This window comes from Thunnus thynnus, chromosome 14 (genome assembly GCF_963924715.1).
Source record: "Thunnus thynnus chromosome 14, fThuThy2.1, whole genome shotgun sequence".
Taxonomy (NCBI): domain Eukaryota; kingdom Metazoa; phylum Chordata; class Actinopteri; order Scombriformes; family Scombridae; genus Thunnus; species Thunnus thynnus.
This window is the reverse complement of record NC_089530.1, coordinates 11,641,192-12,084,591: the sequence shown is the minus strand read 5'-3', so window position 1 is coordinate 12,084,591 and position 443,400 is coordinate 11,641,192. Positions and strand designations below refer to the sequence as shown.

The window sequence follows — 443,400 nt, the reverse complement described above, 5'->3', positions numbered from 1 at the left end:
TAACCTACGCGCACCAAAATGTAGCTGTAGTCTGCCACTGCCAGGGGCAATGCATGTGACATCTACAGTCGCTGCAATTCAGAATGACATTTCTTCCAAAAGACTGCCCCTGAGTAAATATGCCTTGTTTGTTTACACATGAATAACCCATCACTCCTCATGTCTGTTCACTACGTCAGTGACGGCAACCCCAACTGTTGAGCCATGTACAGGTTACACTGTATACAGAAGTGCAATGACCATTTATTAATACAGTAGTATAATCTAATTAATGCAGAAAAAGGCATGGATACAGTCTGAGAGATAAGTTCCAATTCATTGATTTATTCATTCATGGATTAATTCATCCATTCAAGCCTGGCTTGAGTAGGAGATTTTTAAGCTTTACTAACACATAAATAAAGTGTGTTAATTATTAAACTAATCCCTGTCAACAACAATTAAAGACAACAATTAAAGATAAAGGTAAAAATAATTGTATTTTTCACATCTGTTATATTGCAGTGTATGAGATTTTCTGTTTTCCTTGTCATTCAGTGTATGTTTCAGATCTTTTCAGATATGATGAATCATTCATCGACTGATATGTAAACTGTCTCTGGATTCAACTCACTTTGACTTAGTTGTTTCTTCGCTTTCAACATGTTTTCCTTCCCAGTAAAGTGAAGTGCTCTATAGATTTCAAGAACTATTAATACCACTGGTGTGAAATTGAAGCTACCCTTCAGCTAAACCATAAGGTAATTTGTCTACAATTGATTAAAATCCTCCTACTAGCAGTGCTTGCTTTTGTATGTTTATTTGCTTTTTCTACAAATCCTTTATTAGTCATTCATGCATCTTGCTGGCATTATTCCATTTTTTTTCTTACTGTCAACAAATCCCATGCATTAGTCTGTTTCACAATACTTTCTGACTCTGCTGGTTTATGACTCTCCTAAAAACATTAGAGACATACATCTCAAACATATTGCGCCACCTTTAAAAAGGTCTCTGTAATATCTTAAAACAGCTGGGCACTGTTGTTTTTAGCAAAAGTTACTAAAACAGGAGTAAGTTGTAAATTTGTAGGGGAATATTTTCAGCCACATGTCATCCAGTGCAACAGTGTGTCTTACTAAAGCGTGAAATTTTATCATTGATAATGACCTAATTATCACTGTACATGAACTGCTCATGTACATTAGTGATAATAAGGCTACCGGTATGTGTATAGAGTTAAATTACTTAAATCAAAGTATCAAAATCTCCATTGCATCCCTAATTGTTTCCAAATACTGTAGGTGATGGCAAACATCAGCTCTTCAGTCAGTTAACACAAACCAAACATGCCAGTTTTATTTGGGAGTCAATCCTTGCAAGCACACACATGCTGAGAAACACAACATGGCAGTAAGTAGGTATTAAAAAGGAGCAAACATGATCTGTGCATTCCCTTTGATCTCAAATGAGGTTGAGTCTGTGAACTGAATACTGACTTGTCTCGCCTCCAGGCAGAACAGTTCATTTGAAAAAATAGCTGTCAGCAATCTAAATAACAGTTGTTTGCGAGTATGAAAATAGCACCTTTTGTATTGTAGCTTGTGATTTATGTGAGATCAAATGTAGACCCTGCACTCGCCTGTGGTTAGTATGTGCTTATAGCCAATGATGTGTCTCTCTACATTCATGTGAAGGTGCCTGTGGTGGGTTAGTTTCTCAGGTTCAGGTGACCCTCCTGCTTTCCAGAGTAGCTGCTGTGCTGGTTCACTGGAGTTGAAAGTCTATCAGATTTAATTGATGGAGACCCTCCAGAATCAATGAGGCTAGGAAAGCAGGACAGCCCCTCTCTTTGGCAAGCCAGGAGGCCATCAGTGGGGGAGGCAGGATGAGGGCTGTGTGTGATGTTCATGCGTGAATCTGAGGCTTCAGAGTAATGGTGTGTGTCTACCCCGGTGCCACGCCACATAAACTTAGGACCTCCCTGTCAGATCCAGACACAGGGCCTACGGCAACGCACAGGAGGAGTCTGCAGAGAACAGATTCAACATCCCAAATGCTTATTTGTTATCACGTGGGTGTCACAATTAGGACACATGCTATTTCAGAAAACTTTCACAACACTCTCTTGCTTGCTTGCATGCTTCACCTTAATCTTATCAGGAGGACAAATTGTTTTTTTCAAACTGATGGTTATTTAATTGGTTGGTTATGAATGCTGTTTTTTTTTATTATTTTACCTTTAAAACAGTATGGACAGTATAATAATATGGACAGTATATAATAGTATGGACAGTATAATGTAAAATGGATCCTCTGTAAACTTTAATGAGCCACAGTTCACTGTTTGTGGTCACATTTCTCTTGCAACAGTGGGTCTCTAAAAGTCCTGGAAGAGCAAATGGTGAGTGGAGCACCCTCTGACAGTCGCTAAATTGAGCGAATTACAGAGCGAGCACAATCATCTGCTATGGTTAGAGGGCCAGCAAGCAGCACTGGCAGTATCCTCAGAGCTCCTCACTGCAGCATCAGCAGTGTCAATGGACTGTGCCCAGGCCCAACATGGAGCATCTGGACAGCCAGTCACACCACATCAAAATGATCAATGGGCAGCTTCAATAAACCAGAGTACTGACCTTTTTCACAGAGGGTGATCAATCAAGAAATGGAATAAAATATTTATCTGTCTGTCTGAAATCCCAGACAAAAATACTTCATAAAGTTCGTCAAATTTGCTCATTCACTGTTCTGGTAGTGCTGCCATCCTGACTTAACAAAACTGTGCTGGGGAAATGGTCATATTATAATAGAAACACAATTTATTAGTTTAGGACTGGAAATAGACTCCAAGAGAAAGTTATAATTGCTGGAGTGAATAATTAATGGAAAGATGTACTGTATGTATCAGTCAGCACTTCTTTGTAACCTTGGCAAATAATTATCTAAGCAAGATAATAGTTGCTGAATTTTATACATAATAATCAGCATGTCCTCAAACTAAAAAAAACCCCAACAACAACAACAAAAAAACAAAACATCATCCCACTATCAGCAGATCACATCAATTATCAGTGACTTCCAAAACTGTTACAAATCACTGTTGCAAAAATGAAAAGGTTAAGGTTTGATCAGGTTGAGGTACAAAAACAACTTGGTTAGGGAAAGATCATGCTACAAGTTAAAATTACTACTTTGTAAAAGGTTACAAAACAATAGTGGTCACAGTTAGGTTTTTAAACAAACTTTTTCCCAACCATATGTCATTTTTAGGCACTTGTTAAACAACTGATAGCGTTGTTTTTCTCTGGAGGACAGTCTCTAATTAACTTGGATTCAGGTGGTTCTTGGCTCCAATATTGTTAAAATCTCTAGTATCATCATCTGTCGCTTGCATAGCAGAACAAGTAAACTATATGCATGACATCTGGCGCAAACATACCATCAGCCTGAGGCTGACATGCTGTGGCGCATGTATAATTACCTGTTTGCTGTGTAGCTGGTACAACAGCCACAAGGAAAACTGGAATATTTTAGAAAAGTCAGTAATGCTGCATTAATAGAGGAATTACAGGAACTATAATTACTAAGGCCAAATGACTGTACTGGCAACATATAGTTTCATTTGGTCCAGTCAAAGGTATAATGCAAGAAATGAAGCTGAAACCCAGAATGCAATCAGGAATAAATCAACCTTATTGGTTTCCCTCTCCATGAAGCCTACCAACCTCCATAACTGATCAGCACCATTCACATTCAACCATCCAATGGCACAGTAATCAGCAACAGAACTGACCCATCTGTTTGGGAACATCTCTTACCAGGAACGTAAAACTTCCCCATTAATGTACTTTTAATTTGTTCACGTCTCCATAATCAGATTTATGTGTTGTTCAAATAGCATCTGCTGCTATTTTAAGACAACTTCAAATGAATGTGTTTGCATGTCATGAATTACATTTACATAAAACTGAAATGTCTAAAACCTTCCTCGACCTCGACGTCGCCTCTCTGAGTGGGTAGACAAATATACCCAACCTCTGCATTGCCAGAGGTGCTCCTGAGGTTGAGCTTAATGTATAAAGATGGGGGATGTGGAGAGCATGTAGGATGAGACGTTCCTGAGTTGCACTGGGCACATAAATAAGGGAGCAGCACAAAGCTATCCCCCAGGACTGCTGTCAGTTGGCATCTTAACACTCTGGATACTAATGAGAAACAATGCTGCATCACGCACCTTATGCAACATGCAACACCCAGATGGATTGGGTCGTTTTTACAGGCTTACAGTAAGATGAAGGTCTTCATGTGATGTTTGTAACACTCATAAGCAAAACGCTACTATTACCAATACAAATTGCCTCTTCTTGTAAGAAGAGATGAAATGCAATGGATTACTTTTTATCAAGTTGTTTATTACCTGTAATAGAGGTTGCAAGAGAAGAATAAATACACAAACACACTCAGAAACAGGAAAACATCCTTTACATTTTACATAATGTAGGTTGAAGTTCCCTTTGAAAACTACGAAAAAGTTTTTAATTTAGTGCTGAACTGCCCAAGAGGGTAAATGTAACTGCTCTATAAAAACTGTGTAGGATGAAATACCAAATTAAATAATGAAAATGAAAATTTGTGTTATCATTGCAGGGCTGGGTGAAGTCCAATTACTGCTAGCATGGAGTGTTTTGGTTTTTTTTATTTTCTATTTTTTTCAGGAAAGATGTCACAAATCATACTCCGGGGCAGTCGAGTCCTCAGTGACAGATTATGTTACTTTAAAGGAAACTTACATCCAATTAAATCCACAATTTTAAAGACACTGGCTTTACAGTTATAAACTTTTGAAGGGATATTAAATATAGATAAGTAATAAAGAGACTCCATTCATGATTCCCAAACTAAATATGAAGAAATTGCTTGCTACATAATGAGAACAGAGGTTGGCGAGGCATTTACAGATCGCATATGATAACATATTTAGGTAAGATGATGCTGGTGAGGATGGCTGCTGTCCTTCGAGCTGTAAATATTTCCTACTAAAATTGGCACTTGAGCTAAAAGAAGCCAAGTTTCACTGTCTTCAAACTTTCCACCCGCTGTGTTGCTGTGCATGTGACAATAAAAGCTCTTGAATCTTGAATCTCTTGATACCAAAAAAGACAGCACTGCTTAATGAGCAGTCATGTTCAAAGTGAACATTTTTTACTCAGTAGAGTTGTTGTTTGAAAGAGACGTAAATGCTTCATCTTTCATTTTCAACATTATTAGCTATGCAATATTTGTACAAGATGCCAATATATAATTTCAGTATTTTGGTCAGAACTCTATTATATCTGTCACAGCTAGATCTTGGCTTATGCCCAGTCCTGGTAGTTGTAGTCTTCAGGTTTAGCAAATGGGCTTTAGGGCTTCAACAATGAATGAGAGAAGTGCTGTCTGCAGGCTCTGACTGCGTCTGTCTAAGGCAACCACTTCAGCGTGGCATATCTGTTCAGATCAAGGCTTCAGGAGCAGACATTGGTGGCAGCAGACTCCCACTTAACATGACTGTGTGGGGCCAGTGTGGTGGTCCCCTGCAGCCAGCCATACGCCACTGACAAAATGACGCAGGAAACACAAAGGCAGACGCTGTGTACAGTCAGAAGCTCACATTTTTGGCTATAGAAGAAGAGTATATTCAACCAAACCAAAGCAGACATGCAAATTAATCATATTAATCCTACATACATGAATCTAAACCTTATATAAATGTGTTGCACAGAGATACAGACACACATTAACATTCATTTTTGTTCCCAGTGTGTGCAAATGAAACAGATCGTAATGGTGCCAAATGCAAAGAGCAATTGTAAACAACTGAGAGACAACAACAACAGATCAAGATTAATTCAATTTGAACGGAGGCTTGGATTGATGCGATTAGCATAACTGTAGTGCTCACTGTTGATGGGCTCTCAAAGGGACTGTTCTTGTATTTTGTTATTTGAGACTTGAAAATTCCCCAGTGAGGCAGAGGCAGTGAAAAAGCAATAACTGCTTTTCACAGCTTCAGATCAGTGGAGCTCTGACGTGTGAGATGACTGTGGCAGAGAGGGCTTGGTGAAGGGAGGGTGCACAGGCTGCTTAAAGGTCCATCTGAGAACTAGACAGCAATAAATTATACTTATTATACTTTTAAGAAGGAATTGTTTGAGTCTATACCATGATAAAACTGTCCTTGGAAGAAAAACGACAGAATCAGACATTTAAGCAAATGCCCCAAAACGACATATGATTAAGTTCAAATGACAAAGCTATCCAGCAGCTACAGGAATTCTGATGGGAGCAAAGGAGGAAATAAGGTGGTGTTATTATACAGCAAAGTCCACATCTTGATATGTTCATGCTTATGACTACAGAAAAAGACATTCTTATGGCTTTGGACACTGATGGAATAAATGACAGAGAATAACGTACTGATGAGACCAGGGGTGCAAAATTGTCACCTTTCTGTGAAATTCAGCATTTTGAATCCAAAATAGGTCATTTGTGTGATTCATGTAGATCCAATGAGATTTTGAGATATAAAAAAAAAAATCAGCGAGAGCTGAACCAAATGTTGTTCTTTGCAAATTGTCACACTCACAAGCCAATGGGATTGTTTACAGTATGTGTGCACATGACACAGACCAGCGTGGAATATCTAAACACGGCATCGTTCAACTTTAGCTCGTAGTTACGAGTGAGAGATCAAACATCAGAATTTTACATCATGGAATAACAACAATAAGATTTGTGTTATTGTTATTTGCTGTTATTTGCTACAGGTGGTAGCTGGCCAGTTAACGTTAGCCTTGCGCTTGGCAAGTTCAAGTTCAGCCTACCAATTGAAAAGTAAATTATTAAAATAATGTAACATGCAGATAGATGTTTAATTGTGTCCCGTAGACTGTAGGCCTAACTGTTAGCCCGTGCACCCTACAGGTGTATGAACAGGCATTCACCTACATTACCACTGTGGGTGGTTATGTACAGTATATACAGCCTGTTCAGATATACAGTAGTGAGTGAAATGTATTACACATTGTATTTTAGACTAAAATAAATATATATAATTTGTAGGTACAGTGGGTATTGTAGTGTTCCAATGTAAATGTTAAACAGGTTAAATGGTTAAAGGTTAAACAGGTTTAATATAAAGTAATCTGCAGATCTACATGATGGAGTGATGTGTGTGTTCACTGCAGCTAATGTTAATCCAGCTGCTGGAAACAGCTGCTCAGCTGGATGGATTTCCCCGGGGACGAACAATACCGTCGCTCCAACCTTCAGTCCATTTACTGCCACCGTTAAAATGCATTTACTCAAAGCAGGGGAATGTCGCTTATACAGTTCATCACTTTTGTGTTGATTTTGTTGGAAGCATGTGTAATTAGAGTCCTGCTGTCTGACACTCAGCTCTCAGCCTGCATTAACCGAGCAGCTGCTTCTGTTCAAGATGGTAGTTTAGCGTTAGCATGAGCCTCCGATAACTAAACCGGATAGCCGTCAAACAACAACTCTGTGGAATTTTCACAACTGTATGTTTCAGTGCTAATCAACAGGACTGCCACAGTGAGGAGACTAAGGCACACTGCAACTTTTTTCTTCCTCTGACGGCAGGTGTTTGACGTTTGTTTTATGGTTTGTGCGGCCCTTACGGGTGGTCACCGAGCACACCTGTGACTCAATCTCATTAAAAAGTAAGAGGTTCCACCTGGTGGTGCAACTGTGTACTATAGCAAATCTACAGAACATTTTCTGACAGTTACACCACACGTCCCTCATCTTCTGTATTATTGGTTAATATATTTTTAATCGACTGAATTATTAATGGCAATTAACCGATCGATCCATTAATCATTGACATCTATTTTCTCTGTACAGTCTCATGACTGTGTGTCCTGAACTGATGTTCTCTTTACATTACCGTTCTAGCAGTGAAATTACATTCATTCTAGGGTGAGTTTTTTACTATATCATCATGCCTGAATCAACTGTAAATCCACATTTTAAAGCTGATGTTTAAAAAATGTTCTTCCCAGGGGGGCATGCCCCTGGAACCCCTTAGCGGTTCACATCTTTGTCACCTTTTTCACCTCGATGAGTTTGCACCCCTGGAGATGTCTGCCGCCTACGGCAGCACAAGCTATTCTATTTCCTGCTTAAGGCCGCTGTGTTATGCTGTAACTCTGGGTCGGCTCCAATAGGGTGCAGGTATGCTGCTTGTCACAGCCTGATAATAAATGTGAATGAACATTTAAATAGTGTCGGTAGCATGAAATCCTGACTGTTAAGCCTGATGTGTGAATTGCATCAGACCAGCTGAGAACACAGTGTCGGATGATTGACTATAAATAGGTCTCACATTTCCAAATATTCATTGGAAAACTTTTGTCAAGTGTGTAAATTTTGGCTATTTTGTTTTATGATGACAGCATTGCATTTTGTCATAGACCACATTAATTAATAATTTATTCATAAATGCCCTGTTAAGAGTTATAACATGAGAAAGTAATTGTAGTAAACGAATTGTAGTTTTCCAATATCTTAAAGTTTTATAATTTTTGCAATGTAGAGAGCAATTTCTAACATGCTTCAGTCGTCAAAAATGAGAAGAAAATGCTCCACACTAAAAATATGATTTAGAATCTCAATTTGTGGAGCATTATGAAAAAGAGATATTTTTTTTTCACTTTCTAAGGAGATGGGCTGTCTGGCTTTCCTGACCAGGTCTGCCTTGTGCAAGAAAGGCATGATCTACCTGGACTAATCAGGGTAAAATAACAAATCTTTTCTTTCCAGATATCAATTATGGAATGGTATTTTACCTTCTCTGCCTCATCTAACTGGAACCTACCACCTGCTCATTTAAGTATGGGGGTGATCTACACAGATACAAATCATACAGAACTCCACACAATTATAAACACTGGATTTTTCTGTTACTGTTGACAATCACAGTCTACTATAAGCACACAAGCAGTTCATAAGTACACCAAGTTAAAATGAATGTAATTTGCTACAGTATGGGTTTACCTATCTTCCCGCATTCTAACAATGCCTGCCTGCCTGTAAGCTTGGGAGATGCACTCGCATTTGCAATGTGCTAAGTTTTAGTTCAGTCATCTATGATCTGGGAGACTCGAGTTTGAGACACATTGTGGGAACCTCCTTTGTCATTCTCATTTTAACACTTAAAACAGGATTACAAATACAAAGATAAATAATTTTGCTGCCTCAACAAATATAGATACAAATACAAATACTGGGCTCTCTGCACATCCTTACTAGCTAGGCGACTCTTGGATAGGGCTCTTCCAGCCACTCCTTCTCCATAGCACACAAAAATCAGCTGTTTAGTGCACTGAAAGGGGGCCGTGCATTCAACATAACATGCCAACGCACATACTGGGCACAAGAGGTACAGTTTTGCCTCCCTGGCGTCCCCATGGGGTGGAGGAAAAAACACCTCTAGCTGAATAGCTCTCGACCTGAATGAACTCCTTATGTTCTTAGGAACAAAGGAGGGGTTTGGTCTGAGAGTAGCACCACTGTGGTCACCACGAAGCAGCAAACAGCTGGGGTGAAGCGACAGGGTGCACAATTCATTCACTGTCTTAGCTGAAGTCAGAGCAAGCAGCAAAGCTGTCTTGAATGACAACGCCTTCAGAGAGGAGCACTCCAGAGGCTCATAGGGATCATTCACTAAGGCCTCGAGCACCAATGGCAGTTCCTACTGGGGGGCTGAGACACGCATCACTGGCCGTTGTCTTCTAACCCCCTGTAAGAAATGTTTCACGAGGGGGTGGACAAAGACAGGTCTGTCACCATGGCCTTCATGACAGGAGGAAACAGCTGTGGCATGAGACAGCCCCTTTTCCGCCAGATATTGTAGAAGGGAAAGAACCTCTCCTACTACACATGTCAGGAGGTCTAATCTCCTTCCCTAACACTAGCGTTTGAATCCCAACCACTTAGTTTTTTAGAAAGCAGTGGTGGATCCTGCTCTCGCCACTTGAATGGTCTGCACCACCTGTGCAGACAGTCCGGCCTGCATCAGCCTGTCCCTCTCAGGAGCCAAGCCTGGAGAGGTTGGCTCAATGTGGGCAGTGCGCCTTCTGGGACAGAGCTCCCCAGACTTGGGGGACGGACCAGGGTTGGGCCACCGACATCCGGGTCATCTCTGCGTACCATGGTGCCAAACGGTGGTCCGGGACTATCAGGATGACCAGTCGCTCCAGCAACTGGGGAATGAGACAAAGAGGAGCAAAAGCATAAAGCAGCCTCCTTGGTCTGCAGACTGAGTCAAGCAAGACTCCCAGATACTTCACCTGCTGGCATGGCTGGGGGGCACTCTTCTTCCAATTGATGGCAAAACCTAACCGGGTTAGGTGAAGTAAGAAGGATAGTGAGTGGCATTGAGTTGCTGCTTTATATACGGTGTGATACACACACAATTGGTAGGTGTGTCCTGATAGGCTGGCTACATACATGAAAATTTCAGTGGGTGATTGTGTGTGTGTGATTGGAGGATAGTATTACCCATAGAGTCCAGTAGAGGGTGGAGCCTGTGTGAGATAGAACATACAGAGTGGGCTGACCCTTCAAACAAATCATAAACCTGTATACAAAGATAAGCCACACATATCAACCAATGTATTCAATTATCTGAAAAACCTAACTGACAAATTAATTGAATCATTTGACTAAAAATAATGAAGACGTAACACACAAAACAATTATAATGTTGGGATAACAGAGCTTAGTGAAAAGGGAGAGGAGCAAGCTTTTCACAGCATATATAATGACTTCTGACATAATATTATATGCAGGACTTCCAATAATTACCTCTTGCTGTTTGCACCCGTCAATGTGTGAAGTTGCAAACAGTATCTTTATATAAGTCAACTAGGGGTGTGCCTCAATACAAATACGTTATTCGGCAAAACACAAATAGTAGGGTTTTTACGAACATTTATTTCATACAAATATTTAAAAAATTATTTGTTTTCGGGAAGAAAAAAAAACATGTTAAATACCAGTGTGCAGGTCAGTTACATCGCTATCTCAGTCTCCCTCTTTTGTTCCACTGTCATGTCTATCAGCAGGTCTGAACAGGGGGAGTCACATCCACCTGCTACATGACACACATTTTTTTATTTGGGCATCATTCCCGGAGTTGGGAATGTTCCCCAGAGAACTACTGACACAAGCGAAGTGCTCTCAAGGGACTCTCCATAACCTGTTGTTCCCCTTCTCCTTTCCACAAAGTTAGGTTGACCTCCTTTGTAAGATAGTTTATTCAGAAACACTTACTTTAACACTTTAATATACAAATACAAATACTGGGCTCTCTGCACATCCCTAGTTAGTACAAAGAAGTCTAAGAAAAAGTGTGTAAGTGCTGTAATTGTAGGAAGATAGGAAGAGCAGCTGTAGATCTCTGAGGTTTTCTTTTTGGATGAAAACTTGCGCACCGCTAACCTTTATATCTATAAAGTGTAGTGACACAGAGGGATGGAGCCACTGGCAAAGACCAGCTTTTGCAAGGAGAGAGTTGCCGGAGTGTGGGCTGCAGAGAGCAAACACCAAGGCTACATGTGCGGTGACGCGTAATAAAGACATGTCAGAAATGATAAATGTTACATGTGATCACCAGATTCTAACACTGATGTCCTTTTACTAATTAAATATAAAAGGGTTTTCTTTTCCGTAGATTACAGGAATTATAGGGTACACTAGGCAGGCAATCAAATGACAAATCTAGCAGCCTTATCAAGATAATCTGTAATCATCTGAGCTGTGCCAACACCTCCTTGCAAAAAGCCAGAAGCCAGAAGTTAAAAGACATCTTAAATAATGAGTTTGATTTGTTTAACATGTTTGCAACTGCACTTGGAGGGACGCAAGAATATTAAGGCATCAAAGATTTTAATGTCCCCCAACTCCAACTTCTCTTTTGCATGCATGTAAGATTAAAACATGTGATCTTTTGTCACATTTGGCAATGGCCATTTTGTATGTAAATTGTTAACAATACAAGTGCTCAGATAGCGGCTTCAGAGAGCTCACTGAGTACTGTAACTTTTGTTCTTTTCAAATATTCTACACAGTCTCTTATAATAGCACATGCTGCATATTCAATAGTTCCATGGGTAGTTCTTTTTTGAGATCTGAGATTGTATGAGCAGATTAGGCTTTTAGAGGCATGGATGTGAGGTTATGCATTCACACTATTTTATAGTATGTAATGTATATTAATTCTAAATGAAGAGTATTTCAAAAAGGTAGTCACATTTCCACATCTGAAACATACACATACACGCTTATTCTTTGATGTGTAACAAGGAGCAACAAAGCTGTCTGGAGCTGTCACTTCTCTGTAGCTTGGTGAAGTGTAAGACTCCTAACTGAACAAAAAAGAGAAAAAAAGAGTTGAGGTTGCAGAGGTAGATTGTCAGTGTTGAAGGGTGTACCTGTGAAAACTGATTTACATAAAGTTAGATGAAAGTGATTTGGGTAAAAACTCCTTTGGTGTCTGGGAGTTCAATCCCAGGAAAAGGTTCAGATTGAAGCCAAAAGTAATGGCATCATTATGCATTGTAAAAAGGACAACGGTGCAATTTTAGAGTTGAGCCACCCCGCCCACCCAGAAAAATTGAAACAACGTGTAATAAAAGACTTCGGGGTGAAACTAGTTCCAAAGATTTTATAGTTTGCTCCACATCATGTTTAAAGTATAGTTGTAATTCATGAAGTGTTTCAGTTACATCATTCATTACATTTGTCTCTGGGCAACAGCTGTTGCACTGGTGTCCACGTGAAACAACTAATTTAAGACAAGTTGTCAGTATTAATACCAAGATGGCTCTAAAACCAGTTCACACACCTAATTTTGTGCCATGTATTATGTTATGGTATCTGGTAGGAGGAAGAGCAAGAACATATTGGAGCTAAAGAGAGCCTGTGCCCTCGACTGCAGCTATTTGTACCATCATGACTATGATTCACAATTTTAAGTACAATATAATTCTTCCATCAACTAAGACAGCTCTGCTACTCCATCACCTAATTGCCTCATCTTGATTTGTCTGTCTTGTATCTCAATCAAGAGTCAAGATTTTACTATGTTAAAGCAAAGGATGTCACTCTATTTATAACACAAGAAAAAAAAAATCTTGATTGTCTTTAAACAGTATTTTAAGCTGCAGTGGTGTGAATAATTTTAATTACACAGTTTCAATTCATTACTCATTCATTTATTCATGTATTCACTGCCTTTACCTGATAATTACTTTACTTGTTATTAAGAGTCATGGAGGAATGGAGCCAATCCCAGTATGCAATGGGCAGAAAGAAGGAAAGCCCTAGTTGACAGGTTGCTAGTCCATTGCTGTAAGTGAGTGTTGATGGTGCAAACATACTGTGGTTCATTTACAAGTTGAAACCATTATATCCTCTGCTGAAGATGAAATAATGTAATGTAATGTGTTATCAAAAGGGTCTTAAGGTAACCAAACATGCAAAAATGAAAGAAATCCAACATTTCTGCCTTGAATTGCTACCATGTGATTATGATATACAGAATATAGAAAAAAAATACTCATACATTCATCTCAGAACTTCTACACGTTCATCTGACACCAAGGGCATTTTAGATCAAATAACAATGTCTCTCCCTGATGAGAATGCACCACCCAGGAAGCAAAGATGTGACACCTGTCAGTGGCAATGCATGAGCAATGTCAGTATAGCTGACTGGTTATAAGCCGTGGACTGTGAGAGCCAGGGCTGCTGAGCCACCATGTTCTGGAGGCCTTTGATCAGTCTGCATCCCTGGCCAGTCAGATGAACAAGCACCGAGGCAGAACAGGCCCTTTGAAGATCTCAATCATCTGTTACTGATAAGGTTATTATGTTGTTGCTCTTTGCCTTCAAGGCTGTAATCAAATGTGACAGAGACTGCCCTGCTGCTGCTCCCACAGGGAGGCAATGAGGTGTACAGCAGCAGGATTTTGACAGGGGAGGCTGAGGGTGGGGACACCCAAAGAATTATTAGATGTTTTCATTTTGGTTGCAAAAATGTGGCAACCATCTGCAGCGCTAGCGACCAAATTATGCAGGTCTCTGCAGGCAAAATCTAGCTAGGTGTCAGCTGGATACAGTGGACTTTGATGACACATTTGGCAACAAAATACAACTAAATGTCTACATTCCCAACGGTATTAAGAAGAAAATAACAATTTTCCTGTGTTTAATATGTGATATACTATATCTGCTGTGCTTTGGGGTGTTTTGAGGGCAACAGGTGCAATGTCTTTGAGCTCATACACACGTCATTGCACGAAATGTCAATCAAACTATTTTTACCTGTGGCTTTCCCCCTCAAGCTGTCAAACCCAGAAGGATACCTTTTCTTCAGGAGAATCAAAGCCTTCTACAGTGGGAAGGCTTTTATTTTCAATACTACAACAAATTTAATAAACCATGAACCTCTCTTAATGAATATGCCACTCATGTGTTGGGAAACGTGCGCTCAGTTGCCTGTCTTTCAAATGAAGTCTTATGCATAATTCTCTTAGCTGCCTCTCTGTGTAAAATCAAACAAAGTCAGTCAGATTAAGACTAATTACTGTCTATATCACCATGGCCGTGCAGTGCTGTGTGCTTTATGTTCTGCTAATATTTTTAAAAAAGGAATTTCCTGCAGTAGGTCCAGAATACTGAACAATTATCCAAAAGGTTGCATGTATTTGCTGCTGGTTGTTCAGGCGTTCATGTAGCTTCCATGGTGCTATAGCCCAAGCTCATTTTTCTTTCATCTCTTTTATATTAAAGCAAATCAATCTTTCTGACATCGGAATGAGCTCAGAGAAAACAGGAGAAGAATAACAAGCATGAAGAAGACTAAGGAAAATAAGAACCAGTTTTCCCTCTAATCTTCTCCATCACACTCCTAAAATCCAATGGATTAGGCCCTGCACCCCTGAGCTCACTATCATAGTGGAGACTATTGGTGCATGAAACATCTCTTATCACCTTCATTTCATTTCTACTATTCATGCCAAGCTTTTCTAGCTTAGACTCTTTGCTGGTTTTCTTTAAAATGGAATGCTTTTTAAAACTAGACACATGCAGGAGTTTTATGAGGATGGGGGCAATATTCACTTTTGAAATCAATGCTTTAAAAAGAGAGAGAAACACAGAGAGCTTCAAATCACTGCAGAGAACAAAAAGAGGATAGTAGTCAGTAAACACAGTCCGGTCGCCAGAATAAAACATTGGCATTGTATTACATGTTTCTGCAAACCACAGATACGTCAAATATTTATGTTTCAACACATGTAATACATATCATATCAACATTTCTAAAGTGACGTAATTCACATGAGATCTATATGAGCTGACTTTCTTATTGAGAGGAAGAGGTCTCAGTGGATGGTTAGGAAGTTTGTTGGAAGAAAGTTAGAGGAAAGATGGAAATCAGCAGAGAGCATGGTTCGAGACCACCTCGAAACCAATGTTCATTTCAACCGACAAAACCGGGTATTTTTAGTGAGACGTCGGGACATTTGCAGCCGTTTTTTTTATTTTTTTTTTTATTTTAACTCAAACCATTATCTTTCCCTAACTCTAACCAAATGGTTTTTGTGTTTAAACTAACCAGACCTCAACCACAGCATCGCCACATCATAAAACATCATTATTCAACTGATAATGGCCAACACTGAAACATAGACATTTAATGTATCCGTGGTTTGCAGAAACATCCAATGCCAACGTTTTGTTCTAGCAATATGGTTGGTAAACAATACTCTTAGTCAGGACAGACAAACATGAGTGCAGGAGATGGGAGAGAAGCCAGACGAGGCAGAGCTGAAGGTCACCAATCTATCATCTGCTCATTAAATAACTAAAATGGAAATCAAAGAACAATAAAACAGGGAATCAATAGCAGCTGAAGGATCAGACCCACTCCTTTGACAGGGATTATCAGCCAAGCTCACTAACTTTTAAATGGCAAGCAAAGGCAGAGCTCTGGCAGCAAAGCAACTAGCCACAGCTATTTCACGCACATTTCTCTCCCCTCTGTCTCGCTGTTCCTTGAGGCAATGACCTTTGCAGTAATATTTCCATAGACATGCTGTTAATGGACAGGGCTGACATATAAGTATGGTTTGCTAAGTGTGACATCAAGGATTATATAACCACCACAGTCACTGACAGTGTGTTCTTGGGAGAAAATAGTGCCTGTGTCTATTGCAGATGTTATTCTCAGGGCAGTTTGCTTGCTGACTTGATTAGATGATTAGCAGTAATTAGATAATGACATTCTAATTATGTCATTTCAGCGTAAATACAGAGTTGCAACAAAACAAAATTTACTAATGCTGGTTCTGTTGATACTAAGTGGCTGATTGTTCTCTTTTTCCAGACTGAATCTTCATTTGTCAAATTAATGTGTTTAGTTTAAAACCCAATTTCCTTACTGGCAAACAATTCTGAGAATAATTTTAAAGCAGGTCATGCTAAAATTGGTCTCAATTAGTTAGCTATTCATATTCATACACAATTCATATTTAAAATGAAACTCCAAAAACACTACTGTGTTTTGGTCTTCATGATTTCAGTGAACAAGTGATTTTTTGAGGGAAATCCATCATGTGTTGTGATATGTTTACTATTATTGTGCACAATTTCTAACTTTGTAAAAAACAATTATTACAAAGATAAATGGCTGTGTAAACCATTTCACAGTCATACACGTGAAATTTTACAAGGCATTTACATTTTAATTCATATCAAATAAACTTGTCAAATCAATTATTATCTAGCTAAGGTGCAGTAATGAGTAATGCATTTCATTAAGTTCTAAAATTTTACCATTTTATTTTGATCTCCAACTAAATGTGGCTAATTCAAGTAATTTTTCATGGCCGTTACATAATTCATCCAATTTATCAAGGGCCTCTCTCTACTCCCATGAATAATGGCTAATCAATATCAGTAATGATCATTAATAGTTCACATTAGCTATAATCTCATATTGGTTTGGTTGAATGAGCAGCCTAAATAGGCATTTGAAAGTTGTTGAAAATTCACTTGCGGGTATGGCCTCTCTCTCTCTGAAAATGCAAAGTTTGTTCTTTTACTATTGAACATGTTTACAATGCTGATAGCAAACTGCAACCCAGAGTATTATATATTTCATTAAACATACACAATGTAGCAATCAATAAACAGAACATGCAACTCTAATATGACCACAACTCAAATATAAACTTATATTTTTCAGTAATTTTTATACTTTGTTTAAAATAAAATTGGTAAATAAGTAGGCCCCTGTCTATTCATTTGCTCTTAAGTTACTTAATGCTGACGCTCCAGTCAAAGTGTCCGGTCAACAGGTCCTCAATATTCAAGTGAGAACGCAACACTTCAGTTTGCATTCAGTTTGATTACCGAAAACATGGAAACTTAATTGCACTCATTGTTATGCGTTGTCACTTCACTGGTCAACATGCTGCTGAATATCAATGAGCTCCTGATAAATCATGTCTGTGCTAAACATTCTGAAGAAGGGAAAGGCAATTGCCCAATGTTGCTCCAAGGACACGAAAAGCTAAATTAGACTCTAACATGTGCTAAGTGGAAATAACAATGAGAATAGTTGGAGACTGGGGTTGCAAATTGTTTTGTAACAAGTCCTTCTTGACAATTTGAGTTAAATTTGGCCCACATTGTCTAGTTTGATATCTCTTTTCTTCTAAGGTACATGGTTCTTATCATTTTTGTATTTATTTTACCCAGGCTATTTCAATATCTGTACTGTAGTAGTAAATTTCTGTAGTGGTAATGCACTAAATGACAATTAATTTAGTTTTATTGATAGTAAGCTGAGACTGGTATAAGGCTGCACTGACATTTATAACCACAAAGAAATAAAATAGAATAAATAAGAATTTAAGACCAATATAAAGTATAGTTTTAGTCACGAAAAATCAGCTGTTGTTGCAGGAACACTGCCCTTTTGCTGCCTCCAGTTTGAATGTTCAGTTGTATGTGTGAATTATTCTGCCACATAATGTCCTCTTTTTTCATATCTTTGTTCATGTGCATTGCTATTTAAAGCATAGTTTCACATTTTTTTTAGGGTTAGGATCGTATTCCTGAAATTTGATTCAGTCTTTGGAATATGCCCAGAGACTCATTTTGGGACAACTGTATTTTTCCATTGAGGAATACTTTCACTTCCAAATTGAATTGCATTTTAGAGAATAAGATGCACCTAACCCTAAGCCTTTTTTTTACGAAGATGGAATAGGTCCTCAATCACAGCGACAGAGGTGGGGCTCCAAACACAAGTCAAGCACTGCTTTCCCAAGGCCCGGTTATTGCACGCTGACGTTGATCTCCAGAGCGAGAGACTCTGTGGCAATACTTCAGCAACTCGACTCGGGCTAAGGGCTAATACTTTAGGACCATGACATCATCCGTGAGTTGAAACAGGCTAATTCACATCCTATTATTACCTCATAGATGATGATAAGTTCAGTCAGATCTTTAGGACATTGTAGTGGAGATCAAAAATTATCTCAATTAATTAATCAATTGTCAATATGTGGTTGAAAAGTGAAGGTTGATTAGACATCTACACGACAGATAATAGTAATAATTTAAAATATGATGTTAGAAAGGCTGCAACTGTAATTGGACTGTGGAAATAGGACGCTCAGAATGTATTGATCTATATAAGTTCTGATATTAGTTGGATACAAATTGTGTCACCTGATTCCCAGATGTGCTGTGGCTACCTATTGGCTGGTTTAATTAATGCACCCACTGTAGTGGTTAGGCTGAGCAGTTGGAGTGCGGCGGGCTTTAGAGAGTAAATACCTGATGTGTGGTGTGTTTCTGACATACTCTAAGTAGTTTTTGGCTTGTTCTTCTTTGGAGTGTTTAATTAGTACCTGTGTAGGGAATATTGTCCATCTTACCTAATGTACTCTTGAGATTACTGTGCTGTGCAAATATGTGAATTATCCTGCCACTTGCCTGACATAATTTCCTCCTTTATCATGTCCTTGTTCATGTGCATTGCTATTTAAAGCATAGGCTCACAATTTTTTTAGGGCTAGGATCGCATTCTTGGAATTTGGGTTCAGTCTTTGGAATATGGTTAGGGGATAGGGTTAGGGTTGTGGGTTCCACATGTGATATCTGTATTCAAGAAATGATATGTCATTGCCTAATCCTAATTCCAAAATCTTAATCCTAAATTCCAAGAAGACGATCCTAATCCTAACCTACCATTAAGGAATTGTTGCCTGAGGGAAGACTTTTGGACAGATAAAAAAACTTCCCTTTGGGGGTTTTTGCGGGCTCCTAAAAATCCGGCAGAAGGCTCCAAGAAAACTTGATTTTTGACCCAACATGCTGGTCAAGGCGCCACAGCCTGGAGGCCTTCCCCTGCTGAGTTTGGGCTCGTCGACGCAATGCCTCCACCATCTGCAGGGAAGCAAGTGGACAGAGGTCATATCTCCAATATGCTAATGATTTGAGGGCTGAAATTTGAATATGTTGGTCCCTTGAGCTCCAGGAACATCCTCTGTAAGTTGCCCCCTAACCCATGGCACTACAGACATTACTTTGTCCATTTGCCATACTCTGGGCCTTGCAGTGAGGTATTGGAAGTGGACAAAGTCTCTCACTTCCCATAACTTACTACTGGGCCACAATGGTCTCCACAATGCTTGGGGCTGGACGTCTGAAAAGTTGGTATATTGATCCCTGTGGACAGACCTCCCAGTTGTAGCCTCTTGTAATTAGTCAAGGTTAATTAGTTCAACTACACATTGTCACCAAAATATGATCAAATTGTTTTTTTTTCCTTAAAAATGGACTATACATGTATAGCACCTTTCTAGTCTTCCGACCACTCAAAGTGCTTTTCCACTACAAATCACATTCACCCATTCATACGCTGAATGGGTACAGGGGCTACCATGTAACATCCCAACCTGCCCATCAGAGGAAACTAACCATTAACACACATTCATACACTGATGGCACAGCCTTCAGGAGCAATTTGGGGTTAAGTATCTTGCCCAAGGACACATCGGCATGTGGACTGGAGGAGCCGGGAATCGAACCGCCGATATTCTGATTAGTGGACGACCTGCTCTACCTCCTGAGCCACAGTCGTATTCAGTAATGTTTTCAGCCCTGGTTAGTGTCTGCAGATCTTCCTCTCACATCTTCTTCTTGGTGTGGCCTCAATAACCCAGCACAAAAAAGGCTAAAAAACACTTGCCACTGCTGACTCTTAATATTGCAGCTAATTTAATAGATTTTAGTGAGTAAATCAAGCTGAAATTGTAAAAGCAAAGGGAACAAGAATAGGTTTTTGAAAAGTAACTCCCGTCCCTAATGGAAACTATGTCCTTGGAATGGTGTTACTCACAAATTATAACATACAAATTATGGTCATATGGTGATGACTCATTTGAGTAAAATTTTGTGTTGCCTCATTTCTTTGCTAATCAGCGAATTTATTTTGCACAATTAAAATTCTTTTTTTTTTGAGTGGTTTTGTATCACATAAAAAGTGCATCCTACAATTCATGTTTCAGTTCAATTCATGTTATGCAGTTGGCTAGCTGTAGAATAGCTGCCTGCATATAGCTGACTTTGCAGCTGAAGTATCAGATTTACTTTAACAACAAACACACATGAAAAATAAAATATTGTCAGCCATTTCCTTAAAATTGGGAGGCACTGTAGCAGCCACTTTGTAGGAATATATCAGGGATAATGCAGACCATCAGAGAAGCAGTCAGGTCTTTGGGCCAATGGTCCATGAGCTGTTTAATGAGGACTCGGGGATTCTCCCTCCACAGCTCAAAGGGCCATATGGCTTACAGCAGCTGCTCGCTATGACTGCTGATCACATGTGGCGCTCACAGCTCAGGGCAATCATAACTATAGCACCACTTTATGGTAGCTATACAATTAAGGGCTCAGAAAAATATGCAAAACACTCACATTCAAAAGTCTCACCATCATCAAACTTTATTCTTCAACTGCTTTTCACGGTATATTTTAATGTCTGATGGAATACAGTCTGTATTTCCCGCTTAATGTATTATATTCATAATTTTCCCAAATTTACAATTGCTGCTTTGTACAGGTGTAAATAATTGATGGAACATTCGATGTTTGAGTTTTATGTCAATGATTCAAGCAGGTCTGGGATTTCCACTGTGTCTTTCACCCACTTGTTTTGTGCACAGCACAGTTTAGCGTGTCTGTCATTTTTCCAAATTTTCATCTGATCTTTTTTCTTGTAGCAGGGGAGCAATTGTTAACAGTTGTTTCTGTACTATAATTCTGCGATGATTGATGTATCCTTGTATTTTTTATCTGAAGATCGCTTTCTAGGACGTACAGCAAGCTCACTTTCCATCAGTGCTGGAAATAAAAAGGCACATGCAGTACCTAATCAAGAATGCTATCATGCATCTACTCTACACAATACTAAATTCAGCCCTTGCCACGTATACACAAAGCAGGGCAGGCTGTTCTACAGAATGAGTATGTCATGGCTCACAAAGAGCAGAGTGCCCCATTTTCATCAGCCAACTGTGGAATTGTAAGATATGAAATGAAAACCCCTCTCTCTTGCATCAATATAGTGCAATTATGGGCTACAGAGAAATTGCTCATGCAACCAGGCAATCCATACTTCTGTCACTTGCCACATCTCAAATGCAATCAGAGACACAATAGAGAAAGCTAGATACCAGCTAACACAATGTGTCTTTGTTGAAACAGAAACTAATATCTGCACACTCTCTAAACACCATGAAGGACTTGCTGTCCTACGATGGGCCAGAAAAGCTGTAATAACCATAGCTAACTGCATTAATTCTGTGAAAAATAGTTTATTTTAGTTGTAAAAAATCATAAAGGAAAGGAAGGAGTGCATGAATATAGTGCCAGGAGTGTCACTTTTCATGGTTCCTCAAAAATCATCCACCAGAGTGTAATGAAGTCAAGGCTTGATCAAAAACTTGGTGAGAGGTGAAATGGAGCAGAACTAAGCATCTGGAAACAGCAAAGAATAGTTCCCTCAAGGTGCTCAGTATAACCACCGGAGAGCAGGGCCAGTTTGCTTGGTCTCTCCCTGGGAACGTTACAGTGATTAATGTCTGCTATTTAATTAACTGTTTGTTTTGCCACAAGAGGACATCAATGTGACATTGCATTTAACAAACTCTAGTATTTTTATCTGTATTTTTCTTGTTTTGGAGATTTCATGTAAACTCTGTATTTATACTTTCATCATCTATGCAGGTATTCAATCTGTGGTTAGTTTTTTATACATTTATAACCTGCTTTTATTCCACTCCACACCACTGATGGATAATTCATCAATGCTAATTTGCTGGGTTAATTCATTCAAGGGGTTCATTAAGAAATTTAACTGAACAAATTAGCATTGACGTGTGACCCGTTGTCATCAAAATGAACCACAGTGGCAGCCGGTTGAAAGTTATGGACGGCTTTGATTTCTCATGACCTGGACATGAGGTCACTCATTAAGTCAATCTTCCATTCAAAACTCCATCAAACAAAGCAAATCTGCTTTGCTCACTGAGGCATGGTGTTGTATAATCTTAACTTTTTAAAATACATAAATGGCAGTTTTTTTTGGTTTATTTTCGCTTCAAAACACAGATAATCTGGCAAATTTGCCTGGCATATAGGAAATGTGCTTTTCACATATAACCCCACAGACATCTGGTATGTCCTTGACATTCAATAGAGTAAAGCATATGCCCTGTTTATTGCCATGCATTATTATATCCCATATGTAGTTTTTGTTTGATAAAGCTTCACCTGGAACAGTGCATGGCTCTTCTATTTTCACTATGTTTATTGCACTGTACTCTATAGGTCTTTGTCCCTTTGTAAAAAAACTGGGTGCAATTAAACTGTGTGTGTTGTCATTATATTTGTGCACCAATGATTATTACAATTATTATTATAAACTTTCTTTACACAGCACACTGCATGGGTTCAATCAATACCCTTATCTTTCCTCTTGAAACAAGATTTAGGACAATTAGAAAAACCCTGCCTTAAGTCTGAAGCTCAAAAATCACTTCTGAAACTGACCAATAAAGACAAACCCGTCTCCTTGAATTCATTAAAAGCCAGTTGACTGAGTGTGTCCCAAAGAAAAATTCTTGTATTCTTACTGAAGATGGCCCGGTTTGCTTTGACCTTATCACAACACTAACAGGAGGGTCTTTGTAGGTCAGTGATGATGCTTCTTAACTAGGACAAATTACCTACATTATATTTCAGCATAACTGACACATACTGAAAAATGCTATATATTTTTAAAATCTCTGTATAACTTTAGAGAGGTTGACTAGATCACTGAAGCCAAACAAAGTGGCATGAAGGTCAGTAATAGTTTTGAGAACATCCACATATTATTTGCACTGCTGCCTGGTTCTGTGGATATAAGGCAATGAATCTCTCTAGCAAAGCCTTCAATATTTACAGAGCTGTTGTTCTTTTGGGGGAAAAGATAATAGAGAGGTAGAAGAGAGAAAATTTGATAACTGTAAAAGGTATAAGAAATGTCATTTCCTATCAGGCAGTAATCTTTCTCTACAGATTTATGTGAAAATAGTTTGGCTGCACTGATGGCCACTCTCACACTTAGAGAAATCAACCCAGGAGGGTCAAATGTCGTAATTTCCATAATCAGAAAACAGCAAGAAATTTAAACATTTTCAAATAGCATCATGCTTTTTAACTTGTAAGTAATTAGAAATGCCTAATGAACTCATTTCAAAAAATATTACTGACTCAAAATTCAAAACAAAAAACCTTCCTGACACAACCAGTACATAGGTAGGTATGAGATAACAAATATCAAAATTAGTCTAAAATAAGATATTGTATAAAAAGAAAAGATTGTTAGCTCAACTGCCTTAAAAATCTATGCAGCATTTTTATGTTATTAAGTTTTGCCATTTCCCTTGTTATCAAAACATTCCACGTATTATCATATTTTTCTTCTTTAGCTGGTGTAGCGTACGAAACAGCGCCCTCCTGCTGTATGCATTACAATGTGTAGTTGATTTCCTCTGCTCTGTCTAGTCAGTGAGATGCACCGCTCAAAGCAAGCCAGCTTTGCCTGGCTTCCCTTAGAGAAAAAAGTAAAAGTTTTATTCAATCAGATCGAGGCCTGGCTTGACCAAGCTCAATATTACATGGTCAATTCATTGTTAAAAAAAAAAACTGCCTGCACTGAGTCTCCAACCAGCTAGCCCACTACTCGTGGTGCCAGTGGAACCAGTTAGCAAGTTTTTGTTATGGGAACTACGCTAGAACACAGTGGCTAACATGAAGCGCGAAGATATGTTGATATTTCTGCTGGCATTGTCTCCTGTTTGACCGGTCAAGCAGCTCCTTGAAAAACTCATGGGGCACAACAATGAAGGATGGGAGAATATCCCTCCTCTACAAGCAGAGGTGAGTAAAAAAACGATTTATTTCTTGACACGCACAGTGACACATAGGCTACTCTGCCTGCTGTCACTAGCCTGCTGTGGCCTTTGTTTTGATAATGTTGTTGTCTTTAAAACATATTTTCTTGTTATGTGATCCATCAAATGTTTTAGTCATTGTTATTTTGCTAAAGTTTATATACATCGTTTTATATATATTCTGGGGAACATAATCACTTAGTTGTTGTCTTAATTACTTCACTTTGATACCTCACAGAAATGTCTAAACATTACAGCAACATACTGCAGTAGTACTGCGTTAATATCCAATTAATTGTAATATTTGTCTGAAAACCTACAGCTACATGTTTATTCTTTAGATGATGAGAAGAAACTCAGAGGCAGCACCTGTATAGATCTAGTGTGTGATTGTGCATGTGTCCAGCATTGCTGTTTCTTGCTATGCAGCATAGAGGATGCACATAATTCATCTGTTACTAACAACCAGTGCTTATGGCTGTGAGAAGTTTGCACATGTTGTACAGTATTTGGAGAGAGAAAATAAATTGCACCTCATGTTGTTTTGTAGTCCACAAAAGCCTTGTTGCTATTGTTCCTGACAAATGGGATATAAGTGAGAATGAGAAGCATTACAACAGTAATGGCACTCGTTGATTCTGGTCTGTGAAAGCAAGTAATGATATGATAATGATATCTCCATGCGGTCATATGGAAATCTCCATATGATCGCCAACATATGACTATATGATCTCCATACCAAGCTGACTGGTTTCCCCAGTAATATCTGCCACGCATCGCCACTGCTACTGGTTTTCTATTCCCATTCTTCCACTATCATAACATTAATATGTGAGGTTCCCCAAGGCTCCATTTTGGGGCCTGTGCTGTTTAGTTTCTAACATGCTGCCACTGGAAACATGGGATTATTTGTCAAAATTATGCAGACAGTACCTAATTTCTGCATTGCCTAATGTACTATTATCAGTCCTGTTGACACAGTAAATTATTATTTATGTCTTTATGTACAAAGACCCAACCCAAGGCTGAAATTATTGAAGCATGAGTCACCAAATGAAGGCTGACTTTAAACCTGTGCCACTGGAGGTCAACCCCAAACTAAAATCTCAGAATGTGTTTTTAACTAAAAGTTTGAAGACTGAAGTCACAAATACCACTAAAATTGCTTTTATAATCTCAGGAATATTGCCAGAGTGCTGCCATTTCTCACACAGGAAATATTAAGAGAATAATGCATGCTTTTATCACTATAGCAAGTTTGATTACTGAAGTACTTTCTTTTCTGGTTTTCCCAAGAAAACTTTAGATCAACAGCAAATTTTTCAGAATATAAGAGGACAGGCTCATTAAGAATATAAGGAGAGCACACATTATATTTACTTAAAACTCTTTATTGGTTGACCAAAAAGCATTTTTCAATTGTCATTAGTTATTATGATTATCCTGGAGATTCCAGAAGACCTGAGGGCATCTATGACCATTTTTGATAAAAACTGTAAATCATTCACTTCTTGATTAGTTGTAATTCACTTTTTAGCATATAGTTAATCAGCATTAATAATCTTTGTTTGCCTCTTTAAAACCCTTGTGTTTCAAGCCTATACTTGATTTAGCAAAATGGTTTACTTAGTAAAATACTACAACTGGGGATGTTGCGGTCCATAGCCAGCTTCTTAACCCTTAAGCCAACCTACTACTACTACCTAACTACTACTATACTTTGTCACTATTGCTGTTTCTATTAATATTGCCTTAGATTCACTTCTCATCTCTTTCACTATGTTAAATCTTTTTTCTAATTATTTATATGGGGGCATTTTGTATTAAATTCTTCATAAGGCACTAAAGATGAAAGACACAAAAGAAGTAGAGGAAACAGTTGCTCTGTTCTTCCCATTTGCTCTGACCACTGCACTGTTAATCTGTCAAACCAACAGAGAGACTTCTGGAAAAAAAAAAACTGAAGGTGATGGATGTTACTCTCAAAAGTATTATCTTGCAAAGTTTTAGTCTGCTGGTATGGTAATTTTCCTCTGTGATAAGTGGGGGTGCAGAGGTAGGAAAGTGACTTCTCCACTCCATCCTGATTTCTCCACAGAAGCCAGATTCTGCTCTTAAGCAACTAAAAGCATAAAATGGTGACAGAATCTTGATATAATGAAAATTCTGTCAATACAGGAGAAAATGCTTTGTAAACTAGATTGCGTTGACAACTCAACTGTGACCAATTCAAAACTTCCACTATATTTGCCACCACTCACATAGATGGCTGCAGTGCATATGAAAGTACTGCTGCTGCTCTTTTCATTGAAGATGTTAGAAAGGCTTGTACAGCATGTTACTGGAAAGAGAACAGGACAGGACAGTAAGGACACAAATGAATTGTTATGCACAACATTGTAATTAATTTTAGGACATTTTGAAACTGATGTGCACTGTTCTGTGTTATCATCAGTTTAGCATAGATTTTCAAGATACTTTCATAATTTCCTAATACTTTTTTATCATGTACAGTATCTTTAAAGTATGCAAATAAACCTCATGTTACAAAGGTTTTAGATGTTCACATCTTTGCTCTTCTATCCCTCCTGCTGTACCTCTCTTCCTCCTGTCGTCGGTGGGTCTGCAGACAGCAGGTGTCAGGTCTAATTGTCAGAGCAAAGGGAAGATCTTACTTTCGGGCTGTGTTACTCACTTGGTGGCTGGTTCCTCCAAGCCACCTAATGTTCCCATACTGTACAGTAGCTACATCTCCTGCGTCAGGAGGGATCCTCTGAAGATAGGCTACTCCTCCTCTTCTTAATGATCTCTCTCCCATCCTCCCCCAATAGGGTTATGAATCATACCCTGTCCTTGTCCCTTTCTTTTGTCTGATTTCTGCAGGTTACTCACTACTAAATCCTCACACTGCTTTACGATGTGCATTTAAAATCAAAGTTGTGTTTTTTTGGGGGGGTTTTTAGTGGGATGCATTGCTGTGAAATTTGGTACAGTCATGTCATTGTCCCCAGAGGATTAAATCATTCACTTCTTGATTAATTATCATCCACATTTTTTTGCATATAGTTAATCAGCATTAATATTCTTTGTTTGCTTCTTTAAAACCTTTTTTAATAATGGAAGGGTGAAAAGAAGTCCATTCCTGTGTTTCAAGATTATACTTGATTTAGAAAAGAGGTTTACTTAGTAAAATACTACAACTGGGGATGTTGCGGTCCATAATTGGCATCTTAACCCCTAAGTCAACCTACTACTTCTACCTAACTACTACTATACTTTGTCACCATTGATGTTTCTATTAATATTGCCTTAGATTTAATTCCCATCTCTTTCACTGTGTTAAATCTTTTTTCTAATTATTTATATGGGGGGCATTTTGTATTAAATTCTTCATAAGGCACTAAAGATGAAAGACACAAAAGAAGTAGAGGAAACAGTTGCTCTGTTCTTCCTTTTTTGCTTTGACTACCGCACTGTTAGTCTGTCAAACCAACAGAGAGACTTCTGGAAAAAAAACTGAAGGTGATGGATGTTACTCTCAAAAGTATTATCTTGCAAAGTTTTAGTCTGCTGGTATGGTAATTTTCCTCTGTGATAAGTGGGGGTGCAGAGGTAGAAAAGTGACTTCTCCACAGAAGCCAGATTCTGCTCTTAAGCAACTAAAAGCATAAAATGGTGACAGAATCTTGATATAATGAAAATTCTGTCGATACAGGAGAAAATGCTTTGTAAACTAGATTGCGTTGACAACTCAACTGTGACCAATTCAAAACTTCCACTATATTTGCCACCACTCACATAGATGGCTGCAGTGCATATGAAAGTACTGCTGCTGTTCTTTTCATTGAAGATGTTAGAAAGGCTTGTACAGCATGTTACTGGAAAGAGAACAGGACAAGGACAGTAAGGACACAAATGAATTGTTATGCACAACATTGTAATTAATTTTAGGACATTTTGAAACTGATGTGCACTGTTCTGTGTTATCATCAGTTTAGCATAGATTTTCAAGATGCTTTCATAATTTCCTAATACTTTTTCAAACATATACAGTATCTTTAAAATATGCAAATAAACCTCATGTAACAAAGGTTTTAGATGTTCACATCTTTGCTCTTCTATCCCTCCTGCTGTCCCTCTCTTCCTCCTGTCGTTGGTGGGTCTGCTGTGCATTGTTCCCCTGCAGAAAGCAGGTATCAGGTCTGATTGCCAGGGCAAAGGGAAGATCTTATTCTGGGGCTGTGTTACTAACTCGGTGGCTGGTCCCTCCAAGCCACCTAATGTCCCCATACTGTACAGTAGCTACATCTCCTGCCTCAGGAGGGATCCTCTGAAGATAGGCTACTCTACTCAATTCAATTCAATTCAATTCAATTCAATTCAATTCAATTCAATTTAATTCAATTCATTTGGCTTTACTGGCAAGAACAATGTTGCCAAAGCATCAAAATACAATTTGTCCAAATATTTGGACAGTACAAAATAACAATAATATGAACATTAACACAACATTAATATTGATATGTATTAAATATATATATACAGTATATCCTATGCATTTATTTGTGTGTGTGTGTGTGTGTGTGTGTGTGTGTGTGTGTGTGAATGCATGTGTGTGCTGTGTGTGTTTAGGTTGTTCATTGTCCGTCAGGTTGTGGCATGTTTATACATATTGGGCAGCAATATAGGCCCTGTCTCCTTCTCCTAGGAGTATTTTTTTATTTTGAGAGGTCATTAAGCTCTTTGAAATCTGAAATTACAGAGTTGAACTTGTTAAAGTAAATGTTCCTTATTTCATCGAATGTTTTACATTGTAGGAGGAAGTGCATCTCTGGCTCAGCCTCACCTGTCAAACAGTGACCACATATTCTGTTTTCTTTTGGTTGCCATGATTTTTTGTGTCATCCTTTTTCAATTGCCAGTTTGTGGTCACTGAGCCTGTACTTGGTTAGGATCTGTCTCTGTTTTCCATCTCTGACAGTAGATGGATATTCTGCCCATTCATAATCTCTTTTTAGGGCCAGATAACAGTCTAATCTAATTTGGCTTTTAGCTTCTTCTCTCCAATGTTCCAAATAGGGTTTTTTTTACATTGTATTATAATTTGGTTTACTCTGATTGGTGTTTGGAAATTAGTGTTGGTGTGAGACTGGTCAGAGTATCTGAGAGGGAGCAGTTAGTCTCAGCAACAACTGACATAGGGGACTCTTTTCTGGGCTCAGCTCTTGGGTTTGGAGGGCTTTTGAATGGAGAGTGTCTGGTTGGTTGGATTTAAGGTGAATTAAAAATGTGAGTTCTTTCTTTTGAATGTTGATTATCAGTTATTATCAGGCATTTGTTGGTGTTTTTCTGTGTACGTGTAAAATGTATCTGCAGAATTCTGTGTGTAAAGATTCTGTTGGATGTTTGTGCCAATGGGTATAGGCTATATGATGACTGAGAGGGCCCCATACTTCACTACCATACAGCACAATGGGGAGGATGACACTATTGGATATTTTAAGCCAGATTTTAATTGGAATTATTCCTCTTCCTCTTAATTATCTCTCCCTCATCCTCCCCCAGTGGGATTGTGAATCATACCCTGTCCTTGTCATTTTCTTTTGTCTGATCTCTGCAGGTTACTCGCTAAATCCTCACACTGCTTGATGATGTGTATTTAAACTCAAAGTTGTGCTATTTTTTTTTTTTTTTTTTTTTTGGGATGCGTTGCTGTAAAATCTGGTACTGACATTTCATTGTACCCAGAGGATGAATTGTAATAACTTGGATCCCTTGACCTTTCATCTAGCACCACTGGTCAAAATTTCAATTAGTCCAATAATGAACATGTGATGTTTAGCTCAAAGCACTGCTGTGCAGCCTCACAGAGCTGACCTGCTGCAGCACCTGACATACTACAGTAAGACAGCAGGTAATTATGCAGTCAGCCCCTGGACTGAGACACCCTCCAAACCGTTCTGCAAGTGAAGGAGAGCTCATAGAAAATAAATATAAATTCCAGCCACTCTTTTCAATAAATTCGCATGTTTGGGGCAGAATGCAGGTGCAAAATCCTTCGTAAGTCTTGTTGTCTTATCAGATGCTCAGATGGTATTGTCTAGAAAATATCTAGAAAAAATCTTCTGCTATGATTTTGTCTCATACACAGTGTATTCAAGATGACTCCTAAGGAAAGGAACATTAACTACTCTTCTTTTATAAATATGGCTTTTTGCACACAATGTGGTATTTTACATCACATGGCCTTACATCACTCATATCAAATGACAGGGTTAGTTTTACATTTCCGAAGTTATTTAGGCCCATATTGACCAGTGACACACAGATGGGACCCCGCTGTCTTCCTCTGGTTTCTCCATGAACTTTGTAACGTTTTAAGCCCATCAAATCTTGTGCTGTCCCTGAACCCCTGCCTGGAGGAGGGGGTATAGGGTTATCTCTTCACTGACAGCAAGGGAGGTGAGAATACCATCACTTTAATTGTCTCACATTTTTCTCCTCAGTTATATTCAGGATATTAATTAGAAAGTCTGGCCTAATTTGGGGAAAGGTTAGTATGGGGGCAATGGCTTAATTAGTGCAGAAAAGCACACAACCAGACTGCTCTCCTCTTTTCTCCCTTTCTGTCTGTCTTCTGTCTCTTAATTACAAACATGATGGACATAAGGGAATTTCCTTCATGGCTCCTCCTGAAGCATGCTGTTTTCATGAGGCCTGATTTGACTTGTTTTGAACTGCAGATTTGAAGATAGCTAAAGTGTCACATCAACAACATCCAGCAGAATACTGATCTCATCTCTGATCTCTAATCATCACTTAGTGATAATAGTGTCCCTTGTGGCAAACACACAGTAATAGAAGTAACACCATGTTAACAACAACAAGTGCAAGTGTGATTGGCAAGCTCAACAAAGCTGAGTATGATTCTTGTGCCTCTAAACTGCTTACATGCCCATGGAAATTAAAACCAGACAGGAGGTACGAGGTGCTTCTGGGTGCTCCATTTGAAGAGGCTATGAAAGACAGGACTTGGCACTGTTTTGCTATGCCGGAGCTGTGTATGCTGGCTGGCTTGGCCGTAAAAACTGGTGTACAAACTTGTGCGCACAATGAGTGCCCTGGTGGCAGGTAAGCTGTGTTGGTCATTGAATGTGATGTAAAGGTTCAAAGAAAAGTCAAAAAATATGAGTTACCTGCATAGACTATATAGACAAATACTTCAAAAAATAGTTCAAAATTTTGGGGAATACACATATTGTCTTTCTTGATAAGAGTCAGATGAGAAAATAGATACCACTCTCATGTCTGTGTGTTTAGTATGGAGCTGGATTTAGGAGACCATTAGCTTGGCGTAGCATAAACACTGGCACAGTGACATCCCAGAGTCTTGTTGTTTCCAGAAAACAAGCCGAAATGCTGCACAGAAGTGCTTGATGAATAGAATAGATAAACTGTTGTTCTTCAAGAAATAGTTACAGCACATAATCCCCTCTGAAACCGCAAATTGTCCTTTTCACATTTTCATTTGCTTAAGGCTTAACCACTGCACAGATACACTGTATTCGTTAGTGAGCTTTAGGCAGAAGTTTGGACAGAGCTGGCTAGTGGTCTACATTTGCCTCCAGTCTTTGCTAAGTTAATTGCCTATCGGCTTTATCGCCATACTTTAAGAAATTGTTCTACCATTTTGGGAAATACTCTTATTTTCACTTTTACTGTAGATTAGAAGATCTGTATTCTCATATCAGCACATTAAATATGAAGCTACAGCAAGGAGACAGTTAGGTTAGAAAACTAGATGAAACATGTTAACTATTGAGCTTTAGTGGTATCAATATCCGCCATATTGTTACCTTATTGTTTCTTGTGTTGCCAACTATTTTCAGTGGAAAGCAGCTAAAATTTGCTTGAAAAGTCACAAAATGCATGCTTGCATATCTGTGACGTCATGACACAACAACATATGTACAAAATTTTAAAAAATGAAAGTAAAGAATATTAAGTAACACTGGAAAAATATCAGTAGAATAAAACATCTATTGTAAAAAAAAACCAAACAACTTAAATAGTCAAGACAAGTTAAACTGTTTAGAATAAAAAACAAAGGAGAAGCAGTTCCCCAATAAAACAATGCTGATCAGTGATTGGTCGTCAGGTATGCACATTCACAGCTCAGTCACATCTCTGTATAGCTGATGATTGGACAACTTAAGGTGCTGCCCACCCATAGAACACAGTCAGTCCAGAGAGCCACAGCCACAATAGCTTAAAAGGAAAAAAGTTGCTAGAAGGGTCTTAAAAGTTGCCAAATCAAGTGAGAAAGTAGCTAAATTGGCATTACTAGCTGTTTTCCCATTTCCAGTTTTATGCTAATTTCAGCTAATCTACTGGCTGTAGCTTCATATTTAGCATAAAAACATGAGAGTGGTATTAATCTTCTAGAAAGCAAATAAAATGCATGTCCAAAATGTTGGACTATTCCTTTCTATGGAGTGTCAAAACTTTGGGTTACCTAACATAATCCCCCATTCTTTGATAACAGAGGGAGGTGTTTCACTATGGGGAATTGCCTCGGCATGACCAACTACGGAGGCTCCAATGACACCACGTCTGTCAGTGACAGACAGGTCGATCTGTGCTCGTGGCACGTCCCCTCAAATTACCACAGTCAACCAACTCCTCTCAAATCATTCTGGACTGGTTTCTTTCCATGTCTATGCAAGGAGGGAAGTGATGGTGAAACACCTCACTCTGTTATCAAAGAACTGGGGATTACGTTAAATAACCTAGTTCTTTTTTTGACATCATTCAGTGTTTCACCATGGGAAATATAGACCACACCCGGATTGCATAAGTTTCCTGAAACCATAAACAATATTGAACTGGGTAGTGATATCACACGGGCCCTGACGTGTTTGCATCTAGCGCTGCTTGTGCCAAGGATGGCCCCGAGACATCCAGCCTGTAAAACCTTACAAAAGTGTGAGGCATAGCCCATCTCACCGCAGCACAAATGTCCTGTACTGAAAATCTCTTGAAGAGGACCCATGAAGTTTCCACACCCCTCGTAGAATGAGCCCTCAAACCCTTTATATCTATTGGCCAGAGATATAGCGTCCACAATCCAGTGGGACAGCCTCTGGTGAGACAATGGCTCACCTTTATGAGGAACGGCCCACTACACAAACAGCTCATCCTCTTTGCTGAACCCTACTCACATACACATGCAGAGCCCACAACGGGCATAACGTGTTAAGCCTTTGCTCCTCCACTGAGGGTAATGGAGGTGGATAAAAAGCCAAAAGCTCCACTGTGGGACATCTGTAGGCTGACTCCATCACCTTAGGCACAAAGGCCGGGATGGGCTGCAGGCAGACCTTGGTGAGCCCTGGGGCATACTGCAAGCAGAAAGGGCAAAGCCTGTAAGTCACTCACACGCTTTGCTATGGTTAAAGCTAAGAGCAATACTGTTTTCAGTGAAATAAACTTCATCTCCATTGCCTCTATAGGCTCATATGTGTGATGAGAGAGCAACAAGCCCTGCTCTCTCACCCTGGCTAAGGTGGGGGAGATCAGGCTGAGAGGGGGGAAGGCATAGAGCAGCATATTTGGCCATGGGTGGGCCAGAGCATCCACCCCAAAGGTGCTTTTATGTCCGACAGGGAGAAAAACAGCGCACACTGAGTGTTTTCTTGCGAGATGAATAGATCTATGGCTGCCCAGCTGTATATCTGCCAAATTTGCTCCACCACCTGCAGGTGCAAAGTCCTCTCTGTACAGGGAGTTCCCTGAGGACAGAAGATCTGCACCCCTGTTCAAAACGCCCGGCATATGTGTTGCTCGAAGGGACAGGAGTCTGGTGCTGCTCCACATGATTATCTTCTGAGTTAACTTGTGCAACTTCAGTGAACAAGTGCCACCCTGGGGGTTGATGTACACTACCACAGTGGAGTTGTCTGTTTTTACCAAGACATGGTGACCTTGGACATAGTGCAAAAATGCTTTAGTGCAAAAAACACTACCCAAAGACATTTATGGGAGCCTGAGCCAGCCTCAGGCCCCAGGTGCCATTCACCGCTCTGCCCAACATGGTCACCCCCCTCCCTGACAGGGACACATCCCTTGTCATGGTTACCCTGGAGGACACCGCCCACAGAAGGACACCTGACGCAAGAGTTGTCAAGTCCCTCCATGGGCGAAGAGCCGCCACACACACTGGTGTTATTTTCACCTTGTGGCTGAGGTGACGGTGTGGGCACAGGCGTAATGCTCATCCCAATGCTGAAAATCCCTCATCGTTAGAAGCCCTAAGTGTACAACAAATATTACAGAAGCCATTAGTAGGCACCAGTAGGTGCAGGCATAGTCTGAACGATACGACTTTTCCTGGCTGGGAAAGGGAGAGACACTGTGTGAGAGACACTAATGTCCTCTCTGATAGTGTGCAACAATGAGAGAGGGAGTTTATGTTGAGACCCAAGTATTCTGTACATAGCATAGGTTCTACTCGGCTCTTTGCCCAGTTTATATTGAACCCAAGAACCTTGAGATGATTTATCACTGTAGTGGAATCCCTGACTTCCTGTTCCAATGAGTGAGAGCATATCAGATAATCGTCTATGTCAGTCAGTAGTGCTAACACATGGGGTTTAGTCTGAGCTAACTGCATACTGTAAGAGTCTGCTTATCATGACATGTTAGCTGAACTCTGGGTACTCTGCTCACCTAACAAACTAATAAGATAAGATAAGATAAGATAAGATGTACCTTTACTAATCCCCCGTAGGGGAAATTCAATTTGACACAGTAGAACGAGGGAATGCAGTTAACATCAAAGAAAGGAATGAATGAATAAATCCATGAATACACATACATCAAAAAAGTAAGTAAAAAATATAATAAATAAGATAAAATAGGATTACTATATACAATAAAATATATCTATATGTATAATATAAATGGTGCAATGGTGCTGTTTCTAAAATATACACACAGTACATACACTCATACACTGTTGTATATACATGTGCAATATCTGTGGTGATGACAGTTTAACTGTGAGTGGTGTATAGTTTTGAGTCTCAATCAGTGGAGGTAGGAGGTAGTGGGTGCTGTGGCATTGTGGAGCCTGATGGCTGATGGCAGCAAAGAGCCCCATGATCGCTTTGAGGCATGAGGCTGGATGACTCTGTGGTTGAACATGCTCCTGAGCCATCTCAGCTGGGCATAGAGAGGATGAGAGGGGTTGTCCATGATAGCTCTCAGCTTCCCACTCATCCTCTTCCCACTCTGCCTCCACACTGTCCAGTTCCATCCCCACCATAGAGCTGGCCTTTCTCAATAGCTTGCCCAGTTTGTTGGTACCACAAGTCCTGATGCCACCTCCCAAGCACACAACAGCAAGGAAGATAACACTGGCTTCTACAGACTGGTAGAACATCCGTAGCAGCCTTGTGCACACATTGAAGGACCTGAGCCTCCTCAGAAAGAACAGCCTGCTTTGTCTTTTCCTCTAGAGGGCCTCAGTGTTGTCTGACCAGTCCAGTTTGTTGTTGAGTTGCACCCCTAGGAACTTATAGGTGCCAGCTCCTTGGTTTTCCCAATGTTGAGCTGAAGGTGGTTGCTGTCGCACCATCCTATGAAGTTTTCGACTAGGTCTCTGTACTCCTCCTCCATAATCATCTGTGATACAACAGACAATGGAGGAGTCATCTGGGAACTTGTGTGAGTGGCATGTTCTTGAGTCGAAGCAGAAGTCAGAGGTGTAGAAGGTGAACAAAAACGGTGACAGTACAGTTCCTTGGGGTGCACTGGTGTTGTTTGTCACCACATCTGACAAGCCTTACATCCTTCGGCCTGTCGGTGAGGTAGTCTGTAATCCAGGCCACAAGATCCTGATCTACCTGCATCACAGAAAGCTTCTCAGCCAGCTGGAGTGGCTAGATGGAGTTGAAAGCACTGGAGAAGTCTAAGAACATGATCCTCACAGTGCTTTGTGGCTTCTTTAGATGATGGCGTCCTCCACACTAATGTCCGCCTGGTGCGCAAACTGCAGCAGGTCCAGAAAGACACATACCAGGGGCCTGAGGTGCTATAGAACCAGCCTCTCAAAGGTCTTCATGACGTGTGATGTTAAAGCCTGAAGTTGTTGAGAGCACTGGGACGTCCCTTCTTGGGCATGGGAACTATTCAGGATATCTTCCAGATCCTGGGCGCCTTTTTCAGTCTCAGGGAGAGGTCAAAAAGACGTTGGAACACTCCTGCCAGCTGCTCTGCGCACCACTTACACACGGGAACTCACGGGCTTGATATTGTCAGGGCTTCTGGCATTGTTGGTCCTGGTCCTGGTGAGCTGCCACCTCACCTGGCTATCATAATGACTGGGATGGTTGAGGATATGGTGGGGCAGACCTTCTTGGTGGGGACAACACTGTCCTCACAGAACCTGATATAGTCAGTTACACACTGACTATACTAAGTCAGACCCTCAATGCTGTCCCTGTGGTCTCCTTGAAACAGCTCCCAATCAGTTATCAAGAGTGCAACAGTGGTCTGCCTCCACAGACTACTGTTGCACAGTCCTGGTGGTGATCGACTGTCTCCTAACAACAGGCTTGTATGTAGGAGTGAGCTGTATCTGACAGTGGTCTGATTTGCCAAAGGGAGGGGCAGTGGCGCTAACGCTAATTGAACCTACCATAACGCGTTAACCAGAGGGTATAATGTTACACAGTCACCAGCCACACTGGTAACGAATACAGGGTAGCCAATGGAACAGCTCACCTTGATGCAGACACTGTTTGGAATTGTCCAGTGTAACGGCAAAGTACACTTCTTGCTCAGCAAATCCAGACTGAAGCTGGAAACTGTGTGGCGTGGTCTTTAATGGGTCATCTGTGAACTGTTGAACAGATATCCAAGATAGCCTTGATGAACTGAGGGATCTTTGTATAGTTTCTTCATGGGAAGAAAGAGACAATGATTTGAGAGGGGTTGGTCAACTGTGGTAATATGAGGGGGCGTGTCCCAAGCACAGTTCGACCTGTCTGTCACTGACAGATTTGGTGTCATTGGAGCCTCCGTAGTTGGTCACACAAGGCTATTTCTCATAGTGAAACACCAAATGACATTAGAAAAAGAACTGTAAATCTTTTTGTTATCACTGTCTGCAAAAAAGCAGGCTGAGCAGAGCAGAGAGGGTGAAGTATGAGAAGAGTTTAAATTTGACTTGAAGTAGGTCTGGTGTGACATCACTGTTTGGCAGCGGCAAAGAACAGAAATGCCTCCATAAATCTGGGGAAATGCCAGGAGAAGAGCAGATTATGAGGCCATAACACAAGCCCGTCAGTGCATTTAAGTGTTAATTATTCATTTTTCTTCCCTCATAAATTTTAACTGCAAGCTTTTGTGATTAAAACAAAATATCTCCACAAGAATATCCTTTGGGAACTGGCATCCTTTAAGCCCTTTAAAGAATTGTGAATAATGATGGTGCTCTCATAAAAATGATCCCTGGAGGATCCTGTCTATTTTTACTCTTCACCACCCTTCTCAGATGAGCTGTTGTGTTTAAGTGAAGTCCATTTGTGCCCAGAAAGAATGAACAACAGTCATCAGGCACGTAAAACACAACACAACAACTGAACTGTACATGGCCATAAAATATACTGTAGCCACTGGGAGCTATAATTCCCTAATGATCAAGTTAGTGTACATTTTATGGGCTCTATCAGGTGAAGGTGTATAGACAGCAATTTTCTCTTAATTCATTTAGAGGATGGTTAATTTGATGGCTATTCAAAGACAGTAATAATCCACTTATCCGCACACAGCTAATCTCCAACAAATAACCCCCCTCCTCTTGCTCTTCAGCACACACACATGCACACATACTACTTAATCAGGGACAAAACATACATTTTTTTTTTTTTTTACCATACTCACTTGATTAGCTAATCAAATATGGGTGACCTTAGATCATTTTTAGATTAGTTGATGTTACTGTGTATTCACAGCCTCATGTCTAGTGCCAAAGTTTGTCTCTCTGTCCATCAGTAGCTGCCACTAGATGTCACAGTATTAACACAAGGCAATACTACCTCGCCCAGCACCAAAATACCCAGCCCTGAATCATCAGTACTGTTATGTAAATGCTGCTAAAGGTAAAACACTGTGGATCTTGCTGTTTTTCCTAAAGGCATACCTCCTACCTTTTTTTTCCTCTCTTCCTCTTGAGCCAGCAATTTTTTAAATGCTAGACACAAAACGTGTGGATCAGCTTTAACAAAAAAAAAAAAAAAAAAGATGGCAAAGAGTTTCCTAAATATAGTGTTAAATGTAATTAAGCGATAGCATTGGCAAGGAGCTGGCACAGGAATACTGTGATGACCCTAAGAAAGTAGAAGTGTTTCAAACCATGTTCCTGCTTTATCTGCCAACCTAAAGATTTCATGTCAGCAGCAATATGTGGCTTTGATGAATGACCCCAGGGAGTTTGAACATCTTGCTGCTGTTTTAAAGACATAAACAGAGAGATGCCGATTCTCTACTGAAGCAGACCACTACTAATTAGCACAGTGCTATGGAAGGATCGTTTGTGGATTACGCTTGTATGTGATAGGAGATATTCCCTTTTGAAAACATGGAGAGAGAAAGAGATTCCTTTTTGTCCACGTGGATTTCAGTCGAGGCTATTCTCCACTGAATTCCATGTGGACATTATGGCTGTTCCTCAGAACTTGGCCACATTTCCATAACTTTTATTTTCCATGCCTGCGCCTGGGTTTGTACTGACCCTGTGCGTCCTCTGGGATCTTTGATTATTCGTACACTGAGACCTGAATGCAAAAACAGTTTCTTTTGATTGAGAGGCTGCACAGAACTATATGGGAGGCAACGTGGACAGTTTCAAGGTCCGTTTTGCAGGAAGATGTTGATGTAACCTCTTTGCCTATTCAGGAGATTAAAACCAGCGGTGACAGCTTTGAAGATCACTGCTGGATAGAAATCTCAACCATTTCAATCATGACATGCATACATACTGTAATGTATGCACCGGTGTCTCATGGTAGAAGTAGTAGCTCAAATACAGAACATTGTGATGTGTCCTAGTTTGAAGGTTTGGCAGTATGCATGGTGTGTTGTTTGTGTGACGGTGAGCATCCAGTGTGTAGCAGCCAAATGTTGGTAACCTAATTTCACTTTTTGATTTTGCTTTCACAGTTGATGTGTCGGTCAGGAAATAGCTACAATGCTGCGGTGTGCCTGAAGGAAAATACTGTAATAAAGCACACTCCATCAAACTATAATAAAATAGTGATAGCTGTCTTCTTTTTTGCAAAATATGTAACTTATGTATTTTCTATTTTCATGGAAGCTACCTATTGTGTGTGAAAATTTGATGGTTTCCTTTATGTTGTGTTGTTCTAGTAAGGTTTTACAGCTGTAATCATTTTTTATCTCCTTACAGTTTTTTAAAGGACACAGATAACTGAGGTAAACACAACAGTGTTAATTGCTTTTGTCACAGATGAAATCAGTGTTTAATTATCTTATTCTTATCAACCAAACACAACATATACAGTATGTAAATGCTTATTGTGAGGAAAAAACAACTACATTTTGTCTCTGCTGATCACCTTTTGCATTTGTGATTATGTTTATGTGCATTTCTTTTGCAATATGATACAACACCCCTACTAACAGTTTTATTAAAGGTGCATAATTCGCATACATTTAAAACAGTTTTCATGCATCTTTAAAAAATATCAAACAGCATTTTAAAAAGCAATAGTTAGCTTTCATAGAAAGTAAAATAAAACAATTAAATACATTTAGTAAATAAAAGAAGACAGCCAAGACTGTTTGTGTTGCTTTACATCTGTAATAAACTGCACATGTGCTAATCATCTGTCACTAAATATACAGTATGAGGCACTAATGTTTATAAATAGGTTATTAATTATATAACACAGATAATGGATTATTACTTTAACATATTCTACAGTTCACCTGGCAGTACAGGTCACCTGAACTCACTCTAATTTTAATGTCTGTGTTACTAATGGAAAAGTATTCTCCATGACATAGCATTTTAAATGGACCTGACCGAATAGTAAATGAACCACATCCATCTTTGTGACACTGCATTGCAGGGTACTTTCCTCCAGAATCATCTCTAGATGACCTTGCTATTTAAAGTTTCTTGTTGATGCACTGTCTTATAGCTGGAGGTGGGTTCATTTAATCACCAGCAATTCTGAAAAAACAGACAATTAAAAAAAATCTGTACCACACTGATACAGTAATAAACTGCATGAAGCAATTTAAAGGACATTTCATATAAACACTTGGTCAGTCTCATCTACAGATTTTATTTTTAGCAGCATTTTGTGCAGCCTTGGGCTTATTGGGTTTTCATGTTGCAATGTCAATGTTTGCGCTGTGCCTGTGCTTACACATGTCACATGAACATGTCCAGTAACAGGTTGTTCTTATAGGAAAAGGCTGGTTCTATTCTATATTTCTATTTTTGTCAACAAGTTTCATGAAAAGATGAAAACCAACAATTTTGCCTGTCTAGCCAAAGTCTGGTATATCTTTTTCCTCTGTGCCATAGACCTCTGTGTTGTCCCAACACTATTACGACACATAAATGAGCCACTGGATTACATGTTCCTTCATTATGATGAACATGGACACAGTGGTTTATTTTGCCGTAAATGCTCACCACTGCACCAAATATGTATTGATCCACAGCTGAAAATTACAGTGGCCAACAAGGGCAAACATGTTGCAACTTAAGAAAACACACTGCAAATACTGCAACACGACAACAGAGGTGTTTCCAGAGGACACCTAAGAGTAATGAACACGCCAAGTGTTGTAACCAACAGGAGACCATTGATGTGTGAAGTGATTTTGGGGACACTACACTGTATAAGAGTGAAGTCATTGTAATGTGTTGTGGTATTTGTGGCTTGTTTTCTAAATGCTACACATGTTGTCAAATTATATAGAAATATCATAGAAAATATATAAAAGAAAATAGTCCCACCAAATGCTTAAAGTTTCCTAAAAACTACAGTGGTTTGCTTGTTTAAAAATTGCTTAGCTTTTTTAAAAAAGTGATTTAAAGATTTTTTTAAGATTTACATCTTCAGAAGAAATGAGTGTACCTGCAGTGTGTCACAGATCAGTAAGGAAGCATTGAGAAACCAACTAACGCACATAGGACTTTAGTCTTTTGATGGGATTTGTTGACAGTCAGAAAAAATATAAAACAATTTGTTTCATACTTCTATCAACCCACATTGACTCATAAGTACAATACTGCATCAACAATTTATAGCATTTAAACAACATCTTTTCTGTCTCTCTCTTTCTCTCTCTCTCTCTCTCTCTCTCTCTCTCTCTCTCTCTCTCTCTCTCTCTCTTTCGTTTTCTGCCTCAATATTATTAAGGTGATCTATCAGTAAGGCGCTGTTATCTCAAAAGGACACATACTGCAGTGTATGTCAAGAACAGAGGGAGTTGCTGAGGTTCATTACTGAATCCAATTATGTTCTAGAAGCCCAAAACAACCTGAATGTTGTTGATAGATACATGTATATACCACATAAATATTCATGCTTTTAATAAGAAATATCCCCCTTTAAGCAACTAGCAAATTATGAGATATACACTCAAATTCTAAAAAGCCTCAAAATATTTTTCTATCACTTACCCAGAACATAACAGGTTTCCACAAGAGACACTTGTCCTGAAGGGACAAAAAACTGTGATATTTTCCCCCAACTGCTACACTTTTAAAGACCTTGTTTTGGTTAGTTTGGTATCAAATGCAAGTCTCAAAGACGTTGCTGTAAATAGTTTACACTAAAAGGCCATTTCTCACAAATAGAGTTTGGCGCACACAGACTTTGTTCAAGTAGAACAGGTTATACTGTATTAAACATTGCACATACAGTACTTGTGAAAAGCATCTTGTTCAACTGCAAGGGGCAAAATAACAGCAACAAAATTACAATATAATCCAATAAACAAAAACAAGAACTGATCATTAAAATTTTTATAAAGGTAATAATATTTACAGAACTGCAGAAATGTTGAAAAGACATTGATTGTCTTGTAAATGTACTATTTGTAGATACTGTATGCATGAACTAATGTGCACATATACTGTGTATATATAATTGATCACCTGATTTTCCAAAAAATTATGGCTGAGTTTGGAGACTTTATTCTGGTGAAGCACAAGGCTTGGTCTCACAAATGGAGATACATCTTAATTTTAGAGGTTAAAAGTTCATGTAGTGTAAATGGATATTGGATTCTGTTGAATTGACTTGCATATAAATTGATGACCTACAATTTGCTAAAAAAAAGTATTATTACAATTATAGTCTTTTTCTACATATCTCCTTGTTCACTTCTTGGCGCTGGTGTGACTGAACTCCCTCTGCTCTTCACAGAATACTGATCAATGCCCTTATAACAGGCAATATGAGCAAAATCAAAGGTTGAATAATGATGTGATCAGATGATAGTATGTCCATAGAAAGAAAAAGTATAACCCTTGGCATTTCTGGATCTTCTTGTGATGAACATTTTCTCAGATATTGTGGATATATTTTATAGAATATGATAATGCAGAGGCCTTCATACAGGTCAGAACATTGCATCCGATATATTTCAGCAGGATCTATATCTGCCCACACCAGGGCTTGAACCTGTGTTATCAGTATCTATACAGCATTTCTACATAATAAAGTTTCAGACATTGATGTTTACACCTTGTAAAGAATAAGAAGAATAACAAGTTATTGATAAATTGATGGAGATGAGTTGAGACCCATTAACTTTTAACTGAAATGAGACTATGGTCACACTAAATTACATACAAATATTAGTCATAAATGGTGGTAATATTAGTAAAATACCAACCCTGGCATTGTATCCTTACAAGATCAAATCCTCTCATTCTGTTACTATTCATTATGATTTTGTCCTCGTCCTGCAGTGATGAAATACAGGGAGTAGACAAAATAATGTTACCATACATACTTCACCTAAAACCTATTTTCACTCTGAAGTAATTTAATCAAAGTTACAAGCACATCTACAAAGATGGATCATATTTGGTTCAATTCCATTCGATCAAACATTTGTCAGCTATAAAAGAGGTTTGGCAATCTGCAGTTTGATGTCAAAACAACACAAGAAATCCAGCAGAGCTCCAATAAAGGCACATTGTGCTCAAATAGCAGGTGCATCTGTCAATAAACTGCCAGATTATCTATTGCAGTAAGTCAAGGGAGACAGTCTTAAATATCATAATGTATGATGATACAAACAGACAAGAACATACTGTATATAATATAAGTTTCTCCTTTTTATCAGTGTTTGTTTTTTATCCATGTTCTGCTTTGATGCTGTCCAACACTTTGTCTCATCAGTCTATGGTTCACACAGACATCTCTGAGTGACCCTGTCTTGAACTCAGACTGAAGCATATGGTTCAACCCTCAATTATGCATGGCTAAATCTTCCTTCTTTTAGAGGGAATGAGCACAGAGTGTTATTTTAGTATAAGGTGACCTCTTTAGCAGTGATAACATTTCATGTGAGAGTCCCTAAATATTTGAAAATTTCCCTCTCATTGATGTTTTAGTTTTGACAAAGGTCACAAGAACTTCAACTTTCTCGTAGATGTTTTTTTAAAAGCAAAGTGTCATCACTATTTTGAAATACCTACTGTGTGACAGACTGATTTAAATATCTCCTTTTCAGATTTGCAGATCAAGAGTGGGCTGGCATCCTTTGAAATTCTTCAGTAATGTCAAGGGAATTTGTACCAGACTCATCCAATTCAAGATTTGAATAGAATGTGTTGAATAGCTTCAGCAATCCACTGGGCAAAAGCTTGAAGACACTCCAGAGTGCTGGAGGATGGTGTAGCACAAGCTCTATAATTAGTGTGCTGAGTAATACATAGTTCGATGTAGAGGCCATATAAATACAGAGAAGTGGCTAGCAAGTCAAGATTCAAGTCAACATTATTCGTAGAGACCAATATCACATACACTATATCCACATCAGAAATGGTTGCTAACCCAGTCAAAGCTGTCTATGCTTTAAAACTCCCCTAAAAAATGAATTCCTCATGAAAATGTGTGAAATATTGAAAGAGGCAATTCATACAGAGATTCCCCTTCCCCCGTCACACAAAATGAAAAGAAAGTTGTACCGAAAAATAGTCCAAAAGCAGGATTCTAATAAACCTTAACATCAAGTTTTCCACTTTTATTTCCCATTTGAATCCTCTCATTCCACATTGTCTGACAGCATGTCACATATTTTCTCATCAGCTTGTTCCAGCTTTTCATTGGAGCTAGATGATGCTTACACTGAATGAAATATTTAAACCCAAGATTAAATGTTTTTTATGGCTGCAATATTCAATCAGATGGCAATACAGACCATTTTATATACATTTCCCTGAAAACTTAGACTGACATATTTGGTATTTGTGGAAACTTTGGGATCACCACTGGAATTTTAAATCAAAGTTGCCCTCCAATTTGTGATATCACAACTAGTTTGGAGCCAATCGTGGTCCAGTATGCAACTTACACCAGTGTCATGTGGAAACTGAAGCCTCCAGTGCACAAACACTGATAATTTACCTTTCAGTAAAGTAGACATCTTGTAAAGAAGAGACATCTTGTGTCCAGCTGTTAAACTTTTACAATGAAAAAAAATGTGCATATTCATAGATTCTGTTTCTTTTTAATGAGGGAGAAGGAATAGTTTTTAAGTTCTTAAGTTAACTTTTTTGTAGAAAAACCATATCAGACAGAAATTATTATTCACAGCAGAGCATCTTGATAATATTGATATAAAACACCAGAAGGTCAGTATTTGGTTTTTGCCTTTTCTTCTTATTTTGAACAACATAATTGCTAAGACAGAAATTTCATGTACTCTCCTGACTTGTAGTTATTGACTGTGTTTATCTGAATCAAAAAGAAAATAGAATCAAAGAAATTCTAGCAGCACAATTAATTTATTTTTAAAAGTCCAGCGGGTCTTCCATTAAATTCCTAGTGCGTCTAAACACGTCTGGTTGCCAGCTGTTTACATATTCAACAATGCACAATAATTTAAACTCAACCATTCTGTGCAGAACATCAGCCAGCCATGAATTAATTAAGGCTTTCTGCTCTGATAAGTACCAGCCAAGAGGAGAGGGTGCTGTGTTGAGTCTTACAAGAGTGTGTAATCGTTAACTCTGTGTTGAAGGGAATTTCAGTCGTCGAGTTGGCGTTCTCAAGAACGCTTGAACTACTGGCAAAATATGCATGCATGTCATGCCTGATCAGAAAGCACTGAACTGTGAGTTTTCACCATAACTGGAATGTAGTTTGATTGCAAATATAAAGAGTTACGCAAATTATAATTCACCATTACAAAACTCATTAACGTCTAGAAATCAATGCTTTTAATTCATTGCTATTAAATGCTGCCAACTGTGGGACAGCATCACTGTCATTTTTCTAGCTTGGTCTACACAGTAATCAGATTAACAAGATTAACTCTTGTTTCCCTTCAGCGCAGGGAGAAATGGTTGTTCAGGACAGCTTTGTGTTCACATTACACATCCAAAGTGCTCTTACTTACTGGACGTGAATTAGCTAATGGTGGAAAGCAGCAATATTTCATCGTTTGCCGACAATACAATGGCTTCGCTACACAAAATGCCATCAGCACATGTTTTTTTAGCCAGAAGACCAAGCACTATATGCAGGGTCTTAAAGGATGCAACCGCCTGATTACAATTTGTCTTATTTTCATAGCTTTGGTCATCATTTGTATCATTAATAACAACACTGTCCTCACCAAGTTAATTGCTTAAAACCTAAAAATAAGTTAGATGAGGCCAGAAACATGCGCTGTCACACAATCAGACATGTATTTGTCAGCCAAACCTATTAGAAAGAGAAAATAAGATGATTGGTAAAATTATTACCCAAGCTGTCTGTTGTAAACACACATCAACGCTCCCTGTTTTACTGTGCCATGAGCTATTATTACTGAGATAATAGATCTCAGCAATAACTTTGCTGAGTAAATGTTGCCGTAATTATTGATAGTTATGACCAAAGGTACCCTGCTGTAGTAACCTCACTGACTGTTGAACCAAGTGTTTTGTGTGCAAATGATTACATTAATAGGCTCAGCATCATATTACGTGTTCATTGAAGTTGCATGTTCTTATGCTCTGATCACTGTACAAATAATGAATTCAAAAGGGTATCAGTGCACGCGCCTGTGCTTGTGTATCTTTGTGTGTGTGTAAGGGGAGTTGCAACTTAAACAGAAGCCGCTTTAATCTTTGTCCTTGAGAGTAATCTTGCCTGTGTGCAAAATGGCTCACTTTATCAACTTGGTGGCAGCCTGCCCTGCCTGGAGTCTGGAGGCAGCAGAAGCAGCGGCAGCAGTGATGCTTTCCTCATGACAGCTCAGAAAGAGCAACCAGATGATCACCTTCTCCAGAGGGACCCTGTGTGCTGAGAGAGGACAAGGAAGACACTATTTATGTTTTACTACTACTGATTTAAGTCTGATGTATCAGATGAATGACCCGTATCAATAGACAACATTTTAATCATAGGGCAGTGTCAGGGCATGAAGAAAGGCAGCCAAGGTCACTTGGTATGTTGTGATGATTGATGAATTTTTGAGGAGAAACAGAACTAGATTCTTACAGGTTTTGTTTTGATCTTTGTATTAGTGTTCTTCATCTGCACTGCACAACAGGAGCAAAGCCAAGGGCACAAGGTGGCAATGTTTTGAAAGCTAACTGGCAGATCAGTTACAAAATTGACATTTTGAGAAATACTCTACCATTCTTCACCTTGCCAAGATTTAGATGAGAAGATCAATACCACTCTCATATTTGGACGCTAACTTATCAGATTGTTTTTACTCTTAGGTTTTTTCACAAATTAGCTTTAGAGGTGCTAGTATGGATTTTTTTTTCCTGTTTGGAGAGAGCTAGGCTAGCTGTTTCATCCTGTCTGTAGTGTTTGGACTAAGCTAAGCTGATTGTCTCCTTCCTTAGTAGCTTCACATTTAACTAAGTATTCATTTTATTTAAGCAACAGGCAGTGATTGTGAAATTTAAAAAAGGAGCAACTTGTACTGGAACTGCTGTGATAATTTTAGACAATACTGTTCAAACTTAAAAAAAAGAGAGATAAAAATCCTGGGAATGTGATCGCATTTGATCATTAATCATCTTTAATCATCTCATCACTCCTTTAATAAGCTACAGTAAGACATTACTCTCTTTTCTCTGGCACGCCACCATCTAATGGCTCCCTGTAAACACAGCACAGTAATTTTCTCTTTGCTTTCACCCAGCTATAAAAAATATCTGTGCTGGCTGCAGATCCAGTGAACCTGCCTGAGGGCAAAAACAGCTGTTTTCTTCGTTGCTTCTGACCAGCGGGCCTTCTCAGCCCCCAGCACCTACCTACAGCACGATGACTATACCTTGACTGCTTCTGTGTATGTTTAAATTGTATTATCACATGATTTATATTTTTCTTGCCACAACGATTTGAATGTAAATCTTCTCATTTGCATTTTTATGTTTTCAGTGGTAGATAAACTATTATTTTTATGTTTTCTGTAAGTAGCTTTATATTAACAAAATTGTTAGGGTTTTGTTTCTTCTATGCAATCTGCCTTCATGAAACAAAAGCATTTGAAATCGAAATAATGGCATGCTTGTGCCTTTAAAAGCAAAGGCTGCATTAATATGGTCCATTTTGCCTGCAGCTTAGGCTAGTCATTAGCCTCTCCGTGTCTTACACTGTGAGGCTAAATTGGGTTAAGGAAAACACGCACACAACCAGGTTGAAAAACAGCGGAGGGCAGCCTTTAAATCAGGTCATCACCAAGGCAGAGCGTGTGTGAGATGTGCCTTTGGAGCAGATTGCACTCTGCTGGCCTGTATCCCATAACAACCACCTTCCAAAGGCAGCGGTCAAGAGCTCAGCACAGACACCCCTGTGGTCACCCTTCATAACCCCTTTTTGAGGTTAAAAGAGGGTTTGATCAAGGGATCTGCCTCCACCTCCTCAACCCCCCCGCCCCCCCCAACCCCTGGTCAAATGCAGACTGTGTGCTTCTTCATGTCTGAGGCTCCCAACGGGTCCTTTTTGAAGACTGATCCCAATTACAAAGCACTGAAGCTGGAAAGATGGAACGTGTCTCTGTATAGGATCTAAGGTTTTTTGTATGTTCTGTTAACACTGAACCCTGCTGTGATTGCATCAGTAATTAGATGTGAAGCAACATTATATCAGCCCTATGATTTATCCATGAAGAAATCTAAGAGTTCCTGAGCAAAATTGTAATCTTTTGCAATACAGTAATTATTATTTAGAATAGAAATCTTTTTTGTCCATTCACATAGAAATTCACTTTTGGCTTCACAGACATACATACACTTAAGAACTTCCTCTGCCATGGGTTAGCATACATGAGATAAAGACAATAAATAATTTGGCCTGTAATAAGAAGGTTGGGATGGAAATAATAAATACATATCTTAAATAGACATCATAAAAACAGCAGAAGTCCCTAAAATCTTATAAAAAGTAAGATGTTTATTAAGATGACTGGGGATGGAATAAATGATCTCTTGAAGATGTTTCTCATTGCTGTGGGTACCCTATATCTTCTTCCAGGAGGGAGTTTTTCAAATTCATTAAACAAAAGATGTGAAGGGTCCTGAACTATTAATGTTGCTTTCCTCCTGGTTTGTAAATGGCTGCATTTATATAGCGCTTTTATCCAAAGCGCTTTACAATGTTTCTGCTGCTCACTGACCCATTCACACACACAGTCACACACTGGTGGCGGCAAGCTACCACGCAAGGCGCTGGCGCAACCATCAAGAGCAATTTGGGATTCAGTATCTTGCCCAAAGACACTTCAACATGTGGACAGGAGGAGTAGGGGATTGCTTTTTTCCTAGCCCCTAAATTTCCATACCAGCATGTGGTATTGTAGGAAATTTTACTTTCCACTAGACTGGTGTAAACCATCCTCAGGACCTCTTTGCTCACATCAAAGCCATTTGATTTTCTTAAAAAAAAAACAATCTTTCCATTGCCTTCTTAAAAATTTAGTCTGAATGTTCATTAAAATTTAAGTTGGTGTCTAAAATCATTCCTAAATATTTAAAACTATCTAGCATCTCTACAGCTTGGCCCTCAATTGTAATTGGCTGACATATTGGTTGCCCACCCTTATTGTTGACAATGAGTTCCTTGGTCTTGTTAGCATTTAAGAGCAAAGCACTCTCTTGACACCTTGTTAATAGATTGTTGATGTGATTAATGTGGGAACTTCCTTGCTCATCATTACCCTTGAACATTAAACCCACCATTGCCATGTCATCTGCATACTTAAAAAGACAAAAGTTGCTGTCATAGATCTGCATTTCATCTATATAGATAGAAAAAGTGCAAGAGATAAAACGCAACCTTGGGGCACCCCAGTATTCAAAATGATTTCATCAGACAGGGAGCCTTGTACAGAGACTCTTTGGGGGCGGTCAGATAAAAAGTCTTTGATCCACAGTGCAAGGTGTCCAATGGTATCAAGCTGAAAAAGTTGATTTAATAAAATGTCGTTCCTGATCATATTAAAAGCTGAACTAAAATCAATAAATAAAATTCTGGCATAAGCCTCAGAATGCTGGATGTGTTTGGTAACCATGTGCAGTAGAGTTAATGTAGCATCCTCAGTACCTTCCTGTGCTTTATAGGCAAATTGGAGGTTGTCTAGCTGACCATGGGGAGATGTGAGGTGCCCCAGTATAACCCTTTTCATGGACTTGCATCAGATACTGGTGAGAACAATGGGTCTGAAGTCAATAGGTGAAGAGGGGCGAATCTTATTAGGCACTGGAATGATTGTGGATCTCCTCTATGAGAGTGGCACAACATGGTCATCAAGCAGATCCTGGAATAATCTTGTAAAAACACCTTTTAGTTGATAAATTCACCCTGCAATGGCTCTTCCTCTGAGGCCATCTGGGCCTGGAGCTTTGTGTGGCCTTATCTTAGCAAGACTGCCTGCTATCTCCCCTTCAGTAAGTATAATAGGATCCCAAACTGGGCAACATACATTGTCAAGTATGTCCCCATGAGTGTCTTACTGACAGACTTACTGTAGAACTGGTTTAGCTCATTGGCAAAGGAGACAGTATCTGTGGGTAGGCAGTGTTGTTTCCTAGCCTCTCTGGGCATTATTGTATTGAGATTGCTCCATGCTTTTTTTGCATAGCCAGTAATAAATTGATTCTACATTGTGTGTCTATGCTGATGTCTAGATCTTTTAATAATCCCCACAGTTCAGCCCCTTTTTCTTTAAATAATGCCATGTCTCCCTGAACAAACGCAGCCCTTTTCTCACCAAGACACTTCTTCATTTCATATGAGACCCATACCTTGTTATTGGGGAATACCTTAATAGTTTTTGTGGTCACAACATTATTTAGAGAATAGACTGTAAAAAATAATGATGTAGCCGCTGTGATGTCACCCATTGGTTTGTGGACTCCAATTTGGAGGCCTCGAGTTCGCATTTTATATATAAAAATTCACTCCCCATACAGTTGTTATCGACAGGGAAATTAGCTACAGAGATCAAAACTGTTTTTTGTATGAGGCTGTAAACATGTTTATTTCTGCTGTTAAGTTAAGCATTTTAACATGGGGGTCTATGGGAATTGACTCACTTTTGGAGCCAACCTCAAGTGGCCATTCAAGGAACTGCACTTTTTTGGCACTTCCACGTTGACTTCATTTTCCAGCCCCGGTGGCTGCAGCTTGGTCTAGAGTCAGAGGGTGCCGTGTGGTACAGTCTATGTATTGTTGTAGTGTTGTGTAGTGCAGGTGACTGGAAAGATCGCAAGAATTAAAATCTATAATCATGAAGATTAGGTTGATGAAGGCTGATCCACAGAGATTGTGTTGTTAAAACTCTCATTTATCCGACTTGCTGCGTCCTCATATTTCGGCCTGGGTGCATACATCAGAATGATGTTGATCTGAACAAATTCCCTCAGCAGATAAAATGGTCTGAATGAAAGAGCGGTTCATAGTGAGGTATGCATATTTTCTCATGGATGTGCTGTTGAGTTGCCCGGTTGCTGTAAACAAATACACACATGTCCCCACTGGTCAATTTACTTGACTTGCATTTGTCCCAGTCAGCTCTTATTGGTGGTATATCCAGGAAGCGTGACATCAACCTCATCTTTGAGCCATGTGTCTGTAAGGCATATTAAATTGCTTTGTTTAAAGTCACTTTCGACCCTCACTATGGTTGTAGTTCATCCATTTTATTTTTAAAGGATAGCACATTTGATAGTGTTTTCAGAGGTAGAAGGAATCGGGAACCCTGCTTCCATAGCCTGGCTTGAATGCCCCCTCTTGAACCCTGTTTCTTAAACTTTGACTTTCTCAATTTAGGGTTACATGCAATTTCTGAGCAGCTGAGTATTAAAAGTCTGAGATCCAGCCTTCTTGTATGTCTTTGTAGAGGCAGCAGGTTCCATGTCTTTGCATGGAAAAGCCAGAGTTGACAAAGAACAGGGAAAATAGGGTGCACAGAATAATCCATACTCTCGTTATATCAATCGTCCACGGTTTTAAAAGCTCAATCACTCGAGGAAAACGGAACATAAACATGTAGATAAAACAATAAACAATAAAACAATCCACCAGGTGTCAGTGTGAAGCTCTGGGTCAGCTGCTGAGCAGCTGCACGGAAGTCATATAAGGAAGTAAATATTTATTATTATATATTATTTAATATTATATAATATTGCAAATGTCGACCAATACAGTCTTATCTTATCTTATCTTATCTTATCTTATCTTATTTCCCAAAGTATTGATGTAACACTAAGACAATACTAAAAACATGCTACAAATCAGTAAATGTCACACTGAATCCCGAATTCCATTGAAAGAGCAAACAGGTTTCAGAGACAATCAGGTTGATATACATCTGGTGTTTATTTAGATGAAACTATTTGTGGGCTTTATGGCTGTGTATTGTAGCCTCTGGTGAATTAGAGTGTGTGTGTATATGTGTGTATTGGAGGGTGCTACAGGAATAATCAGGGGACCGTTCGGTACTTGAACATCTGTTGTGAACAAATCAAAGTCACCATTACTGATGCGCACTATTTACAATAGCTTTGCTCCTTCTGCAGTGCATTACAGGCGTGTTAACTCTCACAGACTGTTTCACACTCTGATCCATTAGTGATACATTTAATGCAATGGTCAGAAATCTTTCAAGCTTGAACATATGTATTACCTAGACTTAAATGACTCTTTATGTGACATTTATTTTATTTCACCCCAGAAAGGAATGACTGCTGTCACAAAACAGCTAATCAGATAGAAAATAAGGCATTTACATGTATCTTGGTGGGATTTCTGGGCATAATGAGCTTTAGAGCACCAAGTCTGAAAAGCATTTCTGGCTTAATGACTGACTCATATCCAACTCCTCAGCAAGCCAAGCAGCAAAAAGCTGTCACAATCTTGCCCCTCTACTTTATGTTGCACAAGAATCCTGCTGTATTAGTGCCTCTCTTCGCTGATTGTCCTATTCAACTACAAAAAATAAAATGAAATCACAACAAATTATCAGTGATGCATTTTCCATTTCCAACACAGTAATGGCAATGTGATAATAGCAGGCTTCTTGCTTGCTCAGGCTATTCACACTGTGCAAATCACTGAACCAAAAATCCAAGGTACGCTGCACCTGAATATTAGCAGAAAAAAACAGCTATCTGCAGAAAAAAAGCTGTGATGTGAACTTTACATGACTGATAGCCACACACTGTGGATCATATAACACTAGCAGGAGTAATTATAATATGCAATTAAATGTGATTAAAGTACTGTATACTTGCAGTGGAAAGTCAGCACAGCAGCAACAGTGCTTTATCCTTAAATGGATAATTTATCCATTAATCTATACATTTCCCTCTATATAGTTGAGAGTGTAAAGGTCATTAAGTCGATTTGATACAAAAATGCTCATCTATATTGTGACTATAATGTTGAAGCGCTGGCACTTTGAGTTCACAGGTAAAATCACTCGCCCCGATGCAGATAAAGCCTTAAAGCTAAACCAACTTAGACAACCAGCACTGCTGCCAGCTCCGAGCTTTGTCTCTCACTTCAACACAGACAGGACATCACGTAGGAACCACACATGTCACATTGACTTACCACCAAGGAGGGTAAAATTCACAAAGGAAGAGCAAAAGAAGAGAGTCAATGAACGAGAATGAGAGACACACAAATCAATAGAATGACACTGTGCCAAACAAAAGGGTTTTCACAGACGTCTACGCAGTTGTGCAATGGAGCATGGAGGAAGTCTATGTGGGCAGCAAAGAGGGCCTGTAATACCTAAAGCCTGTTTGAGGAGCGCTTTTTGTGTGTATGTGCCCTTTAAAAGTGCTTTTCAACAAATGTAAGTAACCAGTTTTGATTGATGTATGTGGGTAAGAAATGTGATTCTTGTTCACACTTGATTGTGTGGATAAAATTCTATGCAAATTAAAAAATTAAGAGACAGTGATGTAACTTGGTTGCTATACTACGAGTCCTGACCTGACCTCACACCTTCTGCATAGTAGACCTTTAAATTTAGCACTTTGAATAAATATAGACATACAGAGCAGGTGAGAATTGTAAGTCAGGCAGTGAGAAAAAACTGAAACGAGAGGCAGATCACACTTCCACCTCCTTCCATGGTGGGTTAGTGCTTCAGGGGAGGTGATCATTAGGAAAATAGGAGAGTGGGTGCAGGTTGCTGGCTGAGAGATGGATAACTCTGTTAGGCATGGCAGACAGAGCTGCAGTGAAGGCTGTAAACAGGTCAGACCTGTGGCACCCTTATGGGCATCTCAAACGAAGAGAGCTGCAGTTATTGGTCCACTCCCCCACTAATCATGATTAATGGAAACTTAAAGAAAAAGAAACAGCAAGGCTGTCACGGTTTGTGTTAAGGTTTCATATTGCATCATCTGCTTTTGTTTCCCTTTTCTTTTGCATTGGGACAGAATGAATCTTTTCGTATTGACAGGACTTTTCAAAGTAGTGGTAATAGCTGATACAATGTATGAATAAAACCGGCAATGAAGCAGGGTTATTACTTATGCCTCTACATGTGTCCACTGCTGCCATGGGGAGGGTCTGGGGACTGGTGCTCCTTGAATCATTTGAATAGCATTGGAGCAAGGTTTTTCTTTGCAAAAACACTGACAAAATGTATCCTTGGTATCCTCTCTAGAGGTAATAATATTATTCATGCAATGCATATAAATCTATTGCAACTATAGAGTAGAAATGTCTTTTTGTACAATGTAAATGCACTCTGTCAGTTATACCCCACAAAAAGCATTTTTACATGTATTCAGTCTGTATAATGTGATTGTTCAGCAGTGCTTAATATCTGAGCACAATATCCAGAGTGATATGAGAGACTGCTGAGAGGCATTTGAATGTTCATATGTATTTAACTCACAGGGGTTAAGGTCTGTCAGAGTGTCCTACATGTGGGAGATCACTGCTGTATAAAACTAGCTGATGGCGCCTAAACCATCAGTGGGCTACAATCGAAATAGAGATAGGTGCTCTCATAGATGATACAGAGGGTTTGCGACCAGGGTTTCATCAGAGCAGTGCACAGGCCTTGTCATTCCTACCAACATATTAACATACAAGGACTACCAACTGGGGTGCCTGGGGACCCCAAGAATAAACTACTGTAAGAAACAACCATCATAGTAAAATGTCAACTTATTGCTTCTCAGAACATTATTAGTTAGGGAAATAATGTCATCTGAAAAAAACAGATTATTATTATTTTTGGAAAATTACAGTTAATTTGCTTATTGTGAAAAAAGAAAATATATACTTTTCTTTAATACAAATTGCAGATTTTATCCCAAGTAGTCTTTCCACAAATTCTTCAAAATGACTGACAGAGTGCCCTGGGTCCCCCAGGACGCCAATGCATTGGTATTTTTAAAAAGCACTAATTAAAACAGAAACAAAAAACAATCCAATGAAGTCATTTGGAACAAATTGACTGTCAAGGTCATGAAAAATTGGGATGATAGAATAAAGCACCCGTGAGATGTGACAAAAAGTATACCTCTGGGGTCTGCGGGTACCCCAGTCAGTAGGATTAAGGTTAAATGTTTGGAAAGTCTTGTTCGCCTGCATTAGTTAGCAACATTATATGATTAATTGTGTTTTTTTTAATGTGTACATGTTATTGTCTCAGTTTACCTGTTGTTCTGAATTATTTCCACTTTGAGCAGATGGATGGATTGTGATACCATGATGAATCATCATCATCCAGGCCTCTTAGAAGTAAATCCATCCTCTAAGTCAGCCTCCGAATGCACAAGGATATACCAAAATATTTTCTTCCATGTTGTACAACCTCATTCATTTCGAACACAGCAAGATTACAGCAAAGCATAGTGATTAAAGTTTTTAGTACACAATGTACTGTCGATTATCCTCTTCATAAGTACCTGCACTTAAGCACTGACTATTACTGGCCTGACAAAATGACTCATTTAAGGACAAATGGAAGATCCTGTACCAATCAACTCCATTGCCATAGAAGAATGTTGATACTGGACAATTCTGCAAAACCCTGAATTTGTGTGGTATGCTATTGTTGTCCATTGCCAACAATTAAAAATCTATCTTTCCACAATATTTGCACATGTATGCCTATCCACCACTCTAACCTCCACGCACTTATTTTCCGCCTCGTTACATTAAGGGCACACTACTTCATGCATTTGCACCAAACATTAGCATCAGGCATGTACAGAAACAGGTGATTCAGGGTCAAAAATAAACATAATGCATTCTTACACCGTTACAGAAATCATACAAAGTTTATTATATTTTGACTGTTTATTGCCTTTTGAAGGCTTGTTAGTCTTTTGTTCAATGACAGTGGTTCCTCATTTTGGAAAATCATCAAACCGGCTTGCGCACACTCCTCATATATTGTTAGAAATAAGCAAATCCTCATTCTGTCTCTCTGTTTGCATACTTCTCTGTGTTTCATCGCCATAATAATGCTTTCGGAACAGGTTCTAAGTCATCTTCTTCCTGTTGTATTATTAGCTGTAACTTTCAGCACATGGCCAGAACTCTTTGTTTTGTGTTTCACCTTTGGGATTTTTTTCTCTGGTGTCATCTCCAGGGGCTTGCAAACTCCACCTTCTGGCATGGAGGCACACACCTCCAGTTGCAGAGAGTATGGTTGCATTTGCACCCAGCACCGTATTCAAAAGCCTTTGAGAACATGCCAAATTTGATTTGGAATTTAGCGTATAGAAGTCTAAGGGGCCTTTGGGAAATGGTGCCCTCTCACTCCGCAGAAAGAGACAGATTAGAGGTAATCAGCTCCTCCCACTGTATTCAGTCTCTCACCTCTCTCTGCTCCTTGATACACTTTGTTGTTTACCAAGAGAAGCGATCCATCAAAGCCTTGGGAAGATGACACGTGGGAGAAAGCAATGCCAATACACTAAGTCTGTGGGAAAGACTCCAGCCTACTGTCAGGTGAAATATAATAGAAAATGCATTTGTTTGATGTTTGACAGAAGACAATACAAAAAATGAAACAATGATGAAATTGACCATGGCGTCCCACTATGCATTATGATTACCTAGATGCCAAGATTTAATTTATATGTGAACATTAATGACACACCTTTAAAGAATATTATACCAGCATGTGAATGAAGATGGTGGTATAGTATAACTAAGACAGTTGCATTGCATGTTAAAACAGCTCTTACATTTAATTCTGCAGAATCTTTTCAGAACAGGTGTGGAAAATGGAAACATTTGCAAGTCAGTCAGCAATTACCTACATACCTCTGCATTAATTTAATCTGCGGACTGATTTAGGTAAAATAAATAGATATCTAAGTTCAATTACACAATCAAGTCTTTCATCACACCTTCCACACTGCACTCTCTCAGCAGAAGGAAACTGAAGCTCATTAGCACAGATGATCTGTAATTGATGTCTGGAACGATACCAAAACACGAGTTAATATTCCAAATCCAGCACCCTGTAGCAGAACCAACAGACGCAAGAGCACAAACAAATATGTCTCTTCTGATGTTCTGGAGGCCTGGGGAGTACTGTTGAGAAGCAAAATGATATGAGATTGACAGGAGGTATAAGAAAGGTGTTGTTTACAACCTCTCGACCAACTTCTACTTTTAAGTTATTCATCAGCAGAATAGATGATGCCCGAATGAATGTGCGGGTAATTTTAAGGGAAGACAGGGAAACATGTCATCCCCAATAATTTCATTTAAATTATTAAATAACTCTGTCAAGCACCTGTCAAAATCTCACCCTTCCCAGCACAAGAGTAAGGCTCTCAGCCTTATCGCTATTTGAATCTACATCATGTTCACACTTTTATCTCACGTCACATTTACCTTGGCATTTTCTGAACACATTTACTTACAGCTGAGATTGGCCATTACTGTTGCAATGTAAATTCTGAGATGGCTAAAATTAGCTAAGTATAATTTTGCAGCTGCAGTGCATTAATGTGTATGTGTGTGTGTGTGTGTGTGTGAAAAGGTGAGTGAGAGGTTAGCAGTCCTTATGAGCTTTCCAACAGATTGCAGGTGCTTAAAATTTTAAATATCCTAAATTCAAATGAGATGAATGACATTAAATTAATTCCAAATATTAGATGTAGAGTAGTAAATTTGTATCTGTGATATTCTAACATTAGCATAATAATTCACTCAATTGAATGAAAGGGAAAAGAAAAATTGTTTCTGCAGACTGCCAGTTAAAGCAGCAAATTTATTAATTTATTTATTTACGTTGCAAATGACCACCACAGCTAAAATACTCCTTTCTCAATACACTGCTTAGGTCATATTAAAAAATAATTATGTTGTTGTTTTTTACAACTTGATTTGTAGTTTTGACCATCATAAGAGGTCAGACCGAGCGAGAAACACATGTGGTCAGATCATCATACAGGTTTTAAATAAATCTATGTTAGCCTAACTAACCCTAACCCTCTAACCCTAACCTTAATCCTAAATATAAAAAAGAAGAACAGTATAATTACGACCGAAACTGTCTGGTTGAAACATCTATAACAGACATCCTGGTTCAAAATTGATCTAATGTACTTGCATTAGTTTTGAGCGCATAAGGTTTGCAAACATTTTGGGTGAGGCCGCTTTGGGTTTTTCCTCCAAATAAACTGGCTTAGATAATCTGGATAAAAGTCTGATCATCTACTACGTGTATGTTTTGCCCTGTCAGACTTTATTGTTGTGATTTTGTATTGTTCCCAGATCTTAGGAATGACTTTAGTAAGCACAATTCATTCATCACAGATATAATGATGCCCAAAACTACAAAACAAAAACCAGGTTGTAATAATACACAATTATTCTTTTAGAGCCAAAAGGTTACATATGGTATGCTGTAGTACACTGTGTGTCACCATATTATGGTATGCTATCAAGAACATGCTGGTGAAAACTATAAAAACACAGTTCCCTCGTCTCCTCCAAAGTTGAAATGAAAATACACTTTTGTAAGTGAATCAAAGATCATGAGTCAAACCAAACTTTGCTTTATGATGAATATGAGAGAGGGAATCAGTAGAAATTAGAAAATTGTGTGATAGTTGCAGGACTCTGACAGCGTAGGGGGGCCATCAGAATAGAGCTGAGGGCATAGCCCGAGGCTGACTGGAGGTATCTCTGACCAACTCCTCTGTCCTCTTTCATCTCCTTCCCTCTTCACCATGGTCTATGCCACAGACACAGACATCTCTGTCCTGCTGGGTGAGGCCAATGCACTGATAAGAGCATCTCCGCACTGAGGTGCCAGTGGAAATTTTTGTAATGGCTTTATTAATGGCCTGAAAGGAACCCGCTCCTTTGTAATGAAGTAATTTAAAATTTTTAATGTTTCATATTATAGGCTCGTGTGCAAATTCAGACTCATCAGTGTAATTAATGTTTTGACGAACACACAGTACTGAGAGATAATTTTCTTTATAATTATAAATGCCCAATCTCACCCTTTCCACTGAACAAAGCAAGTATAGTACAGACAGACACTGTGCACATTACCTTTTTGCTGTGAGATGATGCAGATGCAATTCTGTATAACTGAACAAACATCACCATACTTCTGCGTAAAGTTCTGTCCTACTTATACTTTAATGACCAATATATCTTCATATGCGGCTTGTATCAAGCCGCTGTAATTAAAAGTAAAGGGTTGTCCCTGGAGGCCCGGGCTAAGTGGATTCACTGCCAGTAAGGCATTCTGTTTGTGTTAGCAAAAAAGGAACAGGAAGCTCCTTAACTAAGTAACAGGAGCATGGCTACAGTCAGAGACTGTTTAGCTGGCAATTTGGTTCTGTCAAGGAGAATCAGCAAATCTCTAACTGTAAACGGTTTACTCTGCTTCCTGTCGCTGATGTCACTGCATCACCATCGCCTCTCAGAGCTGTAGGAATTGGAGGAGCAGCTGGACGGGCAGGGACAATTTATTCTCAGGATTGATGTATTTCTTCTGTTCCCTCCCCAGTTGACCGAACAATATGGTCTGTTTAATCTGCCTTTTAATGTCAAGTGTACCAGAAATATATTGTCAAAATATCTTTAAGTCACTTGTGGACATGAGGCTTAATGTAATTTATGATGTCAACAGACATAGATGGGGGCTGTGCCATTGGAATCGTGAATGGTAGTCTGGAGCACTTTTGGCATTTTAGGATAAAGTTGTTCAAGTTCACAAATTCTACACATGAATAATTGTGAAATAGCATTTTCATTTTATACACTGTTAACTCTTGGAGGGGCTACTCTGTCGATCAAGTTAACTACCTCCAATAACTCAATTATACACAATATGTCCTTTGATCAAATTAATTTCCAAGCTACCTAATTAGGTTAAGTTGATTGAAGGACATTTTGGTAATATTTAGGGTTGGCGTTTGCCAGTAATTAAACAGATACAGTAGATCAATGGTTGTCAGCCTCTTTTGGGTACTGAAGATCAAAATATAAAAAAGAATATTTGGTTGAAGTAAACTATTACCAAGTCTCTGTATTATTTATAAAATATATTTTCTCTCTTCTTTGGAAAAAATCCATTATTGAAATTCTGTTTAAAATGCTTCAACAGTGACACCTGCAGGGCAGGCAGGAGAAAGAGCAGTCTGTGTGAAGTGGTGGTGGGGAGTAGTGGGAGATAGTGGGGGGCAGAGGAGGATGGGCTCCGGCTGTCCTCCACAGGGCGGGCTCTCTTACATTAATTGAATGTACTTCATTTTTTTCATGCTAATCTATGATTGGCCAAGACATGTAAAATGACAACAGTTAGCTTCTTGTAGCAGCCCTGAAAGACTCTTTATACATCCATGGAAGGACTTTTAAGGACTGTTGTTAAGCTAACGGGAGAAATGATCTGGACTGTGCGGCGCAGCAGCGGCAGGACACCACCGGGGAGGCTGGAGAGAGACGCAACCAGAGAAACAACCAAGAGAGTTAGCTTGTTTGTCATTGTTGCTAATGACATCAGACTGGTTAACCAGCAGCCAAAAAGTTCAGTTAACTAACAAACAAGATGACCAACAGCCATAAATGGACTTTATGACATGGATACTTCATCTCCATGATAGAAAGAAGAAGACATCAGATATTGAGAGTCAGATACAGCTTCTCTCTCTGTCTCTTTGGTCGCTAATTTAATCTCTGACGGTTAAATGTCTCTCCTTAACAAGAATGCAGCAGAGATCATATAATGTGATGTAGGTAGTTTGCTTGTTGAAGCTACAGTGAGCTGTCTGGACTCACTCATTCATTTGGAATTGATCCAGTTTTTAATTGAGTGGTTGTTCAGTCACCTGTTGATGTTGTATGATTAGTGAATGAGTGTGCAGGAGGTCTGGCTGCTTGCTTGTGACAATTTCAGTTGGTTTTTAAGCTGAGTCGTATATTGAGTAATAAGCTTAAAGTAACTAGAACAACAAGTGTTAACATGTCAGCTTTGTAGACTATATTTTGTATGTAGTGCATATAGATAAGAGTGTGTAAGTCATATATTTGATACATGCATTAATACGTTCTGATGTGAACCTACACTTTTAGATCTGTAAATGTTTTTAGTGTTCAATCTTTCTAGTATTCACCACTGATCTGTACCTGTATCACATTATAAGCTGTGTGGTACTTTATATATTTCTGTATACTAAGACAATCCATAGGAAACACGTGTAAATCATGTGATATGTTGTCAATTTTTGATGAGAACATAAATCTGTTATCACAATAGAACAATACTATACATTTGAATTTCACTTTATTGGTAAAATGACACATCGTGAACAACTCCAAGGCTAAAATGAACACTTCTTTGTTTAGAAACAATATGTATGTGCTAAATGTATTTAAAGAAGCAGCCTTTTCACCACTCAGGGGTTTTTGTTTTTGAAAGCAAATTGTTTTATTGGCATATAAAATTGCCCCCCACCCCTCCAATTTCATCAGGTGGGGGACAGTGATATAGTATGATGCGATTTGTCGTAAGATTCTATGTTGGTTTTCCTCCTGAACTCCGCAATTTTTTGAGTCACCAGCCGCCACTGGTATGCACAACCTTTGAGATTTCAACAAATATCACAGCTTTCAGAGAAATGTAACAAAACAGCATATATATGCACTCTCTTGAAGGAGTGTGCCATATGCCGAACCTCACAAGTCAATGAGTTTTCCACAACATGTTCCTGCAGTCACTAGGGGTGTGTGGAAACAATGCAGTAGATGGTAATGACTCATCAGGGCAGTGATGAGTCATACATTTCATTGAACGGGGTTATGTTTTTAATTGATTTGACAACTCTGCCATGTTGGATTTGAAATTAAATAATGCCTATAGGGTTATACTTTCACCTCAGGGTTCTGTTTGAGGTTGCTTAAATCGATAGTGGGTGGACCTTTTTATACATTATTCACTAATTTTAGGACCATGTAGTCGGACAACGATCTAAACATGCAGACAAGGTGAACAAGGAGTTGTTTAGGGGGCAGATGTTGGACTGTCCTTGACTGGTCATTGCTGTCACGTGACCTCAATCTAACTAAGCATGTGCTTACAACCAAACTGAAGGAAAAAGCACCTGGAACTAGAAAGAAATGAACGTGGCTGCAGGACAGTCGTGGCAGAGCATCACCCGGTAAGATAGCTAGCATCTGCTGATGTCTGTGGCTCATAGACTTCAAACAGTCACTGGCTGGATTTGCAACCAAATATAAATATGATGACTTTATGAAGGTCTATGTTTACTTTCTTAAATTAGTTTCTGTCCCCTGGAATTGATTATGTATTAAAAGGTGTAAACAGTGTTAATGTAGGTGGATGTAAATACCCTCAAATTAAAGCTGAAAGTCATGAATTTATCCTCCTCATTTCACCTCTAATACAATGTGCTGGAGAACAGGGCCAAAAAGAACAATAATATCTCACTGTCCTAATACAGTGCTCTCTGACTCCACTGCATATTGATCTGGATGGCTATAACTGAGCTTTTATTGTCTGCTTTTTACCAAAATTTACAATGTATGCCTTTATGTGGGAATATCTTTTCTCTTTCAGACCTTTCTCCCATGTGCAGCAGCAGCAAACAGAGCATCCCTCAGTGACCAAAGAGGTCTTTGTCTGTGTTATAAAAATGACAGACATGTCTGGTTGTCTGTATGAAAGGTTACATGCTGACGGTTTAATAGAAATGCATGTGTGATCTAGGCAACAGAGCATTTCTTAATACCATACTACTCTTAGCTGTCAAAGAGAATAAAGATATCACACACTGCTTATCAAATAAAAAATCAATCGTCTCTGCCTCAGCGCATGTCACAGCAACAGGAAGAATTTGCACTGATTTTATCCTTTTTTTGTATGTGTGGCATTATACCAATTCAGCAGTTTAGACAAATAACACTGATAGTGCACATTTAGCACACTTTTATCTATTCATTGTACTGATTAAAGATAAGGCCTTACATGGTCCATTGTGTGCATCTATTGTGTGACGTGTGAAGCACAGCTTGTTCACGTGATATTATCCTGCTGCTGTTCTTTCATGCTGTGAGATGAACAGACAGACTGACCTTTCAGTCACTCTGCTGTTGGGAGCCAACAGAGCACTGCCAGGGTGCATGGCAAACCTTTTGTGTAGACAAGACAGCTGAATAACAACTCCAGCAATATTCTGCTCTGCTGCAATCAGAATCCCTGAGTCTGAAGGGAGGCAAGGATTAAATGTTTTTATACCATTAAAATCAACTCCAAGTCATAAAGATAACACACATTTCTTGCCATTTTCATTAGTAACATTAAAGGACAAAAAAGGATCACAGCCCCCTGAGTAAAACAAAGCTCGTTCTACTTAAGCCAGTTAACTGTATAATAGAAAATTAGTTCATTTGAATTTTCAAAGTGGATTGATAATGATGTGAAACAGTCTTGGCCCTCTTGCAATTACATTAAAAACACATAATGTGACTTCTTATTAGTGTTAGTTAGAACATCTGTGAAAAAGCAGGTGAGACTTTTAAAATATTTCAGCATGAGCTGCTGCTCACTGGAGCCAATTATATTCAGGTGCAACTGCAATATGCTGCAAAGTAAATTTATACCTTAAAGGGCGAGTTCAACCAAAATATAACATTTCATCTTTCCTGTTGCCATCAGTGTCTCCTTCTAGTTTCACACTGATTAGTGTGGAAGTGTATTGGAGGATGAGCTGGTGACAAAATAAATGTCACATGGATCCTTCTGGTTACAGAAAGTACAGAAAGTATCATTTGAGCAGAAAACAGTTTTAATTTAAACACAACAAGGATAGCTGATTACTCTGAGTAACACCATAATAACCATGACATGATTTCTTGTGAATATTTTTTGGCTTTTTGAAGTCTGTAATCCAGCTGCCACTATCTGCTCCTTCGTACTGAGCAATCAGGACGTCTTCAAGCCTCGCCAAATCACGCTGACTCTACTTGGTTGGAGACATGGCACTCTGTGAAAGAGGAAATAAATATAATTGGTTGAAATAACCCTTTAAAATGCATTTGCTCATGCATTTATGAGCGAGAGGCTCATGTTTCCCAGCTACAAACATCTCTAGTGTCATTCCTCAACTGTTGGCTCTTGAGGCTGTGAATATGAATTTAAACAGACAGTGGTTTTAACTCTGGAGCCAGGCCAAATGAGAGAGGGCTGAGCTAATAGCAGCCCTAGGTCTATTTCCATGTACAGTACTTTCTCAAGGTCATGCAGAAAGGCTTTAGAGCAGCGACAGGCTGCTTATCTCCTCCTCAGGCAAGACTGGGTACCTCCATTAATCAACCAGTGTTAGTTACAGAGGCAAAGCTCCAAGTGAGTGGGCAAGTCAAGGTTTGTGTTTGCATGTAAACATATGCACATACATTTTAGCTTTCCTATGATTTCAAGGTCTGGATATGGTCTCAAGATGTGTTACAACCAGTAGGGACCTATATGACTCCCACCGTATCCTTGATAACATGATACTTGGATAAAGGCTCACCACTGTCTAGGCACATATAAGGTAAGAAAGACAAAAATAAGGCAAACTAAAATGGCTAAAGTTAACATTATAAATCCAGACATTATTATAGGGCATATTTCCTTTTTCCACCACTATTATCAAATGAAGAAGTAAGGCATAGTATCTATGGCTGCATCATCAGTTGCTGTTGCAGCCTGCGGAAGTAAAGTCTGTGTAGAGCGCTTGGAACAAGATAAATGATGAAGTGAGGAAGTTGGGTACATTCATCGACAACACAATTGCCTTACTCTCCCCTATCTCTCGTGCTCTCTCTGTCACTGTCTCAAGGTGTAATGTACTGTAAAATGGAGCTTGCTTCACTAAGCCCCCTTTATTAGTTTTTCTTTTTATAGGCTGCGATTTGCACAAATAATTTCCTGGTCTCCATATGTTCGATATGGGCCAGCGCTCAGGTTTTCCTGCTTAAATTAGCACTCATGCAGTAAGTCAGAGCAGTGTTCTTGTGTGTTTGATATATACTGTACATCTGCACATGAGCAGTTCTTTTGAGCACTACACAGTTCCGGTTTCAACACATTAATTGATGTCACACTTGCTTCTGAATTTGACTCATTCCTCCTTCAGCCTTCAGTGTTTTAAAACAATGATATTATACAATAAAATTAAACAGTATTATACAATGATTCTATTAGACGAACATATAGGGTAAGCATTTTGTTAATATTTCCATGGACTGCATTATTTATGTTTCTCATCCTAACCTCTGTGCTCCTGTTCTGCCTGTCCTAGAAGATCAGCAGCCTGCTGGTAATTGTTAAGAGGCCATCTACTGTATTATGAATGAGTAGGATTTGGTATTCCCCTGCTGTTCTGAGGTCTTTCACTGTAAAGTCACACTGAAGGCATGCTATTGGCATGGTGCATCTGGGCCTAGTGCAAACTCCTTTGATCACATCTTCACAATGACAGCCTTGTGTGATCCTGCTTTAAGCTGACAGTGCAAATCTTAGGCTTGTGTGTGGCTACAGGGAAAAGGCCATGAGAAAGGATGAGGTTTAAATAAGGGCGGATTAGTGCAATGGATAGTACAACTGAGGGACATTCAGATGGATAGTGGATGTGATCCTGAATTATGTATGTGCATGCATGGTAAGTATTGCAGCTCCCCTGCACTGATACTGATGAGATACAGAGTGACATCAACACAGGGTGCATCCATGTTTTTTAATTGTTCAGATTCATAAGAGCTAAACAACCGAGATGTTTGTTTTTCTGTATTCTGAACACAAATAGAAGTGTCCTTCGGTGGGACTGACAATGCAGAATTGTACAGAAAACAAAGACAAAAAAAAACAACAGAAGAATGTGGTGATACAGGAGAGCAAGAGAGAAGAGTCTAAAGAGTTGAAGCAGATTGACTGTCCTCAGACGTCCTTCAGGGATGTCATGGTCATACCTTAATGGAGTGGATATGTCCCTGTAAAAGCTTTCACTCCACAGAGGCAGAGTGGACTTCATAAACAGCTCATGCAGAACTGTCAGTGCTGAGGAAAATGTTCACTTTCACTTTTTTTTTTTTTTTATAGAAAGCCTCACAAATTCTCAAGATTTATAAGCCAAGAGCCAGTCCTATCTGATACTGTATGACTTACAACAACTCTTAGAGATGAATCCTCACATCCAAATATCAATGAAGTTGGTGGAGACTTCATTTGAAAGGTCAACTTGGATGGTTTCCACTTTTGCGTGTTTGTACTTAAACATTGTGTTTCACTTTGATTTTAAATCACCTCCTTCTCCTTATGGCTTTTTGTCCTTGTCAAATGATGTATTGCCTTTTCGCTCACTCTTTGAGAACAAGAGGCTCTGCATCTGGGCGAATCTTCTGCTGAGAGGCAGGGACCAGCTAATCTGGTCCAACAGACACATGGAGTGCACAAGATGGGCTTAATGTCCTTTTGTTTACTAAGCTCATCTACCATAGAGTAGGTTTAAACCCTTTCATCTTGAATGAGACACTTCAGTGGTTATGAATACTTATAGTATCGAGGATAACCCCAATCATCTGCAATTAATACTCATAGTCAGGAGGCTTCACCCAGGCTTTTGTTTGTTTCAACAACATCAAGATTCACATCCACACGCTCAAAGCATCCGTCGTAATAAAGTGGCGACCACAAAAATAGCATAACTGTGGATTGTTTTGATCTCATGCCTGCAATTGAGAGGCTTTGAGGGACCGTGAGAGCCTGAAACACACCGAGGCGAACGGCAACAAAGCACTTGGCGGTATTGGACGGGGAGTCTGTTGTCATGAGAACACAGTGCAGGGTGGGAGGGGGGACGAGGAATCTGCCTGCCTTCATTAGATGAAATAGCAGGAGGGCTTTATGTGGATATAACTGAGATTAATTGGATTCTAGTGATCTGATCAAAATGTGACACTGTCATGCTGAGTTATGAGCCGGGCTCATCTGCCAAAATTACTACGACTCTATTTTAAAGCTAACGTGCTACCTAGCCGACGATCTTACGCAACTAACAGGTGTGTGTTGAAATAACACAGCTCAAGCATTGTCAGCTGGATATATGTAAGCGTCTTTATTCCATATGATTTCAGTTTTGACATATTTACCAGCACTTCTTAGTCAGAGCATCATCACAGCATCTGAAAAGTTTAGACAACAGTGTAAAGTTTTACTGTTGCTATATAGCTGTTTAAAGACACAGAAAACATGAAAGCAAGTAGGTTTACATCTTTATTATTACTATTATGACTATTATTACAGTATTAATGAGCACATGAATACTAATATTAATACTTTCATACCCTTTTCAATCACCTTCCTTCATCTATGCTGTCCCAAACTTTAGTGGACATAGTGTTAAAAAGATAAGAAAAATCCACATGCCGAACAAACTGTCAACTGTCAGTCTCATCACATCATTGGTCCGAGCCCGTGGGTCAACACCCAGTCAAAATCTTTGCCAAAAAATGAAAGCATCACACTCTTTCCATGTCACACTTGCCAATGCCTCTGGTGTTTCAAAGTATCACACTGGGCCTCTAATAGCATCCATCCTTTTATATTTGAAGATATTGCAATATGCTTAGCCTGCAGATATCCAGGCTCTTAAAGGCCTTGGCCGCCGAATTTTCAATCCCTCCTGATAACAATAATCTAAACAGACCACGGCCACTGGAGCAAATAAACAATTAACCTCCACAGTCAACCACAAGCCCATGCACTCCCATCTGTTCTCACACTGTTATCATACACTCATCATCCTCGTTCACTTCTTGACCTTCCGTTTGTCTTTTTGTCCAGTAATATGAACATGAACCAAGTTCCAGCTTCATTTTCTGAGAGAATGAAGAGCAACACAGATAGTGAGTAATACTCATTCAAATACGTGCCATGAAGTTTGGTACAGACATTCATGATGCCTGCTGACTTTGATGATTCCTTGACTTTTCCTATGTGCCACCAGCAGGTCAAAGTTTGTAATAATTCTGTGAATTATTTCAACATCTACTAAAATTTTGTATGTGATGTGCTTTTTAGCAAATTAGCATGCTAACATCTTTAACTACTGTAAGATGGTGAACATGGTAAACACTGGGCTGCTACATACAGTATGTACCTGCTAAATATCAGCATTTCACATAGTTATTGCAAGCATACAGCCTCACAGAGCTGCTATATGGCTGTTGACTCTTTGTCTTTTTAGACTTTGAACTGGTGAGTCAAGGATTAAGTCACATGCAACCCTCACAAATCTACATACATATATATGTATGTATATATATATATTGTTCTCATATTACTGTAGAATCAGTAAAGTGTAGTTTTGCTGTGAAAGCCAGAGAATAAGTGTAATAAATATATGCTTAGGTGAAAATAGGCAAAGAAAGTGCAGACAAACTCAGACTCAGACAGTCACTTTTCACCGATTCCATTTTCACTCAATAAATTAGACTATATCTAGATAGGAAATAACTTCTGCAACTCCTTATGACTTATATGCTCTCCATTTGATTTTGGCTTACTTAGTGACAGAGTTATTAATGTTTAAATCACAGAGGGCAGCACTGCTGCACAATCTGTTTAGGGGGGCTGATGAAGAATCTTGAGGCAATACTGTTTTGAAATATATGAACTCTAATTATATCAACATTTGAATAAGTTATCTATCAAGCTCAAATCAGTGCAGTGCATTCATCCCCACAGCATATCCTGAATGCTATTTACCACATTATGCATTAACTTAATGGTGCATTAAGAATCAGTATATGTCACATTTTCTCTTTAGAGACACACAGGCAATTCCACATATAGGGTATATTTGTTTGCTAATCATTTAAAGTGAGATAGTTTGGTTTCATTATGAACTAGTAATTATTTAACAATTAATGTTGCATTTTTGTGATGAAAAGTACACTTCATACTGTTTGGTACAAAAGGAGACTGATTTGTTCAATGTTTTGAATAAACTGGCTAATTTGAATGTATTTTCACAGTGGAAAAGAAGTGTTTCGAAACAGTTGCCTAGAGCATGACTGATGCATATCCAAATGAGCCGCCTGATTATAAAGACTGTGAACCTTGCAGTTATAACTGTTGTAGCATTAGCTCCAGGGGTCTTCAGGCTCTAGTATCTGCTGTGGTTAGGAAGAAATAAACAAGCTTTAAAATCCTTGGCTCAAAATTCTACCGCACTACACAGTAAAGAGTTGTATCAATCCAAAATGTTGACACTAAAAGCAGTGTTTGTTTGTTTGAAAAGACCAGCAGCTGCATCCTCTCTTTTTTCAGTTGTTCATGGGGGTAAGACAAGGTGCAATTACTACTCTATTGTTTCTGAGTGATCCTCATCATGGTGGTGAATTTCTGTATTGACAAGAGCTACAATATGTTCTTCAAGTGGCACCACAGCTGTTTGATGTACACGACAAAAAAACAGACGCGATCCAAATTGAGGTTTTATGGAAATTCTGAAACAGTACTCAAAAAAAACAAAAACATTTTAATCTACCATCTTCAACAGGTCGATGCAAAATTCTGCCTGTTTGGTATGATTTGCATTGATATCATCCTCTATAGTGGAAGACAATCAGGCAAGGATAAACCCTGCAGTGATACTGAGCAACTATCACAGCGTATCATTTGTTTTGATCACACTTTGTAGGTGGAGACAGCCATGAATATTTTATTCATCTGTGTCTCACATGTAGATTTCTCACTTGTCACAGTGTTCACTCAAATAATCCTGAAAGTGAATCCATTCTGCTTTTATTCAAAGAGTGGATAGTTAACAGGGACATAGTTTACTTTGCAATGTGTGGTACTGAGCCCAGCAGCAGGAAATTCTTTGTTGACAAAGTATGAAGAGCTGCTGCAACAGTGGGGCAAGGAGGAAATTTCTTTGTACCAGCTGCCAGGGTAATTAGTTCCTCGCTGAATTATGCATCAGCAGAAGTGTCAAGCAGTGTTAGAATCAGGCAGGTACAGAGAGGGAGGATGGAGGAGAGCTGTCACACAAAGCTCATAAAACCTTGAAATACCAGAAGCCAATCCAGCCATACTGGAAAGCCTCGGATAAGGCCATGAGTAGAACAACAGAACAGTAAATAGATATCAATATAACATGAACAACATGAAGACATGAGTGCAGAGACAAATGTCTTGCAATTTATTCATAACAGCTTATATATATATATATATATATATAAAAATTGAAAATTGAAATGTGTTGCCCGTATATTCTTGGTGTTTGTTTTTGACTTGTGTACTTGTTTGGTAAAAACTATGATTACCAAAAAAATCACAGGACTTTGGCATTATTGATCATACATTATAGAGAGGGCAAAATTATCGTACAAATACGATAATTATTGCACACCTGGCAGCGCTGAAGCAAGGTGTTCCTTAATGTAGCTCTACGCTCCTCAGCTCTAGTACTGCTGGTGTTAGGGTGACATTATGAACATAAAACATATTGAAACACAAAAATTACTGTACTCAAACTGTTGCCACTGAAAATAAACATTACAAACATAGGACAAAATATAACATGAAAATGCTCAGGTATCAGTATATGAAAAATACCACAATCATTACGCTAAACACCCAGATGCAGCCCTCATTGTGGCTGGTGACTTTAATAAGGCAAACTTCCAACAGGTTATGCCGAACTTTTTCCAACATGTCACATGTCCAACCATCAATGGAAACACACTGTATCACTGTTACACCCCGTTGACGAACAGTAACATAGCCACCTTTTTCCCAGCTTTTGGTAAGGCTGACCATGCCACCATTTTCCTCATTCTGAAATATAAACAAAGGCTAAGGCAGGAAGCACTGGTATCGAGGGAGGTCAGACACTGCTCTGCCCAATCAGAGGCCACACTATAGGACACACTGAGTGACGTACACTAAGACATGTTCCGGGTGAGCTCTAACGACGTCAACGTGTTTACGGAAGTGGTGACGTGCTTCATATCCAAGCTGATAGATGATATAATTCCTGCAGAGACTGTTAAGGTCTTTCCTAACCAGAAACTGTAGCTTGATCAAACAATCTGCAAGGCTCTGAAAGCATCCCAAAAGCTCAGACAAGCAGTGAAAGCAGCTAAGAGGTGGTACAGGGACAAAGCTGAGACCCAACTGTGTGAAAGCGACAGGAGATGCATGTGGCAAGGACTTCAGACAATCACAGACTATAGAGGACGAACGTACATTGACGCGGACTCCTCACTGGTGGAAGATTTAAACACCTGTGCGTGCTTCGAGGCCAGCAGCATGAGCACCAACACTGCACCGTGGCTAGCGCTAGCACAACTGAAGCGGGTGACCTGACCGGTGATGACTGCCCAGTCTCAGAGCACAACGTGAGGAGAGCTCTCAAGTGAACAGCAGGAAGGCAGCTGTCCCAGATGCTGTCCCTGGGTGGTTGCTAAAATCATGTGCTAATCAGTTAGCCCTGGTTATCAACTCATTTTCAAGCTCTCCCTGACCCAATCTGTCATCCCTACATGCTTCAAAATGTCCACCATTTTCCCTGTACCCAAGAAGACAAACCCTGCCTGCTTAAATGACTAAGGCCCTATAACACTGACATCTGTGGTGATGAAGTGCTTTGATTGACTCATCAAAGACTTCATCTGCTCATCTCTGCCCGGCTCATTAGAGCCCCCTCAGTTCACCTCTCGCCCCAGTAGGAGTACTGATGACGCCATCTCGCACGTCCTCCACTCCACCGTCTCCCACCTGGTCAAGGGTAAGCCATAGCATTGAGGACATTCACCACCCCAACCACAAACTGTTTCAGTGGCTGCCCTCTGGCAAGCGTCTCCACTCTGTCAGACTGAGAGGCTGAGGAGCTTCTTCCCCCAGGCCATACACTTACATACACAGGTAAACACTTAAAACTGCTTTCAAAAACGGACTGCTTTCAAATTGCTTTTAAAAACTTGACATACACACTTCACAGTGGTTATAACGTGCCACCTATGTCTTACTTATTTTATTTTTACCTTATTTTTATTGTGTACATATAGATTCTGTGATATTCTTTTATTTTTCCCTGTATGTAGCTTTATATTTTTATTAGTATATTGATATCCTGTTACTTTCCTTTTTATATAGTTTTTTTTACATTTGCTATTTGCACAGTTTGTTGGAGTTGTTGCAATTTCCTTTCACTGCTGTTGTACATGTACAATTATACATGTGACAAATAAATCTCTTGAATCTTGAATCTTCAAAACGTCTGTGACATCAGAGTATCTGCTCTTGTTAAAGTTGGGGCGCATGAGTTTCCCAGTCAGAGCTCCAACTTTGAGAGCCGCTCCATCATGCTTTTTCAAGTAGGAGGTCGGAAAATCATAGAGTTCCAAGTTGTCTGGAACGCAGCATCAATAGATGCTAAAATAACCTGAACAGGGGCTATGACGTGCTCCAGGCGGTAGAGCACCACAGACGTTAACGACACCCCTAGCAACAGCAGCTCTCAAATGTCAGTCAGCTGCTGCCATGGGAAACACCCACCCAAAAGATGGAAGCTAAGATGCTGTTTCCACAAATATGTCCAAAAATGTTTCATCCTCTTTTGAAACATGAAAAAATATGCAATGCTGTAGCATGTAATTTATATTTAGTTTCACCAAAAGTCAGTAGAATTCAAATTTCTGTTTGACTTCAAAATTAAAAAAAAAAAAAATCACAGTAGTTTGACAGTTATTTCTGTTGATAATTGAGTTTATCTGAAGGCTGAAGAATTCTACTATAAAAAAAATAAATAAAACTTACAAATTCCTTGGTTCAAGCCAGTACTCTCAGTGGGGTCATGTCCTGTCAAAACCTTTGTGCCTACTGTCAGAAACTAAGCTATGGCTCTCTGAGCATGCTGCACTGCCACTGTGTAAGTGTCAGTCACCTTGGTCTGGGATGGAGAGGAAATCACAGCAGTGTGAATAGGAGGAGTCTCCCTTTGGCACAGAGCACAGATGGCAAAACATTACAGCCCGCTTTACACATAGCTGTCTTATTCTGCTTTTTTTAGAATGACAGATGAGAATCTTTGAAGCCTTAAAACACACATCGACTCTTCAATTAATAATCCTGTTGAACAGGATTATTTCTTATATTTTTACCTTTACACAAACAGGGGGATCAACTCACTCAGTGCAAGATCCAGCAGCATCAGATCCGAATGCTTGCTATACCACACTACCAGGGTGTCTTTGCAGCCTAGTAATGTGTCTGCTGAAGTGGAGACGAGTGATTGAATGGGATAACCTCAAAACTCAAGGACTGGGATTGCTATTAGCTACTATATTCTCAGAGGAGAGGCGTTTCAGTCACTGTCTGCTGAGTCTTTTCCTAAGAGCCAATACACAGACACTGACATGCACACAGAAATATGTGAACCTATTCTGGAAGCAAAGCACATACTCAGACACTCAGGCAGCAGCACTGGCACAACCGCCATTACAAGCAATAGACAACAAGTACTGAACCGTGTATTTGGTACAAAAAGAAATGAATACTTCTTATACAAACTGAATAAGTGTGAGCCAAACCCTCTCCTCATTCGCTCCCGGTGGGTCATGCTTGTTGATCTAGGGCTAACTGGATTTCAGTTTCAGATAAGTGTATTCATGATTTCATTTCCATGCATGTCTCCAATTTGAACACATTAAATATTAAAAGTATCCATCCAGTATGTGGAAATGTCGCGTGCCAGTGGTATTGAACATCTGAACTCTAGTCTGGACTTGCTCAATACTCACTGCTGAAACACTTCCTTACTGTTATATGACACCGGAAGCTGAGGTATAAAAACACGTATAGTATATTCATTCAGATATCAGCTTGTAAATTACCAGTAACAACTCAACCTGGGTGAAAATGTATTGAAAGTAATTTAGATATGATAAAAATCCAAAGTAGTAATTGTATTGTTAATTGTTTTAGATGCTTTAAAAATAACCTGTGCTATGGCTCTTGCCTGATGCATGCTGGGACAGCCCCTTGTTATTGAAACCCTGTCCCAAACAAATTATGTTCATATACAATTAATTTACCAGCAAATATGGTGCTATATTATGCAGTATTGTACTAAAATGTAATACTACACGGATTTTATCTAATATCAACATAACAAGGAGACTTTTATATTTAACATATCGTCAAACTGTTCACAACCAACACAAAATGTGCATAAAAAATCACTTTATTTCACTACCTTTCCCTACAAGATCCACTCCTGGCATCTAAAGCATGATCAACAATTTTACAGTTATGTTTAAGCAAATCATTCACATACAAAATCACATTTTTTCCCAACCTCTATCAGCTATAAAAGCGTTTTAGTAGCCTTAACCTAACAGCATGCATGGTACAAACCCTGTTCTCTGGTGTCAAACTCCATTGTATGTCTCACCATCCACCCCAACCATGTCCTTATGACTTCTGTGCTGCATAAGAATGTTACACTTGATTGAAAACAGTGTTGCCAGTGAATATAATCCATGCATCAATTTCCTTTCCTTTATATACTTAATTAGTATATTCAGTAAATGTATTTTGTAGAAGATAGAGTTGGTTATTGTTAGTTGAAGTGACAATGATAATGCTTGTTTGTGATTAATAATGCTGTCACCAGTATATGTTTGGGTAACTGGGGTATCTGGGACGCCACTGTGAATACATTTTGTGTGTAACATGGTTACTATAACATAATGTGATATACCCTCACTTGAATGCTATCTCTTGGCCTATCAATTGGATCTTATTTGAGTTGTGAACCATGAGAGACAGTGCATATTTAACTTTAATGGTCATGGGGTTCTGGTGAGTGCAGAGTTTGCAGAATGTGAAGTGCCTGCCAACAACCACTGCCATCAGTTACGGCTGTACCATTATTTAGGTAATGTGTTTCAGGTCAGCTCTTCAGCTGAGGTGCTGTGCTGTGTGGAGTGAGTTCAAAGAGGTGAGTGTAATGTAGTTGATACCTCTACAGTTCCGCCATGTTAACTCACGCCGAGGTTGAGATATTGCCCGACATTTGAAATGGATCATTTTCATGAGGCAGATCCAACACACACACAACACAATTTGTGTGTACAGTTTTTGTTGTTATATCTGAATTGGGAAATTTAACACAATGTAGTGTAGGTGAGATAATCTGTCTCTTCTGTTTCATGCTCTCTTTGTTACACTTCGATGTGCTCTGTGCTAGTCAGTGTTGACAAATTTCCGTGTTTCCTCATATTTTATGAAATGTGTTTTCTCTGTGGCATTTGTCTTTACATTGGCCTCATAGTAACTGAAAATGTGTATCTTTAGGTGTTTTTGATGACCCTTTACTGGAAATAAGGCTTATTTCCATAAATAAATAAGGAAAGATTTAAGACAGAGTTTGTGTTAACACAAGTTTCTACTTTTTACTTTTTTGGTAATACTAGGCTCTCTAGTTGTTTATTCTGTTTATTCTAAATTAGATCAGAGTAGTTTATGATAAAGCATTTTTAACAGAATGAAAATTGTTAATTTGTATAATGTACCTATTAGGAAATTGTTGCTATGAGTATGTGGACACACTGTATGCATGTGTGTCATGTGCATGAAGTGGCTCGATGTAGGCTATTGTTTGATTTTCCAAAAAGCAACATTTGAAAAAACATTTGCTGGTACATGTCTACATCTTATCAACACTAGGGAAAATCCAATCCATGGAGTTTTATATTTGTATTCTGTCCTGTGCATGTGAGCTTAACTGATTCATTTTATCTCCACAGTTCCATATTATAATGGGGCGCAGCAGGGGTAACCTTTGGCAGCTATCAACCACGATGGAGCTCTTTGCCATTTAGCAACCGTGTAAACCAGATTAGCTGATCATTTAGTCTTCATTGGACAGGCGGTCTGGCTTCTACTGTGTGCTCCTGTAGAGATCTCATTCTGTAAGTGTTAGCTGTGGGACGAGGTCCCAGAAAGACCTGAACGACAGTGTTAATCTCTGCCTGGGCCTACAGCCCATCACTGGGGCCTGTAATCTAGCTGGGGTGATGTTGTTATCTTTAGTAGAGAGTACTCAGCCATGGCTCTTGGCTTCTGCCAGCAGAGCCACCATGGGCCACCTTTGTCCATATGTAGCTTTTTCCTTTGTTTTCTCTCTTCTCTTTCATTTTTTTCCCTTATCATTTCTATCTTTACTTTTTTACCCTGGCTCATGGTCCCTACCAAGGATTGTTATTGTGTCAGCTTTTCTCTCTACGGAATCTTTTTATTACATCTTGGAAAATATTTTTAGGTGAGCCAAAGCAGCTCACTGTCAGGGTGACAGAAGGATAGGGAAACTGGAATGACCATCGAGTCAACAAACAGATTGTGTTTGCTGGTATAAAACTGCAGTTTTGCACTCTATTGTCTCACACAGCATTAACAGGACTATTTAAAAGCAAATTAGAACAACTCCATATCTTTTCAAACTTCAGTCAGCTGCTATATGACAGTTCAGGGATTTGGGAGAATGATGATGCCAATCCAACTCAACCACCCATCTCTGTGACTAAATATAGACCCAAAGGTCAAAGTGATGTTACACTTTTAGTCTTTTTCACCTTTCTCATCAGACAAGGGATTCTCCATCATCAGCAGAGAGCCGTTAAGGCGTCTCTTGCTTAATGGACTTGTCGGGAATCCATAGACAGACTGAAGATAAATGGTAAATACTAAAAATGAAGATGGTTAGGTGTGGGAAGATGGTGCAGGAGGGTAGGGGGTTGTCCTGAGTCCACATTGATTCACCTGTCAAATAGTGGAGTCTAATCTCCTCTCCAACAACAAATTACTTCCACATCATCACTTCCATCAAAACAACACCAAGAGCATATGAAAATGGCATATGCTGTGTACCTGTCCCTAAGTGATTTTAAAGTACATAGGTTATATATAACGGCATATAAACTAGAGGCTCAAGGCTATCAAACTGATGGCAATTTGCTTGAGCAGGTTTATAAATGAACAAGAAAGCAGGATAATAGCAGTGATGCTAGGTGCTCAACATAGGCTGTTACTCTTCTCTACCACATTAGAATAGATAAACCACCTCTCTGCAAATATGGGAATCTGTTTTTGCTCCCTGTGGAATGAGTTAATGATTTATTTGCAGTCTAGCCTGCAGTGCTGTGAAAAATCTTTAACACACTCTTATTCTTTATTTATGGGGACACAGAAAAACAACTACAAGGATGTGTGTGAGGGAGGGGGGCTGTTGTGACCTAAGATATCGATGGTCATCCATGTAGTCAGTTCAAGCACAGAAATCAATGCAGCATGCAGGTAACGACATTTGCAGTAAGATTTTGGATTTGCCCAGCCTGTCCTCCACTGCTCTTATTTGGGAAGTCAGTGGCATTAGTATACATAGCTGCACAACTCAAGTCTGCTCTGTCTGCACACAGCATACTACTGTGCATTTCAACAGGCCATTCAATCTCATCTCTATTCATCTCTAACTCATCTCTATTGAGAAATGGCCATTCTGTATTCATATTTGATCATCTAAAAATTCATTATGCCCTTTTGCAAAAGATCAAATATATGAAATATGAGAGAACAAGTTATATTAACCACATTCAATAAACTAACTACAGTTAAAAAGCCAGTCAGAAAAGGTTGCTTTGCTCACACATTTCACAACAAATAAACATTTTTAATTGGTGATATTGGACACTGCTGCCTCACTTGGCAAAAGTAGAAATAATTTACATTAGTTACTTATGTGGTTTGACACATTTCTCCAATGTACGGTTCTGTAATTATGGAAGTAATTCGTACACATCCAAATATACTGTATATATATTGTCATGTTGTGTTTCCTATTGCAGAATCTGCTGAGTCTTGGAACCTGTTTGGTGGCACCTTTCTAGCATCATCTGAATAACTTGTCTTGTCTTGCTTGTTTTGTAGTCTGTTTGTATAAAAGCTAAGCCTTAGAGTAAGTATAATTTAATTTTCTATTGTCTTTGCAACACAAGTTGGGTGTTTGCCAGTTTTAGCCTTGTGAATTAATCAGGGTTTTTTATTTTCTTCTTTTTAAAAAGTTGTTTGTAAAACCTTATTGAGACATCAATTGAGACATTGGCTGCAGCTCCAGCTAGTCCCCCTTTCAAGACTTGAGTCATGACATCTTGGCCAGCCTACGCAGTGACTTGCTTCCATCCATGCTGAGGACATGCTGAAGTACTATCCTTTGCCATCATTGCTTTCTGTAGAAGCCTTGACATGAGCCGCCGCCATGTGGGAGCATCAATCCCCACTTTGTCTGGCATTCCCTGAATTGTCCTCCAAATTCCAATGGGATTTGACCATCCTGTGACAAGTTGGGAAGCTGACAGATGGCTTAATGCTCTATGACAGCATAAGCAAATGGTAGTGGATTACACCATTGAATTCTGTACACTATCACAGAGGGCAGTGGGAATTTTTAGGTTTTAATGGGTGCCAATCACCAGGGTTCAGGTGAAGACAGTAAAGAGCTCACAAAACTCACTATTTGGGGAGAGAACTGGCTTTAGGACTGGCTCAGAGAACAAGGTACACTGGACATCTGTTTCATATGTAAGGCATCAGGGTTTTATTTACAGCTTTCTCACATACACCTCTTTGGCCAGCATCACAATCTCGGACAGTGGAAAAATGCAAATTGCATCTCAGCAGACAAAAACACTTGATAGAAATATGAGCTGGTTGCTGGTTGTGCTGTGGGCACATTTTTTAGCAGACTCGCCCAAATGGCCAAAAGCCAAAACCAATTAATGATTTATTTTTTAGACAGGCTGTACCTTGTGATAAACTCTATAGGCTTGACTCCTCCACAGAGTTTCTCGGTGAAAATTACATACAGTACTGTATGTATTTGTCAGGATACTGTGAATTTTGACCATTAATCCCAAACATTGCCATCAAAATTTCTGCATCCAATTTTTTTAGAGCCATAAGACACAACATAGAAATGGTTTTTGATGTTGTTTCCACTGACTGATTCTTACTCCATGAGGCATTGTCTCTAGCTGACTGGCATGGTGGCCAGACACTGACAGTGATCACATTTAGGCCCTGCTGGACTTGCATAGGCTGGACAATTGGGCATTCAGGAAAGAGGGTTTCCATTGTTTGATGGGGTCAGTGGTCTCTTAGCTCCAACTTCTGTTGGATGAGAGCCTGCCATATTCTACAACAAAGTCAAATCTGTTTGTAAGTTCTTTGATTATAGAACCTTGTTCAGACATTCTTTGGGGAAATAGCTCTTAAAAGGTATAAAGTGTTATGGTGGCTAGTGCTGCATGCTTTAACACCCCAATGACAGCTTCTGAAGGTCCTTGATTTCCTTTCAAAGGAAGATTTCTTGCAAAATTACTCGTGAGGACCATGCAGGCTGTCCCTATACTGACTGAATTAGACACTGACACTGAATTTTAAATAACAACAAACATGCACAATATTGCAACCAAAAGAACGATGTGTGGAAGCAAATCATTGAAATAGTTGGATCATTAGTATGGCAGCTACATCAGAAAACTGTCCAGTCAGAGAAAATTAAGTGCTCCACACAACATACCCACAGAGCTACACATTGGTGAGAGGCCAGAGACTGCCAGAGACTTTGTATCTGTATGTGTGAATGCACTGTAAGAATCCTGGTAGCTTTACCTCAAGATTGGTTGTGTGTTCCAACAAACACAATTTGGTGTGTTTTCATGTGGGAGGGTTCACAACCTAGCATTTACAAGTACCTACTGGTCCTACAGATTTGTAGGGCTGTAGGTGTGTATGCATAGAGACTGATCTTGGGGCAAAACCATAAGCCTCCTGTACGTAAGGCTCCTTTCTGAGTATCTATATCCTCCCTAAGTCAATGACAGAATTAGCACTGACAAAGACCTTAAGGAATTCCAAATTGGGAGAGGGGGTAAAGAATCCATACAAAAAGCCCCAAATTAAAAGAAAAGTATGTTACCTCATGTTTTTAGCTAGAGGATGGATGACATGATAAAGTGGTGACCAAGTATCCCTGTAGATCTGGGCCTGATTGTGATAAATGAAACTAGAAGATGTTCATGCAAATGGCACAGACAGATGCAGCATGCAATGTGCTACTGTGAAATGGAATATCCTGGTAATTGAAAACATAAGTTATAGCCTTTTTTGCCCCCTCTGGATGCCAAGAAACTGTTTCATCAAAGGAATCACACTGTGGGAGAAGGGGACATGGCTTTCGAATGTTCTGACTGTTCCAATCTAACAGATTAATGAGTCACACAGGCCTATACAAACTCTGCCCCGAGGAAAGGAGGACACATGATGCTCCATATCAATAAAGCAGACCTTTCTCCATCATCAAATTCCATAGATGCAGTGAGATGGTGTGTGAATTGCTGTTTGGAAAAGGGTAAATTTGTATTAGAGTCTTTAAGTATAGCTTGTAGTGGCTTTTGCGGATGCCACTGACTGATTCGCAGTCTGCATTTAAACACCTAATTTAGGATGTAAATTTTGACCAAAACACTATTAGATATCATCAAAACAGGGAAATAACAAATGCAACATCAGACTAACTGTAGCTGAAATAAAGGAACAAGAACTACTCTAATAATTATGCTAGTGTCAAAATTTGTGAGTAAGAAATAGTGACAATAAATTAATATTTCCAATGATACCATTTAATATCAACTATAATACGCTATAATTTAATTATCTCCATGGGTAAATACTCCACACAATACCATCTTATTTCTTGCCATATGCTTTACAAATGTACTTAATATTCTACTGCATGCATCCCTAATTTTCTGGAACGTTGTGTACCTGCACAATTATATTGGGCATATAAAACATAAATCTACTCAAATGTTACTGTGCACCAGGGGTGTAATGGTACACAAAGTTTATGGTTCAGTATGTACCTCGGTTTTGGGGTCATGGTTCAGTACGATTTCGGTACAGTAGGAAAAAAGAAAAGAAAAGTAGAAAATAACACTTTGATCTTTCATTTTGAGTAAATTTTGTAAAACATCCAGCAGTGGCTCATTGGCCATAACTATTACTGAAACGGTTTAGTTGTGCTGCAGTGGAAAAGGAAAACAACCTTACTGTTTCTTGCAAGGAGTCAGGACACCTGCTGACAGCTGTTCTATGCTGATTTATGGTCTAACTGTATATAAAGTAGTTCAAACTAGCTCCACCTCCAGCAGCTACAACAGTAACATGCTGCTTACACATTGATGCTTCAGTATTAATAATCTAAAGACGTCATATAATAATATATCAAGCAGAGGAACCAAACCACCACTTACTTTAATACTTTTTAACTACATTTTTCTCTCTCAGAACTGGTTCTTATGATGTGCTGTCTGACCACATCAGAAATCAAATGTTTTTATCGTTGTTCTGAATGACTACACTCAAAGTTGGAGTGAAAAGTCGGCTGTCACAGAGAGGAGGAGGATGGGGAGATGTGGTATGTTGGCTAAACCAGCTAACATACCCATGAGCATGCAAGTGGTGCGCTGCCAAAACGTTCCAGGTGGAACGTGCTCACTAGAATTATTGTTCCACACGTCGGAATAAGTGGATTATTAAATTATTTTGACAGTAATTGTTTGGGCCACAGCACGTATTCTTCGTACGACTGCATGCACCGAAATGTAATGTCTGTACTGTGACGGTCCAGAACAAATACACATACTGTTACACCCCTATTGTGTACATATAGTAAACAAAACATTTTGTGAATGCATCCTAACCCTTAAAGGAGCCACATCATGCTCAGTTTCAGGTCTGTATTTATATTCTGGGGCTTTATTGGTATGTATTCACATGATATAATGCAAATCCAATTGAAAATATGTAAGTGGACAACATGACCCATGGAACAACCTTAGCAATAACCTTAGCAACAAAGGATACCAATGGACGGCCGTTTTTGGGCATGCAGGAACGATTTGATGTCAGTTTGATGGGGAGGTAGAGGTAACTTCACAAACGAAGCATTCAGAGCAGGCTGAAGCCTGGGCTTTTGACTTTCAGGGAGCATTTTTACCTATGTTCACCACAAGTTTTGGACCTTTTACCATGTTTAACATAGATGTCCAACGTTAAAACAGTATAAAAATAGTGGAAAATCACAAAAAGTATGATATGTCCCCTTTAATCATAATAAAGGAAATAGACATTGCAGAAAGTCATTGAAATGTAGAAAGGTAAAGAGGGAAACATTATCATTTATATGTAATACATGATAATGTTTGAAACATTTGTTGTGGCATACATACATAACTGGTTTTCAAAGGAAGGTATTCTATGTCATAGATGTTATTAATGTTACTTCCGGGTTCACACCAGGTCAAGGTTGGAAATTTGATGCCTAAGCCAAAGAAACTGATAATGAAGCAAGAATGTGAGAGCAGGAATCATTATTAAAAAGTGTATCTTCATCATGAATCATCATGAATGCACAGAATTTTGAAGAGAACCAAACATAGTGAATTCAAAACAGCTAAAAAAAAATGTTTTGGCCCCACAGTCATCTTTCCAAAAGAATGCTGCATTTTTCGCCTCTAAACTTAGAGCAAAGGCAGCACTTTTTAATGACCTTAGTTTGCACTGGGGAATTTGAGAACTTCTTTGTAACTGTCACAGACAGAGCGCTAGTGACACAGAAAAACATTTCTCAAAAGAACTTCAGGTTATATTTACATTTGTTCTATATGCCACTATGCAATGTATAAAAGTGGAGAGTTGACAGGAACATTTTTATCTCTTGGCTGCTGTCAAAACTCATACACCCAGTATTACCTAGTGATATCAATAGATTTGACTGTTCACACCTTTAGCATGCCCAACACTATGTATTAATTAACAACTTTATGCATTACCAATGAGGTTTCCAGCTGTCAGTTGTTAATTTTTGTTGTAAATTATTAATTATTTATAAGTAGAAGTTTTTTAATTATTTTAAACGCAGCATCCTGTTAGCTTGGGCTAGCAATTTTGCTTCTGTTTATGCTGTTTACTTCTACTTACTACAAGCTGCTGTTGTGCTGATTTTGCATGTTCAGATATCTCACTTTGAGCCAGATGAAAAATCTCCAGAGACGGCAGCGATCTACCTCTCCCCAAACGTGCAGTTGGAACGCTCATCTGGCAATAAAAATACACTCACACTCATTATGTACATCTTCAAGAAGGCTTAATCAATGGAAGAATCCTGTTTGCACTGTTCACCACGACGCTGCTGGCAACTGTGTGACTCCTACTGAGAAGAGAGAGTTCAAGCTGTGGTAACTTCGAGCCAGCGGCCTATCATAATATGCTGAAGCCTACTTCAAGGACTGGAAACCATTCTTCATTCCTGGTGCTCTGCGTGTATCTAAAGCGATGAAAGTCTTGGGTCTCCAGCTGTTTTTCGATCTAATACGGTACTTTTTTTCAGTTATTATCGGTAATTGCTGAAAGGAGGAAAAAAAAGCTTACAAAGAACACTGCAACTTTTTAATTTCTGTGTTGATGTGTCTTTGCTCAATAATCTACACTGAACTGGCCATAAGGAGGTTACGACCTGTACAGTTCTGACAGTTTTTGTTTTTATTTTTTTTGACATTCTGCCTCTCTGCGTGTGATGCGACCATATGGAGCTTAATCCCTTGGCCATGCTGCACAGAAAAACAAACAAACTAGTCCATGAACATTGTTGCAGAGAATACAGTGCAGATTATTTCTCAGCATGTGAAATGCAATTCCATGGATGTCTTGTTATTAAATGTAATCTTAATGTTTTTATCCTTGTGTTGCAAACAATAAATGGGCTCTGGAGTGTATTTAATAGAAATTCTGAAACAACTGGCAGTGTCATCTTTTATCAACATGAACGGACTCATTTTACTGAGCAGGGAGGAAAGTAATTATGACTCTTAATTGAAACTGGCAGTGAATTAGAGTGAGGAGAGAAGGATGGAATGGTCTCCTCGGCGTGATGAGGAGAAAATAACTGATTGAGCTCAAATCAGAGCTCCAATAAACCTATACTGAAGTCACGTTATGCATGCTAGTGTTCTGTTTGGAAAGAATTACACCAAGGGGACCTTCTGGTGGACTGAACTTCACATACACTCACATGCCGGCACACAAACACTCATTCATTCAACTCCATCTTGCATTAATGAAGCTTACATGGAGATAATATTGTCCTTGTGGAAGAGGATACCGTGGGGTATTTCACACTGAATAACCATCACAACAGCACGTCTCCACCTTGATGTGTGCATTGAAATTGTTTGTCGTTCCAGCAGGAATACTTACAACAGCCGGTGAATGTGACTGCTACTATTTGTGGCAGTAATAATTTGGGGGCGGTGGGGGTGGGTTAGACTGATAATCCCTGTAAATGATAGCAGGAGGGGAACAACACAAAAGGTTTGTGCTTTTGGTAAAGGCTGAGTGAACAGACATCAATATCAGGCTAAGATAGAGGTGATGGAAAACACTGAGAAAAACCATTAGTCCCAAGCAGAGAAAAAACAAAAATATTCACTTATTTAACATGCAAATGTAACAAAAGTCCTACTTATTCATTTTCTTTTGAGTTGCTGTAGTACAGAAAAGGCAGTACGATTAAATGATATATTCAATAAAAAAAACAAAAGGAAAAAGGTTAAAGCATCAGTATTCAGTATGTTAAAACAAAATTGATGACTACAATTGTGGCCTGATAGTGTATAAGAGTCATTTTCAGAGGAGCATCCTCTATCTGGTTGTCAACGAGGGAACAGTGACATCTCAGATGTCTTACTAGTTCATGCTCTTGTGGCCTTGTGAGTGACAGCTCTGATGTGCCCATTGACAGACAACACTGCTCAAGGGAAAGCAGGGGAAAAGCAGGGACTCTCGTTTTCTTAAATCCCTGAAGAAGTCCAAGAAGTAGTCTGCAAAGTCAACTAGCAAGGAAAAAAAATGACAGTCATAATAGACGAACACGTAGTGAGAGTTTTCATGAATGCCAAGCACCTCAAAATTTGAGATAAAGGATTGTATTTTTCACCCACACTTATTTTGCAAAACACAAAACTACTCATCCACACTCATCAACATTTTAAAATAAAAGCAATTTTTTAGTTTTGATGTGCCATCTGTTGTAAGTGGTAGTATTTTAAATGTTGTTATTTCATTCGTTTAAACTTCAAAGTTTTCTGTTTTTTTCTTGATTTCTGGTGGTCTTTGTCTGTGGAAAGCGGTCACTGCTGCTGTGTTTTGTGCAGCATTTTTCATCGATCACTTTGCATCAGTGTTGTCACTACTTCTTGTCATTGGACTGACAGCAGCTTGCACACGCCAAAACAAATAAGAATGGGCTGTCACAGTGACAGTAGTAAACTCACTCAGCAACCCTAGAGCTACCATGTCAATAGAGACTGAAAAACACATTTTTTATGATAAAATGTATTTTTTTCAAAACCATAAGAACTTGCAGCTATGGTAATGTTTACCTGCAACTACTGACAAGCAGATACTCAAAACACAATAATGGTATACTGTTTAGCAGACAAGCATGCATTTAACCAAACTAACTGAGCTATTACCAAACTTACAAAACCAAACCGCATAGATTCCATTTTGACACAGTTTTGTGAGCTGCCTATTACTCATATATCTACCTTAAAGTTCCATGGGAAACATTACTGAGCCTGCTGGTTGGAGCTTTCATTTGATTTTCATTCAGTCAGAGTTCAATACAGGAACTTTTGGAGAAACCATCACATAATGTTGAAGATGTTTAATGTGTGATAGTATATTATCTGTCAAATAGTGAAACAGGTTGGTCTTTAAAGACACTTCACCTGATTAACATTGGCATTAGGAGTATTTCTTTCGCACCTAACACTCTACAAGACAGAATTTAACTTTTTATAATGGCACTATGTTGTTAAATTACAAGGTCCTATGTGAAAAATAGTCAAAAAGGACAGCTACAATGGACCTGTGTTCCTCAGGAGGTAGAGAGGGTCTTCCACTAATCACATTGTTGGTGGTTTGATCCCTGACTCCTCTTGTCCACATGTCAAAGTGTACTGAGCCCCAAATGCTCTCCTGATGGTTTAATGGGACAGTGTCTTGCATGGTAGCGCACTGCCATCAGTTTGTTATTGTGAAAAACTGAATGAAAGGCAAATTCTAAAGTGTTATGAATAAAAGAATGCCATAAATGCAGCCCATTTACCAAATTTCTTAGAGGACTTTCAATACATCTGCTCATGTGAATGGATTGAGGGACACGGTTTCAATGACAGCTGACATGACCTGATGTGAAGCTTTAAAATGGGATGAAAAATTAGTTTCTTTTCTCCTGCCTTCTAACTGATCTTGAAATACCTTCTTGTGTTGAATGAAGGTAGATCTAAAACAATTTTGAAGGTCACATTCAACAACTTCTCAGAAAAAGTATTTTATTTCATGCAGTATCAGGTGTGAACACCTTGTTTTAGGGGCTGAGGGGAAGAATTTCAGTAACCTCTCAGATTCACCATTTTTAGCTGTGAATCTATTAGAAATAAAAGAATGTATTAAGCTCATTTTAAACCTTTCAGCTTACACATAAGAAAGGTCAGGGCAACATGCATATTGAATCTAAGCTGTTTGCATGGCTGCATTAAGCTTTTGGAGAAATATCTGACCTACAGTATAATCTCTGCATGAGGATTTTGAATAGAGCTGCCCAGCAAAGCTTATAAATACACAGCTAATATTATTGTCTTCCCTTTCGACTCACCGATTTTACGTAGTATGGGGTGATGCAATCCCTGATTCAGTAAATAAAAAAAGAAAAACGCGTGCCTGTTTTCTGTATTCCCTGAAAGAATCACATTAAACTGGGATTTGACATTTACTGCATGGGGTATGACATCATTAATAAATGTAGTACTGCTAGTAAATTGCTAGTTAAGAGGGCTTATGGTCCTTAACTGGAAAATAATGTGATTAAAGCAGAACTTAAAAACAAACTGTCATTCTTGTTCTTGGAAGACTGTCTGAATCATTATCTTCCATAGCTGAACGTGGATAAAGCCCAGATCCAAAGTGTTGGGGGGCCTGTGCTCTGAGTGGTGCAGTAGCCTTTTTATACACAACCACCAAGGTAATATTGAGGAAAAACAACATATCTTATACTTGTTTTGTCATCTTTTAAATAAAGACAGCCTTAAAGCTGTTTTGTTGGAATGAACACAAGTCATTTCCTCTAACACTTAGATTTGAGTAAAAGCTGCGTGATTAAGAGTTGTGCCAGGTTTGTCTTTAGTTCCCAGTGAGTTTAATGGGGTTAATACATGGGGTATACTGTATATTAGTACATGTATGGAACCCATCTGACCTTTTGACGTTACATACATGTGGACAACACTGTAACAAACAGACAAAACAATACCACAGTAATTGATACTTTGGTGTATTGACAGGGCCGGTGCTGATCCTTAAAAAATGTTTAAAAACATAAATTCATTAAAAAAAAACATAAATTATATTCTTTTTCAACATAAAGAGTACATAGAATAAAAAATCCCTGATGATAATACCAAATAAGCTTTCTTGTGTCACATGATTTCTGTGATTTTTGTTAATGCATAAAAACTGACCATTACCAAATAATAATAATAATCATTTCAAATGAATTACTAACACACTCTGAAAACCCATATTTCCACAAACAAAACCCAGTATTGTATAGTGCCAGTATTTGCTCATGCCTCCATTTATTATAATTTTTACTTATAGTTTTGCTTTTGTAACATGGGGGGCTTAGGGAGATACTGGCTCTAGTAGAATTTTTTTTTTTTTTATGTAAAAAAGCTAGCTTTTATGTAAAATAACAAATAATATTTTTTCTAGCTTTTTAACGATGACAGAGAGGGAAACAATTGGAGTGAGTACATAATAGATAGATGGAGTTTATTGATAGACTGTTTATTTTGTGTTACTAGAGTAACACAAAGAGCTTTGCACAAAGCAGTGGCCACAAAAAACAGATGAAAAAACAAGGGCACCGAAAAACATGAGATGAGATGAGAGCCAGAGCCTGTGTTTGTGTTGGTGTGTGTGCACATCTGCACGCATGTGTGTAAATGGATATGATATCAGGGCACTAAGCTGAAACAGTAAGTGAATGACTGCAGGTCAGGATATGACAAATATATAAAGAGGAAGAAAAGGCTGGCGAGGCGGGAGTTAAGGTCGGCTGTAAACTGTGCTGGATGAATTGTTCTTTAGTCTGGATTTAAGAAGACAGTGTCTGATTCCCTGGCAAGAAGCTTACTCTACCAGGAGTGGTTGGTGAGGAGGAGGACTCCAACTGTTTTCTTTTGAATGTGTGGACTGACAAGGAGTACTGCACTTTCTGAGGGCAGAGTATGTGTTAGCTTAGAATAAGTCAGGCAAAACACCATCTAATGCCTTGTAAGTCAGACACAGGACTTGCCATCAATTCTGTGTACATAAGGGAGCCACTAAGGAGAGTCTGAGACCAAGATAATATATCTGTGTTTTCTGGTTTGCATGGACACGGTCAGATGTATGGCATGGCGATGTGTTTGTTGATTCTGCAGGGAACAAAAGTATAGATTCTATTCTCTGGGCCATTAAAAGAAAAATGCTCTATCCTTGAGATATTTTTGTGATGAAAACATTCTGAGCCTGACAAAGACAAAGTCTGGTGCAAAAGTAACACCAAGTTTTGGAAAATAGGTAAAAAGAAGGTAAAAGAGAGAAGTTTTTCTTTAACATGAGCATTTCTGTTATATTTGTACTGAAAGTTACCATTTCTCACTTTAGTGCTCTAAAGAAAGTATTTTACATTAATTATACAGCCTGTCTTATGAATAAATCTAAGGTTTTCAGGCTTACCATTACAAACTTGTACATAAAAGCCACATATACACCAGTTCATGTGTTTTGTTATTCAATGAAAAGCTAGTGGATTTGACACTCATGAGCTTGATTAATTTTCCATATACCCAAATTCAGCAGCACCTTTGGCACCTACATAACAAATAATCGTGGACTGAGTAACTGTTATTGCAGTCAATATTATTTACACACATTTATGGGCTTTACAATCATATAAAGAAGGTCAAATGTCCTGAAATCTGAAGGTTGTTTTGACGCCGACAAAAAGGTTAGAATTGTCTGTCTCTCACTATCGGTTTCTAAAGGTGACAAAGCAATGATTGTACATCCTTATGTCAGCTTCTGATACACCATAATGACAAAGCTGTCAGTAGTGCCACAAATGCCAGGGCTTGACTCATTTAGGTGAGCTAGCTGAGTCATAACAATCATTATTACAGCAGTTTAGGAAGGAGAAGTCTAATCAGCGCTGCATGCAGGGGCATCGGAATGACTTGATTAAATGAGATATCGTTTCAAACAAGTGAAGCTTATCTGACTGTCAGAACAAATTCAGGAATACACCAAGTATAGAGTAAATCTACCTTTTTTTCTATATTGAAGGTACCCTGTGGAGTTTCTGATCTCTAGTAGTGCTGGAGCTGGTTTTTTTATGAATGGTGTTTTGTGGTTGGTACGATACACAGTCCTGGTGGACAATGGTTTCACACTAGTCCAGTGATCTACAGGTGGCTGTGGTGCACCAAGAAACACGGCGATGCACCAGCACAGGCATGTAAGGTAAGACAACTGCAAACTAGTTACATGGATGTAAAAAAAAAAAGCAGGATTTAAAGGATAAGGCTGGCGATTTTCTATATTTTTCTTATTGTCAACAAATCTCATGTGCAGTATTTACATTCCAATTCACCAATGCAGGTTCCCATAATCCCAAAGCAATTCAAAACATGCAGTCATACATATGCCATAAGATGCATATTCATTCATTTTTGGATCAATTAGTAGCTTGGCTGTTAGTCATCTAAAAGCATTGTAATGCAATAAAAATACAAGAAAAAAATAGTGAGGAAGACAGCAACTCCCACGAGTGAACTGCCTGATATTCACTTAATTGTTCAAAACCGATGTGTTTCGACATTGTGACTTTGTTTGAATTTACACCTGCTCCTCTTCTCTCTTGTGGATAGACAATCAGAGTCAAATGTGCCATTTGCCCTACTGATAATGCAAAACGATTTCACTATCAGTGGTCAATAATATGCAATCACCATTCCATCTATTAAAAATACAATTAAATAATCTTTACATGTAACCAACTGTGTTACCTTTAAGCCAGTGAAAATCCAATCTTATGCCATAAGAAATCCACAAGAAATATACAGTGTGTGATATTAAGGGTATTGTTTGTTACTGCAAAGAATTATGAATGTGAATAAGTTGGTAAAAACAGTGTATACTGTCGACTCACTTCAGGTTAAAATTATATAATAACCTTTGAGGCAACATAAACAGAACAGCTGAACCACGTACATCACACAGAGTTGTACTATTTGATTATAAGCAAAGATTTCTGTGTACATTTCTTTTTTCTTTTTTGGGTTGAAGATTCACACTGAGAAGATTTGTGAGACCTGATGTCAGACATGGCTTATAATACACTTAGCTCCACATAATTCAGCAGAATGTGCAAAGACATCATTTTCTTTGACAGGGACTTGAATGATGCCAAGTCTGAGTTCTTTCCCATTTTCTATCATAGCCGGTACTACAGAGCATGCATATTTTCCTCAGTGGAATGCAGTTGACTCATGTAATACACAAAGACGCCATCAAAGCCTGTTTGGTTGGGATTCAAAGGGAAAGACAGAAACCCCCTGGGAAGCAAAGTCATATGGGAGAAAAGTTAGGCAGTGCCTTTGAAGCCTGAGTAAATGAGGCGCTTTTGCTCATCTGGGGAGTGGAGGAGAGAATGAGCGAGAGGATGCCTGTGATACAGACAGACATACCTGCAGATGGATCATTTCACAGCAAGGACAAGTGCCATATCACCGCAGCAGCCCCCAGATCCAACAACTCATGTAGACTTAAAGCCGCGAGGTATGGAATGAATTGTGCAACAGTGCTGAGTGAATAGTGATGTCTTATTTTCATGTTTCTTCAGACAACACTGAATCAAAAACAACTGAAAAATATGAGTAATATGATCTTTTGGCTAAACAAAAGGAGATAATTAAACACATTTACAAAGCAAATTAGGCAAAATGTAACTGGTTGCATTTGATGTTATTGATTAGTAGAAAATCTCAAATATGTCCTTGAAAGACTTGCTGTTACATTAACTATACCACTCTTTTTGACATATAAGTGGAGGCTAGAGCCAGTGGTTGTATTGTTATGGCACTCCACACACAGTATCTGTCTCTAGGACTGTCTGGGACTGTGCGTAATTGGCACTTTGAACACCAGGGTGCACCATGGCAAACTGCAATTGCAACCAAGCAAACTGCATCTCCATACCAATAAAAAATGTGTTTGTCAGACGGCAAGCTGCTACAATGTGCAGTACATTCCTGTGAGAGGCTTTGTTGTCTGAATCGACTGTTCAATTAAACCATCTTTGTCATCAGAGAACATTGTCACACAAGCTGCCATTTATGTGACAACGTGTATATTATATGCACTCAGCAACTCCACTGTAACGTCTGCATGAAGGGTTCATACAAGAACAAATGACTCAGATTATGAACTTTTATGTTAGAGCTACTTATAACCTTTGAATTTTCAGCACTGACATAGAAGTTCAATTAGTGGCCGAAATTCTAAACTTTACAAGCAACAGATCACTCAAGCCGGTGGGATATTTTGCAAAAGAATATGTCTTTTAGGTTGATCCATTATTCCTTTAAAAGAAAACAAACTGATCAATTACTCAGTCCATAAACAAATAAATAAACATGCAATTACATTGTAACTGTACAAAATGACTAGCATTAGGCAGTTGCAAGTTGCAGCAGGTATAGCCAGCTGCTAATTCACCCAGAATGTATTCAAGTGGGAATTACAAGGCACACTTTTGATCTAACTGCGACTTATAATGAAGGAACTGAGTTGTGGTTTCTTCACTGGGAGGATATTTAATCCAAAGTAGTTCAATGACAGCTGCAACAGAAAAGAGCAACTAGTATTGATTTACAAAATTCTTACAAATGCTCACCCCTATTTAGATTCATGCAGTCATATAGTATAATTTACAGCTCAAAGTGCTGTATGTTCCCTGCACTCACTAATTTTGATGGATCCTTTCCAGTGGGACTAATTATTAAGATTTTCTCGTTATACCCTGCGAGATGAGTTGTCTTCTTCCTAATCTTCAGCCATGTGACATTTGGTGTAATTAATTCCAGTTGAGCCTTCTATTTTTGGCTGGGCTGTCTCTAATGAAAGCAGGATGGTGCAGTTTTATCACCTCTTGCTAACACCTCCTGTTTGGAAGGCAGAGCAGTAAGTTGGTTTAGAGAACGCCAAAATCTTGACAAGGTGATTGCTATAAAATCAACCAGTCCATGGGCACCTTTGCATCAGTATAATTAGGAGTGGGCTTTAAGTTTTGGTAAATAACGTAAGTTATTCATATGTATGTCCAAGATTTACACAAATGTTTTAAATTTCTTCCTTCTGTAAGGATGTATCTCCTGTTCTCTGAACTAAGTTATCTTGAATTTGAGCCTAAAAGATGACCTAAAGATATTCATTCATTCCTAGTGACTTAGCACCTTAATTGTACAAACCTGCACATTAAATGAATTAATAAACAAAAGAGAGAAATGAAGGGCAAAGGAGAAACAGAGAGATGGAGGGCAGAGGAAGCTATCCGGAACTGCTGAGCTGTAATTTACTTGAGAGACGACAGGAAAGATACAAGCAGAAGTCCCAGACTGATAGCTTCTGGTTATGAGGGGAGTGGAACATCAGTTATCTGGTGGCTAAGTGACAGAGCATGTTGATTGTACACAACACAGCCACAACTCTTCAAAGAGGAATGCCGGGTCTTAAATCAAAGAAAATTCCTGTCGTTTTTCTCTTGCCCTGCTTGGCAATCTATTTCTCCTTAATATTTCTTCACACGCACACCCCAGCACTGCATGTTGGCTCGTTTCACACTTTACAAATGACCAGACAAAAACTTTGGCCAGCTCCACTGCACTACACATTTTTTAAATCAACATGAAATACAGTATGTATGACTCTGAATCCTGCCAGTATCAAGCCATACAAGCTGTAGAATAATGACAACTGCACTAAAATAGTAAATAAACATTAAAGTACATGATATACTCACCTATATACTGCATTATACACTTTCAGTTCATTGAGTAAGGCAAACATTTGCAAGACTATTTCAAGTAAGCTCTTGACGTAAGCCGCTGTGCTGTGATATCAAACAAAAGCCAGTGTTACCCCAACAGCTACATGGCAGCAGGCAGCAGCTCCCAAGGCTGAAAGCTTGAATTGGGCTGTCAAGACAGACTTGAAGGAGTATCACTGAGCCTCAAGCAGCAATTATCAGACTGGCAGCTGCTGATAACTGCCACCAGACAAAACAGGACCATGAAATATTACCCCTCTCTGCTCAACTTTCATTTTCACATCCTCCTCTCTTTACACCTTTGCTACCACTCCTGCAGTGGACTGACTGCATCTCACCAAGCAATGATATCATTACTTTATAACTTGGTATTAACCCCAAATGTTTTATTTTTTATTTTTTTTTATAATTGTACAATTTTCCAGGCAGTTCTTTGGATGATACAATTTAGGATGTTAAAGGATGGATATGACTGTAGAACCATTCAAATTCACATTCAATAAAAGTTAAATGACACAATATTACACATTTCACAGCCCTGATAATGCTTGCTGTCAAAGATATCAGTAATATTACAAAAGTAAGTATTTACTCCACCTAATCAGTAAAGAGGCTAGTAAATCATACAATACTGGATGGTGCTCTGCCCCAGGTAATGGTTGTGACACATTTTTGATGGCTTTATCATAATGTATCCCAGTTAAAAGAACACATCACCTGTTAACAGATCGCGCTGCAGCACACCTACAGTATTTGTAGCTCATTAGCAGTCCAGGTAGCTACCGGAGAAAACCTAAACCACATTTTAACAATGATGCTCTGACTTCATCATCCATTATCCATGGATTTGAAGTTAACGGAGAGAAACTTCCCTTATCTTTAATTTAAAGTGAATTAAATTTTGGATAGATGAACTAAAGGATTAGACGAGCTCTGAAGGTGACCCTCTCCCTGTTCCATTGCCTAAACTATTTCTATCTTTCTGCTCACTTTGTCTTTTGAAAACTAAGAGAAGAGAAAAAAAGATACTAAGAGTCCAAAAGAAGGTACATTTTAATATTGTTGGAACATATTCTCCATGACCACAAACTGAACCAAAGTCGACATGCTGAACTCACATTCCCGGACTTGATGATGGAAGTTTGGTTTTGTGTGTGGCCAGAAGTGCTTAATCAAGAAAAAAAATGTAATATCTTTGGATGTGTCAGTGGTTTGTGAGTGTGAGAAGAAGGAGGCTTATTGGCTACTCATTTACATTGCAGTCAGAAAGCCGTTTAAACTGTGACACAATCTTGTTGTTTTGGCCGTGAAGTTCTCCCCCCACATTTTTTCAATGTGAATGAATGATTCCAGATGCTAAATGCTCTTTGTTTGCACTTCCAGTAAAAATTGTAAACCAAAATAACTCTTTTTGTCAACAACCTTCCCACAAATGGTTGAAATTTTAAACACAGTGGTTGACACTGGAAACAGATGGGATGTTACGCAATATAATAGTTTATATTGGAGTCTTTTCAAAAGTATTACAATACTTTATTGTGACTGATAAGAGTTTGTGAGCCATGTTTTCAGGCACAATCATTGACCTTCAGTGTTGTAAGTATTAGCAGTCTAAGTAAGCAATTTTCCATTTGAATCATCCTCTTCTCTCCTATCCTCCCTTTTCATCCAACATTTTTCTCAAAAGGATATTTGAGACATTTGTCAACCGAACAAAAAACCTCTCTCATAACAGGAAATACGCCCAGAGTTTCGGGAAATTTCATAAAACTTTTATATAACCAAAATCTCATCTTTCTGAGTGAAGTCACTCTCAAAGTTGACTTCTCTCTTCTGTCACTCGCAGACCACACCATACACACTGCCCTGTCTAAAGGAGTAGTCCTGGTCCAACTGTCCTGGAAGAGCCTGCTGGTGTACTGTGGTTTGTGTTCTTTATCCCCCTTTCTATAGTAGTTTCTCTGTTGCTGTTGTAGCACAAAGACAACTTGAAAATGAAAGCCCAAGTTTCCATGTTTGTATGTTTTTGTTGTATTTTTTTCTAGTTTGCACAGAAGCTTCTCATCGTTTTTGAAGGTTCTCGAAGACAGCAGAGTTTGGCTAGAGTGAGGAGGGGATTCTCTCTTCTTTAGTGGTATAGGGAGAATGCTTCCACCTTGTTCTTTTGTTGCCACATACCCAGTGCTACACATTACTGATGTGGTTTAGGATAGAGGTTTTTCAGCATGGCTACACGTGTCCCACAGGCAGCATCACAATACCAGCAGTGGTGTGTTATAAGCCTCATACTATTACTGTATATATTGTTGTGAATGCTGGAAAGCATTCAAGCAAATAACATTCTACAACCTTTATTATTATTAATTACGATCTGTTCTTGACAGAGTTCACATTGTGACCCAAATGCACTTTTCCATAGGGTAAGTTTCTGCACTACAGGCTCTTCCCACAACACTCCCAGTGACTCAGAGAAAATAATTTCAACAACTCTACTGTAGACATAAAGCTCTTCCTATCCTGACAGAAATTTAGGTCTCCATCCATTGCACAGACTCTCTCATCCTCATTAATACTTCAAAGTAGGGTTGCAAAAAATTGTATGAAAATTTCAATTTATATCTTCATGCTATCTACTCCTACAAAGGGTATTGGTGCAGTTGTTTTGGTCCATACTCATATATGAATACTGTGTTCAGACCCACCCAAATGAATCGCTCCAAGGGGGAAAACTTAAGGAAAGTATGATTTGAGACCTACTTCAAAATCACTTGCTGGCCCATATGATGACCACGTTGACAAGATTGAACTTTTTAGCATTGTCATTATGTATCCTTTATATTACTGCCCCCCTCAGACTTGTCTTGCTCTAAAGCACACAGACATTAATTCAGGCTTGCACTGATAAGGTTGTACAAGAACTATTAAAGTTCTCTGATGTCTCACTGTGGGATAGGCCCCCCAGCTTATTCATATGCCCCACAGTGAGACATCTCATTCAAGCTACATTCAAGTTATGGAGGTAACCTTTCACTCCGAGGTGCCATTGCTGACAACTGACTGACAAACTAAAATCCCATTGTCCACAAATGAGGACAAAATTGATGAAATTCAAATAATTGTACTGTAATTAGAATAGAATCACGGTCACAAAAGGCTATGATTGTTTTAAAGAATAATTGAAGCTTGAATAATAAGAGGAATATCCAGGGGGAAAGCATCAGATGATCAACTTGGAGGGTAATAGACTACATGGAGGCACTTACGTAGTAATTACTATCACCAGTACTCCTCTGGTGATGTTGTTGAGGATTTGTAACTCCTTTTCTGATGAGGTCAGGTCCTCATTATAATTACTTGTTTCACTTAAGTATACACAGCTGCAAATTGGACTGCAATAACACGAATAGTAATTAGTGTGGTAGAAATTATTAGAGGTGAACTTCAAAATCAGCAGGGAGAGAATCACTCTTTCATTGAATCAATGAAAAAGTCAAACAAACGGCAGAAAAAAATTACAGTAGACAATTAAGGAGTAAATAAGAGGGAACGCCATATTACAGCACATTTTCTCTTTCTGATCCACTTTTAAACACATGTTGAACCTGAGATAACTAGACAAGGCAAAAGTCAGTCTTGCTTATAGAATCTGTGTTGCTCAATTAATAGCAAACCAGCCAATATGTACAATATAACTATAAGTACAGATAAAAAATAATGTTTTGAGTTCTTTTTCCTTTGGATTTAATAGCTTTCAGAACCAAACTCAGATCTCTTATGTTACTCAATTGGTTGCTGCTCTTTTTGCAGAAGTGTAATCCTATTTCCACAACAAATGACTTACTAATTTACAAGCTTAGATAGGAAGTCACATGCTAAACCACATTTGTTAGTCTTAAAAATAAACTATTTTATTATTTGAAAGTCATATCTTTACAAATTTGTACTGAAGAGTCTGTTTTGGTTTTTCTCAGGTGATCACACACTTTTCCATTAATGTCACAGTCCTTCAGTTGTACACATTCATATCAGGGAGCTGCCCATTACAACTACAGTCTTTATTATAGGTCACTTAATTAAGGAGCTTAAAAGGAACCTTGACAGTAACTGCGGATAGAAGAAAGGGCTTTTCTCATTCACATTCCATGCTCAATTTTTTCCAGGCACGTTAACCAGCAACCATCATGTCAGAAGCGTCCAGCCAAGTAATTATCTATAATGCCATGTACAATGTGGCATACAGCACTGTCTCTTGATCTTCAAACACTAAGGCAACACTGGTCCAACTCCCATTGCAAAGCCTCAATTAAGTTACTGTATGACAGCTTGGCAGTTGATGAAAACAAAGAAATTTTCTGATTTATAAAACTGTTTCTCTTTGACTGAATTACATGTCTGACTGTGTGAATGTGTGCAGCTGCAAAAACTCTTTGATTCACTGACTCCTGCATTCAGCTTCCTTCTGCTCTCCTTTTTTGTCTTTTGGTGTTTCCAGTGTCCCAATGTTTAAAAGAAAATGTAAAAATTTGCCAACTAAACACCCGTTCTTGCAGAATGGTTACAGCAAGAGTTTAATAACAGTTTCATATTTCCTCTCCCAGTGGTGGTTAGGAAAACATCAGGGGGCTAGGTGCAAGCTTACCCTTGACAATTCTGATTGGGTTATAAAAGTCAACCCAATAACAACCCAGAACATTTGTCTTACTCATGAGAGCCAGACCTTTCTCTTGCAGTGGAAACATAGTGTGAAGATAGATACACCCTTTCTAAACAAACCCATTATCTAAATATCTTTTTTGGTAACACTTTAGATTACAGCCCACAGGGTACAGCGTAATTATTCCCAATTTACAGTGTAATTTTTTGTACTAACAGTGCCATCATGTATGTATCAGTATGCATTGTACTGGTACACCATTACACATTCAATTGTAAATAATTACCCTGTATGCTGTGGGCTGTAATCTAAAGAGTTATCTCTCTTTTTCTGCCACATTGTTCATCAATTTACTATAAATCATCTCACAACACTATAATAGTTATTTTTCTAATTGCTCAGTCAGAGCTTCACTTCTGAGAACTGAGTGAACATCACAACCTCACACTGAGCACAGTATGTAATTTGATCCCATGTGCCAAGAATGCAACTTTGAGTGTAAGTACATGCATTATTGAGAGAGAAACTACTTTGTATTGTACACAACTCGTGAATTGGAAAGATAAATTATGTTCAAAGCATTTGTGAGAATAAGCATCTGTGTTGGCAAATCAAAGTTATTGAACTTATTACTATTTTATTTCATTTTACAAATACAGCACAGTTGTACATTTTCTGATTGAATACAATAACCTGATAACAAAACACAAATTGATGCATGTTTTCTTCATACTCAATTGCAATGAGCGTACTGAAAAATCATTGCTAGTTTGCATAAAAATATTAGGTTACTATAGATAATTTTATTTAACAATTGACATTTGGTTTTCAGCCGTCTTTTGGAAGTAGTTCAACAATTTAACACTATTACCAATGGAGTAACCGCCACTGGACACTTCTTTTCAATGAGCAACAGTGTCTGCAATAAACTTGTGAGACGAAATCCAGACTGACTTTTACCTCTTTTATTAGGAGGCAGAGTCACCTTATGTCTCAGTCAGGTATATTATATTGTTAATTTCGGAACAAATTACTGAGAAATGGCAGTCATGCCTTTGGATACTTTTTATGAATAAAGTAATTTGCTGAAATGATTGAAATGATTAAAGGGGTTAATTTTCCTACAAATGGTGAAAATATCAATGCACAGTGATTCTTATTCATAGATAACAGATGGTTTGTTGTTTAATGTGGATTATTTACTTGTGAATGTTAATTTTGAGAACTCGGATAAACCATAAGCTTGAAGATGGACTTAATACGCCTAACATGAGGTAAAATCAAAGTTAAGACTTTAAAGATGGCTGCATGTGCTGGGGAGAAATATAATGTGAGGTGTGTATAATGTTAGAACATACAAGCTGAGCTAAAATTCAGCAATTAATTCACAGGCTCATGGTGTTGGGAGGAGAACATACAGATATTTTTTTCATGCCTGACTTCATGCCTTCTGGTTTGTGATCGTGGCTACTAATAGATCCTAAAGAAAGCTCATGTAAACATAAAATAAACTTTGTTGTAATTTGAGTGTAAGTAGAAAACACTTTAGTCACTGCGTTCACAGTGCTGTGAGTTACTGCACTGTGATGCAAACAGCCGTGCAATGTTTTCAGCAGTCTAATTAACTGCTTTCCAATGTTTTCAAGAATAATGACCCACCTGGTTTTGAACATTTCTATAGATTCCCATTGCATTACCATGTATTTGTATAAATGTAGACATTATAAAAGTCTGAAAAAAAAATCATGGGACTGAACATATGTACTCTGGGAGTTTGAGGAATGTTTAGTACTACAGACATTTTTACAAGCCAGATGGGAATAGTAGACAGCTGATGATTGTTTGCAGTGGAAATAAAAAACGTTTCCTTTTTTATCATCACTTTAGTAATCAAACTTTCAGTATGTGTTTATTAAAGCAAGACAATTGAAATGGCATGAATAACTTATTTTCTGAATTCAGTTATGAAACAGACATCTGATATTGACTTTGTAGATTTTGAAAAACAGAGAAAGGAGTGAGAAACTGTGTGTTTGCTGTCCACTGAGTGAGACTTACTGAGGAATGACTGACAGTGAAATAGACTGCTCGGTAACATTAATAAATGGTAAATTGACAGTAAATTAAACTCAAGTTGATAGTTATTTTACTGTTTGTTAATGGTTAATACTTGGTTTGTAAACCATCTATACACATTATTTGGATGGTTATTGTAAAGTTGCAACTGACATGTGTAACACTTTGTAAATGGTTAATAAATACTATGTTTTGCATCTATAAACACTATTTGGATGGCCATTATAAAGTTGCAGCTGACATTTATAAAATGTTACAATTGCTTAATACATGGTTTATAAAGCATATATAAACATTATTTAAATGGCTATTATAAAGTTACAACTGATATTTATAATAATTTGTAAATTGATAATAAATGCTTTGTAAAGCATACATAAATATTATTTTAGTGACTATTATAAAGTTGCAACTGATATTTAAAATTGTTAGTTATTGGTTAGTAAGTACTTTGTAAAGAATTAATACACTTTTTGCCCCCCATTAAATGTTTGGTGAGTAATTATTTGTGCACCAGAACTGCAGTTGATTTTTGTAATTGAGTTCAAACACATTTATGAACAAACCTTTTAAGTCAATGTTGACTTGCAGCACTGCACCACAGTAAACAGGATGGGATATGAGAAAGATGGGATTAAAAAAAAAGTCAACATAACAGATCAGTAATAAAACCTGTATTACAAAACGAGAACAACATAATTTCAAAGAACATTATTTTACAAAGAGGTGCACCGATTACAAGCATCAGCATTGGGTATCTGCGCAGTACCAGGCAAAAATTATGGTTATCTTGATTACCAGTTTTTGGGTTTTGAAGTTGCAATAGACCAACATCTCAGACCAACGTCCTCCCCCAGAATAAAAAAATGTAATTTAATACAAATTTTCCGCATTTCTATGCCACCTAACCTCTTGGATTAAGTCAAGAAACAGCCATCTGCACTAGATTAGATTAGTTAGATTGAAAGTGTTATGAAAACCAAGAATGCATTAAGAACAGTATATAATTGGCTGGATCAGGACAGGAAATGATTATTAGAAGAATGGCTATTTCATATTTGAAATTATATTTATAAAAACATTATGTATCCTAAAATGGTAGTAGGTTACTTAAAAACCTGTTAGCCTATTGGGAATGGCGAGAGTTTCAGAGTTACTATTTACATCCCTGTAAATAGTAACTCACCGCTGACTGAGATTACTCTGAGCAGCACAAATGGGAATACATTACAATATAGATTTGTGTATATTTGTCAAACCCTGATGATCTGAATAATTCGCTGCTGTTGAGCTGTGCTGCTCTGTCTTATCTTTCAGTGTCCTGTCAATGTCTTCTTTTTGCACTGCAATGTCATCAGTTGTGACTTTGTTTTTCACTGCACGAGAAAATGGACGTGTGGCGTGAGAGCGTGTCAAAAGTGTCAATTGCGTGAGTCTCACGGTCAATGTGTGAGGGTTGGCAGCCCTGTTAAGAGCTATGCTACTGTTGCTAACATGCTAATTCGCTAAATGTGATTAGCATCACATCTTTTACAAACTACATAAAACTGGTATTTTAAAAACTGGTATTAAAAATACATATATGCATTTATCAACTGTAGATTGAAATTAGTCATCTTCATTCAGGTCAAATAAATCTGCATTAACTGAAATGATGTGACAGACCTATCTGCTGTCTACCGACATGCTAACATGGGCTAGCATGCTAACGCAGTAATCACGATCAAATTGGTACAGTGTTAAAAATGTGCACACCTGCATTTACCTTCTGTAAATTTCACTAAATCCTATATCAGGTGGTTTAACTCTCCCATTAACCGTTAAGAAGTTTCTCTGCTGAATAGCTGCATCTGCTTTCCCTCCAGGTCTGCAAGTAGATCCTGTAATGTTACCTCTACACAAAAGGCTAAAACGCGGATTTAAACACTGAATAAGAAGAGCCTACTTATGTGTCTTTTTTAGAATATAATTCCTGGGAGACTCCACAACCAACCCCAACAAACAATCAGCACTGCCAGCAAAAGTTCAACCTGGCTCTGTGGATCAGGGCAGATCATCAGGAACTTTTGATATAAGCACAATTATTGACTTATTAGGGCCTGAGCTCCAAAGAGGCAAAGACCCTATTGTATTTCGTGTGTTTGTTTGTTTCTTCTTATTAGGGCCTGAGCCCCAAAGGGGCGAAGACCCTCTTGTATCTGTTCTGTTTCTTTTGCCACTTCAGACCTAAATTTGACCCCCTAAACATGCTCAAACACTCACCAAATTTGGCATGCGCATCAGGTCTTGTGAAAAATTTGATAAAATGTAAAAATTATCCCCCAAAGTGCCAAAATGTGCTCTATAGCGCCACCTATGTATCTAATATGGCTGCCACGGCCCGTAGGAATGTCGTAGAGAGATCAAACCAAAACTCAATTAATCGTCTCATCAAGACCTACAAATCATATGCTGACACCCCTGACCTAAATCCAACAGGAAGTCCGCGATATGCTCATCAAAGTACAACTTTGCGTCAATTTTGGACCCCCAAGAAACGCTATCTCCTCCTAGGGCATTAATGGTATCGGCTTCAAACTTGAATACATGACTTACGACACTGTGCTGAACAAAAGGTGTTAAAAACTTGTAACTGTAATAACTCAAACGGTTTAGATATTGTAAGCGCTGAAAGTTGTAGTGCCACATCACACCTTACAATGTAAACCAATGGGGAGGCAATCTCTAGGCATGGACTTTGTGTCAAACAAATGGTTCTGATGTCTATACTATAAGTCTGACCACTTCGAAACCTGTATCAATGGATTTGTGACGAAATTTCCTACAAAAATTTTTTATTTTTAATGTAAGATTTGGCCAAAGTCATGGGATTTATGAGGATATTTCACAAGAAGAGTGACATTCCCCTATCCAACTGAGAGAGAATAGGAGGAGGGGGATGGGTGTGGGGGTTGAATGGAGCTCATTGAGTGAGAGTGACAGTTTAGTGATAAAGTGCTGCAGAAAAAGAAAATCAAAACTAAAATTTGTAGCTCTGTACTTCAGTTTTTCCTTTATTAGGGCCCAAGCACCTAGCGGTTGGCTCACACTCTCCATTCAAATATAGTATAATAGAGTAATTTTCTGTGTCCAGCTGCAGTTACTTATTGTCTCTACACACCTGACAGTACACATTTCAATCAAACTTTGACCAGGTTATGTGAGTTAAAAGTCTTTACTTTTCTAAAAATAAACTTGATGAAAATTAGGAAATTAATTTGTTTTACACACAAACTCATCAAGGGTTTTCAATTTACTAATTGAAATTCAAGTGAATGGGCACAAAACTTGCATGATTTTTATGACACAGGTGTGAGCAAGGCAGCCATGTCTCACCCTGCAGAAAATTCTCATCCTCACATTGTTGAGATTTGATGATTCGCCATGACAGAGGAAGTTGCTATAACTTTATTGTACATGCTCCAGTCTGCACCAAACTTTACATGTTGGATAAGAGTCCCGGCCTGAACATGTGTACATGACAATATTCCATCAGTGGTGCAAACTGGCTGAATAGTGCCCCCTATGAAATTTCAGCGAAGCAGCCCCAGCAGCGGGCAAAATAGTGAACAAAGGAAGTGATGTTTATCTCCTTCTTGCATTGTCTGAAAACAGCCCGTGTCTGAAGACATCTACATGCCCGTGACAGAAGCCCTTTGATTGCGCCGCGACCAGACGTGCGCAGAGGTGCGAGGGCCCGTTCAACGCTGCTTGCAGCTTTAATTGGACTCAACTTACTACAAAGCTTTCTAAACTTCGACATGTAAATGCATAAATAAGATATTATAATCATCAGTTGCAACTTTATAATAGCCATCCAAATAATGTTTATAGATGGTTTAAAAACCACTTATTAACCATTAACAAACAGTGACATAATTATTAACTTTACATTTTTTTAATTTACCATTTATCAATGATGGTTATTATAAAGTGTTACCCACTGTTCTGCAATCTGGTGGAATTACTACTCTTAAATTTCTGGTAATTACATGCAACAGTTCTTTTGGAATACACACTAAAATAATGTCCACATTGAAAAACAGACTGGAGCATCACAAATTCAGAAACAGTTTTCAAAGGTATCTCAAATAAGGTTTCCACAGCTTCTCTTAAGTCAGAAATAAGAGTCTGCTAGGTGGACAGATGGTGAGATATTACCTGTTCAGTCTCTGGCAATGGCTAAAATGAATCTCAGCCACAGAGAACATAATGTTCCATCTAAATGGAAAGAAGGATACAGTCAGATAATTCCAAGGGCAAGGAACCAGGAAGTAAAGGGTTGATGGTGTGTACCCTACTCTATACCTCATGTAAAGGCTTTACAATTGCCTCTTGCTCTCATTTTGGCATCGACTTTCAACATACATCCCTTCTCTAGAAACTAGACTTGGGTAACTTAGGGATAGAAATTTCCTTACACATATTAACTAGAAATTAAAAAAAAAAAATCTATTACATGATTCCTCTGCACAGATAGTAATACAAATGTAATTTCATCATTAGAGCAGCACCTCTCAAGTATCATTTTAATATCAAAGAGTTAATCAATGACTTGATTTCATTTGCCATGCTCATCAGTCATTGACGTGTGTTTCAACAAGTATCACGCCAGGTGAAATCAATTTAAGAATGTCATAATGATCGGTAATACCACTGGAGTGTGATGACTCACGAGTGAAAAGCAGCTAATCCTCATTTTCTTATGCTGGAAGCTGAATGGAGCTCTACTCTAATTCTATTTTCATGATGACTGACTCATTTCTGCATGTGTCTCTTTTTATCAGTTTTTCTCGCACATTATAAAGAGGCTTACTTTTTGTCCTTGTTACCTGATTCTGGCATTAGAGCCCAGCCTGTTGCATTTTCATTTCATTTATTTATTTTTTTTAATTTGTTGACATCCCATGGGCAGTGCAGCATATTACAGGAGGAGGTTTAAGAAATCAGCTGTGTGGATAGTGAGCAAATCACTGTCAGCACATGGTATGGTGTCAAAATACATGTGATAGGGTTGCTTGATGCCAGCATTTTAACATTTTGATGATGATGGGTATTCCACAACAGTTACAATTAATACAAGACTTGTCTGATTTGCAAAATTTAAGCAAAATTTCTCAGAATATGTGATAAATTCCTCAATAGCCATTAATAAATTACACTGTTACGCTGAAACAAGACATATCTTGGGGTCGTTTCAAGAAGAGAGGGTTAACCAGTGAATATAATGGAACCTAAAGTGAACGATGGCTAACAGGAAGTTTATTTGTGAGTGATGTTTTTTTCTGTCTTGCCATTTCCCCAATTTATTTCTTCCCTGTAATTGCTACTGCTTTCCCATCCAGAATCCTGTTTCTGTCCCTTTTACCTCTGAGACTAAGAAAGTAATTCTTAAACTGTTATTACATAATTTCTAAAGACCACAGCCTTTCTTTTTCAAAATTAGGATGAGAAAATAATCCATACTGAAATAAAGTCAACTAAAGAAATAATACAAAGCCACTTCTGTTGACTTGCACCCCTTCAAAGGCAGTTCAGAAAACTGAGCTTGATACAGAACAACACCTCTTGAGCTAGTAGGCCTTCAGTGCTTTGCTTAAGGGTACAAAGGACAGATATTTGAGTGCTCTGCTTCAAGGGCACTCTCTCAAAACACAAAATAGAAAATTACTTGAAGGAAAAACTGTGGAGAGTTTTGCCACTAGCTGATGGCATCTCACATAAAACTGGTGTTTGAATCAATACATTCTGCAGTACCGGTCAATACAGAGGTAACCAAGTGACTTGTCAAAATTTCAGACAAGGACATATGGACTAGATAGTGAATAGATAGGTTCAATAGGTTTATATTTTAACTATGACTGCAAGTGTATTTCGTCGTAATTCCAGATAGATTAATTTCTTCACACCACCCTTAATTGTCTATTTCATATTAGCTAGGCTGCCAATCATTATGTCATCATTCAACAGAGCAAGACAGAAACATCCAAAATAACTCTAACTTTGAGTGCTGAACTGTGATATTGTTTTAATGTGGTTATCCTCCTGTTTGTGTAAAAGTGTATGTTTTCTTCAGGCACATTCCTTTCATCCTCATGTGGCATCATTAGCTTGATAGATGTCCCAAGTGTAATGCAGGGAGAGGAAGACGTGAGTTCAAGTGAAAAAGAGAGACCTTGTTGTCACTGTCCCATAGCTGCTTATGAGAGAAGGACTGTATATTCGGGGACTGTACTGTACAGTCTTTATTGTAGGAGTTATTTAAAGCAATGAAACTGCATTGCAAAGTGACCACGGCATCACAGCGCTCTCCTTTTTTCTTTACCTAAGTAGTTTGCAATCATTCACAGTGACACTGTTATTAAAGTTATTCTGCTGCAGTTTGCAGGGAACTAAGACTTTTTTGACATAAATATAGATGACCTATGATTTTACTCATGCATACCTCTTAAGTAAAAAAGAGGCATTTAATGGAAAATGTAATAATGTTATAGTAAAAACTAGCTTGATGACCCAAATGATGCCTATATATATGTGATGCAGTATACATTTTTCTTGGCTAATTTTATGTGTATTTATGATGGCTGCTTTTAGCTATAAATACATTAATGTTTAAGAATGAAGATAGTGGAGAATTCCTACACAATATCTATTGGGAAGAGCATTTAAACATGTCAACTTATCAAACTGCAACGATACACTATGAATTCAAGTTCATAGTATAAGCGTATGAGTGAAGTGCAACTAAGCCACCTGAAGCTACAAAACCTGCTGTTCTCTCTTAACTTTGTGTTAAGAGGTAGGCAGAAATGCTAAAGCAATTTTATACCAAAAAACATACTGAAATTGCAATGTGCTACCTGATTTGCATAAACACAGACCTTGCTGTACCACTTTTGCCACCTCATGTAGAAAAGGCTGTTTGGAGCAACACAATTACAAAACAGGGAGGAAAAAATGTTTTTTTTAATCACCTGACTTTGATTTTCCAGCAAAGGCCATTGCAGCCAAGTCCAAGATGTGGACTTTTCCATTAGTACATATATAAGCAATGGCTAAAAGACAAAAATCACCTAATGATGGGAATGCATAATCCAGATTGCTAACAAAATTTAAACACTTTGTCCAAATAGCTGTCTTTCTGCCAACTTTCAACCAGGTCAGCTTTTGAGATGTCTTACTAAACAGACAAAAAAAGTGTGTCAGCACAACCTCCTTCCTCATTTGTTGATGTAAAAGATGAGATCTACAGGAATTTTGTTTGAATCTAGTTTTATTTATATCATCAATATTTTCTTTAGACACCCATTTGACAGATATCTTCTTGAACTGTTGTGTATGGATTCAATTTTACTTACATTTTACACCTAATTAGGTCTTTCATCATGACTGATGTCAGAGTCCAACCTCCAAGCTGGCCCCAGATCTGCAGTACATACAAGCATCTAGGGATTCAGTGCAGCACTCTCTTTTTTATTTCCAGCATTTGATTTCTCCTCCAAGTCTCAACAGCCCTTGTATCTCCTCAGTATTTGGATTTTCTGTTAATTAGCCTTGATCAATTTTTCCACTGATGCATTTGCTCTGTGCTGCTAATATCTTATTTCTACATCAGTTTTCTATAACTCTACATACATACTCTACTCCACCCACTCTCCACTAATGTGGTCTCTTCGGATCACTGTACTTGACTTTATTTGCTTTCTTTTGCTCATCAAACACATCATTGGCACTGAAAATCTATTCATTTTCTCTGGAAAAGCTGAATGAGTCACTGGTTTGACAAGGCAAGTGAATAGCATTAATGTGTTACACAGGCATCCACAATCTTATTTTATACAAGGTCTTTTTTTATTTATGTTGCATTAAATTCTCTAAAAAGATGACACATTTTAGAAAATTACAGACTTTATTTACTACTGAAGTAGATCAGTGTGGTCGCACTGCTGTTCTGTTGTTTTCCTCCTCACACTCTCCTTTCTCCTATCTCTACAATTATGGAGTCATACAACTCAGAATAATCACATATTTAAACATTTTCAATGGTTCCTCTCTGCTTGAATCTTTTCATTGACTGTTTGCATTGATGATGTCTGTAAATATCATTTTATGTTGTGAAATGCACTTAAATTGCAGCAGTCACCACATTTGTTTTCAAGATCGTATTTCTGACCAAATAACGTGTTCGGAGAAAATTTGATACATTGTTCTTGAACTTCATGATGATATTCTTATATAAGCATTTTCATTCATGAGGTTCATGCTTGAACCTTATCAAGTATAGCCTCTGTATTTTGTTTCTATAAAAACCTCCTTTATGTAACTGGATGGATAATGTGGCCTGAGAGAGTAGGTGATGAAGGCAATAGGTGATGAGTAAAATTGCATTTTTCATGTCTCACTGTTGTGTTAAAGCTGACATCTTGAGTTGCCTTTACACCAGGAATTTCACACTTGATAATAATTTCTTACCCATGAGGGAAGGAACCTGCTAAAATAAAATACCATCAATGAGGAAAATTAAAGGTGTGGAGGAGACATTTCTATTTTTATACCTCATGTTTCTCCTCAAACAATTGGGTCGCTGTGTCTACATTTAACTACACATTCACCAGAGTTTAATTAAGTTATACAATGTTACAAATGATTGGTTGATTAATTGAACACAATCGTAGCACATTCTATATATTTATCAACGTCAGCCAGTCTCCAAAAAAACAACATTACCCAGCATGCATCACCTATTCCATCACCACAATTTGAGGCAGGGAAATAAGAGCCTATAAGCCTACTATCTGCTGTCATTTTGCCTCACTGTAGCCTTGGCCTAAGACAAATCCTATTTTTAAAATTATGTAATTTATTATATTCCATTGTTGCTTGAATGAATAGGCCTAGGCGATGTGGTCTCATCCCCATGCGCGTGTTTAACCTTCACATGTGTAAAGTTTGTGTTTGTAATGTCTTTGTTATATTGTTCTTATTTTGTTGTTTCTTGCAAGCACTGAAATGTATTTTTAAATGACACTGTATGCACATAACGAGTGGAAACTAACGGTAAAAAATGAATAAAGCGTGCAGAAATGGTAACACAGAGCACGGGGAGAGACACAAGTGATAAGGATGGACGGGAAGAGTTTGCTATAATGGGAGTCTAGCTCCAGTCTAGAGTGGCAAGAAGCTCTTACATTGGTCTATGAACTGTAAGGAAACGGAATAAACAGCATTAGGCCATAAGTCCAGGCTTACGTTTTTTCGACTGGAACACTTCACCATTGATTTCTACTGAACAGCCCTGCATGTGCAAAACTAACCCTAGAAGGGTACCTCGAGCGTCATGGTTTGAAGCGTAGGGCCAGTGACCAAGTTGCCATATTTGATGAGTTGGGAATGAGAACGTGTTGTCTCTGAATGGTAAGTAGAATTATGCTGAATGAAAAGAAACTGTTTAATTAAAGGGATGTTTAAATTTCATCGTTGCACAGCCACCTCTGGTACTGGACCACACTTCAGTGCTTGTTATGTAAATAGAGCCACTTTTGTTATAACTAATTTGGTAATAATTAGCTGCCAATGCAGCGTCATTGTGTTTTAGTAAGTGAATTCTCAGCAGATTCAACTGTGTGATCTTTGGATGTTTTTTTTATTTTTTTTTGTTTGCCTTATTTTTCAGTTGCTCTGAGCTCTGTCAGCTTTGTGGCCTTTGTGTGGACCACAATAAATACATGACGAAGATAACACAAAACAGGATGTTGGGTTTGTCCTCTTAGGTTTCTTTCTAGGCAACAGTACAAAAGATACTTCTGTACTGAAGCAAACATAAGAATATCACATGTTAAAATGTATAATTTCCTGCACCCTCTGCATATTTGAACATTAGCCAGTAGTGGCCAACAAAAGCATGTTTTTTTTAAACTGTTACAATTTAGAATAAAATATACATATTACAGGTACGTGTGTAGAATGATTATTATTGATAACTGTATGATTTTCTCAATTCATGTTAGATTAATTTCTCAGGTTAAGCGATCCAAACATGGTGGTTGTCACTAAAGTTCCTAACTGAACAAACATTTTATTCATGTTGTAGAATAGGATTAGGTAAATAGCTGGTTAGGAAGGTGTGGCTGTCTCTGTAGGTTGTCAGTCAGGACAAAGGAGTCAGGTATTCCTTTCAAGGTATTTATTTAGGATCCAGGTACAGGTACAGTGGTACAGTCCACTGTACAGTAACTTGGTTTTTGTAACTAGTTGGTGTAGGGTTATGAGCTGTAAGGGTGTGTGTGTGTGTGTGTGTGTGTGTGTGTGTGTGTGTGTGTGTGTGTGTGTGTGTGTGTGTGTGTGTGTGTTTTAGCTATTCAAAGACGCATATAAGGTAAAACCGGAGATACACCCACACACACACTGTAACTGAACTATAACTATGAAACTTAATGACATGATCCAAAGAGCCCACATGACAAGAAAGGTTAAGAAAGGTTTCTTTCTTTTTTCTACACTGGGAGGGGCGGTGGCTCTTTACTAGCCAATACAAACTTACACAATGAGCAAAGGGATATTAATTTATAAATTTTCCTATTAGTTTGGGCTTGCTATGTAATCACCCTTTGTATACAGCTGCCCCCAAATTTAGGATAATCACCCTTTTGTGCACATAAAAATGTATATGCTAGCTATATATATATGTATGTATATATGTGTATATATACATATGTAGACAATGGTTTAGTCTGACTCAGCAACCTTTAAAAAGATCATTGCTTATATTTTGGGAGTCAGCACAACTTGAAATAATATGGAAATAAGCAGGATAGAAGCCGTTGTCATTCACCCAAAAATAAAATGGAAAATAAACTTCAGAAGTACAGCAGTATGTTTTTCTTATTCTTTACCTTTATAAGAGGTGTAAACACAAAGCCCACTGGGAAGAATAAAAACTAAAACAAACAACTTAGATTAGCATTGATCAGGTACAGCAAATATAATAGAAGTAGCTGCACATAAAAATTAAAAAGTAATTAAAATCTAATTTTATTTCACAAGGACTTTGTTTTACAATAATAACAAAGCAATGCACTTGCAGTTTTACTTTCAGAATAAGATAAGTAAAAAAAAATACAAATAGAGTACATAAAGAGATACCAGTGCCAAAGTGTAAAACATCCATGAAGTGCATAGAGAATTTGGTGATATTGTATAAAGTGCTGTCAGTTCATAAGTCCAGTATGTTGCAGAGGAGGCATTGAGATTTGTCCAGACTTCTCCTCCTCCGGAGGTCAGCAAGTATCTGTTTGGTTACGGTGTTGCTGTCGATTGCAGTCTGTTATATGTCTGTCAGTCTGTTATGTTATGTATTATCATAGCACAACTTGTTTTCCACAGTTTTAAACACAATACGTATAATTATCTGTATCACTTCTCAATGTTTGGATGGCAATTTATCTTCCATAATACAATACATGACAGATTTATAACATAAATCAAAATGTACACCATGAGCTTTCAATTTATCCCAGACTTCCTGAGCTCTGTAACAGTCTATTAAAAGATGCTGCTGTGTCTCATCATCATTGCAGTAAATCATAGGACATTTTTTTGTAGTAACATAACAACTCCAAGACACAACAGCTCTAACAGGAAATTTTCCCACAGATATCAGCCAACAGACATCCCTAATGCTCTCTGACAGATTCTTAATTTTTAGATTTTTTTATCAGCTCAGTGCTCTGTGCGTTTACCTCAGCCAGTGTCATATCTTACCCTCCCCAGACTATTACAGCTGTGTAAGAAAACATGTCTACTAACCTCAAGGAATTCACTAAGTGGAATTTTCACTGCATGGATGTATTCCCAGCAATTTCACATAGTGGACTGTGTCAAGGGAAACAGCAAAGCTTTTTACACGTTAAATGTCCTGCTCCGTAGGGAATGGAAAAAACCAGAGAAACAAGCAGCCAAGAGCAGGGTGAACTCCTCTCATTCACAAGAAAGGGAACGAAAGGAAGGTCATACAATAAAAAAAGTTCTACAGAGGGGGAATACTATAGCACTACAGACTGCACATTAAAAAGTAACCAAATATTTATGTTAGTTTATGGAGAGAGCCCTCTGTAATAGTCATACTGCTTGAGGCTGGTTGACTTTACAGAGGTTCTTGTGTACTTTCCATACTTATGCCAAAATGTAGACAAAGAAGTAGCATTTTTGTAATTTAGTAGAACATGAACCTTTCAAGTGATTAATGATAATGCAAACAAAATGATGTTAATAAGATGCTAGAGGGAATCAATAAAGGCCAATTATAATGTGTTATAGTAGAGACAAATTGAATTTCTTATTTAAAAAATGGCCAGATTTTCAGCACTACACTACCCAACTAGGAAAAAAAACATATGTACTTTGTTTTATAGTACCTACTTACAGTAGACCCATCAGTAAAATTTTGAAAATGCAAAAATGTATGGATTAGTATCGTTCCTAGTATCTGCATGTTTATTCATGATGAATATGTGGCAGAACAGACGGACATGGACACATGGAAAATCATCAATAGTTGGTGCCACCACCTTCACCCCGGTCACCTTGTACACTGTAGGAGCAATAGGCCAGAAATGACTAAACTGACCAATCATTCAACAACTCAAAGTAACATTTTGTTTTCCGGTGCCCTCATTGCCCTAATCATCATCTGTTCCTTCTTCAATCACTCTCACCCTACAAGGCTACAGAAGGCAGAGAAAGGCAAAGAATATTGAGGTTTTGTGACAGATCCGCTAGTGTCTCATCCACCCTTGTTTTCCTTTTTTCCTTTATTGACACAACATACAAAAATGGCCTTTCTCTGCCAGAACTCTAGACTCCCCCTCCTCTTTTCTATTTCTCTCCCACTTGCTTTCACTGAGGCCTAATTACATGGTGGAAAGAGTAATCAATACAGGAGAGAGTGAAAGTCCCCAGCAGGCAGCTTGAGGACCCTCTTACCTCTCTTCAGTCGACCCTTCTCATACTTGCACACTAGTAAGTCATCTTGACTTTTTGCAGACATTAGACCAAGGCTTGCCTATTCCCATAGCGGACGCCATGCTGCATTAACAGAGGAAGTGCATTACACTTTACCCCAGGGCGGAGCAAATATACATCTCTTGGTAAAAAAAGTGGGCTAAAGCTGTGTAGCCTCCATGTTGTTACTATGCAAATGGTTGAACACAGAAACTATGATAAAATACATTAAATTTTTTATGTTATGTGTTACGTATATTTATATACCCTGTTGTCATTGAAATGCTGTCTCACATGCAAACAGCTACAGCTAAACTGTGATGCTGACAAGCTTAAAAGATTGTGGCAATGCTAACAAGTTAGCTGCAGTTCACCTAGCATGTTGTGTTCCAGTTTCACAGAAGGATTCTTCACTCTTAACTCCCAGCTTACTGTAAGCAAGTTCAAGTTTATTGTCATATACATTTAAAAAGTACATTTCTACATTAAAATGCATTGAAATGGTTCTCTCAGCCCTTAAAACTTTATATAAAGAAGAAGAAAAAACAATAAGTGAGAAATTCCACAAATAGTAAATCACTGTGAGTCATTTAAAGTGCTTACTGTTCAGAAATCTAACCGCCTGGGGGTAAAAATTGTCTTTGAGGCAGCTAGTCTGAGCTCTGATGCTCTCTAGGTGTTGTCCTGTGGGGAGGAATGTGCTGGGTGGCTGGTGTCCTCCATAATACCCAGGGCCCTCCTTCTGCAGCATGAGGCATAAATGTCCTGAATCTGTGGCGGTGATGTTCCTGTGATTTTTGAAGCCACTTATACTGTCTTCCTCAATTGTTTGTGGTCTTGTTCAAGTCAGGTTGCCAAACAACACCAGTATACCTCCGGTGAAAATGCTCTCTATGGTAGCCCAGTAGAAATTGACCAGAGTTTTTGTGGATGTTCCATTTTTTTTAAGGCATTGCAAAAGGTATAGTCTCTATTGTGCCTTCTTGACAACACAACTGGTATTTAGAGACCAGAAGAAGGGGGGCTGAGATCTGAATGCCTAAGAATCAGAACAATCTAAACAGGGACATTGTTGATGTAAACTGGTGGTTGAACAGTTTTGGACTTCCTAAAATCAACAGTTATCTCCTTTATTTTCTCAACATTTAGGTAGGAGTTGTTGTCTTGACACCACATGGATAGTAGGGATGTGCAGAGGGCCCAGCATTTGTATCTGTATTTGTTGAGGCAGCAAAATTATTTGTATTTGTATTTGTATTCAAATGAAATAGAAAGAGGCTTAAAAATCCTGTTTTTGTTTTTATTACGCTTTTAATTTTAGAAAATTAAAGTGTTACAATAAGTGTTCATAAATAAACTACCTTACGAAGGAGGTCCCCTCACCGAGTGGAGTCTCCCAGATCATAGACAACTCCGCTGACTACTGAGCTAAAACTTTACTTATCGCCTCATTGCAAACAGAACTCTCCCTATTTATACACCCATAACACAGAGACAGCACACTGTGTAACATGTAGGGAAGAACTTCAAAGGCGATCATTTCATTGATTGCCGATTTTTTACAACCTAACTTTATGGAAAGGAGAAGGGGAACAACAGGTTATGGAGAGTCCCTTGGGAACACTTTGCTTGTGTCAGTAGCTCAGCTTTATCTCTGGGAAACACTCATGATGTGTGATGTCCAAATTAGGAAATGTGTGTCATGTAGCAGGTGGATGTGACTTGCGTCGTTGAGACCTGCTGATAGATGTAACAGTGGAGCAGAGGAGAGAGACTGAGATAGTGATGTAACCGACCTGTGCACTGGTATTTGCCATGTTTTTTTTTTCCCTTCCCAAAAACAAATAATTTTTAAAATATTTGTATGACACAAATATTTGTAAAAAAAACAAACAAATAAAAAAACAACACTAATTGAGCTTTGCCGAATAACGTATTTGTATTCGGGCACACCCCTAATGGATAGGTCCCTCACTTCCTTTCTATAGGCGTCCCCGTTGTTGTCAATTATCAGTCCAATCACTGTAGTATCATCTGCGAATTTCACAATGCTGTTATTATGATATTTGGCAACACAGTCACGTTTGAACAGACTGTAGAGTAAGGGACTAAGGCTACAACCCTGTGCTGCTCCTGCATTGAGATCTATGGTAGATGAGTAGCTGGTCTGCCAGTCAGAAAGTCATATAACCACTTACAGATGGAATTACAAAGACCGAGGTCCCTAAGCTTTAACATCAACTTAGATGATACAATGATATAAAATGCAGAGCTATAATCAATAAACAACATTATGACATGGGTGTTTTACCTTCTGCCGCTGTAGTGTGTAAATTATGTATTAAGGTGTATGCATGAAATATCTCCTCTGATATTGCTTGTCATCTCCCTAACCGTGACTCTTAATTTTAAAATTCATAATGTTTGTTGGTCACTTCTGAGAGCTCCTTTGAGCAGCACCATCACAGATTTGCCATGCATCTCGACAAGATGTTCTGGGCTGTAACATAGATAAGTTGGGCTTCTTTTGTTTCTCATCACATAATAGTATGGTGATCCAAAAATGTTTGTGTATTAATATAATGAAAAAGGGAGGTCCATGCTGTGGAACAAATGGTAATGTAATGGTAATAGCCTGTTGTGTAGCTGCACAAAGGAGCTCAGAGAAGATTGGTGGCAAAAGAAAGTGTGACAGATAGTCAGAATATTAATTAATATTTTCTTTGCAGTGCTAATAACCATAATTACAATGTTTTCTTCTTTGAGGATAAAAAGGAGCCACATAGAAAAAACTGATAACATATTAAGTTTGCATTACCCCATTACCACCGGGTCATCAGTAGGATGCAATGTTAGATACTTGTCAGATAAAATGAAATGAAACCAGGGTTATAAAATATACATTGCCAAGTAGCTTACAGATCTGTCAAAGCCACACCATCATAATCTGGTCAACACACAGTATCTGTCAGTGAGTTACCCATATGTACGAGTACGCTATTATTTGGATAGGCTAAGATAAAATAGCTGAATAAGTCATTATTCATCCCATCCATCCAATATTCTATGGCTAAGCTTTAAGAGAAATCACCAAACTAATTCCTTCTATATAAAATGGAATACTGGATGGATAAATGCATACACAACAACAACGACTATTGCATTCTTATAGATTCCTTTTTTGAATTTCTGATCTGGCTTTTCCACTTTCCCTTATGTATACTTGAACGACGGGATTGATGTAAAATAAATATTCACAATGAGCACTTCATTAACCACAGTTAATTGGGCATTTTGGATCTTGAAACATTTGCAATGTTTCAAGATCCAAAGTAGGATATTTTTGAGCATTGTGTATCATCAGACCAAAGAATAGAAATGACATCAAATCAACTGACTGTATAAAATATTTGTTGCTTCCATTGGCAGGTTATGTAGCTCTGAAGCTCAACCTTGTTCTAATTATTTCTGAATGACCTTTATTGTAAGACAGAATTTCAATAGCTGTCATTTGAAACATGTACCTTTACAAACTGAAGGGGTGTAATTTGTAGAATTTGGGTTACAAGGACTTCATGGGTTCTCAAGAAATAACAGGTATATTGAAAATTGCCACAAAACAAGAACTTTGGTTGACTTTGGCAGAAGCACCAGGCAGCCATGAGTCATTTAAGTTGGCATGATGTCATAATTTCTATTTTGTGTATTGATGGTGGGCAGCACCTTATACAGATGAAGGAGATGTTTTTTGGGGGGGTGAAGCTCAGCAACAGATGAGTTTTTCCAATTAAGGCTATATCTACAATATCTTTTTTTTTTTTTTTTTTTTTAAATATCTACAATATCTCACTGTTATAGACAGAGCACAATGCGTCATACTCTGAAAACCACACCCACCAGAGGGAAAACAGTCGGCGCAATAATATGCAACTGAGGGCTGATATGTTAACAAAGTGCCTGTAACTCACTAAAAACATTAGATTTCAGCATGTCAAAGGATTATATTAGCACTGTATGTCTACCAGGGTGTTAAAGGTAGTTTATGGGATATGCTGAAACCTGCTACATTGTATATGCTAACATACAATACATGAATGCAAGAGCTGACATCATGTCTACAGTAGGTGGCACGACACTTTTCACAGCTGATATAGTGACTACAGTTTGTAAACATAGTCGAAGAAATTACATGCACAGAACTGCAATCATTTCCCATTACGGCTCCTTTTATAGTTAACATTTCAGCTGAATGCAGGTTAGCTATTGTTAGCAATTCTGTGATTTAAACATCTATTACAAGCACTGCATACCATTCAATTAAACAGCTGTTCTGTTTTTACTTTCATGTGTGCTCTCTGTGACTAGCAGCATGTCCAGGTATGTGTGTCAGTTTTACAGAGGTTGTCCGTGCAGCTCGGGTGGGGTCTGTCTCTTCCACTGCACGGCACACAGCCCTGTATCCACTTTTGTCTTCTTAAAGGCTCAGTTTTTCAGTTCAGCAGCTTATAAACACTTTCTGGGTTCTTTACCCTGTTGGTAGTGCATCCCACCAAACAGCAGCTTTCAAGTATTTTTCTGTTGTTTGCTAGCAGACAGAAGTGACAAGGAGGCACCTTCTTGCAATACAAAGTCAGTGGAGAGTGATGAATTGTTTTACCCTCTGGGGTGGGCGGGACTTAATTGCGCTCTGTCTCTATAGCGGTCATTAAAATAACACACTTACACGCACACAGTGAAGCACAGAACTTATTTTGACATTCATTTGGATGTTGTGTTGAATTAATTTACTGCAGGTTACATATTGTAGGCTGCACAAATCCTCTTATACTATTGTGGACTTTGGTTGACATGTTGCCATAGAAACCTAAGCCACATGGATTTTTTATTTTGTCATGTCTTAAGATAGCTGCAAAATTGTTGTTATATAAAAATATTGATATTAACTCTCTTGTGTCTTATAAGCCAGAACAACATCTTGTTGCCATCAGATGCTTTGCACAGTACATCACTATACCTACAGTATAAATAGAATTCACACGTACAATCAAGTGTCAATACAGTAGAAAACTGAAACTCAAAAGCAGATTAAATAGGTCAGTTTCAGTTTACCAGCATATGTACCCAACCTTAACACAGTGAAACTACCTTATGAGACTCTGACAAATATCTGACCTTTTCTCAGCCTTTCCTGCTGGCAGCCACAGGATAGCAGTGTGAATGAGTGGCCAATGAAGCTTTCTGACTGGGACATCGGAAGATTCAGAGGATTTGGATGCCTCTTGATTTAAATCTTTGCAACTGAACTGTAATTCATTCAATGAGGCATAGGCACACACACATGTCTTGGGAAGGTAATTCTATATGCACAATTAGCTCATTTCAGTGAGAAGTGAAACTCCTGTGGGCACAGTAGTCAAACATCAAGTAGGGTAATGGTTACAAGTAATCCAGTTTTAACAGGTTGCCTCCCCGATCATATCACCCCAGATTCATCAACGTCCTTTCGTCTATTTTTAGCTCGAGTGATTCAAGTGTCTCATCTCAGTGAATCATCGCTGATAGTGAGCCTCTCCCCTCTCATTTGGCTTCCTCTCAGCCCCCATCTTTGTTCTGGCCACGTCTTGAAGGCTGAACATGGTTGTACTGACACTACAGGATGAGAAGAGAGCACAAAGCCAGAGCTAATTAAAGTAGGCAAACTTCAGCAGCCTTGTCTCACTCTCATTGACCTTTATCAAAACACTGGCATTCATGTCTGGCAAATGCTGGCACATTGCACTGAAAGCAGTGTACGGGAAGAGGTAAACAAACACAGTCTCATTAGATTGCACCAAAGATTGTCCTATCACCCTGGTAATCTTGTGATGTTTAACAATTACACACATCCCCCCACTAGAGATTTTAAGCTGTACATGGGTTAATGGGAGCATCACTGATGCCAATAAATTGCAAGTCACGTTTCATCACTAGATACAAACAACCAAAAGCAAACAAACTGTTTGAAATACTTAATCATATGACCTTCATGATTGACCTGCTTTCTACTTGCTATAACTCTTTCCTATATGTTTTTCTTTGCTATGCATCTCCTCACTGTCAGTTTATTCTTTTGTCAACATATGGAATCTCATGATATTTTCACTTACTACAATGTTAACAGAGAGCTGCAAGAAAAGGTTCAGATGTCTGTGATTGCAGCGTTTGCCTGGATTGCTTTGTGCCTTTGACAACGCTGGCAAGTGTTAAGACGACTCAGAAACAGGATCCTTTTAACCGTACCGTAAAAAAGAGGTTTACTTGGTGTTTGTTCAGAAACAAGGACAGCAACAGGTAAAAGCTGTCAGGGATGGAAAACACATTCAAAAAAAGGGAGTAGGCAGGTTTGTGAAGACCAAAAACAGGCAAAGATCATGAGCAAGGAGACAAGCAGACAGCACTGAGGCAGGACTGTTAAAGCTGAGTGAGTAGCACAATGGACAAGCTGGCAAACGAGTAAGGCTAGCAGGCAGGTATAAATAGTGAGTGTCTGATAAAGGGAATAAGGAGGTGTTCAGGTGCTGATCGGGTCACTCAGGAAGAGCTGAAGGACAATTGCTAGGCAGAGAAGGAAATCCAAGGTCTGGAATGAGAAAGTTAAAAAAGAAAAAAAACTAGGGTTGCTGTTGACACCATGCAGGTGTCCTAAATTTCAAACATTTAAATTACATCCCAAAAAGTTACACATTTTTGGAAATATATGAATGGTGATAACAGCACACCATCTATTTTATGAACAGAAATTGTCATGACAAAGTATTGGCAATATTTGATATTTTTTCACAAAAATCACTGATATCAGATATTTTGATGGGGCACATGGCAAATACCACTCCTGGCCTTATTAGTGTACTGTAACTGACTGATCTGATGCTTAAGTCATACGTCATATTGTCCACAAGGACCTCAGCATGTGATTGAATAATTAATTTAAATTGAAAGAATCAAACACAACTGCAAAACTAAGAAAACAAATTAGGTTGAGTCATAGACTCTCAACACAAAAGAAAGCGGCCCTGTCGTTTCTTGGTAAAGAGACCCACGAGTTACAATCTCTGCCTGGGTGTAGTTACTCATTGAGGGTATATCCTTTAGCATGTCAGCTGGACATCAACAGCATCTTCTGAAGCGTTCCCGAAGTCGCAGATACGCTAACCTACAGCAACCACAATTTATGTAAGTTATTCTAACTGCAATATTTCTGTTTTTATGCCCTCACTCCTTTTCTGGATCATGGGGAGCTAGAGCCTCTCAACGAGCAACAAAGGTAAACACAGTCATACTTGCAGTGGGTCCTCTGGGTAATTTAGAATATCCAACTCACCTGATCTGCATGACAAAACTGCGGGAGAAAACGGGAACACCCAGAGGTAACGCACATGAACACAGGGAACATGCAAATTCTACACAAAAAGGTCCCAGTTGGCTGTGGTTGTATTCTTGCTGTGAGGCTAACCACTGATCCTGATGTAATTAATACTGTGGAAATATAAATTATGCTGAATTACCCACCTGAACCATTAATATAATTACGATTCAGCTATTATTTAAAATCCATAATTGAGTTTTTCTAGATTATTACTAGATTTTTCTGAGTAACCACAGAAAGCATAGATTGCATTGACTGGATTTTGGAAAACAACTTATTGAACTTTCACCATAGCCTCATTAGTTTGTTTATTGCATTGAGAATGATGATACTGCCAGTTCACTATTGTTTCATTTGACCAAGACACAAGGAGCAAAGCAATCATTTTGACAGAACAGAGGACTGAAGAAACCTGACCATTTTACAGACTGTCTGCGCTGTAGATTCAGGTTTATTTTCAACTTTAGTAAGACAAACTAAACATATATCAATAAAATGACTCACCTATGGTTAGATTATTCAGTCATATTACTTGGGAAAAGGTTCCAGGAGTCCAGGAGTCTGACTGGAGGAAACGGTGTGTTGTTGTTCCTACTCATGCAGTCCAGGCAGCTGAGGGATGAATTACAGCACATAGCCTTTCACCTGGACTTAGCACCTTAGCCTAGACATCACTCTGACCTCAGCCAGCCACCACTGAAGACTAGCCATGGGGAAGAAATAACTCATACTGTCAGAACTCTGTGTCATCGAGTATGAGTCATTCTCTTCAAGCTAAGAAAGTGATACCTCCAACAGATGCAAGTATTTCAGCTGAACTCTGCCTCCTCATTGGTGCATATATCTTATTTGTGTTTCTCCAATGTTCTTGTCTAAACTCTTTATCTATTCTCTTTCTTTCACATCTTCCACATCATTTTTAGTTAGTCAAATCAAAGACACATCATCTCAAGTTAGTAACTATGGTAGGTGCATAGTTAACATCATTACACACACACACACACACACACACACACACACACACACACAGAAACATTGGCCATGGCAACATGTTTGCAGGGCTGTATAGTGATTTTTGGAATACTGTTCATACTTGCAGGGCTGCATATTTGTGTCTTGACGCTCTGCATCTCTTGGCCAAGAAAAGTTTTAGTATTGGCTGACCTACAGCCTCTTCCTGTTCTTTAGTTATTTTTTCCATGATTAAATATATTTATTGATTTAAACATTTCCCAATAAGAAACACAGGGCAGTAAAAAATGGCACAGTAAAAGAAAAGGCTATTTCACTTATTATCATCTCCTCCGTATACTGGACATACACTAACCTATTGCAACCTATTGTAACCTATTGTGACTTTGGGACACTTGCATCCATCACTGAAGCAACCTGGCCTTAACTTGTCGGCAAGAGACACAAATGTGAAAATACTTTTTTTTTGTTTCATAACTTAACACAAACATAAGGTTTCTATCATCTACTTTTCATGTTTAACTGAGCATTTATTTAAGATTAAAGATACATAGTCTAACACAAAAAAAAATATAAAAAGACAGAAACGACAAAGAAGAGAAACAAAGAAGGCTCAGTCTTTGTGAAACATCTCATGAGTGCAGAGCAAAAATCACACATCTGAAATATGTTAAAGATGTTACAACCCTAATGTTTAAGGTGCTGACTGTGAATCATGTCCCCAATTCAAGTCAAGCCTGCGTGGGACCTTTATCACTCTCATCCCTCATTTCCTTTTATCTCTCTACTGTCAATTCTCAAAGGTATCAATGTCCACCCAAAAAATACAAAAAACAAATGATTCAAGACAAGTGGATAAAGCTGGTGATGGTTAAATTAAAACTTTGATGTTTTTATTTGGCCCAATTTGCTGCTATTCATTTCTGTTTGATGAGCTGTTGCCTTCACCAAACTGAATATGGATGGTGTATAAGGAATCAGTGGATGAGCGACAACATTATGTCAAACAATCTGAATTATTTCTTGCATATTATTTTCTAAAATTTTACTTCATACATAATCACCTCCATAATGTTGATTGACTGATATTATTCTACTGTGTTGTAGCATTATAAATATGGCCATGTCTTTGCTCTAGAATAAAAGGTACCATTTCAGTTTTGCTTTTGATTTAAATGTGAAACCTTGTGTAGTACTGAATTGCACAGAGCCAACAATTGATGTCTTCATCTTAGGAGCCTGTTCACATTGCATACATATTGTAAGGATGGGAATTGAGGAAACTTTTAAGTGAGCTTTTAGACAGAGCCAGCATGTCTCTTTGTGACTCACATCAAGTAGATAGGAATTCAATAATTCTGGGGTCTCATTAAGTGTTGGCAATTTACCTGCTGTTACGTGTCAGGAACACATCTGCAGTGAGAGCCCCTTAGCACACCACAAGTCTGGAGTGCAGCACAATCTGCAGCAGCACCAGCAGTTATTGTTCATGCAGCACCTCACCCGGGTGCCCAGTGCTTTGCGATTCTTATTCAGAGAGACACCTCACAGCTACCGCGCCTCCCATCCCTTTGCTTTGCCACTGACAGAAAAAGAGAGGAAATCAATGAAACCCAGGATCAATAGGACTCCTCCATTGCCGAGCCCATCTGCTCCTTTTTTAAAAGATGATGTAAAGTTCAATACTGAAATAGCTGCAGTCTGACATTAATTCTTCGCACCAATTGTTAGGATGCTTTATGAGCACATCTCCTTCAAAAGTGTCCAAAAAAAAAGCCCATAAATACTATAATCTATTCAACAATGATTTTAGAACTTTTAAAATTAAATTTACTTTTAACGTCTTCCACCCAAGGAGACACTTGAGCTCCCTGACATTTTGTCCAGGTGGCTTCATGCTTTGTGATAAGACATCCAAATGCAGAATAAATTTGTGAATCTGTGGGATAAGGAAAGAAAGGACACTCTCAAGGAATGCTTTTTTAAGAACCATTCACTGCAAAATACCCAAAAGGATTGTGTGGTTTTCGCTTTAAGCTTGTCATGCACCTGTTGTTTTCTCTTTTTGATTACCAGTATATCACAGTACAGCATCTTAAAAATACACAGTATCTGTCTTTTGTGATTCAACCTTCACAGGTCGAAATTTTCCCCTAATATTATCTCACACTCCCTTTTGTCTTCATTCTAACCAGGCATAGCATTTGTAAGTGTTATCTCTGATATGCAATGAGAGATGGTCTAGTGTCGAAGCTGACTTTATTTAGAATGAAAGAGAAGGAAGGAGAAAGATCACACAGATACTGTCGAGGAATAATTTATATCAGTGAGGCAATAAACTTGAAACAACACACAAGTGGTATAGAAATATAATGCTTAGATTGCTGATGTAAATGATGAAAAAAAACAAAAAACAAAAATGTCTTAATTATGTTCATCCATCATTACTGGCCGACGTGTTGTGATCCCTTCAATTTATTCACTATAGCCAGCCAGAGAAGACTTGAATTTACAAAAAAAGTGCACAAAAACTAATGTCTAGTGTTTGGCATCAATTAAAAACCTGTCAGTTACCTTGGGAGTGATAACACGTTCCATAGTTACATTTTTGATTATGACAGTAGAGCTACCCCTTTGTTTATATTTACAATATGTTACAGATTGTGCCTTTAAAATTAAGTGTCATTTTTATGCTGTGAACGCCAAGCACAGGGTTTAATATCTGTTTTTCCCTGATGTGCTCTCAGCATGCTTTTACAAGTTATCAATCATGTATGACATATTAGGTTGCCTCGTTTCTTTCTCCAGTTTGAAGGGCTAATGTGTATTATTAAAATTTAATTAAAACACAAAGTGTGCTTTAATACTTCAGTTTGGAATAATGTTATCTAAGTGACATAAGTGTAACAGTTATTTAAAGTGTCCCTATCCTGAATCAGCAAATTGGCATGCACACACAGTCACAGTCTCCCATAATTACATACATTCACTTACACAATGCTTGCAGGGAAGCCTTAGTGAACTGGAGTGACCCCAGCCTATTTTTTTTTCCTGCTTTTATCCCTTGAGGCACTGACTACTTCCTGTGTCTCCTCAGACAAACTGTGTAAAGATATGGCTACAGGTGATTGATTGAATAATCCTTCACAGCCCTTATCTCAACCTACTTCATCACTCCATCCAACCTCCAGAGCAAATCTCCACATCTCCTCATAGTAAAAGATGGGCTACAGGTGAAAACGCTGCTTCCAAGTCTATCTCCAAGCCTCTCTCACTCTTTTTTCTGTCGCTTGTCACTTGGCTTTATTGTTCGTTCCCCCCAACCCCACCCAACCTCCCCCCCCACCCCTCACACACGGTTCAGTGAATTCACTCATGCTGCATGTCCTTGCTGAGAGTGCTTGCATTAATTAATAACATGCCATTATATTGTCAAATAATTTGTCTCTAACTTATTATCCTCTGTGAAATGTGACCCTAAACATGCCATTAACATACTAAACTCAATGTTAAAATGTCAAACCTAGCAGACTGTCTATTGATGAAACCAGGGTCAAATTATAGGACTGCATTTATTTTTCCAGCTGTTGACCTTTTTTCTCCTTTGTGTGGCCTTGTGCAGAAGTCTGTTTTTTCATTCTCATTACAGACAGTGAAGACAGACAGTACAGATCAATGCTTGACTCCTCACTTTAACCTTGGAATGTCAGTGTCTGCACATTAAAGCCAGGCTTGACTTGAGCTAATTTAGCTAAACGACGATATCTCCCAGCTGAGATGAAAAGATGAAGAGGAACCTTGACAGCATGTCTTCTGTGTATTGATATAGATGTTATGGAGAATAATATTCATAAAAAAGAAACAGCATATAACATGAAAATAAATGAAAATGTCTGTCATCAGTTTGAAAAAAAAACCAGACAACAACACCAACAGGTTTTGACTTTGGGAATGATCTATATTTTTGTTATTGTGTCTGTTAGTGCTTTCCAACTTCCCAGTCCTCTCAGTGGTTCTCAGCCCTAAACTCATTCATTGCTACTGAAGCCGTACATCTCTAAAAACTTCTCACAAATATATGCTTTCATTAAATAATATCCTTAAATAGCTTTTTGGCAAAAGATACTCAAACAAGATTAAAAAGTACGTATGTCTGGGAATACTTTCAAGAGAGGACTAAACCAATAGTTTGACACTCATGGCTGTGTGTAAAGTATGGAGCTGGAGCCAGTGGTCTGTTAACTTAGCTTATTATTAAGATGGTAAGCAGGGGGACACAGCTAGCCTGGCTTTGTCCAAAGTTCAGAAATACATCTGCCATTACCTTTAAAACTGGCTAATTAGCACACTGTATCCCATTTTTGTTTCCCTTTTTCTATCAGTACATAAAGAGATGCTGCACAGAGGTGCTGGGTGGATGAAGACGCTTGTTTTTCAAAAAATAGAGCATGTAACTCCCTCGTAAACCAAAAATGGCCATTTCTGTGTACGCATTAAACCAGTGAGATTCGACTTGTTAATTAATGAGCTTTACAAGTGCTGCTAGCTGTATTTTTTGAACTTAATCATAGCCACTGTATCTGTTTCCCCTTGGGTTCAGTCTATTCACTTGGCTGGGCTGACTGCCACCTGGCTCCAGCTATATACAGACAAGAGAGTAGTAACTCATCTAATTCTCCGGGAAAAAAAGCAAATAAGCATATTTGCCAAAATGTTAATACACATTTGATATTAAAGTGATGCTGCTGTAGTGTGTATTCATGGCAGCAGGATGGTGTATGGAGCATTGACTCAAAAAAACTACAGTGCAGTTCATTGTGTTCATCATAATGTTAGCCTGTGCAACTGTGTGGATCAATGTTTTTTGAAATAGTTTTTGGACAACAATGGACATCTACAGTATATAGGGAATAATCTATGTCAGGCTTTGGCTTCATGGGCAATACTTGACTTGAAATAACATAGGCAATACTTGCAAGTATGATAAATTCACCAAAGAAAATATACAAAATCAATAGCTTTATCCTTTATTTTGCCCTCAGAAACTCTTCCCAACTCTGTGGTTTAATCTGCTGATACAGAATGCACTCAGTATGTAACGTCTGGCTGTCTCACAACGAGACATTCAGGCTCCTACTATTGGACTCATGCTCACTCACATATCTCATCACGCCACATAATGAGACCCCTTACCTCATTTATATGGTTTGTACGTTTACTTGTAGAGGGTTTCTTTGTCACCCATATCCATCACTGATCAGTTTCCATTTGATACGTGCATCTGGGTAATCTTGAATCCAGCTGGGGTGCCAATTGTTCTCGTTGTCATTCTGTGTGGAGATATTTTTTAAGCCACCACTAGATTTGTTCATCACATGCGTGAGCTCCTCCAGCCTGCTGCTTGGCAGACACTCATTACTGCTAGAGTAAGTCTTGATTAGAATAATGGGAAATTAAATATTTTAAGAGGAAGGATACCCAGTCTTTAAAGTCTTAATCAATTTTATAGATACTGTCAGAGAATTAAATGAGAGAAAGATAAAATTAGCATTTTCCAACTCTATCACTGAAAGCCCCCCTTTCCTTCAGCTAGATTCCAAATACAGGATCACAAATAGAGGGGAAGTAAAGCGTATTTCCAATGTAAATGTCTTCATTAAATTAATACATTTTGCTCTGAAGCAGAAAGTCTCTTCAGGTTATAAATCTGTGCATAAAGTGTATAGAGAACAGAAGAGCAGAGGAAATCCGTCACAGACCCTGTACTAAAATTTGTAAAAACATCCTGGTGCGTCAGAAAACATTACCTATAAATATGTCTGTCATGTACACAATGTGCCCTATTCCCAAACTATACTATATTATAATATTTTCTTCAGTTTCATGCAGTTTGTCTCCCATCAAGTTGTCTCATCACTAGCTACGCTGAAAAGTTGAGTTTGTGTCTGTTTTCAGGTGCTGGACCTGTAGCAGCTAGTGAAACAAACAGTTTGATGGGTAAAGATTTACCTTTCATTGTCAACAATAGTATTAAGAGTGCCCATGTTCCCATATACTTGAGCTGTATTGAATGACCTGTCAGGGAATGATAGATTGTATATAACCCCACTTTTCTGAGAAAAAAAAAGAATAATGACAAACAAAGACTAGGCTCTGTAAGACACTGAAAGGATTTGGTGAAGTGCAGGGCTGAAACCAAGGAGAATAAATGTCTGTTCTTGGCATGAATAAAGAAGAGCTATGGTACATGTACTCAGATTCACTTGAATGCTTACTTGTGCTATGGGCGTGACAGTGGAGTGTTTGTGAGAGCATACTCGTGGCTTTGCTTTTATTTCATTGCCATTACATGCATTGCAAAGACATATCGACCATTAAGTCCACACTGAGAAAAGAAGCACTGCTCATTGTGCCGAATGTTAACATCAAACATTAATACAGTAAAATGAGATATATGGAGAAATGATGCTGAGGCTGCATGTGCATTTACAGTCAGATGCATGTTTTCAAAGACTCATACAGTGAGTCTCTTCAGAAATCATTATGATCCCACTCCCTCCTCTCCTTCACCTCCCCTAGCAATGCCAGATAGGGCGGCAATAATGAGCAGGAAAAAAAAGAGAGTGCCAGTGAATAACTGAAAATAAATGTATGAATAATCATTTAATTGAGGATGTTGTGGAGCATCGTTGAAATAACTGTGAATAATGACCAAGCAAATGAGACTGTGCGCCCCAATTGGCGTACATGAGTTGGTGGACATGATACCGTTATTATTCAAGTGCTCGGCTCCAATCTCGACTCTTGACAATAAGGAAGAAGGAAGTGTCAGACAGGTGTGTGTGTGTGTGCCTAAACGAACAACATATTTTTCCCTCAACTGCTAGTGCTATGCCCATTTAATATGCGTGTGAATGTGCTTCCGAGGCTAAATGTATTTTCTTACTCATCTACCTTTCCTATAGTGTGTGACATGAGGAAGGGTGGTGATGAAACAACCTCAGTGGATAAACTGATAAATAATAGCCAGGGTTTCTCAGCTCATTTCCTTTGATTGACTCAAGCTCACACTTAAAAGGAAATGAACCTGGGCAGGAGTGACAAGCCTATTCGGTGTAATGCATTGTGACATCAAGACTTCAGATTTGTGCTTGCTATCTGGAAAACCCACCATCCTCTGCCATAGGAGTGGTTAATGAAGTGTGTTCCAGGGCCCTGGTTGGCAGTTTGACGAAACCGCAGAGTGGGGCGATCCTCTTCCCTTCCCCGAAGAAAGGACAGGGGAGTGCAATGGTTGTGAGGTGGCTGATTTTTTTTTTCTGTCAGGAACGGACATGTGGAAGAAACCAGTTTTTACCTCGCAGCTGTTTTACACTTTTAATTGTGGCTCCTTCCTGCGCACAGAATACAAGAAAGCTCTGAAATATGAAATTACTTCTCACTTAAATCTTTGAAGCTGATTATTATGCTATTTCAATTTTAGGACTATACATCCTGCATTGTAGCTACTTGACTTGTTCCTTAAATCTGTTTCTAAGACACATTCAAAGAGGATTCATTGTTAGAATACATTAACAAGCTTTAGTTGAGCCATCTCTTTGGATAGGCAAAACCATTTTCATGATGTTGTTTAGACTATTTCCAAATGATTGCCCTTTGAATGTCCTCTCTCCTGAGGTATACTTAGGGAGGTATAAATAGTTAGAGGAGCACTGCGGTTTCTACATACTTCATCATTAGTTTGTGTTTTACTGGCCTGTCTTGAACAGACAAAAAAGTTAAGTCTTTCTGTTAATGCATTGGGTTATTGAGGCATGTAAAAGTAATTTCTGCATTAATCCAAGAGAGAAAAGAATTTAGGCTGATAAGAACCAATCCTACTGGCCCACGGGTGACAAAGTCTGTTTGCCTTAGAATAGCAGCGACAAGACAGCTCAGTTGACCTTGTGTTAACAATATTGGAACATTTATCTGTATACTTTTTAATGCCAGTGCTATGAGGCTTGTTTGGGTGTCGCTTGCCATTAAATTAATCTGTGTATGTGCAAACCAAAATACTAAAAAGATTTGTTGTCATTAGCAGAACATGGTCCTGCTGAGCCCAGCTGCTATACAGACAACAGTGAACCTTCAAGCACACACACATATGAATCACATAAGAGAACACGCACATCAAACAGCGCTGCGTTGGTGACTTCAGGCATTTATCTGTAGCTCACAAGCTCATAGTTGAAAAAACTGAGACAGTATTCACAACATACTTGGAACCCACTTTGACAAATATTTATCAGACCTCAGTGGTCACTACTTGAACCTGTACAATATTTATAACACACTGACACTGAATTTGCCAAATGAGTTTGCATTACAAAGTCTGTTGTAGACCTAAATACCCATTTGAAGGGCAATGGACAAGCAGCGCACTCTGCAAAGTCATCAAGTGTGTCCAAGGTCCAACTCTTGTTCTCAGCTGACCATATGGCCAGTCGACTCTGCATTCCTGGTCCCACGGTGCTCCTCAGATTGTTTATAATAAATTATCTTGAGTTTAGAGAATGAGTTCTCAGCAGTCACAAATGTTACACAAAGGGTCAGAAATATTAAAGTGAGACAGAGAGAGAGCAGCAAACTGCAACAAAATGGCACAACATCTGCTTGCTTACGAAAAGGTTTCTGAAAAGCTTCCAGTGGACAGTGGAACCAAGTCATGTCCAGTGGACGTCCAAGGTAAGTGTTTAACTTGTATAAGTAATTTTAGAGCCCACTTCATTTCAGTGCTGCCAGTTAGCTGTCGACTTGCTTCTTGTCCCTGTCTGTGAAAGTACCCTGAGCTGAGACAAACACTCTGCTGCCCTGTAGTGTCTACCCTCTTCACATGCACCATACAATATGGGGTCTGATCACTGCTGCTAACATTACTCCTGTACAGCAACTCCTCTGTGCAGAAAGGATAGTCATGTAGCGCAAACAATAAAGTTTCAAGTTTCATGGTTACTCTTAGTGTTGTCCATTTTTAAGCACACCTTTCTTTCCACAAAGTATGAAAAAGTATTAAAATGGTTTAGATAAGTTAACCACAACAAATAATGAAGAAATGATGTTTTCCTGATTATTTTCTCCCCCCAAACAAGTTTTTAATAAACATTTTACCACTTAGTTAAATGTATAGACATGACTGCATGCGGGGCAAATAGCAACTAAGGTAACTGTAATGCTAACAATGCTAGCCAGGGCAGCAAAATGCGACAAGATGCATGATGAGGCGTTCCTGTGACAGTGACGTGTCCAGAGGAAGATGTAGTAACATGACCTTGATGAACTTTATGGCGATAGTTGTGTTGAGGAATTCTAACCACTGGATGAAGGTCGTCTCAGCTGTGCTTTTTGCAGTGCAATGAAAAGATCCAGGGCCAATATATGGCTCACTTGAATGAACACTTTGCTGACACTTGAACTGAAGCTTGATGTCCATGAAACACTGAATGGTTTTTCCAAATGTATCAATGAGTCAGTTCTTCCCATGTTATACAGTTACTACCAGAGAACAACATTTTTGTGACATAGGTAATACATAGGCAATAAATAATATTTAATTGTTCCACCACTGATTTACATTCTGCATGGTGCAAATTGCTTCACATTTTTTCAGAACATAACAATACACAAATCCTTTTAGAATAAATTATTTAACCTTCATGAAGAAATGTGTATTCACGTCTACCATGGACTCTGTATTTCACCATATAATGGAATTCAATTTCTTCAAAGATGGATGTATTTATCTCTTGTCCTCAAGCACAGTGTCATATCCACTAAGGCAGTGGGCTTCGCTCCAGCACTGTGCATTTCAAAATAGCTCGCTGTTGGAAAAACCACTTGATATAACAGTTTAATGAAGTGAAAGACAAGAAATCTTTAAGCACAAGAACAATAGAGCTCGGTAGCCATTAATCACTTATTCAGAGTGTGCCTGCCTGGTCTTCCCTTTATTACTACGCTCCAATCACACCACTGCCGTTGAGACATTTTTGAATCATTTTGAAAATCTTTAGGATGTGATATTTTTGGGGAGCCTGGCTATGCTCAAATTCTAAATCAACAAAGTATTAAAACCTTAAATATTTAATTGTCAGTTCTTTAAAATGTCTTGTGTTTGCCCCACTTTGAACTTACTATACTGCCAAATAATAAGCTTTGAAAAGTTCCTACATCTGTAAATTGACTGTAAACTTAACCTATGAATATTTGAAAATTGCTCAAAAACAAGACTAAAAGCCTGAAGACTAAAGACTAAAACGAGTTAAAAGCTGTTCAAATGTGCAGTATAAGTGAAGCAGACTTTGAGAGCAATATCAAAAAACATCTTTAATTGAATAAACTATCACAAAAATATATCATTGATATTGTAAATCTTCCAGGGGCAAAGTATTTTTTTTATCATTATCTTCGTCTTGTGTTAAATCATTAAGATGTTCATATTTTACAGTCCTTTTTTTATTTTGTCTCCATATTAAAAATAACACATGACTGCAGGCTACATTGTTGTCATTTTGCATCAGTAGCCTTTCAATGTATTCACAGTTGGAAAATGTCTCTGTATACTATTTTCCGTTGTTGGTGGTATGCTTGTCAATTCCTGTGCAAAATTCAAATGCACCTATACACATCACACCATACATGTTGAATACGAAAGAGAAATGTGACTTGCCCACTGACAGCCATGGCGGCCTACTATCTCTGTTATTCTCATGAAATACAGAATATATACTGTATGACAGTGGCAGGTAATGTTCATATATATATACTGACATGGGAAGGTGTGTCCTTTTTTTGGTACTGTATAAGGACAGTACCAACTGGTACTGGTATTGTATATATGTCAGTAGTTTATTATATTACTATTTACTGGGTGATATGTTTTTTTTAAGGTTTGTGTTGTTCATTAAATACATTTCAGACTTTTTCGATGTCTTTGGACTTTTTCATAATACACATTTGACTTGTACATACTGTATATTAGTGATGGACTTACAGTATATTATTATTATTATTATCCCATTGTGAATTTAACATCTGCTGTGAAGTATTACAACTTTCAGTCAATTTCTGTAAATGTTGTTTTAACGACAGATTTTTGATTTTGAGTCTTGCCTCTTTCCTTACATGCTAAGGATTTTATTTCTTGAGGTTGTTTTGGGGTGGCAAACCCACTACACAAATAAGCTGCACTTGACTTACATGAGCAATTTCGTGTAATTAAGTATGTAGTGGCTGACAAATTTTCCCGCAAACAGACAGACTTTGTTGCCCAAGACAAAATTCACACTTGCCATCACTAAAGACAGTAACATCATAAGAAATAAAATAAATGCATGGGGATGCACTTTGATCTGTGTCTTCTCAGCAATCTCTGAGAAGTTAAACTGCAGTGAAAGCATCCCCTAGATGGAATTCAAGATTTTATTTTAAAATCATCTCTCATTGTGAGAATATTGAGTACTGAGTCTACATTCAGTATAAAGCCTTTGCTCTGGCAATAGTACTGACAATCCCAACCGATAAGGCAAAGAAGCTGCCATAAAATGCAGGGATTACTATTTGTGATCAGCAGGTGGGTCAACTTTCTCATCTTATCAGGCCATTTCACACCAGCTTGCACTCCAATGAATATTATTCCACATTATCATATGCTTTACAGATACTGACCTATGATGTGGCTGCACCTTTTTAACTCCCTGTCTGGGGCGCACTAGTCTCATGAACTTTGCCAAGTTTAGCTTTGTGTAAGACTCACAGTTCAGTAAAGTCTGGAATACATTTAGATTAAAAAGATTGAATCATGTCCATAGAGACGCTAATCTTGTGTTGAAGGATTTTGATAAGGCCTTGTAAAGGTCACAGAGACATGAAACGACACCTGACGGACAAAAAGCATTAATGATGCATTCTGGACAAAATTAAGTTATTCCAGTTCTAGACTAAATATAACTTTGGTTGTGTATTTTCTGAATTACCCAACTCTGAGAACCTGGATGTGTGTGCAATTAATCCTGCAATGGTTGCACCTGATGGAACAAGATAACATAAGGAATGATGTTGCATGCTTCAGTGAGGATTAATGCCCATTTCCTGATACGACCAAGGTCAAGGTTTGCCTTAATACCTTTGAGGATTCTTGTCCAAATCCATTATTCATCAGAAATGTGTAGGAATTACATACACAAACAGATATTGTGAGTAAACAGTTGCTTGCATGTTTATTTTCACATAGTTATGAATGTCCCCCAAGGCAACACAGACAGAAGATCTCATGAATAGTGCAGATAAGAGTGGATGTAGACCTGTGAGAGGAAAATCAATCTTTCATCTTTCATGAATACAGGAGCATTGTGCTGCCTGAGATGATCTCTTGTGATCTACTGACCCAATCTTTCAAGAGGAATTTCTGCAAGTGTGAGGACCAGCAGGACCCGGTGGCTTGGCATGAAGATTAAAAAAACAGAGCCACAAGGATAATGCTGTGTACTCGATTCACTGTGGGTGGAAAGCAGGGTCAAGGGGAACTCTGTATGCCAGACAACCCCCAGAACAAGACAGATTGATACAAATACCTGCGGTTGGGGAGTCACGCTCTACAATGCACATTACAAAGCACATGTAAAAATCATCAAGAGAGGTTCCTAACACACATATTCATACTAGAGTTGTTGAAGAGAGACTTGACACTTTGACACCAGCGCATATAAAAAAACGTTAGTTATGACATTGAGAATATATTATGTCTTCTGTTCATAGCAAATAAAATAGATAACAAAATGTTTCAATGCTTTTGACCTATACAGGAGAGGGGTCAGCAGTGTGGGAGTTGATTGGCTGGGAAGACATTGGGAGCAGGGCAGGGCTGAGACTGATACAGGGTAAGTGTGAAGGTAACAGCAGGCTGGGGAAAAACACTGAGAGCAGGGCAGGGCTAACAAACATGATGCAGCGCAGGTGTGGAGGGAAAACAGGCTGGAGAGGAGTGCAGGAACACAGGAGGGATACACAGAGCAAATTGAAAACCAAAACCCAGAAAACACAATACTCTTAGTACAACCCAGCATAAAATAAACTGTGCAAGAAACACATCACCATAAGCTAACCAATAATGCAAGGCTGTCCTTGAAACCAACAACTCAAATGATATAAACGAGCAAAACAAAATGACCAAAAGGACTGGACAACAGAAGTATAACACAGGAAACCAAGAGAACAAAAAACACAAAATCTGAATGAAATAAAACAAACCTGACAAATCTGCTGCAATGGAGCCAAATAATCTGTAAAGAGAATCAAAATGTTTAATTGATATAACTAAACTTGTTTTTTCAGTCAATTCTACACTATAGAATGTGCAATCATAATGTAAATGTAAAAATGTTAAACCATAAATGAAAAAGCATTATACAAAACAGAAAATGTAAATACTGTGGAAAAAAAAAATAGCATGGATGGAAAATCAATTAGTTCAGTAATCCCTGGATCATATGTCAATAAGGAGTGAGGCAATTTGTTCCAGGCTGTTTGGTCAGGCTTTGAAATCTAGGTTTTAATCAGATTTTTGGCATGTTAATGCTTTTCTCATGCATCTTCAGTAGGGTCATTATGTAAGAGTCAATACAATCAGTAAGCTCATTCAAGCTGGACATGTGACCAGCTCTTTGTGGTCCTCACTCCTGTTTCATTAATTCCTCTGAAATGAAATTCAGTTGCAATGTCCTTTTCCCTCTCTCCTAATCTAATAATGGTAATGATACAGATTTCTAAATTCAATCTGCTTTAATCTAGGGGATACAGATGCTCTCAATAGGGAGAGAAAAATGGTCCCAGCTGGTGAGTGGTGAAACTGTTATGAAAAAATTTAGCCACTTTAGAGGGATGAAGACTCATACGCGGTGGATGCATTTACTAAAAAGATCATTTGTGACTTTTTAGTAAATGTGCCTCTGCCCCTTGTGCCTCCTTATAAGGAATGAGACTATGTTTTGTGACTTTACATGTAAGGTTCATAGAGGTTAATGCTGTTAGATTTAAATTAAACCGCTGCACTGTTCAAGAAATTTTATACATCTCAATTCTTTTTTGTAACAAAATTAAAATCTAGAAAGCCATATTTTTGGGGTCCGTAATATAAATTGCTTTCATATCTAAGGTCTCATATTGATTTTGTGATTTAAGTATGTGTTAAGTTGTGAAGCTGCACACCATTTCATTCAATAAAAAGTTATTAAAGAGGAAAGAGCTCTGCGAGATAATGAGCTTGCTAACGGTCAGTTAGCCTGTTTCATTGAACAGCCTTCATGTTGGATGGATGAGAGAGATCAGAGAGATTCTCATGTTAACTCAACGTTCACATCATCTGAAGGTTGCTAGATAACTGAGTTGGTCAGGTGAGGGTTTAATACTGTGCACTGACAATATTACATTGAACTTGGCTGATGTGAGGCGTCCATGTTTGCCTGGTTTTCAGGCACTTCCATATAATTAAGTGCTGAGTCTAATATAGCAGAGCTTTCAGAAAAATCGGTTTTCCAGTTATAATTACATAAGTTGGAAACTTGTAATTATAATAACTCTGATAAAGATATGAACACAGCAGAGAAGCAGTAACATTACTCCTCCAGCTGAGGCGAGCACTAATGCTAAAATATTTCTAACCTGGTCTAACTTACACTTGTCTTAGAAGGTGGTGGTCACCTGAACAGTAATTATTTATTTCCTTGACTTCATTTTCTTCTGAACAGTACATGCTGACACAGTCTCACCAAAACTAAACAACTTCACAAAGTAATCCATTGCAGGGTTATTGTATTTGATCACATTAAATTATACAGGTGTGCCTATTAAAGTGCATCTTACGATCATGATGTGCTGTACCTGGCACAACAAACATCTGTTTAGAGACACTGAAATGCAAATGAGTGCAATAGTGAAGGCAGACCAGTACACTGAACTTGTAGGCATGGATCAGTAGCACAGAGAAATTTGTTTTAATTAAGCATAACCTAGTTATGTCACCATGTTTTAGTCCATGTTTACCGGCTCTTTTTGTCTTTGTCAGTTTGTGTCTTTATTCCCAGCCCCACTGCAAAACCAAGAGAGCAAGCACATGGTTTCTGGCCTATCAGGCTGCTAATCAGCCTGATAAAATGCAGCTGTGCCCGCTGCCTGGCTGAGTCACCTCAGCTCTCCACCTACAGTCAATTCTGAAACTATACCCCTCTGCCACTACCTCACTTCAAAGAGAGAAATCCAGAATATATCTTTTACTCAGTAGTCGTTTTAACATGTCAGAAAAGGCGCAGGTAATAACATGAATCATGGCTGAATTGCATTTACGTCTGTATATTTCAGGGCCCTCGCATTTTGTATGCTGGTTCACTGGCTTGGCTTACTGGGACACCTAAATGGATCAGAGCTATCGTTAATGTTATTGACACCTGTGCTTTTCCTGATTCATTTGCAATCCTCATTCAAGTAGGTTAAATGTGTGTGTATATATATATATATATATATATATATATATATATATACACATATATAGATATGTACACATTTATTTATATAGTTTTTACTCTGTACTTGTGGTGGTTTCTCATACTTCATCTGCCACAGAATAGGTAAGTAATATCCTTGTGCAGGAGGTGCCATGAGTAAATATACAGTTTCTTAAATTAGTCAGGGAAAAGATGAGTTAGCTTGGGGCAATGTTGCTTGCCATGTTCTACTGGTCCACTCCCCAGTAAGAAAAGTTCAAAAATATCAAGGTCCATTCACATTTGCGTTAACCCAACATACTATGTACTTTCCTCAAGATATGTAAATATCTTGACAGCCAGCTGATCACATTTCATTCATCAGAAATCACAGTTATGTGCTTGTCAACTGGTACACTTTTTACTAACATGGAACAGTTCAATGCAGGGGATCCATTTTAATAAAATTGAATGTGTATTTTACATTTAATGTCAAAATTGGGCAGGCAAGCAATATAAAACATTGACACAGCAGGACATATAATCTACAGTATACACATTTTTGAAGTAGGTTTTTCAGCTAATTGACTCCAACATTGCTTATGTTAATGACATACTGCATGCTGCAAGAATGCTACTGAATGCTACTTACAGTATACTGGCACAAATTTGTACATTAGGTTGTTTTCCAGCCCAGCAGCCCCAGGATTTACATCCACACTTGATGATACGGCACCTCACAATTTACGTCCATTGCCAACATTCAGTGCCAATGCAGGAAGTATGCCCTTCATGTAGTAATGTGAAAAATAAGGGTGTGAAGGTTGGGTATGTAGTGTGTCAAGCTTTCATGCATTAGACATCTTATCACCAGCCTGAAATGAATGTTTGCCTTTTTATTAATTATAACCACAGTCTTTCCTTCTTTTAGTTGTCTAACCCTAACTCTAGTTTATTTGCCATAACCACAAATTGTCTTTAACCTTACTACATATGAAAATCACTGGTGCTAGATATAAAAAGAAAAAGTCATTGAGCCTAATCTGGGGTTTTGCAGAATCGTCCAGTATCCAGTGCTGGAAAGTAACTAAGTACATTTACTCAAGTACTGTATTTCAGTACAATTTTGAGGTACTTCTACTTTTCTCAAGTATATCCTTTTAATGCTACTTTATACTTCCACTCCACTTCAGAGGGAAATATTGTACTTTCTGCTCCACTACATTGATTTGACAGCTTTAGTTATTTTTCAGATGAAGATTTGACACAATGGATAATATAACAAGCTTTTAAGATACAACACATTGTTAAAGATGAAACCAGTGGTTTCCAACCTTTTTGGCTGCTGACATCTTACAAAAAGCAGTGTGTAGTTGGGGTCACATTTCAGATGTCTATGAGTTGTTAACAGCTCCACCAAATAGTGATTTTTCTCTCTAAACTTCTCACATGGTTTAATTTCAATAAATATTCAGTTGATCCAATATGTCACCAAAAATCAAACATTAGAGAAAAAGTTAAAAAAAAACTGTAAACAGATTTTTGTTTCAGAACGTTGTCTGTTCTTCTTTTCTCTCCCATTAATCATCTCACAACCCTTCAGATTTAACTGGTGACCATTTGGAGGGGCTCGACCCCTAGGTTGGGAACCACTGGACTAAACTAGCTAACTGTGTATAAAGTAGTTTAAACTAGCTCCACCTCCAGCAGCTACAACAACAGTAACATGCTGCTCTAACACTGATGTTTCAGTATTAATAATCTAATGATGTCATATATGATAATATATCAGTCAGAGGGACAAAATGTAAAGTACTTTTACTTTAATACTTTAGGTAGAGTTTGCTGCTAATACTTGGGTACTTTTACTTGATTATGATTTTTCATGCATGACTTTTACTTGTAGTGTACTATAAGTATTTTTATATTGCTGTATTGGCATTTTTACTTAGGTAAAGGATCTGAATAATTCTTCCACCACTGCTAAGATCAATATTATCTGGCAATAAGGTTGCAAGTTCACGACTGTGGCTTAGTTAGAACAAAGGAAGATGATTCATTGCTGCAATTTTATTCTAGTACATTTAGTAACACTGACAAACTCCAAATTAACCAAGAGTTGTCGGCACAAAGTCCTATTGAATGACAGGTAACACATTCATACCACAGTTTTGGTGACCTGTCATCCTGCACAATCAGTACCATATTGACCCTCAGGAGAAAATAGATTAAAGTTTATCGAAGACCAAGAGCAAGTCTATGCTTTCAAGATATATTTATCCTATCTGGTGGTCACAAAAAGCTGATAAAGAAAATGCTTGTCATTAGCATTAGTTAAGAATGCAACTGGACCACATCTGTCATAAATAATGCAGATGGTTAGCAAGAGAGGGTGGAAAAGAAGACACTTGTATAATGGGGTGTGGGTTTGCCCATAAGTTGACTTCTTTTTAATGTAACATTCAAGTACAACACAGCTCTGTTTTAGACAGAAGCTGACATGCTGGCATGTTACCAGGGTTACCAAATGCAGATGTTACATAACTAAACATGAGGTCCCATCCTTGGCAGTTTTTATGATCAGCATTATCATAAAAACTACATCCATTTGTTTGTTTTAGCTTTTTAATTCATACAAATGTAACAAATCCATTATTACACACTCTTGTGGTTGGTTCACATTACATCCTCACCAGAACAGCATTGTATCTAGTCTAAAGAAATCACTCCAAATGAGTAATAGCATGATTTCAACCTCACTAAGCAGGTCAGGTGAATAAGGCCTTAAACTATGTATAAGAATCTATATGCTGCATTGATGGTGGGTCAAAAGTTATGCATCTGGTCTCAAAAGAGTCCATTATGTGCCTGTTATGATACATAAAATTGCAGTTCTCCTTTACCTTTTTGAGTGTTAAATAACAATAGTCCAACAGTTGGGCAAATATACAGTATTTGATTTCTCACCTGGAGTTAGATGAGAAGATCAATATCAATATCATCTCTGTGCATTCAGCAGTGAGACCGGTCCAGGATGTGTTTAGCCTTGCTTGGCACAAAGACTGGAAGAGAAATCAAATGTTTTGCAAACAAGAAAAGTTCACAAAAGTCATAGTTGATTTGGTCAAATATATGCAGCTTTTTAAAACAGTTTTGCCCATAATGGCTGAAAGTATGAATCATCAAAAAAATCTTTTGCTCTCTTTTAAGGATCGTAGTCCAGCAAAGAGGAATCTCAAATTTGCAGACAATTGTATTTGAGGTCCTGAAGTTAAAAAAAAAGACGAGGACACAGGAGACTTAAAAAAAAAATCCCACTTTTTGATGTTTAACAATGGATTTTTCTTGTGCCAAAGAATTTAGAAGATAAGTTAATGGCCAAAACTTGAAAATGTTTTTTTATATCAGCCCCATCTGGCCCAATGGTGAATTTTTTAATGCCTGGGTAGTGGTGACATTTTGAAACCTTTCTGAAGTGTCTGGCTGCTGTGTGTCTTGGTTGGTTTCTGAGATTCAGTTAAATCATAGAGAAGCAGCAGAAGAAGAGGAAGAAGGAGGAGATTAAAACTCAGTCTGTAACTAAGTACAATGCAATAAATTAATTTTCTTGTATCGTTAAGTAACGTGAGAAAACTGATTGATTTTAATGTTTGAATGAATTTTGAACTTTTCACCTCTGACACAATCCTTGGGTTACTTTGGAAAGAGAGAGATTACTAATTTATGAGCAAAAAGCTGCTTTTACTTATGCTGGTATGCACCCAGAAAGCAGGCACCTCTATTAATCTTGAATGCACCATCTCTCTGTTCTCCTCAATCTGTCATCATAGTGACACAACAAATACTGTAACCTCAAACGTAAAAAATAAAAATAAAGTTTTCTCCAACCTTAGATGCTACAGTGTCTAACCTTTGCAAAAGACAAAGCCCTACTTGTTTTGAGTTACAAATATAACTAAGTTTCTTTGTACAATGAGAAACATGAGGCACAATAAGTTTCAATTGTCTTAAAATTGTTTCCAACCAGCCAGTCTCTCAAGTCCTCCAGGTCTTGTATGTTTTATAATTTATTCAAATGTATAAGTCCGCTATTTCAGTTTATGCATTAACTGTGCATGTAGTAAGCTTGCAGACTTCCTGCAGACATCTTTTGTGATATAAACCAGTCTGAGGATGGATAATTACATCCAAAGCCATTTACATTTAAACACACCTCAAGCTTGAAATTTCAAGAATATTAAAGTTAGCAATCGTAAAACCAGTGAACTCTGAGCTGCAGTAGCAGGTAACAGCAACAAGCTAAAGATTTAATTAACAAGTGAAGTGAAATTTTGAAGAGTGATGACAAGTGCAGTATATATATATGATAGGTTTATGTGGTAAATCATTCATGTAGCACTTATATTAAATAAAAACGCTTGACTGAGCCTAAATATAGTGCCAACATTAAGGTAGTCTGAATGATTCAGACATAACTATTTAAATTCCTATTTCCAAAATGTGTGCTGGAATGTATGAACTGACAGGCTCCACGTCAGCGACTTTGAGACAATTATAAGGTGTTTGCACATTTGAGCATTTAATACTGTACACTGCACAGTGAACAGTTTGTAACAACAGCAGACATGAGTCAGAAAGTACAGCTACACTACAGTTTATATACAGTACAGTATTAAAAAATCTAAATAGATCTAGATTGATTCAAATATCTATTCCCCATGATCATTATGCCCCATCATCATTCATATATAGCCTGACAAAATTTAACAGTGAAATCCAAACTTGGCTTAGCATAGAGGAAAATTGTTTCAAAAACATAAAGAAAAACAACCGTGATTGGAGAATATTTGTTTTCTTCGACAGTTTTGTATGGGACAACATGGCTATCTTCTCACTCGCTCGCTTTTTAAGAATGTGAGAGGAAACTGGTGTCATGAAACACACAAAGTAGCTTCTCACCACTCAACTGAAAGACTGATTGCACTGCAATTGCACAAGACATGAGCCTACAACGGTGCAGTGTCTGCCTTGTATGGATGAAACATGCATCAAGCATGCTTGGGTAACTTGGGTACTTTGATAATGTGCATGTGAATTCGGTGTTGAGTGGCTTTAGGGGAACAAATACCATTTTCAGGTGTTTCTTACATAATTTCTTACCCTTAACAGCTTTATAGCTCTTAATCAGTTTATCTTTCTGTATTGTTTACAAAACAGAAAAATACCAAATTAGATGCAATATTTAAATTATATTTTCCAATTGTGCAGTGAACAACCAGGGATCTGCACGTTGGAGTGCTTCCTTCAACTGGAACCAACCAGAATGCAACAGCAGTGCTTAAGGCTTTCACACAACTACACAGGTTGCATGCTATGTGCTGCTTTCATCACGCAGCCCATGTAGACATTTTTACCCCTAAAATATGTTGCAGTAAGTTATAATGACTGGAGCTTGAAGAAAAAACAAACAAACAAAAGGCTACTGTAGCAAAATAAAGATATTGAGACATCAATACTTGTTGAGGCTGCAAACATTAACACTTTAGCAAGTGGTATTGTTCTTTTACCTTATTCAAGAGGCATCATTTGAATACAATTCTCAGCGTGTTCAGTGAATGACCTTTCCTATACTATCCAAACAGAGCTGATGGTGTGCTATATGTGGATCTCTTTTATTACCTATGTATTTCCAGCCACTGAGCAGTTATTTTGTTCTTCAAGCTTTAAGAGCCTTCTTCAAGGACACCTCCTTGATGTGTGCTCACTTAACTCATTCACATGCCCTTACACGCCAGCCTGAGGTTTACTAGAGCAATATTCCAGTCACCAGCCGTCATATACCTTTAGCCTTAGTCTTTAAATTATTCCACCCTTAGAATAATTGATGGCAGGATGCGAACTATACACAACTAGCAGTCCAAATGTTTTCACTTTTTACAGTACAGCAGCTGAGAGCATCCATGACTATGACTACTCTGCTGTAGTGGATTAATACAACTGTTCTTTTATTAAAGAAAAAAAAATGAAAAGGAAAAGCTATGAAACGATCCAAAATAAAAACAAACAAACAAAAAAGGAAAAGAAAAAAAAACTGAAGAAAAAAAATCTTTATCCAAGAAATCTGGAAAACAAATGCTTAGTTAACTCTGGTCATCTTCAGACTACACACATGTACTATAGCTGCAGCATGAGCTATAAGCTTATTTCCTCCTTTATTATACATAGAGTGTGAAATACATTATTAACCTCCATAGAGACAAGCCGGAGAAGGTAATAAATATACCATGTACCATAAATATGTCATAAAATAAAGTACTACTTGAGAAAAGGGCATTAAACACCCCTTGAGTATTTCATCATTCAGCTTGATCTCATAATAACCTCTTAACTAAGAATTCTTAGTAGGATGTTTTCATTTTCCTTTTTTTTTTTTTTTTTGTTTTTTTTTGGATACACACACATATTTTTGCAAGACTAGAAGCTGTTGTAGTTTGCTTGAAAGACACACTCCCCCTGTGCTCCAAGTGTACCTAAACCATCTCTGGCTGCTTCCTGGCGTTTTGTGTCTTTAGTAATCAATTAATCAATCGCTACAGTTTTTACAAGCCTTATCTCCAAAGTTGCCTCTGTCATAAATGTGCATGGATGGACGCTTATGGAGAGGCAGAGGCGCTGTCCAAGGTACTGCATTCAGCCCCTCCCCTGTAGACATCACAGAGAGGCACGTGATACGCTCTGTCTGTGGCTCCTGACAGTCGCTGGATAAGCTCAACAGGGAAACCAGATTGCACCTTCTCTTCCACAAAGATAACTGGATTTTCGCTCCGCACCTCACACCTTCTCCATCCGGCGGTTTCATTTCTTTAGTTGTGTTTTGTGTTGTGTTTTGTTTGGGTTTTTTTTAAATCGGGGAACAAACTTGGTAAACGGATATTTAAGGTAAATTTTTCATACCACTAATCCTGTAAGGTTTTAAGAGGAGTTAGAGTGAAAGTGGACGTCTCTCTCTCTCTCTCTCTCTCTCTCTCTCTCTCTCTCTCTCTCTCTCTCTCTCTCTCTCTCTCTCTCTCTCTCTGTTTCTGATGCTGTGATTCACTTGAAAGCATATCTTGATGTGAAGGTTTCGCCGGAGTGGATTTGAGGTACAGGCTCTCAAAAACAAACCAACAAATGTGGACTTGTCGTGGTTTACAGGCGCTCAGCCCGCGGTGATTTGCATGAAATCGCATTTTTTTTTTTTTTTTTTTTTTTTTTTTTTTTTTTGCTTGTGACAACTATTTAGGGTCCCGTAGAAGTAAAGGTGTATCACACGCAAAGGTAATAATAACGCATCATCTTGTTTTTCTTTTATAGTTGTGGGACACTGAAAAAATGCCGCAGATATGGGTATAAAATAACACTGTAATTATAGTGCGCCCGTTCCAGCTGTCATCCAGGGTAAGATGTTAAGGTATGGGGCATATTAATGATGAGATGATGGCGAAAATCTGTTGTCCCGTTTCGGCAAATTAGATGAAACGCTACATTTTGGTGATTGGTGTTAGTTGAATCATGACGAGCATTTAAATAGTAATAGTTGCATTTTTCTGCTGATGGAGAAGATGTTTCCGCCTGTTTAAAGTGCTGTGTCTAAGTAAAGCCCATCTACAGCCCGTACAGCGGTTACATTCTTCTTTGAAATGCAAACTAAATTGCGGAGATTTGACATCAGGTTGTCGTCTTTCTGTCTCAACATTTAACACGTTTGGTGTTTTATATGAAAACGCGGAATTCGTCTCACAGTCCAAGTGGAAAATAGTGACGAGGGAAATATAAAGAAGAGCACATTTTTTGGGGGGGAGGGAGGGGGGGGGGGGGGGGGTCTCTGAGACTCAGTGGCAGCCCGACTGGCTCGTCTTACACAAACCAACCATTGTGAATCAAATGACGCACTTTTTCTCATGTTAGGTCTTCAATTGAGGGCAGGCCAGTAATTACTGTATATCGGAATGCTGCTGCTGATGAACATTAATGGTTGCAGAAGTTGTTACGAGTGGATGAAGTAATATTCCTAAAGAAAATGATGAGAGTTGTATCGGCGGTTGTTTTTTCTTTTTACTTTGGCGTGACAATTTCCTCCAGGTATTTTTTTAGATGTGTGAACATCTGGCTGCGATGTGAGCTCTAGACCACAAATCATAATTTACTGATCGTTTTATCTTGTATCAGATGTGGACGTGTTTTAATCTTCGGTGAAGTGCATGTGATAAGACAATGTAACCGATACACTTGGCCACTGAGATGCATTAATGCGTGCATTCCTTGCTTATTGTCCACTGCTGCTGTTTGCTTCCTGGAAAGCCCTGGTGATATTAATCTAATTATATGTCCTGTGTTTGTTGTAATAGGCCTCTCTGCATACAAGTGCCTGATTGGCTGTTATTCTGCCTTAATCATAGTATTAACTCTGATATTTGATTAAGGCTTTGCCCAAAGTGGATTTAGAAATGGATACAGTGAAAATGCAGATATTGTGTTAAACTTGCTTTTCTTTTGCAGGGAGCGTTGGGATTGAGGACTGCCTTGACAGACAGACTGCTTCTTTTGCTGAGCTTATCAGCCAACGTGGCTCCATATGGCATTTTTTCACATTGCTACAGAGGATGCAGGGTGAAAAGCCCTGAGCAAGGCTTCCAGATACCCGCCAAAGAATTCTGGCATGAACATGAAGATTAAAGCTGCCATTTCAACTCAAGTGAAACCGTGCGCACTCTAACTGGCACCAGAAGGGACTGTTCCATAATTACATAAATTAGACCGAGTGTGCCCAATGGATATTTGAATCCCTGTCACTTTGCTGTACATGGCCATGGCAGAGAGGACCTTTAAACAGTTCAAACTATTTTGGTGCCAACAGTGAGAGGATTGGCCAGTGGCCTGGACAGCTTGAGATAATGGTATTTGCTCCAGGAAATAAGTGTTGGCCAAGTTTATTGCTATGCAAATATATTATAGCATTTAACCTTTTGTCTTACAATGCATCAGTTCACACCTGTATACCCATGTAGACAGTCAGTTATATGCAAGTCTACTCTCTCAGAGTCAACCCAGCATACTTCTTGCTTAAGCAAAGGTTCTTATAAATAAATTCAGCCCTATAAGTACCTATCCACCTGCACAGAATTTCTGATCCCACGATGGTTTTACAAAAGCCATATGGTGCCCATATCATATGGGTTGGGCTGCTCATTTGTTGCTATGTAGAAATAGGCACTTGTCTAGAATTTACAGGTGCTGAGGGACAGTGGGCAAGATTTCCAGTGTGGAATGCATGTTGTGAAAGTGAAATGAGTTTTAATATGAAAACAAAGAGTTCCCATGGGCTGCTAGTTTACTTTGACGATGAGGGATTTTGTGACTTTTTAGAACTTCTCATACTGAACGGTAAACTCAGCCTTCGTTTCTCGATTTTCTGTGCCGAGCCTGCAACCGTCCTGTCTGACACGGCGGTCAACGACAGCCAATGGCACGCAGTTACAATAAGGAGAAACTTTAAGAACACAACCCTAATGGTGGACAATGAGATAAAATGGGTTGAGGTGAAGTCAAAAAGACGGGATATGACTGTTTTCAGCCATTTGTTTGTTGGTGGAATACCACCGGAATTACGGTCTGTGGCGTTACGACTGACATCAGCTGCAATCAAGGATCAGCTGCCTTTTACTGGATGGATAACAGATGTAAAGGTCAATAACACGGAGTCTGTAATGATCAACAGTGAAGGGGTCTTGAAGGACCTCTGCGGTACAGCCAACATATGCTTAAATGGAGGAGTCTGCAGTTTAATTAACAATGAACCAACATGTGACTGCTCTCAGACGGGGTTCCAAGGAAAGGACTGCAGTGAAGGTAAGACATCTGGATTAAGTTTAAACCATACAGTCGCTACAACACGTCCTCTGTAGCCTTTTCAGTCAGCCGCAACGTGCACTGATATATTTTTTTTAATGATATTTTTTATGTATACAAATACCCTATGGTAATTATTGTCATCATCATTCCTAAAGTATTGCATTCCCTTCCTCTATTTGGCTAAAGCTATATGTTTGTTTTAGATCTGTGATGTGAGCCATTGATCTTCAGTACAGTTGTTTGTAATGAGCGAATCTCCTGCAAGGCCTCATTAGCAAAACATGCAGGTGTTCTACATCCCCAAAGGTGTCTTCCAGTCCTATCAAACAGGTCCACGGGGATTGGTTGACCTATGAAATATCATCTCCAATGGCTTACCTCAAATGCAAGAACAGGAGTAATCATCTACAAAACAGATGGAGTAAACATGGATTATATCAATGACTTCATAAGTATAATCAGAAGCATAAATAAAACAGTTTTAAATGGCAACAACTCTGAGATTTTTGTGACAGTTTCCAGTTTCCAGCAGTGTTGTAATAACCATAATACACTGATATACATTGATAAGCCATTAAGCAGGTACTTAGAGAAAATCACACAGAAATATGATCTATTATTATTGTATCACATCATTTTCTAGGAAAAAAAGTAATCTGGACTTTGAGAACTTTTAGTTTCAGATCATGAATGTCAACTAAAGCATGACAAAGCCATGGCTTCTTTAAAAACTGTGTGCCTAATTGATTTAATAATCCTGACAGATTTAAAATATATATATATATATATATACATATATATATATCATCTATTTACTGCAGGAGAATAAAAGGGCTAGAGACCAGGCTAATCAATGCACAAAGAGAACATGGGGTTCTTGTGAGGTAGAAAGAATAATATTACTCTGTGCTGGACCAGTATTGTGATGATAATATCAGGATCTCTTTTGGATATCATCCTTGGCGTTGCTCGTAATGGAAATGTATCAGTATTCAGGGTATTCAGTGTAGTGCTTCCCACAGGTTGGCAGTTTACTGCTGTGGTGGGGAGGAGTGGGTTTGTTGGTCAGGCCGAGTGTCGATGGGGGAGGTGTGTGAGTGTATGTGTGTTGTTTTAATTTATTCTTCAAGTTTCTCAAAAATACTGATGGATTTAAGGGCTTATTTAACATGTAGGCTAGTCTTGGCCATATGTAATTATTTACATTTCATTTCATATGCATATGTACTGTATCTTTATTCAAGCACATGAATATTTTATTAACAATAAACTCATTAGGCCAGCTTTGGATAACTTACTACTGCAGCATCAGATATTCCCATCTGATTGCCATTAGTTATCGAGGAAATATGAAACACCACTAATTAAAATGTCGTCTGCACACTGTATAGGCTATGTTTCATTTTCTGCTGTATTTATGTTTTGTTGGCAGTGTTAACACAACAAGGGTGAACATAGACAATGTGCACTGACTGACACATTGAATTATTGTTGCTGTAGTTCATTAACAGGCTTTAAGCACTGGACGGAAATAAATCTTTCATTTTTTAAACTACTGCATATCAGTTTAAAGATGGAAAACTTCATTGCCACAGGGTAGCACCCAAAATAAGCCTAGATCAGTAGAATATACAGTACTTGCACAAGCCACTCAGATAGTATTATCATTCTCTTTTTCACTCTTTTAAGTGCAAACTGTCTACTTTCTCTAATCAAAATATTGTAATATTATTTTTATTAATTACACTATTGACACTGTTAAATAAATAAATATTGCAGGTATTACTAACATTTCAGTGTATATGAATGATTTTTTTATGTTAAAGGTTAATTAGACAAAACAACTGTAGCAAACCTCTCTCATCATTGGACACTGATCTTAAAAGTGTTGCCATTTGGCTCACAGTGAGACATCAGTTTCAGTGGGCACTTATCGTTTGATAAAGAAAAGACAGATAAGATTTGTTGATTACCCTTTGACTATTTTTTGCTGCTAGATTGATTGCTAGATTGCATTACGGTGTAGTAAAGGTTATGCAGGTCTCAGTTTAGAGGAGCAGAAATTCTTACAAGAAAATTGTCACAACTTCTGTTGTGACAAAAGACTCTTAGATGTTTTGAACCTTGTTAATCACAAGTCATGTTGACTTCTCTTAAGGCAGCCATCTTATTCTTTTTTCTGATAAGCAAAATGTAGCCCACTGATGAAAGGTTCATCTCAGGGAAGTTGTAGTAGCCTTTGTAGTTTGGAAATTAATGCTATGAATTTCTGATGGTTTTATACAAATACAAGAAATTATTTACTGATGATGATGCAACAAGATATTATCTGTAAGATTACACCTTATTGTTTTTGACCGAACATTTAATAGATAAAAACCATATCTATTGTTGAGAAAATTACAGCTGTAACAAAGATTCTGGGCATTAAGAACATTCATTGACATGTGCATAGCTATGATTATTAAGTATGACTCAGTGTTCTGTCTTTTACTACAAACTCTTTTCCAAAGGTCAACTTAAAGTGTGAACAGGCAAAAGCTATTATAATGATGTGCATTGCATAGTGATAACACAGTTTGAGTAACATTATTACTTTGCACAAACAACTACAGCAGAGGTTGGCGTTGGAGTGGAGGGGGGAGTAACGTTAGCGGAAAACATTAAGAGAAAAAGCCTGAGTTTATTCATTCTTTTAGTCTATAATGGAGACATGAAAGCAGATAGAAATTCTTTAGTATGTGTTGAGAAAAGTGAACTTGGTTGGTGGTTGATTTTTTTATATGAAGAAGCAGATGAGCCTGACAGCCAGCCTGACTAGATACTAATGCACCATTTTATGGCTGTAAGGCTGCTAGCTTAGCTAACTGATTTCTAGTGGGGAGCTAACAGGAAGAAAGCCCTCTAGAAATCAAAAGACAAGTTTATTCAGGTAGTATGCTCAATGCAACTAAAATGTAGCATAGGCAGATATAAGTAATGTGTCATCAGATTTGCCTGTGCAATATTGCACATTATCATACAACAATAAGACAATAAAAAGAGGTTGGCCACCTATCAAATTATTATGAGATACACAGTAGCTACGAATATCAACCGGGGAAATAAAAGCGCTATCCTCTTCCTCTTTTGGTTGCGCAATGAGTGACACACTTCCTTTGTGCCGTAAATCGAGCCTTCATTTTCCCGGGAGATCGTACCCGGTGGCAGACAGATTTCATTGTGTAAGCGAGGCTTACAGGAAACCAATCTAAACACCGATGGTGTCATTATTCTATAGCCGTTACACTGTGCAGTCAACATTTCCTTCATAATGATAAGTTAAAGCCAAAAAGTTGTCTATTTCTACTTTAATGTTATTTGTCTAAAATGAGTTGGTTATAGTTTTTTAGAGTATAAGGTTATTAGATTGTAATTAATGGCAAAGTAAATTTGTTCAATCAGTTATGATTAAATTGATGCTACTGTCACTCAAGAATAGAACACACAAATTCAATAAGTTATGATACAGACATTAATTACATAAACTGTGAACTCCGATGACAATAGAGTCACATTTTAATGAAACAAAAATAGTTTTAGTGAATAAAAAGATAAACTTACAACTAACAGTCCCCTTAACACTACAGTAGTATATATAACACTTTAGGTTAGGACATTATTTTAAAGTTAGATATTTCAGTGTCAGGGTTATGTTCATGGGTGGTTATAAATGAAATAATGCTTTGAAAACGGTGGTCTGTGCTTTCATATGTCTTTTGTATTTCTTGTGTGTGAGTATGTCTCATTAGTCAAGAAATCACAGGAAGAGATCAAAATGTTCACACCAGGGTAGCCGCTGATGTTAATAGTTTTATGGCCATGAAAGAACTAATTAGTTATATTATTACATCTTTACGATGAGTGATGTAAAAGATATCATCCTTGTACTGCATGAAGGGTGAACATTTATTGTTTAAAGAGGTCAGTGTAATGAATATACCATGGCACTGGTGATAGAGATCCATTATAACCATGTAGCTTAATAGTAATGCTTAAATTATGGTCTAATCACTTTCCTTGTAGTGTGTTATTATGTGCTCATATAGGGGAGGAGATTCTCTCATGGACTAGCTTAGTGACTTGAAGTTTGATGAGGTCAACTTTGTGACAGGTACATGCCTTCTCCTGTTCAAGTAAATAAATTATATTATAAAAAGATTAGATTTGAAACCCTAAATACTACACTGTTCATCCTAATTTTAATTCTGCTGCAGTGACAGTGAAAGGAGGAGAAGGAGTCACTTTTTCCAAATTTAGGAGTTGTCCTGAATGGAGAACTCATTCTGGGAGTTTCAAGATGGTGGGTGACAGAACACCCGCAAAGAGAGCAGCATCTGAGACTCAACGTGAAGATCTATATTCATAGTTGTCCATCTGCTTGCTTATTATATATATATATATATATCTTGCCTGAATTACAATGTCAAACTACATAAGAGAAACTACAGGTTACTAAGTACCTAATGGTAAAACTGTCTGGATGTAATGGAAGTCATTATATCCACAAGATTACACAACAGAAACCTCAAAGACAAACAGGCAGTATATCAAGAGAGCTGTCTTCTGTCATCACCCCACACAGACGCAAAGCACAATGTGGGATTGAAAAAGTTTTGCAGTCTTGCTCCTGTTCTGACTATTAACGTGTGTATGTATTCATATGTATGGGCAGGTAGTGTGTGGGTACAGTGAGTTGATCAGTGAAACAAGACATTAAAGTTGCAGATCATACAACCAAAACAATGAGCTGAAAGATGCCAAAATGCTCCTGAACTGAACCTAGAGCTGAACTGTAGTTGGATGATACATTGCTGTGTTCATAACAATGAGCAACCCCTCTTATATTATTTGTAGTCATCTTATCAATTTTCAATATAATAGATTAGTGCAGCTTTAAACTGAGCAAGAGTGCAGAGCTAGAAATTCACAAAAGAGGTGAAAAACACCTAAATTTGCCAAAACATACTTATATGAATAAAGAATTGAAGAAGACTCGTTCAAATACAAAAACGTGAATGTTTGGCCTTGGAAAATTATATCCTTTCTGCTTGTGTGCCTGTAAAAAAGGAAAAAAAACCTCAACCTGTTTCCCCATGCCTCCCAAGTCTAAACAGCAAAAAAAAGCAACAGCTCTGAGTTTACGATAATATTTCTTGACATACGTCATTAGTTAGTCCACGCGGAACTGTTTTCATCAGCTCTATTGTACTTTTTTTGTCAGCAGCGACAGTGTATTTGGCAACAGATCATATAAAACTTGGTAACACTTCCTGCAATGAAGAAAGACTGGTAGCTCTTTATAGCTCATTTCAGTGCGGCACCAACATTGCAAAGCCAGATTCAATTCCCACTGGAGTCATCCATGCTGAAATTGTATGAACTCATGGTACCTCGAGTCACTTTGGATGAAAGCATCCACCAAATAGTAGCTTTGCTGCTAATTCAGCATTCTAGCAAGTACATAGATTTTTTTTTCCCCACCCCAAGGTAATGTGGTATTGCTGCTTGTTTTCTCACCTTTGTGAGCTGAACAGAGAGAGGGGACGAACAACAACAACAACAACAAATGTCTGTGCATGAAAAATCAAAACATTCATTTAACACAGCAATTAAAGGTAGTGTGCTAGCCAGGATATTCCTAAATAAAGGGTCTAATCTCTCTCATTCAGAAATATGTATTCAAAGTAGAAACCAAATTTAACTGTAAAAACTAGAAATCTAGCTTGGCAAATAACACATACTGTGTGTTAGTGCAGCAGACAGACCCTCTGTTGGTTTACCTAATGCCCATACAATGATTCAACCCTAAAGTACATTGAAGTTTAAAATGTACCTTTCCATTAAATAATTTAAAAGCTGTTGTATTACTTTGATCAGATGAAAGGATTACAGGCTTTGCCACCAGACCTGTCAACTCTCCCCTGCCCAACCACAAGCTTGCACATTGCATGACCATGCACACACAAACACACGCACGCACACACACACACACACACACACACACCCACGTACACACACACACACATAAATCCCTTTGATCGGTTAAAACAATTATTTAAATGCACTGTTCTATGGCCAGTAAGTTCCCAGAATCTGTCCTCTTGTTTCTCATTAGAGAAATAACATAGATGCATTGCATAGCTCCATATTTTATCCTGATAAATGGAATGATGTTGTTTATTTCATTGTACATTAGCTAAACATAAATCAGTCCAAGTAAAAAAGTAGGGCAGTCCTCAACTGAAACTGTACAGCATTTTGTCATTTTGTGCATTATGCAATTCACAGGATAACTCACATTGATTGGAATACAGTAAATAAATGTGATTGCATTTTACTTTATTTTTTATGATTTTAGTTGAGCATAGCTTCTGGTTCCTTGAACAGATTTAGTTAGAAATCCCTGAAACTGACGTCATTCTTCGTAGCCATGGACTGTGAAAAAAATAATGGACGTAGCCACTGTGACGTCACCTATTGGTTTGTGAACACCCGTTTTGAATCTGGATGTATAAAGAGAACAGGATACAGCACTAGAGGTGGGGCCCCGTTCATTCCTATGAAAGTTCACATCAAATTACATCAAATGAAAACATACTGCACACGCTCTATGGGCCACATGTGCCTGTGGAGCATGCTCACTACAGACTTCCGCTGGCTGAGACAACTAACTTCCAGTTTAGCCCTCCGGCTAAGTCGAATGGGGATAAAACAATTCAATCATGCAGCTCTAGCCAAAAACAGGCTTAAAACCATTAAAACAAAATGTACTTACCAGAAAAACTGAACATCTGACTCCGTAGAGGGTCTTCTAGTTGAATCAAACGCTGAACAAGACTTTTTTAGGTGACCAAAATGTTACAATTAACTTGAACTGAAAACATATTGAAATAGCGACAGCTCTTAGAGGGCTTCACCTATACTCTGTGAATCTAGGGTTACAGCATGGTTACATTACCTAACCAATGTTGTCGCCATAGTAGCGACGTCTCAATCACAACATCGCTACACCCCAAACCATACCCTACTTTTCAAATTTAAATTAAATGGGACCATAATTTACAAAAGGAACGTCATGCTGTATTGAAGAAGACATGAAACTAGCGATTGAAACCATAAACTCATTAGGAACCTTTACTGAGATAATAAATCAAATGAGAAGTAAGGTCATTTTTTCATAGACTTCCAAACAATCAGACTTCTTTTTGGAGCCAGTAGAGTCGCCTCCTGATGGCCATTAGAGAGAATGCAGGTTTAAAGCACTTCGACATTGGCCTCACTTTTCAGACCCGGAGCTACCCACAGTCAGATAATTTAAGCCACTTGATTAAGCTGCTAATGCATGATGACAAGAATGACTATAGCATACAGTAAGTGAAATTATGTCACACCTATTTTCACATTTGTATCATAATCATTATCTTGTTCAGAGTTTTTTAATTCACTGAACACCATTGCAAAATATTTCCTTGCTGCTATATGAAGGAATGTACAATACATGCAGAAAACACATAGTTATATGCTCAATACATTTTTTTCCATGTCATGGTCTTTGCTGATGTTTTTTTCCACAGACAATTTGATTTCTTATTATTGGTATTTAAGGTTTCCAGTTATGACTGAGAGATAATTTACACATTGAGGAACCTCTCCAGAATCTCTTCTCACCGCTAATAGTTTGAACCTGATTTTACAGTGTCACATATTTGAGAACTGCTACTGAAAATATCTCAAGGTTATTAGAATATATCATAACATAACTATTTCAACAATCTATGCTTATCCTGGAAGTTTAACTAACCAACAGGGTGTCTGATTAGAACTGGTACAGTCACTGTTTCTTAGTGGAGGAGTTGAATCACAGACTGCTGCTTATGAATTTAACACGTGGTCATTAAGTGATTACATTCATTTTTCCTTATGTTTAACGTACTATATGTTATATGTCATGACAGCGGTCCTTTGACTGACTGTCAACTATAATTTGAAACGTGATGACTTTGACAGAGGTGATGTTTAATATCATCTGTCACAACTATGACAGCGCTTGGTATATAGAGGAGGAAGGGTGAAACACTTGCAAATTGAACACTGGGACTTGATTGAGGAGTTTTTTTTTCACAGTAGCCTACAGCCTACATTTTCATCAGTCATAAAGTGCACTTCTTGTCCAGTGAATTGGTAAAATTTCTGGCTGTTTCTGCAGCACTAGTGTAATACAGTATGTAGGACTGTATATTATGTTTTTTCTACTTTGCTTAGCCTGACTGAGCTGATGAAGCTGTTTTTTCCTCCTAGATGTTAAGCAGCAATAATAGATGTTTTGGGCAGTTGGGAGCAATGGAAGAGGCTGTAAACACAGCAATGACATTGTATTGCTTTATGAGGTGATACATAAAGCTAAGGTCAAGGTGTTAGCTAATGGTTGCATTTTACACATCCAGCAGACATGGAGCAACATTCGCATTCTTTGGAGTCATGTTTCTTTCAATACTGACTCATTTTAGCTCTGTTTTGACTCCACCAACCACTGAGGGAAAAATCTGGCTCTTTAGCAGCTAAAGGCTTGACTATGTTCACCAGCTATCTTTTTTTCTTTTGCTGAAAACATCTGCTGGTCAAGTGATAATTTGTCACTACAAGGAACACCTTTAAAGTACATGTAATCATTTCATGCATTATTGTTATAAAATATTGATTAAAGTGCAGTCTTAATATAATTTGGCAATCCTGACTACTGCAGGACTGTAGTGGCTTCGACAGCTGAAGCTGTGCAGGACATTTAGTGAGGCACTGTAATACTGTGCAGCATCTGAGCTGTGTATTTGTTTCTGTATGGAAAAGCAGATCAATTATAGACGAAATTTCAGTTTGGTTGAGGCTCTGGCTTTATGCCTCAAGACCTGCACATTTCGTTCCAAATTGTGTCCCCAAGGACATTTCTACTTCACACAGTGAGAGCAACAGTAGAGTGAAAAAGTAGGTAGGGTTATATTGAATGGTTAAGCAACTGCAACTGCATTGAAAAAGAAATCTGACTCAAAATTAGTTAAAGGTACAAGAATGTGTATTTAATTAATTAAAAACATAGATCACTGAGTTCCAAAGCTAATTTTAGTGAAAAATATGTCTGATCTTAATATTCTGTTTTCTGGCACTGGTAAAGTTAGGTATTTAATGAGCGCTGGATTTATTAAGAAATTTAAATCAGTTAAGTTTTTGAATTTCAATCAACTCCTAATAAGGTAACAAAAATGCTCCCGCACTCTGTCAACACATATAGAAAATGAATTAAATAGCTACGGAAGTTTATTGAATTCAATAAGTTTCTTATGTATGACATCTCAAAATCAGCACTATACATTTTAGCTGAATTATATGGATGGCTCCATGTGAATAACATATTATTTATATATTATTAAGTATTCAGCAGAGTTCCTCATGCTCACATATATGAACTGAACTGCTCTGAAAAATATAGGAAGATTTGTACAAGTGTCTCCCTTTCAGGCATGTCTGTCATTGTATGAGCTCAAACCACGTGACCTAACTGTATCTCTGAAAGTGTCATTCTGTCTAGAAGCCTCCTGCAGCTTCACTCAGACAAAAGCAGATTAATAGTATGCTGCTGTCTCTGAGTCCAAAGACAGATATTGGGATCAAAAGATTAGAGGGATTTTCCCGGAGGATTTCTGCCTTGTTTAAATACAACTGCTCCCGACTGTCAAAGGGTGTTTGTGAAATTCTTTGACACCAAACTCCTCCTTTAACGGGATTCATCCCACAGCAGAAATAAACCAACAAGTCCTCCAAATTAAATGACGACGCAGGTCGTTTGACCGTGCACTCCAGAAAAACCCATAGGAGTGTTTTCTAATCAGGCGCCTCTATCAGCAGTAATCAGCAGGACAACATCATTTGTCAAATCACTGTTAAAATAATTATGTTTTTTACGATGTGATAATGCTGTGGTTAAGGTGTGGTTAGATTTATGCCACTTTTAGCAAGTTAGGCTCTAACCAGCCACCCAACCCGCCACCTCAGAATATGGAAATTTGTCACCTTATATAGTCGTCATCTGAACTGCCCCACTTCTCTGAGTCATAATTATTACAGCCACTAGTGGCATCTGCCACTCAGACATAACTATAGGTTGTTTTTGGCAACTGACATTATGACCTATTTTTTCTTGGGAGAACAGGTTCAAATAAATACATTGGAATATCCACACACATAAACACATGCTCCCAGTAAACTGGGCTAATACAGTATGTTTCTTACTGAAGCAAACTAAGCTTGCATATGGAACCTACAGTATATCATAAGATGCATAATTAATTGATTATCTCTCAACCACTGCCATGAATATGTCATGTATGCAGAATGAAATTAGAACACATCTGTCAGAATTCCTTATTCAGACCAAAGCTTTAAATGGAAGAATATTATAAATGAATAAATGACTTTTTGCAGGGTATACAATCTGAAAGTCGAACAGACATAGGATAAAGCTGTTTAGAGGTGAAAATTTGCCTCTTTAAATTCCAGGCTGTAGATATTTTCACTTTGAACTTAAGTTGCCTTTGATGCTGCTGGTTGGGTGTCATCCTTCATGAAAGTAGTCTGAAACACTAAAAACAAGTCGAAAGTGCACTGTCATAATTTGAAAGCTGTCATGCTAATGATAAAGCAAAGACAAATCAGTCTTTATGAATAGTTTTTCATGACTTTGAAGCCCTTTGTGACTTTAACGGTGAGTAAGGATTGTACAAATAAACGTGACTTGACTAAAGTGTAGTCTGGGTTATGTGTCACATTTCGAGGGATTTCTTACCTGCTGCTCATCTACAAATAGGAAAATCTTACGATATATCTTTACCCCACCTGAACATTTTAAAATCAGTTATACAATTCAACTAAATTGAAATAATGATTAAAAACAGTGCTGCAGTCAAAGAAGATTTGTCTGGTGTAAATCATTGGTTGCATTTTCACCAGGGACCTCTTTTTACAGTTCTGTCTTTTTGTCATTTATAATAGAAAGGGATGTAGCTTTATGTTAACAGTACTCAGAGCTTAGCTGTATTTTATGCTCGGTGTGCTTTATTAATAGTTTTTTTTTTAAACTTTACCAGAAGAGCCGCTCTTCAGATAGGGATTTGTCACACATCAACCGTGGGAGCCGCAAATACAGTTTCCTTAAGCAACTGCTAAGCACATTTAGTTAGAAAAAGGTGCTTGGCTGAACATTGGCACATACAGCTTTAACATGAAGCTGTGAGATCTATCAGAATATCTTACAAATAAGCAGAGTCCATACTTAAAAACTTGCATTTTACATTGATTTCTTAATTCCTCTGCCAGGTCTAATACTCAAGTGTTAAAAAGCTACTGCAGATTTACTCCACATCTGTAATACTATCCTAGATATTGTCAATCCTGGGATTAAGGTTATTAGAACTACTTTATAAGCTGCTCTGATTATCCTGTTGGATCATTCCAACCCACAAGATGTGAACGAATGGTGAGGTCTTCAGCACATCTGCTCTCTAAAATCCACTCTCTTTGGTCTGTCTCTCTGGAAATATCTGGATTGGACTATTGTCTTTACACCATCTGTCCAGAGAACCTTGAAGTAGCTTCATAATATGATTAATTAAATCACTAACACTGTTAGAGTAGATTTAATTAGCAAGATTAAAAAATATATTTAGATTAAATTATTTTACGCTAGTTTTCAGTCTGCAAGAATGTGCAACTCTACTGGTGTTATTGGACACTATCCTATTTTGAAGAATTGAATGTCAACAGGGTGATCTCACGAAAAGGTGATATGAAGATTGTATTGCTCTAATGTTATACATGTGCAACTGTTGACGGACTCAGCTGGTGAGAGTAGAGATTGTGCACTATAGCTACAGCTGTGGGAGCTATCCATTTCCATCAGCGTGGCTGGCCACTCTGCCCGTTTCCTCTCTCTCCACTCTTACTGTTGCTTGAGGAGGATAATGAGGGAGATGGTGAGTTGTGTAATCCCACTAACACTCGTCTGGTAGATAGATGCATTAGGTTTAGGCTGTGGTGCTAAGAGATGGGCCCTCACTTATACTCATTACTCTTGATTTGTTCCAAATTGTAATTTAACAACAAATCAATCCTCTGGTAGCTCTGACCTTTGCTGTGAGGCTCTTACATTTCCCCTTACAACGCCTCTGCGACAGGGGATTGTAGAGCAGCCTTCCTGCTACTATTTTTCAAATCTACAACTGTCTAATCGCTGACAATGGACTCAGCAGCTTCTGGTCTTTTTCGTTATTGCATGTATTTTTATTATACCCCTTTAATAATTAATAACACTGCACAAAAAGGGGAAATAAAACAAGAGCTCCTATTCTATTAGAGTCATGACTCATACAGTAGAGTTGTGTGTGTGTTTTTGTCAGAGGAGTCCATGTAGAGATGTTACTTTTCTTAAATCATTTACTGGAATGCCCAAAAAGTACAGATAGCAACAGGTAGCAACCCTGTCTCACAGAAATTATATTTATTTATATACTTTCCAACAGCAAATACATTTTCAAAGAAATGTAATACTGCCTGGATTACACTGGTTATCAACATAATGAGAAAATATGAATTAAGGTATCTAACAAGTCACAAAAATGTTGATATTGTATTTCATTTGTTTTCTACCAAAATATCTGATCTTGCAATAGGCTACAATACCCACTCATAGCTACAGTAATATAAAAGGAGATCCCCAATTGAAACATTGTCAATAAATTAGTAGGCAGTGAGCAGGAGCCTGTCTTTTAATGTATTATTTGTCAGTAATAAATTACAAATTAAAGCTTAAAAATGACACACATTTTCAAGCTGTTACTTTCAGCTGTCAACCTGCAAACATCTCTGCAGCATCTTTAAAGGGGTGCCCAAATATTCCAACATAACTTTTAGCAATGAGGGTTTCAGCTTTTCCACAATGAAACTTAATTGTAGCTGACCTACTTTTTGAAAGCAATGCTGGCATGATAAACTGCTTCAGTTTGAGGCTATTTAAAATGGAATTGAACTGCTTTCATTAGGAAGTGTCAGTTGGCTTAAGAATTCATGAAACTGAGCATTATTTAATATATCACATATTTTCATTTAATTACACTGATAATACATTTTATATATCATACAACATGCCCTTGTTTGAGTGATACTTTGCACCTCCTAACTGACCAGTCCACCAAATAAGCATAACACTGTGAGGAAAGAGAGAGAGAGAGAGAGAGAGAGAGAGAGAGAGAGAGAGAGAGAGAGAGACAAAAAAGAGTTTTCTGAATAATCAATGAAATAGTCCATTATGGATGCACAACATGAATGCACATACATTTTCAGTTAAACGGGGAGGGGGGGGCAGTATGATAAAATGCCCTCTAAGCAAGTGGTTCTCAAACGTCTCTAAACTGATGCAAATTAGATCACAGACCCCCATTTGATAAGATTTTGTCCCAGCGTCCCCCGTCTGATAAGATTTTTGCTCTTGGTTGCTTTATTGCAGAAAATGTATGAAACCAAAATAGTCATACATTCATTCATTGTGTTACTTACTGTGTTACTATGGATGGAATTATAGTAAAATAAATGATTCCCCTTTTTGCTGGGGACCACCTGGAACCCCCTAAAGGACCCCATTTTTCGAACCACTGCTCTGAGATGCCCCCACAGTATGATAAAGTGCCCTCTAAGGTGCCCACACAAAGGATAAAACACTGGCGGACCTTGTGCCCGGGGGGTTCCCCCAAGGACAAAAAAATACAGTGAAAGAGCCCTCTAAAGTGCCCCCACGTTATGATAAAGTACTCTCTAAGGTGTCCGCACAAAGGAGAAAACATACCAAAGTTCTGTAGTGACTGTCTAGTTATGGGTAAAAATGAAATGTCCTATAGAGGGCCTCTATATGTGACAATGTGGAATTAAGTGCCCTCATGGGTGCCCTCTCAGTGGAAAAAAGTGTGATAGTGCCCTGTAAAGAACCCCCTGTGAGTGAAGTGCCCTTCCAGTGAAGAGCATGAGATACTTTGCCCTATAAGATGCCCTTATGATGTAGTTATTGGCTGTTATGGTATATATTAATGTATCCCTGGCTGACCATGAAGAAAATAAAGCACCTTTAAAAACATGTAGTAGTTGTTGTAGCTTATATTATTACATTCAGTTGATTTTGGTACAGTACTGCTCCAAGTTTGCTCAGTCACACCCCCCTTAGATTGTCTGGGTCAGTGAAGTCTAAGCTGTAACCTTGATCCTATGACAATTGAGATAGGTCACATAGCAAGGTTCTTTCGCAATTGAAACAAGTGTATGGATTAAATATTTATTTTAAGAATGCATTACTAATGTATGTAAACTGTATTTTCTGTGTTAGTTTTATATTTAGGCTTGTCCAAAGCTCTAAAACATGCTAAACAATATGCTAGATGGATAGTAGTTAGCTAGCTAGATACATACTTGTCTTTACTAAATATTTGGTACAAACTGGAAATCAACCTTGTGATGTAGTAAAATCTTTAAGGAAATCATTAGAGTATTCTTTATTCACATTGTTGTTTACAACTCTTTAGCTTAAACTAACTTGCATTGTAGAGAGAGAGATTAGCATTGGGTTACTCTATGATTACAGAATGCCAAGAAGAGACAGGAAATTGAAGACAATATAAAGGGATCTGCAAAATGCAACTAGAGACAGCAAGGGATGAGATGAGAGAGATAAAGTATGCTTGCATTAGCCATTAGCAATTAGAGGGATGACCAGTATAACTTAAACCTCTGCCTAGACCTGTTAAAAAGTTTTTAAAATGTATCCTGTCATGAAATCTGGAAGATAACCCTTTGAGTAACCCTGCTAACAGACAAACAAATGGAGAGGAGTGAAAACAACTTCCTTGGTAGGGGTAAAAATACCTTACTAGTGCAGTTCTAGTGCTGTATGCCAGTGCCTTTACCACCCCAAGGAACTGGTAAGGGATGACAAATGACAGAGCTGCCCAATCTTTCAAGGATGTTTGCCAATTCTATAGCATGGAGGAAGACAGTATTGTCACTGAACTTAAGGTGTTCCACTCTTCCTATGCTCTCCCTATCAGCAATGTCCAATGTATGCTTACAGTATGTGCCTTTATGAGAATGATATGGACACAGTCTGTCCAAATCTCACAAAACTCCTCAAAAGAAATGCTACATTGCCAGTGATTACTGCATCAGTTGAGCGCTCATTCTCCAAATTGAGGCAGATCAAGACCCAGCTTAGAAACCAACGTGGAGAACGAAGGCTCTCAGATCTTCTTCTGTTGTCCATTGAGAGGGACACCCCAATTGACCATAACGAGGTCATTAACATTTAAAAAGTCATGGCCAAAAGAATTCTCCTTTTATTTCACCAATCTTGCTTCTCACTTCCCTGATAAGACTGCTCAAAAAAGCTAATTCTCAAAATGTTAATAGGTTCATGATTTTACTACAGATGTGTTTGAGAAATAAACATTTAAAACATTACAGATTCCCTGTGAATTGTATTGCAGAGATGTTTGTTAAATAAATGTTTAAAAAATAAATCATTTTTAATACAGAGGTATTAAATATTCTGAATCACATTAAAATGTTAAAGGGGACCAATTATGCTCTTTTCCAGCTCTATATTTTAATTCTGGGACTCCTCAAGAGTAGTTCAGCCTCTCCTGCAGTTCAGCCTCTGCCTGAAACAGGCCATTTTAGCTCCTGTCTCTTTAAGGCCCCCTCTCGATGAGTCCACTCTGTTCTGATTGGTTAGTGACTGTGAAGCAGCATCACAGCTGACTTCTGTCTGCTCAGGAAGCTACGTAAACAACCCATGTAACAAACTATAGTAGTAGGATTTGACTAATTTTTCTTGTTCTTTCCTTGAAATGTCAGCTTCTCAAATACATATGTACATGTATGAGCTGGAATCTGATCCGAAATATGCAAGTGAGCAACACAAACAACATCTGGAAACACCTTAGCAGCAACCCTGCAACCAAGGCTACGGAATGGACAGTCATTTAAGGGCATACGTAATGAGGTAGGAGGGTAGGAAGAGAGGTAAAAAAAACATTTACAAATGAAGATTTCAGAGCAGGTTGAACCCCTGGTTTTTGACGTGCAAGGAGCATTTCTACATACAATAACCTCACTTTTTGGAATTTTGACCATGTTTAACATAGATACCCGACATCATAACAGTATATAAATAACAGAAAACCACAAAAAGCACAATAGGTCACCTTTAATCTTAATTCAGGATGTAGCCTTTTTACCAAACATCCGTTGTTGTTCTCTGCTGATGGGTGCCCATTAAATGTACCAGGTGCCCCTTATATTTTTTTGCCCTTGCCCCTCAGAGAGCCTGAGTCCACTACTGCTTAAAACAGGCTGCTGAAATAATTTTTTTTAAACAGAAACCAATTATTAAAAGGCAATTATTGAAACTGTATGTTTGCTCATTGTCTTAAAGTTAAGAATTTAAAAAATGTGACCAGGAGCCTCTAGAGCATATTAATAAGCAGCATTCTGAATACAGGCTGGGTGGGGGGTTGTTACTTTATTTGAGATGGCATGCAGTTCTTACTCAAACATAGTGTGAAAGCACAAAGCTTCATGATTCTATCTCTGAAATTAATTTTAGGATCCCAATATCACTGCGACAACAGTTGCTTATTTTGTAACAGGAGTGCATACAAAACCTTACATTTTTACCACATTTATACCTCTGTAAATTGGATTCAGTATCATTTACATAAATTCTGACTTTTAGATAGTAAACTACAAAGAGTTTCCATGTTAGAAGAGACCAGCATTATGGCTGTAAACAAAAGGGTTCAAGGTCAGTAGTCATTTAATTTTGGGTGTGTTACTTTCAAGCTAGTTGGGGAGTGCTTGTTAAGGGTTTAAAATATATACCTCATGAATTCTGAATTAATAAATCCAGCTTAAACAATAATAGAGACATAGAAAGTATTCCAATAAACCTAAAGTATTACTCATAACATTAGGAGATGACTGAAGGTTGATTCAAGCAGACAGGATGTTCTAAAAGTGTCAGATGGAAGATGGAAAATGAATTGTATCCATTGCTGGATGTTGTGTCTAGTGGATGTGACACATGCTCTTTTATGTGAAATGTAACGTCACCCATAGTGCACTTCCCTGCTCTACACACGTCTCTTCACCCAACAGCATTCAGACATATTGCAGGACAGACATGGATGTCTTAATGACATTTTGTCGAGCTGGCTGATGGTAGGGAGCGTGGTGTATAATGGTGGATTGAGTGATGGTAGTTTGGCTTTCTACTGACTGTCACTTTGGCATGAATCAGTTGTCACAGTTTTGAGCTCACAGTTGAAGGCGATATGAAGGTTGAGGCTGTGTTGCAGCGTCATGTCTTCAGGAAGAAAAAAAAAAGATTTGTAAATTTATTAATCTTCTTTGATTTTTTTTCTGTTGTTGCACACCAGATGTTTCATTCAGTGAGGCTTCAACTTGAATTTTAATGTAATTATTTTCCACGAGCTGTACACCGTGTGCTGCTGTTCAACCACGATCAGCAGCACAAGATCATCAGAGATGCAGATCGTCTGATAGACAGTTAAGTGCATTTTGGTGTAGTGTTACCAGCACAATAGCACTGGGATCACTTTGTCAAGGGGATTAAATGGATTTACGTCTCTGGATTAGGATGTAACCAGCTGGGTACATTTGTGAAAGAAAGTGTGTGTGTATGTGATAGGGCGCTTGTTTTAATGGTTCCTGTCAGGTGATACTGCTGTTAGAGGAAAGCTTCTTTTCTTCTGAATACTACCAAATGAAACCTCAATTGTGGTCACTAAAGATTGCAGAAGTTGGATCCAAAAGAATTACTTACACCACTGGACACAATTTGCATAAATGGTTGTAGTACAACCCATCTATTATTTTCTTATATACTGTATTTCAGAATTAGAAAATTTCTCTTTCTATCTACTGTGTATCTGTTTCCCCCCTGTTGAGATTTAAGGTGTGTGTTGATCCTTCATTGTTAACACTATGTGTTCAGATCAGATTAAATAAAAGCATAGTAAAGTATAGACTGCATGCCTCCCAAGCTGTACTTAAATATCAGGATAAAATAGGCATTGTACATCTGAATAAGATTTTAATTTGGTTTTGATTACTAGTAATTAGAGGAAGGGAATCACTATAATACAATGTTAATTGTACAATTACCTTATACACAATCTTAAAATATCAAAATAGTGCTCTTAAACATGTCACTCATTTAAATGCAGTGTAATGAATACTACAATGAGATGATTATTAATTATTGTGGTAGAATGTCTAAGTCATTGTCAGTCTTTGGGGTCTTGTTTCTTTTACTTTTCTCTTCTCATGTGGTCACTTTGCAGCTACCAGCTTCATGCTTTGCTTTGTCAGAATGCTTTTTCAGCAGCGTGCTTCTCATCATCAAGCTGAACTTTGTGAACAAAGTGCACTTTCTATTCTCTTTCACAATCTCATTTATCTAGATGTCCAAACATTTGAAATTAGGAATGCAATCCACATGATACATGAATATGCATTTGTGTGTGCAAATTTCATGTTATGTCAATTATAATTATTTTTTTCAAAAACTATAAAACATTACATTTCCCAAATATTCTCCATTCCTGAAGGGCATAGATAAATGAGACACTACTGTAATTGATCATGTGTCATCAACCACTATTACAAAATGTCTATAGACCAAAATTCACAAAATTTAACTAAATTGGTCATGTTAACTTGTCATGCTAACTGAAGCAGTGAACTGTTTTATTGTCTTGTAATTTGTTCACAAAATGATGATTTGGATTGGTTTTGTGCATGGTGTCTGATTTGGAAGGGGAACCAGTGGTGATGGTAAGTTATTTGGTCAAATAACCGCTTGAATCTGGGCAAGAAACCATTTTAAAGAGGTAGGAATTTGTTTTGTAGTGGAAATTAGGCTTTGGTGCCAGTCTGGCCGCATGGTTACAATAACTGAATTGATTTCAGGACCTTTAGACATTGCATGTTAGTGTCTTCATGATTTCAGTTCATTATTGTTTAAGTGAAAAGTCGAAAAAGGTAATCATAAATACCTAGAGACTAATGATCAGTTTGTTCTTATATACCAATATACTGTGTGTACATATATATATGTATATGTATGTATGTATATATATATATATATATATATATATGATGACTGACTGACTATTTTTTGTTCTTTTTTATAGGCAGGTTATGGGCCCTACACATTCATTTAATTGTTTTTGCACGTTTCCAGTCACACCATTTTGTCAAACCAATTTTTTTTTTCCCACTGGTAGCATGATGTTTACCACACCTGTTTGCTTTTACCAACATGTAATTCTTCTCTCAGTCTCCTTTATTCGAGTGACATATTTCACATGGCAGTTTTCCTCACTTCCACAAACCTCACTGTGATTGCCAAAATTAGTGTTAGGGCAATTTCATTTGGAAGGCAATCTCCTTTTTGCATTGCCAATATCGGCTCACTGGTCATTGCTTTCAATACTGTGACAAAATCACCTGAATAGAATTCTAGTAACACTAGACCCCACAGCCCGTTCTGAAACCTCAGAGGCATTGCTTTACCACAGCCAACTCTATTTATTTAGTTTATTTTCTCTTGCAGTGCATTTCACCATATGCAGCTTGTGATGTTTAATGCCTTGCAGCTTCACTTAAGAAAAAAGAAAACAGCTCAGATATTCCATTGAGTCTGTTGAATTAAATAGTTGTTGATACCCAAAGTCCATCATGTTAAAAAACAAACAAACAAACTGCCAAATAAATGAAAGATTTAATGAGTCTAACGCAACATGATGAACCAGCCTCAAGCCTCAAGATGTGCTTTATAGCCCCTCAGCAGCTCATGCCTCATAATCAATACTGGTTCTTCAGTCTTTTAATGTTGATGTTGGTTTTTTCTGCCACCAGCAAATAATTGTTTGGGAGAAATTTATTCTTCAAGGTTATATCAAATATTCAGAAGGGCCAAGCTCATTCAGTTACAACTCTGTCCTGTATTTCAGGTCAGTGCGCGGGCAAAGACAGGAAAAGCCTATGCATAAACCAGCATTTCCTCTGTAGGGGTTACAATAGGTCACTTGCATGTGATGTTTAATGCCTTGCATGGTGACGACATGCAACGGCCAGTATTAGTCTGCATGCTGCTTAATGAATGTCTTCCTCTCTTTCTCTTTGCCTGTCCGTGCTTCCAGAAGACAACTATACCGAAGGTGGGTATATTACTGTGATCACTGGTTTCCATTCTTGCAAAATGTTGTATGCCTTCATATTCTCATGGGCAAGGCTCATCAAATAAATGTAAGCAAATGTTTTAATGTTGGGTAATGGTATTGGTATTATTGAAGTGGTAAGTCTGATTAATCAGGTTTTCATCATTCTTTAATATGGAGCTTTTATGTTCATTTTCAAAAAAAAATATCACAGCCAAAACATAAGCAAATCCCATTTTCTTTCATCATTTAACATTTTTTTAGTATTTGAAGTGAGCAATATTATATTGCTTTGCCTCCTCCTTTTAGAGGGGAAATGAAACGAGATAAATTGCTTCTGTCACACGTAATGTATGAGTGAATCATATACTTCATTGCAATAATTATATATATGACATACTAGTTATTACCTAAATTGTGTCTTTTGTTCAGTTATGAAGGGTATGGACTTAGCTTTGTAACTATATATAACCCATGATTCAACACCTTATTTGATTTGTTGGCCCAGTGGTTCCCAGTGCTGGTCCCCAGGCTTCAAAATCCTGCTGGTTTTCTTTTCCACCAGCCAGTTAACGGCAGATAATTGCATTTACCTATTATATCAGGTGTAAATCGGTGCTTAGTTTGATGGCCTCAATAACAAAAACAGCAGGAAATAGGACATCAGCAATAAAATCAAGATGGACTGTCAACTCCTAGTTAACCAAATCAATAAGTAAGAAATAAATAGTAAAACATTATAATATCAAATAGGCAACCTAAATTCTTGAAAGGCTTTGTTGAGAAATACTATAATAAAACTATTCTTAAAAAAGTCTGCCGCATACACAGCCATCATTTTTAGATTGCACTAACCATACAGTACAGTAGGTGCAGAAAAACAGAACAACATCAACTGTTCAAGTTAATAAAAAAATCATTATACTGATAAGTTGAATCAGCGCCCCATATTCCATGTTAAGTATAATGAAATATTTTTTACTTGCCACACAATGTAACACATTACGTTACTGTTTAGTCGTGGTGATTGCTATCATAAGCAGATGCTTGGTGAGAGGCAACAGTTTAGGAGGTATGCATTTTTTATGTCATTGAAATATGAGTAATGCCTTGTTGGGAAGTGCTGACATAAAGCCCATAACCATTTCTAGTGAGGCTCTTGACACAGTGCTTTCTACTGGCAAGAAGGTTTAAGGATTCCATCTGTAGCTGAAATCACCCATATTTTCAAACACAGACAGTTTACTGTGGCAGAGAGAAGAGCTAACTAACATAAAGCCCTCAAATTTATTAGTTGGCAGCTAAACTAAAACCTCTTCATATAATAGCAGTTTGCATTGACCAGGAAGCTAACCACCTAGCTGCCAGATATGTTAATATCCAGGTTTTAAGTGTTAAACTGTCACCTGAATGCCTTTTGACTTATTTAAATTAGATGGAGCCACCAGCCAATCAAAGCAGTTAGTATTCATGGTTCATACAATATATTGTTATGAGTCATTTGAGTGCATATTTATTAAACTGGAATGAATGTAATACAATTTAACTGTTAATTTAAGCAATCTGTACTCAAAATGGTGCAACTGCCAGATCAAGTCCATTCATCTTTTATATCTGTATAGTTATCTGAAGTATGATTCAAATGTTTTGTGGATAGGTTGCAATTTTTAAAGGAAAACTGTATTCAGCTATATTTGTATCAGATTTTGCTCCTTCAGAGTTAGGTGGGATGATATTCTTTGCACTTCTCATCTTGGTAAAAAAAAAAAAATCAACTTGAATTTTATATTTCTGAATGATGTCTAGTAAGTGACTGATGATGCATTACAACCTTCTTTGGTTGGCTGAATGCTCATCGTGCTAACCCTGTCTGTGCAACCTCCTCTTTCTTTCCGTCCCACTCTTCCCTATCCCAGCACTCCTCAAGTAAACACAGACATCTACTCTAAAAAAAAGATGCCTGCGTGTCAGTGTCACACAGCTTCCCATGATCCCTTGTTCTCTGCTGACTGTGCTCTTGTTTTCCTTTAAGGTCTGGCACACCTGATGATGGGCGACCAAGGTATGACCTCTGTTCCTTTTTCCCGTCATTCCTCCATTGTCCCTCCTGCTCCCATTGTGCTCAGAAATGTGCGTGTCTCTGACTCTTGTGTGATGCTCAGGCTTGAAGCTTCAAATATGGGCTGTCATTTCACTTATTTTGAATGACCTAGTTGATTTTCATTCTCCCACTGAGTTTTTTTTTTTTTTTTTTTTTTCTCCATATGACCCCTTTTTCAGGCTCATTTTGCTTTCTACTCCCCACTCTGCTGGGTAGCTGTGTCATTTCGTTCCATATTTTCTTTCTTTTTAATTATTCACAACTACTGTACATTCTGATGTTTATGATAATGTGGTTAGAAAAAAGGGACATTTACATTAGCATTTTTAGGGTATAATGCATGGTGGTGGAAAATAGTTCAATGACTTTTAAAGATAAATCTCATCTATCCTTACCACTCTAACGCATGTTGCGAGCGTTTGTACAGACGGTCTGTCCTTTCTACCTTCATCTTTTCATTTGTGTGGCTACTGCATATCCTTATCATGCAGCAGAGCAGGGATGTGAAGTATTGCTCTTCTCTTTTCACGTTCCATTGTTAGTCCCATTTGCAGTCACACAATTCCTCTCTTATATTTGCACATATATGTTGCCATCAAGCCTCTTTCTCCTCCTGTCCTCTTGTCCTTTTCCAACTTGACCATGACACTTATCGGTGTCTCCTCTCCTTTTGTCCTCTCTTTTTGTCTGGAATCTGCTTTCTTCATGGAACATTTCATCAAATCTCATAGGTAAAAGTAAAGGTACAACCATTTTAATTATCTGAATTCATTATACTATGGCAGCAGTGTTTGTGGCATTATATACTCATGCTAAATGAAGTATATAAAGTCATTGGCATTTATAAAAAATACTCTCTCAACTATTATTGAAAACTTTTCAAGGTAGGTGCCGCTTTCGCTTTGCATTCACACATTTAAGCTGTGACACCTGTTTCTTTTCTGCTTGATGCATGGGAATCATAAATGAGACTCACGTGGGCATATGAACACAATAGCTTCTGTCCTAGTTCCAGTACACCACCACCACCCCAGGGGTAACTACACTCTTTTTGTTCAGATAATGGGTTTGGGGTTACGGGTGAGGCTTGATCATAGTGTTGTGGGCCTCGCATCCTGGCTGTGATCCTCACCTCTTCTCCCTTTGGGGTAAGTGGACTTCTGATCTTTGCCATTTGACTCTCCTCCTCAGGGCAGAGAGGGGAAGCTTGGCTTCTAAGGTCCCTACTGAGCATTCAAGGTAAAACTTTGATTCTTTCAAGTTGGTTGATCAAGCAAAGCAAAAATGTAGCAAGTCATCATTAGCTTGCTGAGGTGTGGGGAACTTGAATGTGAATTTGTGTGGTTTACTAATTGGAGATGATTATAATGCAGTATAATTTCAAATTTGTAACACTGAGGCTGTTTACACTTGGTTTTAACATGCTTTTCAGTGATCCGAACACAAGTGGACAGCCGAGACACATCGCCGTTCACACCTGTGTCTATCATGCATCTCCAAGGTGTCAAGCTGACCTCTTGTGTTCAGATTTCGTTACTGCCTACATCACTTCTGCTAGAAGGTCCAATGGTCCTGCGCATAGTTATTACGTCTGTCTGTCGGCAGACAAGCAGCAGATTTGTTTCGCATGGGCTAGCTAAAAAAAGAAAAATGTTTCAAGAACTAATACACATGTAGGGGCTATTCCAACAGATTGGGAGGATTTTGGCGTTGGCACACTGTCACCAAAATAACCACCACATCCTGCATTGATGATGTATTTTCCTGTTACATCCTTGTTCGGGACACATCAGGACACGTTACCATTTACACTACAAAAGATATGTGGTCAGATGTGTCCCAGACCACCTCGGCAAGTGGTTTGAGTGATCGGATCACAATGCATCTTAGTGGTCGTCTACACTTGTATTTAGTGCTGTCCAATTGCGACTCGATTGCCCAAGATGCATTTTAAAACCAAGTGTGAACAGTGTCACTGTGACATTCAGGTGTTCCACTTGTACTCTGAAAAAAAAACAACATATTAATTGATTTTGCTTGCTCCTGTTGATGCTTTGACATATATTATGTTATTAGTTTCCTAGTTTTACAAATTCTTGTAAGCAGTTTTGCAACATTTCTATTTCCTTACACCAATAGAAACTATTGTATTATGTTAAATGTTGTCATACTTGTGAAGCATCATCTGAACAGGTAAGTCTCCAAACTGCGCTGTGGATGTGAAGTGTGAGACTTTGCTTTCTTCGATGTGAATAAGAATTGTAGCTACTCAAATGTCAGATATTCAGCTGCTAGCTTTGTTGATATATCCACATATAACATTTAGTGTCATGTGTTTCTTACAAACACACACAAAAACACACACAAAATGATATTATAAGTTGTGTATGTGTCGGATTTGTCATTTTCCATGTTCTAAGGTAAGTGTCACTTCTATACTCTTACTGGTTGCTTATGGTTCTGCAAATTGATGCATACACATTGGTTTTACACACCCCTGAGAGAGATATCCCTCTAACACTATGAGAATGAAACCTTTACAGTTCATGAATTGTTTAGGTGGAAGGTTTTTCCTTATAGATGAGCATCCTGAATGAGATTCACATGAGGATTTGAACACAAGTCTTGACATTGTGACATACAGCGAATGTAATTCGATATTTCTGACTTTGTATTAGAAAATCACTATTGTAGGTGATTCCACAACTGTTAATTTCTTGAAGCTAGCAGGTTTTGAAAAATCCTTGGAGTAGAATTGTTATGAGTGACCCAATTATGTTAAAAAAAACAACAACCCAGAAATCACTGTTTTGTGCAGCATTTAGTGTAAATACAACCAGTATGCCAATATGCCAGTTTTCCAACTGCAACAGCATTTTGCAATGTGAAATATAAATAAGTCACACTATGCATTTGTGTAAATATTTTATGCACAAGAATGACAATAAGTACAATAAATCTGGTCATGCTGGCTAAAATGAGCAGTCTATGACTAGTGTCTGTAGGTGTCTGTAGCATACAGTATACGGCTTCATATACGCCCACAGGTTTTTACTACACTAAACCAAACATGCTTACATGTGGCAGAAGGCAAGCCACAGGGAGAGATTGAGACAATGCTGATGAGGCACAAATCTGACATACGTAGCACAGTGCTTCTAATTTGGGCCATGGTTAGTTGTCCCCTGTGTTGTACAGTGTGTAACATACACAGTCCAGTTATGTACTGTGTGGTCACAAACACATATCCCCACTTGAGTATTAAATCTAGGAGTGAGGACACTGCCTGTATTCATTGTCTGCTTTAAGCCTTAGAGAATATTGTGTATTATGTTGGCCCCCCTTGAGGTCCTCTTGTGTCACGTTAACCACTTGTATGGTTTATCCTCTGTTTCATGGACTGCGGTCCTTTGAGAATGGGCTAGTTTATGTGTGCTACTCTTAGCTGGTGTACTGACTGGATTCCTAAAACCTCGTTTCCATCCAGTTCAGGACATACAGTAGGATAAGTCATAATACCGCTGGCACACAAATCACTAGGGTATTTAATTGCTGTCAACACAATGAACTGCCATGTGCAGCTTAAGAGGAACTGGAGGCTGTGCAGACAGGCTTACAGGTACAAATGGGCTATTTCTAAATTAGTATACTTTCTAATGTAATTGCTTTCACTTTCTAAAGATGGAAATTGTCCCTTTTCATTATACCCTGCACATTTTGGGGATTTCTGTGAAGTGGGCAAGCAGATCCCTTTTCTAGCTTGTTTGCTCATGATGTGCTACATTTTACATGTCAAATTAAATGGATGTAAAAAAAAAAAAAAAAAAAAAAGCACTATTCCTCTTTTTTATAAAACAGAAAGCCAGTACACCACAGCCATCAAGTGGGTGTCACACATGACACACACTGCACATGTCTTCAAATAGTAAGTTAGTACTCATACAGCACCAATCAGCTTCACATGCCACAAGTGCTGGTGCCTGCAGGCCTGCAGGTATATTTTTTTATCTTATAATCTTCTGCTAGAGTTGCATGAGCTGACATGGAAATTGAACATCAAATTATCAAACATGACACATTCACAGTCATAGCCATTGTAGTTGTAGGCGGTAAGGTGTGGATATTACTCATGTTCTCACATACACCAAATCCACTGAGGATTGTGGGCTTTAACGGTACAAATTCATATGGTTGACATATGAAGAACAACAATTTGTCTGTGTATGTTTTGTAGTGATAAATCTACCTGTGTTGTTTATATGTTTTATGAATAAAACCCAAGGTATAAAAGACAAAAACAATGCCATCAACACAATTTGCTCTACACATATTTACATACACATATATTTACATACAGTACATTAGCATTAGAAATACAAATAAATCAATAACATGCTTAAGTGCATGTAATATATATTAAAATTCAATGTCCAGGACAAAAACCAATGTTATATAAATCTCTTGTGATAAACAAGTGCTGTTGCTCAGTTTCATTGCTAGTGTCATACAGTATGTGGGTTTTTGAAGTGCCGCCCGTTTACTTCTATATAAAATCTGTGAGATGCTTTTATGTCCAATATTATGCAAACTTTTACCATCTGCATGACTGCAAAGGTCCTAATGAAGCATTATTTCGCCAACGTTTTAAAAGCTCTATCATTTGATGCTTAAACTCACACACTTGAAAAAAAATAGCAACACTGACAGGCTGTATGATTTTGCAATATTCTGGGCCTTGTAACCTTTCATCCTGCTATCCAGCTTGCTCTGCTTAAGTTACATATTCTCTGTGACAAGTTTGAAAGGATTACACTTCCCATCATCAGCCATGGCTTGGATATTCCTCATGTATGTCAGTTGTTTCTGAAATGTGCTGCAACAAGGATTTGTATCCAAGTCTCACATTTTACTGCTGAGAATCACATTTAAGTGACTTTGATGTCATCTTAAAGCCATTAAAGGAAGATGTTATGGATTTTAAAATGATCAAAGTAACCAAAAAAAATAAAAGTACTTGTTGTAATCCTAGTTCACTGATAAAATGCCAGTGTGCTTCGGAGTGATTTCTTGGCTTCAGTTTCTCCTGACAGCGCTTGCAGCAAACTGCCCTGCAATAGAGGAAATGACTCGGATTCTGAATCGTTTCCATTGTTTGGTGTGGTTTGGCATTGTTACAAGCTGAGAGTGTCAGAACAGCAAGTGAAGAAAATGCGGCAGAGCAGTGCGTTGGTTAAATTTGGGCTCAAGTAAGGGTTCTACATTCCCTCTTCCCTTTATAGCTAGGTTGACAGGTTTGTGAGATGACAGATATAGTTTGCCAGCTGTCACATTATTGCAACATACTTGCATATTACATATGTGACTGTACAGGTATATGTCAGTCAGAAGCAGGGACTGTTACAACAAGCAATGGAAAGATTTGTCAAACTATTATTACTGGACATTTGGATCTTACTTATAGGATGGACTTATAGGATAATGGCTTTAACCAAGAGTAGCCCATCTTAGTCACATGGAACCTTTGCAACGAGAACCCAACAAGTTCTTTTAAATAATGTGGAACGGCATGTCAGAGTGCACCTTGTCAAGACTTGTCTGCTGTTTTTATCCGACAGATAACACAATACCATGTGGTGTGCATTGAATCAACAACAGATGTTGGCTTTGTTGCTTCACATGAAACCTGGAGGACTGTCAGTGAAATCCTTTCAGCTCCATTGACTCCCCATAAATAACAATTGCTCAGCTCTAATATTAGATATCAAGCATATCTGCTTTCAGTCATTTCTTTTTGAATAAACATGAATATGAGAGGTGAATGGTATGGTCAGAATTAAGAGAGCCTTCGCGCCAAGACGCCCTTACTTTAAGTGAGGGTGCCACTGAGTGCTCATTTCTGACTGTGTTGATTCATACATCTCCTAGAGGGCATACTTAGAATTAATAACACCTTACAGTGAGTGGTCGTCTGGACTCCCATTATGTAAAATGTCAGTGGAATTGTTGTTTGAGAAGCTGACTCAGAATTTTCAACAATGAGTCTAGGTCAAAACCAAGTATACGGCTGGACTGTGTATGAAACACTAGAGGGCTTTTAATTTGAAATGATGGATACAGGAAGTTGCGACCCTCAGCTGAGGCAACTGATGAATTTTACTTCATCACTCAGTCACACAGTCAGTTAGTCAGTCAGTCAGTCAGGGACAGACATTTGCATTTATAGGGCTGGCCCCACTGTTGCAGTCCAGCCAAAAACTCCATTGAGTTTATCTAGGTCTTGGCATTTGGGTAACATCATCACTATTTGCTCTGAAAACCCGAACGCAAGTCTGACTGAAGCTCATAGTGCATACAAATCAGCTGGTCTTTTTTTTACCCATCAGGAATGACTGTGAAAATGTAGTTTATATGTTATGTTTTGGTGGCCAAATGAGCTGAAAAGGTGATTTATGATAAACAACATTCTCTTAAAGACATCCTGTATAAAGCCTCTCTCCTCCAGCAGGCATAGCTTTCCAAATATGACCTGCCTTATATTTCAGTGTTGTGTTGCAATTTCTGTCATAAGCTGTTTTTACATATGAACTCTGGACAATTTCTTGGGTTGCAGTGCATGTGTGAAAGGGGCTATAGTCAAACAGCTCTTTAAAGATTATCTTACTAACACATAAACTTGGGGATGAAAGAAAATGTTTACCATGGCATTATCTTGCAAGTGTCACAGTTTTGCTCAGTTTAAGGTTTTAAGTTATTAAGAAGTCATTTAAACATACCTTTATTTTTGTATGGAGAAGCAAATATTTCTGTTGATGACTGACCTATTTTTCAAAGCTCATCCCTTACTTAAACGTGAATCATTTAACTAAAAGAAGGCAAATATTGAATATCTTTAAATGGCAAAAATTTTATAATGGACCCCCCCACCCACCCACCCAAAAAAAGCATTAAAATACTGACATTACAGTTATATCTGCACTAAACACTCATCAGCTGCAGGCAATGACCCCTCTGGGCTGATACTAAGAAGTGTTTATGTTGCTCTGTCTAAAAGGAATTGGTAGATAACTGCACAAACAATCAAGTATCCACATGTATATGCATCCAGTCAAGTGAATGCCACTGAAATGCTATCAAAACTAATTTCACTCATATAATTACTCATGTTCCCACATAACAGAAGTGTGAAAGAAAATTATGACGGTGAGGTTAAAATGGTGATGAATAACTGCTGTTGTAATATACAACAGTGGTTGCACAGGATATGATCATTTGGTTGAACAGGCAGGTGATACTCAAATAGTAGTCTTTGCAGTGATCAGATACGTTGATATTGTCCTTGATACTAATTAGAATGGATTAGCCAATCTTAGAAACTTTCCAGAACAATAAAACTGAAATTTTGATTATCCTAGAAAATATTTTGGTGTATAAATATTCCCACTTTAGTGTGATGCTTAATTAGAGCCTCATAACGTGACACATTGAAGAATGTTTACTGTCAGTTTCACACAGTAAGGAGTAAAGATTTTAAATGAAAAATCAGAATAACTATTGCGAGAAGAAAAGTGGGGTCAGTGCATCCCTGTCTTTAAGACTCTAGCAGAACATCCCTATCATCAGACAGGAACCTTGATATTGGACAATTCTGTAAAATCCTGGATCATGTCCAGTGACAATATTTTTAACGTTCAATACCAACATTTTAAAAATACTTTCTTTCTATAATATCTGTGAATGGCAACTACAGTATGGTTGAGGTTAGGAAAACCATAGTTTATTGTAGAATTGTGAAGGTATGGTTAAGGTAAGGTAACTAAAATAATAGGTTAAGGTTAGAGAAATTATAATTATTTATCTGTAACAGAATACAAACTCACCTCACCCACATGAACTTAGGATGTGATGCCCATCCATCCACCACACTTCCTGCTGAACACTGAACATAAGCATTGGACTTACATCATGACCTCAAATATCCTCTAATTTCCTACATCTAGGCTAAGCTAATGGGAGCATTAAATTATCAACCAACTATATGCAAGAAGCCAGGGCCACCTGTGCAAAGAGAGAAGCCAACGCACAGTGCCAGTTCTAGCGTGGGTGTTGCCCTAGGTGAGATCTGAAAATGCGCCCCTTCCCGCCTCCAAAAAAGGAAAAAAAAAAAATCACTGTTGGAGTTGGCGTGACTTCCAATAATAAACCTAATATCCAATCCCCTCACATCGTCTCCTCTCATCCAATTTAAACTCTTTTACCCTTAAAAAGCCATAATCTGTTTCATGAGGCAAGAGAGGAGGCCAAGCTGGCTTTTTGGAGAAAACTGCATTTCTTTGGGAGGAAAAAATTTAGCCTACAGTATAATATATTAATATCTGAAATGTTAATCCACTCAACTTCATTGATATACAGCATCCCAAATTTATTGTACAGCATCCCAAATATGTTTTCAAGTCATGATGTTGGATTTAAACTTCAGAGGAGACTTAAACACCTGTTAGTGAGTACATGATGCAAACAATAAGGGCTACATCTAAAAACCTGTTTCCCATATTACTGCTGACTATATACAGTATGTTTATTATCATTAAAACAACACAGCACAATAACTGCTGCTATTAAAGTGGTGAATGAAATTTTTAGGTGCTCGACTGCAAAACATATTGTGCAGCTCATTTTATTGATTTGTCCAAGGCTTTTGACACAGTTGGCCATGTAACTTTGGCAGATAGACTATAAAATATTGGCTTATCTGGGCACACTGTAAATTGGTTTTCAAATTACTTGTGAGTTTATGTGTCCAGTTTGCTGGGTCGTCCTCTTCCTTCCTCCCTGGCGTGCCCCAGGGTTCCATACTAGGACCACTGCTGTTTACCATATATGTAAATAATCTTTGTGATACTCTTTATTCATGCTATTTTCAAATGGCAAAGAGTTAATATCTAGTCTTCCGAAGATCTCAACAGCTCAAGGGATTGAAATTGAAATGGTCACAACATATAAGTTTACGTATTATTATTTTTTTTAGAAATAAATCCTGTTTCTCTCTCTAGACAAGGAAACAATTGATTCAGCAACTTTTTTTTTTACCTTTATTGGACTACAGGGATCTGCTCTTTATGAATGCACCTGACCAGTGCCTATAAAGAAGTTGGATACTGTATACCATTGTGCTTTACATTTTATTACTGGCTGTGGCAATTTTTTACACCACTGCACTCTGTATGCTGATGCTAAGTGGCCATATGTCCACAGACTTTCGCATTGGTTGGCTTTTACATATAAATCTCTCCCTGGGCTGGTTCCTCCTTATCTGTGTACATAAATGTGTAAAAACCAAAATCAATATGGCCTGTGCTCTCATGATGTTTTACAGATCTTGGTCCCTAGAGTTAGAACATAATAAGGCAAAAAGCTTTTAAATATGCTGCCCCTTCTTCCTGGAATAATGTACAGAAGGACCAGAAATTGTCAGAACTGATTACTACGGGGGAATTTAAGTCTTAAAGAATCGAGAAAATAATGGTTCATGTGATTGCTTGTTTATGCATCATAACTGGATTTTTGTCCTTGACCTTTTATTGCATATTAACTGGATATTGTGTTCACTCGTTTGTAGTGTGTGACAGCTGTATTTATCTGTTTGTATTGTTTTTGTTCATTGTTGTAACAATGTTATATATAATTTATTTGGATTTTCCAGAGGAAACAGGGTTTGGAGATAAAATAAGGAAATCAGCCTATATTAATGATCTCAATGTATAAACTTAAATCTGCATGGAACAGCTCATACAAAAGCACAGCAGGTCAATTAACATGAGGTCCTGTTGTGTTGGAAGATTTAAATAATTAACAAAGGTACCCACCGTGTGTACATACTGCTCTTCAGTACCCTAGTGCCCCTAGCATTTGCCTGTACTCCCTAAGCCAGCAGCCAACTCTGCCAATACTTGTCGAAGCATCACTTTTGATCTTTTCACGTCATGGAACTCTTCTTTTTTTTATTGAGACATAATATATACAACATATAGCATATACGGACATATATACATGTACACTCACATATCTTGGGGTCATGGAATATGGCCAAAGCTCCCCCAGGCTGCCAGTCTACACACACCATGGGACTGACATGTCCCAAAGACTGAAGAATCAATCTAATTTCCCCAAAAGAAATATCATAACATATACACATATACAGTACATACACACAACCACATACATCCAAACAGAAATGTAATACATAATAATACACAAACTCATGCTTATGTACACACATACACACATACACACACACATACACAAATGTAGATGTGTTAAATCAAAATATGTACCGAGGTAAGTGAAGAACAAATAAACAAAGAGAAAAAAAGAAAAGAAATAAATAGATAAATAATATCTATAGTCATAATGGTTGTAATAATAATAAAATATATAATTAGATAGTATATATATAGATAAATAAGTCGTCATCAGTGTAATGAGGTCCAGACTGGGCTAAGATAGGTCCACCAGGCACAGGGCCGGCTGGGGGAGGGGAGGCAAACGGGCACCACCTAGGCCACAACTCTCCACAGCAAAGCATAGCATGTTAGTTATATTGAGATATTTTGTTTTGTTGTGTTTTTTGTCTTTTATTTCCATCCTTCCCCAAGGCTTAGTTGTTCCCATCGCTTTAGTAATTTCAGATTTTGTAGTTTTCTTTTAGATGTTAATTTTTATTTTTAATCTTTGCAGTGGAACTCTTACTTAAATAAGAAACTTGGATAGGTAAATATTACAACAAAGTAGAAAAAATTGCTTTGATTTATGTTTGCGATATTCACTCAGGAATATCGAGGTAGCAACTTTATTGTCCACATTATGGCAAATTGTCTTATGGAATTCACAGATTTCTTTGCACTCACAGCTTACTTACTACATACTAATTTACCTTTTTTATGCCTGCACTGCCCAGCTTACTTGCTCTGTATACCACCCCAGGGCCATCAGTGATTGTTACAAACAAGGTAATTGCACTTGATGGGTCACAGAGGCAGTTTTCACTGCAACAGAGATGAGGAAACAGACTCTTTTGCAGTACAGAGTAAAAAGGCCTGTAATTGCCTGGAGTGAGATTTGTGTATCTTGACATGGCAGATTGGCAAGACTGCACTAAAGCTCCACAGATTAGTACATTACCACAGATTCTGCTCCTGAGGGGGAGGCAGGAAGACACACAGAGAGAGTGAAGGACTTAAAGCAGACAGAGAGAGGCATTTAAAGAATGAGCACAAGGAAATGGGCAGAGAAAGAGAGAGGGGTACTTTGTGGAAAGAGAAGCATGATAAAGTGGGATTATAAAACAGAGGCATGCGATTATAATAGACACTGAGGGAAAATAGTGATGAAGTGAAAGACGAAAAAACACAGACTGTTGCCTGAAGTTAAATGAGAATGTTTTCTTTTTGAAGAAAATTAAGTTTATTTGTTTCGAGCAAACATTTATTTTCATATATCAGACCTGCCTGCCTGGCTCCCTGATAGACATGTTTTGCCTCTTGTGCCAGTCTCAGCTTCATCGTCAGCATCCTCAATCAGATTGTAGCATCCCTTCACATCTCTGAGCTGTCATGACAGACAGTTTTTCTGAAGTCGGAGGCAGGTTTCAACACAATTTCTTTTGTCTTCTGTAGATCATCCATGATAATAAAATCCAAGAGCAAACTTTGGATTAATAGTTATCAATTCCTTTTCCAAAGAATATTTATTATAAAAGATGACAGGTGTATAATTTTTCCCAACCTAAAGAAAGGGCGAAGGAGAATGTAGAATAAAAAGGTTGGATCAATACGAACAAGGCTCATCTGGCTCGTGGAAGGAGATCTGCTCCAGATCAATACTGTTGGTCGATGCCAGTGAGAGACTGCAGTGATGAAAAACTCTATTTCTTGGCCCACAGAAGGGAGTGGATGAATCTTAGCAGAAAATAGATAAAAGGGAGATACCTATACCTCATCCGTTCGCTGTGAAATGCATCCTTTGCATGTTGGTTTGTTTAGTTATATTTCAGCTTTTAGATCATGGATTATGGCCATTTTACTGGCTTCCACTGATGGAATTCTGCCAGGTGTTGTGATGATTCACCGTATAGGGTATGAAATCACATTTATCCTTTCAGCGTGTATTATAAAATGAAATAAAATGTACACAATACATGTTTATAGAGCGACGTATAGTGCTGTAGCGCTGCTTTGTGTGGGTGATTTATGAGAGCAAGCCAGTGGCTTAGCTACCTTTGAAGAGATTGTGATTTCCTCCATCTTTAATGGTTCATTCATCTTCTCCCATTATAATATCTGCAATATGTTACTTTCCAGACATGTTGGAGAAAAGGGATACAGTGTGATTAATTTATATGGAATCACTCACATTCCAATACATATTCATTTCACCTCCCCACAACTGTTTCCTCTCTCTTGCCCTCTCGTTGTGGCATTATACTATTCCACATGAGGAGAAAATAATGGTTAATACTGTAGTGACAAATGTGTGTTTCACGATACACAAATAAGATCAAGATTAAATGATGATTTTTAAATAAATTATGGTCATCATAAGTGCATTTATCTGTCCAATAATGAATACCACCCAACTTGAATAAATGTCAGTTTTACAAACATGGAACTCATCTTAAATCGATGTCATGTATTCCACATAGACTGTATATTTTCAAGTTAGAACCACACCGGCCTCGTTATTTTTCGTGGCCTTGACTTCATCGGTGTAGTTTTCACATCCACTTCATAATCTTCAGAGTTGAAGTGTTGGCTACATTCACGGATGTTGTCATATTTAGGTTGAAAACAATCTCTAAAAAAGTCATAAATGAAAAAAACACTAAAACCGATAATATCGCGGAAAGTGACCTAAATGTTACTGTGATCTCTTTTAGTACTGGCAGGTAGTGGGTGTGACCGCGTGACACAGAGTCTGTCTCATGAAAGGAAGTTGTCCAATTGCATCATGGGAAGTGTCTGTCTCTCATTCAAAACTAAATTGCTGGAATTGTCCTTTGAAGTCGCATTTGAAAGGCTTCTTGTGCATATAAATGTCTGAAAACACTTTCTTTTTTTTTTGCATTTATTCACAGATGACACACATGGATTTGTTTATATGTTTTTAGACTTATAATATCTTCTTATAACTCCACTTAGACTAATAGCTTTTAAGCACATCCATGTGGATTTACCCAGTGGGAGAGTGGCACACACATAAAAGCAACGTGCATTTTGGATCGAAGGATGTTAGAAGGGTCTCCAAACATAACTAAATCACGATTTGACACGGCAGGGGAGAAATGCATGCCTTTTTAGTCATTAACATGCACAAGAAGCTTTTTAAAACGTTATTAGATTAATGAACACTGTGGTTGGGTTGTATTTATTTGTGAAACTGGATATAAGTATGCATTTGTGATCACAATTTACTGATAGATTGTCATATGTTATAAAATGTACGGTACATATCATGAAGTACACATTTGAAACATATTAAGTACACAAAAATAGCAGAACAAATTAGCCTTAATGAATCTCAGTAGTTGAATAAATGTAATAAATTACATTAGAACTTTAACGTTCTCACTCTAGTGATATAATATTCTGTGAATATTTTTGTCTGACTGGCCAAACCCAAAAGTGCATGCCTTTTCAATGATGCATTGCGAGGAAATGGCAAGGCTCCCTGTGGGAAATTGAATAGTCCATTTCCAATCGAGTGTGCCCTGGAAAATCCATGGGGGTCAGTGACAATTTGTCTCAGGAGGTCTGCACTGAGAGTCATTACGCTCAAGACCAACATGTCCCGAGGGACAGAACCATTCTTTAAAAGGGGACTTGTATTCTCTTTTGATATAAAATATTTCCCTTCTCTCCTTGTGCTTCTCTCTCTTACAAACAGGTATGAAAATATTTCCTCCATTCAGAGGGGTAATATATGAATTGCAGGTTGCATAACAGTATATTAATACACAATACAACACGTCCTCTATCATATTAGGCAGCATCTCATTAACCTCTATTTTTGGGTATCTCATCTTTGTTTAACAAATTGCTCATGTCCCTTGATTAATTATAAGAAAAGAACCATATCTACTCCACTGTGGAGAGAAATTTTGCTGCGGCTTAGATTAAAGGTTTCATGAATTTTAATGGGCAAAATGTGCTGCTATCAATCAATATAGTTTATTCGTGTTTTAGCAGGAGGAAGGTGACTGTTAAGCTAATGTTTTGTGATATGCAAATCTGAGACAATTTTCTCAGTTGCTGTCATATGACTTCATATCACTCAGTTTCATTTTCACTCACATTTGCTTGTTAACCGAGCATACCTTTTGTAATAGGAGATCCTGGTTGGCTAATCGGTTCCTCTGATAAAGCCATTTAAGGACATCCTGGGTTTGCTAATTTGTAGGCTGGACACTGTCATTTTTATCCTTGTGGGCAGAGCAAGTTGTTGCAAATTGTTCAGGGATGGTCTCGACTGAGGGTTTTGTTGTTGATTATCAGTTCACATTAAAAATGTAAACAGTCATGACAGAAATGAAAATAAGCTATTTGTGGATGGGATCAGATAAGACTTGCCTTAAATACTTTGTAAATCACAGCTTTGTTTTAAAGAATACAAGGCTTAGAGTTTTCATCCCTTTTTCCCCAAAGGCAATACTATTTGAAGTATTTATATTCATATTTTTTTCCCAAATTAGAATTATGACAGTGTCACCTTGAAATGGAAATGTTAAGGTGACACTGCCATATTTTTTCAGCTCAGCCTCAACACTTGTTAAATGCCTTATACAATTTATTGAAAGAGCTCCCTCAGGAAAGAATGTGAATGCTTTAATTTGGCTGAAATCACTGAAACCTTTTCCTCTATTAACACTTCCATTGTAATCTACTTCTAATTCTCCATCTAATTCTACTTCTACATGTGAACTTTACATTAAATGTTTATTTGATCACATAATGATGTGCATGTCTGGAAATGATCAGCTACTAAACAGATAAAACATTATTTAACTCATCAAATCAGAAATACACAAAACAACAACAACAGCAATAACAAAAACACACATTTAAAACCACATGTTGAAGCCATGGAGTTGCTGGTTTTCCAGTGGTTTTCCAGCACCTTCATCATTCCCATTTGAGCTCTGTAGCAGTGTCATTTACTGAAATGGCAGCAATGGAGCTTCGAATGAGACATGAGGTTTCCATTTTAAACCATCCTGCTTTATTAGTCAATCTATTTCTACTGCTAAAGAATTCGTAATGAATGTCTTTCACTTTGAATGCAGTAAATTCATCTGTCTCCGTGTTACTCATTTTGCCCTCCCCTCTCATTTCCTGCCTTTGCTTTTTTCTCTCCTCTCCGCGGATTCAGATCACCTGTGTGTTGCCCACACATCCTTAGAAAGAGAGAGCGAGCCAGAGAAAGACAGTGGGAGATTACATGACCCCACTTGATCCATAGCTGCCGTATCAATGAGTTTCTTGTTATCAGCACAGTCTTGGCTTTGGCTTGTGGACCACCTCAGAGCAACATGAAAATGCCAGCACTATTCCTGCTTTTCAGTTCATGTTGTCAGTGTTGTTAGAGGAGGTTCAGAAGAGCAAGACGATACCTTTCAAACCAGGGTTTCAGTCATTCTGCAGTGTATCTAGTTCGTACACTGCGTCCTAAAAATACCAAAGATGGCTTATTTTGAACTGCTTATTATGATGAGTTGAGATGTTGAAACTACTTGTCATGATAAATAAACCAGAGCACATAAGCATGATCAGGTACAATAATAATATCTATATATAATAATATCTGGAAAATTTTGGGCACTGGCTAATTTTGAGTTTTAATTTTAATCAGTTTTGGCAAGAGACTTTAAAAGGACAAATCAATTCTGTAAAAAACGAGAGACTGATTAGTAGAATGACCTCTGAAGACATTAAATTGACAATACTACACTGACTTCTTTTTTAAGCCTAATTGCCAAAATGAAAGTAAAAGTTCTTGTGGTGAATATTAGTCTTCTTAAAAATATATTTAAGCGCACAATCCTTTTCATAACCTTTGTCTTTGCTATTTACATGAACAAATACAGTCATGACTGAGAATTTAAATGGAACATACTCCATGTGTGTACATTAGAAACCAAAGCTAGAGCAGGACTGTTGACTTTTCAGGATGATTGGGTTTCAATAAATAGATTGGTTGTTGATTTTGGGATACATACATATTTGTGCCTGATCCCCCTGCCATAAGCTCAAATCCTGTGATCAGATTTGAATCATTAAATGTAATCCCGTCTTAAATGTTTAATGAGATATAATTCAAGTTATTCATTTATTATTTTGCATGGTCTGCTATTACTGAACAAGTACTTGCTATGTTGTATTTGTGCTGCAGTATCATTTGCAGTCAAATTAAGGCTGCCCTGCACACTTTTCCTAATAATCAAAGAAAAAAAATTGCAATTTGCCTAAAGTCTTGACATGTGATCCATTGGAGTTTATGTTTCATAATGCAGATCAGTCAGCACTAATCATTACAACTCTGTCTTGTTAGCAGAATTGACAATTATTGCAAGTGTGTACATCCTCATGAGATAAAACTAGGAATTTTTTTCTTTCTGATCTCTATCACATTAATAGGTGTATTTTATACTCTCAGTGAAATCTCCCAGTATAATTAAGCTGCTTGAGGAATGATCATCTTACAAAGGAACATATGTCATTCTGTAGTTCCTGTTGTATCAGTACATTGCAGCAAAAGACAATTTAACACCAAGTGAAAGTTGGAATTAGGTGGATTTTAACCTTTCAGACCAGAATGTATTTTTAATAGAAGCAAATGCTCTTTGGATTTGGGTAGAAGTACTGATGGAATATTTGTGGGAAGTGGAAGTATAACATTTTCATAAAATACTAGAGGCTGCAATTAGTATTGATTACTACATGGTGGGCTTTTATCTCATATAATAAGTCACTAGTTTTTCTTTGACCATGATAATTGGTTGTTTAAAAACAACATTTCCTCCTTTAAAATGTTGTAATAATTCTAAAAAAAAATAATGCCATCGGGACTTTTATATGAGAACTCATTTCCATGTTTAAAAAGTAGAATCTATTATATAGAAACAGAAGCTTTCATACTTATTAGTGCTTGATAAGCCCTCTGCCGCCTGTGGGGAATGACATTATGAACTGTAAATATATTGCTTTCAGATTGCCCTGCTGAGGCCATAATTCCCTGTCCCTGGACTCAGGTGAAGGTCACCGGGGAGCTGTCAAAATGCCCATGTTCCCATGAACGTGCTACCACAGCAAGGCTCCCAAGAATTTAAGTGGCTGTCTGAGTCAAGCCAACCTGAATCATTAATTTTCATTTTCGTTCACAGTCAGCTGTTATTTATCCTCGGGTTTTATAATTTTGAGCTTGTAGGATTGGGCCAGATTTTCCTACGAGGCAGTGCAGTTGTGCTGGCAGTGAGCACATGATTTTCACTGGGTTGGCAATCTAGCAGCACAGTTAGCCTTTACATTTACCCTGACTACTAAAATAGCATTTCTTGATTTTAGCAAACTATACTGAGATTAGTCAGGAACAAGCAAGGCTAATCAATGAAACGTCATTATTGCAAATAAAAGTTTAATCTCTCATGGACTGGTTTTGTGTGGCACACACTTAATTTGATGTAAGTGCAGCAGATTGTACACTGATGTTTATCATTTTTGTACCATTATGGGAGAATATTACCCCTTAGCTCTACTGGAAAAGGCTTTTTTTGGGCATTGTTAGGAGGTGTATACAGGCAAGATTTTACATAAAAAAAGATCTTATCAGGGAGCATCACAACCAGAGGAGGCTTGTCCATAGAAGCAGAGGAAGTTGTTCCTCCTCTATTTTTGAGAGGCAAGAGGGAGATCAAAACCATTACCAAATCTCAGTATCATTTATAAAATATTTTTCTCTCTTCTTTGGAAAAAAATCCATTACTGAAATTCTAATTAAAATGATTCAACAGTAACACCTGCAGGGCAGGCAGGAGGGGAAATGGTGAAGTGTGAAGTGGTGAGAGGAGAGCAGAGGAGGACAGGCTCCTGCTGTCCTTGGGGCGGGATCTCTCATATCAATGTAATGTACTCATAGACTGTATGAATGTACTTCATTTTTTTCATGCTGATCTGTTATTGGCCAAAACACGTAAAATTATGCTGCAAGTGAGGACGTCCTTTCTAAACAATCAACAACCAGAATACAATATTGACATTGCGTTGGTCCAATGACAATTTCCAAATTACATCTTCAAATCTCTACCACTGTATGTGGTAAACTGATGGATTCATACAGTAACATATTACAAAATAAATCATAACGCGCAATTCGCAAATTACCTTTAAACATATCACAAAAAAATTACATTTTATTTAGGCCTTTTCAACAGTGTTCAAATTTCCTTTTTTCAGATTCAGCGGTTACGTTTCTCTCTCTCTCTCTTTTTATCGAGCACTAGCTAACTTAGCTACTTCCGTTAGCCAACGCAACAGTTGCTTGTTGTAGCAGCCGTGAGGGACTGTTGAGGACTGTTAAGCTAATAGCCAGAATGGATTTCAGCTGTCCGGGTTGGACACATGGCGGGACGACGGTGGCTTGCAGCAGCCTGACGTGCTCCTGCTCTGAAGTGAGCTCCTCTAATCAACAACAGAAAGTTAAAAACATAATTTAAATGAAACAACGGGGAGAGTTAGCTTGTTTGTCATTGTTGCTAATGATATCAGACTGGTTAACCAACAGCAACAAATGCAGTGGGACGTTATGACATGGATACTTCATCTCCATGAAAGGAAGAAGACATCAGATATCGTGAGTCAGATACACCTCTCTCTCTGTCTCTTTGGTCGCTAATTTCTTCAGTGATGGCTAAATGTCTCTCTGTGTGGCTGTTGTGTGAATTTATCTCCTTAACATGAATGCAGCAGAGAGATCATATAATGTGTTGTAGGTAGTTTGCCTGTTGAAGAGTCACAGTGAGCTGTCTGGACTCACATGGAAAGAGCCTGATTCATTTGGATTTTATCCAGTTTTTAATGGAGTGATTATTCAGTCACCTGTTGATGTGTGATTTGTGAATGAATGTGCAGGAGGTCTGGCTGCTTGCTTGTGAGAATTTCTTCATTGTTCGTGTTTAAGCTGAACCATATATTGAGTAATAAGTTTAAAGTAACTAGAATTAAGACTTTTTAAATACTAAAAGCAACTAGAATAACAACAACGTTACCACTGTCAGCCTTGTATACTATATTTTGTATGTCATGCCTATAGATAAGAGTGTGTAAGTCATGTATTTGATACATGCATTAATGCTTTCTGATGTGAATCTACACTTTTAGATCTTTGAATATTTTTAGTGTTCAGTCTTTCTTGTATTCACCACTGATCTGTACCTGTATCACATTATAAGCTTTGTGGTACTTTTTCTGTATACTAAGAAAATACAAAAGAAATACATGTAAATCATGTGATATGTTGTCTGTTTTTTATGAGAACATAAATCTTTTGTCACAGTAGGACAATACTATAAATTTGAAGTTAACTTTGTTGGTAAAATGACACATCCTGAACCACTCTGTGAGCACTTCTTTGTTTAGAAATAATATGTATAAGCTAAATGTCTTTAAAGAAGCAGCCTTTTCACCACTCAGGGGTTTTTTTTTTATATGCCATTCAGTGAATTACTTATAAAAGGATAGAGTATGATGCGGTTTGTTGTAATATTCAGTGTTACATTCAGTTTGAATATGTGTTACTATAATTCAGCAGGTTATGCTATAAATCATGTTTAGTGTTTTAAAACCTAGTTCCATGTGTCCCTTTTTAACTTTGCCTCTCTAAAGGTCTCTGCACAGCCTTGCATTTGATCAGAAGAACATAACATAACTTGAACATAAGAAAGTATATTTAAGTAGTCAGTATTGCTACTGTCCTCCCTAATGTTTTGAGTCACTAGCCGCCACTGATGACAACATGGGGCTATGTCAGAGGGACATCCTAGCCACAGTAACTGAGATCACATGCATTTTCCCTACTTGCTCAAATTAAATTCCGGTGTTGAGAATGGTCGCCTCACTCACAGGAAATTAAAAATCAAATTAATTCCTAAACAGCAGCAAAGGCGTGCTCTGTTCATAAAATCTTTCATATCCTGGGTCTGTCTTGTTGTTATCTATGTATTACCGTTAAAAATTGTACCTCAGACTGCGAGACATCAAGTCAGTGTCTCCAAATGAAGTTTAAGGAAAAAACTAATACAGTAATTTAGCTACACATCAAGACATGTAGTCTTTAGAACAAAATGGACAAAATGTTGAAGTCAAGGAAGAGCTTGTAAAATTTAATGATTTAAAAAAAAAAAAAAAAAAAAAAGAAGATACATGGAGAAATGTTAAGGAAACATATCCATAGCCAGTGTAATTAAAGGATGTTGGCACTGGACATGGATATACTATAGATATAGTACAGTGTATCAAACATTATATCCGTATGATGAAGTCAAAAACAAATGATTATCATGTTTTTTAATGCTGTACAAATTCAGTAGTTTTCTGCTTTATGGGAGAATCAAGGCCTCTTTTTAATTTGACTACTGTACTTATGACACTTTACACCCACCAACCCATGACGCAGCAGTTAAGAGATTTATTCTGCTCTGCATGTGGTATTTTTTCTGATTCTGTAAACAAATAGGCTTTTCATCTTTTGAAAATGATGATTTCATAATCAGGCTGTACAGTCACTGGCTACTATTTTTAATCCCACATTTTCATATAGAATCAAGCAAATTGAACATTCGGTTTGAATATGGCTGATTTAAAATGAAGTGAGCATATTTCCCATCACATATAGCAGAACAGGAGATATGATGACTGAACATTTTTAATTTCGTTTTTTACATCATGTGTTATATTTCGTTATTGTATATTACATCAATGTTAAAAGTATCCCCTCAAGAAAATTTTCTCATGACCGACAGAGTAATATATTCTAAACCACAATTATAAAATGAATGACTCATGAATATTTTAACAATAATGGTTTTGTCAGACATTTGATAAGCACTCGAGTGCTGAATATGTACTGTGTGACCTGTGAGGCTTATATCATTGTGCAAAATTTATATAAGATAAACTACAGTTGGAAAGTTGCAAAAGTGGTGTAAAAATCAATAATCACCTTTTCATATACATTATTCATTAATGCACCGCCGTTTTCACAGCACAAAAGAGTATAACAGTTGAGAGACTTGAGTGGATGGCATAATGGTGGCAGAGTAAACGATGGTGGCCTTCAAAAATGATATTTTTGTAAACTTGTCAGTATTGTGGCTCTAAGGAAACCTTATATGTACCATTTAACAGTGCTTGAGCCGCATTTGCTGCTAAGGTGTAATTTAGAGGCTGTTTCAGTGACTAAAATAGGTCTGCAGATAAGAGCTGAGGATGCCTTGCACATCATTAAGTGTGAAATATAACAACACGCCCCTGAGCTGCCTACTGTTCCCCTGGAGAGACGACAGCTAGATAGGGCTCTGCACAATTATCGCTGAGAGAGCCACAGACCTACCTTCCTCACACAGCTTCATTTTAAAACAGTTCTGATGGAGAGTATTGCAGTATACCACTACATGAAGTACCAAATAACAAAGGTACAGAATCCTTTGACTGTTAAAGCAGTGATGAAGTTGATGCACTTCTGATTGGGTTTCTGTTCCTCCTAAAGCTCTCTTTGTGCATGAGTGCAAATGCGTGAGCCTAGAGTGTACCTAGAGGCAGATTATCAGTTATTTCACAGCACTTCAAGCACTCCCTGGAAAGAGAAAAAGAAACATTACATTATCTATGAAGATACTTCTCTGTAAAATTGAAAAGTAGCCTCTGCTCTCACTAGAAGGCTTTTGCATTGCCCTGCCTCATCTTCACTCATTATACCTTCATTTGCTTGAAAAGCCTTACTACTATCTTCTTTATAACTGTGTGCTTATTATAGAGGTTCAGTATTTTTGGCCGGAAATGTTTGCAAGCTAGCATCATTGTCATTCTGTCAGCCTCAGTCAGTGAGTCACTTCATTACACGTTTGGAACATCAGAGTAATTAACAACAATATAACACAACAGTTACTGCAACAGATCCAATCAAACATCAACTTTAATTTATTAAACATTATGAGCAGCTTCACTGCTCTATGTGAGAATCCATCTGTATACGTGCCTTTAAACCTGGAATCATTGCTACTGTATGCAGCTTCACAATGAATAGGCAATGAATCATATACATTACAGAGAGGAAAAAACTGAATGCTGCGTTGACGCTGGTGTTTTCCAATCTTGCCAATATCCCTCCCACTGCACAACCATGGGGATCTAGAGATGAGTAGGAAAAAAAAGTCTCCTAACATTGTGGTTTTTTAGACTGCTGACAAGCTGTTCTGTGGCTATTAAATCCATTTCTCACTGTCAGTGGAGCCGGAGCGGCTTAGATTTGAATGAGGAGATGCTGCTGCTCCTGCCGCTGTGGGACCTATACACACATTGATGGCAATAGAGTCCATACTGTGTATTGTGTCACAACTAGGGAGCTGAGGCTGGGAGAATGTAATAATAAGTTTATTGACATTTAATATGCATAAATATTTAAAAGTTTGTTGTTATGCAACAAGAAAGATTAGTGGCTATGGCAACTTCTATCCTTGGATCCATTAGATAGATTTCAGTGTTTCCTCTAGGTTGACTTCTTTGGCCTGGCGGGGGAGGGGGAGCAAAAGTCGGGAGACTCATGAGCCGCACATTTCTCTGTTCTCTATTTCTCTGTTTTGCGTCTGGACCCCCTTCACTTTTACAGCAGTTGGAGAAACAACAGACGTGACTTTCCTTGGTCTTGACAAGCTGCAGCATTTAATAACTGACACACTGTACTGTACATTTACTGCCGGTCTGACAACTTACTGCTAACCTTTTCCTCTGATCCGCTCGCATTCACCGTCACTTTTCTGTTGCTCGTTCTCTCGCTCAACCACTCACTCACCGGCTACGCACAAATATTAAGTACTGCCCTATTCCTTAAAAGGAGCTACGTTACCAAGAGTTCTCCTAGGCAACGACACAGAGGTTAACTCACGTTTTGGAACAGCGCTACAAAGAGGCTCCCAAACGCTATTGATTTCTGAATGAATGGATATTTGTTTTTGCCATTATTTGTATTTTTGTTACTAAAACAAATTTTTTTTTTGGCCTGGCGGGGGTTCTCATTGTACAATTATAAGGGAAACACTGGATTTGAAATCCTGTTCAACCAGTTATCCAATGACTAATCTAAACCTATTCTATGTTGACTATATTTGCTTTATATCTTTGTCCATTTTGACAACGATGAAAACACAGTAATGTTGAAACATTTGGCTGTTTTCACTATCAAAGGCTGAAAATCAATCAGTCTACTTCAGTCTTTTTTTTTCCCCTCACAAGAAAGATCTGCTCTGCAGTACCAGACTATCAGATGATCAGATTATTCCAACAAGACCTTTGGTATGCCTAAAAGTCAAAGTAGTTTATCAGTGCTTTACAAAACAACTCATTCTGTAAGAGCTTTTTCTAATCTGCCACCTCTATTCTCTTGATTTGTCTAAATTAGGTGGAGATTATGGAGAAAGATTAGAGAAAGATCATGTTCATGGTTAAAAGAAGAACTGCTTGGTTAAGGTTATGGTCAGCTTGTCAATTTAGTGCAGAAACAAAGTCTGGTTCATCACTAGATCTACTTTTATTCAAAATAATTGGCAAATGAAACGTATGAACATATGATAAATTCATGTATTCACATAGCTCTTTTCACTCAAGTCATGTTGAGATTACAGTCTGCTTTTAACTTTCTTCAGACATCTCTACATAACCTTGAACTTGCACCACATGCTGATAAGCCAAAATGTGTTTTATTCTCAAGAACTAGTAATTCTACCTTATATCTTGCTGCCAACCATACACACAATGGTACTGAAATTAAAGTTGTTCAATTGTATAAAAATCTTGAAATTTGGTTAGATAGAGGTCTTACAAAATCTAAATCTCATGTGAAATGACTACTGTAGCAGAGAATCTGAAGGTGAAAATGGGTTTCTGTTATGATAAGGCATGCTTTTCTCTTGAGGACATGAAAACCATTACACAGTCAACCATCACGCCTGTGCTTGACCATGGAGACATAACTCCCCAAACAGCTTGATGCAGTTAACCACCATGCCCTGTGCCTCTTTACAGGACATAAATATCGTGCTGATCATTGTGTACTATATAAGAAAGCAGGCTGGTCGTCATTAGCAACAAGAACAGAATTAAACACTCTCCGAGTATACTCTTGATACCTCATGAATAAATACTAAACTTGGGAAAACTGGCTTCCAGTACTTACCACTCTGTGTACCTACAGTACATTATAGCATGCAAACATAATTATAGTAATACAAAAACTACATTTAAATCCCTCAGTCAGAGATTAATATGAGGAGAAGAGAGCTGACAAAGGATTTCTGGTATCAAAATGATTGTTATGAACTTTATCTTGAGTCTTATTTGAGAAACAAATGGCCCTGTCATCAAGAACACACCATCTATAATTCTTTGTCCTTTTTTCCCCCCATAAACAGTTATTCCGCCTATGCCGGCCTTGGTGCCAGAAGATAAATAAGGGGAATTAATTTGTGTCAGGATGACAGGAAAGCACTGCTCTGTTTGGCAGGAAAAACAGAGCAGAGGGTGTTATTAATGACTAGACGTGTGGCCTGCAAGGACCACAGTCGCTCAGAAGGAGGTCAGGAGAGAGAGAGAGAGAGAGGCAAGCCAGGGGGACAGGGAGGACAAAACCAGGGTGCTAACATGGGAATAAAGGAAATATTCAGTAAAGTCGCAGATCAACAGAGGAAACTAGTCTTTAGGATGTTAGAATACCCACAACATTCTCAGCACTCGTTGTTTGTCCTAGTTTTTAACGTCCCCAGCCTTGCACCACTCTTTGGCATGTGATGATGTAATATAAATAATGGGCCCCCTGCCTGCTGACTGGGGAGCTGTGCTGTGTAGGGTTAGTGGTCAGGTCTGTGGAGGTCTGACCTAATCACCTAAAGAGAGGACACAGCTTCTTTCAAATGGCACATCTGTAGCCTTGAAACATGATTTTAGAATAGGAAGCATCATAAAACTCTGTGTAACTGTCTCTAAAAATCACTTTTTCAGTAGAGTTCAATATCTGCCTTGTAATTGCTAAATTGTCATGTGGATTGAAATAGTGCTTGGCAAATCAATTTCATCACTATGTAATTTATCATTGATCATTTGAATGAAATTTCCCCTCTCTTCTTTTAAAGGCCCTGAAAACATATTTTCTCTATCAGTCTCTAACTATGAGTGATGGGATCCTATACACCCTTAACATGCTATTATCTGCCAAATTGGAACAGATTTCACATAAGATATTTCTATATGTCTTAGTTTTCTACTGTGTTTCTCTCACTGGTTTGAAGTGGGCTGGGCTCAGTTGGATCCATATAATGTCATGTACTTCCATGCATCCACACAGTCCTGATGAAGCAGAGTTATCATATCTTTCTTCTTTGGTCAAATGTATGAATTTCTTTTGGTTTACTCTTAATAATAATATGATTAAATGGACATTCAGGGTTTCACCTTTAATGTTTGCACAGCTTGTATCAACAGGTGCCAGTCAGCTTCGTTAGTTTTTGCTTATGGTGGCATTATTAATGCTGTGCTGTGTACTCATGCCTCGTGTTTTAGCTGCTAGAAAGTTTGGTTACAATGTTGCCTTAATGACATATTGTTATTGGATATGATATGGTCGCACAGATAAATAATGTGTTGTGTTTTTATTAGAGAACGGGTAAAGAGAAACCCAAATATTGTTAAACTTGTATTTAATCTGTAACAGTCTAATAGTGATGCAACCTGGGTGATGTTACAGAGAAGAGGAACTGCATCAGACTCATGGAGGGGTTATCAGTGCAATGTTTCCCCCTGTATTCATTCATCGTGAGTGCTGCTGCTAAAATTTCACACAATCCTTAAGAGCAATGGGCTACTAATGATTTTCACTCGCACACTGTGCAAGCACAATAACTCCCTACGTTATTGTGGAATAGTTTTGAGTCATCGTCCGTCTCTTCATTCTTCAAAGAACATCTGCATGAGAGGTACAAGAGTAGCTCCGTTAAGGAATAGGGTAGTGCGTAATGTGTGTGTGTGTGTAGATGAGTGAGTGCAGAAGTGACGGTGAATGTGAACGGAGCATAAGAAAAGGTTAGCAGTAAATGTACAGTACAGGCTACAGTGTGTCAGATAATAAATGCTGCAACACCTCAACATAAAGAAAATACTTGTCTATTGAAGGGGGTTAGCCCTGAAGTTAGCAACAATGCATTAGCCTAACCTGACCAGGCTTAACTGGACCAGAGATTCTCATTTTAGTGTCAATCTCAGCCGCTGTTGAACAGAGATCGTCGCCCCAAAACAGTCAACCCAGGGGAAACACTGCAGCACTTGTGTTGTGGTGTTAAATAGGCTACCTTGTAACTTAAGTTTATGCCAGACTTTCAAAACTTAAAATGTGGTTAACAATAAGGTCTTCATGAATAAATGAATTTCAGAATTTATATGTGTGGTAGAGTATACAAAAATAGCATCTGTCTCATAGAAGAAAATGGGATGGTGGTGCTTGCTGTATGACTCAAAAATCCTGTTTCTGGCTAATTTAAAAAAAAAAAAAAAGTGTGAACCATCTTTGCTTTGCTGCTGAGTGTTAATTTTCAACAATGGTGAACCTTTGTATCAAGCAGTTTTCTTGTTAGCCTGCTGCCTCAGCTTTCTGAATGGCTGAACAGTAAATATGACTTAGCCAAAGTACTAGGTTGCCCTTCCAAAAGTCAAATGTTGCTCCTCTAAACATTAAATATAAAATCGAGCCACTTGCTGAGCCTTGTTCTAACCAATATAAAGATGTTATATGTAAAAAAATGTGCTTAAATGATTCCTTTCCATTTGAAAAATGTGCATGTTTTTGTAAAGCTGTAGCCATAGTGTCACTGCTGAGTCTGTAGCCTGGCTGATGTAAGTGGGCTGTAGTCATTATGAATGTAAGTGAAACAGTGGATTCACTGGAACATCACTCCTGCTTTATAAAAACAACTCACTTTTGGTATTTCCTTATAAGGCAATAAAAGCTGTTATCACAAAAACAATGGACAGCCTCCAGCCACTAAGACATCACTACCGACCCACGTTGTTGATATTTGTGTTACTCCGCAACATCTGTAAGAAAAGGAATGATGCAATTGTATAAATTTTGCACATGGCTCTTTCGCAAGGAGGTAAACCTCCCAGTTCAAAAGTTCAGGATTAAATACAAAAAAAAAAACCAAGCATACAAACAAAAAACCCAACTCTGCATGGTAAACATTGTTTTTTAAAGGAGCTAACTGGTATTTACCTCCAATGTATATAATAAATGGTTGTTCTGTTCTAACCAGAAGATGACACTGTGTAGGAATATTGTATTTTAACAAGCTGAGAAAAATTTACCTCACTCGTTATCTTGACTTCACAACTTAAATATCCCTTTATCTCCCAGTATCACACTTTATTTTCTTTGTGATCTCATTTTATTGCTGTGTCTCTTTACCATACGATGACAATAATTAATTTTGTTCAGATCGTATAATAGATTCAAACAAAATAGGAGCAAACAAAGCTGCTGTTGCCTTCCTGTTAAAAGGCTTTAGGCTGCAGTAGACTCAAGTTGTCAGTAGCTCTCAGCGTACTTACATGCAGGGCCAAACTAAGCATACATTAATCTAAGCAGACATATGCAGTAGCTACTATGTAGATGGCAAATGGGTATAAAAAACAGAGACCAACAATAAAGAAACATATGGGTCTATATACTGTATACATGTTGTTTACTATTGTGTGGCTCACACAATGCACAATTTTCTGTTTATTCTATGTATAATTCTTCACACAGCGTGCCAGTCAAGTCACTTCACTTTGACTTTTTTTTCCCCCTATTACTCATTAACTACTCAAGTAGGTATGTCTAAACAATTACAGCTAAACATATGCTTTTAGAGTCTGTCATTGAAATTAATTCTGCCACACTCACATTAAGTACTATAAGTGTGGAAAACCACTTTGCTAATTGTGCATGGCAGTGTGTGATATGCTTTTCACAATATAAAGGTCAAGCATGCACTTCACATCGAGGTGTGTGTGTGTGTGTGTGTGGGTGGCTTTTTGAAGATGGCATCTCCAGAGCATCTTCAGCCATTACACCCACATCGAGAATACAAAGTGGCCCACAAAAGCTGGGATGACCTCGGATGCATCTGGCACCCATGCGTGTAACAGAGACTTATTGTGCTTTTATTCTGCCTTTTTTACAACGCGGGATTGTCTGGCAACATAAAAGTGTGCTGGATTCTGCAAATACGGGATCAATTTGTCAACATTAACAAACTCATGATCATTTGCGGAGATGACCGCCTTCGTTTCTGACCGGGAGAATCTTTGTATTAGTGAGTGTGCGGGCGACTGACTGCGTGTGTTTGTGTGTGTGTGAGATGATTTGACAAGAGACACGGTTTACATACCCGAGATTGCAGGGGTCTTGACAAACATGTGATTATTCCTCAGTAATTAGCTTGCTGGCATCCCTGTGGTAAAAACAAGGGTGGTAATTATGAGGAGGAGGTCTTGGGACTGCTGTCTGCCTCTCTTCGAGAGACATAACTCACAGGGGGATAAGACAATGAGACAGGAACAGGAGGGCATGGGGGAAGGAGGGGTGGCATGTGTTGAATGTGTCCATGCTGTCATAGAAGACAAAACAGGCTCCTAATTGCCATGCAAGGATGCTAAACACAAGATAGGGATGCAATGATGTGGAATTAAAGGGAAACTTTGGTAATGTTCCACCTGGACCCTATTTTCCCATCATTTTGTGTTTTAAGTTGAGTTGTTGTTGAAATCAGCTTAATATTCAGCCTTGACAGAGTCGGAGAGAGGAGTGCTGGGAGTTTGTTGTGTCGGAATACAGAAAGCTCAATGTTATCTAAAAGATTTTACAAGTCACGGATGAATATTTAGCTGATTTCGACAACAACTCAACTCACAAGATTTCAGAGCGAGACTTCTCTTTGAGTGAGATTCAGTTAGACAGAACAAAGAGACCGGATCAAGCGAAAGGTAAAGAAAAACATTTTATTTCTCTGTATGATCCTTTCCATAATGTTGTCAGACACTTATAATAACAATCCGAGCCTGTCAGCGGCAAAAATAAGCGCTTTTAGTGAACATACATTGATGGCTGCTGGCTGAAACGCTTTCGCTCAATACTGGACCATTTTCAAAAATTGTTGTCCCCATTAGTCACTTAGACACACAAAGATGGGAAAATAGGGTCCAGGATGAAAAATATTGAAGTTTACCTTTTAAGTGAATAATAGATTATATGACTGAAACTGTCTTTTAAAAGTCAGTTCTTCTCTTACAAAAAGGTTTAGTTTGGTGCAAATAAATAAAGGAGTTAAATTAAAATGAAACTCTCAAAAAAAATCCCATCTAAATTTGGTGAAATGTAATATAGTTGGAACGGTTTTTACTGCTTCACCAGCCAGTACATTCACATATTTTGTCGTTCTGTTGTGTATGTCAAATTAATGGTTTACAGTGTTCATCCAGCTGTGTGGTACATGGATGCTTTCTCTAAGTCAGAGAGCCAGAGGGTCACTAGGGGCAGATGAAGATCCATCACAGGCTTGACTAGTGCTGGTTGGACCACTAGGCCACCCCTGGACCCGCAAGGCCCCACTTGCTGCAGTTGCTTGGCAACCCCTGCTGTAATTAGTCCTGAGATGTAGTGCCTCAAGTCAGATGCCCACTCCTCACTGCTAGGTCAGACCGCAGTAGGAACAGAGCCACACCTACACTGACTGCGTCTACTCAAGTGAATTCATATTATAGCGCTAAGCACATTGTCAGCATTTGAGCACAGGAAACAACTTCCCCTAATGGCTGTAAAACTAATTTTCTCAGACTTACTAAGAGAGCAAATGTCAGCTACTTGGATTAATTTTTTGTAATTGCATTTAGATAAAATTAAAAATGTTCAAAAATGTATCCTTGTATTTAGAAATTCTTAAATAAACTATGCCAGCCACATGAAGGGAAACACAACAAAAAACACTTTTGTGTTAGATGTATTTGAGTACATTGCTTTAAGCATTTTTGATGTAACAAAGTACACAAAAAAAGTCAGCCAGTAGCCTATTTGCATATCCCAGTGTGAATAATGTAACCTAACAGCTTTTAATTTAAAAATGTATAAATGATAATATTTCATAAGCATGGGCAAACAATGGAAAAACAACTTCTCTAATATATATTGTTTTTCTCTGTATAGTAAAAACTATGTCTGCTGATGTGAGAACTGCAATTTTCATGAAGCCATAGTGAGGCATGAGTGTTAAAATGTACATATTTTACCGCACTGAAATATCGCTTTAAGCGTGAAACGTGACAAATGAGGTACTGAGGAAGCTAAAGGCCACTTTTGGCAGACTGGGGGGGGGGGGGAGAATGACCCACGCAGCAGTGGCTGAGAAGGCAAATGGGGACTTAAATAAAGACAAATTGCCACAGCCATATTGTGGTGAGATTGCATTTACTGATGGAGGAAGAGAGTAACAGCTCATTCTCTAGAGAGACACGTATATAAATAAATCATGCCGCTTACACATGAGAGTGACAAAACTTCTATGTGTAAGATGTAGTGAGGAATGAAAGGAAGGGAGATAGTAGGATGAGGTCGGATGAGTGAAACGCAAACAAGTAGGCTATCACTCTATGACTGCGGTGTAAAAGTGCAGTGTGAGTGCCTGATAAATGTCAAGTAAGATGTTTCATACCACTGTTGTAGATCAAAGTCAAATTAATATTTTCAGTCACACTTGAATATCATCTGAACAACATTTTAAATATCACCTTGTCATACAAAGATATTCATAAAACACTTTGCTTCTTAAAGTAACCATCATATTTGCAGCACTTCTAATACATTTTCCTGTTTTTTGTTTTTTGTTACAGTGTCTCACACTCCTCTAGACCTTGATATCCCCTGTAAGAAGCAGTGGTAGTCAAGTCTTGCCAATGTGAGAATTAGTAGTGCTGGTGTTGAGGTACTGGGAATACTGTATAACAGTGTTTGTTTGTCAGAAATGGATTTAAAAACTTAGATGGCGATTTTCTATATTTTTCTTATTGTCAGAAAATCACGTGTGCAGAACCAAACCAACAATGATCTGATCTTACATCCGTTGTTCAAGGAACTTCTCTCCTGAGAGTAAACATGTTATCACTGTTATCAGTCTTTGGAGCCGTTTCTAAACAAACTGGGGCAACCATTGCCTTTGGGGCGAAGGAACGGCACATGATGTGTTTTTAATCATTTTTGGACAACAGTGGAGGTATACGATATATATTAGACTTCGGATACACACACAATGCTTCTACAGGGGATCAGTTCATTGTTGGGTTTGGCTGTGCACGTGAGATTTGTTCACAATAAGAAAAAATATAGAGAATCTCCAGCCTTATCCTTGATCCCAGAGCCTATTATTGCTTAAGATGTATGCAAGTCACTGTAGCTACTTTAAATGATTTGCGTGCTACGCAAGTTACATCAAAACTGTGATATTTTATAATGTTTTTGCTGCTATGAATGAAACCATAAATGAAGTGCTATATCTATAGTTGTATCATATTTCAAATGTCATCTGTGAAATGACACTTGAGTTGTAGCACATATTCAAAGATAGAAAGGCATCTACGTGTTGATATTCTATTTTATAAGAGGCTTAATGTCACTGAAGATACAGTAATAAGTTTGCTGAGTTATCGTGGATACAATCAGTGTGTCATGAATAGTTCATCGTCAGTGGTGAGCACATCACAGGAATACATGTTTTCACTGGTAGAATCAAAGCAGACTGTTGGAAGGATTTGACATGTTTTATCATTCAGGACGAGGACACTGTTTGGGCCCAAACGTTTTATTAATCTTTCCTAATCCTTTTGCTATATAGAGCGCTAAGTCCTTCATCCTTTTCAAGCTAGCTTTTGTTGCACTAGCCTCAATGTATTTTCTAATGAAAGACTTTTTTCATTACACTTCTGAAAAACTGAAACATGATACAGGGCTATTTTGTCAACGTTTAACAACCACAGATGATGATAATGAGGTTTTGATGGTGCACTAAGATTCGTGGGAGCTGTGGATGTTGAATGCTAACAAAATTATCACTGACAGAAAAACCCCTGTATTGTGTTAGAGCTTTTCAGAAAGAGAGATGAAAGAATGGGGAAATATTTTTGAAAACCCAAAGCCATTTGTCAATTTACCACCACTATGTTCACTGGCCCGCTAACTTTGCTCTGCTGTTTGGTTAGGTAGAGTAGTGGGTTTATTCAAGGTTTTCCATGTAAACAGCTGCCTGCTGTTCCTGGGAAGGGGTTGATTAGAGCAATGAGAGTGAACCAAACAGAAAAGTTGCAACCTGTAAAACCAAAACAATTAGTTAAAAGACAGTAAAATGCTCCGTAGAGCTTAGAGGAACTGCAGAGTCTGGTGATAATTCTGTGTGGGGGTCCTTTTTCATACTGTACATAGTGATTTGATGTACTACTAATATAAATATATTGATTAAAGAAGCCTTAAAGTACCGTATCGCTAATACCAATGTAATGAGCATTGTAAGCATATTTTTAAAAGGCTGTTAAACAGGCTTCCCCTGAATGCAGGTTTTAACTCACACAGAGATCACATGCAACGAGGTATCTTTTCATTTCCTTTCTCTATCCCTAGATGGATAACAATTCATTGACGTGGGCTTGTTTGGTAGTAATTCATGACCTGCGACCCATATTGGTGACCCATAAAACCTTGGCACAGTATCAGGAGGTCAATCCTGACTCAATAAATTCCAAGACCAACCACCACAGATAGAACCGCAATAAAACAGACACAGCTCATAAACCTGGCCCCGTGGACCTAAAATATTCTACCCTCACTGGTGTTTAAACTGTCATTTTAAGATAAGACTCTTGTCTTGTGCCATTAAAATATTCAGAGAGAGTGTTCTTCCTTTTTCTTGTACCCATACGCAGAATTACATTTAGCTTGGAATTATTACCTATTTTTTCCTGTATGTGATAGACCAGCTCTCTGCTTTTGGTTCTGCATACAGTCTCCATGATGGCGTCTCTCTATGATGGTGTTTATATCAATGATCTTATCATTTACCAAATAAGTAGCTGTGGTTTAGTTAAAAGAAAAAAATCATCTAATTCATCTCTGGAGTATTGTCTTTTCTTACAGTCCGGTAAGCTGTCTTGTGGCTTTTTGCAGTGTGGCTTTGATATCAATAGATTTATTCTGTTTATATCTGTTTAAAGGGACATTAAACAGATTTCCCACAATGTCCATGAATGTAGGGCTCTGTGTGACACGAACACTGTGACCCACATCTCTTTGGAAGTGTTGCTGGATCCCACTGGGGACTTTTGACATTTCCTGATGTGTTCCTTTTTACTTCATTTTTTTTTTCTCTTTAAGCCATGCTCCTGACAGTTCTGCCTCCTCGTTATTTCAGAGCTTTGCAGTACTCTGCTTGTGTCCCTTTTTATATTTTCTTTTTCAAAGGCCCAATTTCCGACAGCACATCTCCTCCGACATCCTCATGAATCGCTAGTCCACTAGCGAGCAGTGACAATGAGCACTCCATATGGAATAGATTTATGAGGGCCAAACCTTAATAAAGGGTGACCCTGGGAACCACATCTGCCATTAAGTACCATGTCTCCATAATTTACAGCTCAGACTATCTGGGCATGCTCTCAATGCTCTCTAATTCAGCGCTTTACATTTTCATTTATATACACTGTCTGTCTGGTTTGATCGATCGCCCATTAAAAATATAAGGGTCAGATATGGCTTTAATTTATTATTGTGACAAAGGTGCAGTCTTGGCTGTTGAGTGATTTGCAAGTTAAATCAATATGCTAATATTGAAGTACTGACAATAATTAATATGGAGTAAAATCCTTAAACTTTGTACCATGTTTTATTGTATATACCAGACTAGATTCAATTATAGTAATAAAGCGTAGGCAGTTAAGGGCAGCTCTAATCTAAAACAGAAAACCTGCATTTTTTTTTTTTATATTAGTCAACATTCTGTGACATTTTTTGTACGATGATGTTGTTTTTACTTTGTTTCCATTTGAGCCCTCTTCTGTCACCCTTTTGATTTTCCCACATGGGGAGAAAGAGAAAAACAATGTTTCAGCCGTGTAAGTTGAATAAGGGAATATGTATTGTAATTGAGAGAGTGTCCTGATTGTCTGTCGTGTCCTGTCCCCGGCTGCACTGTTTGTTTCCTGTGATCCCTGTTGTCTGCCCCTCTCTGGTGACTTGCCTGCGGTAACAAAGGCACCAGTGTGGATCCCTTCCCAAGTTGGTCCCCTGAGGAGCTTCATCTAATGAGCTACATACTGTATCCACTGTGAAGTTGGTTCTTTTACCTTGAGTTGGGGTTCATCCTCTCCACATACAGCATGGGCCTGAGGGCTACATTGAATATAGAATCAGTGTTACTGTTACATAATGGCATAATTATAGCTTTGGTTTCAACATTGTCAAGCATCCTCCTGGAGGTATGCATATGGAACACCAACTGATATTAATTATGTGTTTGCTTGATTTAAGCAGTTTCACATTACACAGTAGTGTGGAGGTGTTTTAGTGATGAGCAGTAGGTACACTCAAGTGGGAAGGATCTGAGTGATGTAGATTAGTATTGGAGGTATGTTTAAAGCATATCAAAGCTGTAAAGCAATCAAATCTATCACCAGACAGGACAGTTGATATTGGACGATTCAGCAAAACAGTCACTGACATCCAATGGCAATATTTTTACATTTCTTTTTTTTTCTACAATATCTGCTCATGACAACTATGGTATGGTTGGGGTCGGAGTAAGACTGCGGCAATAACAAATATAGTTAAGGCAACTGAGGTTAACGTTAGGGAAAGGTCATACGGTTGATAAAAACATTAATTGCAGGCCTGTGACGGGATGCAAAGTCTGGTCTTCTGCTACATGTTCATCTACCACCCTGACCTCCACACCCTCACTGCATGCCTTGTTATATATAGGGTACAATACTTCCTGCACTGAACGTTAGCACTTGGAATCATCCAGTATGGAAGTAATTACTAGGCTTTTTTGTTCGAACAAGCAACGTAGAGTTGTTGCTAAATCTGGACCCCCTTCATTTTCCAGCAGTTGGGGGAACAACAGACCTTTCTTGGTCTTGACAAGCTGCAGCATTTATTAACTGTACACTGTAGTGTAGTGTTCTGCTGCTCGCTCTCTCACGTAACCTCCCACACACTACGTGCACACAATACACAATGCTGCATTCCTTAAAAGGAGTTACGCTACCAAGAGTTTCCCAGGCAACGACACAGAGGTTAACTCGCGTTTCGGAACAGCGCTGCCAGAGGCTCCCAAACGGTATTGATTTCGGAATGAATGGATATTTGGTGTTATTATTGGCATTGAAAAAAATATTTTTTTGGCCTGTCTTCCTCTGGAGAAAATGACATTCCACAGCAACTTGCGGAAAATCCAGAGAGTAATTTATACTGTAGTTGTGTATATAGTTATACTGTACATTGTCATGAACCAGTATAGGTGAAAATTAAATTTTGACTCGGTGGTGGTGCTAGGAGAAAGGTGGAAAAAAAAAAAGCAATTATGAGCCACAAATATTGATACCTCAGGACATGATGATCTGGCAAGTAGTTTTTGAGATATCTTGTGCAAAAAGTAAAAAAAAAAAAAGAATAAAATTATAATAATAATAGTTATACATCCAACAGGTTATTGACTTTTGTCCAGAGTCATGTCCCCATCTTTGAGTGCTGTTTTGACTTGTTCTTGAGCTGCAGCGAGAAACTCTTATCTGTGTGGTACCATAACCTTCCCCAGGGTGGTCGCCAACTAATATCCTCACTTGGGTTTTGTCCAGGATAAAGACCTCTGCACTCCGACTCTCTTGGTGACCACAGTACACAAAAACAGAGCACTATCTCTCTGCCAACTCAGCCAATAAATGGGGAAAACCATTGTTGTGAAGCTTTTAGCCAGCAACCTGGGAAGTCCCGTAGCCGATGACATTTCTAAATGGACAAACAGAGCAGTCAGGGTGACAGAGGCACTTACTCCACAGAGACACTTTGATTCCCTTTTGTTCGCTAAAGGCTTCTTTCCGCACAAAACATATTTATTGTGCTTCTGTATTGTTGTGCATGTGTTACCTTTTATATATTTGTAAAAGGGAGTTGGTAAAAGGTTTTTTCATTATAGTTTGGTGTTTAGAAATAAATAATAAATAAGATACTTGATTTTACCTTTATGGGGAATGTATTGATAAAAATATAGCATCTTGCATCAAAGTTTTATCATTAATCAGAATTATTAACTGTAGGTTTTATTTACGTCTACATTTATTATCTCAGTAAAAGCTGGAGATAAAAATAATTATGTCTCATCTCAGTTACCACCTTTATTTTAGACCTGTTTTTTTTGAAAGCTGAAGTAACTTTTGCACACACGTTAATGTCATGAAGCATCGCAGGGAAAATGCAGCCATAAACCTGAATGTTTATCTAAGATTTTACACATCTGCATGTTAATTTGTGAAAACGAACCTGTTTTCTCCAAAGCTGCATACACGGCACCAATTTATTTTTTTATTTAGGTGATTAACAGACATGTCATATAACTGTGGAGGTGCACCACTGACAGGCTGTGAGATGGATGTTGTTACAAAAAAGCACACACAATGACTTCACTAATACTGTATATGGACACATTACTGGTTAGTTACACTGTGAGCTGACAAAGCTTTTCATTAACCACGAAGCACTATTCTTCATGATATAAATTGAAAATGTCTTGCACAGCCAGACTTCATCTCTCAAGCTCAGTTTTTGCTGTAAGAATGAAATGAAACAACCACTCAAGAGTCAGTTCAGCATAGTCTGATACGAACCAACCAATCAGCAAATTTTTAGATGATAAATGCGACTCTCCAAACTCCCAAACATTGTTAACAAGTATTAATAGAGGTGTAGAACTGATTTAAACAGCAACACAATACAACAGATGCATAGCCTATTTCTCTCCTAAACGGTATATATTAATAAACTGATGCTTCTGGTGAGTTGATGAGAAATGTGATGTCTCCATTACGGCCAGCATGTTTTTTTCTAGATTGAAAATTTGAAGCATAGAAAGCTCAGCGAGGTGTGTTTGTCCAATCAAGTGTAGAAAGAAGTCATGTTGATGTCTCAGCGAGCAGAGAACTGTCAATCATCAATGTACTGAAGAGCCAAGTTCTCAAATTAATTCATGCGTGTAGTTGTCAGAGGACAGTCGGTGTAAACTGTGGGATAGTTTTGCAAGGCTAAATTTGTATTTTTCACTTTCAGTAGGTTAATTTGCATAAGTGCTTTTCTATCTGGATATTAGTGTACATGGATTATTAGTTGAGCTTTTTACAGACAAGCAAGGCCATAAAGTACTATAACTCACTGTTTTGTGTTGTCTTTCAAATTTATTATCACTGATCAGCTTTTGATTGAGTTTACTATATTCTTTCATGCTCAAAAGACAAGTAGATGGTGTATGTGTGAGTATATGTTTGTGTGTAAGTGACCATATATTATCTTTTATTGTGTGGCCAGTGTCTTATGTCTGCCATGGGACATCTCTGTATTCTGAGCCATGTCTACGTTGATGACATCCTTTTGATTATTTATGATGTTTATCCTCCCTCTTGTGCACTTCCTGTACCCATGGATCACAGGGAAAAATATCAAGACAATTATGGGAAGTGAACCAGCAAAGCAATAATCTCCTTATGAATAATGAATCTACTTAATGGTCTGAAGTATCACTGTATGTATTCTGAATGACTGGAAATGGAAAGTGATGGAAACAGACAAGATACAAATTACCTGAAACACTTAACATCATGCAATGTAAGAAATACAGGTGCCTAATAAGTATTTCAGTTGTGTTTTTTGGACAGCTGCCCCACACACTGCAGTTAAGTAGAAATAGTGCTTCAAATCCTTAAGACATCCCTGACTCAGTCAACTGCTTGCCCCTTTGTACTGATTGAGATGAGATCGTTTACTTTTTAAATGAAGTCGTCATTACCTACTAATAGCTAGAGCTCATACTGTTAAATTAGTACTGAACTGCAAAGCTATTTTATATATTAAAGAGGGAGGAATGACGCTGGAGAGGAGGTGAACATGACATGTCTGACTCTCTGCCATGCGCATTGCTGAATAATGCACAGCCAAACCCTCAAAATAAACCCTCCTCAGCTCCACTCCCCACCGCCATCCCCTTCTACCACCACAGCCTGGAGCTTCACCAACAGACTCCGCTCCGAATAAAATTCATCGGCTCCCTTCTGTGCCGAGAGTGTGCGAAAGACTGACATTAATTGAAATCACTTTTGGGACATCACTTGTGTTTGTGACCAGCAGGAGACAGCTGCGATTTTTATTTGAGCTTGAATGAACTGACTTGTCCTGCAATATCGGACTCTGATTTTTTTTTTTTCGTCTCGGATTTATGGGGATTGGCCTGAGTAGCATAGCATGCATGGCTGCCCCACAGACTTTTAGCTGCTGATTGATCTGAGATGTTGACAGACAGCGGTGTTTGATTCTGGTCCTGTTATCTGTAATGTAGCCGAAGCTCTCAATGGGCTGACAAGATTAGAATGCATTACTGTCAGAAAGCAGGGTGCCCTGGGGCTGCACTACGCTTGTTGAGTGTTAATGACTCAGACTATTCCTCACCAGTGTGGGGCATGTTCTGACAATCCACCTACAGTCACTTGCATCCCAATCAGCCCTGCCTGTTGCCAGGAACACAAAGAATGACAGCTGATTTAACTTGATTGATTGGTCTGCAATATTTAAAATATTACTGATGTTGGCTCTATTAGATTTACACAGCCATTTATGGTACCTGCTGATAAACCAATGTTGCTTTGAGAACTAAATTAGAGCTCATAAGAAAGCTTGGGAGCCTGTGCGTTTAAGAGCAGGCTATTAATCATTGTGATTCTTGTGAACATAGCCATGAGATGATATTGAAGTTTTTGTCTAATCACTTATATCCAGGTTCTTTGTGATTGCGGTTCTTACTGCTGGGGGAAAAAAAAGAGCAAAATCCAAAACAAATGAAATGATTTTAACTTGAGATGAAATATATTTTTTACTTGTAGGACTATGTGATCTCTCATATTTGAAATATTCAAATGACATTGGAGCATTTCTTCCTGTTGGCAGCAAGAAAATATAGCTCAGGAAAGACAAAGGAATAGAAAATATATGAAGGGGAATCTGCTTCCTTTGAAATATGTTTCTAAAAGATTCTAATATTATATTGTAATTTTATTTCAGTGTTTAAAGAATAAGTAGATGAAATACCACTGGACTAGTTAGCAGTTCACCCTACAGACTGTATTAGTAATTATATGATTATTTTTCATATGTGTTTTGATTATATTTTTATTCTCTAAGCATGTGATGTTTTATGTTTAACATAACATTAGAATCACTTGGCAGACTTTCCTTTGAATGAACACTTGTTTTATTATCATGAACAATCAATATTGTATTGATTTTCATAGAGTATAAGTGCATACCTGTATGTATCAACTGTATGTATTTGTGTTTGTGTGTTTTTATCTTCACACAGGCAGGCAGGTAAATGTCCTTGCAGTTACATTGTACTGAGAATGCTGTCAGAAAGCTGCTGAGAGGTCCTTGAGGATCATGCGATGGGGAATTGGATCATTAATGCTCAGGTCTTTAATAAGTGCTCTGGGGAAAATTAATATCCACTTAATACTCTGTGCCAGGGGTTGCTCATCTAACAGGGCGAGCAGTGAATGTTGCTGCTCATACAGTATACAGGCAGAAAAAGACCTCCACAACCTTTCGTAATGTGTACCTTCTCAAAAGCCTTTTGACTCCAGTGATTGACAGTTTGTGCCTCACCTTTCTTTACAAGTGTCCCTTGTAGACATTAAGGCATTGTGTTTTAAAAGCTCCCCTCTGGACACCTATGTATGGAAAATCCAATATGCTGGACTTTGCTTAGTGCTCTTTATTGACCCTTTCTTTACACATGAAGCTTTTTTTTTTGGTTGGCAGTTTCTACAGCTTCAGTAACGAGTCATCTGCATGGCTCCATTAGCCCACATAGGTTAGACATAAAGCTCTAAGGGCTACAAACACCTGTGTCTCTGCTATGTGTCATAAGTATTGCAGATGTTGCTCATGTGGCTTGCATAGTCTCTGACAGTGGTTGCCTCATTACTTATCTTTTGCCTTGACTCTATGCAAAACAGATACTGTATGTCTATTGCTATATAGACAAAGCTTTTTCTATGGGTGACCCATATTAAATTGCCAATTACAGTGTGTGGAACACACCATCATCGCCCTGAGTGGAAATGGTTTGAGGAAAGAAAGGGAGGCATCATATTGAGTCTAAAGAGGGAATCATCAGGAGATCCCAAACAAGAAATTGTTTGATTATATCATTGGATTATATATTATATATATATTTTTTTTTGCACAGGGACTTAAGCATTTTCAGCAAGATGAGCAATTTCCTGTACGTTAATTAGATACAAAAAAGTCAGCTGAATTCCAACCTTGACCTTTGTCATTGAAAGATATGCAAATTAAACCCTGACATAAATCTAGCACATTCACTAGCTGTGTGAGAAAATATATACTGCGCAGTATCTTAACTGTTCTTAGGACTGCGCTCTTCTGGACAGAGACCACAGATGTTGTACCCGGAATCTGCTGAAGCCACTCTCCCAGTTTGTGGGTCACAGCCCCCAGTGCTCCAGTTACCATTGGCACCACTGTTGCCTTTACTCCCCACATCTTTTCTCCTCTTTCAGCCCTTGGTATTTTTCGATCTTCTCGTGTTCCTTCTTCTTGATGTTGCTGTTGCTTGGGATCGCTACGTCTATCACTACTGCCTTCTTCTGTTGTTTGTCGATCAACACAATGTCTGGTTGGTTAGCCATCACCAGTTTGTCAGTCTGGATGTAGAAGTCCCACAGGTTCTTGGTTTGGTCATTCTCAACCACCTTAGGAGTTATTTTCCATTGTGACTTTGGGACCTCCAAACCATACTCAGTGCAGATGTTCCTGTACACTATGCCAGCCACTTGGTTATGGCGTTCCATGTACGCTGTTCCTGCCTGCATCTTACACCCTGCTACTATGTGCTGAACTGTCTCAGGAGCATCTTTGCACAGCCTGCACATGGGGTACTGTCTGGTGTGGTAGATCCCCGCCTCTATTGATCTTGCACTGAGTGCCTGTTCTTGTGCTGCCATGATTAGTGCTTCTGTGCTGTCCTTCAGTCCAGCCTTTTCCAGCCACTGGTAGGATTTCTTGATATCAGCCACTTCTTCTATCTGTGGGTGGTACGTGCCGTGTAGGGGCATGATGGTTCCTCCTCCTCCTCTGCATCATCGGGTTTCTGCTGCCTGAGGTATTCACTTAGCAGGTCATCTTTGGGGGCCATTTTCCTGATGTATTCCTGGATGTTGGTTGTTTTGTCCTGGATAGTGGCTCTGATGCTCCCTTGTTCCGCCTAGTGTACAGTCTCAGGGTGATGGACTTGGGGTGAAACCCTCCATGCATTGTGAGGAGCTTTCTTCTGTCTTGATATCAGTGGCATCTATCTATCTATCTATCTATCTATCTATCTATCTATCTATCTATCTATCTATCTATCTATCTATCTATCTATCTATCTCATAGTTAACATTCTCTAAAATAAGCAAATCTTATCCATTTGCAATACTAAGTCAACATACAGATATTTCAGCTGATATTGGCTCATGATTTAACAGACGAAAAGAGAACTAATTGGATAATGTGAAAAGTACACAACAGCTTCTTTCAGGATTTTCGTTCCCATGCACATCAGATGTGCTGTGCAAACCGTGCTGTATAATAAATGAATACAAATATAAGCCTCACATTTAAACACACGGCTTGTATCTTGTTAGTCTTTTGCATGCAAGCGGCATCTCAGATTCATCAGCCTTGGTGGATTATTATGCAACCTGATCTCTCGATATGGCTATGATAAATTCTATGAATAGATAATTTACATCCTTTAATGTAATCAGGCAAGAATATTTTTAAAAAAAGTCACCGTACAACAGGGAAATGATTTTCTGTGAGTCTGATGTGCACATTATCATCTGTTTAAAGCTATGCAATCACTAAATGTCATCAATAGGTTATTCTTCTAAAGAGAGAGATATCCATACTTTTATGTTTGTCTCGTAACAGTGACTGGTGACGTATTTTGCTTTTTATTGGCTGTCAGTTGATATTCAGTTCTATTATAAAAAAGGCTCGTCCTGATGTTACACAGCATTTAGTCTAGTTTTCACTGTACAGAAAAGCTTTTTTTGACTGCTCCCAATTTTAATGACAGAATGTTATAAAACATTTCTAATCAGAAAGCATTGTTTTAACTATGTAGGAAATAACATCTTTGTTTAACACTTAGCACCTGATTGAAGCAATTTGCACCAAAAATCACTCCTTCTCAAAGTCATAAGTCAGTCAAATAATAAAGGTAATAATAATAGGTAAAAATAAAATGTGGCTCAAGGTATAGCTCACTGACTCCAAGGCAACATTAGACTCTCTGCTTGCGTCCCCATTATAGGAGCTGTATAATGATAATTTTTCTTAGTACTCTTTGCTGGAGCCTTAGACCTTGGTATAAGTCTTTTAATGGTGTTGTTGCAGTTGTTATTCAGAATCTTTAAAAACACAAATGGAATTTTAAATGAAGCATTCAGCACTGTCCACCTGTGTGCAGTCAAAAAGTTATTCGGTTTTTGCACAACAAAATTCTCGGCACATACTGCGTAATGCTCAACATTAAACCGGCGTAGCCTCAGTGTGCAATATTTCATGGCCTTCCACTGTGTATGCTTCCACAGTCAGAATCATCCCATAAGTGCAGTCAGGCTGAGGTAGGAGTAGATAATGGTAAATACTGTATGGAGCTAGGAAAACCCCTGTTGCTTTTTAAGGGCTACAAACTCACCTTGAAGCAGGAGGAAATGTACTCATCACTGAACTCTGGTAGAGAGCACAGCGATGGGGCAGCAGAGACCACAAGACCGAGCGGTAGAAATAAACAGACGGTCATGGAGTAATGGCAGTGAGAGAGGAAGAAATAAAGAACTCAATGGGAAAACAACATGCTATCTCACGCTCAAGATGTAGAATGCTAGAAAGGATAGGGTCAGAGATAAAAGCAACTATGTATAGAATATCTACCAGTATAGAATATATCAGCTCTCATGTTTATGGACAGAATCGTGCAAAGGCTGTAGAAAAAAAAGATCACTGAGGTTAAGTTGGTTGGCTGTTGCTGATGTAACCCTGCTAGTGTCTGCCCTCAGGCCACTGTTTATATGCATCAGAAAGTGTACAGTATGTCTCAAGATGTAAATGGCTTTTCCCAGCAGGCATTTGAAAATTGCAGAACGTGTGATGCCATGTGATGTCACCTGTCCACTGGAGTTAGGAAATGTTTTTTTTTTTTTTTTTTTTTTAGAGATAATCTTGTTTTATCTTGATTATGAACCTGATGATGTCATCTGTGTTTATTTACAATACTGTACAATGGTTCAGATGAATTCATGATTCTGCTTTGCTTAAGTGAAGTTGATTAATTGTACATAATGATGTCATAGGAGTCCTTATCATGCTGTAATGCACCACATAGCATTGCTGCGTGCCAAGATAGTTGGATAACAGCCATCACATTATAACAGATTATAACAGCAATGGCTTAAATAAAGAAGCCAAGAACGGGAACATAATTATTTTAGCTTTATTAACTTGCTTTATCATCTAATCACCTGAGCTGCTAACCTACCCCCCCTCCAATCTGAGGGTGATCCGCCTCCCCATTTCAGTCAGTAGAGGCTAAGTGAAAGGTGAACGACAAGATTTATTGCATGACTGAAATTATTGAGAGACTACAATTTAGCGGTGATTAGACCTCTTCATGAAACTGTCTTCGTGGGGTCATCTCTCCATGAAAATGGTTCATGCAGTCTGGCAGATCTGCAGCTCAGACCAAAAGGTTGACCCCCGTCATTTGCTCCAGCGTTTGTTACACTGTGTCCTGGCTGAGTGGAGTTTTAAACGCAGTGTTTAGGATTAACGGTCAATCACAGGGCCGCCCAGCTTTGTACATCTTTTGCAAAAACACATTGATTCATTGTTGCTGTGCAGAGTTAAGAATACTTTTTATACCAATGAGCTGCTCTATTTTTGGAGAGACAACAGAAAAACATGTGATGAATAAGATCTTCCCAGTGACATCCATGCTGATATGCTGGTTATATATTTGGTCTAGCTCATATTTATCAAAATAACATGTCTAGTACCACAATATAGACAACAGTCAACTGAATATTAACTAGAATAGGATGTGGGCAGGTCACATTATGACATTAGCATTACTGCACAGAAAGGATCAGCTTTCACCTTGATTTGTGAGTCCACCTCTTCGCTCACATTTGTGGTGATTTTGGCATTGCTCTGTCATGTAACGCTGCATTTACACACCACTGATGAGACCAGGATAGGACAGAGGCCAGGGGCTAGAAAGGAGGGGGGAAAAAAGGGAGCAGGGAGAAAAAAATGTGCGTGCCTGCATGTGTGTGTGTGTCACAAGATGCTTTCCATAGACACGTGCTGTGCCCTGCAGGGCAGCAGCAGGTGTCAATGGGAAGGATATGAGACAATTTCTCAATCCTCTGGAGACAGATGTGAGATAGAAGACAAGCACTCTATCTCTCTTTACTTTTTGTATCGTTTATTTATTTATAACTTAATTAAGTAATATAATTTAGAATGGAAAATTAAGTTGACCCTCTTTTTTAAAAGAGCAAACTGACGAGGGGAGGGGTGGGGTCGCAAACACCGATCCATTTCCTTCACCAAAAAATGTAGATGATACATATTTTTGCAAAACATGAAGGTGTTTCAAGTTCATAATTATTTTCTTCTTTGGTCTTTGTGTAATTTTTTTTTTTTTTCTACGATTAGCAGTTACCTTTTTTTTTTTTTATCGTAGCGTATTTGTATTTCCACTCCGTCATCTTGACAGACAGTAGCAGCATGCGATGTGATTATGAACTGTTCATGCTGGAGTCTGTTTGCTCCTCTCTGGAAACAGAGTGGAGCATCACACTGAGCAAACAGCGGCAGCAGCTTCTTCAGGCACTACAGTATGCAGGTGAGACAGCAGAAGCCAAACGGTTTGATGAAGTAGTTTGACAGAAGGAAAAGCTCAGCTAATGTAGTGATTTTTTAATATAAAACAATGTGCAGTCCAAGTCGACGTCAGTCAAAGACTTTTGGTGATGTGCGCGTGTTCGTGCAAAACAAATGAAAAGAATCCTTGGGGGGATGAATCAATGGAGATATTAAAAGACTTTGAAATATTCAGTATAAAGAGTTTAATATAGTGAGTTCTCAGGGTTTGATGCAACCTTCTTAGTTTTAGTGTTGTTGGGATTTGTTATGTGATGAATAAAGGTATAATAATTAAATACTTAAATCAATTCAAAAGGATTAATGGCTAAGATACTGTTGCGGCAGTTTAATTTTGCCTGTTTGGAGAAAATCTCAGCCAATTAAAGGGTTTTCTCTAATGAAAGACCGATATGCCACACAGACATACAGTACTGCTCCTCTGTTCAGTGGGAGTTTTGGAATGATTTATTCTGAAGGATCCTTCAAATGGTGACAAAATCCTCCTTGAAGTAAACTGAAACAAATTGCATTGCATTATATTGTTGTGTATTGCACTGAGACAGGGGGGAATTGAATCATATCAAACTGCCTGCCTAAAATATATTATATGTGCGCTGACTTATTGAGTCTGTATTGAGGTGCATATTGAATCTGTCACAGAAGAGAGATACACAGCCCTAGAAGTGAATTTGCTTGTGGTCAGGAATCATATTCTTGCTTCTAAACTGCACTGATTATTGAATTATTTACATTTTGAAAAGGAGGTTTTATTCTACATTGCTGACCTTCATTTTATAATAAAATTATAGAAGTTAAAATAGCCGCTCGGTCATTGTTCATCTAAGGTTTGACCATTTATAAAACATTATATTATAAAACTACAAAAGATGCTCTAGATGTGTACTACACCCTTTGTGCTGTATGAGGGAGGTGGAGCCAATATAATAGCTCCATTTCAAAACACTTACTCACAACAATACAGTGTTATCTATCAGCACAATAACTCATACATGTATGATTAAAATGACTGTTTTGTATCGCATCGGGTTTCATTTACAAGACCAATCTGCAGGCCGTGTGCAAGGCTGCTCTTTGCGAACAGCGTTTGTGCTGCTATTACGGTAACACCATGGCAACGTACAGCGGAGGGTAATACTGACCTTGTCATATTGTGTAACAGAGAAGGACAATCACATCATTGATCTTTTTAGCTACAAGGTTCACTGCAGAGACAGAACTGCAGGATTCTTCTAATTTCATTTTTATTCTTTACCTTTTTTTTACATTTTTCCCGCCCTCCATGCCTTCTTCCTCTTTTAACCTCCTCTTCAGGTGTCTGTCTTACACATGCAGCGAGGATCTTTCTTTTGCCCACTGGCATAATGAATCACATGGCATGGCACTAGTTGGCGGGGCCTTGTCTCCTCTCAGCTGCCTGAGGAGCCATGTCAGATTGATGTAGCAGTCACCTAGAGACTCCTTCGCATTGTGATTAGAGCAGCCAACCATCCACCCCAACTATGGAGGGCTTCACCACAGGACGAATACACACTCTCTTTTTCTCTTTCTCTCTCACACACACACACACAGAGACGGACGTAGACTTAAATACCAAAGGTGATGCAGCAGTCACACGAGCTTTGTCACAAGGCTTCAGTATGTTTGTGCCCCCAGCTATGTTTCCTGATGTTAAGCCGCTCATTAAGCTCAAACCCATTCCCCTTGAACACAGCACGCTGCCAGCCATATTTTTTTAATTAGTTTATTTAGCCTTCCTTGTGACTCAAGGATGAAACTACCCTCCTCTACTACTCGGCTATTCGTTAGCGCTTTACTTAACTATGCAGGGGCTGTAAGTCTGGCAGGATTTCAAATGATAAGTGGAACTACAAAGGTGACTCCCAGATTTAGGTGGTGAAGTCGTACCGATATGATTTCTTTGTGGTTGGACAGAAATCAAAACGGATTCCAGGAAAATAAGATAACTTTGAGTAACAAGTGGCAAAATCATTAAACATTTGATAATTTAATCATATTTGGAGCAGACAAATGAGGCTTGAGATTGCAGTGTCTTTGCCAACCCATTAGCTTAATTATGGTATGCGCAGTATTTTCCTTCCAGATATTTAATTGGCTTTGTCTTCTCAAGCCATTTCTCTTTAGTGTAATTATTTAAGTGTATTTGCTGCTTTTTTTTTTTTTTTCATTAACTTGCCTTATCAGCATCTCACCAAATACATCACTTCCTCCTTCTCTCTCTTACCAACTGTGTTATTATCGGTATTTTGTCCACGTTTCCTGCTTTCTGTCCAACTGCTGCTGTCAAAGATGTGCGAGTTCATTTACTTATAAGAACAATAATACAGTGCAAGTGATTCTAACAATTCATATTTTACTGCTCAACAGGGAAAAACCCTGTATCCTAAAAGATATACTGGTTTTGACTAATGCAGTTTGGAGAAAATGTAATTACTGTGTGGATTTGTGTGAATGTTGGGTGTACAAAGAAGATGATTTTGGCACTGGGGTCCAGGTTTGAGTCCTGCATCCTGCATCGGTTAGTTTGAAGCTACAAAAAAATGTATTTAAATTATGTTGATAAAAAACATAACATAGGCAGAATTATGTTTCTTTCAAAATGTATTTGCTGATGCAAATTAGCGCAGTATAAACATAATTTTTAGGAGATGGATGAATCTTTGATGTGGTTGTGTATTTTCCACGGTGAGTAATCATGCTGCCTTTACAATACTGAGGAGTTTTGTTATATTTTTTCCTTCCCCTGAAAGCACTGGCACGGGGCACTAAGGGCTTCCATTTCACATGACCAGTCACAGCCTTTTTGGTGTAAAATGTATGGCCTGTAAGCAAAACAATAGTTACAATGGAACAGCAAGCGGCTGAGAGAGAGAGCGACCCCGTACAGAAAAATGGAACATGTAAAAGAAAAGAATGGATTGTTCTATTACTGCATGAATGTGAAAATGCTCCCAAAAGTGTATTATTATTTATCAGTATTCGGAAAATTCTTTGGTTTAAAATCCATGGAAAAGATTTTGTGTAAAGTTTCCTTTAGCGTTAGTGCATAATAAGAGCTTCATAAACAAGAATCACTGTAAGATAACAAGAGTGAAAACAATTCCTACTTGTTGCCACTTTTTTTTAAAAGCAAAAAATGCTTTCATGATAATCAAAATACAGGAGAAAATAATCAGAGTTATATAATTTTCACATTTATGCATCCTCAAATTGAAAGGAAGGCTGGGGACAGCTTTAAAAGTGAAAGTCTAGACAAACTCTATTAAGATTGAGACAGACAGAGTAATGAGCAAAACAGTGAAGGGCTAAATGATACAGTTAAACACAGCCGACCTTAATATCACAGTGAAAAATTCAAAATGAAATCTAACAAATTAAAAATCCAACTAATATTTTGAATTCAGTATGTCGAATGTCCTGGGTGTTTAGCAAAGCTGTTGGCTGTTGGAGCCCGCTGCATGGTGCTCGTGACAGACAGTAAGGGACAAGCCAGCCAGGAGGGTGCTGTGGGTGAGTAGGCGGGCATACTCCCCCCCCCCCTCCTGCCTCCTTCTGCCAGTAACACGCTGAGATGGCACTTTCCCCCACAGACAGAGGGGATTGAAGGGATACAAAGTGCAAATCAACTCCCTATCTCAGCTGGCAAGGGTTCATCTGTCCATCACTCTAGTCTACAAGTGATCTGCCTCTATTTATTCATAAATCCTACTCACTCTTTATTCATTGCAGCCATTTTGTTTCACAAGGTCTTTGCAGAGGCTCAGACGTGCTGACACACACACACTTACACACACACACACGGGCACGCACCTTTTAAGCTCCGGTATAAGATTGCATCTCAGCCGTGGCATTTTTCTGATATTACCGAACGTGCTAAGGAAGTGATGCGATGCAGACTGATGATACCAGAGGAAATTGGGAAATAAATACCAAAAAGGAATCTCCCTGAGTCTTACCCGTGTTAAAGTGCACCCTATCATTATTCAGCAGCGAGGGGAAAAAAACAGCATGCCAATTTAAAAGCCCTGTTTATGGACTTCCATCAAATTTATGGCTTCATTTACAATCTGCAATTGAGGTCTGTGACAAGCTGTAAGGGAGCATGGCTAGACGCAGGGGGCTGTGGGGAAGCTGTCCTCTTTCTGAATCAGAAATAGGGGCCATAAAAATAAACAGACTGTACACAATCATACAAGGAGGTTAGGCCAGCTCATGGAATTAAATTAAATTGTGTTGCAAAGACATATGCTGAATGTATTTTTCTTAGTTTTTAGTAGACTTGTCCCAAAAAATTGAGGGTTTTTTTTTTATTTTGAGCAGTTTTTAGGTGCATTTACTGTATAAACGTCTTGGTTGTATTTCACTCTGATGAGGTGTCATGATGTGTGATGTACTAGTATTAGACAGCCACTGGTTGCAAGGCGTGGCATATTGTTTTACAGTTCAATTTCACCCCGTCAGCAGCCCTTTTGATATCACAGCTGTTTGTTTTAGCTATGAGAAGGATCCTCAGCCTCTTATGACAAGAGGGCATATTTCCTCAGCCTATCACCGAGAAATCCCTGGCCCTGTCTGATGATGTCAGCGCACAGTTTGGTATGGGATAAACTCTGAACTATGACACTCTCCAGTTTGGTTACTGCCTTTTCTCCCTTTGCCATCTTCCATTTGCTCGTGCCCCTTTAGCCCGTCCCTCTGTCTGCCTCCATCTATCCTGTTTTTATAGCTGCTGGCCTGCCCTCTCTATCAGCTCTGCTCGCTGTCCTGACACTGAGCTTTGGTCTGCAGGGCTGCTGGGATGGTCTACATGCTAAGTTGGGAGGGGATGGAGGAAAGCTGAGGCCAAGGCTAATGCAGGTGACCTTGGGGCTGGAGGCACATTCACATGGATGGAGAGAGACAGAAGGATAGAGACATCCATCACATTTTTATTAGCCCTGCAGAGTATTGCCATTTACATTACACTGACCGATAAGCACACACTTTTAAGCACTTTTGTCACGAGGCAGAGCTGCACCTTACTTTCAACATTTTGCATTATTCTCCGCTGCTTTTTCCTCCCCCCCCCCCCCCCCCTTCCCTTGTTTCCTTCGCCTTCACACCAGCGGCCGAGCCTCCGCTGTGAGTAATGAAGTTCCTCCCCCTGGCACAACGTCATGGAGTGCATCTCTTTTCTCAGGGCCTGGGGAAAAGCTCGGGCACCCACCACCTTGTATGAATAAATTCTCTGTCAACAACATTAATCTACACTGTAATTGGCCACCACTGCCACAGCAGCCCGTGTTTTATGAGGAGGCGCACAATGGAAAGATTGACTCGCTAAAGCTGCACATTCAGTGGTGTAATCTAATGACATGGCTGTGTAAATAAGCAGTGGGGGAGACTCACAGATTACTACACACAGCAAGGACCGCATGACACTGAGCAGGGCAAAATTCATGGTCTCCTGTAGGAATGATTATCCTGTGGAATTATTCTTATGTAATGACATAGAGTTACTGTTATAGTGTACATTTTGAAGGAGGGCCCAATCTCGCTAGAAATTATGTTCATATAGGACGAATCTGCTGCGTATGATTTACGTACTGCATAATGCCAATGTTTGGAGGAAGTAGTGTGTTGTTTATGTACTCGGTGATGTTGGTCTGTCGCTCAGTCTGTCTGTTGGTAAACCACTGTGCTTCAGCCTGAAATATCTCAACAACTATTGGATGGACTGTCATGAAAGTTTGCAGTTTAAATATCTCAACATCTACCACATGGATGGCCATTAAAATTTGTACAGATATCCAAGGTGCCCAGAGGACTTGACCTGATGCCCTGACTCTTCCTCTAACACCACCATAAGGTTGACATTCATAGTTTTGAGAGAAATATCTCCACAACTGTTGGATGGATTGCTATCAAATTTGGCAATTTGACATGTTCCCCCCTGGATTAATGACTTTGTAATGACTTTGATCCCCTGACTTTTCATCTAACACCATCATTAGGTCAAAATTTCAATCTTTCCATGAATTTTGTTTATGACCAAATACTTGCTCATATCAGCCTGAGATGTACTTTGTTTAGTGATGATTAGGATGCTTCTTGTTTCATTTTAGTGGCCTTTAGTGATCACACTTTAAACGTACTGTAGCTCTGCTATGCATGGATATTGTAGAAATACAGTAAAAAAAAAAGATTAAAATACCTTTTGTCCTTGAATTGGTGTAATAAAATTATAAGGTGGGATAATTGTTGAGATAGGTGTCCCTATTTTTTAGTCCAACAGTACACAGGCACAGAAGACAAGTAAAGAAATTGAAAGTAAAAAGTGAAAAAAACAACAACTTTATTTTACATTGCTCTGAAAAAATACTACTAAAAATAATTTTCTGGTTTTCTCTTGTTAATATTATTATTGTCATATCAGCATTGTATTGCAGCTGAGTGGGTTATTGACACTGATGCTGTGTACTGTAAAGCTGGAAGTTTTGCTGTTGCATCGTATGCTTCGTTTGATAAATATTACTTTATTCATTTTTTCAAATGTTTCAATTATTTATTTTGAGAATCTGTCAGTTTATAGGACATGATTTGATGTTTCATCTTCAGATCTTCATTATTGGGAAAAACATCTGATGTCCACAGCTGTAGGCACAAACACTTGTGCTGTAAGGGAATAGTGTCGTAATGACAAAAATGTGTTCTGGGGGAGAAACAGTGAAATATTTATCAACCTAGTCTCACTTTGAATGTTTGATGTTGCTGAAAGGCATTAGCATCTTTCCGGTAGACCAGCAGTGGAAGTGGCCAACTCATGCCCCATATTTCAATTAATGTCCTTCAGAAATATGTGTCCACAAGGCCAGCTCAAAGAAAGCAGGACAATTAGATTTATAGAAGGGACACACTATGAATCTTTCATAAGTGCTGAAATGTACTTTAAATTAACTGGGTCCCTTATAAAAGCCTTTTTTTTTTTTTTTACTTCAGTATCCATCAGAGAGCCTCTCCTACTACTCTATCATAACAGATTGTTCGAGCAGACCTGTAAATGTTAATTAGAGAGAAATGGGCTTCAGCCAGTTTGCAATTCACTGGACCGTTTCTGTGGATCCGATATCTCCTCTTAAGTTGGCCACAATACGTTGCAGAGTCACTCCTTTTGTGGTGGAATGAATCAAGGTAATGGGGGATCGTAGATCCAGGCTGTCGACTCAGGGGCCATATTTATGGCTTAAGAGCCATTAGACGTTGGTTTGGTGTCACTCCTGGCTGACAGACTGCTGCCCTGGGGTCACAGGAGAAGGACAATCTAAGCCTCCAAAAAAGGACCTGCAAAGAGACAATGAGAACAGAGTTTCCACAAATGACTTATTGCCTCTAGCTTTGTATCCCTTGGCACTCTCAATTTGTTGAAGCTGCTTGGCTATTTTAATCTTCGTAAGCATTGTAGTAAATGAGGGCAGACGTCAGTGTGGATTGGTTCTCTAACAGTGCAGAGCTGATAGCTACTGGTGTGGGTCATTTGGATGTGAAGTCATGCCCTTGATCATGCCTGAGTGCCAACTCATCATGCCCCCCCGTGATTACTGCTTCCGCTATTTGCCTGTGGTTCCTGGAGGGAGACAGTTGTCAACACTTTCACTGTTTGTCATTGTCTCCAAAACCCAATAACTCAGTTTTGATTGTGCACTCAGCCACAGTGTTGGATTGGCTCAGATTCAGTTCCAGTGATGAATGTTTTCTTTTTCTATGGAAAAGTTGCTTGTTTTCGTTATCATCATGTTTGAGCATTAACAGTAAATTTTTTTTGGCTGAAACTGTAAAAGAGAGGTTTAAGCTTTTGTAGTGTTAGCTATAATTTTCCTCACTGCAGTTAATTATGCAAGCTAAGGTAAAAATCTTCTGGTGATTTAAAGTGGCTATAATGAGTAGTTTTATAACAATAGATCAAATTACTATTTGTAATGCAAAAGGTGTCGCTCATAGTAACAAACCAAAATGATTTACCCCCCGACTCTGCAATTCCCCTCAGCTCTACAGAGCTTGATAGCCTGTAATTGTTTTGGTTTTCTGGTTCATACGTAACTTCACTAAAGCAGGTTGCTGCTTTCAGTGAAAAAGCTGTAAAGCCCAATGTACACTACCTGCTCATCACCAAATGACACACTTACAAAGTTTGTGACTAGCTGGTAAACACAGTGGAGCATTAAGCAGCTAAAGAGCCAAATATTTCCCTCAACACTTAGCGGAGACCAAAAACAGAGCTTACTGGAGAGTATGTTTTGGAGTTATATTTGCCATGTGGACATAAACACAAATCCAAATAATTGCTAATGATGCAATTTGTATCTCCTTGGTGTTTAAATAGGCCATTGTATGCTAACAAGTTTGCCATATCAACTCCAAAGGGGATTGTCAGTGTTGTCTTGACAGCTAGTTCCCACTGCTCCCAAGTGACCAAAAAAATCAGTTATTGTTGATTAAAAAAGTTTGGGTTTTCATTTTAGCCACCTTTTAGCAAATTTTGTTATTTCTGTATTTATTTATTTACGTGTTTACTTTATAATTCATGTATATTAGTAATGTAGGCCTGGAGTGGATTCATCAAAGCACCACCTCATCCTTCAGTAGCCTTGGTTCAGACGAGGCCCTGAAAGTGCCAGACTGATGATTCAATCAATCAATCAAACTTTATTTATATATCACTTTTCAAACAAATCAAATGCAATTCAAAGTGCTTTATAAGCGATTGACAAAACATGCAATGTGAAAAATGGATTTAGACTAATGCACACCAAAACAACTTAAAAAAGTTAATTGAATAAGACAACAATAAAAGATGGGTAGTTAAGATAATAAAAGATAAATAATAAGATAATACAAGCAATAAAAATAACAAAATAAAATTATGAAATACTACATAAAATAGATTATAGTAAAACAGTAAAATGTTAATAAAATAAAATAAATAAAATAAGTATGAAAGCCATCAACCACAACCATCAAGTTATAAAACACTACATAAAAGCCAGACTAAATAGATGGGTTTTTAGTTTATGTTTAAAATATCAATATTTTCAGCTCCTCTCAGATCCTCTGGAAGACTGTTCCAGTGGCTCGGAGCGTAACGGCTGAAAGCAGCATCACCAAATGTTTTTGTTCTGCTGTGGAACAACTAAAAGAGAAAAACCAGAGGATCTGAGGGGCCTTCCTGGTTCATAAACCAAAAGCATTTCTGACAGGTAGTCTGGTGCAAGGCCATGTAGTGCCTTTATAAACTAGTAAAGGAATTTTAAAATCAATACAAAAACTAACAAGTAACCACTGTAAAGACTTTAAAATAGGTGTAATGTGTGCTCTCCTTTTGGTTTTAGTCAGCACTCGTGCAGCAAAGTTTTGAATTAATTGCAGCTGATTTATTGTACTCTTTGGTAGAGGAGAAAGGAGATGTTACAATAATCCAGCCTACTGGTTATCAAAGCGTGCATTGGTCTGTCTGTGTTGCTCGGAGAGAGAAATGGCCTCACTTTGGAGATGTTCTTTAATTGATAAAACGCTGTTTTTGTGACACCCCGCACATGGCCTTGAAATTAAAATCAGAATCAAAAATCACTTGTGGATTTCTTGCTTCTTGGCTTGGGTTAAGTCTTGGTGTATTTAGTTTAGAGGCCAGTTTCTCTCTCTGAGCCTTTGTACCAATGATGATGAATGAGTACTTCTGTTTTATCCTGGTTGAGCTATAAAAAATATCCTGTGACATCTACGCCTTAATATCAAAAATACAGTTAAAAAGTGAGTCAATTGGCCCTGTGTCTTCAGGAGACATGGCCACATTGAGCTGAATGTCATAGCTGTGGAAAGAGATGCCGTGCTTTCTGATGATACTGCCCAGGGGATAGCATGTATAGATTAAAAAGTAAGGGTACCAAAATTGATCCTTGTGGTACTCCACAGGTAACCTCAGAGTGTTTGGAGGAGTGGTCATCTATAGATACAAACAATTTTGTTCTTCAAAGATATGAGATAAACCAGGTACAAATAATTCCAGCCAGGCCAACATGCTTATAATAAAAGAATCTGGTGGTCCACAGTATCAAAGACATCATTCAGGTCAAGTAGCACCACAACTGAAGGCTTGTTGTTGTCAAGATTTGTTCTGATATTGTTCACTACTTTTAGCATGGCTGTCTCTATGTTGTGCTGTCTCCAAAAAACCTGATTGAAACATTTCTAATTTAGTGTTTGAATTTTAAAAAGTACTTAGCTGATTAAAAACTAGTTTCTCTAATCTTTTGTTTAATAACGGGAGATTTGAAATCAGTCTAAAATTGGGTGTTAAAATATCCAGGTTCCCTTTTTTTTAAAAGTTTTGCTTGAGCAGTTTTAAAAACAGTGGGGAAGACACTGCCCTGTAGGGAGTGATTTACTATGGCAAGGATGGCTTCAGATACAGAATTAAAAATAGTTTTGAAGAGGGACGTAGGAATTGGGTCAAGGGAACACGTGGAGGGCTTCAGTTCTGTCACTATTTTCCTGAGAGTTACAGCATCAACCAGGTTTAAACGTCTCAACTTGACATCACTCTGTACAAAGGATATAGATAAACGTGCAGTATGCTTATTCTGCTGGCAGATACCAGATCTAATGTTGATTATTTTCCCCTTGAAGTAGCCAGCAAACTCTTCACATTTAGAATAAGCTCAATACTGTAGTTAGTTCTGGGATTTACCAGATATTCTATTGTTTGATTGTTTGTCTATTGATTGAGACCTGAAATGTAAAATACTGCACACAAATCAGAGGCGAGGTTTGTGCTTTGTCTCAAAACCTATGTTCTGTATTCTCACCACATTTCTGTGGTAAGAATGTACCACAGCCTTAGTCTGTGCCTTACATGCACAGGCTTATTGACAGTTAAAGCCAGTAAATAACTAGCTGCATTGATTGCTAACAATTGTAACTCATCCATCTCTGACAAGGGTCTATTGAGAAGAGATCAATACGCTTTGCATGCATTACTCACATACTATAACTATTAGAAATTTCAGCCAGGTGGACAAAACAACTTATCTATCACCATGCCAAATAATGCTCCTTGTTTCTTTTTGCCTTTTGTTTTTGTTGTTTTTTTTAAATTCTGCAAGCATTAGTTGACCCTGGCCTCCCTTCCCACAGTCAGCTTGAGGTCCGCAGACCCTCAGGACTTGAGGCAGTCTGGAATTGCAGTCCAGTGAGACAGTGCCAGGCAGCATCCAGGGGTTAATGCACTGTGATGGCTCTGGGTTCATGGCACCAGTATGGCTGAATGAACATCACATTACAGCACAGTGAGGCTAAACTCTGCCTCTCTGATGCACAGGCCACAGATTGGCCTTCTTGCATGAAAAAACAAAGAGGGATACAATTGTGAGTTAACAATACAAAAGACAGGCAGGGAGATAAGCTATTATTGTTCTGGTGTTCAGAATCACCTTGGAGCCTGTAATACCTGAGCAAAGTGAACTTGTTTCTTCTTCAAGGGTAGCAAAGTGATAGAGAGTGGTGTAACAGTGAAATGTCAGAAGGTGGAGGGTGTTAGCTGGCAGGAAACCTCCAGCAGCAGAACTCTCCGATTGATCCCTGTGGCTCAGCTCCATCTGGCTTTACGCTGACCATGTTAGTGGACAACTGCCACTGCCTCATGGCAACATAACACTGGCTCATGTATGATAGTGGAGGATGTCTTATCTTCCAGTGAATCATCTCTGTCCTTTTTATACACATTGTGTGCCAGAGTAGTCTGCCAGGAGGATATGAACCGTTTAGCTCCACATACACCAGAGAAGATTAGGACTGTTATTTAACAGCATGTGTAGTTGAATTGCTGTGTTGTATATAATTAATAAAGAATGTGCAGATGACAATGGTTAATTTTTTTTTTTAGTTAATTTCCAAATTACTGTTTCAGTAAGAGAAATTATCTAGTATTGCTGTTGCTATAGTTACAAGTAAGAAAGTGTAACTTTTTCTGAATGTTGGCCAGTTTGGTCACATGCATCATTGCAAATGCTAAAATTTAGTGTAACAGTAGCATAAGTAGAGAAGAGTCATGAACTCAGTGAAGTCTAAAGTTGGCTAACATTAGCCACCATACACTACTGGTCATAGCAGACCAAGTAAGGTTAGTTATTCATTCAATTTTGTGTTTAATCTTTTCAATACATATATAGTCTTTTCTGTCGCCATTAAAGAAAAGTTAGTGATTTCCCTTACCTAATTATAAATAACAGCCTTTTTAGTTCAAAATTCAAACACATCTCAGGAACTCTTTTGTGTGAATTTGAGAGAAGACCATATGTTACCACAGCAAAAGTTATAAAATAGCTAAAGTTGTTAAGCGGTCTTCTATGCCGGGGTTATTCACCCTCCTGCATCCCTCGTGTTACAAACAGTGACGTGCCACGCTGATAGCCTTAATGAGCAGCGCCGAGTGCTCCCAGCCATCCCATAATGAAATTTGCTCAAGGCGGAACAGACCGGAGAGGCTTGGCAGAACATTGAGGCATATGGCAGAAACAGCGGTGATTTCCATGGCAGGTGGCTCGATGCGGCAGATAGGTAAAAGGCTCAGTCACCCTGGGCTATGGTCCTGATGGAGAGCGCTGGAGAAGGACTCTCCAGAAAGTAGCACACCAAGCATGATCTTTTCATTGCACTGAGATTTCTGCCAGAAAGTTGCACGCAGTGTCACCGAGCATTTATGTGACATCATAATACAGTAGATCAGGTAGAATTAAATCCGTTTTACACTTATTCTGTGATTGAGCCGCATACTTGCATGATACATGTGGACCACAGTGACATTGTTTTATGTAAAGGGGGGGGAAAGACTGCTTAATAGTCCACACTGTCCCCTGTCCCTCTTTGTCTCATATGTATTACTTAAAAAAAGCATAAAGAAGCACATGGTGGGACCCTAGTTAGGGCTGTTGCACCAGTCTCTGGAGCACACTTCAGAGGAACAGAAAAAGCAACTCTGTTCTTTTAATTAATTTGTAAATTTTCAGGCTTTTATTGTGCCACGCTGTAGAAATTGAGTCCTTCCCTCATGAGAGGCTGCAGTTAAAGGCATGGGATCACAGCCACAAATGTGCACATTTTTTTGTAGGATGTGTAGGCCTATTTTGCATATTGTATGCATGTCAGCTTTTGTATATTTATGTGTTACAGCAGAAGGAATGAAATGGAATTAGGCTATGCATGTACTGAATCATTCCTTTTTCTTTAAACTGCTGAAACAAGGAAATCCCATTAAGTCCCGAGTCTCTTACAGGATAACACTGTGTGAGTACAAAGCAGACAAGTAAACAGAAAATACACATACACAGACTGAGAGAGTATTCTGTGACTTACAGCGAATAACATTTTTTTTTTGTTTTTTTTGGCTTGGATCAACCAAAGACATTTGAAGCCCCCCACTCCCTCCCCCCAATACCCACAATGCATGTATGGCATGCACTGATTTCTTCCTGTGGTAAACGGTTAAAACTAACAACAATACTCTTAATGAAAATTATGGAAATTAGATGTCCTGATTCTAGATCACACACACAGATAGTAATTTGGGTTATGTAAGCCATTCTTTGTGGATTCAAATAAACAAACCAAAAGTGTTTTCATGGATGGATTTAACATTAACATTTTCATTACATAAGCATGAAAGAGATTTTCTTCAGAAGAAACATGAAATACAAGCTTAATGTGTGCCATGTGTGCAACTTGACAACTCAGTGCAATCCTTAAATGTAGCTTATTTCTCTACTGCACTCTTCACTTGGTTGGTATTAACTTGAATTCAAATAAGGTGTTATACAATTTTCTTCCATTTGAATTTAATCAATTGTTTTGATCGATTAAATCAATTCTTTTGAAACCATGTTTTGTAGGCAGTTCATAGATAGCAAATAAATGACTGTGGTTCTTTAAGCTGATGCAATATTGTGAAATTTTTCAGGAAAATGTATTGTTACAAAGAATTAAACTATAATAATGTTTGAAATATTGAAGCAGTCGTGTTTATCCTTTTCTCTGACTATTTTGCAGATTAAATTTATTGTAGCATTGAAGAAATTCATCAACCATGGTTGGTAATATTATTTCTAACATAGTAAATACACTATTGTACAAGGAAATAAGACAACAGCAAAATCAGAATAGACAGTAGGAACAATGGTATACAATTGTGTGGTATGCACAGTATACAATGGGGAATTGTGAGTAAAATAAGAATAAATAAAGAAATGTGACAAAACGATAGAATAAAAATGGGATTTCTGTAATGATGTGTCAGAAGATGACACTGAAATAACAAGCCTGAGTTCCCGTAGATCCCTACAGATCCTTGATAGCAGAAGTCTGGTTTTCTCACATGCATGGATATAGAAACGACAGATCACCAAGCTGAGAAATGCAGTTTGAGACCTGACACATTTTTCCTTGAAGGTAACCAATACAAATTAGAATTAATACATTGAATTGCTGTGAAAATCACATATTTAATATACAGATGAATATATTAAAAGTAGAAATACACAAAAGACTTCTTGAAAATAGGAAACAGACAAAACTAGAAACTTGCCATCTACTTCAGCCCAGGGGGATAGAACAAATTGGACTCCGACACATCATATCTGTGTCGGATGAGTCACTCTGATGGATGTGAACCCCCCCCCCCCCTCTGATCAATTCATAGGACTGACAGGATTGACAGTGACCAGAGAAAAGAGCTGTAACACAGTCAATAACTTCTCAGGGTATTGCTGCACTGAGATGACTGCTCTTGCCGATCACATGCATTTATTCCTGTGGCACGGGCTGTTGCAGCTGCCAGCAGAATGCAAAACAGAGCGGCTATGCAGACGCAAGCTACAAAGCAGATCTATTTGTCACCACTTTGAAGGCTTAGGAGGCAAAATGCAGGATCATCTTTTTTCTATCCTTCTTTCTTTGCTGTTTTCACTCCTGATAGAGGCTGATCTTTATCAAGCTCCCATAGCCTTGACTCCTGTCACCGTAACTGGCTACACTCTCCTTCATCACTCAGGCCTGTTGACAGCAGAGTGGCAGCTGGACAACCCATTATGAAATGACCTTGGTCTAGTGTCAGTAGGGCCATAGCGCAGCTGAAACAGTAACACCCCAAAGTGAGTAATTTTCCCTCCATAGGTCAGCATCTTTGCCGACGGACAATCTTCCCCCGTAGATAAAGGTGGGGAGGGGGGGTCCTGCCACTAAGCAGTCGCTAAGGTGATGGAGGTGGAAGGAGGGTAGCCATATAAGAAGACCATCTGTGAACAAACCTTACTGAAGACGGCAGCGGGCTGATCTGATTAAGCAGACTGGGAAAGCGAGGAACAGATTCACAATAACACAATTGCGTCTTGCTTTGCATTCCCTTGCAGGGCTGTTTAATTAGTCTATAAATTTATTTATCTTCTTACCGGACTGGATTTCATTAAAGCCTCGAGAGTGCTATTTGTTTTGAAGCTGAGCTGTAAAGTGGGACCACTATTTTCCCCATCACCTGTTAAGCGAAAACACGGCGCTGTAGTCTTTATTTTTAGTACAACTTTTAGTGAGGTGTTTTAGCCTTTGAAGCGGCGTGGTGACAGTATGAATGCTCCTCTTGTGGTATCAGGCATTCTACTCGTACACGTAGCTGCGTTTTATCTCTGTTGCCACGGTGTGTTTGGCTCAGTGCAAACACTTTTGCCTCTGGTTCTAAGGGTACCTCGGTGTGATCTTGCTCATAGCTGGGAGGCTTTCTATGAGAGACAAAGAGGAATGTATTGTCTTTCCTTGCTCAAATAATCCCTCTGTACAGTGCTGGCATCGCAGAGAGGTTATTGTGGAGAGAAAGGCGCTGGGTGTGTTGATGTTAAATATGTACAGATGGGCCTAGGGAAACTCCTCAGTGTATGTATTAGCGTAGCATCACACCCATGAAGTGTCCTATGACTGCAGGATATGTTTGTGACAGTTGTAACCCCGTTTGGCAAAAAAAAAAAAGAAAATAATTGGACAGCTGCTGTGTTTATCAGCTGGTTTGCATGAATGCATTATCAAAGACAAAGCTAACCGAAAATAAATATCACTATGCATGTCGAAAAAACCGCCATCCTCTAGCCAACATGAACAAAAAAACCCCACTCTGATGTCGGTGACCTTGCCCAGCAGCTCAGCGAGGTGATGCTGTGATTCTGTCAAGCTTCAGTGTCCTGCAGCGATTTGTTCATTGGAGCACATTTTTAAACACGCAATGATGCTGCTCAACGTGCTGTGCCGTGTTCTCTCACCACAGGGGAGTTTATACACGTAGGCTATTGGTAAACCTCTGTTGAGTGACCACTCTAAATCTGACAACAAAACACAATTTAAAAAAAAAAAAAAAAAAAAAATGGAAGGAGAAAAAAAAAAAAAAAAGCTGTGCACCCAACACTCAACTGCAGTGCTCTTTGTTCCCTTTTCTTGTCTGAGTAAGAGAGAGCGGGGCCTGATACGCCGGGAAGATTTAGTTTAGGTTCAGGATACATTTATCTCAAGTTCAGCTCACTGCACCTGAAAGAACTGGTTCTGACAGACAGGCACCTTCGCCAGTGTCAGAGTATGAAAGGCACGCATGAACAATCTGATCTCATTGTGTTGACTTTGGAACTGAAAGAACAAAAGTGTATACTGTGTACCGCTGGAAGACTGCTGGGAAGTTGCTATCAGAGAGACATCAAAGGAAGATTCAGTTTCTATACCAACTACAGTACATCTCATTTGTGTAATTTGAAAGTGAAAATGAAAGCAAATGAAATGTTCACCATTTACTTTTCTATATACACCATGGTTTTAGAATCAAATCATCAAAAGGCTTCTATGATATCTGTGTTGTAAATGTTTGGCTTACATTCAAAATTTTCACTAACATTTAGAAAAACCCGTTGTGTATTTCACCCTCTCTACTCATCCCCTCATCTTGTGGGGAAATGAAGGTTATGGCAGTGACCCAGATGATGATGACATTCCAAATTATATGGTTTAATTATTCTTGGCTACTCATAAAATACGCCAGCAAGTGTTTCCGCCAGAACTGCAGTAATTTTACTTTTATTGAAGTCTGAGTGAGTCTGACATACGATGCTGCAGTAAATCTTTGCTAGAAAAAAAAAACGTTGTATCCCTCACTTTGCATTTCCGGCAGAGCAAATGCATTTGAGTACTTCCACTGCTGATGGTGGTGAATATTTTGACAAGAAAAATCTAGTTGAATCACTCTGTCTGGTTCTCGCCTCTTTTTTCTTTCTTTTTGTCTCTCTGAATCAAGTCACATCAGGTTTGTCTGACACCTCATGCGACGTGTGGGAGATGTTTTAACCTACTTGATTATTCTATGACAGGGATATGCACATACACATCTTTACATATGTTTGTATGAGCTTCCCAAAGTGTTAAGCAAGAACAACAAAACCAATTAGTCAACAATCCAAATGGCAGATAATAGAAGTGTAATTCCTATCTTGCACCATAAACAGTCCATCCAAGGACATACTGAAGCTTTGTAGCTTAATACTTAAGTTGGTGCATTGTCTGGGCAATGAGGGATGAGGATGGAGGATAAGGATAAGAAAGCGTCTTTTGCTGATGTGTCTGGGTGTCTGCTCACTATCAAGGATTCATGCTGTGTCAGACGGAGAGTGGATCTCAGCGCCGAGAGCCGGGAAGACAAGAGACAAGACTCTGCGCAGAAATCATCCCGAGACACACTGGCAATGTAATTAGCACATGAATTATTTCTGTGCAATGACATGCCTCAGCGCCTCTTGACTTTGCTCTTGTCGGAGAAATGTCTCCATATATACGGCCCAAATTAGACATCTGCCAAATGCCAGTCCTTTACAGTCAGACGTAGCCTTCCTCCCCCCCCCCCCCCTCCCCTCGCTCTGGTAATCAAAAGTGGACACTAACCTTTGCTGCTCTATCGCAGTGCGCACTTTAGGTTTGTGCTGGCAACCTTGACAAGGTTAGATCCAAATTGAGCAGCTTGTTTAGACGCTTATGGCGAAGATTTATCGGCGCTAGCGCATTTCAACTACGACCCATCCAGATTTAAAACTGCTATTAAACCTTACTACACACCTGTTCATGCAAGTCATTTGTTTTGATAGTAAATACTCACTCAAATAGTATCATCACACTGTGTGATAAATTAGTGTTGATGGATTTGTGATCTTTCTGATTGGAGGAAAAAAAAAAGAATGTTTATAATCTCCTGTCCTTTGAATATATATATATAGTTAAGTGAAGTGGTAACCATACATTAATATCAAAATGCTTCTCTTTTGATGAGGATATTGATCCCCCCCTTCTCCCCAAGGCTTACATTATTATCCTCTGGATTTACTCAGTAGAAATGGATTGGGCTTTGCAGATTAGTATTCAGCACATTACACTCCCTCTTCACTATAATGCTGTAGTGATTCTGTAATGGGCTGAGAGCAAATGAGAGCCTTGCAGCTGGACGTGTGCTGCTTAGTATGTGTATTCATATAGTGTTTGTTTGCCTGAGTGCCCGGGTATTCACATGCATATTTGCCCGTCTGTGAGTATTTGCGTTTTGATGCCCGGTTAGATTTAGTCGTCTCTTGTTGGGTATTGCTATTTTTGTTCTTGAAGAACCGGGGACACTCGACTCTTACCCTTTCCCTGCTCTGTGCATCGGATAAAAAGAGGCTCCTGTATATCTTCAAGAGATTGACTACCTTGTCTGTTGCCAGGGCCATTAAGTCCTCAAGATGCTGCTTTTGAGGGAGTTATTTGTTAAATCCACTCCACAGAAATGTTCTTGTTGGTAGGGAAGTGCACCAAAAGATCTAGTTTAATGGCCCAGCTGCCAACTATAAATGTCTGCCCGTTTTTATCTCAGACATATATTTGATGTCGAGTATCTCCTGTAGTTTTAAACGAAAAGCCTGCTCTTCTTTCTTGCAAACCCTCTGGTGAAGCTCTTTCAGGCTTTTCAACAGAGTATCTAAAGACTCACACGTTATTTTGTTACAAAATTCTGCGATTGTGTTATTAATGATGACTCACTCGGACACAACTTGTTCCGCAGTGCTATCAAATATCTTAAATTCATCATGGGAGGAGAAAATTAGACATCACAGCAGAGTGATCAGTTTGAATAAAATGAAGTATTTCCTCTGGCATGCAGATTAATGTGGCTGGCGAGTCTGCACGTAAAAACCTTGTTTTGTAAGCTGTCTGGAACACCTTCTCTGCTAAGAGGAAATTGCAGTCTGGACATTGCAACAGTCTCTACTGTCATTAGAGTTTCATCCATTTTATGTGTCAGGAGAAGATATTCTTCTGTGTGTGTGTGTGTGTGTGTGTTTCTGTGAGGTGTATGTGTGTCCGTGTCAGTTCTTTTGTTTACTATATGTTTGTTTTTATGCATATATATATATATATATATATGACTGTGTGCACAGGTGTATGCATTATCTCAGCTGCAATGCCATTTACAGCCAAGCATGAGGTGGTTTCATGTCCTCCTGGGAGCTGATCCCAGAGGAGGGGATGCCTACACATCTGATTGAGGCACTGCCAATTAGAGTGAGCAGACATGGACTGTGTGTGTGATCCGGCTGACACCGCATTGACTGCGAGGCTCTGTGGAAATTACGGCATATATCACCACGAAGTCGTTTCCCTTCTCAAATACTATACGCGGCGCATTATCATTCTTTATTAACGAGAGATGTTGGTAAAGATAGCGGGTATAAATAACAGGATGAAGCTTTGACCTTCATGTGAGCTTCATAGCAGCAGTAAACAGCTCTTTTTTTTCTGTAATGAACAGTCTAGCAAGCTGATATTTAGTGTTGACTTTGCTAAGCTCCCTTTTATGGTTAATTTGCATTTTGTAGAGAGGAAGAGGTGTGTGATCTAGGAGAATTCCAGGAAGGGTAGTTGCTACTTGGTACCGGCTAATGGTGATCCAAATAAATAAATAAATAAGTGACTCCCCTTTTTCCCTGTATATGGTATGATAACATGCGAGAAACAAGTGTCTTTCAAAATGTGTAGGTTTTAAATATATTTGCTACAGCTGTAAAAACTATGTAATCATTCCCATAACATATGGTATGCAGTGTATTGTCATATTGCCCAACTCTAAAACCCAATACATACTGATACACAGTGACCAGAAAAGGTAGACCGCTGACCAATGAGGAAAAAGTCTTAACGAGGCATCGTTCACTTTTTATTTTATTTATTTTTAAATTTTTTTTACTGCATCTGGCTGTTTCTGGAGAAACTCAGAGGACGCCTCCAACTTGAAGTCCCCGTCGCCAGCTGTTAAACACGGCGCTATCTGTGATGCTGTCGGCAGCAACTGTGTTGAAATCATTCGGTGTGGTGATTGCTCTGCGTGACCGTGTAAAAGCCGTGGAATATGCAGCTGATTTACAGAGCCGAACACACCCCGTCGCGCAAACACTTTTCTGTCACGGTATTCCCATTTTCCAAAGATGACAATATGAGCGTGCACTCATACACACCAATTCAGCGGTTTCAGGATGAAATGCGGTGTGAATCAGTTGGGTTTTGGAGGTTCTGAAAAGCAGAAAGTGAAGTAAATTTCCAGCTCCTTTCAAAAAAATTGAAGGTGTTCCGTCTTGAAGTACGGTTGAGTGTCTTGCTAGACATGGTTCAGGATGAGGTGTGTCAGAAATCCAATGAGGATTCAAGCTGCTGTGAAGGCAACAAACAGTACTATACATTATTACAATCTTGCTGTTATTTATTCATTAGTTTTTTTTTCCACTCTTTGTCTTCATATGTGATGATATACAGTGAAAAAGTTCTTTTTAAAAAAAATTAAACATACAGAAGTGAACAATAATGCCAACAAAATGAAAATAAACCCACTGTGTGATAGGTTACTGCTGCAGTACATTATTGGCTTGAAGCAAAGATGCTGAATTGTTTCCCTAAATTTCAACCAAGGATAAACATAATTCTGACTATAATGTTAAGAAGCTACAGTTTTAACTCCTGGCCAATAGGCGAAGCTAATCAGCTTGACCTCTTTGCTACCTGTGACTATATAAGAAAGAATATTTTTGTTGTAAGACAGCCCATTTTCGGGGTCTATTTGCCACTGTACTTTGCTGAGAAATGTGTCTTCCTCCGTTTCGCCTGCATCATCACCTGTAAGAAAGTTTACACACTTCTGTTTTTTGTTTTTTTTTTAGAAGTTATGCTAGAATGAGCTATCAGCTAACTAATGCAGGATTGTTTGTACGTGCCATTTACCGCCTCATATCATCCTCGTACACACTGACAATTTGTTGGTTTTGTCGGGAGATATTTGCTGCTGTCTTTTGTGTCCTGTGGCTGCAATTCTGTGGAATGTTTGAAGTCAATGAATCCATTCAATACAGCGAGTTAGGGCAGAATAACACGACCTCTACTAATCCAAAATGTTTATCTGCAAAGCAACAATTTGGCAGTGGGTAATGTTTGACCATCAACTGTTTGTTCAGCTGTATGTCAAGATCATTATACACTTAATTATAATATAAAAAGACACAGATAAAACCGGACAAGCAAGAAAAAAAGCAAAACTAGATAGCGTGCATGCTCACACACACACACACACACACATCTGTGCACAAATAGATACACAATACGAATGACTATCATCTTGCAGAATATGAGCTGCATGTTCTAATAAGTGCCTAATTGACGCCTGCTTCCATCCTTAATGACGAGCTGAATGGTGAAGCCAATTATGAGTAAATTTACTATGGACGAAGTGTTTCTGCAGGCTGACTCCGGGGGAGGAGACTCTCTCTGAGCACAGCAAGACATCCTTCATTCTGTGAATCTAAATGACACTTTATGTTAAGCTAGCACAGTATGGCGTCTGACAGAACTTAGTATGTGTAAGCTCACGCACACACACACACACACACACACACACACACGCACGCGCACAGGCATCTACACATGCTGACTCCTGCAGTTAAACGCCTGCACACATTTAACAGAGCTCAATTTGATCAGCAACAAAAAAACATATCAGCTTCACAGATTCTTTTTTTTTTTTCTGCAGACAAATAAACAGCAAGAGTTGATAGAAAATACATCAATCAATAAATTGAGAGTGTCTACCTTGTAAGCGGAGAGCATTTTGGGACATTTTCGTAAGTCTTTTGAATGGTGTGATAATCATGTAATAAAATATGTTTTCAAAGAATGCAGCACTTCAGAAAACTCTCCTCTCTGTCAAAACGTAAGAGGCTTAGGTCGGCTTCATGACGCTAACTTGCTATCATTTTAATAGGCTGCCAGACACTAACTTCTGTATCATTTTAATAGGCTGCCAGTCAAACAAGGAAAAGGAGAGTGAATGGGAACAGAGTGAAATCCCGTGTCAGTCACCGAGCCACAGACGATTAAACAACTTTGGTCTCCACATTGAGTGGCTTTAGCTTCCAATTTTATTTACGGTTGATCCTAGTCCTTAAAAATCCACAGGTGCTACTTTGGAAGACTTTTTTTTTTTTTTCCCAGAACTGTGAACTTCTTCTGAACCTTAGAAAAATGAGGGTGGCACAACAAGCTTTTTTTTTTTTTTTTTTTACTTCAGCTTGTTACTGAGAGCTGAAGAAGGGTATTTCTGGTTGTGTGAGACAGGTGGGTGTTAGTGATGCCTCTGACAGGGAAACAGTGATGTAGAGTTTCATGCTGCAGTCACAGTTAATGCTGGGGACTGTCATGAGCAAAGATGACGCCATTGGAGACGGGCAACATAATTACTGTGTCTGTTTTAGCGGTGCCTGTAATACTCCCTCCCTCTACTTCAAATAGCCGTTGGTCCTACTTGTTATGTGTCACCTTGTTTTCTGACTCTGTTGACACTGAGGGACATTCTTGTCTTGTCATTTATAATGATATGAGAGCTGCAAACAATAATTATTTTCATTAGCAATTCATCTGACAATTATTTTTCTTGATTAATAGATTCATTGTTGGTCTATACAGTGTTAAAATACCCACATGAACCATATCCTGTGACCTCAAAATAAAAAAATATCATCTTTTGGGCTCCATACAGTCCAAAGATATTCATTTTTCTATCATATAAAACATAGAAAATTAGCACATCCTTGCATTTGATAAGTTGGAACCAGTTTAACAATGAACTGACTGTTGTATGGTTGTATTCGAGCTGATACATAGCGACACATTTGTATCATTTCCCATCATTACACCCTTCGTATGTTCCAGTTGTTTTTGACAAATGTATTACTTACATCATCAGGCCACAAATGTCAGAGATTAGAATAACAATTAAAGTCAAAGCGTCCCCTGACGTTCATTTCATAGGTAATTGTTCTCATATCCTGCCAAGTCTGTTTCAGGCTATTGTGTCATGACATGATGTTGACAGGCAGCGTGCTCCCCTGGGTGCAAGCTAATTTAAAAAACAGCCATAGAGTAGCAGATGCCAGATTAGTGTCAGAGCAAAGTGACTGATGAGGAGCCTCCCGGTCGCTCGGTCACATGCCGGCGTTGTCGTATATGACGCGCTCCTGCTTGCGGCCCCTCGGTGCTTCATAACAAACGGGTGATTCGGTTCTCCATACTCAGCTTCTTTTAACTGAGGGTTAAATGATACCTTGTAGACATTTACGCTGCCCTCTTCTATTATTGCAGCGAGGTTTACGTAGCTCCGTGAGGCACCGTACCTCTTTCACTTCTTTGTGACACTAATTCAATTTGAGTGGCGAATAATTGTATTACTTCCATCAATGTAGGTAGTTTGTTCTGCACCACATCCACAAATGTAACGTGACCATAGAGAATGAGGTTCCTGAATTGCACCAACAATTACATGCTATTGATTAACAATTATTTTACATTTATTCAGAGTACAATCCTAAATTCAGAGGAGATGATGGAAAATCAGCGTCGAGCACAATTTAATTTGCTAGATCTGTTCTGAATCTATGAAAAGAAAAGGCTGATGCCTTTTTAAATTCTGTTAATAGTAAATATTACAACTTGTGAACATCTTGGTGTAAATTGGTAGACATTCAAGACACCAACATTCTGTTTTTGTCTGAAAAAGAGGGGGTTGAATGACTCAGAACAACAGACTGTGACAAGTTTTTACCTGTGTGTTTATTTATGGCCTTTCCCTAGGAGCTACACTTTCACTCTGTTCATGTCTTTTTCTGTCCTCTGTTCTCTGAAAAAAGAATAAAGGAGCTGGCTCTCATCCATGTTCCCATTCAGTGTCATGACTCAAGGGCATTAAGGTGCCAGCAGCTTGCTGTGGCTTGATTGACTATAGACCGTAGGACAGCCCAGAGAGACAACTGGGACATGCCCAGATACCCAGGAGAACACATTTGACAAAAAAAAATAGTAGTCTTCTTCAAGATCAAGTAGCATTTTTTTTTTTCCTCCTGGAAGATGACACATCTGAGTGACACATCGGCTGCTAAATATTAACACTGCAGGTTGCTATGCCGGCTGTGATCCTGTGTCTGAAAAAGACACCAGAGACAAGAGTACATATCTCTCAATTACTTCACTGTGGCCTTCCTCTCCTGGCTAAGGAATTATACACAAAATATTCAGGACAGTCTCTGCATACAGTAGTCTAATGAGGTAAATTCAGGTGGAAGTCATTATCCCTTAAGCCTATGTAAAGGGGATAATTGTCAAAAATGTCAAATTTTATTCTCAGAACGTCCTTACCCCTCAAGGAGGTGGGGTGTGTTTGATTTATTTGTCAGTTATTTTACATGATCCCGCTTCAGAATATGGCATGTTTGTGTTGAGTTCTGTGACATATAACAAACCAGCCCAGCTGTCTGCATTTTGGTACATCTGTGTGTAAGTTTGGAAGGGGCTGCTGCCAATCCCTGTCATGTATTTTGAGTAGAAAAAAAATGAAATATTTCACAATCTGCATGACATTAAATTTAAAGCTTTGGAGTTTAAGCAATATTTTATGGTGTTTTTTTTATATAATATTTATACTTCCCTGTTCTCCTGCTTTCAGACGTTTTCAGCACACTATTTAGGTTAGTTGGTTTGACAATGGCAATCACTCTCAGCTCTCAAGCAGATTATACGCTACCTGTCCATTTACTAAGAGAGCCAGATTTTCTTTTTTGGAAAGAACCAGTGAATGCTGGACTTAAATTTGAAAGGTGGTAAATAAAAGTGCGTCAAAGATTGACCTGTATTTTTCTGATTGTGCTGAATGTTTATGCTTAACATGTTAGCAAACAGTTGCCTGCTTTAACACATTATAATAGTGGAAATATAAGCTCCTTGTTGCAAATTGTTTTTAAGTCTGCCCCCCCCCAACTAGTCAGAAAACACTTTCTATAACTCAGCTCAGGGTTTGGGCTAAAACTTAGAAGGTCAAGACAGAAAATACTGTGCGAGCTGACAAACACAGCATATACGATTCTCCAGCAAAAGAAGGAATATCATCTCTATAGTAGAGTGACTTATTATGAGAGTATGGAAAGACATCTAAAAGGAGCCAGCTGTGTGCTTGTGAGCTGACAACCATTAGTGGCCAGATGGAAGCCTGAGCGCTAGCTTGGCCTGACTCTTGACTTGGCTGTGAGCATATGGTGAAATGCCTCCAAAAGCTAAATATCTTGACAGACAGAAGTCATGTGTTGCCAATCAGTATCACTGTAAACAAAATGTGTCTCCTGTTATTTTTTTTGGTGGTTAGCCGGTTATTAGAAAAATCCTCTCATGCTCATCCATTTCAGTTGTATTATTTGCTCAAAATGATAAAGACCGAACCTTAAATGTATGCGATTGGTTTTTGAATTTGATACAATTGAATTGGAAATATACAACAGCAGACTCATGTTCATAGTGTTCTGCTTCATTTAGACCTACATATGTTTAGATCAGAGTGAACCAGACTGCCAGTGTTTGATTGTAAATACGATGTATGCCCCCCCCCCAAGCCCTGTAACTGCCTGTGGGCTGAGCCCCAGATGTTGTAAATTCCTACCATCGTCCCCGCTGTACACACACACAATTCATTCTCCATTAGTTAGGGGAATTAACTGTGAAGTGCAGGCATGGGGATGTGTGGAGAGAGAGAGAGAGAGAGAGGGAGAGATGAGAATGACCCTAAACTATTGGCTCTATTTGTTATGTGGTCCCCGAGCTTGCGGAGCAGGGATGGGTGGGTTTAGTGAAGAGGGTAGAGGTCTCTCATTTTCACTGATAGAGGGCTCAGACATTGAGGGAATGACCAAAGAGTGGTGAGATCCAGTCAACTTCAATTACGGCCCCTTGTAGTTTTCCCAGAGGTGCACTATATTGCTTTTAAGGGGGAATCAATGAGGTGACAAATTGTTGTGGACAGCAACTCCTTTATTTGTTACGTTGTTGTATCCATGCCTGGATGCTGCTCCAAGTGCGTGTGTGTGTGTGTGTGTTTGCGGGTGTGTCTGTACTTGTTTGGCAAGCATATATAAATATGCAGTGCTCCCCATTTATGATAATTGAATGCTTTGGTCCATTTGTGTTTTGGTGGTTTATTTTCTGCTTGTGGCTTTAATGGCTTGTTATCTGTCTAAACCTGTTTTTAAACACTTTCTAATGGCTGTTCACATGCATCACCCACTGACGCTCAGTGCCACTTTGTTTTTATCTCACAATAACACTGTTTTTATCTCACAATAACACTGTTAAGGTTTTTCTCAAGGTTATTTTTGCATTGTCAAGCTCCTGTCATATCTGAAGATGTCTGATGGCTGATGAGTGCCAACTTGCTCAAGCGTATTAAGGAACATTGTTTGCAGCTGAATTAATTGAGTGTTTTTAATAGGCGGAAGAGTCCGTATGAACCTGTCACAAGAATGCTAGCTGCTTGGACAGTTGTATTCTAGGAAATTGTTGTACAAGAAAGTAAATAAATACAGGTGCTGGAAGTGCCAGGGAACCAGGCATTACAAGCCCAGGTTTGGATTAATTAACCTTTATATTTGCGCAAATATTGATTTGTAGAAAGATATCAATAATCAATATTTATAGAGTATAAATGACTTCAAACTAAAGCCCACATCTCCACTGAGACACAGGAGTCACTATTCTAATGTGGTCATTACCGGGAAATAAAACATAAATATATTTGTGATTTGAATTATTCCGTTGAGCTTGTTTATTGTATATTTTTCCACATCAGATTTCATGTTGTCAAAACAGAGAAAAACACAACCATAAGTGAATCACCTCATTAGTTATGGTTTTGGGGAGAAAACACAAGCTAGTATAGATATCAATCCAGCAAGTAATGAACCTTGCAGACAGCTGACCGCTGTGAAATGTTTTGTCTGTGTATAAAAGTAGAAAAGATTTCTCAGCTGGTGTTTGTGTAGCCTGTGTGGTCTCTGTGAGTTGAGAAGCTTAGTGTTGTTTGCTATTGCTAATGTTCATATTGTTCAGCTTTAATTGTTTGAATTTCTAGTTTAAATGTGTGTGTATGTGTGTGGATGGCTCTGTGTAGTCTACTGTGTAGCTGACTGATACAGTAAGTTGTGTCTGTGTGTGTGTGTGTAGACTTCATATCATCTCCTGACAATAACGCATAGAACATAATTGATTCAGACATGCAGCAGGATGCGTTTCCATGTAATAAGGTTGTACGGCGCTTTTATATTGTACTGTTTTGTACGCCTTTGAATACTGTAGTTGTTACGTGTGAATGTGGAGTAGGATCAGACGGGCTGACATGAGGTGTACTGTGAAATCACCTGATGAGGTTGGCGTAAATCTGCCAAAGCAAGTTCTGTTAGCGGTTTAGGCTGCATGTATGTGTATGTTCACATTTGCTATTTAAAGCAGCTGTTGTGTACAACTGCATCTCAGCGTGACAGCGTAGAGCTTCACAAACATCACATCTCGGTTGCTAATTAACAAAGGTATTTTTTTTTTTTGTAAGAAGCAGCGCAGTCATGTATGATAAATCAGTGAAGGAGAACATAGAGCAAGTTAGACCTCTTAGTACATGTGAAGGCTAAAAATAGCAGTTGTGTATTACTATACATTTAGTTACTGTACAAATGTGGTTAAAGTGGAACATGTAAGTAAGACATAATACAATTTGACACCTGTGTTCTCTGGCTAAGGTAGGTATGAGCAGTAAGTAAGAAGTAGCACGTATCTTACATCTCTTACATAAATATAACCACTAATAACATAAATATACCTTCCATCACGTTACAGCTTGCCACCTCTTTCCAATTTCACTGTGTTCATTATTAATCCAACATTTATAAGACCTCCTTTCTCACTTTTTTCCAACAGCTTTCCAACAGGCACCCAAGAGGCCATGATATTAATGCAACACATTTCTCTTTCTTTGTCTCTGCAGGAAAAGAAGAGTATGTTGCAACCTTCAAAGGATCTGAGTTCTTCTGCTACGACTTGTCCTTGAACCCGATTCAAAGCAGCAGTGATGAAATCACATTGTCATTCAAAACCCTACAGAGGAATGGACTGATGCTGCACACAGGAAAATCAGCTGATTACGTCAACCTGGCACTGAAAAATGGGGCTGTCTCACTCGTCATTAATTTGGGGTCTGGAGCCTTTGAAGCTCTGGTGGAGCCAGTCAATGGGAAATTTAATGACAATGATTGGCATGATGTCAAAGTAACAAGGAATCTACGTCAGGTAACAGTACAGAGGGTGATGCAGAGACTCAGTAAATGAATCAAAACAAATGCACTTAAATCATTACCATCATACAATATATTATTTTTTTCCAGACGTAGTAATTGGATTGCTAAATTAAATCTTGGTGGAGATAAAACAGAACCACAAGTGAGCAGGGACATCTAGATGTGAATCGCGACCTAGGCCTATATTAAGTTACAGTTTGAGGGAGAAAAGAAAGCCATTGCTTTTAAAATGGCATTCAAACTCTTTTATTCTACCCTTTTAAAGTTTATATACAGCGTATTCCTATGATGGAAGTATTCTTAAAAATAACTAAAATATTCACAGCTTTTCAGTGTTTCTGTGAAATTGAAATATGACTGAACTCAAATGTGAATAGTGTGTAAAAACCAAATATAACAGGAATGTGGTTTATAGTTCTGTCACAAAAAAAACATTTGACCACAGTACAAATTTAATTTTAGTTTTCCTCTCTGATTTCATAAGATAATTTATAAGCATTAAATCAATATGTAACATTTAAACACATTAGATTCCAAATGCAGTGCACTTTTCGGACAAAGCGTAAACAGATATTGTATGTAATGCATTAGAAATCTCACATTCAGCAGCTTGTATTCTTAACATGAGAGGATGGTCCACTGAAGACATCTCATACCTCACACTATTCTCCTGTGGCAATTTACCCCATAAGTGTGGGACTGGCCATGGTAGCAACCACGTTACATCTCCTGATTCTCATCAAGAGCAAAAGGAATCAGATGGGATGAAGGAAAGGTGTAAAGTCAGGGGTGCACCTGCAGGAACAGATTGTCCTGAACTATGGAGGTCAGTGAGTGTTTGTTGCGCTGCAAATAGATTAACTATCACTGATTTGTACAAGGTCCACATCTGCTATATGGTGTCAGGATGCAGCTCCCAGTCTGCTAGAGCCACAACTGTGTCTGTTGGTTTGGACTTAGCATATCCCTGCTCAGCTGGATGTTGGGGACTAACCAACATCACTATCTGGGTGAAAAAAAACATGGCAACATGAATATATTGCATGGATCTTTCAGGTTGACTGTAGTAAAGCTGTACCAACTATAAGAGTGAAAATTTCTACTATGCATGGATTTAGCAGATGTAAATCCAAGAGGGGTCTCATATCGCTGGTCACTTGGGGACCAGGAAGTGGCCAAAGAAGAATGCTTTATTTATCTTTTACTGGGACCTCTGAGACTGCTACTCTCAGCAGCTCCCAGTCAATCAGTCTGGGGTGTAGAGAGAGGAACCCATGTGCCTGCAAGGCGGTTGAGGCACAGAGACACCCCTCTACTACCTGGACAACCATGCTCAAATTGGGTTTATCAGTAGCGACAGTACCAGAAGAAGGTACCTGATTGCCATTATTGGTGCCAACATCTTGGACCTTGGTGAGAGAAATCCCTCTTATAATGCTATGAAAATCATTCTACAATCAAGACAATTGTGGTGCTCCATGATGTTGTTTACGACACACCTAGATCCTATATGGTTGGTGTAGATTACTTGAAAAAGCCAGTAGGGCAAAAGGGCCATTGATGTAAAGAAGCCAGGTAAAGGCATATTGGATCAGAGTGCTGTCAGGGTTACAGTTTGGTTAGGGTTAGGTTAAATAGTGGATGGTTTTTAATTTCCTTATATAGACTGTGGTGCATGCAAAAATATAGCTTGTCAAGTTTGCCCAGAAAGTACATAGAACCTGTTAGACTGTTCGGCTTGTGTTAAATAAAAAGGCATTATTTTCCCTAAAGTATTATTTTGGCGTACAAAAGATAGCTGATAAGATTTCTAAGGACAATTAAACAAACCTTTGCACAGCATTAAGACAAAATCTCTAGAAATGTTCCTGCTCATTCGGTGGGAAACGTTTGTCTTCACTTGAGAACCAAAGCTGCTTCTTTTGCATAAATCAGCAAATTGATTATTGGTAAACCTAAGGATTTGGTCAGCTTGAACATTCACTGCATTCAAATTGTGAAAGAAAACCAAGCATATTGAGTGCATGCTCTGTGGGGGAATCGAAATTGCCATTCTCCTCATTCTGTGTCAGGGTCTTCTTTGCTTTGTCTCATTGCAGTAAAGTGATCCTAAAGTTCATCAATAAGACCAAAAGGAGGTACAGTATTGTATGGGTGCCGGAAAGTCTGAAACACTGGATTGGTCCCAAGCCTAAAATCAAGTACAAAAGAACGCAAATATTAATACTAATAAAATAAATAAAGCTTTAAAAATGGTCTTGAACTTAGGACTTTGTTAAAGAGGGTCAACTGATGTGCTTTAGGCATTCCTTCTTATGAACCATTTGATGTCTGTCAGTCATAACCTTTTGTCAGGACTTGGGTAAGGGTGTTCTTTCAGCTACTCAACGGTCTGGTCACGTACAGAACATGGTACAAAAACACCATGAAGAACTTAGGGAGTCAGTGGTTGAGCTCTGGCACCTTGTGTGGAGCTTTCTTGTTATTTCCTTGGTCTGCTTTTTTCTTGTTAAACTTATTTTGCCCTTTTTTCTCTATGTTACTAACATGCTTTGGAAACAAACTAACATCATTCATGGAATGTGTCATTCTACTAACCAGTATGGTTTTTGCCGTTTAACAATGTACTAACAGTATTGACCATCATATATTATTTGAGTAACAATCGTTATTCTGTTCACAGTTTTTAATTTCCTTTCTCCCCCCTTTTCCACAAAGCACTCAGGCATTGGACACGCTATGGTAAACAAACTACATTGTTCGGTAGATATCATTCTAATTGTTTCTTAGTTTGGGTTTGCCGTGTGTTTCTTTTCTTTCTTTTTTTACTGTAGACGTCATTTACAAAAAAAGGGAAATTGCGGTTGGTACTCTTCTGCTTACTTTTCGAATCCTTTTTAATTTCTCGGTTCATTCATTGGTTTCACCCTCTTTATTTCACTTGTTTCCTGTCCAATTCTGTTTGATCCACCTTTTTAGGAGCATCATTTCGAGCCTTTTGCATCAAGCTGTGGTTTATAATGAAGACCCTCTCCTGTCTGGCTGGCCTGATGCTCTTTGGCTCAGCCAGTTGTATCTCCATTCACTTTGCATGGCATGCACTTTGACTGCGTCTTGCAAATGTCACACTGCCCATTTGTCAACATGAACGTGACAGTCGAGCTGTGTTTGTCTTTGGTGCTTCTCTGACGCTTTCTTATTTCGCTTTGTGGTTTTGCAGTGTTTCGGCATGCATCTGACACTGTGGCAAGTGTCAAAATACTGATTCTGTATCTCAGTCAAACATTTGGGAAAATTTTCTTTTTGTATGCAAATAAGCAAAAAGAAAATACAAATGCATGCATGCTGTTTTTTTTTTTTTTCTCAAGTACCCCCAGTCATTGTCCCATACTAAAAGATGATTGTGCTTTTCATAGCATGTGCTCCCTCTCTAACCTAGTAGCACGTTCTGATTTCTTTTGTAGAACGGCTGGACGTACTAATATGGAATTTAGTTTAACTAACCTGGATAACATTTTACTAACACCATTTTTGTGTCTGCTAAAGTACTTTTAAGTTGCATCAGGGGCAATACTAACACTGTAGTCTGGGCAGTTCACTAACACTCTAACTCAAATAGCATTCCTTTGGGGGCTTGCAGTCTTCCAACTAATCAAACTGGTAAAAATAATAATATAAAACAAGAAAAAAGACAATGAACAATGAAAAACAGACATGAAAATGGGTTTCAGAAAAAAAAAATATATAGGGAAGTCTCTCATAGACAAGAAGAAGGAAAGGCAATAACATTGCAGTATATAGGCTGTCTGAGTATAGCGTGTCCTTTCCCTGTGCTTTGTTGTCTAGGTAACAATATCCGTGGATGGGATTCTGACCACCACAGGATATACACAAGAAGACTACACGATGCTAGGCTCTGACGACTTTTTCTATGTTGGAGGGAGTCCTAGCACAGCTGACCTGCCTGGATCTCCGGTTAGCAACAACTTCATGGGCTGCCTCAAGGAGGTAAACACCACTTCTGTGTGCACTCACTCTGAGGCTGGTGGGTGTACAGGATATGACTGGCTTCACCTTAGGACTCCAGAAAAGGCCCTTCCACCCACATACCGACCCTGTCTCATCCTTTAAACTTGTCTTTACTTTCTTTGTCTCACACACTCACACAAACTTTATGTTGCCTCTACCGCCCCCTCAGTGCACTCATGATGTTATACATACACACACACACACATACACGTGCTCATCGAGGTGCAGTAGTACTCCCTAACCACACATGTAAAGCTCTGTCTTGGAATAGGATTTACCACAGACTTCATAGAGCTCCGTCAGGTGCACTTCAAAGAGGAGGAGTGATCCTGAGATCAGGCAGCTGAATTTTCATGAGCAGTCAGCCAACTTAAAGGGAAACTTTGCCAATTGTCAACCAGCATTGTATCATTACAATGTGGGTAGTATATGCAAAGGAACAATGTTTAACTTACCTCCATGTTGCCTGCACTCAGAGCTCCCCACTCATTTGCTGGCAAAAGTCCGCCAGGTGACGCCTAACGCCTCATCCGACAGACTTTGGAGATCTGTTTCCTCATTTTCTGTGGTCCCTTTTGACAGGACTGTCAAATGTGGGTCTCCCAAACACTAAAACACTTCTCTTACCATGTTAAGCCAGCGATAGGGAAACACTAAAATCATACTACTAAATATTTTAAAATATTAGCATATTTGGAAGAAAACTACTTTCATGATTCAAGGCTGAATATCGTGCTGTGGAATCAGACACAATAGTGTGAGGGAGGAAGCGACCACCACCGGAGCGACGTTACATCAGCAGCCGAAAGACAGGCGCTGCAGCCGGGGTTGCTTTGCAGCATATAGATCGGTGACCAGTAAGGATCATCAGAGAGAATGGAGACAGACTGAAAACATCATTTGAATCTAGCCGTGTGACTTATGGCATTTGTCACTCGCACCTTATGTGTTCTAGTACTCTAGGTGTACACATACAGTCTATACTTGATCCCTAGAGATGAAGTGAGAGAGGTGGAGGAAGAAGTAATTTCTTCACCAGAGGGTTCATATGTGATACTTTTCATTAAACTGTACGGTAACATTTTTTTTATTTTTGCTTGTTAATAGGGATTCTGACCCAAAGCATTTACTTTAGGAGATACCAGATGTATACACAGATATCTACCAGGCAAATCCTCAAAGTACTGCAGCATGATTCTTTCGTTTATCTTTTAATTTCAAAAACTGTTTCCCCTTTTCCTCACTTCTCTACTTTAAAAAAAAAAAAAAAATTTCTCCTCTTGCTCCTTTGGTGTCCTACATTTTGTCTCTCACCTCAAGCGCGGGCTGTCATCCTCAGCGAACCACTCGGAGAGGTCTCTGTTTAATGAGTAGGCAGGGTGTGGACCACATGTCCACACACCATGTACAGCTCATTAGAGGTCCGGTTGTTAAGGGGACTGTCTTAGTTAACTACATGTCTCTGAGGTGCTACAGATGTGGTGACAAAGGGAACGGGATTGGTGCACCCTAAGCATGGTCATCCACCCAACTGAGCCTTCCTCCCTACTCTTGGTCAGACAAACCACAGCAGCTGCTCTCACTATCCTGAGATCGATGCATTGAATTGCTCGCAAACTTTTAAATATGGTTCAGAGCTATGATTGTTCCCAGAAGATGGGAAACAGACAAAATTTCCCCTTTTATTTGCTCCTTATTCCTTATTTAGCTTGAACAGTCAATGATGTGAAAACCAAAAAAGACTTAAGAGCGAGAGACTAAGCCCAGATATTGTAAAATCCATCGTTAGTTCCATTTACTTTGCTTTTAATTTATCACTAAGTTTTTATAGCATCGACAAGCTCCCCGCATCATCTCATCCAGCCTGTTGAATTAAACAGAAGCCTCGTCTCAGGTCAGCTTCTGTGCGGGTCACAGTAACATATGAGCGGTGGTTTAACAGCATGTGCTGCGGCCCCTGATTGATGGCATTTTCCCAAGTGGCTTGTTGCAGCATCCGTGTGCAGATTCCAGTCTGAGTTGCCACGCCTGCCTGTGGGTTCTGATGGCAAAACAAACGGTGGTGCAGTAATAGCTCAGTTGTCACAGCCCTAGCTTGATGACAAATTAGTGCAGCACTACTAGTGCAGCACTGGTCGTAGCTCAGACCAAAGCTCCTTTGACTCTGAAAGGTGCCTTTTTGTCTTGACTATAAAGAATTGATTTGGGTTTATTGGCTGTATCTGTTGCACCTTTAAGTTTATATGACTAAAGTCCAGCAGGCAAATCTGCAGCCTTACTTTAGAGATATAATCTTTTATTCCTTTACTTCTTTTTTACATTATTTTTTGTGTCAGGGGAATGTTGTCAAATGATCTTTTTATTCTATTTCCTATTCTATGAAATCGTTTAAACAGTCCATTCGGCTCTGTCAGACTCGAGAACCGTGTGTTGTGTTTTTTTTTTTTTTAAAGGGAAGATAAAGACTAAATAAGGGAATAAAAGGCTGCCATTATCTGTTTCCTGTTTTCCTTGCAGTTAAATGTAGTCTGATACAGTCAGTCACAAAACATTTACAAGAAACTAAGCCAGAGCTTACCTAATTCTGATGCACTGCTACGAGCCCCATCTACCTTAACAGTTAAACACAGTAGATTTGACTCAGTGATAAACATAATGCTCCATGCAAATGCAATCCCATCGGAGGTGTCCCTGTTTTCAGGTGAACGCTTAGCGTGACAGCAAATAAAGGACATGGGCAGTGTTTTCCACAGCTGTAACTCATTTGATTTGGCCCGTTGCAAGCAATATAGATTTACCATTAGAACTCTTTTGTTATGTAAATATATATGCACGCTCTAACCATAATGGGGTTATCCGTCACTTGATAACTGTGTCGACCAATTAGTAGTACTATAGTGGTGTGGAAGAGATCATTGACTCTGCTTGTGTCCCTTGCGGGTAATTTTAAAATATTAGTTGCTCCTTTATCCCTCTGCCTGGTTGTCTGCTTTTAGCTTTGTGTTTAAAGTCTTATTTGACACATTATATCAAGACGCTTATAATGTGTCTGTGTTTTTCTTGGTGGGGTAATTTTGAAATAGCATGACCACACTGATGTTTTAATGAAAAAGTTTTTACATTCACCAAAATGTTAATTCATTTCTGATGTGGAAATTAGATGCAACTGTACAGATGGATCCTTGTTGTCACAGCTGCACTTACACTAAATTCTCTTTCATTACGCAGATTGGATAATGGTGAGGTTATGACTGTCTCAAATTTTTGTAAGACTGTCGCCAATTACAGGAGTGCTCTTGTTTCATTTCTACACAGCGGGCCTTGCAGCGCACCCTACACACATTGTAGCTTCTTCTCAGTTTTGGGAAATATGTTTTGATCAATATTTTGAAGAATGACTTCAGTCTGCAGTGCATTCAACATGCCTTTTACCCTGCTTTTATACTGTAATAAAAAACTACGAAACAAGAGATTAGATAAAGATTTGTTTTCTACACAAATGGAGTTGACGAGTGAGACAAAGGACAGTACATCAAAATGATAAGTTTAGCAATACAGAGTTTTGCGTCGTATATTTTTCCCCAAATTATATACAGAATTTATGTCATGTGTGCTTGCATTCTGTTTTAATTTGCCTCAGAGAGGCTTATCCATTATCTGCCCGCTTTTATTCTAATCACAGACTGCAACAGGGGCCTTGATCAGCATTTTATTCCACACCTGCAATCAAGGCAGCAGTTTTATCAGATTTATCATTCTCCATCTCACTTTTCACATACAATCCCAGGAGATGGTACCTGATGGCATCATTTTCTTCCGCCATTATCACCATCGCCTTTTTAAATGTAGCGTGTCTTTTCCTTTAGTTGACATAAGAGCTAAAAGTCTAAATGAATTTCTCAACTATGTGCACTTCACCCAGCCAGGGTACAGTAGACATGTGTTGTGAAGGCTGCAAATGGGAAGCAAAGACAGCAGGGGGATTTGAGTGACATTTGGTGCCACGTAAACACAGTTCCTCACGCATAGGTGCAGTGTGACAAAGACGACCAGGGAGCGAGCCGTGCAAAGTCTGCTGATGACACACTGTCCTGAGAAGGTGAAATGTCTCATGGACAACTGCTGTTTTGAATATTTTCCATGCATTTTTTACACTCATTTTTCTTCATGCCTTCAAGTTTTTTTTAATCAATCATACACACAAATAGTATATTGCCTGTAACATTTACACTCTACAAACTCAGACTCATAGATCAAATATACTGTAGGCTGTGCACATCACTGTAGACTTTCCTGTCTCTCCATTCTAACCAGGTTGTGTACAAAAACAACGACGTGAGACTCGAGCTGTCCAGGCTGGCCAAGCAGGGCGATCCCAAGATGAAGATCCACGGTACTGTGGCCTTCAAGTGCGAGAACGTGGCCACTTTGGACCCCATCACATTCGAGACGCCAGAGTCTTTTATCATCCTCAACAAGTGGAACGCTAAGAAGACAGGCTCCATCTCCTTTGACTTCCGCACCACAGAGCCCAACGGCCTCCTCCTCTTCAGCCACGGCAAACCCAAGCAGCAGCCAAAGGATTCCAAGAGTCCACAGACTTTCAAGGTGGACTTCTTTGCCATTGAGATGCTGGATGGCCACCTGTACCTGCTGCTTGACATGGGCTCAGGAACCACTAAGACTAGGGCTGTCAATAAGAAAGTCAATGATGGCGAGTGGTACCATGTGGACTTCCAGCGAGACGGCAGATCAGGTAACTTTCAAGTCTATTTCACATGTACAATGTTTAGACAAAGACGATGTAGCAGAAAAATGTGGGATCCTGTTGCCACATCAGTATTTGCCTGTTTATATGTAAGATGTCTAAAACATACAATAAAACCTTCACTAGAAACCCAAAGCGGGAGCACTGCTGTGCACCAGCTGTTTTTACCATCTAGATAAATTATTTAACTGCAACAAAAATACCACTGTAGAGTCACCGTTAACATTTCTGTGAAATAAAATATCCATTTCCATCCCAGGGCTGATGCTATATCACCACTGAAAAAAATAAATATTTGTCTGCTCTTGGTGCTCTTGTAAACAGTTCTGGCTTTGATGGAAGTAACCTAACTTCAGATGGGGTGCTACCTATCTGTCATATGTCATGATTCCAGTCATGTTTGCCACAAAATAATGTCGCTCCCTCTCCCGTCGCGTCCTCTAAGCCCTGGGTTGCACTGCTCTGGTCCCTGTTGATTTGCTTATCTAAGCAGCAATTTGTTAGTATGTGCTTAGAGCCAAGGCCTTGCAATGTCATGCTGCAAATTAGATATACTCCTTGACCATGTTTTCCACTCCATCTCAAGAGGTGGAAATTAGATTAACTGTTTCATTACCCCCCAAAGCAATACTGGGTTGCGGTTCTAAATTGAGCTACATTGTTAAAATCGCAAGTGAGCCCATTCATGTGCTCAGGGGTTGGATTTGTTTCCTGAACTCTAAATTCAGCTGATGTAGTTATATGTTTTTTTTTTTTCTTCTTTTCTTTTTGTAATATTAAATGATGAATTAAATTCCAGTGCTACATAGTTTAAGTGGCTGAATACAGTAATATACAGTATGGAGTGACTTGGCTTCAGCTTAACATAAGAGTGGGGGCAAAAGCTGTGGGTGACATCTCAAATAACATACATTTACAGGATTTTGTTATGGTTGGCCAAACTATAAGAAATGCTGTTTTGCTAAATTAGATTGTGCTCATTATCTGTCTAACCTCCCATCGTCCACCCCCACATACAGTACACACATGCACACACTAACGCACACAAAAGCTATCGAACATCTTTTTTTTTTTTTTGTTAGTCGAGCTCTCTCTACTCGCTGTTCTCTCTGTCTACCCTGCCTAAGTTTCCATGGAAACAGGAGGTGGTCTCTCCCAGGACTGAGACAGTTACTGCACAGTGCTGTGCTGAGCTGTGCACTAATGACATTTCAGAATAACTTTTCTTCCTTTCCTCAAGTCTAAGGCATCAACACTTACATACTGGAGTGTAAAGGGGACATAAAAAGGTCTCTGCAATATGACTTCCCATGTGAGAAGGCTAACAAAATGGCTGGAAATGCTGAAAAACAGTGTTTCAAGATGCAAAGCAAATTTGAAATTCACCAGCGCTATTTTATCTTTGCACACCCTTTAAATTTAAGCCAATTAAATTCTACGAGTAAGCAGCCCTCCTAAATCTTAAAATCTCCCATCTCGAGATTTCTATGAACTGCACAAAGCACTATTGTTTGCAGTGTGTAATGATGTGTGCACTGCACCTCAAATGGAAGCATTAGAATTTTTGCACTTCCTTTGTACTGAATAAGCCTCATGCGATTTCCATTCCCACAGGGTACATGTAATTTTAATGGTGCATTAAATAGAAGATTTGTACAAATAAAATGATGTAAAAACTTTCACAATAGCTTTTCTAAATGCAGATTTTTATATTTATTTTTCAATAGATGATTGCTGCACATTGTTATTTGGCTAAAAGCTAAGACAAAGAGCTATGTGAAATCAATAAATGGTTCATTTGTGGAATTCATTCAATCCCATTCAACATATCATTCAGTTTTAATGGTCCACATGTGAAGCTCAGTAAAGGAGTCCAGCCCCTCCAAGGACATAATGCTAGCCTTGTCTGTGTGGGGTATTATAAACCCCATTGCCCTTGTGCTATGCTGTACTTTTTTAATATTTGATAGAAGTAAAGTGTAATTTTAAAACATAAGATAATAATTCACTAGTCCCCTAAGAGCGTGAGTCACGGAACATATGGTACACTTGGCTTTTCATCTGCGTGTCAGGTATTTTATTAATACACACCACCAAGCTCATCACTCAAAACAAAAGTGCAACACAACAACCAGACATAATTATCTGTAGCCGGGTCCTCCATGTGCAACACTTATTGCAGCCATGACAATAGCAGATAATGATCCCTGCCCTATTTAGTTTAGTCGGCTCTTCCTACAGGAAGCAAGCGTGTAAATGGACTCTTGCTCTCAGACAGCATCTTCTAACCTCAATGCATTAGAGACGCTAAGAGACACTCTGCTTTTAAGTGAGAGCTTCTGGGCTGGGAGTGCCGTGGGTCACCCATCAGAGATATTACATGGACATTGCTCTGTTGTAGCCCCACTTCCTGCGAGGACACGCACACAACTACTTCACACACGGTACACAAGCAGATGCACGCTCGCGCACACACACACACACACACATATACCGTAGACAACACATCCCCACAGCCCACACTCAAGCTTCTCTCTCTACAGAGAATCCAATCACATAGAGAGATTTGGCCGTATCGCCCTAACTGGATTGTAGTAATCCCCTGTCTAACATGTTTTGGGGATGTGTGAGTGGGGTTAGGGGACATCATGCCAAGTTGAGCCCAGCTGCTGATGCAGAAAGTGCGAGAGATCTGAGCTGTCATTTAGACCCCTGGCTTCAGGTTTGATGATGGAGTACCACTTACGGGTCAGACGGCGGAGAAAGCGAGGTAGAGACAGAAATGCGGTCGAAGTGTTTAAAGTCGGCTGTAACGCCGATCATCATTATTCATCGCCATTTATTGCCCACATTATCATTTTTGATCATCTCCTATACTTTACCTCCTGTGCTTGTTCCTCAAGATATTATTTGCTGCTGTGTTCCCTCATCTGCTTTCTTATCTGTCATCATATACCCCTCCCTCATCTCCTTTCCAGACATCTTTATCTCCATGTTCCCATCTTGTTCTGGATCCATCTCCTCCTCTTTTATGCTCAGTAGCATTCACAGAGACACGTCCCCTTCCCCTTTTGGCTATGAATAATGTTCCAAACATAGCCCTACAATGTGCGTATGTGCATTATGTTTCCTATGATGCTAGCCTGGCGATGGCACATGTCCCCATGGGATTCTATAGTGCCTTCTGACTTAACATAGCCTGACTGTGTTTACAAACTTCCTTACAGGACTGTGACAAGTAAGCAGAGCACTATGAGCAGATGCCTGAAAGATGCTGACATGCTTCTCTTGTCTCCCACTTACATCCATTTAGACAGACATGCTTACTGTAGATTTACAACATCCTTGTTTGCTATTTAAGACTGTAATAACACTCAAGTATAGATGTAATGAAGTCATCAGATGATGACTCCTGAAGTATTTACTTTGTGAAATGTATAATTCATAATATAATGTTACAAACCAGATATGTGTCATATCACATCTACTACCTGTCATGCGGTGAGGTCTGACAGTAAATGATAACCGGAGTGCAGATACTTCCATCCACAAACGCACGCTGATCATATTGATGCTCATTCTTCAGCCGGGCACCTGCTCTACTCCAAGAAAAGTTTCCTCGCTAATGAGTTTGATGTAGTGAGCTCGTTAGCTATAACCTAAAGGGAGCTGTTCTGGCTGCATGACGGGTGGCCCTTGCCAAGTGTGCAAAGCTTGGAAGTCACAACAGATGTGGCTGGAGAGAGCAGGGGCAGTGGGTGGCAGCAGGAAAGTGCTGGAACAGATGCCTGGGGCCAAGACCCTGAGAAAAGAGCTGGAACATGTTAGTGGGACCAGGTTAATCATTGTGCAATAGGTCCTTAGCTGTCTCTCTCAAGCACTTTCGCAAGGAGGCTGACTCACCTTGGCAATAGAGAACATTCACAACTAAGATTACAATATTCTCAAAGACTGGTTTCAATATCTTTTGTGGCAGCTTATCTTCAGATTCAACGGATCAAAAAAAGCAAAGCAAATCACAATGAAAATGTGCTTTCATTGAAGAAAAAAAAACTACACAGAGATATTTATCATACATATTATTAATTGTGATATGTACATTCATGCATGCTAATGGTAGCAGTAATGAAATGTGAAAGGCCCAATTTAATGTCTAATGTGTCTCTAAAATGTGCTAGGCAGCCCTGCTGAAAATTCATGTGTGGCTTAGGGCTTGTTTCCCAACATAAACAGTTTGAGGAGGAAAGTAACTTAAAAGCTCTGCTCCCCATTCCACATGCAAGCAGTTAGGACTCTGCCATTTAGCCCGAGGCAATCAGCTAATAGCTCCTTCATATCTGTCATGGCATGCATCTGCCACTCAAAATGCAAATTATTATTTTATGGCAATTTTATTTTTGAGCATCCTTAGCCCACTATTTCTCCTCCACTCTCCCCAGGCAGTGGCCTGCGCGGATCCTCAGCAGCGTGGTATATAGATTACTGGACGAGGATGCGGGCAGCGAAAGGCAGCGACCATTAATTAAAGATCCACAATGGCTCCTGCGCTGAGAGTAACAGATCCATATACAAATTAATCACTTGGTCTGAGTCCCACAGTAAGGCCTTCCTTTCCACAGCTTTTACAGTCCAGTCATGTCCGCTGTTGTTTACCGTGCTCCAGATCGAGAATTAAACCTGAATGAGAGCGATAAATCATGGTGGGGAAACACACAGACTCTCATTGCAGGTTTATGTGTTGGAGAGGCAAACAGAAGGAGAGACAGGGTGGAAAAAAAACAAAAAAAAAAAAACAGCCTGCAGTCCGTTAATCAAGTTCAAAAAGATGGCTACGATGTTTTTTTGTTTGGTGGGCTGAAATGATAGAAGGGGCACCGATTTTTCTTCTCCTCTCCTTTCTTTTTTATGACCACTGCTTTATAGATAAAGTAGATTTATTATGGGAAATCCAAGGAAAATGGAGAGGATGCTCTTAGGGATCCCATATTAGGCTACTAATAGACTAGCTGTCCTGTGATTAATGTGTTTTATCAACACTCATCAGTCATTCTAAATGAAGAAAACCCTGACCCTGTCTAGATGGATAACACTAATTACCCTAACTTCTTCATCAAACCATCTTCAAAATGTTCTTCTCTGCATATTTGTGTTAATGAAGGGCAGGTAGCGTCTTTTGGCATCTAGGTCATCAGTCGGTGGTATAATCTGTCCGTCTAGTAAATAACCTCATACTTGCTCAAAAAAAAAAAAAAGATTTACCCTACTGTATCTTATTTTTAGGCACCATCTCTATCAACACCCTCCGCACTGCCTATACAGCCCCTGGAGAAAGTGAGATCCTGGACTTGGATGACAATCTTTACCTTGGGGGTCTGCCGGAGAACAAAATGGGCCTGGTGTTCCCCACCGAGGTGTGGACAGCGCTGCTCAACTACGGCTACGTGGGCTGCATCCGGGATCTATTCATTGACGGACAGAGTAAGGATGTCCGGCGCCTGGCCGAGGTCCAGAAGGCTGCTGGGGTCAAGCCCTCCTGCTCTAAGGAGCCTCCAAAACAGTGTTTGAGCAACCCCTGCCAAAACAATGGGGTCTGTAGAGAGGGCTGGAACCGCTATGTGTGTGACTGCTCTGGAACTGGATACCTGGGCCGCTCCTGTGAAAGAGGTAGGACTTTGGTTTTGTCTCATTTTTTTTTTTTTCTACCCAGCTATTAGGAAGCACATGATTTCTGTCTGGTGGGCACAATCTGGGTTTGTCTGTGCGAAATGTTGACGATGCCGCACAGGGACACACTTCTACCTCTCTATGCATTGTTCTCTGAGATATGCACGGGATCATAGAAATGTGACTATAATTGACATCAAAGGAAAGCAAAAAAAAAAAACAGAATGGTTTTAATTACCCACTATGGTTTTAGTATTTTTTTGTTGTTGTTGTTGTTTGAAAGATACCTCCTTTCAAGTTCAGCTCGCACAGCGTCACCAGACAAAAGCCTGCAGGTAGTCTTTTTTATCTAGGCTGATGGTTAAACATCAGCAGCTCTCAAACACCAAACTGAAAGTGATATAAGACAGGAAGGGAAGTATATGTGCGGAGATAGACAACCACAGAGAGGCGGACAGAATGAACCGGAGTATGCAGAGTGTCGGCCGGCTGATGTTAGACTACGTTGAGTGGCAGGTGACTGATGCACCTCTGAGACACTGCTGGTCACGTCCACCATGCACACCAGTCTGTAAATTGGCTGTCTTCTTCTAACCATTTGGCTCATCAAACCACTCGCTCATGACCAGACCTGGTGCAGAATACTTATCCCTCTCTCTGGCGGAGAAGAGAAGTAGGGAGAAGTGAGTGTCACAGAGTGAACTCTTAAAGCTCCATGTCTTAGCTGACTCTGCAGTAGTTTGATGTATGTAAAACAAGGTTTTCAAAGGTGTACAAAGTGGATTAAGAGAAGACATTATCTTCTCAAATTCCTCAGTGATGTATTTTTTTTTTGGGTAGAATTATAGCTTTGATATATAGCTTTGACATTATAACCACACAATTTATGTGTTTGGCTATAATTAGAGCTGCATTTCCCTAAGGTTTCCCTGGAGACAGTCTTGCTAAACTGGCTTTAACACTCCACTGCACATGCTTTTTGTTGTTACAGTATCAAAAAAAAAAAAAAAAAGTCATACAGTTAAGACATTTCTCTGCTCTCTACATTAGAGATTGATGTTTGTTTTTGAATGAATGCAAAGCTCAGCATGGTTGTCGCCCTATTTTTCTGCCTCTTCAGCATTAGCCCGTTGGCCTTTTTTGACCGGAGGATTGCCCTTTGACCTCTTTGATTGAAATCTAGCCCAATGAAAACCACCAGCTGTGTGACGGCTAAATCCTTCACTTGTTAATATGGTCTGCGCTGAGGCAATTATTTTCTGATTTAAAATTGGAATTTCAAGCTTATTTACATAATCAGACCGAGTGAATGAATATGTCGTATATGTATAGTTCATTCACTGATGAGATTTGCAATATTATATTAACAGTCTTGGATTTGGGAGTAATGGAAATCAGTTGAGAGTCTACAAATATTATTATTCACAAGTTTTTGAGCTCAATCATACTTGAAGTGGTTTAATGGCATGTTTATTTTGTATTCATGAATTAATAATAACCAAAAGCATCAGTTGGAGTGGATATTTACTTTATGTAAAACTACTGTATGCTGTGAATTAATATTGAATATCATAGCAACACAAATATCACCCTGGATCCACACAATATCTACAATATATCCTTATAAATCCTTAAAGCCAGGATTACACTCAAGTGGTAACTCTTTTATGTCGCAGCAGTATGAGCCTTCATCGTGGAAGCGATAGTGGCAAATGAGCAAAAACAGTTAACATATGCATAATCGAGGCAAATGTCAAAAAGAGCCGAAGCATGTGACACCGTTATCACAGTGTGATGCATCTGCACAGGGACGACAGCAGAACAGGTTCTCTCATCGGAAAAAAATTAACTCCACTTGGAATGTAACACATCCCACGCATGTGTCATCTCCGCTCGTGCTTATACTTCTTCTCTGAGCTTAAGTCATTCACCTTATGAAATAGTGTTGCCTAAATATTCTGTGATCGGGATATTGAATTTGTCTGGTTATAATGCAAATGACATAGCTGGACGCTGGTAGAAATCTGTCAAATGGAAGCGAGTAATGCGATACCAGAAAGATGTTGTATTTGTCCTGTTCGCAGTTTGTCATGAATGTATCATGACGTGCGACAAGTCTTGCCGATGGAGTAATGTAGTTAATGCTGAGACAAGAAAATGTATATTTAATTTGAGTGGGGAGGGGAAAAAAAACAACAGAAACAAAGAGAGAAACTGAATCTCTTCCATCTCTGATGAATGTGTCAGTTAGGCTTGGCTCTGTGTTGCTCTGATTCTCCATATGTGCACTTCCATTCTAGCTAATTGTTGACAGGAATTAGGGCACAGTACATGAGGGTGGTGGAGTGGGCATGGGATACAGATTGTTTCACTTCAGGAAGATAATTACTTATCCAGAGAGCGTTCTTTGTTCAAAAAGATATAATCCATCCTGACTTCATCTGAAACTAAAGCAGAAAACATGTAGCTCTGCATCGGAAACAGCCTCACAGGATGTACCGCACGTTGCAAAGGTCCCTGCCACCGTGACCCCTCTCTCCTCCCTCCTAACATCCGAGCGTCTTCTGGCGTCTCGGCTCCTGTGTTCGACTCTCCTTGTTTTCTGGCTGTCTCTGCTCTGTGTTCGAGACTGGCATTGGCAAGAGTGTGAGTGGGTGCAGTGGTACGGAGGATGGGCCCTGGCGTGCTGCCAGCTGTTTTGATGGCTCCAGATTGCCTCTGCGCTGGTAGGATGAAGCAGGCACCAGCAGGCCGAGGAGCTGTCAAAAGAATTACCCCAGCTCTCACTTATCCATGCATGGTGTACCACCCGGTGGCAAAATACAGCTACTGCATATGGTGGAGGAGGAGGATGACAACGAGTGGAAGGAACAAGAGGTGGAGCTTCGGAAGAGAACCATGAAGCTATTCGCCCTATTTTGAGAGATTTTAATTAAGCAGACAAAGCAATTTTTCCCCTTGCATCCCAAATGTCTTCCCCTTCATTGTTCCTCCAGTTGCTAATTAGCCCAAATATTAGTCTTGCAGTGTGAGGTTAAGGCAGCCTCCCAGATGGCAGAAGGTGCGTCGCAGCACACGCACGTACTCCCTAATGAGATATGACATGCTGGATTCCAACACTGACAGTGCCTGCGTTATTTCACATGGACAGCGGCTGCAGATGAATGTTTACTTACACATACCTGCGTTGAATAAAGATAGACGCTGGAGATCAATGTTCAGATCGATACACACCTATGCTCACTGTACACCACATGCGCTGCACGCATACACACACTCACACACACACACACACACACACACAGTTTGCTGACATATACGTCATGTAAACTTGCAGCAGTTCATTTGCACAGTGCTTTTACCTGTCATTTTATGAGCTTCGTTTTGGCGTAGTAGGCCTTTACTGTGGGTCACTCTTTTGGAACACATCATTAACTTGAACCTTGAATCCATAATATTGTAATATATTACCAGTATATACAATAGGTGTAGGATTCCATGCTATAAAACATAGTCAACAATGGCAATATCAACACATTTGAACAGAATACATCATACCATTATGTAAATTAGTACAACTATAGAAAAAGTTGTTCTTTGAGCATATTTATTGCTTTTCAGAGCATAAAGCCATTTGCCACTGGTCCGAAGCAAAAGCCGAGAGGTGCAGAATGTTATTGCATAATTGTGAAATGCCCTTAAAGGGGAATATGGCTGCGGTTTTAGCATTAAAACATATTTTAGCCATGCCCTTTGACAGCACAGTGTGTATTAGTCACCATTCACCACACTTGAATCTATCCACAAATTAGAGAGAACTGGTTGTCTCACGCCCTTGAGCCATGTACACAGATGTGCAGAAAAAAAGTGGTTGAAAAAAACACGGAAAATGTGACTGCAAGAGTACCGAGGATGATTTTCTGAGGATTGAAGCATGCGTTGTATAGTTGACGTTCACAAAAGTTCACAGAAGTATCCAAATTGTTTAAGTACACAATCCTAAAGGAAACATTCAATTAGTCTCTCACTCTTTGTCCAAAGACTATTTTAAAACTGTATATTGGGGCTTTTGATGTCTGGTTTCTACAGTGTCTGATAATAGCTCTTAAGAGACCTTGAAAGCACAATCAAAGACCAAAGACTGAAGATTAACATGTAAATCATTAAACCAAATGGTAATTCTCTGTTAATAGTCTCCAAGGGCTGAAAAAAAACTGATTTGCTCATAACTAAATCTTTACCATCTTTGCTGTTGCGTTTTTTTTTTTTTTTCTGACAGCACTATAGTTGAAGCTGCAGATTGCACCTCTCTGAATGGACACACTGATCCATTTTCAAGCTTTGCTCTAATTTCCTAGCCCTAATGAAGTTGGAGTACAGCCACAGAGCCAAACGTGGGACAGCAGATGTGAAGTTGGCCCAGAATGATGCTGTTTCTTTTCTGTATGGAGAGAATAGTTTCCCTGTCTCTAGAAATCCACTTAGCTGGCAGGTTGTTTTCACACATTTAATAGCGAGCGAGTCTATTTCTTGGAATCTGTATACTAAGATACTCAAAGAAGTCTGTGGTGAAGAAGACATGAGCGGCTTTGAATTATTTATGATATCTCTGAGCCATTTCCTCCTGTTTATTATGGATGTTGAACATACATCTTTGCCTTTGGCGGTTGTTTTCCGGCAAATTTTGGATTGGATTGGGCCTGGTGCCCTGTTACTGTGGGACATCACAATCCTGTGACATGCAGCTGACAGCTCTCCCTTCCTGCAGAGCCCATTCTCCTTGAGGGAGAATGGAGGGAGAACTGTGTGCTGTCTGCCATTACTCCCCCTTGTTAGTAGCACAGCCTTATTTGTTACTCTGAAAGCCACCCCCCCCCTCCTCCTCCCCCCCCTCGCTCGTTATTTTCTTGTGAAAATCAGAAAACAATGTTGTATTGTGCTTTACAAGACAGAAAATAAATGCTTGGTTTAGTTTGGTAAGCTCCATCTCCCCTCTGACAGCCTCCTGTTGGGTTGGCACAGATGGAAGCTCCAGCGTCATTCCTCTCCATTTATTTTGATATTAAACATGGGAGTGCCATTAAAAATGACTGGGCTTCCAGGATTGGATTTTTTGACTGGTGCTCACTTTGCATTAGGTTATGAGTCCCTCACATGTCAGCCCCCATATTGTCATATCTATCTTGACTTTTCTTATTTATGACTTTTTAGACAACCTTCTTATTTGAATCTTAGCAAAGGTGACATCTTGATGAGATGCAATATTAACGCCAATTGTGATTGGGTTTTTTTTTTTTTTTTTCCCACCTACTCTGACTTATTTATGTACGGTTTATAAGAGATGTTGCAGAGGGTACATTCACATCATTACTTTTCCTCTCACCGTGACTCTTAGTAGGCGTTTGTTGTCATAATGACATTCAATTGACTAGACTCATTACATGCAGTCGGTAATTAACAATCCAGAGGTGACACCGACGATAAAGACGAGATATTTATCATCAGCGGCGTTGTAATTTAGTGCCTCACATGTGTTGGATTTTTTTTTTTTTTCTCGTGTGTTTTGTTTTTACCTTGAGAAAGTTCTTTCTTTTTTTTGCAAGGATAATAGATCCTGTATGAGGCTGAGGCATCTTAAAAGGTGTAGGTTTTATGCTGGAGCAGGAATTCTATACAGATGTGTCACTCATTGTTTGGTAGAAGCAATTTTCACGTCACATCTACCCAACTCCAACATACATCTGAACAACAGAGAGTTATAGTTTATTTGTATACAGTGTGGAGCATAGATACTGACAGAGAAGAAGTCAAATACTTGCTGCAACTAGTAAATGCTCTCATCGGGTGTACATTGTAGCTAATATTACAGTAAATATCTAGGGAATTTTTTTTTTTTTTTTTCAAGTATTAGGAGCTTGAACAGTTGCTGCTCCATTTTTCCTGGCATCTGCTAACAGTTTCCAAATGCAGCTCTTTGCTTTAGCTGCCTGGCAGGAAGCAGACAGTTTAGCAGTGAGGACTCGTTTGTCACACGCCCCTGTCATCTGCAGCATACCCCAGGAGGGCGTGGAGAAATTGGATTTGGGTGAGGAATGTGACGGAGTCATCCCGGGGGATGGATGTGACATTGGCTCTGTGTGACGAGGAAGTGGTGATGAGGTGGTGTGTGTACATTGGTACCCTATCACCCCACCACTCTCCATCTCCCTTCCCTCCAACTCGGCTTCTATCTGTCTCGGCACTGCAGCTGCAGTAATGGCTTTGTTATTGGGTTATGGTTTAGTTACACTCCCGGAAATGCTGTTACAAACTCCTGCCAGCGTTAAACAATCTCCCCAGCATTTCTCCAGACGGCTGCCTAATGCTTTGAGTAAATGCAGTCACCCCAAGCAGAAGCTCAATATTCAAGGTCCACAGACTATTACAAATCTCTCGCTGTTGATATTTTTTTTTCCTCGGTCAATATCAATTTGTCCTTTTGTAGTTTGTCACTATTATATTGCAGATACAAAAATTGTGGCTGCAATGCTGCCACTTGTCTAGTAGAACATTAACTCTGTGGGTTTATATTGATTGAGTTACCTTTATTTCCTTTCCAGTGAGATTTTTTTTTTTAAGTAGATCTTTATTTATTTGTCACGATGTGTTCATTGCCACTGCCTTCCGTTTTTTTTCCCACTCCTGTACTAGCATGCACCTGCCTCCATACTCTGCGTTTTCACTGATGGAGGCCACCGCCTAAATTGGCAGACAGGGACCGGAGAGAGTTTGTGTAGCTGTCAGCCTTCGTACACATTGTAATATGATGCCAGACTTGTGACAAGTCTTTACACACTGCTCTTAGATGACATACTGCGTCTGCTTACATGTCATTTAGAAGTCACTCGCTCAGTGAGTTTCGACTTGGCCCACTGATTCATATTTGTAATTTAAGTAGTGTAATTGTTGGATTCATCAGCAGTCAAAATGACTCGCTCTCTGCGGTTGGTGTGATACAAACGTCTTCCTTAACAAACCTGCAGAGCTCGTGTCTAAAGAGACACTCCTGGAAAACTGTAGTCATCCTTGTGTTTGTCAACTTCATAGTTTAATAATTTCTCCGTGAGCGGAGTGGATGCCGGATGACAAGTCGGTGCAGGTTGCTAAGCTTGCTCAGTACAAGCACAGCAGTATTGCAGTTGTAGAGGCTGAAAGCATCTGTGTGACAGACACATAATAGACTTTCTTTCTATGTGTTTGGTGACCTCCAAATCACAGAGCTGTATTCGGATACATATTCCCTGCTTAATATCTTTCCCCCTAATGCATTTCTTTCATCAAGATTGAAAGTCATAACACTAAATTAGATCCACAAATAGGACATAATTTAAAGCTGAACTGACAGCCCCGGTCATTGGATTGCTGTAAAACTGCTGCACTCCATTTTACCGATCACTCATCTTGTTTTTTCTTCCTCGTTCTCTCCCGCAGAGGCGACCGTCCTCAGCTACGACGGCAGTAAGTTTATGAAGGTCCAGCTGCCGGTGGTGATGCACACGGAAGCCGAAGACGTGTCCCTGCGCTTCCGCTCCCAACGAGCCTACGGCATCCTAATAGCCACCACTTCCCGGGACTCTGGTGACACCCTGCGTTTAGAGCTGGAGAGCGGCCGCGTCCGCCTGACTGTCAATTTAGGTAACGCCTCGGACATACACTGACTGCAGCAGCAAAGTCACGCGTCAAATAAAACGAAATTAAGCTTGACAACACTTTTCAGATGCACACAGCCACATGCACACTCTCCATCTCGCACAGTTAACCTATTAGATATTTTGTACATATATACGGAATAGAAGGAGATGGTGTAAAAAACTTTCAATGCAAGAGTCTGCGGCTCTCCGCTCACTGCCAGTTGAGCACACAGCTGCCGTCGCCCAGCAGGGAATGCTCGCTACCCACTCCATCAACTAACCTTAGATCAGCATCCTTATATGTATATTGGTATAAAGGGAATTGCCTTTACAGTGCACACACTGCTGTATTCTTTCCTGGTGCTGTTTCATTTGCAAATATATCCAGTGGTTACCTAATGTGTTGCAGCCCTTAATTGTGAGTTGTGGCCAGTTGCTGCTCAAACATGTTTTTTTTATCTTTTTTTTTTTGTCATTAGTTCACCTATCCACTTTAATCATTGTAGGAGGATTGCACATAAACCAGCAACTGTGTCTTAAATGAGCACAGGAAAAGACAACCCCCCCCCCCTCACCTAGAGAAAAAAAACTGAAAATTGAGGACAAAATGAAAGACACAGACATTCTCGTGTGTGTGAATTTGTGTTTATGCGTGTGTATTTGCTCAGGAAAAGGATCCAATGATGCCTGTGAAAAGTTTGATATCTCTCAAACAGAGCAACGCCACACAAATGATAGCCATCTATTTCTCCTTTCCACTGGCTAAACAGAAATGGGCTCCACGCAGCCGTTTAGTGGTGCATACAAAGTAGACAGTCTGTGTCTGCTGTCAGGCACAAGGAAGCATGTGTCCCACCACGGAAGACAACAGCGCCACACACTGACAGGGCTGACAAGTCAGATCATTGCAACTGCAAAAAAAAAAAAAAAAAAAAAAAAAAAAAAAAAGAAAAAGCCCTCTGATGAAAACAACAGGTCACCATGTTTTGTTTTCTTTTGAATTATATTTGACACTTTATAGAGTTTTTGAGTTTGTCCCCGGCCATCAGCATTTGAAAGCCTGTTTTCCTCGTCCCTCCTTGAAAGAGCAGAGCATTCCCTGTAAGGGTAGGCTAGTGCTGGTCTCTGGCTGTTTGCGACCACTTTTCTGCTGTGGTTGACAACACACGACAGGCAGGGCCAAATGGGAAAGAGGGGAGGGGTTCGATCTGGGTCACCTTTCTTAGAGCACAACACAAGCTCAGCCTAAGGAAACAGGAAGGTAAAAAAAAAAGAGATAAAGATAAATTAATAGTGACATTCTATGTGTTAACATGTTGTAACATTTTAATGTCACACATGGTTGAGATTAAGCTAATTTTACCTACTTCAAAATCAAACAGTGCATCCTATTTTACAAAATGATCATATGTTTTGTATGTAAAAGGTTCAACTGAAACCAAACTAGTAATAACAGCTGTCAGATAAATATAATGGAGTTAAGTAGTAAAAATAATAGAGTAAATACTTAAAATATTTTTAGTTATTTTCCATCACTGCTAGCCTTGCTTATAGAACCTGCAGGAATAGTGGAAGTACTATTGCAGTTTTTGCATTGGAGATTAAGACTTTATAACTTAATGATGGACAGATAGAGACACATAGATGAGAGAGAGAATTAGAATATCCCTCAACTGGCCCTGTCTGACCCTGACCAAAATCTGATGCTCTCATTGAAGATCTCATCCTAAAAATAAAAAAAAAAAGACATTCTCCAGATTGCAACATGTAAAAAAAATATTCTTTGGCTTCATAGATGAGCACAGAATGTCATATAATTAAACTCTCAGCTCTCATGATTCTGTATCCCACATTGCTGTGATATGTATCCCTGTAAAACCATGCCGTGCTCCTCTGGCGCAACTACACTGCAGTGCTTTTACCAGCACGCTGCACCTCGGGGCCATGGTTGAGAGCATCAGAGGACGGACAGTGTCCGTGTGTGTGTCCCCAGAGGGGTGGACTGTATGCTTTAATGATGTCTGCAGCTGTAACGTTGAAAGATGAATTTATCTCTCATCTATTCTCCCCCATCTAGATTGTATCAGGATTAACTGTACCTCCAGTAAGTTGCTGTTCACCTTTCTTCTTCTTCTGCTTCTTCTCTAACTCTAATGTTTCTGGACATTTTATGTTTTAGTTCCTACAGTAGAAGTGCTTTTAGATTTCAAGTTATGTAGCAGGCTTGATTGATAAACCAATGTATGCTATTACTTTTCTGCAGCCATTATATGACTGTGACATTCAAACGTCCCAAAGCTATGGCGACGGGAATTCAATCAGTGCACTCAAATATCTGACTCGTACCTTGTACTGACATATATGTTATCATACCGATTCCAAGAGCTATGGATACATAAGAAATGCTTGGTGGTGGTGTGTGTGCGTCAGCTGTCCAGGAGAATAATGAGCGGGGAGGACAAGGAGGGAGGCTTTAATTAATGACAAACCCAAATATTGCAGTCAGCTGTGATTCTACACACCGAGTTGTTTCTAATTAACGAACCTTTTCACTCACGAATTCAAACTGATATTAAACGCAGGTATTTTAGACATGCATGATTTCCTTGTCTCCTCCTTGCATTTTTTTTTTTTTTTTTTTCTTGTTTCCTTTCTACTTCAGTATGTTGCGCCGGTTGTAAATTGATGAGGCCATTCAAGGCACAGAGGAAATACAGAGTGTGATTTTATTATTCTCATTAACCTGCCTCACAGAGCAGAAAGAAAGGGATGAGGTAGAGAGAATAGATCTTGTTGTGGGATTCATGGCGGATATGTGTGTGTGTATGTGTGTGTGTGTGTGTGTGTGTTTGTGTATGTCTGTGTGCTTCAACAAAGAGGTTACATTACAATATTTTGGGAGGTAAAAATCCCTGACATTTATTATTCAGGAAGTGTAATGAATTAATAATTACTTCTCCGGAGTCATAATACACAAAACCTCTTCCTGTTTAATGGTTCTAAAATGACAGACACACTCAGTATCAGTAAATACCAATATAAATGAGACAGTTTAAGCTCTGTTAGAGATAGAGTATAGAGTGTCGGTTCCACATACAGTACTGTATATAGGGACAAGCAGTTTTCCCCTGAAAACATGAGTGTTGGATGTCTTTGTGTGATACAGTATTTGAAGGTCATTGTCTGATGAGAAGCGGAGACTCACACAACAAACGCCTCCGCACAGAATCACATGATGTGACCTCTAGACATGCTTCTGTGAGCCAGCCCTTCTTAACACCTTTCTAAATGCTAAATAGCATTGTTCATGCATCTTGGATTGCGTCCCTTGTTTGTGTATGCAAATAAAAAGCTCTAAGCTCTAATTCCCCCTTCCAATGCTTTAAAAGGTCATTCTTGGTTTATGATAATAGTGTGAAGGCGTAATCTGTGCACATACTGAACACCAGTAGCTCCTATTCTAATATTTGCCGTACGTTTGACTGAGTTTTATTTCTATATTTAATTATTTCTTTTCTCTACTAATGGTTTCCAATTTCAATTAGTTGCACTCATCATTTTGATAAAATAGACAAGGGAAAGGTAGTCCTATTCAGTGTAGCGCTGGTGGAATAAGTGCTCTAAATTCCACAGAAATAACATCTTTAAGATGTAGGTAGAGTGTAATAATTGCTTTAGATACTGGCATCAAACAGCCAAGTGCAAAGTAATGTGGGTTGGCTGGTTTCTCATTTACTGTGGAAAGCAAAATATTATACAGCACTGGTTTGTTTTTGATTTTAAGGAATTTTATGTTGACAAGCTGTACTTATGTTAGGGAGTCTGGAATCTGTTTGACATAGTTTGTTAATGTAGGTCCTTAATTCTCCATAAACACAAGTCTTAAATTACTAATATGTGCTACAATATTATATTTGCAGAAATAATTGGTGTTTTATGGATATGTGTGTGTGTGTGTATATATATATATATATATATTAACATGTAAGTCTGTAGCCTGAATGGTTTTCTGCACATCACTAAAACACACACAATATTATATATCTTGATTCTATGAACATACAAAGGAGATGATCATAAATATTTAAATATAGTAAATGTTTAAGTAAAATAGAGGACAAAGTAGGGAACAGCAGATCTTTCTTTCCACTTAGGAGTTAGATTTAATTAATATTTTGTCCTAGGTTGTTATTTTTCGCTGTGTTATTTTTGTCTTCTTTTTTTTCTGCATTAATTAATGTGTCTTGTCAGGCGCTGTAGCTCCGGTCAGCTTGGTGGATGAAGAATTTCAGCACCGACTCAAAGAACACATCACTGTCAATTAGGGACCTAGGCTCCCTGGGGCTGCCCAGAGCTGTCTGAAGAAAACACTGCCACTTTGACTTAAACACTGTTAACAGGCACTGAGTGACAACAAACTAAAAATATGAGCTAAAAATATTGCGTGACAGATCGGCTTTTTTGTCATTTTGCCATTCTGGTCTTCTATTATTCATTAACCTGAACTGCAGTGTAATCACAATTTACAGTGTAGCCGGGATGCCGTGATGAGGGCAACTTTATGTGATTATTCTTGCCATGACCTTCTTGGGCAACATCTCACTGCAGTTTTTCTCTCATAATTGATCTTATCCATGCATCAATCTTTTGATTTTGACTTATTTAGTGTGAAAGAGCTACAAGGGATTCTTTTACATGGATATTATACCTCTGTGCATGCAAAAATGATAAATGAGAGGGTGATTTGAAGCAAGGATGCACAGGGGGTGAGTTTTATAAATACAATGCATCCTGCCTGCTTATCAGCCAAAGATATAACTTTAGTTGGTATTTGTATGTAAAAATGTACACCCTCTAGACAATTAGAATAAAGATTTAAGTGAAGACATGTTATAACAAACATCATGGAAACATTACAGTCTCTAAGAATCAAGTATTCCCCCAAGCTTTGATGTAATACAGTTTAGTGGTGCTCTCCTTTATATGAGGAAAAATAAAATCATTGAAAACAAATGATGGAATGTATCAAGCAGATCCCATCTGTTATTTAGGGAATGATGATTATACAAATCATTACCACATTGAATTACATATTTTCAGTTAAAACTCAGGCATCCATGTGATATACTTCATACCAAATAAATCAGAACTTAACCATATTGTTTGAAGTTTCTGTGTGCAGACCAGTGAAGGGAAAAGAAAAGTAAAGTTCTTGAAATTAATGAGTAATTACTATGATGTTCTTTATGATGGTGATCAATTAGTTTCACATAGAGGCTAACATGTTTCCTCAGTGGTTCTTGTAACAAACATTAGCGACTGAAATTAAAAGCTATGAATAAACACTGAGCGTTCCCTATAGTTGCTTCATGCTGTCAAGCCAGCAGGTAGTAAACATTAACATGACATGTTTATGCAGTCATTGCTAAAAATACTCCAGTTTCGGTAATGAGATGGCTCTAACATCGAGCCATCTTTTCAACTCTTTCAGTACCAAGGGTTCTCAGTTTATAGAACAAATAAACGTAAATAACACGAAACTGCAGTTTAATATTGATTGCCTCCATTTATTGTTTTAACACTACTTAACCTCTGCTTGCTCAAACATTTTCACGGTGGGTTTTCAGTTAGCAAGGCATTGATTCGACAAGCAGGTCACCTAGCATGGCCTGCTAAGCTTTCCTTACCATGTGCACTGACTTTGATGTCTGTTTTGACGGTAATCCAGCAGTAGCGGCCTGCTGCTTGGTCAGCGAGTCCCTCTTTCCTCCACCTGGGTGAGTCACAGTGTCGGGGCAGGCAGCACCAGTATCTGGCTTGTCATCCAGCCAGCCAGAGCTGATTGACTGGATAATCACATCTTCTCATGCTGCCCTGTGCCACACTTCTCCTCTGTTCCCTTGGGCCTGAAGTCAATGAGGCAAGGAGAGATCACTGTAGATCCATCACTGCAGATAGATCACCATCAGTGAGGGCACTAGAGATGGCTGGACGTGGCACACCGCGGACTAAAGGCCCTTCATGTCTGTCCAACAGCTGGCGGCTTAGGCCACAGACTGCGCTACAGGCGTAAACCCAGGCCCTACAGTAGTGAATGTTATGGAGGAATGTGCTGCTTAATACGAATGACCTCTTTTCCCCTTCCTTTTCTTCCCTCCTTGGAGAGCAACAAGGACAGGATGATGGAAGGCAAAGATCAAGCATGCTTTCAAGTCCAACTCCATCCCATTATTTCCTATCTCTCCTCCTTAATCCCTCGCCAGTCGTCTGGTTTCAATCCTGCCCCGGTGTTTAATGCTTACAAAGCAGAACTGTGCCCCTGAGATTGAGTGTGTCCCAGTACTTTGGCACCCTCAGATTTGCATACACATTGCATCGGGGCTTTGAAGATTGCAGAAAAGGAAGAAATAAATAGCCATAAATGGATTCAGGGGAATGAACCTGGCACCCATCTGAAATGCGCCCCACAGTGGGCAAGGTATCCGGAGCCTGGGGATTTTAATACTGTCACAGTGGCACGCCCTCATTGGCCTGTTTGGTTATGTGTGCCCAGCAGGGGAACATTGGAGCTATATAGAAATTCAGAGATCCTCTGAGGTGGAGGCAGCATGAAAAAATAATGTGTTGCCCCAATTGGACCAATGTTGGAATTTCTAAATGCAGAAGTGCATCTTGCAGCGATTTTCTTTTTTTTTCTTCTCTCTCTCTCTCTCTCTGCTTGTGAGATCACAGAGATTCTGTGCAGTTGCTCTGATTTATCTGTGATTCTAAATTTGATTATCTCTCCTTGAGGTTTTTGCCACCGTGATTCTGTGTGACACTTCAATTACTGCCTGCTAGCAGTGACACAGTTCATGTAATATTAAAATGCTGGTTTTAGGATTCAGTTAAGGAATGAATCAAAGACCTGCAATGTTGTTAGTTAAATGTTATTCAGCTAAATGGCCATTGGGTATTATTTATGGATTTAATCAAAGCATTCATGACTGAATAATTAGAACATTCAGTTTCCATAAGACTACTAACAGTATCAGCTACCAGCTACTATACCTACTGCTTTTCCAAAACACTCATTTATTTTCCAGGGTTCTGATAAAAATCACATTCTGTATTTCCTCGCTTTTGTACGACTGGATTTCCAGGGACATCAGCCTCTCTGTTTTGCTTTAAAAGGGTTCTTTTCACAGCCAAGCACACTGTTTCCATTATGCAAGTATTTCTTTCTGTATTACTATTTCATTTCATGTGGAGGACATGAGAGAAATCAAATACTGGGTTGCACTGTCGCAGGTAAACAAGATGGAGAGCGATGCTCAGTTTTTTATGAGCCTCGCTCTGTTGTAGCCTTTTGGTGGTTATTTGCTGCCACCAAGTGGCATGATAGAGATGAGAAAAAACTCCAAAGAAATGAAAAGTCTACAGAGAAAAAATCTACAGAAAAGTATAATTTGCCCTTGTTTCTTTAGTTAACTAAAACAACAGATGTAATATATTTACAGCAAAACACTTAGTGTGAATACTGTTGGTAATAATAATGTGACATCCTGATTACTTCCTCTCTGCTCTTGGTTCGAGGAAAATGGTGTTCAGTGAGAATTCAGAAATGTGACGCCCTATCTAATGGTGCGATCAGCGCAGCAAATGCAAGTCAGAATGATGTGTTTTTATGGACCATTAGCTATGTTTACCTTAATGTTTTCTGCCTCTTACAAACTACTTAACCCATCCACTGTGTCCCTCCTCTCTCTCTGATTCTGTTCATATCTGCTGTCTCTCAGCCTGTCTGTTATGTATGCGGTGTCTATGCATGCGTGTGTGTTAACCGTTGTTTGGACTGTCCTGCAGGCAAAGGTCCAGAGACTATTTTTGCGGGTCAGAATCTGAACGATAATGAGTGGCACACAGTACGTGTGTTCAGGAGGGGCAAGAGTTTGAAACTGACCGTAGATGATCTGCTGCCTGTGGAAGGTACTTCTCAAACTCCATTCCTGTAACTGAGTAGTATTTTTCTCCTGTAATTGTATATCTTCCATTACACTTGTTGGGCTGTCATGTTCTAGGTAAGACACATGTTCTATTACAGACAAAAGAGAGAATAAGCACGACTTAAAGTGTGTTATACCACACAGTGCTCTGGTGGGTTTGATATTTTGCTGATCTTATTTTATTACATTCGATTTGCAAAATATAAAACTTGTCTTCTAATAAAATAATGTTCAGTTAAGATGACTTGATGACCATAAAATCTAATACTCAGTAAAAAGTGCATCCTATTGTAGTTAATGGTACGATATGGAAACTGTTGTGCCTTGTTTTCTGTCAGCAGATACATGTTGTGATTTATTTCAAGACATTTATTATGTTCATTTTGTACTTGTCTACATAGCAACAGCCTCAAGAGAATAGCAAGTTTTGGTGATTAATCTTTTGACTACAGTCTAAACAGAAAAATGAAACTTAGGAAAAGACAAAACATCTTAAAAATAAATTTGCATCTATTCATTTATTATAGTAATAGTTGTGTTGTGCTTGCACATCTTAAATGTAATAACTGGAGTGCTACTTACTTTTTTTATGTTTCTTTCTGAAATTAATATCAGGCTTCTTCATCGACATCCTATGGTGTTACTGTCATTTTTAAGAAGATGTGTAGTTGACCCACAAATCATCGCTTAATTAATTGTCCCTCCCCCCCAAATAACACCCTTTCTCCCTTCCCCCTTCTGCTGATCAAAGGTCAAATGGCAGGTGACCACACCCAACTGGAGTTCCATAACATTGAGACGGGCATTGTGACAGAGAAGCGCTTCATGTCCATGGTGCCGTCCAACTTCATTGGCCACCTCCAGAGTCTCTCCTTCAATGGCATGGCCTACATAGACCTCTGTAAAAATGGTGACATTGATTACTGTGAGCTCAATGCCATGATTGGCTTCAAGAACATCATTGCTGACCCTGTCACCTTCAAGTCACGCTCCAGCTATGTGACCCTCACTACTCTGCAGGCCTACTACTCCATGCACCTTTTCTTTCAGTTTAAGACCACCTCCTCTGATGGCCTCATCCTGTATAACAGTGGGGATGGAAATGACTTCATTGTGGTGGAGCTGGTCAAAGGGTAAGTGGATACTGACCCCGAGTATGAACGCAGAAGCTTTGACTGATAATTCTACAGTACATCTGGTCACATTCACAAAATATCAGCTTTATTGATTCTATTATATCTTCAAGCACTTAAATTGGGCTTTTTGGACCCTAAAATAGTAATCCCTTAGACATTTTCTTCCCTTTTTAGTAGATTTGACTCCCTATTTGGTGCAGTAGTCACTACTGTGGGGTTTTTGCACTGCCATGGCAAAAGAACCCTTGTCAAACAAACAATATCATCCATAGAAGATGTTTGATTTGGTGTAGGTGACCCTCTTATTTTTGTTCACCTGTGGCTGCTGTCACACTGTGTCACAGTAAATATACTGATTTTCTCTTTTCACACACATTACCTTATTTGTAGGACACACCTGTTTGACACCAGGTGGAAAGACCGGAAAATAGGAAAAGCAGAAAGCTTTAAACTACATTGAATTAGTTTTATATGAGTGAAGCAAGATGTTTATGTAAGAATCTCCATATAAATGGATTCAGGTTTTAATAATGCAGCTCTTCATACTATATGACCGTTTCCAAACTTAATATAATTCTTGACAGATTTTTATGCCATTACAACGGGAATCCAACTTCTTTTCTTATCACCTCTATGCCAGAATATTTACTTAAAGAGCTTTCAGCTATTACTGTTCTTTTTAATCTTCATGAAGGCACAACAAATACCCGACATAAAAGGGAATCAACTACACAAGGATGCATTTTTATTGCTAAAATGCAGCCATAGAATGACCTTCTTTTAAGTAATGCCTGAAGTTAAAGGTATTATTGAGTGAGCAAAACATTAAAGTCATACATTTTAATTAAAATGAGCATGCGAATCATAAACTGCCTGTAGACCAAAGAATTTAAGACCAATTTGTTCAGCACAGCCCAGAACCTTTGTTAATTCTGCAACCTGCCAATTATATAGCCCCTTTTCAAACAGCTGCACTGTCTGATACTCTCATTTCTACACACGATTGAACACATACACCAACAACATGCACTCACTCTAGTTTTCAGAAGTTCATTATATTTTTTCTACTTCGTAATTTTATTATTTACACTCTAGTCTGTTGTATTCAGTCTGTTAATCACTTGATAACAAATCAAATGTGGTGAAAAGTGTCTACATTTCTAAACTTGTCTATAGTATATATGCATATTTTTGAATTACAGTAATACCTACAATGCCATGGGTTCATATTCTTTCCATTTCTGTCTGTGATTGCCTTCACTCATGTTGTTAAATATACGTTTCCAGGTACCTGCATTACGTATCTGACCTGGGGAATGGAGCCCACTTGATCAAAGGCAACTCCAACAAGCCCCTGAATGACAACCACTGGCACAATGTCATCATCTCCAGGGACACCAACAACCTCCATACTGTCAAGATTGATACAAAGATTACCACCCAGACTACCACAGGAGCCAAAAACCTGGACCTAAAGGGTGCGTAGGGATACTGTATTTTTTATATTTTTAGACTGCATTAAACTGGGGCAGCAGTGGCCTAGAGGTGAGAGAAGCTGGTTTGTGACTGATAGTATAAAAAAATACTATCGGGGTCAAGTCAGGTCAAGTCAAGTCAATTTTATATACAGTATATTGTGCCAAATCATTACAGAAGTTATCTCAGGGCACTTTTCATATAGAGCAGGTCTAGGCCGTACTCTTGACAATATCATTTACAGAGATCCAACATTCCCCCATGAGTAAGCACTTGGCAACAGTGGCAAGGAAAAACTCCCTTTAATGGGAAGAAACCTCGAACAGAACCAGGCTCTGGGTGGGCGGCCATCTGCCTTGACCAGTTGGGTTGAGAGAGGAAGAAGGAGGGGGAGGGAGAGCAAGAGAGAGAGAAAGAGAGAGGGAAAGAGGGAAAGAGAAAGAGGGCATAGCACAGTGAAAGTCCCACATAGAGATGAATAGTAATAGCAATAATAATAATGATGATTGTAGGAGTTGGTGTTGAGCAAGATCACAGGGGCAGTGGGTGGCTGGCAATCACAGATCCAGATTCTACAGCTCCAGTAGCAGAAATACCTGCAGAAAGCCACAGGAGGAGAGAGAAGAGAGACGAGAAAGCACAAAACTACGGGAGAGAGGAGATGCCAAGTTAGTAAAATACGTTAATGGGACATGAATGCATACAGATAGATAGAGAGGGAGAGGAAGAGAGAGGAGCTCAGTGCAAAATGGGAAGTATCCTGTCAGTCTAGGCCTATAAACACATAACTAGGAGCTGGCATAAGACAAGTCTGGCCGGCTTTAACTATAAGTTTTTATCAAAAAGAAAAGTTTTAAGCCTACTCTTAAACATAGAGAGGGTGTCTGCCTTCCGGACCCAAACTGGGAGATGTTTCTTCAGGAGAGGAGCCTGATAGTTGAAGGTTCTGCTTCCCATTCTTCTTTTGGAGACTCTAGGAACCACAAGTAAGCCTGCATTCTGGGACCAAGGTGTTCTAGTGGGGTAATAGGGTACTATGAGCTCTGAAAGATATGATGGTTCCTGATCAATAGCTTTGTAGTTGAGGAGAGGGATTTTAAATTCTATTCTGGATTTTACAGGAAGTCAGTGCAGTGAAGCTAAAATGGGAGAAATATCATGTTTTTTTCTAGTTCTTGTCAGTACACGGGCAGCTGCATTCTGGACCAGCTGGAGAGTCTTTAGAGACTTGTTAGGGCAGCCTGATATAAGGAATTGCAATAATCCAGCCTAGAAATAACAAAAGTGTGGACTAGTTTGCATCTTTTTAAGACAGGATTTGCCTGATTTTTGCAATGTTACGTATGTGAAAAAAAGGCAGTCCTTGAAATTTGTTTTATGTGGGAGTTAAAGGACATATGATGATCAAAGATAACTCCCAGATTCCTTACGGTGATGCTGGAGGCCAGCAGCACCTGGCTCTCTCACATCATTTCCACCACTGAGGTGCCCTTGAGCAAGGTACCCAACCCCATCTGTTCAGCAGCCAACAGTAACTGTGTGTGTGAAGCAGAGAGTTCATAGAAAAGACCATTCATGCTTAGCAGACCCACCTGGGATAAAAATTATTTGAAAGAATCATCTCTAACTGGAACAATATTGGCATAATTAGAGCTCAACTGGGGACAATGTTGGAATGTATTGTTATTAAAGATTGCTAGTGACAAATTACAAAGTAGATGACAAATTCCTCATTGGGGCATGAAAAAAATAATATTGATATGTGCAAATAAATGTCTACACAAATCACACAACACAATTAGGACTGATAATAATAAGGATAGTCCAAAATCATGTGCTTTTCAAGACTTTAAAGTAGTGTAACATGTATATGTTCTGTTAGGTAACATCTTTTATCTCCACTAGGGGTCAGTATTGTCATATTTCTCAATTCTGCACAGGTAACCTTTATGTTGGTGGGGTGGCTAAGGAGATGTACAAGGAGCTACCTAAACTGGTGCATGCCAAAGAGGGTTTTCAAGGTTGTCTGGCATCAGTGGATCTGAATGGGCGGCTCCCAGACTTGATGTCAGACGCTCTGGACTGTGTGGGGCAGATAGAGAGAGGATGTGAAGGTGAGTAGTCTCCCAGCTCTCTCTTAGACTCTGCTGTCGGTGACCCGATGCTGTCAAAAGTAATTTTTTTTTTTTTTCCCTGAGAGTTTACAAGGTCACACCGAAACTCTTAGTTTTATTATTGATAGATGCTTAAAAAGGAAGATGGTCTGTTATGGACTCTTATCTCAATGATAAAGTCAGGAAAGCTTTCTTTTAATTCTCTTCATTCTGGTTTCCCCTCACTATAAACAAAACTATCCTTGGGGGGTCACTGTGACACCATGTCACAAAGTACTGTATCGCTGCTCAGTCTTCTCAGTCTCATGCTTGTCCGACAAGGACACACGCATACACATACACACACTGTAAAACACACCCACCAAGGCAACCACTCTGCCAACCTGTGGCACATAATTTACCATCCATAAAGTGTGTTAGTATTCTGTTAGAATGCATCAAGCTCCGACACTTCTCCACAGGCAATCATTTCTGTTTCACTTGGCCATAATCTGATTATTCTCTCTGCCATATTTGTACTGCCAGTGTTATTTCCCATTTTATCCCCATTCTGTTTTGCTCTATGCATGCTTGCTGGATCTGAGAGTTTGCCAGAAGCAATCCTTTTGAATTATGTATGAAGCCTTTGTTGCATGCATGAATATCATTTGCCCAGTCTAATGTGTGCACCACATCCAGAGACAATATTTGATTTATTTTTCAACGTCACTCACTTAGTTTAATTTCGCAATTCATCCACTCTCTTCTATTGAGTACGCAACTTTTCATGTTCCAACATTACAAATGTAATCAAATTCAGCACCCTGTGCGGTTCTGTCAAACTTGCTGTTTTCATTTTGTGCCACACAATCAATGTTCGCTCTCAATGGAAAATGGCTCCTATGATAACACATTTATTGAATAGTGGTGATGGAGTCAGTAGGTAGAATAGGTGCTGATAGTATTGAATAAAGCAGAGGCCATTTCAAAATATGCATGAGAGGAAGTAGTTTCTCTATCACTTTAAATTTTACTGAACAGAATGGATAAAGCATATCCACTTTCCGTAATAATGACTTAATAACTGCACATTTTTATTTCATATCACTGATGCCAGTTTGAGAGTAGTTGCTGTTACAGTTTGGCTTAACCTGGCCTCTATTATACAATACAATTTCCCCCTTCTGGCTCTTTCTGAGGACAAACAATCCACCTCAATCCTCACTCTCTCTCTTTCTCTCTCTCCTGCTTCAACAGTCTGTGTTTCTGTTGTTCCATCTCTGACTTGGTGCTTTACTAACAGCTGGTATACTTTGCCTTTTCCTTTCCTATTATTTCGCTGACAAAAGTTGCATTGATGAAAGCTGACTTGCAAGGTAGATAGCTTTGTCTGTTTGATACGGAGTCTGATACCCTCCCCCACCTCCCCCCCTCCTTTGCATCTGCAATGCCTCTGCCCCCCCCCACACCTCTCCAAAGTCTCTACCTCTACACTTTCCACATCTCCCTGAGCAAGATGACTGCCTAGTTTGCCATTCACCCACCTGCCGTACGGAATGGGCTTCAGTCCCATAGGAATACAAGGACCATTACCATCTTGTATCAAAGTCTATGGGGCTCACATTTTGATTTGCACTCACACATTGTATGTTGTTTTTATTGGACATAACTTTGGTTTTTGCTATGTTACGTTTGCTTTGTTATGTTTGTTTCCCCCACATTTTTGTGAACATACACTACATGTGAGCTATATTATAGTTTTGCATGATTTATTATAGTCCTCATAACATATTACATGTTTTCTTCTGCATGAATTTCTGATAAAGAATAGTTGTTTTTTTTATTGAAACATCAATCATTTTTTTATGTTTCACATGGGATTATGTAAGTCTCATGTTCACCAGTGTCATGTTCCTGTTATAATCTTCAGCACTCTATCACTACATTTGTAAATAGGAACTGTATGTTTAACAGCATTCTTCAGTCTTTTAAGATTTAACAACATGCTGAAAAACAAATAGCACCACTGGCCAATAATTTAAGTTAATTCAGATGCATTTTGATAATAAATAGTAATATAACTACATTATAGTTACTGAATTTGTAATAAACATTAATTACAACTTAAATTTAATTATCTTCTATATCATATTTTACATTTACATAAATGAAAACTAAAAAAAAAAAGATTTTTCTTCTCATTTGTTTCAAATTGTGATATTTTAGCTACACATATTTATAAGTATGCTATTACACATCTGTTGTGCCATTGTTTACTCATAAGCCAAGTCAAGTTAAATTAGGACATTATATTTATGACACATTAGATTATGATGTGAAAGATTCATCAAATCATTAACGTACCATGTAGTTATATGCAAGTCAAATTGATATGTATATATGGATGTATTTTTGAAACATTTGTCATCATGTACGTGTTTCCAACGGCAAAATGTACAGTATGTACTGCATTTTGCATTTTTCAGCCTTGAGTGGGCTACAGCAAATGCTTAAACTATTAGTCAGTTACCATAGCTACTCCAAAGGGTGAGCAGCGGCGGCTGCGGCTACACATTAATCAGAAAAAAAGACAGCATATGAGGAGGAGATTGTGATATATGCCTGTATGAAACAGTTGAGCAACATCTTTTTAAAATCTCACAAATAAATATGCACATTGTCCTTGTAATTATAATGAGTCTACACTATGAAATGGGCAGTGATAGATTCATGCATGTAGGAGTAGATGTGTCATTATATGACGCTCATTTGTCATAAGTGCAGTGCAAATGTCCTGATTAATAATCAGCAAAAATAATAAAAGTGGTCAGAGTATAATCCTACTACAAAATAATACTGCAATTAAATAAAATATGATTAACTTTTGATTTATTTTTTTAAACAATGGAAATAACTTGCCAGCATTCATCCATACTAACCTTTTTCCATTCCACTAACATTCCTCCAACAGCTTAAGTAGCTCAGCATCACTGTCACACCAACAGTCAGACGATACAGTCCGTACAGCTGCATCCTTACTGCACATTGGCTCAGACTGACCAGCTGATTGATGGGATGTCAGAAAGGATAGAAGCACAAACAAGAAGATTAAACGCATGACTGTAAACACATATTGAAAAAATGTCACATGGCTTCTTTTCAGGCTACTTTAAAAGCAAAGGGGTAAGTCAGGGGGCCCTTCTGCTAAAGAACTGAGTTGTCTTATGCTCCCCATCCACAGATGGTAATAACATGCATCTTGCTCACACAAGCCATCTCAACAAACGGTTGACAGTTTGGAGAAAGGAAAGAGAAAGAAAGGAAATCTGGACCACAGTGTTCACTGTTTATGGTGGAAATATAATCAAGTAACATCACATTAAGACACATTTTAAACACACGCTTCTCTACATGTTGAAGCCAGATGTAACTTAATGCCTGCCTTTCTAGTTAACATTTTGTATTCTACCTTCTTAAATGTAAAAAATAAAAAACATAAATTTCTAATGGCGGTTTAATCCAAGCATTAAAATTATTTGAACTTATTTCAATACCTCAGATGTTTTTTTTTATGCTGTTTTTGTCCATGAGTGATGTTTGCTTGTCTCTGTATTCTGAATACAAATAAATTCACAGAGGGTTCAGGCAGGCAGCTGACAATCTGGACAGTTCTGTAGAAAGAATATGATTAAATGCACTGCTGTTAGTGTATTTGCATAGCATATGCGTATTTGTTCTGTATATGCTTAATTCCATTCGCAAAAGGCTGTGTTGTTTTGCGTGCCATCTAATTTTACTATAGTCAGGCTACAGACTACTTACTTGTATTATCAGAGTCTGCTCACCCTGTCGCTATTTGTCTCCATGCTTAGGTCCCAGCACTACGTGCCAAGAGGACTCCTGTGCCAACCAGGGTGTGTGCCTCCAGCAGTGGGAGGGTTTCAGCTGTGACTGCAGCATGACGACATTTGGAGGACCTCTGTGTAATGACGGTAAGATTCCAGCTCCTACCTCTTAACTCTCTGAGTACAACAAGTTTTTGCTTCTTTTTTTTTATAATTATTTTATTTGAGTCCGACAAGTACATAGTAAACATGCATTTTGTCATACCCGGTGAGGCCTCTCCATAATAACAGATGACGGGTCTTTTCATTTTATTCAAATCACATTTCATGTCATCTCACTGCATTGGATGCGTAATTCTTTCCATCTGTTAAGCTAATTAAATGTGTCCAGGAAACTCTTGGTGTCAGATGTTTAAAGGTGGGTGTTATCATCAACAGCAGAGCCATTTTTATCCCATGGTTTCACACAGCATCCGTATTCCAGCTCATTATTGTTTCCTGACTGCGTGCTATATTTGTGTCCTCAAGAAGCACAAGTTTTGCCAGCAATATGACGCATTTGCTTTCTAAACTTTTAGATCAAAGTTATGGCCCAAACAGCATCAACTGTTTGTGATTGATATATTGTAACTCGGTCTATTAGAATACATCTTGACATTGCTTTTATTTCAGTAGCTCTGCTTTGAATGTTTAATGTCTTCACCGAGCGAGCTGAGAACTGCTGAGACTCTGTCAGGCAGAAACTTGCTCATAATGTGACATCTGGCTGACTGTTCAGTGAAAGCTCTTTAAAGTTTGAGAGATGAACCACTAGAGGGAGCAACAAACATTGTGTTCTGCTAAATAAAACATCAAGTCAAACAAGCAAAAAAAAAAAAAAGACAGCAACAAAAAGATGCACTTAATGTTTTCTACAATTTCTCCAGAATGCCTTCTGTTGATGAGCAATGCACTGACCAGTACCAATTACATCACACACACCATAAAAATTCTCACAAACTTTGAGCCACAAGATGCAGTTTAAAAGTTATGTGATATTAATCTCTCTTAAAGACATTTAAATGGGAATTCGGTTTGAGGGATTTTGTGTCATTAATGTTGCTTTTGAGAGAACAACGCTAATGTCTGCTACACCTTTAGAAAATTGGCTACTTTCTTATGCAAAACATGCACAGGGGATTTTGTTTGGTCATTATTTTCTTCTGCGGTGGTTCACACAGTAAGGGGTGAATGGGCAAAGTGCTGAACTGCATTAAGGAGAAAAGAACAGAGTGGGCACTCTGGAGATGACACAAAAGCAGAAGAGAGAGCACCATAAATGTTAATGCATTCTGTGTCACTTCTACCAGCTTGATAAGACCCCATCTTTTGTCATCAACAAAAAGTGTTAATAGATTCCCATGCAGCCTTATACACTGAACATACCTGCTGCCTATGATAACACTTCAAGGATTCTTCTGTACATGACGTGTGCTTGAGAGTAGCTTGTCGGGGGCATTGACTGGACTGTTAACAATCGGGGGCTGAGTTCAGATTCTTCTCCATCAAAAACCTTTTAAAAACGTACTTCTAAATAAACTGATTCCATGTATTTTTTTTTTTTCTTGCATGTCAGGGCTACACACTGCTTAAAAATGTGAAAATTGGAAAAGGAAGGAAGCATTTGGATTTGATTTACCATATAATTGGAAAATTCCAGCCATTAGAATGTCTCAAACCAAAATGAGCGTTATATGAGACACCTACTACCATTATTACTACACCTACATGATGGAAAATCCTCAAAACCCATAAAACAATGGCAATTTCACAAATGAGAGTTGAAAATGGCTAACTATTCAAAGTGACTGAGTAAACTTTCATAATTTGGTTGCAAAGTCATTGCTGATCGACCTACTTGATATGAACCACAATTCCCACCTCAGTGGTACAGGTAGTAAAACATGAGAAAATATTGTTACCTGTGGAAAAATGAAGAGAATGACTGAATTCTGTCTTTTTAAAATTATAACATCTGGTTAAATTGAGCAGAATCATTGATTCTTCTTAGCCCAACTTTGTTAACTAGTAGGTCTAACTAGGGTCTATTTGGATTCATGTAACTCAGGTAACATGGGTTTTTCTATTTAGTCTAGTTTCTATCAACGTTGAATGGAAAGGTGTTTAGCTGCCTGTCAAAGACACTACAGAGTGTGAGGAGGACAGAACAAAGGCAATGGCAACTTTTTTTTCCTCATTAGAGGATGTTTGTACCACTGCTTGAGCTCCAACCCCTTTACCGGTAAAAAATCTTGGTATATCCATTTTTGTCCTCACACTGACTGACTGTGTTGCATAGTAACACCATCAACTGAAGGATGGACAGAGACCTGTCAGCCAATAAGGCACGAGTATTTCCACGTATTTTCCTGTAAACCTTCTCTGGTTGGTCTTGCCTCCGTTCTGTTCGCTGATACAACACTGCCATCTTCTTTAGTGACACACCGCTAAAAGTAGAGAATTATTTGGGGCTTAAGAAGAAATCTTCGTGGCTACAGCCCCAAATGCCCAAACCAGGCAACGCCTATGTAGCTCGTCCTGATCTCAGCCATTCTCGGCTCATTTTACTCTCCCTTTCATTCCTCAGACTGTGTTTGTATCAACAGAGGAGTAGGGCTGTGCTGGAGGTGATGAGGGATATTTTTGATGAACTCCTCATGAACCTTCCTTGTGCATTAAAGGAAGAAAAAAATGCAGTTTGGAACTTTTTTTTTTTTCTCTTTCTTCCTGTCATACATATTCATCTCTAGCAGACCCATAGAGCTCATTTACAGCACTGGGAGCAGAGTGGCTCACAGGATATGTATGCATATATTATATCTGAGTAAATGTGCTCTATACCTGCTGAGTCTAGTTACTGTAGTTAGTCTCATTATGCCTGCTGACCTGACAAAACAATAGGACGGATCAATGCGTAGGCCCGCGAGATGCAATATGTAACCATAAAAAACATACTCTCCAAGAAATCTCTTTCACTGAACTGAACTAGTCCTCAGAATAGTGATGCAAGACAGCCTCACTCTGCCAAGGAAAATCTATGAGTAGAAAAAAAAACATGAAGCTGGAGATGGTTGGGTTTTATCTGTGTTGATGGATTGTCATGGGGATAGAGGAGGAGGGAGCAGCAAAAGAACGAGAGAAGCAACTCTGAGGAAAATATCACTTTTTACCAGATATATTTGCATAAGCTGAAATGCAGGCAATTTACAACAGAGCAATGGGTCTCTGAGAAAGCAACTTACATGGGGAGCGCACTGTATTTCCAGATATTTCTCTAGTGGGTAGTCTTGGCACCCTTCCTTCTTACAAGGAGAAAAACTCCATTTCACAGCCCTTGGCCCCATAACATTTACAGCCAGGGTGCATTGAATGGCTGTCAGTCACAATTCAGAAGGGAACTAATATAATATCTGAAAGAACAATACTGTCTCAGTGATCAGCTTAAGTAAATTCAACATGTAAATCATTCTGTGCTGAATATTGTATATTATTAAGTGTGTGCAGTTCCCTGTAAATCCATTGTCAAGCTGCTTTTTGTACAATATTCAATCACTAAATTCAGCTGTAGTGCACTCAATTTTGTTTTATTTATTTATTTTTGTGTTTTATGATTTTGTTAATACATTGTCAATTACTATTTTAGGAACTAGTAAATCTTTAAGAATCAATGTCAAAGACAGATAGCAGCTCTTAGTATTTCCTTTGGGAATATGTCTTTTAAGATGATGATGTGAGATGAGATGATGATGTGGTTTTGACTGAAAAAAAAACACATTTGTTCTTACATTTTCATTTGATTTAAATATATATGCATATATATTGTGTATTTATATAATTTAACCAAAAGTGAATGAGGGTATGTAATCTGAAATGCTGTATATTTTCCTAATTGCTTATTTGTTATTCAGTATTTGATAGTTTACAATCAGCTCAAATTACCGTAAAATACTTAGACAAAATTACCAAACATATGGCTCTCTAAATGATATTTTTTTCTCCTGAGGTCTTCAGCTATACAGAGAGAAATTGGTTATCAGTGAGTTGGCATAGTGAGCAGGGGAAATTAAGAGAAGTGTTTGGGAAATGAGCATAGTTGAGTGGCGAGTCCTTTAAATCCTTTCAACACATGCAGCTTTCCAACTGTTTTGTCCTGTGGGGGATGTGGACCAACAAATTGTATAAGAAAGAGAAGAGAAAGAGCATCAGTGAGATCATCCAGTGATTTATTTTCCTTCTTTCAGATACAATTTTGATACCCCATGTTATTAAAAAGTATCTTTTAGTAAAAGAGAGGACGAAATCATGTATTTGATTACCAATCAGTGAAGTGGTTCAGCCTTTGTTTGAGTATCTTCACATGGCTTTTTCTACCTTTCCGCAACAGAGAGCGTATTGCAAGTGCATATAGACACGTATTTTGCACTGGGTTTAATTTTTCAGAACAGCTCACTATTTTCTGACTGTGCTTTGAGTGTGTTATGATAAAAGTATTTCAACTTTTCAGTAAAGCATTGCACCTTTCCCTCCAGAATGATCGGCGAAATGACGACACCGATATAAAAACAATCTTTAGATCATCATCTCCCCAACACTTCATCCCAGTAATACGCCAGTACTTGTTTAGAATGAACTACGGACACGGTGTCTTAGATTTGTATTTATAGAACCAATTATCCCCACTGGATACCTACGGTCAGTGTAACTGCAAAAGGAAAAAAAAACACAAAGCATATAAAGCTCAGTGGCCAAGATGAATCAGATTTCTCTCATGTATCATGCATGTGTAATGATTTAGGACTGTTGTGAAAGCATGCATTTGGTCTCATCACTACAAGCAGTTTTTCATGCCAGCAGGAATAAATTGGCATGTACAACACATATTAGCTATTACCCCAGACAAGAGATACAAACTGTATGTATTTATGTGTAGTGATGTCATCGGTGCTTTTCTGCGTTACCATGCAGACATTCCCAGTGCCTCCTCCCGAGCTTAGAGTGAGTTAATATTGCCATATTGCATTTTGTCTTCTCTGTAAGGTCCACTGGGGCTTGAAAAAAGTGTTCTAGTTTTCATTCAGAAGCTGGCTTGGATGCCATGCTTGTGTTTGTGTTCGTGGGACTTAAACTTCAGTCTAGACATCCTGAGGGAGTTTGCCTGCAGTGGTCAAGCATCTGAGGGTAATGCACAGAGACAAACAGAATGGTGTTTGCTGTTGACCTTAAGTGGGTCGAGAAGAGGCTACAGCGAGGGGTATGCCTGGCCTTCACGCAATTTTAGTCTCGCCTGGTTGCTCTTCCACCCAGTCCTATAGCCAGAGCTATTAGTGCCATGTCAATATTGTATCAACAATGAAGGTTGTGTGTGGGTCTAGTCTCCATCGTCCCTGCCCAAGGGCCAAAGACGAACTCATCCCACTTGATTCCTAATGTGTCTGAGTCATATCTCATTCTTGTGTCTTTGTACCTCGAGAATAGTCCGTCTGGGCCCCCGGCTGTTATCTACTATATGATCTGCATTGTACTTTGGTCTGATTTTTCTAGAGCACACAGAAGAAAGTAGAAGGACCCTATTTCTGTCATGTGCCTCCTCTTCTTGTGGTCTAAAAGACAGCTACCATGTAGCTCTCACACTGACATGTTTGTTGCATCACTTCAAAAAGCAAGAATAAATATTTTAAGAAGACGCTCAAAATCTAGGAAATATAAGAAAGGTACAAAAAGAGAAAAACAATCCACAGACTGTGTTTTCGTGACATGTTTGTAGTAAAGAGATGCTCTTCCTAACAGGAAATACAGCTCAAAATCAAAATGTGATGAGGAGAATAACTATCAGCAGGGTCGTCTATGACAAAATTAAAAAAAAAACAAAAAGCTGTGACAATAAGCACAAGCTGCAACCACTGAACGCTGATGCAGTCAATTAAAGTTACAGAATAGCATCATGACAGTGCAGTAGTATACATCAGTGCTGTCAGTAGCAATACCAATTTTACTACAATTTTTGTCTCCAGTGTCTAAATTGTTGTAGTCAAATTAGTCAAGAATAGCATAATATAATTCACATGAGTAAAGTTTTGCCCCAGTTAAGTCTGTAAATATTCAGGTGTGTTCCTAGAATTTCCTTTTCACACAAAATAGGGCAGTGGTGTTTCAGTTCCGCTGTGATGTTCCTCCAGATTTAAGATGTAGATAAAAGCACTCAGGCAGACAGGCAGTACAGCAGACAATTTTGTCCCATCCTACTGTGCTGGCACGCAAGGATTAGACCACTTAGTTTGGTTTCAATCAATACAAGGAGACTCCCAGTCCAGTACTGAGGCCAAGGGGGGTATGAGGCACTGGAGTAAACAGCCTGCTGTCACATCGCAGTAATGTTCTCTTTGCCCTGGATGTGGTCCTCTTTTGATGCAGCTCAGCGAAACAAATCTATGGATCTGAAAATATTTGGGCTTCAGCGTGTATTGAACGCTTGGCCTAGCTTTGAACAGCCATTGTGCCCCAAGACATAAGAGAAGCAGTCTTAAGTGCTTCTGTGTGTTCACTTCAGTAGCCATCCCCCTCAAATGTGCTTACAAGAATTGCAGCGCCTCCAATGTACAATCAAATAACCATTCTGTGTTATCTTTGGTGAAAATCTGTAAAACAATGAATTCATTTTTAACAAAAAAAGACAAATGCGTGATCAAGTAAGTAACACTCTCGTGTACACATACAACATATATACAAAACATTATAAGAGTGAATGTAGATATAGTATGCTCATATCAACAGCCTTCAATGATGAATTTGGGGATGTTCTATATATTTTTCTTGCTGTCAACAAATCCCATGAAAAGACCAAAACCAAACATTTTGTTTGCTTATCATACAGTATGCGCCAGCCCCTGAAGCTACAGTACATAGGAGGATGTGGATCTGCACTTATTTCCACACATATTCCTGTAAGCTGTTCTAGATGGAAACAAAGTTGGATTGTCCCTGAAGATCACTGCTGAGAAAAAAATAAAGGAAGATTTATTATTTTGTCCTCTTTTTGTTCCCGTTACTGTCACTTCCTCCACCTCTGTCTCATCTCAACTCAATACTAGTGGTCACTATCTGGCCTAATTATTTTCAATAACTTCCTCATGCTGATTGGGTTGAATATAAATGGGTTTCTGTGCCAGGAAGCAACAGCCATATGTGGACGAAGGCTGTTGGCATGGAAACCAGGTCTCGTTTCACCCCATAGTGGATGTTGTAACATGTCTGTAACTTTGCCCAAGCAGTGAGGTCTCCGCAGGAAGCGGCTTAGAATCACTCTCAATCTTTTAGCCGGCCTGGTAGAATATCGAAGGCTCATAAGTTTAACTTGCACACACAGACACATGACTTAATAGCTCACTTGGCTGATGGTAAACCATAGCATACAGCTGTGAGGCCGCATGTCCCTTGCTTATTATGTGATGTAGCGTCACGCTGGCACAGCGGCATTAGTATGGAGGAGCAGCGGTGTGCGACATATTTCAGATTACTTCATAAGACCACGCCGCTGTTCATATGGTGTTCCAAAGATCTATCGTGCCCTCAACAACAAACTCAGCTGTGAAGATTTTTTTTAGAGAGTTTCTAGACATTATTTTTTGTGTCAATGAACAGCATGCGGTCAGATCAGAACATTGCACACATTTAGTTGCCTTCATTGTGATCTCTGCTGTAATCAGAGTCACATCTAGAAGTCGTTGCACTGCAGTGGTGAGAACCTAATCTTTGAGGTGTTTTTATTAATTGGTAGCCCAGAGGGCCATGTTGACAGGAAATAAGAAGCTGTTGTTTCTCCACAACACAATACTAATTAAAGTGTTGACTAGAAGACAGAGTATCTGCTAAACTACCCTGCTGGGTGATACAATGACACTGTGAATATTCCCCTCTTGCATAAATTCAGGCTATTGAACATGACACCCAGGATGACTATGGCAAGAATATAAAACATCTCTTAAAAAAAAAAACCCCAAAAGATTGTTTGCTTGTACTAAACAGTTGAAAAAGTTTTGATTTCTTCAGTTGACTGTCTATGAATAATTGCAGTCAGAAGTCATTTAAATGAAGACAGTATTGATTTTTACTACAGTGACTTGCAAATTGAGATGCTGATGGACATTGTAATTTTCCGAGTGGCAGGAAGTAGCGGTGGGTTTTTTCTGTAGTTAGAAACAAACTATAAATATTTATGTTATTCACTGTATTAGAGAGTACTCAGCAACTGTGAGTAATATGTCGGCCTCATTTGGCAGGGAAAAGGTCAGAGTCACCATTATCAGCATGTGCAGAGGCAGAGAGAACTAGATAATCTCAGTATCTCACGAATGAAGCAAATTCAATTCAATTACTACAAATGCAACTTACTCAGGTACTTCCTATAAGAAAGAGTCTTGAACATTTTTAGATGCAGAAGGTTAGATTTTGGAAATCACACCACTGATCTGCTGCTGAATATGAAGTTAAAAAAAAGGCAAAAAGAAGAGGTTAGTGTTGAATAGAGTTTGCAGTTTTGGTTTGTTTTGTCATTATATTTTTCACACTGCACAATAGTTATTATTATGTAACTATGTGACAGACCTGCTTGGACGTTCATTTTTTTTTCTAGCATTCCAACTGGGAAAATGCAGCCTGAACAGAAAGACTGAGTTTCTATAATTATTGGTATAATGACAAATCTATTATGTCCTCAGCGACCTGTGGAGCAGGAGGTTGGTGAGTTAGAGAGCTCCAACTGTGACCACGGATCTACAGGGCTCCGCTGCACCAACTCCTGCTGTGATATTGTCATGTTGACAACATGCCACATGACAAGTCTGATTGAGTGTAATTTACTGTGCAATCAAAACTTTACAAACTCTACATTAACCCGTCTAAATTATGAAACAGTTTTTTGTGCGGAAAATGATTTGCATCCACACCGGGTTGTTTGTGAAGAGACCTCTGCTCACAGTTACACATTAAAAATGGCTAAATCTCTTCCTCTTCATCCTCTTTTCAGTTGGCAAACAGCAAGCATCACAGCTTACTAAGTAGTGAGACAGACAGCCCAGCTGATCAAATAATTAACTTATGATTGTGACATTGTTTGACAAAATCAACATAAATGCAGGTTAATGACAACAGCTGTGCTGTATGATTGCTTATATTGACAGTTAAGATGTGTGACAGACAAAAGTTAGACGATAGAAAATGATCTTAACTTTGCTGGTTATTCTCCTGAGTCTCCTCCTTCTCTCTATACAGCAGTATAGTACAAGTACAATATAGTTTTAATTGGTATCCACATTATTTATCATGTTAACCAACAATCACTCCCAAGCTGCTGCACCGCAATGACAAAATCATTATTTTATAATTGACGTCATCTGACAAAATCAACATAAATTCAGATTAATGACAACAGCTCTGCCGCAACTGTATATTGACATTTAAAATGAACGATCACAGAGAAAGTTAGAAGCAACTAAAGGTTGTCTTCTTAACTTTCCTGGCACACAGCCCTGACCCTCACTGAGCAGCTTACATCATTGTTTTGCAAAAGCTTTGTTTACCCCAAACACGCTGAAACACCAAGCAGGCATTTTAAGATTTACACACTCTGGAGACTGTTTTTGGAAAAGCTCTGCTGGGGGGGGAGAGAAATACTGTTTTAGTCTGGATGGAGAGCTGTTCACAAATTTAACTGACGTATTGTGGATGTATTCTTGGTCTACGCCTCTTTTTATCTGCTAAGCATATGCAGAGGAAAAAAGAAAAACCTCTTGCTCTATTTATGTATTTCTGTTTATACAGTCTTGTCCATATGTCTAAGTGTCCTTGAGCAAGACACTGAACACCAAGTCGCTCCTGATGGGCAGGTCAGCACAATGCACGGCAGCTCGGCAGTCGTCGGTGCGTGTGAATGGGTGAATGAGAGAAAAAATTGTAAAGCGCTTTCTCCAAAGGTAGAACGGCGCTATATAAGTGCAGTAACCATTTTACCATTTATCTGTGGTAAGATGTAGGCCTCCATGTGAGGACATTGCGAATGTGCCAGTGATGTTGTTTGTGTTAAAGTTTAGTCTAATGAACGTCACCAACACTGCAGCAGGCTTCATTTTCCATTTCAATGAGACCACTGCGGTCCTGTTGCAGAGGGATCATTTTTTGCTTTATGTATTTCCTGCACAAAAGTTCTGCCTCAGTTTCTTCGACAGCACAAAGCAACTTCATCTGCCAACACACCAGGTTGGCCAACGTACCTTGAAGGAGAGAGCAATTGTCATGACGAACTTTGCATAGTTGTACAACTTGTCCTTACAAAGAAACAGAAGAACATACACCGTAGTGTAGTGTCTTGGCTTTTGATAATCATGTTGTACACCAAGATATCCCACTGCATTGTTTTCCAGTAGTGCTGGTGTTGGTGTTAAAGCCCCCTATGTTCCAAATTAAGCACAGACCTGGAGAAACACTCAGACACGTTTTGTAGATAAATGTAGATGTGGTAAACTATAGGACATATGCCTGCAGTAAAGCCACAGGAGTATCTAGATAAACTTGTAAAACGCTGTCACAAAGATAATGAACAAGCCTTTGTTTCAAGAGGAGCTTGCCAGTCAGTCTTCATAGCAAACAAACAACTGTTTAGTATGTCTGAGCGTAGCCGTGTGCTCCAGGTAATATTAAACATATGCACGAAGGGATTAGACAATGCAAACTCTCCCCTCTTTCTCCATTAAGGCAAGGTCAACCAAACTTCGAAAACCGTCCTCGACCTCAACTAACTTCTCAAGTGTTTATGCATAAAGGACAGATTTTATGTGCGGCACTACTCATATCTGCTCTTATCTGTAGACGGCTAGGGTGGAGGAGAGCACACACACAGATCACTCAATGTCTCGGCCAAAGTCAGTCCCAGCGATACAGCTGTCTTGACTCAGTGATTTAAGGAGGAAACCTGCTTAATAGGCTTTAAAGATACTTTTGACAGAATCTTTGGTGCTGGGCTGCCACCCACAAGCAGCCTTGCAGAACAAATCACTGGATGGTTCCTCCTTGCCCACTCTATTAAGGAGACATTGTAGGAAAGGGTGGAGGAAAAAAAAGAACTTTCATTACAAGAGATATTTCTGTGCATCAGACTTTCTGTGACTAGGATTCACATAAAAGCAAGAGTTTTTCATTTCTACTTTCATTATGGTGAACTTGATATTACATATTCTACCAGCTGTGTTTCTAATGTAATGGAGAACGTGAAATGCATTCAGCAGACAGAAGTCTAGAGGTAGCATAAGGCCAATTCTACATCTCAATTGTTTTTTAGGCACGAGGAACTAGATGCAGTCAAGCCTCAATGCAACTTCATGCAGACACACTCGAGTCACGCTGCCTCACTCGCTCTGTACGTGACACACTTTTCACGGAAACGCATTGCGTGCTGTACTATAGGCCATTGGCTATTCATATTCATATACCAAGCCTTCATTTGGACATGAATGCCTCTGTATACCCTGGAAGACTCGGCACTGGCGGCTTCCTGCGCTGCTTTCCATTGGATTTTGTTGCATGCATTAGGTGTCACCATCATTGAGAATGTAAAAATGTTTGTCCCCACAACTTTCCTCGAATTAAACTAAATATTTGTGATAAATAGCTTTAGTCTTACCATTTGACAAACTTGTCAGCGCACAGTTAATTGCATTTTCATTCATTCAAGTAGAAAATCTATTCCTCCTCCACAGTGTGAAGCAGCACAATGAAATTTGCTTGTATTTATTTGACCAATCACGCCAAATGACCATTTTACTCAACTATTGCAACTAAAAACAACACACGTCGCAGCAACAGATCTCCATACGGCCTGCGACATGTGCCTGCCACCTAAGCGCACCACGACTAGTGTCGGAAAACCTGCTGCTTGTTGGGACCGCAGAGTGGTCCCCTCTGTCTGCTCAAAGCAATAGTTGCATTACTTTCATAATGTTGGTTTATTCAAGGACATTGGCGATACATTCGGAAGCCCCTGCCTATGAAATCTCCTCTTTTTGAACCCAAGTCCAAAGGCACTCCTTTCCAAGATCGCTGCCATCCTGCAATGTCAAAGAAGTTTCATCTTACCACTGTTTGGTCTGCCCAGCCAGCTAAGAAGAAAACCTAGTTGGCAGTGGGAGGAACTGACCCAGTATGTGCCACTCCCTGCGGCTGTTCAAACGTACTGTTCAAAACAGTATTCCGACTTCAAAATAACAATTTCCTTTACCAAATCCTGCATGGTGTCCTTCTCCTGCCTGTGTCCATCCAAGGCTCACCCCTCTGCGCTTGCCTACCATGCAGGAGACATTGCTCAGCTGCTCCTCTTCATCTTTCTCCACTCCCACACGTCCCAATATGGTTCAGAAGCATCAGCCATTTTGAAACCACCTCAGCTTTGTCTCTTTGTCCACGGGAGGAGTTCTACCAGAACAGTTTGCCTAACGCAACCTTTATTACCTTACGTCACCTGCTGTTTCCACACAGCAGCACAATACTTCTTAATCTCCAGCGGTGCGTATTTCTAACAGAACAGCTTCGCATGTGAAGCCCGTGTGAAGTACAGCTTCTGCGATGTCTGCCATAAAAGATGAGAGCCACGAGAGACCACACAACCACCTGATTTGTGTGAAGGCTCATCTTATTCATCTGATCCGTGCGTCTTGAATAATTCGATGTTACTTGAATGATTCAACAGAGATAGGACTAAAATAATACACGGCGACTGATACTTGAAATGTATGAGTATGACATCACATGTCATGAAATTGAAGTCTCAATTGAGTTTAAAGTGCATTTTGAATGAATAACACTGGGAAAGAAGAGCAGTTGTAGGAGTACTCATTGATTAAACTTTGTGTATGGAGGAGAGGCTACTCTATGTGGAGGGATCCTCACTCGACTACGACTAGCACTGTAGAATGCCTTTGTATTTAAAGAGCTATATTTCTGATGATGTTTTCAAAGCGCCTCTCTGAAGAGCATGATTTTTTTTATATGATTTATTTAGTAGTTTTGTTCCAAAAGGAATGAACTTCATTCAAGAGGAGGCAAGAGACTTTTGAGAGGAATGGAAAGCTGTTTGTTTATAAATACTTTCGTATTCAGAAGAAGACATTTTTCTCCCCACTAAACCACTTTGTTGTCCCAGTTAGGAGCACAGCAGAGGGGTTCGTTAACAAAGAAGCTGTGGCCTCCTGAAGGCAGACACAGTCCGTCCTTGACCTGCTCAGGATGAAGCACTCTGAGCAGGGGACTGATGTACTTGGGACGGATTTCAGCAGAGACAGACAGACAGAGACAGACACAGTGGCCCGGTGGCCCACTGCATCTTGGGAACTGTCAAAGGAGATAGAGAGAAAGCCTCCGGAAAGCTGCCGACCTGTGGCCCCTATCTCTCTCACTGACAGTTAGGATTTGGTTTATGCATTCGCAGACACATCTTCGTCACACATACACACACCCACTCACTGACACACACGTAAATACGTACGTACGCATGGATGCAGACGCACACACACACACACACACACACACACAACCTTTATTTGCACTTACGTACAAGGTTTTTTGAATGTTATTTTCTCTGCACTGGATCTTAATGTGTATTTAAATGGATTTATGGAAATGACTAACACTGTTGTGGCATCGCTTATGCATTAGGAGGAAAAAAAATGACGGTTCGTCACATCAGCCAGATTCCAAAGCATCCCTCGCCAGCAGAATTCATTGAGTGAAAGGAGTGAAAGGAGCCTATTGGCAATACAAACAGCTCAGTGTGCAATGAAAAAAAACAAGAAAAAAAAAAACATCTGTTTATCTTCCATATATGTAGTTTGGGGCTGCTCCAGCACTGGTAATGGAAAGGATGATGTGCGCATGTACATGTGTGCTTGCTGGTTTATGTTCTGTGTGTATGTTTATGTTTATTATAAAGAGAAAAACATCATCATTATTTGACTATAACCATGTCACTGTGCTTTTATGTAGATAAATCGTGGTGTAGAGCAGTTCCTGCATTATGCTGAATATGTTACAGCTATATTTGCTTAATACTCATTTTCTTTACAGCACAAGATAGTGCCACTCCCTGAAAGCAACATATCCAGATAAACCTGCTGCAGTATGTAAATAGAAAAATCTAACCGAGTAACTTTCAGTATTAACAGTATCAAGAGTTTTTTTTTTAAATAAACTTATTTTAACTTCATTTAGTAGCTCAATTAAATTATAAGTCATTTGAGACAAAATTAGAATAAGGATGAATGAGAATTGATGTTGAATTTTTGTTTCTTTGTTTTTCTCTAAGTGAAAATGAAGCCATTCCATTATACCACCGTGCACTGCCATTTGCTGATTTGATTTTACAACACTAAATGGGCATTATTTCCTATTAGAGGGCTGTTTTATCAGCTTGAGTGGTGTTATTTATGTAGTCTTCACAGCTTGCATAATGAACAGCGTGTGCAGTACAAATCTCTACGCAGCGCATGCAGCGAGGGGTTGCTGCATTTTACATAAACCGTGACATTTGAAGTCGGTGTAGCAGATTTTTCCTTAGCTTACAGTACATGCATGTATGCTCTATTTATTTTAATGTAATAATCGTCGACTGTGTGACGGCCGCGCATGCACGACAGATGGATGTTTGCAGAAAAGAGCTAATCACCTAATGAGGAGGGTAGTCATGGCCGGGGTAATAATTGGAACCCCCAGCTACGGAGCTCTGTAGCACGAGAGCCAGCCAGTGAGGTAGACGAATTGAAGTCGATGCCTTTTTGACCTTTGCGGGTCAGAGTTTTCTTCACTCGCTCTAACTGATACAGTAGAGTGCTCTGACAGACAGGCACCCTGATGTAAGATCCTCAGCCAACACAAACAGTATTGACACTCTGGCCTCCTTCTGAGTTGAAATACAGTACAGGCTTTTGTGTTTGTATTGAGTGTTGACTCCCTGTATCTGTCTGTTCTTATCATGTCACATCTCTGAATGACTAAGACAGCACTGTGTTTCTATTTCCGTACACTTGCACACATTAGCATCAGTGTGTGCTCCTCTGTCTCTCTCTGTAGCATTTGTGAAGCATGTTTAGATGAGTAATGACACATTTGATATTCACAGAATACTCTCAGTGGTATTGAGAGCTCAGGGTTAATATTGTATGTCAGTGTATGACACGCAGTATTAGTGTCGAATACCTTGTTTTTGCGACAAAACAAAAACAAAGTTCGTTCGGATGATGAAAAGGAGTTTGTTGTGTAGTGGTAACAGTTGCTTGTTCCATTGACTGCGCATTGAACACGTACTATATTGTGACCAGCCTCAGATAGTAGCTCTTTTGGTCCCTCGCTGCCGCTTTGTGTCATTTAAGGAACTTTTACCACATAAACATTTTATGAAGTCCTACACAGCTTTGAATACTGTACACATGATGCTCACTATAATATATTCTCCCTACCAGTGTATTCCCCAGAGATAAAGGCCTCAAGGCACTCTCGTGCGTAGAGACACATATGTTGCTGCCGGGTATACCTGTTTTGTACTGGAGTGACACATCTGTGTCACTCCAGTACAAAACAGGTATACCCGGTTCACGCATGACTTAGCCTGCATGCTTGATCTGCTCTCAGCCAACAATAGCATCTGATACACCAAGTCTCACCTGCTTAGAGAACAGCGTGTAAACCGCCGTGATTGCCTCATTCCCGGAGCTTTCAGCACGCCACTGATTGTGTTAATTAAAATAATACAGCATTAGATGTATTTTCCAGTGATGGCTACAGTAAACATCGCCGTAGGAGGAGAAACATTGCTGCCAAAGTGGTTCTAAGTGCCCGTCCCCCTGTGAAGGGTCTCTTCATGTGTGATAAAATGTCGCCTGATGGCCCTTTAACTGATTTAAAGGCCTTGTTTCAGTCGGGTCAGGTACTCTTAGACCACCCATCTGCTACTCTCCTTCCACTATTCCTCCACTCCTCCAAAATCATCTCATCAGCTCAGTCCTAAGTGAGTAACAGAGGCTACTCTTCCTCTCCAAGGGACTATTACACCCGAGACCAATTTCTCCTCCTCTCACTGATCACGTTTGGGGGGGGGGGGGTGAAAGTCGCCCTCACTTTCCAGCAGATTTCTCCCCCTTTTTTCCCTTTATCTTTTTAGATAAGTGTCCCTGGCTTCACTTTAGGATTTTCACCTTAAGAAGAAACAAAACAGAGGAAAGTAGATCCAAAAGGGGCGATTGCTCTCAAAGCATCACATGCATCAGAGTCTTTCACAATCCTTTGGGTCTTAAATGGAAACAAAGAAGAGCTGTTTTTGGCTCTCTGTCAAGAAGACGTCTCACAAACACGAACAAGAGTCAGAACACGGTATGAAAATCAAAAACTCTTTAATGGTAAAAGTTTAGCTGTGGAAGAGGTTTTTCTCATTTTGTGGCCAACACTCTGCAAAATCATCTTGTTAAAGCAGATATGATCTGTAACTGTGCTGGAATTAGTTTAGGTAGCGGTGCCAAATGTTTGCTTTTATACAGGCAGAAGAAATTTAGTTGTAAATGTTTTCTAAAGTTGTATGCACGTCCTCTGCTTTCCTGTTTCTCATCCTTCAGATAGTCAATTTGTCATCAGAAATGAAAAGGGCAAAGTGCATTCTCAGTGGTAATCTAATAGAGGTGATCTTATAGGAATTGATCAGGGTCAAAACAATTTATCAGACCATAGTTGTATACTTTTGCATGCACACTGTTAACATCTTCATGGCTTCTTCTTAAGTTTTAATATCTGGAGCGATTAGATGTTTTTAAGTGATATTATTCAGTCATTGAATGCTGAGGATTCTCTGTTTCAGTGAACATGTCGAACATGAGCTGCTTGTCTTGTTGAGCTCTTGTGCACTTTGTAGGTTCGCCACTTGGGGGCACAAACGAACAAGTAACTAATGATAAACCTGATGAAGGTATCACCTCACTGCTGATGTCATTAACTCGAGGTGTTGCATACTAACACAGCCTTTCCACTAAATACAAAGTGCAGACTTAAAAAAAAAAAAAAAAGTGCTATAATTTGCACACATTACACTTTTATTTACTAGAATATCAGGCTTTGCCATTTAAGATCTCATTTTGTTTCTCTGTAAAAGTTTGCAGTTAAGGACGTAGTAGGTCGTTGTCCTTGGCAAGCAGCCCTGATAGATTGCCTTATTAGGTGTAATTATGCAGATTGCACTGCTGATAATTATAAAAGTGTAAACACATTCAGCAGGAACATTCCTTTTCACCATTGCAAATGAGAACAGAGCAGTGGTTCTATGCTGCTGACTTTTTAGCACCAGGTGGCTGCACCAAGTTATTGAGATTCTACAAGGTGAGAGGAACACAGTTGCCTAATGTGTGCAGCATCTGTTTTGTAGTTCAATTGCTTTTTTACTTCTATATAGGAACACAACACCAGATAGAACAAAGAAATATGAGTTATCCTCATCTGTCCTCATGCCAGATGGCAGATTATATATATCTTATCTGTTATGTTTATTCTTTTACAAAAATATTTGTTCTGTTTTTTTTTTTCTTTCGTGGATTTAAACTCAGGTTTCAGCAACAATTCTTTAAATTTGAGACCTCAATTCAGAATATGTTTGTAGTTGGTAAAAAGATCAAATGAAATGTTCATTATTGATGTTCATTTATTGGTTCTTGCTCTCAAGGTTTCTTTCATTGTCTTCATGTGAGCAACCATGTCAAAAAGAAAATGGAGAAGGACATATCCTCTGTGTCACACTGGCTAAGTTGGCTTTCTTTTGGGCATGAAAAGCCTGTATATTCCCTGTAAACCATAAAGATCAGCTCAGCAGTGCTTAGAGTTTTTTTTTTTGTTTTTTTTTCCTCAAGCTTGGAACACTGTGCTTCGAAGGGGAGGATGTTGAATGGCCAGTGTGCAAACAGAGGCAGGGACACTGCAGCTGAGCCTTGTGCTCTCCAGTCCTGAACTCTGAGCACTGAGCACACTTCCCAGCTGAACAGGATTGTGTTTATCAGCAGGGCTTTTATGTCCACATGTTCTCTACATTTCTGTAACCCGCGCTGCACACTGAGTGTGAGATCAGCATTCCCTCTCTTGTGAGGAATGGTCTTTTATTAGCAGGCAAAGCATACTTGCCCAGATTCAGCAACCTCTCCATGGATAGTGCTCAACTGCCAGTGTGTGTGTGTGTGTGTGTGTGTGTGTGTTCATATGTGCATGAGAGAGAGAGAGAGAGAGAGAGTTGCTTATGTGAACTGCAGCATCATCACTCTTCTAAAATCTTTCTAGCGATATACTGCAGAGTCCGGTAGGTTGAGAACCTATAAAAAAAAACAGTTTTCTGTGATATGGAGGTACAAGGATTGCGTTGTACTGCCGGGCTTCAATTCTTTATATCCACAGGACTATTATCATACAACTTTCCAAAATTCACAGAGAGTGAAAGAAAAAGAAGAAGAAAAAAAAAAGAGACAGGGAGAGGAAGAAGAGGAGGAATCTGGAGAGATGAGATGATAAAACTAGAAACAGAAATGAATCTAGCCTATCCTGCTTTCTTTTTTTTCTTTTTTTTCCTTTTTCTGCTCATGAATGTCCGCACAGGAGAGTGGATTGAAAAAGACTGAACATGGAGAGTAGGGAGAGGTTGTGAAAGGAATCAGGGCTGGGGGACATAGCTTCAATTCCTGCTATTCTGCCTAAATAGGCTCTTCCTCTGCAATGCACTCAGGCTCCAGTGATTCGCTATGTGAATGCTGCCCATTTGCATAGCCACTCTGCCTCCTGCTTCCTGGCTGGCTGTTGAGGCTCCCCCCCCCCTCCCTCTGTCCTCCCTCCTCCTCCTTCTCCTCCTCCTCCTCCTCCTCTCTCCCCTCGTCCTCTTGCGCACATCTTCTGGAACGGCGCTGCTGATGCTGCCTGTGTGTGTGAGTGTGTGTTCCTGCCCAGGGCTGCTCTCTCAGGTACTGCCGTCGCTATCGCTCGGTCTCATTGAGAGCACAGATCTCTAGATGGGGAACGGGCGCGCTACTTGGCACAACTTACAGGTGCAATCACGTCGTTTCCCGCGCACCGCTGCAGCTGTCCGACACATGCAAATGAGACTCGGATTTAACTATGGTCCCATTCCTCTGGACATCCTTTGAGACGACTGGAGGAGGAGAAGGAGGGAAACTCAGAATGTCTGTCTTGGTTTTCTGAAGAAACACACTTTGTACAGGTGCCGTCCATCTCTTCTCAAGTTGGCTTTCTTCTTTTCCTGGCAACTGTGTTTTTTTTTTGGAATATTAACAGTTTTTGACGGGAAGATGTCTCTAATTTTGTGAGGTCTTAACAGAGAGAGGAACAGAGAATAAGGGAACTAGGGGAATTGGAGCAAGCTGGGATTTCTCCATTGCTGTTTGAGGTTGCCCTAATTTCTTGAGTGAATGTTTTTGATTGTTTTTCTATGATGATTTATGATACTTCTTCACCTCCCTGGGTGCTGCTACGGATTTCCTAACTCAGTGGGAGAACAGCTTTTTTTTTTTTTTTTTTTTTCCCCCCACAACCGACATTTTGTGTGGTGTCCCTTTTGCTTTTTTTTGCTTTCTTTCTTTTTTTTTTTTTTTTTTTTCCTTCTCTGTGGATCTGCGCGAGTGTCTCTGGGCATAGAGAGATTTGGCAAGGTGAGAAGTATGGGCTGTAAAGCTCACTGAAGTTCCACCTCGATCTGAAGCCTCATCTGGCCACTCAGGGAAGATGTTTGGAGGCTGGAGAACACAGTTTACTCCCCTGAGGCCCGTAGCAGAGCCCCTAAACCGGAATTCAGCTTCACTCACCCACCTCGCCTTGTGGATCACTGCCCTGGCCCTGGGCTTTGTGGCAGGGTCAGAACCAGGTGCTGTGGAAAGTCTCCACCACATTCACCTCTCCCATGGAAACAAGCGTCACCACATTGTGCCTATTGCTATCCACAGATCACCTGCATCCCTAAGAGCAGGGCACAGTAAGTATTGGTTGTTCATTCTCTGCGTACAGTACCTTACTTTTTGAGCAGTTTTTTCTTTTTTTCTTTTAAATTTCATGACTGCTGCTAACTTTGAGCAATCTTTAATCCCTCTATAGCAATATGAGCCTGAAATACTATGTTTTCTGGATATTTTCTGTTTGCAAGAATCCCCCTCCCCAAGCCATATACATCGCTCTGTAAGACACGGAAAGTCTAGCTTAGATACATCCCCTTTTTTTCTGTCTCAGCAAAGTGCCCTCTGTCTCCATGTCTGAGATTAGCCGTATCCCTATCTCCAGATGCTCCACTGTGTCCAGATTAGACAGGATTAGAACGTTGTGGCGCTCCATGTTGCCCCTGGGTGTTTCGAAAGAGACAAAGATGTGTTGCCTCCAGCTCTGCAGGGCGTTGAGCCGCTCCTGGCCCCTGCCCAGCGTGGAGCGTAGATGAGGCCCCTTTTACTCATGTGTGGCAAGAAGGTTCACGGCATGGGCATTAAGAGTGAGGGAGAGACAGAAAGAGGGAGAATCTCAACTAGGAGGAACTGGAATGACCTCACCCCCAAGTATTCATGGTAGACTGCAGTATCCTTGCCTCAAAATATGAGAATATTTTTGGAGATACTGCTGACACTTTTTTTTTTTTTTGCAGCGCTTTTTTCCACTTGTGGTTTTGTGAATTTCACTTAAAGTTCTGAGTGATGCTGATGTTTAATATTGAGGCACTTAGAAGACCAAAATACTCATTTCCTTTAGTCATCAGACTGCCCAGGCATTTTTGAGTGACGTAATCATACTAGTGTAACACTGACGTAATGCTGAGGTACCCAGGATTCATTGAGTAGACAGTCTACCACATATTCATACTGTAATATTCTGGATTCACCAATATTACAGTTTAACTTGACAATGCATTAGGTCGTGAGTGATAACACCATCACAGAGCAGGACTGGTATTTTCAGAATTGTTTTTACTGGACACAGGAGCAGCTCAGAAACAAGGCTGGAGCCTGGATCACTGGGCAGAGTTAGACCTGTATGAACAAGGGAGTCAGAGCCCCTCAGTGATGATGAGGAAGATGGGAGGTTTGCCGGCCTACTGAGACAACAAGAGAGGCAATTAGGCCACTCTGCCGTGACCTGTCTGGAGCGGGCAACACTCATCTCGCCTCCTGCTCTCCCTAAGGACCTCAGGGGGCATGTGGTGCTCTCAAGCAGATTCCACGACTTAATATCATAGTTATCATAGCTGCTCCTTGGTGCCATTATTATGAAAGAGCTCACGGGGACCAAAGAAAAGCTTTCTCTGTAACATGATTAAATTTTTGGTTGATCAGCGCGCCGAGGGTACATAAATGCAAAATGGGAGACATGCTGTTCAGCATGGTACCTGGCTCCAGGACAAAGCCTGCTGTTGTAAAACCCCAGTGCTGTTGTCTTAGCTGTGCTGCAATAGGTTTAATTTCCATGGGGCTTGTTCCTTACATGGGTTGTCTGTTCACTGCAACAATGAAACGTGTGCAGCTCTCTTTAAATTGTAAACGTGTGAGCAGATTTGATTCTGCGTTGTTTACGGTATATTTTGCGCTTCGTATGTGTCATTTTTCTGTATTTAAACAACATACGTGAGCCTCATGTTATCTTCTGTTGCTCTCTTTCTCGCTGTCTCTCTCTGTTTTTCCTCCCCATCCCTCTGTCTATCTCTCTCTCATAGCTTTTGGTGTCACCGTCAATGTTAAAATCTAATCCTATTTGCAATACTTATGTAACTGTACCTGCCTTTCACTATTATTGTCACAGTGCATTTAACATTGTCTCAAGTGATTAGACCAAACAAAGCTAATAGCGTACTGGCAGTTTGTTCTATATGCAAATTGCCTCACTACATCATGAAAATTCACTTTTTTTTTTCACTTAATATGTAGCTAAATTTAGTAACTGTGGTTGCACTAATGGTGGGCTATCCATCCATTTTAGAAACGTATAACAGCATACTGTAAGAGAAAACATCCTTTGTTTCCCTCGTGTTGAACTTGTATGTCTGTCATTGATTTATGTGGAAAGAAGGAGAAAATTACCATGGTCAGGATGTATGAAATTGAGTTGGAGTGTGATGCATTGTTTGTTTAGGGCTAGCAGTAATGAGGTTCAGACAGTATCAACTCTGAGTAGCAGACATACCATTCATCATGAATATACTCCCAGAGGTGATAGTCTTCTTTCCTAGAGATGGATATGATACTCGATATGTTGGATAACTAGGTTATCATATTTTCCTCCGTACCTGCTCTTCTTTTTCACCGAGTCCAGATAGATGAGACGACCTGATCAATCGGAAATAAGCGTTGTGGAGTTTAAACAATGAATCTCCTCAGCGGTTAGCGGGAAAGTGGAAACTGGCTTTCGGTTGATTTGCAGCTTCTAACTTCTACCGGGGAGCGCAGACGATAGTGATCTTCAATGATTTGGCAATTCCCTGTCTGAGCAAAATATACAGGACACTCACATGTGCTCGCTCTACCTATGTGTACTGTATCTGTGTCATCCTATCACAATCATAGAGCATATGTTTAGTAGGGAGGAAGTCAACCACCAGATTCATGATGGTTATGCGATATACTTAACACACCTGCTCCATCAACTGCCGCACATATGGCTTTTGTATTTCAAAAGTTGGCGGTTTGATCAAAGTCGGTGAAGCAATTTAAGTGATTATAATCCTTTTTAAAGCTCTCCACCTTCAGAGCTAATGGAGGAATGGTATATAGACAGTGCTCTTCTGTGTTGGTGCTGTTGCAGAGAAAAGATGAGGGGGTGGCGGGGGGGGGGGGGGGGGGTTGAGGGAAGATATAAAAGAAGGTAGGGAATGAAGAACAGCAGATCACTTCTGAGATGGAGAAAGTAAAGAAAGAAAGAGAAAGAGAGAAAGAAAAGAGAGAGAGAGAGGAGGTATAGAGTGGATGGTCTCTCATGTTGCCTTGCTGCCGGTGTGTTGTGGGCTTGTATAATATAATTACTCCCATGTCTCTGAGCTGATGTCATTCTGCGATAGTGCGAGGATGACAGTATCTCTGCTTCTGTGAGGCAGTGGAGATGATAGCTGCCCCGATAAGGATCTGAGTACATGTTCCTCTGCTCTAGAGGGAGCATAGGCAGTTATTGACCCACGGATGAGAAAGTGAAGACTGCAGTCATTTCATTCTCTTCTTCCTCTGATGTACGAGAATGCAGACAACCTTTTTTTTAATTTTTTTTTTTTATTTGTGTGTGCTTTAGGTCTTTAACCTACTTGTATCCTGTGATACGCACCCGCTCTGTTCTTCTATCTCCTCCCTGTTTTTTTTTTGTTTTTTTTCCCTCCCTGCTCTCTGCGCTTCATCTCTTCCCGACCACTCTGCCTTAACTCACCCCCAGCTCCCTTGTCGGTCTACAGAGCCCATCCAAGCAGACAGAGTGGGCAGCCTTTTGCGCCTGCAGTGGTCTTTGTGGTTTCGTTGGTGACCAGGCTATGGTTGGCATGAAGGGAAATGAGACCTGACTGTGCGTGCGGTGGGCAGTGAGGGGTCAGCTGAGTAATGTGTCCGGTTTCGGATTAGAGACTTGGAAGACATAGAGGGAGAGAGAGAGAACAAGAGCCCCCTCCTTTGACTCAAGGGGATGTCTGCGCCCCTCACATGCATAGGTCCTGGATGAGTTTGAGTCAGGGAGCTCTTTACCCACAAGGCACTCTATGAATCAGCAGCAGCGGCAGCAGCAGCGTCGTCTCCCCTGCCATGTTCCTCTTTCTTGTTCATCCTGTCTGTCTATCTGTCTGTCTGTTTACACCTCTGGCTTTCCTTTTTTAAAGGTAGTTTGAAAAGAATTGCTTAAGATGATAAGTCATCCAGTCCCTGTCTATGAGTAGTATTACATCTGTTTGACATCTAACAAGTGTGATAGAGAAATCATTTTGCAAGAAAATGGAAGAAAACTGTCAAAGTATACTGCGCCGCTATTTCCCATTGTGCATTGTTGATTTCACACATACACAGCTGTTAACCCGTCAAAATACAGTTACATATTGTGTCTGCAATGTGGAAATTAAATCGTAACACTTACAAACTACACTAGATGCATGAAAATAAACTTGGAATATCATTAGATAGATTATATGAAACATTAATAATTCTCATGCAGAGAATTTGGTTGTTTTAACAGCAGGATACATCAAAACAAGAGCTGCAACAAGAGCATAGTAATGTGCAATGTAGCAAAATGACACAATCAATTGGCCAGGAGAGGTTATAAATTTGTAAAAAGGTAAAAAAAAATGATAGTAATAATATTAGAATGCATGTAAAAAAGTATAGCAATGAAAAGAATAAGAGAAAAAAATAAATACAGAATGTTAACATTGAACTGTTTCCATATTAACTGCTAAAATGTGTGAACCGCTGTTGAATTTTTGTACGCCAACATTAACTGTACAGAAGGCAGGAAGTGTGGAGCAGCGATGCAGCTGTGGCACAGGTCAGGGTGTTAAGGTGTTAATGAAAAGAGTTTAAAGAGTTCTCCACAGTCCATTCTGATTGACTCTATAAATGCCTCTCCATTTCACAGGGGAATGGCACAAGAAAGAAAAAAAAAAAAAAATTAAATAAATAAAGTGGAGATCAAGAATGCAAAAGCCCGCATTTTTTATCTAATCTGAATTGAGTTCAGTCACCCTGGAGAAGCCTCATTCTCTGTCATCATAATGAGGCAGCAGCTATCTCTGTGCCAGTCAAGCCTGCGTAGACACACTTATGCGCACTCACTCACAAATGCACACAAGCTCAGTGCGTGCACAAAGAGCAACGCTCTCCCAAATCATCTTTCATCTCTTTGATCACGTCGAATCATTGTCAAAACAGAAGAGTGTGAATATGGGTAGTTGAAGCGATATGCAAATTTGCACATGGGAAAAGTTTCATTAGTATAGTGTAACATATTATTGCATAGAATTTTAAAATGGGTCATAAAGAAAAATATGCACTCGGAAGGTATAAAAATATAATTGTACGGACATACAGTAGTATTGTTCCAACAGTACAGTTATAACTGCCCTTGTGATGGACTAATTGGTTCTGGGAAAGGTCAAAGGAAAAAAAAAACAGAAGATGGAGGGTGAAATCTTTCAGCCTTTACAGCTTGATAACCCCAACCACAGGGGAGGCCAGAGAGGATGGCTTTCTATGGCAGCCAGCTCGCAGAAGACAAAAATGTATGATTGCCATTGATCAGCTGATCGATAATGAGCCTCTACTTAAATTTCACACGGCTGTTTTGGGAGGAGAAAAAAAAATCCATCCCAGAGCTCCTCTGTGTGGGTGGTTTGATTGACAGTGTTATAATTATTCTTAGCTTACAAATAACAACCTAACAACTTTAATATAATGTATTTTGGCTTAATGATAGTCTGGAATAAAAAAAAAAATTAACATTTAAAAAAAAAATGAATGGCTGTCCTGTGTAACAATAGGAGGCCTCAGTAGAAGCCAACCATGTCATAACTATTCTTTTTTTTTTTTTTTTTTGCAATTTACAATTGCTCACCTGCAGCAGAGTGGCAACAGAAAGAAAGCTGCCCCCTAATCCACTCTAATAGGATTGTGTGGGATTTCACCTTCCTCATTGCTCCTTCCATCTCTTAGAGCCTCAGGCCTGCTGGCAAGGGCTGATAAAAACATGCCTGCCTAACACCTAAGTGCAAGCTAATATTAGCATATATTTTGCAACATAGTGTAGAAATACAATGCATACCCACGCACATTCCTTTTTTTTCCCCCCCTGTTATATATTTATTTGTTGGTAGATACGTGGCATCCGTGTGAGATAGAGGACAGCACAGCTCTCTTATGGTGCTCCTACATTGCCTGTTGATAAGGGGGAGGCAGAGCGTTATGCTGTATATAAATCGCAAAGGCAGTAGTTGTGCTGAACAACAAAACTCCCTCTCATACACCTCGGCACATCCGCACATGTAACACATGCGAGCAAACTGATACGCACACGTGGACTTTGAAGACTATTGATGTTTATTTCTGGTGATATTTTTTTCTCTTGATCTTCTCCAGATTCATATTTTTTTTTGTATCATTTCCATAAGATATGCAGCTAATTAAATAATATCTCGCCACTTAGTGAAGGCTTACTTACAAAGTGAGGCTACTCAGCAATAGGCAAAGCAGATGTTTAATCCTGCAATTAAGGCCAAGGCGTGCTTGTTGTCTCCTGGGCATGGCTTACAAAAAGAGTAAACAGTAAAAATGAAGCGGTGTCATGCAGGGACGACAGAAAAATAAGACACATTAGCAAGAGGAACAGCCTTGTTCTGTGGGTAAAAGACCATACACTATTATCCACATATTGATATGTCTTAATGTAATATAAATAAGTGATCATGTGTTGTAAATTACCCATCCGTTAGCCTGTAAAAGGTTGATTTAAGTAAAATGAAGGCCATAAAAAATATTGCATTGTGTGCAAACTGAGTGTGTTAAACAGAGCCTGCAGGTTTTTGAAGTGTTGTTTATGCGCTACTTTTGAACTACCATCTGCACACATTGCCTCAAGCTAAACTGTGATTTGTTAAAGAAGAGGGACAGTGGAGAGGTTTTTACAATTTCCCCCGAAAACGTAAAGGTAGCAATGTGGATGTGTTAAATCATTTCAAAGAAAACCCTCTTGCGGCACAAGCTTTTTGTAATTATGCAGGTCTAGTATAGACTGCTAAATATATTTTTTTTTATGAATAGTGCTACTGTAGGAGTATGTTCAGTAAAGCACAGTAACTCTGTCTGATCTTAAAGCAGCCTCTTTGTGAGAGCAGCGTTTGTGCTGATGCAGGTTGGGCTGCATATGGTGATGGGCAGCCAGAGTTGTCTCTAGTCTCAGATCAGAGCTCTGGCCCTGGACTCTGTTTTCTGCCTCACTTCCACTGTGTAATTATCCCCCACACTTGTCTTTTTCAGTAATTAGGACTGCAGTCATACTCCACATCTGTTGGCTCCCTAATACAGAAGACAACAGCTTCTAGAAACCATTTGGAGTCTGTGATGTTTGCTACATGCTAGCACACAGACCCACTGAAACTAAATAATGCACTGATGTCTGATGGCACGGACTCCGTCAAACAGGCTTTTAACTGGGAATGATAAAAGAGAGAACTGACTGATGCCCGATTTTCTTTAGGTCTAAGTTTGATATTTGTGTTTGATGGAACGCAAATTAAACACTGGATGCAGAAAAATCTAATCAACAAATTGCTGGCAAACAAAATGGCTGACCTGAACTGAGAGAAAGGGAGCATTGTGTCTGAGGAGCAAATGAGGCAAGTGATGATGAGAGAGTAAATTAGAAGCTGTCGATACTGTGAGACACCTCTATCAGAGCCAAGGCTGTTGGCTGGGGAGGCAGATATGCAGCTGGTCAGGGTAACAAAGGGCCCGTTTGGTGTATTGCTCCATTAAGACACTGGGTCTTGTCAGCTCTGCCTGGATGGGCCATTCTGCTCCACAAGGCAGGGGCTCATGTATCACTTAGGGCTTAGGGGAAGTGAGCATGGCAGAGGAGGGGGCAGAAGGGTGTGAGTGACACTGGTCGACTGAGCATTCATAGCATAATGTTACCAGCCCAGGGGGCAGAACTTCACCTCAACCATGAATTGATGGTCCCCTGCCATGAAGAGCGAGGGTGGTCGGTATGGCTACCCCGAGGCCCCGTCATGATGAGGTGCAGGCTTATCTCTTCAGAGCAGTGTGAGGATAAAATACGGTGAAGTTGTGCTACAGTATGATGCAGGGTAAGATTTCTCAATGCACAGTTTCTGTCGAATTGCAGATTGTATCGGTTTAGGACTGCTTAAGGAATCGTTTCACGTTTTTTTGACTCTATCTTAAAATAATACTAGCATGCTATATGTTTGTTTGCTGTAATCAATACTTCTCTCTATACTGGCCACAAGGAAATTCCTTCCTAGCTTGACTTCACAGTATTAAAAGGGACAAAATACACAGTACTCGTTCCATGCAGAAATTCTGAAGTTCAGCCAAAGCTAATGTGAGGCTTAATAGCCTGATTTGGTCACATAAAGGAGGTGTCTTTCAAAGAAACAGCCCTTTTTAGTACAAAATTGTACACAATTGTGCACAAAACCGTCAGGGGTAGCAATACTTCCTGGTAGTCGCATGTAGGTTTGTTCCCCGTTATTACACCAAATTCTGTGACCCATCAAATTCTATGACCCGATGAGGAATTTCAGGTTATACTGCCGCTGCAAATGTTTTAATCATACCCTATCACATACTGTATTTTGATAGGTGTTACCATAAAAAAGTATTCTGTTAAGGCCACAAATTTTAATAGCATCGATGTACCAAAATCTGTGATCCGTCAGTTCTTGTGACACTAGACGATCAGTCAAGATGACACAAGCCAAGTGTGCCGACCGAATTTTGTCAGGCGAGGTATAAGTGTTCCACTGAAATCTGCACGCTATACTGATTGTCCTGTCATTGCTATCAACATTTGTGACCTTCTCTGCATCTAATAATATTATTGGGTCACAATTTTTGCTTAGCAGCCATTGAAATGTGTGACCCTATCTACTGTAAATACGATGGGGACACCATTTTTAGTAGCAATAAACCTACCTGAACATACATGCTTGATCTGGTAATCTGAAACTGCTGAAGCCTCATATTTGCTTCGGCTGAACCTTAAATGGCATTTTTACATAGAACACAGACTGTGGATTTTGTCTCCTATCTCTGGCAGTGTAGTCGCTTTGGTTGCTCTCACAGCCAGTATAGACAGGAGAAATGATTACATACACCACGACACCATCCTTTAAGTATAAGTAAAGGTTGAAGAGCATAAAAAAGCCAATGTGTTTCTGCTATTGCCTCTTTCAGTGTAGAAAACACAAAACTACTTTCTAATCAACCCTTTTTCTATAACATGTCTTTATCTCGCTCCGTTCCCCTCCCTCTCTTCCTCTTTGATGTGGTCATTTCACACTGTACTCGCCTTGAGGTCTGACTTAAGTGTTCCTATGTTTTTTCTCTCTCTCCCCTCACTGTTTATTAGGTTTGTTGCTCCTATGATTTTGGAGCTAGCATCTTATACGCTTTAATAAGGATGACCAATCATGGGGGCAAGCAGCAATGCCCCACTTTTAGTCTCCACTTAATTTAATTACATCAAATTAGCAAAGCAGTTAGAGAGAGGGGACAGAGAGGATTAATCCTTTGCAGCTTATGAAGGCAGGTTGGACACTGTCAGCTGTCCTATGCAGAAATGCTGCTTTGGGATTGTCTTCATTAGAAGGAGCTTAAGGCTCATAGGTCACTGGATATTGTTAAAACAATACTGTGGAAATGGGCTAATTAGAATATTTGACAAGTCTAGGCTAAGCATTAAGGGTGACTCGGAATTCCGCCTTTTTTTGTTTGTAGCTTTCTTTTTCATCCATGTTTGCCTTGGCACCACTTATCATTTATCAAAATAGTTTTTAAGCATGAAAAATGTTGTTTAATTACATTTATTATAATCAATGAAGCATCACATTTGCTATTATTGAAATACTCTATTATTTCAGCCTGTAAGAATTAAAACAGAACATGCTGTATTAGCATAGGTGTATAATTATATCTCAGTCTCAAACAGCAGATATAACTGAATACTCTATCAGCCAGCGGTGAAGATTAAGTCTCTGGGCAATGAACTGTAAAAGTTTATATCGACTGTGCTGTATATATGCCAATATGCCCAGACTTATTAAGCCAACACAAAGTAAGCAGGCAGTCCGCGCTCTGGGTTGATTTAGCACCTCTGTCCACTCTGCTTTCTGCTGACTGCAAAGAGAATAGCTCAGCTCCTGCCTTCTGATAAAGACTGAAGGGGGGATTTATCACTTAAAAAAAGAAATACGAAAAAAAAAACAGGGAATGAAGCAAAACAGAACGTAGTAGAGTGTGCATAGTATTGTATGTTATGGGTTAGTTTCATGACTGCAGCAGGTATAGACCAGTTCCCATTCCATGCTTTTTTTTTTTTTGGCTGTGCATTTCTAACAAGATCACAGTGATATATAAAATGGATGTTATACTCAATACTCACAATCCTGTACTGTAATCCTGTTTTCATCATGTCATGGGAATCCTAGCTCCTCACGTATAATTCAAGTGGTCACATTAAAAGTTTGTTTTGCTGTCATTTCCTGTTGTATGTTGCACAGGATTGTTCCAGCTCCAACCTGTGATGAAACCTTTTTTTTCTCATGCCTGCTGGTTCTGTTCTAACTGCCTATGTTATTATAAGGAAGGCAGTTGTTTGTGCTGAGAGAGGATTAAGACAAGTCAACAATCCATAGTCTTTTTAGTCTCCCAAAGGCTCTGCTCACACACCACTGAAGATAGAGAATGGCTTTTTCCAGGAGCAAAGCCTGTAAGTGTGGTTTAAATTGTTGAAAGGACCTCGCTATACTGCAATGGAACAATGAACAGATATAGAAATAGAGATTGGGTTGGTTTTGAGGGGGGGGCAGTGGGGGGGGAAGCCACAGGGATCTATCTGTATCCACCATACCTCGCTTTCCAGTACCATTGTCCAGCTGAATTTTCTTCATTTGTACCCATGGGAGAGACCACCAGAGGCTGTGTTTTAACTGCCGACTCCAAACAACCGGAAGAACAATTGCTCTCAACTCATGTTTTTTGAGCTGCTGTTGTTCACTGTACTTAATTATTCCGACATACAGAGGCTGCCAGTCAAAGGTGACAGGCAATTAATCACCTTGCAAGTCGAAGCATTTGGTTATGTCAGCTATAAAAGTGACACCTGACAAGAGAATTACTTTTTCCTGAAGGCATCTGTTTTTCTTTTGTTGATCTGTTTCTTTTTTTTTTTTTTTTTTTTTTTTTACATGGAGCATAATTACAGAATGATTGCTTTAATCATGAATATTATTAATGATTACTATGACTCAGTCCTTTTAAAATTATTATGACTCATTTTTTATGACATAGTAAAGACAAAAGCCATACACTCAAAATACACCAATTAACAATGACAAGCGTAAATTGATTTTCGGGGTCTTTAGAGAAGTACTGTAATAACCGCATTCTCCATCTACAATGCCTCCTAATCCAACATACCACAACAGTCATATTCACACTGTGAAACCCTTTTCTTAAAACAACACAGCCCATCATGAAAACACTAAAATGACTCCATCTACTGAGGGCAAAAGCTAGAATGAGATAGGTATATTGGTGTTGCAGACAAAGGTTAAACATAAACTCCACATTACTAGAATGTGAGGAAGATCAGTTACTTAAAATTGCTGCCTTTGAGCAAAAACGTTGCACTTAATTCACTTAAAAACAATTATTTGTGACATTTTCATTTAAATAATGTCCATCTCCAGCCGACCTCTCTAACCCAGTAGTCTTACAATTGCTATTCTAAACACCCGCGACTCTATTTTTATTTTTTATAATTCACTGAATGCAGCACAAAACCCATGGTGGAGGTGTAGAAAGTGACTTGTGTCGTGACCAGAAGTTCCCAGTGCAAATGTGGCACTGTTGGCAACAGGGTGGAATACATTATCTGTAGATGTGGTTTTCATCACCAGTCAAAGCAGTGCTCCCTGTGCAACAATGTTCTAGCAGTTCTGTGATGTAGAGAGCCGTACAAAGGGGATCCACCACAAGAAAAGCTCTCTCATGAGGAAACTCGTGTCCTTGTGCAAAAGGTGCAGAATTGCCGTGAGCAAATATACGGCATTTTAAATTTAATTAGCTTGGGACGAGATAACATATTAGGTTACTGTGCTGCTCTAGTCACAGGAGCAGGAGCATGACATTAGGTGAAGTGCCAAAGAGGACATTCTGTCTATGGGAAAGATAGGTCCACCAGTTCTTCATAATACAGACACGTGGATATACTTAAAATGGAAAAAAAAAAGCTATTTTTTCCTGCTTGAGGGAATTACATCAAAGTCAAATTGGCCTACATATCCACAAAGAGACTTTGTAAGCTTAGGTGTAGGATCTCGACATGCAGGCATGACTTGATAAAGGCATGAAAGTGGCACAGGAATGGACTGCAGTGTACCATGTGCCTTTGACATGTACCCAGAAGGTGAGTGGGACAAGCAGAAATCCCAGGTGATCCTTAATACTAAAGCTCCTCTCCTCCCACACTGAAGCAGTACAGTTCACAGCAAGGAAAAAAAAAAAACTGACAAATATGTCACCTCACCAACACAATGCTGCACCAGGCATCGACAGGAAAGTACACTCCTCACATCTATCCTGGGAAACATCCTCTGGTGTACAGAAAGAGATGTTTTACATTTACAGCTAACAGTGAACAAATCAGAAAGTAATAGTATGAAATACATAATTAGAATACAGTATAGTGGTAATAGTCACTACTGAACAGACAAAGATGAGTACAGACATTTAAACTCAAAAGAAAATAGACATTACAGTAATACAATGTACACAGTGTTAGTTTGATTAAACAGCTTAACAGCTCATCCCCAAAATAAAGCAAACATGATTTTCAGTAATGTTTTTAAAAAGTTTTGAGAAACATACCAACCATAACCTCACGAAAGAATGGGGTTATGGTTTTCCATACAGACAATACTCTTTGTTGCACATGTACAGCCATCTCCGTAGTGTGTTTCGTGGATCCACATTCATTAACAGTTCCTGGAAATAACTGTGTGAACAAAGCCATAGCTTTTCTTTTACAGCCTCCATAATCACAAACAAACACGCACACAGGTAAAAAAAAAAACAATGCGAGAAGTCCTTGACATCAAGGCCTGAGAACTGCTTGCCTTGTATTTCTTTTGCTTGTAGGCAGGGTAAAAGAAAAACATATCGCAGTTCAGACATAATCCATTGACATTTAAATAATCAAGTCATGTTTTTCCTTCCTCCGTTATTGCTGTTTCATGTCAAAAGAGGTTTGAAAAATATTTGATAAATTTTGTCTGGCAATGACGCCCATATAGGATTGTTACTGTGGATCAAACAAGAACCCCCGGATCATATATTGGCATCATTATTTTGGATCATGGGGTGTGATGTACCATTTAATTATACACTGAGGCTGTGTGAACAGTGGCCCTACTCGATCGTCTCAGTAATTCACAGCTTTGCAACCGCTGCCAAGTTAGAACATGCAGCTGAAAAGACATTTAATTAGCTATGAGTTTGAACGGTTTTCCTCATAACCCCTCATTCTATTTACCACCTCATCTCCTCAACTATTAGACCATTTAATTGTCCAAAAAGGTGAAATATAGTGAGAAAGGTAGATCAGGGGAGGAAAAAAATTGATCACTTTGACTCACAATTTTCCCTCATGGCACTACATCTTCAGGAGCATTGATTGGAGGTGGCTCCTTTACCAGATACCGATAGTGTTTGATTGGATAATAGTGTCCCCATAAATCCTGGTAATGATTTCTCTAGAAATTGAAATGGTAATCCAATAGACATCATTAAGCTTCTTTTAATTGTACTCCTCCCGGGGGGTGGGGGCTGCGGACCAAAGATAAACCAAATGATGTTATTCTTAATATAGATTTTAACCCTTTTAAACGGTTTGGGAATCTACAAGACGTAGTACATTATGTAAATGTTCACCCACTTATTCCTGTCACATTCGCAAAGAAGTTAAAGAGCTTCACAGATCTGAAGGATGTTGTCCTCATTAAGCTCATTTCCACTGTAAAGATATAAACATAAACAGTATATGTCCACGTCTATATATAAGCTATATAGACATAGGTGAGAGACAATGGGGGGGAAAGAGGTTATATTACTTTCAAATTCCATTCAGGAGATTCATGGAAATGATCAAAAATTAATCTGAAAACCTTATACTATATGCCACGTCTCATATAATCTATTTTTGCACCCCAGTCATTACGGGAATCCTTGGCAGCAAATAGAGAGAAATGCAAGTGCTGTGTGCTGACAGAAAGCAGATCCATAATGTCATCTCTCCTTTTCATATTTCCATCACAACTATGTAATTATGATTGGATTCCTCCCCAGTTTCTCGGCAGAGGTGGTAATATGAGGCTCGTTATGATGGCTGTGTTGGAGGTCAGAGGAAAGACAGTCTGTGGGCCTGACCTTAGCTGAGCTGTATAGGCAAACACACACAGCCTTTGTATGTAGCTGCCACCCAACAACTGCTACTCTAAGGCGCAGAGCCAGTGTGATTTCCTTTGCTCACACCTATCCGCCTCTTCATTTGACACTGCACAGTTTATTTAACATACAGTGCTTGGAGGCCAGGTTGCTATATGCTCCTGTTTCATTACAGCAGAAATAGATTGAGACGTTGAGAAGTCAGCGCCAAGAGGGCTCTAACACACAGGCCATGTTTGCTATCCTACAGTCTACTATCCCACACACCTCTTTGGCCAAATGCAGGAGAGCTCCTGGGATGGTGCTACATTTTTAATGAAAGCAGAGTGTTTGATCTGCCAATGTTTATCGTCTTTGATGTTAACTGACACAGCAGTGAGCAGCTAGCTCTCAATGTAGTCCAACATGAGGACAGATTAATTCATTATCCTTTAACAGGGGAGGCTTGCGGTTGAGGAGTTCATCCTGAAGGTCTGATCATCTGTATGAGCCTTGAGTACGACTCACTACACTCACTACCTGCTCAAAACACACTTGCCTCTTGGTTTCTGCACACTGACCTCTCTGGGGAAATGCATATGAATGTAGGAGATACAAATGAGAGTGTCTAATGGGAATACCTGACGCAACAAAACCTTAATTACATTCTGTTTCCCAGTTATATAGTTGTGTGGTGCTACACCTCTAAGCACTTTGTATCTCAAACTCCCCACATTGTACCTCGATATTGTCCTTTCATTTTTTTTATTTTTTTTTTTTTTATTAGACAGTAGGTGAACAGGGAATAAACTGAAACCCTTGTCAAATTAAAGAGACAACAAACGGGCAAGTATTTCCAGGACACTACTGTATCTAATGACTACAACAGATCCATATCAGGCCCAATGTCCCAGGAGAGCGCATAAATAACAAATATGGAGCCAGTGCATAATTACTCCCACCACTGGAGTTACACAGGCACGTGTCTGCTGATTTCATGCCACTGCACAAACTGTGTAGGTGTGCATTAACCATGTTTCTCCATGTATCTTAATCCTCAACAGTCCCTCAAGGAGTTTTCCACTATGCTCACTCTTGCTCATATGGATTTTAGACTGCTTTACCACATATTGGCAATCTTATTATCTGCACTCTCTGAGTCAGTTTTGGAACCATTTATATAATCTGCATGTCACAGAGTCGTTAGTTTTGTTGACCTTTGGTGGCTTGACTTGAGGGTCTTGCTGTTTATCCATTTAGCTTAAGGGTGTCACTAGCAAGATCTACACACCAGTCCACTGAAATGAGCAATCTCTATATTATAGTGTGTGTGTGTTTTTTTTTTTTTTTTTTTTATGGAGGTCACCAACAGTAAATAAGCTGTCAGTGGGATAAAGTGGGTGTCAAATCGTATGAATAGACAGAGGGGGAAATAGACGCTTAAGGGCCCAGTGAGTTCCAACACTGACATGGTTTAAAAGAGCTTAATTATAATAAGCTGGAGCATGGAGCAAGTGTTTGGTGGCTTGGGGGGGGAACTCAGAGACAGTGACAACAGTCCAGCACGAGCAGCTACATGAACTGGAGATTGCTCTGTGAAGAGGCCAACATCAGATATGCATTAGCGGAACAAGACCGGTTTTCAGTGGTATCCGCCAGACTTCATGAAAAAGAAATGATGCCTGTCTCGCAAATATATTACACATAATGTCTTTTCCTTTGCAGAAGCCATCAAGCTTCATAACGCTTTATCCATTAGAGGAACAAGAATGCTTACAGTGTTATTTCATTACGTTTTACAAATGCGAGTTATGCTTTATGAAAACAATAAATCCCGCCATAGATCTGTATGTCCTGACATCATTTGTTAATCACATTATTCTTAATTAATGATGCAATTCTTTTTAGCTAATGGTTGACAGTGTGTATCGACTGAAATGAGGGAATGAAATTGGAAAAGGAACTTGAGAGTAGAGTGACGCGCTTAAATCACTGCTCTGTGAATAAAAGCCAGAGGGAAGAAAACAACAGAAATATATAAATAAATGCAAAATTTATCGATAGTTTTATATCCTCGTGAACTGGTTTACAAGAAAATATTGGAATTACAGTCAGAATGATTTATAATCTATTGTTCAGGCTAAGGCTGTTTAACTCTCTGCCCCTATGAATATTAACACACTCTGTCTCTCTCTCTCTTGCTCTCTGTCTCTACTTCTCGCTCACACACACGCTCACACACACACACACACACACATAAATGCATCCCACACTACCACAGCTCCTTGTCTAATTTTTCATGAAGATAGCTGTTTTTATGCTAATCTGACAGCTGCATTCATTTTCAGGCTTTCTCACAGACATTTATTTCCCAATCTCATACTCATTCGTTCACAATTGCACACACAGATACACACTTTCTCCCACAATCATACTTTTCTATGTCCTGGCAAAAATGAGTGGAAACACTATCCTAATGAAGGTTTCTAATTAGAAAGAAATAGGAACTTATTTGATTGAGACAACTCTGAAATGATGAAGCGTTGGATGTTTGGCAAGAATCAAAACCTTGGACTGTCTTATTAGACATGAACAGACTCCCACTTTTAATAGACCACTTCCTTCATTAGTGGAGAAGGGCTTATTTCCAACCAGCAATTTGACTAGGTCACTGGCATAATGCCTCAAGGCTCTTTCTCACTGAATAGCTAGGTAATTAGAATCACTCGTCCATCTACTAGGTCATGTTGAAACCTTTCATACTGCTGCTAAAGACAACAATGTAATGCAGCAAGACAGGAAATAGCGGGTTTGGAGGTCACCAGAAGGGCATAATTGGATCAGTCAGTCAATAATGCTGCCGGCTTCGTCTGCCTTTGAGGCTGCTAATGAAGCGCGAGAGTCGGGGAGGTGCCCATTTGGCATGCTGGTTACCTGGGCACCGAGGACAAGACTACAAATTCGCTAGCGTTCACTTGTACTTCTTCGCTCTAGAGGTGAAACAAGCAGTGACAGTAAAACTGAGTAATTGTGCAGCATCGTGAGGAAAGGGGCACCATTACCCACCTCCCTCATTTCCGCTGAATTTTCCCCCGTTCATGAATTGACGTGAGTGTACTTAAACCCTCAGACGGGGCTGAGAGCTGTTCAAGAGTGATATGTTGTTCAGTGCATTGCAAAGTCATTACTCAGCACAATAAAACACTCCAGACTGACGGTGCTCTGTGCACACGACATTGAGGTCTGCTTCGCTGTGTTAATAATGTTTGTGTTGACAGTTAGTTGTTGGTGCCCGTGCACCTGCAACCAAACATTACAAGGTTGTGAGGGGAGAATACATTACTAATGTCTTCTGTTTGTTCCTTTCTCTCCTTTTTTTTTTTTTTTTTGTTCTCTAGCGGGAACAACGTACATATTTGGGCGAGATGGTGGACTGATCACATACACGTGGCCGCCAAATGACCGTCCCAGCACGAGGGCAGACCGGCTAGCCATTGGCTTCAGCACACACCTGAAGGATGCTGTCCTGGTGAGGGTGGATAGCTCCTCTGGTCTCGGAGACTTCTTGAAGCTCCACATCGTAAGTGAAAAACATGTTCATTAGCACGCTTTCAAGTGCAGTAGACTAAATTGCACACAGCACACTGTTACACGCAATACATATGTTTAATCTAGTAAGGAATGAGGTCATTTTAATTTACTGAAAAGTACAACATGTATGACCAAACTGATGTGGCACATTATTATAATCTTGTGTGTCATAAGAAGACACCCACGCTTGCTTAACACCTCTTGTCCACGTGTTATGGCCTCTGTGAGTGTGCAGCAGGAACTGAGGGAAATGGTGCGGTAATAAGGGTTGGTTCCATACAGTGCATCTCTGACCTGGACATAATTCTCCTGGCTGCCACATGACCTTCCTCTCGCTAGCACCCACTTACTGACAACAACACTGATGCTGGCCAGGAGCATACAGGCACGCTGAGCATGTATACACACTCACAAACATGACATCGGTCTTGAAGTTTGCCTCAACCCCCAGCTGCCCACACACCGAGATTCACACATACAGTAAGCACACAGTGACATAAGCAGGCCTGTCCTGGGGACACAGAACAGCCGTGATGTTGTTCTTATGAGACAACTCCGTGTACTCGCTCTGCGTGGAAGTGCTTTTTTGCCATGTTTTTTTCTCCCCAGGCCCTCAAGGCCAAGTGATTTCTAGCCCCTAGTTTCAATCCAAGAGTAACCACACAATTAATAAAGAAACCACCTTTTTCATGCGCACCATTCATCACCAAATGCCACCCAGGGACACAAACAAGATGTTTATAAGATCATAAATTGCAATATGGGTGCTAAATGACAGATGTGTTCAATCAGATGTGCTAATGCTCCACTACGATCCTCATGTTATCTGCGGCTCTCTTGGCTCATCTCCACCTGCACAAAACACCTGAACAGGGATAAAAACAGGCGAGATTTCCTTTATACGCTACTTTCATATGAGTGATGGAAAATGTCTTCTCCAACAATTTGCATAGACAGAGTTCCTTTTTAAATTAAATGGCACAACAGGGCTTTGCTAGGTAGCTCATCCCAATCCACAGAATTAATATGCATACAAATTTGCTCACTTGCTTGTACATGAGTAACACTTGCTCTCTTATTTCTGAACAATTCACACACTTTTGCAATTCATTTGAATACCGTGTAGTTAATTCCCATTTCAGGCCCTTGTGCACTGCACAGATACTAAAAATAGGGAAAACATATGTTATGTATGTTCCATACTTTACAAAATGTCATTGTCTTACACTAGACCTCATACACAAAGAGACATTTTCTGAGGCAAGACATAGGTGATATCTCAGAGGAAACATCTCTTAAGATGACGGTTTCAGTGTGTATGCCGGGATTTAGGTTCACTACTAGTGATGAATGTTAGGGGTTAGAGACCTGAGCTGCACAGACAGGAGAGGGGGGAGAGGGGGAGTCTCACATGGTCTAACAAGGCAGAGAGATCATGCAGCTTACAGCAAACACATGCGTGTCCTTGTTGATGAAATGTGTAGCATTCCATTGACATTTTTTGCAGGGAGAAAATGTTGATAAGGCATGTTCTTACAGCAGGGGCAGTGGGTTGTGAGAATCCCCTCTCCTCTCGCATCAGCAGTCACTTTGAATGCTTCCTCTTATTTATTTATTTCTGCACATTAATCTGGGGGCTTTGTGAAATGTTGCATTTCATTAGAAGATGAGAGAAGCGTGAGAAAAGGGAGTTTTAAAGAGACAGAAAAGAGGCATGAACACGGGCATGAAGAGGAAGAGACAGAAGGTCATGCTGTTGATTTGTGTTCATCTAGCTATTTAAGATGAGCAACAAGGGTAAAATGTAAAATACACAAGTAACTCAGTGGAAGCTTATTATTCTTTTGGTACAGTGCACCATGAAGTTGCAGCAGTGCAGTGTTAACTATAAATGAAGCAGCATATTAGAATATTCTGTCAAATAATACTCCTAAAATCATGAAATGATGATTCGACTGAATGATAAAATGGTCATTTTTGTAAGAAGTTTGTTTAAAAAGACCAGAATTCAAGTCTGTTGTATTTCATTTTCAAGTATTTCAAGTATAATTGACTGCAACATTTAATTATCATAAGGGATATTTTATAAGCTTTGTGTTGCAGCTAAATGGAAGAATAGCAGAAAATCACAATGCATTATAGAATTGGAATACTTATGATACTAACCCTCTAGATATGTGTTTCGTGGCTGTCTCTTCCTCATTAATTACACTGCAAAGGACATGTTTTACAGCACTCTATTAAACACAATGAGCTGTGCAAAATTACCACTTTGATGCGTTTCTTATGCAAGAACAGCAGCACTCAGCTAGTCACCTGCAGTAACCTTATCTAGTTGAACTGCACCCTTAATGGATCACACTGTTCTATGAAATAAAATGAGAATATAATGACTTTGTGGCCCAGTTTCCTATAATACTATGCTGGGAGCTATGCTGTTTCACCCACCTTGGCCAGAGTGTCTTATTTTTAAGAGTAAATGCATTGAATTGGTGCGACAGACTGTTGATTTCTATTGCTGGATATGTATAAACCAATTTTTTGAGGTGGTAGTTCAATCAGGGATGCATACTTCCCAAACAACGTATTATAAGGCTGATTCTCAGTGGTATTCCCCTCATTCCTTTCTGTTACCTCAGCTCTGAGCAGAAATGTCTTAGGAGGAGTGTATCTTCAGCTGTATGAGATGGGATTAGACCAGATTTCAGTATTTACCCCCCTCCTTCTCCATCCTCTACATCCCTCACCCCCCTAATCTCCTGCTCCCATTTCATGATGACAGGAAACCCAGCGGGGCTTGAAGGACGCCATCTCAGCTCACACTCTCAAGAGGGAATTTTCTGAGTAATATGTGGAGACTATGATTTAAATGCACCTCAAAGGAATTGTGATCCTTCCTCCGCCTCTCCTTTCTATCGCAGATAAAGACAATGACTGTGAAGTCAGTGAACCATCAAATGTACGACAATCACTTTCCTCAGGCTCATTACTGTAGCGTACACGGAAGGAAGACTGGATTCATAATAGTGTTTCTGCTGTTTCTCCAATTATGATTATTCTCCACAATCCCTTTCACTTTTTCTAAGGTGAGGCATATTCATGAGGCTACTTGAACAAGTGTCCCACATGGATATAAGACTTGTCTATACATGATAGTATGCCCTGGCAAAGTATCTATGTATTTATAATTAATTGCACTGTAGCTGAGAGTCAAACCAGGGAAATATTCACAATGACATTATGTAAAACAGGGAATTATGGATGTAATGATCCTTGGTTAGTCTATGCAGCAGGGTAATCCATACAGAAGAAGAATTGGAACAAAGTTTATAAGATGTTGGTGTGCAGTACCTTCTCTGTTAAACACGCTAATACGTTTTACTGTGTAAAGTCTGCATAATTTCAGCACAGAATACTAGAGAAAGGTCGTTTTTACTTTGATGCTGTTAAGGTATTTTATCCCTCACAAAGGAAGTATCATTTATATTTCTGCAAAAACAAGCGCGGATGTCTGTTATTGGAAATCCATCTGTACATTTTTAGTAAGCCATTAACCAGTGAAATTGAGGCTTTGCAGTTGTTTTCTTCTTTTATTGTTGTCAATGAGCAGCGGTGACAGTGACGATCAGAGCCTCTCGTCGGTCTCAGGCGGGGCCCCCAGGGGCCCACTGAGCTTTGTTTTGTCCTAGCACTCAATCTCAGTGTGGGGGTTGGAGACTATTCCATGTACTTTCTTCTTCCCCTTCTTCTAATTGCATGCATCCCTTTAAAAAAACAAGCAATGAAGGCACTCTGGCAGGCTAAGGCAGCGACACTGTGAAGTTAATGTATTCCAGAGAGCAGAGAGGATGGTGGAGAAATAATGACTTCTCTGGTGGAGCATTGCTCCCCTCGGTCCTCCTTTAGCTGACTACCAGAAAGGGGGTTCTTCTTCTGATGGAAGACACCTTTAATTGCAGTTTCAACTCCTGCTCTCTACCCTATTAATCATGTAAAACGGCTTGAGAAGAGAGACTTCCAGACCCACTGTTTCGAGTAAGAAAATGTCATCTCTTTCTGTGTTTTTACAGTTCATATTACTGTTGGAGTTCTGATTATGCACAATCGCGTGCTTCATTAAGTGGCAACTGCACAGTCTGATTTGATGCTACAGGTGAGACTGATACCTGGGAGAAGTACTGCAAGTCTCACGAGATGAACCAGTGTCACGCTATCCCCCATACTCCTATTAAAACACCTGCGGGGATCTTATTCTCATCCACTACTCCTGTTAAGGTCTCAGACCCAGTAATTACCTCCCATGCTCAGTCTGCACAGAGACATAGAACAGACCTGCATGCAATACCCACAGGATTAACTGGGATACAGCTTTCCCGTGTTGCTTGCTTGGTCAAAGCACATCAGTCAGTTATTAGCAGACTTCCAGAGCGGCTGACAGACACCATGTCACTTAATATAGTATGTTCATATCTACTATATAATATTATGGAAAAGAAATGCAGCTACAAATGCGGTGATACTAACCTGTGTGTGGGCACATAACACGTGTTTGATTCCATCTCCAGGTGAACATATGAAGTAATTTTAATTTGTTAGTTGTTGTCACCTCACAGTATAGAAACCCATTTTTTCTCCACATGATTTTATCAGCTGTTGCTATAGCAACAATCCCAGTATGGGACTGGGATGATATTTCAGTGCCATGGTGATGATATGCATTTTAATCAGATTCAAAACTAAAAAGGGCTTATTTCTAATTTAATTTTTTTTTTTTCTGATAAATTTTAATAGCACATCTCTACTGAATTTGCTCAAAAGTCAATCCTGTGTTTGAAACAGAATGTCAGAGACTAAAAAATAGAAAAATAGAACCCAAAACAAGCCTGTTTGCCACCTCGAGCAGAATAGTAAAACTCCACTGCAACTTTACATAAAATATGTAAAGCCCAATGAAAAAGCTGAGGAGAAGTATTCCGGTATTAAAAAAACAGTGTCCAAACACAGATTTGTTCCCAATGACATTATTCATCATTGAACCGTCATGCTCTAATGAGCAGAGGGTAGGAGTAAACACATCCATCTCACAAGTAATTTGACTTTCCATGGTTTGTGCTGACACAAGTCACTCTTACTTCTGGAGTTTCCCAGTACACTGAGATGATATCTTAAGACAACCGGAGCTGCCAACCTTCTCCACTTTCGTCAAAAGGTCTGAAAGCAACAGAGCATGTAATTTGAGGATCATCTGTAGAACAGCATGGTTGGGAAGGTGCCCAAGTGTACTTTTTATTTGTTTTTCTAGTCTTTAAGTTGTGAAGAATTATAATGAAACGTGTGAGTAATGTGAGTTTTTTCCCTCCACATTTCCCTATACTCCTTGTGTGGGATCGATTCATCAAATAAGAAATGAAACTAATCATAGCTGCATTTGTGTCAACGATGCATATTAACAAAGCTCCCCACTGTAGCCAGCTCTGCTCCATTTAAATTCACAACCAAATGCCATTTTCTCCCCTTTCCCTGCTTTCCTCTCATTTCAGAGGGTCAGTGAAACCAGAACTGCCAATAGTCAGTATGTCTGGCAGGTTGCAGTGCAGTATGTGGCAAAGCTAGGCTAATGGCAGTGTAATGGTGAGTTAATAGCTGACCATGATGAGGAGACAGCAGTGAAAAGAACGGATGGGGGAGCTTCATTGACCTCATTTAGTCCCACTGTGTTGACTCAGTCACACAAACATGAATGGGGAGGAGACAGCAGCGAGACACTTTGACGTATCCCCCATGCTCTTCTATAGTTTACATACGGAATTTGAGCTGTAATTGTTTAAGAGGCGATGAATAGTAGTAATAGTATGGTAATGGCGCTGGTAAATATAGCATTGATTTTATGTCAGCAGTGACTGATTGTAGCAAAAGCCCGAATGTGAGAGTGAATGGCCTCCTATCTCTTTTAGTCGTAGACGGGGCAGCCACTCGGCTCGGATGATGTACCTGACCTCAAAGAATCAAATCTCATCATCTCCATATTGAGAAGGGACAGCGCTAGAATCACCATTACTCATCTTTCAGTTCCAATCATTTCTCAATTTGTTCAAGCTCTTTGCTACTACAAAGCCAAGTGGTCCATGAAGAGGGATGAGTGTGTGTGTGTGTGTGTGTGTGTTTGTGTGTAAAAAAAAAAAAAAAGAGAGAGAGTGAGAGAAAGATGTGTGTGAATGTGTATTTGAGTGTGCAGGACAATAATGTGTCTTCACTTATATTAGTGTAACAAATCACAGTGAGTACAGCTTGTCATTCTCAAAGCTGTACATCAATACGTTATGGGTTCGCCTCATACAGAGCAATATTGCCATGGCTAACATGGGCTAAATTTGATTTCATTGTCAATGTTACACTGTCAGGCATGTTCGCTTTTATCTCGGTTACAAGGTTAAGAGCATTGACATCCTATTTGTTATTACGGTTCGAAGGATGAATTTTGTTTGTATTGGCTCAACCCTCCCTCTAGATTCTAGTTGGACACGTTCCTGTAAAACGGGAAGCCCGTTACCTTTACCACCATTCACATAGAGGCATTATTCAATCGTTTTTTTCATCTAAATTTAATTTATGCCCACACTTATGTGGGTATGTATGCAGAGAGAGTGTGTGTGTGCGTGTGTGTGTGTGTGTGTGTGTTTGGGACAGGAGCGCCACAGCATGGAGTCACCATAGTGGTTGACTTTTGACACAGCTGCCCCAGGCCTCAGGGTGGGATAAAAATAGTCTCACTCTTTCTCGCTCCATTGCAATGAACAGAAGTACAGCGTCTCCAAACGAACACATATGGAGCATTTTCTCTGGAATCACTCTGTTCATCATTATCTTGTCATCTTTTCTTGATTTTTCTCTAACCTAATGTTTTAAGTCAAACTGAAATTTAAGTACATTTTCCCCCAAAATCAGCAGTTTTCTGTTTGTTTTGAGTACATAATTGGCCAACATTGTAACAACCAAAATTAATAAATAATATACAAATGTGTCCTTTTTTTTTTTTTTTGCATTACATCATTGTTCTCCAGGGGGTGTTTGACAATGTTGGTATTTGTTTGATTGGTGCAATATCTGCGTGGACAGGCAATAAAAATAGTTGATGAATGTAATATCGCTTCACCTCCAGCTGCCACACAGGCAGTTAACCAGCTTGGGGGATGATGTTAGCAGCAGCCCTATGTTACTCCATGACTCCATACGTTACTCTGTGTCATGATTCAAGTCACGGAGTGTATGGAGTGCTGAGGTTACAGGACTATCTGTTCTTACAAGTTGTTTTTTTTGACAGTCTTGCCGCCACCACAACTGGACCCATGAAAGAAAGACCCCTCTTACTTATAGTGTGTGATGAATGCACAACACTGCAAACTGGCAATGTCAGCAGGAATAACATAAACCAAAAGTATTGTGAAATGATAATCAGTGCTAATGTTATGAAGCAAGCTAACAAGCATTTTCAAAGTGAAATCCAGTTAGCAGAGGTTGGTAGCTTTCACTTTCTTATTTGAATACAAACTTAACAGCAGAATGTTTCCTCCTAGATGTTGAATGTTATGAAGGGACAGACAGCTTGAATCGCTGAAAAAAGGGGAAAGAATATCTATGACATTCTCCAGTCAGTAGTACACCACGGTTGACAGCGCATCTCCTAGCAATGGCTCTCAGATGTCAGTCAACCGCTGCCATGGAAAAACACCCACCCAGAGGCTCAAAGCTTAGATGCTGATTCTACAAATGTGTCCAAAAGCAGTTTTATCCTCTTTCAAAAATGACAAGAATCTAAATTTCAGTTTGACTTCAGCACAGAGGGGAATTTTGTTCCCTGATAAATCCAACATAAAGTTTTTGAACAAGCATACACCTGTACCTGTTTGTTTATACGTCTTCCACGCTCTTTCCCACACACATGCTTGTACGCCAAGCCAGCATGCCGGTGTTCACCAGGGTCAAGCAAATGGCAACGTCAATTTGGACCAGGCCAAGTCTGAAATTATTTATACAATTACTTACACATAGCCATGAATGAAAAAAATCTTCCAGGATGATTCTCAGCTAATTATTTCATAATTGTTGTTGGTGCCCTGTTGTTGATGACTTCCACAGTGCTTTGTGTGGGGCTGCATGAAATATTAAACAGACAGCTCGCCTTGTTCTGGTCAACTTAATTACCTTTTTCACTGCTGCACTGCTCTCATCTCCAGCCCCTTGTGCTTTCTATCGAAGCCTGTATAAAATATAATACACATACAAGCATGCTGTTTTTAATTATGTGCTGCCGTTGAAATATTTTGTAGCGTGCCACAGTGGGAGAACTGGTGTATGGTGTTGGTGGTTTAGCCCAGTTCACTTTAGTCCCTGATTTATTCATTTTAATCTTATTTATTTAGTTTTATTTTTGCGTTATTTTATTGAACAGAGTATCTTTCCGTTTGTGGCAGGTGCAAGAAAAAGATGCTCTTTTTGTGACAGTTTGCTTTCACCACTAAAACCACACAGACTCATAAAACATTAAGACCAAATGAGCAGCAGGAAGCTACAGATTGAGAGGCAAGACATATCGTATGGACGTATGGAATCACAACTGAAACCAATCTTGACTGGGGTTGGTGAGGTGGGGGAACTGTATCCGCTTTTAAAATGTCTAAGGCTTCTGGGAGAGCAACCACATTGTCAGCAGAAACACTCATCCTCTTCTTGTCCCCCCGTTTATGAATAATGGATTTAGTGACCCTCCCTATATCCTCCATAGCTACTAGTCAATACTTCTCAGGTCCAACTGAGGGACACAGAGATTTTAACTCCAATTATACAGTGAGCAGCACTTGACATTCAAGTTGAATATTGCAAGACCCATTGCGTATTTTCTTCATCGTTATTGCTCTTCGGGCAGACTGTCTGGCCAGTGTCTTGTCTCTCTGCTATAAGGGAGTTACATAGCAGCCAAGCACTCTAACTGAGCCTCTGGTCGTAGATAGCTTATTCCACAGCCTCATCAAAGGAACAGGTTTTATGTGTACGCGTGTGTGAGTGAGTGAGTGCACGTGCGCATGAAAATATTCCTCTGCTATATTAAGAGCTGTGCAGTGAGGGCCAGCAGTGCTGCCTGTGCGAGAGCAAACAGTCCATGACGTGTCAGCAGCTTACATGTGCAGAGCACCTCATACAGGAAGATCAAACAGACAGGCACATGTTGTTCCTTTGTCCTTTTCGATCCCTCAAGTAAGCACATGAGGTGAGAAGAGCACCCCTGGATCTGTGGCCTCATTCTGCTCAGTTTATCAGCCACGCACCACACCTTATCTCAGGAGGGGAAGAGAGATGTTGCAGGGAGAAGGTTGAGTTTTGTTTATGTTGCAGTAAATGTTGCGCCATAGAAGAGGTGTTAAACTTTATGGCTCATTCTGCAGGTCTTCTAAGTAGTTGGTATGAGTGATGGTTTGGTTTGCTTTTCCCAGAAGGGCGAAGCAAACACCTTGACAACAGTAATTAAAAGTGCATGTGAGACCTAATTCATTTTCTTCTCTTCGTCTCCTCCCTTCGCTTGGCCTAATAAATCAGTTATGCTTGAAGTATCTGCTTCGTCTTAACTCTTTAATTCACCAGTGCATTTTGTGAAATAGCCTTGTGTCTGACAAGGAGCTGCTATAAAAGATGTAGAAAATTGTTGTGGGAATTCCATGTCTCTACTGGATCCAGACTGAGCTTAACACTCGAAGCCAAATTTTTAATCTGCCTCCACTGCTGAAGCATTATAATGTCTGATCAGGTATAAAGTGAAAACAGATCTACAGTAGATGCCGTGTGGGTTTTCATAGGTTATGCAAGTGTTGCTACCTGCATGCTCCTCTTTGGATGGTCTGGAAAAACATTCAAGGACTAAGGGCACTTGATTCTCCTAATAAAATGAAAACATGGTTATCTTGAGAATATTTGAAGATGAGATAAAATCCAAATCGGTTGGACATGTCATCCAATTTCTGTATCGTTGTCCAAAGCCTTAAAAAAAGGCACCTTTGTAATCAATACTGTGTCCCCCTATACCCATTCTCTCATCCATGTAGTCATTTCTGAGGCAATTACAGGCCAGAAATTCACCGTTATTTATATGAAAATGTAACTGCTATTGAGCGCCAGCGTCGCCCTCCACCCTTCTTTAGTCAATAGCAACACAAATCGATGGCCAGCCAGTCAGCCAGTCTGTGTGTGTTTGTTTTTTAATCCATAAACATCCACTCCATAAACTCACAAACCTTGGTCGTCGTGGCCATTATTATAGTATTTCCAAGCTGGAAGTAATTGTATAATCATTACCACTTCATGAAATCTTAATAGATGCTGTAGATTAGACACAAAGTAATGGCATAAGCCAGAAACTTGTGACTCCATCAGTAGTGAAACAGATGACAGGGAAAGTTTTTGTGCTTACCCAGAACTAACTTTCAGCCTTTATATTGTTTGCAGTCCTCCATTATGTCTATTGATTTTTGTTTAGCTACATAATTGTGTCATCAAACAGGATATTTTACATGTCAGTAATGACCACAGGTTCAGATTTTATTTGATAATAACTTAATAAAAAAAAATGGATGACGAGAATGTGAATGGCAGGAGAAGATAACAGTCCAACAAAAGGCATCAGTGGCAGACCCGGTAGTGGATAAACACGTATTTAATCTTGTAAGACACGCAAACAACAAATTATTCTTATCAAAAACATACAATTTGTGAATCTGTAAATAAAAAGTTGTCATGCTTGTGTCAATGTGGAGGGTTGACATTTTATCAAAGGTGGTACCTGACAGAAAGGATTGATATCTCTCTGCCCTACTGGGGACTTCCCAGCACGCTCCGGGAAGAGGAAAAGGCAGTGGCAGGGGGAGAGAAGCAGCAGTGAACTACTCACCCACAAGGCCTTATCAGCCTGTCGTATTATTTCACCACAAAGAACCACAGAGGGCTTATCTCACAGCCATCTCCCTGATAAGGTCTGCTGCCACAAACAAAAAATAAAAGACAAAAAGGAGGGTGGGAGTGAACAAAATGACAAAGCGGAGTAAGGCCCCCTCAATGTGTCGGCCTTTTATTACCTTTCCCTGCAAGATGACTGATAAAGACCCAAAGACAATGAAGGAGGGAAAGACAGGAGATAAGTTGGGGAACAAGAAAGGATAAAACTGAAAAGATAAAGAGTAAGGGCTGTGTAAGGGCCCAAATATTTCATTAAAGGAAAAGCCTGATGTTGGCGCAGGGGGATGAGGAGGATAAGATGAAATGAGAGGTGGTAGGATTAAGTCTATAAAAGGACACAAGCACACATGCACACAAGTTCCCTTCCGTCCTACTTGAATATACTGTTCTTCTGTTTTCTGTGTATTGGGAATACTACTGACAGGTTGTCAGGTACAGCCTGGTCTTCAGAACCTCTGTGACCATTTGTTGCTGCCTCTGCGGCCCTCAGACATACACAGGCATGCATGTATGAGTGTGTGTCCTCCTTACTGTTGGAAGTTATTCAGTACGTGTGCCTTTTTTCTGATCCATCTCTTTCGTTAGGAGATCGCCAGGCATGCATGCAAAGATCTAAGTCCGTGCAGACACCTGTGACTAAAACCGCCATCGGGAATGATGGTGTAACCAGTCCACAGACATGACTTTTTCATTTGTCTTTATTCAAATGGGCTATGTATGTTACAGTCAACAGCAAAGGTGAAAAGAAGACTCAAAATGAAGTGTTCAGGAACAGTATGTTATACCTGCTACCTCTTCCCTCCCTCAGCTCTGCACGCCACTAGGCGGAGTTGCAGGCCAGCCTGGACACAGGGATCCAGACAGTTCTAATGCATAACATTTATCATCATGGCAGTAGTGCTTGCCACCCTGGCCCGATCACTCCCCTTGTTATAAACCACAGCTCCAGAAGAACGCTGAGTCAGGAATGGCCTGAGATCAGATCGGTACTCTAGCGTACGGAAAGAATTGCATTGGCCCAATTTTTATGACACGTTATTGGCCCATTTTGGAATGGTTTTATGTCACTTTACTGTCCAGTATTGTTTGTTACTCCATGTTTTCCATATTGATTATGGGTGCTTGTTTAAAGGTGTAGTATGTAGGATTTAAAAACTCAATACACCTCCCCTCACCCTCCCCTTCCAAGAATGTTAGAGAACCTACAGTGGCGGCAAAATGTGCAAAAAATGCGAAAAGTCCTCTCTAGAGCCAGTGTTTGGTTTGTCCATTCTGGGCTACTGTAGAAACGGTGGTGCAACATGGCAGGCTCTGTGGAAGAGGACCCACTCCCTATGTAGATATAAAGGGCTCATTTTAAGGTAAAAAAACACAATGATTTTTATTTTCAGGTGATTATACACCAATGAAAACATACTCTTAAGTTTAATATTCAATTTATGCCAAGTCCATTCTGCTAGATACCACTAAATTCTACACACTGGATTTTCAAGTTTTAGATAATAGGCAATGACTACAATTACAGGGCAGGCAGCCCCCCCAGTAAAGCTCCTCAGTCTATAAGACTTTGCAGGAAGCCATTTCAGTCCCCATGAAATCTTAAATTATTTGTGGTGGTTCTGCTGAGGATGATGGGCAACCTCTCTTATTCTGCCCGCCAGTGCTGAGGACCATGAATTTTCAGTGGACACCTAGAAAACAGAGTTATAGTTGGCTGTGAAGGACAGATCCCATGGCAGCGTGCACACGCATGTGTGCTCTGTGTGTGTGTGTGTGTGTGTGTCCTTGTGTGTGTCAGTGAGTGTGAATTGTTCGATAAACTCATCACAGGCCTCATAAAGAAAGCTGACATTTACAGCAAAGCACAAAGGTCAAGGAGTTGGGCCTGATGAGATCATGATGGAGGGAAGGCTGTTTTACCCCAGCCACCTCAAGAAATGAAGAAAAGGGCAGGAGAGAAAAATGGAAAGGGAGAAATGAAAACAAGTGAACATAAGCAGTGATATTAGATGATTAACCAGAGGAAGATCATAGTGATCACTTAGACTGATGATTTATCATACATCCAAACAGTAGCTGGTAGGGCCAATGTGGACAGACAGTCTGATAATGTAGATCTAATTAAAACTCCCAGAGTGGGACCAGAGCGTATGTCTCTGCCGACCCACACACACCGGGCACAGCCATGTCCTCATTAGCACCAACAATGTCACTAAGCCTGGCCAACACACAGACTTAAAATGTGGTAGAGAGCAAAAAAGTGCCCTTGCTCTGTGTGTAGCCTGGTGCTTTGAAACTATCCTGATTTCTAAAATCAAGGCTCGACTGCTAACGTGAGCTGTGTCTAGAGATGAAGTTAATGAAGACAGTAACATAGAGGGGAGGGAGCCATCGGGCTTCAGCCTTTGAAAGAACCCCAGTTCTGTGTTTGGGGACTGAAAGCGTTGCCAGATTGGCAGCAGAACCTTATGGGCCCCTCATACCTTTGATGAAACACTGAAACTGGTGAGGAAGAGCTGACAGACACACTCCCTTTGGCCAAGTCCTGTCTTTTTTTTCTGCGTATCTGTTATCAGTCTTTGTCAGATCTGTGAATTTTTGTGTTTGTGTGGGTAAGAATGAGAGAGAAAGAAAGTAAAAGAGGGCAAGTGAGATAGAGAGACACCATGTGTGTCTATGTGCCTGCTCCTGTGTGTGTTCTGGATGAGCAGTCGTCTGATGAACTGCCATGCCACGACCAAGGCTTGTGCACGTCCCAGCCAGTGAGATCCTGTTGTCGTTGTTGTTGTTGTTGTTGTGTTGGTTAACAATGCTCTCCCCCAGCACCACAACTCACAGAGCAGCAGTAAGAGGCTGGCAGACCCTAATGGAAACGTCATCTTCCAGATAAAAGATGGCCTAGCTTTGATGAGAGGGGGAGTTATGGGAGGTGTATAATAAAAGAACCATTTCCAATCGGTTCCGAAGCCAATTTAAGAGCGCTGAATGAAGACAGACGCTGTCATAGACATACCGAAAAGCCAACAGTCACTCATAGCAGTTCTCCTGTTTGTCAGAGGGACCTTTCAATACATTGCTCCACACTCCTGCCTTGAATGGGGCAGGCAATAACCTAAACCCAAAGCTTGATTTGGAGATCAAAAACACAGTGTGCACTTTCATCATTGTTCCTCTAAGTTTTTAGTCAAACTCAGCCGTGACACTGCAGTCATGCTGTGGATATTCCCTGACTGATGTTGTGCTTATGGAAAATAATGCACTCTATTCATGTTTTTCTAACCCCAGAGGTACCACTTACTGTGAGCGTATAGTGATAATTGGTTGAAAAAGTGAGCAGAGCTCAGAATTAGAAAATTTGCTGTAAATGGAAAAAATTATTTTACAGCGTCAGCTGTACTGAGTCCTGTGACTGGGTTCCAAACAGTGCGTTGATTGTGTAGTCATTATAGAAAAAGAGCAACCCTTTGGTGCTTTTTGACAGACCAGGTGCTGACACTGAGACCTGCACCAAATATGAATGGTTCTGAGCATTTTTTACCATCAAAAACTGATTCTGCTGACAAAAAACAGCTCTGTACTAGTACCATAAATGCTGCAGCTTTAACCAAGGAATAAGTGTGAGAAAGTCTGAAAAGAGAGAGAAAGGTAAAGAGACAGTATAATACAGGAATCGATGAAGTGGTGCTCCAGGACAAATGAGCAGACCATCAAAAAGTTGAAAAACTACTGACTACAGGAATGAATAAAGCACCATTTCTGCTAGATTCAGTGCTAGGACAGCAACTGCCATGTTTGAAGTGACATGAGAGATAAATGCAACAAACACTGACTTGGAAAGAAAATATATAGCTCAATATGGTTGTTGTTATGTTGTGTTTTTTTTTTTATTCTCCCACATCTGTTCATGTAATTGCTCAACTCTCAAACTTGGGCGTGAAAACATGGGCGGTTTGTATAAAAATGTTGCCAGTTGTCAAGCCAGCACTGTTCAAGAAGGGGCCACCTGATAGCTGCTCCCGTCTTTAATCTCAACCTACTCCATGTTTCTTTTTGTCACTATCTCAGACCACAGGGAGCCAGAAGAGGAGCTGTGATATCAAGTCAAAGTATTCCCTGTCACATCTCGCCAGTATAATAATGGGTGAAGTCCACACAAGTGAGAGAAGTGATTATGCTAATGCAAGCTGTATAAACAAGCATAATGCCTACTTTCCATGTGCCCAATATAATCATATTTATTAATATAATCGCTTTACCAAAGGGGGAATGATCTGTGTAATATGCAAGCATGTTTACGAAGCAGCTATTTTTCATATTCTGCTATTCATATACCTTGTCTTTGCCCACATTTGCATATTTATTGCCTCAAGCCTTTGCATAAGTGATAGTCCCTCAAGTGTGCAAGATGGACAGGAAACGCTTGCGAAACATACCATCTTTGATGGTTGTGAATTGAGTTTGGAAGTTTTTTACTAAGAGAGATTCATTGTGCTGTCAAATCAGCCATTTCAATATGAAAGGATTAAAAGGTGTTCACTAGCTGGCTTGTTGGCGTGTTGCCATCTTTTTGTTGAAAAGCAAGTCACCTATCATGTTTGGTTTCACTCAGGTAAATGCAAATGATTTAACACTCATCATGTCCATTGTGTTAGAACAAACTGTACTCAGGTGGTGGCTCAATCTTCCAGTGATTTGGGAAATTGTCAGTCTTCGCATGCACTCTCATTCTTTCAATTTGTCTGCTTTCTGAATTCCCCTCCAACTTCTTAAAGATGGCATTCTCCATCACAGATGTGTCCCTTTTTTTTTTTTCAAAAATCGAATTGGCAGTAACTTCCCTTTTATCTTGTGTTTTGATCTTTATTTCACATATTTATGGAATCCGTTTGATAGTTATTATCATCCTGTCAAGCAGACTGAGGAGTTTGTCAAAGAGAGACAGCCAAGACAGTGGGGCAGGAGATGATGCTGCAGTGAAGCAGCCATCTTACAGAAGAGACTTATCATTTCAAAGGCTAAAACGTGTAAGAGTCACAACAAAGACAAAACATAGCCATTTTCAGCAGCTTTCCCTGTTGCTTGTCTTCTTCTTTCTTCTGTCTTTCTCCGCTGCAACGTGCGGTAGAATATGGTAACTGAGTTGCAACTTTCTCTGTCTCCGTCCTTCTCCGTCTCTGCAGCTACAGTATCTGTCTTTATCTCTCTCTGGAACTATTAGAAGATTAATCAGGCTGTCTTGGCTCTTCTTAGACGCGCTCTGCTGATGGTGCTCTTCCGCAGGAGAGGCTGGTGGGTGGGTGGCAGCCATTAGAACATGGTAGCACTTTGATCTGCTGGGCGGATTTACAAAATTGCACTTCTAGCTCCATGTCGAAGGGTGAAGGAGTAGAAGAGTGCAAGAGAGAGCTGTTAGGTGATGTTTTTTTACAGCCAGTTTTGATGTAAAACTAGGCCTCGGAGCATCTTTTGTCATGGGTTTTTTGTTAAAGAAATATTTGGGGAAAACAAGCACATTTTCGGGCCGGTAGAAATCAGTTTTACTATACTTTTTAAAGGCAGTCCAGATCCATCCTTCATCTTTTCATGAATTTCCGAGCAGCTTCCTCTGTGAGGTACAAATAAGATAACTGACTCCTACATGCCCTCCACATTGTCAGTGTAATGGCTACAAAGCAATATATCTCATGTAACTGCCACCTTACCACACACACACCTTGCTCTGTCAACTCATCTTAATTAGCAGCAACGATAACGATCTGTAGTGAATTATTGTTTTTAATTATACAATTTTACCACCTCTACAAATAAGATCGGTGTTTATGGGCTGGATGAGAGGCAGTCAGCAAGGAATCATTTACTGTCAATTTTACCCTCCAAGCTGAAGTGAGGTTGAATCAACGTGCAGCCAGTGAAAAGAGAAAATTAAATCCAATTTCCATTACCATGATAAAGTGATTACATCACATCAGAGAGTGCCCTATAGCTAAGCATGGAAATCTGAGCACATGCATGTGCAGGCCTGCCTTGAGCACCCATTGACAGCGATGCATGTCTCTGTGCAAATCAAGTGCACCACACACATTCTTTCTCCCTTTTTCTCATATGATAACACACACACACATAAATACATGCACACATACACACAGAGACATAAAGAGTCTATTGAGCCATCACATGGATTAATGTTTGGTAGAGTGGGCTTGGATTTGCTCTCGCTATAACAAGGCTCCCTCTGCTTAGATATCCAAGCCTTCATGGCCGCGTTACACCTGGATGGCTCTGCTAATGGAAGCATTTTTATTAGACGTGCATGCAGCAGGCCTGGCACGATCATCCCTTTTTAGTATTCATACAGCCCTGTTTCCACATTCCATGCTCATTTTAGCCCTGTGACCCTTCCATCAGAGCAGTGCACCAACTCTGCTGCATACACACCAATCGCTGTACAAACTCTTTTGCATAGTTGAGGATGTGCTCAGTAGGACATATGTGTGCGTAAACCGGTGTTAGGAATGCAGATACATTCAGTGTTGTTCCTTGCTACTCATGCTTTGCCTGCCACTTCCACAGAAAATCAATATAAACCTATTGATATTTTTCCAAATCTTTGTAATAGGTCTGCAGGAGATTGTTTTATGATGATGATGATGTCACATATCCTGTTTAGCTTATATACAGTTTTTAAAATCAATGTGATCACCATCAGGGAACATCTGGTATGATAGCATGATGACTGGAATTATATATTTATATCTTTCTCGTTGTTTAGATATACTAGGAAAACTAAATCCGTGCAGGGAATTGATGCTCTGTTCTGAACACTGAAAGCAGTTCCAGTGAAATACCTCTAATTTGCTCAACAGTTTACATTGCAGGAAATGAATGAAATATAATTGTGCTTCATCCTTACTGAGTAGAAGAGCCCTTTAGTCAGTACAAGGCAGTGAATAGGAAATCTCTCATATGTACTTTGCGATTTGAATCGGCAGTCCTTGTTTTTACGGGGAAAACAGATCATTCCCTAATAGCTTCTGGCAAAACAGCCCAGTGCTTTGACTAGCGTTGAGAAACAATTCCTGGCTGCACGGTAAATATTGTGGAGGCCTTTCAACCAAATGCAATATCACAGAGCAGTTCAACAATGGAAGTATTTATTTGAAGAATTGATAGAGTCGGATTTCGGAAGGCAACGAGTTTGGCTGTGTTTGCGTGTGTGTGTGTTGTGTGTGTGTGTGTGTGTGTGTGTGTGTGTGTGTGTGTGTGTGTGTGTGTGTGTGTGTGTGTGTGTGTGTGTGTGTGCACGTACGCTGGCACCAGAACATAGGTGGGTGGGAGAGGTTCTATCAGGACCAACACAGATCATTACACATTCAAATGTAGCAGCTCTAAGTCAGCCCACTTAGCCTATCAAAGCCTCTGCGGTGACTATACCAAGCCCTATTCCCTCCTCTGTGTGTTTGCTTGTGTATGTGTGTATTTGTCTGTAACAGCTGGATGAAACGTCTGATGCTTCATTGCCAAATGTCACAAGTGGTCCATCCTTCTGGGGAAATAAATTGGCTCTCTTTTAAGCAGCAAGTAGTCGACAGGAACCGCAGCATATGGTGAGAATCGGACAACTTAAGAAGACAGTTTCTCCTCTGTTTTGGCTTTTCTCATTATGATCTGGACAGCACCTTGATGATGAATGTGTCTTTGTGTAGAATTCTTTTAGGGGATAACATTGCTGTGGGCAACTCATGAATCTTTAATGAGAGGTGGAACATAATCCTTGGCATGATTTGTTTCTCTTGAGGTGCTGCTTAATGTCATTTACCTGAGACTCAATAACTGGGATATTTCATTCGGAAAGAACACTTAAAGTTTGTTATGGTGGCTCAGTAGGTCAGGAGCAACAGAATATACAAAAGCCAAGTCTCAGTGGGTGCTGTGGGTGTACGCACCCATGAACAGCAACACAGACAATCTATCTGCTAAAACTGTTTTAAGATTTACCAATCATCTATTATCACAAATTTATTCTAAAACAGCACATAATACACAGTGTCCCCTTTACCACACTGAGTGTAATGACCCGTGTCTATGAAATGCTAAATATTTTCAAGTGCAAATTAAAATGTGACATTTAAGATCATAGAACAGCTGAATAAACAATGCTGAACCACTAACGTGTAATTTTTGAAACAAATGGTAAATGAGTAAGTGGTTTACAAAAGAAATCAGCTTTTACTTTACATAATAGCATGTCACATTGCATTAAATTACATTCAGTTGGCAGCTGCTTATGTCCGAAGCAACTTAAACATTCAGTTAACATTAACCTACGTTAGCCATCAGAAACACTAAAACACTAATCTCTTACACTTGAACTTTTCTGGAAAACACTGGAAAAATCAGCCGATAAATATAAAGCCTTAGATATTTCATTGTAAGAAATTGCGTTTCTGCGATACTCATTGTTTCAGTAATACAGGCAAGCATACAAAATCCATCTTTAATGAAAAAGTCAAGATAATTCTGACCACTTTTATTCTATAGTGTCCTTGATTGCCCAAAGTTTCTGCTTAACACAAAATTGTTGCTGTTTTTATGTGTTACTTATTGCACAGTAGTGGTGATATTTTGATTACAGTATAATGTTGTTATTCTTATATTTACATTTTACCAAGTCGAGGCTCATATGACGGTGGGGTTTATGACTTTAGTGGCCTACATGCAAACATGCATGTGCAATATGAAACTTTTTTTTTTTTTTTTTTTTTTAGAAACACAACCATAAACCTCCAAACATGAATAATATATTGACAACATTTTAGAGTTTTCTGTACAATCCAATGGAGGCTAATGCCAGAGTGTACACATTGGTTCTTGTAGTTAGTCAGGCTGACTAGGCCAGATAAAGCACTGACACCCAACCACTTTGAATGAAGACTTCCACTGATCACAAGCCAATCGTATCTACATTAGCACTGACCCTCATTTCTAGTGCGACACTGCTCAGAATTAATCAACACACCAGACATTTTCTACATCAAAGGCATAGGTTACATTACTCTATGTTAAAGAGTGCAATGTCACTCTTCAGCAGTGTTAATCCTTTCCTTTGGTCATCATGTACAGGTAAAGATTTTGACCTTATGTGGCTTTCATATTTGCCAGCCACATTCATACTGAACCATCTGCTACTACCCAAATCGAAAATCTGACACACATGCTGAAACACACACGCACAGTTCCTCTCTTTTCTCCCTGTATCACATTTTGCATCACGTACAGTGAGTTTCCAGTTGTCTTGCTATAGGGTTGCAGTACTGAATAATTCAGTGTCATGGCTAAAAACAGTAAAGTACAAACATCGCAAGAGCACTCGCTATGCCAGACATCTTTTCATCTCATACGGTGCATAGTAAACATTACACCATGGGCCTAAACACTGTCCGTTTTCTTCACTCTAAAAGCTTGAGAGGAACACTTTTACAGGGCTTTCTCCCCTTCCCTCTCTTTGCTTCCCTCTTACTGTCTTTTCATGATACAATATGGGTAAAGCTCCCCCATCAAAGCTTTTCACACTGGGATGGCCCTTATGTTGTCACCTTCCTCGTGAGACTGTGGTCGGATCCATTGCATCCACTTTTCCACTTTTGCTTTTTTTCTTAGTGCACGGTGCAGCCACGGTTAGTGAGCGCTACTAAAGTCATCACAGCAGTTTTAGTGGGCTTGCCACGCTACCTCCCTGTTGGATTCAAGGGCATATGGCTGTTTCTTATGGAAGGGAAGACTGTGACCAGTGAAATTTTCCTGTCTCGCAGTGTCTAGTATAGCACTTACACAGCCTGGGGAAAGGACAAAAAATAGCACTAAAAACAGACTGGCTCTCAAATCTTATAAAAGTGTAAAGTCGGGTGCTTTATACTATGTAATTCTATGAAATAGCATATTAGCACTCTAGTGTATGCCTAAGATTGGAAACTTCACAATAATTTGTGTATACATGAGTGACAAAATCCATGAAAAAGACTTTGCTGTCTTTCATGGCATTGTATACATTTTAATGGATGCCTTTTTCCAAGTGCTCTATAGATATCAGCACCTTGAGTTTATCCATTATGCAATTGAACATAAAATCTGTGCATTTCCTTGCTTTGCCTCTAACGGTACAATATAAAAATGACATAATACAATCATTCTTAATACATTTATTCTCCATGCTCATGTTTTTTCAGACGAAGTATATATATTTTTCATATTTTTATATTAATAATTGATGATGACTTTGGGGGTAACAACCTGTTGGCTGCTTTCAGGGTTGGTGTTTGTGCTGGTGGAGTGAATTCTTATTTCATAGTATTGCTCTATATTCACATTATTCTTCAGTTCTTTCCAGTTCGCATACAGTTTGAAGTGTCCCTCCATCTGTTTTCCATGTTTTCAGCATATTTTGTGCAGGAGGCTAGCTGGGGCTGAGGCAGTGTCGGAGCAAGGCACAGCTGGGGAACAACACTTTCCCAACAGGAAGATAAAGACCCGCCTGAATTGAAAGAAATGCATCCATTTACTCAGTCTTCCCCAGTGCTAAATCTGTATACATGTGAGTGAATAACAGTTTACACTTGTGTATGTGCGCTTATGAGCATCATGGGGGACTGTGTGGAGAGAGGTGCTGTATGGATAGAAATAGAGAGAAAAAGACTGATGGCACAGGCAAAGATGTATGCTTGGCTGGAGAAGTTAATAAAATTGAAGCTGTGTTATGATGAATAAGGAAAGGGCCATAAAAGAGAATGTATGTAGTGAATCTCCTTGGCGAGCAGTGCTGAACAGCCTGGTGAGCGCACCCAGGGGAAGGCTTTTTAATCTGCAGCCCTCCCCAACACTCTGCACTGCACAGGGAAATGGGCCCACATTCTGTTTGAGCTTCAATAAGACAGAGATATGGAAACCATGAGCTGGTCATTGACAGGAAGAAAAGGGTAAAGCTTCGGTAAAATAACGGAATTAGGGAGTGAAATTAATGTGATTTTGCTAAGGTAAGGCTGGGAAATTTGCTGCCATGAAAAACATTTCAGTGAAGGATTTATATATCAGAATGCTAACTATTGTCTTTAAAAAAAAAAAAGGTCATTGGATGCGCTAGTGACACACACACACACACAGACACACAGCTCCCTTGTGGTTATAGAGCAAGCTTCTGGTTACCAACAGCTGATTGATTAGAAAGACACACACATCACTAATGCCGGGAAGACCCAAGAGAAATCTTAGTGCAGGATGCACAATATTATATATGCTTTACATACATAGCTCTTGTGATAATGAAACCCTTACGCAGAGATGTAAAAGAGGGCACTGAAGCATGGATTGCTGAATGAAAGGAACATGGCAGAGAGAAAGAAAATTAACGCCCTTATTTCTGATCTTGAAAGAAGGACAAAGGGCTAAAACATCATCTAGTAGAAGTAGAAATGCATAATGAAGCTGGAGTGTGACACGCTGTACGTATATTTTTTTCAAGTCTTTGACCAATGATAATCACCTTGAAACTGATTTTAGTATGCATTACTCTTCTTCTTATACATAGTCACGGCATTGCAGACACTCCACACTCCACTTAAAAAGAGAAAGGGATTATTAGACTTTCTTGTGCAATATGTTTTAACCAAACGTTTGATGGCTGCTAAACCTTCTGCATATTTTCAATACAAGGTTTTGCATATAAAGTTGAAATAAAAGTAGTACGCAGTCTGTTTCTAAAAAAACAATTCTACCAGCTATCTAATTGATTGATGTGGTGTAAATTGAATGGATGTAAAGAACAGCGTTCCAGTTAATGGTTTAGGTGTTAAAAAGAAGTTAGCTTTTTTTTATCTCATATAATTGATTTTTGCATATCATAGGTAGCGTCTTCTACAGTTTGTTTGGAAATGATCTTAGTTCTCTATCTTCAAAATATGTCCCATCATCACGATGTATCTCAAAGACAGATTTACAGAAAAGGTCCAAACACAGAAAACATGCATGTTACATTTCTGTACTTTTACTTGGAATATTTTTTTTTTGGTACCTGCATACAGTGTGCTGTTTTGAAGCGCTCCATTCCACCATGTCATTTCCAGTCTGACAAATACTGTATGGCTCTTTGTGTGTAGTTATGTATTTGAATGACAATATGTCTGACTTGTTTCCTGTTGCTGGAAACTGAGGCCAGTGAAAGGCAGAAAGAATGGTTGGGTCTTTGAAAACGCAGCTATGGCAGCTGTTCATTTTTCGCCTGAGTTGCTTTCAGAGAAGCCAGTTACCTTGCTGATGATAAATGCCTCTGTACGCCAAGCTGTCTCAGAACTCCAGCAGCCTTTAAACCCTGACAGCCGGTGCAGCCTCAGCCCCACAAACCCAGGCCTCCTACCTCAGCCTGTCCTTCAGCGCAACAAATCAATGGCAGTCTTCCCTCACTCTGGTCAGAGGCAGTTTTGGCCACAGCTGCCTACGCAAAAAGCTTACTTAGTAATATGGGTGGTAATGCTCATATGCATTGACAGGTGAGACCTCCATGACAGTGTGATGTCCCAGAGATCATCACCGAGGCAACGTGCGTAGCCGGGAAGCGGGCATCTGCGGTTGAGAGATAGAGTAATGGGTTGTGATGGGGGAGGTATTGGGATGACTGTGATTGCTATCTGCGTGTGGACTACCAGACATCTGGACACGATGTAATCTCTGATGGAGTGATGAGGCTGACCTTATTCCTTCAGTCCAGCTTATTCCCTTTAGACCAGCCCCTACTGTTTGCCTTAATACCTTGAATTCTTTTTCTCTTTAGCCTCCATCGAAGTCCACCTACTCTATACTTCTCCACCTTCTCTCTTTTCTGTAATCAGATTTTTCATCTTTCTAGCCTTCCTTTGATCTGCCTTCCTCTTTTACTCTCTTATTCACTTCTTTCATTCACTCCAGTCTCTCCTTTCTCCTCTATCTTCTACTTCTCCTCCTCTCCATCACCAGTCACTCCCTGTGAGTCAGGCGCTGGGGCAGGAGATTAATGATGGTTGAGAAGCTTTGGCAGTGTCTGATTTTCTTCTCTTTTTTTCTGTTATCAAAACTGAACTGCCTCAGCCGGGCTGTATTTTCTACCTGGGTATGGTATTGATGGCAGCTGGAATTGCACTGTTATCATTGAATTGAATGTGTATATCATACAAATATATAAAAAAAAAATACCCACACTGAACCTTATAAAAAAATCAGTTAAAGACTACAAAAATACAAAACTACAGACTTCCTCTTTCAAAACTGCATTTTAGAAAATGATGCTTAATTTAAAGGACAGCAGCAGCCCACATGGACACTTCCCTGTCACATAAACAATGTATTCTTTACACAAGTAATACACTTTTTAATTACAGGGCATTCATAGTTATACACTAATTTTAATGGTAGCAGGCTTGCAGTCATTTGGAGAAGTGTTAGCAGCGTTTCTATTCTATTTATCCTGCCAGCTAACAGTACGGATCAGCCTCAGTCGCAGCACAGTTAATTACAATTTTTATCATAACTTTTTTTAAATTTTCATTTATTTTTAAGAAGAATTGCTCTACAGAGAGCAGCCGATAAGTGAATCTGTTGTTTCTCTTTGGTGTGCCTCTTCAACTGATTTAAAGGGGTAGTCCACAGATTTCAACACATCAAGATCAGTTTTTCTTGTCATGAGGAGTGGCCTGTAAAAACAGCCTGTAAATATGTATGATGTCTTCTGTTCAGGAAACTTTTTGAAAGAATGACAAAATAAAGACATATTTTATCCTGTATTACAAACTGAGAATTGAATTTTGAATGATTTGGCCAGGGTTTGATGAAAGCTGCCATTATGGGAAGTGAAAGATCCAGTGTTTTTGGACCATGAGCCATTCTTTTTTAATGACAAGGGCAATAATAAATTGCTGGAATATTCCTTTAAATGTCAGCTGTGCATCAGTAGTAGTTATTTGTAGTGCTAGACAAGATAATATATAAGAGTGTTTAGAAGTGTTATCATTCTTTTATATTATTCTTTTATGACTTATGGAAACACATGGACTGACCCAAATAAATTGTGCACTTTTTTTTTGTCTTGGTGAAAACAAAAAAAAACTACTTCACCTGTCATGGAAATGCATTACGGAGAAAGGGAAATTGGAGGCAGAGGAAAATGCTGTACCCAGCTTATTTATGACCTTGTTTGTTTGCATATTTCTCAAAGCACACAACCTTTGCCCCAATCTTACTCCAAAGTTGCACAGGTCATCTATTTAAGGAGATGAATTATGGAAGAGGATGCTAAATAGGGGATATCAAGACAATGCCATGGTAACTATTCGTCGTATACTAGCCTCTCTCTCACCGTTTGTGTGCATGCATGTTAGCATGCTAGTCCTATTAGTGTTACAACTGGCATCATTACAGAGACTTCTCTGTCCCGTAAGAGACAACCAAGGCTTGCAAAGTTTGTGTAGGTGGCTGCTTCAACATGAGAAGTGTGCGCCGCATGTCTTTCCCTCGCTGTTTTTGAAGTCCCAGATACCTTCAAGGTAAAGGAGTATGACAAGGAACGGATAAGAAACATGGAAAATGAGATTGAAAAAGGGAGAGGGGAATTGAGTAGGAGGCAAAATCAGGAGAAAGCAAAGCGAGGAGTGGAAGAAATAGGACACAGCACAAATCGAAGCAAAGTGATAGAGCAAAGCAGGGGGAAAGAGTAAGGGCCTCAGGCTGAGAGGCACCAGCCCAAGTATCATAGTCAATTAACATCCCAGCCCAGCACTAATTCTCAGTCTATTTCAGACCATTAATTATGTGCACCATCAGTTCCAGCTCACTTGGCCTGACACAAGTCTTCATCACATTGCCGTGGCCCCTATGGATCATGTTTTACCAGAGAAATAGCTGCGGTTTACATATTCATGATGAAATGGAGATGAAAATTGTATGGATCATGGCCTCTATTATGACTTTCAACTGAAAAGAAATGTGATGATTTCACCAGACACTCTGTAAATGCTTGAAACTAACCACTATATTTTAGGAGATGTTTATACTTAGTATGCTACTTCAGCCCTATATACTGTAATATATCACCAATTAACATTGAGTGAGATATTCTAAAGGTGACAGAGCTCTGGATAGTTTGCTTACATCAGCAAGGCTACAACAGTTATTATCTACATGTCTGGGTGGTACTTTGAGGTTAGAGGTGTCAGTGGGCCCAGAGGGGAGCCAACCCAAGACTGTTCTTTCAGCAGGCTGAACTGTGTTTACTATCAGGTTGGAGAAATTGCCCTGCATGCAGAAATTAGGTTAACTGTGGAAAAAACAGTATCAGCAAATTACCTTTCTTCCATATCCTGGCCCAACTTCTAGAGAGGCACAATAAAAAAGTGCTGGGCTTTCTGTCTGACAGGTTTTAAGGTGTACTGTAGAAGCACCTGACTGCCCTGTTCTAATTTCGCCAACAGCAGGAGCAACGCCTTTATGTGCCATAACCAGTAGCCCAGAAAACAATTGACCACAGTCCAGAAAACAGGCCACTGGACTTGTAGCAAATCTGGAACTAATATGTAGAGTTGAATGTGCTGTTGTATTTGGAGTTTGCAAATGGCCTTGGCCAATATTATACCTTTTTGTGGTATCTTTTCCCTGAACCTAGACAGTACAGTTTGGAGCTGAAATGTGGGTCAAACTGAGAAAATCTTTTACAGACTGAAAGAAAAATCATTAGGCAAACAAAGCCAGTGATGACATGACATCGTCTCATTAGAAGGTGCTAAATAATCTCAAAAATAAACAAGTACACCCAGAGGATCACACTCTTTTCTTCCATCAATTTCTTTTTGATGCAATCCAAGAGCCTGCCTCAATCAATTTCCTCTCATTAGAGCAAATGTAATTGGCTTCCTCACAGTGCAACAATTAAAATATGCCAATACCTCATCTAGTTAACCATTCAATTGCTACGCAGTGCAGAGTTACAAAGTCCAGTCACCTAATGATAATCAATTGATGAATATCAAATGACCAACATGGACTCTGTGAAGATGAATGCAGCCGTGACATGAACAGCCATATCTCAGGGGAGCAAGTTAGCCATTCAGCATCATTGTGTTGCCACCAGTGGCTACCACTGCATACAGCTTCAATCGATCATAGCTACAGATAATTTAACAAAGCCACAGACACACAGAAACTGCAGTTTAAAAGGGTGGTAGATCTTTTTTTAACCTTCTTGTCTGCGCTGCATTTTTCTCAGTTAGTATGTACTACACGCTGTAGCATCTGACAATGGGAGGGAATGGGAAGCAGAGACAAGAGAACTAAGATGAAAGTGCCTGATCAGCTCCACAGAGATGACAAATTTCCAAATATCTGTCACTTGGTGTCTACTTGTCATCACCTTCCGGAGGGGCTGTCAGCACTACTGTCAGTGTGTCCATTGGCAGATTTTCACCCAACACCATTTATCCCTGAGCAGGTGTTCCTTACCGCACTCACAATAAATGACAAGTGAGAATAATTGGACAAAATCCTGATATTGAGTGGGTTGGATGAAGCATTTTCCTTTTTGCCTTTTTGAATAATTTGAAAAATTAAAATATACAGTTGCGGCATATTACCATTGATTTAGATGATTTGGATCAATTTTAAGCAATCCTGATGAATGCAATGGAAATGTATTAATATGGAGAAAGGACTGGAAAGCACTGTAGCACTGCCACTGCCATCTTATGAAAATGTATTTGGGTTCAAGACTGAGTCACTTGGCTCATAATGACGGCTCCTGGCTAGACTTGTCACCTTGCTCTGTGGCCCTAACAGGCATTTTCTTCGACACCATAATGTTGGCCTGCCAGAGGACAGAGGAGGGAGATGAATTTTAAATCCTTGCACTGTGCAGAGGAAGCTGGCAGGTGTTGATGGCTGTTCATTCAGCTTGTGAAACCAATAAGGAAGCATCCAGATTGAAACTGTCGGTTTTAATGCCTAGAAATGTTGGAAATAACTCGATTTTAACATGATTAATCTGAAAAATGTGTCTGGTTATTGTAAAAGATCCTTATCAAAATCTTAACTTTACTGAGCATGTACTGTATGCTGGTATCTTTGTTGAAACTCAGTGATTACTGCCAAGCCTTGCAAATAAATTACCAAGAATAACTGCTTGTTAAAACGTATTGAACATAAGTCCAGTGGCTGCCTGTGATTGACCAACAGCAGCAGTAGTGTCAGCTGGTGAAAAATGTTCTAGGTGGGGCTCTGCCATATTCAGTCAGTTTCAGTAACCATCTTAATACAATTTAACACATCTGCAGGATGCCAGTACTCTGTGAAATAGTCAGTAATTATTTAATGCCAACATTAAGAAGTTGAGGCATTCTTACACAGAAACATAAACAGCAAATTGCACAAACATAAGCGTGCCATTTGCATTTGAAACTGAACTCATAAAAGTTTTTACACATAACATCAAATGATATAGCTTAATTTAATGTTTCTAGGAAATCTTGCAAAGTATAAAAGATGTATAATAAAGAAATAGATTTCAAGTGGCTGAACTCAAACCTTTGACTGGAGGAATGGCATACAATATTTTATGATCAAGGTAAATGTTACTAATTGTTAATGTGCTCTGGAGCCGCAACGATAAATTGATTAATCAATTAGCTGATTGAAAAAAATGTAATCTGCAACAATTTTGATAATAATAACGATAATAGTTTCATCATTTGAGTGACTTTTCGAGCAAAAATTCCAAACAATGGTTGATTTCTGTTTCTCACATGTGAAAGTTTTGCTCCTTTCATTTGTCTAATATGAGAGTCAATGAAATATCTTTGGATAGTGGACCGTTGGTTAGAGAAAACAAACACTTTGAAGACGTCACTTTAGGCTCTAGGAAAATTGCAAGGGGAATTTTCACATTTTCCAAAAACATTTTACAGACTAAACAATCAAGAAAATAATTAATAGACAATGAAAATTATCATTAGTTGCAGCCCTATGTGTTCAGATAGAAGATACAGTACGCATCTGGTTAGTGTTTGCTTGGTGCACATTCCAGAAACATATACAGTAATATTAGCAAACACAATATTAAGACAAAACATGAAGGTTTTCTAGAGCACAGAGTGCCATATATTGCTGGATGTCTTATGTTAAGGTCAACTATATACAAAGAAAATGGGGTCAGGGGACCTTGACCTTGTGTGTGTGTGTACATCTTATTTATACAGGAATGAGTGGCAAACCTCTCAATGACCCCATTATAAGAGTCAGGAATGTTTCTGATAAGTTTTTTCTCCATGGAGAGCACAGCCAGAGCTTTCAGGTGATCCTGTTTAATGGTGATCCTCAGGAAGGTCTTGATCCTGTTTAAAGAAGAGAAGGACCTCTCTGTTTGTGCTGTTGTCATGGGTGTGATGATGAGAAGACTGACAGTCTCCGTGAACGTGCCCTGAAGGTTGTTCTCCATGAAAAACTGGAAGAGAGTCAATGCACCACTACAAGCCTTGAACTTGTCGTTCTCAGGGATCAGGGATAGTTCTGGTTTGAGCTTGGCTTTGTTCAACCTGGGGTAGGCCTATATCCTCTTACAAGATGAGTATGTTATTTTGTGACAAGCAAGGACAGCTTATTGCTTAGTATCAGGGATGTGAAATAACCACATCTAAACACTTAAGTGTCTGCCTTCATCTGTAGCTGTGTGGTGAATAGAACCTATTACATTGCAAAATAACGAAATATTTAACTCTTTTATTATTACACAGGAATTGAAGAACTATGTTACAGCTTACCTCTATAGCCATCCACTTGTCCTTGTCCCAGTGTCCTCTGTTTCTTTGTGGGCTGCTGCTGCACAGATCTACTGTATTCCCCATGCAGAGAGGGAATGGAGCCCCTGGTCCACACAAGTTACCACAATTACTGTTTCAGAAATGAACATAAAATTAGTCTGTCATTGTGTACTGTGTTTAATAAACTGTATCTACATTATCATCCTAACTGGATTTCCTCTTCACTGTCTTTTAAAATGTTGAAACAAGTATTTGTGAGTTGCCCTAGTGTGTTCAGCCAGGATAAGGCACATTTATGTTTTTACAGACTGTTTAAGATTGAAACAATTTTCTCATAATAAGCATTTTCTCAGCCAATTGTAAAAAATATTTACCTGATCGTTTGCATGCTGTTGGTGAACCTCTGGATGATTCCTGTGATGTAGACAGAGTCGATGTTCCTCTTCTGCAGCTGGTTAAACAGCAAATCCACTGAGGTCTGGAAAAAAAAAGTACTGATCCTGGGGATGTGTGATGTTGCCTGCTGCATGATGAGGTTCAACTGATGGGCATAGCAGTGGACGCAGTGTGCACTTCTGTAGACAGCTTTTACCTTACACTGCACTCCACACCTGTGGCTCCCCTCAACTCGGCAGCCCCATCATAGGCCTGGGTGATTAGTCTGCTCTCTTGTCCCGCAGAGAGGATAGTGCTTAGCCTCTTCAAAAGTGTTGTGGCGATTGTGTCAGCGGTTGTATTCTGAAGAGGGATGAACCTGCTCTTCTTGTGGATGTTGATGTACCGTAGCAAGCACCAACTGGTACTGGGTGTAAATGTCAGTTGTCTCATCTGTCTGAATAGCAACGTAGTTGTCATTTTTTATTTCCTCCAAAATGTAATCTTTAAGAACTGACAGCTTGCAGTCCAAAAGTTCGTTTTGCACAGTCTTTGAGGTGCCTTTGAAAATGGTAGCTGCCTTAAGGTGCTCTTCCAACACACTGTCTAGTGAGGCGACAAAATCTACTAAACCCCTGAAAACACAAGGGTTGTCTGAGGATTCTGTCTCATTGTGGCCATGCAAGGCCAGCTTAAAGGAGCCACAGAATTTAACACAATTATCTTTGATAAAATATACTTGTTCTTATGCACCTCTTCATTGTGTTCCTCACTCCAATTCTGTGGCCTTCATCCAGTTGTGTAGCGATGTTAACTCTGCCTAGCATGGCTGTCTTGATCACATTCTCCATGTGTGCCCTTATACACTCATGTTTCTTAATATTCTCAGCTAAATGTTTAATGTCCCTTACTCCTGTAACAGTCCATGTTGTGTCAGTTCCTGCCATTTTAAAAATGTATCATGGGAAGCAAAATGCAGAATTTACATGACTGTATCCAGCTAGCCAAGTCTTTCTGTTGTACCAATTACAGTAGAAGCATGTATGTTTTACCTTTTTCGCTAGCCTGTGGTCTGGTTTTGATGTCAGGCTGTGTGGATCAAGCTCTTTGACTCGTAGTTTCTCCACCAAAGTTCTCCTTTCAAATGGATTTTGGAGAATTTGGAGGCGGCTGAAATCCTGTGTCTTGAGTACCCACATTCATCATTGTCAATAACATCAAGTGACCCTACTCCAGTACTGACTAACTCTGCTTCAGGCATCAGATCCGAAGATGCTGATTGATTGATTTTTATGGCCCCAGAAGATATATTGAGAGAGGGGATGAACAAGAAGCAAATTTTCCCCCAAACATGATGATTTATATTTTATATATTGCACGTAATTGTGCATTTTCAACACACACATACTTAAAATAGGTAATTACTGTTGAAGGAATTTAATAAAAGGTATTAAGTGTATTTTCTGATAGAACACAAAGTTGTAGCCGTGACAGTAGACGATGCTTCAGATATGGATGTTCCTGCAATTTCTACAAATTCTAAAACGTGGATGCTTAACACACATCTTCAACCCAGCAGCACAGAAGATCTATACAATCACCACAGTTTTAAGGTGGGCACCCAAGATTAGTGTCACCAATTCAGTATCTGACCAAGTGTGAAATATATTCACAATCTCCCCTTCTATTCTTAGGTTATGGTGTTAAATAATGGCCAGAAAATTGTTTTTGCAGAACATTAGTGAAGTTGCAGTGAAGTTGACCTTTGACCTTTTAGATCTAAAATGTCATCACTTCATCATTTTATCCTATTAGACATTTGTGTGAAACTTAAAATCATGGCCAAAAAATGTGTCTTGTGAGGTCACATTGACTTTGACCTTTAATCTTTGACCACTAAATTCTGATCAGTTTTTTTTTGAGTCCAAGTGGATGTTTGTGCCAAATTTGAAGAAATTCCCTCAAGCAGTTCCTGAGATATCACATTCACAAGAATGGGATGGACGGACAACCAGAAAACATAATGCCTCCAGCCATGGCTGTTGCCGGCATGGACACATAAAAAATCAAAAAACACTTTCCACCGGGGAGGGCGGCGCCCTTGTGCCACTGAGCAGCAGGTCATTAACTTATGAGAAGAGCTTTTGTGGGCTCTAACTGAGAAAACCATGGCTGTCTTTGGTGATCACTCAGCTGTATAGTCAACAGTCTCAACAAAAATTAGATGTCACCATAGAAAGACAGTAAGATAAAAAAGATTAAGACCCAATATATTTTCTAATACTCCTGGTTTTAGTAAGATTTTTGTTGCCCAACAATCATCTGCGGTACATGGAAGCAACCATCAGCACAGAGATACAGGGTCAGTTTAACTCCAAAATAGCTGCTGGACCGGGGGATAAAGACAATGATCCCGTATCTCTTTAGGGTGCTCTGTGTAAGTATCAGACTCCCTTGTGTTTTGAAAAGATATGGCAAGCAGCAGACAGGCGGAGGACTGTCTGAGAAACACAAGACAAAAACAATAATTCAGTAAATATCCCATTTGCTACAGAAATCACACACTTTCACGGTTATCCCTCGTGATAATTTGGATGTGTTTTCTTCTTGGTTTATAGAAAAAGCCTTTTTTTGTAAGTTTAAATCGCACAGCACTGTGCTATGTGTGTGACTACAAATTATGTTTTTTTGATTGTGGGCAAATACTATAAAAAGAATTGGTGTGTTTTGTTCTGTAACTTTAAATCAATATTAAGATGTTTATTTAAACAGTGGCATTCTTTTTAAATGGGCATTAAGCGATAATATACTTGCTATGATTTATCTGTCAAAGATGTACTTTCAGCTCTCTTACTAACAATTCATAACACATCCATCCTCAGCTTTGATTGATTGGGGTAAAATGATTAGATCTCAACCGCTTGCTGTAAGGGATTCATAGCTTGCAGGCAAACAGAGAGGCTTGATTCTGAATCACAAATACAGCAACTGAAATACTCTCTCTTCTTTTTTTTCTTCTCAACTGCCCCAACACCCACTAAACCCCTCCATCTGCCAGGCAGTGTTCAAAATGAAAATGGGGCCGAGAGCAGCTACATCAGAATACAGAATTACATTTTTAAAATATTGTGAAAGCAACCATAGTCCTAAATTATCTGAGAAATCTAGGACGAGGTTCATTCCTCTGAGGTTTAAGTAAAGCATAGTCTTTGTCATAACTTAACACCTCTTGTTCCATATCTTTTAATGTATTCCTCTTCTGAGATGAACTCCGTTCGGTTTGGGAATATGAAAATCAGTTTGAGCTATGTTAACATTAAAAGAGAGACAAGTCAGCGGACATGAATAAGTGAGAGGGCACTGTGATACTCTTTTTGTCTGTAGCATTGGAATCAGAGAGAAACAGAGGTGGGTTGAGGAAAAAAAGGCACAATAATACATGGAGCTGATGGGGAATAATGTGAACTTGAAAAAAGTCATCCATGAAATTGCTTGTTGCATCCTTTAAAACCTCTTGATTGATGGTGGCAATTTTAAAGCCTGACAGTTTCCCAGTTTTGTGGAAGTATTAGAAACAAGTACTCCAGGGTTCCCTTAAAGAAAAAAATGCACCCCAAAACACTTTAGCCCTGTTAAATAACATCTATTGGCAATATACATTTCTAGATCCATTTTAATGTCTGGTAGTGTATTTTTCTGTTTCTTGAGGATAACTGCTCATTACATCTGGCCACTACAGCAGTGGAAAACTTTGGAAAATGTTAGTTTTGCCAGCTGTTATTTTTTTACAGTGCATGTCCAATTGAAGCACTTTAAAGTTGGAAATAAAAGATAGCAGTGGGGCTGTTGCTCTTAATTTAAATTCTGAGTGATGTCTGATATTGGAAATTGCAAACTGGCTAAGCAGTTGATATTCATTTTCCACCTTCAACAGAATTCAGTATGAAAGATAGCATTAACCATATCTTTCTCTTGTGACTGGCTGCTGTGATTATGACAATTGCTGTAACCGCATTTCTATATTTCCCTCATCACTATGCCACAAGCCTAATAACCTTGATACTCCTTCATCGCTATCCTTGTTGCAACTTTAGATTTTGTTTTGCAGACAGTTTGCTCAACGAATAGCAAAATATTTATTAATACTTTTTACAGCACAAACATCAGATGGTCAAAAATTCTTATATTGTAATAATTACAGCTTACAAATTGCTTAAGAGCAACATATATACACATCTCTGCAAGATAAACTGTTTCAACTTACAGTAAAAGCCTCAAAAACTGAACTGTACCAACAAATTATTTATATTATGCTGCATTCACATGGATTCAGGCAGATGGTAGATGGCAAGCTGGATATCATTTTAGTAGACAAGAGCAGGACGGTGAAATCAGGTGAGGCCAGCAGAGAATACTGGCAACTTTAAAAGTACACAGCATTGCTGTCGAAAATTAAAATATTTAAATTTTTGCCACAACAGAATTTACAACTGGATGTTATATAGAAAGAAGAAAGCTGACATATGGCAGGCAAATATGTCACTTTTATTAAGTTTCAAATTTTTTTAGGCGGGAAAGTAATAATTTAAATTCCCAATATGTTTATGGAAATAATGCATGTTTGGAAATTTCATTCAACGTTTTCAGGGGAGCCATTGGCTGGGTCCCGCCATTCTGTCAGACTGTTTGTTTTTCCTGTGCCTTCCAGAAGAGGTTGTCCGTTTGCCATCTATCATCTGCCTGAGTCCATGTGAATACAGGTGTACATGAGAAAAAGCATTATTCCTTTTTAGTACTGAAGTTTAATAAATAACAGAGAACTGAAAATCATTGGATGCTTATTTGCACAATAACTGTATTCTCTACATAGTTGGTGTAAATAACGGAGGTCTGTACTGTGCGTACTGTATGTCAATAATATTCTTCTATCACATAAACATTACAATATATGACATTTCATATGAATGAAACAGATTTATTACAAACAATATATTCCTAATGAAAAGTCCTATATTTATTTGCTGCTGAGTGATGTGTGTGTTCATGGCTCAATCTAAGATGTGATCACTTCGAGGGGCAATTTCTGATGCGCTTTTCTAAAAATAGGAGGCTCTAAGATTAATTTGTGCTGCATGCACCAGGCAGGAGTATCTAGCTCCCCGTGCCAAGCGTAAGATAGCTTCGATGTACCAGTTAATGGTGGTGTCGAAAATTTTTGGAAGACATCCACTGCTCTAAATCCAACAACATGATAGTCCTATTTGGAAGTGCCTATAATGGAAAATAGATCTGCAGTATGAAAGCTGTGGTGTTGTTTTACAGGTCACACTGTCTTCATCATTTCATCAGTTATTTTTATTTTCCAGAACCCTGAAAGGAAAGAAAAAACTATATTTGTTTCTTTTACAAAAACAGAAGTGGCTATATTAATCGTGGAAACTACATATTGAATTTGATACTTAAAAATGCTTTTGCAAGTGGAGTCACTCCCTCTTTTTGAGGTCTGCTGGTGAGCTGTGCTGTGGTGAACCCACTCTGAAACACTTTGACCTCTGACCCTGCTGATTCCTGCATTCACACTTCAGTGAACACTAAAGACATTGAAGGCATCCACTTTAAAATGCAGTTTTGCTATATACTCAGTGCATTGCATACAAGCTTTTAGAACAAATAAATTCAGGTTTGAAGACCTTTTTTGTCATCAAAGTTAAAATGTTTCCCATGTTGAAATCAGAGATAAGGTGTCAGACATTTTCTTTTTAGCTAACGGTGTTATATGGTGAGTTGTTATCACATAATAGGCTTCATTCAAGATTTTTACACAGGTCATAATCTCAAACCAATTAGCAATACAATTCTTGATAACCAAATCCAATAATTACCATATGAAAGACAGAGCTTGCAAATAAATAATTGGACATTTTCATATTTGGATTTGCAGCTGCAAAAGCCACCATAACAAATGACCAAATGTAGTGCCAACACACTTGTTCTAGAGATGTGTTGAGCAACTATTTAAACTGATGAATATGGATAAGAATGCAAAGCAGGTGAAACAATGCCATGAGAGTAAAGTGACAACACCCTCTTAGACTGTATTTGTGTGTGCTGGATGGGAATTTACTGGTTGGGTGGTCTACAGAACTTAATTTTGTCCTTCACCCTGTCACTTTCACTTCCTTGGCCATTTAGAGAGTGACAGAATACTACTAGGGCTGCAGGACTTAACATATTTTTGTTCCTAAATTAATTCCCACAGGAAACAGAAGAACTGCAGTATTCAAATGTCCAAAATTCATACAGGCAGTAGCTCCTGCTCACAATTTGCCATGCTTTGTTGAAGCTGTAATGAAGTCCACTCCTCTCATGTTATGTTTAAAACAGATACACCAACAAAAAGTGTGGAAAAATGTAGAAATATAGGTCAAGGCCAGCTTGTATTGAGCGGTAAATTAGCACTATATAGGCTAGCTGAAATACTGTAACAGCTTTATCATGAAAGTCATCCAGCTGCACCAGGTTTGATAAAAACAAGATATGAAGCAAATCTTTTCCTCTGAGGCAGCTGCATGGGGTACAGGGTGGTCTTTGAGTCAGCAGTGCGTGCTTGTTGCTCCATAAAAATCTATACATGTACAATTTTTTTGTATTTGTTTGTCTTCAAGTAAGAATTTGCTTTGTCCCATCTCATATCGCCAGTGGAATATTTAACATAGAATATGTTCATTGCCGTGCAGCTTTAAACACAAACTGGCTCTATAGAATTTGCTCTACATGGTTCAGCATTATCAATATGTTGTAAAAAGGAAACATGATGCAAACTTTATTGACAATCTGTTGAAAATGTTGTCATATGCCACAAGTATAACCACAAACTACAGAGCTAATAGCAGAAAAGCAAATCTAAAATATTATTCCAGTTCACATATCAGGCAAAGAGTGTTTCATAAGTTTGTCACATGCTACTGTACAGAAACAAAGCAGTACTTTCCAATAATAACATTTTTTTTTTCTTTTAAAATCTTTTCTCAGTATGAGAAAGAGTTCACAGAGGTGAAATTGACTTCACATTTACAGGTTCTTACTTGCAATAAAAGAGAAAATTTCAGTGGGAATATCTCATAAAGATAAATCTCTTCTTTATGCTCTATTTTTCACTCCAGCTGTGTAGAATGACATGTTTTACATCTTTCAACTAAATTAGTTGCTATTGGCTACAGCCCTGGTGGTGACTATGAACGGTATTTCAATCCCGAACTTAAGGGTTCGATTTTTTTTTTAACCCACCAGCATAGTAAGTACAAGTACCTTTTTTAAAAAACTGTTAACCAAACATTGATTCACTATGTTTGAGCATGTTACACGACCAGTTTTTCATTTTGTGATGATATCAGGCTAACATGCTCTTGATGCAACCTTGTCACATTGTACTCGGAGTCCAGTTATTTTAGTCCAACAGTATGACCGATGTGTTATAAGGGAAGACACAAGCTTTGCTTGATTGCATTGTTCCAGCCTGGTTTTCTGTCTCAAACTGAGACAAACGTAGAGCTATGAGAATCTTTTGAAGGTTGAAATGTTTTATTATATTATATCGTCAGAATTCATATCTACCCTCTAAGAAAATATACACACAAATATATGAATGGCCCACATTATGCTGCATCATGCTCATATTTACAAGTGTATAACCTTAAATCCATTGATAAACCATTTTTGCCAGTCAAGATGACACAGGTCCTGTGTTATAAATTCATTGTTATACCAGTCACCCAAATAATTACACAATTATAAATTGAAAAAACAATTATGTAAATTTGACATAATGTGGCTGAACTGTGTTAAAATTGTGATTCTGAATTATCAGGGTGAAATATGTGTGACACATTTAACAAGATTAGCGAACCTGTCACGTAATTACAAGACGAGCTCATACAGTGAGAAAACACAGTGGAACAGATCTCAGTAGAACAAGAAGGGATTGCATATTTATGAGAAAAGATCATATTATTACAGTAAACCTGATGCAAAGCAAGCCTACGAAATAATACACCTTTTTATAAAGGTGATTATAAGTTTGATTTAAATTAAATTCTGTTTAATTCTGGCAGGGTTTACTCATCATCTGTTTTTGTTCTCCTGAACTAGAGATAATCTGAGTAGACAAAACAACATATTTGTCATGGCGTATATCCCAATCATGTTGAGTGTCTGGAAGTCTCGTTCTGAGTATTAAGGGTCAGTCATCGCATATGTTCCCTGCCTTCAGGCATATGTCCCCAGCTCTACCTGAGCTCACTACTTTTTTTTTTTTCATTTCTTACTAAGGTGATTGCACTATCCCCATTCTCCCCAAATGCGCACTTGATTATATTTGATCTTATTTTGCCAGAAAGCTGTACTGCATGAATCGTACAGATGAAGTGAGCTGGACTCTTAGTATGCTCAGGGGGACAGAGGAAGTCCTGACGGAGAGGACAGAGATGAAGGTCGACTCACCCCGACTGCGCGCCAGCTGTCACAAGTGGACAGACAGGAGAATCACCTGAAACCTGAATTGATTTCTTTGAGTGAGAGAGAACGAAATTTCAGATATCTGTTGACCTCTCATGATGGAATGTGTCACAGCAGGGCCAAAGATGGAGCAAGAGAAAGAGTATAGACAGACAGCAAATGTCATTTCAGGAAAAGACAAGCAGTGCCTTTTGAAAAGCGCCACTGGCCAGCTCTTTTTACGGACACTCCTGTCACTTCCAACTGAATGTAAACTTCTGCACTCTGGTGCTTGTGTACCACTAATGAGAAGAAAACTATTTTTATTGCAGTAATTTCCCCAGTGTAAAAACACTTAGTGCTTACGCATGTTTTCTTGCTACATCTCACAAAGAAGGTACTGCTGCATTATACATAAGTATAAATTAATGTTTTCATATTATATCCCTGGTACTGGTACAATAGCCGTACGTCTTCTTTTATTCTCTTAGTTGCCTTCCTTCAAACAGCTGCTGCGGCTAGTTGATGATTTATTAACTTGAGGTATTTGATGAAGCTCTCCTACAGAAAGCCACTTGATAGAGTCTCCTAGCAATGGAAACAATTTCAAGCCAACTTCACAGATAATTAGGAACTTTAGCCGGCGGACTTGTTTTTGAAATAAGCTGAGCTCCCAGCAAATGCACTTATACCTCACCGCACTGGAAATGCTCTAAGGCGATGGTGAAATGAAGGGGGAGGGAACCCTTGTCGAGCAACTTTGTTTCATGTTTTAGAACCTCTTTTAAGAGTCGACTAACATGCAGCTTAGATTCCATGTACACAGTTATATCACAGTTGTCTACATGCATTTATGAAGTGTTTTTATACTGAATAAATACAGAGAGTAAGATATTTACAGGAGGAGAACCTACTTTAAATATCTATTGTATGTTGTTATGCCTGTGAGATCATGCAGGTTAAACAGGACTCTTTTAATATCAGTCTTGGAGTAAGACAGGGTGGTATATTATCTTTGTGCTTACTTGAGTGAAGTATGGATAAGTTGTGCGGGCAGTTAAAGGTACCCTTCTGGATTTTTTGTCCACTAGTAGCGAACTGGAGCGCACACTCGCTTGTTTGTGTCTTGCATTTTCACTGATTGACATTTACGTGTGGTAATGCAGCAACAAATAGCAATGCACTAAAAAAAAGGCAGTGAAGAAGAAAACTGCCAGCATGCAGATGGATGTAAACAATATTAAAATTTTTCAAATGTTTTATGAGGAAGGAAATGGATTCACAAGTTTGTTAGACCTAAAGGATATACACAATATAGTGAGAAACACTGAATGTAAACATAACTTTTTGTTTACAAGAAAACACCACAGTGCGCCTTTAAATCCTTGTAAAACAGGGTTGTGTTCTTTAGCAGTCCTACGATTAATATTTTTATGTATGCAGGTGATTTGCTTATATTTTCTCCACCACAATAATTATATCCTCCCAATATGGTTCTGACTTTGACATCAGATGTAATACCGAAAAGAGTAAATCGATGATAATTAGATATATCCTGAATTCTACTCAAGTGGAGAAGCTCTTAAGGTAAACAGTGGGGTCAAATATCTCGGGCACCATTTTATATGACTTAATGGACGATAAAGATGTATTATGAAAATGTTCAAAATTATATACTGTGTTCAACACACTTGTAAACCAATTTCACATGTGTTCAACTGATGTCAAGGTCTCTCTGTTAAGAGCTTATTGCTCACCTATGTGCACAAAAATAGCAGTGTGTTGAGGCATATGGAAGGAATTGTGTATGTATTAGTCATATGTGCATCAGCATACAGTAATTGTACCCACATGTCAGACAGTGATAAGGAGACTCATGTCCAAACATACAATGTGTCCATAATTGGAAAAGATAGAGAAGAACATGACACTCACGTGCAGATCTTTATTTGTTCCCTGTGAGATTAGTTTTATTTTGTGACACAGCTTTTAGTATATTATGTGTATTGTATGTGTTAAGTATTTATGTGTGGGTTTTTAAAGTTTGGGTTATCTCATCTTATGCTGCTAGACACTTTAAAATAAATACATTGAAATTCATTTTAAATTGAAAATACTGGCCTCACTAGTTTTAAACCCATAAGGACAATATACTGTAGGTTTGCTACAGTCCATAACATCATTAAATAGTTTGAGATATTAGGCAGTTAATGTTTTATATGACGCCTTTGCTTCTTATATGAGGCTGAAATTTCATTTTCTGCGACACCATAGCAGTGTGTTTGTTCTGCCTCTCTGACTGATTGAATTTATACATATCTGCATGTCTGTATGCAGTATGTTTGTGTACCCATAATTGCAGGAGTATAGATGAATCACTGCATAATGTACAGTGTATGGACCAGGAATACATGCCGTCAGAGAAACAAATCCATTTTCTTTCGCCTAATTATTCCATTACCTCTGTAATTTCATTAACAAAGCTTTGCTATAAAAGGGAGAAGCAGAAGACTGTCAGAGGTAATTAAAAGATAAGGTGAACAGTACAGTCTGCTTGCCCTAGCTACATTAAGACATTGAGCTTCTACAGTGAGAGAGCGTAATATCCCCTCAACATGCTCGTGTGCACACACAGAGACACACACATATACGCACCGAAGGGATGACGGAGGTGCTCTCCCACCTGCCAACAGACCCCTCACAGACATGTGCACCAGAGGGAGATGTGTTGCAGTCCCGTGGCGTCGGACTGGTGAGATATGAAATGTGACGGGTGCACAATGGTTGTCAACATGAATGACTCATAAACAAGACTCACATTAGGACAGTCTCCACCATGGTGTTCATTTTTGCAGAGATTGGAGAGGAGGCCCGACACCATCACAAATACCACTTCTCACTTCCTTTTTTTTTTTTTTTGTTTTTTTTTTGTTTTTCTTTTTACGTTGCGTTTATGTGGGCTGGGGAAATAAGCTCGCTCCAGTAAACCATTACAAATGCGTGGATCATTCCGACTCGTGTGACTCTGTGTTTCTGTTTTGCACTTGGTTTGTTTGACCCTCAAGCACATTGTGAACAACATACCACACACATCCTTTTTTTAACAAAAACATAAAGACAAAACCTATGATTTATTTATTCATTGATTCATTATTTATGGGGACACTGTTGTGAAGAAGATTAAGTAAGTTTGATCTACATTTTACAACCTAAGCTGTCATTAAGGGTATTCTCTGGAATGACTTCTACACATTTAACACATATTTGTTCAGATGTGGTTTAGCTGACGTGATTGGAAGGGGAAAAATTATACTACTCAGTGGTACCAATAATTTCAGACACATTTGGTCTACAGAGGCTGTTTTGCAGCTTTATAGCTAGTAAAACAAGTATCTCTATGGTTGTATAATGACTGCAGATGGGGAGTTTTAACGAGAAACTGACACCCTGAGTATTGCTGTAGCTACTCCACCCTCCAGCTGCAAGGATGAGAAGCATAAAAACGAGCAGATTAGAGGAGAATAGTGGATCAACTTCATCAGTTAATTAAACTCTATTGCAGCTTGATGAGCAATTAATCAAGGCACTGTGCAGAGTGTCAGGCAGGGCTGAATTCTTCGGGTGCGGTATGTGTGCACTGTACAGTATGTTCCCAGGGGGGCAGCCCTGTGGGGAGCAGCACTTACCAAGTGAGCAGCCCTAAAATTGTACAGGGTGTAATGGGCTGGGTTTATATAAGCAGCTATCAATCACTCCCTGACATAAGCCTGCACCCTATTAGAGCTCTAGGATTAGGCTCCTCTCAGTGTTGAACTAAGTGAGGAACTACTTGTCTAAGTAGATCAAATTTCAGGAAATGATGAAATGTATTGGATTATTATTTATAAAAGAATAATATTGGTGTTTAAAGCCAATACACAGCCCTATCTCAGAAGGCAGAGGCAATAACAGTCAAAGTTAATCACGTTAATGTGGGAGAAACAAGGTCTCTAAGCATGTCAGAAATTTAACTTTGTGTTTTCTCAGTTTGAAGATTTAGCTCTTATCTTTCATCAGACATCTGACTCCCTAAATCTGATGGTTTGGGTTTTTGTCCTTTGTCTGTTACCACTTTCATCTACCTCTTCATCTCTTTCAAGACTGTGACTTAGGCTTTTTTTATGCTATGGAAATTTGAGTTGGCAGTTGTGACTAAATGCAGTAAATTTATTAACGAGACCACGGGGAACATTAAAAGTCAATTGAAGGAGGCTATTAAAAGCAGGATTTTAATTGGGTTGGTCCCTCCACTGAACCTTTTTTTTCTATCTCCTTTTTTTTTCCAAGAGAAATGGTACTAAAAAGTTCTGAATTAATGTGTTCAGTGTGTGATAGTCCTTGAAAGAAAGTTCCCTTTTGGTATGCCATCACAGATGCGTTTCTTATATAGAAAATGATAAAAAGTGTGTGCGCAGCAGACTTGGTGTGAGGTCTGATGTTGGCAGATGCTCTTGGTATCTGCTGCCTCTTGCTGCATTTAGTCCTGCTGAGGAGCTGCTGTCTCTGTGGCTCTTGCTGAAGGGTTTCAAGAGGGGCAAATCTCTCAAAATGACACAGATTAACACATGCGCGAGGTTTTACTACAACATCAGTGTCTACAGATCATCCTATCACCCACTGAGTTCTGAAAACCTGACTCGAGCCGCATACTGTGCTTTTCAGTTTTTGTTGATTTGGTGTTTATGCCTGCAAGGAGTCAGTAAATTGTGTTAGTACTGTAGCTTTAATGCATCAGATTATATAATCTGTTCAAATTACATTACAAAGCATACAATTGTCCTAGTTTTGGTAACAGGGTGTGACACATTACAAATGGTTTTAATTGCACTTTAGCTTCTGGCTCTTGAGAAGTGCTCGACTCATTTTGCACTATAAGGGAACCGCATGCTGGCGGTGTGTGTGTCTGTGTGTGTGTCTGTGTGTGTGAGTGTCTGGTGGGGGGCTTGAAAAAGAGTCAATTTGTGCATATGGAAGAGTTATAGAGAGAGAGATGGAGATGCAGTGTAGTATTGGCTGTGCTGACTGGATAATGACATGCAGAGTGCTGCGCTGCTACAGTAGGTTGAGCCTCCAACCAGATGCTCCTTTCACTGCAGCTCATAAGCAGAGAGAGAGAGGCTGCACTAACATATGCATACATTATAGCTGGATTAAGCAGTAAGATTCAGGGACTTCGATCATGTACTGTAAAAGGAGCTTATTAGAGTAGATAGATAGATCTGAGGAGACTGAGGCTAAGTTGGGTTCAAACTTCCTTTGAGACATTTTCTTTATATTTCCATGATTCGACTATTGTTATGCTTGTTATGTAGTGACAGCAGTATTCACTGCAATTTAATGATTCAGTCTCACACTCACTGTTCGGATTCAGTGATACTCTCTCAGCCAGCTCTGAAGCTACTTTAGGATGGTTAATGTGATGATGGGGAGAGGCCTGTCTAGAACATTTTGGATGGTAGGCCATTTAACTGATGCTATGAACACAATAGAGAACTAAATATACAGTGGGCCTATGTGTCCTGTTTAAATATTCTTTTCAAGTTTTTAAGAAGAAGACAGAACTTTCAGAAGCACATTTAAGTACAACACATATGGTAAGTGGCTGCCAATCCAATGCAAACGTCCATATAATCTGCCATACAGTCAACAAAGCGTTGTGACAAGTATCAGTACTTCAGTATCAAGGAGAGCGGATGCCTTTATATACTGTATGTTCCTCTAAGGGGTGAGAGATATAGACACCACAGGACTACAGCAGCACTACATACATGGTAGAGGAAAAAGTACTGATAAGATTATGTTTAATGTCCTTGTGTTTTCTGACCTCATTACTTCATGGTGTATTTGATATACTTTTGAGTCTGAGAATAAAAAAGTAGATGATACAAAATTGCCTCCACTTCATTTAAAGGCTTTTCTGATTCCAATCTCGTCCTTATTTAATAATAAAAAAAAACAATTACCTATAATGTTCAAAATGTGGTAGGGGCAAGAACTAACCCCAGTCCCTCCCCTGGTAACAGGACAAGGATTTTATGTTTAAAATGGGCTCCAGGTCAAAAAGCAATGACCATATGGTTCATTTCATCAAGCGGACGGTCCACTATAAAAAGTGCGGTCCCGCTAATGGGGTGAAAATGCCGTCTGCAAACTGAATTCACGAACAAAGTTTGTATTATTAAATTACAGTGATTCCATTAGGTCTAGTAGAAGTACTGTATATTGTAATGAATTACCATTGTTCTGTATGTGAATGACTTCCCAGAAGACTGAAATAAATTTAATCAGTAACTCACAAAACAAAAAGTGACTCTTAATACATACTTGCTCTGTTTACATGCAGCAGAGTTCTTAATTTCTCGGTGACCTTTAAAAATTGTAAAAAGAGTTCACATAAATACGTGTCGGGCATTTCACAGTGAAGCTCTTTGTCATTAAAACCGAGTCTTGTTTGTGTTCTTCTCTTTTCAGGAAAAAGGAAACATTGCCGTTGTATTTAATGTCGGAACAGATGACATTAATATTGAGGAGACGTCAAAGTTTGTAAATGACGGAAAGTACCATATAGTGAAGTTTACGAGGAGTGGGGGTAATGCCACTCTGCAGGTGGATGACCTGCCAGTCATTGAGCGCTACCCCACAGGTGAGTGACCCCGTCTGTCTTTAATTATATCTGCTGCTGTTTAAAGGCAATAAAATGACCAAGAGATTATCAAGACAACTTTTAAAGCCTTATCTGTTAGGATGTTTATGTTGACTTGGCATGTGCTTTAATTGCTTTTTTATTTTTCTGTTTCCAGCAGCTGTTAGGAATAATACTGGTGTTGTTGAGTTTTTTTCTCATCTCTGATGTTTATCACTTTACATTAATCAATGCTGTTAAACAGTAAAATGTTGCATTTAAGAGCTCCTATTGTCTAAAATATAAAGTGTATAAAAGGGCAACCACCCACCCTGTCTACATGTCTGCACGGTATTCCCCATATACATTAATAATCCACCTACATGTTCACAGAAAGACAAATCAATAGACTATTTACAGCCAAATTACCAGTTTTATTGTGGCAAGTAATTGTGTGCCAGTTCAATATTTATTCCTCTGTCAATACAGCAGATTGATTGAATTAAGGCCACGAGTAGACAAACCTGTAATAACAAATTAACTGAATAAATCTATTGCTTACTCAGAATTAATTACCAGATGATCAGCTGCATTACAGTGTATGGCTTAACTATGACAATGCACTTTCATATTAATCATTTTCACAGTTACTAATAACAACAATAATTTTCATTTGTGTAGCACTTTTCTTAAACACAGTTAACATGACAGAGGAAGATGAATACACCAATTACTGTGCCGTGTTCTCTCAGCCTGCGATGTGTGTAGTTGCATAATTAATATTTAGTAATTTATAAAAGTGTAATATATACTATAAATTATATGTTATATGACTGCAATACTTGTAATACATTTACAGTCTTGCAGTAACAGATAACTTGCATATGAAACTGGAAGGTGTAGATACATATTCGGGGAAATGGAAGGTCTGCGATGCTATTTTTGGAGGGCAACTGTGAAGTAATCTACTAACAGAAATGGAAAACAACTCAGCAACACCGGTATGTTTCTGTAGAACGTCAGTATGTCAGTAGTATGACTGCTTTTACTTGAAAAGTATTTAAATGCCACTGCTTGTGTTGTTGAAATTGTTCACTTTTAACTGCTTAAAGGCTTTGACAAAAGCTATAGAGGATTAAAGGAGTGTGATGACTGATCTGTCAAAAAAAAAGAAGAAAAAAAGTAATGCTCATACAAAAACACCAAACTTGTTTTAGGAACAAGTGAAGCATTTACTCCAGAAGAGTAGACTGGGCGACAGGACAAACACAAGACAAATTCAACCTGTCTCTCCCCGTATGCATAATGTTTGGTGACCTTTTTAACTGTGACCAGTGCATTCATCCAAATGAAAGAGGGTTGAGAGAGGGACTCAATCCTTGCTGCTTGCCTCAGGTGAAACAGGGACGCTAATGGCTTTTGACATGTCGTGGACATGGCAGAATGCACAGCGGGGTTAAATGCCTGGATGCTACTATCTCAATCTTCAAACAACAAACATCTTCAGTCCTCTAAACACCCATGATGCATACAGATGTGCTGCTCATAAGCTGAATAAATTGGTGAAAACAACTTTTTTTTTTGTTTTATATGTTGTTATATGTGTCATTAACAGTCACTTATTGAAGGTTTTACTGCAGAGTGAAATTTTATGGTTAACTTCTGCTCAATATGAAATATATCACTTTGTAAAACACTATCAGTCAAGATCACTGACATACAATAGCTTTGCAGTTAATAATTTATTGGACTGTTTAATGCCCAGCAATAGAAAACATAGCCCAGTAAGTATTCCACAAGCAAGTGAGTTTTATTATGTTTTATACTGGTTGTTAACACATTGTAATGAGGAGCACAATCTGTATATTTTGAATTCCTCATCACTGAGTTGTAAAATCTAAAAGACCAGATAATAATATTAGATGAATTCCTCTTATGATAAGTGCTGAGTTATAAATGCTGCAGGGGAAAGTGACCAACCTCATCCCCACCAATCATGCATCAGTGACAATGCCAAGTCAAGCTACCTTATTAGGCTCGTTGCAGACTAATTACATCTAATCACAATTACTGCGCAGTTCCTCCCCTCATCCCCAGCACACAAAGCCATTATTCTCTCAGCTCGCCTGTAGTTTGATTAGTATCCATGTATGCCTCTAACGCACTCATAATAGCAGCCCTCAGCCACTCTTAGGCCACTCACAGATCAACAGTGATTATAATAAGAGTAGACAGCAAAGATAAAAATGATGGCTAGAGAGTGAGAAAGACAGAGAGGAGAAGATTATATGGGAGGGAGCGATCATTCTCAGAGCAAGGAAATAATTGCTTCACCGGGGCCTATATTGCTGCCCTCGTAATCTCATTAAAAAAAGTCTCGTACTGCATATATGGGCCATTAAAAGTCTTTAGCACAATTATTAGAATCTAAAATGCAAAACGCACATGCAGACGCATAACTAGCTTTCTATTTGTTGTAGTTTAGTCCTCTTCCCTTTATCCTCACCCCGCTTTCATTCTGCCCACACACAAAAGGCTGGGCAGCAACAAAAAAATCTGCCCCTTCTCCCGAGTCTTGGCCATGGAAGTAATACCATCACAATGGTGCTGCCAGGCCCGCAGGGTACAGGTCAGTATCCTATCGGAGCACCCAATGAACACGCGCTGCACACAAAGATAATGGAGAAGTCCCTGGCCTTATTCTTTTACTGTTATCAGAGCGTGGTGCACTTACAGAGCTCTCTGTCTCTCACTCCACTCTCCTCAGCTCTCAGTTCCCTATTTTTCAGTCCTTTTTACCTCTATCTGTCCACCCCTGCCCCCTCCTCTGTCGATCTCACCCTCTGTCCTGTTTTTCCACCTTGCGTTGGGGAGTCTGATTTGTGGGATACAAGGGGAGGAGGGTTAGGTTTATCCATCAAAGCTCCATCCTATCTGCTCCGGTTTCTCCTCTGTTCTATCCATGAGCCTATTCAGTCTATTGTGCAAGCAGTCATCACTGAGCATGCTTAAAAATGGTGCAGTGGTTGCCACAGCCAAAGTAGCATAAAAAAGGGGAATTGAATAATAAAAATAATAGTGAGATTTGTGTAGGTTCCTCCTTTTTAATTCTCCCAGCTCCATGAACAGAAGAAGCATTTGCATATTTGTTCATTTAATGTGGCGAGTGTCCTAGGGCTTGTAATAAGATAAAGCCCCCACCTTATCTGACCACTTTATTAACAAAAAAGAAAACAAGTGAGTGAGGGCAAAGCGGGTCGGTTGGGAGGGCTCAGCTGAATCGCTGCTGTCTGGCGGAGGAGATAAGCTAGGCTGTCCCATACCAAACCAAATCACCACTCAGCAGCAGTCACAGGCTCCGCTTGCAGGCAGGATGAATGGGCTCTACTGCTGCATCGAAGCCCAGGGGATAGCATTGTTTAACACTCCGGTGTCCCACAGTGGGGATCAATACACGATCAGACCTTGATTATATCCACACTTAATTAACCTCAGTATAAGGACAGACTGAGCGTGGCGCAGGGTGCAGAGCCAAACAGATAAAGCGCTACCGTCTTTGAAAATAGAGCATGTTTTTGCACAAAAGTAGAGGATTTTGGCACAGTGGTACACTGTGTGTAAGGATAAGTGCGTGTGTGTTTATTGTATGTGTGTGTGCCTGCCAGCCTGACACTGTTTTCTATTAGTTCCCTTGCACTCCTCCTTAACAATTTCATATTGTTAAAATTTTTGATAGCAGCATGTAGAGAAATACAAAAGCTGTGATTTTAAATGAAAATTAAAAGATATCCATTTCATCGTCATGCATCGTGGCTGTCAAGAAACTAAGCATGTATGTATGTCAAGAAATTATCATTAATTAATAATGACTATATTAGATAAAATGCCACTTAAATGAGCGTTGCTCTCCCTCGGTCTTTGTGTCCTCACCGTCCTCCCAACAGCTGCAGGCTAACTGTTCTCCAGAGCCCAGTTTGATGCTGACCTCTCCTCAGATGAGGTGTCAGAGTAGCAGGAAGCAGAGAGGTGACATAGCTAACACCCTGTGACTGACAAATGGAAGTGACAAGAATTAACAAAGCCTATGAATGCTCCATGACAACATTCAATTTAGCACATTCGAAATGTAAGGAAGTACAGCTGTGTGTGTGTGCGTTTGTTTCTTTGTTTTTTATGTGTTTGTGTGTAATGCAATGCTGAGGAATAATAGGGGGTGTAGAGCTCCAGGAGCTTTGCATAGAGGAAATACAGTGAAATACACCGGGCAATATGGTAGACGTTACATAAGCAGAAAGCACCTGGAGGCTAGTGTGATTTACATTCACATACCTGGGAGAAAATTTTTCTAAAGTGTTTCTCAGTAAATATTTTGTTTTTACAGGATAAATCTGGTGATATTCTATAGTTTTCTTATTATTAACAAATTCCATGAAAAGACCAAAACCAACAATGGACTGATCCCACTAACAAGTATTTCTTGTGTAGCCAGCCTATTCCTCTGTGCCAAAGAGCTTCACGTTCTCCAAATACTATTAAAAACACATCAATGAGCCACACCGTTGCACTTGGGGACATGTTCCTTCATTACAATGAACATGGGCATTGTAGTTTATTTTGAGGCGATCCCACATACACCGTCCTGCTGCCATAAATACTTATTAGAGCACCACATGTGGATAAATCCACAGCTGAGAATAGTCCCCAAAAATGCACAACTTACTCCTGTTTGAGTGACATTTTCTTAAAATTACAGTGCCCAACTGTTTCAGGAGATCATTAAGCCCTTGTAAATGAAAATATTTGCGATCCATTTGTAAAGATTTGCATCTTCAGTAGCAACCAGTGGACTTGGGATTGAGTGCCACAGACAGGCTGGGGAAGTCACAAAGTATTAAAAGACGGACTAACACATTGTTGGTTTTGGTCTTTGTGTGGGAGTTGTTGACATTTTCAAGAATATTGCGAGTTCTTTATCATCAGTCAATACAATTATACTCCCCACTACTCTACCCCAGGACCTTGTGAAGTGTGAGAACAATTGATTGTACAAGTGAGGTTTACATGTTCGAAGATGATGTCAATGTGCAGGTTCAAAAGCAGAGTTTAGGTTGCAGTTAAATACTGCGGGCATAAAGATACCCTCTAATGTGAAATGAAATTTTCCTCATGTCCATCACAGACTGATTCGATTGCCTGAAGGTTGCAGTATCACGTGTCTCACAAGTCTATACATAAAATAATAAACACTGTCCCTGTGTGGCTTTGTTGTAATGCAGAATGTATCTCTCTATCTCAATGTTGAGGCAGAAGTGTTCCACTAAATCTCTTTCACAAGCTTTTGTGCTCCAACCTGGCGCAATCAACTGCAGCCAAATTCCATGAGCTGTATAGACTAGCTTTAAACCCTTTTCTGTGCAGCTGATCCTCTACAGTAATTCAAGCTGATGCGATTAAAAAATGTCTTTTTATGCGTCTTCTTACCTCTAAGACCTTTCGTCAGACCAACTGTGCATCTGTTACAAGGTTACCTCCTTTCCTTCGTGCCTCTGCGATCCTTTCCTCTCTGAGGCTATTCTCCACCAAATCATGGTTAGCTACCGGATCTTTTATCTGCCAGAACTGAATTAATATAGTTGATGGGACAAACATTGTCAATCTGCCGGAAGAATGGAGCTGACTGAATTCAATCTCTGCAGACAATACCAGGGGGAAAGCACTCAGAGACAGTGCCACTTTGCTGAAAGTCTTCTGTTCTGGAGAGGTTATTGGCCTTGACAAAAGGGTGATGCAGAGTTTTCCATCATTAATGCTTAAGTGCCCCTACAGTCTTGGAGTGGAGTTTTTCTGTACATGCACTTTTCACTCCTGACACTTATCTGGCTTATTCTTTGAATACTGTTACTAAAGAAACTTTTCTGATGTCATCAAAACATAAACTGCAATGTTTAGCCACTCAAACTCTCAACCTATTCATGTTTCCTTCTTTATGACTCGTAGCTTTTGTCAAAGCCCCTTTTCTTGAAGAACTTTACAGTGTATGTATCTACTTTGACATTGTTTTCTGATTTTTCTCTGACTAGATGCTCTTAATGTATACTGTGTTAATTGTTGTATTGCAATTAGCTTATCATTTCTTGTCAATTAGGCTATTTATAAATGGGGTTGGTATTTGTAATATGTTAAAGTTAAATGGTTCTGTCCTTTAAACCATAAAAGGGTGACTTAACAATAAATTCAAATGATGTTCTTTTTGAAAATGTATATAACTAGCATAAAAGCCATTTAAAAAGATACAGAGGGATAAGACAAATGGGGTGGAAATATTTGGGTAAAGATTTTGTAATGGAAATGTATAAATTTGTGATTTGGTTTGGTTTATAACATAGCTCTATTAACCTAGATGAAACATTTGCGTGCTAATTCACTTATTGTCAATTAATATAGGCCTAATTTGTTGGCTAAAATAAAATAAAATGAGTGAACTTTGTTCAAATAATGTTTCAGTAAATATTGTTTTTTTAAATATACAAAACTTTTTAAATATAAAAACCTTGTGCAGTTGTATAGCTCCAGCATTAAGTATGAACATTTAACCTTTGACCTTACAGATTGTAACCAATGAAATGTCTCTTTAAACTTTAAAGGCAACAATGATAACGAACGCCTGGCGATTGCTAGACAGCGAATCCCATACCGACTTGGTCGAGTAGTTGACGAATGGCTACTCGACAAAGGTAAAATCACTGATTAAAATTTCAAATAAAATAATTTGATCATAACCAAGTTGTAGCAATATTTTGTAAATAATAAACCTAAAAAATAAATGTTCAGTAAAACTTAAAAACAAAATGATTTGAACAGTTAAATTTAGTGTTTTATATTTTTCATAATAATGTATTTATTTTATAGATGTCAGCTGTTTTAATACGTGTTTATTGTCAACTTAAGGTTAAAGGGACTGTAAATATGAATTTAAATCCACTTACTGAAGTAATATCAGCATTGTTAAAATGTCTATAAATTACTGTAGCATTTTGCTGTAAACGTATAAATGATAAATTTAAAAGATCTAGTTAAGCCATTCATTAGTTGCTATTTTTAGTGTTATTTGAAACATTTTTGAAACATATACAGCATTGTATGTTCCTAGATTAGTGTAATTTGATCTATTCTGATTAAACTGCTAGCAATGATAAATAGAGTGCAATATGAATTGGCATCAGAATTTTGAGTCCCTTTAACAGACATTGTAAATATGTATAGGGCATTAGATCAAGGAACTGTAATATAAAACAAACTGAGTGCATGCTTTGTTTTTTATAGTTCAATAACTAATTCATATTTTTCACATAAAATGTGAAATGAGCCCTATCATTTTTTTTATGTTTTTTTGTTTGTTTCCATTTTTCTTTATTAAAGTGCTGTCATACAATGTTTTTGTTTTCCAACCATATCTGTTTTAAGTTTAATTTTCCTTGGTTGCTTTTGCTAAAAGGATGAATAGTTTCAAATTTCCTTTCCAGAAGTGTATCCTGCTTTGTACATAAGAAAAGTCCAATCCTCACTACCTGTAGCTATTTAGAACTGTTTTTCCCCATGCTTGCTTTGCTCCAACTTTGTAAATCCTAAAGTTTTGAAAGAAAAATTAAAAATTACATAAGCATAGCATATTAAAACAAATTCCCTTTCCGTTATTAAACAGTTGTTTTCTTCTTTCTCAGGCAAACAAATTGTCCATTTATATTACTTTCAAGATTATCTTTTCAAGTGTAGTTAAATCTCTTACATTTCTGACTAGACTGCCCTTTTAGCAAAGCTGCATTGATTTTCTAAATCCTGTGTTTTGATTTTATGTATTTTGCTTTTCATACTGTAGGCATCTCATCATTATTACAGCAATAAATTACCAGGGTTTGCCTCTACAACCTGTAATTTATTGGTCTCATTAGCCACTGGGCAAATAATTCGTCTTTCTGTCTTTTTTCTTTTTTTCCTGTTCAGTAAAAGTGACTGAGTCCACAGTTCAACATTCTTGTATATATGTAACATTGTTTTCCCACAGGGCGGCAGCTTACAATCTTCAACAGCCAAACCACTATACAGATTGGGGGCTGGGAGCGAGACCGGAGTCGATCCTTTCAGGGCCAGCTTTCGGGCCTCTACTATAATGGCTTGAAGGTGTTCAACATGGCTGCGGAGGGGGATCCCAACATTAGAATCCAGGGCAGTGTGCGGCTTGTGGGGGAGTCTCCCTCCTCTATCACGCCACAGTCAAGTACCACAGCCAATCGCTCAGAGACATCCACGTCCATCATGGAGATCACCACCACCACAGCGTCCAGCAGGCGAGTCAAGCAGACTACACCACGAGAGCCTCAGCAGGTAAGATGAGCTTTAAATGTCTGTCTGTCTTAAAGGGGACCTACTATGCTTTTCCTTATTTTCCATCATATATATAATATTACAATACCGGATGTTCATGTTAAATGTTGATGTTCACCGCTCCGCACTGCTAACATTATGGCGTTTTTCTATTGTTTTGGGGGTAGTCCTGCCGAGCCATGACTTGAGTTGAGCTGGCACGCTGTGAGTGTTTTTCCATTACACAGCAGGGCAAAGTAAAATAAGTTGTTTACCTGTTGAAGTTATGCTGGTCGTCTGCAGCTCTTCATCAAACATCATCATCACTGTGGCTGTTTCTGACTGTACTATTCCTCCCTGCATTATTTCTAACAGATCTGCTGAACAAATAGCTCCAAATATCTCCATATGTTGTTGTTTCAACCATTTTTTAGCACCACTAATGAAGCTCTGCTAATTCAGCGAGGAACATCTTTCATTTCCTGTAAATTCTTCACAATAAAAGACTCTCATCATTTAAAAGTCATTTAAAAACTTTTCATTTGAAGCAGTACAGCAGGAAATGTTGGGTTTGCATCGACGGTAACTTAACATGACTCTGATATGGCTGCACCTCGGGAGGCTTCCGGAAAGCTGATCAGCCAATCAGAACAGATTGGGCTCATCGGAAGCCTTAAAGAGACAGGAGCTAAGACTGCCTGTTAAGAGACAGAGACAGAGGCTGAACTGAGGGGCTGCATAAAGGGCCAGTATAAGATAAATAAGGAACTTATTTATTTATTTTTCGAACTGTGAATCATGCAAAGCTACTCTAGTGTAGTCCAAAAAATAAAAATATAGGGCTGAAATGAGCATAATAGGTCCCCTTTAAGAGACGTTCATACGTGTCATTTATGTTATGAAATATTCACAATGCACAGCAGGAGTGAAGCACATCCTAGATTAATATAATACATTTCATCATTATGCTGTTATACTGTATCATGAAATATATGCCTTACTTTATTGTGTCATGTCTTTCTTCTCCTTGAGTCCTCTGACCTAAAAAATGGGGGAAAATAAGTCCATTGTTCCACCATTGGGAACAGCTCCACAGGCACGCTTTTGAGCATTTCTCCCCATGCAATCAGATGTGGCATTGTGGTGTGTGTGTGTGTGTGTGTGTGTGTGTGTGTGTTAGAGTGATAACCATCATAGAGGTCCTCCATTATCTTTATCTGTCCTGCATGAGCGGTGCAGCATCTGCAGGAGCATATTACTTCTCAAATGCCACAATGTGTGACTGAACAATGCAACACAAAACGTGTGTCCTATCAAGTGAAATGGCAATAAGAACATTTCTCAAAAATGCTCCCTGCCAAGAAAAAAAGAAATGTCGTCTTCAATCTGGTACAATACAGCAACAGCTATGAATTTAACCTAAAAAAAACTCTTCTTTATGTCTTAGCTTGGATTAGTGATATATTTGTTTTACACACCATCCAGATAAGATTCAAATTCCTAGACTGCAGTGCTGCAGATTTCCACTTTGAGTCTGAATTTCACAACCAGTGACTATATTTACTGTTATCACTGCACTGGGAATTAGCTTGCAACGAACATGCTGACAGAACTTCATTAAGATCTAGGAATACCTGCAACTGAACAATAAGATTGGAATTGACTCATTTAGGTCACAAAGAAAAATTGTTTGACTGGATTTGAAGTAGTCACAATGTAGGAAATGCCTTCATGTGCTGTTGATACAGAACAAAAATAGAAGCTTCATGGCCCACAGGAAATACTCTGCTTTTGTAAACAATTAAAAAAAATTGAACTCAATGATAACTAAGGAACATGTGTTTGAATTGTTATGGAGTTAAAGCCACTTATGATATTTATTCCACATTAACACAGAACTGATTCTTTAAGCTAATGGCCATTTTACATTATATGAAACTCTCAAACAAAACCTGATAGAAAGGGACTGAAATATTGTTGGTTTGAAAACACAGAATCTCTCAAGATACTAAGAGTTTTAAATAAAAAGAGAAAACCATGCAGAGCAAATATGTATCCGGATTTCAAATACTCTGTGAGTCAGTTATGGAAAGCATACATAGTAGCTTAAATTAAGCATCGCCGTCGACTAAAATGACCCTGTAATCAGCTTTTACAAATATAGTTTAAAATAATTTTGGATTTAACTCATTTTGATTAATCGGATTTGGTAAAGGGAGATTATAGCGTCTCCAGGAGGGGGCGGGTTTAACTTCATATTGAAAAATATATACACAATCCAAATTATTTAATTTTAATTCCTTTTTTGAAAGATTATCTAACTTTTTCTGTCTTTGCAATATGACTGAATAAAAAAGTTAATACACACCGTAAGTTTTTCAGGAAAAATGTGTCAGAGTCTAATGCTGTGTTGATTAGTTTAATTGTCTAGAAGTAACTCAAACATATTCAAACCATGTTCTTTAAACCATTTTAAATATGTTCTTTCACATTAATATCTATTGTTGCTTTTATGGAAATTGAAAGTATAAATAAGCCTTCAACCTTGAATCTTGGTGAATCTATGAAGCCAGCATTAAGCTTAAAGATTTTCAACTCAGAAACAATCAACAATTTAAAGCAAAACGAAATGTCAAGTTATTCTCTCAGTTTAACCGACTGTTCAACCTACAGCTCATATTATGAAGTGACAAACTCCTCCTAGATTTCAACAATGCAGCAGTAAAGAGCCCAGATTACTGGCCATGTCCTAACTCTCTCTGACCTGAGCCCATAATGGTTTGTGTAAGGGTCTGCAGATGCTGACAAATAATACAATCATAAATATTGATCCACTGGAATGGTTTTCTCTCAGACTCAGCATGGTTCCTGAACCGTTGCTGGAGCATGTAATACAGGCGAAATATCAGACAATAGACTATAATTATATCAAAGCTCCATGCAGTGTTATAAATTGCCACCAAGGAACCAAGAGATTGACAGAAAGGAACAGGCTTGATAAGATGGATGCCCGTCTTTTTCAGGCCTTTTCATCTGTAGAGAAATAAAGTGATATAAATGACCGTGACAATTTAGAAATACAGGGCATTACAGAGATGCAATATGTGCAGGGCATCTATATTTGTCTATTAATGTACTTATTTTGTGCTTTAGATGTGATGTGATTTTGGATATCTGACATTATGCCTTTATGCTAATCAGATTCTGCTTGAATAGTTTAATCAATAACCATTTGCCTTGTTGCAAGCATGTGTACAGCTCTTGGTTTTGATGTAAGCAGTGTAGTGTGAAGCTCAGTCCTTTTTGGGAATCAGATGCTGATGATAGGTACGTGTGTGTTGTTCTAAAAGTATGCAGAGTGTCATTAAGTTATCAGGCAGAGAGAGACAAGTTATGTTGCAAACTCATCTTTAAAGTGGAAAAAAAAGGCTTGGTAAAAGGGAGAATAGTTAAGGCTAACTGTGTTTGTTTAGGTGTTATCTAATGCGTTCATACAGAAAAAAGGTCATTGGATTAAAGAGTTGTTCTGCGATGTAGACAGAGAAATGAATGAGGCATGCAAAAATGTGTCTATTGGGAGATGTCAGTGTGTTCAGTTTGATTCAACGTGACGACCTTCCCATGGTGAGCTCTTGCAGTAGGACTACTGTCTCAGGACACTACACTTAGAAAGACATTGTGTCTGGCTTCTGTTAAAAGAGACGGTGCATTCATTCCTTTCCCTTGAATAGTCTGCATTTAATCATTGTCCAGCTGTTCCATCTCCTTTCTGATGGCGAATGCAATTCAGTGAATGCTTTTATATCCTAAGAGCCTCACATTACTGGGACACGTACATATTTAGTATGGCTGGCCCCAGTGGAAATGGAATGGCTAACACTGGCGGAGGCAGTCTTAGGCTCTAACCATTGAAGCTCAGTGAAAATGGCACTCCAGAATATGTAGATCAGGCTGGAAAAGAGTGCAGTTGATCCAAAAAAGATAAGCACTATATAAGCTTGTCTAACAATGACAGGTGAGGGCATTTATTAACTTGACACGCATAGTTAAACTTTAAGTCCAGTTAGAGTCACCTGTTGTAAGTGCCTGTTGCGTTCATTGTCACTCATTGATAGATTGTCAGTAAAGCAATGACCACAGGATGGCAATAGTGAGAGAATACTAAAAGCAAAAGAGTTTTTAAAAAATGGCAGGCTCTGTAGATTTAGGGTATGTCCTCTTGCACTGGCCCACTTAAAGTCAGTGCTAATCATCATTAGTATAATGATTTTGAAGCGTCTGGGGGACTCTCGCCTTCTCAGGTGCCCTATCAAATAGTTCTGTAAATGCTCGTCTGGGGTTATATTGTTATTGAATACCATGGGCCTTGGCTTATGGGTAACATTACATTAATGTCATTCTTTTCAAACCACTGGGTGTCCACTCATGCTTTATTAAAATGGATATTAACATCTTAGAGCACACTGGCCTAATCGAGAAAGAAATGCACCATGGGAAAAAGCTGATGAGTCAGAATTGTTAATTTAATAATGATTTGAATTTTCCTATTGCTTAAGGGATAATTGGATTGGTTCAATTCCAGGACTTACAGCCCACTCAAATACAGAGCTAGTAAATACTAGTGAGGCCTAACCTTGATTTTACCTTTATTTTGATCATATCCTGAAGTTTCCAGACTAAGAGATTCTACACTTGTCTCTTTAGTGTCAAATCGTCTCTGTTGTGCCTTTTTTCTGCGGTGTGCTCCATGCCCTGAGCAGGGGAGGTAGCTTACTGTATGGGCCTGACTGTCTTAATGAAGTGTCTGCTCCCTGTTGTAGTGCCTGGTCGCATCCAATTAAACCATAATGCACTTGTGTATGCATTCACAAACAACGGAATAGCTACTGTACACACACAATAAGAAATGCTTCTTAATTCTCTTGGCTACTGATATGATTTGGACTATATTTTCCCGCCTCAGCTTGATTTATTTATTGTTCAAGAAAATTAGTGAATTCTTTCCCTCATGCACCGAAAAAAGAGAAATTTCAGGTGTACAGTATTGTATCTGCAGATGTCAGTTTGGACCTATAACTGCCAAATTCACACAGGACTAATGGCAACACTAGCTGCCAGTGGTCAAGCACTTTCAGCATTATGATGAGCTAGCTCTTGTTAATCTGTATCCATGGTCCTCAACCAAAAATTTTTATTCAGTTTGATTTGAGATGAATTTTAAAAAGTTATGGATACACCAATGACTTGGACTTTTGCATATATTTTGGATGCTGCACATGTGTAAATGTGGGATATGATTATAATGTTTACCTTAAATACTGAATACATGTTGTGTGTAGCAATTTTTTGAAGAGCCGGTGGACAAAATGAAGGAAAATGTCAAGTTGGAGAAAGATAACATTTAATACCAGATGATGCTTAATCAAAACCACTCAAGGATAAGAGACAGCGCCCTGTGTAACTGTTACCCTCCCTGCAAAAAAAAGAAAAAAAAGACGAAAGCCTGCTATCTGGAACAGCCATTGAGAGCTCTTGACAGTGATGGATCCTCACCTGCATTGCTATGTATTATCAACCCTGGCCAGCACACATACAGTATATAAATCTCACAAGCGGTCATAGTGTGAGGCTGCCATCCACCACCACTTCTGTCTGCAGAAACATCATCTAAAGTTGGTATTGGCTGCAGCATGATGAAAGGACACAAGGATACACCAGAAGAAAAATGTTGTTTAGTAATGACTTGGACAAATTAGTGCAGTGGTTGTCAAGCATTTTTTTCAATAACGGCAACCTTCCATAATGATTTGTTAAATAGTTTTTTTGATATGATGATTTATTGCTTATTTCTTCCCATTTGATAGCTATGTTTGAAAATGTAACATAAAATTGTAATTTAAGTACAAGTTTCCCCTTTTTAAAATGTAGTCAAAGGTTATTAAAATGCACAATGAAATAAAACAGCCTACAGCCACACTAGCAGCTCTGTGAGGCTGTACTTTTCTAGCTTTGGGCTAAATGCTGCAACATGCTGATAATGCAAGTAATATCTAATGTGTTAATCCTCTTAGTCTAGCATGTTAGCCTGCTAACATTTGCTAATTTGCACTGAAATACAATGTGCAGCGATTTTCACAACAATTCATCCAAAAGTTGTCTACACATTTCACTCAATCCCAAAAATGTCAACCCTTTGGTGGCTCTACAGGAAAGTCAGGGTATCACCAAAGTCAGTAGTTGTCCTGACGGGGACATGAATGTGTCCACATTTCATGGCAATCCATTCAATTGTTTTATTCAGGCCAATATGGCACTTCTTAAACAATAGCAATATCAGACCTTATCTGACATTCCACGCTTACCATGTTTCCTTCATCACATTTTTGCAGTTTCTGTTTTATAGCTTGTTGCTTGTGGAAATTCAAGAATGCAGATTATAGCTTGTTCTTAGGGAGAATGAATTGCCACTATGTCACATCATTGCCAACAAATAGTCAATTGGCCTCACTATTTCTGAATTAACCCTAGGTGAAGTGGGTGAAATAGCCATTCAGGGGAAGTGAGGAACATTCAAAAGACATTGTGTGGGCCATTTCATTTGCACTCACAGCACATGGTTCAGTTCCAGTTGAACTGGCTTGTAGTGGCTCTGTTTTTCTTGGTCCCCGAGACGAGAGGCAGAAACCTGGCCTCTCTATAAGTCACAGGGATAAACAAAGATTTGACATGCTGTGCTGCTACACCTTTAGTGCAGTGTTTAGGTACCTCCTAGCCTCCCTCACTGACTCTTACAAACACACTATAATAAACTTAGTGTCACAGTAATCTTGTGTTGAAAAATCTTCTGCAATTTAGTTCCCAATAACTGCTCAGTCTGCAGCTTCTCTCCGTTTATAATCACCCATGCACTATGTCTCTTTATTGTATCTAGTACTACCTTTAGGCATTGTTGTGATTGTCTTGACACTGGTAGGGATTATTGTTTTTCAAGCTAAGGCTGCAATAAATCTGCACAGCCAGATTTAATACTAATCCTGCATGCATCAATATTCAGACCTGAGACTTATCTTGGGTATTAAGCACTCCTCAGGCAACTGCACACATGCAGTGTACAAGGCTCTTTAATAGTGTTATATGATATGGTACTGAGACTTCAGTTTAAGGATGATTTGGTCTTAATTTTACTTAAGATTATATCTACTTTTACATATTTTGCCATGCTAGCATGGCAATACGGACAGCAATGCCAGTCTGTCCACCATTTTAGTCCAGACTGAAATATCTATGAGACGGATTGCCATGAAAATTTTTAGACATTTAGCTTCCCAGAGGATGAACCTTACTGACTTTTTTGATCCCCTGACTTTTCTACTAGCACCACCATGAAGTTTACATGTGTGGTTTTGAGTAAAATGTGTCAACAGCTATTGGATGGATAGTCGTGGAAATTGGAACACACATTCATGCTCCACTCATGATGAACTGTAATCACTTTTGTGATCTCTCAACTTTTCTTCCAACACTAACTTCAGGTAAAAATTTTGTTCAGTACTTTGGTTTGCAAAATTAAAGATATTCTCATCAGCCTCAGCTGTACTTTGTGTTTAGGCCTAATTATCAAATGTTAGCATGCTAACACGTTAAACTAAGATGGTGACCATAGTAAACATTATACCTACAAAACATCAGCATGGTAGCATTACCATCAAAGCATGTTGACATAAGGATTTTAGCTCAAATCATGGCTGTGTTTAAGTATATGGTGACCAGATGTCCCGGGTTGTCTGGGATTGTCCTGGTTTCAAGCTGTGTGTCCCTAGTCCTAACAAATATCTGTAAAACACTAAAACGTCCTGGTTTTCAACATTCACTACCAAATTGTCCCGGTTTTCACCACAATTAAAATAATAATTATGATATGATACTTGTTTTCAGCACTTATATAGATGTTTATTATGTTCTGTCCCACTCATTATTACCTAACCCAATATAAAAACATAAACAATGCACCATGCATCTAAATTCAACACTGATTTGTCTATATGTGTGTCAATCAATCAATGTGTCGTTATCAAGGCTGTTGCTAGCCTATGATGCTTGGGGCTCTTTCTGACAGAACCTGTCAGTATGCTAACGGTTAGCTGTCTGTTAGCTGGTTAGCCGGTCTTTTCTAAAGAGCTCCATGATTCTTACTCCTTTCTTTGTAAAGTACCCGGCAATGAAAATGCTGCGTTCTGCACACACTGCAAGAGTACATTTTTGGTCATGCATGGAAATGTGGATTTGAAAGATCATATTAAAATGGCCAAACATAAGCAGTGCTGAGCGCTCCAGAAAAGAAACTCTAACTAAGAAAGGACTGAAAGACTGCAAAGTACAAAGTACCTGGCAATCTTCTTGAAGGTAACTTTCTTTAAAGGCTGTTTCTCATTTTTTGTTAGTAACGAGGTGTAATTGTGATTTAATGTTTTGACATTTTAATCTTTGTAAATTTTCGACCAGCTCATGGCATAGCGTTGTGAAGATGTAAGTTAAATTTATTTTTATGTTATAACCTATAAAGTTATTTATAGGCCACAAAGAGATTTGTACCTTGTTTTGTTTTTTAAAAAAAGCTGGTAGGAAATGTGTCTCAGCCATTTAGCCAGTAGCCTGCACTTGTGCGCACTGACGAATACCTTGGTGGATTTTGGGAGAGAAAACATAATTTTTCGTCTGCAGAGGTGCTGTCCACGGTGTTGAAAGGTGCGCTCAGTAGGTGTGCTAAGCACTGAAATAATTGTCCTCCATCCTGATGAAAATGCCTATGGTGCATGCATAAGCGCATACATGTGCGCGTGCATGAACGTGTGGTACACTTAAGGGACCCGGTCTGGGGGTTTGAAAATCTGGTCACCATACATAAGTTCAGTCTCACAGAGCCACTAGCATGGCTGTAATATTGCTCCTATGATCCTCAGTTAGAAATGTAAAACCATTGGCTTAAGACAAATCTTGCTGCTTAATATTCTAGTTCCATCATGTTGGTAGTGAAATTAAACTCAGGTAGATATAAGACTTATGACGAGCTTCACAAGTGTGCCACCGTTGTCCTCTTTGTGACGTAGCATTAGAGCCTTTTAGAAATCACTGTTGTCTTCACCAGTCACATGAATGACAATGCATCAAAGAGATCATTTTTTTCTTTTTTGTTCTGGTCTCTTTCCACTTACACTGCAGTTCTTTTAGTGAACCCAATTTACTAATCTGCTTAACTCCACCCGTTCAGATGCCCAACCCTCCTTTATTTGTTATGCCACAGGATCAGCCATTTTGTGTTTATCTTGTTTTTGTCCTATCTACCAGTGCGGGGTTTATCAACTCCCTTGCATTTCAATTTAAATTTTATCAAGTTACTAAGCAACAGACTGCCTGCAACAGTGCAGTAAGTTGTTTTTGATTGACAGGTATACACTCAATTAGTCAAAGGGCACTTTTCTCGTCAACTTACGGGGGGGAAAAAGCATAGGGTATTTGCCAGAACTGTATTCTGAGTAGCTGGCAGTTAAACTTGATGTTCCTGCTCATTCTATTACAGAATAAAAAGCACAAGTTTTCTTTCGTTGTTCATTTCATGGTACTGTGAGTTACCCAGCTGTGTTTGTACTGGTGTCAGCCATGTAATCATGGTTCATATACACAGCACTCTCATTGCTGAATTTCATGATGGATAGTTATTTTTTCTAAAGATGGCTTTTACTGCCTTTTTTTTTTTCGTTGTTTGAAAGAGAAGAAAGAGAGCAAGATGAGACAGGCATGCCGTAATTCTAAGTCAAGATGCTGCAGGTAACTGGTGTGCAGTTTGGCCACCAGTGAACTCACATGACAGATAAATGAAATACAGAGTCTCCTTAACCTTTCTCCATTCAAGAGATGTGCGAATGATACAGAAGTGGACACACATCCTATGAAAATGAAACGCATGGAAAAGGGAAACTGCGGTTTGAGAATACCCGATGTGAGAAGCTTTCCATTGTCTTTTTAGATAAAATTAAAATATTTCATTTCATTTGCTTCTCTTTATTTACATTTCCTACTTTGGAATTGGTAAAGATCACAGTAATGTTTAGATTGGATATACTTCATTAGTGTACATGATGAAATAGAGTGTATCACTAAAATGTTGTACTTTTACTATTCGGAAATAGAGGAGGGTCACTTCTGAAGAGTTATTGACCATTCATCAAAATGAGTACTTCAAGTATCTTGAAGATTTTTTTTGTCAACAGAACCGCATGAAGTTTCAGATTCCTCTTCTTTAAAAAGAAACGATTATAAAACAACAGCTGAAACACAAGAAGCTTTAGGTACAGTAGGAAGTTTGTTTTGTTGATTCTACACAGGATATTATCAGAGCCAAATTTTGTAACATTAACATTCCTGTGCTAGGTAAAGCTAAATGGGAAATTACTGATTTGCAGAGATTGTACATATTTTTCTTCTCTTATTTGTGTTAATAAGAATTGCTTGTCACATCCCTAACTAAGTGGAACTGTTTTCCTCAACTCATCTAAAGGCAGATCTCATTGTAAGATGAAAACCAGATACCTTTTTTCTCTCATTTCTACCTCTGTGTGCTCTCCAATTAAAAAAAACAGACACATGCTCAGCAAACTGAAAGGTTACTAAAGAAACTCACAATGTTCCACATTTACAGGGAGGATTAATCAGCAAGGGTTCAGTCATGTTGAATGAGTCGTATTTTATTCAGGATATTAAACCTACAGTAACTGTATCATGGACTTACAGACATACTGCAGTGTTCAGTCTGAGTGTCAGTGCCCTATTAGATTATGGTGCCTTCAGTTATTCACAGAAAGAAAACATCTTTCACAGAAAGATGCAACAACATTGCAGGGGATAAGATTTCCCCTGCAATGCAGATGTATGGGATTGACCATTGTGTTATTGAGATACTGCAAGCTTGAGAAAAAGAGTGATTATTATGAAACAGTTGGCTTTACTGACAGGTGCACTATTGATTTTTTCTAGGTTTTATTATATTACATGTCTTTTATTCCCTTTTGAAAATGTCTGGTGTCACCACCTACCCAAGCTGAAGAAAAAGAAAAGCCACAGTGGATAATTCAATCGCTGCAAGTGTAACAAGCACAAAAAAATGATGAGAGCAGAAACAGATTGAATGCAAGTGAGTGTAGATGGAAAGGTCTCCTGTGCAGCACTTGTGTGTTTTACTAACCTCACAACCTTGCTCCTAAAGTGGGGTGTGTGTGGGTAGGTGGTCGTGGAGTGTGCCGCCCCAGGCCTGGTCATGGGCTGTGCCCACCCAGTGCTGACAGATGGCAAAGGAGCTAACACTGTAGACCTGCGGTGGCCCCGGGCCTGCAGCGTTCACTCCCAGCGACAGACCATATCCATCATCTTAGCCTCACCAGGGGCCATTATAGAAACTGCCCTTCAACATTGTGTTGCACACATAGAGTCCATGTTACTTGCTGATCCAGTCCACCTTGGCAGGGGTGAACACATACATGCCTTAGTATGTCAGTGTGTGTTCACATGATTTGATGAATGTTTGCATGACAGCAGATTCAGGCTTTTCTGCAGCAGGTAAACAATCTGCACATTATCCAGCTGAGACACCAGGATGCCTTTTGTTGCATTTGATGGTTTATTTTATGCTTTCTTGTTTTAAAGGTTTGCTAAAATTCCTTTACAGATACTTACTTATCACCATTATCAAGATAGTCAACAAAGAAGCATCTTTGTTTTTGCTGGTTTCACTCTACTGGCAGCATTACAGAGGGCTACAGATTGTCCCACCAAGTCTTGTTTGGATGACAAGAATGAAACCTACGCAGTGTGAATGTCGTCTCTGTTGTTTTATAAAGTGTTGGTTTGTGCGTGGAGGAGATAGTGACACTGACAGCTTTACAGCATGTTTTATAGACCATATTGTTGTCTCTCTGGACATTTGCTGTTATGATTTCTAGAAACAGAAAATAGTCCTGGGCCAACTGTTGAGCATGAGATACAATTTGTCCTACAGTACATTGCTCCCACCTGCAATATTCTGTGATCAGCTGGTTTATACATTACATTCATGAGCTCTGTGCCAACTGCTCAATGAGCAGCGCTGAGCTCTCCACTTTGAAAAATAATTTTCTGAAAAGCTGGAAGAAAGTGTCAGCCACAAACTGGCTTATGCATCTAAAGGCTTATTTTTCATGTTACAAACACTGTGAGTCATATTTAAAATTTTAATTCTCAGAAGAAAAAAAAAATCTGATATGCTTATTTCACCCCAGGATAAACCCCTTAACTGATCCCTTCAGCTTGTAGAAAACAAAACCGATTGCTAAATGTGATGCATTCTAGTAAAGAACATCAGCAAACTTCACAAGTAGAAGACCTTGCCTTGAGTTGTGTAGATCTGTTTTCATCCATCTAATTTGCTGCATCTACAGTATCATAGCAGTGTAGTAATTGAGTCTGCAGCTACCGAGAGCCTAAGATTAAGATCCTATTGTACTGTACACCAATGGCTGGTTCCGTTCGAGGAGTAGTCATCTTGATCTCACGTTAAATACAACATTATATGAAGGGCTACTAAAGAGGGTACAGGGATGGAGATAAGGAAAGTATTTGGAAATGTCATCATCAAATAGATTTTAAATTATAGTGAAACAACACAGCATGCCAACAGCTCAAGCTTAGTTTATAAGTGCATTTATTTTGCATGAATTAGTTGTGTATAAGCTGCACATATAAGCATTGATGCATCTGTCAACAACTATAACTCATTATATGAATTATCCATAACTGGTTGACTGATTATTGACAACATAATACAACACTGTGATCATATAAAGTTGTCTTCATATTGTTTATGAATATAAACTATGAAGTATGTATTTATTATATTGGTAAACTGTATTATTTATAACTAGTGCTAAAGCACTCATTTATTTATACTTTTTTTTGCTCTTCATGATGCTGACACAATTTTCTGATAAAGATCAGAAGATGTGGCTGAAATCTCAGTGGCAAATTTAATAAGTGTAAGTTAAGAATTTTTTGTCACCTTAAAGCAACAAAAACCTTCTAGATCAACATGTTTTCATCAACTGTGAACACGCTTGTGAATAATATATACATGTGTGTAACATTCATTAACTGTTTATACATAGTTAGAATTTTCTTTGTTGAAAACTACATTTATAATAATGCATAAACATCCTAATATTGTAAATACACCATAGTGTTTTGTTGTTTAGTGTGCATGTCTGCTCATAAGTGCATAAATTTTACACTTTTACAGAAGCTCAGTAAAATTAAATAAAATTATACCATCTGTTCAAAAGTCTAAAGCTGAATTTAAAAAAAGGTCTATATAAAGAGCAGGTCTAGTCATTCTGCTATTACGACCCTGCCACAAGTACAGATTTATGAACTCTGCCTTTTTAAAATATTATTTCTCTCTACATTTCAAACCTGTATCTTTTGTTTTCTCTCTGCTGAATGAGAGCATTGCTCATTAGTTTATGGCGGTCACGCTCGGCCTTTTGTGAATGACACATCCAGACCTGGAGGACAAGAATCTGATTATGATGACGCTCTGTGGGAGCTACATGCAACCTGGTCTGCTGTTGTAGGGCAAAGCTGCTCTTCCTCTTTCCTCATGTCATGTCTTTGCAAACGTTACACATGGGAATTAGGCCCGAGTACATTCATCTCAGCGGTGATGGCATCTATATTAGGATGACAAATTTGTTCCTGTCACCTGATGAGGGACTGGGACTGCATGTCAAGATGCAGGTAAAGTCAGGAAGACAGTGATTTGTGGCCGAGCTGAATATCTCTTCCTCTCCTGCTCTCGCTGTCTCAAAACACACACAGGCAAATGCTTGGATTTGTCATCTATTTTTAGATTTTGAGGGAAAAGAATGCAAAATGAAGCATTACATAGTCACTTTGGATTGAACTGAACTCTTTCCCCCAAAATGACAAGTGTTTGTATGTTTGCATTTAGATAGAGAGCAGCATGATTACAAGCCATTCTCTGGTAATTGTTATTCCTGCCTCACTCCCCAGTTTATCCTTAATGTATGATATTCCTCCTGGTCAGTCCTCTGCTCTCAGGCCAGATTACTACCAAGGCGAGCTACCACGCACAGAGCTCCAGATTCGATTTTAGATAACGAAAATATCAGGGCATCCAGAGGGGAAAATGCTTCAATGCCGACAGATTTAATTTATCTGAGAAGTGTGAAAGCAAGGATAAGGGAGGAGGGACAAAGTCAACCATGTACTATACTTCTATGGAGCGCTGTTTATGCATAGGCAAGAGAGAAAAGAAATGAGAGAACAAGAGGGGGGAGCGTAGGAGGTAGATGGAGGCTGATAGTGTCTTATGAATTTCATATTAAGATTTTATCATTTAGAGCATGTAGCTAACAGAAGGCATCCAGCCTTCTCCTGTGTAATCTGCTAGAAGCTGTATACTACATGGCAGCAGCTCAACGTGCATTCTTCTGCACTTGTCCATATTGTGTGCACATTATTTATAAGTCCCCAGTAATAAATAATAAGAACCAAGCTTAATTAGAAATCAAAATATGAACTGTTTATCATACATTGTGCAGAATGACGAGTCTACAGTCGTATTGAGCACCAGTCACACATGGTTCACTCTGAGTCAGTGACTGACATGGTGATTGTGTGACGCAGGCGCTGACTGGGAAATGGACTTTGTGCTTCCTCCTACACGGCACGACAACTTCCCTGCGTACCTTGGTGCATCAGCCGTATCATACGCTGTGCTAAATGTTGAATCCGCATTAAGGCCATTTGGATGACTGTTCCTGAACAAAAAAAAAAGTTGAACAGGGTCCTAAGGGGGACTTAAGGAACATCTACAAAGCAGCACAGCAGTGCCTTGAAGCGGCCCCATTAGAAGGCATCCTCACACAGTAGCGTTCTTTGGTCCCTGAGAGGGAGTGTGTTTAACGAGGGCACAGTCATTGTGTACATTTTGAAGCAGCTCTGTAATTACCCCTCATCTACTTGCACAGCGCACCTTTACACTCCTACATTAGCCCATACCTGTCCCTTGTATTAAGCACTCAAATGCAGTCTTTCATTTTGCACAGCAGAAGCTTTCCTGAGCCTGCACACTAGCAGTCAATGTTCACTCATTCTTGAGTCTTGCTGTTATTTTAGTCACTAAATATGGTCTTTTTACTGTGTTGTTTTCCTTGAATTTGCAAATATTCATCAACACACTGTTACATTCCCAACAACCTTTATACACCTAGTTATAATGGAATTAAATGCCCTTTGCAAAACGTACACAATACCAAACAACTGTTTCTGAATAGATTGAATCCATCAGACTGTTAATGTGTAGCAGAAATAATCAAACAAACAGTATTTTACTATAATTTCTATCCCTATTCCAGTCCTATTTTGAATTAGATTTATGGTTCAGGGTATATTAAAAATGATATTACCAGTCAGCTCGGGAATGTGTGTCTCTGTGTGCAACTGTGCTTGTATGTTTCCATATTGCGTGCTGTGAGTGTACCAGGTGTGTGAAGCTGCCTCCCGGCACCTTGTTAGACTGTCTGGGGTGCAGTGACTTAAAGCCTCGAGGAAGATGTATGGCAAGACAGGAACATGTGGGTACCAGGGGAGGAGATGGAGAGCCTCGGACCATTCTTTTTTTAATGACACTGTGATACTCAGCCTGAGGTCCAGTTGCAGCAACAGCTGGTTCGTTTTAAATAAAGCAAAGCCTTTCTCCCAAAAGGGACAATGTCTCATAACTTAGCAAGTGAAAACAGCTGTCCACCATGGCCAGTTTTATGTTATGGCATACACGAGCAGTCAAAACAGAAAGATGTGATACCAATTATTCAGACTTAATTGCCTTTGAGAAGTGCCAGCATCTTTTTTTATATGAATTCTCTGGTGCTCTGAGGATTCACACTACCTACTGAATGCACTCAGTGGCCTGCTTATATGCAATATAATGTAATGCCTTGGGTAATTACTGACAGCTAATACATTTTGTTGTTGAAATGTTTTGATGCTCCTTAAACTTAAGTTGTTGGAGGCAAAAGTCAAAATTGTTTATGAGAGAACAGGTTTGTTTATCATAAAATTAATGATGATGCAGTCCATGCTATAAAACAATGGACTATTGTTAACAAGCAGTTTGTAAATTGCATTTTGAAAGCTGTATATATCTAATGTGCCTATTAATTTCTTATATTATATCCATTTAGTCATATGGGCGCAACATATTAACTTTAAAGCACCGTGATATCCCAATGACTCTTCTGCATATAACAAGAGTGAAGCTGTTTTCTTTTGCAAACATTCATTTTGATACAAGACTTTGACGTTATAACAGAACGATATTTTTATATGTGAACAGATTATAGTGCAGTGCACTTTTATAGATTATAGTAACCAGTCTTTCTTGGTGAAGCAATCGTTTCACACTTAAGTTTGCATAGCAGACAACATCTCAGTAACATCTCAACAAAGCCTTTCCTGGGAAAAAATAATGCAGCATCTGCTCTTGTTTATTGCATATATTTTTGTTGTGTGTATTGACGGATGTTCTTTTGGCAATGTCTGTTTTGGAGCTTTGTTGATTCATTTGCTCAGAATTGCAGAATCTCTTGTAAATCCTTCTCAGCGAAGATACAGTAGAGAATATCTCTATTTTTACCCAGCTGGTTGTTCCCTATTGTTCCTCACTCTACTGTGAGAGTCGCAGTGGCAAGCTGATGTACCACCATGAAGCCTTGCATCAGAGCTTTTCTTTAATTGTTAAACAGACCATAGACTCAAGATATTTTGAACATAAGTTTTGAACATGATACATGTTATAGATACATAACCTGTATATATATGTATATATATTCATCAATGTTTGTCCTACAGCTGAGCTGTGACAGCGATAATGTCATTCCATTGTCTTCCAGCCACGCTGAAGTCTGACTCTGTGTGAGTCCGTGATGTTGACAGCTTGGCAGACCAGCAGTAGGAAGAGTGTGGGCGAAGGCCAGGCAATACACTGAGCTGAACCCACAGTCTTAGAGGCCCACACGCCTTCATTATTCAGTTGGAATCCATTGAGCATCTGGGACTAAATTATTCATCAACATCGACCTAGTTCCAGGGTGCTAAGTTAGATACTTGGATGTCATCAGACGTTCTGATAAGAGCTGCTGCTGCAGCGTGATAGCTGCCATGGGTAAATAGAGTGTGTGTGCTCGGATCATAAAGAGTACTGGCCGCCATTATGTTGTTATAGACTGTAGTTTTGTAGATCAGATCCTTTAGGTGTATGGAGCTCAGTGTACGAATAGGGAGGAATTCTTCAGCCCGTGTCTAACCATGAGCCGTCTCTATCTGCTGTCCCACTGCCTCCCGTCCTCTCTCTCTCTCTCGCCGGCCCGCTAATGATGTGTTGCTGCTAGACTGAAGCTTAGGACAACAAACTCCTCCCAATTAGTCTGTGCAGACTACAAGTCTGGTCAGATCTGGACACTAGCAGGCCACTATCAGTGTAAATCTGTGACAGCATGAGAAATAATGGCACAATCTCTGCACAGGAACATATACAGAATACTGATTCTTCTGCTTTTAGGGGCATTTTGAGCTTTGGCTTCAAGAGCTGGTGCCAATTATAGACAAGATATAAATAACATTTCCAGCTGTAGTATTGGCTTAAGGTGGAGTCTTGAGTACGCCCTTGATGATTTATCTGGGATTATTGTGAGAGAAGGAAATAAAAGAAGCATGAGGACAATTCCAAGTATAGTAAGAACCACCTTGTAGCATAGTTTTTATTCTGACTTTGAACTGATAGTATTCCTTGTTGCCTATATTTCTTCAGACTTTGTGATAGTTGAACAGACTAATTATACTTGTGTAAACCATATATACACCCTGTTAATTTAGGCCTCCTAGCTAAATAAGACAAAAATGGTTTTGGCTGATAATTTAAGTATTATAATTGGTAGAGAAATACCGTTGGTACTTTAAAATATCATATTGAAGGGCTGCTTATTTTCCTTCATATTTCAACAAACACACCCCATCTGTAAGCAAAATACATTAGGCTTATATATTTGAAATCCCTGAAGTCCTGTTGTCATATACAATGATTAAGGTACTAAAACCTGCTCTGTTAGGATAAAAAGTAGAATTAGAATGAATGTCAAGGAAGATAGCCATACTACAAATAAAAACCAGCATTTATTTTCCAGACAAGAAGAGCCTTTGGTGCATGACTGTAACAAGCAGTCCACCTCTGGTTATCAGTGATTTCTTCCATGTATTGTCTTGCCTGAAAATAGCGACAGCCCGTGGGGAACAGTTATTCAGTACGGCGCTTACATCTAATGGATTGTGAGCAGTATGAACATATGGGTTGTGGATGTTGTGGAAATGGAGGATGAGACATACACAGACAAAGATCAGAACACTTTGTGAGGAAAAATGTGCAGGTTTGCATGCAGTCTAGCAGACTGCTGAAGGCTTTTTTTTGTGTTATGATAATGTGCAGCAGATAAGCCATTTTCTCTTTGATTTTTCAATCAACCCAGAATTTACTGGCAGTAAGCATTTTTTGGTATTTTGAAAAAGTACTGGGCTTTACAGCAGATCTTAATGAGCAACAGATTATGGACACTGAGTAAAAAAAATATCAATTTTCTTACTGGCACCGATCAGCAATATAACAAGAGAGAGAGCTTTACAAAACAAGAGCTTGGACAAAAACAGGGCTTACCAGGGAAAACAGAAAAGCAGAGAGGCAAAAGAAAACAGCAAGCATCCTCAGTGGAATACATTACCAGGACAGTAGAGGCATGCTTCGGATAAATCCTTCAAATGCCTTCAGTGTCCTCCTGACTTTCAGCTCGTCTCCAAAGAGACATGTTGTGTGCCAGAGAGCATTCATCAAATTAGACCAGAGAGAAAACAATGTGAAAACTAGCGGCTCTCCATAGAGACATGCCGACAGGTTATCACAGAGAAGGTGTCTCTTGCTCTCGAGCACCAGGGCAGCAGCACACAGCATCCTCCCAGAAGAGCGGCCCTCCCTTCCCTCCCCTTCCCTGCTTCAGCTAAGGATTAAGAGGGGAGAACATGCATTCAGGAGGGAAGTTTACAAATGTACTGCATTATAGTAAAGCCATCTGCTCCATACAGTAGTTATTAGGGAGTGGCATTCAATACTGTGTAGTCGAGCATTAGCAGGGAACAGATATGCGTTTGTAGGGTTGCAGATAAGACGGTGTCCAGAAAGAATGAGACTGCTGACTAAGCTTTAGAGAGCACATGCAGACCAGGGCTCAGCCTGGACATCTCATTAAGGAGGACCATTATCAATCCTCAGAGATCGAAAGGCAGCATGACAGAGCTAAAGAAAGCACGAACGCGCCTTTGGCTGAGTCAGGTTGGAATTTCCACATCACCTTTGATGGTTCACAATTGGTGCAGGAGCCAAGGTCATTCGATAACCTTACTTCACTATTAGGTCTACAAAGATTATTTTTCATTGTATCTTAGCATTGCTTGTATAATACCCCTTATACCTGAAGTATCTGAAATGGCATTGTACTTAGAAACTATGAAAATTCTCATACTTTTATATGAACACTAAAAGCAGGTTTCTCTCTGCAGTACCTCTTTTTCTTCCACTTTTTGTGTGTTTCATACTCCCAACTGTCTCCCTAGCTTTTCTCAATACATCTCATAGGAGCGTGCTCTCTGCTGCTCTGAGCAGGGGCAGATAAATGAGCTGTGCTGTAGGTTCACCATGGCTTCAGCACTTTACCGCTAGATTAATGATGCTTTGTGAGCCCCGAGCCTTTGCTTTTAGCATTTTAGATGTACCTTCATAAAATGAACTACAGGTACATCTTGTTTATACGCGTATCTATCGGAGCATCTTTCCTGTGGGCATGCTGCTCTTTGCATCAGTAAACTCCGCTGAGCTAATGAACCCTCCCAAAAACATACAGTATTTGTCGAGAATGACATTTAGATGAAGGAACCAAATTTTTATTTTTTTTTGACTCGAAATCACAGCAGTGTCAAAATCATCACATGCATATCCTGTGTTATTTAAGATATCTCCTTTAGAAAAGATTCCCGTGTCCTTTTCTGGCATCCAGGCCAAGCTGCCTGTCAGTTTTCATCACAGTGGCTAAATTGCATGGTAAGCCCCTCACATACCCCACATTGAATTGTCACGGGTGAGAAAGAAGCCAAGCGTTGGAGGAGGACACCATGAATTGGTAATGTTATTGGATTTCAACCAGGTCATGACCACATCAAAATGTTGACCTACACACTAATCCTAGCTAGCAGACTGATGCCCAGTAACGTGAATTCATTTTAGTGTTGATTCAGAGGCTTATATCCACTACACACAGAAGATTCATTTAAAAGTATAGAATAGGGTTGATATTTTGATAAGATCAAAGAAAGATTGGACTTAGATGTGGCTTACGGGCACAATTGAGCTACGGTTACACGGATCTAGAGACAGCCTTTGTCCTTGGAAGGTGAAATGAGCATGACATTATTTTGTGTTATGAAAGTCTATATCATGGCTTCCTGTCAATTATTTGAAAGTTCCAGTGAAGTCCGTGTAATGCAGATTATAAATGGTAAAATGATACCATTTTACACCTACTCAGATTACATGTCAATATTTTCTCCAGCTTTTACAAGCAAAACAAAAGGCTTCAAATTGCACTGTATCTCATGAACAACTGAATTTAATCTCCATTCCTGTAATTACAAAATCAAAGACTGCTTTTATAAAGAGATAAACAAACATCCATATGTATTATTGGATTTCACTGTGGTGATGGAGTTTAAGGTCTCATGCTGTAGCTGTCTGACCTGAATGAGGAGACAGAAACAAATAAATATGAACGGGCATACACCTCCACTCAGGCTATTCTATGGGGAGTTAACCTACATCTAGTACACCCACATCACATTGCTTCCTCTTCTCCGCTTGCAAATAAATCTGAAGGACAGACTTGAAGGGGGGGAGAGAGAGAGAGTGAGAGTGGTAAGGTGGGAAGAAGAGAGAGGGAGTATTGATTCCTTGATTCCCGTACCTCTGCCAGTGAGTGCAGAGTGTCAAGATCTCCCGCCAGGAAAAACAAATCACACGGCTGAAGTGATGGATGTGGCACTCCAGGATCCAGTGGTTTTGCCATCTGGATGGCCGACACTGTATATCAGCCTCATGAACAGCAAATTAAATTTACATTTGGACGGCTTCCCCAGGCTTCACCCGGCACAGATGCACCAAAAACAGCCCTCCACCACAACTCCCTTAATGGGTTTGATCTATCATTTCCAGGTCTACTATGTAAAGATGATGTCGGTCCGTGTTCAGAATGTGGAAATGATGTCGCAGTCCCAATAAAATCACATTAGATGCAGCCAAATGGATGTTAAGCAAAATGACATCACCTTTAATTTCCTTAAGATGAGTCAATACTAATCCAACTTGTAGATATATTTTGATGCACAGTCAAACATCAACAAAATAATAACACAAATTGAATAAAACTCCAAGTCCATCTTCATTTTTGGGACTTAAATGCATTATAGCCCTTCATCTGTTTTCTCATTTTGTGTTTGTCATTCGCATGCAAGCTCCAGAGTATGAGAATTTTTAGAACATAAATATTGCCAAGCATGCATTTGAGGGCTTAAAAAAAAATATTAGTACAAAAGGGATAAGTAGAGGTGTAAGGCTAAATGTATAGCAGCAGGTTATTCTGCTTAGCAAGGCTACATAGCTGAAAATCTAACCCAGCCCTGAAGAGGCTGCCATGCTTAAATTGAAACGACCTTTAACGCAGAGCTGATCAAATGGCCTGGAGCAAGACCATAAAAGAACATTGCAGAATAATGTTTTACAGTATACTTTTTTTCTGGTCTTTTGTTTGCCCTTTCCCATTCTCTACGAGGGTAAAATATATCGTGTTTGGCAGGTGAAGAAGTGCATTGAAAACAGTCTGAAATGGATTTGGCATTAGAGTAGATGTGGCAGCAGAATAATTAAGTACCTCCATATGTGCCGTGAATTTTGTTTATTTCTGATGCTTACTTTGTGAAAAAGAGATATGGAATCACATCATAAGAAATGAGGAGAAAAATATTGATTTAAACCTCTGCTCCTCTGCCCTTTATTTTCCACTCTCTTTTTTTTTAAGCTTTCATGGCTGGTTGTCCTCTAAATGTCAGAGGTGTTTCGTGATGGCTCTTAACAATCCCTTGAAGGGCTATGCAAAGCCACACAGTGCAACACAAATTGAGCATGCAAGTTGACAATTGTGCTGTGAACTTTAGCCTCCGCCGTTCCTCAAAAATCTGATCTTATTTCTGTAAGGATAGTGCTGCCTGGAAAGCAGTGTAGCAGCTGCTGCAGCGCCAGGCAGCGAGTGACCATGCTGACAGATAAATCCAGCAGCCAAACAGTGTAGCTGTCTGGATTCACATCTCATCTGCTCCACTCTTCTTCACCTAACCCTCTGGAAACACCGCTATTGGTAGTTCTGAGTGGGAGCCATCTTACCTCATTGATGCAGCTAAGTGTGCTCTGCCCTCACCACTCCACTGTGTGCTTCTCTCTTTTCAGACAACTGACGACTTGTTAGTGGCATCAGCCGAGTGTCCGAGCGATGATGAGGACATTGATCCCTGTGAGCCGAGCTCAGGTGGGTTAGGTTAGTCATCTCTTTTTATTCTACTTCTCTCTGGGTGTGTCAGTGTGTCTCTGTGTGTCATAATATAGTCCACCCCCACCACACACTCACTAACACACAGCATTTAAATGAGCAGATTGGAGTTTTAGTTATAGCTTGAAAAGCTACCACTGACTGCAGGATACAGCAAGCTGGAGGCTATCCATTAAGTCTGTCTGGGAAGTCTGCAATAGAGCATGGTTTCACTGGTTCTAATTTAATGTGTAGTAACATAAAATATAAATGTAATAAAACTTATAGAAGGCAATGACTTTTATTTATTTTCAGTTATGACCATAGTATTCATGGTCTTTTAAAGGCTCCATGAAACAGAAGATAGAGCTTCTTTAGCTTCTGTACTGTGAAGAATTTCCCAGTGAAACAGAATAGTTGATCAATGTACAGTTACAACAAGTGTTTATAAGTCAAATCCTTTGTATTTGATTGTCTAGCTAAAAAGTGGGCAGGCAAACACACATCTCTTCCTGTCTGTCTGCATATTGCTCTGTTAGCTACTAGACCCACAAACGGTGAAGTGCGGTTTTATGTGACCAGTGTGGTCACATTTGATTGGAAGAACTTTTGTAGACGCCCCTGAGTGCAGGATGAGTCACCAAACATTTCAAATCGTTTTACAGGAAGAGAAAAGACAGGGATTTTGATGTACTGATTTTTTGACATATATTTGGCGCATAACAAGAGATAAATGAACAATTAACACAGGATGTAAAGCTGAGAAAATGTATTTTTCATTTCATGGGGCCTTTAATGTAGTTTTGGCAACATTTATTTTAATAGCTTTAGGCTACTATGGACAACAGGAACATGGAAGGTCAGTTTGGCAAACATTTTAATTATGATAGCTTAAAGGGGACCTATTATGCTTTTCCTTATTTTCAGTCATATATATAATGTTACAGTGTCGAATGTTCATATTACATGTAGCCAAAGTGTCAAATATCAACGAGGTAAATGTATGTAGAAGTAATCGCTGTGAGCAAAAAGCACCAGCGTCAGACTGCTCTGAACACTCGGTTTCCAAAGTTTTTTCCACCCGAGCCTACGTTTGCTCGTGATGGATTTCTTTATATGCTCATCTCCAGGCACAGCGCGCAAGTTCACCGTTTTGTTCCGCTAACATTATGGGCAGCGTATTCAATTAGCGGCCCACGAGCCACATCTGGCCCAGAAGCATCCTCCAAGTGGCCTAGCAAGCTTGAATTAAATAGGCTACTTTAATAGCAATTTTAATATTTTAATTGTAATATTATTTTATAAAATAGCATTGTTATTGTGTAGCCTAAATAGTTCCTGCACTGTGGCCATGGTCTAAAATCCGAAAGCAGTCAGGAAACAAAACCAGCATTGCAGGATCTGAGTCAACTGGGAATGTGAGTTGTGCATGAGCAAGTGGGTGAAGGAGAAGAGTTGAATTGTTGCAGGAAGACAACAGTGGAAGGGTGAGTGAGAGTTGGAGAGAGGAGGAAGAGTTTGCTGTGTTGGAGTACAGAAAGTGTAGCTTAGTGTTACCGAAAAGATTTTCAAAGTCATGGCTGAATATTTGGCTGATTATTTAGCCGTCTTTCTGCAACAACTAAACTCAGAGTGAGACTTCTCCTTGAGCAAAACTTGGCCAGACACAATAACAAACAGACTGGATCAAGCAAAAGGTAAAGAGAAACATTTTATTTCTCTATGTGGTCCTTTCCATAAAGTTGTCAGACACTAATAATAACAATGTGAGCCTGTCAGTGGCAAAAACAAGCACTTTTGGTGGACGTACATGGAGATACTGGTAAAGAGAGATAGTGTGTTATTGGCTACTGTTATTGCCACTTGTTATGATTGTTATGATTGTATGCATTGATAACATTAGCTCTTTTTTATTCTGCTCCTGCACTTTGTGATGTGCCTGGGTCAGATATGAGACCAAAAAATTTTTTTTCAAAAGTGAAACAATAAACATTGCTATTTTTTTACTACATTGATTTGGACTTGTTTAAAATGTCTCATTACCAAAAGCTAAAAAAAAAAAGGTTTTTAAATAGGTTGCTGAAAATGTTTGGCCCATCTACATTTCCTGGTTTTAAAATCTGGCCCAATTGATTTTGTAATTGAATAGCCCTGCATGATGGCATTTTTCCATTGTTGTGGGGGTAGTCACGCCGAGCCATGACTCGAGTTGAGCTGGCACGCTGAGTGTTTTTCCATTATTACACAGTACAGCAAAGTGAAATAAATTGTTTACCTGTTGGAGGTGTGCTGGTCATCTCCAGCTCTTCATCAAACATCATCATCTCTGTGACTGTTTCTACTTGTATTATTCCTTCCTGCATTATTTCTAACTGATCAGCTGAACAAAGAGCTCCAAATATCTCCATGTGTTGTTGTGTCAACCGGTTACTAACGAAGCTCTACTAATTTGGTGAGGAACATGTTTAATTTCCTGTAAATTCTTCACAATAAAAGTGGCCTGTTATTTAGTCATTTAAAAGCTTTTAATTTGAAGCAGTAAAGCAGGAAATATTGAGTTTTCATCAGCAGTAACTTAATATGAGACTGATACATGCTGCCCCTCAGCAGGCTTCCAGAAAGCTTGCCAATCAGAACAGGGTGGGCACATCGAGAGGGGGGCCTTTTAAGAGACAGAGGCTGAACTGAGGGGCTGCGTAATGGGCCAGATAAGATAAATAAGGAGTTTTTTGAACTGTGAATCACGCAAAACTACTCTAGTGGAGTCCCAGAACAAAAAGAGCTGGGAATGAGCATAATATGTCCCCTTTCATGTGATAAACAGCATTCAAAGCTGATTGTTTGCCTGCCCTGCTTTTTTTTTTTTTTTTTTTTAACAATTTATTTATTATTTTTTTTAATGGAAATGTTGGGTGGTCCACCCCTTTGGCCCAGACTGAAATATCTCAAAAACTATTGAACTATGGATGAATTACCATGAAATTGGTAAATGATAATGAATCTTACTGATTATACGTTTCCCTCTAGTGCCACCATGAGCTTGACATCTGTGGTTTTGATTGAAATGTCAACTACTGGATAGAGTCACATCTCTCTCAAGATGAATTTGACCATCAGGTCAAAATGTTAATTTTTCCAGTGTTTGCTAAATACCTACAAAACTAATGACATTCCCATCAGCCTCAGCTGTACAGTACTTTGTTTAGTGCTAATTAGCAAATGTGTGCAAATGTTTACACTATAAACTAAGATGGTGAGTATGTTAAACATTATATATGCTTAACATCAGCATGTTAGCATTGTCATTGTGAGCAGTTACATGCTGACATTAGCGTTTATCTCATAGGACTGCTGTGAATAAGTACATCCTCACAGAGCTACTATCGTGGCTGTAGACTCTTGACTGGACTGAAATTCCATTAATAATTATTGTTCTTTGGCTTCCATCCATTGTGACAGAACTCAGCCGAGCATTGCCACAGAACTGTTTCTCTGAGAAATCATGCATAACTAAAACTCCACACTGCTCACAGTGTTTTGTATGTGTTAATGCAGCTGCTTCACCATGTTTTAATTGTGCACCTATTCGTCATCATCAGCTCATGGCATTTGTTAATATGTAAACAGGGGACTTCTCAGAAAGACAGAACATACAGTTGTAATTATCAGACCCACACGACTCCAGCACATGATACCAAAAAGAGTGTAGAGTGTGAAGGTTGATGTTTTACACAAGTGTGTAGAGGGTCCCCACTGTTGTTAATTAAATTCTACAGGAAGCAGTAGGAGTTCGTCCTGTTGTTTCTCACGTGCTGTTGTTCATGATAGCTGCACATAGCATCCCTTGGAGTTTATGATTGCAGCACATAGTGCTCAGCACATAGTGCTCTTAATAAAACAATAAAAAAATATTTAATTTTAACTGCATGTTCTAGCACCCTGATAAATATACAAGAAAGAAGCACTTCTTTCATTGCAAAATGTCTCAAGACACAGCTTCACTCTGACAAATTAGGATTGTAAATCTGTTTGTTCCCTACACTGCCGCCAAACTTTTAATCTCTTACCTTTCCACACATGGAAGGCAATTAAGTCTTAACCCGAGTGCCCGCCTATGAATAGAAGGATTTTTAAATGCATTCTGAAGTGATGAGAAGCACAGAGAACAATTAAGTCCAGACCCAAGGCCCCCCACTCCATCTAGATGTGCTATCGATCAGTATGTGGTCATAAAACCTCCACTAAATTAATGTCTGCCCCACAGCAAAGACTATCAACTTTCTAGTCTGTCTCTCTTCCTGTTACTCTGGCCTTCTTCTAGCAACATTAGCTTTCGCCACAGTTACTCTCTATCTATAACTCTGGCTCTCATCTTGGGTATTAGAGTGATATTCCCATCAGGCAACATCACAATAGGTACTTCCAATGTACATCTGCTACCTCTGTCAAATACCATACACAGGAGATTGTTCTGTGCACTGATTCACACTAGCAGCTTGCATTATGATATTTTTTGACAAGGGCATCTGCCAAAACATCAGTCGCGAACTGTGTGATGCTCAGGGACGCACATTCCCAGAGCAGAGTATCCCTCTCCCTCTGTGATCACTGAAGGGGATTTGACACCAGAGCTGCGGGCTCCCAGGGTGGCAGCTGTCTAACACCGTATCCTTATTAATATCTACATTCAGAACAATTCACACGCTCTGCCAAGCACTCACCACATCTCAGACGGTGTTGCTGTGCATAAAGAACTAGATCCACTGCTGATAAAGGGCTACTTTCTCATATTACTGTTTAGCCAACTCCTTTTAATGACGAGAATATATCATTTTTCAAGCAACACCTTGACAGTCTGTTCTGTCTGTGAACTCAAACGCAGAGGCCAGATGCTCACACTTTTGATACCTCGGGCTTCGCAGCACATGTATACAGGAGGATAATGTTGGTGCATAAGTGATCCCAAGAGGTGAGCTTTGAACCTGACTATTATGCGAGCTATCTATGGCCCAAGGTCAGCTCTAGATCATCCTGTATATCAGCGCGAGTCTCGTCCCACAGCAGTCCCTATCAGCCATTGAGTGACATCAATCGAGTAAACCTACTTATTGCCATGCTTTATTTCTCTTACCTCCGGAAACCATGGAAAGCCAGCTACACCAGCAGAGCTTATCACCCGGCAGGACTCAGATTAGATCATACTGCAGCAAATTGAATCCTCCCCCCTGGTTCAGGAAACCACAGAGGAATACACAGACCCATGATGCTGCAACACATCTGATCTGTAATGGGAGGCTGGTTCGGGGAGTGTGCATACACTCAGCAGCAGGGCCCTGACAGCTGAATATCACTGACTACCATTCTTTGTGATGCCTGTTGTGGAAATTGTTGAAGATTTTTTACGAGTTTAGCAAAATAAAATATGCAAAGTGCTTTAGCTTCCATGTGATCTCACCTCAAGTTCTTAGACTGAAAAGTAACAAAAGATATGCAGATATCCTGCATAATGACCTAATGTGCCTTAAAGGGCAATTCTGATGTTATAGAAATACTGTATAAATTCTGACATTTAGCCTGAAAGAGGACGGCATTTTCCACACAAAAAAAAATATGATTGTTCATTGAAAGGCCATGATGAAGTGTTGGCCAATCATCTGGAGAAAATATAGTTGTGGGCTCGCTTGTGTGAAAATAGCCTGGTGAACAGCCTGTCGAGATGGCGGCCGGCGCTGATTTTCAAGTGCCAACCCTCAGTTTTCATGGTGGAAGTTAATGGAACAGGTTGTTGCCGAGCTGCATGGGGTCAGATGGAACGGATGTCTCTTACCTACCTGCTTCATTTCATTGGCGTCATGCAGGCCGTTGATGGAGGGCAGCTGCTGCACGGCGACCCATATCCAAGGTTACATCCTGCAACTGCCTTTGTTCCTCATCATTTGGTTTTTCTCCTCAGAGCTTTTCTTTTTTTTCACTTTGCTGCTAGTCCTCCATATTGGCTCAAATTAGTCAGATTATACATTCCTAAAAAATATTAGAGTAAAATATTCTTTGAGGAAAACACAATAAATAAAGAAATCTAATATTTAATGTTGACCATTAGATCATTCAGAGCACTGAGTCTTGGGTAGAAGTTTATTACTTGTAACAATGTTTACCCAGAATTTGAATTAGATAATAAGCATATATTATTGTTATTGTTTCACTCTGTTAAGAATTTATGGAAAAGAGTATTGACTGAATTCTCAAAATATAAAATGGGACATTAATCTTTTTATACATTGAGGATACACAACATAGGCAGTGAACCAGGATATAAAAGAAAGTGTTCTGAACTTTTATTCAAACTGATGTTTTGATGGTAACCGATGATAATTTATTGTTGTAATGCACATATTTTTCTGTCTTTAAAAGGAAAACTCAGTGTACCAGGTCAAAATGATACTCTCTTAATTGATATGGGAGAAAAAAACACATCGTACACGATGCTGAAAAAAGTAATGTTAAAGAAAGTTTTTCTTGCTCTTGATTTCAGAATACACAATGTCTCTTCTCTGAACTTAAATTCTCTGATCTCAGCCTCTCATGTATTTTTTTCATTTTTTTTTTCAATATATTTCTACATGGAGTGCACAGAAGTAGAATATCTCCAAACGTAGCATTGAAGCATTGGCAGGGTGTTTATCTTTTATATTTTTACACCCTTACCTTCTCCACCATATTAATTATGTAACAAGCAGTCATGTGAAATATGATTTGTATGAAAGAAATGGGCTCCTTGTCAAATACAAGTACCAGCCTGCAGCCTCAGTGCAAGTTCTGGTATACGCACCCTTCTACATTTCACAAATAATCTCTGTGTCTTTATTCTTAGCTCCAGCAGCTCTTTACTGTGAATTGCCCATAGGCAGGTTAAGGTTAATCATCTCTAGTTTCCTCTTCTCTCCATGCTCTCTAACCTCTTTCTATCCTCAAGCATTATGCTGTGACATTAGCAGCTACTAATGTGTTTGACATTTGTTTTAATAGATTTAATTTATGGGTAGGAAAACAATACATAGAGTAAACCAATAAATCAAACCACAAATGAATACTCTCTTTAACCCCATGGCAATGACGAGGATGCACCCAGCCAGGAGTGAAAAAAATTAGGGTAAATTATTGTTTTAAAAGTAGCTGTGAGATTAATGAAACATTAAGAGCACTGTGCTGGCTTAAGAGGTCACTGCCCACATTTAATAGGTTATTCAATCATACCCAGCTGGAACTCACTGCGTGTTCATTCCTTCCTTTGCTGAACACAGTGGCATGCACCTTGCATGCCAACAGACTGCCGCTAGCAGAGATGGTTTAACAAATGAAAAATCCTTCCCAAGACTAGATGCCTATTGAATGTGATCAGAGCTCATGCCCGTCAAACTAAACATGTCTGAAGCAACAGCGATGACCTTCAAGCCTCACGCATGCTCTTTTGCAAAATAAATATTGCTATTATTTGCATGGTATGCCAATTCATGCAGACAATCTTATGGAATTTTGCCATTTTTGTTTTCCCACACTCTTTCAGTGAGGATTATGCCTTCCAAGTCTTCTTTCTACATCCTATTTTAAATGAAGTGTGTTCTCAAAGAAAACAGGATTTCACACTCACTGTCAGTCTTTCTCTTTACTGATCCCACCATATTTATATTTTCAATTATTTTTTATTTTTCTACCACACATCTTTTTGGTTTGCTGACATTGATGCTAACACAATGTGTCTGTTTATAAGTCTAAGTAGGGCATGAAAGATTTTGCATACCCAAGTAAAGAAAAGACACCCAACCAAAGGTCCGTTACGGTAATAATATAAGTCAGTTAGGGCTTGGAAATATTAGCCAACAATTCACAGTTGACCAATCAGTAAAATGCTTTTGGAAAATACACTGAAATGTTAACTCTGTCTGCATTTTTCTCTATTGATTTCTCCCTGTAGCAACAGGAAGAAAGACCTTTGATCTGTGCGCTTACAATACTGTTATTTCCTGAGCAAGAAAAGTAAAAATGTGTATCATATAATGTTGACCCTTATGTTGTGAATGTGGACTAGTCTCCAGTAAATGATACACTTCAGTGTGCTAAAACCAAACCATAGGCTGCAATGCAAGGTCGTGCATTTGCAAGGGAAGGTTAATGAGCACAAAAAAAACATTAGTGATCACAATTTCTATGATAGAGCCACTAATATGATTCCTAAAATAAGGTTTTGAGGATTTCAAGCAGAAATATTGGAATAACAGAGTGCCTTCATATGTCATAGACAGTTTGCAGAACATATTGTGTCAAAAATGTTTCAGAATTGAACAGTGCGAGTCTGGGTAAGATCTGGGTAAGTATTTGCAGCAGACTTCAGCTTTTATGCAGTCTTGAAGCTCCTGTTTATAGACCATAGGAAAGTGTAACCTAAGCATAAGACTCTTTAAGAATCTAAACAAGAGATGAACTCCAGACTTGTGGCGTTTATGCTGAGTAAGCTTAGCCCTCTTCTTTCATCTCGCCTCTTTTAGAGGAACCCCTCAGGGCAAAGGCTTAAACTGCAGCATACCTGTTACTGGGCTAAATCAAACACCTTTTAGTAATTCTCACTCGAACCTCATTTCATGCTCACTCAGCTCTCTGTTCATCATCCACCATCAGCATGTGCGGAGCCACTCCAGACTCACACATGCATGCTGTCATCAGGCATTCTGCCAGCATGTCACAAGTACAGGATGGCTTGCATCACTTCTCGAGGACACTCGGATAATTATAGAGGGAAGAGGGATTTAATAAGTGTTTTGGCTCTGCTGCAGTTGATACAGTGACCTGTCTGCAGACTGATCCCCAACTATATGACGGCTCTGACAGCTTGTGATTACGACTGGATATGTGAAGTAAGAAGATGGTATAACACTAATCTGGCTGAATAACAGCAATATGTCACTGAGCATGCCAACTAAGCCCGGGTCGCTCTGAAGGCTTCCCACAGCCACACCTCCTTAAGCTCTTAAAGATGCACGGTGCACGGCCCATGTTTATCAACTGTTGCACACAAAATTTCCTTTAATTACCCATCATGCTAAAAATAACACTGAATTACTTTGGCTGATACATAAACACAGCATTGCTGTAGTGCATCCATTTATGAAAAAGCATCGTCCATGCGTACTCTACAAAACTCTTTAAACCCATTACTACCATCAGTTAATGAAAGGTCAAGCCCAGTCTGTCCATTCAATATATCCTAAGTAGTCCTGGTTGCTCCATTACCTCTCAACAAGCCTCACACGCACCTGAAGTAACCCCCCCCAGCTCCACTCTCCGTGTTTTCCTTCATCCATGGCCCCGTCAACCTGCTCACCCTGTTACAAATTACCAAACAAATGAACCCTCTCGCTAGAGACAAATGAGGAAAAATAGTCTTTGAAGAGGACCATTTATTCAAATCCCGCTTGACAGCGTGGAATCTCTGATCCCATTCCTCTCCTTGAGAGCACATGGCAAAAGCAAGTCAGGCAAAAAGAAGGGGAATCACATCAGGCATTTCACAGGCTTTTAAATGACAAGTTCCATTGCACGAGCGCTAATATCTCTGAGAGGCGAGCCCGTTTAGCCATACTAAAGAATCCAGGAAGAGTTAAGAGGAAAGATGCTATCAAACAAACCCTGCAGTTACCAGAACATTGAAGCCAAACCAATCTCAGTGTTCATGTCATTGCACTCTTCAGTGCCTCTGTGTATGGCGAAGGTAATTCTTGGCCAGGCTATTTTCATTTTCCTCACTAATATTATGGATGAGGGTCATGTATGTGATCATCCATGCTTCTTTGTTTACGGTTTTCCTTGTGCATCTCTACAACAGGAATATCAGCAAGGCTTGGTGAAGGGAAATGATTTGTAACGAAATGACTGAAACATTAACTGTTGTCCTTGTGAATAAAACAGCAAGGACTTTATGATGGTCTGGATGTGATACTGTAATTCAAGTCTCGCTCTGGGATGAGACAGAGAGGAGAAAGTTATTCCGCCAGCTTTTACACAAGTGCAATCCTTCAAAAGTTAACCCCCCTGAGTTTACCTCTATCGCTGCACCCCCGCTATGCCACCATGAAGCTAGGTGCCACTTTAAGGTCATTTTCCTCACGTCTAATTTTACCCTTGGGTACGCTCGAGTAGAGCGTATAAGAGCAGCCATCATTTTAAACACTTGTTTCAGGCGCTATTTCTTTCTCAGTTTATGTGCCTTCAATCTGAGGTGATGGAGTGCTAATGAACAGACAGGCAGATGCATTTTGACTGAAGTCTTATGAAGCCTTCTTGAAGGCCTCGTGTCTGCCATATCACTTTGCCCAACTTGAGGGAAAGAAAGTCCAAGGTGCACAGCCAGACACACGGGTAACAAATGAGCCGCATCATCAGCTGTATCAATTAATCTGAGGGACTATGGAAGATCCCTGCCTGCCATCAGGTTGCTGTTTGATAGACACTGCTGGGACTAAATGCAAGCTAATGAGCTGTAATGAATGCTAATCTTTTTGAACAAAACATGGCTGTGTCAGCACTGTGCTAAATGTAGTGTTAATCCTTTAAGTAGTGGTCACTACCCAGCTTTCTTTGTTAAGATATTAAATTGGATTTGGCAGGGAAAGATTAGAGTTTCTGCAGATATCTTTCTGTGCGTGTAAGTTACATGTAAAATTAAATGAATGGATCACGTCGCTTACTTATTTAACATTTTGACTTTTCCAACTGTCGCCTCGCTGTAGGAGACAGCAAAGGTCTCATATACAACCCTCGAGTGCCACATCGAGAGCTCTCTCCTCCATCAACCTGCTATGTTATCTACACTTTCAACTTTTTGACCCCGAACAAAGGATAGATAGCAAATATGAAAGTAACTCACCGTTAATGCCCGCACAATGCTGGGGAAGAGCCGTGTCAACCAGTGGCTTTTGCCCACAAGGCGAGAGCATTCTTCACACCTGTCTGCAAGGATAAGTGGGCTTGTCACAAGCAGAGCTAATCTGTTGCAACGCTCAGTCACACTCAATCCCCCAGTGGTACTCTCCGCTTGTCCTTGAATGTCTGCTGGCATTGGAAGCTTACTTGGACCACTGATCAGTCTAACCATGGTGGAAAACATGTCAATGAACGGCAGGCAGCTTAAAGAACTTTTGCCCTTTACAGTTTTCATGCCCTTTTATGTTGGCATGAACAAGATCTACCTAAAATAGACACATGTGCCATCTGTGTGGGTCATTAGCCCATATTACACCATTCAAAGCAATTTTTGTTTGAACATTAAACTGTCGCTCAAGAAGAGAGATGAATGCAATCAAAAAGTGCTTTATCTCCAAGGTCATCGACACCGAGTGAGAGACAAAAGAAAGAAGAGTGAGGAGAGCTCTCAGACACATAAGGAAGGCTGTATTATGACTTGGACAGCATTCAAAATATGAATTGGGTGTGTTGATGTGCAATCACTTCCCTATTCACTAGCAGAAATGATCCCCAAAAGTGTACCGTCATACACTTACTAGTTTCTGTTTTAGAGGGATTTTTAAAGCTGGTTTGATATCAAAGCTGAAGAATGCAATTATTTTTTAAAACCAAAACACCTTCTAAAAAAGTTGTCAGAAAAGTGGGGCAGCAGAATGGGACATAGTAGTTAGTGATATTGAACATTTAAAGCTCATTATAGTGTAAATGGAGTGTTTGTAATGTCTGCAAATTGTTTGTTGGTACGTTTTAGCTTCTTAACTACAAATCATTAATACTTAACATTTTTGTCGACTGTTTTTAAATGTATTTTTGGTATCCTGCTAAAAAACACATCCAGGCAGCCATTGGTTTCTATTCATTTGCATATGGCACAAAAATGAAATGGCAGACTCCTGAAACTGGAATTTTCTAATCCATCACAGTACACATCAAGTCTTCATTGATATTTGCCAAAGTGGTGTTATCTATTGATTTAACTGCATTAACTGCACAAACAAGCAGAAATAATGTAATGTTGCCACAGTTAATAAATGCAGTCTTTATGTTCACTGTGGTAGTTTTAAGTTTCAAGAGTTTGCTAATTATATTATAAATTATATTGTAGATAAGAGAAATTGTTAGCTGTAATGTAAAGTATGTGATTTGTAGTAAATAAGACAAAACGTGTAAAATCACCTGTATGGTCCTTTAAATTGGCATTGCAATAACTATATGTTATATTCACTGGAATCTGAAGGACAGGCACACCTTCACCAACAAATCCTGAAGAACTGTCTTGCATTTATTTTGTGCTTGTTCGACATTGAAAAATTGCCACAAAAGTAGTATGTGGGATGGGATATGCTGTATCATCTCATTAATTCTGCCTGTCCTTCACGGACCGAGAAGAAACAACCTTTTTATACAACACTCACAGAAGTTAGTTTGTCATACTGTAAAATAAGGATGTGATGAGATGAAGAAAAAGGTGATTATGACGAACTTCAATTGTAGCAAAATTTTGTTTTCCATGTCATTTCCTTTTGATGTAAGAGAGTTTATTCTCCACTATGGATACTGAGTTCAAGTTTAGGAAGACAGTTACTCATGTGGAAATATTACGCTGACTGCTGAAGATCAAAGGATTGAAATTATAAAGAGACAATGTTGTGGTTTCTGTTTTAGAGGGATTTTTTTGAGCCGGTTCGATATCAAAGCTGAAGGATGCAATTATTTTCTAAAACGAAAAATGCTTTCTAAAAAAGTAGTCAGAAAAGTGGGGCAGCAAAATGGGACATAAGGGACAGAACGTGAGGAATGGATTTCAATAAATGTCAAATATTCATGTTAAAATATAAAAAAATATAGATAGCTGTCATTGTAGAAGTAAAATCTAATTAGTTTGATGACAAATGACTTGATCGCATAAATATTGATGAATATTCAGATGAATATCATAGTTACTATTAATGTATATGCCATTAGATTCTGTTCATGATCTCATCTTCCCTTTTTATGAATTCCACAAAGTGTCAATAACAATGATTTTTTATTAAACTGGCACTCTACAGTATGTGCAGGGGAATAAAAAAGTGCTCCATGTATTACTTCTTAGTGCTGGATCACCATTGCTGCACTATATTCTCACCAGCCGTTACACTATAAGAGTGTTTCAGCAACTCTTTGGCCAAGGACACGGAGCAGCAGATCAGTGAAATTCTGCAAAGCTTGTTAAAATACTTTTAACATGACTGTGCAGTCAACACAGAGAAAATATTCAGACCTACATCTCAGCACAGCTATTTATGTTTCTGTTGTTATTGTTAGTTTGTCCAGCGCAAATGCAAATCAAAGCTTAACATCTTCACATCGACATAAGTATGATCTGAACCCAGCTGTAAATCCCTCAAATATTTTCTTTTTTTTTTTTTTTTTTTGCCCCGATCCAGTGGAAACAGATTGCTTTCATTTCCAATTGTTAGTGTTGAGTGTTTGGATTTCACAAACGCAACAAAGGCGGCTTAAGCAGAAATGATGACTGCTACAAAAACACACAGTGAGATGTGCCAGGAGGACTGAATAATATCAGGGGGCTGACGTGTTTTCAGAATATGCTCCATTGAATGGCAGGATTTCAAAACAGAAGTGGGGACAGCCTTTGGCAAAATCTGCTGAGTCAATTGAAGAATTGTCTTGCCTGAAATATTTATTTTCAGTGACTATGTGGTACAGTCATGCTGCGTGAATGTATAGTGACTGTTGGGAATGCGTTCTGCTCATTCATGACTGTGCTGTTAAACACGTAATGAGCTGTGAGCTTTAAACTGTGTTTCTCGTATGAATCGAATTCTTGACGGTTTTTTGTTTCTGAATTAAGCAAATCTCTCCATCCTACAGTACAGCCTCTCACCTTCTTCACACTCCCATGTACAGTTCAGTGACTGTCATCAGAATAATGTTCTGCAGGAATTAAAATGCCAGTGGGCAGTAGATTAGACAGGTGAAATGACATGTACTTAAGTTGACAAAAATGTCCAGCTCATACATTTATCGAAAGTGAGGGTGGTGCAGGAATGACTGTGTAGCATTTCCATATAATTTCTACAGTAATGTAAGGTTTTCTGACTGCCAAAGGATATAAAATATAGTCTTTAAGAGTTTTATAAGAAAATCTACATGGGGTATTTGTGTCTCATTTAAATGTTTGGGTCATTTTTGACAGTTTTAGCTGGCATAGCAATGGGATTGTTAAATTCTTTAAGATTCAGATTCTTCATTTTCATAGATTTCATAGATTACTTTGTAACTGCATGCTGTTCTATTAGGTGGGAAAACCAATTCTATATCTACTTTTGGCTTCAGCAACCTTGAGTCATGATGTCTGTGCTATCATTCAACACTGATCCACACATGCCGCAAGGAGAAATGCACCCATTCACTACCATCGATCTGGTAATGATGATGAACTGTAAAACACAGTGAATAGAGTACGTTTGTGGTAATCATACCTTTGTCTCCCTTGCAGCCAATCCCACTGGCGCTGGACCGAAGGGTGACCCAGGTACATCAGAGGTCTTCCGGGAGTCCAGCAGCACTACAGGGATGGTGGTTGGCATCGTAGCAGCGGCGGCACTTTGTATTCTCATCTTGCTTTACGCTATGTACAAATACCGGAATAGAGACGAGGGTTCGTACCATGTAGACGAGAGTCGCAACTACATCAGCAACTCGGCACAGTCCAACGGCACTGTTGTCAAAGAGAAACCAGTCAACACCGCAAAGACCTCAAGCAAGAACAAGAAGAACAAGGACAAGGAGTACTATGTGTGATTATCAAAGCTTTGGTCTCTGCTGGGCCACTTTAAACATTTATCGAAAAGACAAATCAGGACATCGTGTGTACAGTATAATAACAAAGATGAACCTTATTTAGTCGTTTTTTCCGATAAGACAATGCTCTGAAAAGTAAATATGAGGAATGAAAAAAATACCTTTCTTTAGACTCAAGCACTCAAGACAGTTTTAATGACTACAAGATGTACTGTCCAGAGACTGATGGATAAACATCTTTGGCAACCAGTTGAAAACGAACTGAATACATATCTTACATGTCAACCAAACATAAACCCATCTGTGACTTGTTTCCTTGGGAAGGATAATGTGATCGGACTCCCTTGTTTCTGGTAAACAGAGGAGCACAGATGCACTTTGCAAAGGAAGATTCAGCATTACAAACTCAATGTGTTCATTTACATTGCCTGTGTTTGTGTTGCTGGGACTTTTTTTCTAGAGAAAATGACACAATGCATAAATAAATACATACATAAATACGCCAAACATTTACTGTGGAGAAAAATGAAGAGAAAAAAAAAATCGGGTGACGGTGAATTCATAGAGAAAAAAATTATCCCTGATGGATGTCTGCGGAATCAGCCAAAGCACTCACTGAAGAGGCAGTGATGGCCGGTAAGGACTAATATCTGGCTGACTGAGCTGCTGCAGTGCAAATATGATAACGGACTGCAGTTTCTCTTGAAAGACTTACGTTTTAAAAAAGAAGAAAATGTCCATTGTGCCAGTAAGAAATCTGGAGGCCTTCGTTTTCACATCGTGTGAACTCAAAGGAGAGAGTTCCCTCAGAATTCGGGGGATGTCTCAAAAGTGATCATTCGGGAGCCATGCACGCAAAATTATCTTATTACAGTACATATGTTTATATACAGTACAACCACATCTATATGTGCTTTCTGGACTGTGACAAAGTGGTGTTTTATAGCCTGTTGTATAGATGATGCAAACTATAACTGCTCCTCAACCATTTTTGGAATAAAACTATAAAAAAAAGGACAAAAAAGAAGACATAAGTGTTATTAAGTGTTGCTAGACATAGAAATTTTATGAAGACATCTGCATTATTTTTTTTTTCAATTGGATTATTTGATTCTTCCCTGTTTTTACATGTGTTCCTATATAGTTTTTATACAAATGCCAACCTGAGATAGATGATCCCAGACCAGTAGCAGCCTAACCTGTCCCAAAAACTGCACATGAATGCGGAGAGGCATGGCATGACAACCTGTGTGGCTCTCTCTTAAGGATACTGGTAGAATCACTGCCTTCCTCCTCAATCCTCACTTAACATGAGTGAGAATGAAGACCAAGAATATGAGTGATAAGGATGATGGATGATGATGATGATGATGATTAAGATAAATTTACCTGCTGTGTGTGTTTCCAAGTGGTATTATAAGATTGTCCGATGTGTGCTTGGGCTGATGAGAAACCTGAGGAGAATAACTCAAATAAGTCTCCATTTCAACTGTTCTGTGTTTGTTCTGTCATTCTGTCAGTCAATTCTGCTTTCCAGAGACCTGTACTTGGAATGAGTATGAGGAAAATGACCATGAACTATAAATGCTGATCATAAATTCTCTTTGTTTGCTCCTCTTTTATTTCTTCTTGAGTGTTTTATGTTAAATTGTAACTCTTCTTGTACTCCAAGTAAAAAAAAATAATTATAAAAAACTAGTTTTGAAAAATCTAATGAATAAAATATTACCTAAGTGAACTTAAACCAGTCTATGACAAAATGTATCAGAGAAATATGCAGGTATGGTGATTTTTTGTGTGCGTGTGTGTGTGTGTGTGTGTCATCCTGCACTCATTTTCAAGCTTTACCGGCCTGTTTTTTGTTTGTTTGTTTGACCTGGTTCATGTCTGTTTTTCTATAATTTAGGGAATAATTTGGTGTTTGTTTTACCATTGAATCCATTCATGTATTACATGTTTAGTACATGCTAAAGATAATAAGCACTCCAGAGGATGTGTCACATTCACACTACAAAGTTTAGGGTGGGTTGTACATATAGAAAATACAGCTAGTGGCTGTAAATCCCTGGACAGGCTATCAACAAGGCTTGCTGTCTGAAAACTTTAAATATTACATTTATTTACACTCAATTTGGTCAAATGAAATAAAAAACAACTATGAAATGAACTAAAAATCTAAGTTTGAAGACATATTTAGATCACTCTATGTATTGCTTTTAAACATTCTGAGCTATCTTGTGTAAAATTGAAGACACCTATCTAGACACCATGTTAGTTTTTTTTTTTATCTCTTTAGATAAACTGTGCGCCCCATCAGATAAGGCGCCGCCATAATCGTCTGGCTAAATTAACTTTTAGCACTAAGCTATTACTAGACTTTAAATTGAAGTCACAAACTCTCAACCTCACAGTGGATATTCTACCCTAAAGTCTAGTGATATTCTGACCAAGGATCAGATTCAGCACTTGACACTGAAGCATCACTTGACACGTACAGTTCATCCCTACAAGGGTGTTAGTAGAGACAAGAGGAGCGGAAAGTGGTACTTGTTAGATCAACGGCTCTACATTCTACATGGAGATTTGATTTGATTCTCAGATACTGGGGATGAACAGCAGTAAAAGCACAAAGGTGTAGGCTTAGTTGGATTTAAACCTTCGCAGCAAACAGATGGTTCCTCAAGAGAGTCCACCCGAGTGTCACAGCTCTTCATCAGCTGCTCAAGCAGCTTTCTAATGTGATGATGTGTAATGTGTGATATGTTACTGATCTCCATATGGAAATTCTTCATTGCAGTTGGCAGAGTCTCACTCAAGGACACTTCATCAGGGCAGGTGTTCACTAACACAATATCACATATTAAACTGTTCAGACCAAAACTCCAGTGTTAAAAAAAACAAACTCACGCTGGTGTGGGTGTTATACAATGCAGGAAGTCCCATTTCAAGTCTGTGAAAAGATGGTTTTAAATTAAATTTCAAGAAGTTCTTTATTTTTTCTCTCAATAATATGTTTTGAAAAAAACATCCAGACGTATTATTTATTAAGAGCTGAAAACTCAAAAACTGCTGATCAGTTTCATGGTTTCATAAGCACTTTCTCTGGTGGATTGAATAGCTTTGACTGACAGTGGTAACATAAACAAACAACCCCAAAGCTAAATTCTGATTGGTGCACAGCTGTACATGACATCACTTCTTTTCCAACTGAACCCTGCTCACTTAAAACCAATGAAGGGAGCGCAGACAAAAACACAACACTACTCGTCTCTCATGTGAGATAATCAAAAGTGTGTGTTCATGTAGAACCCCGTCACTTACAGTGAGAGGCTGATGGAGAAAATATGTTTACAGGGCCTTTAAATTATCCAGCATCCATGAGTTTGAAGACTTATCAGATGAACACTGCACAGCACTTTATGAGACAGGACTTTACCTCTTTGTATAGTATAGTATATCATGGTGACAATACTTTCTTCCTCTGTGTGCACAATAGTGCCATTAACAGTATAATTACAACAATTTACCAGGAGTTGCACATAAATAACTGGCCATTAAATTGTGATGGCAGGTCAAGTGTAGTCAGGTTAAACTTGTTTGTGTGTGTGTTTTTTGGTTTGTTTATTTTTAATCCCTACTGTGCAATTGCAGTAGTCTCATTGAAATGAATGATGAGGGCATACTTTTTTGTATTTAATCTTTTTTTATATATTTTGCATGCACATTAGTATAAATTTCTGCTTGTAAGACTGCAAATTCATGACATACTGTATATATCCCATATTTTGTCATGGAAATGCAACAATAACAACATATTTTTCAACACTGATCACCAGTACATTTCTTATTATGATTCCTTTATATGTCCTCATGGGAACATTTTCTCAGTGCAGCATAAATATCGCGGCAAGGAAAGTTTAGGATTGAACATATTTCAATAGAATATTTGACAGTATGGTATGGTATGATATAAATATAGGACAATACAGCACAGGATAAGACATATTGTAGGTAAGGTGAGGCTAAATCTGAGAGTACTGTATTGTAGAAAGAGGAAAAAAGATGAGCAGGTTTGGGGCCAAACAGGAGAAACATTGAAAGAAACATTAAAATAAGAATAGTCTGGAACACCATTTTAGGAGCCAATATACAAACCAAAATCTAGATTTTGTCAAGATTAGGGGACTGCTTGAATAAGCAGATGGAATCACAGGAAATTTCTCAGACTCATACATTTATACATTAAATAACTTGTTTGACTATGGTGATTATCTTAATGATTCTATGACTACACAATAGGAGTGCTTGTTAGGCACAAAGAGACCAAGAGGGAGTTTCCTTTAAAGTATTTATCCACAAGAATGAGTCTTTTTCCTGCCCACAGACAAACAACATACTGGGACATCCAAATATTTCTGGCTAATAATCTTCAAAAATCATTATAAACCCAAACATATATAATCCATCCAACAAACTGAAGTCAGTTGATCAAAAATATACCTAAAATGTGTATCAATATGTTGTACAATACATTTGAAGGTATAATTATTTCTGTGTAATCCATTTGGATCTGCGTTTGGATTACTAAAGTGAAAATAAAGAGACTTTTCTTCACTTATTCAAGAAGCTTCATCCATTCTGCTGACTGCTGGGGAGTCCTTTTAACCTCTGTGGGTCTTTCACACCTCAATGTCACTTGAGAGTCACTGAAGTCACACGAGTTGTACAGGAGTCATCAGATCTCACATAAATTTAAGTGTGAATTGCTGTGATATCATTTGGGAATATATGTCAGAGTAGCAGTGTAAGTAGCAGATAAGTGGTACTGCAGACCCAACACCACCTCCCCCACTTCTCAGGGACAGTTGATCCAGTTTCACATACACTGCATGCATGGAGCTCCTTCTCTCTTCTTTCAAACCATCTGTCTTCTCTGTCCAAAATTTGTACATTTCTCTTCTCTAAGTGTGTGTTGACCTACGAAGTTGGCCCTCTTGTAATGGATCATTCAAGTATACAGCAGTTATTTTTTCTTTATGATGTATAGGTCAGCGCATTCCTTTTGCAATGGCTGAGATGAAATGAAATGACTCAAAGCACCCTATGTTTGTACATAGGGTGCTTTGAGTGGATGTGCTGCTGTCTTAATATGACATTTGATTAGAAAAATACAGGAATGAAATGTTTTTGTCCTACATTTCTCAGGCCACATATGAAGTGACTGAGTTTATGTGTTCCATGAAGATTCCCAATTCATGGTTTATTATCTTGACCTCCACATGCAATATCTTAACCAAAGGCTGCTGTTCCCTTGCGGCTGTATAAAGCTTTCCTCTCTCCATATATAGCGCTATAGTGGAGTGGAGAGTGCAGCTGTGTTTCTGTCAGTTGAAACCAGCCTTGTACTTTAGGTAGATGGTGTTCAGGCAAGGCCAAGCTGGGCAAATACCTGATCTGGGCAAAGAGTCATTCTGCTACTTAGTTATGGTCTCCACTGCCTTAACAGTATACCTGTGATGTACACTATGAGATACATGGTGACACAATGGTTTTATGTTTATGTCTTCTGTGTCTAGTTGTATAACTACCAAACACTATTGATACAGTCCTCACACATTTCATGGCTAGGTACTTGGTAACAATGTATGCCAATCAGAAACTAAAAAACTAATGGACATAGCGACCATGACATCACCCATTGGTTTGTGGTCTCCCGTTTTGAAGTTTGCATTTTGACCGGAGTGACCAGAAGTGACCATATTTAGACGAGAGGGTGATGCTGACCCTAACGCTAGCTGCTAGCTTGGTGCATTTACAGTCTATGGTTAACTGTGATGCTAATGCTAATGCTAATCTTGTCTAGCTAAAAACAGGCTTAAAACTATTAAAACAAAATGTACTTACCGGAAAAACCTGAACATCCAACTCCTTAGAGGGTCTTTTAGTACAACCAAATGCTGAACAAGACTTTTTAGGCGAACAAAATGTTACAATTAATTTTCATAAACTGAAAGCACACTGAAATAGCAATAGCTAAGGCTACACCTATACTCTGTGAATCTGGGGTTACGCCATGGTTACGTTACATAACCAATGTTGTCACCGTGGCAATGTCTAGCCTGTGACAGCACCCAAATGTCACTCAAAGCAGCCATGCCCCAAATTATGCATAACTTTTAGCCTTTATAAAATTTAAACATGTGAGTTATATGAAAATTCACCCCCTCATACAGTTGTCATGAACGGGGAAATTATCTATAGAGACCAAAACTGGTTTTGTACCAGGCTGTTAACATGTTTATTTCTGCCGTGAAGATGGGCATTTTAACATGGGGGTCTATGGGGATTGACTCGCTTTTGGAGCCAGCCTCAAGTGGCCATTCAAGGAACTGCAGTTTTTGGCATTTCTGCGTCGGCTTCATTTTTCATTGTTGATTGTTTTTCATTGTTGGTTGCCGCTTGATATCAATGAGTTACTGGATGATAGCCTGGGAGGGGCTCCTATTTTGTGTATCTTGGGGGGTCCATGCATGTAATCGCCTCCTGGGGGTAGTGTATGGTCCTATCAATAACTTAGTCCTACTGCAGTTACTGTAAACTGGCAATTATTTCTGATAAATGCTGCTTGAATTTCTGTGTAGTGTTTCATGCATGTTGCTCAGGAATCAGTACCTTAAAACTCATGTTAACAACACAACAGTCTCATGGTCAGAGTAATGATATTCTGGTCCTTACTTATCAATGTCAAAACCCTACTCTGTTGAATGCCTGGTATGCAAGGAGGTGGTTATGCACTGGAAAAGGCTGCTGAAATTTTTGACCTCGGTTGTTCTTCCCCTGCCTCTGCAATAGTATATTGTTGTCACGGTTTGCTGATTCTGCAGCTGTGTTAAGATTTGCCACTGGCACACTTAACTACGTGGCTACCAATTCTCTCTCTGTCTGGGTATGGTCACTATGTAAGTGGTTCGTTACCCTCTTCTCCTGGATGACCTGTCATACTGTTGTCCCTCCAGCACCAGGTTTATTCCTCTGCCCTTTCAGTGTTACATAAATTTATATTGGCAACACCTGGTGTATCTGAATTCCTCTGTTTTAGGGCATCAGTGGTGATGTGGATTCTTTTACAGTGAAGTACAGGCATTAGTTGTTTGGGTTGAGTCCATAATGTCTCACTAATCTCCATTTTACAATCTGCCATTTTTAGGGGGAGCATCTTATAGACTGGAGTTAACAATTGCTCTATTTTAGAGTTATCTGACAGCAGCAGAGAAATAATATAATGTTCTCATCGTATTTTAACCGCCTGTATAAGTTGTTAGCAGATTGAATTTATTTGTTTGTTTCACAATGAACTCGCAAAGCTATTCACTGTCATTAAATACTGTTATGTCCTTGTCTAACCTACAGTTTATCTTCAAGACAACACAACTGCTCTTCACATTGTTCCACAGAGCCCCTAGTGGTCAAATATTCACCAAGTCACTAAGTTTAGAATTTTAGATAATGGACCCAGATAGTTTCTATGTTTTGATTGCGTTCAAGATTCTTAATGATATAATTTTAATGTTGTTTTCCTTAATTTGCTCTCAGTGGGTCGATTATGCACATTCGTTTGTTTCCAGTAGCCGGCAACTCACTCAAGCCTTTTCCCTCCTGGGGTACACTGTATATGCAGCTCACAAAACTCAGTGAATAATGAAATAACAATAACAAGCTCACAGCTTTATATCAGCACGGATCGTCTATGCCAATACACGAAAACTCATAGGGTGGGGAAGTATTTTTAGCAACACGCTTATCCTTTCCTCTCATCCTCCCTCCTCTGCATCTCTCACTTTCACACACAATGTCTTTGCCCTGTCTTTTGCATTCATCTTATGCCATTTCCCCTCTCTCACTCAGGCTCTTTGCTTCTATCTCAGCTGGATATACCAGACGTCCCTTTAATTCGACACACTAATGTAATTCGCCTTCTCTATAATCATCCATTTTCCCGTTTTCATGCCCTCTCCCCGAACTTGAGACACGTATTGTAGATTCTATTTCACAGCAGTACACCAGACTACATCAGTTTCCATTTCATTTATTCAGTATTTGTTTAGAAACCCCATGCTGGTCTGCTATGAATCAACACTGCTTAATAGAAGCCACTCTCGCTGACCAGGTTAAAGTAGATATAATTACGGATGAATTTGAAAGTACAATTTAATATTAATGTTATGAATCAAATGAAAATGAATGGAAAGTTCAGGCAGCAAAAGTGTTTAGTCTTACAAGATTACCGAGGAGCATTCATCTTGCAGGCACACAATCTAAAAACAGCGTGCTCACTCTGAACGCTTAGTGCATCTGTAAGCACCTACTTAATGAGGCTGCCTAACCGCAAAACAACGTCTAGCTTCTGTAACGCCATATTCTGTTTTATAATGCAAAAAAGTTATAATGCAGGCACACATTCACTTACTAAATGTTTAAATTCCAGCTGTTCTTTAACACTTAATTACTAAATAATTCCTAATTTATTGAGGTTCTTTCCCATTTCCAGCATTGCCTAACTGCTCTGCATCACTGTCTAGTTTTTATTACACCATGAGATACTGTGTCTTATGGTATCATCCTCATTTACATTATAAATTCCTTCAAATGCATGCAGCTTAACTATTATGACCTATTCATATTAAAGAAGATGGGAGAAATTTGAAGTCATTATTATTATGGACTACAGCGAGTGGAAGCATCTTTCTTTGGTATGATTGACTAAGATATGGCTAATAAAAGTTACGTCCCGATGTGACCTCAGAGAAACTTGTTTGGATATCGGATCATTTTGAAAGGAATGAGTGTAGATCAGAGAGGCAGAGATTTGACTTAAGACTCAAACTACCAAAGGCACACATGAATATGAAACACAAAACTTCTTTAAAAGTACAAAAGTTTACAGCCAGATGTCTATACTCCAATGCAACTTGGCAAAATGAATGAGACAGAGGGGTGTCACATGTCTAAACTAATGTCAAAATATCATGCATATATGCCCTTTATCAATACATAAGAAGCAAAAAATGAGCAAAAGCATCTTATTCAGTATCTTCATCTTCATTTTGCAATAACTGCCATGGTGTTATCTTAGGTTCAACTTATATATTCTTTATACACACTGTCATTGACATTTATTGTGTTTTATTATTAGCTATAAGAAAGCAAAGATTAGATCATCACACAGAATCAGCATTTAATTTAAAACTGATATATGAAAGGTATGTAAATTAAGCCTTTCTGTAATAATTGCATTATATTATCATGCAAGCGGCTACAATATTACATCTAGGAAACGCACTTACAGCAGTGACAATTAAGATGGAAATGAGAGACAGGTAACTCTTTCCGCTGAAAAGAAATCCCATACAACTGTGTCAATAACAAGGTAAGCTGTTCCCTTTATGTTATGTAGAACATTTAAAAATTAAAACATTGTTTATACTGTGATAGGGTAAATGTGAAAATATTCACAGCTCTCTGAGGAAAGATTGTTTTTTTCTACAGCATAACATGTTTAACACTTTTTAACCACAGTGTGAATGAGAATAAGCAGAAGCATTGTGAGTCAGAATTCCTGGCAATCTCAGTGCCTCCTCCGTCCTGTCAGCGTCAAGCCCAATGTGGGGGGGGTTAAGGTTGGAGCTCCAGGCCAAACCCAGCAGTCGAGAGCCCGCCCTCAGGAGAGGGAGTCAACATGGCAAGGGCACCAAACACATTCAGGATGCATAGGTGCCATTTATCATGGTTGACAACTGCACCTCTCAGTGCCATTTGGGTTTATTACCGGTACATTTCTCCCCACATAATGATGTTTTCCTTAGCACTTGTCCTCTGAGACCGGCTTCAATGAAAAACTGCAGTGGAAACATCAAGGTGACAGTTTTTTTTTTCTCTTTTTCTCTTTTATATGAAGTTTGCTTCATATGACTTCTAAGGACATGGAAATAAAACAAAGAAGTGGAGTTTCTTACTTTGGATACAAGTTTGAGGACATGCTGTACCTGAGGATTTAGACTGCATATCAGCGTCCATGCAGCAGGGACTTAATACCTGCACACATTGGTATTCAAACTGTGCTCTTATTTGGGGAATCAAATCCTTTAGCTGTACAACTATAATTTCCCTGAATAGAAATGTGCTCAAAATTGCTCAGAAATTTCGATTCACAACAACTGCTTTGGATAAATAACTTTACTTATCACTTATACTATATATATTATTATTATGTATTATTATATCACATATATCAACAAATGGTATCTTCAGTGAATTCCATTTCATAATGAAGTTTTATAATTGACTTTTAAGCTGCAGCCATACTGCTTACTTCTTCAGGTGGTGGCGTCCTTCCCAGAAATCCCTTTTCCATTTAATTATGTATGTGACTGGAGTAAAGTTATATTAATATTTGCTATTGAATACTTGGTATACTGCTAGATAGAAGGTATTGTAAAAAAAAAAGTAAGCAGGTCTAGTTATCACAATTTTCATCAAATCAAGTTATGTACTTCTGTGCTTTATGAGTTTTTATGGTGGAAAAACAAACATAAAGCAAGATGTATTATCCAATATGATGTAAACCTATAAGCTGAGTTTTTGCAGGTAAGTGGAGGGAGCAGCCAAACAGTGAGGGTTACAGTACTGACACTGGATGCAACATAGCTTGTCGCTAAAGGTCATCTCAGTTTGCCTATAACAGAATCACTATCTAACTTTTGAATATTTGTGCACAATTTTGAATCTATAAGAAGCTCTTATTATTTGATTATGAGGGAGTGACACAGTAATTTGATATTTACTGTTTATACTGACATTTAAGTTTTCAATACCCAACTGATCTAAATGTTTTTTTAGCTTTTTTTGTTTGTTTGTTGGGTTTTTTTGTACACTGGAAATATCTCATTTTCCCATGTTTGTCTAAAAATATGTCACCATAAACCAAATAGGCATCATGAAGAGCTGTTTTTACAACACTAAAGCTGCATTCAAGAGTAGCCTCCAGTATACTTCTGCCACTATGAAATCAGGTAGACAGCTCCACATAGGGAACAAACTAGACAAATTCAATTGAATTTTTTCATTTTATTCGATATCTAATCAAATGAGCACTAGCATTCAGAGTAACAGAAAGATCTTTGTTCATTAAAAGGCTTTTAATAAGTCAGCAGGTGACTCAGTCGTCAGATTCTATAATAAAAACCTCCACTACACAAATTATTGATTAAACACCACAAACTATCTGACGCAACAAAATTTACAGTAGACATTAAAAACTATGACCATAAAACATTAATCGCACCCTCAAGCTTTTCTGCAGCCAGAAGCGGAGCAGAGCCGATGCTGAAGGAATGTCTACTTTACAGACAGTCTAAACTATTGATGATGTGTTCAAACTGCATATGATTTTTGTATAATAATGATACTGTAGAAAAAAATGAGAAATTGGACACCCTTATCTAATACTATCATGCTGGAATAACAGATTTTAAATAGAATAATTCTTGATGTACTCGATATCTATTCAGACTTTTAATCTGTCAGATTAAAATAAATTGAGGGTTTGTAGGCTGCTCTTATCCAAGTTAAACAAGAGTTTTCTTGAGTTGTTGCACAAAAAGTTTCCAGAGACACCAGTCAAGTCTTCACTTGAAACTGACGAAAGACTCTTTAAATATTTCTGATGCTCCATGAAATTTTAGAGCAGCTGCAGGAGGCAGAGCAGCACAGGTCATAATGCAAATAGACTCACCCTGCATATCTGTTGTCTTATCTGAAGAGCATGTGCACTTTATCTTTGTCAGCCAACTCTTAATCATAGCCTTAGAGGAAGGATCTCATTAGCACAAGTCACATTCTCTTTGCCTGTGAGATGGAGCTGATCATTATCTTTGTTGTGGTGGTGATGGTGGTGGTGGTGGTGGTGGTGGTGATGAAGATGATGAACTGATTGATTTGTGCCAGCGGGTAAGATCTTTGTTCACAGAATTAAATATGCTCTTTCAAATGAAATTTATTTTTTGCTTCTGGGATTCATCATAATGCTGGAATCAATATTTAATATCCTCGGATCAATGTTTCGTGAGGTTTTATTTTGCATTGGTTCTGTCAGTATTCCAAGGTAATAATGTGCAATAGCAAAAGATTAAGAAAAGGGCCGATATTGTGAACGTATTGTACCTCAATGGAGACTATAAGTCTTTTTCCTCTTTAATCTGTCTGGTGTCATGTGTCCTACCTCTCACTCCTCCGGTCTTTGGGATTACTGATTAAAACTAGATCTACAAATATGGTGCAAGGACTAAAAGAGCATAAAATTCTTATCCACTTTCAATGGAAAATAATGAAACAGAGTTGTGATTATTGCTTTAACTGACCATTCAATAAACCCACAGCTCAGCAACTGTGACTAAATACAGCAAGCCTGTCAAGCTTCAGATTTCTCAACATGTGGAAAAGGTGTTCATGGGGCTCTAATAAGAGTGATACTTGGAAGGGTTTTGAGATATCTGTACAAACAAAACCATAAACACAAGAGGAAGTGTAAGAAGATGATTCAATTGTATCTGCTGCAAACATTGGCATAGCCCAGCTAAAAAGCCTTCCACCTCCGAAGGTAAGGGGCATGTCATTAGCTAACTGGTTACGTAATGAAAAATACCTGCTCAGATCAGGAATCATCATGTAGTCCCTTTTACAGAGTTCTCATTATAAAACAAGTCATCTGGAAACATGAAAAAGTCAGCTGGAGAAAGTTTTCAACCAACTCACAGTTTTAATGTTAGCATTAGCTTATGCTAGTTAACTGCAGCTGATCAAATCTGCTTTCTTTGTTTCTGTGTGAAATCAAACACCCGATTTTTCAATGAGCACTGCAAATTTCAAGTCGTAAATGTGCCACTGGCATGGAAAGGAATACTTGACAGGCATGAAAACAGTAACTAAGGGAGCCAAGGCTTAATGAACCATCATAATTGAGATCTAAGGAGCTCAATTATAATATGTCATTTAAATGTTCATATATAGGGGCTGAATTCTCTCCTGTGTACATTAACTTACTGTAAAGGTATGTGATGCTGCTTACTGTGGGAGTGCTGGTGGGGAAGGGATGGGGGGGTGAGCGGATGATCGGTAATGTGCCCACAAGTTCAAATGAAATTTAAGCCCTTGGCTTCCTGTGGTTTTTATTGTCCAGGACAAGGTCACAATTTATTATTTATCTTGGGAGGAAGTGTATTCTTGCGGTTGTTGCCTTCATAATTGAGTCATCACCGCCTGAAAACATAAAGGCAAGGCCATTTTCTATCCATGGTTTAATAGGATGCTCTGCAACGCTCTCCTCTGTCTTTAAAATAAGCAGCACAGAGCACAGACATGCTGTCAACATTGCACTGAGTCACCATAATTATAGCAAGGGCTCCCCTGTTTACAAGTGCATCCTCATGTGACTGCAGTCATCTTTGCCTCAGTCAGCTGTGCAATATGTGCAGCAGCACAGCATGGCATACAAATCAGCGACTGTCACAGTGACTCTTTCACTTGTGTGATCTGCAGTAGGGTGTTGTTTTTATGAAAACAGCTTTCCCAGGTTATTGATTTTCAGCCCAGATAGGCTACAGTATTTCCATTTTCCAGTTATTTGGTTTGAACAGCAAATTAAATTTGTTTCAAGGTTTTTCAGACAAAATGTAGATAATATCAAACATAACATTTCAAATTGTGAGGAAAAGTATTTTCATTTCAAAGATAAAGAGTTTAAACACAAAAATCAAACCTACTAAAAGCACAAAGGAACCAATCTTGCAATCAGATTATTTTAAATTGAGTGCAAATTTGTTGACAATGCTTGATCAAACTGTGATCTCTTTGTTGGCTCTTTTTTTCAGCAAAGTTTAATTTGAATTGTGGTCCAGTTCTCTAACAAAGAAGTTTTCTGGCCATTAGATAGCTACTGATCTCAAATTCACTCTTGTTTCAGTTTAATACTGTAGTTGAAGAAGCTACTACATGTACTTAGTTGGGACTATAGTGAAAAAAAGCTCCATATGTCACTGCGTCACTTAACTGGCTGACATGCACATATGCAAGAGCAAGAAGCTTGATCTAATGTAGAAGATCGCTGGACTCGCACTCCTCTCCCTCACAGACATTTACAACTCCCTGGTCAAGAGAGTGGGTAAGATCATGTCTGACCCCTCTCATCCCTGCCAGCCCCTCTTCCGACAAGACTAGGTCAAAACCTACTGTAGTATATGTCTGGACAGTATATGAAACACTAGGGGGCTTTTAATTTGAAATGACAGATACAGGACAACACGTGGCGACCAAGCCAGTTTGACATCAGGCGTTTCTCAATACCAAGTAGGCCAAGTTCAGACCTGTGTATTTGCTAGTTCAGAGTTGGCAAGTTCAACTCAGGAGTACAAACATCCGAGGATGGGAGGAGGCAGTACAATCATTCTGAAATTGGAAAAGCAGTGTAGCTGTTGACAGCAGCAGCTCAGCGTCAACACGACTACCTGACTGTACTGTGACAAAATAATCTCCACTCAAAGTACCACTAACAGTTTTTTTCTCACAAAAAATAACCTCATTGTCAGAGAGATGCAGTAAATTATGTTATTAGGGACCGAGCCCAAAAGGCAGAGGACTACTGTAAAACAGTAGTCCTTGCATAAGGGCGAGGACCCCATCCGACAGGGGTTCTCAACTGGTCTCACTCTGGGACCCATATTTTCCCATGGTCATTAAGTCGCAACCCACTTTTATAGAATTCAAACCACGCAAATTTATTTTTCAATACATATATTTACATGTACAAAGTGCATTTCAGAGCACATTATTAAGAAACTGAGGAGGACAATGACAACTGCATGTACACTAAGATAAATATCAAAACTGCACAAAATAAATAAGGCCACAAAATTAGATATTATGGCAAAAATCAAAATCACAATTATTTTGGTCAATATTGAGATCACGATTATTTAACATGACATTTACTTTTTGACTCTCATTTTATGCCGATTGCCAATGCCGATATATGCACATATTTTTTTCCACCTGGCTGAGGAGACTATTACACATGCAATCATAGATTGTACTAATGATCAAGAAAGACAATATATAAGAGAAGAACTTAGGAAGACCAGAGTACAGCATTAAAACTTTAATGATCCTGCCAAGTGGGTGGAGCAGTAGTTTTCTTTAGTCTTTAGTTTATTAGACAGACAGGATTAGTGTGTAGGATTTAATCTTTGGTCCACAGTCCGAAGCAGAAGGTGGCAGTAATACACCTAATACGCTGGTATAAACCAAAAAGGAGAAGAAGAAAGTTTTTTCAAACAGAGTGGTACATCTTGTTAGCCGAGGGGTTTCCCATCTGTGCAGCCCAACACCGCAGCACCTCCACGGACTGTTACATCCCGACAGCCCCGGTGCTTCCTGCCGGTTTGTTATTCAGGTTAAAGTGGGAAGAAGCAGCGGGTCTGTCGGGCAGCTGAGTGAAGTGCAGCCTGCGGAGGGTGGCCAAAATCGTAATCGAAAATAAAATTTGAGTAATCCAACAGCCCTATTTCGTACTCTGAGTTGCAAGCACTTCACTATATATCACACACTGGGCTTTCTATCCCTTTTTATCATCAGTGTACGAAAATCCATATCCATATCACACTCTCCATTCAAATGTATGAGTATTTTCTATGTCCAGCTGCAGTTACTTATTGTCTCTACACACCTGACAGTACACATGTCAATCACACTTTCAAAATAAAAGCACACCACACTTGTAAGAAATATCTCTCATTTTTAAAATGCAAAATGATCTGATCCCAACGGGCCAGAGTGAGAGGTCCCGACCAACACTGTGCTTGCAGCTTTAATTCAGTCTGTAATATATATGTAATATATGTATGTATGTATATATATAAATATATAAAATTGAAGGCCACATTTTACTACATCGAGCACTTGAAATGCTATGGCGTGCGCACAAGATATGATTTGTTCCCACGTTTTGACTGGGAATGGGAATGTGTATAGTCAGACAGTCTTTGACTGTTTAGTGCTTGTTGAGACTTGACAGAAATCCAGTTATCATCCTGTTAGAATCAGATTTTCCAGGTACATTTTATACTCTGCATCCTATCCTTACCCATCCTATTATATTGTTGTACTACATACCCATCCTAACTATTCAGGAGCAGTGGGCATCCACAGTTTGACACCCAATAGTTGAAGCAGGTGCACTGCACTTCATACTTCGGGGAGAAAGGCTGGTCTGTTGTGCTGGTTCTCTGTATATACACTTATCTTGTGCACAGAAATTAACCAAAACGTGGGAACAAATTGTATCTCATGCACACAAATTAACCAAAACGTGGGAACAAATTGTATCTCATCTCACTCAATAGCATTTTGAGCATTTGATGTAGTAAAACGATTTTTTTTTCTATCTATGGCCCCATCAGGGCTCCATAATAGCTTAATAAAGTAAATGAAATTTAATATACACTGATCTGTTCATTTTAATACATTTATATTTGTTGAAATGTGGTGATATCTGCACATATAGAGCCCCTGAGGCAGCGCTGTTGTTCTGTCTAATAAAAACATGAAGCTTCAGTTCACATTCAGACAAACTGATGTGGCAGCTACAATTGTTAGATTTCATCTGTGAGACCAACAGTTATAGCAGCAGAGATTACCGGCTGGCACCGAGGCAGCAGCTCCTCACATCCAAAATGTTGGAGCAAATTTCCAAATTAGCATTATTTGCATAAACTGACCACATATCGGGTATCTAAATAGTTCCTTTCTCGCCTAACAGTCTTACAGCGAAACGTACGACAGCTTTTGGCCTGGTTCAAATCCATCGCTGTCGGTTGGTGTGAAATACACTCTGGGATACTTGACTGTCTCAAGCTTTGGCAGCCCTTGGCCACCTTCGGCCGACCAATGGTGTAACTTCATCACTCAGTCAGTGAGTAAGTGACAGACAGACATTCGCGTTTATAGGACTGTTGTGGTCCAGCCAAAAACTCCCCTCACAAAGGAAAATCAACTGGAGAGCCCCCAGAACCAGGACCACCCACCACCTCCACAGCTGCTTTCTTCAGGCAATAGCCAGCTTCAACATGGACAGTAAAAGACTGTTAACATTGCAATTCCACTTCACCTCCGTATCTCATTCAAATTCATATTGTGTATACTGTGTCCTTGCCTGCAGTGTGTAGATGGATATAGATTTAATTTTTTAATTAACTGTAAATATATATCCTGTTAATACAAACACAGTTTATTTACACTCAAATTTATATCTATATCCACATTGGTATTCATACTTTATCATGTAAATATACATGCACATAGCCCATCCCCACCACACAGAATCCTTGTAAATTTCCTACACTGTCACGTTTGTGCTTATGTTTATTGTTTAATCGTCATGTTTATTGCTTTTTTCAGTTGACATCTGCACCACATTGAATTCCTTGTACTTGCAACTTGGCAAATAAATAAATCTGATTCTGATTCTAAAGAGCCCAATTATTTCCTGAAACAGATATTAATCTATGTACAGCTGCACTCCAGATGACTGCCAGATAGCTGAAGATTAAAAATGAACTTGTCAAATCAAATGATGATCTTCTTAAATTATCATATGGAATATATAATGTACAGTTTAACAGCATAATATAATAGCTTGCAGTGAAAACTGGCTAATTGTGTTTCTTTTGGAGTGCCTACTCGGTCATAGATACAGTTTGGTATGAAATGTGCAGGAATGACATCCGGAGGATCCTCCTTTTGTGGTAGGCTATTATGTTAACAAATACAGATGTAGTTCAGAGGGTTTAAATATCACAGATGAATTTTGTACATTCCTGGAATAATTAGTATGACAACAACATTCACCCAGTCTATTGTCAGGTAGGAGAGATCTGCTCTAGGTTAAAGACATACTCATGTTCATTAGCTGCCCTCCTATTATAATTGGGCTTTTTTTTTTTTTTTTTTTAAATAACCAAGGAATATTCACACCTAATTATGTATTTACTCTAGTATAAATTATCTCATGAGACTTTTTGAGATCTGGAGAAAGTGAAACAGATTCAACAAATAATGTCAACAGTGTTGACTTTCCTCTGATTTGACCACAAGAGCTTTATTGAAGCCCCGTGTTACAGTCTATTGACTGTCTAGGTCCATGACATAACATTGCCCCACTTGGCCGGATATTTTAATATTTTGGCCATCTCTCAATATATTTAAACACAGCAGAAGTGCATTTTGAGAAAAAATCCCTTTCTGATTAGCTCCATTAATATGACAATCAGGAGACACTACACACATCTTTTGTTACTTTCTAATAATTGTCTGTATTTGATATTATCCCACATTTAGTTCTTGGTCCATGATCACAAATGTGGCTTCCTGTGAGTTAATATCAGCTCCAGTTCATAGTTACATATGCCAGAGGTACACATATCCATGTCCATCTAATAGTATATGTCTATATTTTTTTTCTATGGAAGTGAAATGAAGTCTAAACAACTTTTCATCAGATATCCAAGAGGTTGTTGAAATGGAGATCTGGCAAGGCGAACGGTTCCACAAAATGAATCTGTAAACTAAAATGTTCGAGAACAAAATTGTTTTTCAGACGGATTAGCTGATGCAGTTATGAAGGTGTACCATACTCAACCCAGGTGACATAGAATCACTGGGTAAGAAGTGACTGGGTCAAATCGCAAATCTTTGTTCTTCAAGAGCAGAGTCACAACACAATTATGAATATTTACATTATTTTTTAACTTATTAGAATGTAATTCAATCTAACTGAATTATAGTGAGTGGTAAAATAAGAATGACTTCTCTGATAACCATGCATACAGTCAAGCAATACATTAATAATTCAAAAACAGGAAAATTCTGCCCTAATGTTTCCCAAAATTATTTTGTCAGCAACATTAGCATCTTGTGTAATGTGTATATACCACAGCAGGGAATTGAATTGTGACTATCAAGTGCAGAAAAGCCGTAGCAACAACATTGGTACAAAGAAGTAAAAAAAGAGAAAATAAACAGCAAAGCTAAACATATGGAAAACAGATGGTTTTGAAAACATTATAGAACCACAAATGTTTTATTTTTCACTAGATTTTCTGCACTGAGTGTCTGGATCTTTTACACCTGTGGTGGCTTTATGGATGCCGGTTACATTAGCCTCAGGCTAGAAGCTGTTTCAATTGTAGACAGCTCCTCAAGATGAGTGACAAGTGTGGGGGCGGGAACCTGACCAGCTGAGGAGGAGGGCAGGACTAACAATACATTGTCTACCTCAAAGTGAAAACTTGAATATTGTAGCTAGAACCACTGTGCAAACCACTCTCACAGTAAAAAAAACAACTGGTGGAGCTCCAAAATAGGTGACAGACCACAGCCAGCAGTTATTCCCTAATAAAGTAATTTGTCAGCTATCTCATAGTTTGGTTCTCTTTATACAGAAACATCACTTGCTTAAATTTTGTGTTGTAAATGCAACAAGCACTGCCATTAGACCAGCATTTAAATCAGTCAACAACTTTCATCTCATCTCAACTTTAATTTCATAGGATTACAATGGAAATAAGCCTGTGGGCTTTATTGAGTGATTTAATCTTTGACAGGTTGTAACTGCATGTGATAACTGTCTTCAGGAGAAGCAGTATTATGTGTATTTTATGATTGTCAAATAAATCTGTCTATCTATCATTAATGGCTCAGGTTAATGTACCGTGTCAGTCTCAATCTGTGTGGAGATACTTTGGATTGGCTGACTGACTGAACAGCTGGAACAACAAGCCACGAATCAGAGGAAATCTGCGTCTGAAGCTTTAGTCAGTGATCTCACCTACAACTTGAAGCTGCACGTCACAAGGGACGAGTTATTTGAAGAAAAGGCCAGGTTGGTTGTTTTCTATCCTTTATTTTTGGAAATCAATATCTTTGCACCAAATGCTGTAAGTCTCGCCATTGATCTATTACCACCTCCTCGTCTTGCACTCCTGAGCTGGTTGCTCTGGCTGAGAGTCTGGGTAGCAAACTGTACCTTTGTTTTCAGCTCAAGGACATGTTCTGTATTTCCCCATTCTACTGCATAAAAGTCACATCCTGAGTACATAGACATCATAGCAAATGCAGTAACAGCCTTGCATTCTTATGATATATACATACAGTTTTCAGTTTTCAGGGTGCGGATATCATCTGCTCTAAACGGCTGCCAGGCAATTCATAATGTCAGTTGTGAGTTGTTTCTACAATCTTGTTATGTCCCTTAGTGACACATTTGTGTTCACACGGAGGCACGGTGAAGGGAAACCTCAACTTATCCTCCCTCTACCTTTTTGTAACATCACTTGATCTGAATGAAACCTTATCAACCTCGCAGCCTCACCTTTGGACTTGCTTAGATCAACGAGGTACCTTTGATCTTTAACTATAGAGATGGATAACGACAGAGGAGCAACAGTAAATTGCCTCCCATGTGCAGCACTAACTTGTTTACATCTGTTGGGCCTTCAGTGCTGTTTGGGGACAAGACAGCAATGTGTGTGCACGGAGGTGTGTTTATTTGTGTGTTGTTGCAAGGGTAGGGTATTGGGGTGACTGTGCAATTTAGCGAGACACCAACTGGAGCTAGCAAAAAAAGAAAAAGAAAGTGAAGGCAGCAAGTGTCGTCTCAGCATTTTCCCATTGCTATGTTTTACATCTTTGCCAAAACAGGAGGATGTCAACAATGCTGACAACTGTTTGGTTGACAGATTCACTAGAGAAAACTATAAAAGAAGGGAGCTAGCTCTACATCTTATCATGCAGTATAACAGTCCTGTCACATTTACAATACTGTATAGTGGAGTCCAGGATGTAATGAAGTGCTGTGTTTGCAAAGAGGACACGGTGGCACTCGCTTATTGCTTCTCATCATAGTGGTGCATTGCTGAACAATTAAAAAGCCATCATCTGACTCCCAACTAATTACCTACAGTGTAATCTAACCTTGTTGTTTGTTATTGATATTAAATAAAGTACTTGTCTGCAAAATGAGGTGAATGGAGCAAAAGCATACTGTCAATATGCTTTATGCTAGAGACTGGACTGGGACCATATGCTGATCTTTATTACAACACAGTCATTAGGGTGGTACAAATTAATGTTCAAACAAAAGGCAGAGGAAATGAGCATGTTTACCCACAGTACATATTAAAGTGAATTTTTCAGCATGCATTACACAGCAGTAATGGACGGTAATGTTGGAAGGAAACGAAGTGGGTCAGTGATGCATAACGCAGGTCAGGCTGTGGATGAACGAGATGTGATGGGACCAGACTTACACCTAATACATATTACAATAATACAGCAGTTCTTTTTCTCCAGCATGTAGGCATTAGTGTGACCAATTATTATTTCAATTGAAGCAATAAAATTGGGCAATTGGAAAAGTAAGTTGCTTTTGTGATCCTTTGAAATATAATATTGAAGTTATTACCTACAGCTATATACCAAATCCCCAGTCATCAGTCATAATTAGTCATTTTTTCTCTGCGTTGATCGAAATACCTTAAATGTGAAAAGTAAAAAAAAAAGAAATTGTCAATGTAGAAATGTTTTAATAACTATATTTGATCAAGGATGACAAAAACATGGGCCATCAAAACTACCTAGTCACTATCTAATCATTCACACAATGAAATTATTGTGATTTATTTATGCTATTATCAATAGAAGAGGTGAAACAGGAATGTTATGTAATCAATATTAAAATCTACTGCTTTCAACGACTAACACGACTGTAATTTGGAACAACTGGTGAGTAATACATTTCTTCACAAGTGGCATGTTTTATATTGATAGGAGTAACATATTTTAAATCTAACCTAACACTGATTGTGCTTTGGATTTGCAGCAAATGTCAGACCTGGTCTGACTTTTTTCAGAAAAAGATGGAGCCAATGGCCGCTTACAGCACCCTCAAAATTAATTTACTTTGAGCGGAACTTCAAAGATCACTGCACACCACACTGTTGCTGTACATACCACCACATCACAGGTTTCTCTATTTTTATGCAGAATTGCACCCCTGTTGCAACTTAGATGTTCTCTCTTCGCTTTAATGAAATTCCGAAGTTGTGTGTAGACCGATGAATACTCCCTACTGAGTACAGGCAGTGATTAATCAAAGGTTAGCCTCAAATGCAAAATAGCATTTTAAATAGAAGCAAAAGAGAAAATTACTTATATTTCAGGGCAATGACAGGAAACACCTACAGACATAGGTGTAGATTTTGGAGGGGATGCAGAGGATTCGTCAAACACTGAACAAGACTTTTTAGATGACCAAAATGTTACAATTAACTTTCATGAACTGAAAACACACTGAAATAATGACAGCTACAGCTACGCATATACTCAGTGAATCTGGGGTTACGCCATGTTTACATTATCTAACCAACATTGCCACTGTGGTAGCGACATGTCAATCACAATGTAGCCATGCCTTAAAGCATACCCTGCTCTATTGTCAAATTTAAATTAAATGGGACCATAATTTACAAAATGAACATCATGCTGAAGAAGACTTGAAACTAGCAGCTGAGACCATAAACTCATTAGGAAACTGAGGTAATAAATCAAGTGAGAAGTAGACTTCCATACAATCGGACTTCTTTTTGGAGCCAGTGGAGTCGCCCCCTGATGGCCATTAGAGAGAATGCACAGTTAAAGCATTTCCGTATTGCCTTCACATTTCAGACCCGGAACTACCTGCTTGATTGATACAACCACTAAATCAGCTTTTCGTCCTCTTCTCTAGTGTTCACATGTCACATGGCAGAAGTATTGGTTTTAATTGATTTCTTATATTTATATATTATATTTTTTATTGTTTGCAGTGCTTATTTTAGATTGGTTGGAATTGCTTTTATTGGTTGGTTCTTATTTGCATGCTTTGCATGGCGCACAGGAGAAGAGAAATACAGGAAGGAGCAGAACCGGAGCAATGCTCTGGGCTATTCCTCTCCCGCGTATTGAACTGTGTGTTACAGCATCAAGGACTCTTACCTGGGTTGGGCCTCTTGAGTGCATTTTAACAATTTATTAGTTTTAGTATTTCTTAGTTTTAGCATTTTATAGTTTTGTCTACATTTTAGTAATTTGTAGTTTTAGTATATATTTTATTTCAGTATTTATTGGTTTTGGCAGTGTATTTATAGTTTTATTGTTTTTGGGGTTTTTTAGCCTAGTTTTTAATTTATCGTATCATTCCTGGCAATAAATTAATCCTCGACTCAACATTGTTTTGTTGTCTTCCTTGGTTGCCACGCAGTCGCTCTGAACCCGATTTTTATCCTCAAGACAAACCACCCCCTTTCCCTCTATTACACACATGCAGGTGGGTTGATAACCATGGAGGAGCCAGAAGGGAAAAGGAAGAGGAGGTCTGATATCAGGACATTTTTTCTCAAAAAGTCTCAAAACCAAGTAAGTTGTGAGCCACTAGGTAATGTTTTTCGAGTTTATTTTTAGAATTGTTTGCTAGGTTGCTAATTTAACTTAAGGTAATGTTGCCTGCCCATAAAAGCTTTTTAGCTACCTAAGTTAGCAGCAGACAAGCTAGTCCAGCACTAGCTGTGTAGCAGCTGTCCAGAGACAGTCAAAAGAACAGCATTAATTAAAATTAATTAATTTTGAATAAGTTCCACGTGCGCATTTAAAGAGGTTACTTCCCCAAATAAAATATGCCTATATGTGTGTTGATTCAACAGGGATAATATTAAATGAGAAAAGTCGTTTTACAGGAGAATAAATGTTTGAAAGCAAAACAACGCCTGAGAACCTTACTGCATTATATTCCATTATATTTTGAATTGTCACCTGGTGCCTGAATTTCTTGTTTTCTTTTATATAAATAAACGAAAAGACATTTTCGCCATAAATTGATGCAGAAAAAGCAGAAATTGGTACATAAAAATTCACCAGAATGATGGGGCAGGACCCCTGGACCACCTGCTTAATGTGTCCCCCCAAATGATCAAACAAAACCTATGCCTATGCCTACAGACATGGCTACATATACAGTTAGAAACTTGTGTGTCTTTACCCAGTTTTATTTCATTATTTCAGGATTTTTCCTCCCTCTGATGAGACCATATTATTCCTCTTTATGTCACCACCTTTCAAAGCCCCAGTGCTCTTATCAGAGGCAGAGTGCTGATGGAGCAGCCAGGCTGCTCGCTGCTGTTGGGCAGCAGAATTGGTTTGGTTCCACTGAATAATGAAGTAGAATGTGTACCCAGTGTTCTAATTAAAACCCACGGTCATTCATCTATCTAATTGATACAATGCCTTGCAGTATAATTTTGTCCCAAATGTACCATTCCAGTCTGTGTTCTCTCCTCTACGAGCCTCTGCTGAGCAGAACGGCTCAGTGCCAGACATACATGGGACAAAGACTGGAACATCCACTGCATGGTAGTCAAGATGCTACTATATCAGATTTTATTGAAACACTAGTGGCTCTGTCCTGCTTCTTATTTGGCCTGAGAAAGTTTAGAGTACAGCAAGTCCAGCCAAACTCATTACCAGAGGTACATTACATTTGCCAAACTCATATGTTAGTCCTCATTCTTAAAGCCTCAGTCAAACATACAGAAACACATCAATCTGTTGCTTGTCCAATATGCTTTTCTTTAATAAGCATCCAAACCATTCAATAGTTGTGTCAAATGTTAAAACAATTACTATTAATTACATTTTTATTTTGAATAATGGGGCTAAAAATACCCCACAATACAAGAACACTGCTACTCTTTTATTTACATGAAGATCAAAATTAACCACCACACACTGAAATGACTTTACTGTGACTTTATTAGGAGTGAACAACGCTCACTTAAGATGTTCCTGAGCGACCAGCACCTGACTGAAAACACTGGCTATGCATGGGGAGCTCTATTCTCTTTTATTTACATATTTTCTACATGTATCATCAATTGGTGAGCATACTGACTTCTTGCATGGGACATGTAGCTTTAGCCTCACTCTTTTAGCATTTTATCATGTATGTAGCCATCAAGTGCATAGTTAAGGCTTTTCCACAGGATTTAAACAACGTCAACTGTCAACAATGTCAAAAAGTTAGTTTTCAACCAATTCACGGAGCTAACGTTAAATAGCTAGCTTTTTACAGCTGATAAAATATGCTAGCAACCGTCGTCATGTTAGTTAACAAAATTAACAGCCAGCAGCTAGTAATTGTGTGAAATTGAAGGCCATTGTTTCAAAACCTCTTATGAATTTTGAGCAGTAAATCTGCTACTTTTATCACCGTAAACTGTATATGGGATTGCCAGAGTGGACAGCTTCACAGCTCAACAGCAACTGTAAGTAGTATGATTTTTTTCCTTCTAATTACACACATCAAATCAGCACACACACAATACTGTACGCACATACACACACACACACACACACACATACACACACACACACACACACACATTCCTACATTCCTATACTACCAACAGTGGACTATCATTTTACATCGACCACGTGTGGACTTCTGTTTCTGGTCATTTTAAAAGAACAAAAATATAACAGGAATTTTACTTTTCCCATGACACACATACACACACACAGACACACACACACACACACACACACACACACACACACACACACACACACAGGTTATCTGAAACCAACATCCCAAGATTAGAAACAAGATGTCTTCGGAGAACAAGCAGCCTGGGTTATGGTTAAAGGCATAATAATGTATTTTTTCTTCCTCATGTAGAACAAATAAGCCTTTAGTATACAGTGTATGACAAAAGCTAACATCACCTACTGCTGTTCACTCCTGCTCTCACAGCCCCTGAAAAATGAGAGCACTGTGATGACAAGCCTAAGGCTTCTCTGGAGGATGCAAATCTAAAAATATTCCAAAATATATTTTTAAAAATTTCATTGACATGATGTGGAAATATTCTGTGAATAAAAACATGTACAGAATGTACGTGTATATAAAGTAACAAGTGTTCATGCACTTAATATGAACTCTCATCTTGGACGTCTTCTGGATAACTGCCCTGTCTGATTAAATGAAAGCTCCTGGGAGCCAGGCTCTGTCCATTTTTATGAAATATATATATTACATGTCGATTATGTATTTTTTATAACATATAATTTAGAGATAAGGAGATGGTGGAGTGTGTAGAAGGCAGTAGAGTGGTAGGAAGGAGCTGACACCTTAAGTGATGTTTTGTGTCTATGCTGTAATCAAGGATTCAGGATTATTTCAAGGCCTTTCAGTGGTGTTTTTTTTTTGCTCATTTTTGATCTTTTTTATTCAAGAACATTTCTTATCTTACAGTAAATGGAGAGGAAATGTATCACCAACATCTTAAATGTACCCTCTCTTGCACCAGTAACCACAGCGAGAGAGTGTGTTTAGATAATAAACCCCATGCAGTACATATCTTTGGTCTAATAAGAGAGCACATCTAGGTTGAGCATGATGCTTAAATTAGATCTAATATATTTCTCTTGGGAAACTGAGATATGTGATACTGTGCTAATGATGGATAATGATGTCACAGTGTGATGTATTTTCATAAATACTAGTTTGTCTGAGAAAATTAAAATGTCATTCCTACAATAATAAAACAGTTTGCTGTAGGTTGATGCAAATGAACAAGTCAAGCCAGAAATGAGAGAAAGACTTCAAGCGTCACTGCCTCTGACTGTCATTGTGAGGCCAACATTGTGGATAATTGGGTTTATTTACAGTACATAAAACTGCTTTTGTGCTCTTTCTACTACACTAAAATGAAGCTTCATTTGGATTAAAGTCCCCTTGTTCATTTGAGGCAACAATAATGAATGAATGTTATGTGTGCCAGACTTTATGCAAAATAATAAAGCGAAACAGAAGTACATGCAATGGCAGCTGTTAGCCATTAGGTACCTATTTATGGCACAACTTAGAGCTCCAGAAGGCCTTGCTCACATCCATTTCTTCACTAGACTGGAATCTGTCTTACTGTCACTTGTAATGAAGGGCTTGCTGTATATGAGCTCTAGAAGATAAATTAGCACACAACTTGCTTAACCTGGTTGCATTATATTTCTGTGCACAGTACATACAGCACTTGAAAAACATTTAAAGTAATATAATGAGATGCAAAAGGTGTAACAATGCTATTACCTGTCTGAGACAGCGCTGCATTTTATGGCTTGAAAATTGCACAGGAAACCATTGCAGCAGGCTGAAATGTCATCACAGGGACTTGACTATAGTCCCAGAGGGACTCCATGTGTCTGTTTCCTAAGAAATGGAGCGACAAGAGCCGCAGCTCCTCGGCTATTAGGAGAAAACTTTTCACTTTAGCTACTGTGCCTGCATAGTCAAGGCAGCATGACAGCTTGATCTTTTACTCACCAACATGGTCAGTACTCAACTACTATATTCCAGCCTTTTTATTACTATTGAGGACAAACAAAAAACTGAAATTTCTTAGTTTATGTGTAACATATGCACATTATGCTACTGAGACTGTAGACACACACCAATAAAATATCTATTTAAAAAAACAAACAAACAAACAACTAGTCACCTATGAAGTTTGAAATATGACTTGTAGTCATTTCATGTTTGAAAATGCTTGATTGATATCTGTGTCTGAAACAAATTGTTAATGTTAGATTTCATTTTTCATGTCAGATTTGTCTGAAATGTATTACATTACAAGGACAAAAACATTTAATGAGACAACAAAACAATATTACAAACATCAAGCTAATATTAGGAACAAGTAACTGTGTTGCAATCCATTTCATCACTTGCTTGTTCATTAAAGATACTACAAGGAACTTTTAACTAGTTATGAAACAGTCTCATGATGCCTTTATATGACCTACATAAGCAAACAAGACCATCAACAAGAAGATTGATTATTATAGATATATATAAGATGACATTAAAAGAAAGAGAGCGCAAACGAACTGAGAGCATGAGAGAGAGAGAGAGAGAGAGAGAGAGAGAGAAAGAGCAGCGGTCGTCAAGCGAGCTGGAGAGTAAATGAAGAAAGCAAGCGGCAGCGTGGCAAGAACAAAGGAGTGAATCTGAGAAATATAGTTATTTTCTCATTGTTTCACAGCAGTTACATTCTAAAGCAAAAATAAACACGCCCACAACTCTGCACAACCCTGCGGGAAGGTGCCGCATTGCCGGATTTGGTGTGAATGCAGTATTACGTGTAGCCTAGGTGTATGAATATATCACAATTATTAATCTTACATGGCCACAAATAGATACATTACCTCACCGCTATGCATCCTGCAATCAGCTGTGTTTAAAAAAGAAAAATAGTATTAAAAATAAGTAGTGTCTTTCTTTCACTCGCTTCCAAAACAAATGCACATGCTAGCCAAGATCTTTACAACATGAGGCCGTGGTGCTCATGGGAAATGCAGTCTTCGTTCTGGGAAAACACTACAACTTTTGTTCACAGGGGCCGTTAAAATCAATACATAATGAAAGTAACTTTGACTGGCTTTAAATACAGGTAATCTCTGTGGCTTACAATGGTAACTGTCTTGATAAGGATAAGGATAAATCTTAGTTTACACTGTTAGTGAAATGTGTATTCCTCATTTTGGAAAACTGATATCTAAAGAAACAAAACATGATTGCTAAATCTAATTTTGCCTGACTGTAGCACAGCATTAACTATGGCAGTATTACTTTAAATTCCCTGCAACGATTTATTTGTTTACAGCATATAATCATTATTATATTATATATTATATAATATTCTATAATCCTATTTAAATGCAGGATTTTATACACCATGTCAGACCTGTCAACGCTCCTGTTTTTCCCGGGTTTCTCCCGTATTTTCACCCCCTCTCCCGCCGTGCTCCCATTTCGTAATTTCCCTGTAAATCTCCTGTATTTCCCTTTTTTTATTTTTACAGTTATACACAGGGCTGTAATGGAGACTAAACGCACGTAAATGCCTTTTACCCACCTCTCAAATTCTGAAACAGCTGTTAGTGGCTCAGACTGGCTTCTTACCGCAATTTCTGTTGTAGCTTCTAGGAGCGCTCCTTTTGTTTTCCATTTAAACATTGTATCCCCATATGAGACACTGAGGTAGCTGTTACTGTTAACAAAGAGTGACCAACAAACCATCACCCACTCCTGCTACACTGGTGTTAAAACAAACGAACCCTCTGTGCTGAAGCCAGTAGGCATACTGGATTCACTTTCATAAGACAGACGAATGAATCAGAGTTCAGATGAAATATTAACAACATTAACATGTGCAGCATCAAATAATCTGTTAGACAGAATATAACAAAGTAAGTAGCAAAAACTCTTAAGTGGAGCAGAAGTTTATAAAATTGACATTAGTGTTGTTTTAACCATCCAGTTTATCTGCCGCTGCTTTACATTACAGTAATGTTAATGTAGCTTGATAGTTTGGATAGTTTGACTGCTGATGCATTCCCACTGTGTGTCGTTTGTCCACAATTACTGTAATTATGCCATACAAGTTAAAGTTATGCTTCATGTTCTGTCAGCTTTTTAAAAGTAGGGCTTTTTACATTTCCAGAGTGAGTGAAGGAATCAGGAGAAAGGAGAAAGAAGTGAGGAAGAATTGAAGGATGTAATGGTGTTGAAAGAAAAACAAGGTGAAAGTAAAGAAGACGCAACTTAACACATCAACTGTCCATTTGATTACAGTAAAGCAGGCAGTGTCAGTCAGGCACCCGGTGATTAGCTCTCTGGAGCAAAGAGAATGTAAAAATTATGGTCATGCCCCGGAAAATCTCCCTTATTTTCAAAGCCCAGTGTTGACAGGTATGTCATGTTTTAAATCTGAAAAAGTGCTGACTGTTGTATCACACATATTGTATGGTATATTAGCAAACAAAGAGGCGGGTGCCCTGTTATGGTCGGTTTACCCAGGAGGTTTTTTCAATGAATTGGTTCTGTGATAAAATGATGATGATAATTATAAAGACAATATATAGTAATAATAAAGATAAAATTAGTGCATGTATGCCTGATGAAAGTTGACATAAGGTTTGTTCATTTACCATGTAGTTATAGTTATAAAGAGCTTGTTTGAGTGTTATGAAAGTTTTGTGAATTGTATTAAAGTGCGACTGCTCTTGCTTGTTTGATTCATCATTAAGGCCAGCAGCACAACTAGCAGCTCCTTTAGTCGTCAATAAGGCATACTTTGTGGACATCAGCCAGACCAATTTATTTCTAATTATTTGCTCAGCCATGCTTGTATCAAATGGGGCAGCTGCTAGTTTGATAGATTTGAAACATCAGTTGAAATTCCAGGGCTCGTCTTGCAAATATTGACATGGAGGCACGCGTGAATAAGAATATTCAGCATATTGAAAGTAACATCTGTCAGTCATTTCAAGCTTTTAGGCATTGCCGGCGTGTTGCATACAGAAATCCCATGGTAAGCAGTCTATGCTTAATTCCACTGTACAAATACTCTAATGGGTTCAATTACCCATGATGCACATCTCATCTCTTTCATCTTTTAAATGTCACTGTATTATAAGCAATGCTCATGTTGATGTGTACTCATAAATCACTTGTAGCCAGAGGTGGCCTAAAAGCTAACATGCTGCTTTGGGGTTAGGTAGAAACTCATCCATAATTTCCCAGGATGCAGGGTGAGGGGTGTGGGCAAGGGAGGTTGCTCCTGCTAAAATGCCCTACGCTACAGGGGACACATGTTTACTGACAGCCCCACAGAGGCTGCGAACAATCACCTGCTACCATACGCTCCTTTAGGGGCCGTGCTGTTACATTAATGCATGGGGCTTCATCTC

At 38.9% G+C, this 443,400-nt stretch overlaps 1 protein-coding gene across 14 annotated transcripts; it reads left to right on the top strand.

The window, feature by feature from the left end:
- The first annotated feature begins 144,565 nt into the window (after window positions 1-144,565).
- Window positions 144,566-414,613, top strand: LOC137196888 (neurexin-1a). 14 transcript variants are annotated; one of them, XM_067609836.1, is made up of 23 exons: window positions 144,566-144,760; window positions 146,360-147,709; window positions 168,067-168,084; window positions 170,117-170,146; window positions 171,377-171,424; window positions 244,317-244,618; window positions 247,345-247,368; window positions 248,473-248,634; window positions 252,970-253,411; window positions 258,704-259,087; window positions 266,558-266,761; window positions 268,835-268,861; window positions 274,603-274,725; window positions 275,494-275,875; window positions 277,166-277,356; window positions 279,295-279,468; window positions 283,320-283,439; window positions 320,953-321,134; window positions 366,343-366,514; window positions 373,138-373,227; window positions 374,556-374,875; window positions 397,551-397,629; window positions 412,151-414,613. In XM_067609836.1, exons 2-23 carry the CDS (start codon window positions 146,998-147,000, stop codon window positions 412,453-412,455), a joined length of 4,491 nt encoding a protein of 1,496 aa, XP_067465937.1. In that variant the 5' UTR covers window positions 144,566-144,760; window positions 146,360-146,997; the 3' UTR covers window positions 412,456-414,613. The 14 variants fall into 14 exon arrangements, with proteins under 14 accessions (XP_067465937.1, XP_067465936.1, XP_067465938.1 ...); XM_067609835.1 differs by having other exon boundaries at window positions 397,551-397,638; window positions 412,151-414,612; XM_067609837.1 differs by lacking the exon at window positions 168,067-168,084 and having other exon boundaries at window positions 397,551-397,638; window positions 412,151-414,612.
- Window positions 414,614-443,400: the final 28,787 nt, after the last annotated feature.

Excerpts from the sequence above, each read along its gene's own strand:
- LOC137196888 (XM_067609835.1), top strand. The coding sequence starts at position 146,998 with ATGGTTTTACAAAAGCCATATGGTGCCCATATCATATGGGTTGGGCTG. Across the intron at positions 253,412-258,703 it reads CCAGCGAGACGGCAGATCAG|GCACCATCTCTATCAACACC; the intron begins GTAACTTTCAAG and ends TCTTATTTTTAG. Across the intron at positions 397,639-412,150 it reads GCCGAGCTCAGGTGGGTTAG|CCAATCCCACTGGCGCTGGA; the intron begins GTTAGTCATCTC and ends TCTCCCTTGCAG.